Below are 576,716 nucleotides of genomic sequence, written 5' to 3'. Positions count from 1 at the left end.
GATAAGTCAGGCATTGAATCCAAATATTGCATGATGTCACTTATATGTGGAATCTTTAAAAAAAAAGTCAAACATAATTTTAAAATCAAGAGCAAGATGCAGATTTGACCCCTGTTTGGGGAAATAAGGTCCCTTATGCCACCTGGCACAGCCAAGAAGTAAAGAAAAAATAAAATCAAGTACAGGAAAAATTCCACTTCCAGAAATTTTCTTAAAACACTGATGGTTCTCTTGTTCTTTATTATTCAGCTCCATGGAAGGAAAAGAGAAATGGAGAGATGGCAGGTGCAGGATGTAGAAACACAAGAAACCCTTGGTGACACTCATGTCAGATGTGGGTTCTAGGAGGCCCAACGGTAAGCAAGTTACAGAGATTTTCTCATTTTGATTTAAAGCAAGAGAAAGAATTTTACAGATGATGAAACTGGAGCACATTAAATAATAAAGACACTAAATAATTTTCCTTCAGTCACCCAGTTAAACTGTGAAATGACAGGGACACAGACAGCCCTTCCTGGAGAGCATCCTCACACGGTCACCTTTCAGAACAGTACAGCTAAGGACATTGAGCATTTCTGAACAATCAGACTTACCAGTGTGTGTTGGTCACCGTCCCCCAGCCCGGGATTGTGACCTTGACCAGGGCATTCACTGTCCTGCTCCCGCTGCCAACAATGTCCAGCCCACGCTATTTGCTGTACATATTAGTCACTTGGTAAATATTTATTGAGCAAACAAAACACTCTGTTAACCTCTTCTTAATACTCTTTCAGTAGTTGAACCAACTCTGCCAATTCCTCCTTCAGTGTGCCTCAACTTGGTGGATCATTTTTTTTTTTTTTTTCTGTTTCCCAATGCCACCACTGTCCCAGAAAGCAGCAGTCCAAGTAGAAAGCACTTACCAGTCGTAAAAATGGTAAGCCCCAAGGGCTCTGTCTGTTAGCCAGTAATCCAAAGACGACAGTTTGGTGACAGTAAAATTCTTGACTTAATAGTCATTGTTTCTTTTTTAGGTTTTGTCGTGGCTGGGAAAGACCAATCAAATAAATCTGAATAAAACAAAACCCAGGACAGATACAGCCACTTAAAGTGATGTCAACTCTGCAGAACCTTCCCTGTAACTCCTGAATGATTCCTTTTCTCCAGCACCAGTTCACATATGTCAAGATAGACATTTACAGTCTGAAATATATACATCAGGAAAGAATAAAGGCTAAAAACAAATTAGAGATCCATTACAAAAGACTAGGAAAAAGAATAACTAAATTTACAGAAAATGGAAGACTGAAAGTAGTTTAGATAAAGGCAGAAGACAAAGAGGTTAAAAGTACAATACAAAAATGCTATGAAAACCTCATGTCAACACATATGAAAATTTAGATAAAAGTGAGAAATTCCTAGTGAAACCAAAACCTTTCAAGAGTCATAAACTATATTAAAAATATGAATGGTTATATATCTTCTAAAGAAATTGAGTCTATAACTAAAAATCGACTAGGAGAGAAACCTGAAGAAACCAGACAGCTTCAGCATTTAATATTTTCAAATATATGGAGATGAAATAGATTACAAATTCTTGCAGATAACTCATAATATGTGAAACTTCAAAAATCCTGTTATAATACCAGCATAAATTTGATAGTGATAAGAACAGGCTCAGAAAGGAAGATTACAGATCAGTATGTCTCCTCAACAAAAATACAGAATCCTAGATAAAACATTAGGAAAACAATGATACAGAAAAAGAATAATGCATTATGGCCAAGTTGAGATTATTTCAGAACTGCAAAATTTGTTTAACATTCAAAACTCCACCCTTGTATATCATAAAATTAGCATAATAGAGGAGAAAATTATGTGATCATCTCAGGAGAAGCAGGAAAAAATTGAATAAATTTAAACACTCTTTCATGATTAAAAAAAGTCACCAACACTTGGCAGAAGGGAACTTTCTTAATCTAATAGAGGGTATTTATCAGAGCCCAGAGCAAACATCATACTTAATGGTGAAACAGTAAAAACTTTCATCCAGAAATCCAAAACAAGACTAGCTTGCCTGGCAATATTGTGATGGAGCTCATCCAGCTCCATAAGGAAAGGAAACAAAAACAACACAGGTTAGAAAGAATCACAGACAATGTAATTTTTGTTCCTACACAATCTCAAGAAATCTACAGGTACACTATGTGAATCAAATTGATTTCAGCAAAATTGCTGGATACAGGGTTAACTTAACCCCAGGCCCGAGGCCAGGGGCAGCAGCCGGGAGGACCAACCCCACGTCCAAGGAGCCGTGGCTGCGTGGGCACAGGAAGGCCTAGAGGAGATATCCCACGTTGAAGGTCAGGAAGGGAGGCGGTGAGGAGATACCCCTCGTCCAAGATAAGGATCAGGGGCTGCGCTTTGCTGGAGTAGCCGTGAAGAGATACCCCACGCCCAAGGTAAGAGAAACCCAAGTAAGACGGTAGGTGTTGCAAGAGGGCATCAGAGGGTAGACACACTGAAACCATACTCACAGAAAACTAGTCAATCTAATCACACTAGGACCACACCCTTGTCTAACTCAATGAAACTAAGCCATGCCCCTGGGGCAACCCAAGATGCACGGGTCATGGTGGAGAGATCTGACAGAATGTGGTCCACTGGAGAAGGGAATGGCAAACCACTTCAGTATTCTTGCCTTGAGAACCCCATGAACAGTATGAAAAGGCAAAATGATAGGATACTGAAAGAGGAACTCCCCAGGTCGGTAGGTGCCCAATATGCTACTGGAGATCAGTGGAGAAATAACTCCAGAAAGAATGAAGGGATGGAGCCAAAGCAAAAACAATACCCAGTTGTGGATATGACTGGTGATAGAAGCAAGATCCAATGCTGTAAAGAGCAATATTGCATAGGAACCTGGAATGTCAGGTCCATGAATCAAGGCAAATTGGAAGTGGTCAAACAAGAGATGGCAAGAGTGAATGTTGACATTCTAGGAATCAGCGAACTAAAATGGACTGGAATGGGTGAATTTAACTCAGATGACCATTATATCTACTACTGCAGGAAGGAATCCCTCAGAAGAAATGGAGTAGCCATCATGGTCAACAAAAGAGTACGAAATGCAGTACTTGGATGCAATCTCAAAAATGACAGAATGATCTCTGTTCATTTCCAAGGAAAATCATTCAATATCACAGTAATCCAAGTCTATGCCCCAAGTAGAAATGCTGAAGAAGCTGAAGTTGAACAGTTCTATGAAGACCTATAAGACCTTTTAGAACTAACACCCAAAAAAGATGTCCTTTTCATGATAGGGGACTGGAATGCAAAAGTAGGAAGTCAAGAAACACCTGGAGTGACAGGCAAATTTGGCCTTGGAATATGGAATGAAGCAGGGCAAAGGCTAATAGAGTTTTGCCAAGAAAATGCACTGGTCATAACAAACACCCTCTTCCAACAACACAAGAGAAGACTCTATACATGGACATCGCCAGATGGTCAACACCAAAATCACATTGATTATATTCTTTGCAGCCAAAGATGGAGAAGCTCTATACAGTCAGCAAAAACAAGACCAGGAGCTGACTGTGGCTCAGATCATGAACTCCTTATTGCCAAATTCAGACTTAAATTGAAGAAAGTAGGGAAAACCACTAGACCATATAGGTATGACTTAAATCAAACCCCTTATGATTATACAGTGGAAGTGAGAAATAGATTTAAGGGCCTAGATCTGATAGATAGAGTGCCTGATGAACTATGGAATGAGGTTCATGACATTGTACAGGAGACAGGGATCAAGACCATCCTTGTGGAAAAGAAATGTAAAAAAGCAAAATGGCTGTCTGGGGAGGCCTTACAAATAGCTGTGAAAAGAAGAGAAGTGAAAAGCAAAGGAGAAAAGGAAAGATATAAGCATCTGAATGCACAGTTCCAAAGAATAGCAAGAGGAGATAAGAAAGCCTTCTTTAGCAATCAATGCAAAGAAATAGAGGAAAACAACAGAATGGGGAAGACTAGAGATCTCTTCAAGAAAATTAGAGATACCAAGGGAACATTTCATGCAAAGATGGGCTTGATAAAGGACAGAAATGGTATGGACCTAACAGAAGCAGAAGATATTAAGAAGAAATGGCAAGAATACACAGAAGAACTGTACAAAAAAGATCTTCATGACCCAGATAATCACGATGGTGTAATCACTGACCTAGAGCCAGACATCCTGGCATGCGAAGTCAAGTGGGCCTTAGAAAGCATCACTACGAACAAAGCTAGTGGAGGTGATGGAATTCCAGTTGCGCTCTTTCAAATCCTGGAAGATGATGCTGTGAAAGTGCTGCACTCTATATGCCAGCAAATTTGGAAAACTCAGCAGTGGCCACAGGACTGGAAAAAGTCAGTTTTCATTCCAATCCCAAAGAAAGGCAATGCCAAAGAATGCTCAAACTACCACACAATTGCACTCATCTCACACGCTAGTAAAGTAATGCTCAAAATTCTCCAAGCCAGGCTTCAGCAATATGTGAACCGTGAACTTCCAGATGTTCAAGCTGGTTTTAGAAAAGGCATAGGAACCAGAGATCAAATAGGCAACATCCGCTGAATCATGGAAAAAGCAAGAGAATTCCAGAAAAACATCTATTTCTGCTTTATTGACTATGCCAAAGCCTTTGACTGTGTGGATTACAATAAACTGTGGAAAATTCTGAAAGAGATGGGAATACCAGACCACCTGATCTGCCTTTTGAGAAATCTGTATGCAGGTCAGGAAGCAACAGTTAGAAGTGGACATGGAACAACAGACTGGTTCCAAATAGGAAAAGGAGTACGTCAAAGCTGTATATTGTCACCCTGCTTATTTAACTTATATACAGAGTACATCATGAGAAACGCTGGACTGGTAGAAACACAAGCTGGAATCAAGATTGCTTGGAGAAATATCAGTAACCTCATATATGCAGATGATACCACCCTTATGGCAGAAAGTGAAGAGGAACTAAAAAGCCTCTTGATGAAAGTGAAAGTGGAGAGTAAAAAAGTTGGCTTAAAGTTCAACTATCAGAAAACCAAGATCATGGCATCTGGTCCCATCACTACATGGGAAATAGATGGGGAAACAGTGGAAACAGTGTCAGACTTTATTTTGGGGGACTCCAAAATCACTGCAGATGGTGACTGCAGCCATGAAATTGAAAGACGCTTGCTCCTTGGAAGGAAAGTTATGACCAACCTAGACAGCATATTCAAAAGCAGAGATATTACTTTGCCAACAAAGATTTGTCTAGTCAAGGCTATGGTTTTTCCTGTGGTCATGTATGGATGTGAGAGTTGGACTGGGAAGAAGGCTGAGCACCGAAAAATTGATGCTTTTGAACTGTGGTGTTGGAGAAGACTCTTGAGAGTCCCTTGGACTGCAAGGAGATCCAACCAGTCCATTCTGAAGGAGATCAGCCCTGGGATTTCTTTGGAAGGAATGATGCTAAAGCTGAAACTCCAGTACTTTGGCTACCTCATGTGAGGAGTTGACTTATTGGAAAAGACTCTGATGCTGGGAGGGATTGGGGGCAGAAGGAGAAGGGAATGACAGAGGATGAGATGGCTGGATGGCATCACCGACTCGATGGACGTGAGTCTGTGTAAACTCTGGGAGTTGGTGATGGACAGGGAGGCCTGGCACGCTGCGATTCATGGGGTCGCACAGAGTCGGACACGACTGAGCGACTGAACTGAACTGAACTTATAAATATTAAAAGCATTCTATATTATAAAGAAAGAATTAGAAAATAATTTAAAATATTGAAAACAGCATTAAAGACAAAAAATGAAATAACTAGGAATTCAGTTCAGTTCAGTCACTCAGTCGAGTCCAACTCTTTGCGACCCCATGAACCACAGCACGCCAGACCTCCCCGTCCATCACCAACTCCCGGAGTTCACCCAGACTCATGTCCATCAAGTCGGTGATGCCATCCAGCCATCTCATCCTCTGTCATCCCCTTCTCCTCCTGTCCCCAATCCCTCCCAGCATCAGGGTCTTTTCCAATGAGTCAACTCTTCGCATGAGGTGGCCAAAGTATTGGATTTTCAACTTCAACATCAGTCCTTCCAATGAACACCCAGGACTGATCTCCTTTAGGATGGAATGGCTGGATCTCCTTGCAGTCCATGGGATTCTCAAGAGTCTTCTCCAACACCACAGTTCTAAATCATCAATTCTTCAGCACTCAACTTTCTTCAGAGTCCAACTCTCACATCCATACATGACCACAGGAAAAACCATAGCCTTGACTAGACGGACCTTTGTTGGCAAAGTAATATCTCTGCTATTTAATATGCTATCTAGGTTTATGTTTTACAAAAAGCTGGTCAAGATCTCTGCACAAAAAGGCTATAGAACATTGAGGCCTAAATAAACGTAAGGAATAAATGGATATACCATGTTCATGGATTAGAAGACTCAGGTATAAATAGATTTCAACTTCCCCAAAGTGATGAACAGATTTATTGTTGACTCCAAATCTGAACAAGTTTTTGTGGAAATTAACAAACATATTCTAAACTTCCTAAGAGAACATAAAAGGCCAAATATAGCCAAGAAAAGCTATGGCAAACCTAGACAGTGTATTAAAAAGCAGAGACATTACTTTGCCAACAAAAGTCCATGTAGTCAAGGTTATCATTTTCCAGTAGTCATATATGGATGTGAGAGTTGGACCATAAAGAAGGCTGAACAATGAAGAATTGATGCTTTTGAACTGTGGTGTTGGAGAAGACTCCTGAGAGTCCCCTGGACAGCAAGGAGATCAAACCAGTCATTCCTAAAGGAAATCAATCCTGAATATTCATTAGAAGGACTGATGCAGAAGTTCCAAAACTTTGGCCACCTGATGTGAAGAGTCAACTCATTAGAAAAGACCCTGATGCTAGGAAATATTGAAAGCAGGAGGAAAAGGGGATGACAGAGGATAAGATGGTTGGATGGCATCATTGATTCAGTGAACATGAGTCTGAGCAAGCTCCAGGAGATGGTGATGGACAAGGAAGCCTGGCGTGCTGCAGTCCATGGGGTCCAAAGAGTCAGACATGACTGAGCGACTGAATGATGACGATAGCCAAGGCAAGAGCAAAGAAGAACAAAGTTGGAGGATGAACGCTATCAGGTATGGGGCTCATTATAAAGCTACAATAATAAGACAGTGAAATACTGAGAAAGAATAGGAAAGCAGAAGTATGCAAAACAAAATGGAGGATTCCAAAAGAGATCCATGTATATAGACACTTGGTTTGTAACAGTGGTGCTGAGTCAAATGGACACCAACATAGAAAAGAAAATACCAGGTCTTTCTTCATATTTTACTCCAAACTCAAAGCTAGCAAGTAATCACCTGTGTATTTTCATCCCCACCACCTAGCTATGTTCTTCAGGAGTCAATAGTTTGTTCCCAAATACATTTTGTCAGTCTCACTTGTTAAGGTACTTACCTAATTCATTTAAATAAAAACACACACTCCGCGCACACACACACAAACAAGGCCACAAATGTAAACGACACTGTGTATAATAGCCAAAACCTAAAAACAGCTCAAATGTCCATCAAACATAAAATGGATGAATGAATTACAGCATATTTACACAACAAGGTATTATACTGCAGTGGAAGTGAACCACTATATGTAACTATGGGTAAATTTCACAATCCCTGAGCAAAAAAAAAACTAGACAGGAAAGAATTAAGTTTCATGTGTTAAACCGAATGTGAGCACGATGAATTATCCCATTAAATCACAGAGACTGTCATGCTGAGTTAAAAAACAAAACCCAGATATATGTTGTTTATAAGAAACATTTTTTAAAATGGAAAAGAAATGTTGAAAATCAAGGGATGAGCAAAGAGATGTCAAGCAAATGCAAACAAAATGAAAGCAGGGATGACAATATTAATATCAGATGGGGTAGAACTTAAGGTTAAAAGCCCAAAACGAGGAGGAACATTGTATAATAATAAAAGACAATTTATGAAGAAGAAACAATGATGGTAAACCTGCATGTTAGATAAAAACATAGCACCTAAGTATATACTACAGATGATTAGAGATTCTAAGAAACATTGATCAAAAGAAAAAACAACAATAACCCTCCTAGAACTTTTTAATGTCTCTTCCAAAATCAGATAGCTCTGGAGTACAGAAAGTAAGAGTTTTCTTTTTTTTTAACACAGTTGAATAGTACTTAAAGATTATATATTATCTATATTTAATATTAATATATAATATGTTAATATTAATATAATATATATATATCCCCCCCCCACATCCTTGGACCATTCACAGAAATCAATTACATACTTGGCCACAAAGAAAGCACAATAAATTCAAAGAAGCAGAGTTTTGAAGGTATAGTCTCTCATCATAATCCAATACAACTGGAAATTTAAAAATATGACTTAAAAACCCTCACTGCTTAGAAATGAAGAAACATTCTCCTAAATAACTCTTGGCCAAAGAAATAAGATATCAAAATTGAAGCTGCAAGTTAGAGAAAAGAGCAAACTACATCATACCAAAATATGTATAGCACTGGAAGCTATGCTCCAAGGAAAATGAATACCCCTAAATGCTTTTATTATTGCAGATAAAAATTAGCATTTATTTAAAAATACAAATAGAAAAAAAAAAAATACAAATAGAAGAAAAGCAATAAACAAATCAATAAGCTTAATCTTGGAGGAATATAAACAAAAAAATAGGCAAATTTCCAACAAGTTTAATCAGGAAAAATGAAGACTGAAGAAAGTGAAAGTGAAATTAGAATCAAGAAATGGGAGAACACAGCAACAAATACAGAATATAAGTAAATACCACAATCCAATCAATTCATTAGGCTTCTAAATCTGCTGAAATTTACAATCATATGGAAAAAGTAAAATTACTAAAGAACTTCCTCCCCACAAACCAAAAAGACCAAAAGGATTGAAAAAGCTTTCAAAGAATTAACCATCTAAAAAGGACTGGGGTTGAAAGTGAAGCAAGGCCTGCCAGGCTCCTCTGTCCATAGGATTCTCCAGGCTAAGTAAACTGGAGAGGGTTGCCATGCAGTTCTCCAGGGGATCTTCCCAACCCAGGGATTGAACACAGATCTCCCACATTACGGGCAGATTCTTTACTGTCTGAGCTATCAAACTTGCAAGAATATATAAACTGTTCAAGGTTCTGATCCATTGTTTGGGGAAAAAAACACTCCAGCAGAAAAGAAAAATTATAGGTCGATATAATACAGAAGGCAAAGTGAATAAAACATTCAAAAATTCTTCAGAATGTTAAGAGAACACACTTCCTCAATGAAGTCTGATTTAGCTAAAGGATACAAAACAATTAAGAAATCTAACAATCAAATGCATCACATACTTCTTTTCAGCAGTGGTAAGACCACTATTGAAATTAACGTCCATAACTAGTAAGAATTAGGGGTCAGGGGGAGAATCATTCTTAATGTGACAAACTGCAGAAAACATTCTGTAAGGACTCCTGCCCTCACATTATTTAGGGGAATTCTCTGCATGTGGGGTGGGTCCCTAACAAACGCTTGCTCAAGGAACTGAACACTATGGCCAGACACGAACGTCTGGCGGTGAGCATGATACAGTTTCCAAGCAGAGAGACTCACAGAGTCCACACTGCTCAGGGGTGGTGGGTGGTCAGATTTAAGACATTTAGAAAGGAAAGAGGAGAGAGCCATCAGGGACAGAGGGCTCAGAGTAGCAGGATGAAGGAACAGCTAGGAGACTGGTCTCTCTCCCATGGGCACCAGTGAGGGGTGTGGGATGTGTGTCTGAAAGGAGAGTGGACTCGAAACACATAGCGTGCAGCAAGAGGAGCAGCTAACAGTCTTGTGTGATAGCTCAGCTCCAGGTCTCTGGTCAGAAGGGGCAGGATGAGGAGGGGGAGGGGACAGAAGGAGAGAGAGGACGGTGGGAACCCAGAGCTGAATGGGTCCTGTCCTCTGAAGGCTGCAGCCCCCTACCCATCCTTGAGGTCGTGTCACACACGCTCCCTCCCCTGGTTCTCAGAGCCCATCCGTTACCAACCTTCCTGATGTTACCCCAAAATCTCACTTGGATCCCTGAGGTCTACATCTCTTTCCTGCCAAGACTTCACCCTCTCCTCCTAGATGTCCTCATCTGGCTGCCTGGATTAACCCTCCTAGGTGCTTTTCCACATCTACGGTCCCTTCAAATCTGCTCTTCGAACCAAGCTTGCACCATTTTTAACTGAAAATATACTATTTCCTCTGTCTCATTCTCTTGTCTCTCTCTCTCTCACACACACACCACAGCACGTATCTGTTGAGTTCCTAACATGCTCAGCACAATTCCAGACAATGAAAACAGCCTCCAGTCTTCCTCCCATCGCAGAAGTTCTACCCGGTAGAGCTGGCAGAGATGAAACAAGGAAGCTGTCAGCTCTTCTGTCCTTGTAACAGGGAAAATTAAAGGCTATACCACATCTGCCTTTGCCTTCTGAGATCCTGTGCTTTCTCAAGGGGTTTACCCGATTTTTGAAAGATTTTAAAGCCTGCAGCTCAATTTCAATCATTCCAAGAGCACTTGTGCTCCAAGCACTGAGAAGGTAATAAAATTCTTCTTGGGATCAAGTGATCAGGTTTGCCTCACTAATTTTAGAATGTTAAAAAATGTTGGACCACAAGAATAGGAACTCTATTGGAAGCTACATTCTCAAGTAGGCTCTTTTTTAGGTAAATAAAAGCCACTTGGCTCTTGGTGACTGTATTACACATACTTTCCTCAGATTCGTCTAGGACTGAACCCTCGGAAATATATATAACTGGCTTAGAAAAACAAAATGTGGCTCTCTTTCTGTCTATCCCTTTGTTGTTGTTGGTTTTTCCACTTCTAGAAGCTTTTATAAACAATTCTCAGGGCAACTCAAATGAGGTTCAAAAAGTCTCCAGTCTTTAGACTGACCTCAGCTTTCAGTTTAATTCTAGAAACCTTGTCACGATCTAAATGAGAAAATTAACTGGGACTCCTTGTCCTCTATTAAAACCAAACTTTGCCTACAGGTACGTAAAGGAAATGGGCTTCCCAGGTGGCTCAGTAGTAAAGAGTCTGCCTGCCAATGTAAGGAGACGCAGGAGACATGAGTTTGATCCCTGGCTTGGCAAGATTTCCTGGAGAAGGAGAGGGCAGTATTCTTGCCTGGAGAGACCCATGGAGAGAGCAGCCTGGAGAGCTACAGTCCACGGGGTCACAAAGTGTCCGACACGAATGAAGCAACTGAGCAAGGGGAAGGTAGCGTCTTTGCATCTCACTTTGTCTGTAGCTTGTCTGCTTCTTCCCTGAGTGCCTCTTCTCCACTGTCCACTATTTCTTTCCAGAAATTTCTCTTCCGAGTTGCCAGTGTTGTCCTGATTGATATTAATGTCTCTTAATATTGAATTATGGATGTGCTACCTATTATTCATCTTTTGAAGTTCTTAATTCCCCAGCTAGATGTGAAAATCGAATGAATTTGTTTTGTTGCTGCTGTTATTTTTGTTCTTGTTGTCACTGTTTCGTTTTAATTAAACTATATGGGCTTTCTTTTTCTTCTGGGCAACAGTAGATTTTGAGTGTGTGTGTTTCAGAAAAAACTCAATTCAGAATGATGCCATATTAAACATCTCAGAGTAATTTTTTTTTTTAATCCACAAGCAGGTTATGTCATTTGGGGAGTTCAATCAGGAAAACTGAGACAGGTCATTTTCTTGATTTAAAAGATGACAGAATTATTTCTGTGTCTCAAATACTTGTAAGGAACCATGAATATTTGAGCTCAGGCCACATGAAACTCACTTTGCATCATACTCAATTCCTTAAACAGGATTCCTCCCCTTAAATAGGATTATTCTTTTAAAAACCAGAGTTCAAGCTTAGAAAACAATTTGCACCAGAAGAAGAGTACTTGCTGGGTCAAAGGACTCAGTGTCAGAGACATCTATGGTAGTGAACTTGTGTCATAAATCCTTCCCATGCAAATGAAGTCACTGGACTTACTGGAAAATGTAGCTAAAAACCCCTATTTTATAAGATTATGGTAGTTTTGTTGGAAGGGGAATGAGAGGCTTTCCTCCCTTTTCTTCCCTCCCGCCTCCCTCCAGAACAAACTGGCCCCAGGAGAAACCCTCCCTCCCCAAAGGTCCATCATTTCATTAAGGCTTTTTTCTTTCTTTTTGCAGGCATGAGCTCATTGCTTTCAGTTAAATGGTAATAAGTGATTTGTAGGGAGCAACTGACATCAGTGCCTTATAAATAACCACCATCTGACTTCCTTGAAATGTTGACTCAGACGCTGGACGCACACACGGGTACCAGCTCTGCAATCTCCCAGTCCCTTGGTGCCAGACCAGTTAGAAGAAGCCCGTAGAGGGAGCCTGCCAAAGGGCTGGGTGGTGTGGAATGTCACAGATATATGGCCATTTCAGATGGTGTCACCATGCCCTGGGAGGAACGACAAAAGCCCAACGGCCCACCTTCCTGGGGTCAGGCAGTCCCCAGACTTTTCCTAGCAAGTCTGCTTGTGAGGAAGTGGCAAGAATCTCCTTTCTCACCACCAGAGCCCTTCGTATGGGGCAGCCGTCTCAGGCTGCTCTCAAGTGTCCTCAGGCGGAAGGGGCGGAGTCTGCTGCTGTCAGTCATGCCGCTGACAGCGCTTAGCATTGTGGGCCAAGCAGGGCCCTCTGCTGCTGGCACGCGAGGAAGAGTGCTTGTACTTATTTGCACGCAGGTCTAGAATTGGAGGGTTTGGACAGGGCAGAATAGGGCTTCTCAGCTTAATCCTTTCATCCACTTGTTAGGGTACTGCTGACCGAAACTGCCCGCCTTGGCCAGACATGGTAATAACTGCTTGCCTGAGTTGTCTCACACCACGAGTTTCCAATGAGGAGCACAGTGCTGCCACTGAAAACTAACTGGGAGAACTCGGGAGAGGCCAAAAGGACGGAGGAGCTTCCGGCCCATAATACGTCCTGCCAACCTCCCAGAATCCTCACACTGGAATCCATCTTGGCCAGGAGATGTGAACCTCCAGGAAGAACCTGAGTCAGACTATGGGCCAAGCAAGCTAACTGGCCAGAGACAACCCAGAAACTAACCTCATCACCATAAAAACCAAGGCTGTGAGCCACATGGCAGAGCAGATCTCCTGGGTTCCCTTACCCTGCTGCTCTCCACCCGGGTGCCCCTTTCCCAATAGAGTATTTGCTTTGTCACCTCACGTGTGTCCTTTGGACAAGTTGTTTCTGAGTGCTAGATAAGAGTCCACTCTTGGGGAGCCCCTTCTAGGAACATGATAACCCCCAAACTTTCATCAAAAAGATTTTTTTTTTTTTAGAAAGAGTGTAAAAACTGGAGGCTTAGAGTCAAAAGACCTGAGCTTGAGGACCATGTATTCTTTATGAATAGAGGCTTTGAGTGGGTTGAGCTCCAAGGTTAAGACGTGTAGGCTTCTGACACCATTTCCTCAACATTGACAGGGATGCCCTAAGACACCTCTCCTACCATCTCAGATGAGGGTGCAAACGTACCTTGAATCTATAAAGTGCTGTGCAAATCTGTTAGGTAGATTGACCGTAAACCCACCTAGAGCCTGAAGCCACTTCCAACATGTGGGCAGAGAGCCCCCACCCCTGGAACCCAGTCTTCCATCCCATGGGAGCTGCATTACTGAATTCCTAAAAATCAACTCCCTACGAGTCCTCCAATATACAGCAAGCACACAATACAATGAGTGAGTATGGAGATGCAGTTATTAAAATTGTGCTTTGAATGGATATGAAATAAGTTGGCCAGGTGTCCATGATCTACTCAGAGAGAAAGCAGATTACAGGACAGGACCATCCCACTTGGGGGGAACTTTCAGTGTGCACACAGAGGGAGAGACGCAGGACAGGTAAAAGTGGTTCCTGCTTGGAGCTACAAAAGCACATCTCGTTTATTTTGCTCTTTTCTCTTCATTTGATTTTTTCAACTTTTCCAAGAATTATGTATTTGTACTATTGAGAAAAAAAAATGTAAAGAAAACACAAGACACTTGAAAGAGTTACAGCTTCATCTTTGGCTCTGCTCTTCCTGCAAGGACCCCAGAAGCAGGGAAGTTTTTTTGATCACCTGCCTGCACTCCCTGCCAGACTAGGACCTTCTCCCAAGTTCAAGGCTCTGTTCTCCTCCGCCCACAGCCAGGTGGGACTCGGAGGTCAGTCTCCCTTGTGGTCCTTACAGCATGCCTGCGTGCTCAGTAGTGTCTGACTCTGTGACCCCATGGACTGTAACCCGCCAGGCTCCTCTGTCCGTGGGATTTTCCAGGCAAGAATACTGGAAGCGGTTGCCATTTCCTACTCCAGGGAATCTTCTCAACTCAGGGGTCAAAACTCTTCTCCTGAATTGGCAGGTGGGTTCTTTAGCACTTGAACCACCACGGAAGGCCCTTGTGGTCCTTGATGGGATTGAACACGTTCAGAAATGGAAAGAGGCCTTCTCTCATGGGAGGGGAAAGGAGAAGCCACTGTCAGGGAATCAAACTAGAACCCTGTCTTTTAAGGCAGATGTGCATGCGATGTGTATACAGCATTAACTCAGTGTCACCGAGAATTGCTAACCTTGGCTTTGTTTCTGGGTTACGGACCCCTAACAGAGTGGAGACAATCTGTAAAGGTTCAGCTTCACTGTGTAAAGAAACACAATCTCCAGGCATTTATGGGATCTGGTCACCATTCATTGGGAAAAGCTTCCCAACGCAGCAACAATTACCCATATTGTTCAATGCATGGCTGTTGCCAGATTAACTCTGTTGTAAATTTTAATTAATTGCAACACAAAACTGTTGGCAGGGACTCAGGCATCATCCGTGAAGCACTATCAACTGCTCTCCACTTTGAGAAACTTCAGAGAACCTCGGCCACGATGGCAAGAAGGGTCCAGAAGCTTAAGTCCAGTTTGTGGCTTCTTGTGTGATTATAGCTATGGCAGGAATCTAACCCATTTCCCCCGATTTTAAACAGCAGAATTGTGGCACTCTTTTGAAGCTAAAATGCATTTCTGATTGTTTTCAACATGTCTCTCCATTACTTATTGTTCGACCATTTTGCACCAACTACCAACCAGATGGCTTATATTCATCTTATTTACACTATTTTTTTCAGCCAAACAGTATTAATCCAATCATATAAACTGATCCATGTAAACTTCTTGCTGCCCCAGACCTACAGCAGCCTCTTCTCTTCCTTCTTGCCCTGGCTGGGTCACCTTGTGGTCCTCTGTCCATCTGTCCCAGCTCTGCATCCTCAGGACCGTTTCATCACTCTCCAGCGCCTCCTCTCCTTCCCCCTGGAGCCTCAGTGGGTGGTCCAGAGAGTCCAGGCTTGGCACCCTCTCTATTTCCGAGCATTTCCTTGCCTTGGTGTGGCTGTTGAAAAGACTGTTGGCTGAAGCAAAATCACCCATGAGGATGAAGTTCTGACCCAGCAGATGGAGGATAGCTGGAATTTAAAATGTCTCTTTGTCCTTCTTTACACATTTCCTGTCCCTGATATTGTAGAGCTTAATCAATTAATCAGCGCATATTTACCAAACAGCTAAGAGGAACCAAATGTTTAGCGTGGGTTCTAGGGCAATATTAAGAAGCACAGACTCCCAACTAAAGAACCGTGTATTCATCTATTTAGTTGGGAAAGGGGAACTTGTGGGGAGGGGTAGAGATAAACCTGCAAGAAACTAAGAGGAAAAAACCACACACACACATACACACCCTCAGTCAGACTGATCATGTAAGATACAGTGAAGTACGATGGGGTGATGAGAGAGAAGCAAGCTGGAGAAAGATGGATCTGACAGGACCTGCAAGATGGAGAAGATATAAACATGAACTTGAGAGAAGTCTGATCTTCAGTTCAGTTCAGTTGCTCAGTCATGTCCAACTCTGCGACCCCATGGACTGCAGCATGCCAGGCTTCCCTGTCCATCACCAACTCCCGAAGCTTGCTCAAACTCATGTCCATTGAGTTGGGGATGCCATCCAACCATCTCATCCTCTGTCGTCCCTTTCTCCTCCTGCCTTCAATCTTTCCCAGCATCAGAGTCTTTTTCAATGAGTCAGTTCTTCACATCAGGTAGCCAAAGTATTGGCATTTCAGCATCAGTGTCAGTCCTTTCAATGAATATTCGGGACTGATTTTCTTGGAATTGATAGGTTTAATATCCTTGCAGTCCAAGACAAATTTTTCAATATCATGTAATCCAAGTCTATGCCCCAACCAGTAATGCTGAAGAAGCTGAAGTTGAATGGTTCTATGAAGTCCCACAAGACCTTCTAATACTAACACCCAAAAAAGATGTCCTTTTCATTATAGGGGACTGGTGTGCAAAAGTAGGAAGTCAAGAGATAACCTGAAGTAACAGGCAAATTTGGTCTTAGAGTACAAAATGAAGCAGGGCAAAGGCTAACAGAGTTTTGCCAAGAGAATGCACTGGTCATAGCAAATGCCTTCTTTCAACAACACAAGAGAAGACAGGGACACCACCAGATGGTCAACACTGAAATCAGATTGTTTATATTCTTTGCAGCCAAAGATGGAGAAGCTCTACACAGTCAGCAAAAACAGGACTGGGAGCTGACTGTGGCTCAGATCATGAACTCTTTATTGCCAAATTCAGACTTAAATTGAAGAAAGAAGGGAAAACCTAGACCATTCAGGTATGACCTAAATCAAATTCCTTAAAATTATACAGTGGAAGTGACAAATAGATTCAAGGGATTAGATCTGACAGAGTGCCGGAAGAACAATGGATGCAGGTTTGTGACATTGTACAAGAGGCAGGGATCAAGACCATCCCCAAGAAAAAGAAATGCAAAAAGGCAAAATGGGTGTCTGAAGACGCCTTACAAATAGCTGAGAAAAGAAGAGAAGCTAAAGGCAACGGAGAAAAGGAAAGATATACCTATTTGAATGCAGAGTTCCAAAGAATAGCATGGACAGATAATAAAGCCTTCCTCAGTGATCAATGCAAAGAAATAGAGGAAAACAATATAATGGGAAAAACTAGAGATCTCTCCAAGAAAATTAGTGATATCAAGGGAACATTTCATGCAAAGATGGGCACAATAAAGGACAGAAATGATATGGACCTAACAGAAGCAGAAGATATTAAAAAGAGGTGGCAAGAATACACATAAGAACTATGCAAAAAAGACGTTTATGACCCAGATAACCACAATAGTGTGATCATTCACCTAGAGCCAGACATTTTGGAAGTGGGCCTTGGGAAGCATCACTATGAACAAAGCTAGTGGAGGTGATGGATTTCCAGCTGAGCTATTTCTAATCCTAAAAGATGATGCTATGAAAGTGCTGCGCTCAGGATGCCCACAAATTTGGAAAACTCAGCATTGGCCACAGGACTGGAAAAGGTCAGTTTTCAATCCCAAAGAAAGGCAATGCCAAAGTATGTTCAAACTACTGCACAATTGCACTCATCTTACACACTAGCAAAGTTAATGCTCAAAATTCTCCAAGCCAGGCTTCAGCAGTACGTGAATCGTGAACTTCAAGATGTTCAATCTGGATTTCAGAAAGGCAGAGGAACCAGAGATCAAGTTGCCAACATCTGCTGGACCATCAAAAAAGCAAGAGAGTTCCAGAAAAACATCTGCTTTATTGACTATGTCAAAGCCTTTGACTGTATGGATCACAACAAACTGTAGAAAATTCTTCAAGAGATGGGAATACCAGACCACCTGACCTGCCTCCTGAGAAATCTGTATGCAGGTCAAGAAGCAACAGTTAGAACTGGACATGGAACAACAGACTGGTTCCAAATTGGGAAAAGAGTACATCAAGGTTGTATATTGTCAGTGTGATCTTAGAAGAGCTGAAAGAGACCCCAGAGAATCTCCAGTCGAGGACTGTTGGCGTGCTGCAAGTTCTGTCTTGAGAAGACCCCTCCTGGTCTTTGTCCACATGTAACAGTGGAAGTTGAGGCATTGGCGAAGCCAGTTTAGACACACCCTTGCTAGGAACCCTCCTGCAGCCCCTCTGGACCCACCCATTCAAACCCTGTCCCTGAGCATCCACACCTGATAGAAAGGGGGCTTGGTTTTTAGGTCTGAGATTGAAGCAACTGGATTTGGGTTTTTACACAAAATCATCAGACCATAGGGCTTAGATCCTAAAAAAAGACAAAACAACCAAGTAACTTATTCTTCTCATTCTACAGGTGAAAGAGGGATGTGCAAAGAACTTAATAAATTCACCCAAAGTGTCTTGAGGCCCAGGACCCAGTAGTCTGCATCCTCAATAATCCTGAAGTTAGTACATGAATGAACTTCAGGTTCAGTAGGGGAATACATCTGCAAGAAAGATTCCTTACATGAATTCTCCTTATATGACTTGTTATATGAATTTTCTTAATTGAAAAAACAGCTTAAGAGTCCCTCAAGCAAAGGGATTTCAGGGCCATCACAGAACAGGTGTTTCCAGGGAACCAATGATGCTTTCAGTTGAGAAAACCACACAGAAATCTAAACTCAAGTGTTACCTTCTGACATGAAGAGTGGAGGATAGGAAAACACTTTCAAAGACACAGACCACCAAGGAACATCTCAGCAAAAAGTAAAAGAAAAACAGAGACAAAATATAGGAACACCTTGAAGGACCAGACGAAATGCTGATCAAGGTGGTGACACGTCTCTGAAAAAAGTGCCAGGAAGTAGGATCTTTCTCTTCTTAGGTGCTCATCCTGGAGTCAGAGTATATCCTCAAATGGTTAAGAATTCTAGACACCCAGACAACAAGTTTTTTCTGTTCACAAATTGTTGTCCAGTTGCTCAGTCATGTCTGACTCTTTGAGACCCCAGGGACAGCATCACAGCATGCTCCTCTGTCCTTCACTATCTCCCAGTTTGCTCAGATTCATATCCATTGAGAGTTGGTGATGCCATCTAACCATCTCATCTTCTGCTACCCCCTTCTTTTGCCCTCAATCTTTACCAGCACCAGGGTCTTTTCCAGTGAGACAACTCTTCACATCAGGCAGCCAAAATATTGGAGCTTCAGCATCAGTCCTTCCAGTGAACATTCAGGGTTGCTCTCCTTTAGGATTGACTGGTATGATCTCCTTGCTGTCCAGGGGACTCTCAGGAGTCCTCTAGCACAACAGTTTGAAGGCTTCAATTCTTCATCACTCAGCCTTCTTTATGGTCACAAGGGCTCTCCACCATCTGGCTCTGTTTTATCTCTCTGTCCACATGTCCCCTAAACCCCCAACTGCCTCTGCCTCTATCTCTGACTCAAACCAGGTTTCACCTGTGCTACCAAATCTACTAACATTTCCAGGGCTTTGTCCTCCTCTTCCCAAATGCTTACTCCTTCCACTCTATTTAAAACTCCTCAGAGTCCAACTAAAGTCCAACCTTCTCGGGAAGTTATTCCAGTCAACAGTGGCTAAAGCACCTCACCATCTTGCATTGCTCCCTGGGTTTTATGAGCCCATCTTTCCAGCTCAGCTTATCAGCTCTTTCAAGGCAGGGAGAGCGGCAAACTCATTTTCCAAATACCCCACTGTTAAGGAGCCTGGTGTCAGCCTTCTAATTCATTTCAGCCCCAGACTCGTGCATAAATCCCTCAAGGCATCATCGAGTAGGTATTTTGTAAACAGAAAGAAATGTAACTTGAACAGCCTTTAGTCTGCTGGGTTTCCAAATCTTACACACAATTTATGCAAAACAAGTCATTCTGCTGGACCCTGTTAAACCTGCTTCGAATCTATGTAACTACATTTAGCTCCCTGTTTTTGGACTCGGAGAAGTAGCCAAATTATAATGTCCTCCCCCTCAGCACCCGCTGCACAAGAAAATCAGCAAACAGAAAGAAGCTGGAGTTGGTATTTGTTGAACAAAGGCCAAGAGGATGGTGTTTCCTAAGTATGTATTTCTGATGGCCAGGGCAAGGAGGGAGAACTTGATGCTAAGTCAAAGACAATGGGGCCATGAGAGGTACGGGGCTGCTGCAGGGTGCTGAGACACAACCCAACTGACTGCTCAAAGGTCAGCTTGAAAACACTTGGGAAATGGATCAGACACGGAGGACAGTTTCCCCAGCTCGTTAGCCAGGGCCTGGGGAGAGAGAGGGAGAAGCTTGATAAAGAAGGGCCAGTCAAGGAGGGAGAGGCCTTATGTCAATATTTAGACTACCCCAGAGAGACAGATGAGACCTGGAAGAGAGGGGCCAATTTGTGGTCCAGAAAGAACGAACGAAGCCACCCAGGGCCCGGCACCAGAGGAAGCGAGCTCGTCGGTTGGTCTGAGGCTGACCGAAGGCTGGAACGGCCAAGACCCACACTCATGCCTGATACCGCTCTCAACAGGCTCAAGGAACAGCACAGCGGGTCTCGTTTAGACCTCCTGGGCTTCCTCTGACTCGAAGACACTTATTTATGGCCTCTTAGCCAGCAAACTTCAGTGTCTTTGCAGGAGACCTGTGGATGGTAGAACATAAGCTATTGCAACTGGGGGTTTCCCAGAAGCCCCTTTCTCCTGGAAGCGTTTGCACAGAGTGTCACTGGTATCAGCGGTCTCTCCCCATGGCTGCTGCTGCTAAGTCACTCCAGTCGTGTCCGACTCTGTGTGACCCCATAGACAGCAGCCCACCAGGCTCGTCTGTCCCTGGGATTCTCCAGGCAAGAATACTGGAGTGGGTTGCCATTTCCTTCTCTAGTGCATGCATGCATGCTAAGTCGCTTCAGTCTTGTCGGACTCTGTGCGGCCCTATGGACAGCAGCCCACCAGGCTTCTCTGTCCACGGGATTCTCTAGGCAAGAATACTGGAGTGAGTTGCCATTTCCTTCTCCCCTCCCCATGGCTAGTAATGCTCTAAGCGTTGCTCTGGCGTCTTCAGAGACGGCACGAGCACCGGAGAGGACTCCGGGCTGCTGTAAGGAGCACGTGTCCGAGCGTCCTCAGACGGGCTGGCTGCCGTCCGGAGAGGGGCCGGGCCCGCGGGGCCGGCCACACTGCAGGCTTTGGCAGCACGGGCTGGCCACCCGGGGCCGAGCCCCAAAGGAATGAGCCGGGGATGAAGCCACCATCAATCTCTGTTTCAAAATCCTTGTTAAGTTTTTGGTTTGGTTTTGTTTTGTTTAAATGTTGTTTAAACATCTCGGGTTCTGGGAGAGACGCGAGCTAAGTCCCTCACTTCTAAGGAACTCCCTGACTGCGGCCGAGTGTGTCTGATGAAGTATGACGATCTTGATAAAGAGGACATTAAACAGAAACTAAGTGTTTAATGTAAAAACCTGGCAGCTGTGTGTTCATTTCACTTAGTAATCTACCTGTCGGGGGATGGAGGTTTTCCCTTTGTTTTGATTGAAAATTCCTCTCTTTTGATTGGAAAAACACTGTCGCTGAGGTTCATTCCCCAGCCCCCTCTTCCCTCCGCCCCACAGAGAGATCATCTCTGTAAATGTTAGGTGTCCTGTTTGTATACCTCACAGAAAATACACAGGATTTCTTAGGGAACACGGGAGGGTAATTAAAGGCCAATTAATATCTGCTCTGACTTATTTTTACCAGTGTAATGGGAAAATGTACCCACAGTTAAGGGGGAGAGAGGAAAAAACAGAGGCAGCTCTAAGGATACAACCAAAACAATGTTAGATCTTTTGATGCCAACATGAGCTTGAAGGTCAAGGCTTACAAGTCCGCGCTGGAACAGTGTCTGGTATACAATCAGTGCTCAACGAATGCTTGCTGGGTGAGGGGGAGGTTGAGGCTTGAAAATAAAATAAGTGATGGCATATTAAGCCATGACTGGTGCTGGGAAAGGATACAGAATTGTTATCTAATTGTGAGATTAGCAACGTGTGAGGTTTTTAAAACACCGCTTTGAGCATGTCTTTACGTAGAGACATGCTTCCGCGTCAAGGCTCACACAGGTGGCACCACCACCCTGGGTTAAAATGAGATGTAATTCATGCAGACAAAGGCAGCTTGCCCCCACACTGCAGCCACACCGGGCCTCACCCATCACCGCAAGAGATAAGGAGATATATCCTGCTGAAATCGGAAGCCTCTTTGTGGAGCACCACTGTGGGCTTCGTTTCTCTGCTTTTCACATTGACAGGGGTTCTTTTTTAAGGATAAGAATCACAGTTATCCCAGTGCCAGAAGCCCCATCGCCATGTAATGAGGGCCTCTGCTCATTACCAACCATCTCAGAGGAAGTGAATTATCCTGAAACTAAATCTAAAAATGGAATGGCCTCAGAATTATTTAACCCCCGCCTCCCGCACCCCATTTGTTGTCCGTAACATTTTTACCAAGAAGAACCTGAGGCTGTTTCTGCCTCTGACTTTGTAAACCATTCTTTCTATCCCAAGTCTGAGTTCTAGGGGTAGGGGCTCAGGCCCTGATCGGCTCACACCCAGTAAGTATCAACTCTGATGAAGCTGTGGATCAAGTACCAATTTCCTCCTCTGCCTCCTGACACACAGCCAGTGCTCACTGCCCTGTAGCCCTCCTGCCAGTAACATGCCCGAGTTTGGCTCTCACCAACGCCAAGGGCTGATAACCATGTGACTGCATAAGGGACAAAGAAACTGAAATAGCTATGCCTCCTCTATTCTCTTTCCCTTAAAGGCAGGCCGGAGGGAGATTATGGGACGGAAGGAACCTGAGGCCCTGAATCACCACCTGGAGGAGAGCTGACCATTGCCTGGAAGCAGTTGCCTAAAACTGTCAAAGGAGGGAGAGAGAAACTTACACTGCCTTTGAGCTATGGAACAATTTGAATATTGGTTACAGCAGCTAGATTGACCCTAACATGACTCCATCAGTCTGCAAAGCCCCACTCTGAGTCATTAAGTAATTCATGGCTACCTGGGCCTCTGCGTCGCAGTTTTTCAGCCAATTCTACAATATTTCCTGGACTCAAGAGCTAACTGATCAGATCGACGCCAAAGGGTGACCCCCCGCAGAGTTGCCCCTCCATTATTTGGTCCAGAACTGAACTCCCAATTCTGGGGTCCGGGGCCACACAGCTTTATCCCAGGCTCATTCAAATGAGTAGAATCTCCCATCTGCTTTATTGGCTGACACCGTAAAATGTCCTGACCTCAAATGAATTTTATGTATTTCTACAAACATAACATTTCTTGCCATTGTTTAATTTGAGATGTCTTGGGGATTTATTAATAGTTTCATAAAGATATTTTCTGTTTTATCTGACTGAAGTATTTGCCTGGGATAAAAAAATAGTCTTTTTTTCCATGCATTTTTTTTTTTTAATTCTCTCTTTGCTCTCGACGTTTGGGGGGCCATTAACCCTATATTTGACCAAGCCTCAGGTAGGACACTCATTCCTGGGAAGGCGAAGCAATCAGGTCAGAACCCCAGAAGAAAGGAAGAGAACACAGAAAAAGCATTGTTTTCTCATAGGAACATGATGTAAATGACAATCACTTAAAAACAAGTTGAGAAGAGGTATCAGAATCGTCTAAAACCGTCTCTACTCAAAGTGGGCCAGCATGGCACGGGCATTGGTTGGACATGCAGACTCGGGCTTCCCCAGACCTCCTGAATCAGAATCTGCATTCTAACCACCTCTCCACATGATGCATGTGTACTTTCTATTGTGAGAAGTTCTGGTCCAACCATCACAAAGGTCTGGGGGTATAATTATTCCCTTTAAATCTTTTCCTCTCTGGTGTCATTAATCTGAATTAAAAATAATAATAATCAAGGTCTCCTGTTTACATGCATGCATGCTCACTCGCTCAGTTGTGTGTGATTCTTGGTGACTCCATTGACTGTGGCCCACCAGGCTCCTCTCTCCATGGGAAGTATTGCGGGTGGATTCTTTCACCACTGAGCCTCCTGGAAAGCCCCCCTCTCCACATAGCCTGACTAATTTGACTGAAGTTGAATTCTTCTCTGGATGCACAGAACCTAACCAACCTCCCTCTAAGTACCTTAGATCCTGAATCTGTGCCTTAAAATTATTTCCACCAAAATGACTAAAAAGCTGGAGGAATGATAAAAAGCTGGAGGAATCTCTCGGTCCCCATTTTTCTGTTGTCCATATGAACCTGAGGTGACTCTGGATCAGCGCTGGCGGAGGGGAGACAAACCAGTCTTGAGGGGAGGAGAGAAGGAAATATTGTAAGCATGGTGGTATAAGTCCTACTAGTGGGTTTTTTTTTTTTAATGTACTTTTAAATGTCAAAGATACACATATATGGTTTAAATGATCTTTTTACTTAATATAAAACTAAAACTTCCCCATATAAATAAATATAACATTTTTTAAAGGCAGTATGGTACCCCATTCTAAGGACCTGCTATGATTTCTGAATCTACATCCTAAAAGACTGGAGTTAGTTACGAATTTTTCTCTCTGGAAGCACCACTCTTTCGCAGAAACTTCACCAACCTGGAAGCTCTCAGAACCCCATCCTTTTAGGTTTTTATGGAGGCTTTCTTTCACAGGCACTGTTGACATGATCCTTGCAGGTTGGCAATGGATTCAACCTCCAGCTCCTCTCCCTGCTCCCCCTAGAGGTCGGGGGTGGGGCTGAATCTTCCAGCCTCCAGTCACTGCCCAGTTCTCCTGGCCACCAGCTCCCATCCCCACTGACATCCAAAAGTCACCTCATTAACAAATACATCTTTGGAGCGCCCATCAACTAAGAAATTCCAAGGGTTTTAGGTGCTCTGTGCCAGAAACAGGACAAAGACCAAATATATATTTCTTATTATAAATCACAATATCACACTGTTCATAGTTTTTAAACAGAATAAATGGCATGTTTAGTATTCTTTCTCTTAATTGTATACATGTATATGCATATTTATTTATATCATATATTAAGCTCCAATACTTTGGCTGCTGCTGCTAAGTCACTTCAGTCATGTCCGACTCTGTGCAACCCCATAGACGGCAGCCCACCAGGCTCCGCCATCCCTGGGATTCTCCAGGCAAGAACACTGGAGTGGGTTGCCATTTCCTTCTCCAATGCATGAAAGTGAAAAGTGAAAGTGAAGTCGCTCAGTCGTGTCCGACTCTTAGCGACCCCATGGACTGCAGCCCACCAGGCTCCTCCATCCATGGGATTTTCCAGGCAAGAGTACTGGAGTAGGGTACCATTGCCTTCTCCAATACTTTGGCTACCTGATGCAAACAGACAGCTCATTGGAAAAGACCCTGATGCTGGGTAAGATTGAAGGCAAAAGGAGAAGAGGACAGCAGAGGATGAGATGGTTGGACAGCATCATCAACTCAAGGGACAGGAATATGAGCAAACTCTGGGAGATGGTGAGGGACAGGGAGGCCTGGCGTGCTGCAGTCCATGGGATCCAAAACAGTTGAAGACGACTTGGTGACTGAACAATTAAACATATGTCCTCATATTTTTGTAAAACAATTCTACTATATTATACTTTTACAACCCCTGACTTTTTTCCAGAGGTATGACTCTTAATAGTAAAGAGTTTCTCACTTTGTAGAAGCTTCTGGCTATGACAGCAAGTGCACCATGGTAATAATCTTTATGGCATTTAAATAACTGCCTGTGCTCTAACCATTCAACTCAGAGCAACCTTCTCCCATCCCAAAGTGAACAGTTCCCAAGCTTCTTAGGAAAGAGGCTCTTCACTGCTGACTAGTTTAAGCAGAAAAAAAAAAAAAAAAAGCCCACTTGAAGTACATTAGCAGAGGGAATGGACAGTAGAGAATGGACTGCTGGGTGATGGAGGTGAGCCACGTGGTGATGAACCACAGCAGGAGGCCGGGACCAGCTGTGTCTAGACAGGCCAAGGACGTGGTGGTGGAGGGGGCACCTGAGGGCCTTGGAGGACCTGCCTGTCCAGAGAGCCAGAGCCTGGAGCCGGGAGGAAGGTGCAGCCCTGGAGGGCAGCCCCTCCATGAGGGGCAGCAAACAGGCCAAGGCCAATGACCGGGAAGGGATCCAAGGGCAGACAGACCTCATGCTGGCCCAGGGCCTTAGTGAGAGCAAGCAGACTGCTTTGTGTTTCTGGCTTTCAAAACTGAAGGAAGGGGTTCACTCGGCATTAAATCAATTTTTGGTCCATTGGCCTTAAAAGTCAATCTTGCAGTTAAGTCACTTTGCTTTTTAAATAATTTTATTTGTATTTATTTTTGGCTATGCTGGGTCTTCATTGCTTTGCTCCAGCTTTCTCTAGCTGTGGCAAGTGGAGGCTACTCTTGGCTGTGGTGTGTGGGCTTCTCATTGCAGTGGCTTCTCTTCGTGCAGAGCACAGGCTCTAGGGTGCTCAGACTTCAACAGTTGCAGCCTGAGGCCTCAGCAGTTGCAGCTCACAGGCCCCAGAGCATGGGCTCAGTACTTGTGGCACACAGGCTTAGTTACTCTGAGGCAGGTGGAATCTTCGCGGACTAGGGATTGAATCTGTGTCCCCTGCACTGGCAAGTAGATTCTTATCTACTGCACCACCAGGGAAATCCTTCTTTGCTCTTTCTAGCTGACACGGTACCAAGTAGACTCACCAGGAAACTCAAGTTTGGGGACCATCACCCACAGAGGTGCCTTCCACGTCCTAGCTGGGAATGTGGCCATGTGTACACACCACTGCTATTTTATTAAAAATACACTGTGACTACTGTTTTTCCACTCTGACCCCCTGCTATCATACTTATCCTGGTGCTGGGTCACCCTGGGTGGCATCTTTTAAATTATACTAAAAGATAGGTTTAGCTAGAGAGGCATTCCATTTTTATTTGGTGGGATTTATTTATGGGGTCCACGGTCACTTCCATAAATAGCTGAATTGTTGCTTGCTATGCTGGTGCAGGAATGGTTTTAGGAATATGCCTACCGTCCACTGTGCTGACTCGCCCAGCATTGTGAAATGAACATGAGGGACCAGGGTTGCATTACAATGTATGTGTCCTGCAACACTTGATACCAGAAATATGTGAGGAGTGAAGACAAGTGAGGTTTGAAATGTCACACAGGATATCTGCCAACCATCTTACATGCAAAGTCCTGAACATCTGATCCCAGCTGAAGTCCCCTCCTTTCTGAATTATATTTAATAATGCACCATATATATTTTTAACTTCTTTGATAGGACTAGTGTGAAGTGTCATTTTCCAGAATTCCTGTGTATGGAGGGGCCAGGCCTGCAGAAGAAGGCAGTGGTGACAGTCAAGGAAAAGGAGCTCGAGTAACTTCACGAGCTGGGGACACAGAGGTGGCAGGAAGCGATGGCAGGAGCAGCCGCCCTGGGTTGAGGAGCAATTGGGGGGACACAGGGTGTTGTGTTAGAGAATCCTGAAGGGAGAAACCCCATAATTACAAAGTCAAGGGCATGCAGGATCAAGGAGTGAGGTTATTTTCTTTTAATAGAAAAAGAGTAACTTAAGACCATATTTGGTGGTTAAGAGAAGGTAGAGATGGAGTGGCTGGGGACACAGGTGAAAACTGGGGGCCTCAGTAGCATCTGTTTCCTGTGTGAACTGGAGAAAGTCACACTGTCTCTGAGCTGATCTGGAAAGCTGAGGCCAGGCTAGCTGTCTCATCTTCCTCCCAGCATTGTGAGAATCAGATGGTATATTTTAAGAGCACACGCATTGTAAATGATAAAGTACCTTATAATGCTAACAAACACAGGTTGGGCAAGACCTCCTCAGATCAACTATAAAAACTAATGGTTCAAACCAGATAATTCATGGAGGCAGAGTTCTGCACAGTCTCCCAAAATCATAGCTCTCATGTCCTGATTGAGTTTCTGAGTTAGGTAGAAAATAAGGATGTTAGTGGCAGGTTTGGGCAGTCCCCACTCCAAACTCATCTGCTTGAAAGTGTGCCCTGACTTAGGGACTCAACTTTTCCAGGTTTGGGAAGAAGAATTTACCTATCACAAGGAAGCATCACAACACCTTATCCTGCTTCCATTAAATTCTCCAGTAACTGCCCACAGCCAAAGAAACCACTGGCTACAATTTGGCTTCTCCTGAAATTCTGCACATGAAGAAAGCACATGCTAACCGTGTTGACTTGAGATGCTCTTGTCCATGTTACAGCAGTCACCTTCTACAAACTTCTATCACCACTCTCTGTCCTATGCACTAGAAATACAGTATATGCTACACAACTCTGAGGGCATCGTTTATACCACAGTCTGTGTAAAAATGTACCTCCTGCAACAAAACTACAACAGCAGGGACTGCTGATGAAAATCCAAGTTTTTGATCTCCTTTGCTAACACATACTGGGAAACAAGCCTGCCTTGCACTAACTAACAAGAACACAGGTGACATGCTTTCATGTTTCACTCCTCAAACTTCCTAAATGTTCTTCAGTTTTTCTCTTTGGAGAAAAACTTTGGGAGGATAAGACAATTTTCAGGAGACCTTGAGAACTACATCTTCAGTTAGAGCCACAGATGTCCTGGGTCTCTGAATGACTCTGTGGAGCAAGGTCTGACCTGTCTACCTGCCCCTCATTTGTTACATGAGCCAAAAATTTTGACCTTCTAGTGTGCTTTGTGCCACTCTACATTGTTTTGGTTTATTTCTTACAGAATTATCCTAAGAAAGTAGCATCTTGAGCCATGAACCCGAGACCGAAATAACGGGAAGGAACCATCTGTGTGAAGACTGCTGGGCAGGAGGGGAAATGGGGCAGTGTGTCAGGCAGATATAACAGCAAGTAGCAAGGTGAGGTTGGCCTTGGGGTACTGTCTCTCGTTCATACCTACAGACGTCAGTCCAGTTTTATCTATCCATCTCAGGAAGTTTTGTTAATGCAAATTGGCCCCTAAGAAAGATTATTACGTATGTCAACAAAACTAGGATTCTGAGGCCAGATTCGATAACTCCATGTGTGATTCACTTAGATGGATCCAACTTCATAAAGCCATTTTCGAGACTGCGGACAATGCACCTGCGCTCTGTTTGATCTTCAGTTAGGGTCAGGAATGCGGACGTGCTCAGTGTTGCACTGGTGTCTACAAACGCCTCTGGGACTCGTGAGCACGCCCTAGATGGGACCTAGTGAGTCACATCTTTCCTGTTGTTCTCATCCGGTATTGGGGGCATCTCCACACTCTAATCTGGGCCACTGCAAGCCCACAGTCGGTCTTGTATTTTGCACGGTCCAGCGATCTCAGCGCCACAGTTCTCAATCCAAAAAGGCATGGCAGTGCAAGAGGAGGAGTGACACAAACAGATGCAATTTTTCCCACATGGCCATGATCAGCCTCTCCTACACTACCACAGAGACTGTGGCTCACACATGGGACCCATGGACAGAGCCAAGATTTTTCCATATAATCTCTTTGGAGATCTCATCGGACTCTCATTTGAAGGAACTCAAGGGGAATTTTCCCAGTTTTCTATCTCCCTCGCCCCTGCCTCACTGCAAAGATAAATCTGATGGAAAGCACACCCGGACCACAAGCTGAGCTCCCAGGAATGACAGCACAGAGCCAGCCGCACTCAGGGCCGCAGGCAAGCTGCTGGGGCCAGCGCTCCCTGGAGAGAAGGGGGCTCCTGGGGAGCGGGCAGGTCGCCAGGCCTGAAGGGTGGCCTCGGCCAGGGTCAAGAACTTCCCACCGCATCTCCTCTTTCACTATAAAATAAAAGCCAGTGTGGACAGACCACCAGCCTTATGGTCTCTTAGGGTTATGCCATCCTACAAAGCTATTTCAAATGTCATTTCCTCCATAAAGCTTTCTCAAATTCTACCTGTTAGACTGAATCTCTTCTTCTTCTGTGATTTTCTACCAATTATTTAGGTTTATGGCGTCTAACAGTTGTACATATGTCATCAGTGGTGGTGGTTTATCCAACACTGGATTGGGAGTTTCTTGAAGATAGGAATTGTGTTCTGGGGCTCTCAGGCCTGGTTGAATTCATTTCTTTTGTAGTAGGCATGTGAAAAAAATATTTATTTGATGAAATAAAAATAATGTTCAAAAGTCTGGTCCTAGGGAACTACCTAGGTCCATTAAAAGTCAGCAATTCTTAACCAACTTAAATACCATTGATAGCTTATGGTGAACAATGTCAGATTCATGACCTCCAAGGAAGATTTAGCTTTGGGACCAGGGACCAGGTTTAATCACTCAAGAGCTTTTGTGTATCAGTTTTATTAAAGTGAGAGAGGACAGAGAAAGCTTCTGACATAAACATCAGAAAGGAGACAGAGAGTGCCCCCACTCACTAGTGTTATCAAGGCCCTATATACTTTTACCAGACCCATGCCTACTACAAATATCTTAAATTAATAAGATTAGAAATAACAATAGAAAGATCTTACCAGACCCACTCCCAGTCTTAAGATAACAAGATTAGTCAGAAGGTTCTTGTTAAGGAGAAACATGTCCTCATGCAAGATACATTGTTATACTGACTAAGATACAGCAATGTAGAAAAAAACATTGTCCTTTTCTCCTCCTTGAGAACCCTAGACCCCTTTCTCCTCCTCAAGGGCCCTGGACTCCTTATCAACCTACCTAAGAATTAATTCTCTCACCATCACAAAGTTGCTACCTAATTACTAGGCAAAATCTTCTGTAATTTGGGTATTTTGTTCTAAAATGTTGGCTTTTGAATACAGTGCTTCAAAGAACAACTGTTTAGTTTTTTATTTTTGTGAACCACCTTAATCATTTCCACAAGTGAAATACCTGGATCAAAGGATATTCAAAATACTCAGACTTTACATTTATATTGCCAAATCGCTTTCAGGAAAGTTGTAGTCATATACAGCACCATTAAAAATAATTGGGATTGTAAGTTTTCTGGCAATGACACTGAAAAGTATTACTTTGGTCAAGACTGTCAGTTTCATATGCAAGAAAACAGCATCTTTTGGTTTAATTTGCACTTCTCGATGAACAACGAGGTTTTTCTTTCCCATGCACCAGTTTTATATACCACCTCTTTTATGAATTGCTTGATCACGTTCTTTGCCCATCTCTCTATCAATATGATGGGCAGAAAGGCTGTCTGACTTGAGATTACTAAGAGAATCAAAAGACTTTTCACTCAACAAGATATCTTGCTCTTCATATCCTAAAATCTCCACCTGTAAGGAAAGGGGATCTATCAGTTACAATTCTTTTGATGGCAAAAGTCAGAAATCTAGCTCAAACTACTCAAGACAGAAAGAACCACATCCCTCCGCCCACACAAAAAAGGAATTCTTCAGTTTTGTAACAGATATACAAAAACTCTTCCAGCTTTAGGTATGGGTTGATTAAGAGTCTCAAACAATGCCCTAAGACTCAAGGGTTCCCTCCTCGTGGTGCTGCTGTCTGCAGATTCCACTCTAAAGAGCATCCACTCTAAAGAGCTGTGACTCCCCTACAGTCCAGTCACAGTTCTCCTTGCATCACATTGTCTTTAGTTTGCTTGTACCCATCTCTGGATCAATGCCGCTGTGGCCAGGGGACTGTGATATTCTGTACAGTTATGTTTATGTGTGATGCCCACCCCTGCAGCTGAGATGGAGTCAACTCCACTCCACAGTATGCTGGCCTGACAGTTTCCCAGATGAAACTATAGCAGATGAGTCCTTGGCCATCCAAACCCAGCAAATATCCACTAGAGAGCCTGCTGTGAGTGAGCCAGAGAGGCTCAAGTCTGGGGATTAGTAAAGAAGAAATGAAAAATATTAAGGGAAGGAGGGTCAACAGACCAGCAGGAAGAGCACACTGGCTTACCATGGAAAGAAAGCATGTTAACCACAAAGGGTGTGTTCAATTAAGACCATCAGGTAATACTGGGGAACTAGTGAAAAACTATCTTAAGAAGAAAAAACAGATACAATGGACTTCAACGAGAGGAAGAGGCGCTAATGATCCGAAAAGATATGTACAGTGCCTACATCGGAGAAGGCGATGGCACCCCACTCCAGTACTCTTGCCTGGAAGATCCCACGGATGGAGGAGCCTGGAAGGCCGCAGTCCATGGGGTCGCTAAGAGTCGGACACGACTGAAGCGACTTAGCAGCAACAGTGCCTACATTGTTTAAACATCTAGAATGATGACTGACACAGTATCAGAAGTTCCTGGGAAAGACGGCACAAAAGAAGACTACGCCAGAACATGAATCACTGGGCAACGTTATTCTGACCTTGGAGGAGGCACCACCAAGGATCCTAACGGAGTCAGTTGAATGGGTGACAGGTTTCCAAGGAGGCCAGAACTTGGAGGAGCCATGGTAGAGCAGTGTTTTGAAAATGTCAGGAGTAAAAAAAAAAAAGAAAGAAAGAAAATGTCAGGAGTAAAGTTTAAGAAGATAGTTGTTCTTTTTTTTTTTTTTTTTTCATGCTGAAGGAAGGGAATAAATCAAATGGAATGGAATGAGTAACTAGAAATCACAAGAAGAATGAAGAGAATTAGAAATTGTAAATAAAGTTAATGTAACAAACTCTATAAATATATTCCTGATTTTTTTTCTCCCCATTTCTTTAAAAGATAAAATTTTATAAAGTACCAATTACAGTGATGCATCATTGAGTTTGTAACATAGACATGATCGATGATGACACTAAAAAGGAGGAGGGTAGACACACAGTCAAGTTTCTGCATCTGCCTGAAATTAAGTTAGTGTGAATCGGAAGGAGATTCTGGTGACTGAAGCTGCATACTGTGAACTCTAGAGCAACCATTGGGCTTCCCTGGTTGTTCAGACAGTAAAGAATCTTCCTGCAATATGGAAGTTTGATCCCTGGTTTGTGGAGATCTCCTGGAGGAGGGCATGGCAACCCACTCCAATATTCTTGCCTGGAGAATCCCCATGAACGGAGGAACCTGGCAGAGTACAGTCCATGAGGTCACAAAGAGTCAGACACGGCTGAGCGACAGCACAGCACAGAGAAAGCATTAAGAAAATAACTAAAACTATACAGTTAAAAAAGCATTAAAGAAATTAGAAGGCTATACCAGGAAAATAGCAACTATAGAGGAGCCAGAATGGCTATATTAATATCAGACAACATAGAGTTTAAATTTTTAAATGTTACTAGAGGCTGTCAGAGAAGGCAATGGCAACCCACTCCAGTACTCTTGCCTGGAAAATCCCATGGATGGAGGGGCCTGGTGGGCTGCAGTCCATGGGGTCGCTAGGAGTCGGACACGACTGAGCGACTTCACTTTCGCTTTTCACTTTCATGCATTGGAGAAGGAAATGGCAACCCACTCCAGTGTTCTTGCCTGGAGAATCCCAGGGACGGGGGAGCCTGGTGGGCTGCCGTCTATGGGGTCGCACAGAGTCGGACACGACTGAAGCGACTTAGCAGCAGCAGCAGCAGAGGCTGAAGTCCATGGGGTCGCTAAGAGTCGGACACGACTGAGCAACTTCTCTTTCACTTTTCACTTTCATGCATTGGAGAAGGAAATGGCAACCCACTCCAGTGTTCTTGTCTGGAGACTCCCAGGGAACGAGGAGCCTGGTGGGCTGCCGTCTATGGGGTTGCACAGAGTCGGACACGACTGAAGCGACTTAGCAGCAGCAGCAGAGATAAAGAGGGATATTTTGTAATGATAAAAGAGGCAATCTGTTAGGAAAATACAACAATTATAAGAATATATGCACCACACCACAGAACCCCAAAATACACGAAGCAAAAATTGACAGAATTGCAGGGAGAAATAACAACTCAACAATAATGGTTGGAAACTTCAGTATTCCCCTATGATAATGGACAGAACAACAAGACAAGAGATCAATAAAGATATAGACAAACTGACAAATGTACCTGACCCGACAGACACCTGTAGATCACCCCACACATCAGCAGAGGTACATATCATATTCTCCAGGGCACACAGAATAGACCATGAAACAAACCTCACTACATTTGAAAAGATTTAAATCCTACATTTTCTGACCACAGTTGAAATAAGTTAGAGATGGACTTAAATGGAACAGAGTTCAATTCAGGGCTCCTATCAGGAAGGATGAAATGGAGAGTGGTGTGTGCCTCAAAGAGAAAACAATTCAGTGAGAGGACAGAAGCAGCTTTGATGTAAGAGGCTGAGCACACAGGGCAGGGTCCCTCAAACTGTGATCCGCAGCCCTGTGACCCAGAAGAGGACTGCGCTTTAGGGAGAGAAGCTTCAGGAGTACTAATCTGCTAATACTGCCTATGGTAAGTGGAGGTCCCCTTCGGGGGCGAGGGGTGGGGCTGGGGTTCCACAATTTTATGAGATCTTTTTCAAAGGGACCCTATGATCCGAAAGAGGTTAAAGATCCCTAATGTGCTTCCACAAGCCACAAAAGAAGTAGAAATGGGCCCCTAGAAGGGAGGGAAGGGAGAGTGAGCTGGGTGCGGATTCTGCATCAGGGTGGGGAGCAGAGGGAGTCTCTGACCCCAGATTCGGGGCATGAATCACAGCACTGGAGGCCAGGGCAGACAGGATGATTTTGTTATGAAAAAACCTTCTGACCACCGAACACACATTCACACAGGTCCTTGTCGTGTGCTTTGCAAGACACTGCATCCCAAGCGTTCAGTGACCACCACAGGACATCATCAGGGGGTCCTCAGTCCCTGGTCCAGAGAGAGGCTCCACGCGCCGCCCCTGCCCCCGCCAATAACAAGCTATTATCTCAAATGTCCTTTTTTATCTTGACATATAGAAGGTGAAGAAAGGTTTAAAACTATTTACAAAATGTCACTGGTAATATCTGAAGTGCACAAATGAGGACATGGAAATTATTTCCAGCCTTTTCATCTTGCAGCCAAATTTATTTTTTAAACATTCCAACATATAAAACTTGGAAGTCGGTTAACGTCTTGGAGCCGTGAAATCTGTAGGACTGTGCAGGCCCTCCATGTAAACATGTGTCCAGCAGATCCCAGAGCCCAATTTTCCAAGCCTTCCGTCCAAGAAGAGGCTTAAGGCAGTTTGGGGCCTGCGGCTCCCTGCAGGGTGCTGGGCTTTGCGAAGAGAAGCCTGGCCAAGGCGGCTCCCCAAACAATGCCCAGTGCCCAGGCTCTTTCTTATCAGAAGGGCTTATCCACTGGGATCTAACCAGCAAACAAACCCTCTGGAAGGTTTACAACAGAGAGGCTTTCGGGCAGGAGACTGGTTTTCCAGGTAACAAATGAGCTGAGAGGATGGGGGTGCAACTCCAAGACCAGCAAGAGCAAGAAGCTCCTATGGGCCCAAGCTGGAAGGTCCCAAGCTGGGGAGGAGGCAAGAGACAGGAGCCTAGGGGCTGGGGTCACCTCCAGAAGTTTAGAATCACGGGGGGCCTGTCTGATGGCAACTGAGGCCATGGAGGATATGCAAGGGCTACTGGAGAAACCTTCAGAAATGGTGAAGCGGGGAGACACACCCCAGCCTGTTCCTCCTACCCCCACCCTTTGCCTCCTGGGGGCAAGGCACTCTCTCAGTGACCCCGGCCAGAAGTTAGCCAAGCTAGGACCCTGGCAACACTGGGGTTGAGATTGGCTCCTGTGACAAGGAATGGATCTGAGGTTAGATAGATGGTCTTGGCAACACACATACACACACATTTAGGACCCGTGTGTACTGACCCATCTGGCCAAGTGTTACCATGCCTTCTCGTTTGCATGGAGGATTCAGAACATAAACTCAGTCCAGCCATTCCAGTCTGGAAATCACATCCTCACCACCAGCCATGGAGACATTTGTTTGGCCTCAGGGAGCTCACAGGAAACCATGAAGCTGCTGGCCAGACACCTAAGTTCTTTCCCATCCTGCTCTTTTATTTCCAGGCCAGTGTGTTTCCTGAAGTACTGCACCTTGCCCTCTTTTCACCTGCCAAGTCCTTAAGGCCTGGGGACACACCTCACTGATCCTGCCTTCAGTGCCCCTGAAAGAGCTTGCCAAGTACCCTGAGATTCCTTAAGGGTGCAGCTCTCCCAAGAGGGCTGAGGGGGCCCCAGAGCAGGTCTGGCCGAGCATCTGGGAGGCCGCACTTTCATTGTCCCGCATAAGAAACCTGTCCTCCATCAGCCCATTGTGAATTTGCTTTGAGGTGTTGTAGCTCTTCCCCTCCCCTTGGTTCCTTCATAAAGATCTGCTTGTAAAAGGTCTGTCTTATCTATTTCAACAATAAGATTATGCAAATGAAAGAACAGCATAAACTGTTGGGATACCACACGAAGATAAGCTGTCATTTTTATAGTCACTGGTATTATTCTATGATCTGCAAGGGGAAGGGATCCTGGTTCCTTCCATGGCCCTGAGAGCAAGTTGGCGGGGGGTGGGGGAGGCAAAAAGGGGGTAACAAGAATGCCCAGCTTTACCAGCAGAGAAGCAGTGGGATGAAAGGGAGTTTTAGAAAAGCTAAAACCTCGGAAGGGAACACAGGAGCGAAGGAGAGCAGCTGAGGATGCCGACAGTCCCCCCAGGCTGCTCCCCCACCCCTTTTTTGTGAGAATATTTGATTCACATAAAAGGCATTCCCCATCGTCCCCCCACCCCACCCCCATGTGTGTCTTCTGGACCATCACTCCTTCGCCACCACAGGCTCCTCCAACCAGAGCTTGTCTGAGCCTTCAGAGGGCCTTTGGTCCCTCATGCCCCCCACACTTATTCAATTTAAACTCGACTTCCTATTTCCAGCCTTGAGGAACGAGCAGCCCAAGAGAAGAGCCACAGGACGTGTAATGAAGACCTGGTGGGAAAGCACGGGGCACAAGAGGGAACCGGGGCTGGGAAAGGACTCCCGATTCCCAGCTGCCCCAGCACCCCCGGGAACCCCCTGCCCCTTCCCTCACCCTCAACGCCCATCCACGCATTCGAGGATCTGATGGTGTCCGTTTCAAGTTTCCGAGACTGCGAGCTGATCTCCCTGGAACGACCGGAGACCACAAGGGAAGACCTCCTCAGCAGAAAGAATTAAGTCAATTCCAAGAAGGTGGAAAACACAGATCTCCTGACCTTCAGGAGATGGTAAGTGAAAGAGGCAACACAGGCAGTTTCCTCGACACCTGGAGAAGCCATCCATATGGAATATAAAACCTTCAGCCTGGGACTTGAGATGCGCAATCAGGAACTCAGAGTAAGGGGAAGATCACTGTGGGATCAAGTCCATCGCAGGGGAGGGAGGAGCCACGCTGAGCCTTGTCACGGACTGAATTCTGTCCCCTCACCCTCCAGGCCTCGGAGCGTGACCCTACGGAGTCTGGGTCTCTACAGAGATCAAGTTAAAATAAGGTCATGACCATGGGCCTGAATACAATCGGACAGCTGTCCTTCACAAGCGAAATTTGGTTTTAGAGACAGACGCACAGGGAGGCAAGATGGTGTGAAGACATAGGGAGACCCAGGTCAGCTCAGGATGGCCCAGACCTGACGCCCATGAAGCTGACCCCATATGAAGAACAGGAAGGTGATTCCCCCATCCCTGGGTCAGATTCTCTTGTATTTTGCAAATTCTTTGTGCTTTCATTTTGCATTAATTCTTTCATCAGTCTGGAGCTGGTTTTGTATGTGGTTTGAAGTGTAGACTAATCTGGTTTTGTCTGAAATGGCTTACTGAAGGTCCTGACACATCTCCCTACAGATGTCAAATGCCATATTCCAAACTCTGGTCTTACTCTTCATCTAGTCAGTCCATTCTTGTACCAGTTTCAAACCATTTTTTTTTTTTTTTTTTACTGTATCCCTATAAACCATTTTAAAGTTTGGCAGTGTGCGTGCCCCATCATTTTTTTCTGAATCTTCATGGTCAGCTTGCCTTTTATTGCCCCGTCAAACTTTAAAACCACTGTCAGGTTTAAAAAAAATAATAAATCCTTCCTGTTTTAAGTAGACTTGCATTAAGTTTAGCAATTAATCTAGGAGGAATAAACATCTTTACAATTGTCTTAGGTTCATTTACTTTCAAAGAATAGAGGCTCATTAAAATTGCCTTAAGCAATAGCCTAACAACCCCATTCCAGTATTCTTGCCGGGAGAATCCCATGGACAGAGAAGCCCGGTGGGCTACAAGTCCATGGGGTCACAGAGAGTCGGGCACAACTGATCATCTGAGCACATAGCAAGTGTAAGTATCCCAAGAGAAATGAAGAGAAAGAAAAATTTCTCTGGAATCCAGACAGCACTCATGTCAGACTTCGTGGGAAGTGAAATGTCAACTGGGCTTTGGGCTTTGGAAGGGGCTTCCAGACCAAGAAGATTTAGTTTCTGTAACACACCATATACACCCCATCACTGAGGGGACTTGGCTCCCATCAAACACTGCTTCTTTCACTCCCGAAGTCACATATCGACGGCTTCGCCGTGTTCTCGCAGCTCACTACGGTTCTCTCTTACTTGAGGTTTCTTGTTCCCCACTTTCTGCTCACTCTCGGCTCACTCTTGGCTCCTTATCAGCCCTTGCTGTTTGATGGCTCAGAATTTAATAACATAGTTTTATGGCAATGATACTTCTTTTTAAGGTGACCTTCTATTTATGGCAAGTGATAATACTAGCCTTCCATTTATGGCAATAAACTGAAAACTCCTTGGAAATCAACATTTTTAAGTTTAAAACATGATGGATTTAAACAAAAAATATTATATAAACCAAGGCATCAGTATACACAGACGAGCTTTTTTTCTTTTAATTGTGGAAGAAGGTAATAAATGATTATAGTTTGAAAATCGCTGTCTGGTCTAGTAGAAATCTATGGAATGAGATTAAGAAATTTTTAGATCCTTCCCTCACTTTACCACCACCAAGCTATGCAGCTCCACCCACATCATTCTGGCTCTTCAGCGACCTTTTCTCCCTCACCATCCATCCAAATTGATCTGACTATTCTGCCTACCCCACCTTCCTGAAGGAGAAGAGTCAATGAGATAGAAATGACCGACAGCACTTTGGAGAGCCCCAGACACGTGCAAGGACTGCTGGTGGGGGATGGAGGCTGTTGGCATGGCAACGGGATGGTTTCCTACTGCTCCATATGAAGGGGACTCAAACGATGCATTGTTCATCAGGCCTGTCCCATTCCTGCCCTCTATATGCAGAAAGACTAACCCCAGCAGAATACCTTTTTGTAAGAATAATACAGAGCCATTGTGATGTCCCTGACAAATTAGTAAAGTGAAACACCAGAAATTTACAGAATGATCTCTGAGAAAGGATTGTGGAGTCAAGTTAAGACACAAAGCACCACTTGCCACTGTACTGGACTAGGCATGGCCTGTCTAAAGTTCAGTCATATGACCTTGGCTCTCAAGAGGGTCTAACTCAGTAATGATAAAATATGTATTTTAAACTATATAGACAGTAAAGAATCTGCCTGCAGTGCAGGAGACTTGAGTTTGATCCCTGGGTCAGGAAGATCCCCTGGAGGTGGGGATGGCAACCCACTCCAGTATTCTTACCTGGAGAATCCCATGGACAGAGCAGCCTGGTAGGCTACAGTCCATGGAGTCGCAAAAGAGTCAGACACGACTGAGTGGCTAACACTTTCACTTTTCACTGAGAAAAATGTGATGTGACCTGATGAAAGAACAGATTAAATGCTGGAAAGAGAGAAGAGGAAGACGATGCTTCTGGGTGAAGAAGGTAACATCTCCGCTACATCGTGAAGGCTGAGTAGCATTTATGTGTAAGGAGAGGAAGGAAAAGCATTTCTGTGGTGGGCGGAAGCGGGCACGAGAACAATGATACAGAGGTAACTCATCCCTGAGCACAAGCAGGCAAGGGTTCACAGTCTCAGGTAGCACTGGGCGCTGAAATCAGGGAGGAATCGGGTCCCCCTTGATAAAGACCTTGAGCACAGGGCTGCAAAGACACTGAGCTCCAGTTAAAAGTTTCCTTAGAATGATGTCATGATCAAATTACTTGTTTCAACACTGACAATAATGGCATATCAGATGAATGATGGGTACAAGAAGTTAATGCGACTGGAAATAAGGCAGTTTAGGAAGTGGTGGTGATGACAAGCAGCAGATGGAAGAGGAAGGGAGGAAGTCAGTCTTAGGGTCTTTAGCTTTTCAAGATCTGTCTCACAACTTCTGCAGTAGGCCCTCTCCTACGTGTGTGCAGCAGGAAAGGACAAAACCAACTATCATAAAGAGGGTTGAAGTTCTGCCAAAAATCACACCACCACCCGGTGCTCAGATAGAAACTAGGTTTAGTGCTAGGATTAAAAACTGACGGTAACTTACCTCAGTGCCTAATTTGTCACCTCCCTTGCCAAAAATTGAGCCAAAACATTGTCAAAGGACCCACAGTTTTATGTTGTGTATCCCAGAGAAAGTGGACTTGCATTCCCAGCATTGCCTTAGATATGATCAAAATTATCAGGCTAGACTCCTCTCCAGTAGCTTCCATCCAGACTCCCGCTCCTTCACCAGCATGATGATGACCAGATTTGTACAGGGGCAGTAGGTTCTACATGAGCTCTCCAGCCACCAACATGCCACCTCCCAGAGGGAGCCTGGCTTCGATTATTTGGGGACAAAAATAAGCTCGGCTTGAAGAGAGATCCCCACGTTCTAAATAACAGACACCAAAATATCCAGCACTCTAAATAGAGGAACTCGAGCCCTTCTCCTTCGGGGAGAGGCAACGGATGGATGTCACCGGGAGCTTCGATGCCAAGAACGCGTGATGCTTCCCAGATGCCCAGATTGACACACTGCGCAAACTATTTATGAAATTTCTCTGGAAGAGTCAAGGAACATAACAGCCTGCCCGCTGCCCCCACCATCGCCACCCAAGTTCACTGGAGAAGCTCTGCTCAGAGTGACAGAGATGGCTGGCTCTGGGGAGGTTTGCTGTCTGTTGGCGTCTGATTTCTCTCCCCGATAACGCCAACTGTTCTTTTTTTCCCTTTAATTCCAATTCATCTTAAATAGTCGGCTACATCACCATTGCCAAATTGGATGCCCAATTCCCTCTGACCTTTGTCACTATCATCTCCGACAGCCACAAGGAGCTGTTATTCTGTGCCAGAATTAAGGGGACTAAATAGAGGGGCATAATTCCCCCATTTCCAGCCATACACACACACAGACACACACAGCACCAGTGATAAACATTTAGCAACTCATAGATGTTGTGATCTCATAAGGGAAGACTTCATCAAAGCGTGTTTTAAGACACTGATTGATTACATAATTAAATAACCACTATCTCCCTTGCCCCCAGGGCTGACTCATTGCAACTGCTTTTTCCTCTTATGGCTGCTCTCGAATAAGGGAACAGGCATGATCCCGTATGATTTGTCTTTTGAATTCATCCTTGGAGGAGAGGTTTGTCTGGACTCAGGATTGCTCAGGATCACTCCAAGCCCCACACGCCAGGTACCACCAGAAAGCCACGCTCCCAGGTGAATTCAAAGTCAAAGGATATCTATTCTCAGGCAAAGGGATTTCCCCCAGGGGTGTTACTGCCAATGCTGCCTTCCTTCCATCCCTTATGCTTAATTCCCAAGTGAAGATGGAGGAGTTGTGAGCATTTGGTTTGGCTGACTGCCTAGTTTCTATAGAAATGTTTCCCCTAAGGGCTTAAAGTCAGAACAGCAACAACAACAAACACCCCATACAAACAAGAAAAGCATTTCTTAGCATAATAACACTGAAAATGACTATGAGTGAAAAGAAAAGAAATGTATCTTCTCCTCTGGGGCTGTCTTGTCCAACACTTCCTCACCACATCATCCCCCCCAACCCCAACATTACCCCACGACCCTGCTTCTCCCAAGCACAGCATCAAACCTGTGGTTTTTGTCTTTTTTAAATGTGAAGTTCCTTTGAACTGGGAAGAAAGCTAAGGGTCGGCAGAGTTCAGATTCACTTGAAAAATGCTGCCTTCATTCCTGTCTTGGAGAGCAACAATGTGTAGTGTAAAGACACACTCTCGTCTAAGAAATAACCCAGTAAATAAACCTGGTTGTTTAACTTTGCTCTTTCACCCAGGAACTCTCCCTTATCACTGCACATCCCACAGCTTTGCTATTTAACATATTAAGTATGCTAACCATGTGACTTCCCTGGTGGGTCAGATGGTAAAGAGTCCGCCTACAATGCGGGAGACCTGGGTTCGATCCCTGGGTTGGGAAGATTCCCTGGAGAAGAAATGGCAACTCACTCCAGTATTCTTGCCTGGAGAATCCCGTGGATAGAGGAATCTGATGGGCTATAGTCCATGGGGTCATAAAGAGTTGGACACGACTGAGCGACTAAGCACAGCACAGCACATGTTAACCATATTGAAAGCACCTACAAAATACTTTGGGAAGCAATGCTGTAGTAATTTTGAAACAAAAAATCTAAAGTTAATCACTATTTAGGGAAATGCAATCCTAACACTCATTCTGCAGAAAAGGCAGCCGGTCTCTTTCAGACACCAGGAGGGGAAGGCGTGTGCAGACTTAGCTCTAAACTGCCACCAGAAATGATATCTTCAACTTCAAAAACTCCCAACTAATAACTATGATTCTATACAAGGAGAATCCATCTTCATGCACAGATGCATGTAAAGAACATGAGATCCAAAACAGCCCTCCAAACAAACCAAACTCAAACTTGAAAAAGGAATTCTTCACTGTTGCTAGGAATGTAAATTGCTATAGCCACTATGGAGAACAGCATGGAGGTTCCTCAAAAAACAAAAAAAGAGTTGCCATATGATCCTGCAGTCCCACTCTTGGGTATGAATCTGGACAAAACTCTCATTTGAAAAGATATATGCACCCCAATATCCACAGAAGCACTATTCACAATAACCAAACCATGGAAGCAACCTAAATGTCCATTGACAGGAATGGATAAAGAAGATGTAATATTATTAATGGACTATTACTCAGCCACAAAAAAGAATGGCATTCGCAGCAATATGGACGGACCTAGAGATTATCCTACTAAGTGAAGTCAGTCAGAGAAAGACAAATATCATATGACATCACTTAAATGTGGAATCTGAAAAATGATACCAATAGTTATTTACAAAACAGAAGCAGACTCACAGACATAGAACTATCTGGTGGTCACTGCTGTTTTAGTAGCTAAGTTGTGTCTAACTCTCTTGTGACCCCATGGACTGCAGCCTGCCAGTCTCCTCTGTCCATGGGGTTTCCCAGGCAAGAATACTGGAGTGAGTTGCTGTTTCCTTCTCCAGGGGATCTTCCTGACCCAGGAATCAAACCCAGTCTCCTGCATTGGCATGTAGATTCTTTACCACTGAGCCACCTGGGAAGCTTAACCAAAGGATAAAAGTGGAGGGATCAATTAGGCATTTGGGATTAATACACACACACTACTATATATAAAATAAACAACAAGAGCCTACTATACAGTACATGGAACTATACTCAATATCTTATAATTACTTATAATGGAAAATATATGAAAAAGAATATATGTATGTAATGCATAATTGAATCATTTTGCTTTATGCCTGAAACTAACACACTGCAAATCAACTACAATTTAAAAAAATAAATCAAAGCCAAACAGGACATGACAAAGTCCAAGACTGAGTTTCAGAAACACCTTCTCTGGTCTCACAGTTCCACATAAATCTAGGACAGCTCTTCTCCCATCAGCCTGTTATTTCTCACTTCAGGGAATATTGAGAAAGCCATTATTTGTCTCCATTAATATAAACCACAGATCCACATCTCTAATATAAAATGCTAAAAAAAAAAAAAACAACTAAAGAGAAATTTGGAAAATGTAAATACTTCTACTGTGATGGAAGACTGAAAAACACATCTTTTCAAGAACTCGATTTTGGTGAATTCTGCTTCACAATTATAGGAAGAGCCGACATCCAAGGATCAAAAAGCAACATAACTATGAACACTTGGCCGCCACAATCCAGATATGCCTGTGGTAACTTTTCTGACACCTCCTGCTTAAAACCCCAAAGGTCAACCTATGGCTGATTCATGTTGATCTTTGGTAGAAATCAACACAATACAATAAAGCAATTATCCCTCAATTAAAAATAAATAAAATTTTTAAAAAAGAACTCAATGTTGAGAGACTCATCCAATAGGAATATATTTTAAAGTATTTCCATGACTGTGCTGATACATTGCAGAAATCAAGAAAAGAAAAATTAAAAATCCACAATCAAATGGGAGATTTGAATACATTTCTTTTGGTAACTGATAAAACAGGCAGACAGAATGTGAGGTAAAATATAGATGATTTGCACAAACCTAACCTGATTTATTAAAAGATTTTGCAGAATAGATATTTCCAGTTCACATGGAACATTATAAAGTTAATCCATGTAATATAAACTACCTTATAAAGTTTCAGTAAGTTCCAAAAATCTGAAACCATGCAGAATATATTCTCTGAGTTCACAGAAATTACTCTAGAAATCAATTTACAAGACACAAAATATCCTCAAATCCTTAGAAATTAGGCAACACTAATAGCTAATGGGTCAAAGAAGGAATAAGAAGGGAAATATAAAGTATGTTTAGTAGATGATTGTGAAAACACAGCATATTAAAACTTTAGGCTACTACTGGGGTTTCCCTGGTAGCTCAGACGGTAAAGAATGCCCACAATGTGGGAGATTTGGTTTCAATCTCTGGGTCAGGAAGATCCCTTGAAAAGGGAATGGTTACCCATTCCAGTATTCTTGCTTAGAGAATTTTATGGATAGAGGACCCTGGCAAGCTACAGTCCATGGGGTCACAAAGAGTGGATATGACCAAGCAACTAACACTTTCAGTTTTACCATACTTGCAGGGAAGTTGTACCTTTAAATACATGTATTAGGAGAGAAAAAGGCTAAACCTTGGTGTAAGTATCTGTCTCAAGGGTATAGGGATAAAAAGCAGATCAAACCCAAGAGAATAAAAAGAAAAAAATTATGACCAGAAGAGAAAAATTGATGAAACAAAAGTAAACATAATAAAGTCGAAGTTAAAAACTGTCTCTTTGAAAAAACTAAAACAACTGACAAAGATGCAATTTAATAAATACAACTGATTAATAAAAGAAAAGGTATAAATTCCCAGTATTGGACCTCAAAAGGGAGGTATTACTACAGATCCTACAGATAATAAAGTAACAGCAAAAGTATATGTTTGAACTTTACATAAATACATGTGAAATTTCAGGCAAGACACATTCCTAGAAAAACACAATCTATAAACTGGCATAATCTAAATAAACTTATATTTTTTAAAGTTGAATTCATAATTTAAAACCTCTCCACCAAGAAAACTTCCATCTCAGAGAGCTTCAGTGTCAAGATCCACTGAATGTGTAAGGAAGAACTAACAATTTTAAACACAACTTCTAGAGGCTAGGAAAAAGAAAAGGGAATACTTCCCAACTTATTTTATGAGGCCAATATAATCTTATTACCAAAACTTGGCAAGGAAATTACAAGTAAGGAAATTGTAGGCCAAGAACTCTCATGAGCAAAATTGCCCAAGTTCTAAACAAAGGGTAGCACATCAAAGTCAGCAATATAAAAACAATCCATCACAGTCAAACTGGGCTTGCTCCAGGAACAGAGAATTGGTCTAACATTTCAAAATCCAATCAACAGAATTTTCAAAAATCATTTGATCATCTGAAGAGATACCAAAAAAGCATGTAACAAGCCTCAGTATCCAGTCACTGATAAAACACAGTAAACTGGGAGTAGATGTAATTTTTCTTAATTCTGCCAAAGGTATCTACAGAAGAATCTACATCAATCATAGTACTTAATATTTAAAGCTTTTCCCCTTTTATCAGGAACAATGATGCCCACATGCACCATTTCTATTCAACACTGTGCTAAAGATACTAGCCAGTATCGCAAAACAAAATAAAATTACAAAGATTTAAAGGGAAGGAATATTGTCATAATCCACAGCTGGCAGTATTGTATGTAGAGAAAATCCCCCCAAATCTCTAGCTACATCATTAAAATCAGTAAGTGAACTTAGAAAGGTCACTAGATACAAATTCAGTATGCAAAGTTACACTGCATTTCTATTCACTGGCAATGAGAAAAGTAAACATTAAATGTGGTTTTAATACAACAGTGACAAAAATACATCCAACGCCTGAGGATAAACCAAATAAAAGATGCAAAAAGCTACCCAGAAAACTAAAACATTGAGAGAAATTAAAGACAGTCTATATAATAAAATTCATGTTCATGAATTTAAAGGCCCAATATTAGAGATTAAATATATATAGTCTCTCCAGACTGAGCTAAAGATTCAATAGTTTGTTCAACATCCTAGCAGGGGAGTGTGGGTGGGTGGATGGGTGGGTGTGTGTGTGTAAATAAACAGAGTGATTCTAATGCCAAAGACCATGACAATCTTGAAGAAGAACAGAGCTGGAGGACTTACACTCTCAGAGGTCAATGTGTGTTATAAAGCTACAGTAATTAAAACAATATGGTATTGGCACAAAAGAACACCAAGATGGCTGGCAAAACCATGAGCTAATAAAAAGGTGTGGAACAGACCCTCTTCCAGAGCTTTTATGAGCACGGTCTTGTTGACATCTTGATTTCAGGCTTCTAACTTCCAGAATTGTGAGATGTGTGCATACTAAGTCACTTCAGCCATGTCTGACTCTGTACAACCCTGTGGACTATAGCCTGCCAGGCTCCTGTGTCCATGGAATTCTCCAGGCAAGAATACTGGAGTGGGTTTCCCTGCTCTCCTCCAAGGATCCCAACCCAGGGATTGAACCCGTGTCTCTAACATCTCCAGCACTGCCAGGCGGGTTCTTCACCACTAACGCCTAGGAAGCCCAACTGTGAGATGATCCATTCTTATTTGTCTTAGGCCACCCATTTCCAGGTGGTATGGTGGTAAAGAATCCACCTACCAGTGCAGGAGACGCAAGAGCATGGACAAGGTCAGAGGGTCATAAAGAGACAATAGAGGGTGATGTAAGACTTAAGTATCATGACACCAAGAACTCAAAGGCTATTTTCCCACTCCACATTCTTTCATCCTGGGCCTGACATTCCTCTGGGTTACCAAATTATAGGCCCTGGTACCATGCAGGAAAAAGCATGTCATCAGATGACCCCAGAGAGGAATTGGTCAGTTGTATTTTTCAGTGGGGTGGGACTCCTATTGGCAAGCCTGGGACTGGAGACCCTGGGAAGACAGAAGAAAGGAGAGAGCCTGTGAGTGGTGAGCAGCCTTGTGGGGTGGAAAGAATGATTTCTCCAAAGGAATTCAGAGACTCAAATCCTGGCAGCGATCTTGCAGCAGATTAAGTTGCAGAACTTACCCCCAGGTGAAAGAAAGGATCAGTGAGGCCCATTTTTCTGGAATTTGCCAAATACGTTAGGATGGGGTGAAGGAGCTTCAATTTAACTCGAAATATAATTGTTGACCTTCTTTTAAACCCAAGATTCTATACTGAGGTTTAGCTACCAGAGGATGAGCGGCTAAAGCCACGGTCCTAGAGATGACCTCCATGCAGAAGGGCAGCATGCATCAAGTTTCTAAGGCAGAATGGGAGGCCGAGGGTGAGGGACAGACAAGGGGTTCTCACACTGAGTGTTCCTCAGGTACCGGGCCTGAGTCTAAGCAGTTTCAGTTCTCTTTATGCCTGTTCATTCCTTTTACACTCACTTCAATCCTCTCATGTTATTATGGTCCTCATTTCACAACCGAGACCAGAGAAGTTAAGTTACCTGTCCAGAGAACACAGCCAGCAGGTGCCTGGCAGACACTTGAGCACCTGTAGTCCGTCTCCCTAGCCCAGGTGCTGAGCCCTGAGCTAACCCCTGCACAGTGCTGCTTCTGGCTGGCCTTGGGTGGGGGTGGCGGGGAGGGAGATGGGGCAGTTCTAATGGCACAGAATGTCCTTTGAGGGGTGCTCTGAGGCCACAGAAGGTAACACAGCCCCCAGCTCTGCCCACACCATGTGTGAGGAAGGCCCCTACCACCTCCCCCACACACACACAATTGGAATCCTAATCCATCACGTGACATTCAAACACACAGTTTGCCTTAAAGGAAACCAATGGATAAACGATCAATTGCCAAAGTCCCTTCTATTTCCAAGACCATACACATATGAAGCTGGAATGCCAAAGCCCTCGGGCTGTAAGGGACTCTGGTGTCCCTTTTCTGAGAGGCAGAAGGTTGAGAGGTGGATACAAACCCTGGATTCTGAGCTGGTGAGAGCTACCATAGGGGTGAATTTGAAGAACAAGTCGTCCAAGCTGCAAACCAATTTTGACTTCAAGTAACATAGTCAGAAGCAGAAAATGGCCACTTTCACGTCCCTCGGGCTGTTTTTCCAATACTCATCTTTCCCAGTAAGCGTTGCATTGAGACACTTTCTATCTGAGAGGATTCTACTGGGCGTGAGCCATGCATGCATGCAACAACAGCTGATTTTAAAAGTGAGGGTCTGATTTTGGGACCAAAGGCACCAGCAAGGGCAGCCTAAAGAAACAGAAAACCAGAGGATGGGACTCCCCCCCCCACCCCTCTGGAGCCGTTCAGTCTAAGATCAGCTCAGTCTGAGAAGGGGAAGGGAACTCAGAGCCCCTCGTTTTCCTACTGGGTTGAGGGCCCAGTACCACCATGGGGGTGACATTCACTCCAGTTCTTTATTTAGTAAAACGAAAACTTCATGAACGTTCTGGCACTAAGAGGCCCGAGTTGGCTCCTTCAAGTGAGATCTCTGCTATTTAGGGACTTCACAAAACAGAAAAATGTGTATTACCAAATAACTATTTAGAGAAAATATTGAAAAAAAAAAAAAGATCCAGAGAGAACTGTTTGTTTTAATAGGGTCTGTTTACAATGCATTATTACTGGACGGCAGAATGTGTGCTAAGGGAACAAAAATGTATGTGCATTTTTCCAGGGTCAAAATAGCCATGTTCAGACAGCCCACAGTGATCCCTCTTACAGTTATTTTTCTCCTCTCTCTCTTTCTGGCATTTGATAGAGTCTCCAAGTTCATCTAACTTGACCTTTGGCTAAACCGCCCTCATTGCTATGAAAATATATTCTCCCTCCAACCAGGCCTCTTTCTCAGAAGGAGTCCGTTTCTCTAAGCCAGTGGTTCCCAAACTTTAATAGGCACCAAAACTGGAGGGTTTGTGAAAGCACAGATGGGGTCCCATCCCTAGATTTTCTGCTTTGGGACGTCTGGGGAAGGGCCTCAGAATTTTCTTTTCCACTAGTTCCCAGGTGGGTGCTGATGGCCCCGGGGACACCTTTGATACCCGCTGTTCTCCGTGCCACGCAGGACACAGTGTGTAGCCATGGGTATGCGAGATGATTCCCAGGGAAGGGAGTGCGTGGGCTAGCTGAGCATCCTGGGGTCTGGGTGGACACTGGCCGATCTGAACCAGCCAATGAGTCACAACTCCTGACCCCTGGGATTGGTGTGAAGACACGACGTGACCCTGACTCAGTTCAATGATCCAGGCTCTAAGCTTTTGCTTCACTGTTTGGTGAGAAAGCTCTTTCTTTTCCTCCTAGACCATCAAGCTCAAAGAATGTGATAACATGATCGGAGAGGACACTTTTCCCCTAGGACAACGTAGGAGGAAAATGAACCCATAAGGGATGGAAAAAGGAAGCAAGTGAGATGAAGAGACACCAAGTCTACTGACAACCCTGGCACCTCCACTGCACCTGGACTGATCAACTCTGTGAGTCAACGCGTTCGCTTTTCACTAAAGCAGTTTGGGTTGGGTCAGGTGTCATCTTTACTTTTTCTCAGCACTTAACCCAACTCAGGAACTTTCAAACGCACGCTCACACTGCCCAACTGCAAACATCATTTTTCTAGCACTAGTAATAGACACGTTCCTTCACTTCTCTGCTTCACTCCCTGGGTTCCACATGCTCTGAACCTTAACGCTATGCAGACACAAAATCAGGAACATTGCACATCACCTTATTCCAATAAAGCTGAAGGATCCTGACTGCTGTACTTTCAGTTCTTGATTCCATCTATTTAGTCAAAAGCACCAGTAAGGTTCACTTTTGAGTATTTCTGATGTTTCTATAACTGCCAAGGTTTTATGATTAATCCAGAGACTCCTTTAGCCAGACTTGATAGCTAAGAGCATCCTGGCATTCTTTATAGCTGGCTATCCAGCTATCCCATAGCTATCCCAGCAAACACGCGGCATTTGTAGTCACCCATGAATGTGTAAGGTACCAAGCAAGGTCAGCTGCACCCTGTGAATAATATACATGGAATTACACTGATTTCCATTTAATCATTACATAGGCATGTCCTTCGTGCCTACAAGATACAGAGTTCTCCATCCACAGTAACATAAAAACCACTGTCCTTATCTTAAGGAAAAACATAACTTGAGAACAAAGATCAAAATACTAATAATCAAAAAGTGAATAAAGGCACAGCTATTAGTTCTTTCACAAAGTACCAGAGCATATATGACCAAATTGAGGCATTCTTCAAAGGTCCTAAAAAGGCTGCCACTGTTTACTGTGTGACTCTTTTTGCACCTTTCCTCACAGACCACCTACCACCATTCATGTGTGTGGCAGACACAGTTGGTGGCCTTCCCATGAGCATTTTGTCCCTGTCATCAGAACCCCTATTTTGTTTCAGAAACTTCTATCTGGGTTATGGGTGACGATGGTCTGAGCTGATCATGGCACACTTGCCCCCTGCTCTCCCAGGGCTCTTGCTGGTGGGATGGCAGTGCAAGCAAGTTCTGACCAGTGACATCGGAGCAATGATTGGTTTTCCCGATCAGTGAGTAAGACCCAAGCATGGGTCTTGCATTTTCCCTTGCTTTCAGCCTTGCACATAGACGTGGGGCCTAAAGACACATTGGCCACCTTGTAACCCTGGGCAGCAGTCAGGAGAGATCGACCGAAACAGTCAGAGCAATGCCGGTCCTGGTGTCAGGGAGCAACTGAAACCCAGGCCAGCAGCCAGGGACTTTTCAATGCATCATAAACAAAAGGTCATTAGTTTCAGCCACCATACCTACTTTTTGTATTCCTCAAGGCTAAATATACTATTATGAGTGATACAACACAATAGTCTTTTTTTGTTGTTGTTAAATTAATCCATCAGATCCAACAAATGTATTCCCCAAACTTTAATCCAAATTTCTTTGGACGATTGCCAAAAATTACATCCTCCCTCAAAGTGTACTGAGAATGGTAAAAAAAAAAAAAAAAAGGCGTATATTTTCAGCCCTGAAGACAATTTTACAAGACAACTTTGACAGATGTTTTAAGTGATGATAAGTTTATGACAATGAGTGACAGCATTAAATGAAATGAGCCTCACTTTGTTATAACACTTGGTCAAAAGAGAGTGACTTATTTTAGTCCATCTCAGAGCTAAGGCAAACCAAATGCTGATTAAACCCATAGTAGGATGATCTATGAGTATAATCATTAATTAGCTCCTTAGTTTCAGTTCAGTTGTCAAAAAAATATTTAATTAGCTTAAAACCATATGTGAGGGTTGCTGGGCTGAATTTGGACTCTAATTTATTTTCACTCTATTTCAGTAAATGTTGAGATCATTTCTAGATGAATTTCCAATGTACAACCCGTGTTTTAAATTTTCAGCAGAAAATTTCAAAATTTTACTAGATGAATCTAGTATAATGTTTTCTTTAATCTGTCCTACAGTATTGTCATAACCTGGTGATTCTTTATTTTTCTTAATGCAGAAATTGAATTGTTTAGTCATAGATGGTTTGGAAAATATAAAATGAAAAAAATCAAGCATATATCTCTTCACATTACCATCAGAGGTACCTCTAAGAAAGTGTTTCTCAAGTAATAAAACAAAATAGAAAATGTAGAGTTCTAAAATCAAAAAATATCCTAAATAAATTCCAGAAAAGGTAGAGTCATGTGTAAACCTTAAAGCAGCCAGAAAAAAAGAGCATTCATCTGGTCTCAAACTGGGGAAGACTGGGCAGAAAATTAAAAAAAGAAACTTTGAAATATAGTAATAATATGACAACATTATAAAAATATTTAAACTTCTGTATATCACAAGTTACAAAAAATAAACTAGGAAAATAATTTTAACAAATGTAATAGATGGAAAAATGTACTCTAATCAACAGAAAGAACTGGGCAAGGTCATGAATATGACTCTTAGCTGAGAAAAAAGTACAGGTTACCAATAAGCAATTATTTAGCAAATGCAAGACTTGAGGACAGAGCAGTGAATACAGAGCTCTACCACCTGTAGCTGATAAACAACAATTAAGGTATAAGAAATATATTTAAATTATACAGGTAACTTTTGGAAGAACTAAGAAAAATAATATAATCAGCTACAATGGAGTGTTAGAGGAAATAAAAGGAAAATAGGATGAAGGGAAAATATATCAATTATCACTACAAATACCATCATCATAAACAGGAGTCAAAAGCTTTTGACTAAAGAAATAATGAATTAAACATATAAAGTTAAGTTCTAAAAACAAAAATATGAATCTGAATTTTCAGAAGGAACACATACAAACATGTGCAAAAATTTTTAGAACGCAAGATAGTATTCTGAAAGAAGTACTCTATTCCTCTCCCATTTTACACCTCTTTGACTATCAGTCAACTAGGATACATCAGGTATAATATAACAGGCTCCTGTCTTTTCAATTTATAATCATAAAGTCCACTGTTAGGCACCAATTAGCAATCAATCTGAGCTTTCAGAACATGCCTGAGTCAACGTTTCAGTGAAAGCAAGATATGTGGCTGCCTAGCCTTTACATTAGGTCTATGGAAAAATCCTGTGAAAAGTCTTCTTTATGTCCCCAAACATTGTTCACTTGCAAAAATTTAATGTTGAGAGCTGTGGTCCTCTTTCTATAAAACTGAAAAGGAAAGTAACAAATTTAAATGAATCAGGTAAATACAAATCTTCTTCAAACTCTGCTCCAATCACATTGGCTACATGGGTATGTATGAAGGTGCATGTGTGTGTCTGCTTCTTCATAATGTAAGTACAACACAGCCTCACACAATATCTATTCTGCAGTTCAAATACAACAGAGATTTGGAAGCATGATCCAGATCTGTATCAAGAGTTTCTGAAGGAATATTTTTACTCCAATTATCCAACTACACAGGAAAGAGAAGAAATTAAAAAAAGAAATACTGAGGAAAGAGCAAGTTCAGTTATATTCTCTACTGTATACAAGAATCAGACTTAGAAGAAAATGATTAAGAATGGTTGAAAATAAAAGATGGGCAAATGCTATCAAGCAACATACACAAAATAATTTTCAAATGAACACCCAAAAAAGATGTCCTTTACATTATAGGGGACTGGAATGCAAAAGTAGGAAGTCAAGAAACACCTGGAGTAACAGGCAAATTTGGCCTTGGAATACGGAATGAAGAGGGCAAAGACTAATAGAGTTTTGCCAAGAAAATGCACTGGTCATAACAAACACCCTCTTCCAACAACACCAGAGAAGACTCTACACATGGACATCACTAGATGGTCAACACCAAAATCAGATTGATTATATTCTTTGCAGCCAAAGATGGAGAAGCTCTATGCAGTCAGCAAAAACAAGACCAGGAGCTGACTGTGGCTCAGATCATGAACTCCTTATTGCCAAATTCAGACTTAAATTGAAGAATGTGGGGAAAACCACTAGACCATTCAGGTATGACCTAAATCAAATCCCTTATGATTATACAGTGGAAGTGAGAAATAGATTTAAGGGACTAGATCTGATAGATAGAGTGCCTGATGAACTATGGAATGAGGTTCATGACATTGTACAGGAGACAGGGATCAAGACCATCCCCATGGAAAGAAATGCAAAAAAGCAAAATGGCTGTCTGGGGAGGCCTTACAAATAGCTGTGAAAAGAAGAGAAGCAAAAAGCAAAGGAGAAAAGGAAAGATATAAACATCTGAATGCAGAGTTCCAAAGAATAGCAAGAAGAGATAAGAAAGCCTTCTTCAGCGATCAGTGCAAAGAAATAGAGGAAAACAACAGAATGGGAAAGACAAGAGATCTCTTCAAGAAAATTAGAGATACCAAGGGAACATTTCATGCAAAGATGGGCTCGATAAAGGACAGAAATGTTATGGACCTAACAGAAGCAGAAGATATTAAGAAGAGATGGCAAGAATACACAGAAGAACTATACAAAAAAGATCATGACCCAGATAATCACGATGGTGTGATCACTGACCTAGAGCCAGACATTCTGGAATGTGAAGTCAAGTGGGCCTTAGAAAGCATCACTACGAACAAAGCTAGTGGAGGTGATGGAATTCCAGTTGAGCTCTTTCAAATCCTGAAAGATGATGCTGTGAAAGTGCTGCACTCTATATGCCAGCAAATTTGGAAAACTCAGCAGTGGCCACAGGACTGGAAAAAGTCAGTTTTCATTCCAATCCCAAAGAAAGGCAATGCCAAAGAATGCTCAAACTACCACACAATTGCACTCATCTCACACACTAGTAAAGTAATGCTCAAAATTCTCCAAGCCAGGCTTCAGCAATATGTGAACCGTGAACTTCCAGATGTTCAAGCTGGTTTTAGAAAAGGCAGAGGAACCAGAGATCAAATAGGCAACATCCGCTGGATCATCGAAAAAGTAAGAGAGTTCCAGGAAAACATCTATTTCTGCTTTATTGACTATGCCAAAGCCTTTGACTGTGTGGATCACAATAAACTGTGGAAAATTCTGAAAGAGATGGGAATACCAGACCACCTGACCTGCCCATCTGTATGCAGGTCAGGAAGCAACAGTTAGAACTGGACATGGAACAACAGGCTGGTTCCAAATAGGAAAAGGAGTACGTCAAGGCTGTATATTGTCACCCTGCTTATTTCACTTATACGCAGAGTACATCATGAGAAACACTGGGCTGGAAGAAACACAAGATGGATTCAAGATTGCCAGGTGAAATATCAATAACCTCAGATATGCAGATGATACCACGCTTATGGCAGAAAGTGAAGAGGAACTAAAAAGCCTCTTGATGAAAGTGAAAGTGGAGAGTGAAAAAGTTGGCTTAAAGCTCAACATTCAGAAAACGAAGATCATGGCATCTGGTCCCACCACTTCATGGGAAATAGATGGGGAAACAGTGGAAACAGTGTCAGACTTTGTTTTTTGGGGGCTCCAAAATCACTGCAGATGGTGACTGTAGCCATGAAATTAAAAGACCCTTACTCCTTGGAAGGAAAGTTATGACCAACCTAGACAGCATATTTAAAAGCAGAGACATTACTTTGCCAACAAAGGTTCGTCTAGTTAAGGCTGTTTTTTCCTGTGGTCATGTATGGATGTGAGAGTTGGACTGTGAAGAAAGCTTAGCACCGAAGAATTGATGCTTTTGAACTGTGGTGTTGGAGAAGACTCTTGAGAATCCCTTGGACTGCAAGAAGATCCAACCAGTCCATTCTGAAGAAGATCAGCCCTGGGATTTCTTTGGAAGGAATGATGCGAAAGCTGAAACTCCAGTACTTGGGCCACCTCATGCAAAGAGTTGACCCATTGGAAAAGACTCTGATGCTGGGAGGGATTGGGGGCAGGAGGAGAAGGGGACAACAGAGGATGAGATGGCTGGATGGCATCACTGACTCGATGGACGTGAGTCTGGGTGAACTCCGGGAGTTGGTGATGGACAGGGAGGCCTGGCGTGTTGCAATTCATGGGGTCACAAAGAGTCAGACACGACTGAGCAACTGAACTGAACTGAAGCTTGAATTTTGGACAAAAAGTATTAAACAAGATAAGTAAGGCCACATTTATAAAAAATATACCCAGTAAGCTCTTCCAGTAATTAATAACTATCAAATAAGAGAGCATCAAAATCATAAAGCAGAACTACCAGGAGTAAAAGGAAAACTACATTAGTAAAAGGAAGTTTTACTTTAGCTCTGTCAGTTCAGGAAATATTAGGTGAAACGAAAATTACTGAGGCTGTGGGTAACATAACAATAGGGATAAAAATCTAAGATAGACCTAATTTACATATATCCAATTTCATTATCTACAAACCACTAGACAATTTGTAAGTTCTCCTAAACACTGACCATAGAATAGCGCACATTGAAATGAAATCTGAGAAATCAAGCCCCTTATATAAAACGGCTGTGATCTTTTCATAGGTCCCATGTACATTTCTCTGTATATGTTAAGTCATCTCTAGATTACTTACAAACCCAATATTATGTAAATACAATGCAAATGATTGTAGCATGGGGCGAGTTCAAATGTTGCTTTGGGGAATTATTTTTTCTGGATATTTTAAAAATATCTTAAATCCCCGTATAGTATGGTGATGGGGCCCTTGTGAGGGTATCAGTGCCCTTACAAAGAGAGACACCAGAGCTTGTCTCTCCATCCCCCCGACAAGAGGTCATGTGGATTCACTGTGAGAGGACAGCTGCCTACAAGCCAAGAGGAGAGGGCTCCGAATGAAAACCACCTTCCTAGCATCTTGACCTTGGACTTCCCAGCCTCTAAGTGGGTGAGAAGTACACTTCTGTAGTTCAGGTCACCCAATGTACGGTCCTGTGTTATGGTAGTCTCTGAGCTGACAAATTCAAGCATTTTCACCAATTCAGCCACCTAACTGTCTCAGGGGCCAGGACACCTTAAAACATAGTTAATCTGGAGATGCATGGTGGTGATGGTTGCACAATAATGTGAACGAACTTAAAACCATGGACCTGTAACCTTAACAATGGTTAAAATGGTAAATGTTATATTTTTTTGTTTTTTAAACCACACACAAAAAAAGCTAACTCATTTTCTCATTTTAAGCTCAATTACTCCACTCCATTCCCTTTCCCACTTGCCATGTCTACAGCCTCCATGGAATAGGATACTATAGGAAAGACGTTCATCACATAGTTATTTAATGTTTAAAAATAGAACCATGAAAAAGAAATGTGTAGGCACAAGGGTTGCAGGGTAAGTGAACCGTCACACTGTAAGTTAATAACCCCCAGGAATCCTGAGAAGCTATTTTAAAACATGGTATAGGAGCCCTGGAAGAATCTGTGATGAAGATGAAAAAATACAAGACTCTTGGAAAACAAAGCCCCGCTTGCTAGCCATCAAAGGCAAAGAAATTAGAACAGCAGGCCTCAGAAATATAAGGAGCAGGGGAACAGGATGCTTCCAAATGGAGAAGTTTCAGTAGAAATGAGAAGAGTGGGCAGGTCATAAAATAAGAGCCTTAAGAACTGCCTCCTGGAGTTTCACAGCACCATCACGGTATTTACTCGTCAGGGTCCCCTTGAAATTAACTAATAGTCTTTCAGGAGATGCCTTGATCTTGCAGGTAAATTACTGTACCCGTTCATATTTTTAATATGTATGTTTTCCTGCACTTTATGGCATTTATATGGTTCCCCTGGGATAGGATGTCAGTGGATCCTAGCTCTTGGTGGAAATTTCCAACTAGCAGCGAATCCTTCTCCATTTCATTACTTTGGCAAGGTAGACTGGAGAAGTATGGAATTCAGAGAGAGAAGCTGGAGCTCTGTGCATGGCCTCTGGTCCCTGGAAGGCTGTGACTAGTGTGTCATTGGTACCGGGGGAAATCAGAGTGCAAGTGAGTATTGGCGGTGTTCTATCTGGCAGGGCACCCAGCTTCACTGAACCTCAGCCACCCCAGCTGTGAAAGGTGGATAATACGGGATATGCTGGGAAGGAGGAGGGAGAGGTCAACAGGAAGCAGCTTTGTGAAACTGCACTTTGCAAAATACAGAAAGAAAAGTTTTGCAGTGCAAATCTTTTAACTTAGCACCAATTAAAATGGATGCCAAAGGCCACCAAGTCCATAATACCAGAAGACTGAGAAAAGTTGAGCTGTTGGCAAGAGGCTTAGAGAACAATGCACCAAGCCATTTCATCCTGTTATGTAGATGACGGGATGGCTAGAAGATATTTGCAAGATGTTTACCTCGAACTTATGAAGAATTTAAACATTAAGCCAGTTTCTTTGAAGGTTCTTTTCTTGCCACATTTATAGCTATTCTGTGTCTTGTCATCGTAAAATTCAGTAGTTTGTTTACAAAAAGCCGTCCTGTGAAACTCTATGTTAACTGCAATGGTTACTTGTTACATTTCTATTATCCCATAATATTTATTTACCTGTTTGAGATAGAAAAGTACACTGAAGTTACGATTCATCCATCCAGTATAGTTTTTAAAAAGTGGTCAGATTCTACTGGCAGGGAGAAATCTATAAATCTTGTAAGAATTGAAATCGTATTTCAATTATGATGGAAGGATTTTTAAACAATGCAGAGTCTCATTATTTTCATCAGGAAAATACATGTAAATATTATTTATCTTAAAGTCAGGAAGTCATCTATAATACTTCCATAAGTCCGTGTAGTGAACCTTCCATCAGCATGAAACTTTACTGGTTATGGGGCAAAAAAAGAAAACTTCTATAAGCTAAGTTCTGACCTGATACTTAAGGGAGGTGAGGGGCAAAAGTACAAAGTTGAAAAGAAATTAACAAAGAATGGAGGAGATGAGTAAAGAGAAACACTTAAGCTGGTTTGGCATCCCACTGATGTCAGATCCTTGTGGTTGGAGATGGACAAGATAATCTTCCTGCTGTGTTGATTAGAAACTTGCTACCAGTTCTAACCACATCAGAGACCAAATTCAACAAGTTCCTTAATAAGCAGCATAAATGGCAAAATAAGCCATCTGGAGCTGGTGAGAGGCAGTCGGTGGTGCCCCCACCAGCCCCTGGCAGGACAGGCTTCCTTGCAAGAGGATGGAAGGGTGTCTGTGGGTCCTATGGACAGCTGAGCCAGGGGGAAAAGAGGAGGGGTGTGGCTGGTGGGCTCCAGCTCAGACTTCGGGGTTGGTTGGCTTCTTCTACCTTCTTCATGCAAGGTTGGTGGACTATTGCACTGTTTCTTGTTGACTGTATAGCTTCAATATCACTGATTTCATCAATCTTTAAAATTACCTCTAACTGTTCACATTAATTAGACAAACCAAGAATTGATTCTGGTTATATTACAGGCTAATTAACCAGAACTACTGGGTTAAATAACTTGCTCTTACCCATCACAAGAGTCACGCTAAAGTATTTCAGTAGGACAGTACTAGTAATAGGAGTTAGCCATTGTTTTAGATCCAGCGGAAGGGTGAGGGGCCACAATAATGGCTGGAAAGCTAACATTTATTAAACACTACCCATGTGCTAAGCACTACACTACAGATTGGCTTTCTTACTTAATTACAGAAACAACCCTGTAACATGTACAGGATTATCCCCATTTTACAAGTGAGAAAACTGAGGCTCAGAGAGATTAAGTCATTTAATTAACTAGTCTTAGAGCCACAGTTCAAATCCAGGCTTGCTTAACACCAGAAAACACACTGTTAAACTGAATCATTTGAATTTAGACCCCAGACCCAACTGTCCACAGAAGAAACACATTTTTCCACCTGAAGTAGACAAACGGGCAGAAATCTGCTCCAGTTATCTCAGGTTTGAAAGATTGAGACTCAGGCTTTCACAGTTTAAAGTTACCTCATTTTACAGCAAACCGAAGAAAGGGAAAGGAAATGATGCAGAAGAAATTGGTGAAGCTTCTTCACCAGCCAGGTAAGCAGGTTTATGGAGCCCACTGTATCTGGTAACAGGATGCTCGCTACACTGTAGCAGCGTGGGGACACTGCTCTTCTCCCCTGCCCACAGAGGATGGAGACGAAGCCTGGTTCTTTGTTACATGTCCCATAAGACAAATACCAGGAGCCAAGCAAACCAATAAATGCCGAATAAATGACTGCGTTTATTTAATTAAGCGCTAAGTAGCATTTAGTGCAGGGAGATGGGGAAGGAGTTTACTGTCTATGCAGCAGCGTATTAAGTGCCCTGACAGATGCCAGTGCCCGGCGCATGGAAGGACACAGGAAAAGCACTTGAGGGATTCTGAGGGTGGAGCCGGCAGATGGGGAGAGATGGCTCCAGGTGAGGGTGAGCCAGGTAGAGCAAAGTCCACCTGTGAAAGAAACAGATGCTAGGACTTGGGAGGAGATAGTGGGCAAAGCCTGGGTGCTGACATGCTTACTTAGGTGCACATTTAAGGGACCTGAACTCATCTTGTAAGCTATGGGGGCCGGGGGAGCAGGGGAGTGGTCCAGGACAGACTTCATGCTAACAACCTTATCCCTTCTGTAAGTCTGATTTTCTTGGAAGGAAGAAGTCCTGCTCTATAATTTGAGGGGATTCAGTGCTAACGATTAACACCCTACTGAGGACTTCTCTTGAGGGTCCTAGAAGAATTGAGGGCATCAGAAAAGGGGAGTTTTAGAACCGTCTGCTGTGTTGATGGCTCAGCAGTTAAAAAAATAAAATCCACCTGTCAATGCAGGAGACATGGGTTCGATCCCTGGGTTGGGAAGATCCACTGGAGAAGAAAATGGCAACCCACTCCAGTAATCTTGCTTGGGAAATCCCATGGACAGAGGAGGCTGGCGGGCTGCAGTTCACTAGGTCACAAAGAGTCGGCAGGACTTAGCAACTTAACGACAATAACAGAGCTGCGTTGAAGCCTAAAGCAAAGGCTGGCGAAAATCTGCAGGGGTATTTATTTAAGAGAATCTCTCCTACAGAAAGCAAGAGCCTTTCAAGGTCTGATGCTCATGTCAGGAAAGCCAGCCCGTGTTGCATTTGAGTGCAATGTGAGTGTCTCTGTGCCCAAATTATAAATCACAGAAGTTGGGAGCCGTTTTCCTCCAACTCACCCATTACTGCCACAGCACCCTAACCCCATGCAACAAGCCCCAAGCCCGCCATTTGGGACATCCAGCTGCCCAACAGGAGTTACAAGTCACCAGTCAGTATATCTAGCTGCATTCAAAGCTAAGGTTTCTTCTTTGTTTTTAATCCTCTGCTAACTGCCCGCAGGAACAGATGTTGTTATTCTCAGCCTGGCATGTTACTGGAGTGACTTAACCGCCTCTCCCGCTGCCAGCTCGTTGTGTTTAGGGTTGGAAGGCACTGCGTTGTTTCCTTTTCTCCTTTTGAGTAAAACAATGTGCCAGAAGCCGTATGGAAATCAGAGGCCGCAAGCCTTTCCAGGCAGTCTTTGTGGGCGCAGAGAAGTCTCTCCTGAGAGCAGGGCTTCCTCTCCTGGGTGTAGCCTGACCCGCCGTGTCTAAATGACAGTGACGCGGGCTCACAACAGCTGGAAGAGACAGTTTCCTGCTCCGCGCCAGCCTGAGGGCCAGATCCCAGCCCCTGGATGTCAGGTATCGCTTTCAACTGGCTTCCTTGCTCAGGTGAAGCACCACGAAGCTCTCTCCCTGGGTCTCTCTCCATATAACCTCTGCCATTTCCCTCGAATCACACAGCCCTCTTCATCCACCTTCTGTCCTCCCACTTTTCACAAACACATGGGCAGTGTGTTTTTCTAACCACAGGAGACAACAACCATGCTGGCTCAGTGACAACTGGCCACTGAAAACAGCCGACTTGAGGGAACGGGGAGCACTGTAGTGAACTGATGAGTTTTCCATCTCAGGTGGGCAACCACCACCCCGCGTGGGCGCACCGTGGCTTTGTGGAACTGGTGTGCAGACATGGTTTTACTGTTTTTAGAGAGACGCTAACAATCCACGTTTTCAGGAAAACCATCCTGGGTTCCCCCTGTTGTTAAATGTTTAAGGAAAGGTCCAGATGAGGTGGTTAGGGGGTAGATTTGGCCTTCTGGCTCCCCCATTGTTTCAGTCACAATCTAGGTACATGTTACCATTTTGCAGATGAGAAAACGGAGGTCTAGAGAAGTGAGTCGACCACCTGGGGCAGAGTCTTGGTTCCCCTTCAAGAGATATGCATAACAGTACCTCTGAGCTCTTCTGCAGAATGGAGCCCCAACCAATGGAAGATGTGAACTGCCAGATGAAGTGCTCTTCATTCCAGAGAGAGGTTTGATAACCTTGAGAACCGCAGTTCATCAGGAGATGGCGTGAGGCCAGATCAAAGGCTGCAGTCCCTGCATCCACCCTGATCCTCATCATAACTGCGCCCTTGAACCACTGCTAAAAATCAATCACAAATCCCCCCAGGTGAGGACATGCAGCTTTGAGGGGGATGAGCCCACTGTGTCCCCTTTGCCTGGCAAAGCAATACAGCTATTCTCCCCTACTCTACCTAAAACTCTGTCTCCAAGATTCACTTCAGCACCGGTGCACAGAGACCAAGTTTTTGGCATCAAATTCCCAGATGGAAAAATGTGACATACACATAAAATTAAGGAGCCTAGTGGGCTACAGTCCATGGGGTCGCAAAGAGTCAGACATGACTGAAGTGACTTTGCATTTATACAGCCTGGGTCTTTATCCACAATTCTGATCACCAATTCCACTGTCTACATTAAGTAGTTCTTCAACACCAGCTGGGTGTGTTAATTCAACTCGATGCTGACTCGATCGCCTTGGATGGAGATAACTCAGATTCTACAGATGCAGGATTCAGTCCCACAGAACTGCCCCCGTGCCCACTTCAGATGCCAAATGCAAGTCCAGGCTGTCGCCTGTGCTTCTGAGCACCTCTACTCCCTGGAGCATTGTTTGAACTGCACCTTTGGGCTGAAAATTCTCAAGAGTTTCAAAAGTGCCTAGTGAACAACCAGGAAATCTCCCTCTAGGCTGCTTGCATGACAACTGATGGATAAAATTGGAGAAAGTCAGAATGTGTGCTAAACATGAAGATTCAAGTTCCAAAACACCATATTCCTCAGCTGCTCGAAGACAGAGGCGAGCAGAGAGGCGAATGTCATTCTCTGTTATGCAACTTTGGCCGAAGCAACCATTTCATAAACTGTCAACCTTCAGAAGATAAGAGAGTTACGAGCAACAGAGGAGGCTGGGGAATTCCCCAGGAAATCATTTGCTAGCTCTCTCTCCCTGAAAAGTAAAGTTAGGCAGTGCTCAAGAGGCACAGGAGCAGTTCACACCCGACCAAGGCTCGTGGTATTTGCTGAGAACAGAACGTGGCTGGGAGCATCCTTGGCTGGCACAGGGTGCCCGGGGAGGTCTCTGGGTGGACGGGCACTGGGGCTTGGGGACACTGGCAGAACTGTTGTGCCTGATGGTGCCCACAACATCTTCACAAAAGCATTATCAGATTTCCCCCATACCGTTCAGCACAGGGTGGCAAACTTTATCTTTACAGGAGGCAGATAGTAAATGTTTTAGGCTTCATGGGCCAAAGGATCGCACACGCTTCCTATCTCAGCCACTGGGCTCTGCAGCTGGAGGTTAAGGTGGCCTAGGTTGAGTCTTCAATGAGTTGGCCCTCAGGGTGCGGTCTGCGGACCCCTGGGCTACCGGCAGGAATGATTTCAAGGTTCTTGGCTTGGCCAGTGAAGACTCCCCTGGCCAGTGGTAAGACTCCCCACCCTCAGCCCTAGTCTGCGTTCGCAGTCTTAAAGACTGTCACTCCTTTCAGAGGGCCACATGGCCCCTGTTATGCTTGGTGCCAAGCAGTGGGGATGCCCAGAGAACACATCAAAGTCACCAACCTTAGAGTTGCTGTTGCTTGCTGGATCAGAAATTAAGAGCTACCGAACAATTTAGTGATCCCATGCCTGGCATATATCCAGAAGAGACAAAAGCAAACTCAAAAGATACATGTACCCCAGTGTTCATAACAACATTATTTACAACAGTCAAAACATAAATGTTTGAGAAGTGGATAAAGAAGATGTGGTATATATATATACAAAATGGAATATTGCTCAGCCATTAGAAAGAATGAAATAACAGCATTTGAAGCAACATACATGAACCTAGAGATAATAAGTGAAGTCAGGCAGAAGGAGAAAGACAATTATCATATGATATCACTTATATGTGGAATCTAAAAAAGAGATACAGATAAACTTATTTGTTTGATAAATCACTTCAGTTATGTCCAACTCTTGGCCACCACATGGACTGTAGCCTGCCAGGCTCTTCTGTCCATGGGATTCTCCAGGCAAGAACACTGTAGTGGGTTGCCATGCCCTCCTCCAGGGGATCTTCCCGACCGAGGGAATGAACATGCGTCTTTTACATCTCCTGCATTAGCAAGTGGGTTCTTTATTGCCTGCTGCTGCTGCTGCTAAGTCGCTTCAGTCGTGTCTGACTCTGTACGACCCCATAGACGGCAGCCCACCAGGCTCCCCCATCCCTGGGATTCTCCAGGCAAGAACACTGGAAGTGGGTTGCCATTTCCTTCTCCATTTTTACTGCCTGGGAAGCCCTAAACTTAATTTACAAAAGACAAAAGGACTCACAGAAAATGAATTTACCATTTCCAAAAGGAAAAGTTCAGTTCAGTTCAGTCATGCAGTCATGTCCAACTCTTTGCAACCCCATGACTGCAGCTCGCCAGGCCTCCCTGACCATCACCAACTCCCAGAGTTTACTCAAACTCATGTCCACTGAGTGGGTGATGCTACCCAACCATCTCATCCTCTGTCATCCCCTTCTCCTCCTTCCTTCAATCTTTCCCAGCATCAGGGTCTTTTCCAATGAGTCAGTTCTTCATGTCAGGTGGCTGAAGTATTGGAGTTTCAGCTTCAGCATCAGTCCTTCCAATGAATATTCAGGACTGATTTCTTTTAGGATGGACTGGTTGGATCTCCTTGCAGTCCAAGGGACTCTCAAGAGTCTTCTCCAACACCACAGTTCAAAAGCATCAATTATTCAGGGCTCAGCTTTCTTTATAGTCCAACTCTAACATCCATACATGAGTACTGGAAAAACCATAGCTTTGACTAGACAGACCTATGTTGGCAAAATAATGTCTGCTTTTTAATATTCTGTCTAGGTTGGTCATAACTTTCCTTCCAAGGAGTAAGCGTCTTTTAATTTCATGGCTGCAGTCACTATCTGCAGTGATTTTGAAGCCCAAGAAAATAAAGGCTCTCACTGTTTCCACTGTTTTCCCATCTATTTCCCATGAAGTGATGAGACCAGATGCCATAATCTTACTTTTCTGAATGTTGAATTTTAAGCCAACTTTTTCACTCTCCTCTTTCACTTTCATCAAGAGGCTCTTTAGTTCTTCTTCGCTTTCTGCCATAAGGGTGGTGTCATCTGCATTTCTCAGGTTATTGATATTTCTCCCAGCAATCTTGATTCCAGCTTGTGCTTCATCCAGCCTGATATTTTGCATAATGTACTCTGCATATAAGTTAAATAAGCAGGGTGACAATATACAGCCTTGACATACTCCTTTTCCTATTTGGAATCAGCCTGTTGTTCCATGTCCAGTTCTAACTGTTGCTTCCTGATCTGCATATAGGTTTCTCAAGAGGCAGGTCAGGTGGTCTAGTACTCCCATCTCTAAGAATCTTCCACAGTTTGTTGTGATGCACACAGTCAAAGGCTTTGGCATAGTCAATAAAACAGAAGCAGGTGTTTTTCTGGAACACTCTCGCTTTTTCAATGATCCAGCGGATGTTAGCAATTTGATCTCTGATTCCTCTGCCTTTTTGAAATCCAGCTTGAACATCTGGAAGCTCACAGTTCATGTACTGTTGAAGCCTGGCTTGGAGAATTTTGAGTATTACTTTACTAGCATGTGAGATGAGTGCAATTGTGCAGTACTTTGAGCATTCTTTGGCATTGCCTTTCTTTGGGATTGGAATGAAAACTGACTTTTTCCAGTCCTGTGGCCACTGCTGAGTTTTCCAAATTTGCTGGCATATTGAGTGCAGCACTTTCACAGCATCATCGTTCAGGATTTGAAAGAGCTCAACTGGAATTCCATCACCTCCACTAGCTTTGTTCGTAGTGATGCTTTCTAAGGCCCACTTGACTTCACATTCCATGATGTCTGGCTCTAGGTAAGTGATCACAGCATTGTGGTTATCTGGGTCATGAAGATCTTTTTTGTATAGTTCTGTGTATTCTTGCCACCTGCTCTTAATATCTTCTGCTTCTGTGAGGTCCATACAATTTCTGTCCTTTATTGTGCCCATCTTTGCATAAAATATTCCCTTGGTATCTCTAATTTTCTTGAAGGAAAAGGGAGAGGGATAAATTAGGAGTTTGGGATTATTAGATACACACTAGTATATATAAAGGGCTTCCCTGATGGCTCAGATGGTCAAGAATCTGCCTGCAATGCAGACCTGGGTTTGATCCTTGGATTGGGAAGATCTCTTGGAGAAAGGAATGACTACCCACTCCAGTAGTCTTGCCTGGAGACTCACATAGACAGAGGTACCTGACGGGCTATAGTCCATGGGGTCACAAAGAGTCAGACACGACTAAGTGACTAACACACACACACTATATATATATATATAACAGGTAAACAGTGACCTATTGTATAGCACAGAGAACTACATTCAGTACTTTGTAATAACCTTAATGGAAAAGAATCTGAAAAAGAGCACACATATAATTGAATCACTTTGCTATACACCTGAAACTAACACCACATTGTAAATCAATTATATTTCAATTTAAAAAGATTAAGCAAGTCATGTATGATACCCTAATGGTGATATACGTGATTATGCATTTGTCCAAATGCATTATTTGTCTACTCCGCTCTGTTTCACTGTGAACTTAACACTTCTCTAAAAATAAAGTCTATTATAAATTAATTAAACCAACTGTTGGGCTTCTCAGGTGGCTCAGTGAGTAAAGAATCTGCCTGCCAATGCAGGAGACACAGGAGATGCCGATTTGATCCCTGGGTTGGGGATATCCCCTGGAGAAGGAAATGGCACCCCACTCCAGTATTCTTGCCTGGAAAATTCCATGGACAGAGGAGCCTGCTGGGCTACAGTCTATGGGGTCACAAAGAGTCAGACACAACTGAGCACACACACACACCGCAGTCATTAGTTCATCTCACCGATAGTGGATGCTTTGAAGATATACGCTAGGTTATCCCCTTACAAATGAGCCTACCTGCCAAGAAAGCACTGTCTCTTTTCCTACTTATTCCACTCCTACCCCCTTCTTCAAATCTCAGCAAAAGCCCCATTTCCTACCCAAGATCATCCTCATTTCTTTCCAAGTTCAGTTCAGGCACCTGTGGTTGATGCTGAGAGCAGCTCCCTGGCCTCATGAGGCTTCCTGTCTAGTCCTGAAGGACCCTCCTCCTGACTAACTCAAGTCAGTACTGACTGTACATACTATTCACTGCCCATGTGATACCAACATACATTTGATGCCAAGCTCCTCTCTTCCCAAATAAACTGCAAGGGACAGGTTATAACACATGGTGCCTGTTGCTCAGTGCCCAAAAGAGAAAAGAAAATCCCAGGGAATAGCAAGCAGCAGCTTCTAATATTCCAAAGAACCATCTCAGATCCATGTTTAAAAAATTAAGTAAAGAGATGACAAACCTGGGTGTCAGAAAAACAGATGGAGGGTGAGTGAAGTTTTTAAGTGGATAAAGGGAGACAGATACCCAGACCAGGGGCGTGCAGACTTTTCCTGTAAAGGGTCAGAGAGTAAATAGTTGAGACTGTGCAGACCATGCACGGGTCTCTGTCACACAGCCTTTTCTTTTTCTTCTTCTTTAAACAGCCCTTTAAAAATGTGAAAACCATTCTTAGGCCAGCAAGAGCTGGCCGTGGAGGCAAGACTTTCCCAGACCCTGATCTGCACAACCCAGCAGTAAATGGAAAGCTGTCAGTTCCTCCCCTCAGTTGAACCTGGGAAGGCTCCGGGGAGGAGGTGGCAGTACTCTGAGATCTCCAGTGAGGGCTGAGAGCTGGCCAGGCTGTGAGGCAGCAGGGAGCAGGGTGACCTTGTGGAAGGGAGCCGGGGAGAGTGGGACCTAAACTGCGGTGTTGGCTCCTCCGCCATCCGTGTGACAACAGCCAAGTCGCCCCTGCGCCTCCAGTAACTTCTGTGGGTTATCGCTGTGAAAAAATGAGCAGAAAAGCCACTTATTATGAGAAGATGAGATCATATGGGGGCACTCTGGAAACCGACGAGCATCCCAGAAGACCTTGATACAATTAGTCAAAGCCAAAAATGTAGGCTGAACTTGAAGAGTCCAAATCTGAAATGTCACATTATTTAGCCAGCAAGGGGGGAGGCGAAGTGAGAGTCAAATATGATTACTGGATGCCTAGGGCCAAAAGAGCTGCTTTACAAGCTGCAGGACTCCAGAAGACGATGGAGCTGTGAGCATGAGAGACAGCCAGGGACCTGCAGAAACCACACAGTGACACCTGAGTGTGCAGGAAAGCTCTGGAAGCCCACAGTGGTCTCCCACAAAAGTCTCTGCCTCCGTGCTGTGTGTAATGGATACTCTCCCTGGGCTGCTCCCTGCCTCTTCCAATTCCTGAGGCAGAGGTGCTCAGACGTGTGGTCTGCTGTGACCACCAGCTCCTCAGACCAGGCAGAAGGACAAGGCAGAAAAATAGAACCTGGACACAGGACGACGTCCCATGAACAACTTCTGGCTTCTAACCTAGCAGGGCCTGAAGTAGCCCCTCTCCTTGTTCCAGAAAAACACTGTTAAAGACAAAAAAAAAACAAAGATGCTGGAGCCCCAGATTCCCCCAAAATGTCATACTAGGAATATTGAACAGTCTGTGAACTGAATTTGAGAAAACTGCCTACTAAGATGGCCGATGAAGGGGATTAAGAAAGACCATCGGTGCCCGACCTGCTGGTGCTTGCTGTGTGACATGGATGACATCCGTCCCTGTGACATAGGGACACCCTCTGATTCTACTTCCACGGGCAGCCTTACTCACTGTTTTGGGTTGAACTGTGTTTCCCCAAAGGGCACGTTGGAGTCTATACCCACAGTGAGGACTGAGAATGTGGCCTGAGTGGACACAGGGCCTTTCTAGAGGTAACTGTATTACCATTACGTCATTAGGAGGGCCCCACTTACTGTCAGTTACCCCACATGGAAAGAGAGGTGTCTTGCAGCTCCAACAAGAAGGTGCTTCTACTTCCATTTTCTTGCCCAGCAAATAGAAAACACAGAAGCTCAGTCAATGAGACACCGTTGCCACTTTGAACTCTTACTTTCCTCCAATGAACTTTAATTTAGAAAAGCCTATCCTCCCCCCTTTCTCTATAAAAGCAGCCTCCCCTCCCTTATTTGCTGATGGTCCACCATCGCTTGCCTTTCCTGAATTGCAATTACTCTGGTTATTTCCAAACAAACCCGTTTTTCTAGTAAGGTAACTGGTTGTTTTATTTTTGAAGTTGAAAGTACTTAGGAAATTTTCATTCCAAGAAAACTCAATTCTAGAGGCAGAATTCAACAGAAGATCTAGTCTGAGCAGGTGAGGGAACCACCCCACCCCTCATCACGTGATGGACCCAGGTCTGAACCCAGTCCTCGTCTGAAGGAGTCCCTGCAGAGTTGACTTAAGAAGTACCAAACCTGATATGAAATCTGAGCCCTTTGAATAAGTTGAAGAAGTTATTCAAGTATTACCTCCTCAAGAGAAGCTCACCCAGACAGTTTTATATCAAGTCAGCTAAAACTGTCAAGGAACAGATAATCCCTATGCAATGTAAACTATTCCTGAATAGTAATAAATAAATAAATAAATTTTAAATTGTCTACTGCAAGTAAGAATCATCTTGATACCAAAACCTCAAAAAGATAGCACCCATAAAAAAGAACTAAGCTTCACAAAGATAGCACCCACAAAAGACGAACAATAAACCAAATCAATTATGAATACAAATTCCAAAATGCTTAATAAAATAGCAGCCAGTTGGGGACTTCCCTGGAAGTACAATGGTTAAGACTACTCTTCCACAGCAGAGGGTACGGGTTTGATCCCTGCTTGGGGAACTGAGATCCCACATGTCTCATGGCCAGAAAAAAGAGAAAAGGAAAGAAAATTTCTTGAACTGAATAAAAATGAAAATATAACATACCAACTCAAAAAAAATTTTTTTAAATAGCAGCCAGTTGAATGAAAGTGTATATTAAAAGATCACCCATCATGACCAACTGGGTTGTCAAGGAATGCTGAAGTATTTTAATATTAGGAAAACAATTAACAAAGATAGGCATGCAGTCATCTCAGTAGACACTACAAAGGCACTTACAAAAACGCAACATGCGATTAGAAAAAAAACTCAAAGAAAACGAGAAACAGAAAATGATCTTCTCAACAAGGCACTCAAACAGGTAAGTCATCTCCAAAGAGTCAAATGCTGGACACTTTCCTACTAGAATAAAAAACGAAAGCAAAAACATTTGCTGCTGCTGCTAAGTTGCTTCAGTCGTGTCCAACTCTGTGCGACCCCATAGACGGCAGCCTGCTAGGCTCCCCCATCCCTGGGATTCTCCAGGCAAGAACACTGGAGTGGGTTGCCATTTCCTTCTCCAATGCATGAAAGTGAAAAGTGAAAGTGAAGTCGATCAGTCGTGTCCGACTCTGTGCGACCCCATGGACTCTTAGCGATCTACCAGGCTCCTCTGTCCATGGAATTTTCCAGGCAAGAGTACTGGAGTGGGTTGCCATTGCCTTCTCCAAAAACGTTTGCTACCACCATTATTACTTAACATTTTTATGAAAACTTGGTCAATTAAATGAGCTATAAATAGAAATTAGTTGTAATCATTGCAAAAAAGCAAATTTATTAATAGGAATATGATTATATACCTAGAAACTGCAATGAAAAGCTATGTAACTGCTTGAATGTGAAAGCTTAATAAAATGCTTGGATAATCCAATGCTTTGGCCACCTGATGCGAAGAACTGACTCATTGGAGAAGACCCTAATGCTGGGAAAGATTGAAGGCAGGAGGAGAAGGGGATGACAGAGGATGAGATGGTTGGATGGCATCACTGACTTGATGGACATGAATTTGAGCAAGCTCTGAGAGTTGGTGATGGACAGGGAAGCCCGGCATGCCATAGTCCATGGGGTTGCAAAGAATTGGAAAGGACTGAGTGACTGAACTGAACTGACTACATATAGATACAAAATCTGTAGACTGCCCACACACCACATGTGCTCAGACAACACAATGGGAAAGGTTACATCCACAGGAAAAAGATGCAGAGTACTTTGGAGAACCCTAGCAAGAAATGCAGATTCTATCTGAAGAAAACAGTCAAATATTGCTGAGACCTATATAAATGTAGTTAGTGACACTCCTTACAGACATTTTCAACTTCCCAAGAAGCTGCAAAGGGGGTCACAAGAGAAGGAGCTTTATCCATTTCAGATCTTTGACCTCGAAGGATAAAACAGGTCCTGATGGACACAGTACCCAGCAGTCAGTCATCACTATGTCTGCTGTGTTAACAAACAAACCCAAAGTCTCAAGGGCTACAACACAAAGGTGGGTCTCCCACTCCCACTCCCCTTCATGTGAGTGGGATGGGATGCTCCCTGCTGACCCCATTCTAGGACTCTGAGTGAGCCCACACCCCCATCTGCACCTACAGAAAACAGAACAATGTCACATTAAGCAGTGGCTCTTAGTCAGAAAAACAAACAGCTCAATCAAAAAATAGGCAAAAGATCTAAACAGACCCTTCTCCAAAGAAGACATACAGATGGCCAATAAACACATGAAAAGATGTTCAACATCACTAATTAGTAGAGAAATGCAAATCAAAACTACAATGAGGTATTACCTCTCATCGGTCTGACCAGCATCAAAAAAAAAAAAATCTATAAACAAACAATAAATGGAAAGGATGTGGAGAAGAGGGAACCCTTTCACACTGTTCATGGGAATGTTAATTGATACAGCCACTGTGGAGAACAGTATGGAGATTCCTTAAAAAACTAGGAATAAAACTATCATATGACCCAACAATCCCACTACTGGGCATATACCTTGAGAAATCCATAACTGAAAAAGACACACGTACCCCAATGTTCATAGCAGCACTATTTACAATAGCTAGGACATGGAAGAAACCTGGATGTCCATTAACAGATGAATGGATAAAGATGTGGAACACACACACAATGAAATATTACTTGGCCATAAAAAAGAGTGAATGTGAGTCAGTTCTAGTGAGGTGGATGAATATAGAGTCTGTTTACAGAGTGAAGTCAGAAAGAGAAAAACAAATATAGTATATTCACACATATGTATGAAATCTATACAAATGGTATAGATGAGCCTATTTGTAGGGAAGGAATGGAGACACAGACCATGGACTTGTGGACACACCAGGGGAAGGAGAGGGTGGGAAGAATGGAGAAAGCAGCATCGACATATATACACTGCCATGTGTGAAATAGATAGCTGGTGAGAAGTTGCTATAGAACACAGGGAGCCCAATCTGGCAGTCTGTGATGACCAAGAGGGATAAGATGGGGGGAGCGGAGGGATGCTCAAGACGGAGGTGGTATGTGTATAATTATGGCTGATTTGCATTCTTGTACAGAAGAAACCAACACTGTAAAGCAGTCTTCCACCCATTACAAAATAATTTTTTTTTTTAAATCACACACACACACAAAAGCAGTGACCTTAAAGCATGATGCTTTGATGTGATGTACATCACTTCAGGTCACAGTCATTGGGCAAAGCAAGTCACAGGGCAGAACGTGATTTCTTTGGGGTGGGACAGAAGAACCCACCCACAGGGAGGGTTGCACATAATTTTAGATGAATGGAGATACACAGAAGATGTCTGAGTGGATGTATGCTGAAGGATTAAAGAAGCAAAAATGTAGGACAACATGAAAATTCACATAATGATGATGACCAGCTCCAGTGTTGGAATATGGTCTAAATTTCCCCTAATATAATACCAATCAAACCAGACTTAATAAAAATTAAGCTATGCTTTGTTTTGTAACATACCTGTTCTTTGCAGCACCCTATAGAACGCAGCTAAAGAAATGTTGGAAGACACCTGATTCTACTGATGAAATAGAGCAAAAATGGTTGGAAACCCAAGGAGACGCTGACAAAACCAAAGTTACAGGGAAAGTCATTAATATATGCGTTCAGACTGTCAGGCCTAGTAGACCAGATACAGGCACACATATGTGGGGGGGTGGGGAGGGTAAAAACATGCTACGTCATGTGTTTGATTTAATAGATATACACAAGCCTCAGAAATGTTCAGATCGCATGTATTCTTTCCAAATGGGCATGGAACATTAACAAAAATTGATCATATATTAGGCCACAAGGAAAATCCTGCTAGTTTTCAAAAAGTGGAAACAAGACAGACTGCATTCTCACATTCTCCAACCACACTGTAATAAACCCAGAAATTCATAACACAGGAATTTTTTTTAAAAAACACTAGAAATGTTAGACTCTCTTAAATAACTCAAGACAAAGAAAAAACCAAAGCTACAAGTACAGAGTATTTTTTTTAAGCGATGACAAAAAGAACAGAACATGTAAAATGTCAGGGCTATGGCCAAAGATATACTGGGGAAAACTAATGGCGTTATAATAAACAAGACTGACTGTGTGAACCGAGTATCTGATTCATTAACCTGAAAGAGATCAAGAAAATCAATCTTTAAAATGCAGGTAAGAGAAATAGATAAATATAAAATTATTTTTAAAAATTTATTTAGAAAACATTTAAATTGATAAAGAACTTTGTTTCTTTAAAAAAAAATGAAGCAGAACAAGTTCTGGACAAGGTTAAGGCACAAAAAGAAACTCATCCAAGTCCTCTTATTAAACAGGCATATTTTACTTCTAGATCAGAAAGGAGCAGAAATTGCAAAAAGAGCAAAGACACAAATACAAAAACCATCAAGAGTATGAAAAGCAATATAACCATAATTATAAAAGACTGTAATTTATAAGAAATATTTTGTTGTTAGATTTGAACAGTAATGATTTTCTCAAAAAATACCTGCAGTATAAAAATTTCCCAATAAGAAGCCAAAAACAGACTCATAGTGATGGAAGAGAGTTGAGTGTGTGTGTGTGTGTGTGTGCATATAACAACTATTCCCTAAATGACACCAGGTACAATTAGGCTTTACGGATGATGTTTTTCAAACTTTCAAGGAATAAGTACTTCACACAGGTTACACTTTGCCAAAATACTAAAAAATAAAACACAGCATGCCTTCAGTTTTTATTAATGGAGCTGGCATAACCATGGATACCACATCTGAAGAGTCAGAGAAATCACATATGGGGACACACCCACGGAGTACTGTGCAGCAGAAACAATGAGGGTGCGTCCTGAATACACAGGGCTTAGTCTAGATGAAGTGTGAGATCTGTAAAATAGTAACAATGCATACTCTATGACTATAAGACACATTGTTAAAGGACCCAGTCACATAAACAAATGCACATTTTAAACGTTAAAATAGTTGTGTACGTGGGTGGGGTGGGAGAGCTAGAAGGGAGCAGGGGATGACAGTGGGGCACGGGGACAGATGGGAAGAAAAAAGCAAACAAACAAATACACGATGGTGTCCGGCACCGAAGAATGACAAAAACGTGCTATAAAGGAAAGAGTCTGAGTAAACCCTCTACTCTGGAGTTTTTTTAAAAAAGGGAAAAAAGAAAATGAAAAGCCAAGAAAGCTATAGACTAAACCTCCCTTATGAATAAAGATAACAGATGTTACTTGTACCTGTGGCTGATTCATGTTGATACATGGCAGAAACCAGTACAATCCTGTAAAGCAATTATCCCCCAATTAAAAACAAATACATTTAAATTAAAAAAAAAAATACAGATGTTAAACATTCACTAATATGACACCCAAAAGCAAAGTCAAGTTTACAGAGAAATTAAACCTTGGCCAAAGGCTTAAAAATCTACTTACCAAGTTAAAAACAAAGAAACCACAGTAAGTCCTTGAGAGATGCAAAGGCATATTAACATTTAATCCTAATTAAAACTCTTGAAAAAACTGGTGTATCTCGTTAACAAGACAGAAAATCACCTACCTCAGACCAATAGCCATCACTGGGAATAATTAAACACTAAAGCATTTTTATTAAAGTCAGATACAATATTAAAAATACACTCAATATTCAATTAATACACAATTGGAAAACTAGAGCAAACCATGGGGGAAATGTATATTTATGCAAATAACAATAAAATGTAAATAATTATTATAATTATTCATTATAATATCAAAAATCAAGTATTGATATTATTAATATAAGCTATTTCACATTTATTACACATTTAATGCAAGGCTGAAGAATGGCGATAGGATGGGAGGAACTCATTTTGAAAATCACATAGAAAAACAGAAGGACAAGATTAGATTAAAAATAATAAAGTTCCAGATACCAAAAGAAACTTTAATTCATCACTATTAAAAAAACATGCTGCAAAATGGGTCAGTCCAAGAGGATAGAAAGCTCAGGAATGGCTAATGAGTAGGACAGTTTGGTACCACATTTCTTGATTGTGGTTCTTAAAAAAATTTTTGAAAATTCTGAATATTTCTGGTATCAGGATGTGACTTGAGAATTTTAAATGGCTATGGTTTCTAAGTCAAAGGTCAATCTTACAACCAATTGCATCTGAGAACCAAGAAAATTACATTCTGAAATTCGTAATGAGTTGAGAAAGAATGGATAGAGGGCAGATGATTCTGGGACAATATGTGAAAATTTTAGGGGAAAAATGTTAAGGGTCAATTCCGTCCTTATGCCATTCATCAAAATTAATTCCATAGGATCTATGGAAATAAACTGGAAAGAAAAAGATAAACCCAAGTGTCTTCATTATTTTCATGAAACTAAACCATTCATCTGAAGAGTCAATGGTAAGTATTTGGCAATTTGGGGCCACCTAGCAAAACATCACTTCCACTGAGAGGACGCTGAGGAGCAGAGTCCCTCCCTCCCCACACTGCAGACCCCAAGAAGTGCCCAGTGATGCTGAAATTGTGAAATAAACTGGAAGCTCAGCTGGTAAACAATCCGCCTGCAAAGTGGGAGACCTGGGTTCGATCCCTGGGTTGGGAAGATCCCCTGGAGAAGGGAAAGGCTACGCACTCCAGTTTTCTGGCCTGGAGAATTCCATGGACTGTATAGTCCACGGGGTCACAATGAGTCGGACACAACTGAGCCACTTTCACTTTCATGCCCAAAAAGTGAACCCTATACACAACAACAAATCAGGTTTTAGAAAATAGAGGTAAAATGTAAGAAAATGTTCATAATATAATGCTTGGCTAAAAAATGGCACATGGTCACATTTCTCCCCCCAGCCTGCCTCCTCCCCAAGCCTGCCTGCATTCACATCCACCCATCCCAGACCAGCAGCTTCTGCCCAAATTTTTAAAATAAATCCTTTCTCAAACCAATATTGTAAAGTGATCATCCTTCAATTTAAAATAAATATTAAAAAAGTAAAAATGGCGTACACATACCCATGCACGTGTCACATAAAAATGACTGAAAGGAAAAAGTTCATGAAAATATTAACAGTGTTTATTAGAGAATAACAGAGCAGCAGAATGCGGCATGATGTTCACTGTCTTCCCTATTATTTCCTAGATGTTACCTGAATCTCATCTAGCCACACCCGACCAGAGGGGAGAGGTAACCAACCCGGCTGCCCAGCAATTTATGGCAAAGCCCAGGTGCCCAGCTGTGCTCGACAGAGATAAGAGTCACTAATGGAATAAATCAGCTTCTCTCTGACGAGTTTGAGCTGGAAAATGTCACACAAGTGGTATGTGAGCAGTTGAGGCCAGGAGGTAGAAGCGGGCTGTGCGTGAGCCAAAACATAAGAAATGAGAAACCACGTGTGAGAAGAAGCCGGAAGGTTAAAAACTGAGAAGGGGAAAATTGAGATTGCTAGTTAGTTGTGGGAAGAAAAGTGAAAAGGCAGAAACGGGAAGAAGTGTGGAGAAGGAACAGCCGTGAACTTCAGCTGCTGTGGGTCCTGCAAATGCTGTGGACCTCATTCCAGATCTGGAGACCCACCAGAACCACAGCTTCTGGTCTTTAGGTGCTCATGGAACATCTTTTTCTCCTTTTGACAATGCACAACATCTGAAAATAGTATATTTTGGACACACAAGTCTATAAACCCACCCAAAAGACAGGAAACGCGCAAATGTTTAATGTTAACGTTGGTTATCTCTAAGTAGTGGAATTATAAGTAATTTATCTTTTCTTCTTTATACTTTTGGCATTTTTCAAGTTTTCCACCACAAACATATAGTACTTTTATAATCACTTATAAAACAAACGCTGTTTTAAATGGCATGTGTGTGACTATGTTCTGTTGACCTCACTCTGATAAAAACCTTCATAAATTTCACCACAAGTTTCCTTGCTGAACAAAGACCAAGACCTTCACTGATATGGATCTATTTCCCACATTTTTTACAACCAAACTAAACAGCCGAGTGGAGCTGATCTGGGCCAGAGTTTGGGTCCAAGGTCAATAGATTTCCCCTGCAGTGGCTGTGTGGACCCAACATACTTAGAATGGTCACCCATTGACTCATCTAATAAACGCAAGTGTTCTTGAGAAGGAACGTGTGTCCATCTGAACGCTGCAGTCATCTGGGTGCAGGGTAACCTCAGAGTATTCCACCCTCCCCATAGGACACCCTTCTGGTTTACGGCTTTAAAAGCCTGTTCCTCCTGAGTCCTCTTTCACGCTCCTCTTCCCAAGAGGAGAAACAACCCCAAGCAGACAATTTCAAAGGGACAACTCAAAGAAGGCACTCGCTGTGGAAGTAAGCGTGCAACCTCCTTCTTCACCCTCCAGACTGTCACCACCACCCTCCCAGTCCCAACTCTGAGTCTTTGAAGAGTGACCCTGCTGTGTGTTGTGCTCGGTTGAGTCCAACTCTTTGCGACCCCATGGACTGTAGCCCGCCAGGCTCCTCTGTCCGTGGGATTTCCCAGGCAAGAATACTGGAGTGGGTTGCCATTTCCTCCTCCAGGAGATCTTCCCTACCCAGGAATTGAATCCAAGTCCCCTGCATCTCCTGCACTGGCAGTGGATTCTTTACCACTGAGCCACCTGGGAAGCCCAAAGTGACCTTGACTCCCATCAAATATTCTTCTTGGAATAAAATAGATGAGGTGAAAGCTTGCAGAAGTTCTAAAACAAAAGCGTGCAAAATCTTGAATAAGACACTGAACCTTTTGGAACTTCCATTTTTAGCTACAAGATGACGGAGTGGAACTAGTCCTGGAGGTGATCTGGAATGTTCCAGCAGCTCAAAGATCTATGCTTTGAGAAGCTATAAAAAGAAGCAGGGCAACCCCAGTGGACAGAGATGCCATGATGCTTCCCGGGCCTCTCTGGGACCATTTGGAGCCCCCCAGATGCTGCCCCTAGACACACAGATGCCCCCTTCTCCACCACCCCTTCAAGCTTCGGCATCCTTGCTTACAGGTAAGCTGTTGCAGATACACTGCTGAGAGCTGGGCGCTTGCTATGTTCACATGACCCTCCAAACTCTGGGGTTTGCTCTTAAGACAATTTTTGATATGTGTTTAAGACACAGCTAGCAAAATAACTAGCTGGTTCTCAAAGTCCTGAACTTTAAAAGGCTTCTCAAGTACCAACTCAGGCTCCAAAGATAAATTTGAAAGGAGTGGAGTTGAAATGAATCATAAACATGTGGATTAAATTTCCCACAAGGACCCAACCTTTTGAAAACGGAGAGAAATATGCTTGGGGAGAAAAAAAAAAGTCTTAATTCTACAAAAATCAAAATCTTCTCTAAAAAGAATGAGATGTTTGCCAAATGCTTGAGTTAAGGGGGAAATACGTCAGTGTAATATCTCCTTTGATCTGATCCGCAGATAATCTGAATGGCTGCTCTCTGTGTTCAGCAGAGCCCCATGGCTACTTGCCAGCCTCGGGAGTGACCTCAGGGTCCCCAGGCGATGCGTGAGCTCCACCGGGGAACCCACCTTGGCCTTCCAATCTGCTCATCAACCCTGGCCTTCCAAATTGGTCATCAACCCTTAGAACTTGGGTCAAGTTCTAAGCTCTACATGGTTAGTGACGACATCAGATGAAACTGCACCTTCAGGTTTTTTGATTCTAGGAAACATCCCCCATCAATCACGTGGACGAAGAACATTCAGAATCCCAAGACCCATGCTCAGTGGGTCCAGCCAGCCCGACCCTTCACAACTGCTGCTTTCCTCATCCTCTCAGAGCATCCCCTGCAGACTGCTTCCCCACACACACTACCTCCAGAGTTTTTCTTTTCTTACTAGCAAACTACTCATCAGAATTTCCCGTGTGCTGTCTCTGCACGCATATCAATCACTCCTTGCCAAACCCCTGAAATTGGGCTCCTACCTCAATGTTTTCCATCACTCCTGTCCTCTTGGAAGCACTGGTCACCCTGAGCCATAGTCCACTTTTGAATCTTTTCTCCCTTGAATTCTGGGAGAGGATGAGCTTCTGGTCACCCTCTTGTTCTTGCTGTTCCCATCTCACCCACCCCTGCCCCAGGAAAAGCCCTGGTGGCCAGCACTGCCCCTAACCGAGCTGCACCGCCCACTCCAGCCCTCAGGGGGCTGTCACTGAGCCGCACTTGTCCCTCCAGCCTTTCTTCTTATGCTTTCCCTATTGTCCTTTCCTCTCTGACTCATCAACCTCCTAGTGTTTCCTTTTCATACCAGGATTTCCCATTCCAGTATGTTTACTCTTAGCTACCATGCCAACAGAGCTAAATTCCTCCCCATTCACCTAGACTGCCCTTAAGTACCAACTATTGAAACCATACTCACAGAAAACTAGTCAATCTAATCACACTAGGACCACAGCCTTGTCTAACTCAATGAAACTAAGCCATGCCCGTGGGGCAACCCAAGATGGGCGGGTCATGGTGGAGAGATCTGACAGAATGTGGTCCACTGGAGAAGAGAATGGCAAACCACTTCAGTATTCTTGCCTTGAGAACCCCATGAACAGTATGAAAAGGCAAAATGATAGGATACTGAAAGAGGAACTCCCCAGGTCAGTAGGGGCCCAATATGCTACTGGAGATCAGTGGAGAAATAACTCCAGAAAGAATAAAGGGATGGAGCCAAAGCAAAAACAATACTCAGCTGTGGATGTGACTGGTGATAGAATCAAAGTCCAATGCTGTAAAGAGCAACATTGCATAGGAACCTGGAATGTCAGGTCCATGAATCAAGGCAAATTGGAAGTGGTCAAACAAGAGATGGCAAGAGTGAATGTCGACATTCTAGGAACCAGCGAACTGAAATGGACTGGAATGGTGAATTTAAATCATATGACCATTATATCTACTACTGCGGGCAGAAATCCCTCAGAAGAAATGGAGTAGCCATCATGGTCAACAAAAGAGTCCGAAATGCAGTACATGGATGCAATCTCAAAAATGACAGAACGATCTCTGTTTGTTTCCAAGGCAAACCATTCAATATCACAGTAATCCAAGTCTATGCCCCAACCAGTAACACTGAAGAAGCTGAAGTTGAACGGTTCTATGAAGACCTACAAGACCTTTTAGAACTAACACCCAAAAAAGATGTCCTTTTCATTATAGGGGACTGGAATGCAAAAATAGGAAGTCAAGAAACACCTGGAGTAACAGGCAAATTTGGCCTTGGAATACGGAATGAAGCAGGGCAAAGACTAATAGAGTTTTGCCAAGAAAATGCACTGGTCATAACAAACACCCTCTTCCAACAACACAAGAGAAGACTCTACACATGGACATCGCCAGATGGTCAACACCGAAATCAGATTGATTATATTCTTTGCAGCCAAAGATGGAGAAGCTCTATGCAGTCAGCAAAAACAAGACCAGGAGCTGACTGTGGCTCAGACCATGAACTCCTTATTGCCAAATTCAGACTTAAATTGAAGAAAGTAGGGAAAACCACTAGACCATTCAGGTATGACCTAAATCAAATCCCTTATGATTATACAGTGGAAGTGAGAAATAGATTTAAGGGCCTAGATCTGATAGATAGAGTGCCTGATGAACTATGGATGGAGGTTCGTGACATTGTACAGGAGACAGGGATCAAGACCATCCCCATGGAAAAGAAATGCAAAAAAGCAAAATGGCTGTGTGGGGAGGCCTTACAAATAGCTGTGAAAAGAAGAGAAGCAAAAAGCAAAGGAGAAAAGGAAAGATATAAACATCTGAATGCAGAGTTCCAAAGAATAGCAAGAAGAGATAAGAAAGCCTTCTTCAGCGATCAATGCAAAGAAATAGAGGAAAACAACAGAATGGGAAAGACAAGAGATCTCTTCAAGAAAATTAGAGATACCAAGGGAAAATTTCATCCAAAGATGGGCTCGATAAAGGACAGAAATGGTATAGACCTCACAGAAGCAGAAGATATTAAGAAGAGATGGCAAGAGTACACAGAAGAACTGTACAAAAAAGATCTCCACGAACCAGATAATCACGATGGTGTGATCACTGACCTCCAGCCAGACATCCTGGAATGTGAAGTCAAGTGGGCCTTGGAAAGCAACACTATGAACAAAGCTAGTGGAGGTGATGGAATTCCAGTTGAGCTATTTCAAATCCTGAAAGATGATGCTGTGAAAGTGCTGCACTCAATATGCCAGCAAATTTGGAAAACTCAGCAGTGGCCACAGGACTGGAAAAGGTCAGTTTTCATTCCAATCCCAAAGAAAGACAATGCCAAAGAATGCTCAAGCTACCGCACAATTGCACTCATCTCACACGCTAGTAAAGTAATGCTCAAAATTCTCCAAGCCAGGCTTCAGCAAGATGTGAACCGTGAACTTCCTGATGTTCAAGCTGGTTTTAGAAAAGGCAGGGGAATCAGAGATCAAATAGGCAACATCCGCTGGATCATGGAAAAAGCAAGAGAGTTCCAGAAAAACACCTATTTCTGCTTTATTGACTATGCCAAAGCCTTTGACTATGTGGATCACAATAAACTGTGGAAAATTCTGAAAGAGATGGGAATACCAGACCACCTGACCTGCCTCTTGAGAAATCTGTATGCAGGTCAGGAAGCAACAGTTAGAACTGGACATGGAACAACAGACTGGTTCCAAATAGGAAAAGGAGTACGTCAAGGCTGTATATTGTCACTGTGCTTATTTAACTTATATGCAGAGTACATCATGAGAAACGCTGGGCTGGAAGAAACACAAGCTGGAATCAAGATTGCCGGGAGGAACATCAATAACCTCAGATATGCAGATGACACCAGCCTTATGGCAGAAAGTGAAGAGGAACTAAAAGGCCTCTTGATGAAAGTGAAAGTGGAGAGTGAAAAAGTTGGCTTAAAGCTCAACATTCAGAAAACGAAGATCATGGCATCCTGTCCTAACACTTCTTGGGAAATAAATGGGGAAACAGTGGAAACAGTGTCTGACTTTATTTTTCTGGGCTCCAAGATCACTGCAGATGGTGACTGCAGCCATGAAATTAAAAGACTCTTACTCCTTGGAAGGAACATTATGACCAACCTAGATAGCATATTCAAAAGCAGAGACATTACTTTGCCAACAAAGGTTTATCTAGTCAAGGCTATGGTTTTTCCTGTGGTCATGTATGGATGTGAGAGTTGGACTGTGAAGAAGGCTGAGCACCAAAAAATTGATGCTTTTAAACTGTGGTGTTGGAGAAGACTCTTGACAGTCCCTTGGACTGCAAGGAGATCCAACCAGTCCATTCTGAAGGAGATCAGCCCTGGGATTTCTTTGGAAGGAATGATGCTAAGGCTGAAACTCCAGTACTTTGGCCACCTCATGCGAAGAGTTGACTCATTGGAAAGGACTCTGATGCTGGGAGGGATTGGGGGCAAGAGGAGAAGGGGACGACCGAAGATGAGATGGCTGGATGGGCTCACTAACTCGATGGACGTGAGTCTGAGTGAACTCCCGGAATTGGTGATGGACAGGGAGGCCTGGCGTGCTGAGATTCATGGGGTCGCAAAGAGTCAGACATGACTGAGCGACTGATCTGATCTGATCATATCTGATTGATACTTCATAACAATCACCAGTTTGCTCTCCCATTCCCCGTCCCCCCCCAAAAAAGGGCTGATTTCCTTCTAAATACACAAACCCCCATAGGATGCATTTATTTATGGCTTTCATCCTTCTTGTTGCTGTTCAGTTGCTCAGTTATATCTGACTCTTTGTGACCCCACGGACTGCAACACGCCAGGCTTCCCTGTCTTTGACTCTCTCCCTGAGTTTCCTCAACTCAAGTCCACTGAACTGGTGATGCCATCCAACCCCAACCATCTCATCCTCTGTCACCCGCTTCTCCTCCTGCCCTCAGTCTTTCCCAGCATCAGGGTCTTTTCCAATAAGTCAGCTCTTTGCATCAGGTGTCCAGAGCATTGGAGCTTCAGCTTCAGCATCAATCCTTCCAGTGAATACTCAGGGTTGACTGCCTTTAGGATTGACTAGCTTCATACTTGTTATTTGTATACTTGTGTCATTTCCTTTATCAGAAACACTCCCTGAGGACGAGGACACTGGCCCCTGTGTTTCTGCATCCCACAGAGGGCCCAGCATCGTGCTCTGTATGTAGTGATGTTTGTGGAAAGGAGAGAGCCCTCTCTGGGCGTCAGCGTCCTCACCTATTGGAACTGGCAGGCTTGGCAGGACAAGCATTAGAGGCGCTATCAGCACAGGACTCCTGGTTCACTCCAGCTCTCCCGGCCTTCATGGAGGCTGGAACACCAAGTGGGAATCCTCGCAGACTGTAAATGGGGGGTGGGGCATGGTAGGAACATCAGCTCTGAGCTTTGAGACCCACTAATGAACTTTTCACAGAGGCTCCCCTGTCCTCTGGCAGTGACACCGTAAAGCAGGCTCCGAGCGCATTGGGAGCCCCAGATGAACAGTCCTGTTTTGCTGAATGAATGGGGCCAGATGAGGTGACAGAACGTCATTCCCCACATAAGCCACTTCTGTAAATAACCTCCTATCGATTTTCTAAGAATGAACCTATAAAAGTTGTTTTCTAAGCTTTGCAGATAGACTCTGTCTATTTTGTGAATACTTTCTCAGATTTATGTCTGGCCTATAAAAAACAGGCCTGGCCTTTGCTTGAGGGCAGGAGAATCCTCTTTGGCTCTGACGCCCTGGAGCGCCCCTCTCGTGCTAGTGGCTGAGTCGATGCCGGGGCCTTCCTCGAGGTGAATCTTCCTTATAAGGAGGTCTCTTTTTTTTTTTTCTTTTAATACTTCAGTAACCATCTCCACTTTGGAGAGCCTCCAAGGCAGACTGCCCATATACCTAGCTCTAAAGCCAAGACAGCTACAGCGCGGTCCCAGCTTATTTAGACGAAGCTTTGATAACCAGAGTCCACTCTTCTGTCTCGGCCCAAGGCTTACAGTGCAGCCAGAAGTCTGCCAGGAGGAGAGGCATGTGGAAGATGCTGAGTTTACTGTCACCTGTAAAATGGCACAGGCATGTTCTGCCTGAGTCATCTGAGTTACAGGAATGGACTTTTGATCAAAGGCAGTGGCGTGTGTGCAGACTCCTCCTGAGGCCACAGTGAACGCATTAGGTTTTCAGGAAAAAATAAGCCTGTTCTGCAGGTTTCTTTGGGGATGAAGCACAGAGTACTTGGGGGTGGGGGGGAACGGGGAGTGGGCAGGGGACAAACAGAACACAATGTCTTTGATCTCCCTTCATTAGAGGTTTCTTGTATCCTGGCCTGCCTTGTTCATTTTAGAAAGCTTTCATTGGTTACTGTGAACCCTGGAAAGACTTGCCTTTTAAAGGAGCAAGCAGAGAGAACTTGAACCCCATTGCCACTGGAAAATAAAGTCAAAATGGAGGCTCCGCCTAGATCTAGACGGCATACCAGGCTCAGGCTGCAACCTTTTCCTTGCACCCCTAAGCCTGGAATCAGCAGAAGAAGGTAGTTCATAGTAAAGCTGAAAAACCTGCTACCCTCAGTAGACAAGAAATTAGAAGAAGACACTGACAGAAGACGTGGATAATGTAACGGCAGAAGTAGTCAGGGGCTGCCTCCCCCTCCCCCAACCCCCTCCCCACAAGCCCCCTCACCGTCTTGTTAAGTTTAAAGACCACAACTCAAACTGACCACTCACCACTCTCTGCCAGACCACACAACAGGAACAGTCTGGTCACGCCCACCTGCCGGGGACCAGTCCCTTCCAGGTGGCCCAGTCAGAAGAATCCAGCATCACTAGACCTTGGCTCCCACTTTACCACCCAGCCCCCTGTTCCACAGCCCTCTCAACGTTACCTCTCAGCTCCGGGTTTTGACCAGGAAGCTCTCACGTGTCCCCAATCTCCTTTCAGAAAACCTTGGCCTCTTCCTTGCACAACAGAGTCCTTAACGATAGGTATCACCACCACTGTCTCAAGTTGGCATTTTCCTCCTAAATCCATTTGTATCAAAACCCCAAAATAGAAAGCTTACTTTCTCTCCATCACCACTTCCAAACATTTCCCTGCTCTGAAAACCCAAACTTTCTGTAAGTAAAACACAGCTCTGGCATGGGTTCCATCACTTCATAAAAAACTGGAAAGATCTGCACCAATATATTAACAGGGAGCACCTGTGCATAATGAAATGGGTGGGTGACTTAATTTCTTCTTTGTGTTGTGCTCTTTTACTGAATATGCATTGCTTTTTTCACTATCTTACTTTTTGTCATCTATTTCTTCTACATATAATTTCTTTTTCTGGTTTTCTCTTGCTAACCTTATGGCTTGAATAATTCATTCACTTACTTTTCAATCTTTTGTTTTTTCTATTATATAAATCTGATCCTCACCTTTTGGCACATATTGCAATGATTATGAAGAGGTTCTGATTATTTCACAATTTCCAATACAATTTCATCTTTAACTACTTCTTGTTAAGTATAATATTTCACTTCCAAAGAATAGGAGATTTTCATCTTTACTTTAAAAATGTACATTGTGATCAAGGAATATATTCTTGTATTTATTTTTCAATTGGGGAATAATTGCTTTACAATATTGTGTTGGTTTCTGCCACACATCAACATGAATCAGCCACAGGTATATACATGTTCCCTTCCTCTTGAACCTCCCTCCCAAGGAATATATTTTATATGATATCAATTATGTGGTGTTTATAGTCAGTAAATATGTACTTTTTAAAAAGTGGCAGGAGGTTTGTATCCAAGAATATGCACTTTGACATTAAGTCATCCTTGTTAATCATGACTGAAGCATTAAGTCACCTTTGTTAATCATGTTGCTCATATCTAATACAGCCTGACTAATATTTTGTCTTCTTTCATTAGTTTCTGGTACAGATATGTTAACATCTCTTACCATCATTGCAAATTTGTTACTTTTTCTTTGAAGTTCTGTCCATTGTTTCCTTATATATTTGAATCTAGGTTATTAGACTAGCTTTGTACCTTACCTGTGAATTTTTTCGCTTTTCACTCATATAGTCTTCATCTACACCAATGCTATTTGCTTTCAAATTAACTTTATCTGATAACACCACTAATCAAATTTCCTCTCTTTAGTACTTTCCTGGTTCAGGTTTTTCTCCTCAATTTTTGACCATTTTTCTCCTTGTCTGACTTCTATTAAATGGGTAATGTTTTCTTCATTCTCCTCTGCCCCTTTGCCAGCTTGAAAATTATACATTTTAATCTATGTTTATGCATACTTGACACCTTGAAAAAAAACAACAAAGTCAATCAAAATCTCTCACCACCAGGTCTTAGAACCATTCAATTCTGATCTCCCTTCTCCCATCTGCCACTTTATTGTTTCAGTATTTTAATTTCTCCCTGTTTGTAATCCTCTCTCTTGTTTGTAAGTCAATGTTTAGCACTATGAGAAAATTCGTTTCATAGCAATGTAACTCCAACCCTCTTCAAACCTCTGTGTTCAATTTTCTCCTTCCTGATGTACATACTTCAGTAGTTATTTCAGCAAAGCTTCTTTGCTGAAGAGCTGAAAATGCTCTTATTCCCCCCACCCCATTGTTGAATGATACTTTTAGCTGGGTATAGAATTCTAGGATAATGGTTGTTTCCATTAGCTGACTGACAGCATATTTACATTGTATCCTGACAAATAATATTACTTATGAAGAACCTGCTGTCAGCCTCACAGTTGTGAGCACTCTTTTATTCTGTCGCTATATTTGAAATTTTTCCCTTCCCAATATCTTATAGTTTTACCTCAGTGTGTCTAGATATAGATTACAGTCCTGCTTGGGACTCTATTATTTTAGTCTAAAGGTTTATGGTGCTGCTGCTGCTGCTAAGTCACTTCAGTCGTGTCCGACTCTGTGTGACCCCTTAGACGGCAGCCCACCAGGCTCCCCCGTCCCTGGGATTCTCCAGGCAAGAACACTGGAGTGGGTTACCATTTCCTTCCCCAATGCATGAAAGTGAAAAGTAAAAGTGAAGTTGCTCAGTGTCTGACTCTTAGCGACCCCATGGACTGCAGCCTATCAGGCTCCTCTGTCCATGGGATTTGCCAGGCAGGAGTACTGGAGTGGGGTGCCATTGCCTTCTCTGCTAAAGGTTTATGTTTTGTTTCAAATATGGAGAATTTTCTGCCATGGTCTTGTTAATTATCTCCTCTCCCACACTGTCACTGCTTTCTGCTGGTGAAACTTCTATTTGGCACCTACGCCAGACCTTCTCATTCCAGGTTTCAATTTCTTTCTTCATGATTTTAATCTCATCCTATCTCTGTGCCCCATTCTGAGTGGCTTCCTCAGATCTGTCTTCTAACTCTAATTCCTTATGGTCTTTTTACATTTTAGTTGCTGTTGTTATCATTTCTGGAAGTGATATTCAATTCTTTTTCAAGTCTGAGTGATTTAAACAGTACCTTTTTTCATGCTTCTCCTTTCACTTTTAATAATTTTTAAAGTACTTTAGGATCTTTTAGATTTTCCTCTTTTACAAACAGTATGATATTACTTTCTGTTTATAGTGTTTACTTTTTCAATAAATATTTGAGGGCCTATAGACATGTTTTGGAGACACTGTGTGTTTGGTTCTAGATCAGCACAATAAGGTGAATACTACAATCAGTCACATGAATTTTTTGGTTTCCCAGTGCATATAAAAGTGATGTTTACACTATACTGTAGTCAAAAAAGTATGCAATAAAGTAGCATTATGTCTAGAAAAACAATGAGTATACCTTTATTTTAAGATACTGCTAAAAAAGGCTAACCATCAACTGAACATTCAGCAAGTCATACTGCTAATATTAAAGATCACTGACCACAGATCACCATAACAGATATAATAATGAAAATGCTTGAAACATGGCAAGGATTACCAAAAGATGACACAGAGACCAAAGTGTGCAAATGGTGTTGGAAAAATAGCAGTGACAGACTTGCTCAACACAGGATTGCCACAAACCTTCAATATGTAAAATATGAGGTTATCTGCAAAGCACAATAAAGCTATAGCAGGAACCAGGCACTGCTCCTGGGACTTGAAATACATCCGTGCACAGAAGAGACAAAGCTCCCCAGGGCTTGCCTTCTAGTGGAGGGAGAGACACAAGATACACAATATCTGAAGTACAGGATCAGAGGGTGATAAAGCTAAGAAAAAAAAAAAAGCAGGAAAGGTGGAGGGCAGGGATGGAGGCTACAATTTTAAATAGAATTGTCCCCAGGGAGACTTGTATAATGTAGAACAAGAAAAAAGACCCCGCGGTTATCAAAAAGAAGATGATTCCTGGCAAAGGGGACCATAAGTATAAAGTATAAGACAGAATTGCTCCTTCCCTGTTGGGAGTAAAAATAATGGTACCAGTGTGGCTAGAGGAAAGAGAGCCAGAGGGAAGGTACAAGGTGAGATCAGAGGAAGGACAAGTAACAGATATCAGAGCCCCTGAAAGGACTGTGGCTTTTGTCTTAAGTGAGATTGGAAGCCTTCAGAGAGATTTAATCAGAGGAAAGACATAATCTGATCTATATTGTTAAGATAACTCTGGATGCTTTATTGTGAATGTACAAATTGGACAAGGTCAGAATTAGAGAAACCAACAGGAGCCATGCCATAATCCAGTCAAGAAAGGATAGTGGTTTAGAGTCTAAGCCGTTAAACCACAATAGGACCGGTAGAGGTGGTACGTAGTCAGATTATGCATATAGTTTAAAGATAGAGCCAACAGGGATTTGGTGTAAAACTGGATGTGGGATTTGAGAAACATAGGGAAGACTCCATCTCATCATTCAAAGATGATGCCAGTATTTCTGGTCTGAGCTTTTTTGAAAGGACAGGGTTATCATTAACAGCAACAGGAAAGAACGCAGGAAGAACTCTGGGGAAGATTGGGAGTTTGTTTTGGATTTTATCTATTTTCCATTGCTGTGTAACAAATGACCCCAAAACTTAGTAGATTAAATAGCCCGACTTCACTGTCTCAGTGTCTGATCCCCACTAATGGGTGGTTCTGATCGGGGTCATTCACAGGGCCAAGTGAGAGGGGCAGGAGCTTGAGGCCATCTTGGAGGCTAGCTGCCCCATGAGTCATATTTGAGATTCTCACTACACACCTCAGTAAAGCTATCTGGAAGGAAATCAGGAGTTGAGGGCCATCCAGAGTGAAGAGGGGCTTCTCAGGTGTCACAGTGGTAAAGAATCTGCCTGCCAAGGCAGGAGACAAAAGAGATATGGGTTCAATTCCTAGGTCAGGAAGATCCCCTGGAATAGGAAGTGACAACTCACTCCAAAATTCTTGCCTGGGAAATCCCGTGGACAGGGGAGCCTGGCAGGCTACAGTCCATGGGGTTGCAAAGGATGGGACACAACTGAGTTACCCACACGCACACATGTACGCACACACACTGAAGAGGAGTGATCCAGGCTGGAGACAGAAGTGCAGAAGTCAGAAGTATAAAGGGAGTATTTAGTAATACCCTGAGATGTCATCCAGGGAGTGAGCATAGACTTCTGAAGACATGGGCAGATGCTCCCTCGTGGTGCTCCATTGTTCACTTCCCCTGTGGAAATGTGCCCTGAGTCATGAGACCACCCCCACACAGAGCAGTACCGAGTATTTATGCTGTGACCCCAGAGGCTGCATTCCTTCTACAGTAGTTTTTTCTTAGCTGAGTTTCTTCACATCAAATGACCCTCTATTGTTTACATTTTTGATCTTGGGTCAGGAAGATCCCCTGGAGGAGGAAATGGCTACCCACTGCAGAATTCTTGCTTATAAAATCCCACAGACAGAGGAGGCTGGCAGGCTACAGTCTATAGGGTTGCAAAGAGTTAGGCACAACTGAGTGACTGAATGCACACACATACACACACACACACATACATATAGCTGATTCACTTTGCTGTACAGTAAAAACTAATACACTGTAAAGCAATGATATTCCAATAAAATTTTTTAAGTAAATCTAAACACTGTCTATAAAACGCTCAATAAAATACTTCCTATTTCCATCTCTCTATCAAGTTCTGCTCATTACTCCCTCCATTTAATTCCCAGCGTGTTAGTCGCTCAGTCACGTCTGACTTTTTGTGATGTAATGGTGACCCCATGGACTGTAGCCCTCCAGGCTCCTCTGTCCATGGCATTTTCCAGGCAAGAATACTAGAGTGGGTAGCCATTCGCTTCTCCAGGGGATCTTCCCAACCCAGGGGTCAAACCCAGGTCTCCCGCATTGCAGGCAGATTCTTTACCATCTGAGCCACCAGGGAAGCCCTTAGTTCCTAGATATCACCCTAAACGCTTCCCACCCTAAACCGCCTATTTAATAAATGATCTTCTCAGAATCTCTTTCCTGTGTTAGTATAAAATTAAGTAGTGGCTCTCTCCCCTGAAATCACTTCAGAAAAAGAAGAAAAACCCAAGAAGAGATATTTCAGCCCTTCTATGGAGCGGACTTTGGTTCTTACATTTTTTTTCTGTTCAGGTCACATATGTGTGTTGAAATTGCTTTCATAAACTATATTTACTGAACCCAAAACTCTACCTTTTTTAATCGCTATAAATGGTAAAAACCAAAGTTTCTTTTATCAAAGGTTTGAAGACAAAACATGATGAATAGCAGTTTAACCTTTTTTTTCAGTTGAGAAAACATTCTTTTGTTTATCATTAGGGAGAAGTGATCTTTTATCTTCCAATCGTGAAACCAAATGTGAATCTATTTGGACAATTAGAATCTATTTAGAGAACGAACAGAATCTGGAGGTCTGTTCACTAAGGACAATAACTAAACCTCAAACGTGATGTTTCAGGCTTGCGAGCCCACCTCCGGATCCAGCCAACTGTTACTTTCAACAAGTCTCATTTTAAAGCAACTTCCAAAAAGGAGGCTGCTCCGTGTCTTATCTACATGACTTGAGAACGTGATGGCAACGCCCTTTTGTGGCCCTAACACAGCCAGGAAGGAGGGTCCCAGAGTTCAAGCTATAACATTGTCCCTCCAGGCTGCAAAGTACCAGAAGCAGAGTGAAGATGGGGGCCCAGGGACTCCCCCCTCCCCCGGACTCCTGGCCAAGGCCAGCCCAACATGGCCCCATGTTGTTCCAAAGGCCTTACTCCCCCTATAGGCCTTGGAAGGCACCATGGACCATCTCCTGGCTGAAATTGGGCACCTCAGGAAGCCAGGGTTCTCCAGCCCCTACTCCTCACACTTCTGCTCTGGACATCACCTGGCACAGCCCCATCTCCCTACCCTCATCCAACACTGTATGCTGTAAGTAAAACCTGGCTTCCCCTGAGGACACAGCTCTCCCTCAAGACCTCCTGGGTGTTTAGCACCTTCTCCTTCACACACCTCAGGCCAAGGACCTGCAGATGGGGTCTGTACTTCCTGCTCCTCACAGCTGGTCCCTCTCTGCCCTCTGCCCCAGCACCCTCAATCTCACCACTGGGCAGCCCTCTATGTCTCAGCTGTCAGCAGACTTCTAGAAGACTTCCCTTAGTTCCTTGAAGACTTAGTTCTTAATTCTCTTCATTAACACTCCTGCATCGTTCTTGGTTATCATCCATATGTGGATGATCCTGGTGATCCGGTTCTTCCTTTAACAGTGCCCACCAGCCCCCAGCCCTAATTGCTTCTCCCTAATGAGTCAGTCATGACTGCCCCTTGCTGTCCCAAGCTCATGCCTTGCAGCTGTCTGGACACTAACAATCCTGCAAACCCCTCCAGGACCTCCATCCGTCCGTCCAGCAAGCTCCCTCCATCCTCATTCTTCTCATCCTCACTTCCCCTTCTCACTAAGTTTAGAACCCAGAGTCCATCATGACCACTTCCTCACCTGTTACCTCGACTCCTCTCCTCTCCCTCCTTTGGTGCCCTCGTCCCCTCCTGAGCCTTAACCTGTGCATCTGAACACCGCCAGAGGAAAACATCTGACCATGAGGACCAGTCACTTTAAATGAATGGCCACAAGAGAGAGGGGATACCTGTGCACTGACGGCTGATTCACACTCTTGAACAGCAGAAACCAACACACTGTTGTAAAGCAACTCTACTCCAATTAAAATTAAAAAACAAAACAAACGAATGGCCACCCATCCCAAGTGGGTGCACTCGGCCATCTGCCACGTTGCCCTAATCGCTTCATTCTGGGCAACATCATCACCTCTGCCTTCAAATCATTCACACCCCCTCCGCTAGTGCCCTTGCTTCTACTTTTTCTGACAACATAGAAAAAACCAAAACCAAAAAGACAAACCCTTTTGTGCATTCTTACCGCCCCACTTACCAAGCTCATGGGTATATCTGTGCCCATTCAAACCTTTCCTGGCACCTTCCTATTTTTATGGATTAATTATCTGTCCTCCTGGATAAAGCTCACTCTTCCATTTGACCCTGGATCCCACAAGTTCTTACCTGTTCAGAGCTATCACTTCAACAACCCTGCCATCACTCCCCATCATCCATTTTTCCATCCCTCTTATATCATCTCTATCAGGATATACAATGCTACATTATCTCCCACCTTGAAAAGAGGATCCCTTCTTTGACCCCAACTTCGTGCAGGAGACTCCGGCTTGATTCCTGGGTTGGGAAGATCCCCTGGAGAAGGGAAAGGCTACCCATTCCAGTATTCTGGCCTAGAGGATATAGCCTGTACAGCCCACAGGGTCGCAAAGAGTTGGACACGACTGAGCCACTTTCGCTTTCACTGTCACTTTCACGTTTAGTTACTGGAATTTTTCTGCTTTTCTTGAAAAGGTAAATTCCTGAAGGAGTCGGGGACACCAAGTTTGGACAGTTGCTCTCCCAGGCCCTCTTGAACCCATGGCCACCTGGTTCTGACCCCTGGTTCATACTCCTGCAATGAAGGTCATGCACCTGTGAAAGTCACATCCCATGATCAGTTCTCAGAGCCGGCTGTACTTGACACAGATCCCCCCACCCCATGCCCACTCTCTCTACTTTTCATGTCCTCCTACCCCACTGGCCATGCCCTTTGACCTCCTCCTCTGGTTGTGTTTCACCCTTCCAGCCTCTAAATGCTGGAGGACCCAAGGGCCCCATCCTGGAAACTCTCCTCTGGCTGGCTGATTAAATCCCAAATAAGTTCAGTTCAGTTCAGTTCAGTCACTCAGTCATGTCCGACTCTTTGCGACCCCATGAATCGCAGCACGCCAGGCCTCCCTCTCCATCACCAACTCCCGGAGTTCACTCAGACTCACGTCCATCGAGTCAGTGATGCCATCCAGCCATATCATCCTCTGTCGTCCTCTTCTCCTCCTGCCCCAATCCCTCCCAGCATCAGAGTCTTTTCCAATGAGTCAACTCTTCGCATGAGGTGGCCAAAGTATTGGAGCTTCAGCTTTAGCATCATTCCTTCCAAAGAAATCCCAGGGCTGATCTCCTTCAGAATGGACTGGTTGGATCTCCTTGCAGTCCAAGGGACTCTCAAGAGTCTTCTCCAGCACCACAGTTCAAAAGCATCAATTCTTCGGCGCTCAGCCTTCTTCACAGTCCAACTTTCACATCCATACATGACCACTGGAAAAACCATAGCCTTGACTAGACGGACCTTAGTTGGCAAAGTAATATCTCTGCTTTTCAATATGCTATCTAGGTTGGTCATAACTTTTCTTCCAAGGAGTAAGCGTCTTTTAATTTCATGGCTGCAGTCTCCATCTGCAGTGATTTTAGAGCTCTCCCAAAATAAAGTCTGACACTGTTTCCACTGTTTCCCCTTCTATTTCCCATGAAGTGATGGGACCAGATGCCATGATCTTTGTTTTCTGAATGTTGCTTCCTAAACCATCTGCAGCTGACACTCTATTCCTGAACTCTAGACTCCTGCCTCTCTACCTGGACACCAAATATCCTCTCCAGCTTAACATGTCTTAAATCAAACTCTCATTCCTATGTCAGCAAAACCTATTCTTCTCCACTTCAACAAGCAGCAGCTTCATCCTCTCAGCACCAGAAGCCTAAACAGCATCCTCCCAGCACCCTCCGCCCTCACAGCCTGTGTCCACTCTACCCATGATCCCACTGGCTCTTCAAAGGAAACTAATATTATCCCCTTCCCCAGATTTATGTCTTTTTCTCTAGACCACACAGCTATCTGATATTTTTGTTTGTTTATTGACTGCCTTCATCAAGAATTATTTCTTCAGAGAAGGGGCTATATTTTCTGACATATGCATGAATGCATGCCAAGTCACTTCAGTCCTGTCCAACTCTTTCCGACCCCATGGACTGTAGCCCACCAGGCCCCTCCGTCTGTGGGATTCTCCAGGCAAGAATACTGGAGTGGGCAGCCATTGCCTTCTCCAGGGGATCTTCCCAACCCATGGATTGAACCCACGTCTCTTATGTCTCCTGCATTAACAGGCAGTTTCCCTTCCACTAGCGCCACCTGGGAAGCCCAGGATATACATACATATATATTTACCACTACGTCCCCAGAGTCTGGAGAAGTGCCTACTGCCTAGGGTGTGCTCAATGCTATTTGAATAAATGAAAGAATAAGGAGATGAATACATTTCTTCAGCGAGATTTGACACTCTACTTCGCCTGAAGAGCTGACCTGAGACTGCTGCTCTGTTGTGATAAGAGAAATGTGTTTAGTGACAGAAGCTTTCTTGTACTTTACCATCCACCCCAGTCTCAACTTCTTATAACTGACCTGAGGATTCTTCCCCAAGCTGTCAGGCCTCAACTGTTTTTGGGCTTTCAGACTAGACCAACCATTTCCTTATTGTATGAAAGAATACAGCTCAAGAGTGCTCTTATTTTGATGTCCCAGGTCATCCTGCGAGCATCCTTTACATTCCTGTTGAATCTTTACCTGACCAAACTGTCCTCCACTGCTCACCCATTAACATCTTTTTCTCACTCCTATCCTGCTTTTCATAAAAGTTTAGTTCTGCTGGCAAACTCTCTGGTCACATCTTTGCTGGAGCACCAGTCCTTTAGTTTCTCAAATTCCCTTAAGATTACAGGATTAAGGGTCAAAGATGGGGATCTGGGGAAAAGAAAATGCTTTGATATAAACCTGACAGAGAAAAGGAGAAATGTGTAAGCCTTTTTTCCATACCTGTTTCTTTTCAACTGTACTGCAAGCTTGCAGCTCAGTTCCTACTCTGAAAACTCTGGAAAAATCAAATCTTAAAACTGAAAGGATTCAGTGACTTCCCTGGTGGTCCAGTGGCTAAGACTCCATGCTCCCCATGCAAGGGGCCCAGGTTCCATAACTGGTCAGGGAATGAGATCCCACATGCTGCAACTAAGACCTGGTGTAGCCAAATAAATAAAATAAATGTTTTTTAAAAAAACTAAAAGGCCTCAGAAAGTCTCAAACTTTCATGTCAAGACAACAAATATCAACGGCCAAATCCCAGTTGTACCAGCAGTTAATTTGTGGAATCAACCATCTTTTTTTTCTTTCCCTAGCTGAGAAATCCAAGTGTCCCTAATGAGGAAATATACCAGTACGGACTCAGAGAGGCATTCCAAGGAACCCAACCAAAATGTGCTCCCTCCTCCAAGCAGCTCTCCCAGATTGCATCTGGGACTAAAGACTTCTCCCCATAAGGTGTACTGAGGTCACTGATTTCGAGTATCTTGGACTCAATCCCGTCTGCTTTGGTCACCATTTTCCTCTGTGCCACCTTGGTCTTTCTAAACAATGGGATCTGTGAGGTATGAAATCTCTGCATGTTTAAATATCCACCTTCTGCAGTACAGAATAGATCCCTTACAAGGCTTTGATAAGTGAACACAAGAACAGAAAAGGTAAGAGGGAACAGATCACCTGACCATCTCAGAAAAAGCAAATTATATCCTGACTTTGGTATTCCCTTGGGGGAGGGGGGATGTTTTGACGACTGCTGTCTCCTGTACTTGTCTCAGAACCCATCCTTCTGCTTCTCATAGTTTATCACTGAGGTTCAGCTCCACCACAAATCCCAGAGCAGCCTCCAGATGCATCTCTTGTACTAGAATATTGTTCCAAAGTCCTGCGTCACTTCAAGTGCTTTAACAAGCAGCCTCCAGTCCCAAAGGGATGTGGCTGAGTCTCACTCCTCTGAAGTGGGAAAAACAGTAGCCCAGGCCTGAGGACAGTCGGGTCATCCACACTCATCATGAGGAGGGTGAAGGGTCCCAGGGAGGGAGGACCCAGTCCCTGGCCCCTGGAGAGAAGCCATCCCTCCCTCTCCATGTCTTAAGCTCCAATCCCATATCCTTGGCTGCCTGATGCTGCCTCCAGGAGAAGACATATCTATCCAACAAAGCAGAAACAAGTTGGTTCTACAGCAGCGTTAGTTATAACAGCCCAGAACTGGAAGCAACTCAAGTGTAGCTATCAACAGATGAACAGAGAAACAAGGTGTTGTGGATCCATACCATGGAATATTCAGCGCAGTTCAGTTCAGTCGCTCAGTCATGTCTGACCCTTTGTTACTGCATGGACTGCAGGTCTCCCTGTTCATCACCAACTCGCGGAGTTTACCTAAACTCATGTCCACTGAGCCGGTGTTGCAACCCAACCATTTCATCCTCTGTTTTCCCTTTCTTCTCCCACCTTCAATCTTTCCCAGCATCAGGGTCTTTTCCAGTGAGTCAGCTCTTCACATCAGGTAGCCAAATATTGGAGTTTCAGCTTCAACATCAGTTCTTCCAATGAACACGCAGGACTGATCTCCTTTAGGATGGACTGGTTGTTATCTCCTTGCAGTCCAAGGGACTCTCAAGAGTCTTCTCCAACACTATACTTCAAAAGCATCAATTTTTTGGTGCTCAGCTTTCTTTATAGTCCGACTCTCACATCCATACATTACTACTGGAAAAAGCATAGCCTTGACTAGATGGAACTTTGTTGGCAAAGTAATGTCTCTGCTTTTTAATATGCTCTCTAGGTTGGTCATAACTTACCTGCCAAGGAGTAAGAGTCTTTTAATTTCATGGCTGCAGTCACCATATGCAATGATTTTGAAGCCCCCCAAAATAAAGTCTGCCACTGTTTCCCCATCTATTTCCCATGAAGTGATGGGACCAGATGCAATGATCTTAGTTTCTGAATGTTGAGTTTTAAGCCAACTTTTTCACTCTCCTCTTTCACTTTCATCAAGAGGCTCATTAGTTCTCCCACACTTTCTGCCATAAGAGTGGTGTCATCTGCATATCTGAGGTTATTGATATTTCTCCCAGCAATCTTGATTCCAGCTTGTGCTTCATCCAGCCCAGCATTTCTCATGATGTACTCTGCATAAAAGTTAAATAAGCAGGGTGACAATATACAGTCTTGACGTACTCCTTTTCCTATTTGGAATCAGTCTGTTGTTTCATGTCCAGTTCTAACTGTCGCTTCCTGACCTGCATATAAATTTCTCAGGAGGCAGGTCAGGTGGTCTGGTATTCCCATCTCTTTCAGAATTTCCCATAGTTTATTGTGATCCACACAATCAAAGGCTTTGGCCCAGTCAATAAAGCAGAAATAGATGTTTTTCTGGTACTCTCTTGCTTTTTTGATGATCCAGCAGATGTTGGCAATTTGATCTCTGGTTCCTCTGCCTTTTCTAAAACCAGCTTGAACATCTGGAATTTCACAGTTCACATATTGTTGAAGCCTGGCTTGGAGAATTTTGAGCTTTACTTTACTAGCATGTGAGATGAGTGCAATTGTGCAGTACTTTGAGCATTCTTTGGCATTGCCTTTCTTTGGGATTGGAATGAAAACTGACCTTTTCCAGTCCTGTGGCCACTGCTGAGCTTTCCAAATTTGCTGGCATATTGAGTGCAGCACTTTCACACCATCATCTTGATGCTTCCTAAGGCCCACTTGACTTCACATTCCAGGATGTCTGGCTGTAGGTCAGTGACCACACCATCGTGATTATCTGGGTCGTGAAGATCTTTTTTGTACAGCTCTTCTGTGTATTCTTGGCACCTCTTCTTAATATCTTCTGCTTCTGTTAGGTTCATTCCATTTCTGTCCTTTACTGAGCCCATCTTTGCATGAAATGTTCCCTTGGTATCTCTAATTTTCTTGAAGAGATCTTTAGTCTTTCCCATTCTATTGTTTTCCTCTATTTCTTTTCATTGATCACTGAGGAAGGCTTTCTTATCTCTCCATGCTATTCTTTGGATCTCTGCATTCAAATGGGTATATCTTTCCTTTTCTCCTTTGCCTTTTACTTCTTTTCTTATCACAGCTATTTGTAAGGCCTCTGCAGACAGCCATTTTGCTTTTTTGCACTTGTTTTTCTTGGGGATGGTCTTCATCCCTGACTCCTATACAATGTCACAAACCTCTGTCCATAGTTCATCAGGCACTCTATCTATCAGACCTAGTCCCTTAAATCTATTTCTCACTTCTACTGTATAATCATAAGGGATTTGATTTAGTTCATGCCTGAATGGTCTAGTGGTTTTCCCTTCTTTCTTTAAGTCTGAATTTGGCAATAAGGAGTTCATGATCTGAGCCACAGTCAGCTCCCGGTCTTATTTTTGCTGACTTTATAGAGCTTCTCCATCTTTGGCTGCAAAGAATATAAGCAATCTGATTTTGGTGTTGACCATCTGGTGATGTCCATGTGTAGAGTCTTCTCTTGTGATGTTGGAGTAGGGTGTTTGCTATGACCAGTGCATTCTCTTGGCAAAACTCTATTAGCCTTTGCCCTGTTTCTTTCTGTACTCCAAGGCCAAATTTGCCTGCTACTCCAGGTGTTTCTTGACTTCCTACTTTTGCATTCCAGTTCCCTGTAATGAAAAGGACATCTTTTGGGGGGTGTTAGTTCTAAAAGGTCTTGTAGGTCTTCATAGAACCGTTCAACTTCAGCATTACTGGTTAGGGCATAGACTTGGATTACAGTGATAGTGAATGGTTTGCCTTGGAAATGAACCAAGATCATTCTGTCATTTTTGAGATTTCACCCAAGTACTGCATTTCAGACTTTCTTGTTGACTATGATGGCTACTCCATTTCTTCTAAGGGATTCTTGCCCACAGTATTAGATATAATGGTCATCTGAGTTAAATGGAATATTATTCACCATGAAAAAGGAAGGACACTCTGACATGTGCCACAACACTAATGAATCTGAGTGAAATAAGCCAGTCCCTGAAAAATAAGTACTGTATGATGCCACTTATGAGGTGTAATCGGTCAAATTCATGGAGACAGAAAGCATTATGCTGAGATACAGGGGTGGGGAGGGGGCAGAGGGAATTGAGAGCTATTTAGCATGGACAGAGTTTCAGTTTTGCAAAATGAAGAGAGTTCTGAAGTTGGGGGGTGGTCAGTGCCACTTACGTGCACATTTAAAAATAAGTTTAAATTTTATGTTCTGTGTGTTTTGCCATGATTTTTTCAATTGAAAAAATTGGGTTCAGGAAAAAAAATCATTTTGGATCAGTAAGAGCAGAAAAGGCCACAGGTGAGCATACATTTGGGTATCTTGACTTGATGTCCAGGGTCAGGGGAGGTCCAGCAGGTGAAAGGTGAGGGAGAAGCACATTCCGGGAAGGAAGAAAAGTACAAGAGAAGGCAGCATGCCTGGGAACCTGGGGAAGCCTGGGTAGCTGATGGGGATGGCCTGCATGGAGGGAAGATAGGAGGAAAGAACGGGGGAAAAGGTACCCAGGGGAGAGTGTGGAAGACTGTTCATATCAGGAGCCTGCCCCTTCCTCACTCAAGGAGAAGATCCCACCCAGGTCCCCAAGGCCTCCAGGGCTCCCTCCACCCCTTGAGGGAGTCAGGCCTCACTTTTTCCCAAGACTGAATCGGGACATCACATAGATCAGAAACTAGGATTTGAGTCCCAGTTCTACACGCAACTAGCTGTCTGAACTTAATTAACCAAGTCGTTTACCTTCTGAGACTTGAATTATTCATCTTTACAACAGAGACTGTCATCTTTGTTACATACAGGTGATGGAAGGTCTAAGTGAAAGGACTGTGTAATACGACCCTAAGAGTCTGGTCACACCACCAGAGGCTCCCTAAAGGTTGTAGTTTGTGTTGTCTGTTGTTCCATTTTTCAATGCCAGATGCATTAGCCAGGAGGATTCAAACTCTGAACAACATGAAACTCCAATCTGGTCTCATAGGCACTACAGCACGGTCTGAGGAAATGTTATCTTCACAAGATCCCACCTTTGCCCACATAAGGGTAGCCTCCTAATTAGAAATAAATTTTCAATAAAATATAGTATATACAATATATCTAAATTATACAAAATGGTAAGTAAGTCTGAATCATAAAGCCACCCAGAGTGTTTCTTTTTTTTTTTTTCAGAGTGTTTCTTGAGAGCACATCCAAGCAGTGTGCAGTCATGTGCCCTCCTTCTTCGTCCCTGGCAAAGAAGCCAGGCCCTAGGTGACCCTGCACAACTGAGATAACTGCCGCTTCCCGTGTCCCCACTAACTCTGGCTCGGAAGTGAGCTTTGCAATGAAAGGTGCAGAGCAGCAGCTCTGCCCGCCTCTGCTGCAGCACGTGTCCGCTGGGGACGCGATTCACGCACTCTGCCCAGGGGCCCAGTGTGTCCCCCAAGCCTGCTTCAGTCCCGGGGCCACTGGTCTTCCGGATTCTCAGTATCTCCAACACTCCCTTCAGATGCAAAACACAGCTTCGTCTTTGCCGGTTACAAACTTAGGTACGTGACTATGGCAGCACATACAAGGATGAAAAATCACCCCTTCTCCTCCCACATCCTACCAAACCGCCCCTCCAGAGGACACCCTCAGTTGATGTCCTGCGGGTTTAGATTTTCCCAGAGACAGAAGCACCCCTGGTTCCTTCCAGAATTGTTTTGGAATTACTTTCTGGGCAAACAGAAAACTTTACACGGACCTCCTCGCTGACTTATAAAATCTGTACGTAAGGAACGGGCCTATCAGTCTAGTCATACACAAACACTTTATCTTAAATATTTAAAACATTCTTAATGAAACTTAATTTTTACAATGAGAAAAAAATAACACCAGTCATTAATTTCCTGGCTTTTCTTCACAAGATCTTTACATCTGTATTCTCTACCTGTAAGTAAAGGAAAATTAAGACATATTCATCAGGGGAACAGTGACATTCCCAAAGAGGGTGACTTTAGAAAGCATTTAAGTATACAGTGCTGAACCAGAAGCTCTGTCACTAAAATAGAATCCAGATATGGGTTGTTACTGTCACTTCATAACTTCTGGTTTGTAGTTTTAGCACTTAGCAGAGCCCAGTATTCTCTTTGACAAGGTCTTGTCATTGGGGTACACTGCCACCAAGTGGTAAATGCCATCCTCATGTTAAAATTAACCCAATCTGTGCCTGAGATTCGTGGGCCCCCTCTTCAATAAACATACAAACTGAGGATTGTCTACTTCTGAATAGCAAAAAATTTAAGTCTTTATCAAAATAGTTTAAGATTATAGATATCGTTTTCAAGGTAATATCAAGCAATTTCAGAAAGAGAAAAGTGTGATAATCACTAGCATTTGATTCAAATAGCCAGACAACAGTCTGAGTTCAAACTTGCCTCCGGTAGAATTCCTCAGAATTGATTTCTGAAAGACACTAAGCCCTGAACAGAACAGCACATTTTAAGTGACTTCTTTACATAGATTGAGACCATAACCATGACTGAAAAATGGCAATAGATAGGTCATCACAAAGCTGACAGTTTAAGGAAGTAGAGAAGACCACTGCTCTTGCTGGCCCATCCATGACTGCCTTTCCTTCCCAGCAGATGCCAATTGCCGACAACCGGGCGTGCTCCCCAGAAGGAGGCAAGGATGGAGCCTCTGAGGCAAAGACAACAAGCAGACCAGATGGAGCCTGGAGGTCCCTCTGCCAACAATTCCCACAGCAGCAGCGCTGCCATCACAGGCTCTGGCAAAAGCCAGAAAAGTCCATCTTGCTTCCACCGTTGGAGTCCACCAACGGGAGAACGTACGCGAGGTTGTTTCAGGTAACAGGAAAGTCTCGGAACCAAAGGCCCTCCACCCACCTTCTCCCCGGTGACCTCCAGGGGCCACAGCAGCTGGAACCCAGTGGGCACGCCAATGGGAAGGAAGCACCCCGAATGAGCTCTGTCCTGCAGGAGCCCACTGAGCTCTTCCCTGAGGAAGGTGGTGGTCATAACCAGGCTCCCTGACCCTGGCTCCAGGCCTCCTGGCAGAGGAGGAAGTGCCAGGGGATGTGAGTCCCTCGAGGGGCTCCTGAAGGCGGGGCTTCTGGGAGGGGACCATCTGGGATCAGACCGTCCCGAGCTCAGGTCCGCTGTCCCCCATGAGCCGGGCCCATCCCTGAGGACTGCTGGCCCCCATCTCCTCATCTGTGAGGCCAGGGGAAGTGATGCCACAGCTCTGCAGAGCATCGAGGGCCAAGCTCTGTGAGACCCCAGCTAGCCCCCCCTGGGGACTCATGACATTTAAGTGCTGTCATCCTGGAGGTAGACGGGGGTCAGGAGCTCCACCTGCACAGCTTCGCTGCCTTCCGAGGGACAGGCTGTGAAGGGACCCCCTGGGGGTGGGGGTGCCTCTTTGACACACGTCATCGACTTTTCCATCAAGTAGACAACCAGGGGGCGGACACACGGGTCGAGTGTGTCACCTAGTTCCAGGGGATACAGTCAAGTGCAGTCAGCTATGCCTGCCAGGGCCACCTTCTCCCTCTCAGTGAGGGGACAGCACACACAGGGTCGGCACCTCCACCCCCAGGTCACACCCAGACAGGCTGCCTCACTAGGGCACTGGCGACGCCGGGCGAGCCGTGGCCACTGCTTTCCCCAGCGACCACGTGAGGCAGGAGATGCCCTGAATTCCCTGGAGGAGGAGGAGAAGGCGTGATGGAAATGCTCATAAGTCCTCCGGCCCACGTCCTCAACAGGTCTGGGTCACTTCCTCTCCCCATCCATGAATCCACCTGGCCCACAACTGCTCTGCCCAGGAAATGACATGAAGGTCATGCCACTGCAGCAGGGCCCCTGGTGCCCTGAGCCATCTGCTGGCGAGAACCCCCGGAGAAGCCAATACACGGCCAGCCCGGAGCACCCAGCCTCCCTGGCAGTGTGCCAGGTGTGCGGAGAAGCCACCCTGGACCAGGGAAGCGTTGGGTCAATGCCCATGGGGTGCTGGATAGACACAGTCTGCTTGGAGCACAGAGCAGCGCAGCCATGCCCTGCCTGCCTGACCTCCTGACCCAAAAAACCAGGAGAATTAATACAACAGGTGTGTCAGGACACAAACGTGAGGGACAGGCTGTCAGGTGCCAAAGGTCACCAAACCAACCTCTCCTCACCATCCTCCTTATTCCGTTTCACACTGACAGCAAAGCAATGTCATTTATGCTGTGCCTTGGTTGCAAACAGTTGGACACAACTGAGCAGGCAAGCTTACGTGCTTGTGATTTTAAGTCACTGGGGTTTATCACATCCCGACCATGACGATGCGGGGCTGGGAGATTAATACAAGGACCACGCTCTGCGCTCAGAACCACCCCCCACTCCCCACAGCTGGGCATCTATTCAGACAACAGAGCGAGTGTCTGAGCCTCTGCTCATCAGGATCAGTGTTCTCAGAGGCTCTCAGCCCCTCATATCAAGGCTCCCATTCCAGCAGAGCACACAGCTCAGGGTGAAGCTAGAAATCTGCTACACACACCACTCCATCTGTGAGCAGGGGAGAAAAGGGACGCCCAAGGCTTCCTCTGGACCCAGGAGGGTTCCGTTACCCCCACCTCCAGGTCTCCTGCAGGAGAAAAGAGGCATCTCAGGCCCTTGTCCTCCCAGAACAGGCCTGGGTTTCAGGACTTGAAAGGGCGCTGCTGGCACGGTGCAGGCTGAGGGTTTTCAATAGCTTCTGGCACATCAGCTGGACACGTTGGAAGACTGTCAGCAGAGACCCTGGAGCCGCTGAGGGCTGAGCACGGGGTGGCAGTGGGTCAGATAAGATCTGTCTGGCATGCATCCCACAGGCAGAGAGCCCTCTGGAGTCAGTTCCTGTCCATCTTGAGAGACATACAAGGTCCTTCACAGGAGAGTCAGGGGGACAGGTGTCCACGATCGTATCACAGACTCAACTCCACTGGGGGATGCAGGGCCTAAACACGTATTAGATTAGAGCATGCGGGCTCGTCTCCAGGACATGTGAAGGTTTTATGCTTCACTGCCACCCGGGCAAGCGTCTTCATAAGGAGGTCCTTGACACACAGAGGCTGAGACCCACCACGTACAGGGCCATGGAGACGTGGCACAGAAGGCGGGACCTAGCTTGTCCTCATGCCATACAATAATGTAGGGGCTTGTCATATTTGTAGCATTTTCGGTGACTTGTTGCCACCATCTGATGAAGGCTATTGTCGCCCTCTGCAGCTGAGAACACAGCAGTCTATAGAAACCATGACCAAAATAATCAGAGAGAGACTCAAAGATGGCCCTTCTGAAGTCACATCTGTGTTCTTCGCACTCCCCTGTCTCCCTGTGGTGAACGGGTTTTGTTTTTGCCCTGTTTGTTAAGGCAGAAGTCACAACCTCTTGTTTTAGAAGCAAGAGTACCAGGAACCACCCCCTTCTCCTCCATGGGGCAGGCTTGTGATGTCAAAGTCCCGCAGCCTCTGGCGGGGAGTCCCCTCATTAGAATCTGACTCCTGGATGCAGAGGACCCTGGTGTAGGCCTGTGCCCGTTCAGAAGCCCTTCCTTCTGCACAAGTCTCTCCGTGTCCTCCTTTCTGTCTCAATCAGGCACTCAGGGTTTGGTGCTAGGGACCAAGGAATGCAGACGCAGAGCCCCCATCACACGTGGAGTTCATTTCAGCCTATGCTGCTTTAATTTCCAATTCATTTCTAAGAGGGATGTTAGATAATCATAAGCGACAACGACTTGATGTAGCAGGATGTTAGGTTATTTCCTGCTGCCTCAGAATTGACAGCCAGGACCCAGAGCTGGGATCAATGAGGACTGAAGTACCATACATTCTAAGAAGCACTGAAAATAACCAGAAACCTCCTACAAAGCTTACTAGGAAATAGCCAGTATTTCTGCTGTGTGAACCAAGTCCTTCATTCTCTGTGTTCTGACACTTTGACAGCAGTGGGCTCTTGCTGACCCTGAAGGGACTTAGTTCCTAGAGATGGGGGAGTCACTGGTCCCTGAGAAAACCATTCAAATGCAAACCAGCCAACCCAGAGGCCACACTGGCAACTGCTTCTTCTACATCTCACACTCTGGATTACTGTCCACCCGCCCTAATCACCCAGGGCTGGGTACCAGACAACTGGGACAGCCCCTGCACCCCACAATCTACTGGAATCATACAAACCAGCAACACATAAGCTGGTTTGGCCCGCCCTGCCTGTTCCTTCCTGAAGAAACCCCAGGAAAGGCTCTTGCCCGCTGCACACCCACCCTTCCTCCTCTGCGTGACCTCCCCTGGCTGACCCTGGTGCCCCCCATGTGGCCCTGTCTTCTGAGCCTCCTGTTTCTAGGGAGCTGAGAGGCTAATAAACACTTGACTTCTGGATGGGCATGTCTGTGTCTGCATGTCTCAGCACGTGGGATTATAACAAATCTAGATACCTTTAAAACTCTGGCTGTGCTCCCCAGACACCCCATGCCACACTCTCTTCAGACAAGAAGAGAGCAGAGCTGTAGCTATGGGCTGCCACCAGCCTTGTGCTGAACAAGTCACTTTTCCTGTCTCCTCTCCAGAGTCCAGTGAGGGGAGAGGACCCTGATAAACTCTCACGGGAAGCAGACTGGTCCTCCTTCTCCAGTGGGAGATCTCTATCCTTAACAAACTTGTGTCTATGTGAATGGGAGAAGAGAGAACAGGGGCTCAAGCAAGAGGGGATTGGCTGCCGTGGGCCTGACCAGGACCCAAGAGTTTCCCATGGGCCCAGCGGACACTGGAATGCAGCTGGGCTCGAGCCATCTTTCCGGTACCCCACCAAGAGGGCTGCCTGCCAGCCGGGCGGGCCTTGCTAACGGGGCTGACGGAGAACGGACAGCGGGCCGGAGCCAGGATGCCCATGTCAGGGAATCGGGCAGTGGGGAGGCCCCACAGGGTGTTCCGAAGAATTCCAGGGGCACCCCGAGAACGTCAGCCTCTGGGCCTCTGCCAGCCACCCGGAGCTCGTAACTGCCACTCAGAGCTGACCTGAGAAGCGGCAGCAGCCGCCTGCAGAGAAAACTGGAAGTGTCTAGGTGAGGGGACGAGGGGTCAGCGGGGGGTGGGGTGGGGCGGGGGGGGCGTTAATGACTGGGGGCCACAACAACAACAGAAGAGCTTCAGCGAGCCATTTCTTGGTCTGGTTTACCCGAGTGCGCGAGTGAAAATTCAGTAAACCCACTATGATTTGCCCACACTTCTCTGGATATGCTATATTCCAACTAAAAAAAAAAAAATCAACCTTTGAAAGCACCCCCAGGACAACACACTTCCTCTCCAGGCCCTGGTTTTGCTGTTCCTCCCTTAACATCTCCACCCAGGATCTCCCCAACATAGGCACTGACCATGTCCTTAATCCTTAGAGGGGGTTCCTTCTCCAGCTTCGGGGAGGGACATTTCTTCACACGTGCGAAATGTTCAGCCCCGACTCGAGAGCCAAGCGGACCCACTGGAACCTTCTCTCTGTGCGGTTCTGTCCTCTCCTGTGATACGCACCCAGGGTGTCCCTCCCCTCCCCTCTCTGACTCCCCAGCCCCTGGCTCCCCACCCTGGGCTGCACCTACACCTGCAGGCACTCCTCAGGGCAGTCACGGGGCTCACCTCCTGTTTCTCCTTCATGGCCCCTCACCTCCAACTTATAGGGACTTCCCCTCGTGGTCCAGTGGCTAAGACTCCATGCTCCCAGTGCAGGGGGCCCAGGCTCTACCCCTGGTCAGGGAATTAGATCTCACAAGCCACAACTAGAAAAGATCCCACATGCTGTAACTAAGACCGGGTGCAGCCCAATAAATAAAAACAATGATCTAGTATTATTTAGAAAAATTAGCAAAACCTTAATTTACCAGTTATCATCAAGTAGAAACAGAAAGTAGCCCCCCGCCCTTTCCCTGCAACAGACTGGTTGTGGGAAGATAAATCAATACCCCTTGTAGGCAACACAGTTATGGGTATTAGGATTTTTACATACATTTTTGTCCATTGACCCTACTTCCAGGAATTTATCTTAAGGAAATAACTAGGATAACATGCAAACAGCACAGTGACTGTCATTATGGGTCCGCAGGATTCCCAGTGACAGCCCAGCATAGGAACAACCTAGGTCTCCAACAGGAGGGCACTCACTAAATAAGCTACGGTTTATCTGTAGGATGGAATGATATTTACCCATTACAATCTCACGGTAGGAAAAAAAGAAAAAGTTTACAATAAAGTATGTAAAAATATGACTTTAAAGAGACTATTTTAAGTGATCCCATTTTATAAATTTCATTGGTATATGTGTGTGTCTATATGTACACACACATACTCTAGTATTGTTAAAAAGTATTCAAATCTGGATGGGAAATTCATGGGTGGCTATCTTTTTAAATTTTATTCTTTCTAAAAATTCTAAATTATTAACTTTTTTTTAAAAAAAAAAGCTTTTCTGAGAGAATAGAGTTGAAACATAAGTAAAACAAAAAGCCAGTCGGAGTCTGTTGTTATGATGCAGGGAACTCAAAGCCGGTGCTCTGGGACAACCTGGAGGGGTGAGAGGGAGACTGAAGAATAAGGGGACATGTGTATGCCTATGGCTGATCCATGCTGATTATGGCAGAAACCACAACACACACACACACACCTTAAGCCAAAGTTAAGTCAAAATAAATGACAAAAAAAAGAAAAGGCTACCTTTAATACTCTTCTCTGAGGTCTCTCTCATAGCTGCATTTTTAAATTAGAATGACAGATGTGACAGAATTCTGAATAGAGAGTAAGGATCTAGTTCACCTCAGTTTGGAAGATTTTACACATGCTTGGGTCTTTTATCTGCAAACTCATAAAGAGATAAAGGACTTGAAGATAGCAGCATGAAAATGTGTCTCTGAAGATTTGAACTTACACTTAATGAGAAGCACAAAAATATATGCCTATAGATAAGAGCTTATCAGAGTCAGGGAAAAAAAGAACTTTTATGACCTTGACATTTTTTTCTTTCTGTTTACATATTGGTTGAATAAGTCAGCCATGGATAAGGTCCTCTGGTATGGAAACATCCTCAGAGCTCGGCTGACTCTAAGCCTAAGAAAAACACTCACTTCTCTGACATTTTCTGTGGTCTGTACCTGCCCTGCCCCACCGTCTTGCTCATGTCTTTTGGAAGCCACAGAAGTCACATGATCTGATCTGGTACGTGGAGCTGCTGGGCATAGGAGGAGGGTGGTATTTAGAGCCCATTTGATTGGTACAGCTTGTCTGACACACCAAAGATGTGTCGGGGGGAGCACTGGCTTAAGTCCCCTGTGCTTCCCTTACCCCATTGGAGTCTGCACACATGTCACTAGAGGACTGGGACTAGTTTTATGCAGTGTAGCCTCTGCCCACAGCTTGCTCACCCAGGGCCCCAGCAATGAATCCCATCAGTCAGCTCACGTCAGCCAGAGCTAGAAAAGGATGTGGGAACATCACTTAAGAAAGCTAAAGGATCACTGGGAATAGATTTTACAGAGCACACATTCACAAGAGTGTGTCTTTTTAACCTTTGTAGATTTCCTCCAGGTGTGCATCTGTATTGACCGAATGCTTCCCCAGAGGCAATCAGTTTACGTGCCTCATGAACAGACATTTAAGATGACCCCACATGGGCCATCAGGAATCAAAGCCACCGGTGCTGAAAGGAAAAGCCAGATCTGGTTTGGGCTTCATGCCAGGAGCCCAGAACTTGGTCTGAGATCTGTTACACTACCACGTGACTTCACAGACAGCTGGAATGTGGTAAGAACAAATCAACAAGCTCCAGGTCCTAGAGGTCGGGAAGGGAACAGACGATCTTCCCTGTGCTGAACTCTTGTCATCCCAGGCCAGCTGTTTGTGCATTTCCCACAGGAAGCCTTCTTGTGAACAGTGACTTCGGATGGGTACCACACAGACCACTGACCCATAGGCAGCTCTGGATGTGTTCTGCACAAATAGAGGGAAGGGAACTTTCCAAGCTGGGCATCAGCCTACTGGACTCCATCATCCTCTGAGATGGAGCCAAACACACCCTCCAACACTTGGCTTCTGCCCCGTCAGAGCCTGTTCCCCAGGAGTGCAGACAGATATAAGCAGAGAGGTCCTGGATCCGAGAACGGCCCTTTTCCACCAACGTCAAACACGACTCCCTGCTGACCTGCCAGGAATGTGGATCCCGCTTCAAGATACACAGCCTGAGCAGGCAGCCGAAAGAGGGAATCTCCACGCAGCCCGAGTTCTGGTGTCTCCCCTGTGGATGGACAGCGTGTATACAAACTGGCAAGGAGCCCGGCCTCAGCCTCAAGCTAGAAGTTCAGGATTACTTGAGAAGTAGATCGGAGAGATATAGCAGCACCTCGAAATATGCTTTTGTTTTCCAAGGGGGATTTGCAAAGTGCAGATCCAAAGGGGGAGTCTCAGGCCACCCTCCTGATGACAGTCTGACCAGGACAGGTCCCACGGTGACCACATACCCACCATGAAGAGTGCAGACACCCCTGGCTATGCACTCCCCTCCGACCCCCGCCTGCCCAGAATTAGCACAGCTAAACTGACTATCTGAATGGCCTCTAGGTCTGCCTGGTCCAAAGTCAGTCGGGGAGAGGGGAGGGGAAAGGAAAGAAATGTGAACTCAGAGCCCTGGTGTCATAGCTGATTGTCTCTATGCTTCTGAAATTTGTCTTGCCAGCTTCACCTCCATTTTTACAGCCTTGAAACGAGGAGACGGTGAACCAGCTTTGAGCTGAGGTCCCATGCAGACTGTACTGTTAGGGTTCACAAGGGGCTCACAGGGGTATAGTTAAAATAGGACCCATTGTGGTGACCTGACAAACAAGGGATGAAGTCACAGTGGCCACACTGCCCTGGTGGGCATCCTGTTTTTCCTTAAGACAATATCCTGTTTTTCCCTGCTGGTGCCAGTTTCTCAAGACTACGTGACCACCTGACCGTGAGACCCCGTCGACTACGTGACCACAAGACCCCAGCTATGAGGTAAAGATAAACTAAGGCCCCCACCCTTCGGGGCACAATTTCCCATCAATAGGCTATAAGAAGGGTTGGTTGTAAAGGGAGGGCACTGGTTTTTCTCCACAGCCAGTCACTTTCTTTCTTTCTTCCTATAATAAATCTTTCTCTGCCTGACTGCCCAGCTTGCTCTCTTTTCCTCTGCGCTCGCCTTACACGTACAGTCTGTGATTTCTCCTGCCCCAAATATCCCCAAATCCCCACTCCCAGCAAGGTGGTCGGGCAAAAGCGTGCTGGTTCTCAAGCTGGCAAGAGGCCTCTCGTAGATGGCATGACCAGGCCCCATGTGATGGTTAGGGGCAAACACAGGGAGGGGTAGGAAGCATCTTCTGCTCTCTCCCCAGAGCGCTGTGCTCCTTTCTCCTCCCCCAGCTAGAATCCCTGCCCAGAAGAGGGCTAAGAGAAGCGAGGACAAACAGTCTTGGGCACTCGCTTGTGGCTCACCGTCATCTCAGCCCTCCCCTGACGGCCCAGCAAGGCGCTCTCCCTGCGCTCCGCTGGAGTCTCTGGCTCGCTATTTCAAGAAACAAATTTTACGAATTCTCATTCCTGGGCTTTCCCGTGTTAGGAGTCACAAATCCAAAGTGCCCTACCAAGGATTTCCTTTGTAAATTAAGCAACATAAATAGCATGCCGACTCAGGGAAAGAAAATGCACGTCTGTATTAGTCAGAAGGAAAGGTATCAAGTGTACAAAAGGAGAGGATGCTAGACAAAACAGTATCCAGTGAAGTTTAAGATCACAATGCAATGGCTTGTTTTACTTTAATCGCAAAAAAAATCTGACATTAGAAAATGTAGGAGACCTCAATAGACTCAGAACCAAGGACATCTTGATTGAAAGTCTTTAAAATTTATCTCCAAAAAGACTAAGCCCAGAAAGTGTTATAAGTGGATATTTTAGAACTTTCACAGAAAAAAAAAGAATTGTCCAATCCACACCAGAGAATGGAGAAAGAAGTGAGAACTCACTTAGTGATTTAATTACAAAGAAGAGAAGTGAAAAGGGAAAAAACAGCAACTGTGCAGCTGAGTCACCGGCAAACACACCTCAAACAAGAGACGAAATTTCACACCACCAGCTATGCTGTGTGCCCTTCACATGATGTGCCCACGAGCAGGGCGCAGGAAAACCCATAAGCTCACTCAAATCATGAGAAGACCAGACAAACCCTGATTGGGAGAAACTGTATAGGATACTCAGCCTGCACTGTCCAGGAACCGACAAGATTGTTGAGCACTAGGAACGACAGACCAAAGTGATCACAGACCACAGGAACCTGCCAGCTGAATGCAACATGGTACCCTGCATGGGCTCCTAGATAGCAAGAACTTGAATAGAAAACAGTTGAAATCAAAAGGAAGTCTGGAGTTTAGTGAATAGTAATGCTTCTGAATTTGGACCGATTTGCCATAGTAATGCCAAACACTGCATGAGGGGCACACAGGAACTCTGTGTGCAGATCTGAAATTCCCAGATTAAAAGCTACAGGGGAAAATGTTTTATGACTATATGAGTAGGCAGGAGAGATTTAGAGCAAAGATGTTTTCTGCAGGCTGTGACTTAGCTGGTCATGAGATCAGAGGTGTGTCTCTGCTCCGAGAAACTCTGACCCATGACTTAAAAGGTGGAAATGGGGGAGTGATGCTCTAGACACCTCAAGAGGCCAAGAGGGCGACAGCAGTAGGGGTTCCCCTGTCAAAAGATGAAAACTCAGGGAAATCGGACCCAAATCAGACTCCGATTTAGGAACCAAACACCCAACCATCTCTGTAGAGGGTTTTCTTTTTTCTTCCTCCACAGATTTACATCAAGACACAGCCCAAACAGCTCGCTCTATGAAAGAACAGGATTTCTGGCACTCCCCTACCAAAACTGACATCTTACTTGGCCCCAGACCAAGGACTGCGACGCTCTAACCCCTCTGTTATTCCCCAAACGCTCCTCATACTATTCCCCAGGTATCATCAGCCTGGAGCTTCCTCACACACACATGATGGCAGAAGCCCTTTCATTTAACCCACTTCCTCCTCTCCGCCAGTCATCTGATCCCTTTAATTAAAACCAATACTTTTTTTTTTTTTTCCAGCACATCTTCAGGCATCAGGAATTACCCAGCTGCTCAATTCCTGCCTGAAACTCACATTTTGACTCAGCACAGATATTTAGCCATCAGGAAAAAATGTTAGAAGGCTTGGAAATGAGCAAAAAAGTTTCATGAATGTCTTTTCCATTAAATACTAAGTACACCCTTCCAGGAGTTTCCCAGATGGCTCAGTGGTAAAGAATCCACCTGCCAATGCAGGAGATATGGCTTTCATCTCTGGGTCAGGAAGATCTCCTGGAGAAGGAAATGGCAACCCACTCCAGTATTCTTGCCTGGAGAATCCCATGGACAGAGGAGCCTGGTGGGCTATAGTCCACGGGGTAACAAAGAGTCAGACACAACTGAATGTGCACACAGCCTTCCGGGTGACTGGATTCTACAAAGATCTCTGAGCTATGTTACCACTCTGTAAGCTGAGGAGAGTAATGTGGAGGATTCTTGAACTTAGAAATACACATTAATTTTGCCTGCTAAAGATACACTTGATTGGGATTTCCTTGGTGGTCCAGTGGTTAAGACTTTCCAGTTCAGGAGGTACTAGTTTGATCCCTGGTGGGGGAACTAAGATCCCACATTCCTCTTGGCCAGAAAACCAAGCATAAAGCTGAAGCAAAATTGTAATAAATTCAATAAAGACTTTAAAAATGATCCTCAAAAAAAAAATCTTACAAAAATTTTTAAAAAGTGATGCACTTGATTAATTGCCCTGTGGATAATGACCAGTTTTGTATCTATTAGAAAACGTTAGTATTTCTGATTGCTTACTTACACATAATGTTCTTTGACTTCTCCTCTGAACTGATTTTTTCCCTCTTACTAGATACTTCACTAATTCTCAAGTTACATAAAAATGGACAGCTATTTTTTTTATGTTTGGGTTAGTTGTGAATTTTTCCCTTTTAAGAAAAAAAAATTTTTTTTAAACACAGCTTATTATCCTCAGACCAATAATCAGAAGCAGTACATAACCTGAGTATTTGAAGCAATGCAACCTTACTATAAATAGGTTGTACAGGTGTACAGTTTGGGGAAATTATATACACTAAAGTGCCAGTTTCAGCAAAGATTTTCACGTCAAAAAGCAGGCAAAACCATCAAACATCGAGGGGCCACATTAATTTTTGTAACAAGCACCTTAAAACAGGAGTAGACCAAAATCCAGAGAGACCTTGCAGCGCTCTTGCCCTAAGCAAGGCCTTTGAAGGCATTAGAAGGCCCTGAGGTCCTGGTCAGGAGACCTCAGTGCTATCTGAGATAGACTTTCCAGCCACAGAGAAAGGAGGCCCTTGGGTAATTGTAATCTAAACAGAGAGAACCAGCATTCATCTGCTCCACTGTCCCTTGGGAAGAAAAAGGAGAAGATTCCACGCTACTGGTGAATTTACGGATTCTGAAGGGTTGGAATCTTTTCAGCCTGACTTTGGGTCAGAAGCCCTAACCCCACCTTGCTTTGTTCTCTGACCATATATACATATATAAAACACTCTGGATCATCTTTCCATCCAGTTTTTTTTAAGGGGTAACGAAAAACTAGTCACCCTGCCTGGAAGGTGTAGGTTTCAGACAAAGCCACTCGCTGTATTAACAGAACCCTTCAGGATCCTTTGCCAGGAAGGTCCCCTGCAGTGAACAGTACCCATCCCTCCCCTCCAAACCCACAAGCCATTTCCCTCTCTTCTCTCTCATAAAACAATCCCCCACTGACTCTAAACGTTTCAGAGATTATTTGAATGTCAAATTCGATATTCAACAGTACTTGGAGATGTAATTTACATTCACTTGCAAAAAGCTTAAGCACCAGTTAGACCTTTTTATTGTTTGAGAAAATGCTCGTAAATGTTATGCAACATCCCTTTGGGATCTGTGCCTTTCCCCCAGTTGTTTGTTTGTTTCACGAAGGTTACACGGTTTTTCTTAGAGGGTCCACACAGCCTGGCTCTCTGTTCACTCCACATGGCCCCCAGGTCACTTCACAAACTCACGGTTGAAGCCCAGTGCTGCCCCAGAAAGAGCAGGATGGTGGAGGCAGGGGGATATTTTTCTATGCAGTGTTCTCTTTAATCCCCGGGGAAGCATCCAGACTATGAAGTGGCTGTCACATGCCCTGGGGACTCTGTCCTAGTTCTTGGCAGTTTCCTGTAAAAACAGAGAAGCAGCACAGTGTAGTGAAGATCATAGGTTCTGTGGCATGGATTTAACAGCCCTGTGATACACCCTAACCTGTGATTCCAAACCTCTTTGAGCCTCAGCTTCCTCATCTGTTAAATGGGGCTGGTATCAACCTCATCCGGAGAAGGCAATGGCAACCCACTCCAGTACTCTTGCCTGGAAAATCCCATGGATTAAGGAGCCTGGTAGGCTACAGTCCATGGGGTCGCTAAGAGTCGGACACGACTGAGCGACTTCACTTTCACTTTTCACTTTCATGCATTGGAGAAGGAAATGGCAACCCACTCCAGTGTTCTTGCCTGGAGAACCCCAGGGACGGGGGAGCCTGGTGGGCTGCTGTCTATGGGGTCGCATAGAGTCAGACACGACTGAAGCGACTTAGCAGCAGCAGTAGCAGCAGCATCAACCTCATCAGACTTTCTTAGAATCGATTTAATTTGGCTCAGATGGTAAAGAATCTGCCTGCAACGCAGGAGACCTGGGTTCGATCCCTGGGTCTGGAAGATCCCCTCAAAAAGGGAATGGTTGCCCACTCCAGTAATTTTGCCTGGAGGATTCCACAGAGGAGCCTGGAGGGCTATGGTCCATGGGATCACAAACAGTCAGACAAGACTGAAGGACTAACACACATAAAGCTCTAAATCCATGCAGGACACCCACTTAACTCTTAAAGACTTAAAAACTTACACAAACTGCGGTATTGCCTAACTTTTCCATTTGAGTTGATTCGCTTTTACTAGAGACACGCCAATGTATCAAGGCAACATCAAGCTCTTACAATGTAGCGAGGCAACATCTAACATCAAAAGGAGCATGGAGCTTGTCTCTAAGACACAGAAACCACTTCCTGGTTGAGTGAGAAAAATCAGTTATGTAGCTAAGACGTTACTCCAGCGAGGCTTACGCTTTTCAGTTATCTGCAGCAGAAACTTGATAAGGACTTATTACAAGACAGCAAACTGGAGCCCCGACTGACTCAGATACTTTAAGTGGCCCATTACGCCTCTGAAGATTTTTGAAGATTCTTTTTTCCATGACTGCAAATCTTTTGACTGCTTGATACTTTAGTCAATGCTATGCCCACATCTGGCAAATAACTCTTCCCCCATCATCGTGTTCCTGTTTCAGGGACTCAAGGGTCTTCCTGGTACTGGGCAGGCCAGTTCTGAACCCCATGCCACACACAAAGCTGTCGCTCCATCAGCCGCTCCGCTCTCTCCCGACTCCTCCCTGTGTCTGGCCAGTTTCTTCACGCACACCTGTCTCCAGGAGGCCTTCCGTGAGGTCTTCAGTCTCCAGCCTGTCCCTTTCCTCTCTCGCCATCATTTTGTCCTCCACCTTTAACTCAAGCCAACACACACAGCTCTCCTAGCAAGGGCAACAACCAAAAAAACAACAATCCCAAAAACTTGTATTTCCTTTTCTCTTCTCACAACACTTCTGACAGCAAATGCATGGGGATTTTCCCAAACCAAATCCCCCCACCCAAGTCTCCAGACACCAGTTGTTGATCGTTAATTCAACTCTGACCCTAACTCCCCAGGGTCAGCACAGACCCCACAGGTGAAGGGCTCGGTCCCCTGAGACTGCTCCCATTTCAGAGGTTAGATGCAAGGCCCAGGATGGCAACTGTACTTAGGTGGGGACTTCTCCTTTTTCTAGAAAGGTGTCCTGAGAACCAGGTGATGGTGAGAGGTCCATGCAGTGGCATCAGGAGTCTACCTTACAAGGTCAGAACTCTTTATAATCAAATAAGACGCCCCCATCACCCATGAGCTCTTCCTTTCCTGTGTGCACAAAGCACTTTGCTAGTTTGTTTCATCATGCATGGTTTTTCCCTTTGTTTGGCTATGACTTCATTGAATAAAGAGACTGCATGTCTTAATTTGGCTGTATCAATGAAAAAAAATCCATTTAGCTACAAGTGGTAATTTGGTTACAGTGGCTTTGAAAAATACATGTTAATTTTTCTCATTTGGTAAGAAGTTTGGGGGTAGGTAATCTGGTGGAGTTACTTAAATATACCCTTAAAGAACTGGGTTCTTTAAAAAAAAAAAAAAAAATCACCTTTAGCACAACAGCTTTTGTCTTCATTCTGTGACCTCAGAGTCATAAAATGGCTGCTCTACCTCCAAGCATCATAAATGTGTTCCAGGCCAAAAGGTCTTCTGGTTTTTGTTGTTGTTTGGTTTTAAATCAGGAAAGCAAGATTTTCCAGGAGTATCAGCAAGAAGGTACCCATTTGTATCTCTTTGGCCAGAACTCTGCATTAGGGCCATTCCTAGACCACCGGCCAGCCAAAGAGAATGAGGTGGTCATGGTTATGAGGCCCAGGATGGGTCTCCTATATCATAACTCAGAACCAGCTTCTGCCAAGCAATAACTCTGAATCTTACCTCTACAGACGAGAGCCTGCCCTTTCCAAGATCCAAGTATCTGTACAGCGGCTATGTATCTGCTGTAACAGCTAACATTGTTAAGTACTTACTAAATGTCAGACATCGTCCTTAAGCAGGTCCATGAATTCTCGTTTAATCCTCACAACGACTGCATGCCATTAATCCTATTTCACAGGAGAAATGGCCACTAACCTTGCACAGGTATACTACTAATGCACGGTCACAGGGCTGAGAACAGGATCCAGGCGACCGGCCTCAGAACCCACGTCCCCAGCTTCTGCATCCCACCGCTGCCTGTACAGGGGGCAGGGAAGTTGGTTGAATGAACAGTTGAAACAATGAATGCCTTTTCCCCAGAAGAAGCGCTAACCTGCTCAGGGCTTCCCGTGCTGTTTGAAATCACTGTTCTCATCCATCTTCTTACTGGGGTCAGAGTGTTAGTACACAGACAGGATTTATGTCAGTTCATTGTGCTCTGAGGGAGAACAAAAAAAAAAAAACAAAAAACATGAGTTTCTTTCTGGGCTTCCTACATCACAGAGACTAAGTAGAAGTCTGGAGAAGCCTGAGCTTTATCAGCAGACTGAAGTAAAACAACTGTACGTTCATGGGAGCCCAGGGCCAAGAAACGAACAGAATGCAAAGCGCGTCCAGACGTCGGCTGCATCCTTGAAGAGTCTAGTAGTGTGTCCCGGGTCTGGTGGGAGAGGATGTGAGGGTCGGGGTGGGGGCAGGGGCCTCACAGATCAGAGAACTGAGGGGAAGACGCTGTCCCAGCACAGGGCGAGCTGGAAAGCTGAGGCTGTGAGATGCCAGACTTCCAGGGGATAGCCGGGCGGCCCTGCCAAGCATCTCAGTATTTTGTCTACCGGCTGTGAACATCAGGACTGTGGACAAGTGACTGAAATGCTCTGGTCTCACATGGAGGTTTGGCACTGCTCCAGATGTAGCCGTGGTCCTAAGAACTCCCAGAAAAGGCGCAGACTCTGCCTCTAAGTGCAGACCCAGGACAGGGCTGCACAGCCATAATTCAGTCTGATAAACATTTTCAATGTGAATTTCTTCTTTGGTGGGGTTGCCAGATTTAGCAAAATGTAAGCGTAGGACATGCCATTCCACTGGAATTTCGGATAAGCAGTAAATGCTTAGCATCAAAAAAGGTGAAAATTGTTAGTCTCTCGGTCTGACTCTTTGTGACCCCACGTACTGTAGACCACCAGGCTCCTCTGTCTATGGGATTCTCCAGGCAAGAATACTGGAGTGAGTGGCCATTCCCCTCTCCAGGAGATCTTTCTGACCCAGGGATCAAACCCAGGTCTCCTGCATTGCAGGTGGATTCTTTACTGTCTGAGCCACCAGGGAAGCCCAAAAGTCTATCTTAAACACATACTTGAAATACACTTACACCAAACATTCATTCAACAATGATGTGAAATGCAAGTTAAATTTTCTGTACTTTACCTGGAAGCCCTAATCTTTGGGACACAGAAACCCTGTCGTGTTTCTGTCACTGTGCTCTATCCTGGCTTTAAAAATGGGACAGACACTTGTCTCCTTGTGTTCTCGGTCAAATAGAAGCCAGAAAACACCCCGAATGGTCAGCAGGAAACAAGGACCTCTGTCCCAGTCCTGCCTGCTGCCAACTGTCTGAGCTGGGACCAGCGGCAGGTGGAGGCCCACATCCTGAGAGCACATGATTCTTCCATCATGCTCCTCTGAGCATGTTCTGGGCTACCAGGCACGGCCACCCTGAATCTTCAGAAGCAGCCCCGGCACAGTTTGCACCTTTGATGGGTGTAGAGCCTGGAAGGTCACTGAGGTCCAAGCATCCGCTCTCTTTTTCTGGACACAGAAATCCAGATGCATACAGCTAAGATGGAGTTGCTTCCACTACTGCGGAAATGATGTTCTACGTGAAGAGAGGAGGAAGGCGGTTAGGAGAGGAGGCTACATTCCCTCTGAGTGCCCTCAAGCCTCACAGGCGGCCTGCTCTGGGCAGGGGGGGAGGAACCAGGCCCAGGGCCAGACCACACAGCAGGCACTCTGCCTGCCAACGCTGGGAGGACAGGGCAGGGTCTCCACCACTGCCTCCCATCCTCTTCCACCAGCTCAAGCCTGTGCTTCTGCAGGTTTCCCTTCTCTTCCTGGCGGCTCAAAGCTGCTAGAACAAAGTGTTAGGAACATTCTCTCACTGCCTCCTCGGCTGCCAGGAACACCTAGTATTCTGAGTACAATGCAGATTTAGATTCTCACAACTGTTGCGATGCAGTTGCGAGGTTGGCCAGGTCCTCTCTCCACATCCAAGATGTGGAAAGAAGTTTAGAATGTAGCAAAGCCACAACACCCACCCCAGCTGTTCAGATTCTAGTGCTGGGCTCCACACCGCCACCCCTCCCCTTGCATCTCTGCTAACCCCCTGCTGGATGAGGTGTGTCTGGAGGACAGGACACACACAGAGACTGGCATCTACCAGGCAAGTGACCACACAGGGCAAGAAGCCAGCCAACCCAAGTAGTAGATAAGACGGAGGGTACCATGAGCGAGCGAGGGGGCAGGAGGCCCAGTGGGTGCCTGACCAGGGTTCCTGGGGAACCCCACGGGCTGGGGTTGGGTGGCTTTCACATTCTGACCAAGTGAGAAGTGGCCACGCTGGGTCCTGATACCAGTGATGCAAGAAGGACACAGAAGAGTCTGAGCAAGATCCTACCGCCCAGGAGCTGAAGTCCCCGCACCCACCAGGGGACCTTCCTGTTCATGGGCATATGTTTATAAAATGCCAGGAGATCTCACAAATGAAACAGGATTAGAGAAAGACCCCTCCCAGATCAAGCATCACTGAACTAGGAACGCAAGTCACAGGGGCAAGGCACCCCCTCCAGGTAACACCCATCATGAATCAGAGGATGGGTTATTACACGGAAAAGAGTGAATGGAATGCATGAACCAGGATGAAGATTCAAAAACGCCACAGTGTGTGAGAAGGGGCAGGGCGTCCACGTGGGCTTCTAGGATCCGAATTTGAAGTGTGACCAGGGCTGTTCCCGTAACGCTGGTGAGCACGTGAAGCCAATGGCATTCCCGTCGCTCGAGTTGTACAAGAACCCAGGAAGAACAGAGCCGGGGGACACAGGGTAAGCATGGGGGGGACGCAGGTGCCCGTGGAGGCAACACTGAGTGGCAATACCCAGACCCTGGCCTCAGCACACTGAGCGCCAGCACCCAGAAGCTGGAAGGGCATTAGAGTCCACCTACCTCCTGGTGCCATTCCTCTCCGTCTCCTGGTGCTCTATGACCAAGTCGGGGGAGACCTCCCTCCAAATGGCCTTTGGCCTCCATGCAGCACTCAGATTCTCAGGTCAGCTGTCCATCTGATGGTTTGACAGAAGAACAGTCACCAACAGTGAGATGCAGGTGGAAGGAGCAGCTGGTTAATAAGAATAAGCCTATGGAGTAGAAGGGCCTGCAGAGGCTGCTCAGGCCGAAAGCAGGGCCCCTGCAGCACGGCTGCTGCCACTGCCCTGGTCAGGATGGTGAGTCGGTGGCCCCCTTGAAACAGCACCAGCTTCAACTGGTTTTGTCTCCTTCAACAGCTTGTTGCTGTAATTAAGACTTGGGTTATTAGATGTTACAGAGACAGCACCACTCCTGTACAAGACAGAAACCTGCATCTCCAGGACACCACAGAGCCAAGAACCCTCCATCCCTAGAACTGAAGCAAGTAGAAGCATTGCCACCACTGCCTTTTTGTGAAGTGAAGAATCCTTCGAGATGGAAATTCAGCTTCCAGCAGCTCGAGTAGTGTCTGTGGACCGATTCCAGGCCGGCCCATTAGCTTCTGAACCAGGTTCACTCTCCTAACATGCAACAAACCTAATGCTGAGACACCCAGGTTTGCAGCAAAGAGGGTTTTATTCGCAAAGCAGCCCAGCACATGGTCAGAACAGACTTGAAATTGACTTTCTAGAACACCAGGGACAGTTCAGTTCAGTTACTCATTCATGTCTGACTCTTTGAGACCCCACGGACTGTAGCATCCCAGGCTCCCTGTTCATCACCAACTCCCAGAGTTTACTCAAACTCATTTCCAATGAGTCAGTGATACCATCCAACCATCTAATCCTCTGTCATCCCCTTTTCCTCCCGCCTTCAATGTTCCCCAGCATCAGGGTCTTTTCAAATGAGTCAGTTCTTCGTATGAGGTGGCCAAAGTATTGGAGTTTCAGCTTCAGCATCAGTCCTTCCAATGAATTGGGATGAAATGGAATTTCAATGAAATCAGGATTGACTTCCTTTAGGATAGACTGGTTGGATCTCCTTGCAGTCCAAGAGACTCTCAAGAGTCTTCTCTAACACCATAGTTCAAAAGCATCAATTCTTTGGAGCTCAGCTTTCTTTATAGTCCAGCTCTCACATCCATACATGACCACAGGAAAAACCATAGCCTTGACTAGATGGACCTTTGTTGCCAAAGTAATGTCTCTGCTTTTCAATATGCTGTCTAGGTTGGTCATAGCTTTTCTTCCACAGAGCAAGCATCTTTTAATTTCATGGCAGCAGTCACCATCTGCAGTGATTTTGGAGCCCCAAAAATAAAGTCTGTCACTGTTTCCATTGTTTCCCCATATATTTGCCATGAAGTGATAGGACCGGATGCCATGATCTTAGTTTTCTGAATGGTGAGTTTTAAGCCAGCTTTTTCACTCTCCTCTTTCACTTTCATCAAGAGGTTCTTTAGTTCTTCTTTGCTTTCTGCCATAAGGGTGGTGTCATCTGCATATCTGAGGTTATTGATATTTCTCCTGGCAATCTTGATTCCAGCTTGTGCTTCATCCAGCCCAGCGTCTCTCATGATGTACTCTGCATACAAGTTAAATAAGCAGGATGACAATACACAGCCTTGATGTACTCTTTTCCCAATTTGGAACCAGTCTGTTGTTTCATGTCCAGTTCTAACTGTTGCTTCTTGACCTGCATACATATTTCTCAGGAGGCAGATCAGGTGGTCTGGTATTTCCATCTCTTGAAGAATTTTCCACAGTTTGTTGTGATCCATACAGTCAAAGGCATTGGCATATTCAATAAAGCACAAGTAGACATTTTTTTCTGGAAATCTCTTGCTTTTCGATGATCCAACAGATGTTGGCAATTTGATGTCTAGTTCCTCTGCCTTTTCTAAATCCAGTTTGAACATCTGGAAGTTCATGGTTCACATACTGTTGAAGCCTGACTTGGAGAATTTTGAGCATTACTTTGCGAGTGTGTAAGATGAGTGAAATTGTGCAGTAGTTTGAACATTCTTTGGCATTGCCTTTCTTTGGGATTGGAATGAAAACTGACCTTTTCCAGTCCTGTGCTGAGTTTTCCAAACTTGCTGGCATATTGAGTGCAGCACTTTCACACCATCATCTTTCAGGATTTGAAATAGCTCAACTGGAAGTCCATCTGCTAGCTTTGTTCGTAGTGATGCTTTCTAAGGCCCACTTGACTTCACATTCCAGGATGTCTGGCTCTAGGTGAGTGATCACACCATTGTGATTATCTGGGTCGTGAAGATCTTTTCTGTACAGTTCTTCTGTGTATTCTTGGCACCGCTTCTTAATATTTTTTGCTTCTGTTAGGTCCATTCCATTTTGTCCTTTATTGAGCCCATCTTTGCATGAAATATTCCCTGGTATCTCTAATTTTCTTGAAGAGATCTCTAGTCTTTCCCATTCTATTATTTTCCTCTATTTCTTTGCACTGATCACTGAGGAAGGCTTTCTTATCTCTCTGTGCTATTCTTTGAAACTCTGCATTCGAATGGGTATATCTTTCCTTTTCTCCTTTGCCTTTCTCTTCTCTTCTTTTCCCAGCTTTTTGTAAGGCCTCCTCAGACAACCATTTTGCCTTTTTGCTTTTCTTTTTCTTGGGGATGGTCTTGATCACTGCCTCCTGTACAATGTCATGAACCTCCATCCATAGTTCTTCAGGCACTCTATCAGATCTAATCCCTTGAATCTATTCGTCACTTCCACTGCATAGTTGTAAGGGATTTGATTTAGGTCATACCTGAATGGTCTAGTGGTTTCCCCTACTTTCTTCAATTTAAGTCTGAATTTGGCAATAAGGAGTTCATGATATGAGCCACAGTCAGCTCCTGGTCTTATTTTTGCTGACTGTATGGAGCTTCTCCATCTTTGGCTGCAAAGAATACAATCAATCTGATTTCGTGTTGACCATCTGATGATGTCCATGTGTAGAGTCATCTCTTGTGTTGTTGAAAGAGGGTGTTTGCTATGATCAATGTGTTCTCTTGGCAAAACTCTATTAGCCTTTTCCCTGCTTCATTCTGTACTCCAAGGCCAAATTTGCCTGTTACGCCAGGTATTTCTTGACTTCCTACTTTTGCATTCCAGTCCTCTATAATGAAAAGGACATTTTTCGGGGGTTTAGTTTTAGAAGGTCTTGTAGGTCTTCATAGAACCATTCAACTTCAGCTTCTTCAGCATTACTGGTCAGGGCATAGCCTTAGATTACTGTGATATTGAATGGTTTCCCTTGGAAACAGAGATCATTCTGTCATTTTTGAGATTGCATCCAAGTGCTGCATTTCGGACTCTTTTGTTGACTATGATGACTACTCCATTTCTTCTAAGGGATTCTTGCCCGCAGTAGTAGATATGATGGTCATCTGAGTTAAATTCACCCATTCCAGTCCATTTTAACTCACTGATTCCTAAAATGTCGACGTTCACCCTTGCCATCTCCTGTTTGACCACTTTCAATTTGCCTTGATCATGGACCTAACATTCCAGGTTCCTATGTGATACTGCTCTTTACAGCATCAGACTTTACTTCCATCACCAGTCACATCCACAACTGGGTGTTGTTTTTGCTTTGGCTCCATCTCTTCATTCTTTCTGGAGTTAATTCTCCACTGATCTCCATTAGCATATTGGGCACATACCAACCTGGGGAGTTCATTGTTCAGTGTCCTATCTTTTTGCCTTTTCATACTGTTCTTGGGGTTCTCAAGGCAAGAATATTGAAGTGGTTTGCCATTCCCTTCTTCAGTAGACCACGTTTTATCAGAACTCTTCACCATGACCAGTCCCTACCCAGCATGGCTCAAAGTTTCATTGAGTTAGACAAGGCTGTGGTCCATGTGATGAGATTGGTTAGTTTTCTGTGATTGTGGTTTTCAGTCTGTCTGCCCTCTGATGGAGGATAAAAGGCTTACAGAAGCTTCCTGATGGGGAAACTGGGTCTTGTTCTAATTGGTGAGGCCATGCTCAGTAAATCTTTAGGCCAGGGACAGTGGTATTTAAGGGGGCATGCCCTGGAAGGCATGGGGAAAGCTGATTGTCTGTAGGGGTGAGACTCTTCCTGCACAGACACCAGACACTTGCGTGTGGCCAGTGGAAAGGCCAGTGGTCCTATCCAGTCCTAACTGGTTCAGCCCAAATTAGACCCAGCTGATCCGTCTTCCTGATTAGGCTGCTTAGGGACCCTTGGGCCCACTTCCCAGGTGGCTCTGCAATAAAGAATCTGTCTACAATGCAGGAGATGTGGGTTCCATCCCTGGAAGAGGGCATGCCAACCCACTCCAGTGTTCTTACCTGGAGGATCCCATGGGCAGAGGAGCCTGGAGGATTACCGTCCATGCAGTCACAAAAGAGTTGGCCATGACTGAGTGTACACACACACACACCCCTTGGAGAACATGCAAGTCTTAAAGCATCTTGATTAATGATGCCAGGTGAAACGATTCTAACGCCTGACTTCACTTCCAAGTTTGAAATTTCCCCCAGTCCCTTAGATTTCATCCCAAACCCTGGATCTGGAAATGGATTCAAGCCCTGCTTCCTGACTCCTTGCCTATAGTTGAGCTACAATAAAGCTCTTTCCTCAGGAGCTGGTGCCCTAGTCAGGACTCGGGCAGTGGGCTCTCTGCTGTTAACAGCCTCAGTACTGCATCTCGGCTCACCTCCCACTCCTCTGTTTGATCCTGTCTCACTTCCATCCTTCACTCTCAGCTTAACCGCTCACACTGACACCTGGCTCAGCTCTGCTCTCCAGGAACACAGGCTGAGATAGGGAGGCAGAAGATGGCCTGGCTGTCTTTGGGCTCAGCACCCTCCCGCTCCCTTCACCACACTGCCCTGTACCCGTGTCCTCCCCGCCTCAGGCACCCAGGACAGAGCAGCCTCCAATGCCCAGCCCTTCCCCCTCACAGGCCCGGCTCCTTGTCTCCAGTTCCTTCTATCTTGCCTCTCTTGCTCCTTTTCTTAAGCATTTTTTTTTCCATTTTGTTTTCTTACATCAAGCCATCATGGTTTCTCTCTTGTATGAGTTTCCTCTGGCTGCTGTAACAAATTATTACACACTCAGTGGCTTAAGACGGCCAAGAAGTATTATCTTACATACATTTGGAGGTCAGCAGTCCAGAATGGGTTTTCCTGGGCCAAGAGAAGCGTCAGGGGATCACACTGTCTCCAGCAGCTCTAAGGGAGAATCTATTTGTTTGTCCTTTCCAGGTCCAGGGACTCCTGAATCCTCAGCTTATGCCCCTTCCAGCAGTTACACCCCTCCAACCTGTTTCCATCCTCATGTCTCCTTTTCTGACCCTCTTGCCATTCTCTTTCATCTTTTAAGGATCCCTGGGATTATACCAGGTCCATCTGAGTGACCCAGGACAAACTTCTCATCTGAGACTCCTCTGCAGAATCTCTTTGTGTGCATATGTGTGAACTAACTTCAGTCATGTCTGACTGTTTGGGACCCCATGGACTGTAGCCTCTGTGCATAAGATTCTCCAGGCAAGAATACTGGAATGGGTTGCCATGCCCACCTCCAGGAGATCTTCCCAATCTAGGGATCAAACCCGTGACTCACGTCTCCTGCATTGGCAGGCAGGTTCTTTACCACCAGCGCCACCTGGGAAGTCCTACAGAATCTCTTTGAAATATTCACACACCCCTGGGATTAGGTCTTGGACATCTTGAGGGTCATTAACTCTTTCCCACAACCTTTAAACTCAGAGTATTGTTTTAGTAAAAGAAAGAAATTCTAATGCTCCCCAATCTTCATCTTTGCTCATCTCAGCATCATAAACCCCACTTGCCCAGCTTGGAGGACACCCCCTTTTAAGAGGGATTCACAGCCTCGATGCTTTTAAAATGCACAGCAAATGTGTTAAGAGATATCATCTCAGACCTTCCTGTTACTGTGCAAGAAATTTTTTTATGAACTTAGGACACTGTATTTACATTTTAGCCTATTAACCTCCATGCAATTCAAATTCACACTTTTAGGGAGTGGATTCTTGGGATTATTCCATCCCAGAAAAATAACAAGGTATCATTTTCTGATATATTTCTGGGAATTGGGATTTTAAAACTCCATTTGCTTCCACTATTGCAACAACTCTCAAGGTCAAGAAATTTGGCCTGCAGTCTCACTTTTTTTTTCTTTCTTCTGTTGCAATGGAGTCAGGAACGCAGCCACCACCTTGTGCATAAATATTTTCATACGTGTGGACATTAGTCCCAGGATCACAGAGCTTGGGGCTGAAAACCACTGTGTGGATGACAGTTTATCCGCTTCATTTTCCTGATAAGCAAACAGAAAAGAGGCAAGGTCTCCCAGTCTGGCTACTATGGGAGTTGTCTCCTTTTCTGCTCCTCTTCTCCAGGAGAAATAGTCTTGATTCTTTTCATATTTCTCTCACCATCCTTGCCTTCATCCATCATTTTTCTCCAGGGTTCCTTGACCTTCTTGTGAAGACCAGGCCTTCCCCATGGTGTAACGACAGCAGGTGGGGTGGGGCCATCATAGCATCACCACTGCCCCCCAGCCCTGCACACAGCCGTGGAAAGTCTGCCATCCAGACCACATTCCTTGGCAGGCCTGCGAGCAGAAGCTGTGAGATGGATGTGTCTTTCCCTCTTTTCCAGCTCACACCGTCTAAGTGTGAGGCAGGGGCCTTTCTGTCTTTTGTGCAAATGCTCCTCTGTGGTAAACTGCAAAAGCTGAAAAGTCTGTCCACAGAAGGGAACAAGACACTGCACAGGATTTTGGTACTGAGACCAGGAAGGCTGTGAGGGATCAGACAGGTCCTCAGGTCACAATCAAGAAATTGGCCTGTATGTATTTGATGCTGAAGTCTGCTGCAAAGGCACATGGGAAATTCCCCCAACAGCATGAAATGCCTCTTGTTTAGCTCAAGCCTTCATGGTAGGCCTGTGGCACAGGCTTCTCTGCCCATCCAGTCACAGGCGTGGCCCCATCGCATGAGCCTGGTTAATTTATTTGTGTGCATCTACGCTGATTTGGTTATGTGTACTGCCTGTTCCTCTCTACTCCCACTCCCCCTACAAGATCCCCTGCATTTATTTTTTCATTTTTGCCCAGATCAAGTTTATCCTCAGATGTACTTCCATCCTAATGGTAAAGTGGCTGCTGGCAGCAGGAACGGGGGCTCTGTACTTCCTCATTCACAGCCACAGATGAGAGTTGCATCCCATAAAGGGACTGATTTTCATACCCCCTGAGCCCTTGGTATCAGTCCCCATGGACCAAGGAGCACTGCGGGCCAACAAGCTGAAGCAAGGGAGATGGCGTGTCCTGGGCCGGCTTACTCCACACAGGGCTAGCCCTGGAGCACCAAACAAAATGTGGGGTAGACAGGCCAGGCCGGTGGGAGGCTTCCCAGAGGGACATCCGGCTGCCATTGGGGGGAAGAGGGAGACAGAGGGATGCTAAATGCCCAAGCGACAAACCCCTGCAGAACCAGTCAACCCCACCCCTTCCCAGCTACCAACCTGCCCCTGGATCCACACTGGCCATATGTTTCAAGCCAAAACATTAGTCTAGGCACACACATGTGCTGTGCAGTGCTGTGCTTAGTCGCGCAGTTGTGTCTGACGCTGTGACCCCGTGGACTGTAGCCCACCAGGCTCCTCTGTCCGTGGGAAGAATACTGGAGTGGGTTGCCATGCCCTTCTCCAAGGCACACATATATTGTCTCATATTGTATAATTTGTTTCAAGCAAAGAATCAGTTTTCTAGGAGATTTCTGTTACAGATTGAAAATACTGTTACAAAACTCTACTTTGAATGGCCTTCCTTATCTGGAAGTCCCTGGGCTTCCCAGAGGCTCAGCGATAAAGAACCCGCCTGCCAATGCAGGAGACATAAGAGGTTTGATCCCTGGGTCAGGGAAGATCCCCTGGAGGAGGGCATGGCAACCCACTCCAGTATTCTTGTCTGGAGAATCCCATGGACAGAGGAGCCTGGCGGGCTACAGTCCATGGGGTCACAGAGTCAGACACGACTGACGCGACTTAGCACACACACATGCATCCGGATGTCCCTACCATGGTGTAGAATTGTCCAAGAACTTTTCCAAAATTTTAAACCACAGCTTCCTTAGGGCAGATGAGCAGGACAGTCTCGTGTCTGAATGGCTTTTTTGTAGCACCTGAAAATGGTTCTTTCAACTGTGAATCATTTTTTTTTTTTAAGTTGGTTTTGATTTAGAGAATTGCTTTACAGGGAGGAAGGAGCTGTTGGCTACATTCCTTCAAGAGAGGGATGGGTCAAGATATATCTGGACAATGTGTTCAGATGAAAAAAGGAAAAATTCAGACTGGCTCACAGGTTTAGGAGAGAAAAATGAAAACGTGAATTTTGTTTGAACTCTGGTTCTCTGCTGAGGCTCGTTCACACACACATTTCCTAACATTGTTTCTCCAGCTCTGTTCTCCCCCTTTAAAAGCCCTGGTCCTCTGTGTTGATAAATGTGTATCATGCCACACCAGCCCTGAAGGAAAAATATCGACCATCTCAAGGTCTACGGTGAGAACTCCCTCACTCGGGATGCTAAGCTCTGAGATGCGGAAGCGGTTCTCCAGCAGATGGCCAGGGCTTGGCGTCCAGCAGATGGTTTGATCGGGGAGGTCAGGGAGGGAGGTGACTCTGGGGCAAGGCTGCTGGAGCTGGGAGGCTCACTGTGTGCTGGGAACACAGCCCAAGAGGAAAAGGTCTGTACGCTGCAGGAGGGGAAGGAGGGTCAGGGCTGTGACTGTGTCTGCATGTCCGGCTGAGCAAGGAAGGTGAGCAGGAACTGGGTAGGGAGACCAGGGGCATGATGGGGGGCAGGTGAGGGAGGAAAGCCAGTCTGCAGCAATGGGGCACAAGAATCAGGCAGGAGGTGGGAGGGTCAGGAGTTTCTGAAGGAGAAAGTTTACACTGAAACTTCATTGAGTCACTAGGGAACTGGACCAGCCAAGCAGAGGAGAAGCAGGGGTTATGGGAAGCAGAACCAAGATGATGGACTTTTCATCCTTCTTGTGGAATTCTCATCCTCCACCCCCTCTACTTTTCCTCTCTGCTATGGGTGGAATTGTGTCTTCGAAAGATATGCTGAAGCCTTAACTCCCAGCATCAGACGTGACTCTACTTGGAAACAGGGTTGCTGCAGACATACGTAGTTTGGACTTCCCTGGTGACTTAGAGGGTAAACTGTCCGCCTACAATGCAGGAGACCTGGGTTCAATCCCTGAGTCAGGAAGATCCCCTGGAGAAGGAAATGGCAACCCACTCCAGTACTCTTGCCTGGAAAATCCCATGGGGGAGCCTGGTGGGCTGCAGTCCATGGGGTTGAGAAGAGTCGGACACGACTGAGCAACTTCACTTAAGCAGGTTAGTCAACACTGTAGAGAGTGGGTGGGCCCCTAATCCAGCATGACTGGGATCCTTGTAGAAGAGGAAATCTAGACACAGACGCATGCACAGAGGAGAAACACATGAAGACCCAGACACCAAGGAACCTGAAGACAGGGAGGCAGAAATTGGAGTCCTGTTGCCATAAGTCAAGGAACATTTGGGGCTCCAAGAAGCTGGAAGAAACAAAGAAAATCTGCCTTTAGAGCCTTCAGGGGGCATGTGGCTCTGCTGACACCTTGAATTTGGACTTTCAGCCTCCAGAACTATGAAGCAACAAATTTCTGAGGTTTTAAGGTACCAGTTTGTTGTGCTTTTTTATGGAAGCCCCAGAAAACAAATACCGACTGTTTTGATGATGTTCAATCTCAGCCAGTTCAAGGAGAGAGAAACAAAGAGATCTTCAACCAACGTTTACACGGATTAGCCAAAGTCTACCCGGACATCCACTGTCCCCACGGGTGGCCTTTGTTCCGCTCGCCACTGATTTTGATGCAGGATCCTCTCTGGTGTGAACAGAAAATGGAGCCTTCAACACTGATTTTTCTAAAGAGCTCTTTGTCATAGAAACCTTTTCTCACCATCTCTCTGAATCCTTTTCTATTCTTGAAGTAGTTGAAAGAGGACTTCTCTGGTGGTCCAGTGGTTAAGAATCTGCCTGCCAATGCAGGAGACGTGGGTTTAATCCATGGGAAAGAGTCCATGTGCCACAGAGAAGATTCCACGTGCTGTAAGGCAACTAAGCCTGTGCGTCACAACTACTAAGCCCACGCTCTGGAGCCTGAGAGCCACGGCTACTGAGTCCACTTGCCCTAGAGCCTGCGCTCCACAACGAGAGAAGCCACCACGGTGAGAAGCCTGAGCATCACTACTCGAGTAGCCCCACCTGCTGCAACTACAGAAAGCCCCCGCACAGCCAAATATAAATAAATAATTTTTTTAAGTAGTTGAAAGAATCTAAGTGTTGCAGAACAAGTTCTTAGAAATTCCTGATGAGTATCTGCATCTGGTGATATTTCACCTCTGTCTGAAAGTTTGTATCTGCTGTATCTTGATGCTGAAGACTTTATTTCAGCAAATGTTGAAAGATTAAAAGACAACAGAGGCTTTCAAACATGATCAAGGAATGAGAACCTATTTTTAAAAAAAAACAACAACAACCAAAGAGATTTGAAAAAAGAACGAAATATAATTTCCAGAAGTCAAATGTAGACTCACTAGAATGAAAAACGTGGACATGCACTGGGTAAGGCTCAACAGCCACAGGAAGAGATCTGACAATAATTCAATCCATTGAAAGAAAGGAGGGTGCATTTTGCTCTGATGTCATAGACTGAGTTGAGCATTCCATGTTGGGAGGCAGCTTTGCTCCATGCAGTTATTCAGGGTCACAGGTCCCCTCCATCTTGCTTCTCATCCATCCCCTAAGACGTTAACATCATCTGGTCACGGGCACAGATAACAGAATCGTTTTTTCTTCCAATCCTTTTTAAACTATTACTTCTATAAAATATCTCCTCCCCCCAAAAACAAACGACTTGAAAAATGATTACATGCTTAGGTATTGTGACAAGGCTGAATTGCTATAAAGGGTCAAAATGCTTTTCCCTCCATTTTTTAACTAATCCCATTGTAAGTCATGAGTTTATGGACCGGGGAGCTTTACACACTTTTTGTCTTACAAAGAGGAGACAGGCTGTGGAAGAGACGTGCCCCTTGTCCACACCACATCCACTGGCATCAACTGAACGCAGCTTAGTGACCCAGCCACACAACTGCAAAGCTGTCTGGGAAATGCCGCAGAGTTGAGGAGGCAGGTGTCCAACCACAGTCCTATTAACACAAAAGAAGGAGAGAATGATTTATTGCATACAGCTAGTGGTCTCCATCACGAATGGGTTACAAAGCATATTGGATGGAGTACATCAGAATCTCAGTGAGCTGAAGGATGGAACCAAAGACATTATCCAGAAGACCTTGTAAAGACAAAGAAATGGAAACATAAAAGGCATGCTACGAGTCTTGGAAAAGGCCCAGTGGAATGGGGAAGAGACAATATTTAAAACAATATAGACCAGGAGTCTTCTAAAATTGTTGAGAGATTCATGAAGCACAGCGAATCCCACTGGGTGCTGTTGTAAAGACTTTATGTATTAACACAGTCAGTGCGCACAAGGGAAGTTATTGTTATCACTATTTTACAGAGAGGGATGTTCAAGGCTCAGAGAGGTTAAGTGATTTGCCCAACGTCACACAGCTATCTGGAGGTTTCCCAAAAAAGAACCCATATCCCAGTACATGTAAGAGACCCGGGCCGAATCCCTGGGTCAGGAAGATCCCCTGGAGAAAGAAATGCCAACCCACTCCAGTATTCTTGCCTGGAAAATCCCATGGAAAGAGGAGCCTGGCAGGCTACAGTCCATGGGGTTGCAAAGAGTCAGACATGACTGAAGTGACTTAACACACACAGCTATCAAGGAGCAGAGGTGAGTTTCCAGAGTCTCTAACCACAGAATTCTATTAACTCTTGAAAATTCTGTTTTGTTTTAATAAGAGTAACAAAGGCAATGATTTCAAAAATATACTGAACATTTTTATTTATGTCTAATTTTTTACTGTAAAACTTACCCTAAGTCAACAGAACCTAAATATAACTCCATCTCAAAGACTAAATTCATTCTAATAGTAAATATAGTAAAATTGGTGTCCATTTTCATAAATATTTCCCAGAAATCCACCCCCAAAATAACAATACATTTGTTTTTAAATAGAGAACTTCATTCACAGTGAAATTGGCAGCCAGCTCAGGTCTGACACCACAAACCCTGCAGCCTCAAGAGCAGGCACTGCCTGTGTTCACCCAGTAATTAGACAGATCCCAGAGGCAGGCCACTTTTGCACTGTTGTTCTCAGCAAGCGCACTAAGACATCACTGCCTGTAGCCAGAGAGGTGTTTCAAGAAGCCATCTTGCTCTGCATGCCAGAAGAGAGACAGGGACATTCGACCACCTTCCTCCTTCCCACCTTTTCTCTCTTCTCTGGGTTCCTCTCTCCATCCCAAGCCATGCAACAGGGAGAGGACAGGCCTCCTAGTCCAGACTCCCTTACTAAGAAGCTGTGCAACCCAGTAAAGTCACTCTACCTCTCTGGACTTCAGCATCCTCACCTGTAGATGAGAGGCCTGATTTGCATCAGTGGTTTTTAGACCTTTCCAGGATTCCAATCTTTTTCTCCTTACAAAACCTGCTCCTGAAATTGCACACGTGCAAAGGGAACCGGGATCAGGGCACAGGAGTTGAACCAGAGAGGCAGGGGCCTTGCCCACCAAGCCATGCCATCCCATCCCAGAGGCTGAGCATGAAAACCCTCAGACTCCTCAAAGTGGTTTGGAAATCACCCGACTCTGTGATCTCTGACATCCTGTCCAGCTGTAATAGCTGCTGGTTCTCTCCAGAGCCAGACAACAGCTCTCTTCTTTGGAGAAGAGCTGTTCAGAGGGGTGGGGAGGGGGAGGAAGGGGGAGGGAAGGGAGAAAGAAAAAGCTCAAGGAGCATTCAAACCAGAGCTCCAAGTCACAACTGCCTCTGCTTAGTGAATAATTAACATGAGGTAACTAAATAAGACATTTATTAACAAGAATTATGCAGCCATATCCCTTTCATGCCCCATGCCATTAAACTGTCTTGCCAAGAAAGGGCCATTTGCGGCCATGGGTCTCACCTGGGGGGCAGGCGGAGGGGAAGCCAAGAAGCCCATCCCTCCTGGGCCCTGGAGACAGCTCTGGCTTAAACCAAACAAATGTGTCAGCATCGCGCTTCTCCACCTGAAAATTTATATCAGCCCCCTGGGTAAGCCAATCTGAAGGATACCAGCAATCTGGAAACATGGAACAGGATCAAAAAGCCTCTTCTGTCCTGAGGGGCCACACAATAAAAAAAGGTTTCTTTGCTTGGGCCATAAGAAAAGGATTCCTTCAAGAGCTCAAGCTGACATTTTCATGAGAAAACAAATTGGGACAGTTGCATTTACTGCTTGCAGTTTCTGCTTGACCTGGAGAGAGAATGCAGCAACGTCTGGGCAGACGGCTCCTCCACCTCCCCAGCCACAGCTGTTAGCTCGCACTTGCCTTTTTCTCTTCCCTATATATCCCTCGGGGGCCTCAAACATTCTTCTGTTTATTTGGGGTAATTTGGAGAGCGGGAATTGGGTCTATCTGCCATGTGTTTTTTCTCAATGTCGGTAGCAAAGTAATTCTTACACTTAAGTGGCCCCGAGGGCTGTTACGATGACAGTGCAGTGACGTTGCAGAGAGGAGCCCAGCTGGGAGGAGCGGTCCCTTCCTGAGTGACTTCTGCTCCTGCGGGACCCTCAGCCCTCCCCCCAAGACCCCGGTGCCCCCACCACTTGTCCCCATCACCTGGTGCTGCTCCACTCTCAGACTTTCACACTCGCTGTACTCGTCGTACTCCATCAAATCCAAGATCTCACTGATTCTGGATTCTTTTCTATAACTCTGTTGTTGTTCAGTTGCTCAGTTGTGTTTGACTCTTCACAACCCCATGGACTGCAACACACCAGGCTCCTCTGTCCTTCACTGTCTCCTGGAGCTTGTCAAATTCATGTCCATTGATTCGGTGATGTTATCTAACCATCTCATTCTCTGTTGCCCCCTTTCTTCTTTTGCCTTCAGTCTTTCCCAGCATCAGAGTCTTTTCCAATGAGTCGGCTCTTCACATCAGTGACCAAAGTGTTGGAGCTTCAGCATCAGCCCTTCCAATGAATATTTAGGGTTGATTTCCTTTATGATTGACTGGTTTGATCTCCCTGCAGTCCAAGGGACTCTCAAAATGTGGCCTTCTCCAGCACCACAGTTCGAAAGCATCAGTTTTTCAGCGCTCAATCTTCTTTATGGTGCAACTCTCACATTCATACATGACTACTGGAAAAACCACAGCGTTGACTATATGGACCTTTGTCGGCAAAGTGATGTCTCTGCTTTTCAATACACTGTCTAGGTTTCTCATAGCTTTCCTTCCAAAGAGCAAGCATCTTTTAATTTCATGGCTGCAGTCACCATCTGCAGTGATTTTAGAGCCCAAGAAAATAAACTCTGTCACTGCTTCCACATTTTCCCCTTGTGTTTGCCCTGAAGTGATGAGACCGGATGCCATGATCTTAGTTTTTTGAATGTTGAGCTTTAAGCAAGCTTTTCCACTCTCCTCTTTCACCCTCATCAAGAGGCTCTTTAGTTTCTCTTCACTTTCTGCCATTAGAACGGCATCATCTGCATATCTGAAGCTGCTGATATTTCTCACGGCAGTCTTGATTCAAAGAAATACCAATTTCTGCTCATGGAATTTTGACGCTATGCCTTCTTATGCATTCTTTTTGAGAATGGTTGTCATACTTATTATGAGGCATTCTTTTAGGCTTAGTTACACATAAGACTGGGTTGTTTTCTTGTGCATAAAAATGAACATCCATGCTCCATTAATTGATGGTGGTGTTTCTACAATCTCCCACATGTTGGGAGGCCAGCTCTTCTGAGTTGCTTTTCAGCTTTGAGTCATGGGGAAAATAGATAACAACAAAGATATAATATGGTGTGATGTGATCTATAATAGGTAGTAATGAGTTAAATCAAAGGAGACAAAGCAGGGAGATGGTATTAAATTTAAAAGAGCAGTTGTGGAATTGCTTCAGGAAAGCTTCTCAGAGTAGGTGACATTTGAACTGACCTCTAAGTGAAAAGAGGAAGGCTGTAAAGGCACCAGATGGAACAGCTTCCCAGGGGGCAGAAGGCAAAGGTCCAGAGATGCAGGATTGGGGGTATCTAAATTGCCAGCATCCGCTGGGTCATGGAAAAAGTAAGAGAGTTCCAGGAAAACATCTATTTCTGCTTTATTGACTATGCCAAAGCCTTTGACTGTGTGGATCACAATAAACTGTGGAAAATTCTGAAAGAGATGGAAATACCAGACCACCTGACCTGCCTCTTGAGAAATCTGTATGCAGGTCAGGAAGCAACAGTTAGAACTGGACATGGAACAACAGACTGGTTCCAAATAGGAAAAGGAGTACGTCAAGGCTGTGTATTGTCACCCTGCTTATTTAACTTATATGCAGAGTACATCATGAGAAACGCTGGACTGGAAGAAACACAAGCTGGAATCAAGATTGCCAGAAGCAATATCAATAACCTCAGATATGCAGATGACACCACCCTTATGGCAGAAAGTGAAGAGGAACTAAAAAGCCTCTTGATGAAAGTGAAAGAGGAGAGTGAAAAAGTTGGCTTAAAGCTCAACATTCAGAAAAAGAAGATCATGGCATCCGGTCCCATCACTTCATGGGAAATAGATGGGGAAACAGTGGAAACAGTGTCAGACTTTACTTTTTTGGGCTCCAAAATCACTGCAGATGGTGACTGCAGCCATGAAATTAAAAGATGTTTACTCCTTGGAAGGAAAGTTATGACCAACCTAGATAGCATATTCAAAAGCAGAGACATTACTTTGCCAACAAAGGTCCGTCTAGTCAAGGCTATGTTTTTTCCTGTGGTCATGTATGGATGTGAGAGTTGGACTGTGAAGAAGGCTGAGCGCTGAAGAATTGATGCTTTTGAACTGTGGTGTTGGAGAAGACTCTTGAGAGTCTCTTGGACTGCAAGGAGATCCAACCAGTCCATTCTGAAGGAGATCAATCAGCCCTGGGATTTCTTTGGAAAGAATGATGCTAAAGCTGAAACTCCAGTACTTTGGCCACCTCGTTTGAAGAGTTGAGTCATTGGAAAAGACTCTGATGCTGGGAGGGATTGGGGGCAGGAGGAGAAGGGGACGACAGAGGATGAGATGGCTGGATGGCATCACCGACTCAATGGACGTAAGTCTGAGTGAACTCCCGGAGTTGGTGATGGACAGGGAGGCCTGGCATGCTGCGATTCATGGGGTGGCAAAGAGTCGGACACGACTGAGCAACTGAACTGAACTGAACTGAACTGAACTGAACTGAAGGACAAAGGGCTGGAGTGAGAGAAGCACATGGGCAAGGAGAGTGGTCCCGAGGAGGTGAGGGTGGCAGCCAGAGGACAGATGTGTGTGGGGCCTGAAGGCACTTGGGAAACTCTGGGCCAGTTAAACTGGCCGGCTGTCCTAGCATGTTCTCCAGAGCCCTTTAACTTGATGGTGCTGACTCCCTCAGGGATGGATCTAGAGGGGGTCCCCAAACAGGACCATGAGCGAGCCCCCCACTCTCCTCCCCTGACCTGGTCATCTTTCACCTGCATTGCCACGTACCCAAAGCTCCTCTGGGCAGGTGTGTTTGTGCTCTGAGGAACCTTCTCACCATAAACACTGAACAAGAGGGACATGCAGGACAGGATGCTTGCAAGGAAGCTCTTTTCCTTCTCCCCTTTTCCCAGTCAGTCCTGCCCAGTGGGACCCCGGTGCTGGGTGAAACTTCAAGGGGAAGTGATAGACCCTCGTCCTCCGTCTAGACGGGAAAGGGGCAGACACATGAGATCAGAGAGCCCGGGGTCTCCAAGGAGCGTGAAGTCACCTCTGAAGTCAGTCGGCCTCCGGGGCCTCAGCGCAGCCCCTGGGAGTAGATGACGGTATTGCGTCTATATCCAGCCCAGGCTGCTTCAAGAGTCTGCTACGACTTCAGACCCAGAGACTGCCTCATATTTCCACTGAGGGGCCGAGAATGGGGCTGGGGGTGCAGGACCAACCGACACTAAGGTGAGCTCTGCCTTTGGAAGATGCTACCAGCCTTGATCACGGCCTTATGTGTTCTTTCAGTTTTCAAATGATTCCAAACAAACCCAAATTTATATTTCTATATTTAGCAGCCCCCAGCTTGATTCTGATCCTGTCTGGAGGCTGCGTGGCCTTCTGCCAAGGATGAAATTAGTCTGTGGGCTATCTGTTGCTCTGAGCTCACCCGTGGTCGTGGGGTATTTTTAGCAACTGTAATATAACGTTGGTAGGATGGTGCATCTGGGGGACTTTGTGATTTCTATTAAGTGTAGAAGCTGCATCCTTTATTAACCCCATAAATCCCACAGACCTCTGTGTTAAGAGAAATAGATTGGGTTCCTGATTACGGAGACAAGTGAGACCAGAGTACGTACGTGCAGGAAAGCTCCAGCAGAGCACATTCTACACTTGATCTTAGCCAAAAGGCCGAGAAGCGATACAGAGCACATTCTCAGGGTGGGTCCAGCAAAGGGCATCTCCTTCCCCACGTCAGAAAAGAGACGAAGTCGGGGATGTGGGTTAGAGCCCTTTGGGAAAGAGCCACACCTGTGCGCCCGGAACAATCGCCTATTGCATGAAAAGCCTCCCCTGTCAGCCTACACCCAGCCCCGCTGGGCTCCCCCTGTCCCCTGAGCTCACCCCGCTCAGGCCCACTCCCTGGCTCTCCACATACCATGCCTTCTCCTGGGGTGCTCGGTCTTCACCCTGCCTGCCGAGGCCCTGCTCACAATCGCACTCCCTACAGTTTTCTCACCTCAGCTCATTAATTATAACAAATACACCCCATGGAGGTCAGAGGTTACTGGAAGGGGTCACTGGATGTGGGGTACATGGGAACCCTCTGCACTATTTCTGAAGCTTTTCTGTAAATCTGAAACTGCTGTAAAATAAAAGCTTTATTAGACATACTACAGTCCTTGGGGTCATACAGAGTCAGACACAACTGAAGCAACTTAGCATTAGACACACACGCACGCACACACAACTCTATCAGCCTGCTGCTTCATTGCTACTGAAGAACAGGACAGGCCCGCCACAGTTAAACCTGCTGAAAATGAGTTCCGTCGATGGTCAGTGCCAAACACAGCCACCTCAGGAGGGCGCAGAAAACCCCAGAGCCCAGTGGCCAGGCCGCCCCTGCAGGCAAACCCTCTCACCCACTCCAATCCCATGTGTACACATGCTCAGTCGCGTCCGACTCTGTGACCCCACGGACTGTACCCACCAGGCTCCTCTGCCCATGGGATTCTCCAGGCAAGAATACTGGAGTGGGCTGCCATGCCCTCCTCCAGGGGATCTTCCTGACCCAGGGATCAAAGCTGCGTCGGGCATGTTCTTCACCAGCAGCGCCACCTGGGTAGCCCTGTTCGTAGGGTAGGAGAATGTTCATAAGGAACTTGTGAACTGTTTTCCAGAGTGGTCAGACAAGTGTGCACTCCCACAGCCTCTAGGCCAAACTGGGAGGAAGATGAGAATGAGAAGGACCCCTGGGCACATGTGATGTGGGATGCAGCAAAAGAGTCATCTGTCCTCTTATGACTTCCTTTAGGAAGATGAGGCAGAGCTGAAGTACAGAGCAAACCAATACCCACTGTCTGAACACAAACCAAAGGCAGGGCTTCGTGGAGGGTGTGTGTGGGGGTGTATGTCTCAACACATCTTAAGTGCAAGAGAAGGCCATTTTCTTACTCTCCAAGCTCACATTCTGCATCCGTGTGCTCACTACTGTTAGGTGAGAAGAATCACAAATATTTAGCAAAAAAGAGGATGGGGACTGTTTTACAAACACTTCCTCATGAGGTAATTGAGTGAATCAATTGAGTATTTGATTCATTTTTGCCTGATTTGTTTAAAATTCATTATATTGGGGATTGAGGACCCCAAGAAAGCCAACAATTCTGTAAAATGCTGGAGGAAACACAAAAAGCAGTGGAGCGTCCTGCAGAAGTGTCCCCTGCAAGTCCCTCGCTGACTTCATCAGCTGTGGGGCTCCAGACACACAGGGCTGTGATCACACAAGGCAGAGGAAAGAGAGTGTCACGGGCCGGATGGGGCTGGGGTGGGGGGACGTGGGCAGGTCTGGAGGCCTGATTGTTGCTGCTTGTGGTTACAGGTGATCAGGCTAGAATCAGCAGGTGCTGCAGGATCAGAGTGTAGACAGACCACCAGGGGCTGGGGCAGGGCCTTTCAGTGTGTGCCCTGCAGAGCACCAAGGCTCCCACTGTGGACGCAAGGGTCTAGGGGGCTCCTGGCTCTTCTCTCTGCCTTCAACTAAAGCAACACTTGCTTTCTAAAAGCATTTTCTTTCTAAAAAAAAAAAAAGAATTTGAAAATGTGTAGTTTAGAACTAGGTTCCCATATCAAGCCTCTACAGGGGGAGTCAGGTAACAAACATGTGATGTCTTGGGACCATCTGGAGCTGGGAGGACTGTGTGTGTGGAGTGTGTGAGGAAACTTCCACCTTCCTACATGGTGCCTCTGTCTAAATATGAGAAGCTGTAACTCTCAACCCAAAGAGGAAGATGTGTCCACCCACGGCGGGACAGAGTGTGTGTCTAGGGGAGCACTTAGGCACTGCCTGGGGGGTCTGCCTGGGAAGGCATGAGGACTCCACTAGAGAGGGGGTGTTAGACTTGCATCCCTAAGGGCAGAGGATGAAGTGGTTGGATGGCATCACTGACTCAATGGACATGAGTTAGAACAAACTCTGGGAGATGGTGGAGGACAGGGAAGTCTAGCATGCTGCAGTCCAGGGGCTCACAAAGAGTCAGACAGGAGTTAGCAACTGAACAACAAGCCAACTCCCAGACAGGAGGAGCTGGGGACCAGGAAAAGTCAAAGAGGAAACTTCTTGGAGTTTGGGTAAGAGGGAACTAAATGGTCCTATAACCTAGCTGTGGACTAGAGAAGGAGGAGGCACTTGGAAAGTCAGGAGTTTTGTTTCAGATGGGTTGGGTTTGAGTTGCTGTCGGCAGGGCATTCTTGGGAAGACGTCTGAGAGGCAGCAAGAAGTTCTGGTCTTGAACCCTAGAGAGATCAGGGCTGGTGCAAGGGAGGCCCCATCTCCCAGCTCAATGGCCTTCTCCTGGGAACAACTCCAGCAGGAGGCATTCATCCACCCTTGGAAAATTCTCCCAGTTATCTGTTAGCCCAGCTTAGCGGTAGAGGAGAAAAATGGATCTTCTTTTAACATTTTCATTACGTTCATTCTAAAATTATACTCTCCTGATTTCCAAGGACTTCCAGGGCTCGGTGTTGATACATCACCACATAACTTCACCCTCTGTATATAATGCGGAATTACTTTCACCTCGTCCAGGGCTCACTCCTGACATGGGATGTCAAACAGAAATAGAACATGCGTCTCCTGCATCTGGGGCTGAAACCTTACAGAGAATGCTGTGGGCTGCCATAAATAACCTCTGATGGCCCTGGAGAGGAGCTGGGCGTGCAGGCAGGGGAGGGTCACTGCAGATTTATGGCAGCAGGTCTGATGGGCCCAGGGTGGCGGCCGGTGGCCTGCGGGAGGTCCAGGGAGCAGGCCTGCGGGGGGACAGCTGGGCCCAGGACTTTGACACCTGGGCATATCGAGAGCCCGTAACAGATGTTTCCATTTTCTGTTTTTTTTTTTTTTTTTTTCTAACAGTGACTTTCACCGTCAGAAGAACTGGGGGTCTACGGAAACCTGGGTGTGCTTTCTGACAGGCACGTTCAAGCCTGACACCGAGAACACAGAGATGCCTTGTACTCTCATGGCTAAGATGTCCCCCAGTTGGCCTTAGATGAGCGAGGCCCTCCTGCCCGTTGACAGTTCCCCACATCCCAGCTCTTGGTTCATGTTTTCTCATCTCCTGCCCTCTTGTATTCCCTTTCCTCTCCCTCCCCACCCTCCCCGTCATCTCTTAGTGTTCCTACGAGAACCCCCTTCTGGGGGGTATGTTGCCTCTCAAGCCCTTTATTTTCTCACCTGCAAGATGAAGGTATCAGACACAGTGCTTCTCAAACCTGAATGTGCAAACGGTTCCCTGAGGATGCTGTTAACATACAGGTTGTGATTTAGGATCAGGACACTGGGATGGGGTCCCAAGAGCCTGTGGGTCTAATAGACTCACAGGTGATTTCAATGCTGTTAATTCCCCAGCCTCATGTTAAGCAGGAAGAAGAACCAACGGATCCTACCTGCTGGCAAAGGGCTATCTGCCAACATCTCAGGCTCCAGTGGTCAATGCCACTGAGAGAACTGTGCTGGGGACTCTGAGGAAGAGAAGAGAGTAGAAAAACCACAGAGACTATCAATGAAACTGAAAGCTGGCCCTCTGAAAGTCTGACAAAATTGACAAATCTTTAACTAGACTGACCAAGCATGAAGGAGAAAAGACTTGAATAAAAATCAGAACTAAAAGAAGTGGTATCATTAATGATGTTACCAAAATTAAAAGGATTGTAAGTGAATAATCTGAGCAACCACAGACCCAAAACTTAAATAATTTAGATGAAATGGGTAAATTCCTGGAAAAATACAAGATATACAAAACTGATAGAAGAAATGGTTAATATAAATTGTTGTTGTTGTTTAGTCGCTAAGTCGCGTCTGACTCTTTTGCAGCCTCATGGACTGTAGCCTGCCAGATTCCTCTGTCCATGCCACTTCCCAGGCAAGAATACCGGAGTGGGTTGCCATTCCCTTCTCCAGGGGATTTTACCAACCCAGCGATCAAACCCAGGTCTCCCGCATTGCAGGCAGATTCTTTACTGTCTGAGCTACCAGGGGGAAATAAGAATAGTGGGAGAAGGTATTATAGATATCAGCTACAATCTCAGGACGTGAGGACTATAATTGTTATGAGAACTATCATTGTTATGGAGCGCATCTTCCTTCAGTTCAGTCATTCAGTTGCTCAGTCGTGTCCCACTCTTTGTGACCCCATGGACTGCAGCATGCCAGGCTTCCCTGTCTATCACCCGGAGCTCGCTCAAATTCACGTCAGTGATGCCATCCAACCAACTCATCATCTGTTATCCCCGTCTCCTCCTGGTTCAATCTTTCCCAGCATCAGGGTCTTTTCCAATGAGTCATTTCTTTGCAACGGGTGGCCAAAGTATTGGAGTTTCAGCTTCAGCATCAGTCCTTCCAGTGAATATTCAGGTTTGATTTCCTTTAGGACTGACTGGTTGGATCTCCTTGCAGTCCAAGGGACTCTGAAGATTTTTCTCCAACATCACAGTTCAAAAGCATCAATTCTTTGGCGCTCAGCTTTCTTTATAGTCCAACTCTCACATCCATCTTCCTTATTGTTATGAATATGTCTATGTCTATGTATCAACTATTTTTGTTCTCTTCTCTCCTTATCATCTAATATACATATATTAATAACAACTCACTTGACATCACATTATTTAAGATACATGACATCAAGAAGAGTGGACATCACCCACAGACTTTGCATCCTGGTCTGCAGAAAGGGTAAGCACATTTTTTATTGCACACAGGATTGCTGTATCACATAAGCTCGTGTGGGTGCAGAACGGGTCAAGACCTGGGTGGGGTAAAGAGTGATATTATATCAGGGTTATGGTTCAGAAACCACATGGACAGTGAAGAGGGGAAAGACGATGATTTCGGTGACTGGCCATGGATTTTAAGCAGGCTCTAAAGGAAGCAAGAACAGGAAAGGAGTGAGGAACAGTGAGAAGATGGTAAGATCAACGGATGGATGGGTCCGTGGGATCCAAGTGCCAGATTCCACACCCTCCTCAGCAAGCCTTGATCCCTCTTCTGCATCTTATCCCACCCTTGCCAGAGAACTGTGCTTCCTTCTTCCCCAGAAGCATCATGAGCAGTAAGCTCCTTCTGGTTTCCTTATCTCTACCTTCAAACATTTTCTCTTTCTCCAGCCTGCCAAGATTCCCTCTGGCCTCAGCAAGCTAGAGACCTCTCTCCTTGGAAAGAACCGCCTCTCCATCTTGCTCCTTACCTGGCATATTTGATCTTCTCCTCGCTGTCCTGGTTTCTTCCTTCTTGCCTTCAAATAATCACAGATCTCCCTATGTGGACAAGAATCTTCTCTCAAACTTCCGTCCTTTGCTCCTGAACACCCAGAAAGGGACCTCAACCCTGACCCTCCTCACCTAGTGAGTGCTGAGCATCCATGCTGTGGCCTGATGTTGGTGTCCACCCAAGACCCATGTGTTGAAACTCTCATCCCCAGTGGGAGAGAATTTGGAGGTGGCCTTTGGGAATGATGAGGGTTAATGAGGTTGTGAGGGTGGGGCCCCCTGGTGGGATTGGTGGAAGAGGAGACGACATAGATCTCTGCGTGAGGACACAGAGAGAAGGTGGCCATGGCAACGAGTCGGCTTGACCCTGGACTTTCCAGCCTCCAGAACTGTGAGAGAGAAAAGTTTGTGGTTGAAGTTCCCCTGGAGTCACTAAGACAGACACTGCAATGCTCATCTTCCTCCACAATTTAGCTTCCTCTCTGGCCTTCCTTTCCTCCTTTCTTTGTCTACATATCTTAGTGAATTTTCTCTTTTCCCTTTCCTTTAGTTGCAGCTGTTTAGTTCCAAGTCTTTTCCTGATGTTCCCTTGTTCTTCCAAGTCTATTCCTGCTGCTCCTCTGAGAGTCCACGCCATCACCATCTGAGATTAAAAATCTTTAATGACCTCCTGACTCAGAATCACCTCCCTCTAATCCATCCTGGATAGACGAATCTTTCTAGACCATTTGGGTCTTCTCTTGTTCCAAATCAGTCGTGCCTCACCCACAGAATTCAAGACTAAGGAGTTTGGATTTTGACCTGGAGACAAATCTCTGCAAACACGGCCTCGACCTATCTTTTTAGATGTCCTTCCCATCACACCCCTCAAGGACCCTTCTGCCGCTGTCTGACCTGCCTTTCACCGTCTCAACACTTCCTGCACAAAGGGTCACTGTTGGCTTCGTCACGTCTTACTGTCTCATAGCCAGTGACTTTCCAGCCAGGAAGCACTGCCTCCTGCCTCATAACAACCAGAGGCCCTGCAGGGTCTGAGTGCAGTTCATCAACATTTGCAGGGTCTTAACTCATTCCATTGACATTTTAGAACAATAACAACAAAAAGGACCCTCGCACCCTCATATGTAAGATCAAAGACAGAGCAACTGGCCTCAGCAAAAGGGATTCAGTAACCTCAGGGATAAGCAGGTAAAAATCACTTTATTCCTATCCTAGCGCCTTTGCCTCACACAGCCTAGCTTCTGAAGTCTGTGCCTTTCATTCCAACAATGCGCTAAGCATTGCTCTGTGCTGGAAATAAACAACAGGAAGCACTGCCCGCGTGGAGCTACCGTTCCCCAGGAGGGAGACAGACCCTGAGCAAAATAAGTGGAATAGGTAGAATATGGGGGATTACATGTCATGGGAGAAGGAAAGGAAGTGGGGTGGGGTGCTGCAGTTGTGGAAAGAGTGGCGAAGGGTGATGTGGGTACAGATAGGAAGGGAGGTGAGGGAGCTCTGTAGGCATCTGGGGTCAGAGCGTGGCAGGTCACGGACACAGAGGCTGAGTGGGAGCTTCCTGGAATAGTCAGTGGACAGTGAAGAGGTCCACGCAGCCAAGCTGAGAGGCTGAGTGGGGAACAAGCAGGAGACACAGTCAGAGGCATATGGAGACACCCCGGAAGGGTGGTGAGGTGGGACACAGGGGAGGTTCCTGAGCCGGGGACTGAGTGACACTACTGAGATCTGTAACAGCAGCCCTCTGCCACTCTGCAGAGAGTAAGCTACAGAAGAACAGAAGCGGGGGATCAGGGAGGAGCCCTGGCGATGGCCAGAGAGGAGATGATGGTGGCACGAGCCACGACGGGAGCTGCAGAAGCAGGAAGAGGTGGTCGGATTCTGGATTTATCCTGAAGGGCACGGCCAACACACTTGCTGGTGAGTTCAGTGTGGAGAATGAGAGAACAGGTTTAAAGGCAACAGGAAGGTTGGTTGAGCTAACGGAAGAATGCGGTTGCCCTGAACTAAGTCTGTTGGAGGAACAGGACAGGAGGAGATTAGGAGCTCAGTTTTAAACAAGAACACGAGATGCCTCACAGGCTCCCAAGTGGAAATGTTGTGTAAGAAGTTAGATAAATGAGCCTGAAGTCCAGGAGGATGATCTAGGTGGAAATATAAAGTTGAGATTTATCCACTTACAGGGCATACTTAAAGCTTGGAAACTGGGTGAGCTCGCCAAGAGTGTGTGTGTGTGTGTGTGTGTGCGCGTGCGTGTCCTTATTCTTGTGTGTCAGTATGTTTCTTTTTCACAGTGCCGATTGTCTGTATGCTGTAAGACCTGTGGATATCAGGGCATGAGATGTATTCAACAATATCTGGTAACCTACTCCTCTGTAAGCACAGATCTTAATGAAATGAAAAGTACAACATGAATTCATCAGCTGAGAAATGGAGGAGGGTGAGGTGACTTTCAACTCTACACAGACTTAGCCATGCTCGGAACTTAGTAGGCTTGTGACTAAAGTTGATTTTTTTCAACTGATTCGTTAATGAGCTGGTAAGTAAAAAGACTCTCAATCTTTAGATTACCAGTTACTTGCACAACAGTGAGCAAATCATTTCGTTTCTCTGAGCCTCTGTTTCCCAAAATGCGAAAATGGGAGCCTGAAACTAGAGGAGCCTCCACTCTAGCTCTCAGTCTGAGACAACCTCTTCTTAATTTGCTGGGAACTGTTTGTTTTTCAGCTATCTGGCTCCCCCAAGTGGTCGATGGAATGAATGCAACTTGCATTTTGTTGAGACACTCAGTCGTGTCTGACCCTTTGCAACCTCGTGGACTGCAGCTCGCCAGGCTTCCCTGTCCTTCACCATCTCCCAGAGCTTGCTCAAACTCATGTCCATTGAGTCAGTGATGCCATCCAATCATCTCGTCCTCTGTCGTCCCCTTCTCCTGCCTTCAACCTTTCCCAGCATCAGGGTCTTTTCTAAATGAGTCGGCTCTTTGCATCAGGTGGCCAAAGTATTGGAGCTTCAGCTTCAGCATCAGTCCTTCCAATGAATATTCAGGATTTATTTCCTTTAGGATTGATTGGCTTGATCTCCTTGAAGTCCTAAGGATTCTCAAGAGTCTTCTCCAACAACACAGTTCAAATGTATCAATTTGTCTGCGTTCAGCCTTCTTTATGGTCCAACTCTCACACCCATACATGACTACTGGAAAAACCATAGCTTTGACTATACAGACCATTTTTTGGCAAAGTAACACTTTAATATGCTGTCTGGGTTTGTCATAGCTTTCCTTCCAAGGAGCAAGCTTCTTTTAATTTCAAGGCTGCAGTCACCATCTGCAGTGATTTTGGAGCCCAAGAAAATAAAATCTGTCACTGTTTCCATTGTTTCTCCATCTATTTGTCATGAAGTGACAGGACCCGATGCCATGAGCTTCGTTTTATGAATGTACAGTTTTAAGCCAGTTTTTTCAGTCTCCTCTTTCACTTTCATCAAAAGGCTCTTTAGTTCCTCTTTGCTTTTTGCCATAAGGGTGGTATCATCTGCATATCTGAGGCTATTGATATTTCTCCTGGTAATCCTGATTCCAGCTTGTGCTTTATCCAGCCTAGCACTTCTCATGATGTACTCTGCATACAAGTTAAACAAGCAGGGTGACAATATACAGCCTTGACGCCCTCCTTTCCCGATTTGGAACAGCCCCAGTCAACCCCTGTGATTACCATTTTGGATGCATTTTCTCATTAACATTTTCACCAAAACACTAGGAGGCAGTTATTTCCTGTATTTTGAGCTCACATACTATGAAACCAAGACACAGGACTCAACGTGGCAACAGTAAGTGATGATCCAGGATCCAAACCCAGGCAGTCTGAGAAAAGAGAGGGAAAACTCCCCAATTCATTCTATCAGGCAATCATAACTCAATGAAGAAGAAAGATGAGGAGGAGGGGGGAGGGGAGGGGGAAGAGGAAATAGCAGCAGCAGAGGGAAAAATCTTGGAAGAAAGTTGAAGACTACAGGTTTGTACCACTGGATTATGGATGTGAAAATTTTACATACAACTGTGGTTATTCTTGTAACTAAATAATTGTTTAAAGGGTGGTTAAATAATGGTTTAAAGGGTTTGATCCCTGGTTTGGGAAGATCCCCTGGAGAAGGGAAAGACTACCTACTCCAGTATTCTGGCCTAGAGAATTCCATGGACTGTACTGTCCATGGGGTCGCAAAGAGTCAGACACGACTGAGCGACTTTCACTTAAAGGGTGGTTGAATATTAGAAAAATCCATAAGTAATTCACCACAGTAACAGATTAAATAAGAAAAATCATATACTCTGAAACAACCACAACATTGTTAATCGGCTATACCCCAATATAAAATAAAAAGTTTACAGCTTGGGAAAAAAAGAAAAATCAATACTGATCTCAGCAAATGCATACACATCATTTGATAAACTTTAACCTCATTTACTAACCAAAATAAACTCTTCATAATTCTAGATAAAAGGAAACTTTCTCACTTGTGAAAGAATATCTACCAAAACAACAAACAAAACAGGGCAAAGGTCATGCTAAGCGGGGAAATGTTAGCTCCATTTCCATTACAGTAAGGAATAAGACAAACATGCCTGGTATCCCCATTCTGTTTACTGTGGGATTTGAGGTTATAACCAGTATAATAAGATAATAAAAGTGAAATTAAGGTTTAAGGAAAAAAAGAAGGAAGTAAGACATTCATTATCTGGAGATGTTATAACCAGTTAAACAGAAAACTCAAAACAAACTATAGGCCAATGATCAGAGGGAAAAAGGGGGGAGTTCAGCAATGTGATGGGTGTAGGATTAATACATCAAAATTCAATTAATTTCTGTGCTCAGTCATGTCCATGAGACCCCATGGACTGTAGCCTGCCAGGCTTCTCTCTCCATGGAATTCTCCAGGCAAGAATACTGGAGTGGGTTGCCATTTCCTTCTCCAGGGGATTTTCCTGACCCAGGGATTGGACCCACATCTTCTGCATTGGCAGACAGGTTCTTTACCACTAAGCCACATATAAAGCCCATACATAATTAATTTCTATATACAAATAAAAATATATTTAAACAGTAGATCACATTATAATCATACCAGATAATCTCAACTACCTAGTAATAATCTAAAACATGCAGACCTCTAGAAAACATGATTTTATTGACATATTAAAGATTTAGACAAATGGAAAGACATATCATGTTTATGATGAAAGTAAAAGTGGAATTCGCTCAGTTGTGTCCAATTGTTTGTGACCCCGTGGACTATACAGTCCATGGAATTCTCCAGGCCAGAATACTGTAGTGGGAAGCATTTCCCTTCTCCAGGGGATCTTCCCAACACAGGGATTGAACCCAGGTTTCCCACATTGCAGGCGATTCTTTACCAGCTGAGCCACAAGAGAAGCCCGAGAATACTGGAGTGGGTAGTCTATCCCTCCTCCAGGGCATCTTCCCGACCCAGGAAAGCTATCAGCTGAGAAATGGAGAAGGGTGGGGTGATTTTCAACTCTGAACAGACTTAGCCATGCTCAGAACTTAGTAGGGTTGTGACTAAAGTTGGTTTTTTTCAAGTGATTTGTTAATGACCTGGTAAGTAAAAAGCATCTCATCTTTAGTTACCAGTTACTTGCATAACAGTGAGCAAATCATTTCTTCTGAGCCTCTGTTTCCCGAAATGTGAAAATAAGAGCCTGAAACTAGAGGAGCCTCAACTCTTGCTCTCAGAGAGAACCTCTGCTTAACTTGCTGGTAACTTGCTTGTTTTCAGCTATCTGGCTCCCCCAGGTGGTCGATGGAACGAATGCAACTTGCTTTTTGTTCAGTCATTGGAGAAGGAAATGGCAACCCACTCCAGTGTTCTTGCCTGGAGAATCCCAGGGACGGGGGAGCCTGGTGGGCTGCCATCTATGGGGTCACACAGAGTCAAACATGACTGAAGCGACTTAGCAGCAGCAGCATTGACCTGAGGACTAATGTATGCATTCACTGCAATTCAGTAAGAATGCAAACAGAAGTTTCAAAGAACTTGATGAGATTATTCTAAAATCAGAGAAGAGATCAACACCTGGCATAACATCAAGAGGGGCTCCAATGACCCCTCCCTAACAAAACTAGTGAAAATTATTTTCTTTTCTATCTTGCTGCTGCTGCTAAGTCGCTTCAGTCGTGTCTGACTCTGTGCGACCCCAGAGACGGCAGCCCACCAGGCTCCCCCGTCCCTGGGATTCTCCAGGCAAGAACACTGGAGTGGGTTGCCATTTCCTTCTCCAGTGCATAAAAGTGAAAAGTGAAAGTGAAGTTGCTCAGTCGTGTCCGACTCTTAGTGACCCCATGGACTGCAGCCTACCAGGCTCCTCCGTCCATGGGATTTTCCAGGCAAGAGTACTGGAGTGGGGTGCCATTGCCTTCTCCACTTTTCTATCTTAAGCCTCTGCAAATAGTCTTAAAGGCAAAGAACACAGAAACATCTAATCAGGAAAACCTACAAAAATTCAGCAAGAAAAGTGAGTCGTGGTATTTGAACCAAAACCAGTTCACCACCCCCTCCCTCAACACAGTTCAACAAAGGAGAGACTCCACGGCACAATGCTGCAGCCAGGGCCACAGGGTCCCTCTTCCCTGGTCCCCAGTTAGATGGCTTTCTTCAACAAAGAGTAGGACTTGAACGAATTTCCCATGCTGCCCACAGCCACCTGGGCCAAGTCCCAGGTGAGTGTGATCAAGACAGGTGGGCTCCCCTCCTGCAACATGAACCCTGATGGCTAGGATCCCCTCCCAGCTGAAAAGGCCATGATCGTCACAAGGAAAAGGTGAAATTATATTTCTATCCCACACCATTTACAAAAATCAATTCCAAATGAGTTCAGAACTTGAACATCTGAAGTAAAACTTTAAAACTCTTAGTATAAGATGCAGAGTTAAACCTTGTGATTAAAATCTTAGTCTTTCAAATAAGATGCAAAAACCATGAATTATAAAATACTGATGTCCGTCTGAATAACTGATGTTCGTAACATTTGTTCATCAAGATACCTTTTAAAAAGTGAAAAAAATAAGTTACCAAGAAAAGGTATTTTCAGTATACACACCCAGGAGCAATTTGGATCGATAATATAGAAATGACAATAACTAAAAATAAGTAACCCAATGAGAAAATGAGCAGAGACATGAATGAGGAAACACATCTGGCGAATAAATGTGTCTACAGGCATCTCATCATTAGCGACTGTCATATCAAGGTCACCTTTTAAACTTCTTCTATTGGAAAAAAAAACTTAGTCTGAAATATCAAATGCTGGAGAAGATGTAGAGAGTAAATTAGTGCAGTTACTTGGAAAATAGTTTGGTATTATCTCTCAAAATTGAACATTCAATGCATGCTTTACGATCTAGCAATTTGACTCCAGCATGGGTCCAAAGGAAATTCTAGCCCTTGTGAAGCAGGACACAAGGACAAGAATATTCACAGTGGTACTGTTCACCTGAGAAAAATCTGGAAATAAACAAAATGCCCACGAATGGGAAAACGTTTTTATGCAATGGGATATTACACAGCAATCAAACAGCAATACAGATATTAGGAGGAAAAATCCCCAAATAGTATAAACAGCATGAAGTTTTGATATAAGGCCTAAACTCAGAAATATGCTCTATCTATCTATGGAAGGAAGGGAAGAAGGGGAAGGAAAGGAGGAGAGGGAAGCAGGGAAGACAAAGAAAAGAAAGCAAGTGACCAACCAACATGGGACTTCAAGAGAAGTATTATGTTGTCAGGGAAGGCAGGGAAATGTGATAATAACTGTGAGGTGAGGTTCAGTTCAGTAGCTCAGTCGTGTCCGACTCTTTGCGACCCCATGAATCGCAGCACGCCAGGCCTCCCTGTCCATCACCAACTCCCGGAGTTCACTCAAACTTATGTCCATCGAGTCAGTGATGCCATCCAGCCATCTCATCCTCTGTCGTCCCCTTCTCCTCTTGCCCCCAATCCCTCCCAGCATCAGAGTCTTTTCCAATGAGTCAACTCTTCGCATGAGGTGGCCAAAGTATTGGAGCTTCAGCTTTAGCATCATTCCCTCCAAAGAAATCCCAGGGCTGATCTCCTTCAGAATGGACTGGTTGGATCTCCTTGCAGTCCAAGGGACTCTCAGGAGTCTTCTCCAATGCCAGAGTTCAAAAGCATCAATTCTTCGGCGCTCAGCCTTCTTCACAGTCCAACTCTCACATCCATACATGACCGCTGGAGAAACCATAGCCTTGACTAGAAGGACCTTAGTTGGCAAAGTAATGTCTCTGCTTTTGAATATGCTATCTAGGTTGGTCATAACTTTTCTTTCAAGGTGAGGTTAGATACAGGTTATTGCTAGTTATGAGTTTTATTTTCACACGAGTTTTCATTATATTCCTGTTAGTTAATAACCAATTATCTAGGGCCTTCCTTGGTGGTCCAGTGGTTAAGACTCCACCTTCCATTGCAGGTGGCATGAGTTCAATCCCTGGTTGGGGAACTAAGATCCCACATGCCACAAGGTGTGACCCCAAAAATAGTAATAGCCAATCATCTAAATATAGTAAGGAGGAAAATACTCACTAGCTAGGCCACCACATGCCCAGTAAAACTCATGTTTTTAGGGCTAAAAGGAAGGAAAGGAGAAGAGATTCTGGGTGTGGAGTTGGGGAGGATGAAGAGCAGTCCCACTGCACCGCTTGCTCTGCTAGCTCAGTCTCTGTATTGAGGATGAGATGGTTGGATGGCAGCATGCTCAACGGACATGAGTTTGAGCAAGCTCCGGGAGTTGGTGATGGACAGGGAAGCCTGGCATGCTGCAGTCCGCGGGGTCGCAAAGAGCGGGACGCAACTTAGCAGCTGACAGACGATGACTATATTGTTCAGTTCAACAAATTTTATTTCATCTTTTTTACTTCTTAATAGCACTGATAGTCTCTTATTTCCAGACTCATATGTTCAATCTTCCCACTTGATTTCTTTAACATGTTAAACATTTATTTTATATTCTTTGATAAACTCAAGTAGTTCGCACTGCTTATGGTCTCTGATGGTTCTCATTTAGCATGTTGCTTGTGTTTGTGATTTATTTCACTTGTTATATAGGTCTGTTGAGATGTTAAGCTTTTTTATATTGGAGTATAGCTGATTAACAATGCTGTGACAGCTTTAGGTGGAGAGCAAGGGGATCAGCCATACACATACAAGTATCCATTCTCCCCAAACTCCCCTCCCATCCAACAGCCGTACATTTTTGACTGTAAACTAGTCATTTTCCTTTGAGCCTTACCTGTGGTAATTCTTTGAACCTGAGTTGAAGACTTCCACCAGAGACAATTACTTCTGGCCTCTGCCAATCACCTGGGGATGATACTAAACCAGGTCTGTTTAATTTAAACCTTTTGCTTGGGGTTCTGGGACCACAGCGGGAATTCAGACCATGAACCCACATGGAAGTTGACTTGTGGTTATGGCTTCTTGGAGATCTTGAAAATTTTCCTGCATCCAGTGCCAGGATGAAGACAAGAATGTTTCCATTTCTTTTCCCACCACTTGGCAGATCTTTGTCAGCCTAATTTCGTACAAAGCCCTTCAAGGTCTCAGCCTTGCTGGAGCACTGGTGCCATGCCTTCCTTCCTGAGCCCTGAACCCCGCATACTTTTAAATACAAAAGCCCAAGCTTCAAAACTCAGCAAAGAAGACTTACCGTCCTCACATTGTTCCCGCACACTCTCAGGAACAAAAGTTGCTCGTGGCAAGTTCTTAACACTTTCTGTTCTCAAGTGAAACAACTCTCCATTCTTTGAAAATGGATTTACTTTCTAGAAACAGAAAAAAGGTTGGAATCAAGAGTTCCTGCTGCTTCTATTTATGGGGGCTGGGGGTGAGGGTGCTTCCGAGATTCCTTACTTTTGTGTCAACTTGGGGGAAAGCATTTGAAAGTAGTTTTGTGATTACCAGGGTAGTTACTCCAGTTAGGAGTACTGTTAACAGTATCCAAGCTAATGTCCGGTCAAAGACAGAAGTCACCAGTACTTTGTTAATGACAGCTGACTACTTCTCTTTACACAGGACCTAAAACTGGGTTACTCACTACTGAGTGTGCGGTTCCACGACCACAGTCCGCGTTCACCTCCTTACTTTTAGCAGAAATACCCAGTGGTTATGTAAATCCAATTTATTTGGCATGGTTCTGGGAAAACAATCAGTTACGCTCAACAGGATGAGATGCTGCCGTCAGGTGTGAAAACGTCAGGCCTACAAGTCCTTTTTAGCTGAAAAGGACTATCACTGTAGCTCCGCTAAACTGACTCGACCACTGGGCCACCAAGACGTCTGAGGCCGACTCAACTCACAGACAAGGAAGGAGAGGGACAATTCACGAAACACGATTAACTGTTGCATAGGGCTGTGTTTAAAAAGAAACGTGATTAGAGCTCAGAGGACAGAGTTGGGAACGGCTTCCCAGAGGGTGTGACATTTAACCCAGGTCTTAAAGAATGAGCAGGTGTTTTCAAGACAAGTGAAGAAAGGAATTCCACATGGAGGGGCCGGTTTAGGCACCAAGAAGGCATGACAGAGCAGAACAGGTTCAGCAAACCATGGAAGGCTGTGAATATGGCACAGATTCTGTACAGCAACCCGAATCTCTCAAGCCAGAAGACAACTTTCCTCCAGGCCGCCCACATGCTTCTACCCCTCATCAGGAGCCAGTCAGCTCATCCCACCCAAGCTCACTCTTAAATCCACTCCATTCCACTACTTCACCGCCCCCCAATTTTTGTGCAGAATAGTCCAAGTTCCTCGATTGTCCTTCAGCTCCACCACTTCCATTCCAGCCTACCCAGTCACTGAGATGATTTTTGGAAAGGACCAATCAGATCAGGCCACTTCCCTGCTTAAAATCACTTAAGAGATAAAAGTCCATCTTTGAATACAGAACTCGGTGCATTCTTATTTATATAAAAACGTCAGATGTGTTCTTGGTGTTATGAGAATTGCCACCAAGACTTCAAAATCGGGTCTTAAGAGACAAGCATCATGGAACCTGCTTGCTAACTGGGTAACAGATTTCTATTTTCAATTTTACATAGCCATGCCCCAACTTCAGGGCTTCACTGGTGGCTCAGTGGTAAAGAATCCACCTGCGTTGCAGGAGCCACAGAGATACAAGTTCCATCCCTGGGTCAGGAAGATGCCCTGGAGGAGGGAATGGAAACCCATTGCAGTATTCTTACCTGGAGAATCCCATGAACAGAGGAGCCTGGTGGGCTACAGCCACGGTGTTGCAAAGAGTTGGACACCACTGAAGCAACTTAGCACGCACGCATGCATGCACACTATATCCTTTATAAAGCAAGCTTAAAATAAATTTTTCATGTACCAAAAAAAAAGTCCATCTGTGGCATGATGTACAATTCCCTACATAATTATGACCTTACGCAAATTATCTAACTATTTCAGACTGGTGTCCAGTGAGTAGGACTGAGGCAACTTTCTACTTCAGAGAGTTGTCTTCACATTAAATCCGTGGGTAGTGCTGTGAAAAACTGGAGGTCCTCTTTCATGGTTCTTCAGCAAAATGTGTAGGTAGAGAGAAATTTCAAATGCAGATGGAAATCTGACTCACTGCGCACTGGAATGACTCAGTTTTAACTTTACACTTTATGCTATACATGGGGTGACAATTTTAGAGAGCAGGATCACATTTTACATTCAAGAAATACGAACACACTTTGGCATAGCACCAGGAAAGATTTGTTATTGAGGACATTGAACTATTGACCTATATAATGGTTTCAAGGTTTGAGATGACAATTCCTAGATATCCATTTACCTGGAAGACAGGGAAGACCAAACAATACGTCACTTTAGCCTTCAGCAAATCCCTAGGAGGTAATGGAAACTGATGCTTCAGACTAGAGGAACTCCTTACACCACATTAACACCAACTGTTCAGGACACCTCACAAGGACCCTCGGAAGGGCGTCACCACTGACTGCATTTGCCCTCAAGCCACTTAACGAGGTATTTAAGGGAGACAAGTTCAAGACCAACGGTGTTGGGTTCTCTACCCCTTACCTCTCAGATATCAAGCACCGATGGTATGCATGTAACTGGAACATAAGAGCTCTGGCCAAGAGCTGGGACACAAGCCCCGTCTGGGCCTCCAAGACCAGCAGCCAGTGTCTGGGTGCTTTCAAGCCTTCATGCACCCCTAAACTATCCTCCTGCATCTAAGATGGATAGAACTGAGAAAAGAAAGGGCATTTTAATACTAAAAGAGCCACTTCAAGTCCATGTCCTGCCACAGTGACGGGGCCACGTTACATCATCACAAGGCTTCTCACGTCATGCTTGAGAATCAGCTGAGTCCTCTGGTTAGTTCCAAGAAACTCCCTTCTCCACAACTGCCTTTACGGTGCCCACTAAGCCCCACTGAGGCCCCAGAACCTCGGACTTCAAGGCAGCACAGCAGGCAGTGGTAAGGCTTGTGAGCAGAGCACTCCCCAGGCATGGCTCACTCTCCCAGTGCTCAACATTTCCGTAATAGCAGTATTAATCCATGTAATTTCTCAGAGTAAGTGCTACAGCCTTGGAGATGAATCTCAACTCTCCACCCTCTGTTGTCAGAGCTCTGAGCCTGGTTTTCCTCTAACCTCTAAAAAGGGCCTCTGCCACCTGACTCTGGAAGGCTACAGTTACAATCAGATAAGATCAGCAAACACAGGTAGTGTCCACAAAGTGTGGTGTGCAAGGTCCATCTACGATGCTCTGTCTTGCACAGAGCTGGTGCTCAGCCAGGACCTGGCAATTCTATGGGGTCTCTGTCCCAGAAGCTAAGGCTTGGCTGGAGGGCCAGGATTCCTCTAGCCATGCCCTTCCTAGGTCAGCGCTTGATTACTCACCACAACTGCTCCTGTAATGGCATCTCCTGCATCTGAGACCAGGCTGGCAGTGGGCGCAGGAGAAGGGTAAGGTGCTGGCTTAGTCTATGCTCAGTGAGTCAGGATGTCAACAACGAGAGACAGGTGGAAGCATAACAGGTCAGTCTGGGGTGGGTGCCCCAGGTTCTTCTAGTTCCCAGGCCTCCATGGCTTTCCACTCACTCCCATGTCCTCCACCCACAAGCCCCCCAGGTCTGACTTCTGTGGGGCTTCCACCCCCCAATCTCCCTACCCCCGTCTTTCAGGAAACAGTGAGTGGCTACATCTGAGCTGACCTCTCACCTCCACCTGGCAGTCTCAGCGCCAGGAGCAGACCAAGTGCCTGGTGGTCAGACGTCAGGCCAAGGCAGGCCGGCTTCTTACAAGCTGTCTCTCCATCAAGACGTAGGGTCAAGCACCCTCAGCTGTCAGCAGCAGAGAGCTGGGGCAGGTCCTCCTGTGCTCAGTCACATCCGACTCTTTGAGACCGCACGGACTGTAGCCCGCCAGGCTCCTCTGTCCATGGGATTCTCCAGGCAAGAACTCTGGAATGGAGCTGACATTTCCTCCTTGAGGGGATCTTCCCAGCCCAGGGATTGAACCTGTATCTCCTGTGTCTCCAATACTGCAGGTGGGTTCTTTGCCACTGTGGGGAAGGTCAGGGAGACCAACAAAGAAATCAATCTGGAAAGACCCCATCACGCCTGCTCCAACAGAAAGCAGAGCTTTCTTGCAAGAAGAATAAGCAGAGAGAAGGCAACCACGAGAAGCGGGGAGAAAGAGAAAGAAGCCATAAACACTTGCAGAACAAGAGAATTTTTCCCAATGCGAAATGCACAGATAATTTAATGGAATTTACTTGATTTTCCCCTCTCAGGGTCTGACTTCAGAAAATCGAATTACAAAGTCATCATCACATCCTAGATTTATTACAACTGACCTGCAGGCAAGAGGAGAGAACTATTACATCGACACTTCGATTCCATGGATACATCTTAAATAGAGGGAGAATTCAAACAAGAATACAGGATAAACTATTCCCAAGCTCCAGGAAGCAGTCATGTGACTGAGCTGCACTTTTTACAGACAAATAAGGCAATAGCCCTTCACATCAGCTTTCCGACAGTTTTTATACAATATGCTTCTGTGGTACAGGAGAGAAATAACCAGAGCTCACAATGTACAGTTCTTACACTATTGTTACAGTGTGTGAACACTGCACACCCTTTTGCTTTCATAAAGATACACTGTAATAAACTCCTTGCCCTTGAGTTTATAGTTTATAATAATCTATGATTAATACACTAAAATTGCCTTTTTTATGTGGTCATCCACATGAGAGAACAGTCAGATCAGCTCCTGGACGGTCAGCACTGTGTTCCTCTCCATCTGCATATGGCAAAGTGACCCCACGCGGAGCCAGACAGAAGGGTGACCACGGAGATCCGGAGTCCTCCTGAGTCCCCGGGAGCCGTGGGGATGGGGGGCGATGGCTTGGCATGGTCAGGGGCAGGCGCTGCAGGGCTTCCCCTCCGAGGCTGGGAAATCTGGGGTTTCGATGCCACGGCAGAGAAAACAGGAAGATCAGGCGAGTGGACCAAAGCGAGAAACCACTGGTGAATTCAGAAATTGACAGGATGTAACTGTAAACAGCACCATCCTCCCTTTGTTGTTGAGAAGTGTCCGTGACTGTCACCTGGGAGGAGACACAGCGACACCCACCGCTGTTTGGTTCCGTCACGGCATCTGCCACGTCTCAGACCTCGGCCGCTTTACGCTCCAGTGGGCGTGAGCTGCTCACGGCGCTGCTGGACAGACTTGACCGTCACACCTACGCAGGGCGGCAGGGGGGCCGGAGGGAGACCATGGAGACCCGGCTCGTGGGGAAGGGAGGAAGGACAGCAGAAGATGCAAATTTCAACGGCCCCCTAGAACTATTCTGGGGCTCTTTGGGGGTTTTTTGGTTTTAGGGTTGTTTTTTGTAGAATTCCAATTGTAAGAAATGTGGTGACCTGCTAGAGTCTTGTAGGTGAGGAACTCATGTAAAAGAAATCCTCCTCTGGTCAAGTGTTATCTCTAGAAGAGATGTTCTTCCATCACCTGCCACATCAGCTGGGCCCCACCTTCTCAGCCTTTTAAACTTGAGATCATGGGATACACTGGGGGCTATACAAATTCTTGGTAAGGAACATCCCTGGTAATCATAAAGGTTTCTGTTATAGGGAAAAAGGTGAGATACTGGATCAAGCAAGAGTCACGTAGGGGCAACAGACCACACAGGTGGGGAAAGAGACGCAGAAGCTGCAGACCTGGACCAGGCATGTCACACAGCTGAGATCTGGTCTTTCGCTGCCTAAAAGACATCTTTATCTGATCAGTCAAGGCACATTGCTACCAGCTACTTCTCCCCGTCAGTGAGTTATGGTGGCCGGAGCATCAGGCTTGGGACCAGGGGAAATACATAGCTGCTACGAGTTGTTCCAGACAGGATTCTAGGATTAAAAACATCTGTAAACTTTGCCCTCCGTATTCTTCCCTTCTCAGCCCGGGTGGTTTGTGGCAGGTGGAACATCCAATTGGCAGCACACCGAATTCTGAGAATCAGCACCTTCTCTGACGCGTGGCAGACTCCTGAGTCTCCCCGATGGAGGGCAGAGGACTGGGGGTGGGCGGGGGAGAAAAGAACACGTTCTGTCCCGTCTCGGCATTTTCACGTTCTCCTCTCTGAACGCAGCATGGTTTTTGGTAAAGATAAACGTGCTCTAATTTAACGTGATATTTCAAACAGGGAATTTGGCTGAGCACATGGATCCCCAAGCGTGGACAGTGACTGTCAAACAACAGAAGGTCCAATCAGTCAACCTATTGCACTTGGTGAAGAAAGTCTACCCCTCCTCCGTCTCCCAGCTCCGGAAGGCAAGGTGTCTCGCCGGCCATGCCTGCCTCGCGCTCCAGCCCAGAGCCTGCATTCAGACACAGCGTGGCCACCACCGCATCCATCCAGCATTCGGAAGCCTGATGAAACACCCTTCCAGCAGCTGCGTCTCCAGGCTTCAAGTCTAGAAATGAGTTTACAATGTGGTCTTATCACAGTCAGCAAGCTGATCGTACTGACATCCACGTTCACGGGAGAGCAGGCGAGGTCTCTGACCGGCACTGACGCTGCGCGGGTGCTCGGGTCGCACGGGGATGCGCGTTCGGGGTGGCGGGAGTATACAGACGGGACGGAAACAAACACCAGTCGTGGTGTGCATGGTGTCTGGCGAGCAATAAAAACACTGTGGTAGGGGTGAAGGTTCTGTACGTCTTGCTTCCTCTCAGCCCTTTGTCTAGAGTCTGACGTAGCAGCGACATCAATCGACATACATGGGGGAGCTCGGGGTGGCTGGCATTTGATCCAGGATTTTACACACGTAGCATGCGACCTCGACGGCGCGCTCCTCGTACATCAAAATAAAGGGGTGTTTCTGCAAGAGGATGGAAGACAAGAAAAGACATGTGATCAAGATTCACATCAGAGCTCGGAGGAACTGTTCCTGCAGAGATCCAGCTCTGCAGGATCCAGCCAGGTGGAGCTGTGAAGGCCTGCAGGGAGGCAAGCCAGGCTGGGCTCCACACACACAGGTTAGTGAGATACCATACACGGTGTTGGTGTGGCTGTGTTGGTATGGTGCTGGTATACCCCACACCCCTGGCTGTGGGGTCTGGAAGCTTATCTGCATATCAGGGCCCCTGTGTTTTTCAGCACAGATCAGAGCTGGAGCCTCTACTGCCCTCCAAGAGCCCAGAAGCACTGCATGAGGCCCAGCTGCCATTCCTCCTGGATGCAGGACGTCCCCGTGAACAGCAGAGGGACCTTACGGCAAAGTCTCCGCTGTGATCCTCTGACCCTCCCCCCAACTCCGAAAGAGGCTCAGCAGCAGCTCCTCCTCCTGTGTGCTTGTGCCTGCACCTTCCAAATGCCATGGCTGCGTATCTGCCTCCCAAGCCCCCTTCTTCGTCCTCCAACCCCAGCGATGTTTTTCTCCATAGCTTTGCTAAGTACACGGACTCAGTAAGCTTAGTCAGTGCTGGGGTGGACCAGAGTTTCACCTAATATCCTTGGAAAGCTAGACGCTAAGAGTGACAAGTAGGTTTTTTCCTAAAATACTCCCACATTATTAGGTCACAGTACTTTCTTCATTCCCAGGGCCAAGGCCAGATCTGGTACTGCTTAAAAAGCCCCAGTTCTACAGAAGGGTGAGAACTTTCAAAGAAGCGGGAACGGGCCATGGGACGTAAATTTGCACGAGAGCTTTTAGTCAAGGCAATATGAACACAAAAATGGTTACAGATGCGTCTTTGTCGCACACACAGGCTGGGAAATAGCTCCTGAAAGCGAAGGTTAAAGTTCCTTGGGGGTAGTTTTTATAACGTGCTGAAGCCAAAATTTCCCATCAGAATCCAGCTAGTAAATTAGTAGGAAAATCAGACACAACTTTTGTCCTTCCAAATCTCCTTGTTTTTAAACATCTTTAAAAACGCTCAGTAAGGTCAAGCAGCAGGGCCAGCGGCTTGCTCAGTGAGCCTGCGTCCTGGAGAGGTCAAGTGTGAGGAAACACCTCCCAGCCCAAAGGCTCAGACTCACCAGGAGTTCTTTATACTTTGGCCTTTTGGATTCATCCTTCGTAAGGCTAAAATAACACAGAAATTAACAGCATTAAAATGGAGACACAGTTACTCGAGTATTTTTATTTTCACAAGCAAAAGCATCACAATAGGTCAGGTTTTTTTTTTTTTCCTTCAGATACAAAGTCACAAAGCAGCCAAGCTGCCAAACATAAAAGACAGAAAAACTTCAGCAATCTGGACCACGAAATGTTAAAGTCTTATAGGATCTAAAAAGAATAGAGAGAAGCAGCATTCCCAGAAAGAAAAAACTGAGAAAAAGAAAAGCATTTTCAAGAATGAAAAGAAGAATATACAAAACACTCTAGCTCTTTGCTCACAAATGTATCTTACTTCTAAATCAAGTCAGATAAACAGAATAATTATCAAAAACATTCAAATGATAACAAAACAGGTTTTATTTAAAATATAGATTGAAATAGTACAAGGCACAACGGTACTCTTGCCACATCAGTATGTATTTATCCTTACGTGCCATACACACACACACACCCACACATTAAAAGATGAACACACAAAAACATCAGGCATGGGGTTCATGCGTTCCTTGGCATAAGATCTCCCTGAGCCAATGTATGGTTCTACCAGTCAAGCTCTGGGCCTGACCCGACTATGTTATGTGTTTATGTCACCGCAGAGACCCACTCCTGAAAGTCTGACCTGGTAGGATCTTAACTCAGTCAAAGTGTCCACGTGATTCTGGTACAAGTTCACTGTGAGAACCACACCAGAGTAAGAGGGTGAGTCTCAGGGAGGCTGTATCTCTTGTACAAGGTACTAGAAATCTGGAGGCGGCAGCTGCTCCACCACCCACATCTGCTCTTCCTTGGCACCTGAGTAGCAGAGTAAGAGTGACGCCCCACCAGGCTCGCTGGGGCCTTCCATGTAGCCACAGTGACCAGAGTCCCAGCTCAGAGGACACAGGGATACAAATAAGCCCTCCTTCCCCAGTAAAAAGTACCAACATTGCTAAGAGGAAGTAATTACCTCACCGCCCTTTCACCAGATGGTTTGGAGTATTCATAAGTCAAATACTCACCACAAGTTGACAAAGTTGATGAAACTTGGGGAGAACTCCCTTTCCTCAGAGTTACTCAGCTGTGGCGGATCCCCTTTCACGACTTGTGTTAGTTGATCAAATACACTATTCCACTTTGGATAAGGAAAGCGGCCAGTGGCCAATTCGTACTAAAGAAAACACAGAAGAAAAACAAAATACGCTGGACATTATTTGTTACTTCACATTACAATTCTGAAACTCCTGACACTCCTGAAAAAGGCTTGAATCAAATCAAGGCGAGGTTGAGGTACGAGCTTTCAGAATGTCTATAGGCAAGTGGAAGTGATATTTAGAAATCAGGATGGCAAGTCCTCACCTGCCCCAGGTCATATACATTTGTGAACTGTGTTCTCATTTCCACTCTGTTTGGAGGGTAATGGAAACCCAGAAATTGTGTGCTTTTCCTCAGAACTAGGTTTAAATCTGCAGCGTGGCCTAAATGAACCCCATTTTATGTGCACTGGCAGGTGACTGATATGCGGAGATGGCCCCAAGCTCATCAGAGGCAGCACGTGAGAGGGTGCGCTCTCTGGGAGGACTGGCTCAGAGCTTCCTCGGCTGAGATTTGACTCTGTCGGTCCAGTTGAACGTCAAAAGTACTAGTTTCCACCATGAAAGCGAGGCGCTCAAGCAGACATAAAGCCACCCTCCAAAAGGGAGCCGCCGAGGAAAGCCTTCTTCCCCAAAAAATGCTCCGCTAGCTGGGCACTGTCCGCTCTACACAGGGCCTCGGGAACCAGGCCGGCGGGCACGCACACAGGCACACAGAAATCCACTCCTTCACCTGTGGTTTCTTGTTGATGAAAATACAAATGCTTGGGAAGAAGCAAACCTCACTAACCATTCATAGCAATGGGAATAACTGCATTCGATTCATTTCTGAGAACAGGTTTTAATAAGAGAAGGAAAGAGCAGGATGCATGTTATAAGGTGAAAGACTTCAGATCTCAGAAGTTAATTTCATCTCATCCTTTTTACATAATTATGAGAATAATGCCTATGAAAAGTAAATTATAAAGCAATTATAAGTACTGAATGCCTTGCTTTTAAACAAAGTTTAGCCAGATGTATTAAAGGAAACTGCCAAAAAAAAAAATTCCTATGTTAAAACTTTTCACAGACAAAAATTTTACCTTTACGGTAAAGTAAAAACTTGCTTTCTAAGCATAACTGGCTTGGACACTGATGAATTTTTCTGAATATTGAATTTCCTTATTCTATGCAATGGACAGCTGTTTGCATCCTTCTATGCAAATAGCTGTCTCAGTTGGAAACTACAAGTCTTGCTCCAGTCACCAGACCTAAGAGAGTCCCAAGTTCCGTGTTTTCTTCTGAGTAACTGGGAAGGAATCCTTTTCGTCAGCAGCTTCATGCTGAGAAAAGACTCCTGGAGGTGTCCCCCATGTTTGGTCACAAGGGAAACCGGATGGAGTCTTGCGCAGAGCTGAGCTGTCAGCCTGCATGTCTCTAGACAGACAGTTCAGTAGGTGTGGTGCCATGACTCACCAAGGACAGCTCACAGGGTGTGTGGGCCTCAGCAAGAGGATCTTAGTACATACAGTGCTGGTGAACAAATGGAGACTGCTTAACAAGCTCCAGGAAGACTCTCCTGCCCTGAACCTGTGGTCTTGGTGCTCTGGGGTCTTAAGAAGATGGCGGGGAGATGGCAGGGTAAGTTCTGGGCTGCCTACCAAAAAGGATATAGTAACCTCCCCACCCTGAGTGATAGAAAATTAACATCCAATGTGGAAGAAGCTGCTCCGTCTCAAGTCAGAAAAATGCCCCTCAGCCCTGGTAAAACAGCACGCACAAGAAAATAATTCTGAGACTTCAAAACAAATCTTGGTATAGGGAAATCAGCAAATAAATATATTTTTAAAATAGAACCGAAATTTCAATATAGCCCAGAAGTGAGACAGTTCTTTCTTGGTTGTTCTAAGGCCGGGTGAGCCGGCCTCCTGCTCCTGCTCTGAGCGTAGTTCTGACTCCGAGTATCTGTGGCCAAGAGATCCAGAGGGACTGCATTAAAGAGCCCCAGGAGCTTCACAGAGCCATGAGGGAAACAATCAACTCTAGCTTGATTTTTAAAGTAAAAATTTGTTCTCAACAATTAGAAAATATAGTCTCTGCAATTGCAGCCATGGGGTGAGGGGTGGGGGACAGGAAGAAACAGCAATATAAAAATCAAAGACTGGAAGACACAGGATGTGTTCTTAAGAGTGGTGGAAGACTGGTTAACTTTTCTTTCATTTCTAAATTTCTCGTCATACCCGCACAACAAGGCAGAGTCAACGTGAACTTACCAATGTGATCCCCAGACTCCAGACATCAGAGCGGACGTCGTAGCCTTGGCGTGACGCACTTGGGTCTATTCTTTCAGGCTGAAACACAAAGAGAAGCCACGTCATTCACGACGCACACACCCCAGGCGCAGGTAAGGGAAGCAGGGCTGAGTAGGCAGCCGGAAGGCCAGCACAGTCCTCGAGGAACCCATGCCCAGGGACAGACAGGGAGGAAGAGGACGTCAACACTACACTGAAAACAAACAACAAGGGAAGACCCAACTCAGTGGCTTCCTCCATAAAGGGAAGACAAGGCTAACTCTTCCCCCTAAGGATTCACAAGGGTTTACAAAACCGAAGTTGAGAACAGACGAAGGGAGAAAAGGGAAGAAAAGGAAAAAACAAAGAATTACAATGGGGCCAGATGAGTAGTCAATAATGGTAAAAAAGAAGTGGGGGGTGGGGGGTGGGAAAGAGTAAGTCTTTGGATCTTATCCCTCTTTGCTTCAGTGAATAAGGACACACTACAATATATTTGAGACACAAAAGCAAATACAAGCCAAATTTATTATAATTGCTCTACTTACTCTTCACCATAAAGTTAAATTTGTATTTCTATCAAATAAAGATATTTGTCCAACTAGTCTAACTGTTACCCAAATTAAGGCACTGCCAGTAGTACAGTATATGATCCTATCATAAAACCAGCAAAAGTCATTGTTAGTAATTTCTATGAAGGGAGCATCTTCACATTTTCTTGAAATAAGGGACCATTATCCACAAAGAGTGTCAGGGATGGAGAATAAAAGAGAGAGAGGGTGTCAGTAGCACAGAGCTGACAATAGAGCCTTAACTAAGACTGACAGTAACTGCTGTTGAAAGAAATGTCCAGGGAAGCACAATAGTCACTGTGTAATGTTCTCTGCCTGTCGGCAACAGTTAGTTTGGAAACCTATGCATTCTGTTTTGGACAGAGTACTATGTCGCATAAATATTCACTGGAAGCTTTTCACTTTTACTTTTAGTTGTAAATATATGTATTTACCTGATAACATACATATTACATAATAATCCCAGATAGTCAATCAAGAAAGAAAATACTCCATCCAACAACAGCAGAATACACATTCTTCTCCTACTCACATGGAACATTCACTAACATAAACTATGTTAGTTTATGTTAAAACATAAAACACACTTTATGTTAAAAAACAGAAATCATGCAAGGCATGTTCTCAGACCACAAAGTAATTATATTAGAAATCAATTAACAGAAAGAAAACCTGAAAAATCCCCAAATATTTGGAGATTAAACAACACACTTCTAAATAACAACACATAGATCACAGAAGTCTCAAGAAAAAGCTTTAAAATATTTTGAACTATATAAAATAAAATGACAATGATATATATATATATATATAAACTATATATGAACTATATAAAATAAAATGAAGTAATCAGTGAAAGTATACTTGTTTCATTAGGGCCAAGACCCTTAAGTTACAAAATAACCTGCAGATTTTGTTAGGTAGGGATGCACATGTTTCTGTTCAACAACCCCCAAAAGTTATTTCATTGACCTGGAGATAACTGGCAATTTTATATTTGCATTAGACATTTCATTCCAATATTCTTTCTTTAGTGACTGTAAATACTGAATTATGCAAACATTCTTTGAGCCAGTTTCACCAAATTGCCTGTCCAGTTTTCTCATGAATGAGTTAAATACATTCTTGATACATGTTCATTCTTTATTTGTATGTGTAATATTTTTAAAATTTTGAAAAGTATTCTTTGAGAGGAGAAGACACTTAAGATCCATGAAACGAATTAAAGATCCTGTATCCTAAAACTAAGTAGGAAGTATGGGTTTGAAAAACAAAAAGCTTTTTAAAACCAACACATCTGGGCAAACTCCAGGAGATGATGAGGGACAGAAAAGCCTGGTGTGCTGCAGCCCATGGGGTCGCAAAGAGGAGGACATGACTTGGTGACTGAACAACAACTCAATACGAAAATATCAACTTAGAGAATAGGGTCTGTAACACGAACCAAACAGCAAAAAAGTAATAGATAAAACAATTTTATACCTAAAACATATAATTTATAATAAATATACAACTCAAGTTACTCAGTATTGAAGTACATAAAATAAAAACCAAGGAATAAGGAGAAATTGACAATCACAATGTTATCAAATTTTGAACTCAATTTTTTTTAAAGAGGCAAAAAATGCTGAACAAATGTAATTAGTAATACAGAACAGACCTTTTCCAATATTTCTTTTTTTAACTGATCATTTATTATGCTAAAAAAAAGAATTTTAATATGTGCCAAAAGGCAGGAACGTACATGCTAAAAAAAGCAAGGAATAAGCAAGAAGATTAACATGAATCACTTTGTACTAGTTAGCTATTCATGTAACAAAGCACCTAAAAACTTAATAGTTGAAACCAACAGACATTTATTATTTCAGGTTTCTGTGAGTCAGGCATCAGCGTGTGTTTGTGATAGGGGTTCTGACTCAGGGTCTCTCATGAGGCTTCAGTCAAGCAGTCAGCCAGGGCTGTCGGCCTCCCCGGGGCTGGAAGACGCATCACTAAGCTTACACACAGTTACCGCAGGGAGTCCCTGCTCCTCAGCACATGAGTGTCTCTGTAATGCTGCTTGTTGAAAGTCTTTACAACATGGCAGCTGGGCTCCCCACAAGTAGCTATCCAAGAAAGAAAACAGAAAAGAAGCCACCTGCCTCTTTATGACCTGTCCTCAGAAGGATGTGTTCACTGCTGCCACACGCAGTTCATGAGAAGTAAGCCACTGAGTTCAGTCCACACTCAACGCTGCACTTAGTCACCACCTTTTGAAGGGAGGAGTATTTACAGAGACTGGACAGACTCTAAACTACCACATACTTGGTACTTAAAACACTTTAGTAAACAGCTCTGACACTTAAAACAATAAGAAAAGCAAAGTACACGTATGTATACACATGCACATGCACCCACACATGTGTGATGCTAAGGAAACAGTAAAACTTCAGTTTTCATATAATTAGCTATCTTTCCCAAAGACACCTGGCCAAGATGGAGTTCAGCCTCAAAGAACAGAAAACTACACTAGCACAATGGTTCTGAGTTCTGGGGAAAATTTTCTGAGCTCAAGGAGGTCAAAGTTATGTCTTTGATCACTAGATGATCAATACTTTAATGTATGAATAAAGAGAAAAGAATTTTCCCAATTTGATTTTTAAAACTAGCATAACCCATCTAATATCTTTACAATGTATACTATAAACCAATCTCAAACGTTTTTGTGTAGCAATCATAAATACTAACATGGCACATGTAGAAACATATTAAGCATATCAACTATGAACCATGTAGGGATCACCTCTGGAATGCCAGCATGGTTCAACCACTGGAAATATACGTGACTGTGATGTGTCATGTCAACAGCTACACAGAAACATTTCATCATATACTGAATGATGCCAAAAAGGCATTTAATAAAATCTAACAGCCCTTCCTGATTCTTTCTTATCTCTCTCTCATACACACACACATTCTCACTCACAGATACGCACATATACTTAGTAAACCAGAAAAAGACATTTGCCTTCAAGTCAAGCAACAGATGAATCCAACTATCACCACTGTCAATCAACAATGATCTAATTCTAGGCAAAGCGAGAAAAATAAACACAAGTAAAAAAAAAAATATATATATATACACACACACACATATATATGATTATAGGTAGGTAGAGGGATAGATATGAAAAAGATCAATAAATATGAAGAAAGCAAAGGCAAAAATTATTACAGAATGGTATCTTGAGTACCATCTGAAACCTATTAAGAAAAAAGCTATGAGTATTTTAGCTGGTTATAAAATAAACCTATCAGTGTAAGCAGCTTCCCTATGTATCAGCAGGTACTGTGATGCTCCAGGTTGGGAAACCCCTGAGGCCTTCACCCTTGTAAGTGTCAGTGAGCTTCCTCCACCCCTAAAGACTCTATGAGACATACTGAGTTCTGGGAGGAACCTGTATTCCCATTCTCCTCTAACTGGAAATAGCACCACTTACATTACCCATGTTTCTACTACAGTATCACCTCCTACAGTCGAGACAACATGCGGGGAGGGTTGGTCTAGAAACACAAAGAGGCCTTTGGAGAACTAACTAGAATATAATGAAAAAACAATAATCAGAAAAGACCATATATGCTAAGTGCCGCAAGAAGAACAGAGTAAGACCATGAAGCAGGAGTTCACTGGGAAAATTTTGACAAGTTTCACAGCAAAGTTAGAACTGAGTTTGGTCTTCATGGAAGAGGCAAATTCTCTAGTATAGTGAAACTGCGTGACTAAAGCGGATTCCTTGCAAGTACAGCACCAAAGGGCACAGGCTCTCTGTGCAATGACTGTCAGGCAAGAAGGCTTGGACTTGCACTTACTGCCATGTAGGGCCTGCAGCCAGCATCTCTTGTCTTAGCGATCGAGTCCACGAGCTGTCCACTGATGCCAAAGTCACAGAGTTTAATATTTCCACTTCTATCCAGAAGAATATTGGAAGGTTTGATATCTGCAAGACACAGATGTCATTCAACGTTCAAGTAATTAATCAAATGAGCTATATTTTGAAGAAGTCCAAGGAAAAATGTTGGAAAAATGTTAGGAAACATAAGTGATCAAGTCCGTAAAATTCAGATAGATAAGAAGATGATAAAATTTTCTGAATGCTAAAAACGCATTATTAAAAAAATGCCTTATATTAAATTTAGGCATTCTATAAAGTTTTCTTTGTTCTCATCAAGAGACATATTCATTTACTTGTTTCAGATTCATTACTGAACAGTCATAACATGCACAATACTAAGCTACTTTATGAGTGCGAGTGAGTGAAAGTTGCACAGTCGTGTCCGACTCTTTGTAAGCCCAAGGACTATACAGTCCATGTAATTCTCCAGGCCAGAATACTGGCGTGGGTTGCCGTTCCCTTCTCCAGGGAATCTTCTCAACCCAGGAATCAAACCCAGGTCTCCTGCACTGCAGGTGGATTCTTTACCATCTGAGCTACCAGGGAAGCCCAAGCTACCTTAAAATACATGTCAAAGATGATACAACTAAATGCAAAGTACACAAATTTTAAACCCACAATTTTGTTTAAGTAGAGCTTTATCTAACTAAGAAGAGTATCCAACCCAGTACATTCATCAGACCACAAGCTCTGGGGTCAGAAAAGCAAAGGTTTGAGCCCTAGGTCTGATATTCACAACTCTACCTAGAGTAAGCTTTTGAACTCTCACTTAGCACCCATGATCCCCTTGTCTACAAAATATAAGCAACAATTCCTAACAGGGTTGTGGAAAGGAAAATACCTATTACACAGTGAGTGCACTTTTCTGCACACATGGGAAAGCTAAGTCCTTTTCATTTGTTTCACCAGATTTTACACAATTTGGCCACAATGGCCCCTAGGTTACCACCTTCTCCTCACTGACCGTCAACTAATTCGGCCAGTTGGTGCAAACCAGCTAGTTGGCCAATTCTCCCCCTCACTCACTAATTCTCTGCACCTTTCTCAATCTTTTAATCCATTTCATTGTCACTGTCATGGCTCTATGAATAAAAAGTAAGGATAAAAATAAACATAGAATACAAAAGTATCTGTCTATAACTCAGAAGGTGATCTACCAAAAACTCCAGAGAAGAGTGCTTACTGTCACTGACACAGCTGACTGCTTATCAAGCATCCGCTCCTAACCAGGCCGTCCTTACTCTGGGGACTTCGGCTTTACTGGGATCTCCAGCCTCCAGTGTAGGTCCACCCATACCTCCAAGCACTGAGTCCTGACTGGCCTGAGCTTATCAGGGTAGACTAATGCTTCTCACGAGGGACTCATTTAGGTGAGGGCATGAGGAAACTCGGGTGAATGAGACAAGAGAAGATACTAGAGAGACATAAGGAAGATTTCTCTGCTCCTAAGACAGCCACATGAGGAGAGAAAGCTGCTTCTTCAAGGAGCCGACACGTCCGGATGTTACACAGGCCCTGCTTCAGCTGTTACTCCCCTGAGAATGGAGCCGACACATTAAGGAGAGCAGAGCCAAACGGAGAGAGCTTCAGCCTAACCACTGCGCTTGGAGCCACCCTGCCTTTGGACTCACTATGACAGATAATGAGTTTCTTTGAACTTTAAGCCAGTTAACGGGCTTTTCTATTACTTGTAATCAAAAGCACTCTAATCACAGCAAAAAAGCTAACTGACCCTAGTTGGTAAAAAGGCTGCTACAGTCATACCCACCTCTGTGAATGATTTTCAAGTTTTCTTTTAAGTGGTTTAGTGCTTTCACAGTCTAGGGAGAAAAAACAGAGAAAGACAGGACAAGCCATCAGTTTCCTTCTAACCAAACAGCATAGCAGTTGGTCATAAAGTTACAGCTCAGGTAGGTCTCAGCTTCTTTTAAGCTGAGTATTTCAATATCCTGCCCCTGTTCTATGTTAACTGAAGATGCTAAATTATGATTTTAGATGTGAAAACTTAGCTTTCTTTATATACTCTTCTCTGACAGCTAAAAAACAGGTAACTTACCAATTTTAAAATGAGTCATTAAAAAGCTGTAAAATCTTTCTCATACCATCGAACTTTTCAAGAATAGATATTAATATATTTAATACAAAAGGATCCCATAGTCATGGTTCCTGTTTAGCACGTTTTTCCAAACTCTCACACTCACTCACCCTCACTGGATATGGAACCTGCAAAGTTATGTTTGCAGAGCCAGAATTTATCCTACTGTTTGATCCCTGCTCATGATCAAGAAATCAAAGATTTCTCAAGGATTAGAGGAAACAGACTTGAATTAAAATTTCTACAGTCTCAGACTAAAAGAGAAGTGGCAAACTGGCCAACCATTAGGAAGGTCAAGTCTCCACTGCCATCAAGCCATCAAGGGTTAGAAGAGCGAAACACAAGCTCAAATGTTTCACACAGCCAGGCTTGTTCAAGGGGCTTTTAACTAGCAAGAGGGATTTAACACAAAGTAATCCTGAATGTTGTGCTTAATATAAAAGATGATCACCAGGTCTAGAAACACAGGCAAATATGTAATAAATGATTTATTAGTACATACTACATATATTGTAATATAAGATAAAATCATTTTATGTTTTCCAGTTTCTAGATCATCCTGTTATAGAGCACTTAACAGCTGCATTCTAGGGTCTGGCTGCCTGGACTTAAATCATTTACACTTACAAATGTATGAATTTCACAGCAAATTAAGTACTTAAACTCTTCACGCTTTAGATCTGTCATCTGCAAAAAGGGGGTTACACTATTTACCACTGAGAGTTGCTATGAACATAAAATGTCATGAGATCTTGGCCTGACACAAATAAACACTCAATAACCATAAGCTATTATTATTCTACTGTTATTCTATTATAGTAATTATGAATAGCACCAAGCTCCAAAATAAAGCTTGGTTTGGTATATTGGAGAGATGACTAAATTGAACAACATAAAACTTCATATACCTGTCTGAATAATGAACAAGTTTCTAGTATAAGGTGGTTTATACTAGACAGCTTCTTTTTATAAAATTATATGAAAGGGTATATATCTTAACATTTAGCTCATAAAACATTTAAATTAACCATTAATTCAGATAAATAAATTAAAATATTAACATGGGATCTATGAATCTTAATATTATAATGACTAGGTTTAATCTGACTTTTTAAAGCCCAATTATACACACACATTTCTTACAACTAAAAAACAGTTCAGAGGCTATCTATATACTGCAACATTAACCTTTAGTGATTAAACATATAAACTGACAATTAACAGCAGACCATACTGGATGTGGAGGAGGCAGGGAAGAAAGAGGAGATTACATGAAACCAGAAAACCTATCTTACAGTTTCCTATAAAGTTTAGTTTACACATCCACTAACCCAGGTCACCATTAATTCAGATTCTCAGGGGTTTCTAAGAAATCTTATTAATTATACCCTATTAAAAATGTTTTACTTTTTATGAAAAAATTGTGAATGACCTTTGTTAGCTACAAGAACAAGAAAGAAAATGGTCGTGAATTCACTTTCAAAACTATAAATACATAAGCAAAACAGTACTTCTTTTCTTTTTTTTGAACTATGGTAAAAGTTATTTTATCAAATTAGTAGTAATGTTGGTAACTGAAATTGCTGGTCAACAATTTTAGTTTAGACAGAACAGCCCAAATCTTAAAGCAAAAGAAAATAGACTTGGGCTAAGAGTTTCACTTAAAGAACTTCAGGGAAACTGCTGCAATTCTAATTAATTTAAGGAGAACTGTAATAATATAACCTATTTAAAAATAGTTAAAGTAACAAGGGAAAGAGGAACAGAAAATTGCTTTTTTCTAGCCTTATTTACAGCACAATCTATTATGGCTCACTACGATTTTAATGACAAGAACACTGCAGTATTTACTATTGAAATGTACGACTTCAATATGTACTTTTCAACAATGAAAAGTATCTGTAGATCGGTACTTTGAAAATTGTTCTCATGACTTATTTTGTTAATGACCCCACAGAAGAGACTTTGTCTCTTTTCCTTTTACAAATGATTTTCCAGGAAGGTCAATAACATTCTGTGAAGGACATTCATAACTCCAGCAGCATCTTTATGCAAGTATATATAGCCCGAACAATTTGAAAACCAGGTACTTACTGCTAAAGTGATTTTGCCTAAAATTTCTTCTGGAATAACATCATCTAATACACTATATACATATTTGTAAAACTTATCAAACGAGGTAGACATGAGTTCCATGCAGATCCAACAGTCACCCTACAAAATAACAGACACAAGTCACTCTTACACAGCTTAACATTAAGCACACCTTTCCTTCACTTAAAACAGAAATACAAAGTGAGAAGAATTTTTTTTTAACTTTAAATGAGTGGTAATTTTTGTTCCTTATTAAAGCCCTGGACTGAATATTCTCATGTTCAAACACAAATTTAGTTGCCCAATTTTCTCCACTCTTAATTTTAAGGACAGGCACAGTCTTACATAGAAAACCTTTGGATTTTCATGAAATTTTCAAACTTTGCCAAAATTAAATATAAAAATAGAAAATATGTGGGAAACTGTTCTCACTAAGAAAGTAAACAGATTACAGTAATCTTGAGATATTATGTCAGCTTCTCAAATTCATAAAAAAGAAAGAAAAAAATATACATAAAGCGAACCCAATGCCTAAAGTCCTTGCTCAAACACTACCTTCTCAGTGGCCAAGGCTGAAGATGCCTGATTCCCAGGCAAGTCATCCTCCTCACATCCCGTTACCTGCTCTACTCGTAGAGTGCTCCCCATCTTCTAATATAAAATACCATTCTTCTCTGCTTATGTTTCTCACTCATCTTTCCTATTGGAACACATACTCCACCAGGACAAGGGCTCAATAAACACGCCTTAAATGAACAAATGCTGGCTATAACCACACCAAACCATTCAAAACCTACTGGCAGCGCTATAGGGTGTTTTAAACCAGCCTGAATGCAATTTGACAATAAAACAAGAGAAATTAAAGTGCCTATACTCTTTGATAGGCTCACTCCCTGACTAGAGACCTAACTTAAATAGTTCATAAATTATAAAAGGAAAAAAGAAACAAAAACAAACTAGAAACCTCTGAACGATCTCACAAGAAAAAGTGGTACATTATTAAAAGGATTAAATACAATTATTTTGAAAGCCATACAGCTCACTAGGCGTACATGAGCAAACACGACTGTGAGCAAACACCATGTTTACAGCGCTGCCAGCTGTGTGCACATGTAAACAAGGACTACAACGCACCTGGAGAATGCAGAGATACTGGGATGATGGCAAAATCTACCTTTACAAAATTCTGCGTGTGGTTACTAATTTTTGGATCCAGATGTATCTTCAGAGATTTTCTCGTACAGACCTCCCACCCCAACACTTGGCCCGGATTATTTGAGAGATCAACGCCTGCTGAAGTAAAGCGGCTTGTTCGGAACGACACTGCTAAACAGTGACACAGCCGTAAACAGAATCCAGTTGACTTAACTCCGCTCTCCTAACAACACCTACAGTGCAGGACACCTCATTTACATGCAGAGAGCGCACACGCGGTCATGACTGCTGCGATGAACAATCTCACTCTTAAAACAGAACCGTCTGCTACCACAGTCACGCAGCTCCACACCTTGTAAAGCGTATCTGACACAGGGAACCTGCACTTACAGTTATTCCAAACCTTCCTCTTGAGATCTCTTTCTCCTTTCAGTGCTCTTCAGCCTTCACAAGAGACTAACACTATTAACCTAACACACACACATGAATTTATTTTTATCTAAAGACACCATTTCAACAGATTTACAAGAATTTCTTAATTAGAGAAAAAATACATTTAACCCACCTACTTAGAAAAACAGTGAGGAGGGAGCTTAACTGCAGTAACAGTAAAGTGGGAAAATCACTGTTAAGAGTGTGAAGGCCTGATGTACTCATTCAGGCTCTCCCACTTTCTACTTGCATCAGCTTGGGCCCCATCAACTCCACATCTATGAAATGGGATAGCCCCATCCTCAGTGGACTCTAATGAAGATCAAATGAGTTAACTTATGTAAAGCACAAAGTAAAGTGCCCAGCAGGGGCTAAAAACAAGAGTTAAGATAATGAGGGGAAAGGGGGAAAGGATGGAAAACATAAAAGCAACCAAAAGACAAAGAGCGATCATGGAATGAGGGAGAAATCCTCATAGTCTCTAGGGCACATAACTAATGGAAACGTTTTTTCTCCTGGCAGTTCCTTGGAGCCATAACTGGGGACAGCAGCAATGAGCTGCGTTTACAAAAAAAAAAAAGAGGAATAGTCAGAGCTGCCTCAAAAGGCACTGACAGCAACATTACTTCCATGTTCAAGCAAAACACAGGATGACCACACAATTGAAACACAAAAATAAAAATTACTGAATGTGGATTTACTGAACAGGAAGGTGGAGGTTAGCGATATTTAGCTACTAAGATCAAGATAAGGGTTTCAGAGACAATATCCAGACAAAACCAATAACATAATTTTTATATACCAACTGGAAGCACCTAGAAAATGAAATGGTTAAAAAGACACCACTCATTTGGAAAGGAAAAAACAGCTGGGAATACATCTAATAAATGAGGCAAAACGTCTAGCCAGGTTAATCAGGAAAAAATAAATTAGATACAAATCATATCAGGAGTGAGAGAGAGAGAGGGAGGTAACATCACTAAAGATTCCACAGGTATAACAATGATAGCATAGAGCTGTTATGAATAACTTTATACCAACTAACTTGACAGGTTAGATAAAAGGCACAGATTTCTGAAAATATAATCAACCAACCAAGTATCACTCAAGAAGAAACAGATAACCTGAATAGAACTCTTTGAAAGAAACTGAACTGCAAAATATTAACAATTATGCTGAGTGAAGGACAACAAACTAAAGAGTGGTACATGCTGTATGGTTCCATTTACACAAAAATGCAGAAAATGCAAATCAATTCACAAGGCAGAAAGCAGACCTGCGGTTGCCTGAGGACAGTGGAGTAGAGAGGAGTGTGCATTACTTATGGGCCACAAGGAAGCTGAGGAGAGACGGGTGCATTCACTATCCTGACTATGGTGATAATCCCACAGTGCAGCCAACTGTCAATTTTACTTCCATAGTTACACTGAAAACGTGTGTGTGTGTGTGTGTGTGTTGGGGGCAGTGGGGAGATGGGGGGAAGGAAAGGGAAAAGATATGACAGAGGTAGGGTCAGAAAGGGAGGAGGTGGCTAAATTCAGCCAATGTCACTGCCGCTTATATAACCTGTGCAACATGAACAAAGTTCCAGATTCATCATCTTGCAAACAGAATGCCAGTGTATAACACTTCAGTGCAGGGTGCAGCTCTGCGTCTGTATACTGGACTATGTGTGCCGATGTGACTGATGTAACACTATGTGAAATGGGGAAGAAAGTGAACAAATTCAACAGACCAGGTCATAAAAATGAACACTCAGGTCAAAAGTACAAGGGTAGGAGAAGCAGCTAAGGAAGTCTGGAAAGAACTATTTAGTGATTAACTTAGTGATTCAACAAAGGGATGGCAGTATCATGAAGGAGAATGCTACCAGTTACTATCATCATCTATCAAGAGTACAGAAAAATGCATAAAAACTTCAGGACTAGCGAAGAATTAACTGTCGAACCTCTAAGGTCTTCTCTAATTTTAAGAGTTCATATTTCCATTAGTACATACTTCTATTTAGTGTAACATTCAGTTCAGTCTTACAACATAGTACTTTTTAAGTCAATAACAATAACAAAACCAAGACTATACTCTGTGTGACCCAGACCCAAAAAGGAGAAGGGGTGGGACACATTTTTTTCTCACCAGTTCATAACAAACCCGCCGGTACCGGCTCGTCCTAACATTTTCAAAATGAGAATGAGTATTTAAAATGCTTAAGAGTTCAGCTCAAGTCCCATTCTTCTAAATGAACATCACAAGCGTGTGACAACTGTCCAGGACACCACATGTATTCACTGATAGCTCCAGCTCTACTTCCTGACTCACTTCCTGCTTTAGGTAGCAAGGTGACCGGAAGCCAGTAAGTATGCTGAGAGCTGGAGGCAGAAGTGATAACCTACATCAGGACACAGAATAGGCAGAGGCCAAAAGAGAAACATGATCCTGAAACCAAGAAATTGAAGCTCTAGTTTCTATATAAAAATCTAGAAAATGGAATAAAATGAAAGGATTTCTACCACAGCTGTTAATTTCCCTGTCTGACGGATTTTACTCAGGATTGTGGGTGGACACAAATAAATGCTTGTGCTAAAGGCAGATACATGTGATGATGGAAATGAATAAAGGTTTAAAAAGGGGATTGGCGGGTACTGAGGGAGCTCAAGGACAAAAGAGATAGATCTAAAGACAGTAACATATTTAGAAGCCAGTTGATGTGCCAGGTTCTTAAAAAACAGAAAATATTTATAAATGAAGAAGGAAATATGGCATTCACAAATGACAGTCAAAAAATAACTAACTAGCTGAAGTATGAAATTCACCCCCAACCCAAGGAACACGAGCAGCAGAAATTAAGAGTAAATTACCACAGTGATATACTAAAATGTTGAGAAATCAACATATTACTAATGTAAGGCATTTAACTGAAGATGAGAATCAAATGCTGCCATTCTCTTACTTATTCTAAGTAGCTGTCCACTGGTCAGCTAAGATCCACATGGCCTGTTCCTACCTCTCGGAAGAGCGCGCCATAGAACTGAACAATGTATGGGCAGTCACTGCTCCGCATCACTACATCCAAATCCATGAGGAGCTGCTTCTGCTCTTTTTCATCCACTGTCGACCGGATTCTCTGAAAAAGACGGACAAAAGACATCACAAAAACACAAAACGACAAACTAGAGAAAAGCCACTTCTGCAAGATTGAAAATTTCCAAGCAAACTTCACAAATACTAAATAACCACACACAAAAATTATAATCTTCCTTATAAGAACAATTTATCACTGAAAAACACAATAGCACTTAGAAAAAAAAACCTGCACAGTACGGCCCTTAGGGATGCTTTGAGGGACCCAGGCTTTTAACCACAAGTGCTCTCTGATCACGGTGGCAGGAATGCAACCAAGTTGTGGGGCAGTGAAAACCAGCCCCACATGTAAAAACAAAGGACGTCCTGAGGAGCCAGCCTTGAACCAGTTCACACGGAACAATCCTCAGGAGTTCTGAGGACTCTACATACTGTTAGTCACCATTTCAGAACGGTATGGAAGCGAGGCTTTCAGTGCCAGAACGGCCCCCTTCGCTCCCCGTGTCCTTACGCCCAGCCGCCTCCTCCTTTACACGTGGAAAACAGCCCAGAACAGGTAAAAGTGAGAACCAGCCCCCAGGCTACAACCAGAGTCTCCCAAACCCTATACTGGCATTCCCCCTTGACCACACTTTCTGTATGTTAGAAACAAAGTTCTACCTGACCCTCCAACCCATGACTCAGACTGCAGGGCACATAACGTGTGGAAGCAAACCTGGCAGTGAGGAAGCAGAGGGCTGTCTGTCTGCCCCTCAGGTGACGAGTCCCTCTCCATCCCCACGCCCCCTCGGTACCGTCTCTGCACAACACCAGCAGACAGCCACAGAAGACCAGGACCCCGCCTCCCGTTGCCCACCCAGGATCCGTGCTGAACACGGAGATGTTCAGAGGGCAGTTCCCACTACTGACAGCAAAGAAACAGGTTCAGAAAGTGTGAAACAGTAACAAAGTTAGAGGTTCACGTGGAGGCATGCAAACAGCTGCTGTTCTCATAAAAAAGTTTACAATGTCACACCACGCCACTGTGAACAATACACAGCACATACTTACAAGGCAAGTTAGTATACAAAAATACACAAGGTGGCAGTTAGTCTTCCAAAGACTTCAAGGCGTGTCCTCGCTCTCGAAAGGGATGAAGGCAGTCAATTACAATTCTTGAGTGCATTTTACAGAAGAGAAGCCAGAGGCACAGAGTATACAAGATGTATTTCACATGACAAGACAATAAGCAGGTATATAAGGAAAAGAAGTCGGTCTCTCATTTTCATTTTTCCACACTAAATGAAGAACTCTATATATTCCAAATACAAACAAATTTTATTTTATAACTTAAAATCTATAGCCTGCTTGCTAGCTACAGTACCTCATACCAAATAAAATTTACAAATTAAAATTCATCTTGTATATACTGATTTTAAACTCTTACACTGAATGTCCTGCCCAGATATATAAGAAAGAAAGAGAAAGAATGAAACATAAAAACAAATAACACTGATACTTTTAAAATTAAGAAACTCCGCACCCCCACCTCCATTTGTGTATTTTCATAATTTGGAGAATAATATTCTTGCTTTTATATCAACATTGGCATAATGTCTGCTCAAAAGAGATATTTTTGAAAAGTCAAATTAGTCCAGAAATGTAATTTATATTTGTTCAAAACACTGATAATTTTTATAAACATTTAAATTATATTAACTCCTGTTTTAAAAATATAACTTTTAAAAGTGTGACTTTCCTGGTAGCTCAGGTGGTCTCCTGCAATGCGGGAGACCAGGGTTCAATCCCTGGATTGGGAAGATCCCCTGGGGAAGGAAATAGCAACCACTCCAGTATTCTAGTCTGGAAAATGCCATAGACGGAGGAGCCTGGCAGGCTACAGTCCATGGGGTCGCAAAGAGTAGGGACACAACTGAGCAACTAACACTTTACACTTTACTTTAAAAGTGTAGCTGTGGAAATACTAATTTGGGAAAGTAATTCTTTTAAAAAACATTTAACAATCCTATGTTTCTAAATTTAAAGGACAAAGAACTAATGCTACTGCTAAGTCGCTTCAGTCGTGTCTGACTCTGTGCGACCCCATAGACGGCAGCCCACCAGGCTCCACCATCCCTGGGATTCTCCAGGCAAGACCACTGGAGTGGGTTGCCATTTCCTTCTCCAGTGCATAAAAGTGAAAAGTGAAAGTGAAATCGCTCAGTCATGTCCAACTCTTAGCTACCCCACAGACTGGGGCCCACCAGGGTCCTCCGTCCATGGGATCTTCCAGGCAAGAGTATTGGAGTGGGCTGCCATTGCCTTCTCCGATAGTTAGAAACAAATAGGAAAGAAAAAGCAAATGACCCTCTGGTTGGGAAAGATTTTGATCTACTGAAGAATTGTCACTATTAACAGATTTAAAGATTTTTTTTTCACTTTCACTATTTTTTTCTACTTTTCTATATTTACAAGTGTAAACATACTAATACACACACTTACAAAACACTGTTTTAAAAGATGCCCTCCTTGCTAGTTTGTTTTTTCTTTCCATACACTGGTTAGATGGCTTTCTAAATTTACAATAAACCTTAGTAGTTATCATCAATATTTGGCTCTTGAGGACCAATTTCTAAAAACGCTGCTGCTGTTGCAGAAAGGATACATGTTACTACTGAACTGCAGGCCTAACTGAAGCCCCAGTATCTGACTGATACACAAGATTATTACTAACCAAACTGGAGACAAAGCTCCTGGCACAGCTATAATTTGAGATTGTGAGCATGGGAGGAAAACCTATTCATCTGTAAAATATTCTTGAGCACTACTGCCAGCGTAGAAGAGAACCTGTGGCTGCTGGAGAGCCTGCTGCTCAAACATGAAACAGATTCTGCTCCTGGACACTTGTCCAGGAGCAGAACCTCTGCACGCTTTCTGAACATCTCGTCCAAGTGATGGGCAGAGCAAAGGGAGCGACTGCTATTATATCCCAATTCTTTGAGACTGACCAAGAGCAGCTAGCTCTCAGTTATACTGAAGCTTTACGGTCGCACGGCAACATTTGTTATATGTGAGCAATTAATAAAATAAACTAATTCAAAAGGACTCAAAGAGGGGATTAACTATAAGCATACATCTCCCACAACAGCAGTAGCTTCCAATTAATGATTTTAGTTCATAATTCAGTAAGTGATTCACGTTGGAGAACACTTAAATAATCAGTGAGTCATGTGACAGAATACTTAGTAATAAAAGTCCCTACTAGGAAAGTTTTTCTAAATGAACATCAAAGCAATGTGTATGGAAAAGATTTCTCCCATTTGAAATAAGTAAGTGGAGCATGTCAGGGAGAACAAACTTCCCTCCCCTTATAAAGCTGTCCCTTCACGAGGACGCTGGAAATGCAAGCAGAGGTGAAGCCAACCTAAATTCTCTTATAATTTGAATGTTTAGAAATCCAATGTGCTGATAAATCCCTCAAGTTACAAGAAATTTTCATTTACTGATATCAAAAACTTAAAGTTAGATAAGGCGCGACTTCCCCGGTGGTCCAGCGGATGCGACTCTGCGCCTCCACTGCAGGGTGTGCAGGTCCAGCGCCTGGTCGGGGAACTGAGGCCCCACACGGCACGAGGCACGGGATCTCGGGCAGACTCCTCCACAGAAACTAAAGAGGGACAGAGTGACGGTTTGACAGCATTTCATTGAAAATCTAACAATGAAGAGGACAAGGACTTCTTAATCAATGTAATTGTAATAAACGTATTTTCAAAGTGTCCACTTTCCACAAACACGAGCACTGCTATGCCAGACATGCAACCTTGTTCATGACGCTTTCCCTGCCAAACACTCCTCCTAAGGTTAGTATCTAAGAATAAAACACAAAGGAGACTCCCCTGCCACTCAGTGGCTGACTTCAGATCAACCTCAGTTAGTGAGGTGGGGGCTAGGGGAGCAAGGATCACATTCAGATCCCCAAGGCCCCCTGGATTCTTACAAACATTGGCTCCTTACAAAGAAATAGGCTGCTTTCCCAGCAGCAACGTCTAGAATTCACTTCAGATGCAAAGGCAGAAACCCCAGAAACCACTGCAGAGCATCCGTGGGCTGCCCTTTTCCTCTGAGCTGCAGGAAATCCTAGGCATTCTTAGTTTCCTCATTTCAAAACAAAGATTCTCTGCCCCACAGAGGCAGCAAGAATCTCAGCCTTCGCTGCTACAGTCTGTTAAACAGATCACACACAAAAATGTCCCTGATACCTCACAATACTGTCACTAATAAGGTCAAAGAAGATGGCAACATTGGCCAAAACAAACCATTTTTAAAAAAGGGAAAACAAAAAAAGTAAATGTAATGCTGATCACAAATGCAAAACTGCCTTTAATGCCAAAGAATAACAAATTGTGTGTGTTGAATCATTTGTTTTAAATTATGAAAACACACACTTTTACTAAGGCAGGAAGAAAGAATACCAATTCTTAATTGCAAAACCATCCAAGTCCTTCCCCACCTAGGAAATGAACAGGCGTCTTCCATCTCCCGCATAGCCACGTGGGTTCTTTACCACTAGCGCCACCTGGGAAGCCCATCCAAGTCCTTATAATCTATTTAATGAACTTTCAAATGTATCTTGATCAAATTAACAGCAGGACCTGCCCTTCTTCTCACTGAGGATACTGAATTCCTTCTACGTATTTCTGCTGTGCACCATCAGACAACTTGTGAGATCAGTTCCAAAAACACGTGCTACCTCACCATGGGACGAGCTGCTCTGAAGACAAGCTTGATATGTCTTGACAAGTGTGGTATCATCTTCCCCTTCACTAATGACAGCACCCACATGTAAAGAGCACACTGTTAACCTCAGCACTGAAGTACGTAAGGGCCTGAAGATCATAAATGACAGATCACCACTTTGGGAGCCATGACAATACAGTGAGACAAGAGAGAAATCTGATACACAGTTTCAGAGGCATGGTTGTGAGACAACAAAGAATGGCAGAAAATGTGCAGAGGTGTTATCAAACATCTCTCTCACTTAAGAGAGAGGTGCGGTAAGACAGGCGCTTCTCCAAATAACTATTACATACAAGCTGGGATACAGTCCTACATCACAATTCAGTCGGGTCAGTCAAGTGAAGACAAAGGCTTTCAGAAACTAGGTATCCAGAGTCCTCAGAAACACTGAAGGGCTGATTAGATTCACCTAGAGCGACCATTTCTAAACCATCCCACTTGGACACCAAAGGTTCCTCAGAGCTGTCACCCCAGGGGCTTCTGACACGGATAGGCATCACAACACACACCAACCAGAAGAGCACAAACACATCACAACTCCGCTCCATCACGACAACCAGAAGAGCACTAGTGTGGTCTACTGTATTTGCTGGGGTTTACATACAATTGTGTCAACAGAAAGAACCCACAGTCAGCAAAACACTGGGAGCAACAACAAAAGAAACCATGCACACGAGGAGTTCTAGCACCACAGCACCAGGGACTGGGGGGCGGGGCGCACAGCCCTGCCACTTCCTTGGGATCCACCCTCCCCGGAAGTGCTCCACGACATGTTTCACTCACAACACTCAAGCAACATTAGCAACATGAAATCACATGGGGCTATCCATTTGGTCTTCCTAATAAGCCCCCTGATCTAGCCAAATGAGACCTTAAGACACTGGAATTCAGTCTCAATTCAAAAAAAGATAGCCATGGCTTCTGCATCCCACAGGTGATCTGGATAATCAAATACTAGCACTGTGGGCCTTTGAGAATCAACAAAACTACCTGCAGTGGCAGGGAAATGAAACTCAGCCCTGCTCTGCAGACCCCCACCTCCTCCCACAGCAGCCCTGTCCACACAGGAGGCCTGCAAGTGAGGAGATCACGTGGGCAAGGGAGGGCAGGGTTGTGGGTGCTGACACCGCACGTGGAGGCTCTGGCCCTTCCCAGCAGCCATTGGGTTAACCTAGGTCTCAATTCTAGGTCAGGGACACTGGCGTCAAGATCTAAATACCAAGGAGAGGCAAGAATGCAGGAATCAAGATCAGGTTACCAGCTCAGGATCAGGAACAATTAAACCAATGCAACAGGAAAGTTGGAAGAGTAGAGAAAAACACTGAGGGCAGAAGGAACAAGTCAGGCAGATAACCAAGAAATGGAAAACACCTGAAACCCTTCAATGTATGTACGGTCACATCACTAACTTGGTGTGGCCTATGCAGCAAATTTCAAAGAGCCGGTCTGTTTTCCTGATCAACCCAGATAACTTCTCAATTAGAAGACTCAAAGCTCATCTTAACAATGACAATCCTTACACCTCCCTACCCCACCCAACGGTCAGATCAGGTCCATTCTCCATTGAGATGAGAACCTGACGCCCCTGTTAACCCCACTGCCTTCCATCTTCACTCTCTTTTATTCCCCCTCCCTTCCATTTTCATTCTTTCCTACTCTCTCTACAAACAAGAACTGGGCAAGCTCCTTCAAGAAGTCAATCTGGACCTACCAACAGGGCAGCAGTGGTCCAGGCCTGCATGAGGTCGCTCCTCCGGCCATTGGGTGGCAATCCTAGTTAGTCGTCCATCCTTACTCCAGCCACAGACAGCTCTTCTTGATTCTTCCCTCCAGTGTCCCTGGATTTGCCTGGATCAGATTCTGATCATCTGGGACTAACTCCGCTAGGGGTTTCTCCCAGATCTGAATTTCTCTAACCCTGACTGCTTCCTCAATTGTTTGGTCTGAACCCTGGGCTCCTTCCCCGGACAATCAGCCCTGCCAGAGAGCTAAGCACACACCTACTTCCCTCCCAGAGGATGGTGACTGCGTGTCTCATGTGTTCGTCCAGTGGTTATTCCACCATACATTGGGGCATGAAATGTTATTGCAGAGGATGCCGATCCAAGCCCAAAGGGCCAGTGTCAGAGGACGTCCTTCCTGACCTCTAAAAGACCCTGTGGCAATACATTCCCAAAGTGCGTCAGATGACAGTGTGGAGTTACTTCAAGTGGCCATCTCATTTCCCTAGTGTGAACCGCTGTCTCACAGTTCCTTTAAATCTCCATATCTCAGAGCTAAACCCAGCGCTTGATCAGGAATAGAGCTGTCCATGTGAACAGTCACACCTAAATCCTTAATCACACAATGCCTCTGTGTATCTGTACTGTCGATCTGGTCTGTGAGCCAAAATGAAGAGCACATAGACTCTCTCAGGCGTGAGGAAAAGCTAAGTATTTTCAAAGAGACCAACAACAATACATTTAAAATGTGCAGTTATGGCCATGTATCAGTCATCAAACGGGTGTCAATTTTTAACTACATGAATGCACAAACACTTACTCTTCCATCATTATTTGAATTCACAGATTCCAATCATTATACTCGATCAATACCCTGACTGGAATGGCACATTATCCAGTTCAACGAGAGTGTGGCCACGTCTCACTTTTTCCTTCTTTTTAAGTTGTCCTCCCAGCAGCCCCCATGCTAAATTATCATGCTTGCTCGAGAATTCAAGGTGATAGAGAGACAGTGTCAGCTGGTGAGTGCAGATGTGACAGGCGTCCATCTGCAGGTCCCGAGACCGCCTGAGAAGCGTTTCTCAGTCAGATGACGGACGGCAGACAGTTTCCAATTTTCACTCTTAAATTCTTCCAAAACGTGAGTAAGCATTATACAGTTGCAAATGTCAGCAAATTAAAATGAAAATCTTCAACATCAAAATGAAGGATCTTCTTTGTGCACCTTTAAAACGCATTAACCATGGCTACCGTCTATCCATATTACCAAAACAGATTATGCTGCTGATCAACAGAGTGAAGCACAGACTGAAAAAAGCAGGACATAATTATTAAAAGTACCTTCCCTGGCATCTGGGAGAAAAGTCTAGAACTTCAGTTTACAGGACAGTTTTTCCTTCAACCTCTGCCATGTAAAAGTGAGTGTCATGCACGGACAGTACATAAGAACAATGCAATGCTTGTGCAGAGCAATCTAAATAAAATGACTTTCTTTCCACTCACACTACAGTGCACAGCATAAAGAGAAGTTATTTTACATTCCAAGGAAAACAACATTTAATTCAACAGATAATCCAAAGCAGAGGTTCCAGCCTGTGCATGTTGACAGGTCTGTGGTTACATGCAAAATGTTTATATGTAACATCTTCCCAAGAAAAAGTCTATAGTTCTCACCACATTGTAAAAGAAATACGGCCAAAAACAGGTTAGGCTCCATAGGGAGAATCCTACAATTTCATCCCACCATCAATTTTTCATTAGTTTTACAAAACCAGCAAAGAAAACTGCTCAACAGTGATGGAGGCTAAAAGAGAAACACCTCACTCACAATAAACTTCAATACAGGAAGCGTTTTTAGATTAATGTGACACAAATCCACTCCCAAAAGTCAAGCAGGAAACAGGCAACTCCTCTCATCAAGTCATTTTGATAACCTCTCAAATCAGGGGGCTAACAGGAAGATGATTCGCTTAGTCTGTCTGCAAATCCATTCTCAGTTCTTACAGACTGGGAAAGTATTTGTTCCCATAAGAATTTTAAGTCCGATGAGAGTGTGGCCTTATCTCATGTTTCCCTTTTTCATTTTAAATTGCCCCCAGCCATCATCAATTTTCCTGAAATATCTTACAGAGAGGGAACATTCAGTTAAACATCTGAATGAACAGATGAACAAACTACATGGACATGGGGAGTCAGGTGGAAACTATCGGCTCCTCCCAGGTGCCAACGTCAGCCTGCCAGGTACGGTGTGCGGGCCGATCTGCACGTGTGGCCACTCAAGACAGTCACAGTACTGACAGACGCAACAGCACCATCACAGAGGACGCGTGTCAGCACGCCCTGGGCGCGGGGCCTACGGAGTGGAGACGACATACACACAGAGCAGCCGAGCCGGTCAGGACCGAGTAAGGTTGAGGTTAGTGGCAACAGCATGTGCGTGGTTTCCGGGAAACCGTCAGTGAGCCTGCTGTTAGCCCTAGCCCCGCACCCCGCCCAACCCAGAGCGCAGCCTCCTCGTCCGGCTCCCGCCTGGCGCCCCGCAGCACCGCCCAGGTCCCCGGGGTGTGGCCGCCCGACCGGAACTCACCTTGGCAGCGGAAGGGCCTGGAGTTCAAAACACGTTAATGCATCATGCCAGGGGTGCAAGGAACATGCACAGGTCACAATTCATGTTTCCAGAGGAGAGAAAACATGCTAGCAGTTAAGAACACCGCGCGCAGAAGAACTGGGAGGAAGAGTTGTGTGAGCCCCACGTGTAACCAGGACAGCAGGGACAGAACAGTGGCACTGCCACGCCCAGACACCACGCCTCACGGATTAGAGTACCCAGAATAATCGCGGGCATCACCTACTTTAACTGCCATTATTTGCCCACTGGGTTTGTGGACCATTTTGTTGACAGAACCGTAAGCTCCTCGTCCAATCTCTCCAAGGTCTTTCAAATCCTCTGCAGTGAAATCCCAGTGCTGCTCAGGGGAGATCTTCAGTTTTCCTGACGACTCAATGCTGTGTGTTCTCAGTCTCTCTCTGTTAAGATATTAGGAAGCAATTTTTCCACATTTTAAATAGGTTTTGACTTTATTTTTTCTTTTTTAGCTAGCACTGATTAATGCATGGGAAAATTTCTTTCGTCATTAGTTACTATAAAACAGTCTGAGTTTCTGGGATTTCTTTGTTCATCTGCTAGTGCCATTTTGGTTTCTCACACACTGAGTTAAGACAGGCCTAAACTCAGGGAGCTGACCAACAGCTTTAATGGGACTCATAAGCCAGACTTCCATCTGTGGGAGAAACTCCTACTGCACACAGTTTCATTTCCAAATACAAGGTCTTTTCCAGACTTTGAAAACTGCATTATCAAATGCAGAATCCCAGGTGCTACGAACCTCATTTTCAAAAATCTCTTATGCTGCTTGACCCAACATGGATTATTCCAGGTCCTCGGTCCTTAGTACAGCTAGATGTTCACAAACTCTGCCATCCATCAGAAGCACCTGGGGATATGTATTCACTCCCAATGCCCAGGCATCATCATATGGCTATCAAATCAGAATATGTGGGCACAGAGGTCAGAAAACAGGGTATTTTAAGATACCCAGGTGATGCCAGCAAAGTTTGGGAGCTAGCACCTCAGGGTACTGCCCTGCTCCTGTTAACGCCATGCTGTGGAGGGAGAACAGTTAAACAGCTAGCCAGCTGGCTCCAAGAGGAACACTGACACATGAGCCTCTCAGTCCTTGATGAGCAGATAGAGCAATGGATGGGGAAAAAAAGCTTCATGGACAGAAGAACTCACTTGTTACAGATTTTCATTAAATAAAAAAAGCACCTCCAAAATGTGAGCCAGAGATCAAATATTAACTTCTAACCATACTTCGTAAAACACCAAATCCAATGAAAAATGTTACATCAATCGTGTTTTTCGGTTTCTCTCTTGCATACACACCCATGTGTAGGAATGAACTGTATCAAAGAGTGCAGCAGACATAAAGAAAAAGACTCCACTGACTATTATCTACAGTTTTTCCATTTCATATTAAATGATCAGAAACTTTTAAAACTTGATCTCGTGATACAAGCAAGAACATGATCAGTTACCTATTTCTTCTTCCAAAATTTAGGAAGTTTTCTCAGATTAGCACGACTGTTTTTTATAGTTACTTTTAAGCTTCTCATGTACTTAGAATTTTAAAATCACTCTCCGAGAATAATCATTTATACCAGTATCAGTAACATCTGAGTCAAGGTTATAGTTAAAAAGTTAATACACTTTGTCTAAATAAAAACTTAGTAAACCAGCATTCCAAACGTCAGATTCTCAAACCATAACTTTAATAAGTCACAGTACCAGCTTTCATCCATACAAGTTCTTTTCAGTTTACAAAACACTTTCACCAGTACTATGTATACCTAGCATCCTGAGTCACAGGAAGCCCAGAAACCAGCGGCATAAGTGACCATTCAGGTGTGAAGCTTGAACTGCCTAAGGTGGAATCAGATCTAAGCAAGTGGGTCTCTACCTACTTTCCCATTGAAGTAGGTAGAGAGATTAAGCCAGGAAATATTCTAACATAAAGAAGTTTCATATATAATGACTACTGTTCTATGACCACTGACAAGAAAATCTCTATGGCTCAGTTTAATCACTGGTGAAATAGTCAGCACTGGCCTACTGCTGAGGGTCATGGCAGACAGGCTCTAAAGTGGTGCCTGTGACCTCCACTTTCCTAGTATCCACATCTCTATGTAAGCACCTCTCTTTGAACACAGAGGGGACCCGTGGCTTGTTTCCAGCCAACAGAATACAGCAAAGGCTATCACTCATGATTACACTGTATCACATAACATTTACCATTAGCATTCTTGAGAAATGAAATGAATATTTCATTGCTACATAAAGTCACACAAAAACAACAGTTATAACACTGCCACAAAGATCAAATTTTAGAATTATAAGTATCTCTGCAAACAGTTCAGCTTACTGTAGACCTGTTGTATGGCTTCTGGATAAGCTCCTTTTTTTCTTTTTGAAAGTGAACAGACTGACAGATAAGGGATGTGGGTTATCTTCTCAGGCTAATGAAAACATTCACAAATTTTGAGTAAGGTGATAGATGTACAACTCTGAATATACTCAAAGCGATAGAATCATACAGCTTAAATGGGGGAGTTGTATGGTGTATGGGTGATACCTCCTCAATAAAGCTGCTGAAAGAAAAAGATGAACAGGAGAACGTGATTTTTACCCAGAGATCCACTTCCTCGGTTAGACAGGAAAAGAGCTGTGAAAATCACAGGGACACATGCTACGTGATGCCATCCCCAAGGCGGGAGGAGTCAGCACCATACATCTGTTTTCTACGTGACTCTGTTTCTGTTTTGTAAATAGATTCATCTGTATTATGTCTTTAGATTCCACACATGTGTATATTTACCCTTCTCTGTCTGACTTACTTTACTAAGTATAATATTCTCTATGTTCATTCATGGCTCCGCAAATCACAGTTGTTTATTCTCTGTCATGGCTGAGTAAGCCAACCACCTGTTAATGGGCACCTGGGTTGGTTCCATGTCTTGGTTATTGTAAATAGTGCTGCTATGAACCCTAGGGTGCACATATCTTCTCAAAAGAGAGGGTCTTTTCCTCCAGATATATACCCAGGAGTGGGACTGATAGATCATATGGTAGCTTTTTTAGTTTTTTAAGGAATCACCATACTGTTTTCCACGGTGGCGACACCGATTTACATTCCCACCAACATTGTACGAGAATTCCCTTTTCTCCACACCCTCTCCAGCATTTACTACTTGTACACTTTTTGATGATGGCCATTCTGACAGGTTGGTGATACATCATTATAGTTTGGGTTTGTGTTTCTCCTGTAATTAGTGATACTGAGCATCTTTTCAAGTGCCTGTCAGCCATCTGAATGGCTGAGTACTTTCTCTGATAATTGTTCTTTGGGACAGAAATGAGCAACTTGTCCATTAATACTGAATCATCACTAGTGTATTTTAATTTCTGTCCCTTCTTTGACCCAGACTAATCTATGAGTTTCTGAAATCCTACTGATACCTAAAAAGTCAAACAACTGTGACATGATGTTCCAGAACATAATCAGACTGGGCACAGAGAAAAGTTTTATTTCTATCTAATGTGTCTAATAAAGCTGCCTGCGGCTTTGTACACAGGAGGGTGGGCTTGTTTTTTAAAGACACAGAACGGCACAGCCAAAGTGACCTCGGATGGCTCTAGCCCCACCCCCCACCACCGCCACGTCTATTACATACAGGGCTTTGCTGTGCAAATTCAGCAGCAGGACAAGCACCTGAATCCCTGCTTCCAACCGGATTACCCAATCTGAATCTCTCCTGCAGCTACACAGGCAGAAGAGAAATTTAAGAAAGGAAATCGATCATAAGGGGAGAAAAGCACTATGAACAATTCAGTGTACACCTTTCGCATTTTCCTATACTATTACACAGTGACCTGTCACACTTCCTGCTTTACAGATGTCACTGAATGCACTGTTGACATGAGTGCAACTACACGAGCCACGTGGCTGCATCTCACTGCCTAGGAGTCTGTCTGCACTGACCACGCAGGACCAGGGGCAGGAGCCCCCTGGGCCAGGCCCACGCACCTTTTCAGGCCAACCTGAACAGTGACTAGATCACTCGTAAGAGGCATTTTGATCTATTACTCTTAGAGTCGGATGTTCTCAGCTATTCGGTAAACAATTGCTTCTTCTTTGGTTAACCACCTGAGATAACATCCCCTTAAGCAGAGCTCTCCCACACCAGTGTTTGTTTTGTTGTTGCTGCTTCTGCTATGCTGTACTAAGTCACTTCGACAGTGTCCAGCTCTTTGCAACCCCATGGGCTGTAGCCCTCCAGGGTCCTCTGTCCATGGGATTCTGCAGGCAAGAATACTGGAGTGGACTGCCATGCCCTCCTCCAGGGGATTTTCCTGACCCACGATCAAACCCTCGTCTCTTACATCTCCTGCACCGGCAGGTAGGTTCTTTACCACAAGCACCACCTGGGAAGTCCACTGCTTCTGCTAAAAACTTCCTTTTCTGTTAACATCCTTATCAACTCTTTGTTCTGTACTACACATATTTCTCCAGGGTGCTGTTTACCTTCCTACTACATTTAAGAAATTATACATGCAAAAAATGCAGTAACTGGGGCATTTTAGAATTAATCATTCCCACCACATCCTTTTGCATCCTGCAGTACCATCTAAGTTCACTTCCACATGCATATGGATTTCACTCCACCACTGCATTTTCAGTTTCCTAGCACTGTCTTTTTTTTTCTCATCTATCACCCTTTTCAGTAATTCAGTTGCCTATTTATCCAAATTTGTTCTCTCCTCAATACTTTCCAATCCTTTTTAAGAAGTGCCATGATTTCTTCTACTTAATTACAAATGCTAATCATCCATGTGGGAAGTGATTTTGAATGCTGTGCAATATCATATTCAGAGATGCTCTTTCTCAAAGCATTGAATATATGATTCCCTAATTCCATACCTCTCCTCCCATCTCACAAAGAGTGTCTTATGAAACTTGTGTTCAGGGTACTATGGAGCGTCAGGAGACAGACTGACAACTAAAAAATCAGACAATATATGGAAATGTCTTGAAAACCCTGGACAGCAGGCAGCAAAGGGCAGTGAGCACTGAGAAGCAGGAAATACACGAGGTGAGCCCTACAGCACCCCAACTTACTGCCTAGAGAAGGCTGCACAGACTGCAACACAGGGAGGGCAGATGCAGGCAGACCCTCACGTGAAGGTGTTGGGTCTGGGCACCTGGGGAGACTGGGTTCTCAAGGCAGAGTGCTGGATAAGAGAGCTGCACAGAAGAACCCCAGAGACACGCAGGAGGGGTCCCTTGATCAGCACAAGCTTATGAGGAACCTACATAAGCCTGAGGAAAGAGCTACCCAAAAGCATTACAGGGAAGGATACCCAAGCTAATACAACAATCCCCGCCTGCAAAGTAGAAAACTCCATATTCATGGGGAATTCAAGAAAGCACACGGAAGGATCCGGTCTCGCCTACCAAAGCTAAAGAGGGAGACCCAAAAGGATCCAAGTATTTCTGAGTAACTTAACCAAAGAAGAAAGCTCAAAAATACGTAAGATATAAAAATAGCCAGCACTCCATATCTGCCACGCAATATAAAATCAAGGATGCAAAGAAGCAAGATACTAGGAACCATCTCAAGGAGAAAAAGCAATCAACTCAAAGTGACCCAGAGATGACAGAGAGGCAAGAATGAGCAGATAAGCACAATGAAACAGTGCTTATGACTGCATTCCATGTGTTCAAGAAACTAAAGAATGGAGAGAAGAACCAAATCAAATGTCTAGATGTAAAAACCATAAGGGGGCAGGAGGAAACTTTGGGGATGATGAACATGTCTGCCTTCTTGCTTGTGGTGATGCCTTCATGGGCGCACACAGCAAAACTTAGCAAACGTACACTTGACATACATGCAGATTATTCTGTGTCCATTACCCCTTGATAAAACTGTTGAGAGGGAGACAGACAGACTGGCTTCCCTGGACCCCACTCTGTGTGAAAGGGGTGTGCCTGTCACATGTCTATAGTTGAAAGCACACAGCTGAGGCATCCAGGGCTCAGCACGTCACCAATCAGAACACTGGCTGCTCCCAAGGCAAATGGACCACCCCCAGTCTCCTTGTTCTCCAGCACTGTGCTCTCGACTGACAGCAGCACGAACAAACTACATCTCCCAGTCCATCTGCTGCTCCAACCCTTCCCTGCATCCACCTGCAACACATCTCAGAATGACACACTACCCAGCAGAACAGGTCAGCATCCATGTCTCCTCCTCCTCCCACCCCTCCCCAGTTACTTTCTGTGGTTACCAAGAGGGGGCGGGACAGAAAAGGGACTGAAGATGCTCTCTGCATTTGAGACCAGAGGCTCAGGGGGGGTCCCCTACCACAGGCAGTCTCTGCAGCAATGTTGGAAGAGAAACCCTGGGTACCTTTTTTCTTTACCCTGTTACTGTTATTCGTGATCAGACATAGCATTTAGCATTAAGTTGTCCTAATTTTCTATGTTTCATATTTTCACCTTTTTTTTTTAATGTTTTAGCAGGTGGCTGCTACTCACATATCATTTTGTACTACAAATATGAAATTACTTTTACAAAATCAGAATTTTAGTTCCTCAAACAAATATGAACCAAGAGTCTGAACCACTTTCATTCCTAACCTATAGCTAATGTTTGACACTACTACTGTGTGAACTGTCTTTTAAACACATAACTATGAAACTATATTCTCAAGCTTTTAATATTTGGGGGGAGCGTTTATCCAAATAAGCCAGTGAGAAAAAAGATTTTATAGAAATAAATTTTATTAGCAGACACATTTAGCATGTATTTTATATATCTACTGAAACCTAGTATATTTTTGAACCTTGGAGTGTTAAATTGTTAGCTTGTGTAAACTATGATCAACCAGCTTAATCACAACTTATGTGCTTTAAACCTTATCTCATTCTATTTCCTTATGTATACTCTAGGTGCCAATAGAAACATTAAAAGTTAAAGTCATTGTAGTGGGTTTGAATTCTTCTCTAAAGCATACAATTCACCATGGTTGGCACTTAACACATAAAATATCTCATGAAAGGAAGAAGAAAAGAGAACTCCCATTCCTACTGCTTCCTAACTTCTCAGTTTGGTACTCAAGATCCAGAGTCACACACTAACAGAATCCCATTAGAAAGAAAATACGAGCTTCATCTAGTCTCGTCCTTCAGGAAACTGTGCCTGAGAGCCCTGGAACGGGCTGAGTGCTCCTCCTCTGTGCCCACATATGGTGAGACCAAGACACACCCACATAGTAGGCTGGCTTGTATTGCTTATTCTTGGTGAACCCTAATTTGGATCCACTTCTAACCATCGTTGCTTAGTTCTGCTTAATTCTGTGATTATGTCCATCAAGTCTATACCAGGGGCTCATTTTCAGGTACACAGGTGAGGATGCAGGCACTAGGCGGGGGTCCCCGAGATCACAGAGCAAAGGGAGTTTTCTCTGCAGCTCCACCACTCTCACTAGAATCCCCTGTCTACATTTGATTCTTCACTACAGGCAGGTGTCACGGCTGAAACATTTCCAAATAGACCCAAACACGCTGACTGAGGCTTCCAAGGGACAGAAATCCACCATCACGACCATGGCTCATAAATGCGTTCAGAAGGTAAAGGAGACATCACTGGCCTCACCTGCCCAGGCCAACAGTCTATACGCTCTCTTGACAACACAGAGGCTCTCCAACCAGAGTCAAGCCTCCAACTAATGGTTCTGTTCACTTGCTCGTGTATGAAATTTACTTATTTTAAATCATGTACACACTTCCCATTGTCACAATCTAGTCTAATCTCTCAAAACGCTGGTTCTTATTTTGGTTCCAACCACCTCTCAATACATTTCCAGATTCACTCTGCTGTTTCCTAGGGGGTGGCAGTTGAGGAGAGACGGATGGTGATGTTTAACAGCAGATGATGCTCGTGGTTTCCCAGGAATGTTTTAGCACTTCTCCTGTGAATATTCCAGGACCACCTCCGCCCAGCTGCTTCTGTCTGCATCACAGAGGCCGTGTGCTGTGACTGCAACTGCGCCTGTGTGTCCTGTCCTTGAAAAGTTAGTTTAATGTCCTCTCCAGCAGGTCAACAAGTCTACTTCAGAGTATCTGCCTCATAGGTTTCCCAAGGAAACTTGCCAGGAACCGGTTTTTCGTAACGCAGCACGTGGTCCAAGAAGCCAAAGCTCAGCTCTGCAACACCACGTGCAGTGGGCTCAATCACGGCTCCAAGAGAAGACATGTCCCCCCTGCAACCTCAGAAGATGACTGTATCTTTACACGTGTAAGTAGGAAAATGGTCTCAAGAGAAGACTGTCCTGGAGTAGGGAGGACTCTAAATGTAAGGATGAGTGTCCTTATAAGAGACGGAAAAGGAGAAAACAGAGACACACAGAGAGGCACAGGGAGGTCTGGAAGGCGGCAACTGGAATTGTGCAACCAAAACCCGAGGAATGCCAGGAGCTCCCAGAGCTGGAAACAGGACTGGGAGTGGGGGGGGAGGGTGGCGGGCTCTGGAGCCTCTGGATGAGGCACAGCCCCACCAGCACCAAGACTTCAGATTTTGGCCTCCCGAACCTGAGAGGACACCTTCCTGTTGCTTGAAGCCACCAAGTCTGTGGTAATTTGTTCCGGCAGCCCTAGGAATCCCACATGCTGTCTGAATCACAAGCCGCCAAACTTCTTCTGTCAAGGGACAGACAATAAATACGTCATGCTTTGCCATCTACACAAGTGTCTGCGGCAAACATATGACTACATGGGTATGGCTACATCCCAATTAAACTTGATTTTCAAAAACACAGTAGCAGGCCACACCTGGCCCACGGGCTGCAGTCTGCTGACTGCGTAATCTAAATGACATCCAGTCGGCTAAGTATCACTCATCATTGAAATGATCTGAGTCCTATCCATTCATTTCTCACATCGCTTCTCTTTCAAATTTACAATTATGCTCTGGAGGAGAAGAAATTTCAATTATCTACCCAGATCCTATAGTTTTATTTCCAGGAATTAATCTTGAGATACACTTCCTGCTTTTTCTGGAAAAGCCTGCCCAGATGCCCTGGGAGAGACCCCTCTGTGGCTCCCCCCTTTCTCCCTGTGCAGGGTGGTGAGGGCACGAGGCCGCACATGCCACCCGGCTCGGGTGCCCTCACAGTGGCAGGGTCTCCAGCGGCAGTCGTTACCTCAGCAGCGGCCTCCTGCTTGCATGGGAAAGTGTGACTCCCCGAGCCTGCCAAGGCCTGCTCGTTTTCCCCTGATAAATAAGTATCTTCTTGTGTCCACAGCTACCTCTCATAAGACCCCTTTATTATCTAATCAGCTGGAAATGTGTTTTCTCCTCTTATTTCATTATCATGTTCTTCTACTTCATTTACTGTTACCCTGACTTCCTCCGGATGCTGTCAAACATTTCTTTCTTCCCAAATTATCCCTTCCACCTCCTTCCCAGAGCTTCCTTGATTTTAGCAAGCACACACTAAAATGCCTCAAGCTGTTTCACTCTCTCCTCAGCATATAAATAGATAGAATGCGTAAGCGTCCTCAGACAGGAAAACAAACGGAACACATACCCTGCACCGCACTGCAACTGTTCTTCTGTGTCCATGTTCTTAGGATCTCTAGATGAACACTGCTTTATGCATCCTTCTGCAATGCAGCTCTGTTAATTCAGGAAATTTCCACAGTAAACGCAATCTGTCGGTTGCCATGGAAACTGCCTGCTTCCTGGCACTACTAACAAAATGAGTATCTTTGCTAAGATCCAAGATGAGGCAAAAGGAAAAGCTGAAAAAGGAAAGATTTTCTAGAAGAATCGCTCAAACAATCCAAAGATAAACATTCAAATTCTGATATTCATATTCAGTGAACAGAAAGTACTGACTGTACAAGTCTGCAGCATTTTGAAGTAGTGATTTATGAAGTAGAAGTACTTTGTTTTTAGTCACAAAGGAAGAGAGTAATAGAATGCAACAGACGTTCACATTTACATCTTGCTGCACATACCCTAAGAGCTGATCACTGTCGGCTGTACTTAAGGCTTATTACTGGAATGGCTTTTCTGGGCTCTGCTCTTTACAGGAAAGGGTAGGAAGGCTGCCCTAAACCAGCAGGTTACAAATTTTCATAAGATCCTTTCCCCATTTGGGCTCCAATCTCCACTGGCAGCTAATACCCCATCCCCCCAAGCAGGATAAGTTAAAAGTGCACCTCAGGAGTCTTCACCAGTAGAAACAGCCTTCCCAGTACCCTCAGAACACTAGGCTCGGCAGATCCCCCACCCCCACTCCCACCCCCACCCCCAGAAACGATGCTCCGTTCCGAGAACATCACACTTTACAGATGTAATTCCTGCCTCTCAAGGGTCTTTCCGATCTCAGCCTGTTGCTCCTCCTGTCCAACCTCTGAACGCCACGTTTCTTCAGGGTCCAGCCCTGGACCGACGGTCTCATCCACTGGCGGCAGCTCCCCGCTTTCCACCCCCGACCTGCACCCTTCCCTCTCAGTACCACACTTTCAGTCTCAACACCAGAGTGTGTGCCATGTTTACCTCCTTGGGATCTCCACTGGGAGCTTTCTCAGGCAGCTCACACTTAACATACCTCAAGCTGAACTCCTGCTTGTCTGTGCTCCCTCATCCCTAAAGCTCCAGACCCAATGGTCCTCATCCCAGGAACAGCCACTGAACCTGTCATTCAAGCCAGAATTCTGGAAGTCACCATGAAAGCCTTCCCCTCTTCACAACCCACGTTCGAATTATTACCAATTTCATTAATGAATGCTACCTCCCCCAATCTCTAGAATCTGTCCATTTTCCTGTACCTCCCCTGCCATCCACCTAACATCATGACCACCCATCACATCTCCGCTACACCAGTGCAGTCTTACTGGGTCTCTCTAAGTCTGTTCTAGCCTCTCTCCAACACACTCCACACAGCAGCCAGAATCATCACCGCAGAACATAAGTCAGATTCTGTCATTCACCTGCTTCTAACCTGCCACAGCCTCCCATGCTGTGGGAGCACCAAGAAAGTGTTAGTCACTCAGTTGTGTTCAACCCTTTGTGACCCCTTGGACTGAAGCCCGCCAAGCTCCTCTTGTCCATAGGACTTCCCAGGTAAGAATACTGGAGTGGATTGCCATTTCGTTCTCCCAGGGATCAAACTCGGGTCTCTTGCATTGCAGGCAGCTTCTTTACCATATGAACCACCAGGGATTTAGTTTAGTTAGTGGGAACACCAAACTAAACACCAAAATGAAATTCATTTTCAGGAGACAGGCAAATCAACAGCATTTATCATATTCGTTTCTTTAAAAAAATATTCCAGAATTAACATCCAATGCCTCAGCTATAAACCTCCGGCTTAAGATTACACGAGTGACTCTCTAGGGTGGAGAGGAACAGAGGACCAGCTCAGTCACGCCTGGCAGCACGACCCTCCAGGCACCACAACCGCCAGGGGAACCGCGGCTGAGGTGGAGTGGGGGACGGAGGACGAGATCAGACCCCTCTGAACTGTGAGATGTACCACAACAAACGCTGTGAAAGATTACCTCACACGGTAGCACTGCTCACCACAAAGTCAGCAACACCAAAATGGCATCGATGGATAATGGAAAACAAAATGTTATATATACATATAATAAATATCATTCAGCCCTCAGAGGAAAATTCTGACACGTATCAACACAGATGGAGTATAATGACATTATGTCAAGTGAAATAAGCCAGACAGAAAAGAACAAGTATTGTATAATTCCACTCATATGAGGTATCTACAGTGATCAGATTCAAAGAAACAGAGAATAAAATTAAAACGGTAACTATCAGAGAGCAGAAGAAAGAGGAATGGGGCGTCAGTGTTCAATGGACACAGCGTTACAGTCTGAGAAAATAAAAGAGCTCTGGAGATGAATGGTGGTGACGGATACACAGCAACACGAGTGCACTTAATGCTACTAAACTGTACACTAAGAAATGGTTAGGATGCTCAATTTTATGTGACCCATATTTTGCTACAGTAAGAAAAATGAAGTTTGCTGCAGTAAATCTAAGCCAGCCAAAAATAAGTAATTACCCCACAGATTTTGACACATTTAGCATTTTTTAACTGGGAGTATTCTTGCCTGGAAAATTCCACAGACAGAGGAGCCTGGCGGGCTACAGTCCGTAGAGGTATGGAGCACTGGACACGATGAAGCACCGAGGGGCATGGGCTTCCCAGGGGGCACCAGTGGTGAAGACCCCACCTGCACACTGTTTACGATAGCTAGGACACAGAAGCAACCTAGACGACCCTTAGCAGACGAGCGGATAAAAAAGTTGTGGCACATCACAGCAATGGAATATTACTCAGCTATTTAAAAACACGCATTTGAATCAGTTCTAGTGAGGTGGATGAAACTGGAGTCTATTATACAGAGTGGATTAAGTCAGAAAGAAAAACACCAATACAGTATATTAACACATATATATGGAATCTAGAAAGATGGTAATGGCGACCCTATATGCAAGACAGCAAAAGAGACACAGATGTAAAGAACAGACTTTTGGACTCTGTGGCAGAAGGCGAGGGGGAGATGATTTGAGAGAATAGCATTGAAACATGTATATTACCATATGTGAAACAGATTGCCAGTCCAAGTTCAATGCATGAAGCAGGGCACTCAAAGCCCAAGGTGCACTGGGACAACCTAGAGGGATGGGATGGGGCGGGAGGTTTGGGACAGAGGGGACACATGTACACCCATGGCTGATTCATGTCAATGTATGGCAAAAACCACCACATATTGTAATTAGCCTCCAATTAAAATAAATAAATACATTAAAAAAAAAAAAAGAATCCACCTGCAAGGCAGGAGATGCAGGTTCGATCCCTAGGTTGGGAAGATCCCCTGGAGAAGGAAATGGCAACTTACTCTGGTATTCCAGCCTGGGAAATCCCATGGACAGAGGAGGAGCCTGGTGGGCTACAGTCCATGGGGTCACAAAGAGTCAGACACAACTTAGCGACTGAACATGCACTGATTTGTACCTATAAATATTTCTGCCATCATGTAAAAGAGCCCCACCACAGAAACGTAGAGATTCCAAATGACTGTGATTCCAAATGAGTGTGACTAAACACTTCAAATGGAGAAAGCGCTTCTCTGCTCACGCTGATGTCCTGGGACTACGCTGGGGAACAAAGGCGGACACCGCCACACACGTCTCTCCCACCTCCACAAACAGCCTGTCAGGCTCGTGCGGGAGATCTTTACTTCAAGAAAAGAGCACGAAACTGGCTTGATTCCTATTCATTTTCTCTCCCCTGTTCCCTGCCATTCACCATATACAATAATGTAAGTCATTACCCTAATTCAGTGCCTGAACTGAGATCAGAGTTGAGTGACACACGGTCACAGAGACCACGACGATGCTGAGGCAGAAACCAGGACTCCCACATTAATGAAAAGGTTGACCCAAGATAATAAGTTGAGAACATAAAGAATAAGTTGAGAAGATAAAGCTCCCACAATTTAACCAGGAATAAGAGCCTACGTCATTTATAATTACATTCTAAGATGCAGCTCTATTAAGTAGGCACAGCATGGAATTAACACTAGTGATTAACTGGTGACTTCAAAACTTCTTTTAAAATTACTTCCTAGATGTTCCAGGGCACAAGTGAGCCTTTTTCTGTTCCAATGTAACAAAGATAAATCAGATCCTAGAGATCTTCTTGGTCTCAATAGAAAAAGAGCCCCCTAAATTTACAACATATGGTTTCAAAATGTTTAGCTTAAACCCCCAAATGTATCTTTACTCATCATTATTTATTTCCAACATTAGCTTTTGAGTTAGTGTTTCTTCTTTACAATCCTGCTATGCTGTGAAGATAAAAGGGCTGTTTTTTTAGAATCACAATGGTATGTGGTGCACTCCAAATGATTCAGCACGCTGAGAGCACTCACACGTCACTCAGATGTGACGCAATGAAAGCACAGGCCACGGCAGTGGAGCACCTACTTCTGTTCCTGTCAAATTTTATATATAGAATATGACTTCAGCATACATCTGCCACATTCGTAAAACCACCCTTGGGGTATCAGAAACATGTACGGTGCTGAGTATGATCCAATCCTGATAGAAATGTAAAGGAAGACAGATACACATTTTTTCCTTTCATTTTCCTATGTACTCTGTAATTTTACAGCTTAATCTTTCATTTAAAGAGCCAAAGGGCAAAATGTTAAAGATGTGTTATATCTAGGCTGTAGGTACAAGAATCTCTACTATACCACTCATTTTTTGTGTGTGTATGTCGGAAATACTATAATTTTAACCAATGATAAATAAAAGCCAAGGTTTCTTGTTCAGGTGGTCTTATTCTTTAAGGACACACAAGAAAAGAATGACTTAAAAAAACAAAAGGAAATAAAGAAACAGAGATTTAGGCAAATTTCTGAATACCTTGAAGCACACCGAAATATGTAGACAAAGCAAAACTAGCGAATTCCAAGAGAAGGGACTCTACAGTTTCAAAAACGTACCAGCCAAGAGCAGTACAAAACCTTGTTAAGCTCCTGCTTCAAACTCCTGGGAAAAAAAAAGTGATGAAGTAGTCACTTATTTGATATTAAAATGATAATATTATAATTGTGTTTTTTAAAAGGAGTCCTTATCTCTTAGAAACACATCCTAAAATATTTGTAGATGGAATAACATGTCTGAGGTTTGGTTAAAACTAGGGAGGGCAAAGGAATAATAGTGGCCATATTAACTGCTAAAGCTGATTGATAAATACATAAAGATTCATCTACCATATTCCAGTTTTGGATATATTTACAGCTTTCCATAATAAGAGTTTTTTAAAAAAATTGAAATATAGAAAATCGCCAGCCACAACACATGGTAAGAGAGGAGCACAGAGCAAAGACAAGAGGCAGGTAGTGCTTCCAACATGACCTTAGAAAGGAACCACAGCTGGGCAGGAAGAAGGCCCAGAAACTCAAGAGCTGATTAAAACTCTTTCTAAAAGAAAGGTTTACCCAGCATCTCCTGTCCCCCCACATTCAACCCCAAATGAAAAGAGAACATGTCTCTAAGGAAAATAAAAATACTATCTGGAAAAAAACAAAGCCTAAGACGGCAAATGTTGGCCTCTTCAGTATGGCATCTAGAATATTCCTGGCCTAACAACCAGTACTCAAACCACTCACAGAAAAGTCAAGGCAAGCCCACCAGCTGACCGTCTATGATCAGAGCCTCCAATAAGCTTTCTAAGTTCCTCATCCTTAACTATCAATGGACAAGCAAGAATTACTAGACATGTGGAAAAAAGCTAACACGAAAGAGAAAGACAAAAGAAACAGTGTCCCTTGAGGAAACAGATTACCTAGAGAACCGAAGAGAATTTTTAAATTTCAGATTTTACATCCATAAATTAAGAATAAAATACCAAGAAAAAAGCCAGAATCAACTCTTAGACATAAAAGTCAATTGCCAAAACAGAACATTCTATAGAAGGGCCAGAAAAATTTTTAAATCTCCTGGGATATAAAGCAAGAAAACAAAGATTAAAAAATAGAAAAGTCAAACACGCGGGGAATTCAGGGATATGAATTCAGAATACAAATTTAGAGAAACGAAATAACACACATTTCAGGAGGAGAGAACAGGAGAAACATGAAAGAATCTTCAAAAGAAAAGCAGCAGGAACTCGGAAACAGAGAACAAGAATCTTCAGACTAAAACCATTCATCCAGTACACAGAAGGTGACCCAAACCTAAGCATACTCTGATATAACTGTAGAACACCAACAATAAGGACATAGTGCGCAAAGCGAGAGAGGAATATGTCATCTGCAAGTAGCACCTCCGCTACAGTGAAACGGACCTAGCACGGCTCCCTCAAATGGATCGTGCACCGACACTCACCAGAATGCCCTTCTCCCCCTTTTCTCCACCTGAGCTCCTCCACGGGGCTTTCAAAACCCAGTTCAAACCTTGGTCCTCCGTGACATTCTCCAGGTTGTTTATCTGGAAGTGCTCTTGCCCCTCCTGCACCACTCATTTGACACTTGATCTGTACTACCCCATGCCTTACTTCTCGAATCGCTGTCTTCTTGAAATTTTATTTAAATCGCTATTTCTCAGAAAGTAAGGCCACTGTCTTGTTTTTTTCAATCTTCCACAGAATCCTGCACCCACACAACGCCAAAAAGGGCCTGAAACTCGTGCCTGGGACGAAGCTTAACTTCATTAGCTGCTCACGTTTCATCTAATCGTGCTCTAAGCTCATTTTTAAAGTTTATATTTATATCTACAACTAAAGTTAAAAACAAACAACACTGAATGCAAGGATATTTTAGGAGAAGGAAACATTTTGGCACAGAGGTGCTATCTTCCCTAGGTGGGGAAGATCCCCTGGAGGAGGAAATGGCAACCTACTCCAGTATTCTTGCCTGGAAAACCCCAGGAACAGAGGAGCCTGGTGGGCCACCGTCCATGGACTCACCAAGAGTCACACACGACTGAGCAGCTAAACATCTTTTTCAAAGCCCCTACATACTGCAAGTTGTATTTTCTAATTGCAAACTTATCCTGAACAGTGATGAGCCCTGAGATGACACAGAAGGAGCCCCATGGAGGTGGGTGGGAGGTAGGAGATATGCCAGTCCACTAAGCAGCGAAGAACTGTCTTTGACGAGTATCAATTTTGGTAGTTGCCTATTCCCAATCCAGGTACAGACCAGTGCCAATAACAAAACTCAACGGCAGGGTCTAAATCGTGTACATACCAGAATCAAGTTCCAAAGAGTCTACCACAAAGTAAAAATGTCTATTACTGTGTCCTCTCTAACTTTTAACACCTGCTGAGAAGAGACAAGAAAGAAACCTAGCTGGTTACAGGACTACTATGAAGTAGTAGGTTTAAAAAAGAGAAAGGGCCGAGGGGAAGGAGGGACCTGATTGACTTAAATTTTGGAAGAACGTTTACTTTCATACTGTTCACTGTTTAAAAAAAAAAATTGTCCATGAATTCCCCTAGACATGAAGAAGTCGTGAGAGAAGAGAGTACAGATATGGGAATGTTTTTCTAAGTTCTAAATGCAAATCAGGTTGTCTTTCTCTTTGTCCAAGGGGGCTTTAAAAAAAAAAAAAATGAAAGAAAGATTTGTCAAGTTCGGCGATTACTACATATCTTTTCTTTCTCAGATGTCAAACATGAGGTTCAATTAGCAACCAAGGTAACAGAAATGGACTTTGTTCAGGAATTAGCTTTGTACTAGCTTTCACTAGAAATTCTAGGAAAAGAGGAAGGAGGTTCTTTTGAGTGTTTCCTTGCTGCTGGAGCTTGGACTAATTAGGCAATACTAAGAATTTCCTTCCTCAATATGTTTCGGAGAAGGTAAAAAGGTTGAGCTCTGACAAGAAACCTCATTGGGAACAACAGTCTAATGAAGTAGTCTAATAAAGCTGACAGACACCACGCCCAGCCAAATAAACTGCTACTCAGTTTTCATTTAAAATACCTTTCATTTCCCTTAAGGTAACAGGTGTAAGCCTAAGAGCATACACATACATATATTCCTTCCTTCTAGACACTGATGCTTTAAAAATATTTCAGCATCCCTACTGCAAGACACTCTTCTACCAATGTGACTGTGCATGCCCAATTTCAAAAGAAAACAGCAATAAACGCGCCTCTTTGGAAAGAATAAACGTATCTGTAGTCTAATAAAGTCTGAATGCAAAGTGTTGAGGAATTATTACAAAGCTATAAACTAATGGATCTGACAGCTTTTTTAACTGTGTCCTCCACCACTTGCTTTATAGTTCTCAATACTAGAAATGGGTGAAATTTTTTTCTTTCTGGACATGAGTAGAAATGTAAATCTGCTGGCTCTGACCCTTCATGTTCCTGCCAGGTTTGAGGAGAAGCCACTATTATTTAACACATCACTTCACTTCGATTCAAAGGTTTCTGTAAAATATTATTGTAATAAGAATGTTTTACATTAACCAATATATTTTTAATACTTTTCAGTGAAGTGCTATTAAGATAATGTCATTTCTATTTTTCAGTTTTTAAAGAATCACTAACACCTGCACATTGACATGCACATACTCTTTCCACTTACTATGACACGGAAATCCGACGGGCACTAGGTATGTTCAGAATGGGAGTCAGCTTTGTCACCTGTGAGTGGGGGTGATTTGTGCACATCTCCACCCTTCTGAATACTACTCACAACTCAACTGGAAATCCAGAAGGAGGGGTATTAACAATACTCTCAGTGTTCAGTGAGAGAAATTAAAACAGTATAAAAGTATCTGAATCTTCAGCTCTTTTCTTCAAGTAAAACTTTAGAAAGGAAAATTGTGTTTGCCTACTTCAGACTATAGGATCAACAGCTTTTCTAAGTCCAAATAGCAATATTTCAAATGGCCCATAAAATAGGAGAAACAACAACCCCTTGACTTGCAAAAATTGATAAAATAACAATAACTTTAAAACCTTTGCTTGAGTTGAGCCTTTTATTTGATTACCAGGAATACTCACATGTGTGGGTTTTGAACTCCTGCAGGATTGGGATTCAGAGTAAACCTTGCTGTAGATTTGAAAGGTGGATTTGCAAAATTCAACTTCAGTGCTTTGCGTTTACCTAAGAAATAACAAATAAAAAGTAAAAGTTTCAAGTACTATAAAACAGGTAGGATTCTGAGGGCATAAGAAATTCACACCAAGACGAAGGAAATTCTGCTTTAACATATAGTTAATGTAATATTTTGAGAGGTGGCCAAGAATTTCTCAGAATTAAGAAAAAGTAAATAAAAATGATCCAACGTTGTTACTAACCACAAATCACTCACTGTCTCCAAAAGAACAGAAAACAGCACTCAGTGCTTTCAGTTTATATTGTTCAGAGGTGCTAAGGCTTTTGCATGTAAAAATACCACTATAAAAATCATTCTCCTCGGCAGATATATTGAAAAATACTAAAATATCAGTACCTTTCCAGTGTTATGGTTTAATTCTTTAGTTTAATAAAAATCATTTCCCCTCAAATGCAATATGAACAACTGAGTGAAGAATATAAAGCATTTCACAACCATGATGCTAAAAACATCATGGAACAGTCAATTTCAAGTTAATAACACGGGCAAGCCAAACCATCATTTCTCTGGGGCAATTTATTTGGCTTGGGAAGAGAGAAATTATCAATGTTTTATGTTATATTTCTTTTTAAAAAGTCCTTTACAGAAAAGCCAGAAAATTCAGAAAAGATAAACAAAAATATGTAATATTATATATACACCTATAAGTATATAGGGTTTTAAAAACTTGTATATACACTTAAAAGTCCAATTATCCCAAAATAACCGTTGTCTATTGCAGACTATTTTCTACACAGATATCTTTTTCCCTCTACAATCAAAGTCAGGCCACAGTACTGATTTGCAACATGCTTTAGTCATAGATGCATTTTTTTCCTATGTCAATAAATCTTACAAAATCATTAGTGTAGGGGTTTACTATATGGAAATTTTGTAACAGAGTTGGGTTTTTCCTCATTTTTAGTACATCTTGGTTGCATGTACACATTAAGGATACATTTTACAACATTCATTTTTCACAATGTATCATACACAGATCTACCTATTCCAACAACATCTCTCCCATCCAAACCCCTTCCTGCCTCAGTGGATTCAGAAGAGGGGTCAGAGGGCTCAACCCACTCGGCCCAGGGCTTTGAGGAGACTGGAAGGCTGAGAGCACCACGCTGGCAGGACAGGACCACAGGGCAGGAGCACGGGGCTCCTATGGGGCTCCAGGAGCGGCTCCCAGGGACATGCCTTGATACAGGATAACAGTGATTCCTAAGGAGCCCACTGTCAGAAATAAGCAGAGTACAATGTGAATTTTCCACAGAAGTTGTCCTATTGGGTGCCTTTTTAAAAAAAGGTAATAATAATTTTTAATTTGATCGCAAGTAGAGAAGGGATATTCAAACTATACATGCAAAAGGTATTAAATATGCAAAAACAAAACTTTAAAAAGTTAAATAAAGACTTGGAAAATTCTTGCCATATAAAATCAAAAACTATCTATATATAACTACATATAACATCCCACAAATCAAGAAAAAATACAAAAAATGGCAAGGGTATGAAAAGTTACACAAAACTGAGAAAAAATTATGAAAGGTACTTAGTGACACCAAAAACAGTTAAAACTTTTGTTCACGTGAAACTGAAAAGTTTAGAGGTTTTATTTTTGTACACATATATTTATCCTTTTAATGATAATATGGTGATCAGATGACTAGGTAAAAGAATCACTAGCAAAATATAGTACTGGTAGAAGAAAAACCTTTGGGAAGAGGTTCAGCAGCAAACAAGCAGCAGCTTTAAATGAGTAAGTTCTTTCATGTCCTGCAAACTGTCTTTAAGGAAGGTTTAAAGGTGGAGGACCATTCGCAGGCCCTGCTAGATTCTGAAATTATTTGTGACTGCCTGTTCACTCCTTTCTGCCTTCAGTTTTCTCCCTTTTTGAATGAAAATCTCCCTAATGGTTATCCACTGCCTAACCTACCACTGTACATTTTTTGGAAGCAGATAATTCATCGTCTAGTTACCAGGTTCACAGATGGAGAAGAAGCTGGTGTCATGATGGATCATACTCCAGAGCCTCACCCATACCTGACTGAGATGCTTCCAATGACGAGATTTGGGACTGGTGAGCTGATTTAGCTGATGTCTAAACAAGGTCTGGACTTGAGCTGATTTGGTAATGAGCCAAGACTTCTGGGAAATGTTGAGGAGGCCGAATGTATTTTGCATGTGGGACAGATGTAATTACATAGGGACCAGAGGCAGATGGTAGTGGGCAGAAAAGGTGGCCCCCAAAATACTGGCTCTATGAATGACACCTTATATGGCAAATTAAGAACCTGTGTGATCATAAATTTGAATTAGCTCAATGCTTACAAGCTCCCCAAATCAAAGGCTGAACACCACCTGTCATGTGTGTGTTTGAAACTGACTGGTACATCACCCATATTCTCTGCAGGGTGAAAAAGTGATAAAAGATTAAATGCTAAGGACAATAACAGAACACAGAATCACTGTGAAAACTGTCCAAAGACAGACACTCAAACTGGCCATCTCTGCAAAAGCCCAACTTGACAGGACAGTAGCTAACCTTTGTAGGCAAATAAAACATGTGACTATAATTAAAACTTACTCAAACTGCTCTTTTGAAAATAAGTATTTTTATATAATACACACACAACCATACACACACAAAGATTCCTTTTCACACTGCATTCACATTAAACAAAAATAAATTAGGGTCCTTAAAGGACATTTACTATATAAATGAACATGCACACAAGGAACAGAATGTGACTTAACTTACATAAATGAGATTTAAACACACTCGACTTCAGAAACATCTGCAGCTACCTTAAAAACAGTCCAAGTATATATTTTGATCTTTCACCAACAAAATACACTAAAGAGTTCTATAAAAGTTCAAAGTATCTATAACCAGCAATGACTCAGAGTCTGAGATTGAGTTACATGACCCATTCTCAGCAGTGCACCCCACATTTAAGAGGACAATGAACACCCCAGAAAGGCCATCAAAGGTGAGGTGGACGGTAAGGTAGAAAGAGGCAGCTTCTATAATACCTTAAGGGCTATTTCTGAATGTAGGCATGACCCTTTTTGTTTGCTTGTTTAAGCATCTCTTCCTCTATATTCATTCTCTAAGTAAGAACCTTTCTTAGTTCTGATCTTTTTTGTCTTTACCTCTCTTTCTCAAGGGCCCCAAAAAACTAAACCCTAAAGGCAACCTGTCACCATGTATTCAGATATTTTGACAAAACTACAAACAAACAGGATATTGGATCAATATGGATTTTTTTTTTTTTCTATTGCCTGCAACAGGCAGAAAAGAGTATAAGGATACTATAGATGGCTAGTGGAGATTTTTAGAAGCTAACAGGGATTAAAATAGCTTTACAAGTAATTTAAAGTCACTATCAAGAAAGACTACAAATTTGTGATTATAATCCTCCCTTTGGTAAGACTGTCACCAAATAATAAATTCCTAACCAATCAACAGAAATAAACAGACCCTCCCCCTTTATCTGCAGTACGATAGAAACAAGGCAGGTCAAACGCCTTATTTATATGGAAGGAGTTTCCCATAGAGAAGACTGTCTTTGTATACCTGAAACCCAAGTTCAGTGCCTGATATAGAAAATAGGTTCACATGTTTACTGATCTTGGAATAAATCTGACAGGGACAGACCCAGACAACAAAAAGCGTGGGTTAAATCAGCTGGAATCAGTTTCTACTGTTTGCACCCAGAAACCCTGACTGATAAGGAAAACAGTATGTGTCTTCATCCAGTCATATTCCCAGAGCGCTGCTGTGTCCTTTAGGGCAAGGCTGTCTGACTTTTTTCATGCCACAATTTATATGACAATGAGGACATCTGTTTAATGCAGGGAGAAAATGAGAACCACAGCTGGCCCCGAAGCTGGCCGAGGTGGTTCAGCAGCCTCAAGCCCTACTCAGCCACTCCAAGGACAGAGGGGTCAACCTTTCTGCATCACCCTTGAAATTCTGGTTTCAAAGTTCTGCCTTAAGAGGATGCCAGTGACATTTATACAACCTTTCCGGTATCATCACTCTACAATTTCTTCCTCACAGTTCTCATGGGAGGAGCATTCCCAAGCATGGGATCTTCAAGAATAATCAGAACAGCGATTCTGAAGCAAGAGGACCTGTCCAAGCATATCCATACTCACTACGGCCCAGGAGTATCTTTTGCTCTAATTCCGACCACAGAACAACTCTGAATATTGAGGCTGAAAGGAAGACATCTTTCAGCTTTCAGATCTGTGGTTTCTGCAGTAGACTGTTACAGAAATAGCCACCAATGAACCACAGCTCCGTGTCCATGCCTCTCTGCAACGTGACTCGGCTGCTCCTGCCATCGCAGGTGGAATCTGTGTCCCCCTCCTGACTCCAGGCAGGCCTGGGATGTGCCCTTGCCGGTTCCACTCTCACCCTCCTGCAGAGTTCCTGAGTCTAAATGGAAAGCAGGTCAGTCAAGCTTCCTGGACGATGAAGGAGCACATGGAGCGGGAGGCCTGAAGGCCCGGCCAGTCCAGCTAAGCTGAAGCAGCCCCAGCAGACCAACGAGCTGAACACAGACGTGTGAATAACAAACATAATCATGAAGAATTAAACAGTTGCTGTTTTAAGCCACTATTCACATGCCAGAGGAGCTGGCAGAAATGATGGAAAGGTGATCAGATCAGTCTCTCTGGAGGAAGCACCCTGCCACCACAGGGGACTCCCCAGAACCATGGCCAAGAGTAGGTGGGAACCTTAACTACAACAGAGCACTCCTATCATACCTCCAGGAATACTAGCGACTGATCTACAAGTGTTCAGAGCACCCCACCAAGGGTGGGGGAAAAGAACTGCCTTAAATTCTCATTTCTCCCTTGGCTCCGAGTAACGTCATTTGCAAAACAGAATATCCAGAGTAATTTTTCAAGTTATCTGTAATCACCGGAAAAGAGGAAGACAATTGCAACTATGCAACCTCAAACAACTTCAGAAATGAGGAAATAAAGTGGCAGAGTTTACTTTCATGCCCTTTTCTGCCTCCATTACTACCGTGACAAGTGCTCTCTCTTATATCATGAACTCAAAAGAGTAAGAGAGGAAGGACATTGACTTGGAATCAGGAGAAATGGGCAACTTTGTCCATTCTAGGCTCACAGTCCCAGGCATTCCAATCATTAAACGAGCCACTATCAGCTAACATTACATTGCTTCCTCCTCTTCCAGAATTTGGTACATAAGGGTAAGCAACATCCAAAAATTAATAAGATCTCACTTAGAACTCTGAGCTCTCATCAATAAAACAAAACACTGTCACTCACCCATTTACGTAAGTATTCTGGAAACTGGACTGTGCTGAGTTTAAGAAACCAACAGCCCCTTCATCACATTTTAACACTTGTGTGTGTAAGATGGATTTGAGGGAAGTCCAATGAAAGAAGTTATGTAGCCAGAGGTGCAGAAATGTCACACTTATATGCAAGCCAGTCTGCCAGGCGAGGGGACAAAAGGACAAAGCACTGACCCACCCACAAAGACTACTGCCTTTGGTATCCTGCCAAAATTAAAAGGGACTGTGGTGGGAGGGATAGGGAAGAAAAGTACTTTTGCTAGATATTAAGTGAGCATCAATGAAATACTGATGAAGATAAAAAGAGGGATATTTCTGTGGTCTAGTAATCCACACATCTGTAAAACCAAGATTACAAACTGTCCCTTACGTGTCGGAACTGCTGTGATAAGGACTAACACAGACGGGATGTCAATAACCAGCAAACAAATGCAACTCCTCCAACTAAACTGGCCAAATCCTGATTAGTCCAAACTCCTCAAAAATACCCAGGAAGCCAGCCAGTTCAGGAAGACCCTCCCAGGATCACCAGTACAGCATAAATGTCCAGGCTCTACTAAAATTTGCAGGACCTGAGAAGCCTGTCCACACCACCATGCAGACAGAATCTTGGCTTTGGACCTCCACATACCCAAGTTCTGCTGTGAGGACCCCAGAGTCACTGAGAGGCAAAGAGGGAAGCCCTCTGTCTGAACTGCAGCGCCTCAGTTGAAGCCACTACCTTCTGCAATGACACACCAGGAGAGGGTATAAGGGCCTTACCAATCAATGACAGCAAATATCCCCATTAGAAAATACACAAACGGCATGAATGGGTAATTAACAAAAGAAAGAATACAAATAGAATAGAAATAAGCCATTAACATGAAAAAAAATTTCAAATTCTTCTAGTCATCCAAAAATAAAATTCAATTTTTTTTATTTAAAAAATAAAATTCAATTTTTGCCTTAAATACCACACATAAATAGACAGCCCTAATATCAAAGTTCATGAAGGTATGATAGGCAGCGGTCCCCAAGGGACTTTACCACAGCTGCACCTTCACAGCTGTGTGTAGTCAGGTGGTGTCCATTACCCACCTCAGCTCCAGCAGTGCAGAAACTACTTCTCATGTGCCTCAGTGGCCCAAGAATTACACCAGACACATAAATCCTCAACACTTCTTCAGTCAGCAGACGAACACGGACAAACAAAAGAACAAACGATGCGCTGCTGTGAATGAATGTTAACTGGCCCAGTTTCTAGAGGGTGATACCTACAGAACACCTCAAAGTGTCCTGATGGCTAAGCCAATAACTCCATCCCTAAGTGTCCGTCCTTTAGGAAGTTAAAGACTAAACAAAGAAAGTTATCCAAAGCAGAGATATTTGTGTTAGATGAGTGATAAAAAATATGGCACACCCACATTGGGAATACCACACTACCACCAAGAAAACACACCACAAAAGACTACTAACATTAGAACTAACGTTAATAGTTTAAGGGCTTTTTTTTCCCCTTTTAATCAGGCAGTGTGTAATGTGTCTAATAAACTATCATTTTACTAAAGCACATGTGTATATAATTTATATACACACTCTCCAGAACATCACTGTTAATTAATTCATAGTGCTAAAATCATCAGTGATTTTTAAATTTTTTTCTGCTTTTCTGTTTCAGTTTTTCTACACTAAGGGTTTTTTTTTTTCTTTTCTTTTCTATTTTAATTATAACTTCCTTGCTCCTGACACCAGAACTTTCTAAAAGCGACTGATCTATTCTCTAAAACTAACCTTGCTGAGGCCGAGAGAACACGTTAAAAAAAAAAAAAAAAAAAAAAAGGCCTTAAAAATATAAGTATGCAGACTTCCCTGGTGGTCCAATGATTGGGAATCAGCTAAATTAACAATATTTTAATCTCCAAGAAAACAGGAATCGCTATCCAAGGCAATTCCCTCCCTCCACAATGCCCTGCTCCAATGGCAGTGCAAGCACAGCCACCATGGGACCCTAACAGTGGGAATTCCAGCTGCGAAGGTTCCAAATGGATGCAGAGTGGTGGCAGCCATGGCCGTCAGCATACCTCTGTCCCAGCGCGGAGGGAGAGGCAGACAGAGGCGCTGAGAATTCTGAGTCCCTCACATGTCTCCAGCTTACTGAGCATCTCCGTTATACCTTCGTCCTTCACGGTCCCCGTACAAAAGGCCTAGCCCACGACACACCTACCCTACTTCCCTCCACACAGAAGCTCGGTGGCCACACACGCTGAGAACCCTGGTCAGGGAGGGGAACATTCACGGCACACCAGTCAGTAACGGCTCCCAGCACCTTGTCCAGGCAGCAGAACACTTGAAATCCACGTAACCCCCCAAACTCAGCCAAATCCACAGGGCATTTTGCTCTCAAGCCTCAAACGTGTGAACATACCAACAGGGGCCCCATGGAGACAAGTGAGACATAAACGCCGTGTTGATCAACTCCAACAAAACTTTCTACGCTGATGGTTAGACAGCTCCCTTCTCCTGAGATGGGCAGGCCTCCCCATTAGACCCCTCAGGCTTCCCAAAGTCTGAAGTTACTGTCTCAGCATGCGCCAATCTGTTAGGATTTCTGGAAAACCATCCACAGTGGCCCTCCTTCTAGTGGGACAAGTCACATAATATGCAAACTTAGGAAAACTGTGCCAAAAAGAGTCACAGGGCTTGTTTCAGTTTCCAACACCTTGAGGCCACGCAGAAGCTTCCACCAGCCTTACCGTGGAGGCAGAGGTGCAGGTGTTCTCACAACGGTATGCTTGAGCTCTAACAGGTAACAAAGTGCCCTCTGGTCTTATATCACATTTATTTTTCTTGTGTGGCAAACCCACAACATCCTACCATCACCATTTTAACTTCCCACCACCTATAAATGAAACAAGCACATTCACCATATATTCTAATAATATAGTCAGTATTTTTCCAATCAGTGCTTCACACCTTTTTTTATATGCACCACAGTGCTAAGAAAAGAACATGTGCATGACACAATGAAGGCAAAGCAAGTGCCACTGACCTAGAGCTCCAGTGAGTGGTTCCAGGACACAGGGCTAAGGAGGTGACCATTTCAGCCAACAGCAGGAACTCGACTGGGCAGCTCCTAAAAAAACCAGATCTGACTTCTCCTTACAGAGTTTACTTAGAATAATACCATTATCAGTTCAGTTCAGTTGCTCAGTTGTGTCTGCCTCTTTGCGAGGCTTCCCTGTCCATCACCAACTCCCAGAGCTTGTTCAAACTCATGTCCATCAAGTTGGTGATACCATCCAATCATCTCATGCTGTCATCCCCTTCTCCTCCTGTCTTCAATCTTTTCCAGCATCATTTTGATGCAAAGAAATGAGTCATTTCTTTGCATCAGGTGGCCAAAGTATTGGAGCTTCAGTATCAGTCCTTCCGATGAATATTCGGGACTGATTTCCTTTAGGATTGACTGGTTTGATTTCCTTGCAGTTCAAGAGACTCTCATGCAACAAAGCCAGATTTTTGTCATTTTGTTAATTTCTTCATCTAATTTCTCTCCTTATCAGCCTAAAATACCAATAAGGATTCCCACACAGTCATAAATAATTAACTTTTCTCAACTAATCCTCTAAATTAGCAAGTAGATTAGGATAAAGGAAGCTGTTTCTTTTACAGACAATTTAGCATCACACTGGAGGTACCACTCAGTCCTCAGACAGGACATCTTGATCCTTTTCACAACAGAAAATCAACTATCCAATGGCCAAAGAGACAGTGGGTAGGTACCCACTCTTCCTTCCAGGTTAACTCCAGATTAGCCTGTCTAGAAACTGTACTGATTCAAAGCTATGTGTCTGCTGTATGCATGAGGTTTTGCTACAGACACTATCTGTGATGTATCAATAACTAAAAAAAAAAAAAAAAATGCACGTGATATTTGTCTGAGGCTCCTAGGACAGAGCTCCTACAACCCTTGGAATTTCCTAAGTAATAAACATCTTTTATTATTCATGACAAGCCTTCTTCCACTACATCAGGGTTTATGCTAATTAGGTGGAGGGTGGGGAGGGCATACAGAACTTCAGGATGGGGGGCGCTGGTGGCCAGAAAAACCAGTCAAGTGATCAGAGGGTGGTAACTTTCAGCCCCACCCACCAACCACCAAAGAAGGGAGAGGGTGTGGAGACTGAGTTCAATTCCCAAAGGTCAACGATTTAATCAGTCATACCTTTGCAATGAAAGTTTCATAAAAACTCCCTAAAATTAGCTCTGAGCTTCCTGGTTGGCAAACAGACAGAAGAGATAGAAGGATGATGCACCCAGAGAAGGCAGGGAAGCTATACCCTTCTCTCTCTCCATCCCTTGCCCTAGCCTCTGCTATTTGGCTCTTCCTGACTTACACACGTTTATAATAAATTGGTGAACATAAGTGAAGTGTTCTTCTGAGTTCTGTGAGCTGTTCTAGCAAACAAGTGAACCCTGGCGGGGGAGGGGGGGGCGGGGAGGTGCTAAGGGAACCCTGTGACATGCAGTCAGCCAGGGAGAAATGTGTGCAGCCTGGGCACCCCATTTGCAGCTGGATCTGAAGTCAGGGCCACTTTATGGGGCTGAACCCTTTCACCTGTGAGATGTGATGCTAAACCCAGGCAGACAGTGTCAGAACTGAGTTGCACAGTTGATGCTGGAAGACTGTGTAGGGTCAGAAAATACCTCAGTGTCAAAATGCGAAACAGTGAAAAGTGAGGAATATTAAGATTTACTAAAGGCAAAAGAAGTTAACGTCAAGAAGTAAATCTTTCCTTATTTTCACCAGTATTTATAAATTGATATTTTTATGCTACCCAAACCTGTGAGCAAGCCTTCAGCTTGTGCCACCTAAAGCAGAAGCGACGCTATATTTCAAGGATAGTTTCTCCAATTCTAAAATATCATCCATAGTTAGAGGAGGGGCCAAAAGGCCTACAACATATAATGTTAAACTAGTCCTCAAGAGCATACCTCATTTATTATATAACAACCCCTTGCTTCTTCGGGGACATGGTCAACATCTGAACAAAAGCATTTTCACGCTCAGAACCTACATACTCATATGGATGACTTCTGACCACTGGAAATTAGATTTAGCACTCCGGTGACTTTTTATAATAGCACCTGCATATCACAGGGACTCAAATATTTCTTGAATAAATGAATAATCCAAGCTCAAATTTTGATTTAACACCCTTAGGACAAATAGCTTCACTCAGACGTCTCGATTGGGGGCTCTGTCCGTACTTCCTGATAGATCTAATTTGTTGCTTCTTTGGTTCACATTAATCAAACGAAGCATAGCTAGAAGTTAGGTAGGTTCTCTAAAAAAAATTAGCCAGCAAACTTTAACTAAAGAAGTGCACCTAACTGACAGAACTTCATGACACAAGCATTAGTCACCATCCTCCGGCTTAAAAAAAAAACAACTGGCATTTTTAACTGCCTTCAGTTGCAAGATTTGTGATCATCTTTTATACACTCAACCAACTTTTTCTATTTCAGCGCTGCATTACCCTAGACATCTGATGGAGGTTTCTCGGGTTTGTTATTCACCACTGTGCAAGGTCAAAGCCGTATCAGACCACCACCACAGGGAGACATTCATCCTGTAGTTACAAGATGGGTGACTGAACAGGGACAGTGACAGGTAAAAGCCACTTAAGAAACTGTCATTTTAATGAAAGGTGAATAACGACACGTGTTGAACAAGCATAAACCAGTCACTGAGAAGGTGACTGCCAACTGGAACACAGGGTGTTGATGTCTTTTGCGGTTTTTTTTTTTTTAATATCTTGGATGAGAACTCCTATTTCCTTCTATTCTCACCAAACTGACTTTGGATGACTAATCCTGGTTCCCAAGTCCTGGGAAGGGAATGCCTGGAGGAGCTGAGCACTCTTAAGTGCTGAATATCAATTAATGAGCAAAGCTGGCATCGGTTTGGGACTGATCTTAATTTGGCAGAACTGGTCTCACATGCCCACTGGTTCCTCAACTTCACCAAAAAAAAAAAAGACAAGAATTATTATTTGACATGGCTTTTTATTACCTATAGAGATTGAGAGATCTTTAAAAATAAGTTGAAAAGAACCCCGGTTAGGAAACAGATTAACTCATGTTCCAGGGTAAGAAGAAGAGACAGATGTCCAGGTCTAATTCTCTTGGAGTATAGACAAGTGCAATTAGGGCTTGTGTACGTGCGTGTGCATATATACACATGCACCTCACAGCCAGCAGCACTGGTGCAGTTAAGTCATACATGATCACTGCAGTAACATGCATTCGACAATATGCCCCAAACACAAACTGTTTGTTGGTTGAAGACAGCAACTATTTGCAGAAAACCACAAATGTTTAGAAATGCAAGTTAACCAGTCCCAAATGAAAGAATTAGTCTAGATGAAAACCACTGACGGCGGCCAGAAGCATCAGCTGAAAGGCTGATGGGGAAGTTTATTCCACACGATCACACTGCCAGCACCGAAACCCGCCAATCAGTCCTAAGGAGAGCTGCAACCAGAAATCACGTGCCTCCTGGTGTGATGCAACAAAAAGCACACAGCACCACCTATCAAGTGTTCCTGTCCCAAACCTGAAGCTCTACAGGATCAAAGCTTCTGTAGCTAACTATCAAGTAACAGGAAATGCAGGCAAGGAGGAACATGTGAGACACTAATTACTAAAGGGATGTAATCAGTCAAATCCAAAGTGTACAAAATGCTACAAAACACACGACCCAAGTTTTTCAATGAATAAGTGGTGAGAAAAAAGAAGAGAAGATGGAGCTGCTTGAAGGAAATTTAAGAGACATATCAACCAAATGCAGTGTGGACCTTGTTGAGAGCTCAATTTGGAACAAATCAACTGTGAATAAGGCACCTGTAGGACATTTGAGGAAATCTGAACACTGAGCGACTGTCTGATAATACTGTTTTGTTTACTTAACAGTGTGATAAGCCATTGTCTAACCCTTATCACTTAGAAGATGTGTGACTGACACATCTGTGGATGAACTAACGATAATTAGAACTTGCTTGACAGTGTTTTAGCAGAAGGAAGTACAACAAATACGGTAAAGTTGGCCATAAGTTTGTAATCAGTGATGCTATGTAATAGGTGCATGGGGTTTATCATACTATTCTAAGTTGGAAAACATCTATCATCAAAAGTTTTTTAACAATTAATGTTCTTTCTCCCACCTCTCATTACAAGAATGTAGGAGGAGCATAAATCTTTTGCTAAAAGCATCAACTGGTTTTCGAGAGCCTGTGCACAAGTCTGTCTTCAAGCAGCACATGGCTGCACCACCACTGTGGTGGAAGAGGTCCAGTCTCCTGACCTACTCATCTCTGTCAGCTGTTCTGCAAACAAGTCGCCTCACAATCCCACCCAAAGCACTCCGTTCTCTGCATCTGTCTAGGTCAGAATTTAGAGTTTTCATTAACCATTTCTTCCCTAGTGGTAGATCCCTTCTGTCCCTTCATTCAGAGCTGCAAGAAGGAATCTCTCCACTTAATGTTTAGTCAGACTTTATAGATAACATTTTGAAACTCTCTGGGGACAAAAAGAAAAATCAAAAGTTATATAAGTCCAGATCTCACGACCATTTTCAACTGAAGACCCCTCAAAACCCATCTGGTTTAAAGCATCATTCCTATGAGTGCACACTGCTTCTTTCAAGAATCAATAAAATGCTACGGTTTACAGCACGTAACCTGTGACCAGGCCAGCGTCACACATCGGCCACTCTGTAGCTGCATGACTGGAAAATGCCCTTCACTTTTTTGGGCTTCAGTCTCATCTATGTGCCTACTTCAAAAGGTTATTGGAAGAAACAGCGTTAATAACGTAAATAATTTTAAAGTGATAGAGAAGATTAGGTAAGAAATAAAAAGCTTAGAACAGGGTTTGGCAAGCACTAAATGAGTTACCTATTGTTGTTATTTACTTCTACCACGTGGTCTGCCTCTACATGTGCAATTTCTTAAAGAACATAAGCTTCTTCAGAGTAGGCTCAAGATTTAATCCATCTTTAAAGACAGCGGTGGTTCTCACCACTACTGGCATATACATATTTATTAAATGTTACACCGTGCCTCTGTTTACTTAACCTTTTTAAGAGGTTCTCTAAAGAGGAGTAAATATGTATACACTTCATTTTCATTTCTGAATAATATTCACTGAATTCTACCTAATGAAAGATGACCACCAACATGGCCCCTGCAAATTTCCTCTGGAATATCTTTTCATCTAGACACTTGGGTCTGGATTTTCAAAGCACTCAAAGTTATGCAGTAAGAATTCAAGTATTTACTGCACCTGGTTTAAAAACCATCACCCTTAATTTATACACTAAATTGAAAGTCACTTTGATTAATTGGTGAATTAGTTGGGAATACTTTCTGGAAACTTCTCACCAAAGTCTTGTCGAATATCCTCTCATTGCTCAGAGTAAAGCTGGACTGGAAGATGAAGGGAGACTTCCTGCAGTGTGACTTCCTGCAGTGTGGGAGAACCACCCATTTTTTTCTCATTCAAAAACACACAGTAAGCTTCTCCAAATGATTTTTAAGGTGTAATAGGTATTTGAAACCTTTCTTCTTCTAGCAACAAAACCATTTTCAGGAAGAATTAATATTCCCATCACTCCCAAGACCAGAGATAATTAGGTAACATTCCCCTTGGAATGGTAATTGGTTTACAGGGAACATGAGAAGTTGACTCTGCCAAGACTACAATTCATGGGCTTCAATTAGTATAAAAATAGTTTCTAAGCAGAAGGGCTTTCTCTTGACAGTTTATCAGGGTCCACAAAGATAGTGATGAATAGAATAGATGTTTAGTCCTAAGGACTTGTGGCAAATCTACAAAAGTCTCATTTTTCAACTAACTTCAGCATATATGTAAATTTAAATAACCCATCTTAACCTCCAATCATAGCAAATGTGGTCATTCTGTTTCTTAGAATGGTTGAGTTTAATAAATTTCAAGCAATAAAATTTTAGTCGTGAGTATAGACTTCTGCTACATAAAGTGGGATATTAGAAGTTTAGTCACCAAGTGTTCTAAGCCCTTAGTTCTAAATGCGGGAGGGCTTGACCCTCCCTGTACTGCTTGCTCACCTGTTTTCTACACTCCACCTCCGGCAGAGTCAAACAGCCTCCTGAGGGAAACATCTTTCACAGAACTTACCAAGTCAGTAAACTTACAAACGACTTCCTCAAACTTCTAGGAAGACAAAACATCCTTTCTCCTCTTCATTGGCTCATTCTTATTATTACCAATTTTAAAACAATCCAGGGTACTTATTCAAAAGAATAGTTTCACAATGAAAGGAAAATCTGTCATTAGGATATCGCCATTTCCCCCCAAATACTTAGCTGTGCAGTGTTAATCAAAGCAATCAATAGTAATGTAGTTTCTACTACTGACTTCAAGGATAACAATCAGCTCTGGAACATGAAGTTTTCTAAATAAACACCTTGTTGCTATGCAAACATTTTCAGGGAAAACAATTTTTTAAAGCCACTGAATCTTTTCAGAGCTACGGAAAGTACAAAAGGCAAAGGTACAGACGCTCAGCGCTCCCGGGAGTTGTCTTCAGCCGCCAAGAATTCTCCAGACGTGGCTGAGAACACACTGCAGCGCGTGGTGGGGAAAGAGCTAGAGCGCTCCTGTGTGAGATTATCTGCCAGATTCCCAACTGCTCTCGCTTTGATTGGCACAGGATTCCATTAGGTGTTTTATGAGGAAAATCCCTATGCCCTGGGGTCTTAAAATTCTCATAGAAATAAAAAATCAAGATGCAGACTCATGGAGGTAAATTTAACACTCACAAAACCATATCTCAAAAGCTTTGTTTCGAGCAAATCTCCTGCTCCCTCCCATCCAAAGAAAAACTGGTTTTATAAAGCAAGGCAAATTATATTTTAAAGAAGTATGTTTACAAGTTAGCTCATTACAGTCACTGAGATATCAAACTTGCTCATAAATCACATAAACATATCTACAAGTACAAAATCATTATCTCCAAACGATAAATGATGAACTAATCAACCTTCTAAATGTAGGAGCTCTACATCGGAAAAAAGTATTTTCCCCTGATGTAGTCTTACATTCAGACTTTAGAAAAATTCAATAATCCAACAGTGTTAAAAAGAAATATTAACACTGTTGTCTCAAATAATAACTTTATTTATCTTAAGATAAATAAGATAATATATATTCTTATATATATTTAAAAAACCAAATGAAGGCAGAAACTATAATTGATCAAAGATCATGAGGTATAATGTGGATTTTTATTGAATTTCTATAAAAATCTGGTTCCAAAATTAAATATGCAATCTCACACGTGTGTATGTGTGTGTATTATAAACCTACACACACATCACCAATAAAACTTCACTAACTTTTAACAGGCAATTGTAATAAACTACTGGAATGGTGATATAGCAATATAAAAAAAACAAAAACTATGTGTAAGTCAAACAATGGGGAAAAATTAATCCTTCAGAGCTTCCATTAGTCATCAGAACCATCTTACAATAAGTCTTTCTGATCTGTGATGGAGAATTGAATATTGAAGCAGCATTCACACTTAGTGGACTTTTAACAAAATGTACTTGTGTTCTCTGTACTCCATTCCCTCCTCCAACTACTGTCTGCTATATAATTATTTTTAATGAATTAAATTATAGTTTTTCTGATCATTTGAAACACCTTCAGAATCAAACTGGAGATTCTGGCACTAGAGTATACCCTAATAAGTAAGAAAGTGCTGCTTTGGTGATTTCAAGCCCTTCATTTGCAAAGAAATGAGTGGCTACTTTTAACATACAGTTAATGGCTATGTTCCAGAGCAAACTGAAAGACTGATTCTCTGCAAACATTACCAAACTGCACTTATAAATTTTAAGTTACGCAGATCACAGGACCAGTCTTGGGTAAAAGCGTTAACAGATGTCAACAACTGAAAACTTACCCTAAAACACAGGTACCAACTGTACAAAAACAAGAGCCGTCAACTTAGAGCTGGCCTCCGCGCCACCATCCCAGCTCCCACCCTCCCTTTCCTCGAGACATCCTCTGAGGTCTAAGCCCGCACAGACGGCTCTGCCTGACGCCACGGCAGGACTGGCCACTGTAGGACCTCTGAGCCGTGGTCTCCAACAGCAGCCCTCATGCTGGTTCTCTCTCCTGACAGAACAGTGGGAGCAAAGGTGCCCGGGACACAGCAGCTTCACTGCACTAAGAAGAGCCTGCCAGGGGCAGGGACCTGTTCTATTCACTTCTGCCCCAATAATCTCCATCACTGGATGGAACCTCAGTGTCCAACATGTGCTCTGTGAATGAATACACAAAACTGTGCATGCATGCATGCTAATGTCATTTCAGTCATGTCTGACTCTTTGTGACCCCATGGACTATAGCCCACCAGGCTCCTCTGTCCATGGGATTTCTCAGGCAGAATACTGGAGTGGGTTGCCACTTCCTTCTCCAGTGGATTTTCCCGATCCAGGGATCGAACCGGGGCTCCTATGGTTCCTGCACTGCAAGGTGGATTCTTTACCACCAAGCCTCTGGGGAATTTCAAAAGCCAGAAAACTCAAAGGAGACCTCCCAAACAAAGATGGAGAAATAAAAAGGGAGAGCCCAGTCAGTGTGAAGAAGTGGTGAAAGCAACCAAAGGTGGGCATGTACACACTTCCCAGTTGGGTTCTGTTGCTACAGTAAAGCATGCAACACCTCAAACCTGGTATTTCCACAGCAAACGGAAAGAGACAGCACCGCACCATTTAGACAGTCTGAAGGCATCTTACCCAAAGAGATTTACAGTCGCTGTATACATGATTTAAACTTAAAACAATCAGTATTTCTCGTATTGTGGACTATTCTCTACAGTCCACCAAAGGACTAAGAGAAAAAAACAACCGTGTAAATGCAATTCTAAATGTTTTAAATGGCAACATTTTTCTTAAGTTAGATTTTATGTCCATACATAAACATTTTTAAATTACATTAAATATCAGAACAATGTTTTATGTTAAAATATAAAAACTGTCACAATAAATGTGTCATATACATTTAAAACTTAGCATAAATTAGAAGCTGTAACTTCATTACATGGAGGTATGTATCATATGTGTAGGTTCCCTATAAGCAGGAAATCATGTACCATTTTTAGTTTAAGGTAAGACAAGGATGACAATATGGACCAATTAAAAAATATTTATCCTAGGGTCTAGCATATTCTATTACTCATTATAGATTTATATCACGGGAAAACCACTCAAGAAATAAATTTTTGTTAACTACTTTTCCAAGGAAGTCATAATGTTCAACCAATGGAAATTAAGTATGTTGCTTCCATTGACTTCCCTGATAGCTCAGTTGGTAAAGAATCCCCCTGCAATGCAGGAGAACCCAGTTCAATTCCTGGGTTGGGAAGATCCACTGGGAAAGGTTAGGCTATCCACTCCAGCTAGTAAAGAATATGCCCACAATGTGGGAGACCTGGGTTCAATTCCTGGGTTGGGAAGATCCCCTGGAGAAGGGAAAGGCTACCCACTCCAGTATTCTGGCCTGGAGAATTCCATGGACTGTATGGTCCACAGGGTCACAAAGATTTGGACATGGCTGAGTGACTTTCACTCACTCACTTCCATCAGAAAGTTTTAAAACAGCAGAAATGTTTTCTCCAGGTTAAACTATTTCGTTTGAACTAGCTTAAAAATGATACATATCAGAGGATCTAAAATGTCCAGCATTGTGACTATAGCTAGCAACACAGTATTATATACTTGAAAGCTGCTAAGAGAGTAAATGTTAAAGGTCCTCACTCTTAGTTAAGTGAGGTGATGGAGGTGTGAACTAACCCTACTGTGGTAATCATTTCATAACATGTAAGAGTATCAGACCACCATGCATGTACCTTAAACTCACACAGTGACATGTATCAATTATGTCTCATAAAGCTGGAGGAAAGAGAAGAGTGTATATAAAAAAGTGGTCATGGAGTTCCCTGGTTGCCCAGTTGCCCATACTTTCACTGCCAGGTCCTGGGTTCAATCCAGGAACTTCAATTAGGGAACTGATATCCTGGCAAATGGCATAGCCAAAAAGTAAAAAAAAAGCACGATTGTTATTCTTCTCCACTCTATGAAACAATAAGCAGAAGATGAACATATTGTATTTTGGGATATATTTGTGGTAACTAAAGAACAGTCTTCTTGAATTGGGACTTTTTTATATTGCATTTTATACAAATGACATTTAAGTTTAAAGTTTATTTGTTTTAGCTTTAGAAATTTTGCTTTCCTATAGAAAACCTATTCTGTAGTCTATGAAGACTGGTGCTCTAATATACAACCCTGGTCTATTTTGAGGGGAGTGGAAAGGAGAAAGAAAAAAAGCTTTGTTTTTAAAGAAAAAAATTTAAAACTCATTAAATGCATGCTTTAAAATAAGTCAACTGTAAAGCATGAAGTCTCAGAGTACAGTTATACTATATACTTTTTTGCACTCCAATCGTAAAAGTGAACTTTCTTCAACTTGTGATTTAAATTGGCTAAGTCCAAATATCTATATACATCTTTCTATACAACTATATACTATGAATGTGTATCTTTCTAAATCTAGTATATCTGTCTATGTCTATATCTATATATCTCTTCCTATACTTACATACATTTGAACACCTACATATGTTTCTCCTAGGTCAATCCAAGTGAAAGCAAGAACAATTTACAATCAAGAATATAACACAGATTTTTTTTTTTTTAATTTGGGAAACTAATGAAAAATGGAAGCTCTTTCAAAGTAAAACTGCTATGGTTGGTTAGTTGAAACAATAGTGGACACATTCCCAATACCAAGATGGGTATGAAAAAAGTAAGTAGCATAATATCATAAAACTTGTAGCTTACTTTGTGCCTTTTCACAGAAGTTTATCTGAAAGCCTAAAGTAAAAGAGATAAGTTCCAGTTCATTTACTGTAAATCAAACAAACCAAAATTAGAACATGACATTGCATTTTTATATTACAATCAAGAACAGTTCAAAGCACATAACCTCCACCATCACAGAGATAACTGTAACACATGGGCTTTCTTTAAAAACTCAGCTCTTTCTGACGTAGATGTACTTTTATAATTATATGGAACTGAAATCAAGTTCAAATTATAAGAGTTACATTGTCTTTACCCTTACTTTTCGCATCTATTCAATAAAAAGAATAGCTATTAGCCCTTAGAAGTTAATAGTAACTTTTAAGACAGTTTTGTCGATTTTTTCAATCTACAAGTTCAGAACATATCACATTTTATTAACTCAAATTACAAACTTGAAACTATTTGATTACTACCCCTGATTCAAAAGCTTTGGTAGTCGATAAACTGTAAAAGCTAAACATGCATAGAACATTGTGCCAATGAGCTAACATCAAATGATAAGACAGTGAACTACTAAAGAGGTGCTGAAATTCTCTAACGTAGGCCTGAAAAAAGACCATGTCCCTAGAAATGATAAGTGGCACTATAGGAGCTATAGGAAGAAAACCTGTAAATTCTCCTTAGACACATGAACATATTTCCAAATTCAATTAGGTCTGGTTATACCTTCCACATACATTTGAAAGTGAAAGTGAAAGTGAGTTAGCTCAGTCGTGTCGGACTCTTTGCGACCCCATGGATTGTAGCCTACTAGGCTCTTCCCTCCATGGGATTCTCCAGGCAAGAATACTGGAGTGGGTTGCCATTTCCTTCTCCAGGGGATCTTCCCAGCTCAGGGATCGAACCCGCATCTCCCCCATTGCAGGCAGACGCTTTAACCTCTGAGCCACCAGGGACTACCCCCACATACATTTATATAGATAGATGTAATTCTGTAAAATGCACCCCGTCAAATGAGCTGTTCAAAACAAAAGCCTTCCAAAATACAAATGAATATGTATTCATTTGCCCTCAGTCTACTGGGTGAATTTCCAGTTTTCTTAGTGGTCTACCTATACCTCTGTTTTTTACTGCTTTGGGGAACAAAATGGAGAAATCAAATTTAGAATGAGTTTTGCTCAAATGTATTTATACAAATTCAATCAAAATTTGTAGGAAAAAGAGCCAGGACAAAAAAAAAAAAAAAGGATTATCTCTCCTATCCAGCTATCAAAATTCTTAGGATTTTAAGTTATAGGACTTCCCTGATAGCACAGTGGATAGGAGACGGCCTGCCAATGCAGGAGACATGGGTTTGATCCCTGGTCCAGGAAGACCCCACATGCTCTAGAGCAACTAAGCCCATGCACCATAATTACTGAGCCCCGTGTACTTTAGGGCCGCATGCCATAACTACTGAAGCCCACACATCTTGCTGCTGCCGCTGCTGCTAAGTCGCTTCAGTCATGTCCAACTCTGTGCAACCCCATATACGGAAGCCCAACAGGCTTCCCCGTCCCTGGGATTCTCTCGGCAACAACACTGGAGTGGGTTGCCATTCCCTTCTCCAATGCATGAAAGTGAAAAGTGAAAGGAAAGTCGCTCAGTCGTTTCCGACTCTTAGACTGCAGCCCACCAGGTTCCTCCATCCATGGGATTCTCCAGGCAAGAACACTGGAGTGGGGTGTCATTGCCTTCTCCGCCACACCTCTTAAAAGTCTAGAAACACTCTTGGCGGGGGGGAGGGATTCTGTGGGTGTTATGAACCTAAGCAACTAAAAGCCAGCCAGCATCCCACCAGGCACAAGTCAGGAGGAATGGGAGCTGGCAGCTGGCGTTCTGGAAGCAACTGTGGAAAAGGAACACGGAGGAGCTCAGAGGCCCGTCTCCCACCCTTACCACTGGAAGAGGGAGGGGGAAATTCACCTGCAGACTGGAGAGGAAGCTGGTAAAACACTGAAACAATTTGATAGTTACTATTCTCTTGTTAGCTCTAAATACAGTCAGTAGTTGCTACTAGGTAGCAAAAATAAAAGGGGAGAGAAGAGGTGAACTGAACAGCAATATGAATGGGGAAAGGAGCAGGAAAAATAAATCTGAAAGGTATGTGAAGAAGAATGAGAAGGATCTGTATGGTTGTATTAAAAATAAGTCACAGGGTAAAAGTATATGCTATATGCTAAGTCACTTCAGTCGTGTCTGACTCTGTGCAACCTCATAGACGGCAGCCCACCAGGCTCCCCCGTCCCTGGGATTCTCCAGGCAAGAACACTGGAGTGGGTTGCCATTTCCTTCTCCAATGCATGAAAGTGAAAAGAGAAAGTGAAGTCGCTCAGTCGTGTCCAACCCTCAGCAACCCCATGGACTGCAGCCCTCCAGGCTCCTCCATCCATGGGATTCTCCAGGCAAGAGTACTGGAGTGGGGTGCCATTGCCTTCAATAGGAAAAAATTTAAGGCATATGTAACTCGGAATGTTAGAAATGTCACCAATTACTCTCCGAACACATTAGAAGTTAAGCCTTTTAAATACTAAAAAGTTCTCAAAACTTGGAAGTTCTATAATCAGTACAGAACCCATGCATGTAACTAAAAACAGAGGTGGTAGAATTCTCGAAGCAAAACTACAGACTAACCTGCTGCTGCTGCTGCTAAGTCGCTTCAGTCGTGTCCGACTCTGTGCGACCCCAAAGACGGCAGCCCACCAGGCTCCCCCGTCCCTGGGATTCTCCAGGCAAGAACACCGGAGTGGGTTGCCATTTCCTTCTCCAATGCATGAAAGTGAAAAGTGCAAGTGAAGTCGCTCAGTCGTGTCCGACTCTTCGCAACCCCACGGACTGCAGCCCACAAGGCTCCCCCATCCATGGGATTTTCCAGGCAAGAGTACTGGAGTGGGGACAGACTAACCTAGTTATGGATTAAGTGACCAGGTGAACAGACTCTAAGGACTCATACCTACTTCCCTGTCTGCATTATTCTTCATTCAGAAAAGATCTGCTAACTGACCTGGGGTTCATGGGCAAGCATGGGCTAGAGAAACTGGAACAGAACGACTTGCCTTTTCCTTGAAATTCCATGCCATCTTACCGATGAAGTCAGATAAAAAGTTATTAGTACATCTTTCTAGACCTCTAAGACTACACATACACACATACGTGTATACATATACAACACTTACACACACACACACACACACATATGTAGAGAGAGAGAACCTATATAGAGAAAGATTATATAAATAAGGAGAAGAACCCACCAAGGTCAGAGAACTGGTGCTAGCAGTACAGTACAGATGAGGGAAAGTTTATAATGTTCAAAGGGCAGGGCGGGGCCAAGGGAGCCACCACCAACCTTGTAAAAGAAGAGAAAGATGGTGAGAAAGAAATGGGGAGGAAAACTTCCAATATCCTCAACTTAAGCAAATTTGTGATTGTTGTAATTATCCCATTAATATTCATTCACATATATTCAATTTTTGAGGTCTCACTTGCTCACAAATTACGTCTAAATTCTGTCTTTCCATGCACATACTCTGAGCCCTGCATCTCCGAGAGTAGTGCATAGCAGCTGAACCCACTGCTAGTAACAGGTTAAATTTTCAAAATCTTAGGTGCTGCACTCTTTAACTTAGTATCTGTACCCGGGGCCTTAGTTTTACTTGATCTCCTGCTTCAAATCTGAGTCTTTTTCATTTTATCTGGCCCCAACCAAGTTTCTTTTCACCAAATCTCAGACATCCAATGATAAAACACAGAGTTTCACAGGGCAGGATGCTAGCAAGCCCACAAAAGAAATAAAGGTGGAGGAGGGGGTTTCCTCTCCTTTTTCTCAGCAGGCTTCTCCCGCATGTTCCCCTCATTCTCAACCAATCCTGAGAAGCCCTTAACTGGCCATAACTGGAAACCTACAATTTACTGTACTTACCAGATAAAGTGAGCTTGTCTGCAACACTTTAAAAGGCTGCTTAGGATGTGTGTGAGTGTACATTAAAACCAAAGGCATAACGGTGTTTAAGAAAGTAGAAAACAAAATGAAGAATGTCACACCCAGGTTCTAGTTCCAACTGTGAAACTCAAACAAGTCATCTCACTTGAGCCCAGTTTCCTCATTTATATATACGATTAACAATAACATCAAGAGATCTCAGAATTTGAAGCAGCATGCCCACATGTAAAGCTGCTTGTCAAATGGCCCTCGTGGGGCACAGCAACCATCCCCCTTCTCTTCATCTGGGCGGGGGTACAATGGGGTGGGGGGTGGGCAGGGGTCTAAGTAGTTGCCCACCTCCTCAGGAGCACCTTATGGTTTCCGGACACCCTGGATTCTAGAAATGCTGAAAAGGGATGATGACTACAGTACGAAGCCAACCTGACATAAAGAAAATCACAGCTGCCTGCTTCCTGGGTCAGGCCACAGACCAAGCGCCCAAACCCTCCTTCTACCCAGTGGAAGACGCCAGCAGTGGGTCTCCTTACAACTCCAACCTCAGAATTCTGGCGCATGCCTTCAACTGTAAAGTCACTCACAGTACACCATGGCGGCTCTAACATCTAAGCACCTATCTAAGCCTATCCAGACCTTGTATTTTCAATGTACTTAGACAGAGTTCCACAGATTTCCTGCTGGGTTACTTCCTTGAGTTTTCCTGACTTCACCTCTCTCAAACTGCAAAGGAACCCACCTTAATAGAGTAACTCCAGGTTATCTGCATCATTCAGAACTAGTCACTCACAATTAACATTCAGGATCTTGTCAGTCCCCATATGCCCAGTTCCTTTCCTCCCTGTGGCTGGTGACTACCTCACTGACTCCGATTTTATAACTAAGCGCTGAAATACCATCTCACCTCATGCTAGGAAGCCTAGGAAAGAAGAACAAAGGCTGCCTGTCACCAGGTCGATTAAAACCCACTTTCACCAGGGCAAATCCCTCAGTTTAAATGTCTGTTCCCTTATCTAAGAAAGGGGACCATGCCCATCTACCCTTAAAGAGAGCTTATGAGCATCAACTTAAGTAAAGACGGTGGAAAAAGAGCTGTGATAACTATTAGTTTTCCTTCTTAACTTTAAATCTGAATTATACTTCCTCAGATTGTATCACGTGGGCTGTCCAGATCTCCATCTGAATTATGTGCAATGGAGTTGATCTGATTTCCAGACCCCTAAAAATAAGAAAAACTCTATGGGCCCAAGTCAATTCAAGCTTCTCAAATCAGGTAACAGAAACAGAACAGGAAAAGAGAAATTTACAAAAAAAGAAATATGACTTAAAATACAGGGTTCTCTAATACATCACTTTAAACAAGTGTCAATATACAGTCTGATAAGGGACATTAAGGAAAACGTGAGAAAATAAGTATCTTGAGAGCATTATGTTTTTCTACTTTCTTAAATTTAATACTAGGGTTACTCTCCTTTTTAAGGAACATAGAGAAACACATCACGTGCTTTGAGGGGGCACCAATTTCCTGAGCTGAGTTTTATTTTTCAGGTCATGTCAAATAAACGGTGAGAGAAAGTGTGTTCCAACACACTAGGAAAGGCAAGCCACTCCAAAGTCTGGAACCTTATCCCTGTGCACCATTCAGTGTTTTTAAATTAGGATTAAGGCACACTCCTCTGGTAAATGGTAAAGACAGAAAGACGGTCAAATAGAATCACAATTAGGGCATTTCATACTAATTTTGTATATGCAAATATTACTGGGAGAAAAAAGTATACTGATTCAAATTTTCACTTTTCCTCAACAGATATGTTTCATTACACTTGTAAGTTTTGTGTGTGTGTTTGTGTTTTCTTTCTGTAAAATTTTTAACGAGGTATAATTGACATAACGTTCTATTAATTTCCAGTATACAACTAGATTTGATGTTTGTACAAATTGAGAAATGATCACCACACAATAAGTCAAATTAACATTCATCATCATACATAAAAAAACTTTCCTGTGATGAGAACTTTTAAGATCTACTCTATAAGCAACTTTCAAATATGCAATACAATATTATTAACTATGGTTGCTATGCTGTGCGTTATTTTGTATATTTTTTAAAAGCAGAATCAAGTTATCTTTTTACTTAAATTGACATTTGTAAAATGTTCAGCTGAGGGTAAATGGGTAAGGAATGGGCTAGTCTATAAGTTTTCTGTTATACAAACATATATGTTATACATGTATTATACATGTTATACATGTTATAAGAGACTCAAAAAAAGAAAAATTGCCTAGATAAGCACATTAACAGAATCAGAGGCACCTATAACATATAATTTATAACCATTTCCTGTAACAAGTACTTTACAGATGTCTCTGTTTTTCACACACACTTACAGATTCTAACTATTCTAACCATTTTTAAAAACTGACATTTCTCAGCTACCCAAGTAAAGTTTAAGATGTTTTATTTTTCCCTGCTTTAAGTTTTCCATAATAAATTTCTCGTTTTTTAAAATGTATTAATTTTTAAGGGGCTACTAACTAAAGCATTTAACAAACCATGTTTAATAACAATCCTTATATACGTATGTGTGCGTGCATGCTAAGTCGCTTCAATCGTGTCCAGCTCTTTACGACCCTATGGGCCACCAGCCTCCTCTGTCCATGGGATTCTCCAGGCAAGAATACTGGAGTGGGTTGTCATGCCCTTTTCCAGGGGATCTTCCCGACCCAGGGATAGAACCTGGGTCTCTTAGCCTCCTGCACTGGCAGACGGGTTCTTTACCACTAGTGCCACCTGGGAAGGCCCTTTATGTACATGTAGAGATTTTATAATTTTCAAAGCACTTTCATAAGCATTAATCTAATAATGTGATTCTCACAACAGGCCTGTAAGTATTATCCCTACTATAACAAATGAGAAACAGATGAGTTCAGAAAAGGTCAGTAATTTTGCCAAGGTCACAGAGCTTGTACATGGCAGAGCAGTTACCTGAACTCAGGAAGAATACTCATCGAGAACATTCTAAACAGAAATGCTCAATAATGAAAAATGGAAATAAACAGTTCACAGAAAAGGGTAGAACCCAAGGATAATGAAGCTAAAGAAACTCCACGATGAGGGGTTAGGAACTCATCTGCTAATAATGAAAGAGACAATTAATTAGACCATAATAAGTAAGAGCATTGTTGCTATTAACAATGATAATGCCTAATATCATTGATATGCCTAATATGTATTGATCACATACTTAACTGTATGTCAGGCCACGCTGTATCTGCATTCTAGAAGTTCCTGTAAAGTAATCTGTATTCCTACTTTCCAATGGAGAGACTGACACTTGGAAAGGTTAAGTATCTTGCCCAAGATCACAGAATTCATAAATCCTGATGAAGAGATTCAAATCCAGGACTCCAGAGCTCTGGCTTAACTCAAGTATTATATTAAAAAACAGTAATTCTCAACTGAGACCACTCCTGGGTCACAAACCTCAGACCATAAAAAAGTGTGCAGAGTGATCCAGTGTCCAGCACAATGCTCATCACACAGATCGACCGCGACGTCTGTTAGATGATGTATATTCCACGTGGCCCCTCAACTGAACCCCATTACTGGAATGAGCACAGTCATTAACAACTCCAGAGAGACAGTACTTTGGGGTGGCAACTGACCATGTTTGGGGGTGGGAGGGGAAGGGAGTGGCATTTACCAAACAACCAAGGATCACAAGTTTGACCTAAAGCCAAAGATCTGGTAGGTGAAGGAGGGAAGGTGAGGCTCTAACATCACAAGATAAATGAAGATCCTACCCAGCTGCTTAAGCCCATGGTTTGTAACCCGGGTTGCACGAGAACATCCTGAGAGCTTCAAGTGCTTCTCTTCATTCTGAGTAATCGAGATTGGTTCAAGAAGATATAACCAACAGGTTCCTGAATCAATCAAGGCTACACACAGCAGTGACAAAAGAAAATTCATCAGGAGTTCAAAGAGAAGTCTTAAAGTCCTCCCTCTCCCTTTTAAACTGGGTTCTGCTTACTAGGGGCTTCCCCAGTGGCTCAGCAGTAAAGAATCTGCTTGCACTGCAGGAGACTCGGGTTCAATCCCTGGGTTGGGAAGATCCCCTGGAGAAGGAAAATGGCAATCCACTCCAGGATCTTGCATGGGAAATCCCATGGACAGAGAAGCCTGGCCGGCTACAGTTCATGGGGTTGCAAAGAGTCAGACACAACTGAATGACTAAACAACAACAAAACTGCATATTAGAAAGGTCAACTGAGTATAAAAACCCAGGGGTTGGGAGGAGGAGAATGGAGAGCATCAGAGTAACCCCTAACCATGACGCCTTTCTCTGAGTTCCTAGAATACTTCAGGCTCTTTTCCACTTTTTGGAATCTTCACATGTATGGTTCCCTTTGCCTAGAACCCTCTTCATCACAAGAATCATCTTACCAGACAGGTCCTCTAAGACCACCTTATCAAAGCAGACTGCCCCCTCCCCAATCAAATTCTACCCCAGCCTGTTACTTTCATTACCCTTTTCTCAATTAGCAATTTTTCTTATTTATCTGCACAGTCTTCCCTCCCCAATCCTACCTGAAGAATAAGCTCCATCAAGAATGAGGCTTTCTGATTCACTCTTTCCTATAAAGAGCACTATGAGCTGGAGCACTATGCCTGGCACTAAACAGATGCTCAATAAATATTTTTTGGAAAATAAATGTCTACAGCTTTTTCAAACTATCAGCCTCCCTACCCTCAGCACCCCCCAAACTTGCATATTTATAAGCTCATTAAGTCACTCGTTTTGGATATGCAATACAATCTTAAGTTGTCATTTTACTGTTTCATTTCACCACCACCAACGGAAAGATCAGGAAATGCATCCTGTATTCATCTGTATACTGTACAACACAGTGGCATCCAGGAACTAATTCAATTCCAATTAATCATCTGAGGACCTGCACAGAAAGTGTCCTCTCTGTTCCTTACCTATATCCCAGGTGGAGGGGGACAGGGAGGTAAAAATGACAAAAATCCCCGTCTCCGCTTCCTGAAGCACACTCGCATAAACCCGAAAGACTCAATAAATATCAAAGCTAACTAGACACACGGCCTAAGACAGATCTTAGAGCCCTTTAGGTAAATGTTCATCAAAGAGTAACCATGGCCACACTGACCATGAAGGGTAACCCCGCTGATTCTGTTAGCTATTGAAGAAGGCAAGTAGTTTGCGAAAGTTGTCAGGAGATTTCCGAGATTCCCTATTTTTGAAAATAATGTGACTGCTCAAAATTCCCCAGTAAACTCAAGGAAACGGTCCCTGATGGGCTGGGGCCTAGTATTTTTTAACAACACCGCCAGTCAAGGGCTACAGAGAGCTCACAGGCGTTCCACCGCCGGTGGGGCAAGTCACTGATGAGGAGGGCAGCTCCAGGTGCGCAGTCCCCACGCAGACCCACTCTTGACCCCAGCCTTTCGAGGTCCCGGATCTCCCCCTTTAAACCCAATTCCCAGTTTTATTTGGTCCGCATGCAACGCTAGCACAGAAACCCCCGGCCCGAAACAAATCGCCGCTCCCGGGCCAAGGGCTGTCTCGTTACCTCTCACAGGTGGCACAGGCCGGAGTCACCCCCCGCCCAGCCCGGCGCGCGGAAACCCTGCAAAAGTTTGCAAACCGAGGGTCCAGAGGGCCCGCGCGAAGCGCAAAGGTCAGCGCGCCTGCCGGGCTCGGCGGCGCCCGCGGGACCAAGATGGCCCTGCGCGGGCCCCACGGCGGCGGGGAGAGGGCCGGGGCGCCGCCGCCGCCCTCAGCGGCCGGGACCGCAGGCCAGGCCCGGGCGCCTCCAGCCGCCGCCCGGCCGCGCGTTCCCGGAAAGGCGGGCGGGGCGCGCCAGGTAAGCGGGGCCGCGGCGGGGCGGCCGCGGGGGCGGGTCGGACTCTAGGTGGGCCCGGCGGCCGGCGGAGGGGGGAGCCCCGGGCCGCGCGGGCGCGGGTGGAGGCCGCGGCCCGCCGCCGGGAGCCAGGCCGAGCCCGGGAAGGCCGGGGAGGAGGGAGGCTGGCCGGCGCGGGCGGCGCGACCGCTTCCTCAGCCGGGTCCGGGGGCGTCCGCAGCGCGGAGACAGGCCGCGACGACGCGGACGGCAGAGCCGGAGGGGCCGGGGTCTCGGCGCCGCCGCCTTCCTTACCCTGCATGCTGCTGACGGCCGGGTGGCCGGGCGCCGGGGACCCCGCGGGGCCCGGGGTGCCGCTGCCGCCCCCGGAGCCGCCGCCGCCGCCGCCGCCGCTGGGGCTCGGAGCCGCCATTGTTGGGAGTGAGGAGCCGAGCGGCGCCGCGGCGGCTGCAATGCAGCAAGCTCGGCCTCTCGCACGGCCGAGGGGCGTGGCCAGCGCCGCCTTGGCCCCGCCTCCGGGCACGCCCCCTGGCACGCCTCCGCCCGCGCCTGACGCCGAGCCGCACCAGATGCCGATCCGCAGAGCCGCTCAGGTCGCCAGTGCCCGGCCCAAGAGACCGGCAGAGGTCCTGATCCGGGGCTGCTGGCCCGCTGAGGGGCCTACAGCGGTCTGAGAGTGTGTGCATCTGGGGGATAAAAGGGTACATAGTTTTTATCATTCCCATAGAGGTTTGTGACCCCGAAAGTTCAAGAAGCCTGTTGTTGAAATCTCAGAATTTAAAATCAGTATCTTAAAACTGAAACCGGGTCACGGAGGTCGTGCTTCTTGTCCAGTCTCTGACATGGCACTTCCAGAGGGGAGTTGACTTGAGCTATGGAGCTCCTGTTAGGCCCTGCCTGTCACCCCAACCCTCTACACTGCCAAGGAAGATCCTAGAGAATGCTACTGAAAGTACTACCAATGGACCCACCCCAAGATCAAATCACAATCTATATTTTAATAATATCCCCAGGTGATCTGCATGCACATTAAATTTGAAAGCAGTACCTTCAGCACCCAAGTTTCCTGACCTCCCAAAATGTGTGTGTGCGCTCAATCCTGTCTGATTCTTTGTGATCCCAAGGACTGTAGTCTGCCAGGCTCCTCTGTCCATGGGATTTCCCAGGCAAGAATACTGGAGTGGGTTGCCATTTCCTTCTCCAGGAGATCTTCCCGACCCAGGGATGGAACCCATGTCTCTCAAGTCTGCTGCACTGGCAGGCAGGTTCTTTATCACTAGCACCACCTCATCATCTGTATCACCATCTGGCTTCCCAGGTGGCTCAGTGATAAAGAATCTGCCTGTCAATGCAGGAGACACAAGAGACAAGAGGTCAGTTCCTGGCTTGGGAAGATCACCTGGAGGAGGAAATGGCAACCTACTCCAGGATTCTTTGCTGGAAAATCCCATGGACAGAGGAGTCTGGCGGGCTCAAGTCCACAGGGTCGCAGAGTCAGGTACAACTGAGCAACTGAGCTCACACATCACCACGTTCCCCTAAATACACACTGGGTTCTCTCCCTCATGTCCTCTACACCTTATAAGACCAGCTATAGAAATATGTAATTTATATATGAATTATATAAGATGGTAACCTCATAGAACAAAATCAGGTTTCTTCCAATGCTTGGCACAGACTGATTTTAGGAAGGTAGCAGCTAAAAAGAAAGAAAGAAAAAGTCCCTTATGAGACTAGGGGCTTGTGGACCAACAGAAATGTAATTGGGATGGTAAGGTATGGATCTCTGGGCAGAGGTATGTCTTGCCTATACATAGAATGACCAGCTATACAACATACCAGGTAATCTGAACCATGGAGCCAGATGATTCCTGCCCTTTGGAAGTATTGAGCAATCTGTACCAGGACATCCTTCCAGCAGACCTTATCTGTGCTGGAACTTCCTCCTAGTATATTGGTAATCCGTCCCCCATCAACAGAAACCTGCCTTCTTGCTCTGAAAACCACCCTCAGCCATCATCTTGATTGCACACCGTGGGTACAGATAGGGCTTGTGGTTTAGTTATCCAGCTGTCTCCAACTCTTTTGCGACATCATGGACTGTAGCCTGCCAGGCTTCCCTATCAATAGGATTCCCCAGGCAAGAATATTGGAATGGATTGCTATTTCCTCCTCCAGGGGATCTTCCTGACTCAGGGATTGAACCTTCATCTCCTGCACTGGCAGGCAGATTCTTTACCACCGAGCCACCTGGGAAACCCCAGAGATAGATAGGGCATAGGGAAAGTTGCTGCTGCTGCGGCTAAGTCACCTCAGTCGTGTCCGACTCTGTGCGACCCCATAGACAGCAGCCCACCAGGCTCCCCCGTCCCTGGGATTCTCCAGGCAAGAACACTGGAGTGGGTTGCCATTTCCTTCTCCAATGCATGAAAGTGAAAAGTGAAAGTGAAGTCGCTCAGTGGTGTCCAACTCTTCGGGACTCCATGGACTACAGCCTACCAGGTTCCTCGGTCCATGGGATTTTCCAGGCAAGAGTACTGGAGTGGGGTGCCATTGCCTTCTCTGTAGGGAAAGTTAAGTGAAGGCAAATAGAAGGTGAGAGCAGGTGGGTGTGCCTAAGTGGAGAGCCTCACATTTCCAGCCCTCCAGAACTCTCCTCCAAGGGCCTGGCAGACGGAGCAGTATCTCCAATTCCAGGTCACTATAAACACTGCCAAATTCCCATCTGGGAATCAGTATACCAGCTTGCTCTCGTAAGTCCTGGGAAATCCTAATCAGAAGCTAGATGGAAAGTCCCCCATCCAGGCTGTTTAGCCCAGAGTGAAGGCTAAATACTCTATTGGCATCCTTGGCATGGTGCTGATGGGAAGAGAAGCAACAAAGGGCAGAGAAGAGGACACGCTGAAGCTCCCTAAACTCTCTTCTTTGGGGGTACAGATTCGAAGATGGCTTTCTTTTCTTTGAGGTTTATATTTTAGTACTCGAGAGGTTCATATCAAAAATCAAATGAAATTCATCTTTCAAAACATCAACAAAACTTGCCAACGATTAGCAAAAAATGCTAATGGGAAAAAAAAAAATAGGGATCCCGTCCCACCTCCACCCTTGTGCTAATTTTGCATTTCCATTGACTTGGCCTCTTTAACATACATGGGAAAGGCATCAACAGCCTCCTAGTTTCCTGGCACACAATCCAAATGTCATCATCAGACTCCAGATGAAGGGTTACTGACACCAAACAGTTCTATTTGAGTAATTTTCTAACACTGTATTCCAGTACCTGCCAGTAGGTTTCACAACCAGTCCCTGTGGTCTAAATGTCACTGCTGTGTATGTTATCTCATTTTTTCACTTGCAATTCCTTGGGTCTTGGAATGGTACCAAGAAATGGCTTGGAGGACTTCTCATCTCCCCACCCCGATAAGTACCACAAGCATCTCTCCCCTGTTCTTTGCTGTGCACCACTGATAATACTTACAGTCGTATGTAAAGCGTTACTAGCCCCCTTTTCCGATTATACATATTTCTCTAATAGAAACTTAAGAAAAACATTGACCTCATACAGTTTAATGAACTTGAATAAGAAAAATATATGTGACAAATAAACCTAGAGGAAAACATTCAAACTAGGAAATTCATTCAAGAAAGTTGAATTAAAAGAGTAAGTATATTGTGGAATATAAACTGATACAAATGAACTTATTTACAAGACAGAAATAGACTCACAGACATAAACATTTATGGTTACCAAAGTGGAAAGAGGGTGAGGGAGCAATCAATTAGCAGGTGCAAACTAGTATATACAGAATGGACAAACAAAAAGGCCCCATGTACCTATAGCGGGGAAGGCAATGGCACCCCACTCCAGTACTCTTGCCTGGAAAATCCCATGGATGGAGGAGCCTGGTAGGCTGCAGTCCATGGGGTCGCTAAGATTCGGGCACGACTGAGCGACTTCACTTTCACTTTTCACTTTCATGCATTGGAGAAGGAAATGGCAACCCACTCCAGTGTTCTTGCCTGGAGAATCCCAGGGACAGCGGAGCCTGGTGGGCTGCCGTCTATGGGGTCGCACAGAGTCAGACACGACTGAAGTGACTTAGCAGCAGCAGCAGCAGCATGTACATATAGACACAAGCTCCCATTAGTTTGAAGAAAGGTTGCCTTTACCTGAACTCATTTATTGAAGTTCATTTATTGAAAATCATTCTCTCCCTGATCTTGTCTTAGCTCTTAGATAAAGATGGCCGCTGATAGATCATAAAACATAGGTACATTCCAATATCAATTTTGAGTTGTAAGACTTTCACATAATACTGCATCAAAATGTGTTATAAAGAGCTAAAATTTCATAAAGAACTAGAATTTTACCACTTCTTATCTGTTTTATTCATCTTTCCTTTCTCCATGTAAGTTGCTGGGCAACAGGATTTGGAGAAAGTCTACTGATAATAAACCTTTGGTAGCTTATGAATTGTGAATATTATGAATGTAATATCTAAATGAAAAGTAATATGTAGCTAAATTGAGAATGATAGCTGTCCTTTTGTTATTGTAATAAGCATTCTTTTATAAGTAACAAAATATTACTGTATGTTTATATTCTTGTAAGCAGCTTCATTTAAAAATTAATCAGAAACAAATTAAGTCTGAAAAGTCTGTCTTATAGAGACATGTCTTTTTCCTTACATGTTCTATTTTACTTACACAGAATGTTTCTTTTTTTCACCCTGTTGAACAGAAAACAAAGGTACCAAGTTTCTGTTCTCTGCTCAGATGCTACTTGAATAGCAATGAATTTCAAGGTACACAGATGATGAATCCTGTAAGAATTTATCCAGTGAACATTTCTTACTAGATTAATAGAGTAAAAATTTTGATAGAACATCTCTACTTAACAGTCTTTATTGGTTCACTTCAAGTCTGAAAAAAAGGTTTTGTTAAGCCACCCTCCCATTTCTCTCTGGTGATTGTAACCTATTCTTGACAGGTACTACTCTAGAGCTCTCACACTGTTTTTGGTGTTTTATGCCTTATTAAATCCAAGCCACAAGTGCAGTCAAATAAAAGGGAATAGTCTTTCAATCATTTCAATCCTAAAGGGAATCAACCCTGAATGTTCGTTGGAAGGACTGACACTGAAGCTAGAGCTCCAATACTTTGGCCACCTGATGCGAAGAGCCGACTCACTGAAAAGACCCCGATGCTGAGAAAGACTGAAGGCCAAAGGAGAAGGGGACAACAGAGGATGAGATGGTTAGATGCTTAGTATCACCAACTCAATGGACATGAATTTGAGCAAACTCCAGGAAATAGCGGAGGACAGAAGAACCTGGCGTGCTGCAGTCCATAGGGTCTCAAAGAGTTGGGCACAACGAGTGAACAACAACAAACTACTCTCTCCTGATGTTACATATATAAACCATATTTTAGCAAGTCTTTTTTCCCTACCATCTCATGAGTCTGTGTGTTAGAATTCAAGAATCTATTTTTAGACAGTTTGGTATAGTTCGGTTGTTTTCAGGAAGCAAAATTAAAGGATTTCTTGTTTCTTTCCCTCTCAGGCATGCTGGATCAAGGAGACATGATCTTAAAAGCTCAGCAGTGTATGACGACACAGAGATGGATAGCATCTGGTGATGGACAGGATGCTCCAGGGACCTCGGGGGGACCCACATCATTGCTTCATCAGCTCCAAATGATGTCACTTAGAGTAAAAAAAGAATGTAAAAGGCATTTGTATTCAAAATGAGAATTTCAAAACTTGTGCTGGCCAAATGAAATACATGCTTCCAGCTCCTGGTTTGGAGGATCCATAGCAGCATAAGAGGCAAGAAGGGATCATGGGTAAAATCATGCAAGCTTTAATGAATACACTCTACGCCTGATTCTTGGTGACCACGCTTCTTCCAAGATGAGGTTATGCTCTATGCCTTTGGTTATGTGCTACTTCTTTTGCACCTCTCCATGGGCAGCCTGAATCTCTCTTTAATGGCCCTCCAAGTCTTCCTAAAATAGACTACTACTGCCAATTAATTTTCTGTGTGTTCTCCTAACACCACATCATGAATAGACTGCACTCTGGAAAGTAGCTTTTTGTGTGTTTTCTTTTAAACCCCAATGTCTGGTTCATCCCAACCCTTTTCTCTCCATGTGTTCCCTGATGTTCAGACCCCTCATTCTAATTAGCAGTGACAGATGACTCATCCATCTTGCTGGCTCCCTAGAGGAAGAATCGCTTGCTTCTTTTATTGATCTCAAGCCCTTCAAGAGTCACCACATGCTCCTGGAAGCTTCCGTTAGAGAGAGGAAAGTTCAATCTGAAAACCCCAGTGCAGACAGAAGCTTGGCTTGGGCAGTGGTCCAGCCTCCCTCGCATCCAACAGCAGGGACAGATGGGTCTCTCACTGCTCCATGATGATGTGTTTTCAGGAACCCTGGCCATCAAGAAGAGTGAAATGTCACAGATTCAACAAGGGCAGGGACTGGCTGTCCAAAGCTGGCAGGGTCATCAGCTCATCAAGGGATCAAGCAACCTGAACTGAAGGAGGCCCATCGGGGTCAGAAGTGACCATGTGGAAAGTGGAAGTCAGTAACGAGGGTTAAGGTGAGGCACCTAAAAGACCAAAGAAGGAGAGTTCTGGATGGTAGAATGTTTGAGGGGGTCTGAGGCCTCTTGGTCAATCTTTCCAAAATTGCTAACCAGCTAGAACCTTCCAAGCTTTAAAGGGCCCCTGGTCAGTTAATGGGATAAAGAATCATCTCTGCATCATACAAGCAAACTAAGTCAGAAAGAGAACAAATATCTCATGCTATCACTAACATGCGGAATCTAAAATCCAGCACAAATCAACACATCTATGAAACAGAAACAGACTCCCAGACATAGGGAACAAACCTGTGGTTGCCAAGGGGGAGGAAGGTTGGGGAGGGATGGATTGGGAGTCTGGGATTAGCAGATGCCCACTAGTATATATCGGATGGATTAACAAAGTCCTACTGTTACAGCACAAGGCACTATGTCCAACATCCTGTGATAAACCAGAATGGAAAAGAATATGAGAAAGAATGTATGTGTATGTATAGCAACCACTTTGCTGTACAGCAGAAATTAACACAATGTTGTAAATCAACTATATTTCAATAAAATTGAAAAGACCCACAAAAAAATAATCCATACAGTTCAGAAGCTTTCCAGATCTGTACCTAAAGGCAGGAGTTCTTTTCCTGGCATCAACAAAAGATAGATTGACGTTACAGAGACTCTTGATGACGTCGAGACCCTGGCATTCAGTGAAATTCAGGCTGTGTGGTTGAAATCCTATCCAGAGCACGAAGGTGATTTTCAGTGATGTGTAACGTCATACAGTATCTTACCAGGTACTTTACGGAGTTGCTTAGTAGCCACATTTCATCAAAAATTGCTTAGTTAGCAGATGGCATTGAAAAATGAACATGTTCTGCCAATGATGTACTTTTTCTATTTGGAAGGTTTGTAACGTTTCTTTATTTCATTTATGAAAACCATTAAAACTAAGTTCTGGGGGAAAAAAAAAACACAACTAACTAAAGTTAGAACCAGACCTGCAAAAAATCTCTGTGTAACTAGAGTATTAAACCAAGATTTGCTCACATAATGAGGCCTATCAAATCTCATTTTAAATGGGAACTTTATTCAATAAGTAAAATAAATATTTTGAAATATTACTTCTTCATTCTTATATCTGTCTTTCTTGACTGTTATATTCACATGTTTTATTATATAGAATATGTAGGCAAAATAATACATGTATGTTACTTACTAATAAACACATATACAACTAGTGACTGTCTAACCTCAAAATAGTTTTACTGGTGAAGAGTGTTTGATCTAAGAAGTGTAGTGACCACCGTTCTAAACCAGGGTTTCTGAGATGTGGCTACACATCAGACTCATAGAGAGGGCACATTAAGCCAGATTTATTGCCTTCTCTGATCAGATGCTCTTGAGAAGTGGGGCCTGGAAATACAGTTTTTTAACAAACTGCCAAGATGATGCTTTCGGCAGTGGTCTAAGGAGAAGCATTACAATACACAATTAATAATCAATAGTTTTAAGCATAATAATAAATAATTGTTTCTTAACTCATACTTCAACAAACTAACTGACCTAGTTAGCTGCCAAAACTTTGGGCAGGAATATGATCCTATATCACAAGGAGCAAGTTGCCAGTTTATAAAGAAATTATTAAACTGCCAAGTGTCACTTCCTTATCAAGAACCAATTACCAGAGTAAGAGTTTTCAACCTGAAATTCATGAGTTCCTAGAATGCACTTCAGGGTTCTGTGAACTCCCTGAATTTGTGTGCAAAATTTTCTGTGTAGAGATGTATGTATATTTTCCTTGGGAATGGATTTATACCTTCCATCAGATTCAAGAGGGCTCTGTGACCCAACTAAAGCTTCCAAATTACTGTTATATTCCTTGGATGTTGATCAGCTAAAAACTAACATGTTGATGATAGAAATCCATCATCCTCCCTTTCCAAACCAGCTCACCTCTTGACTTTCTTAAAAGCAAAGCACCTTGACGTTCGGAGTAACACCCTAGGCAAGTGTCACTCTACATGTCTCCGACAAATTGCTACCACGCTCTGCCCAGGAAGTAAAAAAACAGCATTGTTATACAAGTCAATTTCAGAAACTCCCACATGGGTTAAGCTGAAATAGTAGTTTTCACACAGTGGATTTCGCTCAGGCCCTGGGACCTAAAAAAACACACAGGATGACTGAGTGGTAGAGTGCAGGATGACCTGGAAATGGACAGTTGTTATCCTAGTTAGAAATGACTTGGAAGGAGGTAGGGGTAGAGGATGGAGAGGGGAAAGGTGTCGGAGAGATGAACAAGGCGGTAAAATCCTAGGACTTGGAGATTATTGTCAAGTGGAAAGGGAAGAAGGGGAGGGAGGAGGCAAGGAAGACATCATCTCGAAGGAGTGAGAATGCGGGTGGGGTGGGGAGGCGGGGGCAGACAGACAAGACGAGATGGGAAGAGAACTGCAACACTGAAAGGGGAACAGTGGAAGAAGAGAGCCGAGGAAACGCAGAGTCAGTGAGAGCTGGAGAAGCCTGACAGAGAAAGGTCAGGGCAAATCAAACGCCCCCGGGAGTTCTAAGTGAGGTGAGGACAACAAGGAGGAGAGACTGCGGTTAAGAGCCGGGTTAGGGGCCGAAGGGTTTGGGAAAGACACGAGAGCGACCTCTGCATCCGTCGCACTGCTTGGCCCAGTGCCCGATCCAGACCTGGGGTTCACTAAAGGTCCAGGTGAGGACTGAGCGACCGCACGGAGCTCAAATGAATGAGAGAACCGCCCGCTGCGTGACGCACAGCGGCCTCAGAGGCGCGAGTGGGGCGGGGCTATCCGGACAGCCAATCAGAGCCTGGGCATCAGCCCCGCCCCCGCCCCGCCCCGGTGCCCCCCAACGTTGGACCCAGAGTCGCCCACAGCCGTCCGTTTCCCGGAAGTGCGCCCGAAGCCGGCGCCGCGGGCCGAGGTGAGCGCACGCGGGCTGGAGTGGCCTGGACGCCGCAGCACGGGGCCGGGCATGGCGCCGCTCGCGTGCGCGCCGGACTCGGACGGGCCTCCGGGAGCGGCGTCCGGCCGTTGGACGCGCGCGGGACGCCGCGAGTGTGGGGGGAGGGGCAGCGGGGCTGTGAGTGGAGGCAAGGTACCCCGACCGGGCCAGCGCCCCCGAGCCTGTGGGCCCCGCCGGACTCTCCAGCCACGTCTCTGGCCTGGGACGAGAAGGGGCCTCTCTCCTGCCTCCCCTAGAAGGCTGGAAGTGAGCCTCGGGAAGAGGGAACCCGTATGGGCTGATGTCCGCAGCCTGGCTCCTGGGTGCGGTCGGCGTCTTGGGCAGAGGGTGGAGGGCGCAGTGGGCAGCGCTGCCCGGCGCCTGGCAGGGCCGGATCCCCTCCCTGGCCTCAGTGCCTGTAGCTCCTCCTCCCCTCCAGCTGTTTGTGACAGCTCCTAAGCCAGCCCGCTCCGCCCCTCCCCCACTCAAGTTACCAAAGGTTTGCCGCTCTCCTCCCAAAGGCACAGGCGGTTAGAGCTTCCTGGGTTTGAATTTGGCCGCCTCGGTGAGCCTCAGAGATTTCAGACCTGTACAGTGTAATACTCGCCTTGCTGGGTATTTGTGAGGGTTGTTGATTAATCGCTAAGTCGTGTCCGACTCTTCGTAACCCCATGGGCTGCAGCCTGCCAGTATCCCCTGTCCATGGAATTTTCCAGGCAAAAATACTTGGGGTGTATTGCCATTTCCTTCTCCAGGGGATCTCCTCCCACCCAGTGATGGAACCTGCGTTGTCCGTTATTGGCAGACATGTTCTTTACTGCTGAGCCTCCAGGGAAGCCCATTTCTGAGGATCTGCTGGAACCGTGCCTAACATGGAACTTGATAGAGAAAAAAGTTACTCAGACACTCCTTAAAAGCAATAAGGTGGACAGTATTCAGGGGGACTCCCATGGGGTTTTGAGGTATGGGAGGGACAGACTGAATACAAGGACAAGTCGAGATTTATAGTCAAGGGGTGGGGTGGGGTCAGTGGATGGAAAATTACTAAGAGGAAACGTCCGGCTTAAGGGGGTCATTCTGGCTAAACTAACTTGACCGGCTTTGCTGAAGGCAGGTCAGGGCCATAGGGAATTTGGTCAGATACCAAGGATGGTCAAAGGATGTTAAATTTGATCAAATTTCAAAAGTAGGGGATTTTCCCTAAACTGGAGTCAGAAAGATTCTTGCTAAACTAGACTAGAAGGGCCAAGGACAGAGTCCAAGGGCCAGCCCTACTCAAAAAGATGACTCAGAAGCTTGACTGAAGTTTAAGGAGACCATCTTTGTGCTCTGCGAATGGCTGCTCATATGTGAATGGATAAGTATCTGTGTACCTAGATGTTCATTTAAAAGTGCATTCTAATTTGTTATAGCTTTAATAAGTATAACAACTATACATTTGGGAGAACTTTACTTTTTTTTTTTTTTCAAAACTAATAGGAGTAGAGTCTCATAAAGTATTTGCAGTACCAACCTATGAGCCATTTATGTGTGTGCTGTGCTTAACTTGCTCAGTGGTATCTGACTCTTTGTGACCCCATGGACTGTAACTGGCCAGGCTCCTCTGTCCATGGGGATTCTCCAGGCAAGAATACTGAAGTGGGTTGCCATGCCCTCCTCCAGGGAATCTTCCCAACCTAGGGATCGAACCTATGTCTCCCACATTACAGGTGGATTCTTTACCATGTGAAACACCAGGGAAGCCCATAAAGTAATTATGAATACTTGAGGCATTTCCCCTACCATTATGTGAAAGTATAATAGCTGAAATCAGAGTTAAATATTTTATGAGACAGTTTTCCCTGAAAGTCGCTTTCCCTAGGTGTTATCTAAACGGCTATCTTAATTCAGGAACTAAGTAAATATGAATAAGTCCACAGATCAGTCTCTTGCTATCTAAAATCTTGCGACTTGCTATTTGAAATTCAGGAGCCATATCTAGCTAGTGAAGGATGCATATATATTTAAAAGTTTTAACATGTTTGTTTATTTTCAATAGAGTTTATTTTTCTCAGCGTCTGAATTAAGTTGTAAAATTCATTCAGCAGTTGTTTAATTATGAGACAAAGTACTTCCACTAATAATAATTTGTTTATAAAAGACATTCCTGGAAAAGTTAACTCTAATCCTTTTTGTAAAAGTATCTCCTCCTCTGGCTTTGCATTAAGCCCTGCAGATTAAGCCTTTTGCAATTCACTTAGTTCCCAACCTAACATATTTACTTAAAGCTGTTTAATTCTCTCTAAGCAGCCTTTAGCCATTTCCTACAAATTTTAATATGTTGTGTTTTCATTATCGGTCAATATGAAAAAAATGTTTTAATTTCCTATCTGGTTTTTTTCTTTGACAGTAGGTTATTTAATATTCCCATATATTAGGATATTCTAGGTATCTTATTGTTTTCTAGTTAATTACTCTGTGATCAGAGAATCTATACTTTAAGATTCTAGTGTTTTGAAACATAATTATACACATATTCTGTTTTCATGAGTGCTTCCTATGCATTTGAAATGAATGTGTACTCTGCAGTTGTTGTTTTAAATGATGGTTGTATCAACTTGGGTCACAGTGTTATTTAGATTTTCTATTTCCTTCAGTTCAGTTCAGTCGCTCAGTCGCATCCAACTCTTTGAAACCCCATGGACTGCAGCACGCCAGGCCTCCCTGTCCATCACCAACTCCCCTAGCTTACTCAAACTCATGTCCATTGAATCGGTGATGCCATCCATCCAACCATCTCATCCTCTGTCGTCCCCTTCTCCTCCTGCCTTCAGTCTTTCCCAGCATCAGGGTCTTTTCAAATGAGTCAGTTCTTCACATCAGGTGGCCAAAGTATTGGAGCTTCAACTTCAAAATCAGTCCTTCCAATGAATATTCAGGACTGATTTCCTTTAGGATGGACTGGTTGGATCTCCTTGCAGTCCAAGGGAATCTCAAGAGTCTTCTCCAACACCACAGTTCAAAAGCATCAAATTCTTTGGTGCTTAGCTTTCTTTCCAGTCTAACTCTCATATCCATACATGACTACTGGAAAAACCATAGCTTTCACTAGACGGACCTTTGTTGGCAAAGTTATGTCTCTACTGTTTAATATGCTGTCTAGGTTGGTCATAACTTTTCTTCCAAGGAGCAAGCGTCTTTTAATTTCATGCCTGCAGTCACTATCTACAGTAAATTTGGAGGCCCCCAAAATAAAGTCTGTCACTGTTTCCATTGTTTCCCCATCTATTTGCCATGAGTGATGGGACCAGATGCCATGATCTTCGTTTTCTGAATGTTGAACTTTAAGCCAACTTTTTCACTCTCCTCTTTCACTTTCATCAAGAGGCTCTTTAGTTCTTCACTTTCTGCCACAAGTGTGGTGTCATCTGCATTTCTAAGGTTATTGATATTTCTCCCAGCAATCTTGATTCCAACTTGTGCTTCATCCAGTCCGGCGTTTCTCATGATGTACTCTGCATATAAGTTAAATAAGCAGGGTGACAATATACAGCCTTGATGTACTCCTTTTCCTATTTGGAACCAGTCTGTTCCATGTTCAGGTTTAACTATTGCTTCTTGACCTGCATACATATTTCTCAAGAGGCAGGTCAGGTGGTCTGGTATTCCCATCTCTTTCAGGATTTTCCACAGATTGTTGTGATCCACACAGTCAAAGGCTTTGGCATAGTCAATAAAGCAGAAGTAGGTGTTTTCCTGAAACTCTCTTGCTTTTTCAATGATCCAGCGGATGTTGGCAATTTGATCTCTGGTTCCTCTGCCTTTTCTAAATCCAGCTTGAAAATCTGGAAGTTCATGGTTTATGTACTGTTGAAGCCTGGCTTGGAGAATTTTGAGCATTACTTTGCTAGCGTTTGAGATGAGTGCAATTGTGCAGTAGTTTGAACATTCTTCGGCATTGCCTTTCTTCTGGATTGGAATGAAAACTGACCTTTTCCAGTCCTGTGGCCATTACTGAGTTTTCCAAACTTGCTGGCATATTGAATGCAGCACTTTCACAGCATCATCTTTCAGGATTTGAAATAGCTCAACTGGAATTCCATCACCTCAACTAGCTTTGTTCGTCATGATGCTTCCTAAGGCCCACTTGACTTTGCATTCCAGGATATCTGGCTCTAGGTGAGTGATCACACCATCGTGATTATCTTAGTGGTGAAGAACTTTTTTGTATAGTTCTTCTGTGTATTCTTGCCACCTCTTCTTAATATCTTCTGCTTCTGTTAGGTCTGTACCATTTCTGTCCTTTATCGAGCCCATCTTTGCATGAAATGTTCCCTTAGTATCTCTAATTTTCTTGAAGAGATGTCTAGTCGTTCCCATTCTGTTGTTTTCCTCTATTTCTTTGCACTGATCACTGAGGAAGGCTTTCTTATCTCTCTGTGCTATTTTTTGGATCTGTACATTCAAATAGATATATCTTTCCTTTTCTCCTTTGCCTTTCGCTTCTCTTCTTTTCCCAGCTATTTGTAAGGCCTCCTCAGACAGCCATTTTGCCTTTTTGCATTTCCTTTTCTTGGGGATGGTCTTGATCACTGCCTCCTGTACAGTGTCATGAACCTCCATCCATAGTTCTTCAGGCACTCTATCAGATCTAATCCCTTGAATCTATTTGTCACTTCTACTGTATAGTCGTAAGGGATTTGATTTAGGTCATACCTGAATGGTCTAGTGGTTTTCCCTACTTTCTTCAATTTAAGTCTGTATGTGGCAATAGGGAGTTCATGATCTGAGCCACAATCAGCTCCCGGTCCTGATTTTGCTGACTTTGTAGAGCTTGTCCATCTTTGGCCGCAAAGAATATAATCAATCTGATTTTGGTATTGACCATCTGGTGATGTCCATGTGTAGAGTCTTCTCTTCTGTTGTTTGAAGAGGGTGTTTGCTATGACCTGTGTGTTCTCTTGGCAAAACTCTATTAGCCTTTTCCCTGCTTCATACAGTACTCCAAAGCCAAATGTGCCTGTTACTCCAGGTATCTCTTGCCTTCCTACTTTTGCATTCAAGTCCCCTATAATGAAAAGGACATCTTTTGGGGGTGTTAGTTCTAGAAGGGTTTGCAGGTCTTCATAGAACCGTTCATCTTTAGCTTCTTCAGCGTTACTGGTTGGGGCATAGACTTGGATTACTGTGATATTGAATGGTTTGCCTTGGAAACGAACAGAGATCATTCTGTTGTTTTTGAGATTGCATCCAAGTACTGCATTTCGGACTCTTGTTGACTATGATGGCTGCTCCATTTGTTCTAAGGGATTCTTGCCCACAGTAGTAGATATCTATTTCCTTACTCATATATATATATTTTGTTGTTGTTGTTGTTTGTTTGTTTTGTTTTGTCTATTTTTCTATCAGTTACTGAGAGAACAGTGTTAAAATCTCCAATGATGATTGAGGAGTTCTCCCTTTAGACTTGATATTAGGTGCCTACACTTTTAGGGTGCTTTGTGTTCTAGGTGGTTTAACCCAATTATCATAATAAAATGTCCCTCCTTTTCTCTTTGTCATGAAGTTTCTTGGTTAGATACTAATGTAACTATACCAGCTTTCATGTGCTTGCTGTTTGCATGGAATGTCTTTTCTCCTCCATTTTATTTCCAAACTATCTGTATCTTTAAATATAAAATGTCTCTTGTAGATTGCATATAGTTGGGTCTTGCTTTTTTTAAATCTGACAATCTGTACCTTATAATTCTAGTGTTTCGTCCATTTACATTTAATGTAATTATTGATTGGTTGGGTGTTAGGCTGTCATATTGTCTTTTTTTGCACTTGATCTTTCTGCTTTTTATTCTTCTCTTGATTCTTTCCTGTATATTACTGACTGCTTTTCATTGTTTGTCTCTTGTTTTTTTAGCTATACCTCTTTGTATAATACTTTTACAGCTAGCATTATGCATCCTTCAATTATCAAAGGTTAACTTATCAGAGTGTGCTTTAATATTGTTCCACTTTATAACTCACATTTCTCATTTCCTACCCCTCACTTAACACCTTTACATTTCCCATCTGTCACCTCACCTGACATTACTTCTTCCTTTCAATTTTCTGTTTCTGCATTAGCACCTCATAAATGTAATAACCTAATAACAGATTAATTCCATTTACCCCCTTCTTTGTGCTGTATTTATATATTTCACTTATCTTATGTTCTACTTATACTAGTGCTATTTTTGCCTTAACAGTCAGTTGCTTCTTTTAAGGAAGTTAGAAGAAATAGAAGCATAGTATCTTACATTTATTCACCATGTGCTTACCATTTTTGGAGATTTTCATTCCTCTCTGTAGCTCAGATGGTAAAGCATCTGTCTACAATGCAGTAGACCCGGGTTCGAGCCCTGGGTTGGGAAGACTCCCTGGAGAAGGAAATGGCAATCCACTCCAGTACTACTGCCTGGAAAATCCCATGGACAGAGGAGCCTGGTAGGCTACAGTCTATGGAGTCGCAAAGAGTTGGACACGACTGAGCAACTTCACTTCATTCCTCTCTGTAGATGTGAGTTTTCCTTTAACTGGAAGAATGTCCTTTAGCGTTTCTTGCAGTATGCATCATTGGGGGGAAATTTTCATGGCTTTTTTTATCTGATAGATGTCTTTTTTAATTCTTTCTTTGGAAGGTGTTTTTGTTGGATGTGGAATTCTGGGTTGACAGTTCATTTTCTAGAATTTGCATTTGTTTCTCTTTATGATTTCTAGTTCTCTGTGGAAAGTCACTATCTCTTCTATCATTAAAATTATATTGTTTTTAAGTCCTGAGGCCATCAGGGCCTGGATTCTCTTGACTTCTTTCCCCTTGATTTTGGATCGTATCATGGATATTATGGATGGCACATTGTAGACACTAAGGATTCTGTTATCTTCTTCTGAAGAGTGTTGATTTTTCTTCTAGCAGGCAGTTCAATTACTGACTGATCACCTTTGGGTTGTGTTAGTTTGATTTTTATCTCCTTGCAATCCAAGGGACTCTTAAGAGTCTTCTCCAGCACCACAATACAAAAGCATCAATTTTTCAGTGCTCTACTTTCTTTATGGTCCAACTCTCACATCCATACCTGACTACTAGAAAAACCATAGCTTTGACTATATAGACCTTTGTTGGCAAAGTGATGTCTTTGCTTTTGAATACTCTGTCTAGGTTTGCCATACCTTTCCAAGGAGATCAAACCAGTCAGTCTTAAAGAAAATCAACCCTAAATATTCATTGGAAGTGTTAATGCTGAAGCTCCAATACTTTGGCCACTGATGCGAAGAACTGTCTTATTGAAAAAGACTCTGATGCTGGGAAAGATTAAAGGCAAAAGGAGAAGGGGGCAGCAGAGGACGAGATGGCTAGATAACATCACCGACTCAATGGACATGAATTTGAGAAAATTCCAGGAGATAGTGAAGGACAGGGAAGCCTGGCATGCTATAGTCCGTGGGATCACAAAGAGTCAGACATGACTTAGTGACTGAACAATAACCAGCTTGGTTTTAGGGTAGATCTTTTGAAAACCCAAGGTGTCTCCCAAATTCTTTTCTTCTTTGGCTGTTCTGCATGGCTTGTGGGATCTTAGTTCTCTAATCAAGAATTGAACCTGGGCTGTTGGCAGTGAAAGCATGGAGTCCTAACCACTGGACTGCCAAGGAATTCCCTCTAATTCTTGTAACTGGATCAGAATAGACCCAACAGACTGGGCCTCCTTGGTGGATATTGTTGAAGCATATTTTTAGGTTTTTGGGGGCATGTTTAGAGTAGGTAGGTCTTACTCTCAAGCATGGTCCTTACTCCTAATATGACCTTTCAGATAACTCAGGATGCGTTGAATGTTTCTCTACTTTTGGGGTCAGAAATGTAAATGTCTCTCATCATTGGTTGGCCTTCTGTATCCCTCATTTGCTCTTTTAACATGGTAGCAACTGCTCCCTGTTGAACCTTGGATAGTTCCACCATGCTGAGTGCAGTCCAACCCTTGGCCAAGATTCATCACAAGGAAACCCCCCCTCCCTCCACAACTGTCTGCCTCCATTGCCACAGCTTCCTCCTCCCCACTGCCCTGCTCTTTATGATTCTAGCCGCTTCAGTAGCCCCTGGTCTCTGCTTGAGCTCCAGCGTCCTGCACTGGGCTTTGGAAATCATTCCTTTGCAGACAGCTATGATGACCATGGGACCGTCCTCATGAGCTTTTCTTCTCTCAGGGATTCCTTTCTTGCCTACCTGTTGTTCAGTGCCTGAAAACAGTGGCCTCTTAGGCTTTCTCCAGTACTGTTGTTGTTTACAGTGGGTAGGCTGCCATGAAAAGAAATAGAATTCCTGAATTATTGAGCACATGTTGCTGTAGCCCTCTGGGTGCTGGATGAATATATGAATGAAATATCAAGTAGGCCAAAAGTTTGTTCAGGTTTTTCTGTAAGATGTTATGGAAAAACCCAAATAAACTCTCTGACCAGCCCGATACATGGTCTCTTTGTAAGCACAAAGGACAGTTAGTGGGGTCCACACAAGAAACATAATCTTCTTACCTTTCTATTTTATCCCCTCAAAAAATTTTTGCTTTCTTTTTCTGGTTTAGTTCTTCTGAATCTTTGTTAAACCTTTTTATGTCATCTTACTCTGTGCCTCCATTCTTTTTTTTTTTTTTTTGAGATCCTGGATCATCCTCACTATCATTATTCTGAATTCTTTTTCTGGTAGGTTGCCTATCTCCACTTCATTTAGTTGTTTTTCTGGGGGTTTTATCTTGTTCCTTCATCTGTGACATAATCCTGTGCCTTTTCATTTTGATTAACTTTCTGTGATTGTGCTTTTTGTTCTTGAGGCTGCAGGAATGTAGTTGTTCTTGCTTCTGCTCTCTGCCCTCTGGTAGATGAGGCTAAGAGTGTGTAAGCTTCCAGATGGGAGGAACTGGGGAAAAACTAGGTCTTGCTCTGACAGGGCCTTGCTCAGTAAAACTGTAATCCAATTATCTGCTAATGGGTGGGACTATGCTCCCTCCCTGTTAGTTCTTTGGCCTGAGGCTACCCAGCCCTGGAATCTATAGGCTCTGTGGTAGACCAGCCTAGACAACATATTAAAAAGCAGAGACCTTTGCCAGCAAAGGTCCATCTAGTGAAAGCTATGGTTTTTCCAGTAGTCATGTATGGATGTGAGAGTTGGACGAGAAAGTAAGCTGAGCGCCGAAGAATTGATGTTTTTGAACTGTGGTGCTGGAGAAGACTCTTGAGAGTCCCTTGGACAGCAAGGAGATCCAACCAGTCCATCCTAAAGGAAATCAGTCTTGAATATTCATTGGAAGGACTGATGTTGAAATTGAAACTCCAGTACTTTGGCTGCCTGATATGAAGAACTGATTCATTTGAAAAGACCTTGATGCTGGGAAAGATTGAAGGCAGGAGGAGAAGGGGACAACAGAGGATGAGATGGTTGGATGGTATCACTGACTCAATGGTCATAAGTTTGACTAAACTCTGGGAGTTGGTGATGGACAGGGAAGCCTGGTGTGTGCTGCAGTCCATGGGGTCGCAGAGTCAGACATGACTGAGCAACTGAACTGAACTGATGGTAGGGCTATTGGCAAACACCAAGAGGGCTCATGCCAAGGTGCCCCTCCCAGGACTGCTGCTGCCAGTGTCCCCGTCCCTATGGTGAGTCCCTGCTGACCTGAATCTCTGCAGGGGACAGTCCAACACTAGCAGGCAGGTCTGGTTCGGTCTCCTGTGGGGTCAGTGTTCCTTTCCCCTGGGTCTTGGTACACATAAGATTTTGTGCCATCCAAGAGTGGAGTCTTCGTTTCCCCCAGTCCTGTGGAAGTCCTGCAATTGAATCCTGCTGGCCTTCAACATCAGATTCCCTGGGGATTCTTAGTCCCTTTGCCAAATTCCCAGATTGTGAAGCCTGACTTGGGGTTCAGAACCTTCCCAAGAGTGGGAGAACCTCTGTGGTATAATTGTTTTCCAGTTTGTGGGTTGCCCATCCAGCAAGTATGAGATTTGATTTTTTCTTGATTGCGTCCATCTGCCCTCTTGTTGTGGCTTCTCCTTTGTCTTTGGACATGGGGTACCTTTTTTTCCAGTGTCCTCCTGTCAATGATTGTTCAACAGTTAGCTATGCTTTTGGCACTCTCACAGGAGGAGGTGAGCACGTGGCCTTCTACTCCACCATCTTGAAGCAATCTCCTGCTTGTTTTATTTTTAAATGATGTTGTGATATAGAGTGAACTGTTTGGGTGAAGTCATGGGGATAAAGACATTGCTCTTACACGTCAAGGACAAAAGTGAAAAAATTGAAAGTGAAAGTTGGTCAGTCATGTCCAACTGTTTGTGATCCCATAGACTATACAGTCCATGGAATTCTCCAGGCCAGAATATTGTAGTGGGTAGCCTTTCCCTTCTCCAGGGGATCTTCCCAACCCAGGGATCAAACCTAGGTCTCCTGCATTGCAGGCAGATTCTTTACCAGCAGAACCACAAGGGAAGCCCAGGAATACTGGAGTAGGTAGCCTATCCCTTCTCCAGGGGATCTTCCTTCCCAGGAATCTAATGCATTTCAGGCAGATTCTTTACCAACTGAGCTATCAGGGAAGCCCCCTCAAGGACAAAGCAGCCATCAAAAGCTAGAGTGTTATACTGATCTCTGATTAACCCTGGCACCCAAGTGACTGGGTGTTGTTTTGGTTGTTATGGTTCATGTTATGGAGAAATGATGACCTCCAGCTCCTTTGTAATATTTTAAGATAGACCCAATAATCCAATATTAGGATTACATGCAAGAAAGCTATCTAGAAATATTGCACGCTCCTTTTGAAACATCTTAATATTAACTTCGTCATTTCCTAATTCTCTTTTCCTTGTCTTAGTTCCTGCCTTCTGAATTTTGATACCACTCACCATAAAACTTGCTTCATGTCTGTAGGAATGTTTTTGTGGTAGTCAGTATTTATTCTAAGACTTTTTTCAGTTTAGGGTTGAAAATTTTAGTATGACAGATTTTTCATAAATTCCCAGTTGTCAACATGGCACTCAAAAGAGGTCACTTAGAACTTTCATTGCACCTTTTGGGGAAAAAGTTCTCTTCAACTTCATATTTATTTTGGAAGCATCTAGTCATTTCAACCTTGGGCTTCCAGGTGGCGCAGTGGTAAAGAATCCACCTGCCAATGCAGGAGACATGGGTTTGATCCTTGGGTCAGGAAGATGCCCTGACGAAGGAAATGGCAACCCAAACCACTCCAGTAGTCTTGCCTGAAAATTCCATGGACAGAGAACCCTTGTTGAGTACAGTCCATGGGGTTGCAAAGAGTCAGACACAACTCAGCATGCATGCACACACACAGTCTTTTCAACCTTAGTCTTTAATCCTAGGCCATCAGTGTCTCTGTTCGGCTCTCTATTTTGGTCTGCAGACCTATGGGTGCAGATATCGGAGTGTTGTGGAGAAGAGCTGTTTACCTGGAAACCTAGTGGATATGCTTCACGTGGTGCATTTCATTCTTCTTCTTGGTCTGGCCATTTGAAGACCAAGAGAGAACACTAAAAATGGTCAGAGTTGTGGTGACAGTCTAGCTATGGTTCTAGTAGTTTGCTTTGCAGCTTCAAGTTTACCATATTTCAAAGTAAAATAGTGCATCCATTGATTTCAGAAGACCCACGACTCCCTCCCTCACCTCTCAGGCAGGACAGGTGGTTCTGTTCTTTTGTGAAAGTGCATCCCCCTAGCCCATGTAATGTTGCTCTCGCTGCCCCTCCAGGGTCCCTGTGAGAGGCTCTGAGAAGACCTGGCTCTCCTGGAGACAGCTCCGTCCCAGAAGCACGTCCCCTAAAAGGACTCGCCACGCCAGATGATGCCCATGGAGTTGGGGCAGGCTCCTGTCCTGCTGCCACCACCGGCCAAGGCCAAGGAGCTCCTGTTCCCTGGCCCAGATGCCACCCCCCGAGGGGAGCCCTCCAGCCCCGAGACCGCACGCCAGCTCTTCAGGCAGTTTCCTTACCAGGTGATGTCCGGGCCCCATGAAACCCTCCAACAGCTTCGGAAGCTCTGTTTCCAGTGGCTGCAGCCAGAGGTTCACACCAAGGAGCAGATCCTGGAGATGCTGATGCTGGAACAGTTCCTGAGCATTCTGCCTGGGGAGATCCAGACGTGGGTGCGGAAGCAGTGTCCAGGCAGCGGGGAGGAGGCCGTGACCCTCGTGGAGAGCTTGAAGGGAGACCCCCAGAGGCTGTGGCAGTGGGTGAGCAGAGAGTGCTGTGATGTGTGAGGGAAGCACCAGGTCCTCTGGGGTCTTAGCAGGGGTGTGTCTTTTTTTTTTTTTTATCATTTACTTACTTTTGGTTGTGCTGGGTCTTTGTTGCCATGTGCAGGCTTTCTCTAGTTGCGGGAGCTACTGTCTAGTTGCGGAGTTACTCTAGTTGTGGAGGCTACTCTCATGGCGGGGGCTACTCTCTAGTGGCGGGGGCTACTCTCGTGGCAGGGGCTACTCTCTAGTGGCGGGGGCTACTCTTGTGGTGGGAGCTACTCTCTAGTGGCAGGGGCTACTCTCTAGTGGCGGGGGCTACTCTCTAGTGGCGGGGGCTACTCTAGTGGCCGGGGGCTACTCTCGTGGTGGGGGCTACTCTCTAGTGGCGGGGGCTACTCTCTAGTGGTGGGGGCTACTCTCATGGCGGGGGCTACTCTCGTGGCGGGGGCTACTCTCATTGCGGTGCATGGGCTTCTCGTTGCAATGGTTGCTCTTGTTGCAGAGCATCGGCTCTAGGGTGTGCGGGCTCAGTAGTTGTGATGCACAGGCTTTGTTGCCCCACAGCACGTGGGATCTTTCTGGACCAGGGGTCGAACCTGTGTCCCCTGCCTTGGCACCACCAGGGAAGTGGTTAACCATGGAACCACCAGGGAAGTCCCAGGGGGTTATCTTTTTTTCTGGCACTGAATATGTGGGGTTTTTCACACCAACAACCAATTCTCCGAGTCTCTGATCTCAACTAGGTGTCCTCCTATTGAGTTCAGTTATGATAGCAGCGGTCTGCTTTTCTCAACCCAGAGGATAAGAGCTGGTCCTGTAAGACTTCCCCCATTTCAGCCACCGGTCACAAGCTGCAGGGTTCACTCAGACTTCCGGCCAGCTGGCTACAGATTGGGAGGTTCCCATGGCCCCTTCCTCAGGTTTGATAACTTGCTAGGATGACTCAGATCTCAGGGAAACACTTTGCTTCCATTTTCCAGATTGTTCTAAAGGCTATGATTGAGGAGCAGCCAAATAGAAGACATGGGGATACACAGAGCTTCCATGCCCTCCTCTGGGCACTCCATCCTCCTGACCCTTGTATGTGTTCACCAGGTTGGAAGCTCCCTGAACCCCACAGTTTAGGAGTTACTAGGGAGAAGGCGATGGCACCCCACTCCAGTACTCTTGCCTGGAAAATCCCATGGACGGAGGAGCCTGGTGGGCTGCAGTCCATGGGGTCGCTGGGAGTCGGACACGACTGAGCGACTTCACTTTGACTTTTCACTTTCATGCATTGGAGAAGGAAATGGCTACCCACTCCAGTGTTCTTGCCTGGAGAATCCCAGGGACGGGGGAGCCTGGTGGGCTGCCGTCTCTGGTGTCGCACAGAGTTGGACACGACTGAAGCGACTTAGCAGCAGCAGCAGCATAGTGTTCTCGTTACTCAGGCATGATAGATTGATCATTGGCCATTAGTGGTTGAAGAGCTCCAGCCCCTCTCTGTGCCCTAGAGGTTGAGGGGCAGGGCTGAATGTTCTGGCCCTCCAGTCACCAGGTTAGTTCCCCTGACAACGGGCCTCCATCATGAAGCTATCCAGGGCCACCAAGAGTTATCTTATCATGATCTAACTCAGGGACGGTTGGGAGGGGCTCGTCTGAACCACAAAAGTGGCTCCTGGCACTCCTGTCCTTCAGGACATCCCAGGGGTTTCAGAGCTCTGTGCCAGGAGCCTGGGATGAAGACTCATTATATCTCCTCAGCGTGTTTCTCATTATACCTCCTCTGTATATCCCCACGCCACACCTGATCCTAGGTCTCCCTGTGACACTACGCTTTTCGGCCATTAGGGATTGAAGATAAAGTCTCCCCTCCCATCCCATCTTTGGAGTGTTTGGGGAGTTGTCCCAAAGACACCTGCATCTTAATTGGTGGAGGCTGTCCAGTAGAAACACAGCCCCAGCGGCCTGTCTGAAGGGCTCCCAGGTCTCCCTCTGGCCTCATCCTCCAGCTGCCCTCAGGGTGCTTCCCTGCCCAGTTCCTGCTGGACCAGAAATAAGTGCTGGCCTTTTCTTTCCCTGCCCCGTGTCCCTAAGGCCTGCCTTAGGATGCATTCTGGAAGGGTAGCTCTGTGTTTTTCAGAAACCCTCAGTCTGGGTCTTTCAGTAATCAGCACTGTGTTGTCTCTAGATCAGCATCCAAGTTCTGGGACAGGAAGTCTTCTCAGAGAAGGTGGAGCCCGCGAGCTGCCCAGCGGGGGACGCAGGGTCTCCTGCTGAAGAACCTCAGAAGCTTGGGCTCCAGAACACAGCCCCCGGGCCCGGGGAGCCACTGAGCTGTGTGGTGAAAGAGGAGTCTGACATGGAGCAAGGTCTAGGTGAGGGGCAGTTCCTGGTGGTGGTGTGTGCTGCCTCCTGGAGAAACCGGGGGACTGTGATCAGCAGGCCAAGAGGGAACTGACCCCATAGGCCGCTCCAATTGGGGTGTGTCTGGATATGTGGGAAGCAGGGTGCACCTACAGGAATCAACTGCAACGGGGGATTCAAAGTCTGCAATGTAAGCCACTTTATGACAGGGCCAGGCCTTTCGGATCTGGGGTCTGAGGAAGGTGGGAGGAGATGTTGGGGGCAGCTGTCGGGAAGGTTGGAGGAGCCAGAGTTGGTTAGGGAGGTAAATGTGGGTCTGAGCTTGCGGATGGTGGGACAAGTGTGGGTTCTTGGCGGGGAGGTTTGTCCCTGTGCCCTCTGTGAGCGGTCGAGAAGGACATCAGGATGCTCAGTCTTCTGTCTCTGTCTTCAGCAGCGGCCGCCACCCAGCTGTCTGCCCAGCTGCCTGCCCAGCCCGAGCAAATGCCTGTCAGGGACCAGGACTTCAGAGCCTCCCTTCTCCACACAGCATCTCAGGTGAGTGGGGTCCCCTGCTTCTCGACCCCAGAACCTTGCCCTCAGGGTTTCAGCAGGAAGGTAAACCCAGCCCCTCTCACTCCATCCTGGCCACAAACAGAAGTCTCAGAAACAGATCTATTTTGATTATGTGGAGAGCGACTCTGAAAAGTTGCATTTGATAAAAATGAAGTTTTTCAAGTGTCTGTAGACTTTAGTCAAAGCATTGTTCCAAACTTCTAGAGAACTCCTCTTCTCAGGACTCTCCTTGTGGGGTCCTTTAGAGTGAACATGAGGAAGGCTATGTGTGTTGAACGTGGTGTGAAGCCAGGTCTGAGCTTCAGCTCTCCAGGCCCACAGATCTAGAAACCAGAGTCCCAGCTTCGCATTGTACTTGGGGTAGGGGGTGGGGAGTGGGCAGGGGGATATACCTTTTTCAGTGACTCAAGAGTACCCTTCTTCCTGCTTTCAGGGTACTCAGGAACCAGACTGTTAGGCAGGAGGCTGCTTGCAGGGAAAGAACTGGGTATTCTGCCAAGGATCTCAAGCAGACTTGGAGGCCTCTTGTTGCTTCTGCAGTAAATACAGGGTATCCCTGTGAAAGGTGTGCATATTAACACACTTCAGCTAGTGGGGTTAGCTGTTAGCTCTGTGGTACTTACATACGGACATTAGCCATGACCTGTTCTGGATAGCTCAAGGTCCAGAGATTCTTAATGCTCACCAGCAGCACCATATATGTGTGTGTGTGTGTGTATATGTATGTATGTATATAAATAAATATGTGGTGTGTTCTCAGTCATGTCTGACTCTGTGACCCCGTACAATGTAGCCCGCGAGGCTCCTCTGTCCATGGGACTCTCCAGGCAAGAATTCTGGAGTGGGTTGCCATGTCCTCCTCCAGGGGATCTTCCCAACCCAGGGATCAAACTTGTGTCTCCTGCATTGGCAGGTGGATTCTTTACCGCAGTGCACTGCCTGGGAAGCCCTGTATAAATATATAGTATAAATAAATTTCCTATATAGCTGATGCCTGATGAACAGCAGCTCAGCCCTGACAGACCGTCCCGACCCAGTCCCGGTGCCCCTCCCTAAACTAACAACACCTGTTTTTATCAGAAGGCCCTCGATGTTCAACAAAGTCTTTTATATCTGAAGGGAATGTTTAAATGTAAGGAATCACGTCCTCTAATCTCTTCCCTGATTTGGGAACCTCAAGAACAGTGGCAGGGTGTGAGGTCCACGTGTCAGACGTGTGACTGAGTCAGAGACAGAGCCTCCCGGACTCGGGGATGCGTGGCGCCCGTTCCCTGTGTTCAGACCTCCAGAGGGGAACGCAGTCCACACGTCTCTGTGCGAGTCAACTGTGGCAGTGCCCCACAAACCCACAAGGTGGTGCTGTTTCCACATGAAATCCAGATTATTTCCCTATCAAATCTCATACTTCCCAGAGTAGAAAGTTAGATTTTTTTCTGCTCTTGTGAAAACGAGAGGAAGGAGGAGGACTGTAGTTGGCGTCTTGTCTCTTAAGTCAAGGGTTTCATTCAAGCACCGCTGGCTTCTAGCAGTCCTCGAGTAAGTCTGTGGCTTTAAGGTTGGAGGTACGCTGTTCAGAGACTCTTTTCTGGGCTTTGAAAGGGTCGACTGTTGCCCCAGAGGGTTTTGGTGGATGTCTTCGGCATCTTGGTGGCTACTCTTTTGGTGCCCGTGTGTCTGGGGGGCCAGGCCGCCTCGCGGGTATTACTGCCAGTGCTGAAGAGGGGGTCTGTGTGTTCTGACCGGAAGGACCAAGGACTCCTGCATTCAGCAGGGTTTGCTCAAGCTGGTTATTTCCAGACGGTTGTTAAGGTAACTTCACTCACAGAAGATCAACAAAGTAAAAAATTCCTACTTTATAAAATTTTAAATTAAAGTCCATATTTAAAATGTTATGATCAATACTTAAACATATAGAGGTCACTTTTCACCTTTGCAGTTTCTTCCACCCGAAAACATTTAACTCCTCCTTTTCTTCTCTTTTTTTAAGCTTAATATCTGCTAATCAGAACTACATTTTAAAACTTTCCTTTCCCTCCTGAATTTCCAGACATCAATGACGTCTTGGGAATTTCAGGCTCCTTCTTCTGCCCAAAGATCTCTCCGATGAGCACTGAGAGTTAAACACAAGCCGAGTGGAGAAAGGGCTTCCCCAAACAGGCAACTTAAAAGAGAACACGGGACCTAAAACCTACATGTTTCCGCTCCATGGCAAGAAGTACAGAGGCCGGGCCTGTTGACTCCGTCTGGAACCACCTCCTGTGGTTTCTCAGACCTTCTGATGGCCAGGACCCTAAGGCCATTCCTTTCTCCTCAGCCCTGCACAGGCAGGGAGGGATGGTTCGGGACCCTCCCCTGGACTCAGGCCTTGTGTTCTTCTCTAGGAGCAGTGGAGGCACCTGGATTCTACCCAGAAGGAGCAGTACTGGGATCTCATGCTGGAGACCTACGGGAAGATGGTCTCAGGAGGTGCAGGTGGGTCAGCCTGGTGGACTGACTGGCCACTCTGCTCAGTGCTCTCCGGGTGACGGAAACCCTTGGAGACACAGCCGGGCGCTGGGGAGTTGGAGGGGCCGGGCTACAGTGTCAGCTCCCATGTATTGAACACGCTGCGTGCGCCTGGCCCCACGGTGGCTCCTCTCCTTTGTGAAGTGGGTGCCAGGGTGCCCTCAGTTAGATGGTGACAGTGAGCGGCAGATCTAGTCACCTTCTCACTGTTTCGTAGCTTGCAGGTGTTGAGTTACAACAGGGCTTGGCTGTGGCCGACTGTGCCCAGCCAACCACGGGTGGGGTCCCAGTCACAACCCGCGCACCAGCCTGCCAGGTGGTCTGACCCCTCCCGCCCAGAGCCTTCTTTTTGTGGCCTTTGCCGTCATCTGGCCATCCCGGAGGTGCTGGTGTCTTCGAGGTTCCCCGTGTCCCTCCAAGACGGGCTCCTCAGTGGTATCCAGAGCCTCTCAGTTCCCTGTCCACGCATGGCCCTCCTTTGAACAGCACAGCCTGGTCCCCAGTCCTCCCCGTTCATCCAGGCCCACAGATCTCCTCTCTGTTCCAGGCATTTCCAGTGCCAGGCCTGACCTGACTGATCCAGCTGGGTATGGGGTAGAGCTGGCAGGGCCACACTTGCAAGCCAATGAGAAGATCCCAAGACCCACCTGCATAGGTGAGTGACCTGTCCATTTCTGGACGGGGGCCATTTCTGACCCCCAGTCATTAAATTGGAGGTGGTGGGGGAGAGGTTAGGACTTGGTTTCTATTACATCAGTCATAACTAGCCATGACCTGGTCAGTCCAGGTTGAATACTGAGGTTGGGTCTCCTGTCTGGCTGTCAGGTTGTTGACAGATGTTTAATTATGGACGAAGGACCCTGAATCTGATATGCTGCCTCACTCCAGCCTGTTGTGATGGCTTCCTTTCTCAGAAAGAATTAAGATTGTACAGGCTGAGAGCAAATCAGATATGGATTGAGTTCTATTATTAAAAAAAAAAAGATCATCTAACAGATTACTGTTATCCTTCCTAAGGAGAAGGTCCAGAGTAACTAGACTTTTTTTTTGACTCTGGTTATGGTAAATGGTAACTCACCAACTCCAAACAAAATAAACAAGACACCAAGCAGAAAAACGTGTTTCAGCTACTTTCTATGCACCCCAAGTTTCATTACACAGCAGCAACAACAAATACTTCATATCAATCACGTATTTTAAGGTTGGTACAAAGAAATATGAACTTGATCTGTTGTAAAACAGAAGTCACCCTTTGCCTTCTGAATTCTTTTAAAAACACTACAGTTACATAAAATCGACTGTCAAACCTACCTACCTACCTACCTACCTACACACACACGCACACCCTTTCATCTCATTTTCTAACAACAGTCTTGTTAGATGTTACCTTGAACCAGACTGTGGAGAGGGTATAAAGCCAGCCTGCCTTGATAAGGCAAAGAAACACCATCATAGGTTCTTGAGAGAGGATCTGTGGGGAGAGAGACTTAGGAAGCAGCCACCTGCAGGACAGGCTGGGAGGGTACCCCCCAAGGAGGAGAGTCCTGGGGGCCACTGACATAGAAGTCCAGGTGTGCAGGGACGAGGCAGTAATAACAAGACAGGAAAGGAGTGGTCTGGCCCCAAAGGTTACCAGAATTAACCACCTGCCAGACCTAGATTCGGTGGTTGTTTCGTCTCTAAGTTGTGTCTGACTCTGCAACCCCATGGGGTGCAGCTCGCCAGGCTCCTCTGTCCATGGGATTCTCCAGCTAAGAATACTGGAGTGGGGTGCCATTTCCTTCTCCAGGGGATCTTCCCAACACAGGGATGGAACCTGCATCTCCTGCAGTGGCAAGCAGATTCTTTTCCACTGAGCCACTAGGGAAGCCTAACCTGGGCTGAGAGCAGGGGATACAAGCCCCAGAGAGTGGATATGTTCTTCTGTTTGACCACGTGGAAGAAGAGCTCACAGGAAAAGTAGGTCAGCAGGGAAGTGAGCTTGAAAAAGTCTTACACTCATACCTCTAATCACAATTTCAAAGGATGAAAATTATACACATACAGTTGGCCCTTGAATAGTAAGGGTTTGGACTGTGCGGGAGTGCTTATTCTCAAGAGTTTTTTCAATAAATTTGTACACAGTCCACGTTTGGTTGAAGTCATAGGTGGAGAACTTGGATACAGAGGGCTGACTGTAAAGTTACACTTGGATTTTCACTGCACTGGGGTGGTCACCCCAACCCCCACATCGTTCGAGAGTCAACTGTATTTGGAAAAATGATTCTTAAGCACTTATCGGGAAGAATACTGCAAGAATAGTACAAAGGTTTGAAAGAGGGTTTCATCAGTGTTGGGTTGTAAATATTCAGAGTGCGTCATTTCTGGAAGGTAAACTCATTCACATAGTGTCATGCTGATAGAATACAAGCCGGTGGAACTGAAGAGGGGGCTGGGGACCAGACGCTGGTCTGTAAGGGACTGAGGAAGGAAGAAGCAACGCAAGTCCACAGGATGAGTCACTCTTCTCTGAGCAGAATCAGGAGAAAACACTCCGGGAAGAGTAATCTGCTTCAACTTTGTGTGTGTCGTCTACCAAAACAAGTTGGAAGCAGATGGAAAAGACATCAAATATGAAAATAAAATAATAGTAATAGGGAAGAAAATGGGTAAATATTTGACTCATGTCAAGCTGGGGATGATTTTTATAAGTATAAAAGTGACAGGAAAAAAATCACTAGGTAAATGGTTAACAGACTGGACTATATTTAAAAAGAAAGAAACCACAACTTCTGCACATAAAAATAACTCCAAACAAGGGGCTTCTCCCCACTCCCGATGGCTCAGCAGTAAAGAATCCGCCTTCAGTGCAGAAGACACAGGAGACTCAGGTTCGATCTCTGGGTCAGAGAGATCCCCTGGAGGAGGAAATGGCAACCTGCTGCAGTATCCTTGCCTGGAAAATCCCATGGACAGAGGAGCCTGGCAGGCTGTAGTCCATGGGGTTGCAGAGAGTCAGACACGACTGAGCCACAGAGCATACAACCCCAAACAAAATAATAATGACTAAACTGGTGAAAAACTTTTCATGGACATGACAGGCAAGTGACTATTTTTCTTAAAACAGAAAGAGTGAGTGCAAGTTGATAAGAGAAAAGTGACTTTCCCAGTTTAAAAATAATGGACAGCAGTGTTGGAGTATGAAAAGTAACTCATAAATGTGAAAAAAATTGATCCTTTAATAACTAAAGAATTAACATTTATACCAACAAGAAGCCATTTCCCACCAGTCTGAGCAGCAGATTCTTGAGACAGTCAATAGGCACTGAAACCTTGCCTCCTCTCTGCCCAGCCTCTTAGACCTGAGGATGGCACCGTCATTCTGGAAGTTGATCTGCCAGTCGGTGTCAGCAGCCTTAATAACACCATTCATGCCTGTTGACACAGTAGTTGTATTTTGAGGAAACTTTAAGGTACTGATCAGAAATGTGGGCAGAATTTGTGAAGAAAAAAGCTTCTCACGTCATTATTTACAGTAGCCAAATAAACAACTTAGATTCCCACAGTAGGAGAAGTCTTAAATAAATTATCTTCTTTTAGTCTACTGTGTTTATTATCATATCTCCATGGTGAGCCGTTATTCAGCTCTTTAAAATGATACCTATAAAGGCTTCTTCAAAGACAAGAGAGAGTACCTTGGCCTTCCAAGAGGAACAAGTTCTAAGGCTCTGAATTAACAAGCTCTGGTCTGGCGCTCCAGCAGATTCCTGGGTCTCTAGCCGATAATGTGAAAGACACCGACATAGGAGAGAGAAGGGCAGACAGCTCCAAAGACACTGACATAGCAGAGAGAAGGGCAGACAGCTCCTTCAGGTCTATAGGAATAAAGTCATTTATAAAAGTTGAAGATAAATTCTACCACCCACATAAAGATCTTTACCACATGGGTCCCTGAGTAGTAATAACCAAACCCCAAGTTATAGAAAAACAAAGTGTAACTGTTTTGTGAGTTAATGAAGTTAGTGAAGCACCAATGAAGCTGGATGCTTGCACAGACCAAGGGTGCAGACTTCCACATGGCAGCTTCTCTGAGCATCACAGCTCCAGGGACATGACATGAACTTCGGGGTGATTTGTGGAAGGGAGGACCCGTGTAAAATTGATAAACACCACCCTTTACCATTGAAAGGCTACAGAGCCAGGTAGAGAACTATTTATACGGTATGGTCCTGGTCGTGTCAGCGAAAAACAGACACGTGTACGTGCGTGTGTGCATGCTGAGTCCCTTCAGTTGTGTCTGACTGTGCAACCCCATGGACTGTAGCCCTCCAGTCTCCTCTGTCCATGAGGATTCTCCAGGCAAGAATACTGGAGCGGGTTGCCATGCCCCTCAACAGGGTATCTTCCCGACATACATGTTTAAATGAAAGACTGGAAGGAAATGTACACTCACAGTAGTTGCCTCTGGGTGCTATGATTAAGGGTGATTTTGTTTTCTTTCATATGCTTTTCAAATTATTTTTTCATGATCACATTTATCCTTTTTATATAATCCGATAAAAACCAATACTCGTTAGCGTAGCGTTTTCCTATATTAGACTTGTTTCTCCTGGGCTTCGGAAGCTGGCTGCTGCTTTTCCAAGGAGGCCGCTGCGGCCTCTAGGAGCCATCCTCCACTGTCACGCGTTCTCCTCCTTTCCAGAGCTGAGTCACAGCCGGACGCATGTGAAGCGAGTGCTGGGTGCTCAGGTCCAACAGCATTTTCCTTCTTCTTGGTAAAGAGAAATCGTTATGTCTTGTGCTGACCCTTTCTCTGACACACAGGTTGGCAAGCAGGGCGGACCACTGACTGAGCTATTCTGCATCTTCTTTCTCATTCTAGGGGACAGAGGGGAGAATGACAAAGAGAACCTGAACTTGGAGAACTACAGGGCCCAGGACCCTCCAGCATTGGGAGAGCCTCCCCCTCAGGCTCCCCTGAGCGGCCTCTTCAGTGAGGACGAGCCAAGACCCTTTGGAGAAGGAGAGGACCTCTCAGAGGCCCAGGGGAACCTGCGGGGCGAAGGGACAGGGGGTCAGCTCTGCCCCCAGGAGAGGAATTCCAGGAAGCAGCCAGGCCCGCACCTGCTGCCCCCGCTTCCCGGGGATTCGCCCGCACCATGGCCTGAGGAGAAGAGAGAGGCCGCGCTGCGGGGGCAGCCAAGGGCCCCCATGGCCCAGAGACTCCCCACCTGCAGGGAGTGTGGCAAGACCTTCTACCGGAACTCGCAGCTGGTTTTCCACCAAAGAACTCACAGCCGGGAGACGTACTTCCAGTGCCCCACCTGCCAAAAGGCCTTCCTGCGGAGCTCCAGCTTCATGAAGCACCAGCGGATCCACACGGGGGAGAAGCCCTGCAAGTGCGACTACTGCGGGAAGGGCTTCAGCGACTTCTCGGGGCTGCGCTACCACAAGAAAATCCACACGGGTGAGAAGCCCTACAAGTGCCCCGTGTGTGAGAAGAGCTTCATCCAGAGGTCCAACTTCAACCGGCACCAGAGGGTGCACACAGGTGAGAAGCCCTACAAGTGCACCCGCTGCGGCAAGAGCTTCAGCTGGAGCTCGAGCCTCGACAAGCATCAGAGATCCCACCTGGGAAAGAAGCCCCGCCCGTAGCCGGGCTCTCTGAGCCCCGTTCTGTTCCCTGGTCCATTCAAGAAGACTTTCCATCCCAAGGAACTGCGTCCCTTAGGAAGCATCCCTGCCCTCTCAGTCTTCCATGGACTGCAGAGCAGAGACCAGAACACGGCTTTAGACGAGGAGGAGAGCTCGGCCTCTGAGTTGGATCTCACGCGGGCTGACTTTCTTGCTTCTGCGTCAGGAGAAAGAGAAGTCTTCCTCTTTCCACTCGTCTGTCCTTCCGGACCCCTTGGGAAAGATGTGTCACTTGGAGGCCCCGTTTTAGGAATGTTCTCTGGAAAGAGTTTCACTGGATCTGCCCTCAGAACTGTGGTCCTAGAGCAGGTTTTCTGTTCCAGAAGGGGGAGCAAAGAGGCCAGTGGGCTCACATGTGGTCTCTGTTGTACAGGTGCAAAGCTAACTTTCAATAAACTTGGTGGTCATTCCCCGTCTTGTCTGTGTGTGCAGCGTCCACCGTATGCTGACTGGAACTCACAAACCCTCAGTGGTGCTCGAGCTCCCAGATTAGCTCGAACAACCGCCCCAAGTTTACCATTGGAGGGACAGTGACAAGAACATGGCAGCCTGGTGCCCGGGTCAGAGCCTGGCCACTGCCAGGCATCCCGGTGTCCTCCTCCCAGGCCTGCCTCCCACCTGCTCTGCGGCTTCCACTTTCTCCTCTTTCTCCCAGTGTCTCCCTTAGGCTGTCCATCATTTTTGCCAAAGTGTCCTGGGCTGTAAAATTATCTTCCTTATCTCATTTAGTCTGTATGTGTTAGGAAGAAATCAATAGCATCAATTCAATTTATAGAGTGTCTAGATCCCTGGCGGCTCAGCAATAAAGAACCCGCCTGCCAATGCCGGAGACTGGGTTCGATCCCTGGGTGGGGAGAATCCTCTGGAGGAGGAAATGGCAACCTACTCCAGTATTCTTGCCTGGAAAATCCCTTGGACGGAGGAGCCTGGTAGGCTGCAGTCTATGGGGTCGCAAAGAGTCAGACGTGACTTAGCGACTCAACAGCTCAGGTTTGTTAACACACACATCTAACCTGTACACTTGTCCTTGTCCCGAAAGTGGCGTGACCCAGGGTGTCCTGCTCTGGTTCAGCGAGACCACTCCCCTTCCATCTTGGTTCTCCTCTGCCTGCTCTTACCGTACTGTTCCCAGTGAGGGGCAGGCAGGATGACGCTGATGAGGACAGAGCTGACTCCCTGGAAACAAGAACTCTAGGCAAGAAACTGTAAAGTGTAAGCAAAGAGCAGAAAGTGCTTTTCTGGTTGACGCACAAGAGATGACTCTTAAATTGGAATCCCTGGATTCTGGAGGAATGTATCACCTCCCTTTTGGCACAAAGATGAGGAGGGAGGGCCCTCTTTTGAGGGTGTGGAGACCACAAGGCAGAAAGCAGGGAGATCACGGTGGAGTCGGCGTTAGATTCTGTCCTCTCATAGCAGAGGTTTGCAGGAGGGTGGGATTTTACATTTGGAGTAAGCAGCTCTCAAAGTGCGGTCCCAGGACCTGCAGCATCAGCAGTTTCTTAGACTTACCAAGTCAAACGCTGAAGGATGCCCACAAAACTTTGTTTTAACGAGTCCTCCAGGGGATTCTGATACCTGCTCAAGATTAAGAAACACTTTGCTAAGTGGCAATTAATTAAAAAATGTTTCTCCAAGGATACGTGGGAATAAAGATCCTAGAAGGAACAGAGAGCCTGCCCAGACAACAAACAAGCCCCACAAAGGGAGCTTTACAACTCATGGAAACCATAGATTTTGTTGGGCATCCAGCGAGAACGTGTTCCATAGGAAAATCAAGGAAAATTGTACGTGAACTGTAGATGAAAGGTTTCTCCTTGGGCCCCTCTTAAATGATCTGAAAGATGACAGACAAGGAAGCAACCTACCTTGTTTGTGGCTTTGTCCCCAGCAAGAAGTAGATGTTAGATAAACACTTGATAAAGGCATGTGGGGCCTAACTGAAGATAGGTATTGCGTATTTGTTGTTGTTCAGTCACTAAGTCATATCCGACTCTTCACTACCCCATGGACTGTAGCCTGCCAGGCTCCTTTGTCCCTGTAATTCTCCAGGCAAGAATACTGGAGTGGGTTTCCATTTCCTTCTCCAGGGGATCTTCCCGACCTAGGGATTGAACCTGCGTCTCCTGCATTGACCGGGGGATTCTTTACCTCTGAGCCACCAGGGAAGCCCAAATATTGCACGCATACCTCCCTTATCCTCCAGAGCAACGGTCAGCAAAACATGGCTGACTGCCTGTTTGTGTAAATAAAGTTCTAAAGAAATGTGGCCACATCCACTTATGTATGTATGTCTGTGGCTCCTTTGGGGTTACAGTGGCAGAGCTAAGCAGTTGTGCAAAAACAATATGCCCTGCAAAGCCTAAACTATTTGCTCTCTGATCCTTAACAGAAAAAGTCTGGTGACCCCCTGATCCAGAGTAACATGCATATAGATCACCTGCGGTACTTGTTAAAATACAGACTCTGCCTCACGGGTGAGCCTGGGGCCGCTGGCCTACGGACTAGCCGGAAACCAGGGCACTGGATGTGGGGTCATGTAACAATGTCAGGGCTCAGGGATCTGCGGCTTCTTTCTCTCGGGCTTGTCACAATAACTTCTGACCCTGCAACACTCAGAGCCTGGGCCAAACACAGTTGAAGAGCAAATCACTTTATTAGGAAAGGGCCAGTGTTAGGAAACTCTTCTACCCTAATTCCTAGGTCCAGACTCCTCCAGCTCAACCTCACTTTAGGCACTTCTCTCGAGTTCCCCAAAGGAGCTCTTCAGAACTGTGACTGTCCATTTCTTATCTTTCTCTATGGCTGTGATCTTAGCCCTCACCCACTGGTCCCTCTGGGCAGCCTCCAGCCCAACTTTGCTTCCTCGGGGGTTCTGCAGAAAGCTAAACCTGCAGAAGCAAGGCGACTCCGGCCAGAACCCACTTGGATGGCTTCTCCTTAGTCTTCAGCTGGAAAGTCCACACGTAGGTGGGGCCCCGCTGACGGGTCTTGTACACAGGACAGGGGTAGACGCTGCGGCAGTCCTGCTTCTCCGCAGGGACGGCCCTGATGAACATCACAGGCAGGGCGGGTGTCAGCTCCTTCAGCTTCCCCTCGGCGATGATCCCAGCCTGAGGACAAGGATTCGAGAGAGCACCTCTCAGGTCAGGCCCTGAGCCTGGACAGGCAGCCTCGCTCCTGTCGGGAGATCCAGGAGAGAGAGACTGGGATGGCCAGGCTGCCCCAGGGCCCATCCCCTTGCAGCGTTTTCTCAACAACCCAAGGTGGCGTGCACTGGTGTATGCTAAGTCACTTCAGTTGTGTCCAACTCTGTGCAACGCTATGGACTGTAACCCACCAGGCTCCTCTGTCCCTGCGATTCTCCAGGCAAGAATACTGGAGTGCATTGCCACGTCCTCCTCCGGGGGATCTTCCCGACCCAGGGATCCAACCCTTGTCTCCTACGTCTCCTGCATTAGCAGGCGGGTTCTTTACACTGAGCCACCGGGGAAGCCCATGCAATGGAGCAGGTGCACAACATATTTCTACTTGTTTTCAGCCTGAATATCTTCTCGAAGCAGAGTTCCCAAAGTGGTCATATGTCATATGTAAGCGAATCTCTTTAGGGCTTGAATCTCTGTTTTATTTTATCATTCATTTAGTAAGCATGCTGAATGCAGCTATTTGCCAGATGTCATGCTAGGTGCTAGGGACTTCAGGTTAGCAAGACACAGAGCCTACCGGTATTACCATACACTGTACTTGAAGCTTTACCATGCACACTGAAGACAAGAAGACCTGGCAGTAAAGAAAAAAGTTTCACTTATTTATCCCAGTGTTTCCCAAACTTACTTTGACCACAGGACCCTTTTCTTGCAACCTATCCATCTCCCACATCGCTAGTGTCTTCCGAACACACTTTGGGGAGATGATCATCCAGAGAGATTCACAGATCCCTCGCCTCTGTCTAGGTGACCCTGAACCCCTTATGCTGATGACAGAACTTGGTATATCTAATACATACATTTTTTTTTTCTTTTTGCCAATGCCCTTGTTTTATGGAGGAGAGGAACTTTGGACATCCTACCCTTCCCTTTTTGCTCAACACTTTCTGGGATATAGACTTTGAGGTGTTATTTTTGGTTTTATTATTATTCAGAAACAAGGTAGTGAAAAAATGGGAGGTAGTCTGTTGGACTGGAAAAGGTCAGTTTTCATTCCAATCCCAAAGAAGGGCAAAGCCAAAGAATGTTCAACTACCACACAGTTATGCTCATTTCACACGCTAGCAAGGTAATGCTTAAAATCCTTCAAGCGAGGCTTCAATAGTATGTGAACTGAGAACTTCCAGGTGTACAAGCTGGATTTAGAAAAGGCATAGGAGCCAGAGATCAAATTGCTAACACCCATTGGATCATAGCGGAGAAGGCAATGGCACCCCACTCCAGTGCTCTTGCCTGGAAAATCCCATGGACGGAAGAGCCTGGTAGGCTGCAGTTGATGGGGTCTCGAAGAGTCAGACACGACTGAAGCGACTTCACTTTCACTTTTCACTTTCATGCATTGGTGAAGGAAATGGCAACCCACTCCAGTATTCTTGCCTGGAGAATCCCAGGGACGGGGGAGCCTGTTGGGCTGCCGTCTCAGGGGTTGCACAGAGTCGGACACGACTGAAGCAACTTAGCAGCAGCAGCAGCAGCAGAATTGGATCATAGAAAAAGCAAAGGAATTCCAGAAAAACATCCACTTCTGCTTCATTGACTACACTAAAGCCTTTGACTGTGTGGAGTCGCTCAGTCATGTCTGACTCTTTGCGATCCCATGGACTGTAGCCTACCAGGCTCCTCCATCCATGGGGTTTTCCAGGCAATAGTACTGGAGTGGGCTGCCATTTCCTTCTCCAGGGGATCTTTCCCGACCCAGGGATTGAACCTGGTTCTCCCACATTGTAGACAGACGCTTTACTGTCTGAGCCACCAGGGAAGTCCTTCAGATCACAACAAACTGTGGAAAATTCTTAAACAGATAGCAATATCAGAAGATCACCGTACTTGCTTCCTGCAAAACCTGTATGCAGGTCAAGAAGCAACAATTAGAACTGAACATAGAACAACAGTCTAATTCAGAGTTGGGAAAGGAGTATGTCAAAGCTCTATATTGTCACCCTCTTATTTAACTTATACGCTGATTACATCATGCAAAATGCGACTGAATGAAGCACAAGCTGGAGTCAAGATTGCTGAGAGAAATATCAATAATAACATCAGATATGAAGATGACACCTAATGGCAGAAAGCAATGAGGAACTAAAGAGTCTCTTGATGAAGGTGAAAGAAGAGAGTGAAAAAGCTGACTTAAAACTCAGCATTCAAAAAACTAAGATCATGGCATCTGGTCCCATCACTTCATGACAAATAGATGGGGGAATAATGGAAACGGTGATACACTTTATTTTCTTGGACTCCAAAATCACTGCGGATGGTGACTGCAGCCATGAAATTAAAAGATGCTTGTTCTTTGGAAGAAAAGCTATGACAAACCTTGACAGTGCATTAAAAAACAGACATTACTTTGCCAACAAAGGTCCATACAGTCAAAGCTATGGTTCCTCCAGTAGTCACATATGGATGTGAGAGTTGGACCATAAAGAAGGCTGAGTGCCGAAGAACTGATGCTTTCAGACTGTGGCTGCAGGGAAATGAGCTGACAGCCTCAAGGAGAGGTTATCCAGGACAGAAGACTCTAGAGCGCCCCTTTTAGCAACTGGACTTTACGGGAGGGGTGATGTGTGTGTAATCAGCCTACAGCTGATGCCCTTTGCCCCTCCACCCCCAACCCGGGTCTACCTGGGTGTCCCAGCGAGCGCCTTCCATGAATAGGCCATGCACATAAGCCCCTTCCCGGGGGGGACTCCTGAACTCCTCCCTGTTCTTCTTCGTCACGTCACACTGCAGGGCCATCTGGTCCAGGGGCCACTCGTTCCGGCGGGCCGTGGACTGCATGATGGCCGTCAGGAAGGACTGGGGGTTGAAGAAGCCCGTCAGCCACACAGTCGAGGGCATGGCAAAGTCTCCTGTCCAGGCCTCCAGCTCCTTGATCCGGTTAAGCAGGTCCATAAACCAGGCTGCCAGGCCTGCCGTGGTAGGGTAGGCTCGTCTGGCCCAGGACTCTGGCACCGTGTCCAGGTACAGGGCATTCTGCAAGCTCTCCATGTCGCTGGTCATGGTCAGCTCTCCCTGAAGACAAACAGCCAGAGGGGAAAAGGTGAGGGGTGGCAGGTCCCTGGAAACAGCTGGCCTTGGGGATGCTGGGGAAGACAGGAGATGACTGCAGAGGTGGGGGACCCAACCATGGTCCCTCTCTAGCACTTGATTTGTAGGTTTGTCTCATAGAGGCTAGTCCTTTAAAACTTTCCCTGCTCCAGTGACATCAGAGTCTACTCCTATCCATTGACGGTAGTTTAGGTTCACTCTGGACCTAAAACTACCTGTGGGTTCCACACTGATTCAGTTGCTCACTTGAGTTCGACTCTTTGTGACCCCATGGACTGCAGGCTTCCAGGATCCTCTGTCCATGGAATTTTCCAGTCAAGAATACTGGAGTGGGTTGCCGTTTCCTTCTCCAGAGGATCTTCCAGACCCAGATCAAACCTGTGTCTCCTGCATTGGCAGGCAGATTCTTTAGCACTGAACCACCAGGGAAGCCCATACTGATTCCACCCGAGCCTAAAGTCTGGGCTCCTCTGTTCTCCTCCAGCCTCTGCAGCAGCCTCTGCTGGCCCAGGACTCTGGCACCGTGTCCAGGTACAGGGCATTCTGCAAGCTCTCCATGTCGCTGGTCATGGTCAGGTCTCCCTGAAGACAAACAGCCAGAGGGCAGGGGGCAGTGTGTGTGTGATCAGCCTGCAGATGATGCACTTTGCCCCACCCCCCCACCCAGGGTCTACCTGGGTGTCCCAGTGAGCTCCTCCCATGAAATGAAAGAAGCCAAAGCCAGGAGGATCTATATTCCCCCAAATCAAGAATTTCCTTCAGAAACCAAGCTATTAGAGACATAGCCAACTTTTAGGGATCCTCTTGCAATTGTTGGATGAAATTTGTGATGGAGGATTAACATTGAAAACCCTCTTTAAACTTGGTAACCTTAGTTATGCCAAGGATCTACAGTTTCTTGAAGATGTCATCTCTACTTCAGTGGTTTCTGCACAGGAAATAGAGTACCCAACAAGGCCTTCCATGTCTGATATGATGACCATCAGTATTATGAAGCTATTTAAGCAAAAGTGACTTAAAATTGAGGCTTCCCAGGTGACTCAGTGTAAAGAATCCTCCTGCCCATGTAGGAGATGTGGGTTTGATTCCTGGGTCAGAAAGATCCCCTGGAGGAGGAAATGGCAACCCATCCAGTATTCCTGCCTAGAAAGTCCCATGGACAGGGGAGCCTGGTGGCTACAGTCCATGGGGTCACAAAGACTTGGAAAAGACTTAGTGACTGAGTATGTGTGCATGACTTAGAACTATAAAATTAAATATCAGTTCCTTCGTGGCAGTTCATGTCCTCAGCAGTCACATGTGCCCTGATTAGCACAGACATGGAATCTTCCCATCATCACAGAGAGTTCTATTGGACAGCACTGTTCTAAACAGAAAGGCCTAGTTTTCTGTTGCTAATTAAACTGTACTGTGTATGTTTTTGTCAGGGTTGTGTTAAAAATCCTGTGTGTTGCAGTTTTAATAAAACCTGTTTATGGACATATAAGAGTACATGCTTGTTAAACTGTGCATAAAAAAATACATAGACAAACAAGGATTCATTAAAAAAAATAAAGTCCAATAGACTTAAAAAAAGATATAGGATGTATTAAATTTTCCTTTTAAAATAAAAATTTTAAGTTTTCAACGGCCAATACACTGACATAGAGTGCTTTTATAAATAATACAGCAAATACATTTGCTTCTCCACCACAGTGCTGTGGGTTCTCTTGAGTCTGGCTGCATCTGTGGAAGTATGTTGTACTTGTGAATGCTGTCGTGAGTCGATGGGAAGGTAAGGTCTCCCACCCTGGGTTCATCCTATAGCATGACCTAACAAAACTGGGTCAGCACCACTGGGAAAACTAGGATGAAAATGTCCCAGTCCTTTGGCACGTCTGAGGGCTGTGGCAGACAGACTGGAAGAGATGAACTCAGACGGAGCCCTAGACTCTGCCGGCCACTGTCATCTGCGGGTACGGAGAAGTCCTCTGTTGCCTGGTTATCTCCTCTAGTCAATTCAACCCCTTAGCTCTGTGTGACCATGTCTTACACAGAGATGTGCCACTTCTGAAAACTGAGGTCCTGTAAACCTTCATTTCTCTGATATGTGTTGTAAGAAGAAGTCATGTGCTTAAGAATAAAATAAATGCAATATTAGGGCAGTGAGACTCTTCTGTAAGACACTGTAATGGTGGCTCATGTCATTATGTTGTTGTTTAGTTGCTAAGTCATGTCCAACTCTTTGCGACCCCGAGGACTGTAGCCCACCAGGCTCCTTTGTCCATGGGATTTCCCAGGCAAGAATACGGGAGTGGGTTGCCCTTTCCTCCTCCAGGGCATCTTCCAGACACAGGGATCGAACCTGCATCTCCTGTGTCTCCTGCATTGGCGGGTGGATTTACCACTGAGCCACCAGTTACCATGGGAAGCCCCCATGTCATTATCCAGCTGTCCAAATCCATAGAATGTACAACACCAAGAGTGAATCCTAAGTAAAACCACAGGTGACTCTGAGGCTTGTGATGGAAGTGTGGATTTAGCTGTAGCTAACAGACCACTCTGGTGGGGATGCTGATGGTGGGGAGGCTGTGCATGGTGGGGGGTGGGCGTGGGGGGAGGAGTAAATGGGAACGCTCTGTACCTTCTGTTCCATTTTGCTGTGAACCTAAAACTGCTCTAAAAAATAAAGTCATAATACAAAATATGTACGCAATACTTAATTTTTAACACTCTTCAGAAATCTAAGGTCGTTTTGACAGCAGGGAAACACAAAATGTGTATCTTGGCTTCCTTAAAAATTTCTCACATCTGCTTGTAAGTTATTCTGACAGCGAGTTCGCATTTACTAATTGAATGTGCAAGTGATGGAGCCTTAAGGAAGGTGTCATCTCTTAGGTTCTGCTCGTTTGAGAGTGAAACAGGAACAATTTAGGAAAAGAAGAAGCCATTCATCTGGTGGTTAGGGTTCTGAACTCAGATCTGCCCACGACCTCGAGTGGAAGTAGAAACAACTCATTTTCAGAGGAGGGGTCGAGAAGAACCCAGACAGCCCTACACTAAATTAGCGCAGTGTAACTCAAATCCCTTTCTTAGAAGAAGAGGAATAAACCTACAGACCCTGGGACAGCACTTCCTGAAAGGTGTACAAAGAAGATTCGTCTCCTCAGGCACGGCCAGATTGGTAGAGGCGGGGGTTGTGGGCAGGGATGGGTGCACACAGGAAGTCTCTGGGGCCAAATGGTGGGTAAGGAAGCCTTTCGTGAAGATTCCAGCTACCCACATAGAGAAATCTGCTTCCATCTGCTCACCCCGACATCCTCAAACTCCTCCTGCCTGGGTCGTGTGGAACACAGATTAAATGCTTATTTGCTCACATGTCAAGAAAGAAAATGTACAAAGAAAACACTACATTAAATTAAATTAAATGCTTATTTGCTCACATGTCAAGTAAGAAAATGTACAAAGAAAACACTAAATCCTTAAAAAGACGTCACACTTTGGGTCCTGTGCTTGGCCTGTTCCTTGTCTACACTGCAGGAAACCGGGGAGAACTGAAGACTGGGGGGTACTTTATCACAGGGACAAGGGCTACCTGTATGGGGCCTTAAGCACTTTTTTTTTGTCCCTATAAATAAATGTTTTCAGTCTTTCTTTGATATCAGGAGAAGAAGGGGACAACAGAGGATGAGATGGTTGCATGGCATCACCAACTCAATGGACATGAATTTGAGCAAACCCTGGGAGATAGAGAAGGACAGGGAAGCCTAGCATGCTGCAGTCCATGGGGTCACAAAGAGTTGGACATGACTGAATAACAACAAAAATAAAAACATGATTTTCCCTCTAAGCCTTCATCGCTTTAAATGAGGAAGCTTGTGGAGAGTGCAGATTCACAGGTTCCAGTCCAAACTGAAGGACTCTGGATGGCCAGAAAAGGTCCCTTCTTGGGGGTGGGAAGTGGCTGGTGCTCTGGGCTCACAGGCTTACAGCAATGCCCCAAAATGCCCTTCTCCAGGGGCTACAGGCTGCCCCCTGACCTGAAGGTCAGCCTTGGTCCTCCCTTCCTTCCCTACGAAGATGGTCTTTGCAACCAGCTGTCATTCGTACGAGATGCAGGGGGTGATGAGATGGGGAGGGAAGACGGGGAATTATGTGGGTTCCACCCCGGCCAGTCTGGTGCCCAAACTGTGGATGACAACAGCTGGTCCATCCATGCACTCTAGCAGGCATGTGGGCCAGGGAAGCTGCCTGCGTGGTGGTGATCATCAGTCACTAAATGGCCAGAGCAAGAGCTGAACTATTAAGTCAACATACAATGGACGAAAGTAAAGTGCCAGAGCAGTCCCTCAAGTCGTCGAGCTGGGCTTTAAGTCTGAATATCTTTCACACGTTTAAACATCTGAATAATAAAAAAACAGCTCCCAGTCCCAGACACTGGACTGGCCAGGGCTCCATCTAAGAGAGCATGACTGAAATGAAATGTAACACAAGTTGTGAATGTGTAATTTTACATTTAAAATTCACAAAATTGGGACTTCCCTCATGGTCCAGTGGTTTAGAATCTGCCTGGCAAAGCAGGGGATACAGTTTCGATCCCTGCTTGGGGAACTAAGATCCCACGTGCCTCGGAGCCACTAAGCCTGCATGAGGCAACAGAGGTCCTGTGTGCTGCAACAAGACTGGATGCAGCCAAATCAGTAAAAAAATCAATATTTTAAAAATTCAAAATATTGCATGTGTGTAATTTTACATTTTCTGGTAGCCATTTTAGAAAATTTAAAAGAGGTGAATTTAATTTTCATAACATGTTACTTAATGTGATATGTATAAAATGTCAAATAGTCTAATATACAATCAACATAAAAATTATGAATAGGGTATTCCCCCTTTTTGGCCCTGTCTCTCTGAAATCTGGCATTTGACTGACACTTACAGCACATCTCGGTGGGGACATTTCAAGCGCTCACCTGCCATTCGTGGCTACCATCCTGAATGTGTGTACTTGGTTGCTCAATCATGTCAGATTCTTTGCGACCCCATGGACTGTAGCCTGCCAGACTCCTCTGTCCATGGGGATTCTCCAGGCAAGAAGAGTGGGTTGCCATTCCCATCTCCAGGGGATCTTCCCAGCCCAGGAACCGAATCTGGGTCTCATGCATTGGCAAGTGGATTCTTTACCATCTGAGCCACCAGAGAAGCCCACCGTCCTGGACAGTGCATAAGCATTTAGCTTGTCCTGTAGTTTTCTTACATAGGCAGAGATTTTCTGGGCAAGTTGCCATCAGTAGATCCTTTGAAAGTTATAACCTAGTTGACTGTAAAGGAATAAAGTGACAGCTGACAGTTTCGTACATCAGGCTTTCGTGCGTTTGGTTAATATGAGTCAGTACCATTGGCCAATCAGCTCTAGTATACTCACAGGACCTGGCTTTTCGTTGTGAAAGGCTAAGAGCCGGATGTCTGACTCTTTCCTGAATTCCTCTCTGTGGAATTCGTGGCTGTGGATGGCAGACCTCGCACAGAGGGTTACTTCTGCGTGCTGTGTGCTGTGGGGTTCCCACAGTTCTCAGAGGTTTGAGTGCTGTGCCTCTCAGTTCAGCTAGTACCTTTTGGGTAGCAAATGAGTTGCTCTTTTCTTCCTTTTGAAGTTTACCATATCACTCATACTCATCTGAGTGGACTCTCTGCTCCAGCCAAAGCAAGTTAACTTTTAGAACAGGCTTAGGGCTACTCAGCAGATTCTTCTTATCATCAGCTGTCATAATTCTACCCTTCCTCCAAAGCCCCCTGGATGCCACTTCTCCTCCCCCACACTTGTCTCTTCCCTTTTCCTCCCACCTCATTGCAATCAGTCGTGCCTGGTACTGTGATCATTTTCTATGTTTCTTTTCCCGCCAGACTGTCTGTCTGAAGAGGAAGGCTCCCATCAGTCTCCACTGCCTCCTCCAGGCAGAAGTGAGAGCAGAGGCTGCCCATCTACCAGCCTTCTCAAGCTAGACTGGAAGAAAAGAGCAGGTCCCTCCCCACCCCCTTCATCCTCACCTAGGCATGCACTGAAATTCCTGACACCAAACCCCAGCAAAAGCTCTTGGAAGAAAAATGAGAGAATGAATTGGAAGCTGGATGGGTAAACAGACTGCGCCAAACTGCATGGATTCAATAAACTAAGACTGCAACAAACCAACTCAAGATAATTACTAATATCAACCTGCGTATCTGAGGAACCGAGCCACATAAAATGACAGCCAAGGTCCTTATTTACATTTGATGTTGTTCTATGAAATTCTGTATTTCCTTTGATACAGGATGCAAGCCAGTGTATAATTTTAAAACATTATGGAGTGACATCAATCTTCAGCATCTCTTCCCATCCCTCTTTTCTCCTTATTTCCATCTGTCCATATTGGGGCAGAAGGCAAATTAACAGATTAAAAAAACCCAACTCAGGTTTCTCAGCCTACTTCACAGTTTCTATGTGACTACACGTGAAGTCGCTCAGGGCTGTGTCCTCTGCATGCCTGACGGTGGTCATGTAACTCCAAGAGCCAGATGTGAGGGCAGCAGCGTATCACAGCCCTGGATGTTCAGGGCTGGACTGAGCTTCTGCCTCCAGCTATGAAACTGGGTCCATCCTTTCCCTCTGCCTGGAGATACAACTCTTTTAATAAGTGTGCCACTGTAAACTGACAGCAGCTGCCTCCCTCAGCTCCTAAATGGCAGCAGGCCCTCCCACTTGCCTGTTGTCCAGCTGAATGGTTTTAGCAGGGCTTTTCCATTAGGCTTTGTGCTGGGCACTTGATGGAATTTTCTGATGGTGAATGAAGTAGATGTGCTTAATAACTGGTGGTATAAATAAGGGATTCTCTCATTGCTCAGAGCTCGGGTAGCATCCTGGACGCTTCACATAACCATGAGGTTGCAAAAGATTAAAATTCTTTCCTTTCCTCTGATCACTGTTGTTGTTCAGTTGCTAAGTCACGTCTGACCCCTTGCGGCCCTGTGGACTGCAGCAAGCCAAGTTTCCCTGTCCTTCACTATCTCCCAGAGTTTGCTCAAACTCATGTCCATTGAGTTGGCAATGCCATTCAACCATCTACTCCTGTTGCCCCCTTCTCCTCCTGCCCTCAATTTTTCCCAGTATCAGGGTCTTTTCCTATGAGTCGGTTCTTCACATCAGGTGGCCAAAGTATTGGGGCTTCAGCTTCAGCATCAGTCCTTCCAATGAAGGACCTCCCCTGATGGGGCAGTAATAATACAGTAAGTCCCCTACATATGAACCTTCAAATTGTGAACTTTCAAAGATGCCAGTGTCAGGCATCTATCACGTCAGGCATGAGTGACATTACAGCTTGCCCTCCATCGCCTATTGCTGACAACCCTTCAGGTCTACCATCTCCTTCCTCCTCTCCCTCCTCCATCAGTAACTTTTCCTGCCTGTTCACTTGATACCAGCCCTGTGTGCCAGCTGTTGTGCTGGACAACTGTACTTTTCAAGGTATTGTGATGTAAGATTGTTTTATTTTTTGTGTTTGTTTTTATGCATTATTGGTGTGAAAAGTATTATAAACCTATTACAGTACAGTGCTATATAGCCGTTTGTGTTAGTTGGGTACCTAGGCTAACTTTGTTGGGTTTCTGAGCCAAGTGGACTTATAAATGCGCTCTTGGAATGGAACTCATTTGTGTGTACTTACACTTCTGGGTGCTTGCCACATGAAGGCATTATTCTACAACATTCTACGTTGTTATCATTTAGTCACTCCGTCACGTTTGACTCTTTGCAACCAACTCCATGGACTATAGCCCGCCAGGCTCCTCTGTCCATGGGGATTCTCCAGGCGAGAATACTGGACTGGGTTGCCATGCCCTCCTCCAGGGGATCTGCCTACCCAGGGATGGAATCCGCATCTCCTGCATTGGCAGGTAGATTCCTTACCACTGACCCACTGGGAAACCCATGCAAATAGATTTATTGAGTCCTTCCCAAAGCCCCCCGAGGCAGGACCACTCGCCCTGTTTTACAGGTAAAGGAACTGGGACGGGGTGAGGCTTAAGTCACTCTGAAGTCACATGCTGAGGATGCAGTAGAGCGGGGAGGTGGTCCGGGGTGTCTGGACCCTGTGTTTCGATGCAGCAGCACACACACTTCTACCTCCTGGGAAAGCAATGCCAGCCACGTCAGCAGAAGACACTGGGTGTCGATTTCTCTTCTGCCTGGAGCTCAGAGCGTGTGGGCTCTGGGCAGCTTGCCAGTCACAGCTCAGTCCACCTGCCCAGTTTCCGGCTCCAGAGCCTGTCTCACCCACCCCTGTGGAAGGGCCACACTCTGTTTCTAGGAGGGGCACCTTCCTGGGTGGTGAGGCTGCTGTGACTGCTGTGCTCCAGCTCCCCAGAACCCCATCCCCAGCCTGGCTTCACCCACCTTTAGTCCAAGGTCCAGCTCCCGCAAGGAGCGCTGCATCTGTCTGGTGAGCACGTTCATCCGCTCGCACTCCTGGAGCATCACGGCCACATAGGGGGTGCGCTCCTCCACCCTGGCCATCAGCTCTGGGAGGTTAAACTCATCTGTCACCCGCTCCAGTATTTCCTCCAGGACCGCCTTGACCTGCCCCAGAAGGGGAAATACATGGTTAGGACGAGGCTCCAGCTTCTCCCTTGAAGGAGGATGTGGCAACCCGCTCCAGGGTTCTCGCCTGGAGAATCCCATGGACAGAGGAGCCTGATGGGCTACAAGTCCATGGGGTCACCAAAGAGTCAGACATGACGGAGCGACTCACACACACACTGGGAGGCTGACTCTGCCATTTAGGAGCTCTGTCAGCAGACAAAGAAAAATGAGAAAGTGCAGGTTTAATAGAACGTGTGGGTGGCAGGGGCAGAGAGGGGGGCACTGGGGGGTAAAGAGAAGGGGCCAGGGAGCCAGTGCCAGCCCAGAGTCAGGCGAGCGGGTGGACGTGTGTGGTGGACTCCGTTCTGGCTCCTTCATCTCATCCCCCTCTTCTTGTAACAGGGCCGCGTCTCCTTTGGTGAAATTACCTTTTCCCCGCTGTTTGGGTGCATGGTCCATGCCCAGCCCTCCCATGACTCAAGTGGACCAATCAGATGATGTTTTCCAGGAGTGTGAGAATTGAACCTCAAGCCAGGATTCAGGTGCAGAAAGTGGAGGGAAGCTCTCTGAAAGGATGGTCCACCATTCTTCCCTGAGGGACCCGGAGTCACTGTGGTTTCTGTTCTTTCTTGGGTGGATTCCTTCGATACGAGCTATTTCTTGCCTGTTTCAGCCAAATTGGTCTCTGTTCTTCACAAGCAAAGAACCCTGACTGAGTTAACGAGTGCTGTTGTGTATTACCCGTGTGAATTTAAGCAAGTCATTTAGGCCTCCATTTTCCCATCTACAAAAATTACCACAGTGTCTTTCTCCCCCACCAACTCCCGGGGTAATATTCACTGTGCCTTGTGTTGTTAACATACAACGCGTTCTCTAGGAAAAGAGCTGATGTTAGAAAAAAGAAAGTTAAAAACTCATTGCCGTGTCACAGATGGGTCTCTGGTGCTGTCACAGCGAAAACTGGGATGGAATTTTAATGGTACCTGGAAGCTGCCGCTGGACCAGAAGACAAATGGCTAAAACTACATCACACCTCTGTCTGCGGAGCTGAATTGGGAGAAACAGCCCTGTATCAGCGAGCTGCCGTTTGGACATTACTCACAAAGAAAGGAAAGGACAATCTGGAGTTAACTGTTTCAAAACACAGTGAAGGTGGGGACACAGAGTTCTCTCTGTCACTGATCAGGTGGTGGAGGATTTGGAGAGCCAGCCTGAGGAGGGAGCGGATCCACAGACATAAAGCGCACCCTTCAGATGGGAGCAGGGGGTGCCCAGGGGTGTGGTCTACCTCATTTCTGCAAGCAAACGCCTCTGATAACAAATGCTTATCGTGAAAATCTAAATGCTACATATTTAATCTAAATGTTTAATCTGATACTAAAAGCAAAATTCTCCACCAAATTTGCCTCTTCCCTGAAAGGGGGAAAGAAAACCCACCGTGAATTATCTGTTTATAATTTCTGCAGGTGTTCTTCAATGCATATAACTCTACCCATCACCCCCATCCGTCTGTCCGTCTGTCCGTCCACCCATCCATCATCCACCATCCACCCACCCATCTCCTTTTTTGCATGTCCGTCACACCTTCCTTCCTGCCTCACTTCTTTCCTCTATCCCTTCCTCTCCCCCCTCTCCACTTCTTTCTCTACCAATCACTAGTGGAATCATAACACACATAGCTTTTTCAGCCTGTTGTTTTTGTTTTCTTTTGACTGCTCTTCATGGCCTACAGGCTGTTAGTTTCCCTACTAGGGATCAATCCCAGCCCCCCTGCAGTGGAAGATCAGAATTTTAACCCCTGGACATCAGGAAAGTCCCTCAGCTTGCTTTTTTCACCTAGGAATAGATCTTGAATACGTTCCCTTGTTAGTACATATGGATTTTCCTTGTTTTTTTTTTTTTTTAATAGTATATATTGTTTCACTGTTTTGGCATGTGCCAAAATAATTTATTGAGTCATTTCTCTGCTGATGGATATTTGGTTTACTTGTTTATCATTTCTACTACTATAAACAACTCTGCGATAAAGATACCTATCATAAAATCTGTGCCCTTTTGAGTGTTTCCACTTGTTGAAATCCAAGGAATAGAGCTATGAGAAACACACATGAACATTTAGAACTTCAGTGGCTGTTGTCAAATTGTTTTGTAATGTAAACCTGTATAACAGACACAAGCGTGCCTGTCCTCTTACTGTCACCACTGGATCTCCTAATACAGAAAAAAACTTTTTTACCATCGTGTGAAACGTATTTCACTGAACTTCATTTAGTTACAAGTGATGTTGAGAATATTTTATTATTTTTATTGGCCATTTGTATTATCACGTGAATTTCTTTTGTGTCCTTTTCCCCCTTTCTCTCTTCTCTCTCCTTCTTTTCCTTCCATAGATTAAAACTCTGTGTATTAGTAAAAATCTGCACACTTCCTGATAGCTGTGTTGCAAAAGGGTTCTTCTAGTTTGGCAAGTGATCATAGTTCATTCATCTCTGTCACATACACACACACACACACACACTGTTTCTTGAAGTGGTTAGAAGGAGGAGATAAGGAAATGACAAGAACTAGAAACTTATTTGAACGCTGCCCGAAGAACCCTAAGCCTATTACTTATATCAGATCAGATCAGATCAGTCGCTCAGTCGTGTCCGACTCTTTGCTACCCCATGAATCGCAGCACGCCAGGCCTCTCTGTCCATCACCAACTCCCGGAGTTCACCAAGACTCACGTCCATCGAGTCAGTGATGCCATCCAGCCATCTCACCCTCTGTCGTCCCCATCTCCTCTTGCCCCCAATCCCTCCCAGCATCAGAGTCTTTTCCAATGAGTCAACTCTTCGCATGAGGTGGCCAAAGTACTGGAGTTTCAGCTTTAGCATCATTCCTTCCAAAGAAATCCCAGGGCTGATCTCCTTCAGAATGGACTGGTTGGATCTCCTTGCAGTCCAAGGGACTCTCAAGAGTCTTCTCCAACACCACAGTTCAAAAGCATCAATTCTTCGGCGCTCAGCCTTCTTCACAGTCCAACTCTATATAGTTTCAGTCTTTTTATTTTTAAAAAAGCTAGGAACTTTTAAAAATTAATTAATTGATGTTATTTATTTATATTTTGGCTGTGCTGGGTCTTTTTGTGTTCCTGCATTCAGGCTTTCCCCAGTTGCAGTGAGTGGAGGCTACTCTTTCTTGTGGTGAAGCTAAGAACATTTTTGATACTAGGTGGGTGGTTTGAGTTTTGAGCCACATAAGCTTTCCTATCTTCCTTTGCTTCTCGAGTTATACCCTATGCATCAAAAGGTCAAACAGGCTGAGTTGCGGGATTTAGAGCAGCTTTCTCCAAGTAGGTTCACCAGCATCACCATTGCAAGGCTGCACATTCCTGGGCGTCACCCTAGACCTGAGAACCTATCCGAAGCTCCCCAGCTCATTCCGAGGCGTATTAACATTTGAGTCATTTTAATGACATCACTCTATACCTTTAAACAAACATCCAGCTCCTTTACTATCAGTCAGTTTGTTTTCCTGAAATCAGTCTTTGGAGCCAAAATGTTTGATAGCTCCGGGTTTCTTAATCCATAATCTTCTAAGTACCAGAGAATCTCTAACTAAGGGAAACCAGGCAGGACTGCAGAGGGGAGGCGGGGTGAAGGAGATGCGAACTTTGGAAACTGAGCTGCCTCGTCCTGAGAAGCATCACAGGCAAGTTTCACTTTAGCTTCTTCCTTTCCTGCCCTCTGCTCAGCCCTCATCAGGGACAGAGCTCCCAGGTTGCCTCTGGTCACCTTAAACCCACTCCACACTCTCCTCTGCTCTTCTGCCCAAGAATTCTCCTCCATCTTCCTTTAGTTTCAGAAAGTGCTGTGCTTAGCAGCACTTACTTGTATGTTAGGAGGCTCTGGGACTGTCATTCATACAGAGAGACCACATTTTCATCTGAAACACGAGTGAGTTCACCAGCATCTAGTTGGCCGAGTGAGGGTGGGGTGTTTAAGAACAGCTCCCCACCCATCATTGCTTAGTTTGCCAAGGAACCACGAGGTCCTTTTCAAGGTCCCCAAACCACAGCTGTTCGGCCCTGCCTTTTCTTCACTTGGGTTGACAAATGGGAATAAAATCTGCCTTGGGGTTAGTGCTTCAGTTGGTACAGAATCTGCCTGCAATGCAGGAGACCGAGGTTTGATCCCTGGGTTGGGAAGATCCCCTGGAGAAGCAAATGGCAACCCACTCCAGTATTCTTGCCTGGAGAATCCCCTGGACAGAGGAGCCTGGAGGGCTACAGTCCATGGGGTCACAAAGAGTTGGACACGACTTTCACTTTTTTGGGGTGGATGGGCAAAGCACCGACACACCGAAAGTGGGTACCTCCTGTTAGGTAACTTGAGGGCCCACCAGGTCACCTGACGGGGCGGGGCCCTAGGAGAGGAATGCTGGACCGTTCATGGAAGCGGAAGATGTGCACCCTGCGGTCTGCACCGTGCATCCCATCGAGGCCCACGGGAGAAGCGCCGCCCTGGGCAGTACTAGGCCCCCAGAATATCTAGGGCAAGCCTTCCACATACCTTTTCTTCTCTCACAGCCCCTGCTCCTTCTCCAGCCTGGCTGTCCCGGGGCTGCAGCTCCAGCACTGTGCGAAAGAGCTTCTCCGATGTTTGGGTCAGGAAGCCAATCTCAGCGTTCGGGTGGAGGCCGTAGAGGTAGGGCGACTCTGGGGGCAGCTGGGCATCGATGTACTGAAAGTCAAGGGCAAGCTCACTTGAAAACCAGCCAGACGTATCTCCCCGCTCTCACCTGACCCGTCCTCTGCAGGGCAGTCAGTGGGTCAGAGCAGGGCCCATCTAGAGCAAAGTGGTACTTCCTAGGTGGCTCAGTGGTTGGTAAAGAATCTGCCTGCAATCCAGGAGACTCGGGTGTGATCCCTGGGTCGGGATCAAAGGACATGGCAATCCACTCCAATATTCTTGCCTGGGAAATCCCATGGACAGAGGAGCCTGGTGGGCTGTGGTCCATGGGGTCGCAAGAGTCAGACGTAACTGAGCATGCAACAGCAACAGAGCAGAGTCTAAGTGACAGATGGCTCATTACTTAAAGGCAAATCCGCGTGTTTATTTTCGCATTTCTTCCAGCACCCGGTACATGCTCCTGGACTCTTGGTAGGTGCTCTATAACCGTCTATTAGCTGACAGATTATAGAGAGGGAAGCCTGCAAACCACCGTATCCTCCAACACCTTCTCCAGCCTCTGGTCAAGTTGTTCCATCGACCGACAGTAGGGGATGCTCTTGCACAACTTTCTTGGCTAAAGCTTTCAACGTGTTTATTTTTAAAATTCCCTTGATTTACTTTCAAGAGTTTTTTTTTTTTTTTTTTTAGTCTTATTGTTTTTAATTTCTTCTTATAGACTTAGTTTTCTGGATTGAGTGACTTTTATGACATATTCTTAAACTTTAGAAATTAAAAATATGCGTAAAGCTTGTAGTTAACGTTCCTATGACCACTGTTTCCCTTAAGTTTGTTATTCAAGAGTTCTTTTAGGAATCTTAAAAGTCAAGCAACAAACGAGTTTTTTTTTTGTTTGTTCTAATTGCCTTTTAATACATTTTCATGGTGGGCTAAATAGGCAAAGATGCACACCTTAAAAATAACTGAAGTAAAAGTAAAATGACCTGACGCTGGGGAAGATTGAAGGCAGGAGGAGAAGGGGATGACAGGGTATGAGATGGTTGGATGGCATCACCGACTCGATCTCCAAGAGTTGGTGTTGGACAGAGAAGCCTGGCGTGCTGCAGTCCATGGGAATCGCAAAGAGTCGGACACAACTGAGCAGCTGAACTGAACTGCAGTAAAATGAAAACCTCCAGTGACAGTATGCAAAAGCTCCATTCTCACCAAGAATGTTCTCTCGGTGTGTGTGTACGTGCCTCTGAGAACAGGAGGGTGAGTGGTCTGCTCCACAAGACCATGTCCCTCTGAAGGTATTCTGAACCACGAATAGAAACTTAAAGTTGCCTAAGTTCTTACCTGAATTTTTGCTCCTAATGGTTTTGTCAATATCCTGAATGAAAACAATCAAGTAAATGCCCGAGATGTTGTTTGTAGAAAAGAGCAACAAATAGAATTATTGAACCGAACGTCAAGAATAAAAAGATCTCTGAAAGTTCAATTTTGTCATTAATTGGAGGCTAGAAGTCCTCTAGGAGCCCTCAAATTGAGCAGGCTGAGAGCCACGCTGCGTGTGAGCTCGTCTTTTTCAGCCGTCCTCCCCTGGCCCTGCCCAGGCGTCTCCAGTCCTCCTGGGCTGCACAGAAGGGAGACCCAGGTCCCTACCTGGTGGTAGGCATTGTAGTCCATGTTGCCGGGCAGTGGGAACCCTGGGGCCAGGGCCAGCTCTCCCTGTAGCATCTCTGGTTTGATGAACTCCTCCAGGTAGGTTCTGCAGAGTCTCCGGTCCCAGTCATCGGTGATGTGGCCCCCGTACATGATCTCACCGAAGAGGTACCGCAGGTCATCGTAGGGGACCTGAGACAGGAAGGGAGGAAGCCCTGCACGCTGGCCTCAGGCTGACCAGATGTGAGCCACAGGATGTGGTGGGTCTGGAGATTAGGAGCAACGTCTTTTTAAAAAAAATCTTTTTGACTGAACTGCACTGCACGTGGGATCTTAGTTCCCTGACCAAGGATTGAACCCGTACCCCCCTGCATTGGAAGCATGGAGTCTTAACCACCGGACCACCAGGGAAGTCCCAGGAGCAGTGTCTTATTCATCCGTGTTTCCCTGGTACCCAGCAAGGTCGAGCACCTCTGGGAGCGAGCACCTCTGGGAGCTCATTAAACGAGGGAAGAGTTAGATCAAAGGGTGAGAAGAGGTAAGACACAGGCACTCTTGCACACACGCCTGCCCTCGTTCACAGTCATTAACTGTGGCAGTGAAGTCAGGCTCTACCTACGGGTCCTTTAAACCTGCCAAGCTCAAGTAGAGGAGAGCAAAGACGTGGGTACTTTTCTCATTCGCTGCCATTAGTTAGCTTATTGATTAATCGTCTCCTTGGACAGTTCAGAGTGAGTGAAATACAGCACACGAGTTCATGAATGTTAGCGTTAGGCAGGAAAGCCACTTGGAAGCCTGGGTCCTCGAGGCAGGTGAAGGGATGGTGTGTTCTGTGGTGGACTTCCCAGGACCCTGGAGCCAGAGCCAGGGCATTGCTTCTGGGCCTGATTCACTGTCCCCAGAGAAAGAGGGAGAGGCCTTGCAGAGGCTGTTTGGTCTTCCCTAAACTGAAGAGCGTGGATCATCGGTGTCAGTGTCTCATAAAATGGAGCCATCAGGCGGGACAAAGGAGGCGAGGTGAAGGAAGAAGGAAGCATTTGGCTTCTTCAACTTCAGCAAGACCATGCTTAAGACGGTGCTTATGCGAGGAACTGTGTGCACCACCACAAGAAGGTCTCTGTCTTTGGTGAATTAAATTGGGAGCTTGTAGCATATGAGAGTGGGTCTCTTTCTGCCAATCACCACCCCCAGCAATGCTGGGAGTACACAAGGGGGCTGGGACAGACACCCATGGGACTGACTGACACCAAGTGTGAGTCACTGTTAATAGTTTGGTTTCCTGAGCTTTCTCACTACTCTCACCACACCCCTCTCCCTTCATGGTACTTCCTCCTCGGCCTCACGCTGCTCTTGGGGTTGACCCTGCAGTAAACCTGCACTTCCTCATGCCCCCTGGGGGGCTGTAGACCTGCGCCAGTGAGCACACCCCATCTCCCCATGCTGATGCCCCATCATCTTTCTCAGAGGCGCCCTCCCGACCTGCCGTACCTTGGGGTTGGCCTCCAGGAAGTTGTAGAGTACGTTCACAGAGATGGTGAGGTCCCCGGTGTTGAAGGGGTAGGAGCGATTCCACCCCTGGGGCCCAAACTTCCGTCTTTCTGCCACCACAGCGTGAAAGTAACAAAGCGCAAAGAGGATGCTCTTAAACTCCGTCTCCCGGGAACACATCTCCAGGGTGTCCTGGAAGGAGATGATGCCCAGCGTCAGAGCAGAGCAGCTGTGACGCGAGGCAGGCAGCGCGGGGGTGCGGAGACTTGGGTGGCAGCAGGACAGTGGGTTGCGCTGCAGACAGGCATGGAGTCAGGTTTGAGAGGACCTTGCCAAGGGGCTGGGCTTTAGTTTAGATTCAGCCTATAACAGAGCTTGTTTACAGTTGCAGTTTGCACACACGGACATGCTAACGACGTTCCCAAGTGTAGCCAACAGAGAAAAGGGTAGGGGGCCACAGAAGTGTTACATTTGTCCTGTTGACAGCACTCAGCACTGGGATGTGGGTGGGGACACCCACAGCATCATCTCTGACTCCCCTCCTTCCTGTCATGTTTCCTTGACCATCATGGAGTCTCAGTAGGTGTAATTACTGCCTGTGTGACTGACGACCCCACGGCTCATCTGCTGCGGGAACTGCTGAAGCAGAGGGCGGTGGGAATTGGAGCCACAAGACACAGAGGGGTGCCCTGCCCTTTACATCCTAACAGACACGTGGCTGCAGATGCAAGACCCCCGAGGGGCCTGGCTGCAGCGCAGAAGGCAGGGGAAATGGTCTGACTCATGAAGAGAGGATGAAAGATGGGAAGATGGAAGAAAAGCAAGAGAGAATCCAGAGGAAGTCGGTGGAACTGTTCTTAGATGTTAATGGGCATGGGGATGAGTGGGGAGGGAGAAACTTGCATTGTGAACGGCTGTTAGGACGCGAACCCTGGATTCTTTGGAAGGAAATGTGTCCTCTGAGTGAGCTCCTCTGTTAGGAAGGAGCAAGATGCTGCTGCTAGAGCCCGAGAGGCACTTACAAAGCTCACACAACTAGATTGGGTTCAGTCAGTCCTGGCATTTCTTCTAGGAGGTGGACCTTAGACTTTGCTTACAGCAATGAAGGGAAGCAGAGGAGACCGCAGAGATTAAGCTGCTGGTAGGTCTGATTTTTTCCCCAGTGAACCCGTGACACAGTTTCTCTCTCTGGTCCCTTGATTGGGCACACGCTTGCCATGAAGATATGGATGTGAAAGGTCAGAGATGGTACAGGAAACAAAGTCACTGCCTCGTGCAAACAGGAACTTATTATAATAATGATTTTTTGGACAGAGCTATTCTCTGCGGACGTGTAAGGAGCTTCCTTTGTTACCTCTGACACACGTGGAAAATCGAGTCCTGCTGAAAAAATGCCTTTAAGCACAAAGATGAGAAGCCACACTTGTGAAGCTAGTTGACAGTGGGTTCGCTCAAATGAAAGTCAGAATGAAATGATCATCTCCAAACAGCACAGCGGTCAGGGAAGAGGGAATGAAAAGACCCCAGTTCTGTGATTTGTCCCATAAACAGTGAAAATAAGGCTCTGGAGGAACAAAGCAAATCCTAGAGGGTATTAAGCGGGCCACTGTTTCCAAGCATTTGCAAATGCAGAATGGAGCAACTGACACTCTTGTGAGCAATGAAGAGACTCCTGAATCTGTCCCTGTTCCTCCAAATGACCTACTGCAGAGGCTGGTAAAGTCCCAAATGTCAACTGTTGTGTATCCTTCCACAGCAGAACCAGGACAAGCCAGCATCTCTTGAGATATACTTCCCAACTGCTCGATAACTAAGACTGGATGTTGAGCTTGCACGGTGTAAGCCCAAAGACAAGGGCCCCTGGGGAGGCTGACAAGATGATACTAAACCTACCGAGGCATAGTTCTATTATCTTAATAATTAGGAGCTATACCACTGAAGCAGCTGCCGCCCCTTCCCTGTCTCTGCTCAGGACCCTCAGGGCAGGCGAGCAGGGCATGCCCTGCCACTGACTCCTGCAAGAGAGTGTGTTTTCCTCCTGCCCGGGGTGGGGGTGGGGGGTCTGCTCTTTGCGAGGCGAGGTGTCCTGCTCCCCTCCCTCCAGGGCCCTACCTGAGTGAAGTTGTCCAGGGCCTTGTGCAGGTTGGCGTGCATGCCCGTGGGTGGCTCGCTGGTGATCTTGATGGCATTTTCCAGGAGGCCCTGGGGGATGATGTGGCTCCCAGGGGAGGGTGCGGGCTCCGCGCTCATGAAGACCCTGAACTCTGCGTGGCTGTTCTCACTATGCTCCTCCAGCTTCTTCTCCAGGGCGCCGAGCCACTTGGCCACCAGGTGGATATTCTGGTGGGAAGGAAGGAGCCCCCCGCCCCATGCAAACCTCTGCTTAAATGGTGATCAGGAAGGAGGATCAGGGTGGAGGGCGGTACCTGGCCTTTGCTTCAAACAAATCACATCCTAGCAAGACTCTTGGGGTTCTCAGTAATGAGGACCCCTTTTTCCTGCCATTCAAACTATCCTTCCATGTCCTAAGGATCTCAAGCTTGACCTTGAGGCTTCGGAATCCCCTTGTTTGGATGACTTGTTGAAACAAAGGTCCTTGGGCCCCACCTCAGAGTGGCTGATCCATGGAGGGGCCTGAGTGCTTACACTTCTAACAAGTCCTTAGGTGATGCTGCTGCTCCCGGTCTGGGGGGTCACACTTGAAGTGCCTCATGCATGATTACCCTCCAACTTCAGATCCCCACAGCCTGACACCCGGATTTTTTTGAACCTCTGACACTCAAATGTGGGGCCCGTGGACCAGTGATGTTACCATTACGTGGAAGCCAGTTAGAAATGCTGACTCAGACTTACTGAATTTGTGCATTTTAATAAGATCTTCCAGTGATTTGTCTGCATGTTCAGGCTTGAAAAGCATTCATTTAAACTTCTAGCTAGCTCTCCTTCCTCCTCCTCCCTCTCCAAATCATTCTGCTAATTGTTGTCAAACTTATCTTCCTAAAACACACTGGGACATTGCAGATCTCATAGAGGGAAGGTTCCTCGTCTATGCCCAAGCCCCTCCAGTCTTTGAGCCTGTCTCCTCCTCCCTGAGATTCCTATCTGTCAGTCTGTCTATGTGAAACGACATTAATTTCTTAGCACCACCTTGCAGCATGCACTTTTCACTCTAGCAAGGATAGTCACTTTGCTTCATTGCAATATGTTTCATTATGATGGACAGATAAAAGCTCCCTGATAAATATTTGAGGAAGGCTGCTTGCAGAACCTTAAATACACAGGTCAGCACAGGACACAGTGCTGAGGCCACAGCCATCTGGTCTACTTTCTCTTCTATGAAAAGAGAAATAACGGTAATACATGCCATACTTATTTCCCAGAGTTGCTGCAAATAACCAAAGGTAATGGATTTGAGAGGGCTTTGTATACTGTGAAATGCTATGCAGGAGTTAGGAGTGGATGCTAAGATGAAAATTTATTAGAGGAAAGAATTCCATTGTCATCACTCTATCGGAGCAGAGAGGTTGGTGGCTGACTAGAGAGCCGGGGCTCTGTGAGCCGGGCAGCACCGCCACTCCCCAGTGAGAAACTCTGCCGTTGCATCAGGAATCCCAGCTTCTGAGTTTGATCTTGGAGATCTCTCAGAAACCACATCGGGACAAGATGTGACAGTCCAGGGTAGCAGATAGGTACGGCTTGTTGTCTCTGGAGGGGGCTGGGTTCCTGAAGGTGTTAGTGCCCAGGGTGAAGTGAAGTGAAAAAGTTAGTCGCTCAGTTGTGTCCGACTCTTTGTGACCCCATGGACTGTAGCCTGCCAGGCTTCTCTGTCCATGGGGATTCTCCAGGCAAGAATACTGGAGTGGGTTGCCATGCCCTCCTCCAGTGAGTCTTCCTGACCCAGGGATCAAACCTGGGTCTCCTGCATTGCAGGTAAAGATGGATTCTTTACCAAAACCCAGTGGCCAGAACGGGGTCGCTTTGACAGATGAGCCTGAGACAGCTGGGGAGGTCACACCCTCCCATCACTGAGCTGATCCAGTGGGAGGAGGCAGAGACCCTGCTGTCATTCTCTTTCCTCCTTAAGGTCCCCCTGTTTCTGGAAAAGGAGTCCTAGGGAACAACAGGTCCTTCTGCTGCTAGGCTCAAACAAACAGTGGGATAATAAGGACCCAACAGCATGAAGTGTTCACTGAGTCATCAGGAGAGAGGAAGTTCTGGGTAATCAAAGTCAGATGGGAGGGGAGGGACTGGCTTTTCCATTTGATTCTTTCCTCCGTTGCTTTCTTCACTGATTCTTTTACCCAACAGGCTCTGGTTGAGTGTCTACTGTGTTCACGGTAGTGTGAAAGGAGGGAAAGTATTAGTCTCTCAGTCGTGTCTGACTCTTTGCGACCCCATGGACTGTAGCCCGCCAGGCTCCTATGTCCCTGGAAGTCTCCAGGCAAGAATACTGGAGTGGGTTACCATGCCCTCCTCCAGGGGATCTTCCCGACCCAGGGACTGAACTTGGGTCTCCTGCATTGCAAGCAGATTCTTTACCATCTGAGCCAGCATCTGAGGGAAGTAGTGTGCTGGGTGCCAAAGGTAGATGGGGATGTCTCTTTCCCTAAAAAAATGCAGTGGAGGACACAGGCATATATATGGTGGACTGTTCCTACAGAGCCGTGGATGCGCTCACAGAGGTGGCTACAGGGTGCTACGGGAGGAGAGAAGGTCTGCCGCTCGCTCTGCCACAGCCTCAGCATCCATGCAAGTTGCAAGAACAGGAATGAGGACAGGCCATGACAGAAGAAGGGCAGCCTTTACTTCCTATGTTTAGTGAACCTCAACAGTAGGTGTTCCAGACTCTAGATGCCAACATGAGCTCTCAATGAAGAGGCTGAGTTCTGGTTGCACATGTGGCATTCTAGTCATGAATGTGATGGAGAACATGGACCATGTGACCCAGAGGAAAGGCGGAACAGAAAAGGAAGGCATGGGAAAAGATCAGCAGCTGGAAAAGTCCAGCTGAAAGCCAGCATCCTGAGAAGATTAGGAAGTCAGGGGAGGAGGGTGTGGAAGGAAGGGTGGCCCCGGAGGTCCACACAGGGATGGGTCAAGAATGGGCCCCATCAGCGCAGAGTGGGTGTACCTGCAAAATAACCCAGTGGCCTTTCTTGGCAGCCAGGTCCAGCACAGCCTCAGCCACAACCTCCTGTCCTTGCCCCAAAGACACGTTGTGGAAGTTCCGGTTGTTGAAGGTATATCCGAGTTTTTTGCCTGAAAGGAGCATGGAGTGGTCATTAGCACCTCTCATGTCACTGAGTGTTCACCCCTACACAGCACCCCCATCGCCAGTGGCCAGGAGCCATACACCCCAACCTCATGCACAGACCCTTTTCCTTCCCAGGGTGGGGTTGCTACGTCTTCCAACTTTTTGTTCCCAAATAAAAAGCAGCACGCTTGTCGAGACAAAGCAACCTCTCCCCGCGCTCTTCACTGAATCCCTGCCAACTAAATACTGGCAGTTGCCATCTGCTTCTACAAGGCCACTGTAGCTCCTGACCTTCCAAACTCCCTGAAAGGAGTTCAGGGTGGAGATCAGGAATGGTATGCTCTGTGCTCTGGGAAAAACTGGCAGAACAGACGTTCACATAGTTAGATATTTTCAGGAGATTTTATGAGCCCGAATTCTTGAATCTCCTCATATCTGGAAAAGCACTGAAATCATTAATGGAGACATCACTCCTCGTGACCAGCATCCAGCCTTGGCCAACCGTGTGCTCGGCTGCATGTACAGCCTTCACTAAAACCATATAAGACACCGACCTCCTTCCCTCACCTCTTTGGAGCAGCTCCTCAGAGCTCTCTGCGAGGCTGTGTCCCAGGCTCTAGGCCTCACTGTGCCCCAAATGAAACTCAACTCACAACTCTCACATTGTACTATTTTTTTTTCAGTTAACACCCCCAAGAGTGGACAGACATGCCCCTCCATTTTGTGCAGCCTCCACTCCAAGACCAGGCATTGGGCCACTGTCGTAGAGTGAAAAGGCTCAGAGAGTTGCAAGTGTGTGGGTATGGCTGGGTCTAGCTTGCTTGATCCCCTGATATATATTAATAATAATGTGTATTTTCCCTGGACACCTACTGGGAGGTGTGGCCCCAAGAGGCAGGACTCAGGTGGTTTTAGCTTCCTGTACTTTACTCCATAGGAAGCTCCTCCTTGTTATTCCCACCACATAGAACATTTACTGTTGTCATCTTGCGTGGATTAGAGTGAAGAGAGGCATGCCAAGGAAGAACCTGGCTGTGTGGGTGTGAATGTTGTGCATCTCAGTGTTAGGATTGGTGTAAGGGAACAGCCACGTGAACACACATGTCACAACCATGTCACTGGCGCAAGGCGAATGCTCAAGAGTTGCTCTGCACCAAGCTGAGCTCCCTTGCTATACAGCAACTCCCCACTAGCTATCTATTTTGTACATGGTAGTATATATATGTCAGTGCTATGATGACCTGGAGGGGTGGGATGGGGGAGGTGAGGGAGGCTCAGGAGGGAGGAGATACATGTATTCTTATGGCTGATTCTCACTGTTGTACGGCAGAAACCAACACAGCATTGTAAAGCAATCATCCTCTGATTTTAAAAAAAGCAATGGAAAAATAAATAATAATTATGTAATGTGACAGAGGTGTTAGCTAATGCTGCGGTGATAATCATGTTGCAAAACATGGTGTACATCTGAAGCTTACACAATATTCTATGTCAATTATATCACAATTAAAAACATGAAGATCAATGAAAAAGAGTTGCTCTGCAAACCTGAGAAAGACTTCACACAAAGAAATAACCTTACTAAAGGACACCAATTCTGCCTGAATACTAGCTATTCACCAATCCAATAAAGTTTAGAGAAAGTATACAGTTTTCTTTAGACAAAGGATCACAAAAGTGTGCAATACCATGAAGGAGTTGTTGGGCAATTTTTCTCAGAAGGTAAGGAACATGAGAGAGAGGAGGAGAAATTAAAAAAAAAAAAAGAATAAAAGTCTGTATTTAAATTTAGTCTCAGGGGAACTAAAACTGAAGATGCAATTTGATATTTCTGCAAGAAATTTTAAAGAACACTGTCAATATTGGAAGCGTCTTTAAAGCACTAAAAAAAATATGGAATTTTATTAAACTGTATAGGACAAAGCCATATGATGACTTTTTGTACTGAGGAATGGTTATTACAGATTCAGCAGAGATGAACCCAAGAAACACCCTTATTAAACTCTACAAATCTTAGCTGGCAATGGATTTGATGTCAGCTTTAGAGCTGGGAATATAAACAGTGAATTCCACAGAAAATACTAGGATAAGGGTGCTGGACTGTTAGATAGCCTCGGTGACATTTCTGCTCACAAAAGAGCCTATTTCGTTTCTTTATTCACAAAGGATAAGGGGTAAAAAGGGCTTAGGTTTAGATTACTTTGAATACTGTGTGCTATGACTTCCAGCCCTCCCCTCCCCACTCCTCACCTTTGCCTCATCTTTCCCTTTCTGATCTTCCTTCCAGTGCACCTTATGGTGGGGTCACCACGAGCCAAGTCCCACTGAAAACCTCCTTGACCATCCTGGCAGCTGTGTTTCCTCCAACGCCAGTCTCTTTGAGGACATGACAACTTCTGTGTCCCTGTCCCTCGCTCCGTACAGCCCCAGGGCTGGGAGGAAGGTGAACATTTTTCTAGCCTTCTCTTAGAACTTGCAGACTATTTTTTCTCCACTCTTGTAGAAAAACCCTTTCTCTTCTAAAGCACATGCATCGGTTATATTACCTACTAACTTGTATGTTTTATGCCTTCTATCAACTTCCCAGAGAGAGTCACTTTTATTAAGGCTTTGGAACTTGGTTTAAAATCTTCCCTCTTTTCTTGCTTCATCATTAACTTGGTGAACTTTGCTGTCACTGTGGATGACTCGGTCGACACCCAGCCCCATGTTTCCTCGTCTTCAAAGAACTTCATTCCATTTCTGGTACCCACTTTCAGAGGCTGCACCAAGGACTTTATCATTAGGAATGATCCTGTGTCTCATATATTATTCTTTCATACTTATTCACAATGATAATGTCCTGCTCGTCAGATTGTTTAATCTTTTAAAAAAATTATTTTAAAATATTTATTTATTTGTTTGCTTTTAGCCGTGCTGGGTCTTTGTGGTGGTGTTCTGGCTTCTCACTGGGGTGGCTTTTCTTGTTGCAGAGCACAGGATCTAGGCATGCGGGCTCAGTAGTTGTGGCACGAGGGTAGTTGCTTAGTGGTTGCTCAGTAGTTGCTCCTCAGCATGTGGAAACCCAGACTAGGGATCAAGCCTGTGTCCCCTGCACTGGCAGGCGGATCCTTAACCAGTGGACCACCAGGGAGGCCCCAGACTGTTCAATTTATTACTCTCTGCTCCCTGCTCATATGATTCCACATTAATAAAACACCCAGTGTGTTGGCTCCTCTGTTTAACCTAACCTTCTTCTTTACCTCCCTGTTATTTTTAATATGGATCCAATAACCCTTCATTTGAACCATGATCTTATAAGACTCTTAAGTCTTGTCCATTCTACATCTGCATCACCCAACTTTTGTGAAACCGTAACCCTGGCCGGCTACAGTTCATGAGGTTTTAGAGAGTTGGACACGACTGAGCAATTGACGCTTTTGAACTATGGTGTTGGAGAAGACTCCTGAGAGTCCCTTGGACTGCAAGGAGATCAGACCAGGCAATATTAAAGGAAATCAGTCCTGTATACTCACTGGAAGGACTGATGCTGAAGCTGAAGCTCCAATATTTTGGCAACCTGATGTGAAGAACTGATTTCTTAGAAAAGATCCTGATTCTGGGAAAGATTGAAGGCAGGAGGAGAAGGGGATGACTGAGGATGAGATGGTTGGATGGTGTCACTGATTCGATGGACATTAGTTTGAGCAAGCTCCGGGAGTTGGTGATGGGCATGGAAGACTGGCATGCTACAGTCCATGGGGTCACAAAGAGCTGGACATGACTAGTGGACTGAACTGAACTGAGAGACTAAACACATACACACGCAATCCTGCACAAACCTGAGCATTAATACAAGAGAAAAGTAACACACCGGGTGAACTGGGGCCACGGCAGTTGACACTTCTCAATCTCAGGAGACCATTCGGTAATCTTTCCACATGTCCAGAAGTTGCTACACTGCCCACTCCCCTCTGCCTTTAAGCTTCCTAAGGGTGGTGAAGGGGGATTTCCCTGGCAGTCCAGTGGTTAAGACTCCACGCTTCCACTGTAGCAGCTGAGGGTTCAATCCCTGGTTGGGGAATTAAGATCCTGCATGTTGCATTGTGTGGCAAAGTAAATAAATAAATACATGTAAAAAAAAAGAAAGTTTTTTTTTTTAAAGAATTTAAAAATAAATAAATAAACTTCTAATGGAGCCCCCCACTTCTTATGCTCAGCACTTGGCTCCACTCTCTACTGCAAGATCTGCCATCTGGTAGAACACCTTCTATTACTGCCGTTGTATTTGACACTGCCCACATCCCTGTTCCATTCCCGTCCATAGCCCCCCCAATGGAAGAGATGCCCCCCACTCCCCTAGTATAAGAACAGAGAGAGGACTGCCTTTCCACACAGAAACAACACTCTGCTGATCTTGAAGCTGCTCTGTAGAGACTGGACATGCTCCAACCTGGCCAACTTCAACTGGTGCTTAAGAAAAAGAGAACGGCGTCGGGAGCAGCGAAAAAGAGACTGTAATCAAAGTGTTGATAATCTAGCTGCAAAGGCACTGAATTGAAAACCATTTCTTTGAACGCCCCTAGTAGCAGGCTGACAAAAATCTAAATGAGCCCGTTGTTCTGACCAGCACATTGGAAAGAGAAAGAGGAGGCAGTGGAAGACCAAGGTGGTAGATAAATGGAGATGTCAGGATTCATCGTGTCAGTGCCAGATAACTGGACAAAGGAGGACGGAGACCAGGCAACATCATGTACGAGTCAAGTGAAAGAAGGACCAGAGACGATGCCTTGTGAGGGTGGAAAGGGGAGGGCCCGGGCGGACGCTGTGCTGTGAAAGAACGCGAGGAAAGGGTGTAAAGGAAAAGCAAACTGAGCTGCCTCAAAGAACAGGAGCATCATCATTGTCATCAGAGTGCCGTATGATGCTAATGTAGTCTTAGTGTTTCAAAGCCTTTTCACACCTGAGATTTCATGTTTATCCTCACAGCAACCCTAGGGGAACGTAATAGGGGTGATGGGAAACAATGCATGATTGCTTTTAGATGAACCAAAAGCAAAAACAATGGTGCCAATAAGCAAGTGTGGCTCGTTCAGGAAGAAGGTGATGAGAAGAGAGAGGAGGGACTTCCCTGGCAGTCCAGTGGTTAAGACTCCGTGCTCCCACTGCAGGGGGCTTGGGTTCCACCCCCAGTCAGGGAACCAAGATCTTGCACTGTGCACGGTGTGGCCAAAATAGATAGAATGAAGAGACATGATGAGAAAACAGAGACAGGAGGGTAAAAGTAAACGAGTGTTAAAGGACTGATCTGTGAAGGCAAGAAGGAATGCGGTGTGAGTGAGTGGTGGCAGGTTCATGTTAAAACAGAGGCCAAGGAAAGTGGATGGAATTTCCTCTTCCTCCTCCTCCTCTATTAAGGATGGAAAATCCTGGAGGAGACACAAATGTCAGAAAAGCACAGATTCTTTGTTTTTAATTTATTTAATTAAACATTTTTATTTTCTATTGGAGCATAGTTGGTTTACAATGTTGTGTCAGTTTCAGGTGTACAGCAAAGCGATTCAGTTATACATATATCTTTTATTTTTCAGATTCTCAGAAAAGCACACATTCTTAATCGAGTGTCAACAGATGAGCTTTGGAAGCTTAGAGAACTCCCAAGATCATACAGAGAATTTTGTTTGCCTGTGGGTTCATGCATTTTGGGAGAAGGGCTGGAGTGAGAATGGGGGAAATAAAATCTCTCATCTGACTTTCAGGGTGTTAAAACCTAGCCCAATGTTAAGAACTGCCATGGGGCTTCCCTGGTGGCTCAGTGGTAAAGAAAGAATCTACCTGCCAATACAGGAGACACGGGTTCAATCCCTGATCTGGAAAGATCTCACATGCTGCAGGGACAGCTAAGCCCATGTGTCACAACTACGAGCGCTGTGCTCGAGAGCCTTCGAGCCGCAACTACTGAAGCCCACACCCCCTAGAGCCGACATTCTGCAACAAGAGAAGCCCCGCAATGAGAAGCCCCGCTAGAGAGTAGCCCCTGCTTGTCACAACTAAAGAAAAGCCATGAAGACCCACCACAGCCAAATAAATAAATAATAACTGCCACGATGAAACAAAGGGTTAGAGACATGGAGGAGTTAAGAGCATGGATCACACACTCAAAGGCAGGGAAGGATCCCAGGCTTTCTAAGAGGCTACGTAGAGTAAAGCAGTGGATGGTATGATGCACAGATTCTGCCCAACTGCAGATGGTGAGCTTCCTTTATAAGCAGGGGCCTGGCAGACACAGGGGAAAGTGTTTGAGTCAGTCATGTGGATTCTAAACCTGAGAATAGGAGTCCATCAGACAAAATGATTAGACCCAAGATGGGGAGTGCATGACGAACCCAGAGTGTATGTTCTAAATGGGTGCATGAGAAAACAAGTCAAGCCATCCAGAAAGTGGCACAGGTGCGTAGGTAATTGCTAGCTGATGAGCGGCAATATTGCCTCTGCTAAGGAAATGTGCGTTAAGATTAAACCAAGGGCAGGGTTGAGATGATATATTCAGAGACAAATAACCAATATGGTTCAGGGACGGGTCAGCTTGCCTGGAATGACAGAAAGCTTCAATCTACATGATGAAATAGTTGGAGGTCACTTGGCAAAGAACAGAAGGAAATTGCTCATAAACAGGGTATATGAAAGCTTCCAGAAAGGAAAACATTGACTAAAAATGAGGAGGCTCGATTTGTTAATATGAAAGGAATAAAACCCCCACAGGACAGAAGAATACAGAACTCTATCAAAAAAAAACTGAAAGTCAGGAACAACTTAGCAATAACAACAGTTCTTTTATGTGCATTCATTTGTTTGCTAATTCATTCGACTGATATTTACTGAGCCCCGCTCTGTGCTACTTAGACTTTAAGACACAGATAAAATCCTAAGCAAGATGTTGTGTTCCTTGATCTCCAGGGTCTTAGTGAAAAGTAGGTAGGCAAATGTAAGTTAAAATGATAGAAGAAAGGTTTAATTAGAATTGTATCGGGATTTCCTTGGTGGTCCAGTGGTTAAGAATCCACCTGCCAATGCAGGTGACTTGGGTTCGATCCCTGGTCCAGGAACTAACAGCCTCCATGCAGGGCAACTAAGCCTGTGCACCCTAGAGCCTGTGCTCTGCAAGAAGAGAAGCCACTGCCGCGAGAAGCCCACAGTCCACTACTAGGGAGTAGCCCCTGCTCGCTGCCACTTGAGAACGCCCGCACACAGCAATGCAGGGCCCACACGCCGCAGCAAAGGCCCAGCACAGCCAAACAAATACATAACACACATTCAAAAGGGCTGCATTAAACACTCTGAAGCAAATACATGTGTAAGGGAGACCCAGACAGTCTTGCAGGGAGAAGTTCAGGAGAAGATGATCCACGAAGGACGGGCAGGCACTGGACCAAAGAACCGGGGAGAAGTATTTCAGATAAAAGGGATGGATCGTGAAAATGCCCTGGGCCGGGAGAGCTCATGAGGTGATGGCCCTAAGAGAGCCATGTGGCTGGAGTATTAGTGTGCGTTTGGGGAAAGTTAAGATCTGAGGCTGAGGGCTTCCCTGGTGGCTCAGTGGTAAAGAATCCACCTGCCAATGCAGGAGATGTGGGCTCAATTCATGGGTTGGGAAGATGCCCTGGAGAAGGAAATGGCAATCCACTTCAGTATTCTTGCCTGGGAAATCCCATGGACAGAGATGCCTGGTGGGCTACAGTCTATGGGTCAAAAGAAGAGTTGGACATGACTGAGCAATTAAACGGAGAAGGCAATGGCACCCCACTCCAGTACTTTTGCCTAGAAAATCCCATGGACAGAGGAGCCTGGTAGGCTGCAGTCCATGGGGTCGCTAGAGTCGGACACAACTGAGCGACTTCACTTTCACTTTTCACTTTCATGCATTGGAGAAGGAAATGGCAACCCACTCCAGTGTTCTTGCCTGGAGAATCCCAGGGACGGGAAGCCTGGTAGGCTGCCATCTATGGGTCACACAGAGTTGGACATGACTGAAGCGACTTAGCAGCAGCAGCAGCAGAGCAATTAAACAACGACAAAAGATCCAAGGCTGGACAGAAAGACTGGGGCTTGCAGGTCACAGAGACCATGTGAGTGGTATTGGATCTTACCTTTAGAACAGTGGGGAGCCACTAGAGAGGTTTTAGTAGAAGTGCATTATAATCCGATCTGAGAATTAGGAAGATGAGTTTGGCTGTGAGTGGCAAAAGAATGCAGGTGGAGGAGGAGAAGAGGGATGTTAATAGGCTCTTGGGATAGTCCAGGAGATAGTTTGGTGACTCAGAGGAGGGAGGCACAATGAAACAATTAAACCCATCTGAAACACATTCAGGAGGTAGAATCAGTAGGACCAAGCGTGATGGGTGGGAGGAGGTGTCCAGGGTGACCGATTCTCAGGTTTCTAACACGAGCAACTTGGTGAATCGTGGTGACAGTTACAAAAAAATGACAGAGCAAGATTTCCAGAGGAAAGAGAAGTATGGCTCTCCCACATGAAAAAACAGCAGGCTGAGTGCTGAGCAGGTGAGTGAAAAAGGCCTGCACCTCACTCAGCTCATAAATGTCACAACATAAGGTAGAGAGAGGACTTGAGAGTTTCCAGGGAATAAAAACAGGTCACCAACAAAGAAACAAGGGCAGGGGACTTCCCTGTGGTCCAGTGGCTAAGACACCAAGCTTCCAATGCAGGAGACGTGCGTTCAATCCCTGGTCAGGGAACTAAGATCCCATATGCCATGTGGCCAAAAATTAAATACTTAGAAAAAAAGAAACAAGGGAAGAATAACACCTTACTAGCATATGGTCTCATAGGAATAAAACTGAGTTCTAGAGGACAATCGAGCATTGTGGACACATTCTGAGTCAAAAATCATTTTGGACCTAGCAGAACTCATCAAATGAGTATGTGGGCCAAAATGAAGTCTTTTTAGTTACCCAAAGATTCAGAAATTTTACTTCCCATGATTTTTTCCTGATGACCTATGCTAGCAAAATTAGGATGAAGCCAATTGATTGTCAGTAACGGGAGCTAAGTTCTTATTTTTCATATCACAGGATAAGTAGATAGTGAAACTTGATAAATTCAGAAGGAGTGATGTAAATCACTAACAGGAAATAGAGAAGAAATTATCAGAAGGAATAAGTTCAGAAACAGGCAAAAGCCCAAGGTCTGGGAAAGGACACTGGGTGTGGGGAGGGCTGGACTGAGAACTGTTGCTTTTCCAAGTTCTTTGTTATCAGTATTTAAAAAATACGTTACTTGAACTTCTGGGAGATTACAAAAACATACATTAAGTTAGTGAACAAGATGATTCTCTCCCTTAAACAGGTATCTACTCTTCGGAGCCAAACACCAGGTATATGGTACATGTTCCTGTCATTGTTGCTGTTGTTTAGTCTCCTAAGTCATGTCACACTCTTCTTGCGACTCCATGGACTGCAGCCCTCCAGGTTCTTCTGTCCATGGGATTGCCCAGGCAAGAATACTGGAGTGGGCTGCCATTTCCTTCTCCAGGTAATCTTCCTGACCCAGGGATTGAATCCATGTCTCCTACATTGGTAGGTGGATTCTTTACCACTGAGCCACCAGGAAAGCCTATTCCTTTCATTACATATGGAATAACAGGTTGCTTGTGGAGGTGTAGTACTCGGTCTGTATTCTTACCTATAAAGACTGGACTCTATAAAAACCCATCAAGTCTTGATTTAACTCGGCAACATGCTGCAATTTTGTTAGTTTAATTGTTTTGATTAGTCATTTATTTGTCACGCTTTCATTTACTTACTGAGTACCTATCATATGAGAAGAACTAGGAACTTGAATACTATGCTGAAAAGGACATTTATCCCCAGGGAGCTCTCATTCTCACATAAAGACACCATAGTCATTGGACGATTACAGTGTGACATACAGATAGAAGGGTGTTCTAAGAGTACATGGGGGGTGGGATACCAAGCACCCTGGAAGTCCAGTAGGGCTTCCTGGAGGTGGTGACAATGAAATGGGTATTTAAAGGATGAGTAAAAGGTAGCCTGGTGAAGGGAGGCCAGAGGAGAAACAGACTATTCAGGAGAATGGAATGGCTTCTGTGTTGAGTGAGAAAGAGGGCAGTAGGGAAATACAGGCAGAATAAGGAGCTCCCAAAGATGTCCATGTCCTAAGTCCCGGAACTGGTGAATAGATGTGACTTTACGGCGAAAGAGACTCTACAGATGTGATTAAGGACCTCCAGATGGGGAGATGACCCTGGGTTGTCTGAGTGGGCCTGATTGTAGGTGTCCTTATGAGGGAATGAGGTAGACAGTAAGCCCCATTTATGATTCCTGACCTCCAGAACTGTAAAATAATAGTGTTACCTTAAGCCTCTAAGTTTGTGATCATTTGCTACAGAAGAAACAGGAAACGATTAATGGAAACTAGGCTGGAGAGACAGGGAGAGACTGGAGCGTGAAGCTCCCTATAAGTCAAGTTAAGGAGTTTGGACTTTATCGTGAACGCAATAGGAGCTGTGAAAGGATTGTACCTGTATTTCAGAATCACTGCTCCAACTACAAGCAGGGGAATGGCTGGCAGGGAGGGTGGTGAGACAAAGTCTCCTCATGAATCTGCTACCTTATACCCCAGAACAGTCCTCCAGTTGGTGGTGACCCCCTGGGGTCGGTTCAGTAATGACCCAGATCTCTGTATGCTTAGCAAATATCAAGCATTGCAAAATGAGCCTTGAATCAGGAAAACGGAAGCTGACAGAGGCAGAGCAACAGTGCATGGGGCCGGTGCAACCTTGGCTCCACGGTGCGGTTTGCATACCTTGACTTTCCACATCCTTCAGTGGGTCCACCCCTGGAGACAGGATGAAGAACATGGGAGTGGCTGGTCCTGATTCTTCAAAAGAGGCTGCAAAGTCCAGTGCTCTTCCCACCACATACTTGCTTCCTAACTTCTCCTCAATAAAATCTCTGCCAGGGGACAAAAAAAAAGGTCTATGGGTGTACATCGGTCACAGAATGATAACATATGAGCAACAGAGGTCTGTGGAAGTGGAAAGATGCACTCAGGGTCACGGCTTGGAGCTGGAGCAACACCAACACTGCTCACTAAGTCGACACTCACAACCCACGTTGCTAGCTGTGCACCCGCTCACCTAGATCAGGGCTCCTTCTGGATCCCCATCCATCCAGGCCACCGCTGACTCCTCTATGGAACCTAGAGGTCCTGTTACATCACCACCGCCCATCAGAAGACTGCCAGGAGCAGCGTCCTCAGAAAGCAGCTAAACCCTGCACACGTTAGATCCCTGAGCTCTTCCACGCCTGTGTGTGTATGTTTAGTTGCTCAGTTGTGTCCGACTCTTTGCAGCCCTGTAGCACGCCAGGCTTCTCTCTCCATGGGATTTTTTTTCAGGCAAGAATACTGGAGTGTGTTACCATTCCTTTCCACCAGCGCATCTTCTCAACCCAGGGATCGAAGTCGCATCTCCTGCACTAGCAGGAAGATTCTTTACCACTGAGATGTCAATGAGCACCTCTTCCCAAACGGGTCATTTAGATTTTACGGCAATACTGCAATATATTGTCAATACATGTTGCTGACAATACATGTGTTGACAATACATGTGTTTAAGAACACAGAGCAATGGGCCTTGTGGGATTCTGGACGTTGGCACAAAGGCTTCTGTCATGATAAACTTGTGGCTTTGGGCTCAGCCCTGCTGGCCTGGCCACACTCGCCCTGCCTTCCCTGCTGCCCCTGGCCTACTCACCACCCCTGGCCTCCTCACCACCCCTGGCCTCCCTGTGGCCACCCATCCCTACCGCAGGGCATAGGTCATCCGGTCCGGCCGCAGGACTCTTATCATGCAGAGGCGCTGCAGGGCTGTCTTGTGCTTCCACTCCTGGGGGAATTTTTCCTTCTCAGGACATTCTGATTCCACGAACTTCTTCCAGCTTTTGGTGGATCCCTCAATGTCCCGATCCAGATTACAGAATTCTTCCATTGATGAAAGTGCCTGGAAAAGGTCAGGGAACCTGGCTCTGGATGCAGTTTCTCCTGAAAGCTGTCATTTGCACCGTCGCTGGGGGTAGGGGAGCAGGATGGTCTTATAGACACAATTCTGTCTCATCTCTCCTCCTTTTCTGGAGTCTCGAATCTTCCCCCCAGCACAAGGGAGAGGAAGGATTTTGATCAACTCACCTCCATCAAAAGCCCCAGGGATATGTAAGGTTTAGCAAACAAAGCATTTGGGAAGTAATCAGCAGTGGGACTGAGAGCACCTCCCAGGGGGTACCGCATGGGAAGAGGGACAAGAGGCTGCTGTGAGTTTTCTGATCACAGCTCTGGTACTGAAGTCTCTGACACCTCCCTTTCAATCCCATTCTCATGCTGCCAGCAACACCTGTCAATTCCATCCCTCAAGATGTCTCTAGGATCTAGGATCATTAACTTTGTGTTAATGCCAACTCTACTCTAAAATTTCCACGTGTCTCTTGCTTTCATAAGGGTTAAGTCCAAATACATGAATCAAATCTCTTCCTTTAGGGCTTCCCTCCAATCCATCCAGTTAACCACCCAGCCCACGTCCTTCCCCCTCTGTCCACCCACATTTGACTTAACCCTGGAAATGTGCCAGGCGCTCTCCCAGATTGATGTCTGGTTCACACTTCTTGCATCACGGGAGCAGTCCTCTCCTCCACAAATTCTACTCCTTTCCTTTCTTGTGTTGGGCATAATTATTTATCAAGGTTCTACAAGTTGTTAAAAAGTGTTAGTCACTCAGTCATGTCTGACTCTTTGAGACCCCATGGACAGAGGAGCCTGGTGGGTTACAGGCAAGAATACTGGAGTGGGTTGCCATTCCCTTCTCTAGGGGATCTTCCTGACCCAGGGATTGAACCTGGGTCTCCTGCTTTGCAGGCAGATTCTGTACTGTCTGAGCCACTAGGGAAGCCTTTACCAATTGCTAACAAATTGCTCAAGTCCAGTCCCAAGTCAGCCACTCACACCCATCTTCTCTAACCTGGAACACACAGCCCTCCACTCCCCTTTGTGGACCACTCAGGACTACTCACAGAGTCGATACATTTTATAAAGACTGACTCATTTTACGGATGTGTGACTGCTGGTCACTTTTAAGCCTTATCTCTCCCTCTTCCTCTCTGTTCCACCAGGCAACCTGGTAGGTAGTCTGGGTGCTCCTTCCTTTGTGTAAAGGGAAGTTGTATCATGCAAGCCTTTGCCCCACTCCCAACAACCACAAAAAGCCCAAGACACCACCTTTCTTGGTTCTCCCAAGCCATTTTCACGCTACTTAGGAACTCCCCTACTCTGCCCAGAAAGTCTCATTATATGAGCAACAAAGTCTTTTCATGCCTTCTGGGTATGCACGAGGCATCGTCAGTCTGGACATGGGAGCTGCATTTTGGGTGGGGCTCCATCCTGTTTCTTCAGAGTGCCCAGGTGAACCTCACTGACTCAGTCGCCTACCTGCAACCTTTGCACATCACTCAACTCTGCCTGTGGGTTCCATCTCTCCAATGAGATGAAAAGCTACACTGGGTCCAGGGCACCTACCACAGTGCTGTGAACTTTAAGGAACCCACTCATTCTCATTATGTGAAGTCTTTCATCCATTCTTTGGTATTTATGAGATGTCTGCTACATGCCAAGTACTTGGGAATACAAAGGCGATTATACACGTACCTTCAAGGTGCTTACAATCCTAAGCTAAACAGAGATGAGGGAGGGCTTAGTAGGGATGTAGAATTCTGTTGGGCAAAGAGAGAGGTGGAGAGAAGGGAAGAGCATTTCATGGGGAAGGATCCACGGAGCCCATGTCTGAAGCAGGGAGGGTATGGCAGAGGCCACGTGACTGCAGTGGAGGGGTGACAGGCGACAAGGGGAAGGTCAGGCTGGAGAAGGACACATACACTCGAGCTGGGCTTGCCCAGGCTCTTCTCCTGAGTGGACGAACATGTGTCCTGTCTAAAGTGCCCTATCACCTGGGCTCTGTGGCTTCCCAACTTCACTCTGATCACTCAGAGCAGGGGGCGCACCTGTGGTGCTGAGACATGACCTGGACTGGAGTGGGGTGGCAGGGGAGAGGGGGCGTGGGGAGTGGAGGGGGAGGAGGAGCATGGTGCGTGGTAGAGGAGGGGCGGTTTGGGGGGTAGTGGGGGAGGGGGTAGTGTGGGGGATGGACGGGGGAGCAGGGAGTGGAGTGTATGATGATGGTCGAGGCACCAGAAGACGAGAGCTCTGGTCCCAGTGCCACTTCTTACGAGCCTCTTTTGACTCAGAGCCTGTTCTTAAACCTTTGTGGGCTTTGATTTTCTCATTTGGAAAATGAGGCCATGTAATCATCGTCTGCCTAGCTCATGCTCTAATGTACCTATGGGTGCTCAGAAGACTGTAAAGACCCTCTTTGTGCTTTTTGGGGGCTCCTATGTTATCAGATTGCAGTTGCTGGTCTGCTTGTCTGTGACTCCCACAAGACTGAGAGTTCCCTGTTGGGCAAGAACATTCTGAGCCATCTCTGTAGCCTCAGGCTTTGCAGGCTGCCTGGCACTTAGGAAGCGCTGCATTAAAAAAGTTGGACATCTGGGCGGCTGTTGGGAGGGCCCTTGGCAGGCTGAGCAAAGCTGCAGATGTGGTGCTTAGCTCTGTCTGTGCCGAGGACCAAACTTCCGTCCTCCTTCAGGCGGCCACTTTCCCCCCTCTTCCCAGCTTGTGTCCCCATTAACCCTCCTGCAGGCCCATTACCCTCCTCTGGAGTCACCACAAAACTGAGGACATTACAGGGTGATCAGGGCTCCCAGCTGGCGTGGCTGGGTCTGAAACACGCTTTCCTGAAGCTCTGGGTTGAACACAATTGCAATGTTTAATCTTCCAAATGAGGGAAAGGGATTTCTAGCCTTCTAATAAGCTAAATGGAAATGACTAATTAACCTAATTACGTTGGACTGGGTACCAAAGTACAACTGTGCTAAATTGGCATCTGGAAAGGAGGGGCCTTTTCAGAGGCTTACAAAGCTGGGTGGCGTGAATGAGGTCTTCTGATGGAGATGATAACATTATCATCTGTTACCTGGAAGTTCAGCTTTGGATGAGACCTTGAAACTCCTTACAGAAGTTACTGATAAAAGCAGTATTTGATTACAGATTTCATTCATCACCTGTTTATTAGGCCTTCTGGGGAATCAAGGAAATGCATCTTCCTCATCAGATAGGATGCTTAAAAATTATTTGTTTAATCATGTCCTATTCAATTCTACTTCTTTTGTTTCTTTGGGCTAAAATCCAACTGAACACTTAAAAAGAGCATCCGTCAGAGGCTGCACAGGGCATTGTGCGTCACCAGCCCGCATCCTGCACTGGGCTGGATCTGGAAGGGGCTGGACGCGGTGCCTCCCGTAACAAAACTTGGAGAGAGAGAGAGAAAGAGAGAAAGCTTCACTCGTTTGCAGAAGCCTTTGAACAGCCAGATGAGCTTAGCTCGCAAAACAAAACTGAAAAGCAAAGTGAAGAAAAGCAAAGCAGACCAGACAAAAGAGGAATGGGAGTAAATTGCAGAGGCTTTTGAGGGGAGGGATGTACGATGAACACAGTGTGGAGTGCTCTCGAATCAGTTATTCTTTGTGGCTTGTGCTGCAGAAGGCTTTGTGGGATTACAAAGGAAAAGGCAACTGGACTGGACTCAGCTGGGCAACTCACAGGTCCTCAAAGGTTTTCCTTCGATGGACAATTCTATTGGGCACAACCCATGTCAACCACAGCATATACACACCTTGCTGTTGTTTAGTCACTAAGCCATGTCTGACTCTTGTGGTCCCGGGGATTGTAGCCTGCCAGGCTCCTCTGTCCATGGCATTTCCCAGGCAAGAATACTGGAGTGAGTTGACATTTCCTTCTCTAGGGGATCTTTCCAACCCACGTATCCTGCATTGGCGGTAGGTTCTTTACCACTGAGCCACCAGGGAAGCCCATATATACCTGAGAGCTGGGTAATTAATAATCATAATTGCATTAAGGTGAATTGTGTCCCCTAAAAAGATAGGTTGAAAACCTAACCTCTCAGATTTGTGAATGTGACCTCATCCAGTAAAGATGAGGTCAGGAGGGTGGCCAATATGACTGACATTCTTATGAGAAGAGAAGAGATGCAAAGACACAGAGGGAAGATGGCCATGTACGGACCGTAGAGATGGAGGCAGAGACTGGAACTGTCCTGCCACAAACCAAGGAATGCCTGGGGCTCCCAGAAGCTGGAAGAGGCAAAGAAGGATGCTCTCCTTGAGCCTTTGGAGGGAGCAGGACCTGTCAACGCCTTAATTTCAGATGCCTAACCTCCAGAACTCTGGGGGAATAAACGTCTGTGTTTTTAAGCCACCCAGCTTATGGCACTTTGTTATGGATGTTCTAAGAAACACATACAATAACGATAATCAGCTTCCAGTCACTGAACATCTATGTGTGTCACATAACAGATAAGAAAACAAAGATAACCTGTCAGAGGTCACAAGCTCAAACCTGAAACTGAACCCAGGAACGCCTGACTTCAGAGCCTGCATCAGCTGGTCTACCTCCATTATTGGCCCAGCTCAGCAAATGAGCGTATTCAGAACTGCTCTCCAGAATTCATTTCCCATAAGGGCGTCAGACTCCGAGCCGTTATTTTCGAGCTCCGTGACCTGTACTTCCAACAAGGACACCACTCGCCACGTTTGAATACTGAGCAAACAAAATGTGGCCAGTATGACTGAAGAAGAGGGTTTTTATTTGCTTTTAATTGTATATATTTATTTTAAAAATTTTAATGCATTTATTCTTTTCTGGTATAGTGGATTTTTTCTGCATAGGATCTAGTTTTTTTTTTTTTTTTTTTTTTTACAAATTTAACACATTCTTTTTGTTCATTTTAATTATTTTAAAATTTAAATTTAGAAGCTGGAACTTTTGGAGAACTTTTGAGTACATTTGAAATAACTTGGGTATATGAATCAACTGCTGTAACTCTAAATTTTATAAAATCTAAATTCAAGCCAAGTATTTCTGATGAAGATTTAGTATCTGAATTGAGATGTATTATAAGTGCAAAAAAATATACACTGGGATTCAGACTTACTTCAAAAATGTAAAATATCTCATTCATAATTTTTGTAACAATTACATATTAAAAGGATAATATTTTGGTTGTATGGGTTAAGGAAATATATTATTAAATTTATTTTTGTTGATTTCATTTTACATTATTTTTTGCATTTTTAATGTGGCTACTAGAAAAATTTAGATGACATACGTGGCATGCTTTCTATTTCTTTTTCACAGCACTACTCTAGGTTTTGTCTATTCATATCTTATGTGGCCTAGAAAAGCTGATTTCCCACACATATGCTCGACACATTATAATTATTCTTAGGCATTTTGTGACTTTGTGGTTTGGTTGCTGTTGTGAATGGAGTTCCCCTGTTTTCCTTCCCAACATAGTCTTCCCCTTCTTACTTGCCAGATTGGATTCAGAATTTCAAGTGAAGTTAATATATAAAAATCAAATCACACCTTTATTATTTAGATCAGGGATAAGAAAACTGAGGCCTGCAGGGACAGTCTGGCCCACCAGCTGTGTTTGTAAATAAAGTTTTATTGGAACGCAGCCACTTCCATTTGCTTACCTATGGTGTATGACTTTGGCAGAGTTGAATAGTTGCGACACAGTGTGACCCTCAAAGCCTAGATATTTGCTGTATGGCCCTCTGCAGGAAATGTTTGATGGCTTTTGATTTAGACATAGCTCTAAAGATGACTAAAAGAAGAGCTGCAGATTCTGAGAAAAGTTAGAAAAACATTTCGGGCCACGGCAGCATTTTGAAAGATGACTCCTTTGAAGAGGACAGCATGCATATAAATGATTATGTGCTGGGCTTTTGTTCTAAAGTAAATCAACTTGGATGGATCTCAAGGGAGTTGAGCTGAGTGATCAAGCTAGTCCCCAAAGGTTGCATACTGTATAATTCCATTTATATAACATCCTTGAGATGACAGAATTATACAAATGGAGAACAGATTAGTGGTTGCCAGGAATTAGGTTGGGGGAGGGAGGAAGTTGTTGTTTCTATAACAAGCGACCTACGCACCAGTCGGAGTTTTCTAGATCTTGACTGTAGTGCTGATTACATGAATCTTCACGTGCGATAAAACTAGACACACACGTGCATGAAAACCAGGAGCAGTCAGAATAGAGTGGACTGTATCCGTGTCAGCTTCCTGGGTGTGACATCGTGCTGCAGAAAAGCCAGATGTGACTGCTGAGGGGATGCGGTGCAAAGAATCTATTTCACATAATTGCACGTGAATCATTGTCTCAAAACACTTTTAGTAAAAAAAATATAAAGAGAGAGAGAGCCAATCACATCGCTTCAGACTCAGGCTTCTTTGTGCTATGAAACACGTGGGAGAGGGGGCAAACGGAAGGTCAGAAGGGCTTCCCTGGGTGTCCGAGGCCTAAGACTTCACCTTCCAATGCTGGGAGTGCGGATGCAATCCCTGCTGGGGGAGCTAAGATCCCATATGTCTAGTGGCCAAAAAACATAAAACAGAAGCAAGATTGTAACAAATTCAATAAAGACTTTAAAAAAATGGCCCACATCAAAAAAAAAAATCTTTAAAAGCAAAAAACAAAACAAAAACAAAAAACACAGGAAGGTCATAAATAGGATTCACTTTGTGCTGGTAGGTGCCGGTCCTCGCACAGCTCCAGCACCCACTGTGGGGCTCCTCCAGGTGGGGACCCAACTGCCACCCACATGGAGACAGAGTCTGGACTCTGGGGCTGATGTTCACCCAGTACACGCTTACCACGCGGCACTGCGCCAGCCCGTGTGAATGCAGGCGTGGGCCCTACTGGACGGAGCTCATCGCTTGTGATCTTTTCAATGTTCACTGAATCCCAATGAAACTAAGCTGAATAACATGGAAGGGGAAAATGGGCTTTGCCATCAGACCAGAATTCGCTTCTCAATTCTTGGGTTTGCTACTTATAAAATGAGTGACCTCAGTTTCTTTACATGTTAAATGAGCACAAACAGTACCTCTTGCCCAGGAAAACATGAGAATAACATAAGGGAAAGCATTTCTGCTGGGAAAGATTGAAGGCAAAAGGAGAAGAGGGCAGCAGAGGATGAGACGGTTAGACGGCATCACCGACTCAATGGACATGAGTCTGAGCAAACGTCAGGAGAGTGTGAAGGACAGGGAGGCCTGGCGTGCCGCAGTCCATGGGGTCGCAAAGAGCCGGACATGACTTAGTGACTGAAAGGCAACAACAGTGTGCTTCTAAGGTGCTTAGTAAACGTGAGCTGTTATTAACCACTAGAATCCCAGGCTGGAATGTGGCTGTTAGGACTCACGTGGAGATGGACAGCTGGCAGCACCCTGGTATCTGCCCCCTCCATGGACACAGCATCTCCATACCAGCCTGGGTCTCACAGAGGAGCTGGCCCTGAGCACCGGCAGGAGGAAAGCTGCTCAGCTGAGTCAAAGACACTTGCGGGTTCCTTCTGTTCCCCGACATCCCAGAGGCAGAGCCCACGCATGAGCACGTGCCTGCTCCTTCTCAGCAGAGCCCTTGCAGCAGGCCCGGGAAGGGGGAGCTCTGCCGGAGGGGTGCCAGCAGAGGGACCCACCGACGTCTAACACAGCTCACGTTGCTGTTGTTTAGTCTCTGAGTCATGTCTGACTGTCTTGGGATACCATGGGCCGTAGACTGCCAGGCTCCTCTGTCCATGGAATTGTCTAAGCAAGAACACTGGAGTAGGTTGCCATTTCCTTCTCTAGGGGATCTTTCCCACCCAGAGATCGAACCCATGTCTCCTACATTGACAGGCAGATTCTTTACCACTGAGCCACCAGGGAAGCCCCCAGTACAGCTCAGGGTGAAACCCTCAAAGACAGCCCTACTGGTTTCCTAGGGATAACCATCAGAACAGCAGTCCAGGAGAGGACAAGGTGGATTTTTTTTTCCCGAGGGGCTGGAACCAACCTTGATGCCACCCCAGGCCTGATGGGAGAGGAACTCCACTGGACTGGTGACTCCTGTCTGTGCTGGAGATCGAAGCAGGAAGTCCAGCTCGGCCGCACGCACTTCCTGGTTCATGAGGAGGATCTGCTATGTGGAAGGACAGTGTTCTTATTCATTTATTGGCTGCACTGGGTCTTGGTTGTGGCACATGGGATCTTTAGCTGCAGCACGTGGGACCTACCTAGTTCCCTGGGCTCAGACGCTCAGTCACGTCTGACTCTTTGCCACCCCTCATGGACTGTAGCCCACCAGGCTCCTCTGTGGATGGGATTTTCCAGGCAAGAGTACCGGAGTGGGTTGCCACTTCCTACTCTAGGGTCTAGTCCCCTGAGCAGGGATCAAACCTGCGTCCCCTGCATTGGGAGCCCAGAGTCCCAGTCAGTGGACCACCAGGGAAGTCCCGGCGCTGTGTTTTGTTACCTGGTGGCAGTCGTGGGTCCTGGAGGCCCTCGGAGTTGCCGCCAGTGTAACTAGTGCTACTTCTAACCTGAGATTCACTCCTCTGTTTTGGTTGTTGAAATCCGGTGGAGGGGAAGAAAGTCTTTATCTGTGCTGATCACCTCTGGGTGCATCTGACTTCACCCCAAACACCAGTGTGACTAAAGCACACACAGTGAATGACGTATGTCTTGGCAAACAAGAAATTGATGGATCAGTCCTAAATGCCATGAAGTGCATTCCTGCAATCTCACAGAGAAGATGACACGGACGAATGACATGATTTGAGGAGAGGGTCAAAGTAACGGATGAACGTATGCAAAACAGAAGTGCATGTGTGAATGAGTGATGCTAACAGGGGACTTCCCTGGTGGTCCAGTGGTTAAGAACCCATCTTCCAATGCAGGGGCGCAGGTTCCATCCCATCCCTGGTCAGGGGACTAGGATCCCACATGCTTCCAGACAACTAGACAGAAGCCCACATGCCACAGCTGGAGAGCCCATGCAGAGTAACGAAGGATCCTGCATGCCACAGCTAGGACGTGACGCAGCCAAAAAATAAATTAAAAAAAAAATACTGCTAAGAGGGACCCAGAACAGGGGAGTGGCTAGGAAGCAGGGTAGGGAGATGCATTTGACTGAACTTCCTGTAAGTGGTTTTGAATTGGGTTTTGGAGAAGCTGAGCATGAGATTTAGACAGGCTTCCCAGGGAGGGGGCAGTGGAAACTGCAGAAGCTTGGTAGGGAATTAGTGCTGTGTGTGCAGGGAGGGCAAAGCATTTGACTGGGTTAGAACTAACAGCTCATGCTGAGAGGCGCTCAGGAGATTGTTCTTCCCCCTTCAAATGGTGTTCTCCGCTGAGAAGTTACAGATGGGAATACTCACAGAGAAAAAAATAATTTGATTAGTTCGAGGAAAAGTCTTGAAGGAAAAAACGGGCTAGAAATCACAGATGAGGTGAAGCAGCCCTTGTAAAACGAGGTTGAAATATTTATGAGGGGAGTAGAGTGAAAGCCAGAAGCAGAAGCTCCTTGGGCTTTCGGGGAAATGAGCGGCAGGAGGAAAATTCGTTGGGGTGGGGCTCATGTTCTCTCTGACATGGCCAAGCTGTTATCCGGCCGGGGAGGGGAACACACAGGGGGAGAGGGACAAGCCATGCTAATGCTCCTCTGTGGATTCAGACTTCAGAATGTGCAAACGGAGTCTGAGCAGAAGTGATTTTAGAATAGCTGACTTTCAGAACTGGTGGAGTCCTACAGGATAGTCTGGTCTGTGCTTCTAATTTATAATCAGGAAAAATCCCAGTTCTAAAATGGTTAGAGAGTTAGGTGCATGCATGCATGCTCGCTCAGTCATGTCGGACTCTTTGCAAACCCATGCACAGTAGTCTGTCAGGCTCTTCTGTCCATGGGATTTTCCAGGCAAGCATACTGGAGTGGATTGCCATTTCCGCCTCCAGAGGATCTTCCCAACCAGGAGTCGAACCTGTGTCTCTTGAAGTTCTTGCATTGGCAGGTAGATTCTTTTTACCACTGAGCCACCCAGGAAGTCCCTAGAGAGTTAGGTTCAAGGAAATCAATTTCCATGGTTTTTTGATGTTGAGAATAAGAAGAATGCAACGGTTCCTTATTAACCCTGGAAGCCCTGATGCTTCCGAGCCCTTGAGAACCAGTTCTTAAGGACTTCTCTAAGACCAAGGTTGCAGCTATAGGACATTTGCAGTTTCTTATTCTGGGGGAAGGTTTGGACATTAAACTTGCAACCTTGTGCTGTGTGCTAGGTTGCTTCACTTGTGCCCGACTCTTTGCGGCCCCCTGGACGTAACCTGTCAGGCTTCTCTGTCCATGGGATTCTCCAGTCAAGAATACTGGAGTGTTCTCCAATTTCCTCCTCCAGGGGATCTTCCCCACCTAGGGATTGAACCAGCGTCTCCTATGGTTCCTGCATTGGCAGGCGGATTCTTTTCTGCTAGTGCTACCTGCAACCTTGCAGGTACATAAATAACGAGGGATACTTTAAGTTCTTACTGCCTCTCAGGAAGTATCCAGTCTTTGGTATGGCCATCCAGTTTCATCCTCAGGGCTAGTTTGGACTGATTGGTAGTGGCTGCTGGAGGGCCCTGTGGAGGAGGATCTTCCTCATCCAGCATCACCACGAAAAAGTATAACGGTTGATTAAGCTATGTCTGCCATGAGTGGGACAATGGAGTGGACAGCCTGCGTGCACCATGCTGGATTTTCTTGTCTGATGCCTCTGCTTAGAGCTCAATAATCTTCACAAACTATGGGAACTGACGTTAAAAAAAGCAAGTTTCTTTGGTATTCAGTGGGAAGACTCTGAGCTCCCAATGCAGGGGGCTCTGGTTCAATCCCTAGTCAGGGAACTAGATCCCACATGCTACAACTAAGACCTGGAGCAGCTAAATAAATAGATAAATATTAAATTTTTTTTAAAGAAGAAAGTTTCTTTATATCTGCTGGTTGGGCATATAAATTGACCTGTTTTCTGGAAATGTCTTCAATCCTGTTTTACCTGAAAGGTGAGCTGGGCAAGGTAGGTCAGCTTATCACACTCGAAGAGCCCCCGGGTGGTGTACTGGCACACAGAGAAGGTGATGCTGTCTATTAGGTTGGCCACCCGTTCCTTGAGGTTCTCACCAGGAGCCGCCTTCTCCACAGCCTTCTGGAAGACGATGCTGAAGGCCTGGGGGCAGGAGATAGGACACTGGTAGCTTACACAGCTCTCTGTATGTAACCAGTGGCCCTACCTCTGGTGAGTATTATAATTCACGAATCATAGAACTATCTTCCCAGCATAACCTGCCAAGGAGGGCCAGTGGCAACAGGAAAACTCCTGTCTTAGTTGCTCGTATAAATTACTATGTTGTCACAAAGAGGGCCAAGCTATGAAGCATACAGTGAAGAGCCTACTGTTTAGGTCCAGTGACCAAAATAATTAAATTAAATCTAATAAGTTTTGTTGGAAACTGAACACAATGAACAGTAACCAGTTTGGGTGATTCTATCCTTTGGATTATAAAATTCCCGATGGTAGAATGAACATCTGGTACAACTTTGCTCTCTAAAAGAGACCTGTGTACATAACAGGTACTCAGAATATTTTTAATTAATTACTTTTCCTTTTGGTAATAATGATCAGAATATCAGCTGTTCTTGGTTTTTCTTTCTAGTAACTCCACATCATTCGATGAGCCCTCTTACATGTGCTTTTTTCTTATGTACACTTTCTGCAACTGTGAGAGCATAGCCTGCTTCGGTTACAGCTTCCAAATTGTACATTACGGGTATAATATAAATCCATTTTCATACTGATCATATGAATCAATTTTCTATCATTTTAAACTTAGATATAGACTACTTATAAAAATTGATAATAGGAATGAATGTATCATTAAAGAATGAATAATAAAGAGAATAATCATTAAAGAAAACAAAGTCAAAGATGAATCTTTAAAGAAAATGACAATTAAGATATTATTGGGTCTTTTCAATTTTTGGCTAGGCAGATTTCCAGTCTTCTTGTTTGGTTTTTTTTTGGAACACATATTTTCATGGGCTTCATCTAATTTCCCTTTTTCAGGAAAAGTCACTGCAATAGATTTCAACTATTCTCAAAACCAGGGAGGTGATTAGTATCACTGATACTAGGCTTATCACATTAACTTCTATACTGTTTTTTAAATCCTTTATATTTCTTTCAAGTGGGGCTTTGACCTGAATATAATGTCAAGTATTGGATTTCTTTTAAAAACATACAATATTACAGAGACTCTGAGCTTAGGGGAGGGAATAGGGGCAGGATGAAACGCCATTTCCAGCCTAGTGAGGTCCAGGCGTGGAAGCCTTCTTCCTTCTCAGTGGCTCAGCTTCATCCCCACACCTTGGCTTTCAGGGGGCAGCTGGATGAGGTGTGCACCCTGAATATGAGTGTCCTCTCTGTTGGATTAAACCAGAAAAGTTGTTCAGAGCCCCATACAGACTCTGCAGCTGTGGTCTTTTGGAGAACTCCTTATGGGAGAAAGATATACTTTCAGAGATGTACTTAAAATTTATAGGTCTTTATTATTTCATGAGTAAGATAAGCTTAGTTAGCACTTACAATCTGCTAACATCTTTGATTTTAGAAATATGTCAGCAACCACAAAGCAGTAGCTTTGAGGATATTAGGGTAATTGTGTGTGTGCGCTCAGTTGTCTGACTCTTTGTGAACACCCTGGACTGTAGCCCACCAGGCTTCTCTGTCCATGGGATTCTCCAGGCAAGGATACTAGAGTGGGTTGCCATGCCCTCCTCTGTATCTTCTTGGCCCAGGGATCGAACCCACATCTCTTGTGTCTCTGGCAACAGCGGGTGGATTCTTTACCACTGCACCACCCCCCATTAGGGTAATAGGGACACTAATTTAAAGTTGGACTATTAGTATGGCCTGCTTTGGTTTTAACAGATACAAGGGAGGCGCACATTTGATCAGCCCTATTAGCTGTGAAGCTCTCTGGGGCAGGGCTCCCTGCCGATGTTTCCTCTTCCACACGGTCAGGAAGCAGAGTGCTGGCTGGATCTTAAGTACTCGCTGAGCGAACGAGGCTGGGACCTGCCACGGCCTCTCCCTCTGTTTTAGCCAAATAACCAATGAGTCATGAAAGACCCAATTAGAGAGATGAGGCCTCTAAGGCCAAGTCGCTGCTCTCCTGGATCTGGTCTGAAAGACTTGCCATGGCTAATGAAGCCCACGGACAAGCCCTTGTGCAGAGCCACACGGGGCATGTCACGCTGCTGTGCTATGACTGTGCAGAGGGCTCCAGGGCTAAGTCACCTTGAGAGAAAACTGGTACATGGGGTGGATCCTGCCGAGGTCGTTCATGATGAAGTAGAGCAGAGAGGCCCGGGCGGCGGCCGGCCGGTAGTGCTCCCGAGCCTCGTTGATTCTCACCTCGGTCACCTTGGCCTCCTGCACCTGTTAGAAAAATCAAGAGCGGTCCGTTGTTTGAACCAGCCAGGGCTCCCTGAGAATCAATGTAGCCGCTCTGGGTCAGCACCTTGTGCCTGTGGGTGGGGTGGGTGGATGCGGATGAGGGGAACAACAGAGGGCAGAAAGCTGCTGTGATTTTCCCTAACCGAGCTCGAGTGAGGAAGAGAGGACACACTCCTAGTGCCTCAAAGGTGAGTGTGTCAGCCCCTCCAGCTGGGGACAAGTGGGAGGTGCACACACATCCACACACATGCACACACATCAGTATATTTAACTTGAAAAGTAAGCCAGGCAGTAGGACTCCAGTAAAAGCAGCATAATCGAATTTTCTGTTTTCTTTGTTACACAGACAGCTGTTCGTAATTGATTAGTTAGTTAATTAATCCTTGGCTGCGCTGGGTCTTAGCTGCTTTCTCTAGCTGTGGCGAGTGGAGGCTTCTGTCTAGCTGTGGTTCGGGGACTTCGCACTGCGGGGCTTCTCTTGCTGCAGAGCACAGGCGCCAGGACCACGATGGAACCTGTTTCCCCTGCATTGCTAGGCAGATTCTTAGCCACTGGACCATCACAGACGTCCACAGTTTTCTGTGCTCCTTACTTTTATGAACATGTAAATTCACAGAGATGATCTCTTTCAATGGAAAGGTCTATTTTCAGAAAATTTCTTATCAGAGGTAAAAATAAAAAGAGACCTAAACATCAGAGAGGAATTCTGTAAGAATATCCTATTAAATATAACCTCAGTACAACCTGCCTTATACTCCAGGATAGAGTGAAACTGCTGAGAATTCATGCAAAGCCCACAGGAAAAAACAAACCCTACTGAAGATGAGCTCACAATAAACAACTACAAAGCTCAAGAGGAAGTGTTACCTATCGGGATAATTAGAAGAACGCCCTCTCAAATTCGCAGAAGGATTAGCATCCCAAGAGCTGAAGATGATTGATCTACGATTAACTAGGGCTTCACTAGTGGCTCAGATGGTAAAGAATCTGCCTGCAATGTGGAAGATGTGAGTTCGATACCTGGGTCTGGAAGATCCCCAGAGAAGGACATGGTAACCTCCGCCAGTACTCTTACCTGGAGAATCTCATGGACAGAGGAGCCTGGTGGGCTACAGTCCATGGGGTCACAAAGAGTTGGACACGACTGAGTGACTACCTACCTACCTCATTAACTAATTCTGTTTAAAAGCAGTAGAGATAAAAGAACGTATAAAATCAGAACATTATAAAAAAGAACAGACATTATCTGAAAAAGAACTAAATAGAACTTCCAAAGACAAGAATACAGCTATTTAAATAGGAAACTCAGTACACTGGTTAAATAATGAACTTGAGTTGAAAGAGAATAAGCAAACTAACAAATAAATCTGAGGAAACTGTTTAAAAAGCAGCTCAGAGAGAAAGAAAGTTGGAAAATATGTAAAAGAAGTTCTTAGACCTGGCAGATAAAATAAAAAGATTCAAAATGTATGTAACAGAAATAAGTAGAGAACAGACAGAACAGGGGAGAAGCAATGTTTGAGCTATAATGGTTAGGAATTTTCCAAAGTTGATTAAAGACCAGAGGTTTTACTTTGAAGAAGCAGTCAATGTCAAAGAAAACTTACTATCCACAGGCCCTTGAACAAGTAATTATTTTCTTTGATTAGAAGAAAATTGAACCCAAAAGAAGTGAGTGAGATGCAAGAATTTCTTAAATGTACAGTCAATTTAAATAACAAAGACTATAAAAAAACATGACCAGTTTGGAAGTAGCAGATGAAAGCAAGGTAGAAGCGAAATGCTATAAAACAATAACGGAAGATGGAAAAGAATAATCAAAGTTTCTAGTATCCTTATCATGTTTTGAAAGAGGCTAGATATAGTGCTTAATTTCAGACTGTGTTAAGTCAATATATATATTGTTAAGTCACATATGAAATGAAATACATTTTTCATATATTGATGAATGATGAAAAATTAAGATTAATCAATAAAATAAACAGTAAATAACTTTAAAACTAGCAATGGACAAAAGAGGAGGATAAAGAAAAATCAAGAAAGAAAAAACAAACAAAAGGATTGTTAATAGAAAGTATAAATCAAGATAGCAGAAAGAAATCCAATTGTATCAGTAATGTTTAAAAATGTAAAACTTGGTTAAACTAGTAGTTAAAAGACAAAGATTCTCAGAAGAGAGTGGAACTGAATAGAAATCACATAGTTGCTCAGATTGGTGTTTTCACTGACTGATATTTTTCATGTCCCTGGGTCCTTTATGCTATCCACTAACCTGTGTCCCTTTCATTCCTGCCTCCCCCAACAGCTATCGAAAACCTTCACTCCTCTCCCCAGGCCCCCTATCTCAACACCACACCCTCACTCTCAGCAGAGGAGCTTGACTCATGGTTGCACAGACTGTATAGAGACTGTTGGGCTTCCCTGGTGACTCAGATGGTAAAGAATATTTGCCTGCAATGCAGGAGACCTGGGTTCGATCCCTGGGTTGGGAAGATGCCCTGCAAAAGGGAATGGCTACCCACTCCAGTTCTTGCCTGGGAAATCTCATGGACCGAGAAGCCTGGCGGACTGCAATCCTTGCATCACAAAGAGTTGGACACGACTGAGGGATTAACACATACACACACACACACAGAGACCATCAGGAAGGGTTTCCTTAATTTCCACTTTCCTTTCCACGCCCTTAAAGGAAGGAAACATATGCTAAGTAATTTTGCAGGATGATAATTAAAAAAAAAAATTTTTTTTTGAGAGCTCAGTTTACTGGGACATCACTGAAAGTTTCTCATTGAAATCAGACTTGTGAGGTTTTTGCAGGTTGTGGGTTTTCTGGGGGTGCAGCCATGTACTTGTATACCAGCGTGATTCCTTAGCTTCAGGGCAACTCCATGGACTCACTAAGGTACTCAGTTTGAGCCACTATTTCCTGCACAGATCTAAGTGCCGGTCAAACTTCTGCAGAGTAGAGTTGTCAACAGCATTTTATAGGGAGTGAGGGCTCTGTCATGCAGGCAGTGAGGTGCTCATTTCAGGAATCCTGCCGAGCTCTACTTTCCAGGAGAATCTTAGGAAGATGGATCAGCCATCTCTTACTCTGACATTTGTCCCTGTACAGTGAACTCAGGGACAAGGAGGAGGGCCTCTGCCCGCCCCCACCCACCCCAGCCCAGGCTGCCAGGTCTTACCTTTTTCTCAACTTCCGCGGCAGTCTGCTTGGTGATCTCAAGGTTCTCCACCAGGGCCGTTTCTCCCAGGAAGTTCCCGGAGGCCGAGGAGAGGCGAGACAGCAGGTTGTCTTCCAATGTTTTGAGGGTGATTTTGAACCCATTCTGCTGCTTTGTGAGTTCTGACTGCAGTATCACATAAGGGAGAGTCAGGTACAGGAGCCCAGAGCATCCTGTTCTCCGGTAGGTCTGAATAGACAGAGGGTTATGGGGCCCCTGCCCTTAGCAAACTGGAGGTGGGACAGAGGAGTGCTCAGGACCACGAGCACGTCAAATCAGCTGAGGACTTGAACCCCAACTGCAGCAGTTACTAATCATGTGATCTTGGGCTGAATTCCCCTTTCACAGTAACCTTAGCTGGGTTAAACCTGGCCCTACACATAGCAGTGCTGTGCAAGGCTTAGCAGAATGCTGGGACATGGTCTAGTCATTAAATGGAAGTTATTTTAGGGAATAGCTAGAGGATGGGGTCAAGTTTTACTTCTCTGTCATAACTCTACTGTCCTCAAAAGGAATAGCTCTCCTTTGTGAAAAGTAAAAGTGTTGGTTGCTCAGTCATGTCTGACTCTTGGTGACCCAGTGGACTGTAGCCTGCCAGGCTCCTCTGTTCATGGGATTCTCCAGGCAAGAATATTGGAGTGGGTTACTATTCCTTTCTCTAAGGGATCTTTCTGACCCAGGGTTTGAACCTGGGTTCCCTGCATTGCAGGCACATTCTTTATCATCTGAGCCACCAAGGAAGCCCTCATCAGTTATACTTCAATGCAAAGTAAAAAGCTTAAAGAAAACCCACATGCCTCAATCTGGCCTTATAACCAGGATTCACTCTTGACTCTTCTGGGAGTGCTCCATGCCAAAGGCTTATGCACCTGCTTATAGAATCTTTTTCTGAACTTCCCAATTTAAATCAGCCCCCTGGCTCTCTAATATTCCCCTGCTATTACAATCCAGTCATATCTAAGGAGATGGGAAAAAGGACAGTACTCGCTCTACACAAAACTGTGTTCCCTCCCAATTCATATGTTGAAGCCCTAAGCCCCTGCCCCTCTACCACCACACGACTGTATTGGAGATGGGTGTAACTAGAGAAGGAGGTAAGTAAGGTTAAATGAAGTCAGGAGGATGGGGTCCCTGTGGTGGGATCATTGCCCTTATAAGCAGAGACACCAGAGAGCTTGCTCTCTCTGTGTGGACACAAGGAAGAGGTCTGTGAATGCACAGTGAGACGGCAGCCACCTACAAGCCAGGAAGAGAGGTATCGCCAGAAACTGGACCCTGAACACTGTCTTCCAGCTTCCAGACTGTGACAAAATAAATATCTGTTGTCCCAGCCACTCAGCCTCTGGTATTTTGTGATGGCAGCTCAGGCTGAGATGTTCCCCTAACATGGCTGAATCTATTTCTATTGCCCCTGCAGGAATGAATCCCATTTAGTTCTGGACATAGACACATGAACACTTGTGATGAGAGGTTCAAAAGTGTCTTGAACGGGACTGCGGTTTTCTCCCAGCTGCCTTCCGCTTCCTGGTCTTCAGCCTGCTCTACCTTCTGCTTCCCAAGGGATGTTCCAGGGAACTGGTGTTGTTTCAGGAACATGATGTTGTTCTAGGAACATGGTGTTGGTGCTCCTCTGAGCTCCAGAAGAACCACACGGCTCAACTTCTGAAGGAACAACCCCTACCCCCACACCCAGAGGAGGGTTCACGGCAGAGTCGGGTGGCAGAGCGTCTCCCTCCTCCCTCCCTTGCTGGGTGGGCGCTCCTCCGAGCTCCAGAAGAACCACATGGCTCAATTTCTGAAGGAACACCCCCCCACCCCCACACCCAGAGGAGGGCGCATGGCAGAGTGGGGTGGCAGAGCATCTTCCTCCTCCCTCCTTTGCTGGGTGGGCGCCTCACGTACCTTCAGCTGCTCCAGATCGGGTCTCTCCATGCTGACCACTGCGGCCAGCAGCTGGTCCTCCAGGCCTTCCCTGGTCACGGTGAAATTGATCAGGGTGGCCTGAGCTTGCAGCTCCGGTTGGTAGTGAGGGTTGGCCAGCTTGGTGTGAAGGATGAGCCGGAACCTGGGGTTATACTCACACTCTTTGTCTCCGATTTTAATGAACCTGGAACAAAGAGGCTCGTGTAAAGGTGGGTGCCTTCCTGGGAGCTTTGGTTAGGGACAGAATCCGCGTGGGATTTTTTGCAAGGTCGTAGCAAATGATCGGAGAAAGCAATGGCACCCCACTCCAGTACTCTTGCCTGGAAAATCCCATGGATGGAGGAGCCTGGTAGGCTGCAGTCCATGGGGTCTCGAAGAGTCGGACACGACTGAGCGACTTCACTTTCACTTTTCACTTTCATGCATTGGAGAAGGAAATGGCAACCCACTCCAGTGTTCTTGCCTGGAGAATCCCAGGGACGGGGGAGCCTGGTGGGCTGCCGTCTATGGGGTCGTACAGAGTCGGACATGACTGAAGCGACTTAGCAGCAGCAGCAGCAAATGATATTGCCATACTCAGATGGACGGGCATGTCTAGACTGAGCTTTCACGCAGGGAACAGGGTGGAGGCTGACAGACCTTCTCCCCATGGCCATTATGTTTATTTTTTCAGGTAAGGCTGGAGGGAGAGCTATCCACTTAGTGGTGCACGTACATGGGAGCGCATTATAAAATGCTTCCAGCAGATGGCAGTAAAGCACTTGCAGGAAGGGGCACCTTAAGAGTTTGCACAAAGGTGACTTGCGGGCTAGCAGTAGAGCTTACATTGTCTCGTGATTGGTGGAACATTACTTCTATGGGAGAAAATGCTTAGTTAAGTAATTAAGTGCCTCCTAAGGACATGCAAGGGTTCTTCCCTGGTGGCTCTGTGGTAAAGAATCTGCCTGCTAAGGCAGGAGACGTGGGTTTGATCCCCGGGTCTGGAAGATCCCCTGGAGAAGGAAATGGCAACCCATTCCAGTATTCTTGCCTGGGAAATTCCGTGGACAGAGGAGCCTGGCAGGTTACGGCCCATGGGGTCGCAAAGAGTAGGACGTGACTTAGTGACTAAACAAGGACATGCAAAGGTGGCTTAAGGTCTGAACAGTGGGTCCAACCAGTCCTTCCCGATAACTCTCACCCCCTCTCCTAAGTGCCTGTAGCCCTTCCCTGTCTCTCTCTTCCTCCCCCTTCTCCTAGACCCTTACTAAGCCCTGATCAACTACTGGCACCCAAAGCAACAGGTACTCATCGAATTGACAAAGACTTGAGTTCTCAGAACTCAGACAGCTGGCTTAGATGAAATCCTTGTGGTTAAAATTCAGCCTGGGGCTTCCCTGGTGGCTCAGTGGTAAAGGATCAGCCTGCCAATGCAGGAGACATGGGTTTAATCCCTGATCCAGGAAGATCCCACATGCCGTGGAGCAACTGAGCCTGTGAGCCACAACTCTAGAGCCTGTGCTCTTGAGCCCAGGAGCTGCAGCCCCTGAAGCCTGAAAGCCCTAGAGCCCATGTTCTACAGCAAGAGAAGCCCCCGCAGTGAGAAGCCTGCACGAGCAGAGAGTAGCCCCCGTTCACTTCAACTGGAGAAAGCTCAAGCAGCAAGCAAGACCCAGCACAGCCAAAATATAAAAATAAATACATTTATATATAAAAAAAGAGTCAGCCTGCTTTTCCATCATGTTCCCTCAAGTTCCTCCAGAGGAGTGTGCTGTGGTTGTTGGGAAGCAGGCCAGTGAGTTGGCTGATGGAAGTTCCTCAGGAAACTTTCTCTAGGACAGGAGGGTAGTTAGGTGTCCCTCTTTCAGAAGAATGAGGAGGTGCTTTGGGAGAGCTAGCTAGCTGGGAGAGGAGGCTCTATGGAGAGCAGGTCTGTGCATGGTTCTACAGCGGCCACCGACCAGCCCCTTGGAAGGCCCGCAGGACAGCTGGGTCTCACCGTCCTTTCTTAATGACTTCTCTCCCCAGCAGGGGTCCTAGCACAGGATCGATGGACTCTTCCAGATTTTCAATCAGCACCATGTCCCCGGCTTCCACAGCACGCTCTACTGTCTGAAGGTAGCTGAGGAGAGAGTTGGGCAGGTGAGAGTGTGGCAAGCTGTGGATTTGAGGCAATTTAACAAGGCGGCTGTGGCCTCTGGAACACAGGCGTCATCTTGGAGGCACAGCTCTCTGGGATGACTTCAGGGGCACATGTTTCTTTATTTAAAATGACATTTATGTGATCTTGCCCATCGAGAGATGAATAGATAAAGAAGTTGTGGTACATCTATACAGTGGATATTACTCAGCCATAAAAAGGAACACATTTGTGTCAGTTCTAAGGAGGTAGATGAACCAAGAGCCTGTTACACTGAGTGAAGCAAGTCAGAGAGAGAAAAAACTAATATCATATATTAATGCATATATATAGACTCGAGAAAAACGGTACTGATGAACTAATTTGCAGGGCAGGAATAGAGATGGAGAGGTATAGGACAGACTTGTGGATGCAGTGGGGGAAGGGGAGGGTGGGAGGAATTGACAGAGCAGCACTGAAACATTTATATTACCATACGTAAAATAGATAGCCAGTGGGAAGGTGCTGTATAACACAGGGAATTCAACCAGATGCTCTGTGATAACCTAGGAGGGTGGGATGGGATGAGAGCTGGGAGGAAGCTTCAAGAGTGGGACATATGTATATTTATGGCTGATTCATGTGGTTGTATGGCAGAAACCAACACAACACTGTGAAGCAATTATCTTCCAATTTAAGAAATGGAATTATTTCCTTTTTCTGGGAAATTTGGATTATTGCCAAATAGCCCTGCACTAAAGATCATGAAAATTTATCTGTGTTCATTTGTTTGATCTTTCCTTATGATAAATTCATATAGAAGAATTTGTTGGGTCAAGGGGTAAACATTTTGAAGACTTCTGACACATATCACTACATTGTCCTCCAGAAATATTGTTTTCTGGGTTCTTATTCAGTTGAGAGATATGATTCTTGTATGCCTAACTTATCATTTTGTTTTGTGAATAAAGCTATTTTATGATAAGCTAAAAAAATGGTATTTATGTGATCTGATATGTTTTTGGGAAAAGTAACAAAATGCAAAAAAAGAACATGAAATTAACTGTAATCCTTGTGTCATTTACATTCTGATGTTGAATGTTCACGTCTGGATATATGATATTTTCAAGTTTATTATTACTATTTCTATTTATTTTATATTATTCATATTTTTATTTATGTCTGCATTTGTATTTATGTTTATTTATTGTTTTATCCCTGCGGCTCATTTAATTTACAACCTGGGTTTGGTACATCAAATGTATTGTAAATATTTTCCCATGTCATTAAATATTCTTCTACAACAATATTTATGTGACTGGGTATTAGAATGTATTGATACACCTTAATTTACTTAACAATTACCAAAAGCTAGGCTATTTTTCCTGGGTGTTCTTTGGAAGGAATGATGTTAAAGCTGAAACTCCAGTACTTTGGCCACCTCATGCAAAGAGCTGACTCATTGGAAAAGACTCTGAGGCTGGGAGGGATTGGAGGCAGGAGGAAAAGGGGACGACAGAGGATGAGATGGCTGGATGGCATCACCGACTCGATGGATGTGAGTTTGAGTGAACTCCGGGAGTTGATGGTGGACAGGGAGGCCTGGCGTGCTGAAATTCATGGGGTCGCAAAGAGTCAGACACGACTGAGTGACTGAACTGAACTGAACTGAACTGAGGCTATTTTTAATTTTCCAATGTTATGCAGAGTTTAATAAGCACATAAAAAATTATTTCACCTAAATAGATTTACAAGTTTGATGTGATTCAATTCACACAATAAATAACAATATAATTTTTTAAACCTTGACCAAAAATCTTAAAGTTAATCTAAAAGAAAATAATAAGAATGGTTTAAGAAATAAATGATGATGAAGAATAACAGGAGGGAGTTACATTAGTTGATAATAAAATATTTTCTATAATTTGAATACGGATATGTAGAAAGAAGTCTTAAAGGATATCACAGACCAAAAGTTGAGAGTGCTGGAAAAAAATGATGAATTATAGGGCTCATTTATTTATTTGGGTAACTTCAAATAAGTAAACTGATTCAGGCTTCCCTGGTGACTCAGTGGTAAAGAATCTACCTACCAATGCAGGGACTCGAGTTCAATCCCTGGGTCAGGAAGATCCCCTAGAGAAGGAAATGGCAAACCGCTCCAGTATTATCGCCTGGGAAATCCCATGGTCAGAGGAGCCTGGAGGGCTATAGACCATGGGGTCGCAAAGAGTCAGACACGACTTATCAAGTAAACAACAACGACATAACTGTTTCCTTTTGCTATACACCTAAAACTAACTCAACATTGTAAACTAGCTGTACTCCAATAAAAACAAAAATAAAAAGAAAGAAAAGCAGAGACTCGGCACCCAAGCATCTCCTGCTGAGATGTTTCTTAAATTGAGAGGACAATCAGGAGAAAACTCCTGGGGGGACCAGCGGGGTAGAAACAATCTTCGGTGATTTAAAACCCGCTCATGACACTTTTCCCTTCTGCGTAATTGGCAAAGTGGGAACTTCTGTGTGCAGACACCTACCCCTTCTGGCCGATCTGGGTGACCCGGAGGTCCTCACCATACTTGTTCTTGATCCATTTGATGCCTTGTAGCTGAGGGTCCACCATGAGCGGCCAGCGCTCGCAGCTGAGGAGGATGGCGGCATTCTCTGTGGACATGCGGTCTGCAGGGAGGCCCTCATTCTGCCAGGTGGCCACGTCGGCATCATCCATCAGCATCCGTAGGGGGTCCAGGGTGGGGGTCACCGGGATTGGAACCTGGTGGGAAAGAAAGGGCACAGGCGCTCAGAACGGAAGCAGGGGGTGGGGCACAGCTCACTCAAAAGACAGAACTCCTCTAAAAAGCAAGACCAAAATCCCCCTGAGGAGAGTTTTCCTGGCTGTGTGATTGCAGAGCATGTTTCCTCAGCGTCCTGATAGTCTCTTCTCTTGAGGGATGAACAGCAGCAGAAATCCCACCCTTGTCATCCTAGGTTCTTCGGTATATTTTCTAAGTCAAATGACTACCATAGATCAATCAGATCAAATCCAAGTGTGTTTGCTCAATCATGTCTGACTCTTTGCAACCCTTCGGACTAGCCCACCAGGTTCCTTTGTCCAAGGGATTTTTCAGGCAAGAATACTGGAGTGAGTTGCCATTTCCTCTTCCAGGGGAATCTTCCCAACCTAGGGATCAAACCTGAGTTTGATCCACTGCAGGTGGATTCAGTTCAGTGGTACAGAATCTGCCTGCCAGTGCAGGAGCCATAGGAGATGCAAGTTTGATCCCTGGGTCAGAAAGATTCCCCTGGAGGAGGAAATGGCAACCCACTCCAGTATTCTTACCAGGATAATCTCATGGACAGAGGAGCCTGGCAGGCTGTAGTCCATGGGGTTGCAAAGAGTCAGATAGGACTGAGCAACCAAGTATCATTTGCATGTTAACAGCAGTCTCCATCCTCCTTACCCGTGTTAGCAGAGTCATTTCCTGTTGCATTTCTGTGCTTCACGGTCCCAGTCCCCACACCGGCGCACACCGATCACCCTCTCCTCTCACTGGCATCACCACTTGCTGCCAATGCCCAGCTCGCAAAGGACTGCGGACCCTCTCCTTTCTCCTGCTGCAGACCAACCCCCTCAACACAAGGCTGCTTGCAGGACCTCGTCCCGCAAACCTGTCCACTGTCCCTGTTGGGAACCCTACCTTTTCTTCTGCTTACCTCTTTCAGCTCATTTAATTCTTCTCAGAATAATCATTTTCATTAGAAACTTTTTTTTTTTAATTGGGGTAAATGTCACATTCCTTAGCCATTTCAGAGTGCACAAATCAATGGCATTTAGTCTTTCACAATGCTGTGCAAGTCTCAGCTCTGTCTCTTTCCAAAACATTTTCTTCACCCCAAAAGGAAACTGCACCTCTACGAGCAGTCACTCCCCATTCCCGGCTACCCCCAGGTCTTACAACCTCTAATCTGCTCTCTGTCTGTGTGGATTTGCCTATTCTGGAGGTTTCACATAAATGGAATTATGCAATACATGTGACCTTTTGTGTTGGCTTCAGAACACTCTTGAGGTTCACATATGTGCCCTGTTATTAATATTAACCTCTCCATCCTTCTCTTCTCTGCAGTTTGTCCTCCCAGTTATCTCAGGAAAGCCTCTCCTTTCCCTTTAATTATATCTGCTAAGAGTACGAACGGCCAATTCTATACCTTCGAGCAGATCTCAAAGGGAAAGCCAGACACTGGAGGTTCTTATCCTGGCATCAGAAATGTATTTCAATAGAATCGTTTTCCTTTGTAATCGTATTCATTCCATTTTACATACTACAAAACATTACTGTGAGAAGGAATGCATCGGTTTTATCAGACTGCCAAAAGGGTCCATGGCACAAAAATACTTGAGTCCCCAAAGCAGAGCCAGAAAACACCTCATTAACCTGCTATTGCGCTCCTTGCCTTCATTTGTTCAGCTAATGGCTGTCCTTTCAACGATTTCCTTTCCACAAGTGTTCAAAGTGAATAAATAACAGCTTAATTTTTTGTTTATTTCCCAGTACTGTAACGGTTTTTTTTTTTAATTAAAAAAAAATTTAAACAATTTTTTGGCTGTGCCATGTGGCATGTGGGATTTTAGTTCCCCAACAAGGGATCAAACCTGTGCCCCCTGCCTTGGAAGCGCAGAGTCTTAACGACTGGACCACCAGGGAAATGCACTATAAGAGTTTTTAAACTACTGTTCAGCAAATTATCAGGTGGGTGGGATTTTATGAGCTGATCTGAGAAGCCAACCATCACTAGACGGTCTGGGCTTTGTGTTCCAAGGAGACACCTATAAATGCATTCTGGAACACAACCCTAACTGTACGTGGTGATTCTTCTGTGCTAACTCTCAGGCAGCTGCTTCTTATGACTCTCGTCTTGACTGCGGGACTAAGACTGTCCCGCCGACACCCTGGTACGGACTGTCTTCTGTGCCTCCCGCCAGTGGCATGTAGGACAGGATGAAGACTCGGCAAGTGCTTGTGGGTTGAGGACCATGAGCGCTGTGAGAGTGTCGAGGGGCAACACACCCTGAGTCCTCTTCGGTTGGAAACTGGCATTTCCCCATCAGGTCATGTCAGCGTGAGCCACCTACTCACACTGAGAGCTGAGGACGTTTGACCAAAGCCGATGAACTGCCTTCATAGGGGTGTCTGTAGGTCACAGACACAGATGTGGTGCTCGGGGCACAGTAACCAGGGGGGCAGCATTTGGGGAAGGAGGTGTGCCCTCCACTGCTGCTATTAAGTTTGGCACAAGAGCAGGAAGGTTGGAGGGAAATACAGGATGTGTTTGGTGCCTCGTGGGTTTAACAGTTTTGAGAACAGTCAGGAGACAGCATGGAGGTGGTGGGCCAGAGTTCCCACGCAGACCCCAGAAGGAGGACAGGCGCTGTCCCCAGGTGACCTGGAGGGCAGTGCATGGTGGTACATGGAAGTGTGGAAGGACATGGGTGCCCAGGTCTCCGTCCTGGATCCCGGAGGTCACTAGGGGATGCTCTGGAGGTGACGGGAGGAAGAACGCAGGAAGGGACTAGAAGATTTGCATTGCTACTGTCACGTGAGCTCACGAGTGACGTGGGCCAGACACACCTGCAGCTGGCTCAGGTAGGGCCTCCACGCCGCGTCTAGGAGGCTCTGGCGGTACCGCTTTGTAAAGAAGCCCAGGTACGAGATGGAAGCTGCAGTGAGTAAAATGTCTCCACATAATTTCCTTTCCTGTTGCTTGAGGTTCTGCACAGCTTCTGCCCATCTCACGTTTTCAGAGGCCAGGCCTCCCACCTGCCATTTGGAAGAGCAGAGAGGGGGAGAAGGCACGTCATACCACAGGCCACGATTCAGCCACGGAGAATGCACAGCACACGTTTCCCAGCAGGGGACTCGGGACATCATCTGTGTGGCCCTTGTGATCAATGCGGGTTTGCACCGGCCGCAGCAAACACTGCAGCAAATGAGCCCCTGAGTTCTCTGCCCTGAACCTGCTGGGCTGTGGAGAGACAGGGTCTGAATGCAGCCTTCGGGGCTCTGCCCTTGACAGGCATAGAGATGAACATGCCTGCCTTGAAGGGCCATGAAGAGAACTTAGTGTGACTGTGTGAGATCATCACTTGGGGTCATGTATGGTACTCAAAACATAGCATAAAATCATGCACCTCTCCCTTCTCTTCAAATGCTGAAGATACGAAAATCAAAGAAAATCAATTGCACTATAAATCACTCACAGAGGCCAGGATGGGCATGGTCATTAAGCCACAGATACACAGAAGCAAAGTCCCAAGACTGCAGAGCAGGGCTTGACTCTGCCGGCCCACGTCAGAGGCACCCTCTCTGGAAGAGAGACGGTCTCCCTATGGGAGGACTGTGAGGCGAGCTGTTCGGTGAAGCTTGGCTTCTGTGCTATGCACACGCATGCATGTTCAGTCGGGTCTGACTCTTTGCAACCCCATGGACTGTAGCCCAGCAGGCTCCTCTGTCCATGGGATTCTCCAGCAAGAATACTGGAGTGGGTTGCCATTTCCTTCTCCAGGGGATCTTCCTGACCCAGGGATCGAATCCAGATCCCCTGCATTGCAGGCAGATTCTTTACCGCTTGAGTCACCCGGGAAGCCCTCTGTGCTCTGGTGTGATGACTGGTCGCCTTTTCTTCCTCGAAAGATGACATCCAAGGACATCAGAGCTGACGGACTTGAGGGACTTACCCCACCTGCCCATCCTCACCCCGTCTTAGATCACACAGATAAAGATCAGAAAGTCCCAGCATCTCGTCAGAACCCCAAGGTCAGTGGAAGTCGGGGGGCTTCAGAGACCATCTGTCCTGAGTCTTAGAGCAGAGCCCCACCTCACCTCCTATGAGGACCAATGCAGAAAAGTCTCCAACCGGGCAGAGAGAGGCCAAGGGAAATTCTGGGAACCAGGCAGGGGAGTGAACAGATGACAGGCCGGCAGGGAGGTCCTGACTGCCTCCCGCTCGTCTGTGGAGGAGCTGCCTCTACACCCCACCATTCAGTGAGGTTGGGGGTCTCAGAGCTGTGCAGCAGCAGATTCAACACACAAGGGTTCAGACACACCTGAGGTTTCACCTCCCATCACTGGAGTGCGGCTGGTTCAGTGACGGTTATGACTCAACTGTCCCTGAACTGGGAAACCTGGCTTTGTTATATACATAAATGGTGGCTGGAATAAACGTGTATGAAAAGGGATTGATTCCACTTCCCTTCACTGGTGAGGGAGGTGCTGTAAGGGCCCTCCATAAAGAGATATCATGTCCAGTGGGCACTGCTTTGCAGGCTCTGAGCTGATGATTCATGATGAGAAATGTAAGCCACAGGGGATGAAAATGGCTACAAATCCTGTGATTCTCTTCTTGTCAGGGGCTGGGGCCTGTGGTCCCTCTCCCCGGATCTGACACTGCTTTGACTAGTAGAATGCAAGGAAGGATGCTGTGCTGGCTTTTGGTCCCAGGCCTTAAGAGAATGGGACCTTCTACTTTCTGTCCTTGGGACACTTGCTCTTGGAGCCCTGAGTGGCCATGTAGGTGACTACCCTGCTGGACAGACCAAGGTCATGGGTGGCCATGCTCCGAGTCAGCTGTCTGGCTCCTTTCTGCTTCTGTCTCAGCGCCTCATCCTGTCCACACCCTTGTTATCAAACGCCCCACAGGGAAGAATGCCTGGGTTTGCCTATCAAAGGCTAGTTTTGTCTTCAATGATTCCCATAGCCGTTGCAGGTACAGGTAAGCATGTCATGCCTCTTGAAAGCTGCCTGATGGATCCCACACCCCTTCCTCCCAACCATCCCTGTAGGAAATCTCCTTTGACTAGATCAGGGTATGCATTCATACTTTCCCCAGGAGTCAGCCTCTACAGCCTGGAGCATTTTAATATTTCTTGCCACTCTTGTCAAAGTGGGGCCCAGCTGTGTTCATCTACTATGTACCTCTGAGGCACCAACAAGCTCAGCTTGTGTAATTAAATCCCCCTTCTTCCCCCACCCCGTCCCTGGAGGTTCACACTTACCAGGCGGTTTGCAAGGGAGATGGTGCCTGCGGTCGCTTCAGCTTCTTGCTGACATTTGAGTTTGTCGGTTGTTGCTTTCTCAAACTTAGCTGTGAGTTTGGCCAGGTTCTCATTAAGGTGCTGTTGAGGAAGGAATGCAAGGTCTGTCAGTAATTCCAGTGCTTCAGAGACAAGGGTCCACGTGCAGGGCATTTTTAAAGAAGCCCTGTGCTCCCTGGAAGAAGCTGTGAGGGACTGGGGAAATGGGCAGGGAAGGGAAGGAAGGCAAGCTGGGGGGCTCTCAGGCAGATCCCCGTGGGAGTCCAAAGGGTCCTGATCCAAGAGAGAGAACCCAGCTTTCACGTCCCTCACCCAGTCAATGGTCCAGGAACAGGAGGGGGTGATGGACCAGGAGAAATGAAATGAAATGTTAGTTGCTAAGTTGTGTCTGACTCTTTGTGACCCCAGGGACTGCAGCCCACCAGACTCCTCTGTCTATGGACTTTCCCAGGCAAGAATACTGGAGTGGGTTCTCCAAGGGATTTTCTTGATCCAGGGAATGGACCAGGAGAGAGAGACTTAAGTTCTGTCTCTCTCTGTACTGGGGAAAATGGGTTCCAGTACTCTGAGAAAAAAGTGAAAGCGCTGCTTTGCTTTTAGAAGCAAAAGCTCACTGGAGCCTGGGGAGGCCTGGAAATGGACAGAAGGATCCCAGGATTGGGGGTGGGGGTGCAGGGAGGAGCCAGACTGTCTGCTGCAGTTGGTTTGCAGGTTGGAGTTGGTCTGCAACCTGGGTCCTCTCCTTGTTTCAAGGTCTCAGGAGTATAAGACAACTTCACCTAACCTCCTCCATTCTCTCCAATTATCCCAAAATAGAGGAACATTTTTTTAAAAGACATGGTTCTCAGTTTTTCTAAATGCATTAAGAATTTAGAATGTAAGTGCACGGTCTTTGTTGCCCCTACCACGCCTGTTTGCATCCGCAAAGCCACCTAGTTGCATAGAAGACACCTCCAGATAAGTCTCACATCTGTGTCACAGTAGGGCTTCAGGCTGCTCTGTCCATCATCACCAAGTCACAAGAGGAAGAAATGAAGAGCCAGACTTATACAGCCAAGCAGCTTAACCAGGAGGTGGTGAGGCATCCAGTTAACGGTGGCAGGCTGGCCACATTCTTCTGCCTCCTCTTCTTCCCAAGACTTCTCTAACATGATCATGAGTGAAAGTCGTTCAGTCATGTCTGACTCTTTGTGACCCCATGAACTGTAGCCTGCCAAGCTCCTCGGTCCATGGAATTCTCCAGGCAGGAATACTGGAATGGGTTGCCCTTTCCTTCTCCAGGGGATCTTCCCAACCCAGGGACTGAACCTGGGTCTCCCACATTGCAGCCAGACTCTTTACCGATTGAGCCACAAGGGAATAAATTCAAGGGAAGGATTAAAACATGAACTGGAGGAAATCTAGACAGTGTAAGAAAACATAAAGTGAAAAAAAATAAAAGAAAGTAGAGGACCCGTCAGAAGTTTCGATGGGCTTCCCTGGTGGCTCAGACTGTTAAGAATCTGCCTGTAATGCAGATTTGATCTGAGTTTTATCCTTGGGTTGGGAAGATTCCCTGCAGAAGGGAATGGCTACTCCTTCCAGTATTCTTGCCTGAAGAATCCATGGACAGAGGAGTCTGGTGGGCTACAGTCCACGGGGTCGCAGAGCTGGACACAACTGAAGCGACTTTCACTTTCTTTTACTTTGAGAAGTTCTGATATCTAATCAATATGCATTCCAGGAAATAAGGTTAAAAAAGAAACAGAAGAGAAACTACAAAGCATCTTGTGGAACTGAAGAAAATAAGTCTCTACAGGCCAAGCACAAAGAATAAAAAAAGAATGACAGCTAAGTACATCAATGTAACATTTCAGACACCAAGAATAAAGAAAAAAAAATCGAAAGACTTCCAGAAAGGCAGAAACACAGTGCACCCACAAAGGAATGGGACCCTGACTGTTCATCAGACTTCTCACCAGACCAAAAGATAAAGCACTCAGTGTTCTAAGAGGAAAATATTAGCATCAGAATTTAAAACTCAGTGAAACTGTCAATTCAGTTTAGAAACAAAAAGATATGTCCAGACCAGAATATTAGATAATTTATCTCTTATGTAACATTTCTGAAAAAGTTATTTAAGAATGAGCCAAAGCAAAACAAGAGAAGAAATCAAGAAAGAAGCCATGGGGACCAGAAGTCTTTGGAGTGAGCCCGAGAGAGCAATGAATGTGATTACTCTTCATCACTAGAGCTTTGAGTTGGAAACAAGAGAGAAAGGTCTTGGGAACAAAGGCAGGCTCAGTAGAACACTGGAGTGGATGGAGATTTAATTTTTTTTTTTTAAGATTTTTAAAATGTGAACCATTTTTTAAAATTCTTTATTCAATTTGTTACCATATTTCTTTTAAAAAAAATGTTGTTGTTTTTTTTTTTTTTGGCCACAAGGCATGTGAGATCTTAGCTCTCTGACCAGGAATTGAACCTGTACACTCTGCGTTGGAAAGTGAAGTCTTAACCACTGACCACCAGGGAAGTACCTAGAGAGGTTTTTTTTTTTCCCCCCAAAGGAACTAATTGAAAGAGAGAGAGAAAAGGAGAAAGTAGAAATTCCAGGGGGAAAGGTATTTTAAAAAGGAAATGTAATTGTACTTTGATCTGCTATGAACAATATAGAGAGATTCATAGAATATAAACATAATTTACTGTCCTTTCAGTTTTTTGAATCAGTCAATGGGGAGCGCCTGGGACAACTGATTTGGTTACAATGTAGGGATTTTCAGTGTTGGTGATTCAAAAACCAAATAACGGTAAGTAATGATAAGGGAAGTGGGAGGTAGGAGGGAGGCGGGTGAGCTAAAGGCAAGGACACTAACTCCATCTTGAACACGAGAGCTCCAAGGAAGCGGCCTCTGTGTGATTGAACAAGGAATTGAGGTCACGTCGGCGAAACAGAGTCACTGTGATGAGATAGGAGATGATTGCTGTCCAGCCTCCTGGAGCAGAAAGTCAACTGTCTAAAGAAGATACATGACAAATGGATGCGGCACAGCACTTAGACAGGGCTCAGAAATTCAGATGCGCAGAACAGGAAGACGGCGCAAACTAGCCAGATGAGTCTAATGTTAAAAGAAATAGGGGCCGGTGGGGACTGTGACAAAATGCAGCAAAACTGCCTGCTCGAGTGGGAAGCCACTGCTTAAGGCCAGAGTCAGTCAGTGATATTCAGGAATCTTGTGATTGTTATAAGACTGGCCAGAAATCAGGTGTTTTAGTTTTAAATACTGGCCACCAGTTAAATCATTTCCAAGCAGTACGTGCAGGACAGATAAAAGACATTTAAGCCATTGGGTTGTAAGCTCTGAGTGGCATCAACAATCAGTTCAGCTCAGTTCAGTTCAGTTCAGTTGCTCAGTCATGTCCAACTCTTGGTAACCCCATGGACTGCAGCACTCCAGGCTTCCCTGTCCTCCACTGTCTCCTCAAGCTTACTCAGACTCATGTCCATTGAGTCGGTGATGCCATCCAACCATCTCATTCTCTCATCCCCTTCTCCTCCTGCCTTCAATCTTTCCCAGCATCAGGTCTTTTCCAACGAGTCAGTTCTTCCAATGAGCATTAGCTGGCCAAAATATTGGAGCTTCAGCTTCAGCATCAGTCCTTCCAATGAATATTTAGGACTGATTTCCTTTAGGATGGACTGGTCTGATCTCCTTGCAATCCAAGGAACTCTCGAGAGTCTTCTCCAACACCACAGTTCAAAAGCATCAATTCTTTGGCACTCAGCTTTCTTTATGGCTCAACAATCAGTAGAAACAGACAAAAGAATGAAAAGGTCAGGAGACTGTCATTACTCACTCGAAGCTCTTCTCTGCTCTCTGTTATTTTACTTAATGAGTGAGTAAATGCCTGGTGAAGATGCCTTCCTTGTTTTTACTGCTATTATTTTTTTAATCTGCCAAGTTCATATGTGTTTGTGACAGAAAAAAAGAAAATACAGATAAAAAAAAAAAACATCCAAAATGTACTACTTGGAGATAACCACCACTATTCATATTGGTGTGTATTTTAATTATCTGTGTAGTTGCTAATTTGTGTCTGACTCTTCGCAACCGCATGAACTGTAGCCTGCCAGGCTCCCCTGTCCATGGGATTCTCCAGGCAAGAATACTGGAGTGGGTTGCAATTTCCTCCTCCAGGGATTTTAATTATATATATAATCAAATTGAAATTACCTTGTAGAATGTGTTCTGAAAGATGCCTTTTTTTTTTTTTTTGCTTTATGCATCATGAGTATAAAATTCTTGGTACAGCAGAAACAAATACAACATTATAAAGAAACTATACTCTGATTAAAAAATTCTTTACTTGGAATTATGCTAAAATCCTAAAAACAGGCATCCTCTTCTTGGTGAAGGGGGATGCAACTGGAGAGGGCTAACTGTGGCCTCAGTGACACAGAGGGAGGCACTTTCCTGCCTGGGTGGGCGTCCATATGTGCAATGGGTATCAGTCCACCCTCCTGTTATTAGTAGGTGAGTGTCATGCCTATGTTGATAGGCATGTGGATGAGCAAGGATGGAGAGGAGGTTGTTCAAAGCGAGAAGGCATCTTTTGAATTTCAAAAAATATTTTGGCAGAAGAGAAGTGCCTTCCTAAGGTAGCCAAGTATTTTAAAAATATTCTGATTGCTTTCACAGGTTGAATGAGCCCATCATGTGCGTGTTGGCTAACTGAATAGGTATAAACATTTTGAAAACATTCCCTTCGCACCAAATGTTCCTTTCGTTAAAATAACTTGAGTAAGAGAGGGAGAGCTTTGAAAATGTAGTTCCTGTAACACTTTTCTGAGAGCAACTGAAAAATATGAAAATGATCAGAAGGTCTTTTCCCCCCTAGAAGCAGTCAACAGGGTGGTAGAGTGTTTTGCTCTTGGTGTTCTTTCAAGAGGGCCGTTGGGAGGTTGATTATCAGTAATCTGGCCCGTGAATATCCGGGTTTTATAAAGCAAACATACTGGGAGATTCTTTGCTTTGCCAAAGCATCTCTTTTTTATAGACAGTCTGGTTGCAAGGATCTTTGAACTGGGGTCTTTAGCTGAGGAATTTAATCTATGGATCAATAATGCTGTGAAACTTGAAGCATGAAGCAAGTCTGCAATCTTGCTTTTCATAATTTGTAAAACCCTTTTTATCATCATGAGAAATGTGCAGTAAGAATTTTATCTGCCTAGAACGCACATGTAGAAATGAAAGATCCAGGGAAAGTTTCAGCTTGAGCTTGACCTTGGTGGTGACCAGGGCGTGAACACAGACATGATGACACATGCAGCTGATGGAGAAGCAGGTGGAGGTAATGCAGGGGTCAGGAGTCACAGGAACCCTGGTGGTGGCAGCAGCTCCCTGTGTTCCTGTGGGCTGCGCTCTGGGCTTCTGTTCTACCTGCTTCTCTCCTTTGATCCTCACGGCAAACTCACAAAGTGGGGGCTATTCAGTTCAGTTCAGTTCAGTCACTCAGTCGTGTCCAACTCTTTGCCACCCCATGAATTGCAGCATGCCAGGCCTCCCTGTCCATCACCAACTCCTGGAGTTCACTCAGACTCACGTCCATCGAGTTGCTGATGTCATCCAGCCATCTCATCCTCTGTCGTCCCCTTCTCCTCCTGCCCCCAATCCCTCCCAGCATCAGAGTCTTTTCCAATGAGTCAACTCTTCGCATGAGGTGGCCAAAGTACTGGAGTTTCAGCTTTAGCATCATTCTTCCAAAGAACACCCAGGCCTGATCTCCTTCAGAATGGACTGGTTGGATCTCCTTGCAGTCCAAGGGACTCTCAAGAGTCTTCTCCAACACCACAGTTCAAAAGCATCAATTCTTTGGCACTCAGCTTTCTTCACAGTCCAACTCTCACATCCATACATGACCACTGGAAAAACCATAGCCTTGACTAGATGGACCTTTGTTGGCAAAGTAATGTCTCTGCTTTTCAATATGCTATCTAGGTTGGTCATAACTTTTCTTCCAAGGAGTAAGTGTCTTTTAATTTCATGGCTGCAGTCACCATCTGCAGTGATTTTGGAGCTATTACTGTGTCCATTTTATGTCAGGAAGCTGAAGTTTGGGCACTTGAAAGCCCTTTCTATATGTCACCCACTGGTGAACAGCGCAGCATGGATTGGAAGGGGTTTTAGCTGCCGTGTCATTCCGCAGGATTCTGATTTCCACCTCTCATGTTGGCAATACCCATTTGTAATGGCTTCCCAGGTGGCGCAGTGTTAAAGAATCTGCCTGCTGATGCAGGAGATGCAGGTTTAATTCCTAGCTTGGGAAGATCCCCTGGAGGAGGAAATGGCAACCTACTCCAGTATTCTTGCCTGGAGTGTCCCATGGACAGAGAAGCCTAGCGGGCTACAGTCCATGGGGTCCTGAAGCATCAGACAAGACTGAACGTGAACACATGTCATTTTGATGGCAAAGGTGAAGTTCAAGGGGAATCTGTCTCAAATAGGGGTGAATCCAAGGTCACCTCCATCCCCCAATCCTGGGTGAGGGACATACAACAAAAATATCAATAAGAGGCTAATAATGATATATTTATGGCCAAGGGACCACCCCCACCCCAAACCACAACACGCTAGTCTGCTCTTACAGACTTCTATAAGGCAGTGCAGGCGGCATAACACGTCCCACAGACCCACATGTCCACAGCAATCAGAGCGAGGGGGCGGACAGTGGGCAGAATGGAAGATCCTGATGCACGAGGTGGGGAAAGGTGGGGAAAAACTATGTCTCAGAGAGGAAAAGGGGTCTCCCATTTTTTAACTTATCTACAAAACAGGCTCACAAACAGGAGAGCAGACTTGTGGTTGCCAAGGGGGAAGAGGTGGGGGAGGGATGGACTGGGAGTTTTGGGATTAGCAGATGCAAACTATCATCTATAGGATGGATAAGCAATAAGGTCCTACTGCACAGCACAGGGAACTATAGTCAATAACCTGTGACAAACCATAATGGAAAGAATATATATGTGTGTGTGTGTAATTGAATCTCTTTACACAGCAGAAAATAACAACATTGTAAATCAACTATACTTCAATAACATAAGTTAAAGAATCTCCCTTTTCTGACCTTATGTTCTTAACTATCAGATGTGCAAAAATATTAGATTCACCTGTGGCTAATAAGATAGCAGCTGGTTCCATGGATAATACCATTCATTTATTATACGTATCCGTCTGTCATCTTTTCTTTCTTTGGAGGAAATGGAAAAAAAACCTTTTAGGACCAAAGCTTAAACCCATGGCCCGGTGGGTCTATCTTGTTTGGACTACACGGTATTTGAGAAAGAAAACTTAAAAGTTTCCTCTATTGAAAAATTAAGATTTTACATAACAATTTGGTTTTCTTTAAAAGTCAGGTCCGAGGTGCTGGGGCCTGGGGGAGAGGGCTGTTTGCTTCAGGTGGGGGTCACTTACAGCAATCTTGGCTTTAACGGCCGCCAGCTTCTCCTGGGCAGCAGCGAGGTCCGAGGTGGCCCTGCTCAGTGCTTGGCGCTTGGGTTCCACATCACAGAACACCTCGTGAAACTTCACGATGTTTATGACCCAAGAACAGAGGCCTGCGGCTGCGTAAGACTTGGTGGCCACGAACTCCGGATTGAACTCGGGGTCCTGCAGATATGGCCTGATGGCCTTGAGGCAGTTCTCGTGAATGTTCTCCTTATCAAAGTGGACGAGGGAGTCCAGGAAACCGTCCACCTTGGCCATGGTGACCTTGGCGGCCTTCCAGCTGCGGTCCTTGGGCACCTTGCCCCTGGGGGCTATGAGCACCATCACCGCTGCGCTGACATTGCTCACCGCCGGCGGCGGGGAACCGAAGGACTTCAGCTCGGTCAGATTGGTCTGCAAGAGAGAGGCACATTGTCAGAGGAAAACGCGTGGGCTCTCTTTGTCACCGACCACTCATGGAGGCTGGCTCAGAGCGAACTGAGAGGGCCATTTCGAAGCCTTTAGGTGCCCTCGGAATTTTAAATATCATGATTCATGAGAAGGGAACCAAAAACTCCCCAGTGGTTCCAGACTGCTCCGAATGGTTAGTCGAGACTCAGCGAGGTTCTCTCAGCACTTTGACCTGCAGCCCATCAAAAACACACAATTATTTCACATTTAACTGAAATGTATAAGGATGCCAACACGCTCTGAAACAGGCAGAGTGCCATGAATAAAAGATAAGGTTATTATAAATTAATTTCCATCTTGGATTGAAGAGAATGGCAGTGTAACCCAACTATATATTTTTTTCTTTAATTAAACTGCTTTGTTCCATGAGCTTGTTCTAACTACAGCTGACCGTCCTGACAGCAAAGTGGTATTTTCTGCCAAGAAATAACACAGACAGAAAGCCAGGCACGGCATGTGCTGTTACTGCCTCTGCCTAGACAGGGGTTGGAGTTTTGCTACAAGTTTCACTTGCTCTAGAAAGATATGGCTGAAAGGCTTGACCTTGAAAAGCCACTCGAACTTCTCAGGCCTTAGTGTTTTCATCTGTAGGTTGGGAGCAGTAAACCTGCAAGTGAAATTTGGTCAGAAATGCATATAAAGTTGATTTAAGGTTTGTTGTGACCGACAGTGAGGAACATGTAATCTCAAAAGCACTTGATTTCAAGGCTGATTTTGTGAACAGGGAAAATCTTTATTTCAAAGATTAGATCCTTGTGCCAAATTAATTTGGGGGTATTCTCAGGCCTGGAAATCAAAACAGGAGGGGGATTATTTCTAGGACCTCATGGAAGCACCTAGGAAGGTGCTCCATTTATTCTTGCCCCGGTTTGCACGTTGAGTCATGAGAGTGTTGTCTATAATGGACAGGAATGAACGGCAGCGCAGGTGTGGCAGCTGTGCTTGGACACCTGTCCTAGTGGCCTCCCCTGAGCCAGAGAGGACACAGAGGGAACATACAATCAGAAACAAAACCCACGCGATTTTAATATCATTCAAGTTGAGCATGTATGTTCAATGTACTGAATTAAGAAAAGATAAAAATGGATACAGATGAAATTTAATTCTATAACCTAGATATATCATTGTTACTGTTTCAATGTAATTCCTTCTAACTTTTAAAAAATTATATATATATATATATTTTTTTTATTGGGAAATTCTGGGCCTTTGTTGCTACATGGGTTTTTCTCTAGTTGTGGTTGTGCAGGCCTCTCGTTGTGGTAGCTTCTCTTGTGGCAGAGCACAGGAGCAAGTGTCTTTTGATTTCATGGCTGCAGTCGCCATCCACAGTGATTTTGGAGCCCAAGAAAATAAAGTCTGTCACTGTTTCCATTTTTTCCCCATCTATTTGCCATGAAGTGATGGGAGGCTGGATGCCATGATCTTAGTGTTTTGAATATCTAAATGTAAATATATACATATATGTATACACACACACACATTGTATACAGTGCTTTTTCATGATGCTCATTGTCTCTCGCCCCTGCCCAGAGCTAAACAGAATCTTCATAGAGGCAGAATCTTTGTTCATGGAGGCATCACGGGCACCTTGAACAGTGTCTGGCATGGAGGGCAGTCAGGGAGTCTCCGCTGAGTGAATAAACGTGTCTGCACAGTCGTTCATTTGGCAAAGGGGGGATGTAGTGGTAAATAAAAAAGTCAGTCCTTTTGCTCACGCAGATGGGAGGGACGGACACAAAAGGGTCAATCTTTGGTATGTTAGAGAGTGAGAAGTGCTCTGAAAAAAAGCAAAAAGCAGGGCTAGTAGGTTAGTGGATTCTGGAAGACTGATGGTATCACTTTGGCCAGGGAGGGGGTTCTGGGAGGACCACGTAGAGAACCTGATGTTTCAGGAGGGGGAAGGGCAGAGAGTAAATGAGTGGGGAGAGGGCAGGCACAAACGCCAGTTCCAGCACGATTTATAAGACCTCTTCACACACACACACGAGAATACTCTTTTTTTAATTAAAAAAATTTAAGATATTCGGTGACAGGTAGAAATTCAGCTTTCCTACAGCCAAACTGAATAATCCTTTTCCAGATGACATCATGCTATCATCCTTCGTTTTTATGGTAAGAAGGGTCTTTCATACGTATTAAGATGATGTGACCTTATAGTAACTTTTCTAGTTCTTTTACAGTTTCTTTCTTATTGTTCACTGGTTTATAAGATTACATAATTTAGTCCTTCTAGTAAAAGAATACATATTTGTTGTGAAATATTTAGCAAAGATGAAGATGAAAACCAGACTCACTCATCATTTTACTACCCAGAGATAAACACTGTCCTGGTACGTTTCATTATATATGCTTAACAAACTATCAAAGAGGCACAGAAAAGAAAGATAATGAGTGAATGTAGTGTGAATATATATGAATGTGATGCATGTCTGGCTGATTCGTTTATATACACATATACATATATGTAGGCTTCCCAGGTGGCGCTAGTGGTAAAGAAGGAGGGCACGGCGACCCACTCCAGTATCCTTGCCTGGAAAATCCCATGGCCAGGGCGGCCTGGCGGGCTACAGTCCATAGGTTCACAAAGAGTCAGACACAACTGAATTAACTTAACACACACACACGCATACATATATGTACATACATATACATATACAATCACTGTTTACACCATTTTTTTGAATCTAGCATTCACTGAAAATTGTATCTTAAACTCTTTTATGCTATGAATTATTTTTGCAAAATATGATTTTAGATAAAGTATGTGCAATTTTCTCTCATTTAGATGAGCCATAATTTAGCCAACTCCATACTGTTAAGTATTTAGGTTATTAAATTTTTAATAGCTGCTTAAGTGATATGAACTTTTAATGAAATTAGAAATAAGTAAGCCCCAAATAAGAGTCAAATTAGACTTGGATTTAATGTATAAAGTATTTGAGGAATAGTGACATCCTTAAAATACTAAATCTTGCCTTACACAAACTTGGTACATCTATTTCCCTGTTCATATCTTATTTTACACTACTCAACAAAGATGTGCAGTTTTCTTCACATAGTTTCAATAAATTTATTTATGTTTACTTATACTGAGAGTTTTGATTGCTATCTTGAAAATATTATATTTTCTAACTGGCTACTGCTGATATTAGGAAAGCTATTAAATTTTGTAATGGGCCCTTAACCCTCCCCTTTTATTTGTTTTATTACATTTTTATGACATCTATGAATAATAACACATTTGTCTGCTACTTTACAACATTTGCACAATTACCATTTTTCATTTATCATTGCATTGGCTAGAAACTTTAGGGCAATTGTTTTATAATAGAAGCAGAGGGGGTCATTATTGTGCTTTTTCTTTGCTAATGGGAATTCTGCTAATGCTCGACCGTTAGACGGGATGTTTCATTCTTGGACAGGAATTGATTGCTATGTGCTAGCAAATTATCCAAATATCCTTTTGTTCCTACTATACTGAGAGTTTTAATAGGAAAGGATGTTGAATTGTGTTAGGTATCATTTTTGACATTTCTCTAACTACAGAATTTTTTGCCTTTTTTTTTTTAAAGATTTTTTTTTTTAATGTGGACCATTTTAAAAGTTTTTACTGAATTTGTTACAACATTGCTTCTGTTTTATGTTTTGGTTTTTTGGTCTCAAGGCATTTGGGATCTTAGCTCCCAGACCAGGGATCGAACTCACACTTCCTGAATTGGAAAGTGAAGTCTTAACCATTGGACCACAAGGAAGTCCCCCAAAGCTATTATCCTTTGATCGATGGTTGGGTATATTTACAGGAGTAGCCTTGCATAGGCAAAACTTTGGTCGGCAGCATACTGTTGTTTGAATAAATTGCTAGGCTTGATTTACCAGCATTTTATATGGATATCTTAAATCACTACTCATAAATTTGTATAATTTGAGGTTTTATTTTCTTGTGCTATCTCTATCACTTTCAGTATCAAGCTTGTCATATAATAAAGGTCTTAAAAAGTCCTGTAGGAAAGAAGTCTGTTAAACTCTGTAACCCTAGAATTCTCAAAATCATTTAATTATAAAATATACCTTTTATAAATAACTTGTAAATATTAAGTTACAAGTCAAATGACAGGAAGAAAATATTTACAACATATAAAGCAAGATATATAGTAAAAATTTATCTTAAAAACCCTATAAATCAATACAGAAAAGGGAAATTATCTCATCAGAAAATGGACAAAGAATTTGAGCAAATAATGAAGGAAGTAATCTAAGTATTGGAATCTAACCATTCACAAATTTTTTAAATGAAAAAATTCTTGTGTTCTTAATGAGAAAAATTAGAATGATTGAAAATACTTAAGACTGGCAAGGATGTGGGGGAAAGCAGTGCTTACAACTATAAAGAAGAATAGCTATTTTGGATAGAAATTAAGCATTACTTATATAAAAAAGAGAATTCTTGTTAGAGCTTCCTATTGCTTCTGTGGGGCTTCCCAAGTGGCGCTAGTGGCAAAGAACCCACCTGCTAATCCAAGAGACATAAGAGACAGGGGCTCAATCGCTGGGTTAGGAAGATCCCGTGGAAGAGGGCATGGTAACCCACTCCAGTGTTCTTGTCTAGAGACTCCCATTGACAGAGGAGACTGGTGGGCTACAGTCCCTGGGGTTGCAAAGAGTCAGATAGGACTAAAGCAACTGAGCACACACATTGCTTCTGTAAGAAATTACCATAAACACAGTGACTCAACGTGAACGTACAGTCTTCCTATTTTGGAGGTCAGGATTCCTAAGCCGAAGATGTTGGAGAGGCTGGTTCTTTCTGGAGGCTGGAGCAGCGAGTCTGACCCTTTCTGTTCCCAGTTTCCAGAGCCAGCCTCACTCCTTGGCTCAAGGTTCCACATCATATCAGCTGTGTCTGCCCGCTCTGCTCCCACCATCATGCTGCCTTCTTCTTCCGATCTTCCTGTCTCCCTCTTCTTTGGATCCTTGTGATGACATTTAGGACCCAGCTGGGGCTTCCCTGGTGGCTCAGATGGTTAAGAATCTGCCTGCAATGCAGGAGACCCGGGTTTGACCCCTGAATGGGGAAGATCCCCTGGAGAAAGGAACTGCAACCCACTCCAGTATTCTTGCCTCTAGAATTGCACGGACAGAAGAGCCTGGTGGGCTATAGTCCATGGAGTCAAAAAGAGGTGGACATGACACTCTCACTTTCACTGGATAGTCCAGCATCATCTCCCCACTGTGAGATCCTTGATTTAACCACGCCCACCGAGTCACCATATGAAGTAAAATCCACAGGTTCCAGAGGTTAGGACGTGGGTATTTTGAGGGGTGGAGGAGGTATGATTCAACCTGCCATGTTATTCTCTCAAACAAGTGGATTTCTTATTTGGCCCAGAGAAATATGTGAACATGTGGAGTAAAGATGTATGTACAAGAATATTTGTATTAGAGAAAAAAGAAACTAATTAGACACTCAAGAGTAAATAGCTAAAAGAAATAGAGTACGTTATAGCCTGGAATACTACTACAAAGCATTAAATGAATATGGTTTCAATGTATGTATTGGCGTGACACAGTCTTATTTCATGAGGAAGAGTAAGTTGTCATTATCTATTTGTATTTAAAATATGATATATTTTATATGTATATAAACATATAATGCAGTGCATATAAAATATATCATGCTTTAAACACAAATCTCCTGCACTGCAGTCTGAGCCTCCAGGGAAGCCCTAGGTGTTAGTCCCTCAGTCATGCCCGACTCTTTGTGACCCACTGGACTGCAGCCCACCAGGTTCCTCTGTCTCGTGGAATTCTCTAGGCAAGAATACTGGAGAGGGTTGCCATTCCCTTCTCCAGGAGATCTTCCCGACCCAGGGACTGAACTTGGGTCTCCTGTATTGCAGGTGAATTCTTTACTGTCTGAGCCACCAGGGAAGACCTACTGTATTTCATATGTGTATTTGCACAGATATAAATACATAGAAAAATTGCTGGATGAGATACAGCTCAAGCTTTTCCAGGAGTGCTGTTTTAGGAGAGGACTGGGGGTGGAGTGGAAAGAAGGGTGACTTTATGTTTCATCCTGTACATTCTGTACTCTCTGAATTATTGTAATGATAAAAATGCCATTATATGTTATTTGTATAATAAAAAGTAAGTTTACTGGATAAAACGCATAGGAAATAAATAGAAAATTTCAAGTAACTCTGCAAGGAGAAAAAAAAGAAGCCATGAAATTGTAAGCAAAACCATTCTTCAACTAGGGCAGGAAAAGCTATACTGGATTTGCTTCAGTTTAGCTATAAAAGTGAGATAAAACTGCCAAAGCAGAGACTTAAAATGTACAGGGACTTACTACTATGCTCTGATTTACAGGTGTTCTTTATGTATTAACTAAAGCTTCATTGTTAACTTTGAAAATGATGAGAAAATAGGAATGCGGTCCTTAAATACCAGAGTCCTGTGGATGCGAAAAAATTTGAGGATACTCAAGGGGTCCCTGTGTTCGTGAAGAAACATCTCCCCTGTTCTGTGTGGTACAATCTGATCCATTCTACTTCTCTGAGCAGGGGGTGGGGGCTGGGAGAAATGGGTGAAGGTGGTTCAAAAGGTACAAACTTCCAGGTTTAAAATAAATAAGTCCTGGGGATGTAGTGTATAGCTAACTGTGTTGTATATTTGAAAGTTGCTAAGAGAGTAAATCTTAAAAGAAGAGCAAACAAAACACGAGAAAAAATTGCAACTATGCACGGTGATACATGCTAACCAGACCTAGTGTGGTGATCACTTCACCATATATTTGTATATACCGAATCGTTATGTTGTACACTTGAAGCTAAGATAACATCACATGCCATTGTGAGAGATGAAGAAGTTCAGTGGCTGGCACGTGAGGCTCCACAGCTCGTCTGAAGACAGTACCCGTCCTGTTCTCTGGCACACAGTGTTTGTGGGTTAGTTCGCTGAGTTGTGTCCAGCTCTAAGCTGCAGTCCATGTGACCCCATGGACTGCAGCTGGCCAGGCTCTTCTGTCCATGGGATTGTCCAGGCAAGAATACTGGAGCAAGTTGCCATTTTCTCCTCCAGGGGATCTTCCTGACCCAGGGACAGAATCCCCATCTCCTACATTGGCAGGTGGATTCTTTACCGTTGAGCTACCATACATAGTAGGCATTCATTAAAAATGATTTTCATGGGCTTTGCTGGTGGCTCAGTGGTAAGAAACCCGCCTGTCAATGAAGGAGATGGGTTCAGTCCCTAATCCAGGAAGATCCCACATGTCAGGGAGCAGCTAAGCCCATGAGCCCCAGCAACTGAGCCTGTGCTCTAGAGCCCAGGAACCACAGCTACTGAGTCTGCCTGCCCTAGAGCCTGTGCTCCGCAACAAGAGAAGCCACCGCAGTGAGAAACCTGCCTACCACTACTAGAGAAGCCTGAGAAGAAATGAAGACCCGGCATGGACTAAAATAAACAAACAAATAAAATTATTAAGAAAACTTCATTCCTTTAGAAACATGAGTTTCACTTTCTTTGTGGCAGAGGTATCTAGTACTCAAACCCAGTGCTTTTTTCTGAATCCGATCCCGTCACTTCCATGAGTTACACCTCTATGGGTTCATTTCTACCAGCAAAGGTCACCTAACTAATCAGCCATAAAATTAACCAAGAGTATTCAGGGGTTTTCACTGTTTTCAGCCTGTGGAAACAGAAGAGATAACACTGTTATAAAGACATCATCGACTACAGCAAACTGAGTGGCTGCCATCTGTTAGCTATTAATACTTTTCATGCGTTATCTAACTGAATCCTTACAACAACCTGTTGTTGTCCAGTTGCTCAGTCACGTCCGACTCTTTGCGACCCCATGGACTGCAGCACACCAGGCTTCCCTGTCCTTCACAGCCTGATGGGGACTATATTACTACCACCTCTTCTTTACAGGTGAGGAAACAGAGACTCAAAGACCATAAAGTCATTCCTAGGGTCACACACAGTAAATAGTCCAGCCAGAATTTGGACTCAGCTCATCTTAGAACATATAATCTCTGTGTCAAAAAATCTTATGAAAGACGTTCATCTTCTTGGCAAGAAGTGATTCGCATTGTTGTCTGGCAGAAACCAATACAACACTGTAGAGCAATTTTCCTCCAGTGAAAATAGAAAGAGCTTCAAGAAGAAAGAAAAGCTTTCAGGCTGAGAAGTGGTGGCATAATTGGGTTACACCTCCACTCCCCAGTCTATCCATAATTTCTAAAATTTTCCTGGAGAAATCTTGTGTTTTCTATGAATGTGAGGTAGAGGCCCACTTAAGGATTTTATAGGTGCTTCCTTTTAGGGACCTCCCACCACACATCATAAAAACACCAAAATGCACTCATATCTCACATTTAATACAATTTATACATAACTATACATCACAGGATTTTCCAATGTCCTCAGCTAGTCTCAGATGTGCTGAGGACCTAAGCCAAGAGATGCTACCTTCCAAAGCAAGGTGTGCATTGGTTACACAGAATCCATAAAGGAAAGCTTCAGAGGGACCTTCCTGGTGGTCCAGTGGCTAAGACTCCACACTCCCAAAGCAGGGGAACCTGGGTTCGGTTCCTGATCAGGGGCCTAGATCCCAAATGCTGCAATTAAGAGTTCAATGTTGCAGCTAGGGCTTCCCTCGTGACTCAGTGGTCATGCAACTTGAATGACACTGGACTGGGGTTCTAACTTATAGAAATCTACAGGGTGCAAATGGCAGGCTAGTCCCCTGGCAGTGGAACTTGAGGGGTGTTTCCTACATGGGTGGCCAACACTCTCAGATTCCATCTGGAAGAAAGAGGCACAGGTGTTGCCTGTGGAGCAGAGGTGAGCTGCTGGCATGGCCCACCTGGCATGGGCTCTCTGAGACCTTGACCAAATGGCCCCTGTGAAGGGGCAAGTGAGTATCTAGACTCTCAGCAGAAAGAGGAACCGGTGGAGGGTCTGCAAAGAGATGATGTGAGCTTCCAAGTAAACATCAGCTTTCCTCTGTGATACCAATTCCTGATGACCTGAGTCTGTCTGCCCTGCTTTCCATCTTCCTCCCTCAGCCTCTCAGCCCCGGGCATCCAAATGGGAAAGAAAGTTAGTGTGAAAACTATAAAAGGAAGAAGTACTACCCACAGGCACCTCTCAACACACAGAGTATCTTTAAAGGGAGCCAAAATAAAGCTCCCAATGAACACATCTCAAGAGCCATGCTTGTTCCAGTAAAAGGTCATGTGTATGAGCTGAATTTAGTTGACACACAGTTACATGTTGTCAACAACTGAGGACTTGCCAAGTTTGATTTTGTAGATTTTTTTCTCTTACTTTGGAGACATCTTACTTTAGTCTCATATCTTAAACATTTTCATAGGGCCTTACAAGGCCTGCATGCATGTGCGTGCTAAGTCGCTTTAGTTATGTCCAACTCTGTTCTACCCCATGGACTGTAGCCTGCCAGGCTCCTCTGTCCATGGGATTCTCCAGGTAAGAATACTGGAGTGGGTTGCCATGCCCCAGGAGATCTTCCCAATCCAGGGATCAAACTGAAGTCTCTTACATGTCCTGCATTGGGGTGGGTTCTTTACCACTAGCGCCAACTGGGAAGCTTTGACTCAAGGTTTGAACCCAGCTCTCCTGCATTAGAGGCAGATTCTTTACCACCTGAGCCACCAGGGAAGCCCGTAAGAGGCCTATGTGTCCTATAGCACAGAAGAAGTAAAATGACCATGGACTGCATAGCCATAAGGTCTCTGGGCTTGCATTTTGAAGATGTGAGTTCAACATTGAGGTCTGTGACTCTGGGCTCTGGCTTTCTCATCAGTGAAGTGAGGAGGCTGGACAGTTGGCCCCTCCTGTCCCGATAAGTTCAGGACTCACACCTCTGGGATTTTGCTGGCAGCCTGTGCATCCTGACATATATTCAGCGTAGGTAAATGTCTGCCTGCTCAATGAATAAGCCAGTGGCAGCTGGTCCCAGCCCAGCCCTCTGGACTGTGCCCTTGTGTCCCTCGGAACGCCAGCGTGGTGGGCTGCCTTTGGGTCGGAGGAGAGGCTGCTCCTCCCCAGAGGGATAAGCCAGCACACACACGTTCCTCCTACCTTGTTGAGGGTGTTGAGGGCCGCCTGGGCTGCTGTGAGCGCTGGCTCTGCCTTGGCCAGGTCTTCTTCACAGTCCTTTTGCTTCTGCTGCACCTCCAGCATGATGAGGGCCACCTTCCGCTCCTCCTCATCGGCAATGGCTTTCTCTCTGCTCACCTTGTCCGACTCCACGCCCACCACCTGAATCAGCTTGTCGGCATCTTCATTCTTCTGCCTCAGCTCCACTTCCTGGGTGGCCAGCTTGGCTTTCAGCTCATCCACCTGCAGCAGAAAAGTGGCAGGTTTTTTCCGATGGAACCATGGTGGGGTCTGACCCTGCAGGGCAGGGAAGAACACCAGCTCCTGATGCAAAGGTGCAAAGCTGAGCTCTCAGCTGGGACCAAACTCCCTGACCTGGGAAAGGAAAGGTGCCCTGGCCACCCTCTTCCTCTCTCCTCTGCAGCAAATGTGGTGGGAGATTCTAAGCAACGGAGGCTGTGAACTTTCTTTCTCCTTGATGCCTAAATGACACAGCTGGCTTCTCACTGACGTTGGTGTCTGTGTCTTGTAAAAACCTCACAGGCCTAATATAACACTTTGCACATAGTAGGGCTTTAATAAGCAACAATTATCCTTTAATTGAATTTGGCCAGTCTGGAATGCACTGAGGATTTAGCAAACTATAAAAAGTGAGTGTCCACTGGGTATCATGTAAGATGGAATATATGAACAGACAGTGGCCAGACCATAAAAGCAGAACTCTGACCTAGAACCTACAACAACCTGCCCAGGAGACCAGCCCATTATCTACAGCAACCAGCTGAGAAAGCCAGCCTGCCACAAGTCAGACTGAAATGGAACAGGACCCTGTGTCCTTGCCCCTGCAATGTCCTCAGCCTGCCTCTTGTTGGTGGAAAAACTAGCCAAAAATAAATTCAATCAGAGAAGTGAGAACATGCACGAACAAAGGAAAACAGCTGAGGGAAACCAAATAATAATAACGTAGTCATTAAACATATTCAAGAACATTTGGTTCCTCCTCAAGGGCTACAGATAATATTCTGAGCCATATCCTGTGTAGATACAGAAACCCCTACCAGGTGAAGAAGCCAACTATATAACGACCAGACTGTAGCCATGACGTAAGCTGCCATAATTCTGAGAACTGGCCTCAAGGAAATGGGAATGAACTGACCTTGGAATTGAATACCTAATAATGATGACCAATTTCAAGTTGACTGTCAGAGCTGTGCTGTTTCTGCATGTAGCCCTCTTCCTCAGTCTACAAAACCTCTTGCCCACTGACTTACCGGGTGGGGGAGTCAGCCTTTGGACATATATCCGCTCTCCCCACCAGCTTCTAGCATCCAAATTTAGCAGATTTTCCTTTCCATCAACCTGACCTCTTTATTGGCTTTTGAGCAGCCAGCGACTGGACCTTGGTTTGGCAACAAGTCTACTGTCTAAGTAACAGTCCATGAAGACAGGCAATAACCTCTATAAGAATCAGTTCAAAATGGCCAGGACTTGATTAATAACTGACAACTTTCTTAATTTTATCCCAATGAAGGACCAGGAATGAGAGAAATTCAAACACCCACCCCTAAACAAGATGCCCAGCTTCTGATCTGCCCTCCTCTGCCTCCCAATAGCCGACAGCCTCCATCTGGGAATGCTTTTCTTCCAACTATTTAGCTTTCCCATTCCTCTGCCTGCTTTTGTGTCTCTTGTTATTGTTGCTCAGTCGCTAAATCGTGTCTGACTCTTTGTGACCCCATGGACTGTAGCTTGCCAGGCTCCTCGGTCCATGAGATTTCCCAGGCAAGAATACTGGAGTGGGTTGCCATTTCCTTCTCCAGGGGATCTTCCCAACCCAGGGACTGAACTTGTGTCTCCTGCATTGTCAGGCAGAGTCTTCACTGCTGAGCCACCAGGGAGACCTGTTACTGTCTCTACCGAAGCGCAAATGATGGTGGCTGACTGCCTTGCTAGAGTGAGCTCTGAATAAAGAGCCTTTGCTCGTCCTCCTTTAGTTGGACTTCATCTATTCCCACAGTCCTTTCAAGAAGTAGATGACCAGGTTGAAGTGGAACAGCATGGATTCCGATGGTCCAGACCAGCTGTGTTCTCCGCCCACCTCTATGTCCATGTGCATCTGGGGACGATGTTGGAGTGGTGGGAACACTGGCTCCTAGGAATCCTATGTTCCCAGTCAGCTGGGAAGAGGTGAATGGCTTTCTATGTGCTCAGAAGCGGGTGATGGCTCTCAGAATGTGGTCCTCAGATCCCAGGAGGTGGTACCCAGCATCAGCACCACCTGGGAAATGCAAAGTTTGGGGCTTCCCCAGTGGTCCAGTGGTAAAGAACCCACCTGTCACAGCACGGGACATGGGTCCCATCCCTGATCCAGGAGAAGCCCACATGCTCGGAGCCACTAAACCTGTGTGCCGCAACCACAGAGTCCATGTGCTGCAACTACTGAGGCCCACGTGCCCTGGAGCCTGTGCTCTGCAACAAGAGGAGCTACCACGATGAGAAGCCCGCTCACTGCAGCTAGAGAAAGCCCACATGCAGCAGTGAAGACCCAGCACAGCCAATAAATAAATAAATAAAATCTTGAAAAAAAAGGGATCAAGTTCTCTGGTCCACTCTGGACCTACTGAATTAGAAATTCTGGTGGTGGGGCCCTGCAATCTGTGTTTTAATAGGTCCTCTGGGTGAATCTGATGCCCACCTAGGTTTGAGAATCACTGGCCTAACTCAAGGGCTGTTCATATGCAAAGAGAAGACTCAGATCTGTTTATTTCTGGAAAGTAAAAAAAAAAAAAAAAAGTCAATTGTATTTGCAATATGGCGGATAAACTTTACATTCCAGGATGACCCCTTGTCTCTCATTTTTCTGAAGTCTATTTTATGCAACCACCAAAGATTACTTCAGAGCTCCTAGAACATGTCAAACAGATTCAAGTGCTGCAAAAATAAAACGGGGGCTTAGACGTTGCTGATAATTCCCTTTTCATGGCAGATCAAAAGAAAAGAAAATGAAGGCAGAAGAAAAAAAGAACGTGCTTTAATTTTGTGTATTCATAGAAATCGGAGACTTTGCTTAACCTCAGATGGAGGCCTGCTCCCTAGAACGGGTCTTGTATTCTTGTGTTGGAAGGTTAATCCCTTTCCCTCTCCCATTGTTCAGCTGCAGAGTAATTTCTACAAGGACAAAGATGCAATTGTAAATCAAAATGATTGAACCACATAATCACTCCAGTCAGCAAACACACCAGTAACTTTGTGTTCCTTTCCAAATCTTGGGAGATTTGAGAAAATTGAAGTGGGTCTTTTTTGTTGTTGTTATTGTTGTTTGTTTTATGGCGTGCAGATTTGCCTTATGACCTCAGGCCCCGGGTAAGTAATCACCAGTGCTGTGGATGGAAGCTTTATAACTCTTAAGCTGTGACACGGAGTGACACGAGGGGCCAGCCAGCCAGAAAGAAGTCGGCTGTAGCTGCTCAGTCACTCAGTCGCGTCCAGCTCTTTGCGACCCCATTGACTGAAGCCCACCAGGCTCCTCTGTCCGTGGGGTTTCCCAGGCAAGAATACTGGAGTGGGTGGCCATTTCCTATTCCAGGGGATCTTCCTGATCCAGGGATTGAACCCATGTCTCCTGTGTCTCCTGCACTGGCAGGCAGGTTCTTTACCACCGAGCCACCTGGGAAGCTCATCAGATGTAGGCTACCAACAAGGCAGAACTCAGGGTCATCTGGTGGCTCTTCTTCAGTAGAACAGGACATTGAAGTAAGTGACTTAAATATTTTCTCTTCCCTTTCCCCCTTATTCATAGCATTCAGGCTGCACTCTGGGTTTCCTGTCACCTAGACACTCCCACACTTGGATAGGAAGATCAAGAGGGGAGGTGTTACCAACACTGATGAGACCCTCTCCCCACGAGTATCGACCATCGATGCTGACTCTTGGAGGTGGGGGGACGCTGACTGAGTCCAGCAAGGGTAAGATGGTGGTGGGAGACCCTCCCTTCTTCAAGGTCCAGGCACATGATTCAGAGAGGTTCACAGAGAGGTCCCCAGAGCTCCAGAAGGTGGAGAAGGAATCCAGAATAATCAGTCACAAATAACACTCCATCGAAAGTTGGAGGCCTAGAGATAGCTTCCTTCTTGACTCAGAATCCATGGAGTCACCAAACACTTTCTCTTTTTTATCAAAATTAAGATTTAATGATTTACATAACTTAATTCTGGGGCTATACTGGCTTCAGATACAGCTTCATCCTAGAACACAGACGACACCATGTCTCTCAACATCATTGTACTTTAAAGTGAATACACTTTTAGTCAGTGACTCCCGTCAGGATGGCAAGGTGATGGCCAAGAACTTGGGATTATATCCTCATACCTCCAACCACAGAAAGTAAAGGAAGAAAAGAATCTTAGAATTAGTATCAGTATGCCTGAGTCAGTCACTTGAGGTCATGGGTCCATACCTGAAAGATACTCAAGACCAAATGTCTCTGAGACCTATGCCTACGTTACAAATCCAATCCTAGAGCCAGGGATGAAGTCAAAACTTCCAACAGTTTCTGATGTGAAATTGGACTTCAAGCAGGCTTTCCTCTTAGATACAGATGTTTTCTGTCTAGAGTAGACATCTGTTAGGTTTGCCTGCCTAACAATAATAATTATATAACAACTAATAATAATATAAAAACTATGTTCTGGTAACACAACTTGGTTTTCTTTTAGAGACCTTGCCTTTTAAGTCCTTGTATTTTGGGTGGGGCTGACTTCGATGGTTGTCATGGATCCTGGCTTGGCCAATGAAAGGGTCCACATTATAGATTGGCTCAATATGGGCGAACCAAAGCCTTAAAAAGCTCTCTCAGAGCCAGCCCAGGAACTGGGCTGAAAATACTGGAAAAGAAGGAAAGCAAGGACTTCCCTGACAGTCCAGTGGTTAAGAATCCACCTTCTAATGCAGGGGACAAGGGTTCGATCCCTGGTCAGGGAACTAAGACCCCACATGCCTCTGAGAAACTAAGCCAGCCCACCACAACTAGAGAAGCCTGAGAGCAGCAACAAACACCCAGAGCAGCCAAAAAATACAATAAATAAGGAGCAAAACAGACAGAATACTTGTCTGAGGTTTCAGAGCCATGGGGATTGCCTGCCTGAACAAGGACATCTGGTGAACATCTAACTCCAGTCCTATCCATGTTAAACCCTATCCCTCGCTTTTCAGGGATATGAATTCATCCACTCCTTTTTATTTTGTTTTGTCTAATCAACTTCAGTTGGATTTTGGTTAGTTGCCATCAAAAGGGTTCTGATAAACATCTAATGTAATCTCAAAATTTTCTTTCCTATTCTCCCTCCCTCCCCTCCTTCACTTTCCACTTTTTTTCTTTTCATTGGGTGAATTTGAGTTAGTTTTCTTTTTCACTTGCAAACAAAAACATCTTGACAAATACATCATCATAAATGTTAACTGTCAACTCCAGGTGACAGTTATTGAGGTTATTTTAAACCCCAGGATAAATTGAATTTAAAAGTTTCCAAGTTATACATATACATGTATTCATTCTCCCCCAAACTCCCCTCTCATCCAGGCTGCCACATAACACCGAGCAGAGTTCCCTGTGCTACACAGTAGGTCCTTGTAGGTTACCCATTTTAAATATAGCTGGGTGTACAAGACCATCCGAAACTCCCTAACTATCCTTTCCCCTATCCTTCATGCTGGCAACTGGCTGAGTCTCTTTACTGTTCACCTAAAACTATCACACATTGTTAATCAGGTATACTGTAATATAAAATAAAAAGTTAAATAAAATATTTTTAAAAAATAAAGGTTTCCAGGTAGATAGATTTGTGGATTAAATCCAACAGTCCCTTTTTCTCGTGATCGCACCTGAGTTAAACACAGAATTGAGGTTGTTAGTGAGAGGAGTGAGACCCCAGGCAGGGCGGGGGGCTCTGATTGTGTCAAGACAGGGAACTGACTGCCCTCCAAAGACCGAGTTTTTAACATGATATGACCAACTCAACCTGAAATGCAAGGTTAAGAGGTTTCTACTCTTAAAGGAAAAAAGATGGATCCAGGGCCAAGTTAAATTCAGCTACTGAAAAAGAAAGTTATATTCTGACTAGCTGAGTCAAAGCATGAAATTACAAGTCTAAAGTCTGTTTAACTTTAGGTTACCACCCAATTGTTAATTATTGTCATTACTACTACTTCTAATACTACTCGTTGCTGTTGAGTCATTAAGCTGTGTCTGATTCTTTGCAACCGCATGGACTGTAGTCCACCAGGTTCCTCTGTCCAAGGGGCTTTTCAGGCAAGAATACTGGAATTGGTTGCAATTTCCTTCTCCAGGGGATCTTCCTGACCCAGGGGTTGAACTGTCTCCTACACTGGCAGGTGGGTTCTTTCCACTGAGTCACCTGGGAAGTAACTGCTAAACAAATCTGGAAATCTGCCTGAGTCCAAGCTGTGAGATCCATTTAGCTTACTCCTACCAGATTATATGCACCAAAAGCTGTAATAATCAAGCAGAAGATACTATAGAATATATTAATAATTAAAGTCATCATTCTTTTACCAAGATTATGGTGAGATATACTTCAGTCCTTTTCTATCAAAGGAATAGTTCCAGATGAAGGGTTTATATCAGAGGTAGGCACCTCAGATCATTCCATTCAAAAGACCCATTCGCCATCCCCTCTCTGTTTGTAGGTGATTTTTGAACCTGTTCATTCATTTGCCTATCTATCAATCTACTTATCTATCATCTACCTAGCTATTCATTTATAGATCACCTACTCTGTGCCAATAAATCTTGATTTCTACCCTTGATGGACTAATAGCAGTATTTCACGTGTATGCAAGAGAAGAAACATAAGAATGAATTCAACCATACTTCAATTTTTTAAAAAAGGATGAAGAATTCAAGGGACATAGAGAAGGGAAGGTACACTGCTCAGAGCTTAGAGAGGGCTTGTGGGCAGGCGGGTAGGAAACTTTTTTAGGTCCTGACACTGATAAGTTGACAAGGTAGGGACATATGTGAAGACACAGAGATGTGAACAAGCCATGGAGAGAGAGAGAGAGAACTATTTGGGGAGAACTTCAAATAGTGCTGTTGGACTTCAGGGTGCAGTGTGATCAAAAAGAGGAAGAAGAGAATGGAGTTATAAGCAATTTTAAAAGTTCCGGAAAAGTTTAGAGAATCTGAATGGCCATGTCTAAGATCATTAAGGCTTACTCAAGTGAATACTCAGACTTGAGGTTTGAACAAAGATGATCACTTCTCTTGCACACATTGTGAAATACTGCTGTTAGTCCTTCTAAGAGCAGGACACAGGTTGGTCTGAAGCTGTGCTGCCTAGTTTGGCAGCCACCAGCCACACGTGGTTAATAACCACTTAAAACGTACTTTAAAATATAACATTCTACTTGGTCTCTCTGCTTAGTCTCTCTGACTGTATTCTTGCAGCATTCCAGGCAGAAAGCATTTAAAACATGGCTTGTCTCAACTGAGATGCCCTGTAAGTGTAATTGTATACATGAACTTTTAAAGCCTTATAGAAAAAAAAGGGAAAATATTTTATGAGCAATTTTTTTAAACAACATTTTTCTTACATTGATTACATGTTAAAATGATAATATTTTGAATATACTGGGTTAAATAAAATGCTATTAAATTATGTGATATTATATACTATTAAATATATGATTAAAATAAAATAAAATCCACTTCTTTTATACTTTTTTTGATGCAGCTACTAGAAAATTCAAATTTGGACTTCTTTGGGGGGCTGTATTGCACAGCTTGTGGGATCTTAGTTCCCCAACCAGGAGTTGGACCCTGGGCCCACAACAGTGAAAGCACTGAGTCTTAACCACTGGACCATCAGGGAATTCCCTAGAAAATTTAGATTTGTGACTATGACTTGCAGGCTATTTCTATTGGGTAGTGCTGGTATAGAGTGCTGCCAGAATGCAGTTAGGGAGACTAGGTAGAATGTTATTAATTCATTAAACAAATATTTACTGAGTACCTGCTCCATCCAGGCACTGTTTTAGGTGCTTGGAATACATCAGCAAACAAAACAGACAAGGATCCCTTTTCTTATAGAGCTTGAATCCAACAGGTGGAGACAGACAGCAAAATATAAACATAAGTAAACCATATAATATGTTGTTGCTGTTGTTTAGTCACTAAGTTGTATCCGACTCTTTGTGACCCCATAGACTGCAGCCTGCCAGGCTCCTCTTTCCATAATTTCCCAGGTAAGAATCCTGCCATTTCCTTTTCCAGGGGATCTTCCTGACCCAGGGATTAAATCTGTGTCTCTTGCATTGGCGGGGAGATTCTTTACCACTGAGCCACCAGGGAAGCCCATGGAACATGTTTGTTGTTGTTTAGTCGCTAAGTTGTGTCTGTTTATTTGCGACCCCATGGACTCTAACCTACCAGGCTTCTGCGTCCATGGGATTTCCCAGGCAAGATACTGGAGTGGGTTGCTGTTTGGGTAAATCCTATGGGGGAAAGGTACAGTAGAGCAGAATAAGGGGCTCAGGAATGGTGTGGGGGCTGCAATTTTAAATGAGATCATAGGGTAGGACTCCTTGAGAAGGTGACATTGAAATAAAGAACTGAAGCAGATGAGAGACGAAGCCTTGGGGATGTTAGAGGGAAGAGCATTCCAGGGAGGGGAACAGCTGGTGCCACGGCCTGGAGTGTCTGAGGAAAGGACAGAGACGCAGAGAGGTTTAAGGGGGCATGCCTCGGGGACGGGGCAGTAGGAGATGAGATCTGAAGAGTTAACAGGACAGGGCTGGGAAGGAGACTCAGTGTAAAGAGGGAAGTAGGGGCTATTTCAGGCTGTGGAGCAAAAAAGTGACATATCTATGCTTTAAATTGATCGCGCTGGGACTTCCTTGGTGGTCCAGTGGCTGAGAATCTGTCTGCTAATGCAGGTGACACGGGTTCGATCCCTGGTCTAGGAAGATTCCACATGCCGCAGGGCAGCTAAGCCAAGGTGCCACAACTAATGAGCATGCATTCTAGAGCCTAGGAGCTGCAGCTACCGAGCCTGCATGCCCAAGAGCCCGTGTCCCACGATGAGAGAAGACACCGCAGTGAGGGGCCAAGCACCCCAACTAGAGAGTCGCCCCTACTCACTTCAACTAGAGCAAGCTCGCCCGAGAGCCCGTGTTCCACGATAAGAGAAGACACCGCAGTGAGGGGCCAAGCACCCCAACTAGAGAGTCGCCCCTACTCACTGAAACTAGAGAAAGCTCGCATGCAGCAATGAAGACCCAATGCAGCCAAAAATAAACAAATAAATCAATCGATCACTCTGGCTGCTCAGCTGATGACAGACTATTAGAGGGAAGCAGACAAACTAGTGAAAGGGTATCGTGGCTGCCCAGAAGAAAAGGTGTCAGTGGCTCAGAGCAAGGTGGTAGCAAGAGGTGCAAGGCAACGGCATTCTGGGCGTCTCTGCAGCTAGAGCCAACTGTGATTTTCTGACGCGCCAGATGTGGATAGTGAGAGAAAGAGAGACGTGAGCAGGGTCGGGGGTGACTTTGAAGACTTTGGCTGAAACGAGAGGATGTGGGTGAAGTGGGTTTGGGGTGGGTAAGAGACCTGAAGGTTCAGTTTATTGAAATAATCCAGGTAAGACGTGTCTAAATAGGGGACACAGTGAAAGGCATGCCCCTGAGAGGTACTTGGAAAATCTGCAGAAGCTGTTAAGGCTTAAATGTGGGCAGTGAGGGAAGAGGAGGTGTATAAAATAACACTGCAGTTTCTGGGCTAGGTAACTGGGTAGATAGACATATTATTCATTGAAGCAGAGAAAATAGAAGGAGAAGAACAGACAGGGGAGGACATGGGAGGATGCCAGGACATGGGAGGACTCCCCACTGATGGTGGGCAGAGAGAGCTGGATTCACCTAATGGTATAATCAGGCCTCTTCATATTAAAGAGACTGCTTAAAGCAGGAGAACAGACTGTCTTTATCATCTGCTCAGACACCCAGGGTTGGTACAAGACAGAACACTGGGTGCTGCTCTGTGAACGTCCCATTGATGGTTCCCCAGCAACGGTCTTTTGTGTAGAATGATCAGCAATTCCCAGAGGAGAGATGGGTGTTTTGCAGAACAGGGGTGAGTGGGGATACAGGATGTTCTGAGGGCACTGTAGGTGGGGCGGGGGGAGACAGGAAGAGGAAGAGGTGAGACATGGCGAAACAAATCTGGTAGTACTGCATTCTGGGAGTCTATCTTACTCTGTTTTCTAGAGGCTCAGAGATGGAGAGAATAACAAAGTAACTGGGGTGAGAAGACACTACCTTACTGCAACAAAGGTATGACCAAGTAAGCTGCTGGGGACACTGTGTACCTCAAGCTGCTTTGAACTGTAGCTCTAAGAAGGAGTTTTGGTTACAAGAACATAGTAGAAAGAGAGTAGCATCGCAGATAATTGTCACATACCATTTGTTGACAAACACTGAGTTTGAATAGATCTCATCATGCCTGGAGGTAAACAAAGGGGTAAGAAGGTCTTCACGTAAATACAGAACAAGGGAAGGAATAGCATCTAGAAGACTAAGAGGAACAATGCAACTGAAAAACGACCCATGACTGGATTTAGAGAAGACATCAAGAAAGCTGTTTGGCATCATCAGTAGAATGGTTCCTGTGATAGACGGTTGCAGAAAAATAGGCTGAAATACAAAAGCAATGTTAGGAAGGGGAAAGGATGAGATGAGGAAGGTCTGTGGGGATACTGAAAATGTAATAGCATAATTAAAGTCTTCACTGGAGGCGTAAGAAGCAGAAGCAATATTGCCCACAATTAGATTAGTATCATTGAGGATAAACTTCCTAGAATGTAGAGGAAAAGGCCAAAGGGAAGGAAAGCAATGAGGGAGAAGCCAATAGACATGAAGTGCAAAGAACCCATCCACTTCATCACTGCTCCTGCAGGAAAGGCCCGACCAGATGAGCGAAACCTCATCACAGGAGGAAAATTTCCTGAGCGGAAAAATCCTGTGTGTATAGATTGCAAGGGCTGACTGCATCCCACTGAATAAACTGCAATCCTTTAGATGTATTGTGTATATGAATCAAGAAAGTGAAGTGGAGGGCTTCCCTGGTGGCTCAGTGGTTAAGAATCCACCTGAAAATGCAGGGGACACAGGTTTGATCCCTGGTCTGAGAAGATCTCATGTGCCTTAGAGCAACTAAGCCCGTGCGACACAACTACTGAGCCTGAGCTCTGGAGCCCTCGCTCTGCAACAAGAGAAGCCATGGCAGTGAGAAGCCCGTGCATCACAATTAGAGAAAGCCTGTGCACAGCAATGAAGACCCAGTGCAACCAAAAATAAATAGATAAATAAGTACAAATTTAAAAATAAAAACTAAAAAAGTTTAAAAAAAATTAAGAAAAGAAAAAAAAAGTGGAGAAAAAGGACAAGTCAGGAGGAAGTTCAACAGAGCTATTCTGAAGGCAGAGTTCTAAAAAAAAATGACAGTAAATGAAAGACTCAGAAATCTGCAGAAACATGCCATGCTCAAGAATTAAATTGATTACAATGCTAGTTTAATTGTGAAAATGCATGAAATTCCACCACCTTAATGAGAGGCTGGGTCTGCTGCTGGTAAACAGAGAACAAAGAAGGGCCATCAAGGGCCCAGCAGTATCTGATGGGTATGAGCAGGGCAGAGGAGGTGCCCGAGTCGTCCACAGTTCTCCAACAGTAAAGTAACTGAAATGGACTTGTTCCATTTGGAAGAGTAAGTAGAAAAATAAAACAAGGACAGGATGACAGGGGCCTTCTTCCGAGGTGTAACCACTTAGGATCGTAGAGGAACACGCATGACATGAGACAGGGTTTGTTTAAGGAATTCGGTTCCAAAGGCTCTTTGATAGAGAACATCGTAAGATGCAAGAAATCAAAGAAAACTGGCCCAACCCTGCAACCACTGCTCCCAGCCATTCAACTGTTTGGATTTTTGAAGATGAAGAGACTGTGGGTAGGAGACTAAAAGAAAGTAGAGGAAAACGAACATGTGATAAAGAAAAAAAGGGAGTATTTCCAGGGATTTTGGTATCTGTGAGAGGGAACCTCCCAAACTGAAGCTGAGGGTGTGTACTTCCACCAAGAGCGAGCTCAGCCCGGGCTCATGGTAAGGCAGGAAAGACAGGACCAGGCATTTAGGCAGAGTCAGTGTCACCTGGAGAAGACTCTTGAGAGTCCCTCGGGCTGCAAGGAGATCAAACCAGTCAATCCTAAAGGAAATCAACCCTGAATACTCACTGGAAGGACTGATGCTGAAGCTGAAACTCCAACACTTTGGTGACCTGATGTGAAGAACCAGCTCATTGGAAAAGACCCTGATGCTGGGAAAGATTGAGGGCAGGAGGAGAAGGGGATGGCAGAGGATGAGATGGTTGGATGGCATCACTGACTCAATGGACATGAGTTTGAGCAAACTCCGGGAGATAGTGAAGGACAGGGAAGCCTGGTGTGCTGCGCTCCATGGGGTCACAAAGAGTTGGGCACAGCCTAGCGACTGAACAACAACAACGTCACCTCTTTGTTTTGCTTTTAATGAGGCCATGATGCTTGGAGAAGTGGCATCTAAAACAGAAACCTTGGAGCATTTGAGCAAGGAAATCGACCATGAAAACTGTGGCTGCTGCTAAGTCACTTCAGTCGTGTCCGACTCTGTGTGACCCCATAGACGGCAGCCCATCAGGCTTCCCCGGTCCCTGGGATTCTCCAGGCAAGAACACTGGAGTGGGTTGCCATTTCCTTCTCCAATGCATGAAAGTGAAAAGTGAAAGTGAAGTCGCTCAGTCATGTCCGACCCTCAGCGACCCCATGGACTTCAGCCTACCGGGCTTCTCCGTCCATGGGATTTTCCAGGCAAGAGTACTGGAGTGGGGTGCCATTGCCTTCTCCTGAAAACTGTGGAACACATGCAAATAAAAATGTAGGACAAGAATAAAGAAGCAGACATGGAGAATGGATTTGTGGACTCAGTAGGGGATGAATTTGTGGACACAGTGGGGGACACAGGAGAGTCTGGGACGAATTGAGAGAGTAGCATTGACGTGTAACCACTACCACGTGTGAAACAGATAGCTAGTGGGAAGCTGCTGTCTAGCACAGGGGGCTCAGTTCGGTGCCCTGTGATGATCTGAGGGCTGGAGTGGGAGGGAAGTTCAAGAAGGAGGAGGTATATGTATACATACAGCTGATTCACATCATTGTACAGCAAGAACTAACATGACATTGTAAAGCAATTATATTCCAATAAAAACACACACAGGTTGCTGATGACCCTGTACGACCTTCTATGTGTGGTGCTTGACTAGTACGTAGAACTGAAGGGAAAGCATCTCTTTGAATGCAGGCATAGTGACTTCAGGAGATGAATGGACAGGACCATGGTAGCTGATGCCACCTGGTGCAATCCAGGCCACTCCTCGACCTTCCCCCAACGACTGTTCCACCCCTAATCAGAGAGACCCCACTTAGTCAAAGGGTTAAAAATAAAAGGGGGATCAACAAACCCTGCGGTGTACCCCTCACTCTGAGCATGCCTGAACTCTTATTTGAGTGTGTAGCTTCTGCTTCTGCCCTGAACAAACTGCTTCTTCGTTCTCTTTGCTCCTCAGTGTGTGTACGTGTTCTGCCTTTGTGTTCCTAGACCAGATTCTTTTGGATGAGTTGAACCAGAGTTTGGGGCTTCCCAGGTGGTGCTAGTGGTACAGAACCTGCTTGCCAATGCAGGAGACATAAGGGACGCAGGTTTGCTCCCTGGGTCAGGAAGATCCCCTGGAGGAGGGTACAGCAAGCTACTCACTCCAGGATTCTTGCCTGGAGAATCCCATGGACAGAGGAGCCTGGCAGGCTACAGTCCATAGGGTCGCAAAGAGTCAGACACAACTGAAGAGACTTAGCACACAGAACAAGAGCTTGGACTTTTGATAAAGCTTTTCGGGCACCACAGGCACTGTTCTGATGACGCTGGAGCCTCTGGAGAACCGTGCGTGGTCTTCAGAGCGTGACTGTGGTCTCTGTCCTCTGGGAAGGGGCTGCCCTTCCTTCCCTCCGAGCCCGCTGTGGACAGGAGGACCAGAAGGACGCTGCTTACCTGGGCAGAGGTGCTGTGGAGCTTCAGCAACCCGTTCTCCAGCCGCTCCATCTTGGACCTGAGCTCCCTCCCGTTCCTGCGCAGCAGGCTCTGGTAGAGTCTGATGAACTCCAGGAATGATTTGGGCGTTGTGTAGTTGTAGCGCTGCTCATTGCTCAGATAGGACTGGGAGGTGTGGTTGACACTTGTGTGGACGAAAGCCATGAACTCACTAACTGATGGCTTGACTGTGGTCTAGAATCAAATGGCAGGGAATAAAGAGGTCACCTGGCCATGCTGATGGCAGGTGACTGCCCACTTGGCTCAATGGGCCGGATGGGGGACCCCTCACTCCCTGAGGTGGAGAGGAGCATGAGGGGTGTCTCCTCTGCCCTCTCACCTCAATGCCTTCCGTGTTCTGCAGGAAGCGGAGGCTGACAGACTCCAGGGCCTGTTTTGGCCACTCGTGGAACCAGACAATGGCCGTGCAGTTCACGATGGCGGGGAACTTCCTGCTGCGGACCCTCAGGTTGGGCCCCACCGGGGAGAAGCAAAGAGTCACCTGAGAAGGCAGAAAGATGGGGAGAACCCAGAAGGTACTTAGAGAGAGATCCACACAGCCTTGGATTGTTTATTTCCCAGGACATTAGGAGCCATATCAACAGAGACAATATCTGTAAACTCTCAGCCAGCCTTTCTAGCCAAGGGATTAGGAATATTGGGACTCAGCAATCCCCATTCCTGGGTACATAACCTGAGCAAACTGTAATTGAAAAAGACACATGCACTCCAATATTCACTGAAGCCATATTTATAATAACCAGGAATGGAAGCAACCTAGACATCCATCAACAGATGAATGGATAAAGAAGATGCGGTACACATATACAATGGGACGTTGCTCAGCCATAAAAAAGGAAATTGAGTCATTTATAGTGATGTGGGTGGACCTACTAGAGTCTGTCATTCAGAGTGAAGTAAGTCAGAAAGAGAAAAACAAATATTGTGTATTAAAGCATATATGTGGAATCTAAAAAAATGGTACTGAGGAGCCTGTGTGCTGGGCAGGAAGAGAGATGCAGACATAGAGAATGGACACATGGAGCCAGCAGGGGAAGGAGAGGAGGCGACAGAATGAGAGAGTAGCACTGATACATATCCACACCATGCATAAAACGGAGAGCTGGGGGAAGCTGCTGTCTAGCACAGCGAGCTCAGCTCTGTGCTCTGTGATGATCGAGGGCTGCGATGAGGGGTGGAGTGGGAGGGACACTCAAGAAGGGAGAGGTATATGTATACATACAGTTGGTTCACTTCATTGTACAGCAGGAACTAACATTGGAAAGCAAATACACTCCAATCTAAAATTATTTAGCAAAAAGGAATGCTGGGAAGCAGCAGGTGAGAAGGGCATCCTCACACAGGTGCTTGGGATCAGAGGGAACTGCATCCCCGTCCCCCCAACTTCCAAGGTGGCCAATAAGGACTGCTGTGTCCAACATGTCCACAGAGGCTCCTGGGAGTCATCTCTTGTCCTCTGCACCCTGAGCAGCAGACCCTCGTACCTTCAGCTGCCGTCGGACTCGCTCTATGAAAAACTTCCAGCAATTTTCTCTATTGTCAACCAGACCTTGGCTCTTGACCTCATTTCTCACGTTGCTTATGATGTTTTCAACCTCATCATCAGAGTAGAGATCTGGGATCTCTCCTAGGAAGAGTCGGAGCACAGATGCCTAATTATTATTATTATTGTTATTTTTTTTTACCGGGTTGGCTAAGTTCTGAAAAGTAGATAAACTAGTGTTATTAGTGAGGCAGTATATAATGGACAAATATTTTTAAAGAATCTGAACTTAATATATAAAGATAAATGTATGATGATCAATTAGAAATGCAATTAGAATTGTTTCAATTAGAATTTCAATCAATTAGAAATGTTTATCTTTGAAATGCCAGGATGGTTAAGAAAAATCTGTGAGAAAAATTTACTGCATTAATGGATTAAAGAAGTAAAATAATACAATCATCAAAAAAGTTGCACAGAATTTCTGAAAACTTAGTTTGTTAGCAAACTATAAATAAATGAGATTTATTTTAACTGGATCATAGGTATCTATAGCAGAACCAAAGCAAACATCACATCTGTCTACTAGTGAAATACTAAAATATATTTTTTTGAATCAAGAACAAGACAAGGGGGACTTCCTGGTAGTCCAGTGATTAAGACTCTGTGATTGCAAAGATCAAGCCCAGGCTTGATCCCTGGTCAGAGAACTAAGATTCCACACGCCATTCAGTGCAGTAAATAAATAAATAAATAAATTCTCACTATAGTCCTATAAAGTAGATAGTTTAAAAAAGAGAAAAGAAAAGAAGAAAAAAAAGAAAAAAAAAGCATGACTTGTCTTGTTTTCTAAGCTATTCATGTTTTCTAATCAACATTATACAAAGGTCCTAGGTTTTGTCTTCTTGGGCTCCAAAATCACTGCAAATGGGGACTGTAGTCATGAAATGAAAAGACGCTTGCCCTTGGAAGAAAAGCTATGACAAACTTAGACAGCATAATAAAAAACAGAGACCTTACTTTGCCCACAAAGGTCCATATAGCCAAAGCTATGGTTTTTCCAGTAGTCATCTCTAGATGTGAGAGTTGGACCATAAAGAAGGCTGAATGCTGAAGAATTGATGCTTTTGAACTGTGGTGTTGGAGAAGACTCTTGAGAGCCCCTTGGACTGCAAGGAGATCCAGCCAGTCCATCCTAGAGGAAATCAATCCTGAATATTCATTGGAAGGACTGATGCTGAAACTGAAACTCCAATACTTTGGCTACCTGATTCGAAGAGCTGACTCATTAGAAAAGACCCTGATGCTGGGAAAGATTGAGGGCAAGAGGAGAAGGAGGTGATAGAGGATGAGATGGTTGGATGGCATCATGGATTCAATGGACATGAGTTTGACATGGTGAAGGACAGGGAAGCCTGGCATGCTGCAGTCCCTGGGATCACAAAGAGTAGGACACGACTGAGCAACTGAACATCAAAGGCTAAAAGTCAAGGAAAACAAATAAACTGTATACAGATAGTTAAGGAAACAATAAAGCTATTATCATCAAAATATAAGTTTCCATATAGAAAATCAAAGAGAATATACACATAACAGAACTCATTAGTGTGTTGAACAAAAGCTTGCTGGATACAAAATCAACATTGAAAATAAAACGGCACTTCTGTGCTTTAGCATATAAAAAAGTTATTTTAAAAGTTACTTTAGAATACCAACAACAATCATAAGACAGGCAATAATAAATAAAGTATGCAAAATCTTGATGTGAAAACTGTAACATACTACTCAAGGGCATAAATAAAACCCAAAACAAATGTAGTGTTAAAGAGTGGATGACTCAGTATTACCAATATCATAAAGATGCAATTCCAAAATAAATAAATGGGTTTCTTATCATCCTGACAATCATATTCTAAAATTTATATGGAAGACCAAAGGGTAAAGAGCAGTAAAGATAGTTGTGAAGAACAGGATGGAGGGATTTATTTGTTCTATCAGAAATTGTTTCCTTATAAAGCTATGTTAGGCCTTCCCTGGTGACTCAGCAGTAAAGACTGCCTGCAACGAAGGAGACCCAGGTTTGATCCCTGGGTTGGGAAGATCCCCTGGAGGAGGCCATGGCAACCCACTCTAGTCCTACTGCCTAGAGAATCCCATGGACAGAGAAGCCTGGCAGGCTACAGTTCATGGGGTCATACAGAGTCAGACACGACTGAAGCAGCAGCAAAGTAATGTTAGTTAAAAACGTGAAATTGGTTCTTGGGTAAATAAATAGAACTGTGAGTGAATCACTTAGAAATGGACCCAGATGTAAACAGGAAATTTATATTCAAAATCAGTATGCTGAAAATGGATGAGCAGATCCATAAGCATGTTAGGATAACTCAATACTAATAACAAAAAATAAAATTAGAATACTGTGCAAAAATACATGCTGGGTGGATTAAAGACATGAATATGAAGTAGTAGTATTTTAAAGATGAAACACAAAAGATTATTTTTATGGTGTTGGCTAGGATGCGATTTCTGAAGCAGTACGAAAAGCATGAAACATAAAAAGACTGTTTTGCAACATTTAAAACTAAATCAGCATGACAAAGGTCAGGAGCAGACTTCGAAAAGATATTTACCAACTGTATAATGAACAAAGGTATCCAGAAAATACAGAGGCCTCCCACAAATCCATGAGAAAAAGAAAGCCCCAAAGAGCACACTACATAAAAAGGCAAGGAACAAGATGAATGGCCAATAGACACTTGAAAAGATGCTCCAGTGTCACACGTGGGAAGTGAAAGGACAAGACTGAGATTCCACTTCATACTCCTGGGCAAAAACTGGTGTGTCAGATGAACCAACTTTCCGTGAGGTTGGGAAGAAACAGCTATCTGTGTGGAAAGTAAATTTGTACAACTACACTGGAGGGCAGCTGGCAATTTTTTTTTTTTTTTTTTAATTTTCTCAGCCTCACCTCCGGGCATGTAGGACTCTAGTTCCCCGCTGTTGTTGAATTGCTAAGTCCTGTCAGACTCTACAACCCCAGGGACTGTAGCCCACCAGGCGCCTCAGTCCATAGGATTTCCCAGGCAAGAATACTGGAGTGGGATTTCCATTTCCTTCTCCAGGGGATCTTCCCAGACCAGGGATCAAACCCGTGTCTCTTATTGTCTCCTGAATTGGCAGGGGGACAGGGGGATTCTTTACCAAAGAGTCACCAGGGAAGCCTCTCTAAGTGATGGAAATTATGAATATTTGCCACCGATGCAGCTGCACTTCCTTGAACTGATGTATCTGGAGGGAACTCATGCCAACTTTTTAACAAATTTCTGGTCTTCAGAGTCTGACAACACGAATCCAGCCAGGAGTTGGGTAGTAGTTTATACTAATTAAGCTTAATTATTTAAATGGGAAAAATGAAAAAAAAAATTATCATGAAAATGATCATTTACTTTCTTCCCTTAATTGGACAAATTTGATTTAATTTCCATTCATTAAAGATATTTCATAGCATGCATATAAAATAACCAGTGCTATAACTTGTCAAAATCGAGGTCTTATTACTGGAATAATCCATTTCAGCCTGATTTGATAAAAATATGGGGTGAGAGAAAACTGCTAGAGAAATGAAATGATACTTAGCATGTGTTGGGAGTTAAGGGGACTTCCCAAGATGTGCGATACAGGAGACATTAAGAGACTGAGGTTCGATCCCTGGGTCAGGAAGATCCCCTGGAGGAGGACATGGCAACTCATTCCACCATTCTTGCCTGGAGAATCCCACGGACAGAGGAGCCTGGTAGGCTACAGTCCATGGGGTCTCAAAGGATTGGATACAACTGAAGGGACCGAGCACACACGTGCGAGAGCTGAGGAGCCCAGGAAAGTTTTAAAAAGAGAAATACTTCAATGGAAACGATGTGAGTGTACTCCTACTTGCGGGGCTGACTGCCCGCAGTGGTCTGGATTTCTTTCTCCTTTGTTCCTCTGAGAGTCTGCATTTTCTTATCTGTAAATGTGTTATATAGTCCTCCAGTGAGAACTTGGATTCCCTTTGGTGTGCATTCTTCACCTTTCTATTATTTAACATAGGTAAAATTTATGTCCTTTGGTGTTTTGTGGATAACATGCTGCGTATTTTAAAAAGTTATTTATTTTTGGCTACGCTGGGTCTTCACTGCAGCGCACGGGCTTTCTCTAGGTACAGGGAGCAGGGGCTCCTCTCCAGTTTCAGTGCCGGGCTTCTCACTGCAGTGGCTTCTCTTGCTGTGGAGCTCTAGGTGCATGGGCTGCAGCAGCTGTGGTGCATGGGCTTAGCTACCATTCAGCATGTGGGATCTTCCCTGAGCAGGGATCAAACCTGTGTCCCCTGCATTGCAAGGTGGATTCTTAGCCACTGAGCCATTAGGAAAGCCCTTCACGTTGGGTATTGAGGTGGTAAACTATGATTTATAGGCCAAATCTGACCCTCTGTCTCTGCCCTCAAGCTGGGCATGGTTTTTACAATTTTTAATGGTTGATAAAATTAAAATAATAATGTTTAATGACATGAAAATTACATGATGTTCAAATTTTACTGTCCATAAATAAAGTTTTATTGGTCACAGCCATACTCCTTCATTTATATATCGTCTATGGCTATTTTCCCACTACAATGACAGAGCCGAGTATTTGTGACAGAGGCCATATGGTCTGCAAAGCTGAAAATGTTAACCTTCTGACCCTTTATAGAAAATGTGTTTCTCTAAGGCTCACCCAGGTTTATGTGATACGTTTTTTTAAAAATTTATTTTATTGACGTGTAGTTGATTCACAATGCTGTGTTAGTTCCTGTTGTATAGCAAAGTGTTCAGCTATACATATACATACTTTCTTTCATATTCTCTTCAATTATGGCTTATTTCAGGATATTGAATATGGTTCTCTGCGCTGTACAGTAGGATCTTGTTATCGATTCTGTGTATAATAGTTTCCATCTGCTAATTCCAAATTCCTAGTCCATCCCTCCCCTTGCCTCCCCCCTGACAGCCAGTCTGTTCTCTATGTCTGTGGGTCTGGTTTTGTTTCGGAGATTAAGTTCATTTGTATTCTGTGATACCTTTAAGTGCCAAAATATTGAAAACACTCAGGCCATTGTCACGTGATTCCCAAAATCCCTTAAGAAGAGCACCAGATGGAATCGAGCACCTCTGAATTGGGAGCAAAGTTTGCGTTTTCAGGCTTGTTCCTCCAATTTCTCCTGACAACATTCCTGTCATTTACTGTGCGATGTAGGTAGTCATGCTGAAAGCAGGAGACTGAACTGCCAGAGGGGATTTTGTGATGTCAACAGAGGCAGAGGCTATTTAAATATTTGAAAAGTTTCCTCCTGAGACCTAAAGTTGGGAAGCCTTATTTCTGCCGCCAAGTGCAGAAAGGCTCCATGCGGTCATTAACATGTCCTGATATTTTGCAAGTCAGACTCATCATCATTTTTGTGTGGTCTAGAGATCCCACAGCTGCTCTGGGGGGAGGAGATCCTGATAGTTTAAGATGGATCTTGTCTGGAGCTTGGTGATAAAAAAAGGGCAAAGCTGAGGGTTATTCTCTGTGAACCAGTCAACTTTGCACTGGCTTAAGGTCTTTGACCCCACCCAGGAATAATATTTTTCAAAACATTTCCCTGGTTTCAAGAGAGAAAAAATAGGGGGTGTGGTGACTGTCTCAGGACCCTTGGCCCTCTGTTCTACGTGGCTGGAAACTTTCTCAAAGCACATGTCCAGAAATAATACCTAGGGATTTCCCTGGTGGTCCAGTGGTTAAGAATCTGTGCTTCCAATGCAGAAGACATGTTGGATGGGGAACTAAGATTCTACATGCTACAGGACAACTAAAATTTAGCAGAGCCAAAAAATAAAAAGTAATACATAACATGGCACATCATCCTTCTGATATTATACACTGTCGTTCAACAAATACCCCTTGAATGCTAATTATGGGCCAGGAGTTCTGTTCAGAACTGACAATATAAATGATGACAATAACAATCTTTACAGAGGGTTATAATTACACCAGCCATCTTTTACTTCCTAAGTTGAGTGGTAAGTATTTAATCCTTATATTTTGTATCTCTGGATTATTTCATAACAAAAAGTGCACCAATAGCAGACATCACAGTCTCTGCCTTTCATAAGTTTGCAATGTCGGTGCAATACAGCGGTGGTGTGTGCAAGCACCGAGGGCCAGGGAAACACACAAGGGTGTTTCTCGTCCTCGAGGTGACAGTGGATTAGTGAAGATTTCCCAGAGAGATATTAGAACACCCAAGGTAAGTCTTGTACTATGGGTAGAAGTTAATCTAGACAAAGAAGGAGAAGGGCACGAGGTTCAAAAGGAACAGTGTGAGTCAGTAAGGATGTCAGGGCACAGTAGAGTATGTTATTTCAAGGAGGTAGGAACTGCTGCATTATAAGGGGCAGGTAAGCCAGCAAGGAAGGAAGGAAGCAGGTCAAAGGCGGATTTGTTTTGTTTTGCCTTTCTGTACAAGACAGCTTATCCTGCATTCACTTAGGAATTAATGAAGGAATTATGGTTTAAACAGACCTTTTTGGAAGCAGCAAGGAGAATGGATTGTAGTGGAGCTCCCTGGGATGAAGGGAGGTGAGTTAAGAAGTGTCTTCAATGTAAGCTTTTATATATAGGATGGATAAATAAGGTCCTATTGTATAGCACAGGCGATTCCCAGGTGGCTCAGTGGTAAAGAAACTGCCTGCCACTGCAGGAGGTGCAGGAGACACTGGTTCAATCCCCGGGTCAGGAAGAGAAAATGGCAACCCACTCCAATATTCTAGCAGGAAAAATGCAGGGATAGAGGAGCCTAGTGGGCTACAGTTCATGGGGTTGCAAAGAGTCAGACATGACTGAGCATGCACACACACACTCACTGTGTAGCACAGAGAACTGTATTCAGTATCCTGTGATTAATGATAATGGAAGAATATAATATATATATTTATGAAAAAATGTATATATATCTAGATCGCTAATTACCGCTGTACAGTGGTTACTAACACAACATCGTAAATCAACTATTCTGTTGTTTGTTGTTGAGTTGCTAACTCGTGTCTGACTTTTTTGAGACCCCGTGGACTGTAGCCTGCCAGGCTCCTCTGTCCGTGGGGTTTCCCAGGCAAGAATACTGGAGTGGGTAGCCCTTTCTCCCTCCAGGGCATCTTCCCAACCCAGGAAGGATCCCCTGCATTGGCAGGCAAATTCTTTACCATAGAGCCACCAGGGAAGCCCAGCTATACTTCAATAAAATAAATTAAAAAGAAAAAGATGTGTCGGCATTTGTTGAAGAAAGAGATGAAAAAAACCAGTGGTAGCCGTGACAGAGAAGGATGGATTCAGAAACAGGGGTTGAAATTGGTGGCAACTGCTTACCTGTTGGGTACAGGTGGTGAGGGAGAATATAGTAATGTAGGAGAATGCACAGAGACCTGGTCTCAATGTGTATGAGGATTTAGTACTACATGAATTAAAGACAGGTTGGTTACTCAAGCATCTTTTTGCATTATCCTTTGGGCATTTTTGTTTGGCAGCTGGAGCCAACCAGGTGCTGGTTTAGATTTCCATGGCTTATGGGGTGGATGCACCTTATAAATAGATCCACTGAGAGCAGAAAGGATGTTTAGAAGACCTGGTGCGTGTTTGACAGCTTCTCTTTTGCCCTATACTTTGTCTTTGTTCCTTCCAGGGAAATTGGGTCAAATACGATTTGTATAAAACACAGATGGTCCATCAGGAAATCCAGTTCCAACTGCTCGTGGGAGAAGAACTCAATGCCAATATCGTTACAAAAACCTCCAGACTCCACATTCTCATGGGATGTGTGCAGATCACTAATGCATCAACCCGGCATCTAATCCTAGACCACCCGGAAGACCAGGGGAATTTCTTCATGTTTTAATAGGTTGGCCAAAAAGTTCATTTGGGTTTTGCATATGATATTACAGAAATACCCAAACAAACTTTTTGACCTACTCAATATATTCCAAGAGGAGATTTGGCCCACATGTACAAAGGACAGGGATGAAGAGGCACGTGGCTTTGCAAGAGAGGGGACTCAATTGTTCATAAACTATTTCAATAGACCACATAGGGGCTACTGACTAGAACATGGACGCTTAAAAAATGATTTTTGAATATGTGAGTAGATGCAAAGTGATTTAATTTGAGCCACAGAAGAGGAGCATTAATTTTTGAGTGAACAATTAAACCTTTTGAAAAGCAAAAGGAAAATTCCAAAACAAGATCCTGAAGTAAAATGAAGTACGAAATCTGGGAAAGTGAGGAGAGGAAAAGACACCACACCTGGTGCAGACCAGGTCTCTCAGCTGGGGCTGCAGTAGAATGGGCTTTCTGGACTGCTGGAACCTGGAGGCAGAGGTACGCTCCCAAAAAGCCAGGAAAAGATTCTATTTTCTCCATTTAGATTAAGATGGAGCCTTGCTGTGGAGGAGGCGATGGCACTCTACTGAGCCTGGTGGGCTGCAGTCCATGGGGTCAAGAAGAGTCGGACACGACTGAGTGACTTCCCTTTCACTTTTCACTTTCATGCATTGGAGAAGGAAATGGCAACCCACTCCAGTGTTCTTGCCTGGAGAATCCCATGGATGGAGGAGCCTGGTGGGCTGCCATCTATGGGGTCACACAGAGTCCGACACACCTGAAGTGACTTAGCAGCAGCAGCAGGGGCTTTGCTGATGCTGAGTTTGGTTCAAGGGCCAAGAGAGGACAAATTTTGTAGACTTTTAAAATATCTGGATTTGATGGTCCATGTACATTATTCAGGAATTATTATATAGGACAACAAGGACATAGTAGGAATTGAACTTTTCAGATTCGGCAAGGGCCAATATTTCATGCATCGTTTCACCAGCAGCTTCAAGAGCCCCGTTAAGGACTCTGGCAGCCAAAGAAAGAAACTGAAAGGCTTCATTCAGTCTGATTTGTGTCGCCACCCTGCTTCTTATACAATTATATGGCTTTTGCTAATTGAATCAGAAATTTGATTTAAACTTTAACTTTGAGCGTAGGATTTCTTACTGTCAGTCTGCAACCAATCTGAGATGCAAGTGGCGTAATGATGGGTTCTGAAATGTTTGGCTAGTGTCAGAAGTGGGGTTTACCAATCAAGTGCTGAATTAAAAATACAGTTTGATCTTGGAAATGGTGTCAGGAATTCAAGGGATGAAAGAGTGAGCTAAAGAAGTGTGGGAGGAAAGCAGATAGCCCACTGAGCCCACTTTAAGTCACTGAGGAAGATGAATCACTGGAGTGTTAAATCAGTGGAATTCACTCACTGTACCTTATCCTCAGTCTAACAGGATTTACAGATAACTAGAGAGAGATGAGCTGATGACAAGATAGCCCAATGCATAGTTTTCTAGTAGTTTCCTTGCCTCTACTTGTTATCTTTTGGAAGAAAAGCTATGACAAACCTACACAGCATATTAAAAAGCAGAGGTATTAGTTTGCCCACAATGGTCTGTATTGTCAAAGCTATGGCTTTTCCAGTAGTCATGTATGGATGTGAGAGTTAGACCATAAAGAAGGCTGAGTGGTGAAAAATTGATGCTTTTGAACTGTGGTGTTGGAGAAGACTCTTGAGAGTCCCTCTTTAGAGTTTCAAGTCCCTTGAGAGTCCCTTGCTTGAGATACAGCAAGGAGACCAAACCAGTCAATCCTATAGGAAATCAATTCTGAGTATTCATTTGAAGGACTGATGTTGAAGCTGAAGTGCCAATATGTTGGCCACCTGATGTGAAGAGCTGACTCATTAGAAAAGACCTTGATGCTGGGAAAGATCGAAGGCAGGAAGAGAAGGGGGACGGCAGAGGATGAGACGGTTGGATGGCATTATGACTCAATGGACGTGAGTTTGAGCAAGCTCCAGGAGATAGTGAAGGACAGGGACGCCTGGCGTGCTGCGGTCCACGGGGTTGCAAACAGCTGGACACGACTGAGCGACTGAGAAACAACACTATGCTATCTGGGCTTCCCAGGTGGCTCAGTGATGAAGAACCCACCTGCCAGGGCAGAGATGCAGAAGACTTGGGTTTGATCCCTGGGTCGGAAAGATACCCTGGATTAGGAAATGGCAACCCACTTCAGTATCCTTACTGGACAAATCCCATGGACAGAGGAGCCCGGTGGGCTACAGTCCATAGGGTCACAAAGAGTCAGACACTACTTGATGACTGAGCATGCACACACAGGCACTGTGTTATCCAAGAATGGAGTGGCTGCACAATCCCATAAAACTAAAAACTAAGGGGATGACAAGGCCCTGAGGAACCTCTGTAACTCTGCCTGGATTGGCAGTAAGTTAATTTCTAGTCAGAAATTATCTGACAGGGAAAATTACAACTCAGATATGCTCAATTCTCCCTGTCAAAACAGTAAGAAAAAAGGGAGGAAGATTAGAAAAGTATTACTTTTCACTGTATCTCCATATAGACATCTTTAATGCAAATCCTGTTTTTGTCTAAAAGCCATACAAAAGAAATATGAGCTTGAAATTCCATGACTTTGGAGCAGATTGACTGCAGTAAGTTTTCACTGGGCAGGGTTTCAGAAATTCATTTGACTTGAACCAAGTTGTCTTCCAAATGCAAAATTAAAAATATTTCATTGAGGAATAAAATTTCAATTAGTAAAAGTGTAACGTCTCCTGTCTCAGACGTTATTATAGGAGAAGGTGACCCGGCTGGACTGGAGCCAAATGAGATACAGAGTGAGTCTGCAACTTGGCTGGCATCTTCAAAGCTGTAAGTCTTGAGAAGCACAATTCAACCTTTTTGATCGTTTTAGAAATTAGACTTTAGGGCACAGCTTCAGGGTGGAAGGGCAGTTAGACCCGTATCTCATTATTTGGTAAAATAATAAAGGGTGAAGCAGTGTTGGAGCTGAAGTACTATTGTAGAAGGTGGTGGGATGTTAAGAAGACAGTATTTAAGAAAAGGACAGGGCTTCAAGGGCTTCCCTCATAGCTCAGTTGGTAAAGAATGCGCCTGCTATGCAGGAGACCCCAGTTTGATTCCAGGGCCAGGAAGATCCACTGGAGAAGGGATAGGCTACCGATTCCAGTATTCTTGGGTTTCCCCTGTGGCTCAGCTGGTAAAGAATCTGCCTGCAATGTGGGAGACCTAACTGGAAGATCCCCTGGAGAAGGGAAAGGCTACCCACTCTAGTATTCTGGTTTGGAGAATTCCATGGACTAACAAAGCTAGTGGAGGTGATGGAATTCCAGTTGAGCTATTTCAAATCCTAAAAGATGATGCTGCAAGAGTGCTGTACTCAATATGTCAGCAAATTTGGAAAACTCAGCAGTGGCCACAGGACTGGAAAAGGGCAGTTTTCATTCCAATCCCAAAGAAAGGCAATGCCAAAGTATGTTCAAACTACCACACAATTGCACTCATCTCACACACTAGTAATGTAATGCTCAAAATTCTCCAAGCCAGGCTTCAGCAATACATGAACTGTGAATTTCCAGATGTTCAAGCTGGTTTTAGAAAAGGCAGAGGAATCAGAGATCAAATTGCCAACATCTGCTGAATCATCAAAAAAGCAAGAGAGTTCCAGAAAAACATCTATTTCTGCTTTATTGACTCTGCCAAAGCCTTTGACTGTGTGGCTCACAATAAACTGTGGAAAATTCTGAAAGAGATGGGAATACCAGATCACCTGACCTGCCTCTTGAGAAACCTGTATGCAGGTCAGGAAGCAACAGTTAGAACTGGATATGGAACAACGGACTGGTTCCAAATAGGAAAAGGAGTATGTCAAGGCTGTATATTGTTATCCTGCTTATTTAACTTATATGCAGAGTACATCATAAGAAACACTGGGCTGGAGGAAGCACAAGCTGGAATCAACATTGCCGGGAGAAACATTAGTAACCTCAGATATGCAGATAACACCACCCTTATGGCAGAAAGTGAAGAAGAACTAAAGAGCCTCTTGATGAAAGTGAAAGAGGAGAGTGAAAAAGTTGGCTTAAAGCTCAACATTCAGAAAACAAAGATCATGGCATCCGGTCCCATCACTTCATGGGAAATAGATGGGGAAACAGTGGAAACAGTGTCAGACTTTATTTTTCTGGGCTCCAAAATCACTACAGACGGTGACTGCAGCCATGAAATTAAAAGACACTTACTCCTTGGAAGGAAAGTTATGACCAACCTAGATCGCATATTAAAGAGCAGAGACATCACTTTGTCAACAAAGGTCCATCTAGTCAAGGCTATGGTTTTTCCAGTGGTCATGTATGGATGTGAGAGTTGGACTATAAACACAGCTGAGCACTGAAGAATTGATGCTTTTGAACTGTGGTGCTGGAGAAGACTCTTGAGAGTCCCTTGGACTTCAAGGAGATCCAACCAGTCCATCCTAAAGGAGATTAATCCTGGGTGTTCATTGGAAGGACTGATGTTGAAGCTGAAACTCCAGTACTTTGGCCACCTGATGCAAAGAGCTGACTCATTTGAAAAGACCCTGATGCTGGGTAAGATTGAGGGCAGGAGGAGAAGGGGACGACAGAGGATGAGATGGTTGGATGGCATCACCGACTCAAAGGACATGAGTTTGGGTAAACTCTGGTAGTTGGTGATGGACAGAGAGGCCTGGCAGAATGCAGTTCGTGGGGTTGCAAAGAGTCAGACACGACTGAGCAACTGAACTGAACTGATACGGTCCATGAGGTTGCACAGAATCAGACACGGCTGAGCGACTTTCCCTTTCACTTTCTCTGGTAGTTCAGTGGTAAAGAATCTGCCTGCCAATGCAGGAGACACAGGTTCGATCCCTGGTCTGGGAAGATCCCACATGCCTGGGAGCAACTAAGCCCATGCACCATAACTATTGAACCTATGCTCTAGAGCCTGGGAGCCACAGCTATTGAGCCCATATGCTGCAACTATTGAAGCCCAGAGCCCTAGAGTCCGTGCTTCACAGCAAGAGACGCATCACAAGGAGAAACCTGTGCACTGCAACTAGAGAAAAACCTGAGCAGCAACAAAGACCCAGCACAGCTAAAAATAAATAAAATAAATTATAAAAAAGAGAAAAGAACCACTTATTGGATTGGGGGAGGAAAAGTGTAAGAGTTAATAAGCAAATTCCTGGACTGAAAGGTAATTTGAATTAGGCAGGTTGGGAAAGAAATGAGAATGTGGAGTCGGTGTAGTGGTTGGAACCAGCACAGCAAGGAACCTGGGACTCTGGTCCTCATCAGGGAGAAGCCAAAGTCTTCTCACAGAGCCTGCTAGTGCATGGTCCAAACCAGGGACAGGGGCTCATCGTGGAAGTGACAGTAAAACGGCCCTGGGTACAAGGGAACAAAATGCGAAGCAGTCAACGATTGTGAAGCTGTGAAGTTCCTAGAGACCGCATGGGAGGAGCCATCCTGAAAGGTATTTTATATGACATGGAACAGACTTTGGAGAATCACACTGTGATCTTGGTCCTTGGACATTACAGACTAAGGAAGATTTAGTCAGAGGTGGGGAGAAACAGGTTTTCTGAAACGCTGGAAATCTGGAGGCAGAAATTGTGTTCAGAACACCTGTGCACAGACTATTTTATCAGCCCAGATGAAGAGGTGGCTTTGTAGATGTGAAATTTGGACTGAGTCAAGAAATAATATTCTCTTTTTAATTAATATAAATATATACATCTCTCCCCAAATTTCTGAAAATGCATAATTTTTGTACTATATTGTCTTATCTTCTTGGGTATGCATATATAAATACATATACCTTAAATTTTTTTCCCTAACACTTAATATTTGTTTATTTGGCTGCATCTGGACTTAGTTGCCATCAATTGCTCCAAGGCATGTGCGATCTTAGCTCCCCAACCAGGGATTGAACCTATATCCCTTGCTTTGTAAGGCAGATTCTTACTAGACTACAGAAGTCCTTAAATATATAGATACACACATATATATATCTTGTGTATGCATATATACATATTTTTATATATTAGTATATGTTTATAGATACATATATATGTATACATAAACTTTTTTTTTCTTGAATGGCTGACATAAGTCCTGAATCCCTAAAGAAATAAGGACAGCAAAGTATCAAGAACTGAACTTCCAAAAAAAAAAAAAGAATTGAACTTCCCAGTGAAGTCCTATTTTGCATTCACATTGTCACAGGGACATTGAGACAGCCTTTGTCAAGTTCTTTGTAATCTAAGAAAACCATCCTCTGTCCGTTTTGCTTCTACTTTGTTTGCATCAAGTTCTGAGTCCTTGGTTAATTAAACTGGCAACCTCACCTTGCCCTATTGTCTAAGTTTTGTGGGTGCACATTTTCTGTGTATCTTGCAGCTAACACCTAACCTCCCTGAAATACTGCACACGTTCCATCTCCTCTGTCTTGGGTGTAGGAGGGAACACCACCTTCTCTCTGGACTCAGCAGGTCAGCCGGCCCTTCAGCTGCTCTTCTTCCTATTGTCATATCCGGTCCCACCTAAGGAAGCCCCAAGAATACTGTCTGTTTGGAGTGTAAGGACAGTGAAAGCCAGCAGGCCCAGCACCAGTCCTCGAGGGACCTTCATGAATTAAGTCTCCCCTGTATTGGTTTTCTCCCTCATTTCTGTGGCCTTGCTCTTCTGACCTTGAACCAAGCCTCCACCTGGGAATGTCTCTGACTCCAGCAGGAATTCATTAGAGATATTCAAGTACAAAGAGTCTCTTACCAGATGCCAAGAGGTCGTTGATGAACACGAGGAACTTCTCGTCAGCCACTTGGGCATCGGTCATGAGAAACACGGTGCTGAGGTTCTTGACCCCGGCTTTCAGGCACAAGCCTGCCAGGTCCGCCTGCAGAAACCACGGCAGAGATCTCTGAGAAGAGGGCCTCCTTGAAAAGAGACCCCCACCCACTTTTTAGGAACGGGACCATTTTCTTGTCTGTTCTCACAGGAAATAAGGAAAGACGGCAATGGGAGGGAAGGAGGAGTGTGACTTTGAACTCACAGGCAGAAAAATATGCCTCATTCCCAGGCCTTGATCCCATAGATGGAAAAGTAGAATAAACAGTGGTGATCTTTAATTCACACAACCACCGTGGCTCCTGAACGAGTTTCTAGGACTCCTGCCTTGTGCAAAGAGACATGAGCTTTCCAAAGACAAGGATGGTCCCCTGTTCACCTGTGTTAACTTATATCATCACACAAGTGAATGACTTGCCCCAGGAGGAAAGCAAACGCTCTTAGTTCTGACAGAAGAGTCACCACGTACTTGGGCCTCCAGGCCTGGGTAGATGACTATATCTTATGATAGCAGAGTTTTGTGTTTTTTATGACTAGCTCCAGGAAAAGACTTGTATTGTAAAAAATATATGTACATGGGGGAACACACAAACACACTCACACATATGCACACACAATCATTTGGTAGAAAATTTGTTGTTGTTGACTTTGATGTATTAATAGATGTGCTTCCTATTTGGGTGAGAGCTGAGGCTCTACAGATGTCACTAAAGCAGTGGAGGTCTCCCAGATACAGAGCTTGGGAAGGCCAGGTTCTCAGGCAGGGTCTAATGAGCCCCTCCAGCCACCAGCCCAGAGTCCAAGAAGAAAGTGGACAGACTCTGAAGAGGAGATTCTGGGCGAGGGAGCCGAAGAGCTAACGCAGGGTGACAGGGAGCTGGGCAGCTCGGGAGAGGCTAGGTCTCCTCCTGCAACCACCGACCCTCCTACCTTGAAGTCCGGGATCTGGTAGCCTCTCCGCAACGTGATCTGGAATATGTCCATGGAGCTGACGAAAGCCGCCAGCCGGGTCAGGCTCTGCTTGCCACTCCCCCCAACGCCGACTAGCAGAGCATTTCCCCGGGGGGACTCCAGGATGCGATTAATGTGGCAGCTGAGAGAGAAGCAGAGACACAGGGCTTCGATCAGATTCCCCTCTGTCAGGAGCAGGTGGAATGGTCTGGGGGGACCTGGAACCCTTGCAGGCACATCCTGGGCTGAGCTTGGGAAGACTCAGTTAAGAGGTCGACTAAGAAAAGATGCACAAGGTGAGAGTTGCAAGTTAAGTTTTATTGGGGGCAAAATGAGGACTGCAGCTCGGGAGACAGGGGTGCAGAGACCTCTGAGAGGCTGCTCCAAAGAGGTCGTGGGGAAAGATCGCTAGATAAGATTTTGGTAAAGAGGGAGTTCAGAGCAATCCAAGGTTTTCTGCTAGTCTTGAGGAGCTGATGTCACCGTGAAGGGATTCAGTGCTTTTCTAGATATGAGGTGATGCAAGGATTGGGATCATGAAATCAGTTTCTGAAAATATTTATCTAAAGACCTGTTCCACCAGTTTCCTGGAGCACAGAGTGCCTCACTCTCCAACCTGGACTCTCTTCAGGGGGTGTTGAAGGTCCACAGTTGTAGCAGAACAGGGTTCAATCTCTGCAAAGGCAGAGAGCAAATGCCCTTGGCAAGCGCCAATTTGTAGTTGACAATGGTCCCCAAGCTTGGCCTCGCCTCTGGCCCGAGTGGACTAAAGTCTCCCTACTCTGCTTTAAGCCAAAGCCTCTGGTGAAGCACAGGTGGTGGAGGAAGAGCCCAAGGCAGCCAGGAGGGGTTTGTGATGGCAACAGGAAGGGCCTGGGGTTATATCTCTAATTATGTCCACAGGATGAATTCCTAGTGAGACAGTTTTCACGGCTTTTGATAAATGCTGAAAAACTGCACTCCCCCACCCCATTATGCTGCTGCTGCTGCTAAGTTGCTTCAGTCGTGTCCAACTCTGTGCGACCCCATAGACGGCAGCCCACCAGGCTCCCCCGTCCCTGGGATTCTCCAGGCAAGAACACTGGAGTGGGTTGCCATTTCCTTCTCCAATGCATGAAAGTGAAAACTGAAAGTGAAGTCGCTCAGTCGTGTCCGACTCTTATCGACCCCATGGACTGCAGCCCACCAGGCTCCTCCGTCCGTGCGATTTTCCAGGCAAGAGTACTGGAGTGGGGTGCCATTGCCTTCTCCACCACCCCATTATGGTGGCACTAATTTCTTCTTAGGTAGAAGTAGTCAAAAGTTGAGTCTACTATATTGGAGCATAAGAATATGTCAGATTGTATGAGTTGAATTTGGAAGTTAAGCCCATATATTTGGGGATGGATAGCACAGTGATGCAGCCACTGTGAACAGGTCGTATGTCACTAAATTTATCTAGTGACATTTTATTCCCCTAAATATTCTTTCCAGGTGCCCCAGTGGTAAAGAATCTGTGTGCCAGTGCAGAAGAGGAAAGAGACTGGAGTTCAATCCCTGGATCGGGAAGATCCCCTAGAGAAGGAAATGGCAATCCATTCCACTATTCTTGCCTGGAAAATTGCAGGCAAGTAAACGAAAGCTGAAGATGTACCACAGTACAGCTGGAGGAGTCTGGCTTACTGAAGACTGGACACACACACACACGGACAGAAGAGCCTCGCATGCTACAGTCCATGGGGTTGCAAAGAGCTGGGCATGACTGAGCACACAATACAACAAATATTCAGGAGATTTTCACTGACCTACTTTAGCTCATTTTATGATTTTACTTTTGCATTTATAATTACTCAGTTTTGATATTCTGTCTTGTATCAGACAGATGTATACTTCTCCAGATCTGTTATTAAACCAGAGTTTCTAGACATCTGAAGAGTGTGTATTCTCAGCTTACTTTCTCTATGGTGCTAGCGCATTGAAGGGATTCAAGAAGTTTTTGTTAAATTGAAGCAGAACACCCAAGACCTTATCCTAAGCATCACATTTGGGGGTGAAGAAGTTGCAAGGAATCATCTGCTTTGTGTCTATATGAGAAAGGGTTGCCTACGGTGACAAAAGGAGAGATGGTGGTGCAAAAATGTCCAGGCCCTTTCTTCAGATTCAAAAAAAGAGGGGCGGAGTGCGGGGATGAACTGATGAAGGTGAAAGAGGAGAGTGAAAAAGTTGGCTTAAAACTCAACATTCAAAAAACAAAGATCATGGCATCTGATCCCATCACTTCATGGTAAATAGATGGTGAAAAATGGAAACAGTGACAGACTTCATTTTCTTGGGTTCCAAAATCACTGCAGATGGTGATTGCAGCTATGAAATTAAAAGACGCTTGCTCCTTGGAAGAAAAGATATGACAAACCTAGACAGCATATTCAAAAGCAGAGACATCACTTTGCCAATGAAGGTCTGCATAGTCAAAGCTATGGTTTTTCCAGAAGTTATGTATGGATGTGAGAGTTGGACCTTAAAGAAGACTGAGCTTCGAAGAATCGATGCTTTCAAACTGTGATGCTGGAAAAGACAAGGAGATTAAACCAGTCAATCTTAAAGGAAATCTATGCTGAATATTCATTAGAAGGACTGATGCTGAGGCTCTAATACTTTGGCTGCCTGATGCAAAGGGCCAGCTCATTGGAAAAGACCTTGATGCTGGGAAAGACTGAGGGCAGGAGGAGAAGGGGATGACAACCATGGACGATGCCATGGTTGGATGGCATCACTGACTCTATGGACGTGAATTTGAACAAACTCAGGATGACGGTGATGGACAGGGAGGCCTGGAGTGCTGCAGTCCATGGGGTCACAAACAGTCGGACACAACTGAGCAACTGAACAGCAACAAGGGATGAACTGATGAGGAGAGAGGCAGGCAAGGGGAAGGAAAAACTCAAGTAGGTTCTGTGGGCCGCCCAACACCCAGCTGTATTCTGGAAGGCCTGAAGTCAGTTCAGCATGGTCCATGCTATTCTATAGCTAAATGGAAATGCATCATTAGAGCTGAAGCTTTCAAAGAAGAATGGTGAAGTCTGCAACTGTCAGCATCGGACGCCAGCTGGGGGATTCATTAACAACCTCTGATGAGGGCAAAGGACTCTGCATTTAAATCACAAAATCTGAAAGGAAGATCAATATTCTAAAGGGTGCCTGGGCTAGAAAACCAAGGCAGTCTGAGTTAAGCCCATTACTGAGCTTCTGGGAGATTAAAAACAAAAGCTGAAGATGTACCGCAGCACAGCTGGAGGAAACTGGCTTATTGAAGACTGGACACACACACACACACACACACACACACACACACGAGAGAGAGAGAGAGAGAGAGAGAGAGAGAGAGAGAGAGAGAGAGAACCAATAAGATGTACAAAAGAAGGGGCATGAGAGAATTTCCTTTTTTTTGTTAATAAACATGAAGTGATTCTAAGAGGAAGAGGAGGAGGCAGAAAAACATACATTGGAGCAAACGAACAAAGAAAAAGACAAAGATTATGCCAAAAGCAGGAGGAACAATCTAGTGCAAAGCTTTCCAAAGAAGCAGAATGAGAATGTGCTGGAATGGTGAAGGAAGTTGGTAGGAGAGAAAAGGTGCTTTGAGGGAAAGAAAACAACATCAAAAAGACAAAGACTCTAATCTCAGGGACTGTAATGCAGCGTAAAGCCCTCGACAGGCAGGACCCTCAAAAATCCTTACTTTCTGGAGGAGCAAACCGAGGCTTGGGGCAGTTGTGTCCTTTGCACAGTACTACTACCCGTCAGTGGCAGGATGAGGACCTGAACTGGGGCCTGGCTCTCAGCCGGGCCTGTGGGTTCCTGGGAAAGTGTGTACAGACTCCATCCTGGGCGCTGTGTGCAGTGGTGCCCGTAAGCTTAGTTATCTGTGCTTCTCACTATATTGTTTGGTGCAGAGAAATGTCACCGGCATGGAGTGAGGGGAGAAGGAGGGTCCCTACGTCTTTCTAGGCCCTGGGGCATATAGAAGGGGGAAGAAAAAACACACTTTCCTTAACCCAGGGATCAGTTAGGTTTCAGTAAGAATTCGGAAGTGGAAGACCAAGTGGATTTTGCTGTTGGAGACCCTGGGCAGCAGGGGGCAGGGTGGAGTGATTGTAGAAGGCAGGAAGGGTGGTAAATGCAGCTCAGGTGTCAGTACATACTGTCTGGGAGGTTTGGAGACCATTCTCCATGGTTCACTTGATAGCCTGTGTGCTTAGGGCATGCTCAGTCATTAAGTCATGTCTGATTCTTTGTGACCCCACGGACTGTAGCCCACCAGGCTCCTCTGTTCATGGAATTTCCCAGGCAAGGATACTGGAGTGGGTTGCATTTCCTTCTCCAGGGGATCTTCTCGACCCAGGGATGGAGCCTGTGTCTCCTGCATTGGCAGGTGATTCTTTACCACTGAGCCACTGGGAAGCCCATTCACTTGACAGGAGCAAGACTTAAAAGGACAGTTAATTTTTGAAACGTGTGCACTTAAAACTTTCGATCTCACTGGACTAGGGTGGGTTGGGAATACAGGTCCTCAGCCCTTCTGCTGCCTTATTTGATGACCTCCCATTCTCCCCTGGTGTCACTGTGGTCAGGACCAGGATTGTGAATGGCAACCATGTGCACAAATCCTGTTCCTCCAGAGTCTAACACGACACTGCCCCCCAAGGTCAGTGGCAGAAGCTGCTCTACCAGCTGCCATCTCGACCTTCACGGCAGAAGCAGTCACTGCTTTCCCGATTTTATCTAGGTGTCCTCAAATGCCCCAGTGAGACCTGACACTGGGAAGGGGAGACAGCTGAAGAAAGGCAAGGAGAGAAGCACGCTTACACATGGCGCACGGCGTCCTCGAAGAGCACCAGGTCCATCACCGTGTTGACTTCGTTGTGGCTCTCCAGGGCCTCCACCAGCGTCTGGGTCAGAAGTTCCCACGACTGGACAGGCATGTACTTGGGCTCCCCGATACCGTGTGCAAAATGGCAATACACGTTCAGGCTTTGGGTCTGCTCCACAGTCTCTCCAAGGTCCTGGTGATGAGACACAGGGGCAAGGACCCTCCTGACCGACTCTTGGGTCTGCTCCCACACAGAGTGGAGACAAATCTTATTATGTATAAGAAAATAAAATACCCAGTACCATTCACCTGACTTAAAAGACAGGGGGTCTTTGTCTCGTCACTACCAAGCCATCCTTGAAGTTTCAAAGGGACAGCTATTCTTTTTATAATCCAGAAAGGAATTGTTTACTTATCAAAACCCAAATACTTGGGATTTTGAGAGGTGGAGATTGTTATGAAAGTGAGTCCAAGAAAGAACAGGCTTTCTAATGCATCAGGAGGAGTTTATGTCAGCTTGAGCAATTGTTCCCACCTGCCACTCTTTCCTTCTAAGGTTCAGACTGGAGGACTCACTTGGGAAGAGGGTGATCAGCATGCTGTTCAACAGCAGGGGCATAACCCAGGAAATACATTTTAAATCACTATTTAAATAAATCTTCAGTCTCTAGAGTTGTTCCAAATGTTCCAAGTTTCAGACTTGTTCCAAATTTCCAGCCAATAGCAGTTCCAAAGTGGCTGGCTCTGCAGAGACGAGACTCTGAATTTCCAAGGATGCTGGTGTGTCAGATGGGATGACCAATTTGGGGAAAGGACAAGGATATGGTCAGATGGTCTTCACAGGCCTCACAAGACTGAGATTCTATAGTTAATTTGTATCTCTTCTTGCCCCAGAATTTTCCACTTTGTCACACTAAGGACAGACTTTCTTTCTTTATCTAAATATGATTTTCTTCAATTTAAGGGCTGGATTTTTATCATTTTGGTGATCCTTGCATAATCACTATTCTTTTTCAGATGTAAGCAGAAATTCACAGGGCAATACTCACATCAAAAATTTTCTTGACCACGTCTACCTGGATCTTATCAAAAAGATCAAGGTCTTTCTCTTCCACCATCTTATCCCGATAAACCCGATTCGATTCGTGCAGATAGAGATTTACTAGGTCCTGTGTGGACTTGACACATTCCACGGAGGAGAAGAGAATACCCTGTAAGGAGAATAAACAGCAAAAAAAAAAAAATAATAACATGAATAGCAACTTAAAACTTCAACAGTTACTATTGATGGAAGCCAGTTATGCAACAGGCACTGAACTAGATGTTCTGCCAGACAAAGCTCACTTAACCACAGTGATGAACCTACAAAGTAATTTTTACAATAGTTATTCAGCATAAGGTGAAGGGTGAGATTCAGAAAGAAAGCAAGCGTGCTCTACAGTATAGGGTAATAAGTGGCCTTAGTTCAAAACCACACAGCTTTGAAGCCAGGTCTGCCTGACCTGAGATCCTGGAATTTCAACCACTACTTTCCAAATCACCACAGAAATGGGTGAGGTGGCTTCTTGGCTGTATTTCAACTCTACAAGTGCCATTTTGAAAGCTAATCTGGGTGATGACTGTTAATTCAAATCAGAAGGACAACAGAGGGCTGGAAGGAACATAGCTAACTTTTACAGGTCAGCAATCTAGTTATTCACCTCTAGTAAGTTCTCCTTCCTATACACCTCAGGGATCATTCTAAATATTTACTATTCTTTTCAAATGTCCATCACTTCCCTGTTACTATTAGCCAGTGCTCCAACCTCCTTTATGGAAAAATGGACACCACTGAGGTCAGAGCCTCTTGACAATTTCAAATCCTATAACTTAAAGCTCATCAATGCCTTCTTTGCCCTCACTGACTTCTGTCTTATCTTACAAGAAAAGGAGTCCTTTAATTGTACGTCATTACAGACAGAATGGGCTTCCCCGGTGGCTCAGATAATAAAGAATCTGCCTGCAACGAGGGAAACTTGGGTTCGATCCCTGGGTTGGGAAGACTCCCCTGGAGAAGGGAATGGCTACCCACTCCAGTATTCTTGCCTGAAGAAATGCATGGACAGAGGAGCCTGGTGGACTACAGTCCATGGGGTCACAGAGTCAAGACACAACTGAGCAACTAACACTTTCGCTACAGACAGAATGATGCTCAGATTCACCTGCATGGCATGAAGATCGGGTCATAACAAGAGGTGAAAGGCTGACAATTAATGATCTAAGTAGCCATGTCAAGAAGATAGAAGAACAAGAACAAACTCATCTCGATCCTAGAGTAAGTAGGAAGAAAGAGATTATAAAGAAAAGAGCAAATTTTAATAAATTTGTATACAAAAATGTATCAAATAGAGATAACCAATAAATTCAAACACATAATATTGACATACGTCTCTTTTTCAGTTTCTTTGGAAAAGACTAGCACAATTAGCCCTAGTCTCTAGCAGGGCTGATTGAAGATAAAAAGAGAAAAACAGAGAAGGTACACATAATCAATAGCCAGAACAAAAAAAGAGAGCACATGTCAGACAAAACAGATACTTAAAAGATAACAACAGGATACTGTAAACAATTTTATGCTAATAAATTAGAAGCTGATGACACTGACATCTGACCACAACTGATGCAAAAAGAAGGAGAAAATGTGAATTGCCTAATACGTATTTAAAAAATGGAATTTATAATGGAAAATCTTTCACAAAAAAACTCCAGATGGTTTCATCACTAAATTCTTCTGACATTTAATGAAGGTACAATACAGTGTCTTAAAAAATCTTCCTGAGAGTAGAAATAGAGGAAACGGTTCCCAATGCATTTTATGAGGACTTCATAACCTTAGAACACTGGAAGAAAGAAAAATGATAAGAAAATCATATTAATATAGGTGCAAACATTATAGAGAAAAAAATAATGAATGGAATCCAGAAAATAAAGTAAGTTCAGCATGTTAACAACTCAGTTGGGTTGATTAATAAAAAATAATCAATGTAATTTATCCCATTTCCACAAAAAAAAGAGAAAAAGATAGATACAGTGATTTCAACAGATATAGAAAAATCATTTAAGTTTCAACATATATTCATGATAAAAAAAAAACTCTTAGTAAACTATAAACGGAAAGAAATTTTCTTAAACTGGTAAAGAGCATCCACGAAAATCTATAGTAAGCATCACACTTAACAGCCAACTATTGTAAACACTTGCCCTTAAAATTAGGAATGCTGTGCAAGGCCACTCTCACTATGTCTCTTCCTTGAGGCAGCAGGTAAGAAAAAGCAATGGGAAGACTTAAGGGTCAGAAAGAAAGGAATTGTTACTATGATTCATTTTTACCAATGGCATGATTGTGTATATAGGTGCAAACATAATATTGAACAAAAGTACACAAGCGTATTTTCCATACAATTTGCATATAAAGTCCCCAAATAGGCTGAAATAACGTATGGGGCTAGAAGTCCAGACAGTACTTTAGCTCTGAGAGGAGAAGAAGGAGTGAGTGGAGGACTTCCCTGGTGGCCCAGTGGTTAAGAATCCATCTGCCAAAGCAGGAGTCACAGGTTCTGTCTCTGGTCTGGGAAGATCCCACATGCCACGGGTCAACTAAGCTGGTTTGCCGCAACTACAGACCCCATGCTCTAGAGTTCAGGAGCCACAACTACTGAAGCCCGTGCAACTTGGAGCTCACGAACCACAACAAGAGAAGCCACCACAATGGGAAGTCGCGGCACTTCAACTAGAGAAAGCCTGCATGCAGCAACAAAGACCCAATGTAGCCAAAAAAATAGGGAAGTACAATGAAAAGAAAAGCTTCATTTTTTTTTTTAGAGTGAACAGAAGAAAGAAAAACAAGGGGTTTCAGGGATGCTGGCAATGTACTTCTTTTTTAAAAAATGTATTTATTGGGAAAGTAGTTCTTGACTTGAGTTATGGTTATGTAGCTGTGATGATTTTGTGACAATTAACTGAGATGTGTGTTCATGACTTCGGCGCTTTTTGGCTTGGATGTGAGACTTTTAAAAAAGTTTATTTTAGAGAAAGACAGAAATCTCAGTGGGTCCGTTTGGCCCCTGCCTGCTTCCTGGATTTCCTGGGTACCAGCCCTGTGTGAGGTGTGGACAGCAGAGAAGGAGCCCCACCACCAGTGCTGACCCTGGGAGCAAGGAGAGCCATCAGCTGAAGTTTACAAGCCCCATTACAGCCAGATGCTCAGGCTGACTGACAATTAAGGGCTGAGTCGATGAGAGTGTGTCAAGGGCAAAGTTTGCACCAACTCAGACAGTTTTGTGTAGCACTGAGATGGGAATGCTTAATGATTTCTGCTCAGAGCACGATCAAGTTCTGTCCTGATGTCCGGATCCTGGACAGAGTGAGTGAAGCGCAGAGAAGGGCTGAATGATGGAAGCTTGGATCAAGCTGGATGGAGGAAAACGGCGTGTTCTCCAGACAGCACCTGTCTCCTTGCGGGCATTCAACCCTCCTTACAGCTCTCCTGTCAGGCCTTTAGGCAAGCAGGCTGGGAAAGGGGAGGGAGGGGGAGGCTGTAGCCAAGCTGTGGGCTCAAAACTCTGTTCTGGAGGAGGAGGGTGAGGGGCTGTGTCGATGGACGGAGGCAGGTTCTCCAGTGGGGGTGCACTTCCCACATTTGGGGCTGGGAGCTGACAGCTGGCAGGCTGCAGAGGTCGGGCTGGGACACAGAGCCCGGGGGTTGCTACTCAGGCTGGCTGAGTCTGGAAAAGAACCAGACTTAGCCCCACACCATACCTCTCCTCCTAGTTCCTCCCTGACTAGGGAGGAGCTAACACAGGCTGGACTGGGACCCTCCTTCCTCAGGACACCTTGGCAGCCTGAATCCCCACACAAGAGAGCTGACCTCCCCACTCATCTGGGGTACGAGGCTTCTGCTTGGCAGTTATGCGAACATACTCGAGCTACTGACTTGTCTGTGACACAGTTTTGTCATTTCCAAATTGGAAGTGATCAGTGTTGTACCTGAAATGGTTGTCTTGAGGATTAAATCATTAGCTAACAGATGCAGAGGGCATAGGACTGGCTCAATAAATGCCAGCTTTATTACAGACTGAAGCTGGACCTTTTACAAAGATCCTCTCTGATCTCAAAGTTCCCTCCCCGATCTTGTGGCTTGGTGACACCTACAAGGCCTGCTCCCACCTACTTGTTATTCCACCGACACCGTGCGTACTCTTCTACCTCCCCGAGCATTCACGCTGTCATCTATGAGCTGGCAACGTCTCCCAGCCTCTGTTAAATTGGGATAATAATGTGTATCCCAAAGGGCTGTTGTGAGTATGAATTTCAGGTTGCACAGGTGACAAGCTGCTGTCCAGGCAGGAGCCGGCTCAGGGCATCGTGTGAGGGAGACCTGATGCCTCTTTTCCCTTTCATTCTGCCACTATGAGCAGTGGGAATTTGATCTAACGACTTAACTCCTTTTTGTTCATTTGGAAAATGCAGACGGTGACACCTGTGTCTCATCCCACTCCAGTGAGATTTAAGAAATGGCTGGTGTGATTAAAAAATAAAAAAGTGCCTTCCCTGGTAGTCCAGTGGTTAAGAATCCACCTGCCAAAGCAGAAGACACAAGTTCAATCCTTGGTCCAGGAAGACCCCCTGTGCTATGGGGCAACTAAGCCTGTGCACCACAACAACTGAGCCTGTGCTCAGAGCCTGTGCTCAGCAACAAGAGAAGCCACCGCAACAAGAAGCCCGTGAACCGCAACCAGAGAGTAGCCCCCGCTTGCCACCACTAGAGGAAGCCCGAGTGCAGCCATGAAGACCCAGAGCAGCCAAAAATAAATACATACATAAATAAAAATTTTAAAAGTCTTTCTCAATGAATACTTGATAAATGGGAGGTGAGGGTGGAGATGCACAGACATTGCCACTGTCCAGGTCTGAGGGCCACGGGGCTGGGTCCTACTTGTTGCCTTAACTGTCTTAGGCTGTTTCATCAAAAGGATGGATGAGGACAGAATGGCATATTGGAAGGGGGACCTGAAGACCTAGGTTCTAGTCCAGTTCCTTCCCTGGCTGGCTGTGTGCTCTTAGGCAAATCAGTGTAAGCTCTGTGGGTCTGTTTCCTCATTTATAAGTTAATAAGTGAATGTTTGGAGGCACCTGACCCAGGAGCGCCATCCTGGGTCAGGTCACACGTGCTCTCAGAGACTTGGCCTGGCTGTGGGGCTCAGTGGTCCACCCTCTGGGTGAGCCTTTTGGGAACGCTGCTCTCAGATCACTGAACTAATGTTCAGTGGCTTTCTGCTCCTTACGACCACGGAACCCGCAAGCCCTATGGCCTCAGTGCCTGGACTTTTGCTAGTCTGAGGTTTCCCAGAGTCCTACCTGCACAGGTAGTGCCCTGAGTGTTGCTGTTGCTCAGTCACTAAGTCACGTCCATCTCTTTGCAACCTCGTAGACTATAGCCCACCAGGCTCTCCTGTCCTCCACTGTCTCCTGGAGTTTGCTCAAATTCATGTCCATTGAGTTGGTGATGCTATCTGACCATCTTATCCTCTGCCACTCACTGCTCCTTTTGCCTTCAGTCCTTTCCAGCATCAGGGTCTTTTCCAATGAGTCGGCTCTTCACCCTGGGTAATTATCAATGTGCTCCCCGTGGAGGGTCAAGCCTTGCTCCCTGGTCAAGTTGACATTTCCCTACAGGTGTGGCCTCTGCTTGGTATAAAAGGCACTTTCCCTCAAAAATGGCTCAGAGCTGTCCTGGAGAGGGGTCCCTCTGAGTAGTTTCTGCAGATTCTCCTCCAGGATGGGAGGGTTATGGACCCATGATGTGAGGACGGGTTACCTGAGCAAGGGGAAGAAGGGGCCGGGTTTGCTGCACTGCCCACTGGAGGTTTTGATAGTGAGGAGCCGAGCGATTGGAAGCACCAGGCAGACACAGGCCATCCCTAGTTGGAAGAGCATCACTATTTTGAAATGGTTTTGACCTGGGAAATAAGCCAGAGTTTCTAGGACTGAGGCATCCCAGAGGCTGGAGGATGGTGTCTTAGGAGTAGCACCACATGGCTTCTATAGGAGGCAGAGCCCTCCTGCATGGTGTGGGGGACGTTCTCTTGCAAGTCAAGAAAGATGAGTGGACCAACAGGGCGTGCAAAATATTTTTATCTTTTTTCCGTGCCACTCTCTTTTCCTAGGCTGAAATCATTACATAACATTATCTTTGAAATGCTGAGCCACATTCAGCTTGAAGGAACCAACTCAAAAAATGCATCCGGCTTACTGAGAAGTAACTCAATCAACTAATAGAATTCTATATTTTAAAATTTTTTTGGCTGTGCTGGGTGTTGGTCACTACAAGGGCTTTTTCTTTAGTTGCAGACAGTAGAGGTTACTCTCTAGTAGAGGTGCTTGGGCTTTGGAGCACAGGCTGTAGGGCACTCAGCCTTCAGTAGCTGTGGCACCTGGGCTCAACAGTTGTGGTGCATGGGCTTAGCTGCTCTGAGGCATGTGGGATCTTCCCAGACCAGGGATCGATGTGTCTCCTGCATTGGTAGGTGGCTTCTTTACCACTGAGTCACCAGGGAAGCCCCGGAACTCTGTTCTCTTGAATAGACCCACACAGATCCCACGGTACTCTGTTTACTTATATGTTCATCACCCCATAAGAACCCTGCCTTCATCAAAGAGTTTGGCCAAGGATGGAGGGAACAGGGTCATTGTCAAGCCTCCAAAGGTGTCTCGGAGAGGTCGGACTCACCTGGAAAATGTTGGCGAAGTCCCTGAGGTTGAAGATGTAGTGGAATTTGATCGCTGTGGGAAGGAACGTGGTGGCGATTTTCTGGTGGAAGGTGAGGGCCAGATGGAGCAGCTGGGGGACACTCTTGTGCAGCGCTGCCGGGAAGCTCCCCAGCTTGAGGTGCTGAGTCAGGATGGCGCTGTAGATGGAGGACAGGGCGTCTGCTCCCGGGAAGGAGAGGGTGAGCACACTGAAGTGACGCTGCTCGGGAAAACAGAGCCACAGGGAGGAGGCCACGAGTTACACTCTGTGGTCACAGAACAGAAATCACCTCTTCTGGATTTGGATACGGTGGTCAAGAATTCTTAGAAGGGCTTTGAATTCTACATTCTGGCCACACTTCTCACATTAAACCCAAACTTAGTTGAGCCTAGAATGAATGAAGGGCTTTGGACCTATGGTCAAAGATGTCAGTGTGGCATAGCAGAAAGAGAAGGGAACCTGGACTCCGGGTCCAAATCTGATCGTGATACTGAGAATGCATGTGACCTTGGCAGGGTCATTCACCCCTCTGACGTTCTCTCATTCTGAAGGCCAAGTTGAATTAGACTAACCCTATGATTCCATCTGGCTCGAAAAGCTTCTTTAAAAAGTGGTACAAACGAACTTATTTACAAAACAGAAATAAGAGTCACAGATGCAGAAAACAAACTCATGGTTACCGAGGGGGAAATGGGAGGGAGGTATAAATTGGAAGATTGGGACTGACATACACACACTCCAATATATAAAGCAGATAATAAGAACCTACTGTATAGCACAGGGAACTCTACTCAATACTCTGTAATGACCTATATGGGAAAAGAATTTTAAAAAGGATGGGTGTGTGTGTGTGTGTGTGTATTTGTGTGTGTGTGTGTATGTATACACACATATAATTGATTCACTTTGCTGTACAGCAGAAACACAACACTGCAAATCAACTATGTTCCAATGAAGGTTAATTATAAAAAAAAGAAAACAAAGCTTCAGGGGGTCTGGGTTGAGGTGTTTTTTTGTCTTCCTGGAAACGCAAGTCCACATCCTGTATGATTTACCATGTAAAGAGGCTGGATGGGTGGAGAGCCAATTTTCCCACAGAGACCAGTAACATCTGGTCTGGAAGGTGATGTTTAGGACTCCAAGGTCACAGTTCCCCCCATACCTGAAGCCGGGGGTTGATGGTGAAGCTGCCCGCGGTGGGGTTCATGCAGGAAACATACTGGACGTTCATGACCTCCTTCAGGGACAGTTTGTTTCGATCATACCTGGGACAGTCAGAAGCCGCAGGTGAGAGAGGGCTCAGGCAGGGGAGCGTGTTGTGAAGCAGAGCTGGGATGTGCCCAATCACTCATGTGTTTGAGAGGTTAAAAAAAGACTAGACCCACTGGTAGAAACGGAGAAGATAAAAGAGCTGAAGACAAATCCCTAAGGGATACCATGTCTGTGGAAGTAGAACAGGAAGGAGAGACCACAGAGATGGTCAAAGAGGTAGGAGGAAATCAAGGCTGTATGGTACCCAGAAAGCCAGGACTTCCAGGACAGAGCAGGCAACCACATCAAGTGTGTACGGAGAAGAAGAAAGATGGTGACCCAATGGGGTCTGCAGGACGTCACAGTAAAGATACAGCTGTTTGAGTAAGAACAGTAAAGTGGGGGAGACAGAAACCTAATCACTGTGGCTGGAGGAGTGAGTGGGAGATGGGGAACTGGAAACTGGGGAGAGAATCTGGTAACACAGAGGGAGACAGAGCAGCAGTCAGAAAATGGTATTTTTGAACACAGATAGCTTAGTTGGTAAAGACTCTGCCTGCAATGCAAGAGACTCCGGTTCTATTCCTGGGCCGGGTAGATCCTCTGGAGAAGGGATAGGCTACCCTCTCCAGTATTCTTGGGCTTCCCTGGTGGCTCAGCTGGTAAAGAATCCACCTGCAACGAGGGAGACCTGGGTTCGATCCCTGGGTTGGGAAGATCCCCTGGAGAAAGGAAAGGCTACCCACTCCAGTATTCTGGCCTGGAGAATTTCATGAACTGTATAGTCCATGGGGCCGCAAAGAGTCGGACATGACTCAGCGACTTTCACTATCACTAGGTAAATTCATGCAAGTTTAAATATGATGTGAAGGAAGTGATCAGGAGGGACTAACAGGTGAAGTGAGATTTCAGAGGCGGAAAGAATAGATGCAAAGATGCTGGTGGGTGGTTAAGCCTCAGGGAAGATGTGGTGGGGGGAGGCACAGGGAGGCAGGTAAGTTGTATAGACGTGGAAGTTAGAGATGCAGGTAGTGAGTGTGGTCATCCACGGAGGCTGGGTGGCAAGCTTGGAGAGAGAGGAGAAGCATGAAGCGGGTATTTCTGGGAGCGGAAAGGTGACCATATGAAGGTCATGCAGTAGAATTTCCAGGAAGGTCTTACTGGATTCAGTGTGAGGTAGGATGGTAAGCCAGAGTTGCCTCAAATCACCGACTTTTTTTTTTTTCTTTCTGGTAAGTTTAGACCTTTTGCCATTAAAAATGATACACTTGGAGGAGATAACAATGGAGCTTGTGAGATGCTCTGAGAGACAAAGGCTGATATAGAGAATAGACTTATGGACACAGTGCGTGAAAGAGAGGGTGGGGCAAAGTGAGAGAGCAGCAGGGAAACATACACACTGCTGTGTATAAAACAGACAGCCAGTGGGAATTTGCTGCATGATGCAGAGAGCTCAAATCAGATGCTCTGTGACAACCTAGAGGGGTATGATGGGGTGGGAGGTGGGAGGGAGGTTCAAGACGAAGGAGACATATGTATATCTATGGCTGATTCATGTTGATGTATGGCAGAAACCAACACAATATGGTAAAGCAATTATCCTCCAATTAAAAAAATTTTTTTAAATTAATTAACTGATTTAAGGCATATGTTAGGTGTTCTCATCAAAGGCCCTGCTCAGTGCGACAGAACCACAGCGGGAGGTGGGGTGTGGGTGGGAGGGTAGGGGGGTCTTGGTTAATCATGCTTTGGAAGCTTGAAGAAGGTAACTTTAGAGATAAGTGGTAAAGAAAGAATAGGCATTTTCCCTTAAATAAGAGCTCAGTAGCTTCTCTGACCAGAGCCTTCTCTGGTGCCAGAGCTGAGCTCAGATCTGCAGCTCCAGCAGGACGAACCGGCCTTGGACCTGTCCCCCGCCCGGCCGAGTCCCTCCGTGTGCTCGCTTACCAGTGGCCATAGTCCAGGTGCTGCCTGAGGACCGTGTGAGGCTGCACAGTCCCATAGGCATCCACCTCGGGCATGTTCATGTCGTCAATGAAATAGACGAGCTTCTTGTTGCCTGGGGGACCGTAGTTTCTGCCGGCTTTCTTTTCCAGAGGCTTCTCCAGGACAGCTGAGGAGAGAGCCAGTTAGTGAGGGATGGAGGGTCAAAGCTCAGAGGCCAGTTCTAAGACAGTCCAGTGTCAAGGATGAGCCACAGTGCAGTGTGCACGCGAGAGCTGCGTCCAGGGGCAGGCAGCTCCACGGGACCAGAGGGGAGGCGGGTGATGACCAGCCAGGGGTGGCGACAGCAGCCATCTGACTGTGCACGTGTTAGGTTTGCACAGACATTTATGGTCTCACTGAAGCCTTAAAACAGTGCTGTAAGATTAGAACCATCACCCCTTTCACAGATGACAGAACTGAGACTCAGAAGAATGAATTAACTTGTCTAAGGTAGTGCCAGGGTACAGATCCAAATCAGTTAAACTTCAAAACCCATGTTCCTTCTACCATACTTGAGGTCCACGACTTTCTTTGCAGGCTAAAAACAGAAGTCCCAAGGCCTAGTACTCTACCCTCAAGGAAATCTGCAAACAACCAGATCCTAAGTGGACTTCCCAAGTGGCACCTGTGTGGCCTCCCGTGGAAGAGGGCATGCAGTTCACTCCAGTATTCTTGCCTGGGAAACCCCATGGACAGAGAAGCCTGGGGGGCTATAGTCCATGGGGTCACAAAGAGTTGGACATGACTGAAGTGACTTAGCACACATGCATGCACACACACACATACACACACCTTCTCTACCTAGGACAGAGGAGGAGAGGAAGGATGTGGTTCCCCTTCCACCCCTGGACTGTAAAAGAGGAAATCCTGGATATTTTGTCAACAGTGTTCTCAGAGTGTTCCCCTCCTGGGGTTTTCCCTGAGGGAGAGAAGAAACAACAGCCCCAGGGAATTTCCCAGAAGCCCCCAGTGTCATGGATGCCCTGCCCCCTGCCTTGGGGTAGCAGAGCATCTCAGTGCTTTTCTAGAAACTAAGTACAGACTCTGTCCTGGAGCTGCATCTTCAATTATCCAGCCAGAGGGAAGGAATCAAAGAGTACATTTTCCCAGCCTGATAGAACTTGTTCAGAGCAAATCTAAGAACAGGGTATATATATATTTTTTTTTTTTTTCAATAAACCAATTAGATATTTATGTACTGCAAGAACCAATACTATCACAGCTAGAGGCTCTAAGAACCATCTCATCCCTTTTCTCGAAAAACAAGTTTGTAAACAAGGAGGAAGTGTCAACAGACATATGAAGGTGACAGATAGAAAGACATGTTCCTTTAAAAAAGCTTGAATATTCTAATTTTCTGGTCCTGAGTTAAATTAAGTGTTCCAAATAGGAATTAAATTTAAATTTAATTAGCATGCAATTAACATATACTATCGACCAATTAATCACCCAACACCTTCCTACCCCCCTTAAGACATAACAACTATATACGAGATCTGTCAAAATGAAATATAATTAATGGGCTGCCAAGGACATGCTTTTGTGAACAGTCCTTCTAATAGGAAATTTTCTCCTTAGGAAGACTTGTTTCTCCTCCTCCTGAAGCAATGATATTCAAATCAACTCCTGGAATTAAGCAGACCCTGTAATTTGGGTTGATTATGCTTTTTATGCTACTTGAGGACGGTTGAGGAGAAAAGCATGTCAGTTAGGAAGAAGTGGGCTTGGAATACACCAGATTATCTCAAAACGATGATTAAGAAAAGAGAGGCCTCCCCGGAAAAGGCACACACACTGGATCCCTTCTTGGCTGACCTCTGCTCCAAGTCTTATCTAGAATGAAACAGTAGTGAGTTCTGCTTCCAGGCAGAACTGGAAGAACAGAAGTGGGTTTACATAAGACATCTGCTCCTTGGAAGGAAAGCTATGACAAACCTAGACAGAGCATTCAAAAGCAGAAACATCACTTTGCTTACAAAGGTCAGTATAGGCGAAGCTATGGTTTTTCCAGTATTGTATGGATGAGAGAGTTGGACCATAAAGAAGGCTGAGTGCCAAAGAATTGATGCTTTTGAACTGTGATGCTGGACAAGACTCTTGAGAGTCCTTAGGACTGCAAGGAGATCAAACAAGTCAATCCTACAGGAAATCAATCCTGAATATTCATTGGAAGGACTGATGCTGAAGCTGAAGTTCAATCCTTTGGCCACCTGATGGAAAGAGCTGACTCATGGAAAAGACCATGATGCTGGGAAAGATTGAGAGCAGGAGGAGAAGGGGGTGACAGAGGATGAGATGGTTGGATGGCATCAGTGACTCAATGGACATGAGTTGGAGCAAGCTCCAGGAGATGGTGAAGGACAGCGAAGCCTGGCCTGCTGCAGTCCATGGGGTCGCAAAGAGTCAGACACAACTGAGTGGCTGAACAACAACACCGCTACCATCCTTGTCCACTCATTCTCACACCTGGTGTCCATGACATCCTCCCAAATGATCTTCCTGCTTTTGCCCTTAGATTCCTACGCTGTTCTCGAGACAGCAGGCAGAGGTATCCTTGTAAGATGTAAATCACACTGTGCCAGTCCCATGCTTAAACCCCCCAGTGGCGTCCCATCTCACTTGGAGCAAAGCCTGTCTGGTTACGTGGGCAAACCTCGCATGTTGGTTTTTCTCTCCCACTGCTCCTGCCTTCACTCCCTCTGCTCCAACCATCCTGTTTCTGGCTCACTAGTCACCCATGGCCATGGTGTCTTTGCTCTGGCTGCTTCCTTTGTCTGCAATCTTTTCTCCTAAATGCCAGAAGTTTGTTCCCTCACTTACATCAGGCATTTACTTACTCAAATGCCATCTATTTAGGAAGCCCTTCCCTAGCACTTGAGCACAAATTAAAGCACCCTCCCCCCGCAACCTCCTATTTCTGGCCCTGACTTCGTTTTCCTCCATTAACACTTATTACCACTTAATATCCTGTATATCTTACTTATTCATCTTGTTTATTATCTCAGTGCCTCCACATTATAAACTCTAAAAGGCCAGGAATCTTTCTCTTTTTTCCTCATTGTCATGACCCCAGCACCTAGGATATTATTTATCACGAAGGAAGGTATTCAAAAACTGATTAAAGAATGAATGAATACATGGCTTAATATGATGGCAAACTCTATGAATAAGCAAAGAAAGGTTTATCATACCCTATTTGTAACTAAAGAATCAGAGGCTGACACAGGCTAAATGTGATGCTGGAATTAGAACCCAGGGCTCTTGATACTGATCCCGATGCTTCTTTCACATGGCTGGGGAAGAGAGACCTTGTGAGCCCTTCTCACTCATCCCAGGATTCCTCCAGGCTCTGAGCACCAGAGCCCTGCAGTCATTCATTTGCTGGGCATCACTAGGGACCTGGGTCTGTACGGAGGAAGTGACATGCACCATATCACTGAGCCTTCAGAGCAGCCCTAGCATGTATTATTATCACCTTTAAAAACATCTCACATAAAAAAAAAAAATCTCTCAACAAAAGAGAAAACTGAGCTTTAGGGAAATAAAGGGACTTTATTCAAGGTCATCCAGCTACTGAGGACAAAGTCAGGATTCTAACCCAGCTCTGCTTGACTATGGAAACTTATGTACCCACCATAGCACACTGCTTCTGAAACGTTACTACGACCTGGCTCCTGTCCTTCAAAAACCCCTGGTTTAGTTAACACGCTGCCTGACCAAGTTTTTTGACAGAGATGGTTAATAATTAATCATGTCTTCACTTTGCATTGGCCTGATTTGTGTTTCTGTGTTTGAACTCTTTTTCCTTAGTATTATCCAAATTTTCACATGTTAAGACATTTTAGTTATATTGTAAGGGCTCTTCATTTTTTCTTTCAAAAAATAACATGTTTTGCATGATTATAAAATAATACATACTCATTATATAAAGATTGGAAAGCATAGAGAATCATAATGATGAAAATGAAAATTGCCGATAATTCTATCACCTAGCAGTAAGCATAACTTTCAATATTTTGTTCTATTTCACTCTAGTGTATTTCCTCTATTAGGTTTTTTTCCTTTACAAAATAAGAATTATACTGTATATTCTGCCTGTGTATGTTGTTTTTCATTTCATATATTATAAACCTTTTTATATGATAATACCTAGCCTACTAGAACATGATTTTTAATTGCTGCATTGCATTCCATAATTTGGAGGTGCTAAAATTTATGGGATGATTTCCCTATAGTCTTAAACGTGTTGTTTTCAATTTCTTTATGTTTTGAATCCCCGTTTGAAGTAGAGCATCTTGCCTACTAGAAGGTAAGTCTTTGATGATTTAATTCTGTGTCATCTCCTTTTGGACTTCCCTGGTGGCTCAGCTGGTAAAGAATTCACTTGCAATGTGGGAGACCCTGGTTTGATTCCTGGGTCAGGAAGATCCCCTGGAGAAAGGCTAGGCTACCCATTTAAGTAGCCCATCCATTCTTGCACTTCCCTGGTGGCTCAGATGTTAAAGAATCTGCCTGCAATGCAAGAGAACTGGGTTCGACCCCTGGGTTGGGAAGATCCCCTGGAGAAGGGCACGGCAACCCACTCCAGTATTCTTGCTTGGAGAATCCCCATGGACAGAGGAGCCTGGCAGGCTACAGTCCATGGGATTGCAAAGAGTTGGACATGACTGAGACACTAAGGACAGCACAGCATCTCCTTTTTGGAAGATATTCAGGCAAGTGCTGAAAGCTATCTATCTGATAATGTAGCGCTCCTTTGAGGTCGAGAGCTTGATCAGATCTTTCAAGGTCTTGTCCAGATTTAACTTTTAATGAACAGGTGATGGATTTGTTTTACACAAAGACTCAGACACCCGAGCTCCCATCTAATTAGTGTAATTACACACTCAAATATTTGTTGAGCTAATACTTCAAGTCACAGTTGGATGTCAGGAGAATTTTGGACTGTGATGAGCATTGCTTTGGCTCACTCTCACTGCACTGCAAATATAAGCCCATCAATGCCATGACCCAGTTCTTTACTCCTCTTTTTCCCTTTCTCAACTGTCCTGGTGATGGGTCATTGCAAATTCCTTTAGTTCTTAAAAATCACTTGTATTTCCAAAATGAATGAGAAAAGACTTACGCTATTTCAATAGACATAAAACAGGCCAATTGAAAAAGATTAAAAGAGATTCCAAACTATATAGTAGAAGAAACTTATTTGAGCCACTAATCATGGGTGATACAGTTACTGTAATGAAATAAGAATGGCCACATTGTCCTTTATGAACTGGCTTTTTGAAAGCTTAGAACTCAATCTGTGTTTAATTACAGTAGCCATGCCATCCCAGATCACTGATACAAACCCATCTCTACTTTTGTAGGAAAACAAATTTTAGGCACTCAATTCTAAAAGGCATGTATCCTGGAAACTTATAAAAGGTGTATTGGGCTGCAAAATGGGCATGGTCTTCAGCCTAGGTTTTTACAGCAGGTATTTTTTAAACATTTAAATTATCTTTGATCATCCTAACCTTCAACAACATCCAAGAGTGGATCATTAGATGATAACTCAGTGAAGGGAAAGGAAGTAGTGGGCCTGGGTCTGTGGTGTTCAGAGCAGCTGGAGGGACACAGATCCACCTCCTTAGCCAAGATGCCAGGGTTATTAACCTGCGATTGGTGCAGCTGCTGGCAAGTGGTCAGGTTAAGTCTGAGAGTTTCACTGAACAAGTGAAGCGCCTCTTTTACTTACTGTCAAAGGCAGAGACACCCATGTGCTCCAGATATTAGACAAGTGGAAGCAAAGTTGGCATTCTCTTATGGAAATGTAGACGCACGACTTAATCAAAGTGGATGGACACAGTAGCTCAATGAAATAAGACAGCTTGGCTATTAAATCACTATGCAACTTTGAGGGAAGTCACTTATGACCTCTAAGCCTCATTTTCTCATTCTGTAAAAAGAGAGACTGTCATCAGATCCGTGATGGACATCATTTCCGTCTTCCTTCTCCTTAGTTATGTTCCAGCTAGCCTGGCCATGTGACACAATTTTGAACAGACACATAAATCAGTGGGATTCCTGGAGAGCTATCGTTTCCTGACAAGGGCACTAACTCTTACCTTTATCTTTTTTTTTTTTTTTTCCCATTTGGAATGTGGATGTGATAGCTGGAGCAGCAGAGACTCTGCTACCCTGAGGGAGCATGTAAGAGAATAATAGATATTATAGCCTCAATAGCATTGAACCGGAGAAGGCAATGGCACCCCACTCCAGTACTCTTGCCTGGAAAATCCCATGGATGGAGGAGCCTGGTGGGCTACATTCCATGGGGTCGCACAGAGTCGGACAGGACTGAGCGACTTCACTTTCACTTTTCACTTTCATGCACTAGAGAAGGAAATGGCAACCCACTCCAGTGTTCTTGCCTGGAAAATCCCAAGGACGGGGAAGCCTGGTGGGCTGCCGTCTATGGGGTTGCACAGAGTCGGACAGAACTGAGCGACTTAGCAGCAGCAGCATTGAGACTTTCAAGGGTCTTCCCCAGCACAAGATGAAAGCATCAATTCTTGGGCACTCAGCCTTCTTTATGGTCCAACTCTCATATCCACATGACTACTGGAAAAAGCATAGTTTTGACTATATGGACCATTGAGGCAGACTGATGTCTCTGCTTTTTAATACGCTGTCTGCTGCTTGAAGTCAAAAGCATTACTAATACAGGGGCTTGGCATAGTAAAAACTTCAAATGAAGCATGTGCTATCCACACTGATAAGCAATATGAATGCCTTGAAACACAAGCCCTGTTTGCATCTGAAGGAGTTTTGAATCTGTTTAGAAAAGTACTCAATGGAGACCCCAGAGCTGGAAGTGATAAGAGAGGAAAGATGCAGGGAATATCAAGCAGCTGCCTTCTCTATAAAAGAACATCTGATTTGAGAAAAATGGCATCTGATGGACTAGCAGGATGAGTGAGCTGTAAAACACTCCTCTGGAGACCTCAGTGAATTGACCTGTTGGGTGAAGTTATTGCCCATTTGTAAGCTGGAACATTTTTTCCAAAAACATTATTTTTGCTTTAGCACAGCTTATGCTAAACGTCTTTTTTTCAAGCAAAAGGGGTTTGCTCATGCTCCTTTTGTTTTGGCAGTTGCAGCTCTGGGATTTTTGTATAGTATTTATAACTTAAATTTGAGAAGGATTTTAATATTGTTAGAATAACAGCTTCCATTTACTGAGCACTTATTGTATGCTAGGAGTCATTCTGAGTGTTTTACATATTTTGTCTTGCTATTCAGGAATGAAAAGAATGAACTGTCGTGCCCTCAACAACATGGGTAAATCTCAAAATCAAGCTGGGTGAAAGGAGCCAGACAGAAAAAAAGGAGGGCTATTGTATGACAATTCCATTATATAAAATTCTAGAAATTGCAAACTAACCTGTAGTGACAGAAACAGATCAGTGGTTGCCTTAGACATAGAGCAGGGTTGGCGGGGGGGGGGGCTCGGCTGGGAGGGTGGGAGGGATTACCAGGGAGGTGAGGGACTCTCGAGGTGATGAATGTGTACATTATTTCAATCATAGTGATGGTTTCATGGTGGGTAAATATTTAAAAACTTATTGGATCATGTGCTTTAATCCATACCATGTATTATATGTCAATTATAACTAAAAAAATATTTTATAAATGGAAAATGTTGAAAAATTATGTTGCATTTTAGTAGGAGAATGGGTAAATGAGCTGTGATTTAGTCACACAAGGGAATTCTATGCAGCAGTGAAAACCAGTGAAGAAGCACTCCACACACATTAAAACAGACAAGGATGAGAAAAGCAAGTTACCAAAGGAAGTTATAATATGATACATACTTAAAATTTAAATACACACAAAAACATCGTGTATTTCATGGCTACATACATATATCAAAAGCGTACCTTGGGAATGACGGCACATCAGCTGTAGTGGTCCTAGTCTGGTCTCCAAGGGCATGATGGGGGAAGGGCTGGGGGAGGGGTGGTGCGTTAGCTGTACTTAAAATGCTAAGATCCATGGCAAGATGACAGAAATGTTAACATCTGTGAAGTCTGGGTGGGGGGTATATACTGTTATACTCTTGTCTGTACTTTTCCGAATGCTCGAAATATTTCATAATTTTAAAAAAGTTTGAGTCATTCTCCATCCCCACTCTTAGCATCCAGTTCCCCTTGCCAAGGGCAAATGCTGTTGCTCGCGTGTCCCTCCGGAGATATTCTTAGGATGTATAAGCATAGATGTGCGAGTGTATATGTATGCAACGTTTTATATGTCTCTTTTTAAACAAGACATAATTTGGAGCATACTATACACACTGTTCTGTATTGTGCTTTTCTCACTTGACAAAGATTTTGGAAATGGAGCCAGCTTAATTCATACAGAATGTCCTCATTCTTTGTAATAACGCTTAGCATTCTATCATATGGATAACTGGGCTATTTCCTGTCTTTTGCCATCATTACATTCATTACCTTATAAACACTCATTCTGCACATCTGTCTGGGTTTACTGCCTGCCTTTTAAAGCAGACTTTACCACATCACATTAAACATAATTCCATAGGGTCTTAACCACAAACCGCAGTAAAAATGCTGGGCTTCAGAAAGAGTGATGGAGGGCAACCCTGGAGGTCCAGTGGTTAAGATTCCGTGCTTACCCTGCAGTGGGCATGGGTTCGATGTCTGGTCAGAGAATTAAGATCCTGCATGCCCCATGGCCAAAACCAGAACAGAGACATGGACTCTTGCTGTTGGGGGGGGGGGCAATTTGCTTCTTGTCTGATGTCAGAGAAGCCACCCTGTGGGTTCCTGCATCTCCTTTTTACCATTTTCTATTTCCCCTTGGATACCAGCTTTCTTGTTCCAACTTTTATAATTGCTAAGCACCCTTCCTCTTGCCATTTTGTTACTTCTGAAATGTTTTCAGCTAAGAAGCCAAATGAACAAACTTGTTTGGACTGTGACTAAAGTGATGGATGGGAATTTTCAAGTAAGGGAATCTGGCATTTTTCAGAATCAAGGATATGAAACTCATCTCTTTTTTCTTGGCAATGAATGTTTACTCTCTAGTCAAAGTACTTTTTACGTTATAGAATCATTACAATAGGATTCTAGAAAATAATCTTTCTAGACTCAAATAGTGTCGCTAGTGTTAAGAGTAATATTATCAAATATTTATTTCAATTTCCAAAGCATTTTATTTTCAGGGGAGGAGGTATAGCCTAGTGGCTAAGGGCACAGGCAGTGAAGTCAGACTCTCTGGATTCAAACCCTGGTTCCACCCACTCACTGTGTAGCCTCAAGGAGCTTATTTAACTTCCCTGTGCCTTGGTTTTTCTCATCTATGACATGGGGATGATAAAAGGACTTACTTCACAGGTTTGTACAAGATTAAATGATTTGGGGACTTCCCTGGTGATCCAGTGGCTAAGACTCCAGAGGGTGAGGCGAGGCTGTTCCAGTGTGAGGAGTGAGAGGGGGGTTTCTCCCCAGCCCGGCTACTACCCTCCTCTTGTGGGGAGACTGGCTTCAGCACTTCTTCAAAAGGAGGCTGCTTCTAGGGTCAATGTGAGGAGTGTTTCTAAACACAAGGAGACTTAACAATCAGTGAAGGTCAAGGAGAAAGTGGCTGGGGTTGGGGAGGCACATGAAGTGACCCTTGGGATCCCTGAGGCCCCCGTCTGCTCGGGAGCCCAGCCCGTAAATGCCTGTGACACGCACACTCTGCGTGCTCAGCAGGCTGGAGGGCCACACCAGCCTTGTTGCATCATGGTGACCTTAGGCAGCCACATACTTGAACCGGAGCCTCAGCTCCCCCACGTATAAGGTGTGAGGGGTGCATGAAATGACCTCTAGAGACCCTTCTGGTGCCAGGAGTCTGTAAGCTCGTGGAAATCTTTCAGTGGGTTTTCTGTTTTCTTTGTCATCGAGGCACTGACCTGCTCTGTGTGGAACTCCTGCCCTGGAGGAGTTCAGCAGCCAGGGAGGCACTTCGGGAGAAAGGATGGGAAAGGGGAGCCTTGCTAAGGTGCTGGAGAGAGGGACAGATAGGGGAGGGGACAGGCAAGAGAGGAGTGGGAGGGGAGTCAGCCGGGGAGGTGCCTGACCTCTGTTAAAGCTCAGAGTGCAGGACATCAGGTCCCCCCCTCCATGCCCCCTGGGCCCTTTATGTGAGCAGCTCCTTGCAGGAAATCGCCCTCAGCAGGAAGCCCCTTTTCTTGTCTCTTTAGCGAAGCTATAGTGTAACTAGCCTGGAGCACTACAATCCATGGGGTCACAAAGAGTTGGACATGATGAGCAACTCACACACAAACACATACTGTAACTCACTTTTTAAACCAGGCACCCCCATGCTCTACTTGCCTTTGACCTGAGCACACCTTTCAAATCCCTTCATCACGCAATACCTGGCCTAACTTGTCAGTTCTTCCCATAGATCAAAGAAGTAGAAATGGCAAATAAGCAATTAATAGATTGATTACTCCTTGGAAGAAAAGCTATGACCAACTTAGCATATTAAAAAGCAGAGACATTACTTTGCCGATAAAGGTCCATATTGTCAAAGCTATGGTTTTTCCTGTAGTCAGGTACGGATGTGAGAATTGGACCATAAAGAAAGCTGAGTGCCGAAAATTGATGCTTTTGAACTGTGGTGTTAGAGAAGACTCTTGAGAGCCCCTTGGACTGCAATATCAAACCAGTCAATCTTAAAGGAAATCTACCCTGAATATTCATTGGAAGGACTGATGCTGAGGCTGAAGCTCCAATACTTTGGCCAAAGGATGCAAAGAACTGGCTCATTGCAAAAGACCCTGATGCTGGGAAAGATTGAAGGCAGGAGGAGAAGGGGACAACAGAAGAAGAGATGGTGGGATGGCATCACTGACTCGATGAACATGAGTTTGAGCAAAGTCCGGGAGTTGGTGAAGGACAGGGAAGCCTGGCATGCTGCCGTCCATGGGGTCGCAAAGAGTCAGACATGACTGAGAGACTGAACTGAACCGAATTAACAGATGACCAGACCTCTCCCAAGATTCCTCTTCAGTCATCTTGCAAACAAATCAAACTGAGTGAACAAGATGACATTTAGAGCAGCGGTCCTCATCTTTTTGGCACCAGGAACCGGTCTGGAAAACGATTTTTCCACAGACTGAGGGATGAGGGATGGTTTCGGGATGATTCAAGCGTGTTACATGTACTGTGCACTTTATTTCTATTATTATTACATCAGTTCCACCTCAGATCATCAGGCATTAGACCCTGGTCTAGAAGAAGATCTCTGGAGCTGACAAGCCTGCATGCAGTGGGGAGATGGCCATGACTCTGACCTCCCCCATCCTCATCTCAGTGATTAACTGAGATGACTTGTTTCTGTTTAAACGTTTTCACCATGGAGCAGTCTTGGGAAGTAGTTTTTGGGAGACACTGAATCCACCGTCTCCCCAGATTGCTGGCACTTTGATTAAAGGCCCATGTCTCTTCCCTCGTTGGTGAGTGAGTACCTGTCTTTATAAGCAGTGAGAAGCAGGCCGATTCACTTGGTTATTGAGGTGTTGACACTCACCCTGCAGCATGGCTGATGTGGTGTAGTAGTTGAAGGGCACGTTTTTCACCAGGTACGCCTCGGGGTCCAGGCTGGCCAGCTTCGCCCCCACCAGCACCGACTTGCCAGTGCCCGCAGTTCCCACCAGCATGACAGGCCGCCGCCGCGCCAGGAGCCGCTCCAGGAAGTAGCAGAGGCATATGGTCTCGCTGGTGTGCACCAGGCAGGCCTGGGGTCGGGGGAGACGGGGCGGGTGTGGCGGGAGACAGGAGGAGCGAACTGTGGGCTAGTGGGAGACTCACATGCTGTCAGAGCACCCTGGGGCATTTCAGGAGAGGGAATCGCACTGGGGTTGGGGGGCTCACTACTGCAGGCAGGAGGGCCCCCGTTACCCACAGAGACCCTCCCGGTAACTCATGCTGTGGTTAGAGGGCACGCCCATCCCCCTCTATTAGCGATGTTTGCCTCCCTGCGGCCTCTGGATTGCATTTTAAAGCCTTCTGCCTGGTCAACCCCGACTTGCCTTGTCTCAGCATGCCTGCAGGGGGGCCTGCTAATTAAGATAGCTAGGCTTGGGGAGATCTTATGACTATGCTGAGGGCTTCCCAGGTGGTTCAGCAGTAAAGAACCTGCCTGCAATGAAGGAGACATAAGAGATACAGGTTCGATCCCTGGGTCAGGAAGATCCCCTGGAGAAGGGCATGGCAACCCACTCCAGTATGCCTGCCTGGACAATCCCATAGTCAGAGGAGTCTAGCAGGCTATAGTCCATAGGGTCGAAAAGAGTCGGACTGAAGTAACTCAGCATGCACACATGCATCACTATACTGAACCTCTAATTTCCTCTGAAAAGAAAAGGAGCTAATTCTTAATGAGGTCAAACCTTTTGGGAATCCGTTAGGGGCTGCCACGAGAGCCACCGCAGATTCTGGGGACATTACATATCCCTGGTTGCCACTCAGCCACACTCACCTGCAGAGGTGTCTCAGGGTCAAATTCAAACTGCGGGATGAGCCTGGACCAAGGCTCGAATTTCTTGGTCTCTGGGTCTATGTAATAGTCAAAGATGGTTCCTTGGGAGGGAAACTTGATGGTCTTGAACTCACTGAGCCACCATTTGCTGAACTCTGCCCGGTGGTCCACGAGCTGCCCAAACAAAGCAAGTCAGGAGTCAAGGCTCAGCAGAGCACGAGAAGCCTGGAGAGGCTGCCCTGCATCAGGCAGAAGGTCAGGGCTGGGAGCACAGCTGGCTCCTCCTTGTCCCCCGAGACCAGCCCGGACAAGGCCCAGCTAAGCGGGGGCTGCTCTGGAGTGCGTATGTGTGCACCTGCTTGACCACGGGGCTGGGTCACCCCGGCCTGGTGCATCTCAGAGCCCTGGCAGGTGGAGGGGAGGGAGGGAAGGAGGTGTACGAACACAGAGGAGAGAGGGATCCTGAAACCCCAAGAAGGGCAAGTGCAGCCAGGAACTTTCAGAGACCTATCTATCACATCCCCCTAGACTCCCGAGACTCTGAGCCATGTCCAGGACGTCAGTCGGGGACAGAAGGAATAAAATGGTGCCTGTTGGACTTCCCTGGTGGTCCAGTGGTTCAGACGTCACCTTTCAATACAGGGGGTGTGGGTTTGATCCTTGGTCCTGCAGCTAAGACCCCACACACCTCTTAGCCAAAAAACTCCAAGTATAAAACAGAAACAATATGGTAACACCTTCAATAAAGACTTTATAAATGATCAATGTTAAAAAAAAATCTTTAAAAAATAAAATGTGACTGTAGACACCTGGGGAGCACAGGAAGAAACAGCGATAAGAATCTCAGCGGGGAGTGGAGTACATAACCAGCAGCAAGTCACGTCTTTTCATGCCGCAGTTTCCTCATCTATAAAATGAGGGTTCTAGAAAAGAGTATTTCTGAATTTCCTTCCAGAGCAAAAATCGTCAAATCTAGGGGCATTGGAGACAAGCTATACAGGCCTTTCTGACAGAAGGAATAGACAGAGACAGGGTATTTACATGCACCCATATTAGAGCATGAGCCCCTAAGACAGGGCTGAGCACCTGAGGACTCAAGGCTATTTCTTTCAGACCGAAACGTAACACCCACGCCGCCCACAGCATACCCCACACAGGTACACACAGACGCCCACTGCTACTGGCTCCCCTCCTGGGGAGCCAACCCACGCTTTGAACACACAGACCTAGGAAAAGTCCTCAGGAGGTTCAGAATGGGCAATTTAGGAAATGTTTTCTGCAGAGCAGGACAGACCAGGGAGCTGGGTGCACGACAATGAATCTGAACTTGGAAGAAATGGCACTGACTTTGCTGTGGCTGCGTGGGCACAGGGGGGCCTAGAGGCACTATCCCACGTTCAAGGTCAGGAAGGGTGGCGGTGAGGAGATACCCCTCATCCAAGGTAAGGAGCAGGGGCTGCGCTTTGCTGGAGCAGCCATGAAGAGATACCCCACGCCCAAAGTAAGAGAAACCCAAGTAAGATGGTACGTGTTGCAAGAGGACATCAGAGGGCAGACACACTGAAACCATACTCACAGAAAACTAGTCAATCTAATCACACTAGGACCACACCCTTGTCTAACTCAATGAAACTAAGCCATGCCTGTGGGGCAACCCAAGACGGGCGGGTCATGGTGGAGAGATCTGACAGAATGTGGTGCACTGGAGAAGGGAATGGCAAACCACTTCAGTATTCTTGCCTTGAGAACCCCATGAACCCTATGAAAAGGCAAAATGATAGGATACTGAAAGAGGAACTCCCCAGGTCAGTAGGGGCCCAATATGCTACTGGAGATCAGTGGAGAAATAACTCCACAAAGAATGAAGGGATGGAGCCAAAGCAAAAAGAATACCCAGTTGGATGTGACTGGTGATAGAAGCAAGGTCCCATGCTGTAAAGAGCAATATTGCATAGGAACCTGGAATGTCAGGTCCACGAATCAAGGCAAATTGGAAGTGGTCAAACAAGAGATGGCAAGAGTGAATGTTGACATTCTAGGAATCAGCGAACTGAAATGGACTGGAATGGGTGAATTTAACTTAGATGGCCATTATATCCACTACTGTGGGCAGGAATCCCTCAGAAGAAATGGAGTAGCCATCATGGTCAACAAAAGAGTACAAAATGCAGTACTTGGATGCAATCTCAAAAACGACAGAATGATCTCTGTTCATTTCCAAGGCAAACCATTCAATATCACAGTAATCCAAGTCTATGCCCCAACCAGTAACACTGAAGAAGCTGAAGTTGAACAGTTCTATGAAGACCTACAAGACCTTTTAGAACTAACACCCAAAAAAGATGTCCTTTTCATTATAGGGGACTGGAATGCAAAAGTAGGAACTCAAGAAACACCTGGAGTAACAGGCAAATTTGGCCTTGGAATATGGAACGAAGCAGGGCAAAGACTAACAGAGTTTTGCCAAGAAAATGCACTGGTCATAGCAAACACCCTCTTCCAACAATACAAGAGAAGACTCTACACATGGACATCACCAGATGGTCAACACTGAAATCAGATTGATTATATTCTTTGCAGCCAAAGAGGGAGAAGCTCTATACAGTCAACCAAAACAAGACCAGGAGCTGACTGTGGCTTAGATCATGAACTCCTTATTGCCAAATTCAGACTTAAATTGAAGAAAGTAGGCAAAACCACTAGACGATTCTGGTATGACCTAAATCAAATCCCTTATGATTATACAGTGGAAGTGAGAAATAGATTTAAGGGCCTAGATCTGATAGATAGAGTGCCTGATGAACTATGGAATGAGGTTCGTGACATTGTATAGGAGACAGGGATCAAGACCATCCCCATGGAAAAGAAATGCAAAAAAGCAAAATGGCTGTCTGGGGAGGCCTTACAAATAGCTGTGAAAAGAAGACAAGCAAAAAGCAAAGGAGAAAAGGAAAGATACAAGGCTCTGAATGCAGAGTTCCAAAGAATAGCAAGAAGAGATAAGAAAGCCTTCCTCAGTGATCAATGCAAAGAAATAGAGGAAAACAACAGAATGGGAAAGACAAGAGATCTCTTCAAGAAAATTAGAGATTCCAAGGGGACATTTCATGCAAAGATAGGCTCGATAAAGGACAGAAATGGTATGGACCTAACAGAAGCAGAAGATATTAAGAAGAGGTGGCAAGAATACACAGAAGAACTGTATAAAAAAGATCTTCACGACCCAGATAATCACGATGGTGTGATCACTGACCTAGAGCCAGACATCCTGGAATGTGAAGTCAAGTGGGCCTTAGACAGCATCACTACGAACAAAGCTAGTGGAGGTGATGGAATTCCAGTTGAGCTATTTCAAATCCTGAAAGATGATGTTGTGAAAGTGCTGCACTCAATATGCCAGCAAATTTGGAAAACTCAGCAGTGGCCACAGGACTGGAAAAGGGCAGTTTTCATTCCAATCCCAAAGAAAGGCAATGCCAAAGAATGCTCAAACTACCACACAATTGCACTCATCTCACATGCTAGCAAAGTAATGCTCAAAATTCTCCAAGCCAGGCTTCAGCAATACGTGAACCGTGAACTTCAGATGTTCAAGCTGGTTTTAGAAAAGGCAGAGGAACCAGAGATCAAATTGCCAACATCCACTGGATCATGGAAAAAGCAAGAGAGTTCCAGAAAAACATCTATTTCTGCTTTATTGACTCTGCCAAAGCCTTTGACTGTGTGGCTCACAATAAACTGTGGAAAATTCTGAAAGAGATGGGAATACCAGACCACTTGACCTGCCTCTTGAGAAACCTATATGCAGGTCAGGAAGCAACAGTTAGAACTGGACATGGAACAACAGACTGGTTCCAAATCGGAAAAGTAGTATGTCAAGGCTGTATATTATCACCCTGCTTATTTAACTTATATGCAGAGTACATCATAAGAAACGCTGGACTGGAAGAAACACAAGCTGGAATCAAGATTGCCAGGAGAAATATCAATAACCTAAGATATGCAGATGACACCACCCTTATGAAGAGGTGGTGTCATCTTCCACCTTTTGAAGAGGAACTCAAAAGCCTCTTGATGAAAGTGAAAGTGGAGAGTGAAAAAGTTGGCTTAAAGTTCAACATTCAGAAAATGAAGATCATGGCATCCGGTTCCATCACTTCATGGCAAATAGATGGGGAAACAGTGGAAACAGTGTCAGACTTTATTTTTTGGGGCTCCAAAATCACTGCAGATGGTGACTGCAGCCATGAAATTAAAAGATGTTTACTCCTTGGAAGGAAAGTTATGACCAACCTAGATAGCATATTCAAAAGCAGAGACATTACTTTGCCAACAAAGGTCCGTCTAGTCAAGGCTATGGTTTTTCCTGTGGTCATGTATGGATGAGAGTTGGACTGTGAAGAAGGCTGAGGGCTGAAGAATTGATGCTTTTGAACTGTGGTTTTGGAGAAGACTCTTGAGAGTCCCTTGGACTGCAAGGAGATCCAACCAGTCCATTCTGAAGGAGATCAGCCCTGGGATTTCTTTGAAGGGAATGATGCTGAAGCTGAAACTGCAGTACTTTGGCCACCTCATGCAAAGAGTTGACTCACTGGAAAAGACTGATGCTAGGAAGGAATGGGGGCAGGAGGAGAAGGGGACGACAGAGGATGAGATGGCTGGGTGGCATCACTGACTCGATGGACATGAGTCTGAGTGAACTCCGGGAGTTGGTCATGGACAGGGAGGCCTGGCGTGCTGCGATTCATGGGGTCGCAAAGAGTCGGACACGACTGAGGGTCTGAACTGAAGTGAACTGAACTTGCTGCCTACTTGGTAAATAGGATTGAATTCTTGCACCTTAAAAAGAGAATGGAAATAGGCTCTAAGGACAGGTTTGTTTGCTCTTCTTATTCTGATGTGAATTCAGATTAAAGGGACAAAATATCTTCCTAATATCTGTCCTCTGCAATAAGAAATGTTAGGGGCAACAAATCCCAATGTTTGACCCTTGGATGAAATTCTTTTTTTCCTCTGTAATTCTTTATTAAAAATACTGCTGAACAGATACTGAAAACGAGATTAAAGATGAATAACCCAGATCGGGATCATGACATCAGAACTTAACATACTGGTGCTTTTTAGGGAAGTTGTTGACATCCAAATTGTAGATCCAAGGTCAAAAGCAAAATGCAAAGGTACCCTCAAGAATATTTACAATGAAGTAAATACACTAGCTCAGTCAGTAAAGAATCTGCCCGCAGTACAGGAGACCTGGGTTCAATCCCTGGGTTGGGAAGATACCCTGGAGAAGGAAATGGCAACCCACTCCAGTATTCTTGCCTGGAAAATCTCACAGACACAGGAGCCTGGTGGGCTGCAGTCCATGGGGTTGCAAAGAGTCGGGCACGACTGAGCGACTAACACTTACTTACTTACTTAAATACACTAACAGAATTTAAAATAGGTGCAAAAAATAGAAATAACCAATGTTATATGATTTCAAGGGTCATGCTTTCTGTGCTTTTTCATCATAATAGGAAGATATGGGAAGTTTATGAGCTTCCGTTGTGGCTCAGATGGTAAAAAAAATCTGCCTGCAATGAGGGAGACCCAGGTTTGGTCCCTGGGTTGGGAAGATCCCCTGGAGAAGAGAATGGCTATCCACTCCAGTATTCTTGCCTGCAGAATCCCATGGACAGAAGATCCTGGCAAGCTACAGTCCATGAAGTCACAGAATCAGACACGACTGAGAAGTAACACACGCACACACAGGAATTTTACATCCTTAGTTTGAGTACTCTCAGATATTAAAATCTTTCTATGAATTAAAACGATTTTCAGACAACCTCTTAAATGGAATCACACTATGGAAAAGAGGGCTTCCCCCTAAAACACCTAAGCAGAACTAAGAGTGCTACTGAAAAACCATTCCCAATGAAAACTAAATGAAAAGAAAATACAAAACAAAGCTTAAAAAATGTCTTACCTGACAGCAACTGTTTTCTGGCTGACAGTATTTATTCATGGAAAGGTAACAGTTGTCTACCTTTGGATAAAAAAATTCTTAAAGACCTTTGGCTTCCTAATGAAAACCAGATTTTATGTTTATATGGAGAACCCAAGACACAGACCAACTCTAGACAGAAGGAGCTTGGTGGGGGATCCTCTTTCCTCACTCTCAATTCCACTTTGAGCTACCCGGTCAGTTTCTCAGCCAAGCCATTCCCTGGACTGCTCTGTCTGGCTTCCTGAAGCCTAGCACTGCACCTAACCTTCTACTCTGACTAGACGCTAGAAAGACAAGGTCACCTCTGCTGGGCCATCCAGCGGCCTTTTCTCAGTTTGACTCTTTGAGTGTCTCTGCTCTTTGAGCGACCTCAGTGAAGGGGCTCCTTTTGAACTCCAGCTCCTTTAGATTCCGACAAGTCTCTGGTCCTCTTCCTGCCCTTTGAACTTGACAACAGGAGGGCTGACATACAGTGTGGTGCAATGGAGCTGAGTTTGGAAACACGGAATCACCTCGTTTGATCTTCATGATGCTCTAAGTCAGCCTGGCTACTGAAAATTACTCCTATTTTATGCATGAAAAAGCAAAAGCCCAATGGTTACATCCTAGCAGCAGATGGCAGAATTGGAAGTCAGGGAAAGAATGGTGGCGGGGGAAGGGACAGTTAGGGAGTTTGGAATGGACATGTCCACACTGCTATATTTAAGATGGATAACCCACAAGGGCCTACTGTATAGCACAGAGAACTGTGCTCAGTGTTATGGGGCCGACTGGATGGGAGGGGAGTTTGGGGGAGAATGGGTACATGTGTATGTATGGCTGAGTCCCTTTGCTCAGCCTGAAACTATCACAACATTGTTAATTAGCTGTACTCCAATATAAAATAAAAAGTTCATTTATTTATTTATTTTTAAAGAGAAGAATCGGGAGTTGAACCCAGGTGCCCAAGAGCGTGCTGAGAAGCATTTGCTTCTGAGAGAGAATTTCCTGTGATTGCTGCAAAGTATTTAGCCAGGATCCACCTGCCCACTCCCTCTTTTTATTGGAATGTCTACCCAGGTATGGGCTGTGCTTTGTATTATATTCTGCTTTTTGTTAATAACAGCTTTTTCAATATAAGCACCATGGGTGTTCCTGATGTGAATACTCTGGCTACCTTCATACTTTTCTATTTACAGCGCTATTTCGTGTTTGGCTTGAATGCAGGCTGTGAGGGGGTCTCGGACAGTCCCTGCTGCTGAAAGCTTTCTCCCGTGTGCTCTGCCCCCCTCCACCCCCCAGGGCCAGCACGGCCGCCGACAGCTCCAAGTGCTTCAGAGCCCGGGACGCCTGGAGGGAGGCTTTCTCTTTCGCTTTTAAAAAGAGCTGAGTGGATTTAGATTTTTCTACATGGAGATAGAAAAAATTGACCACGTGTTTTTATCCTGATACCTCACAGCCTGCTCGGCACCAGTGTAAGAGAGGAAACCAGCAGTGGTTGCTGACATTTCAGTAGCTGAAACGTCAGGGGCTGCATCTTTTAAAAGTTATTTATTTCTTTAATTGTGGCTGTGCTGGGTCTTCGTTGCTGCACGTGGGCTTTTCTCTAGTTGTGGTGAGTGGGAGTTACTCTTTAGTTCTGGTGTGCGGGCTTCTCATTGTGGTGCCTTCTCTTGTTGCAGAGCGTGGGCTCCAGGAACGTGGGCTCAGTGGTTGCCACGCGCGGGCGCTGAATACAGACTCAGTAGTCATGGTGTAGGGGGTTGGTTGTGGGATCTTTCTGCATCAGGAATCGAACCCAAGTCCCCTGCCTTGGCAGGTGGATTTTTACCCACTGTGTCACCAGGGAAGCCCCTACCTTTTTCTTTGGAAGAGCCCATAATCAACCCAGACCAGAAAGAGTAAATCATAACTTTCCAGAAACTGCAGCTTGGCTTAATCCCCTGTTGTGAGAAAAGCATCAGATACTTACTATAAAATTGAATATTTACGGTGCACGCGTGCTAAGTCGCTTCAGTCACGTCTGACTCTCTACAACCCTACGGATTGTAGCCTGCCAGGCTTCTCTATCCATGGGATTCTCCAGGCAACAGTACTAGAGTGGTTGCTGTGCTCTCTTCCAGGGGATCTTCCTGACCCAGGGATCAAACCCGTGTCTCATGAGCCTCCTGCACTGACAGGCGGTTACCACTAGCACCACCCGGGAAGCCCTAAGTAGGAGAACATTAATAGTAAGCAGTACTGTAGGAGTTTTACACGTGGACGGTTAGAACAGCACCCCTCCGTTTAACCCTTACTTCTGTCCTAGGAAATGGGCACCACTACTGTCGCTTTCACTGCCTTGTACCCAAAGCTTTGGGGATCAGGATAAAGACACTTGGGCAACTTTTCTAGCTCTTTGTACCAGTAATGAGATTAAGGTAGAGAGATGTTAAATTACTTGTCCAGGGTCCCCAGGTAACAAGTAGCAGAGTTAGAATTCAAATCCAGAGTCCACATTCTCAGCCTCTACATGATGTTGCCTGGTAGCTGCTGCATGCTCAGTCACTAAGTCATGTCTGACTCTTTGCGACCCCGCCACTGTAGCCCACCAGGCTCCTCTGTCCATGGAATTCTCCAGCCAAGAATACCGGAGTGGATAGCCATTTCCTTCTCCAGCGGATCCTCCCAGCCCAGAGGCCAATCTCATGTCTCCAGAATTGGCAGGTGTATTCTTTACTGCCGGAGAAGGCAATGGCATCCCACTGCAGTACTCTTGCCTGGAAAATCCCATGGACGGAGGAGCCTGGTAGGCTTCAGACCATGGGATCGCTAAGAGTCGGACACGACTAGGCTACTTCACTTTCACTTTTCACTTTCATGCATTGGAGAAGGAAATGGCAACCCACTCCAGTGTTCTTGCCTGGAGAATCCCAGGGACGGGGGAGCCTGGTAGGCTACCATCTATGGGGTCACACAGAGTCGGACACGACTGAAGTGACTTAGCATAGCATAGCATAGCATAGCATTCTTTACTGCTAAGCTACCCTGGTAGCTAGAGTCAGTTGTAAAAGACTGGTCTGCCTAACCTCAATTATGTTGTTTCCAAGTAAAGTACCTTTTATTTGGAGAAAACTGGAGAAGGCAATGGTACCCCACTCCAGTACTCTTGCCTGGAAAATCCCATGGACGGAGGAGCCTGGTAGCCTGCAGACCATGGGGTCGCCAAGAGTCCAACACGACTGAGCGACTTCATTTTCATTTTTCCTTTTCATGCATTGGAGAAGGAAATGGCAACCCACTCCAGCGTTCTTGCCTGGAGGATCCCAGGGACGGGGGAGCCTGGTGGGCCGCTGTCTATGGGGTCACACAGAGTCGGACACGACTGAAGTGACTTAGCAGTAAAGTAAAAGGCTGAGAATACACAAAGCTTAGAGAACAGGATGCCAAACAGCCTTAAACCACAGCAGTAAACACCATGAGATAAATACTACTTCATTTTTCTACTCGATGTCGATTAACCTTTGGTCTAACTTTCTGTGGTTCTTCTTCCACAAAGAAGGCTGAGTAATGAAGAGTTGATGCCTTCAAACTGTGGTTCTGGATAAGACTCTTGAGAGTCTCTTGGACTGCAGGGAGACCAAACTAGTCAATCCTAAAGGAAATCAACCCTGAATATTCACTGGAAGGACTGATGTTGAAGCTGAAGCTCCAATATTTTGGCCACCTGATGGGAAGAGTCCACTCACTGGAGAAGACCATGATGCTGGGAAAGATTGAGGGCAGGAAGCCAAGTAAGTGACAGATGATGAGATGGTTGGATGGCATCATTGACTCAATGGACATGAATTTGAGCAAACTCCTGGAGATAGTGGAGGACAGGGGGGCATAGTGTCCTCCTGCAGTCCATGGAGTCATCAAGAGTCAAAAATGACATAGCAACTGAACAACAGCAGAAGCCTTCTATGGACAGCTCTGTGTTTCAGGGCTGATGAAGATGTGATGGTTGGTATAGAGTGGTGCATGCTTGTTCTAGAAGGTTTTTAGGAAGGGAATCCTCCTACTCAAGCCTCTACAGCACAGCACCATCCCACCTAAAACACACATCTTTCTAAGTAAGGTATTCACACCTGTAGTTTTTCAAATTCAATCAACAACTGTCCAAGAAATTAGGGACACATTCACTGAATCAAAAAGCAACAAAATGCAGCTCAGTCTCATCTGTCTCACTACAGGAAGCTCTCCTAAGGGGGCTGACGTCTTCAGCAGGATCAGGGAGACATAACTAAATGGTTTGATGCCCCCATGTTAATTGTGACATTTAGCTGTTCCGTCTCCCAAATCTCGGCTGGCTAGCGTGGGTGTTAGTCTCAGCACACACCCTCTCACCTGGTCCTGGACCAGTGCTCCACCAAAAGCCCAGATGGCAGCAAACACAAAGTAAAGCTCGTAGGTGTCTTTGGGGCAGTCTGCGGGGATGTCCTCCTCGGTCAGCAGACACTCAAGAAGGTGGCACAGCATCTGAACTGTGCTCTGCTCTGGGACTGGAATTATCTTCTTAAATCTGAAGAAAGAGAGATCCAGATATGTTCCAAAACACTGGACTATTCCATCCTAGTGGTGCTGTTGGACGACTATGGAAATTTGCTGGTGTCTGTGGATCCGACAACTCCATGCAGCTTTGTAGCAGCAAAAGCTTTGGTATTATAGAGGCGCAGGGTGGCTGAGAAGCAAGCCATCTAGGTTCCCAGATGGATCAGGGTTAAAGAACCTGTCTGCCAATGCAGGAGAGATGGGTTCGATTCCTGGGTTGGGAAGATCCCCTGGAGGAGGGCATGGCTACCCACTCTATTCTTGTTTGGGAAATCCCATGGACAGAGAAGCCTGGTGGGCTACAGTCCACGGGGTTGCAAAGAATCGGACATGACTTAGCAACTGAACAACAACTACAACTTGCATTTCCTCCAGAAACACCTGCAGAGCACTCACAGAAGGCTCTGTAAATCTCCCTCTCTTCACTCCCCTCTCTTCCTGCCTGGACTGACAACAGGCATCTCAACTCCATCCTAATGTATGTTCCCTGTGCCGTCTGCCACACCTGGAGGGGACTGCCTGGGGATGTCTGACTTTGGGGACAGGATAGAACATCAGCAGGACACCAGGTATGAGCCAACAGGCTCTTTGTTGCTGCTTTAATTCTTCGCCTTCCTCACTGCTTGGCCTACCTTGTTCTGAGCGCATCTAAGCAGGTCGGAAGGTACTTGTCAAATAGGATGGTTAGGTTGGCTCTCTCTGTCTGGATCTCTCTCCTGTCGATCCAGCTGCTCACAGGAGGATTCCAGCCCAGGTCTGCCGGGTTAATGTACAGGATCCCTGAGAGCACAGAGAATATAGCTTAGTAACATGTTCATAGAGCTCAGGATATTCTTCACCCCAGAGTTATTTTCTCTGTTAAAAAAAATGTACAGAAGACTGGCCTTATAAAGAACAGAAGGGCTTCCCTGGCAGTCCAGTGATTGAGACTTTGTCTTCCAGTGCAGGGGTGCAGGTTCGATCCCTGGTCGGGGAACTAAGATCCTATATGTCTTGTGGCCAAAAAGCCGAAACATAAAACAGAAGCAATATTGTAACAAATTCAATAAAGACTTTAAAAATGGTCCACAGCAAAAAAAAAAAAAAAAAAAATCTTGAAAAAGAAAATAACAGATATCTGGCTGAGATCTGAGAGGGTTTGCTTTTGGGGTCAGCTCTGATGCCCTGATAATTGCTGATGGACAGCAGTGTTGAGAAGGATCCTGAGGCCAAATCCAGGCTCAGGAGGAAAGAAGACTGTGATTGATCAGCAATACTTGTCATGGTGAGGAAGTGTGCACATTCATGGTGGCCCCCAAAAGGATATTGTTTAGTTGCTCAGTCGTGTCTGGCTCTTTTGTGACCCCATGGACTGTATCCTGCCAAGCTCCTCTGTCCATGGAATTCTCCAGACAAGAATACTGGAGTGGGTTGCCATTTCCTCCTCCAATGGATCTTCCTGATCCAAGGATCAAACCCATGTCTCCTGCATTGGCAAGCAGAATCTTTATCACTGAGCCACCAGAGAAGCCCGTCAAAAGGACAAGTCCATGTCCTAACCAGGAAAGTTTAGGTATAAAGTCATTTTGCATCAAGATATAGTGAGAACTTGTAATGCTCAATCATCTTCACTAGCCTCCATGGAAGCTAGAACTGGCCTGAAAGTAGCCTAATTCGAGGCATTTCTGTGCAGAAGACAGCAGTTGTCCAGCTCAGGGGCTATTCCTCTTTTTGTCACTGTAAACATTTCTGAATTGAGAAACTCACATGATCCTGGCTGTAGAGCACTGGCTCACTTTCATGGGCACGGATTAGGGCTGAGGATTAGGCCAGAGTTTTGGATGGTCAATGTCTGACTCCTGCTTGGAGCTTTGGTCAGAGCCAGCGAAACAGGTATCACTAGAGGCACCTGTTTTCAGCTGAGTAGGCATGCGGCTGTTCCCTCTTGTGGTCCATACCTGCTCTGGAGACAGTGGCTGGCGTGGCCGTGTGCAGGTGGCTGATCTCAAAGAGAAGCCTCATGGTTGGATTCAGAGGGATCCTCTCGTTGCTTGCCAGGGTCAGCACCTGGACACGGGGGAGGGGTGCAGCAGGCAGGGAGGAGTTAGGGTGTGAGACCAGCTCAGGGGAGTTTGGCTTTTATTCCTGATAGGCATTACAATTATAAGTATCTTTGAAAGTTTCCACAAAGTCCTCTGTCTCTCCTTCGGTAGCTTCTTGATCACCATCCCTGTGTACTGAGTCAGGAAATAAGCTGTCTGAAAAGTTTAAGTGATGTCAGTGATTTGAAGGAACTGGACCATATTGATGCTTTTGAACTGAGGTGCTGGAGAAGACTCTTGAGAGTCCCTTGGACAGCAAGGAGATCAAACCAGTCAATTCTAAAGGAAATCAGTTCTGAATATTCACTGGAAGGACTGATGCTGAAGCTGAAACTCCAGTACTTTGGCCACCTGATGTGAAGAGCCTGCTGCTGCTGCTGCTAAGTCGCTTCAGTTGTGTCTGACTCTGTGCGACCCCAGAGACGGCAGCCCACCAGGCTCCCCTGTCCCTGGGATTCTCCAGGCAAGAACACTGGAGTGGGTTGCCATTTCCTTCTCCAATGCATGAAAGTGAAAAGTGAAAGTGAAGTCGCTCAGTCGTGTCCGACTCCTAGCAACCCCATGGACTGCAGCCTACCAGGCTCCTCCATCCATGGGATTTTCCAGGCAAGAGTACTGGAGTGGGGTGCCATTGCCTTCTCCGGTGAAGAGCCTACTCATTGGAGAATACCCTGATCCTGGGAAAGATTGAGGGCAGGAGGAGAAGGAGGTGACAGAGGATGAGATGGTCAGATGGCATCACTGACTCAATGGACATGAGTTTGAGCAAGCTCTAGGAGATAGTGAAGGACAGGGAAGCCTGGCATACTCCAGTTCATGGGGTCTCAAAGAGTCACACATGACTTAGTGAATGAACAATAACAACAACAGACCCTATTAAAAAAAATTGATAATTAAAGGAAAAGAGCTCAGGTTTCATGTAACTACTGTTTCTTTTAAAGGGCTCCCTCTGGAAGAGTATGTTCCGTACATGTTCAAGCCACCGTAAAACCTCTAATCTGGGTGTGCTTTCCAAACAAGTTAAGTGCTCCCAACTTTACAGCCTCTTTATGGGCAGTCAGTTTTCAATGTTTATAAAAAAATAAAATAAAGATTGACCACCACTGAGGATACTTGACAGGCTCAGAATGTTTCTGATCATCAGTTTCCTTTATTTATAAACAAACAAAAATCCCTTTTAGAAAAAAGATTTGAATAAATGATTTAAGATTCTTTGCAGCTCTATATACTGAATTGATCTACATGTGGAAGATTCTAAAGGAAATTACAACAATGCTAAAAACACGGGAGTGATGGCATGGCTCTAAGATAACTGTAAGTTATTGTATGGGATGAATCAGTTCTGAGACACCTGTTAAAGATGAAGTGAGAGTGAAAGTCACTCAGTCGTGTCCAACTCCTGCGACCTCATGGACTGTGGCCTGCCAGGCTCCTCTGTCCATGGGATTTTCCAGGCAAGAATACTGGAGTGGGTTGCCATTTACGGGTAGCTGAAATCAGGATCTTGAAGAGTTATCTGCATCCTGTCCTCACCGGAGTGCTATTTACAACAGCCAAGAGGTGGAAGCAACCTACGTGTCTGTCAGTGGATGAATGGATAAAGAAGATGCCACACACACACACAGAATGAAACGCTATTCAGCCATAAGAAGAAGGAAATCCTGTTATCTGTGACAGCATGGATGGCCTGGAGAGCATTATGGCACATGAAATGTCAGACAGAGAAAGGCAAACAATAGATAATCTCACTTATTTATGGAATCTTAAAAAAAACAACAACTCAGAGAGTAAACTGGTGGTTGCCAGGGATGGAGTATTGGGTGGGCAATTATAAACATCCCAGTTATAAGATGAATAAGTAATGTAAGACATGGTGACTGTAGTTAACAATATTGTACTGTGTACTTGAAAGCTGCTGAAAGAATAGATCTTAGTACCATCTTTCTAGATTTCATATGCATGAGTTAATATACGATATTTGTCTTTCTCTTTCTGACTTACTTTACTCTGTGTAATAGGCTCTAGGTCCATCTACCTCATTAGGACTGACTCAAATGCATTCTTTTCTATAGCCAAGTAATATTCCATTGCATATATGTATCACAGTTTCTGTTTCCATTCATCTTGTCAGTGGACATCTAGATTGCTTCCAGGTCCCAGCTATTGTAAAAAGTGCTGCAGTGAACACTGGTGTATATGCATCTCTTTCAATTATGGTTTTCTCAGGGTATATGCCCAGTAGTGGGATTGTTGGGTCATAGGGTAGTTCTACTTCTAGTTTTTTTTTTTTTTTTTAAGGAATTTCCATACTGTACTTCAATTTAAGAAAATTTAAAAAGAATAGATATTAGAAGTTCTCACCAGGCACACACAAAGGTAATTATGGGAGGTGATGGAATTGTCAACTAACCTTATTGTGGTAATCATTTTGCAATATACAAGTATTTCACATCATCAGGTTGTATACCTTAAATGTACACAATGTTTTATATCAATTATAACAATGTTATATGTTGACTCTATCTCAATAAAGCCCCCCCCCCAAATTTTAAAAGACACCAGTAATAATTCCTTACTCAGAGCCAGCCCTACTGTGCAATCCAGGCTTTCAAATGTGCCTGGGGAGCTGGTTTCACTCATGATTGGGGATGACATGGGGCTCCTCTTCCCCCTTGGTACCTTGTTATCATCCATGACAGTGTTCAGAGACTCGATCCACATCGGGTCAATGTCACCATCCAGTAAAATCCATTTGGGCCCATCATGGGTGATGTTGGCAAGCTCCCGCATGATAGAAGAGAACAGTCCTAAGAGGAACCACAGATGTCTCCATTTCCAGGTCACCATCAATCTTCTTTCTCTTAACACAAACTTTCCCTATCAGCTACAACCTTCAGAAGGAGGTGTACACGGGAAATTCAGGTCAGAACTGGGCTTTTCTCCTACTCTACCAAAAATCTGATCATGCCCAAGGTTCTGCTCTTTCTGTGCTCCAATCTGAATTTTTATGAGAATGACAACAACAGATGTCATCAGCAAAAGCAACAATGACATCAACAAAACTAGAAGAAAACCTGATGGTCCCAGTTTGTTTTCTTTTTCATTTTTAATTGGAGAAAAATTGCTTTACAATGTTGTGTTGGTTTCTGTCATACTACAATGCAAATCAACTATAATTACATATATTTATCCCCTTCTACCTGGTGGCTCAATGGTAAAGAATCCACCTGTCAATGCAGGAGCCACAGGTTCAATCCCTGGGTCAGGAAGATCCCCTGGAGAAGGAAATGGTCCAAGGTTTTAAAGTGACAAGGGACTGAGCAAATCATTTCAACAGGCAACTGCGACATGATGGAATTACATGAAACCTTCTTAGGTAAGTTTCATTCTTTGAAACTGCGGCCCGGAAAATCTTGCCAAACCCAGGCTTTGAGAGGAGGCCTGATGTGATTTTAGTTGGCATTACATGAAATTTATATCTTAATTTGGATTGAATTGATTTTTTATAATACTAAGCCTTCCCAGTCAATAATATGGTATGTCTTTTCATTTGTTCAAATATTGTTTTATGTTCCTTAATAAATTTTTACAGCATTTTCAATGTATCTCTTTGGCTAAAGGTATTCCTAAGCATTTGTTTTTATTGTTATTGTGAATGGAATTTTTTCCCCTGTATTTTCAGTTTTAGTTGGCTACTGTTAGTACAGAGATAAGCTTCTAAATTTGGTGTACTTCACTTTATACTGAGTTATCTTTAATGCTTTTTCTTACTGATTCTAGTGATTTTTCAATAATGTCTTGAATTTTCTAGATATAAAGCTGTACAATCACCAAACTAATAATTGTCTTTTTCCTCCAGTTTATACCACGGATTCCATTTTATTGTTTTAACTGCATTTTCTAGACTTCCACAGGCAAAACAGAATAATAATGTTGGTAATAGATCTCTTTGGTTTATTCTTAATTTTAATGGAAGTTGGGCTATTCTTTTTGGTTCTGCACAAAAGTTGGTATCAAAATTGTTTTGGCTTCACAAAATGAAATAAGAGGTGTGCTTTTTATGATTTTGGAATTATCTTTTCTTAATTCAGCTACTATTTAAAAACTTTTCATTTCGTTAGTTTACTTTTTCTACTTCTCACTGAGTAAATTTTGTTAAAATTATATTTGGTTAGGGAATCATCTATTTCAGTTTTTCAAATATGTATGATCTAATTGTGTCTCTTTTAATCTTGTCTGTATCTACTGTTATATCTTCTTTCTAACTCCTTATCTTGTGTACTTTTACTCTCTCTTACCCCCATTAATCATGCTCACAATGGACTTATCGGTCTTTACAAAGAACCGATATTTATATTTATCCTTCCTATACTTTTTTGTTCCTTCCCACTAATTTCAGCTTTTATTTGCATTAGTTTCTTCCCATCTTTCTTCAGGTTTAGTTTATTACTTTTTGAATAATTTATTAAAATGGATACTGATTTCCTTTTTTTCTGGCCTATCTTCTGTAATAATGAGAGTTTAGAAATTTTCATTATTGGCTTTAGATGTGTCCCAGAGGTCTCTGTATAAACATTCTTTATTTTGCTTCCAAGAAGGATTACAATTAAATTTTCCCATTAATATAGGAGCTCGGTATTTCTTGACTGCAAGTAATAAAATTATTTTTGGTCATTTTCTTGCTATTTGTTTCTAATTCTATTATATTAGTATCCAACAAAGTGGCCTGAAAAATGGATACTTTTGAATTTATTACAATTTCTTCTGTGCCCAGCTAAACTTTAAATTTTTGGAAATGTTCCACGAACCTATCAAGAAAGGAATATTTTCTATTTACAAGATGCAAAGTTCTATATCTTTGTGTTACATTGTGTTTGATGATGCATTTCCTAATTCTTTTTTGCCTATACTTATTTTTCTGTCTATTGAATCTTTCTAATATTGAAAAATGTGTATTAATATGCTGCTGCTGCTGCTGCTAAGTTGCTTCAATCATGTCTGACTCTGTGCGACCCTATAGACAGCAGCCCACCAGGCTCTGCTGTCCCTGGGATTCTCCAGGCAAGAACACTGGATTGGGTTGCCATTTCCTTCTCCAATGCATGAAAGTGAAAAGTGAAAGTGAAGTCGCTCAGTCGTGTCCGACTCTTGGTGACCCCATTGACTGCAACCTACCAGGCTCCCCCATCCATGGGATTTTCCAGGCAAGAGTACTGGAGTGGGTTGCCTTCTCCAAGTATTAATATAAACCACTGTATTTCTATTTTTATCAAATTCTTAAAATTTTTGAAAAGTTATATTCCATTTACTTGGAAGATCTCTTGTTTAGGGAACATAGATTTATGATTATTATAAACTTTTGTATATTTCTCCATATTTAATGAGTATATTTAATAAAACTTTAAAATTCTCACATTTTAAAATTTGAATTATATTATGTGAGCTTAAATTTAAGGTGGAAGAAGTATCTAAGACTAGCAAAGAAATTACAGAAAAGTATTAAAGAGGGATTTACCTCATCAGACAGGAAAATGATAGAAAATGATAATAATTAAGATAGAATGACATTAGTACAGGATTAGATATAGGTGATGGAACAGAATAGAAAACCCAGAATCAGATGTCAATACAATTTTCCCTTTCAATATGCGAATTTCAAGTCTGTGCATTCAACCAGCCATAGATTGAAAATATTCGGGGAAAAAAAAAACAATTCTAGAAATTTCCCCAAACCAAAACTTGAATTTGCCATACTCTAGCAACTATTTCTAGCATAGTCTAGCAACATGCATATTCTAGCAACAATAGTAATGGCAACCCACTCCAGTGTTCTTACCTGGAGAATCCCAGGGACGGAGAAGCCTGGTAGGCTGCAGTCCATGGGGTCGCACAGAGTCGGACATGACTGAAGCGACTTAGCAGCAGCAGCAACTATTTACACAGCATTTACATTGTTTTTGCAACTATTTACACAGCATTTACATTGTGTCAGGTGTTATAAATAGTCTAGAGATAATTTAAAGTTTACAGGAGGAATATGTATAGGATAAAGCAAATACTACTCCATTTTATATGAGATCTTGAGCATCTGTGGATTTTAGTGTCTGCAGGAGTTCCTGGAACCAATATCCCAGGGATACCAAAGGAAAACTGCACATGTGAAAAGCTGGAATTTAGATTCAGAGATAAAGGATACTTTACTTAATAAATGGAGATTTCACAGTCAATTATCCATCTGGGAGGAAATAAGGCTGATTCTCTGCCTCACCTCATACTTTGTGATCATTCGGGTCTGACTATGTGCAGCCCCATGGACTGTAGCCCACCAGGCTCCTCTGTCTGTGGGATTTTCCAGGCAAGAATACTAGAGTAGGTTGCCATTTCCTATTCCAGGGGATCTTCCTGACCCAGGGGTCAAACCTGCATCTCCTGCATTGGCAAGTGGGTTCTTTACCACTGTGCCACCTGGGAAGCCCAGATAAGCCCCAAAATAAACTTCAGATGAGTAAAAAATGTTAATGTGAAAAGAATCTTTAAGTCCAAATTTATGATATTATGCTCTAAAATTAGAAAGAGTCATAAACTAAATAGGAATCCCAGATGCTAAAAAGACTAGACAGACATAATTTCCTTTTATAAAGTACATGGTAAACATGTCATGAAGTATCTGTAGACAAATGGAAGACAGATCAAAACCATTAGTGGTGCATATAACAGATAAAAGTTTAATGTCTTTGATGTATTAAAAAAAAAACTTACACACTGATAAGAATATAATAAGGAGGAATAAAATTACAAAAGAGCCAATTACTAAGACCGCTAAGAAGGAAAAGATGCTAAGCCTCATTAATAGTGAAATAAAAATTAGAGAGGCTACTCATTAAGTCCCATTTTTCAAGGCCTCTGATGGAAGACCCTAAATTAGAGGAATCCAGGCATATCACTTTGCTGACACAGGTCTGTATAGTCAAAGTTATGGTCTTTCCAGTAGTTAAATATGGATGTGAGAGTTGGACTATAAAGAAAGCTGAGTGCCAAAGATTCGATGCTTTCGAATTGTGGTGCTGGAGAAGACTCTTAAGAGTCCTTTGGCCATCAAGGAGATAAAACCAGTCGATCCTAAAATAAATCAACCCTGAATACTCATTGGAAGGACTGATGCTGAAGCTGAAGCTATAATACTTTGGTCACCTGATGCAAAGAGCTGACTCATTGGAAAAGACCCTGATTCTGGGAAAGATTGAGAGCAGGAGGAGAAGGGGGCGACAGAGGATGAGACAGTTGGATGGCATCATTGACTCAATGGACAAGAGTTTGAGCAAACTCTGGGAGATAGTGAAGGACAGGAAGCCTGGTGTGCTATATAGTCCATGGGGTTACAAAGAGTCGGACACAACTGAGCCAGTGAACAACAACAGGCAGTATACCCTGATGTAGTCACTGGGATGTTAGGCGGGACCTGAGATGACCACATTCAGGAAGCCACACTGCTTTTGGAAAGAGATCTGATCAGTTTGTGGAGAGTTTTCTCCATTTTCTTTTTTGCTCTCTCCCAGTGACAGGATACCCTTTCAACACCTGTCACAATTTTCAGTTCTCAGAAGGCGACACTGGGGTCAGCCCCAAGTGAGCATGGGTTTGGGACAATCTGAATCACTGTAGAAGGGACCAGCTCCTTGGCTCCAGGAACTCTTGCAGACACTAAAAATCCATGGATGTTCAAGATCTCATATAAAAGGGAGCAGTGTTTGTATTATCCTATACACTTGCACACATGCATATGTGCTCAGTCGCTAAGTCCTGTCCCACTCTTTGCAACCCCATAGACTGCAGCCGGCCAGGCTCCTCTGTCCATGGGACACTCCAGGCGAGAATACTGGAGTGGGCTGCCATTTCCTTTTTCAGATGATTTTCCCGACACAAGAATTGAACCCATGCCTCCTGCAGTGCAGGCGGATTCTTTATCACGGAGCCACCTGGGACGCCCCATCCTATACACATCTTCCTGTGGTCCCAGGATGCTCCTGAGATGAGTCTTCTGTAGCAGCCTCCCCATCACTCCTGGGGTGATACTGACAGGGAGGTACCCTCTGTGGGACGCTAGACTGCCTGCTCCTTTGGGAATGAGAGGTGGGCTTCCCTGCCTGACCCATGTCACACCCTCTGCCAGGCAATGTGGGAACCCCATGACTTGCAGTCCACAATCACGGAACTGCAGCTGAGAAGGCCTGCCTGGTTTATTCTCTCTATGAGCTGAAAAATCCCCAAGGAGAGAAAATACCCCAATGGATGATGATCCTCTCCAAGCCAAAATCAGTTTCTTTGATTCTTTTCACCTCCTCCCACCCCAAACTGATCAGCTCGGCTTTCCCTCCTCCGCACCCTCCCCACTGCCTTCTCATCAGCCCAAGTAGCTAAGACAGAAGCATCCTGCCCTTACCGTCCTTCCATTCTCGTGTGGCTGGATTGATGATGCCAAAGAGCTCATCGTTGGTGACCGCTTTGGGGTTGAGGTCGGTCCAGACAGGGCGGCGTTTCATGATCTGGTAGGTCTTGTGCAAGGACCTCAGCACCTGCGACTTGCCAGTTCCTGCACTGCCCACCACGAACACGGAGTGCCGCACTGCCAAGAGCTCCTCCAGCTGGACCACCTGGGAGACACAGAATCCGGCCAGAGGGACCGCTTGTCACTCACCCACATCCCCACCACTCCCCTGTGAGCCCGACTGATGCCTGAAGTGAGACCTGAGGTCAACACAGGAAGGGTTACTCCCCCCAGGATAAAATGGGGTCCTAAATGTGGGGCAACATGATTCGTTTATTCACTTATTCATCATGTGAGTAATTATTAGTAACCACTAAGTGCTAGAGAGTGTGTCTGGTGAGAGAGATTCAGAGATGACTCTCCAGCCCTTCCTGATCTCATAGTCTGATAGAGAAGCAAGTCATATTGACAAACTGCTATAATGTAAGGAGATAATTGAGATGTGGGTTCAATCCCTGTGTCAGGAAGATCCCTTGGAGGAGAAAATGGCAACCCACTCCAACATTCTTGCCTGGAGAATCCCATGGACAGAAGAGCCTGGTGGGCTGCAGTCTAGGGGTTGCAAAGAGTCCGACATAACTGAGTACATGCACACATGCAAGAAGGGCATAACTGCTATGGCTGATGTATTTACTAAATGCTGTGAAAAGAGACTGTTGTTGCTGTTCAGTAGCCAAGTCACGTCTGACTTTTTGCAACCCCAAGAACTGCAGCACACCAGGCTTCCCTGTCCCTCACCATCTCCTGGAGCTTGCCCAAATTCACATCCTTTGCATTGGTGATGCCATCCAACCAGCTGGTCTTCTGCCTCCCTCTTCTCCTCCTGCCTTCAATCTTTCCCAGCATCAGGATCTTTTCCAATGAGTTGGCTTTTCACATTAGGTGGCCTAAGTATTGGAGCTTCAGCATCAGTCTTTCCAATGAATATTCAGGGTTGATTTCTTTTAGGATTGACTGGTTGATCTCCTTGCTGTCCAAGGGACTGTCAAGAGTCTTCTCTAGCACTACAATTTGAAAGCATCAGCCCACCCCTGGAAGAGGGAATGGCAACGCACTGCAGTATTCTTGCCATGAGAACCCCGTGAACATGGACATTATGGCAACAGATAGAAAGAAACAGTAGATTTTATATAGATAAAGGGAGTATGAAAGGCTTCACAGGGGATGGGGCATTTGAACTGGGGCTTCAAGGGTGGGTAGGAGTTTGCCAAGAAGATGAATGGGAAGGATATTCCAGGCAGAGGAAACAGCACAAAGGCTTGTGGTGTGACAGCATGATGTGGTTGACCAGATGGCTTGATGAGGCTGGCGTCAAGGAGCTCTTTGGGGGACAGTGGTCACATGGGAGGCATCATCACTCTTGATGTAGTTTGCCTTCAGGCTCACCTTTTTACACTCTTGTATGCTTACTGGAATGAAAATGTGATCCTGTCACTGTCATCAGGTTGTCCTTTCAGTGGTTCTCCTAAGTTTCGGTGATGAAATCCCAAATCCTTACACTGGTTTACAAGGCCCTGTTGCAATCTGGCCCAAATCAGCTTCTAATTTTGTCTCTCATCCCTCAACACACACACATACCAGGTAGATGACTGCCTGAAGCTCTTCAGTGATTCTCTTTCCCATTTATATGCCTTGTCTACTTTTGAGGTCCTTTTCCTTAGAGACCATGGAAATGCTGCCTTGATTTGGGTTAACTGCTTTCTAGGTCTGCTGACAGCGATAATTCAAAGACTTCCCTTATTTGATTCTTGAATTTTTGAATCCCATGACATTTGTTTTTCATCCATGTTTTGTTGTAGTATGTTCTCAAATAGCTTAATCGAATAGGATGCCTGTGTAATATTAATAAAATCTGTAACTCCTTGAAAATATCTGATAACCTGGCACATAATGGAGTTTTGAGATCGTTTCACCTCAGAATCTGAAGGAATGGTTTCCTTGTCCAGTACTATCTGATATTGTTGGTGAGAGGTTCTGACATCATCCTGAATTTCATTCCTTCGTGGGTCACCTGTACACCTCAATCCATCACCCAGCCACAAAACCTTCATTTTTTCCTCTTGACCCTTGACTTCTGAAATCCCATTATGATGTGTCTTAACGTTCCCCCTTCCTGGCTGTTTTCACTTCTCTTCCTCATTCCCTGCCCTCCTTCACTACCTGCTCTGAGCCCAGAGCTGCTCCGAGGTTCTGCTTGGCAGACTGGAGGCCTCCTGGCTCCTCGTCCCCTGAGCCCTTTCTACACCTGCAACCCCCTCTGCTCTGCTTGATTTGTCAGTCTTCTTCCATCCTCTCTCCATCTTTCCAGAAATTTACTGTTATATCTCCTTCCCAGTTTTCACACTTCCATGGGACTATTCCTTTTCTTCCCAAGTTAATATTATCACTTTTAAAAGACTGCAGGATGCCTTCTCAAACCAGAGCTTTTTGATGAAATAACACATTGCTGAGTTTTTAGGGCTTTGGGTACAATATTCTGTACATTTTGAGTGAAAGTGGTAGTCACTCAGTCGTGTCCAACTCTTTATGACCCTGGAGCCCATGGACGTAGCCCTGCAGGCCCTTCTGTCCATGGGATTCTCCAGGCAAGAATACTGGACTGGGAAGCCACTCCCTTCTCCAGGGGTTCTTCCCGATCCAGGGATCAAACCTGGGCCTCCTGCACTACAGGCAAATTCTTTACCATCTGAGCCACCAGGGAAGCCTTCTTTGCCCTAAGTGTTATTTTTGCTGAATACTTTTGCAGAAAGTAACGTCTCTGAGACGCATCAATGTTATTATGGTGCATGAAGTAATTCACAGGAAAGGAACACGATATAACAGAGCCTGTGTCTCATTCCTCTGTGAGAATGTGAACCCCCGATGGTAGGGGCTCTGTCCCTCTCTTGCATTCCTATGACACATTCCACACTGTGGGTGTCCCTCTAAAGAGCTGTTGCTGTTGTTTAGTTGCTCAGTCACGCCTGACTCTTTGAGATCCCATGGACTGTAGTCCGCCAGGCTCCTCTGTCCAGGGGATTTCCCAGGCAAGAATGTTGGAGACAGTTTCTATTTCCTCTTCCAGGGGATCTTCCTGACCCAGGGATCCATCCCGCATCTCTTGCATTGTAGGCAGATTCTTTACCCCTGAGCCACCAGGGAAGCCCCTGTAAAGAGCTAGTGAAGTCAACTGAGTTTTTGCAGTCGATGAATATCTGTACATTGAGAGCAGCCCTTTGGGTTAAGGACGAAGTATAACCCATTGTTAAAGAAAAGAATTAAGAGACAAATCTCGAGAGGGAGGAAAAACCCCATGTACCTTGAGCACAAAGTTGTCCTCAGCCTGGAGTTTCAGTTCCACCACCGCCTTCCTAACCAGGGCTTCGAAGTGGAGATCTCTCCTCCGAGGGACATCCAGGGCAGGGAACAGGTCCCCGATCAGGCCCAGGAACACTGGCATGTCATCAGTCACGATCTTGGGGACGTTGAAATCTCGCAGCGAGCGCATCAGGACTTGATCCTCAGGCCGGTCAGGGTCTCCTCGCTTCAGGGATCCGGCCACCACCAGCACAGACTTGATGGCCCTCAGGCCCCAGTCATAGTGATCCTGGGGGAAGGGGGCTGCTGAGACCAGACATGCTGGAACTCGGGACCCACGGGCTCAGGCTCGTGTCAGCAGAATGAGATATCATGTCACTACTAGGTCACTTGGGAGGTCAAGGTGGGGGCAAAAGAAAAGATCTACGACATAGCAGATGAAGATTCCGGGTTCCTAGTTCCTGGTCTGGCCTGGAAAGAAGCCACATTTAAGGGCCAGAAACAAAGAGCACTGGGGTGCCATTTGATGTCTGACTCTCTCTCCCCAGTTTTCTTCATGTTCCTTCAGGCAGAGACCGCTCCCTCCAAGGGCTTTCACTGGCCATGCAATGTTTCTTATGGGACACTGGTAGTCTACGAGGTGTTACTAAGCATTGTATTAAAAAATGGAGCGCTACGGCCAAACAGGTTTATTTTTTAAATGCTGGGCTAAGCTAAGCTAAATTTTTAGTTAATAAAAAACATGTATCTTTATTATCTTAGCTAAGATAATAAACATGTATCTTTATTACAGAAGTTTCCTTGTTATAGTTTATTTATAGAAGTATCTTTATTATAGAAGTCTGCAGAGCTTTGAATATGCTTAGATAGGCACAGTGACTATCTACTATGAAACTGAAAAACTGAAAGTCCCTCAGTCGCGTCTGACTCTTTGCAACCCCATGGACTGTATAGTCCATGGAATTCTCCAGGCCAGAATCCTGGAGTGGGCAGCCTTTCCCTTATCCAGGGGATCCTTCCCAAACCAGGGATCAAACCCAGGTCTCCCGTATTGCAGGCGGATTCTTTACCAGCTGAGCCACAAGGAAAGCCCAAGAATACTGGAGTGGGTAGCCTATCCCTTCGCCAGCAGATCTTCCCGACCCAGGAATTGAACTGGGGTCTCCTGCATTGCAGGCGGATTCTTTACCAACTGAGCTATGAGGGAAGCCCATAGAGGGAAGTCTGATAAGTGGCTCAGACAGTAAAGAATCTATTATGAGAAGGTGCTATGTCTCCCTAATACCCCAGCTCCAGAATCTATCCAGAGCTGGGAATATCACACTTGAGTGGTCACCTGGTGTAACCAGGGAGGGTTACCTGTTTAGAGAGAAGCTCTTTGCACAGCTGGTAAAGGGTGATGAACTTCCTGGCTAATAACCGTGCCTCGATGAATCCTTCGGCCACCAGCATGATTTCACAGATCAACTCAAAGTCCGGGACAACCATTGCACAAGGCCTGTGAGAGGGAGACATAGGGCTGACTGGGTCCCCAGCCACGCCTGGACAGGAGCTTGTGAGACAAGAGACACTGGCTGAGATCATAGATGAAGGCATGTGTGAGGGTGGAAACTGAGACCTTGCCAATGATTTCATCGAAGATTTTCAATGTTAAAATGAATTAATAAGGGTAAACAGGGAGTGGACTTGCCCGCTCAAGGTGATGGATGATGTGATCAGATGGGAACAGAGTTGGAGCTATGACTCAAGTCTTAAAGCTAAGTTTAGTGTGCCTTACACAAGGCACAGATTAGTGAAGCCTGAGTAATTAGCAGATTACAGGTTAGTAATTAGCCCCAAGTTATCACAGATTTGGGGCTACTGTTGAGGAACCGAGTCTCTCTAATCTGTCTAGTTTTCATCCTGAAACTTGTCTTCTCCAAGTCCAGACCCTCAGAGATTATTCTACACTTATTTGCATACAAATGCCAACGCCCAATGCCAAGAGCTGAAGTCAGTACCTGTTAACCCCACCTTGCCACAAAATGAGAAATAGAATACCGAAGGGAATTTTTATCTGTATATAAGAACTTACTGTGACTTTTCCTTCTACTTCTAGTAACATTTTATTTTATGGTTATTTCATTTTTAAAGAATTTCTTTCCCTTGTATTTCTTTTCTTTTTTTTAAAGTCTGTATTGAATTTGTTACAACATCGCTTCTGTTTTATGCTTTGGTTTTTTGGCCATGAGGCACATGGAATCTCAGCTCCCTGACCAGGGATTGAATCCCACCTACTGCATTAGAAGGCGAAGTCTCAACCACTGGACTGCTGGACAAGTCCCTACGCTGTGCTGTGCTTGGTCGCTTCAGTTGCGTCCGACTCTGCAACACTATGGACTGTGGCCTGTCAGGCTCCTCTGTCCATGAGATTCTCCAGGCAAGAACACTGGAGTGGGTTGTCGTACCCCCTTCCAGGGGATCTTCTTGACTCAGGGATCAAACCCATGTTTCTTACATCTCCTGCATTGGTGGGGGTTCTTTACCATTAATGCCACCTGGGAAGTCCAGAGAAGTCCCTACAATTACTTAATTTTAAAATTATGAGGTATGTAATAGGAGCTTAGAGTAGTTATGTGTCTTTATTGCATTTCTCTATAAGGAAAGCTACAACAAACCTAGATGGTGTATGAAAAAGGAGAGACTTAACTTTGCTGACAAGGATCTGTATGGTCAAAGCTCTGGTTTTTTGTAGTCACGTATGTATGTGAGAGTTGGACCATAAAGAAGAGTGATTGGTGAAGAACTGATGCTTTTGAACTGTGGTGCAGGAAAACACTCTTGAGAGTCCCTTGGACTGCAAGGATATCCAACCAGTCAATCCTAAAGGAAATCAGTCCTGAATATTCATTGGGAGGACTGATGCTGAAGTTGAAATTCCAGTACTTTGGTCACCTGATGGGAAGAACTAACTCATTAGAAAAGACCCTGATGCTGGGAAAGACTGAAGGCAAAATGAGGAGAGGGCAGCAGAATGTGAGATGGTTGGATGGCATCACTGATTCAATGGACATGGATTTGAGCAAACTCCAGGAGATAGCGGAGGACAGAGAAGCTTGGCACGCTGCAGTCCGTGGGGTTGCAAAGAGTTGGACATGACTGAGCGACTGAACAACAACCATGCATCATTTCCAGGAGTGTCACTTGGCACTACTGTTTGTGGAAAGCAACTTGGCAATGTGTGTCGAGAGCCTTAAAAATGTTTCTCCCTGTTAACTCAGTGATTCCATTTCTGGGAACCTAGCCAAAGAAAATAATCATGCATACAAAAAAACTACTTATGTATATTTTACCATGATGAATAAATTTATTTTAAATGTCAGAAACAGTCTTAACGTTTAACTACAGGGGACTTGCTAACTATATTGCGGACCATGCACTTGATAGAATAAAACACAGTCATGAAATGAGATTTCTTAAGAATATTTAACAGAAGAAGAAACTATTTTTGATAGGATTGTGACAAACTATGAAATTAAAGAACAATGCCAAACTGTGTGTAGACCACAAACATACACTACAAATGCGTAAATTCTATGCCTGTAAAGAAGAACAGAACACAATTCGGCAAAAAAATCATTGTACTGCTGATGGCATTAAATGTGTTTTATATAATCTACTTTTTAATATATGTTCTACATTTCTTCTAGCATATATGTCTTATGTTTTCAGTGGAAAGAATAAAGAAGCTTGTCTCTGGGGTCCTTGTATGCCCAGGGCAGAGTGAATGCTCACCTGAACAGAGCCTTGAGGTTTTCGGGCAGCTCTGTACGACCAGCGTAGCCTGGGTTCATGGTGATGAAGATGCCCACAGATGGGTTCAAGCTAATCTCCTCTCCAAGGAAGTTGAACCGCTGCTTCTTGTCTCGAATTGCATCTTGAATGCTTTTTACCTGGTGAACAAGTCATGGGAAAACGCCCCCTCTGTGTTCCAGGGGTCGGATGGTGGCTAAGGCTGGGATCCCAGGGTCACACTGAAGGACAGGCCTAAGGCCTGAGCCCTGGACCCTTTACTAATGGGCACTGAGTGCGTGTCTAAAGGATCTGGCTGCCCCTAGCCCCATGCCCATGCCTATCACGTGGTGCCTAAAAGGTTGGAGATGGACAGCTCTGAACACTGGTTCCCTCCCCCCATACTGACTGCTGTCCTGAGCACAGTTTTGGATTAAGTCGTGGGATCCCCACCAGCATCCTTTGAGGGGAGCTCTTTATTATCATCATCCTCTTTCTCTGTAAAGAATTGGATGCACCGAAAGGGGAGTAGTTTGCTGAGCCCTCCACAGCTGCTCAGTGCTGGTATCTGCATCAGAATCCAGATCTGTGGATTCTGGAGCCTGGGCTCTCAGCTACTACAAGATGGAAAGAAGGAACACCAGGACCTACTGCCCAGGCTTGCTCTAAGGAATAAGTGAAATAAAGTCCACAAGGAGTTTAGCACACACACAAAAATGCTCAACAACAGCAACTAACATGGAAACTGTTAACCTGTCCTCCATCGCTGCAGTGTGGTCCTTATCTGGTCTTAACTCTCTCAGCTCCTCCCCCATCTACATTTCTACAACAGACCTGGAAAGCACAGGTGAGTCCAGCAGGGATGGAGTGTCTGGTGAGGAGAGGAAAGAGCCACAGTGGAAAGGGAGGCTGGGCCAGATGCCCAGGGGCCAGTCATGTCTTTCTAAAGAGATTAGAGTTTTTCTTAAATGTGGTCTGGAGCCAGAGGGGATTTACGCTGAAGCTTGACCTGGTCAGATGTAGATTCTAGATCATTCTTAGAGCAGTGAAGCAGAGACAGAAATGAAATTCACCTATTTATTTCCACACCTGCTGCTTTGGGAAAATGTGTGCGAAAATGATCAGCAGCAGAAGGAGGGAAGGCAAAAGGGCCTCTCTTGTCCAGCCAGGCCCTAGGACATCTGCAGAACTGGGAAGTCGGGGCCAGTGAAAGGTTTTGAGTGAACCTCATGTGTATCAGCTGTGCTCAGGTGTTTAGAACAGTCAAGGGTTCTGTGGAGGTTGGGCTGCAGGGATGTGTGTCTGAATATGTGTGCGAGAGAGACAGAGAGCAAAACAGCTGGAGTGTATATAAGAGAGAAAGAGAGGGGAAGAGTTGGACTATAAATAACAGAGAGACAGAGAGCTGGGCCATATACCAGAGGGAGAAGCAGAGGGAGAGAAACAGAGCTGATCAGAAACAAAGGAGAGAGAGAGAGAGAAAGAGGCTCAGAGTGAAATAACTGGAGTGTGTATAAGACAGGAGAGAGGAACAGCTGGATCATAAACAAGACAGAGACAGAGACAGAGGAGAGGCGGAGAGAGAATCAGAACTGGAACACTTATGAAAGAGAGAGAGAGACAGACAGCTGGACCAGAGAGACAGACACACAGACAGACAGAGACAGGAAGAGGGGCTGGAGGAAGCGGACCATCCCCCACAGGTGAGGATGTTAGTGTCCAGAAGGGCGGTTTCTGCCAGAACACCCAGCGGTTCCACAACTGGGATTCAGCTTCTTTCCCAAGTGAAGATCTAATGACAGAATTGCTGAGCTTACAGCAATTAGCTTGAGACTGAAACTTCTTCTCCATGCACAGAATGTCCATGCATCCTGGCCGAGGTGGCCTCCAGAGCCCGGCACGCTGGCCCAACAGCCCAGATTCTGCTGGTTCCCATGGCGCTCACAGCACCACTCTGCCCTGGGGCCCCTCTCCTCCCTCATCGCCCAGTGAGGGATGTGGGGTGAAACTATCACAACAATGTGAACCAGCTATACCCCAATACAAAATTAAAAAATCAAAATCAAAAACCCTGCCTGGCTCACTCCATGCTTCTCTCTGTAGGGGCAGATTGAAGTCTGCTTTCTTTGGGAAGTGCAACCCATTCATCCCATTTTACATTTTAAAAAATGTTTCTGTGTTTTTACTTTAGACCTTAGGCCCACTCCAGTGTTCTTGCCTGGAGAATCCCAGGGACGGGGGAGCCTGGTGGGCTGCTGTCTATGGGGTCGCACAGAGTCGGACACGACTGAAGCGACTTAGCAGCAGTAGCAGGCTCCTCTATAAACAGTGTTTCATGGGAGCTCCCCTAGCTCTGAGACACTAGCATCTATTTGTTCAGAGCGTTAATTTTTGAAACACTGCTGTGCTGGGTTCTAGAGCCCCTGCTAGCTGCTCTGCTGTGTCTAACCGCTTCCAGCCACAGCCCAGCACACAGTCAGGGCTTGAATCTGATCAGGGAGCATGGAGGGGACCCAGGCTGGAGGCGCAGGGTAATGGCTGGCCCATATAACCCAAAGCCTTGGGAGCTGATTGCAACAGTAGTGGCAAAATTCCAGAAAAAAGGAAAGTAGTATCTTATACGTTTAAAAAATAATTGTTCTTGGAATTGCTTTACCTTTCCCAGTTGGATACGTAATTCTGCTTAACCAATCTGACAGAGAAATGAAAATTTCCACCCATGAGGACACTGAGGCATGCTCACTTTTGTAGAAGTTACTGGGAAGAGGGACATGGACATGTGAGGAGCGGAGAGGAGGAGAGGGGAGGGTGGGGGAACTGTCACAGCTGCTGTGGCTTCTGCACCAACATGCCAACCTGGATTGCGGCGTGAACACAGTGCAATTTTCCCCTCTGGGGTCTATGATTTTAAACAGTAGCAACTCAGCTTTTGCCCAGGTGGTTGTCAGACCACTTTCTTGAGAATGTGTCCTTAGATATATTCCTGGATGAGAATGTGAAAGCATCAGGGAATTCCAGGCTGAATTGATTTCATTTAACTCCAGAAGCAAAAGGCAACTGATCTTGGAGACCTCATTACTGCCCTTGTGTTGGGCAGTTTCAAAATTAGGCAAATTCAGTATCTGTCTGTTCTACACTGGGGACAGTGGCTGCTGGGCACTGCCTCATTAGTTAGGATGCTAAGTTTGCTAAGACAGCCAGACCTGGGCCCGCTGAGAAGGAGTGAAGGGTGTAGAGGAGACCAGAGAGACTAGGGAGTAGACCCTTCTTCCCTGTCCTGTGTGTTCCAACCTTCTACTTTCTTCAACCCATTTCCTTCAGGGTTCAAGTAATAATGAGAGTAATCATCATCACCACCACTCCACCATCACCACCACCACCACCACGGTAGTCACCACCCTTATTGTCACCACCATCACCTCGACCGCCACCACCATCATCATCACCATTATCATCAGCAGCAGCATCACCACCACCACCACCATCATCACCATCATCACCCTTATCATCGCCACCACCATCACCATCATCACCACCATCACCACCACCATCACCATGACCACAACCACCATTATCACCATCACCATTATCATCATTATCACCATCACCACAACTACCACCACCATCATCCATCATCACCCTTATCATCGCCACCACCATCACCATCATCACCACCATCACCATCATCATCACCATGACCACAACCACCACTATCACCATCACTATCACCACCATCACCATCACCGTCACCACCACCACCACCATCACCATTATCATCATCAGCATCACCATCATCCATCATCACCCTTATCATCGCTACCACCATCACCATCATCACCACTATCACCATCATCATCACCATGACCACAACCACCATTATCACCATGACTATCACCACCATCACCATCATGTCAGAGACTGACATTTATTGTGTGCCCACTATGTGTAGGGCTTTAAGTTAACTCATTCCATAATTATTACAACCAGATCGAGTAGGTACTATTATTAACTCCCTTTACAGATGTGGAGTTTGAGATATTGACTTGCCCAAGGGCACATGGCTAGTAAGTGGCAGGACAAGAAGTGAACACTGGCAGTGTGGTTTCAGAGCTGACACACATAACCACTTCTCCCCACCTTGTCTGGCTAACTCTACAAGAACCTGCTTCTTTCACAATCCCAGCTATATGTGGAACTTGGTCATATAATCTCTGGAGCCCAAGGCAAACCCTCTGCTGACTTTGGTCTATCTGTCTCTCACTGCTCCCCTTTTGTCCCCTGACTCCTTGCAGGGACACATGGAGACAGCCTGTTGGTAACCTCTAGTACTAGGTGCTGCGTTGGGCCACCATGGGTCTGAGTATTCATGACAGACAGTTCCGTGCCTTTTCTAAGGAGCTGGGCTCTGCCATCTTGCTGAGCCTTTCCTCATCCCCAAGAAACAGGTGCATGGATGTTCTTTCTTCCCATTTTACAGAAAAGGAAATGGAGAATCAAGGCCAGTAAATGTATTGGTAGGGCCCTGTGGATACCGTGTGCTGCACCCATGCCTGATTTAAGCAGATAGAAGAAATGCAACAGGGGGAAGGGTGAGGAGAGGGTGAAATCAAGAGGATGCAGAAGTCCTCAGTGCTTGGCATGAAGACCACATGTTCCCATCAACTTTTGCCCCCTGTACCTGCACCGCCACCACTGACAAGACCTCCACAGAGATTCGATTAAACTCATCAAAACAGCCCCAGGCACCAGTCTGAGCAAGGCCCTTGTAGATGTTGCCGCAAGACTGCAAAGAGATGTACAGAGATTAAATTACCATCCGTGCTAGGCTTACCATTACATGTCTAAGTATTGATAATTTTCTATCCCCTTTATTATAGAACTCCAGGTTCCTTAAAGACCACTGGTTAGAAACTGGTCAATCCTAAAAAAAAAATCAATCTTTAGTATTCATTGGAAGGACTGATGTTGAAGCTGAAGCTCCAATACTTTGGCCATCTTATGGGAAGAGCCAACTCATTGGAAAAGACTCTGATGCTGGGAAAGATTGAAGGCAGGAGGAGAAGGGGACAACAGAGGATGAGATGGTTGGATGGCATTATTGACTCAATGGACATGAGTTTGAGCAAACTCCAAGAGATGGTGAAGGACAGGGAAGCCTGGCGTGCTGCAGTCCATGGGGTCGCAAAGAGTCAGACATGACCAGCAACTGAACAACAACAACAACTATTGCATACATCTAATCTATATATCTCTCTGCATGCATGCTAAGTCACTTCAGTTATGTCCAACTCTTTTCGACCCCATGGACTGTAGCCTGCCAGGCTTCTCTGTCCACGGGATTCTCCAGGCAAGCATACTGGAGTGTGTTGCCATGACCTCCTCCAGGGATCTTCCCCACCCAGGGATGGAACCCACGTCTCTTACATCTCTGCATTGGCAGGCGGGTTCTTTACCAGTAGTGCCAGCTGGGAAGCACCAATCTCTCTATCATTTATTTATTGATCAATCAATCATCTATCGCTCCATTTCCATTTATCTATCTGCCCATCACTCCATTCTCTATCTGAATAGCTGAACAAGAAAGGGAAGAGGGGGTTTGACACTGCTTAGTGAGGCTGCTTGGTTACAAAGGATGTCTGGTGTCCAGGAAGTGGTCACCTTACTTTTGCTGTGTCCCACTACAGCTATACTTACTGTTCTTGCTCTGATCTGTGTCTGGACTAGACACACATGGCTGAACTTTCTCATGGTTCAAACAAATTGAGGGCAGACTCGTCCTTTCATCCCGAACTCTTAGAGGAATTGGTGGGGTCAGAGTTCAGTAATCAAGTTTTGAAAGGACTGAGTAAAATGACCTTAGTGACCTCTGACCATGGAGCCAACTCATCTCTTCCTGTTTCCCATGTTAGGTGTGACTTTAAGAAATATGCCTTTCCTTCTTCAGTCAATATCCAAGGTCTTCCATGTCTAAGTGTGTCCTCCAGAATGTTCCTCTTGGGAGAGTATGTTTATCTCAGAAATGCTGCCATTGTTTAACTCTAGAAGAATCTAGAAAGTTTATTCCTAAAGCTTAGCTTGTTTCTTTAAAGGGAGAAAAATATTTCTTCTTCCAGCCTGGCTTAAAGAGAAACGTTATCTTTATGAGTTCATCAATAAAAGCAACCATATTAAAATTTAGTGCGTAGACTATGGGAGCATAGCTATTTTGGGCCTGAATCCTCATTTTGTCTGCTTTCTGTGAGAAAACATGGTGCTACAGGATTCTGCAACTCTGTGCAGCAAAATTTTATATACAAGAGAAATGATTAAAGTTGCAGCAGATCAATCTCATTTAAAGAGTTCTGTATGGGGTAACTGCAAGTGCTATCTTGCAGTCTCTAAAACTATTTTAAAATTGAATTTATTTTGCAATCAACGTATCACATCATTTATACCTATAAATATTTGATCTATTTAATGTAATTATTTTCTTTTTCTGCCCTAAATTTATTTAAATGCCATCCTATTTTCAAAAGGGACTTCTGGCAGTCTACAAAAATACACACAATGAAAAAAAAATGAGACAGTGAGATAACCTATTATTATGCTTTTATAACAAAGAATCTATGTAAGGTCTAGCTGTAAGCAGAATGTTGCTAAGAGGTGACCTAATGGTTGTCTTGTTTCCCTTGCCTTTCTTTATGACACAGCGCCTGGAATACATTTGATATTAAAATAATGTAAAAATGAAGCGTGCCTGAATGAAGAATATTAGCCTTGCTCTTGTCTTTTATGTATCTCTTGCTAAGAACAGAGGTTACTGTGACTTCCCTGGTGGTCCAGGGGTTAAGATTCTGCTTTCCAGTGCAGGGGACGCGAGCTCCATCTCTAGTCAGGGAACTAAGATCCCACACGCTGCATGCAACCACAGCAAGAAAAGCCCGCGTGCTGCAACTAAGACCCAGTGCAGCCAAAAATTAAAAAAAAAAAGAATAGAGGTTACTCTAGTCTGTCTTCAGAAGCCAAATCTGCCCTTGTAGAGTATTGTGCCCTTGAGAAATTCTGGAAAAATGCCCACTTTTACAGAAGAGCACATCTATGGCTTTTAAGTGAAGACTTTCATATCAACCACTTATGAGCCTTTCTGTGCTTCTGGGTCAAGTAGTGAATTTAGGCCTTTGGACATATGTTCAGCTTCCTCATTCTACAAATGATGGAAGGAAGGTCCCAGAGGGTAAGTCACCCATCTGTGGCTGCAGAGCTCATTAGAGGAAGTGGATTCCATGGTGGTGAGGTTTAACAGGAGGTCACTCAGCTCCCAGGGCCAAGGGTCCCCATGTCTCCTGTGGAGAAGCAGAGACCTCCTGGTCTGGGTCTCTGAGCTTGGCCAGAGCGGCATGGATAAAGCTGATCAATGGTTTGGGCCACCACCTAGCCCCAGCCCCTCCAAGGCTGGGCCTGTACCTTGTAATCCATCTGCTCGGAGCAGTTAAACACGTAGACCATGACGCCCAGAGCCCGGCCCAGGTCCTTGGTGGTCTCTGTCTTGCCTGTGCCTGCAGGTCCTGCTGGAGCCCCGCTCATGGTCAGGTGCAGGGCCTGGGTGAGGGTGATGTAACACCTGCCAAACACAGAAAGGTGGAGGAGGTTGGTCCTAGTGAGACAGGACTGAGGTTCAAGGCCACAAGAGGCTTGACACAGCTTCTGTAAAGGAAAGCCCAGACCCCACCAGTCTGCTCCCCTCTGTGCTGTGGGAGGAGGTTTCTAAATGGCACCTTCCTGACTGTCTTGACCTTCCCCTCGCTTATTTCTCTAGCTCACTTCTCACCGTCCTTCCCACTGCCCCACCCCAAGTACTCTTAAGTTCATTTGTGAAGAGGTATTCTCACTTGCTTAGCACTGTGGTCTGAATGTTAGTGTCTCTGCTAAATCCATATGTTGAGACCATATCTTAACTCCCCAAAGATTGTGGTATTAGGAGGCAGGGTTTTCAGGAGATGATTAGGTCATGAAGGTGAAGTCCTCATGAATGGACTTCGTGCCTTAATAAAGAGATCCCGAACAATCCTTTGTCCCTTCTACCGTGTGCATACAAGTCCCTGTGTCCCTGTCCTTTAAGATAAATGGCTTTTGCTTTAGTCTCCCAGGTCTCCCCTGAGCCTCAAAGAGCTGACTCAAGAGTTAATGACAAGGGAATTCCCTGGTGGTCCAGTGGCTAAGACTCCATGCTCCCAAAGCAGGGCGCCCAAGTTCCATCCCTGGTCAGGGAGCTAGATCCCACATGCTGCACCTAAGAGTTCAAATGCCCAAACTAAAAGATCCTGCAAAGACTTACGCAGGAATGTTCAAAGCAGCAATATTTGTAACAATAAGAAACTGGAAATAACTCAGGTGTCCATCAACCATGAATGGATAAACAAAATGCAATATATCTGCACAATGGAATGCTATTTAACAAAGTAGTGGAATCAAGTACTGACACATACAACATGCATGAACCTTAAAAACATTAAAATGAAGGAAGTCAGATGCAAAAGATCCCATACTATTCCATTTACGAAATGTCTACAAGACACAGAGATAGCACATCAGGGGCTGCCTAGGGAGGGTGATGGGAGAGAGCTCTGATTGCAAACAGGGTGGCAGCAATATTCTAAAGCTAAATTGTGATCTCGGCTGCACAAGTCTAAGAATTCACTAGAAGTCATTGATTTGTACACTTGTAATGGGTGTCTTACTTTAAGACATGTAAATTGTATCTCAACAGAGCTTTTAAAACTGTGGCATTGGCTTTTTTAATACCTAGAAAATCAATACAGAAGCTCTCAACCTGCAGTGTAGATGGGGGGTGGGGCTGTCTGAGGAAAGGGGTGTCTCTGAAATGAACTCTTTGGTTCTGAATCTGATGCTAGAGTTGACCAGAATCTCTGACTTAACACTTTTCTCACCAGATGGTGACTGCACCTCCACTGCCACCAAAATTGCTTTGAAAAGCTTTGAAGTTCCTGAATTCTCCTTTAATTCAGTGTGAAATTCCCATAGCTACTTCAGCCTTTGACAAAGAAACCCAGGAAGGCAGTCTGCCCAGGTGGAGAGAATATGCAGAATTGCTATTCTACCTGGAGTTCTCCTGTGTAATGGGGTGAGGAGGGGATGGGCGGGCTGCCTTTAACCCCTGGGGACCTGGGCTCATGCAACTGAATCACGTTGTTATTCTGTTGTTGTTTAGTCACCAAGTCACATCCAACTCTTTGCGAATTCATAGACCGTAGCCCTCCAGGTTCCTCTGTCCACGGGATTCCCCAGGCAAGAATACAGGAGTGGGTTGTCATTTCTTTCTCCAGAGGATCTTCCCGACCCAGGAGTCGAGCTCATGTCCTCAGCACTGCAGATTTTTTTTACCACTGAGCCTTGGGGGAAGCCCTACAGCTCCTGATCTGTGAGATGGGCCAGAAGGTGAGGTGAGTCAGAAAGTGAAAGTGTTCATTTCTGAGTCATATCTGACCCTTTGTGACCCCATGGACTGTGGCCTGCCAGGCTCCTCTGCCCATGGGATTCTCCAGGTAAGAGTACTGGAGTGGGTTGCCATGCTCTCCCCTCCAGGGAATCTTCCCGACCCAGGGGTCCAACCCAAGCCTCCTGCACTGCAGGCAGATTCTTTACTGAGCCACAAGGGAAGGCAAGTCAGGGTTAAGGTGAAAAGCTAGGTCCCACCTCACCTTCCTCAGTCACTGTGATCACTTGGCAACGCTTCTCTCCAACACTGATAGCTACATCCTCAGAGTTCTATGTGCAGCCTTAACCAAACCTGTGCTCTTAGGCTGAGCTCTGCCTCCACACTGACCCCAAGGCCTTCCATCTCGCCAGTCTCAGGCTTCTTCCTGAGGCTTCACCCAGACCTTTGAGGGCCTGCTGTAGCCCTGAGTATCCCCACGATGAAAGGCAACTGCCTGGACAGGGGAATCCTGGCCCCCAGCCAACTCTCCCAACCTTTTACTGTCCCACAGCTGCCTCTTCTTCTCAGCTAGGGGGCAACTCAGACCTCATCTCGCTGCAGCAGCAAAGCTCTCAAGGAATCTGAGAGCCCAGAAGAACAAGGTTCCACAAAAACAGAATTCTCAAGGAAACTCAAGAATCTCCCAAAAGAAATACTCAGATCTGGGTGTCAATCTCCTTTTGAGCATCTACTGAGCTTCTGAGTATCTCTAGAAGAAGCACTTGGGGGGAAATGCCAAAATACATACATACATGTGTGTGTGTATGTGTGTATATATATATCAGAGAAGGCAATGGGACACAACTGAGTGACTTCACTTTCACTTTTCACTTTCATGCATTGGAGAAGGAAATGGCAACCCACTCCAGTGTTCTTGCCTGGAGAATCCCAGGGACGGGGGAGCCTGGTGGGCTGCCATCTATGGGGTCGCACAGAGTTGGACATGACTGACGCAACTTAGCAGCAGCATGTATATATATATATATATATATGCAATTGCTCATATATATTATGGGCAATTATATATATAATTGCCCATAATAACAGGAACTCTGGAGCTGGAAGGAATTTCTGAGATCAACTAATCCAAACCCCTTAAATCACAGATGGATAGATTGAGATTTGTGGGTTTCCCAGATGGCTCAGTGGTAAAGAATCCACCTACCAATGCAGGAAACATAGGAGACATGGGTTTGATCCCTGGGTAGGGAAGATTCCCCTAGAGGAGGAAATGGCAACCCACTCCAGTATTCTTGCCTGGAGAATCCCATGGACAGAGGAACCTGGTGGGCTGCAGTCTGTGGGGTCACAAAGAGTCGGACATGACTGAGCAGGCACGCACAACGCAAAGAGACTGAGGTTAAGGGAGGGAAGGTGGGCTGTCTAAGGAGTTCTAGTAACCAAGGCAGGGGCAGTGGGCCTTTGGCTTGGGCCATGAGGAAAACACAAAGAAAGGAAAGAGTATTCCTCCCCTCTGTATGTGTTGGGAGGGGTGGAGGGCACTGGCATTACAGTTGGGCCACTGAGCCAGCAGGATGTCCTATTCTTTGGGACACACACTCCTCCTCCAAGATTCGGTCTGCAGTCTCATTAGACTGTCCATCTCTTTAAATGTCTAAGTCGCTGCTTCAATCTGCTCCTGTTTCCTACTGAGAGGGCAGATCACGCTGTTGTGGTTCGAGGCAAGGACTCAGGAGTCAGACATACTAACTTCAAAGCTTGCCTCTACTACAAAGCCTTTGTGAAATCCACCCAGGTTAATAAACTTTGGTGCCTTTGAAAAAATGTGTCATTGGGGGTCTATCATACAGGATTTTCTTTGCACAAAGGAATTTAGATAGATCTGCTGCCTCAAAAACAACTGCAGAGACTTCCCTGGTGGTCCAGTAGATTAAGACTTTGCCTTTCAAAGCAAGAAGGTGTGAGTTTGTTCCCTGGTCAGGGAGTTGAGACCAAAACACCGAAACATAAAAAGACCAGAAGTGATATTGTAAGAAATTCAATAAAGACTTTAAAAATGGTCCACAGTTGAAAAACAAACTTTAAAAATAAACAAAAATAAAACAACTGCAATTATGAAAATGGCAAGGAATCACTGACTAACCCCAACATGAATATGCATTAATTTAGTTTGATTGCTTATCTGGAAGACAGATTTTTAATGTTAGAAGAGATCTCAGAGGCTTGGCTCTTTAACCATGCCACTCTGCGTCCCATTAAACCCTTCAAATACTGTCATGCAGCTTTGTCTTCCAGTAAGACATGGTTTATTATTTTAGAAGCTGGCCCCTTCCACCGTGGGTTGGTTCTAATTGTTGGAAAGGCCTTCCTAGTACTGAGCTAAAGTCGGTTTTACTTTCTTCGGGCAAGTGATGTCTACCGGCTTTGTTTTTATCTGACCCACCAGGCTCTTGTGAGGACAAGATGAGATAAGAGATAAGATAGTGCCTTGGAAAGTAGAAAGCTGATCCACTTTCAAGATATTATCTGTTAAGATAATAAATACAGGAAATGTAGCTTTCCCTTTTCTTTTTCTTTTTTTTTTTTTTGATACAGTCATTCAAATGGCAGATTAAAGAAAATATCAAAGGTGCTATATCTTGATTTCAGCTATGAATAGATTTGAGGCTATTCTAGCCATGTGGTTTGGCTAATCTTAGAGTTGGTGAAATCACAGCTGATTTTATTCATTTCCTATTGCTATACACACACACAAAGAGGCTTTTAAAAAAACACCCATTTATAATCTCATTTCTATACATAGGAATCCAGGTGGCTCCTCTACTGATGGTCTCACAGGGTCAAAATCAAGGAACCAGTTGACTGGACTCTTATCTGGACCCTCTTGGGGAAGAACCTGCTTCCAGTCTCCTTTGAATTCTTGGCCGAATTAAGCTTTACTAGTTGTAGGACTGAGGTCCTCGGTGGAAAATTTTAAAGAATTTTTACTGCAAGGCAGTAGATGGGTAGAATAGGAGATAAATTTACAAAGACCAACTTTTTCCTATACACAACTGAATTTTGATGAGATTCTGTTTTTCAGGTTTTTCTTTTATGGACTATACTTTTGCTGTTATAACTAAGACATCTTTGCTTAATTTCATTCATCAAAATTAACAACATTTGCACTTCAAAAGATGCTATGAAGAAAATGAAAAGATAAGCAACAGGCTGGGATAAAATGCTTGCAAACACATATGCAATATATCCAGAATATACAAGAAAGTCTGAGAACTTAGTAAGAGTACAAACAGCTCAATCAAACAATAGACAAAAGATATGAACAGAAATTATGCCAAAGAATATATACAAATGGCCAATGAGCACATGAAAATATGCTCAATATCATTATTACAGAAATACAAATTAAAACTCAAATGAGATCCTACTTCACATCCACTAGAATGGCTACAATAATAAGACATAATAATAAATGTTGTCAAGGATGTGGAGAAATGGGAAGCCTCACACATTGCTGGTGGGGATATAAGACAACCAAGTTAGTTCAGAAAATAATTTATCAAAAAGTTAAACATAAAACTGCCATACCACCCAACAACTCCTCTCCTAGGTATTAACCCAAGAGAAATTAAAACATATGTCCATGCAAAAACTTGCAAGCAAATGTTCACAGAAACACTGTTTGTAATGGCCCCAAACTAAAAATTACCTAAGATAACTGGATAGGCAAAATATGTCATTATCTGTAAAATGGATTATTGTTCAGAGATAATAAGTAACAAATTACTGACACATATTTTATAAGGAAAAACCCCCAAACATCACATAAAATGAAACAAGCCAGACACAAGAGACAACACACTGTAAGATTCCATTTATAAGAAATGTACAAAATAGGCGAATTTATAGAGATAGAAATAGATTAGTGACTGCACAGGACTGTGGGTGGGAATGAGGATTAACTATAAATGGCCATGAGGGATCTTATTGAGGAGCATAAAAATGTTGCAATTGATTTATGGTGGTGTTTACAGTACTTGATAAAGTTACTAACAATCATTGAATTATACACTTGGGTGGGCAAAATTTTTGACATAAAATAAAGCTCAATAAGTTGTTTTAAATATATATATTTCATTTTATATATATATATAATAAAAAAAACCTTATATAGGAATAAAAAATTTAAAACTCCCTAGAGGTAATGATACACAGCAGCAGCAGCAGCAGCAGCAGCAGCAGAGGTAACCATAAGAAACACTCAAATCTATATGAAGATATTTATAAACTTTTCTAAGAAACACAGCTGAAGGTGTTGCAGGAAGGGGGACCCCTTCCAGGCCCGAAACTGGGCTCTTGTCTAATACTCGGAAATGAATTGTCTGAGGAGACACATGTGCTGACAAAGCAAGAGATTTTATTGGGAAAGGGCACCCAGGTGGAGAGCAGTAGGGTGAGGGAACCCAGGAGAAGTGCTCTGCCACAACTCACAACCTTGGGTTTTATGGTGATGGGATTAGTTTCCGGGTTGTCCTTAGCCAGTCATTCTGACTCAGAGTTCCTTCCTGGTGGTGCTCACCTTGTTCAGCCAAGACGGAGGCCAGTGAGGAGGATTCTGGGAGGTGGTCAGACATGTGGTGTCTCTTTTTGACCTTTCCCGGACACTTTTGGTTGGTGGTAGCTTATTAGTTCTGTGTTCCTTGCCAGGACTTCCTGTCATAAAACAACTCATGCAAATGGTTACTATGGTACCTAGCCAGGGTGGGCAGTTTCTGTCAGTGTGCTTCCCCTAACAAAGGTATGAACAAAGAGAAAGAGAGCACATGTTGTAAATATGTGAGGCCATTTTTTCAAAATTAATTTGAAGGTTTTAAGGCTCACCAATTAAAACCCTAATCATTTATATTTTGGGACTTGACAAAATAATTAAAGCTCATTTGAAAGAAGAAAGGAAGAGCTTAAAAAAAAAGGAAAATGCAAATAGATAATACCTTGCTATAAAAATATTACAACTGACAATACAGCTGCAGTCCTTAAAGAGTACAGCATATAGATGGGTTAACATAATGAGGAAACAGAGGAAGAACAGATAGGCTGAGGCAATTTGATAGACTCAAAGCTTTGAACAGGGTGATGGTTAGAAGTATCTTTTCCCACTCAGTACACTGTCTTTTCATTTTGCTGATGGTTTCCTTCATGGTGCAAAGGTTTTCAAAAGAATGAAATTTTGCCATTTGCAACAGCATGGATGGCACTGGAGGGTATAATGCTAAGTGCAGTTAAGTCAAACAGAGAAAGACAAATACTGTACATTTTCACTTCTATGTAGAATCCAAAAAAATAAAGTGAATGAATATAACAAAACAGACAGATACACACAACAAACTAGCAGATATCAGTGGGAAGAGGGTTGAAGAGAGGAATAATATAGTGGAAGGGGATTAAGACTTGTCTCTCTGGTATGTACAAAATAAATAAGATACAAGGATGTGATGTACAGCAAAGGGAATAGAACCAATATTGTATAACAACTTTTTAAAAATGTATTTATTTATTTGGGCTTCCCTGGTGGCTCAGATGGTAAAGAGTCCACCTGCAATGCGGGACTAACCACAGTACATTTCTTTATTTACTTTATGGGAGTCTAATTGCTTTACAACGTTGTGTTAGTTTCTGCTGTACAACAAAATGAATCGGCTATATGTGTATATATATCCCCTCTCTCTTAAGCCTCCCTCCCACCCCACCCCCAATATTTTACAATAACTTTAAATGGAGTATCATCTATAAAAACATTGAATCACTATGCTGTATACCCAAAACTAATATTACACTGTAAATCAACTATGTTTCAATAAAAACTTGAAAACAGAGGGTATCATTTTGCTATGGGTGTGTGTGCTCAGTCGTGTCTGACTCTTTGCAACCCTACGGACTGTAGCCTGCCAGGTTCTTCTGTCCATGGAATTTTCCAGGCAAGAATACTGGAGTGGGTTGCCATTTCCTTCTCCAGGGGATCTTCCTGACCCAGGGATGGAAACTGTGTCTCTTGCTTCTCCTGCATTGGCAGATGGATTCTTTACCACTAGTGCAATCTGGGAAGACCATGACTTTGGTAATTGTGGCCTATTCAGAAAATCACCCTCAGACTCTTGCATCAATTATATCTCACCCACTTGCCTTAGTGCCTAAGAAATTAAGAGGTTCTGCAAATGGATAAGCAGTTGACTAAGACAATCCTTCCAGTAGGGGGCTGTGTGTGAAGGTGAGGGAAGGGGAGTGAAGCGGGGGGAGATCCTCCAAAGATGAAGAGGCAACCTAGGAGAACAGCTTTTGTTCAGCATGAAAAAGGATCTCCATTTAGCCCTTCAACTTAGCATTGTGTTCAAGTCCTGGGACAGTGGCTGAGCCATTGTACCTACTTATACATTCTGGTCCCATCCAGGCAGTGGGACGTTCCGAAGAAACAGGCATAATCATTCGGACATACAGTAATGTGGTTGTGCCTTTAATGAATGTGCAGAGGCTGTGCAGATCAATTGTCCATTTGATTAATTCCTCTGGCAGGAGAGAATTAAATGTACTTAAGCAGTACACCAGCAAAAACTCAATGCTCTTTAAAATGTGATTTTCTGGGTGGAAGCCAATTTTTTTTTTTTTTTCTGGCCAAGACATTTCTTGAGATAATAATGGAAGTCAATGAGAAAATAGAATTTGCCGTATAAGTATGCACTCCACAGTAGAAGAGCATCTCATGTGCAGAACAAGGTCAAGCTCTGTACAGTATTCACTGATCTTTGCAGCAAATCAAGTTCCTATTTGCATTCTTCCATAGGAGAGGTAATAATGCCTATTTTGGTAATAATTCATTGTCCAAACTTTACCCCGTCCCTCTAGGAGGTATTCAGCATTAGAGTACTGCTACTGCTGCTGTGCTAAGTCGCTTCAGTCGTGTCCGACGCTGTGCGACCCCATAGACAGCAACCCACCAGGCTCCCCTGTCCCTGGGATTCTCCAGGCAAGAACACTGGAGTGGGTTGCCATTTCCTTCAGCATTAGAGTACTAGAGATCTCTAACTCCAAAAGAGGCAATCATCGCCTTCAACCCATGGGCAGGTGTGAAGACCCAGGAAAAAGGAAAGTCGTGTACTTTTTATTACTTGGAATAATGTCTGATGTGCCAGGGGAGAGGAAGGAAATACTCTGGTATGGGAAGCTGAATGCGTCAACCCAGGTCTCAGAAATCATTTCACTGCTTTTACACAAGGAATATTTCTCAAATGCCTGTTATTTGCTGGACATGATGTTGAGTCCTGGGGCACTATGGAGCAGTGAGCCAATCAAAGTCAATGCTTTTGTGGAACATAGAGTCCAAAGCTAGAGACAGACATTAATCAAGTTGCTCAAACATATAATAGCTTCATTTCTCTGCTCTGAGTGATATAAATTCCCAAACTATTAGCTCATAGTCCAAGGCAGGCAAAAAAACCCTCACTGTCAGAGAGAACACCCTTCCGGATGCCCTTCCTGTTTAGAACAGGTGTCTTGCTGAGAATCACCACAAAGGCAAAGACATGTGAGAGGGTCCCCTGTGAATGAAACTCCAGGTGGGAAAGCTTTTCCCTGTACCCACAGCGAATGAGCCCCTCCAACTGATTGTGATCCAGTGAAGCCCTAGCAAAACCCCTGAGACACCCGAACCCTCAGAGTTGCTGCTGCCTTTACTGTTCTAGCTACAGAGAAATCTGCCTCTCCCCCTGAACTGACGCTGTCTGCCTTCTGTCTTCAGCTGGGGCAGGGAGCAGAGTGGGTGCCCAGCTGAGAGCAGGAGAGAGCATAGGACCTGCTTCTTCTTTGGGAGCCAAGGCATAGACGGAGTCCCATGTGGACCCCTCCTTTGAGTCAATCCCCTCTTCCCAATTCTGTCATTCTTACAGCCTGGGTTTTCAACAATGAACTATCATTCATTCACTGCTGCTGCTGCTGCTAAGTTGCTTCAGTTGTGTTCGACTCTGTGTGACCCCATAGACGGCAGTCCACCAGGCTCCCCCATCCCTGGGATTCTCCAGGCAAGAACACTGGAGTTGGTTGCCATTTCCTTCTCCAATGCATGAAAGTAAAAAGTGAAAGTGAAGTCGCTCAGTCGTGTCCGACTCTTAGCGACCCCACAGACTGCAGCCTACCAGGCTCCTCCATCCATGGGATTTTCCAGGCAAGAGTACTGGAGTGGGGTGCCATTGCCTTCTCCGCATTCATTCACTGAGAGATAGTAATTCAACATCTACTGCTGCTGCTGCTGCTGCTAAGTTGCTTCAATCGTGTCCGACTCTGTGCGACCCCAGAGACGGCAGCCCACCAGGCTCCCCCGTCCCTGGGATTCTCCAGGCAAGAACACTGGAGTGGGCTGCCATTTCCTTCTCCAATGCATGAAAGTGAAAAGTGAAAGTGAAGTCGCTCAGTCGTGTCCGACTCTTAGCGACCCCACGGACTGCAGCCTACCAGGCTCCTCCATCCATGGGATTTTCCAGGCAAGAGTACTGGAGTGGGGTGCCATCGCCTTCTCTTCAACATCTACTAGATATTGGTAAAAATAGCAACAGATGAGACAGACAAAGATCTCTGAGAGGAAAAAGTTTACATTCCAAAGGGTACTGTTGCCAAGAAGCCAGAAGGTAAGTTCATTTCAGAATGTGGGAGATGCTGAAAAGTGAAAGTGAAAGTCGCTCAGTAGTGTCTGACTCTTTGTGACCCCATGCACTATGCAGTCCATGGAATTCTCCAGGCCAGAACACTGGAGTGGGTAGCCGTTCCCTTCTCCAGGGGATCTTCCCAACCTAGGGATCAAACCCAGGTCTGCTGCACTGCAGGCGGATTCTTCACCAGCTGAGCCACAAGGGAAGCCCAAGAATACTGGAATGGGTAGTCTATCCCTTCTCCAGTGGACCTTCCCGACCCAGGAATCAAACCGGGTCTCCTGCATGGCAGGTGGATTCTTTATCAGCTGAGCTACTAGGGAAGCTCTTAGGGAGAGGATAAATGGGGGGATCCTTAATGTTATTTGTGTGTGTACAGGTATGTGTGTGTGTGTGTGTGTGTGTGTGTGTTTGAGAGGTGGGAGAGGTTGTCTTTTAGAAAGAGTGGTCATGGAAGGTCTCCTCAGAGTGAAGAGCAGAACAAGAAAGGATGAGAGGATGACAGCGGAGCAGAAAGCATGGGGAAGAGCAGTCCAGACAGAAGGGACCACACATATTCAAGGTTGTACCTTGAAATGAACTTAAAGGGATCGAGGAACACAGAGGAGGCCAGTGTGGCTGGACTGCAGGCTGTGAGGCCTCAGGGGGGTTGGCAGGAATTACGATGTTCCACAAGGAATTCATATTTTAGTCTAAATGTAGTGGGGAGCAGCTGGAGACAGTGATGTGACCTCTACAAGCTCCCATGAAACAGAGAGATGCAAGAGTAAACAAATGAGTGGTTTGAGCGGGACTCTGGGTGGAAGATGAATTACAAAAATGAAAAGCATGGGGGGAGAGGGACCAGGAGGTCTTCCTCTATGGATGATGCTGGGACCTCCAGTGACTTTGAAGTTCCCACACCCCTATTCGTTCTGCGAGCAGAGTGATTACAATTTCACTAATTGTTATTTGGAAATATATCTGAGGATTTAGCCAGAATACAGGTGATAATACTTAAAATAGGCAGAGAGAAAATTAAGTAGAAGATGGCTCGGATTCTATTTGGCCACTTTAACCATCACAATTTACGACCGTGTCTTCATTACCTACAGGTTGCTTATTCTGGGTGAGCCAGTCACTCACATACACAGGTCTTTTTGCAGAAGAAGAGATTTAATGTTCAGTGGAATTATAAGGGGAAAGGGCACCAGCATTTAACAGAATTTATAGAAGTCTCTGCAGAATTAATATACCATTTCTGACACGGATCATGACCTTATCTCCCTGTCCTCTCTGTCCTTTGCCCACATTCTTTTGTCAGATGAATCTTTACAAGTTTTCATCCTTTTTTACTCCTCTGATGAAAAAGTTTCAATAGTTGATCACTCCTTACTGGATAAAGAATATGATTTTCACATTTCACAGTTAGACTCTTTCCTATCTTACCAGGCTCATTCCTGACTACTTCCCCCAAAGTCCCTCTTCCAAGAACATGCTTTAAATTTTCCCATATCCACATCTTTGCCCACAAAATTCCAACCGGAACGCTAATCCGTAGTTCTTCAACTTTGGGGCATCCCAGACCACTTTAACAATTAATGGATGCTATAGATCCAACTCATGGCAAAAGGAGAAGGGGGTGACAGAAGATGAGCTGGTTAGATAGCATCACCAACTCAATGGACATGAATTTGAGCAAACTCCGGGGAACGGGGGAGGACAGGGGAGCCTGTCATGCTGCAGTCCTTGGGGTCACAATGAGTCAGACACAACTGAGAGACTGAAAAACAACAGTGTGCCTTTTCAATAGAAAAGGTGACACATGCACAGCTTTCTGTACAATTTCATGGATAGCCTGTCTGTCATCCTAAAACCAACTGAAATCCTATTAGAGTCCTACGCACCCTTCAGGGTCCAAATCAGATACTGTGTTCCTTGGAGAGTTCCTGGTCCTCTTCTTCCTGCAGTGGCTGAGATCCTCTGTGCTCAGAGGTCACTTACTTGGAAGTCTGTAGTGAGTGGCTCCGTGCCCTATTCTGTACTATGACCTTGCACATTTCCCTGTGCTATTTATTTTAATAAGTTCAGTTGCTCTGTCATGTCCAACTCTTTGTGACCCCATGGACTGCAGCATGCTGGGCTTCCCTGTCCTTCACTGTTTTCCTGAGTTTGTTCAAATTCATGTCCATCGAGTCAGTGATGCCATCCAACCTTCTCATCCTCTGTCATCCCCTTCTCCTCCCGCCTTCAATCTTTCCCAGCGTCGGGGTCTTTTCCAGTGAGTCAGTTCTTATCATCAGGTGGCAGAGTATTAAAGCTTCAGCTGAGGCATCAGTCCCTAAAATGAATATTCAGGACTGATTTCCTTCAGGATTGACTGATTTGATCACCTTGCTGTCCAAGGGATCCTCAAGAGTCTTCTCCAACACCACAGTTCAAAAGCATCATTTCTTCAGCATGATTTTTTTAAACTTTTGTTTTTCTTGGTCGTGCAGTGCAACATGCAACATCATAGTTCCCCAATCAGGGGTCAAACCTGAGCCCCCTTCATTGACAGCACAGAGTCCCAACCACTTGACCACCGGGGAAATCCTTCCCCTTATACTTCTGAAAGTTTTATCTACACGTGTCTTATTTCCCTCAACAAAACTGGAGTTTAAGTTTTAGTGATCTCTGCATTTCCAGTGACTATTAGTCTGCCTGGCGTAACCACTGAACCCATGCACTCCAGAGCCTGTGTGCCAAAACTAGAGAATGTGTGCACCACAATGAGAGATCCTGCATGCCACAACTAAGACCCAAGACAGCCAAATAAATAAATTAAAAACAAACAAACGTGGCTCACTGATTTGCTCTGGGGTTTGCTCTGATCAGGCTTCTGTCCTATGCCATTTCAGTTTATGTTACAACTGTTGGGTTAAGTCTGGCCCTCGCCCTGCAGCTTTGCGGACAAATGGCAAGTGACCGTGGATGGTGAGAGCCAGACAGCAGAAGGCTCCTGTGTCAGTGGCTGATGCTAGTGCTCACCTGTCTGTCAAGGGCGTGATCACCAGGCGAGGGGTATTTCCCAGGTACTCATAGGAGTATAGAAACTGGGCATCACAGATGTTGGCGAAGCAGTGTTTGGCCTCGTCATCCCATCGGTGCCTTAGCTGGGACAGCCAGAGGAAGGCCTGGGCGTTATCTACCTAGAGAGGGAGTGGCAGAGTAGGTTGGTAAATCACAAGATTCAACAGGTAGGAGGTGGCCCCATGGCTGCAGAATTCACAGGGCTCAGGTGTTGTGCACAATTCAGGAGAGCAGCACACTGCCCGGTATGGCACAGAAAGCACGAGCCACTTGGATGATGCTGTTTTGCTGGGGTTTTTAAGGTAGGAGCAGCCACCTTGATCTTCTCCCAGATCCCCGACTGGTGCAGAGTTTGGAGGCCCTGTGTTTTGGCCACATGTGAGCTTCTCCCAAATCCCAATACTTGTGGTATAGCTACCCACAAAGAGCGGTACTCTTGAGAGTCCGGGACTCACCTTCTGAGCAATCATCTTGGCCACCACGTCCCGGGCATGGACATCGATGGTGCATATGGTCATGATCTTCTGCCGGTCCCCCTTGGAGAGCTGGCCAATGAGCATGGTGATGAGGGTTTTGAGCTGGGCCACTTGCTTCTTGTAATAGTCCTTCATGGCATTCTCATAGCCTTCCTCCAGCCTTGCAAATGCCATGCCCACCTCTGTGGTCCACCAGATCTGGGTGCAGGTCAGGGCCACCTATGGCACCAAGAGTTGCTTAGGAAAGCCATTACCAGGACTGTCTCTCAAACCAGCCCACTGTCACACAGCAGGGGCTGAGAATATAATTGTGTGGGTGATGGACATCCCTTCCCTCCCTCTTCCACCAGCACTGTTCCCTTGAACATGTGCTTCTAAGTCCTCGGAGATAAAAAGTGGGTACAACACAAGTGGGGAGAGTCCTTTCTGCTCTTGAAAAATGCACCATGTGGTTGAGAACAGCTAAAGGCTCATTCAGGTCAATGTTAGTAGCTTTTAGAAATTGCTACACTGACCTTTCTGTTTTTGCTTCTCAGGCCACAGCACCTTTCCTGTGCCTGGGAGGATAACAAAGTCTTGATTGGACATCTCAATGATAGTCTTTGCTCTGTTCTTCTGGAAACCCTTACAGTTGAGTGAGTATTCTAGCTGAGTGAGCCACTGCTGATTATGTGTGGCAGATTTTTTTCTTGACCATAGTACTTACACTATATCTTTAAAAATCTCTTCAAATTTTTAACTTTGAAAAGCCTGCTCTTTCTTTAAATTGGAGTCTGATTACTTTACAACACGTGTTGGTCTCTGCTGTACAACGAAGTGATTCATCAGTTTATATGTATACATATGTCTCCTCCATCTTGGACCCCACGTCCCACCCATCTTGGTCATCACAGGGCACAGGGCTGAGCTCCCTGTGCTATTCAGCAGCTTCCCACTAGCTACCTATTTCACACATGGTAGTGTATCCATGGCAATCCCATCTCCCCATTCATCCCACTCTCCCCTTCCTGCCCTGTGTCCACATGTCCATTCTTACATCTGTGTCTCTAACTTTAAAAGGTCCACTCTTCACAGCTCAGGAAGGATGACACTGAAATTCAGTGTGGTCACTTTGATTTGTTGGAGAAGGAAATGGCAATCCACTCCAGTGTTCTTGCCTAAAAAATCCCATGGACAAAGGACCCTGGTGGGCTTATGGTCCATGGGGTCGCAGAGAGTTGGACATGACTGAGCAACCAAACAACAACAACACTTTGATTTGTATTCTTCAGAGATTCAAAATAAATAAATGGAAAAAGTGATTTAAATGAACCTTTCTTCTGCTTGCTGAGAAACAGAAGATTTAATACGGAAAATGCATAATTTCGATTCTGCATGGTGAAGAATTTAGAGACATGGATCCTCTGTGGTCCCACTTGGCTCAGGAGACACTGCTCTAGATGAATCTGTCAGAATGCAGGAAGAAACACATTTTCTTGCCTCAAAATTCTGATTCAGGCAAACAAGGAATCCTGGTGGGAATTATTCACTTCGTGGAGCACAGAATTCTGTTGTAGTAAAAAGTACTATTCTTGAATTTACCTGTTCCTTTTTGCCTTTGGATTTAGACATGTTTGGATTTTTTTAGAGGTTCCTCCTGCAGTGTAATCTTGTCAGAATGGTCTGAACGTGATGTGCAATTGTACTTGCGACTCCTGTAGCCCACCAGGTTCCTCTGTCCGTGGGATTTCCCAGGCAAGAATACTGGAGTGGGCTGTCATCTCCTTCTCCAGGGGATCCTCCCGACCAGGGAGTGAACTCATGTCTCCTGCATGGGCAGGTGGGTTCTTTACCACTAGCGCCACCTGGGAGGCTCCTTTCCTTCTGCAGCACTGGCTTATTTCTCTGCTCTGTCTACACTCACTGTCAACATTTCCTGCCTTCTCCTACCTTCTCAACTACCGGCAGTGTGATCTCTTCACTACCACTTCACTGAGATGGCCTCACCAAGGTCATGGATGTTCCTTAGCCTCTTTACTTGGCTTGACCTCTTAGACGTGTGTGGCATAACTGACCTCTTACCTGCTATCAACGCCTTCTGTTTTAGTTTCCGTGATTGCCATTCCCAGGTATTCCTTCCATCAGAAAAGGGACTGTTCCTCATTCTGCTGCCCTGGTTTCTCTGCCTATGCAGCCTTTGGATGATGCTCGTGGGTTTGATCTGCAGCCTCAGCTTGGTCTACACACTCTTACCTAACTCCTATGGCTTCAATCACCACCAGATATCTGTAACCCCCAAATGTACCAGCAGTAGTATTGGGTTGGCCAAAGAGTTTGTTTGGGTTTTTCTGTAGGATGTTACAGAAAAACCCAAAGGAACTTCTCGGCCAGCCCAATACTAGACATTAACAGGGAAGGGAGGGGTGGTGTATTGCAGCCAAGGTCATTAAAAAGTAACCTCATTAGCTCCCCCTCTTTCTTTTATTACCCTCCTGAGATCCTGGGACAGGACTTAGATATATCTTGGAATCACATCACTCCCATGCATGGTCTATAAGAACTGTGTCCCAGTTTCCTCCCCTGAATCCATCTGCTGTCCCTTGCTCCCTCCACCTGTTACTCATGCCTCGAACACATTGACTCTTGCTTGCATCTGAGCCTTTGTCCACATTCTTTCCCACACTTGGGTGCTCTTCCCTCTATCTTTCACCTGCCAACTCCTATTTCAAACCTCAGCCTAGAATCATGTCTTCAGGAGGGTCATCCCCAGACTCCATTAACCAGCTCCCAGAGGACCCCGACTTTCCTTTACCATCACACCAGGTCCCATCTTTAGGTGGCTGACTTCCACGCCAGTCTGTAAACTCCATCAGAGTGGGATTACATTGTCTTGTTTCCTGCTGGTGTCTCCTGTGCTCAGCAGGGAGCTTGGCATATACAAAGAGAGCTGGCTCAGTGAGTTAAATTGTCTATGTTTTCTCCCTGCTGTATGCAGCTAATGGAGTAAAATGGACAACCCTTAATGCCCTGAGGTAACCGCTGAATTGCATTGTGGCTAACAATTCCCTGGTCCCTCCTGCTGACCCCTTCCTGACCAGCCTCTCCTGACCCTGAAGCATGGGTGAGCCTGGCAGCCCCAGGAGGCCGACAGAGGCCATGGAGGAGGAGAGCGCCTGAGGATGGATCAGAGGATACCTGAGCTGGGTAGTCAAAGAGCCACTGTTCCCTGGGCTTTTCTTCGTAGGCGGTTATACCTTCTGTCATCTCGTGCCTCACCGTGGCCTTCATGTGAGCCAGCACGTGGTTCAGCCATATTTCTACCTGGAAGAAGAGCTTGGGGTTAGACTCGGGGCTCCTAAGAAGATGTGCTCAGTGACACACGTTTTCTTCCACTCAGACAGAGGCACTGAAGAAGATGAGCCCAGGCAAGATGTGCAACTCCACATGGTTGCCCAAAGGCACAGAGAAACTGTTCGTTTGTGCAATGCAGGGCAATGGTAGTTGAGACCGAAGCTCAATTAACAACGGGGGAGGGGGCGGTGTGCCCACTGGGACCCACAGAGCAGAGGAGCAGGTTTAGGGAAGACAAGACGACTGACCAGAGATTAGGGGGAAATCTTCATCTGGATTGTGCTTGCATGCTCAGAACTGTCTGACTATAACCCCAAAGACTGCAGCCCACCAGGCTCCTCTGTCCATGGGATTTCCCAAGCAAGAAAACTGGAGTGGGTTGCCATTTCCTACTACAAGGGATCTTCCTGACCCAGGGGTGTAAATAAGTCAGTGGATTCTCATGACCTTGTCCACGGTGCATATGGATTATATTTTCCAACTAAATGCTTTCTGAGTCTACAGAAAGAACACCCAAGGTTTGACTCAAACCCCAATGTCCCTTTCATAAAAATGAGATTTTTATTTGGATTTGGATGAAGGTGGAACTCTGAAGAAGATCTTTTCTCCAGGCTTTACTCTGGACTGGATTAGCACCCCAGGGACCATGTTTCTTTGGATATTTAGGATAACGGGGGCTTCCCAGGTGGCACTAATGGTAAAGAGTACACCTGCCAATGCTGCTGCTGCTGCTAAGTCGCTTCAGTTGTGTCCGACTCTGTGTGACCCCATAGATGGCAGTCCACCAGGCTCCCCTGTCCCTGGGATTCTCCAGGCAAGAACAATGGAGTGGGTTGCCATTTCCTTCTCCAATGCATGAAAGTGAAAAGTGAAAGTGAAGTCACTTAGTCGTGTCTGACTCTTAGCGACCCCATGGACTGCAGCCCACCAGGCTCCTCCGTCCATGGGATTTTCCAGGCAAGAGTACTGGAGTAGGGTGCCATTGCTTTCTCCGACCTGCCAATGCAGGAGACTCAAAAGGCTTGAGCTGGATCCCTGGGTCAGGAAGATCCCCTGGAGTAGGAAATGGCAACCCACTCCAGTATTCTTACCTGGGAAATCCCATGGACAGAGAAGCCTGGTGGGCTGCAGTCCTTGGGGTTGCGAAGAGTGGGACATGACTGAGAACAGCACAGAGAAAATGGAAGGGAAAGAAAGAGAAGAGAAAAAAGAAGCAGAGGAGGAAAATGCAGTAGGATAATGAACAAAGACTTGTCTACTTTAGTGAAGATGGTGAAAGACGGGTCGGGGGGTTCAGAAGAGAAGGGTGTCGTGTTGTGTGTTTCCTGAACTGTGCCGGGGAGATGTGGAGCTTCTGGAGCAGGGTGGCAGTGGGCTCTCCACGGGGTAGGGCTGCAGGAGGTGTATGTGTACAGAGAAGTGAACGCTCAGGTTTATGGTTGATTTCAAAGGACATTTTCTCCCGGGGAAGGTGTCAGTGACCCAGATTCCCCAGTGGGGTGCCCCAGGGCTTGTCATGTTAAAGTCTCCTGGTGCCGCTAATCATTTCCAAACCCTTTTCTTGTTGACTCAGGGAGTTGTTTATGTGCATTTTATTGCTCTCTGCACAGGACTTTGAGTGAGGAAGATATACAGGTATTGACATGTGTCCTTCCCAGGGAGAGGAAAGTGGGCGCTGGAAGCTGCTCTGATGTCGGTTCAAGTCAGAGGACTGGGCAGGCCCCAGGCACAGACAGCAGTTCTGGTCCAAGGTCACAATCGCCATTCTGAAGGCTGATGCTTGACTGCAGACACTTGAGAGAGCAAGGCATGCGTTACCTGCCCACTGCAGTCACAGGGCTCGCTGAAGGCCACATATTCTCCTTCCTTGCTGTACATGCCAAGGCTGGTCTTGGTTGGCTTCTCACTGGCGTCCAGTTGGAACTGCATCTTGGCCATATTGTCAAAGAGTTTGGAAAGGTGGCGTTGAACCTATAAGTGGAGAGCATGTCCAGGAAGTCACTTATGATTATTGCTTAGAAGCTACTTATTATTATTGTATTGCTTAAAGGGCTACCCTGTGACAACCATTAAAGTGTTGGGTACCAAACGTTTAGAAGGAAGCTAGGGAATGATGAAGATGTGAAGATGGAATTTAGCTGGACTGGATAAAAGGGAATATAGATCTAGTGGGCAACACGCGTTAACTACAAACCAACGAAGCCACAAAGGTTTGAGTAATTTCTGCCTAATCTACTACGGATGGGAACAGACTGGAGCAATAACTAATTCATAAGCCCTCTTCCTAAGAAAACACTACTGTGCTGCAGGAGGGTAGGCACAGGAGAGTCTACAGATGAATGTTGCTGCTGCTGCTAACATGCCCAAATCTGGAGGATCAAGGGCAGTGGTGACCATGGCCTGTGGAAGAAGTCACTCAGATGTAGGAACCACTTTGAGGCAGGAGACCAGCCTCTGGAGGGTCCACATCAAGGGCCAGCAAACTCACACCAGGCAGAAAGCCTGGTTGTGCCAGAGCTTCTCCCAAGCATGGCATCTCATGATACGGAGGCAGTGATGCCTTGGGCAGTAATCCTAGGAGGGTGCCAGACAGAACCATACTGTGGTCCTGCAGTGAGAAGAACAGCAGGTGGAGAAGAAATGACAAACAGGAAGCTGCCTCAGGTAGAGCTTTTTTGAAATACAGGGGCCTCCTGAAAACTGTGAGTTTTAACCCTTATGTTTACGGCAATGAGCTCTCTCACTTATGAGATGGCGGGAGAAATTCTAAGAGTATTGAAGTAAACTGAAGGTGCTGGAGGAGATCCCACCCAGGGACTTGGAACAAATGATAGAGAAAGACTTTTCTTTATACAAGAACAAACAATTAACACAAGACCTGTGAAATTATCCCACAACTTAAAAGAAGGCGAAAGCCAGACTCAAGAACTAGAATAAAAGCATCTGTATATATTAGAAGCTTAATACAGGAAACAGAAGTAGTGTTGAAAAAATATCACCTTGTTTTGCTTTCAATTAAATGAAAGAAACATGAACTCTATAAAATTTGAGGTAGAAGATAAGAAGAATTGGTAGAGGTAGAAAAATAAAGAAAACAAATGGTACAGTGTAGTTTTTAACAGTGTTAGCAACACAAAAGGACCAAATAAAAACACACAACTTAAATATGGTGGATAAATCTGAGGGACGTGGATAAATCTGAGGGACATGGAAGAATGCCAAGGAAGAGGACTGAGAGAGAAAGAAGTGTATAAGTATGTACAAAAATGTATGAACAGATGAAGATAATAATCTCAACCTACGGAAATATGATGAATCAGAGGGAAAAAATTATCCACATAACCGGGATAGAAATACCATGTAGAGACTCCTCAGGCGGTCCAGTGGTTAAGACTTTACCTTCCAATGCAGGTGGTATGGGTTCAACCCCTGGTCAGGGAGCTAAGATCCCACATGCCTCATGGCCAAGAAACCAAAACGTAAAACAGAAGCGATATCATAACAAATTCAATAAAGACTTTTAAAATGGTCCACATAAAAAAAAAAACTAAGAAAAAAAAGAAATACTATGCAAAAGTATACTGAAAGAAAACATTTCCAAGATAGTGAAAGCCCCAGTTTTTAGAAAGGGAACAAAAACCTCATCATGTGTTAGAGAAAGATAAAGCAAGCATCCAAGCATACAGAAATTTTCAAAAATTTAATTTAAATTTTGATCTCTACAGATCAAAATTTGATCTCTACAGATCAAAATCAAATCTCTACAGAGATCCAACTGGAAAGAAACTGGGCTACCTAGAAAGGTTTAAGGGGAAAAAAAAAAGCAGGTAGCCAGAGATGAGCTTAGGGACCGTGCTGATGGCAACATAGGTCAAATGGATACATTGCTTAATGGGGCATAATGGGGAACTTGAAACTCTCCTGCTGGAGCATCTCAAGCCTTTTGACTTTCTACAAGCACTTCCCTGCTTACCTGTTGAGGGGCTGTGCCATTGGAAAGAATGTCTAGAAGATCAGAAGAGGAGAGGAAGTAAAACCTGGGGAAGGCAAGCCTTTTGGTGTCCAGGTACTCCACCAGGGCCTTCTCACACAGGCACAGCCTGAGGGCACAAAGAATTTCCTTGTTAGGTTTGCCAGGATCCAGAGGCATGTGGCTGTTCCCTAAATGCAAACGAGTGTGACTTGTGGATTATCCTCAGGAGTGATGTATACATGGAACATCTGTGGGCATGTGCATATAGCCCTACTAGTACATTTCAATCAGAATAAACACCTCTAACAATATCCCATGTTACCCAAGCACACAGGCAAATCAAGGTACCCGACCAGACACACATGCTCACTCTCTCACTCGGGCAGTTAACTAAGGTAAGGACTTGAGAGACGAAGAGAGACAAAGCCTCTCCATTACAAAGGCAACTGCACACCGGCCATCACCTGCTCTGAATATCTTCCAGCTTTTCGTAAAGACCTGGCTTGTTGGTGGCTTCCACTACATTTGGCGTTTTCCGAGCATCATAAGCTAACTCTTTAAAGTCTATGTCGATGCCTTCAAATCTTTTAGAATCCTGCAAATTAAAGTGTGGAAAAAATTAACCCCCACTCCTTTCAACTCCAAGAAGCTACCCTCATGTACCAAGCCTGCTTTTGAAAACCGCTCCTAGGTTGTATAACACAGAGATTAGGCCCAAAGGAGGAAATACCTTTAGATTGAATCAGTGGTTCTCACACATTTTGGTCTTAAAATCCCTTTATGTTTGTAAAACTTACTGGGGAGTGCAAAGAGCTTTCATTTATTCGGTAATATTATATCTATCAATGCATATTCTACATTAGAAGCTAAAGTTGAGAAACGTTAATATTTGTCAATTCATTTAAAATTACAGTAATAAGCACATTATGTTAATATAACACATATTTTAATTCAAAATAAGTATATTTTCCAAAACAATATAACTTAGAGGAAAAAGTGGCATCATTGCACTTTTTTTTTTTTTCCAAATCTCTTTAATGCCTGACTTAGAAGATAGACAGATTCTCTTCCCAGCTTCTGCATCCAGTGTGTTGTGATATCACACCATGTAGCCTCTGGAAAATTCCACTGTGTGCTAATAGAAGAACAAGTGAAAACAGCAAATGCCATTTTAGTATTATTATTAATATAGCTTTGACCTTGAGGATCCCCTGGAAAGGTCTCAGGGACCCCTTGCCAGAAGTCATCAGACCACACTTTGAGAATTGTTGGCATAAACTACATAATTCCTAAGTCAGGCAGATGGTGGATCCTATGTGCTTTCTGGGCCCAAGCAAAATTTCTATAACCAAAGTAAGCATTTTGGCAGCAAAGGTGCTATTATGATGTCAAAGTGAAAGTGAAAGTATCAGTTGCTCAGTCATGTCCAAATCTCTGTGACCCCAAGGACTGTGGCCTGCCAGGTTTCTATGTCCAAGGCACCCTCCAGGCAAGAATACTGGCATGGGTAGCCATTCCCTTCTCCAAGGGATCTTCTTGACTCAGGGATCAAACTCACGTCTCCTGCATTGGCAGGTGGACACTTTACCATCTGAGTCACTGGGAAAGCCCGTGATGTCAAAAGTAATTAAATATTATCATTTTCCCCAAATACACACACTCTCACAGTGTTGTTGAAATGACTGAGACAATACTAAATGCAAAGCACCTCACCCCAACACCTGATACCTGGTGAGAGCTTGTGTGGTTATGATTACATAACAACAATCATAATGGTATGTGCTGAACATTCAGCTTTAATGAACTTCTGGATGTAGGGACCGGGCTTAGTCTCAATTTACAGATGAGAAAACCAGGGCACTGAGAGTTCAAGTAACTTCCCTCAGGTCCTTGAGAGAGTGGACTCAAGCCTAGGCTGCTGGCCCCAGTCTGCTGGGACCTCTGTGACCCATGCCTCTCTCCTATCAAGACTTAAATTACGATTCCTTAAGTGAGGTATCTTTCACCAGTCAAAAATGAAAAATTATTAAGATTATAGACTCATCAGAAGATTTCCCTGGTGGTACAGTGGGATAGGAGTCTGCCTGCCAATGCAGGGGACACGGGTTTCAACCCTGGTCCAGGAAGATTCCACGTGCCTCGGGGCAACCAAGCCTGTGAGCCCAAATGCCTAGAGCCCATAGTGTGCAACCAGAGAAGCCACCACAATGAGAGACCTGTGCACCACAACTGGAGGAAGCACAAGCAAAGCAGTGAAGGCGCAGCACAGCCAAACATAAGATAAATAGAAAGGAAGGGTCGGAAATAAGGGACTTCCCAGGTGACTCCTGGTGAAGAATCTATCTGCCAATGCAACTGACATAAGAGACACGGATTCAACCCCTGGTTCAAGAACATTCCCTGGAGTAGGAAATGGCAATCCACTCCGGTATTCTTGCCTGGAGAACCCCATGGACAAAGCAACCTGGCGGGCTACAGTCGATAGGGTCACAAACAGTCAGAACATTACTGAGGGACTGAGCATGCACACACATCAGAAATATCTGACATAAATGTTTGAAATGCAAAGAACTGACTGGAAAATTGTAATTACCCTGAGAGCAATTGTGTAAAAACATGTATATATGTGAACAAAAGGTGGAAAATATTCATAGTGAATGAAAATATTTACTAGTTAGGGTGTAACATGATGATTTGTTGTATTTCAGAGTTGTCTATGTTACCATATTGTCACTACAAAGAAGACAAATGTATTTACACATTTTACACATAAACCTGAGGAGTTAATGATATGAATTATTTATTATTTTTTATTGTAAATTCTCAAATGCCTCTTTTAAAATGCCTGCAAAAGTCTCCACCTACATTCTCCCCTGCTTCTCATCAAACCTGCCCTTCTTCAATCATTAGCATTGGAGACGAATAAAATCTGGCTTATTTGATTTTGTTTCATGACAGTAGCTTTAGTGGAATTATTTTGTTATTTTTCATTGCAGATGTACAAACTTTAATCTGTATCATTATACTAAATGTGTTTTTGTGGGATGAGCTGGAAAAATGATTTGATAGAATGTGCTTTAACTCTGAAACAAGGTCTGGATAACATGTGACATTTTGGAATCAAACTAATTTGCAAGCAAAGAACTCACTGTGCTGAGGGATATAGAAGCGTTATTCGCTCAGTCATGTCTGACTCTTTGCGACCCCATGGACTGTAGCCCATCAGGCTCCTCTGTCCATGGGATTTTCCAGGCCAGAATACTGGAGTGGGATACGGAATAAGTCTGCAAACATCTTTTTTAAAATGAATTAGAGTCCACTGAGAGAGGGGATACGTTAATTAGGACAATTAGAAGGGGCAAACAAATTAGAACGGTAGTAATGAGAAGAATGCATATCTTAGAGAAATTCCTCATTTAGCACTTAGCTGAAGACTAGTGTTTGAGCCTGCTGGCACAGGCCGGAGGTTTACAGAATACTTGCTGCAGAGCAGGAACTCAGCTTGCCTGGAAATGATGCTGGCTTCCCAGTTGGTACCCGCACCGTCATTACGTGTAGAGCAACACAAGAGCAGCTCCTGTTTCTGACCTCCTTTCTCTGGTACACTTCTTTTGTTTTTTAAACCAGGTTCTCCTTTCTTTTTCCTACCCATCTAAGAACAAACTGTTTGTTGTTGTTTAGTTGCTAAGTCGAGTCCCACTCTGAGACCCCATGGACTGTAGCCCACCAGTCTTCTCTGTCCATGGGATTTCCCAGGTGAGAATACTGGAGTGGGTTGCCATTTCCTCCTCCAGGGGATCTTCCCAACCCAGGGATTGAAGCCAGGTCTCCTGGGACTCCTGCTTTGGCTGGCGGGTTCTTTACCACTGAGCCACCAGGGAAGCCCAAGAACAAGCTGACTGGCAGGCGTTTTACCTTCTCTCTTTTCCTATGCCTGGCTTTTGATGTTTTGAAAGGTTTATGATTGTTGGAGATGCCCCTGGGTGAAGCCAAGGCAGGGAGGCAGATAAGGAATGGTGTAGAGGATGCAGGGGCTGGGGGACTGTCCCTTGACTGGGAGTTGGGAACAGAGGGAGCAGGGTTTCTGTAGCAGGTACCTGGGGCAGCTGAGCCCGGATATCTTCAGATCCGATGAATATGCTTTCTAGGTGAGACCATGTGCGCTGCACGTCATACCAGATGGAGATGACGGCATCGGCGGTGGACAGCTTCTTCTGCCAGCCCGACACGTCCTCCAGGAAGAAGGCAATGTGCTTGGACACCATCAGGTTCTGAAGCTGGACCTGGTTATCCTCCAGAACCTCGATGAGGTCCTCGTCGGACTGCAGCAGGGGCACACAGGTCCGTGGGTGGGGCTCGTACTGGAATTCCATGCCAGCCCAGGTGGTCTGCAGCTCCTTCAGCACCTTCTCCATGCTCAGCTCTTTCACAGCTCTGTCCACAATGCCCCGGACCTCGTCCTCAAAGTGGTGCAGCTGCAGCTGCAGGAGGTGGGCCAGGGTGGTGCCCTCATCCATGGTGAAGGTCACGCCCGTGGCCTGCATCAGCTGCCTCCAGTGCCGCTCCCGGATGGCCGGGTTCTGCAGCTCGGCCACGGCCCTCAGGGAGGTCAGGGTGTCCAGCACGGTGCTCTCCAGGCCTGTGAAGGCCTCCCAGGCCCTGACCTCCTTGTCGAGGTTCCGGATGTTCCTGGCAAACCTTTTGCACTCCAAGTCCATGGCCTCCACGTCGATATCCTTCCACCTGGTGGCCTCCCAGGCATGAATGCTGGAGGTCACCAACCCAATCGTGTCCCAGAGCTCCTTCAGCCGGCACGCCTCCTTCCTGCACTGCCGCAGCTGCTTATAGTCAGGGACGGTGACTTCAAACAAGCTGGCGGACGCGGAAATGGAGGCCATGGTGGACTCCATCTGCTGGGTCTCCAAGTGCCAGGCATCCAGCGTCTGGTGAGGGTCAATGCTATCAAACCTGCAAGACAAGACAGAATGTTTCCCCTTTATCAGTGGAGAACTCAGGGACCATCTCCTAGAATCACCAGAGCCACAGCAGCTCAAATCTTTAAATCCTCAGTATTTTAGCAAAGAGCAGGGACTTTCAGCAAAGCTTGCGCAGGAAAGATAGGCAGGTAGGTCGGAGCGGGATGAGCGTAACCAGCAGGAGGAAGGAGGACTCAAGAGGAACGTCCTGTCTGGATGTATTCTACACCCATGTGTGCTCAGTCGTGTCCGAGGCTTTGCAACGCTTTGGACTGCAGCCCACCAGGCTCCTCTGTCGATGGGATTTTTCAGGCAAGAATACTAGAGTGGGTTGCCCTTTCCTACTCCAGGGAATCAGGGACTGAACCTGCATCTCCCGTGTCTCCTGCATTGCAGGCAAATCCTTTACCCACTGAACCATCAGAGAAGCCCTCTACATCCGAGAGGGTAATAAAAATACTCCTCACCTCCCTAGGTCCAGTGGGGGAATAACCCTTGGTTTGAGCCCCCTTTAGACTCTGTTTCACTTGTTGGTGTCCAGCCCACTTGACACAAAAGAGCATCGTCCTGTTACTGCAGAGGCTGTGAAGGCAAAGGTCACACCAGGAGGCATCTGTTTTACACACAGTTAATGTATGTATTTCAATGCTACTCCCTCAGTTCATCCCACCCTCTCCTTCCCTGGCTGTGTCCATCAATCTATTCTCTCTGTCTGAGTCTCTATTCCTGCCTTGCAAATAGGTTCATCAGCACCATTTTCCTAGATTCCATATATATGCGTTGATATACAATATCTGTTTTTCTCTTTCTGACTTATTCCACTTTGTATAACAAGGTCTATGTTCACTGACCTCACCAGAACTGATTCAAATGCATTCCTTTTTATGGCTGAGTATTATTCCATTGGGGCTTCCCTGGGGACTCAGGTGGTGAAGAATCATGCCTGCAAAGAGGCATGGGTTTGATCCCTGGGTCAGGAAGATCCCCTGGAGAAGGGAACGGCTACCCACTCCAGTATTCTTGCCTGGAGAATTCCATGGATAGAAGAGCCTGGCAGGCTACAGTCCGTGGGTTCACAAAGAGTCAGACATGACTGAGTGACTAACACTTATATGTACCATAGCTTCTTTATCCATTCATCTGGTGATGGATGTCTAGGTTGCTTCCATGTCCTGGCTATTGTAAATAGCAGGTACCAGCATTTTTCAGATTCCCTGGGCTGGCTTCCTTCTCTGTGGTGAGGTTCACGCTAACGGCCTGCATCACCTTCAGGAAGCAGTGCCTCTGGGTGGGACAACCACTGAGAGGGACCCTGAAGCAGGAGCACAAAGTCCTGACCACAGGCCTGCGCTGCATGGCTTTCCCGAACTGTGTGCTTCCTGTCAGGCCCCACGTCTCTCAAGTTCCTCCTTCAAGTGGCCTCGTCTCCTCTTGTGTCCTGCAGTGACCTCTGGCTCTGCACTTGACTCCTGTAAACACTACATCAAACTTTACGTTCAAGTTCATCTTTCCTCTTCTTTTCCCCATGTTCAGGACTCCCACTGCTGCTCCTGGTCCTCACCCCATGAACCCCCTTTATGTTCTGGCCCCTTCAACCCACATTTCTGGCAGAACCTCTTCTCTGATGTAGGAACTGCTCATTCACAGGTTCCCATGTGGGTCAGGAGCACCCAGAACAACCTTCAAGGAGCCTCTTGTTTTTTTTCCCTAGCCTCCCTCCTTTCTTCCCATCACCAGTCTCAGGTCTTCCTGTTTCTGTGTGCTTGAGGGGTAGCTAGATATTGGGGATGCATATGTGCATGCTAAGACACTTCAGTTGTGCCTGACTCCACACAACCCCATGGACTGTAGCCAGCCAGGCTCCTCGGTCCATGGGATTCTCCAGGCAAGAATACTGGAGTGGGTTGCCATGCCCTCCTCCAGGGGATCTTCCCAACCAAGGGATCGAAACTGCATCTCTTTTATCACCTGCATTGGCAGGCAGGTTCTTTACCACTAGTGCCACCTGAGAAGCCCCAGATATTGGGGATACCATGACTTAAGTGTGAACACCATCTTTCTCTAAAAGTAGAATAAGGAATTGTGGAGTCCAATATAAAGAAGTTGAGAGGGAAAAGCAATGACTAGAGAATTGGCCATTTCTTGCAATTGTGTGTGTGTGAGTGTGTGTGTGAGTGTGTGTGTGTGTTGTTTGGTGGGAAGATGATGACATGCAAGAACCTTTCCTTGAACTGCCTCTTCTCTCAACTGTCTCTGGAAATATTTGACTTGACGGATGGAAAGTAATCCTAATTAAAGTCATTTACCTGAACTGCTCACCACTTAAGCCTAATTGCCATGCAACACAATAACAGTTATGCATACCATTAAATTAGTGTCAGATTAACTTTGATGCTTGCTATGTTTGATTCCTGCTTGTTCAATCTAAATAGTTTTGGCTGGCATGCTCTGGTGGTGGATTTTCATCTTAAGACTGAATACCATCGTGTGTCTTCACTGTTGTCCAGCCAGCGAGGGCTTCAGAAGGGCCTGGAGTTCTCAGAGTTGAAGAGGACCCTCTGTCTGTATAGCCAAGGAGCTTTCTCCTCTATGAGAGCAGTGGAGAAAGAATTAGAAGGAAAGGAAGGTAACATCCTCACGGCAAGTGAGCCATCAGAAAAGGTTACCCAGCATGAAGGTTCCTTCCGCACATTCTTTCGAAGACTAATTGTTGGAACGTGTTGGTTCTACCTTTTATCTTGACTAGAGTGAATGTGGAAAGTGAACTTGGCTTCTTGGTGTTAGTATATATCAGACAGATTCTAAGAGCCCACATTCTGTTTAATTTATTAACAGAGTATGGTTCAGAAATAGTAGGTAAGACAGGAGTTATCAGAGTGTTGGGGGGTAGGCACAGAAGATAATAAATGATCTTCCTAATGTTTCTTTCCACAGTGCCTACGAACATCCTTGAATCAATATTGGATCCTCAAATATTTGTAAGAGGTGATCATTTGTCAAACCTATTCCAAACTTCATTTGCCCTGTGGCATAATTTTTGTTTATGGTTTGAATCTGCTGACATTCATTCCCTATAGCTGAGCGCATATAAAAGTTAATTTGACCTAAGTAGTGAAAGGAACCTCCAGACAGGGGAGCAAATAGCCCGCTTCCCATTTCAAAGCTCTGGTGCAAACTGTCAGGATATTCACAGACCTGATTAATGCACCTAATAAACTTGAAGCACTTCTCCAAAGCCTGGGGGAACAATACAATGTGAGAACAAGAAAGTAATAGGAGGGAAAAGGGTGGAGTTAGTCTTTGAAATTGAAATAATAATGCACAAGTATTTTAATCTAAAAGAGAAATGCCTAGAAAGTCTGGATGAGCAAAGCTATAATTAAGAGAAATGGAAATAGGGTGCTCATGAGTGTGATCTTGGAAAAGAGGATTTGGGCCTGCCCTAGATGTGGGCACAGACAGAAAGGAATAAGTGACTTAAATGATTTCTTGGGATGTGAGCAGCTGGCAAACCATCAACCTCGGGCCCCTAACTGCACATATAAGGAGCAGTGACACACCTGTGCTTGAAACCCTAAGCGTATTGTAACTCAGCCTGTTCCTTCTGACCTGGTGACCTTTCCCATCCCATGGTCCCATCTTAGGGGCAGCAAAACATACGCCCTTTCACTTACTGGTTCAGACAGAAGACAGAGAATTACGCTTGGATCTGTCCCTGGTGGATCAGACAGTAAAAGAATCTGCAATGCAAGAGACCCAGGTTTGATCCCTGCATTGGGAAGAACCCCTGGAGAAGGGAATGGCTACCCACTCCAGTATTCTTGCCTGGAGAATCCCATAGACATAAGAGCCTGACAGGTCACAGTCCATGGGGTTGCAAAGAGTCGGACACCACTGAGTGACGATTCTTCCAGCTCCCATTATTCACTAAATCCTCCTGATTCTCCCTCCTGAGGGTCCCTCACATCCATCCTCCTCTCTCCATGCTCACTGCAATGGCTTCAGTTCAGGCCTCCTGCTTCTCACCTGGGTTGTTGCAATCACTCTGCCCCCCATCGCCATGGAGCCCCTGCCTTGAGTCTACCTTGATCCGCTTGGTTCTCTGCAGTCACAAGAGTAGTGTCTACATGACGCTGTTCTCAGGCCTGGACTCCGCAGTGCTCATTCATGGTCTAAGCCTGGTCATCTGGACCTCTCCCTCCTCACCTCCCGCATCCTGCGTTCCACTCACACACATGTGCAGTCCTCCAGCTGTGTGTTATGTTTTCATCCCCCTGTCTCTCTCCATGTTCTGCTTCCCTTGCCTGGAATACCATCACTTCCACTTCTCTTTTTCCAAATGGCTAATTCTCCTTTGCCCATTGGCTGAAGCACCAGCTTCTGTGGAGTTTGTGAACTGCCTTCCCAGTGGGCATCAAAGTTGGGCCCAATGGACATGTCTTATTATTAATTTCTTTTTGCCTGCACCTTCCAGCATGTGGGATCCTAGTTCCTCATCCAGGGACGGAACCTGCATCCCCTGCCTTGGAAGCACAGAGTCTTATGCACTGAACTACCAGGGAAGTCCTCAGTTACTCATTTTTGAAACTGACCCTGAGTCTGTCAGTCCTTGAGATAAGGGAATCCATATTATCCGAATATCCTAGCACATGTTATTTTTTGCTGACTTCATGCTGAGAACACACCTCTTCTGCTCTGTGGAAGCCTGAACCATGTGAGTGAGTCAGATCAACTGCAAGAACAGAGTCAAATTGAATTAATGATGTGTCTGAGGATACTGATACATCCCTGAGAGATTCAGTGATTAATACTGCCCTTTCCTTCAGCTTTTGAAGGGACAGGAGACCCTTCAAGAGCAAGATGAAGGCACATTTGCTACACTGTCTGGAAAGCCTTGATTTGCTGCTTGTCATGCAGCACCCAATGGGAGAGTGTCTTCAAGACAGTCCTTCCCACCATTCATAGAATCTGGGGACTGGCCAGCTAGAAACACTGATGGTCTCCAATGAGCTGGAGCTCAGTGGGAGCAAATTCTTTTATCAAGACCTGGATTATCCTGGTCTTGATATGGGTATGCCAACTGGATGACATGGTACCATTTCTTAAAGCCAGGGAGCCTGAACAAGAGAGTTGCTAGAAGCCTGGAGCATCCCTGTCACTCAACCGTGGAGAATGAGTCTCCAATTTCAAGAGTCGTGAGAAGTGCTTGAATCTGGCTACAGTGATCTAGGTGATTACTGAGAGAGCTCAGCTAGGAATATGCTGACATAGCTTCAAGTTAAGAATAGAAGGAGGAAGAAAAACTCAACTTAAACACGGAGAAAGAACTTCACCCCTAGGGACCTGACTTCATCCTGTACCCATAAAGACCCACACTCTCCTTTTCTTCCCAAAGACAAGATCAACGTGAGTTTCTCCTGTAATCTAATCAGGAAGTGAGACCTGCCTTCAGCAAGATGCATTTTAGAATTTTGTGAGTGATCTGAAGGCAAAGGAACCAGAACTCATTTGCCACACACATCTAAAACACTTTAAACACACACATTCGTGCACACGAAACTTAAGAAGTAAACCCATGTGTTGACACCCACAAAGATTGCCCTCAGTAATAAATCCATGATTCTGCTCTAGTCTTGATAGTCTTCTTGACAAGAAGAGGAATACATCAAGATTGCAGTCATGTTTGACTTTCTGCACTGCTCTGAGCAGTTCTTTTCAAAGAAGTCTCTTGCAAAGATTCATCTGCATGTTAAATTAACAGATGTGAATTTGGTATACAAGCAGCTTATGCAGCTCAATACCAGAAAAACAAACGACCATAATTAAAAAAGACACATGTATCCCAATATTCATAGCAGCACCATTTACAATAGCCAGGACATGGAAGCAACCTAGATGTCCATCAGCAGATGAATGGATAAAGATATTGTGGCATATATATATACACACAGATATATAATGGAATATTACTGAGCCATAAAAATGAATGTATTTGAATCAATTCTAGTGAGGTGGATAAACCTAGAGTCTGTTATACAGAGTGATGGAAGTCAGAAAGAGAAAAACAAATTTTGTATATTAACACATATAAACGGAATCTAGAAAAAATGGTACTCACTAACCTATTGGCAGGGCAGGAGTAGGGATGCAGACATACAGAACAGACTTTGGACACAGCAGGGGAAGGAGAGGGTGGGATGACCTGAGAGAGTAGCACTGACGTACATACATCACCATGTATAATATAGATAGCCAGTGGGGAGCTGCTGTACAGCACCCGGAGCTCAACTCAGTGCTCTGTGACAATCTAGAGGGTAGGATGGGGTTGGGGGTGGGGGAAGGTTCAGGAGGAAGGGGCCATATGTGTACTTGGGGCTGATTCATGCTGTTGTATGGCAGAAGCCAACACAATATTGTAACACAACTGTCCTCCAATTTAAAAAAAAATGTGAATTTGAAAGACTCGGTTAAGGGTAGTAATATCCTCATAGCCAGCAGACAGATACAAATGCAAAGAAAGAAAAACCAAAGCAGCTATCACATTAAAAAAAAACAAGAGCTGATCAATACACAAGTGTGATATAACTAGGAAGGGGAGATCAAGGTTTCCGACAGACACACAGAAACACAGCAGCAAAAAGAGTGCTGCTCTGTTCAGGCAGTCTTGGGAGCCTGTTTGGAAAGATATCTCACCACACATATTTGGAATTCCTTTCTTGAAATTTTTTAAAAAAGAGACAGATGATGTAAAGATATCAGTGTCATTACCTTCACGGCTGCTGCCCTAGTGTGGATACTGTCAGCACTGCCCAGAAATACCCAGCTTCACATCCCGCCTGCCTTACCAGCTTTGATCCTGTGCTCAATTGCACATCCAAAGGAGAGTCAAAGGGATGTGCTTCAGAATTGGAAGGAATAGTCCCCAAAGGAGTTCCACAAATGTTTTTGCACAATAGATGCTTCTTCGGAACAAGGGCAAAGCTCCCAAGGTGCTTATTCTAAAAGCAGGGGTCCCCAACATCCGGACTGGGGACTAGTACCTCTTATCAGGTCACTGATGGCATTAGATTGGAAATAAAGTAATACAGGTAATGTGCTTGAACCATCCCGAAACCATTCTCCCCAGCTCCGGTCTGCGGAAAAACTGTCTTCCAAGAAATCAGTCCCCGGTGCCAAAAAGGTTGTGGACTGCTGTGAATCTAAAGGGATGCAGAGTCATCTGGAGTTATGCGCCCTGGTGTGATTGCTTAAAAGGGGCCCAGTTTCTTCCCTTAGGGTGGCTGTCTCTAACTTGGCTGCACATCAGAGTCACCTAGGGAACATTAAAAACTACTGATGCCCGGTCTAATCCCCAGTGTCTGATTTAGTTGGTCTGCAGGAGAGGCTGGACAGTGGAAGTTTTAAAATCTCCCAGGTGGTTTTAATGCTTTAGAGTGGTATGTTGTACATTTAGCCTAAATACAGTTTATGCATTTTTCCTTTCTCTTGTCTTCTTTTTTAAAAATAAATCTGTATGAGGCTTTTCAAGTTCTGTATTTCATTTTTTTTTTTAATTTAAAAATTTTTTTTGGCTGCAAAGCATGTGGGATCTTAGTCCCCTGACCAGGGATCAAACCCATGCTCCCTGCACTGGAAGCATGGAGTCTTAACCACTGGACCGCCAGAGAAGTCCCTTTCCCTGTCTCTTGACACACTCATCTCATTCTGTCTAGCCCCAAGTATGCTTTGGAGACCAGCTGCTTCATATATGTTTGATGATGAATAATAAAAAGAGTTAGGCCCTTACTGTGTGCCAGGTAGGATGACCAAGGGTCTCAGTCTGCCTGACACAGAGGGGCTTCCCTAGATGTATGACTTTTGGTGCCAAAACCAAAAACAGGGCCAGGTAAACCAAGATGGCTGGTTACCAGGGTGCTGGGTCTTGTGCTAAAAGCTTGTGAAGATGTGTTACTTAATCCTATCAACAGCCTTCCGAGGTGGATACTATTAATACCCCCACTTTACAGATGACGACACACAGCACGGAGTGACAGCCCTGGAGTAAGTGACTTCCCTGATGCAGCAAGTGAGTAGTGGGCTTGCTAAGAGGGCTTGCTAAATCCAGGGTCCGTGTGCTTAACCATTATGTCGCCTTAACTCCTGATAAAGTTGTGGGATTTTCTTTCCTTGCTTCATTGGTCACTTTAGCATGTATCACCTAAGGTCATATTTCTGTAAGTAATCTGAAAATAAAAAGCTTCCTGGTTCCTTACACATGGCGTGTTTCAGTCTGGAGACTTCCAGGCATGTCTACACAAAACTACAGAGAGGAGATGCAGCAGGAAGCCCAGCTGGGGAAACAGAAAGCAAACTCTGGAGTTGGACTGAGGGGAGAGGGTCCGCTTCAGCTAGCCTGTCAGTAGACACAGGGCCACCAGAACTGGCCCCTGGCTGGAGCGTCTGACGCTGAGCAGCAGACCAGGAGCAGACCCCGTAGGCTTCCCTACAAGGGGAGGGAGCCCCTGAAAGAAGGACTGTGTGTGTGCACGCGGGCCCACGTGAATGGTGAATGGTGTTGCGGTGTCTACCCCACCCCTTCTTTGTTTATGTAAAGATCCCTGACCACAGCAGGGGGCAGTCTGAGCACTAACTGCTAAGCAGAGAAAGGACACCTTAAAGTAAATCTGTCACCTTGCATCCTGCCGTTAGGCTACTGAAATGCCTTCCAAAATTATTTTTAAATTCTTTTTTTTTTTTTTTGGCCACACTGTGCAGCATGTGGGATCTTAATTCCCTGATCACAGATTGAACCCACCCCTCTTGCATTGAAAATGTGGAGTCTTAACCACTGGACCACTACGTAAGTCCCCCCAAATTATTTTCAAATTCCCTCAGTGAATAGGAGTCTGGGAGAAATCAGAATACTAACAGTTTAGTAAAAGATGAGTAATTTTACCACACACAATCCCTTTATAGACCTGGAGACATAGAAGCTTCTAGATATATTTTTTTAAGTATTTGTACAGCCTTTGTTCATCCCACACGGGCCACAACAGGACTCTGTAAACAGGAGCACCGGGTCTAACCAGCGGACCTAAACGGGAGGGAGGAAGAGTAACCAGTCTTCTGTTAAGAAAATACACAGGCTCCATGGGGAGGTCACCCGTGACTTAAGATGCTGCTGCGTTTCCAGGACAGGGGGCCGTGGTGGCGACCTGGGTCCATACCTGAAGGGCGCTTCTCTACGGAATCGCTCCCAGAAGGCCTGCTGCTCCGCCTCGAAGGCCGTGCACCGCTGGCGCAGGAGGGTCACTTCATTTGCCTGCAGGGGGGCCACCTGCTGCCTCACGGTAACCGCCGTCTTTTTAATGTTGTTCCACTTCTCGGGCAGCTCCTGCCAAGGAGACCTGGCGTGGTCAGACCCGAGGCTGGACACGTTCAGACATCTTAGTCTCTGGCCCACAAACGTGGTAGTACTGTTTGCCATTGTCTACAACGGCCCCCTTCCTTGACGGGGCTCCCCGGCTGCCCGCTCTCCCGACGGTCACCTGCTTCTGACCCAGCACAATCCTCCTCGCTCTCGACTTCTCCTCAGTAAACTTAGTTGTCGTTGTTTAGTTGCCGAGTCATGTCTGCCTCTTTAAGAGCCCATGGACTACAGCCCACTAGGCTCCTATTTCCACGGGCTTTTCCAGGCAAGAATACTGGAGGGGGAGGGAGTTGCCATTTCCTCCTCCAGGGGATCTTCCTGACCCAGGGAGTGAACCTGCATCTCCTGCACTGCAGGCAGATCCTTTACTCCTGAGTCACCCAGGAAGCCTCAGGAAGCCTTACCCTCTTCTGTATTTTCCAGCAGTGCCTGGTTATTTTCTTGGATGCCCCACATTTCCTCTTAGATCATCATAACATTCCTCAAACCTCCTTTTTTTCCCCCTCTCTGAATCAAAATTTGGCTCATCCCTAACTCTGGAAAAAGACCACACACACTTCATCCACATCAGTTTTCGCATATTTCTCCAGTGTTAAAGTGTTTCATATTTAGTGAGTGTTAAGAAAGTGGTACACATTTACTTCCAAAACATGGATCTTGAGTTCTCATAAGCCCTGTTTTTCATTGACTTCACCGTGTTCATCTCACTTTGAAACCCCCATACTTTCCCTCTATTTCCTTTATTAGAAAACATAGACTTTGCACTGACCTCCAGCTGCTCAAACACTGTTTCCGGCAATTCTTGTCCATAGGTCTTCAGCAATTCAATCGTTTGCTTTAAAGGCTCAAACATATCATCGGTGCTGCTCTGTCGTTCTTTAAGAGCCATCAGGTGCCCCATGATCTCAACCAGTCCTTGGAAATCTCCTTTTTCGACTTTCTTGAGCAAGCCATTCTCGCGGTTTTTAATAAATGCTTCAAGGTCGGCCAAGCTACGGAGAACAAACAGAATGTGAGCGGCCATTCCCCTTCCACTCCTCAAAAGAATTTATATTTCCCCAACATAATAGCTATTATTATGGAAAGCTCTCCATAGCCTGATGATGAGATACAACCCTCTTCAGTTGTGTCAAGGTCACAGAGGACAAAGACTGAGCCTTCCATGATGGAGGAGACGCAGGAGACAAGGAGAATTATTGCGACAACTGGTGAAATGCGAATAACTGCAAACTAGTTACACCTTCTACATCAATACTAACTTCCTAGTGTTAATGACTATACTATGGTTACCTTGAATGTTACCGAGGTAACATCTTTGGAAAGTAGAGTGAAGGTAAAAAAGAAGTCTTTGTACTGCTTTTACAGCTTTTTTGCTAAGTCTGAAATTATTTCAGAGTGAAATCATTTCAAAGTGAAATAATCTCACAGCGAATGTATTACAAATTATTTTGTGAATCTGAAATTATTTTTTAAAAAGTGGAAAATAAATAGTATGGCCTATAGGATCATACATACTTGGGTTTGATTTTGACACTTACTAGATGTGTGGCCAAGTCATTTAATATCTCTGAGCCTCAGATTCTTTATCTGTAAGATTAGAAAGATCACTTCTTTCTCACTGGTTATTGTGAAAGTTAGATGGGACTCATGATTTAATTAAAAAACGAACATCCTTTCTGGAGGAATGAAGCAAGAATCCAGTCCTCAAAGGACAAAGCTCCAAGGAACATGATTTTATAACTGAAAGCTACATTATGCCCAAGGAAAGAGGTCACCATGAGTGGGAACCAGCAGAAACGGCTGTATTAAACCTCTGAAGATTTTAGATATTGCAATTCGGGTGCATAATATAAATAGTGACATTTGATATGTCAAAGGACAAAAGAGTTCTTATTTAGGTGATTGCTTTATTGTTTCTCACCCACGTACCAGGAACAAGTGCTTTTCCTGCTATTTCTCAGTATCTATTCTAGATTGACCAAGAAAAACAATTTCTTCCTTTTAAGCATAATGTATCAGTCAGTACAGAAATGATTTCTTTAGGAATTGCCCTTCAGAAGCCTAGATAAACTCTTACATTCTCCACAGGTCACCATACCCTTACCCCAGCCCCAACCTGCCTTTTAAGTTCAAGCATAAATTCAGCATTGTCTCAGGGTCAGGAATGGAAACAATTTCAGTGGCTTTTCAAATATGCCCAGAATCTGAGATAACATGTGGACCTTCGTATTGATTGATGGATTCAAGAAGTGACAAAACTTACTGAAGCAGATAACATGAAAATTATGGCCTATGATGGCATTATTTCATGAAGAGAAGCTTTTAATATGTGTTCTAGCAATGCAAAAATGATCACATCATGTTATGTTAGTGGACAATTACAGGAGAAAGAAGCACATAATTTTACATAGGCTTTTATGTTAACTCTGATCTTTGGCAAGAAGAAACAAACCATTATTCATTGACAAATCAAAAGTTATCTTAAGATCTTGTTGTTGTTTAATCAATAAGTCATAGACTGACTCCTTGCGACCCTATTGACTGGAGCCCACTAGTCTCCTCTGGCCATGGGGTTTCTCCAGGCAAGAATACTGAAGTGGGTTGCCATTTCCTACTCCAGGGTATCTTTTCAACCCAGGGATCAAACCCATGTCTCTTGCATCTCCTGCATTGGCAGGTAGACTCCTTACCACGAATCTAGTAAATGTATTCTGAAACTTGAAAAATGAATAATTTTTAAAAATGAATTTGAGCAAAGAATGAGAGGGTATTAAAATGAGTAAGCAAAACTGCAAAATAACCAATATAAGATCTAAACCGGTAAGTATAATGAAAATTTAAAGCTCAATGAATGGATTAAACAGGAGATTCAGACAAAACTAAAAGAGAGAATCGGACTGCTGTTTGAAAAAAGTGGAGAAGTTATTCAACTGCAGTGAAGAAAGACAAAAAAAAAATGAAAACTTTGAAAATTGTTCAAAGACATGGGGGATATTTAAAAGTGCAATAAGAAGGCCAAACGGATATTAATAGAGAGAATGGGCAAGAAGCAATCTTTGAGGAGATCCTGACTGAGAATTTCCTAGAATTAATGAAAGACACCGAATATAATACCAAGGAAGCCCAACCAACTCAAGGTGAAATTAATATTTTTTAAAAACCCTGCATAAGTACTTCAGTATGAAACTGCAGATTACCAAAAATGAAAAAGAAAATATTTAAATTAGCTGAAGAGCAAAGACAGAATTTTACTTAAAAAAAAAAAGTCTAGGCTGGTGGCTGACCATGCAAGACCAAAAATGAACCCAGGACACAATGGAATAATATTTTCAATAAATTTACAGAAAATATGTTATCCTAGAATTCTCTCTCCCACAAATTGATTTTTTTTTAAAGAATGAAGGCAAAATACATGCATTTTCAGACAAAGAAAGAATGAGAGTTTCACCAAAAGAACCTTTTAATGAGCCTTCTGATGGCTGTACTTCAGAGAGCAAGTCAGTAATGTAGGAAGATGGAATAAGCAAAGATGTTGGTAAATTTTTAAATAAACAGTGAGTGTATAAAAATAAAGTATAATTTGTGGAATTTAGATAAGTAATGGAGTACAACTGAAATTACCTAGAATTATAGGATATAATTTGATGGATAAACAGGAGAGATCAAGCTATTCTGAAGTCCTTGTATTGGTTGTGAAAAGAGTAACGGTACTGATTAGTTTATTTCTTTTAAGAATGTTTTTACGAATAGCTATGGTTAACTATTGGAACAGAAGACTTAGATAGCACAACATCCAAATTAGCAGAAGGGGGAAAATGGAATAGGAAAAAAGGAAAAAGAAAAGAAAACATGAAAAAAATTTCAATCCAAAAGCAGGCAAGAAAGAAAAATAAAAAGAACAAAAGCTCACAATAAAATGGTACAAATGAATTTAAATACAGCATAATAGACACTAATGAGGAAAACCCTCCAGTTAAAAGAAAGATATTAAGGTAGATAAAACATTCAGTTCCATGCCAATTATGAAGATCTCCTCTAATACAAAGGCACAGAAAGATCGAAAGCCAGAGGGTAAGGTAAGAGACACCAGGCAAATGTCATTCAAAGGAAACTGGTTTCGTTTTATTAATACCCAAGACAAAACACACTTTAACACAAGAAATATAGCTAGTGATAAAAGATTTTTAATGTGTGACTAAAAATATTCAATTTTCCAGGAAGATAAAAAAGTCAAGCTCTGTATGATCATATAACATAAAATAAATGAGACACAAAGAGGCAGAAGTACAAGCAGTTGACACTCTACCATCAAAGTGGAGATTTTTAACAGTTATCTCAGTAATTGATAAATTAACCAGACCAAAAAAATGGCAGTGAGTTTGTAGTGGATTTGAAGAGAACAAGTTTGATCCAATAAGTATGCAAGGAACATTACACCCAACAGTTCTAGAATACATATTCTTTTAAAATGTACACAGAATATTGATAAAAACTGACCAAATTCAACAAATTTCAGAAGCTTTCTATTAAGTATATCACTTTATCTGACTGCAATGAAATTGTTAGAAATTAATAACAGAAATGTAACTAAAAGAATCCATGTTTTAAGATTAAAAAAGTATAAGCACATCTTAATGGATATTAAAAATGTTTAGAGCTTTATTATAAAGAAAATCTACATACTAAGACCTGTGAGATGTAGATAAAATTGTACTTAGAAGGGAATTTATAACTTTAAGTGTTACATGAAAAAAGATGAAGACTCAAGATGAATAAGCAAAGCACACATCTTAAGTTAGTCAAAGGACAGAAAATAAACCCAAAGAAAGTAGAAGGAAATAATAAACACATAAGAAAAACTTATCAAAATAAAAATCAAATTGTAGTAAGTAAGAGCAATGGGTTCATTAGGTAACTCTTTGTAAATCACTTGGAAGATTAATTAAGAAGCCAGAAAGCACAATAGAAATGAATAGAAATCTAAAGAGGAGCATCCCTAATACATAAACAGGTAAGAGAATAATACAAATTTCATGACAATAATATGAAGATTTACATGAAATGGATACAACCCTAGAAAAATATGACTTAGGAATAGAACTTAATATTTCTATAAACATTAGAAAAATCACAGGTAACAATCCTGCCACAAAGAAAACACCAAGCCAGATGGTTCACTAGGAGATTTAAATCAAACTTTCAAGGATTAGCGAATTTCAATCTTACACCAACTCTTACAGAGAATAAACAAGAAGGATTACTTCCTAACACATTTTAGGAAGCTAGCAAAACCATGGAGCAAGATCAAAGACAATATAGAAAGGAAAAACTGAAAGCCAGTTTCAGCAAACACAGACATGTCAGTGCTATATAAAATATCTGCAAACAAAACCAACCAATGGATATATTGAAAAAGACAATATGTTGTGTTTGGCTTATCTTAGTAACGATAGATTGGTTCAGTATTAGAAACCAAAAAATATATTCACAACTTTAACATACTGAGGGGAAAAAAACCAGAATTATGTTAATGGAGTTAGAAAAGGCACTCGAGAAAATGTTACAACCATTTATGCTAAATCCTCTTAACAAATTAGGACTAGAAGTTTACATCTTTAATCAGATAAAGAGAATCCATAAAAAAAACCTCACAGAATATTATACCATGTAATGAAATGTTGAAAGCATCCCCTTTAAGAACAGGAACAAGACAAGGACTTATTATCACTTGATCCGATATTATACTGACAATCCTAATCAGGGTGATCAGATAAATAGTGATAAATACATTAAAAACAAAAGGGAAGGAAAAAATAAAATTTCCATAAATTTGTAGATGATGATTATGTACATGGCAAATCCCAAAGAGTACACAGATAAATTATTAGAATTAACAAGCTACTTAGTAGAGCTGCTTGATACAAAATCAATATACAAAAATCAATTCATTTCTGTGGAAAATATGATTTATACTAGGAAACAAAAAATAAAATATTAAGGAATAAATCTTAAGATGTGAAAATACTTTTAAAGGTAATGATTATAAAATTTCATTGAGAGACATTAAAGAAGATAAATGGTGAGATAATATGTTCTTAGGAATACTCAGTACTATAAAGAAGAAAATTCTACTCAAAATGATCTACAGTCACAGCAAATATAATCGAAATCTCAATGGAATCTTTTCTTCTACAAACTGATTTTTAATGTATGTAAAATAGTAAGGGCCAAGTTGAGACATCCCTAATGAAACTGAAAAAGGTGGGGACTCCACTGCCAGATGTCTAGATTTATTGTTGTAGTTCAGTCGCTAAGTGGTATCTGACTCTTTTCCACCCCATGGACTATAGCCTTCCAGGCTCCTCCATCCATGGGATTTCCCAGTCAAGAATACTGGAGTGGGTTACCATTTCCTTCTCCAGGGGATCTTCCTGACCCAGGGATCAAACCCGAATCTCCTGCATTGGCAGGCAGATTCTTTGCCACTGAGCCACCTGAGAAGCTAAGATTTATTACAGAGCTATGATAATTAGGACAGTTTCATATTAAGGCAGGGACAGACAAAGAGCTACTTAACACAAAAAGTAAAACTTTTAGGTAAGGATATAGGAGAGTATCGGAGAAGGCGATGCACCCCCACTCCAGTACTCTTGCCTGGAAAATCCCATGGACAGAGGAGCCTGGTAGGCTGTAGTCCATAGGGTTGCGAAGAGTCTGAGTGACTTCACTTTCACTTTCATGCATTGGAGAAGGAAATGGCAACCCACTCCAGTGTTCTTGCCTGGAGAATCCCAGGGGCTGGGGAGCCTGGTGAGCTGCCGTCTATGGGGTTGCACAGAGTCAGACACGACTGAAGCGACTTAGCAGCAGCAGCAGCACAGGAGAGTATCACTAGGATCTCAGGACAAGAAAGGGTTGATTTAACAAGAGAAAAGACGACAACATGGGAAGAGATGAACACATCTGGTTACATAAAAATGAACCCTTCATCAAAATATACCATAAATGCAGAGGGAAGACAGGCTGCAAAATGGGAGACTAAATCTGCAATATATACAACTACCAAAGAATTAAAATATGTGTTACTTCCAATATAAAAAAGGAAAAGATATAGTCCAATAAAAAATGGTCAAGGGCTATGAATAACCAAAGAGGAAACATAATGACTCATCCCAAAACACAGAAAGATGAGCTACTTTATTCATAGAGTAATGTAAGATATTTATCACTATGAGATACCACTAAGCTCCCACCAGAAGGGCCAGCACTAAATAGTTTGTATCAAAAGGTGCCAAGGGTGTGGGGCTGCAGGCACCTTCACACATGGCTGAGGCACCTGGTAGACAGCGGGCATCACACGCACTGATCCGGCAATTCCACTCTCAGGCACACACCCTAGAGGGATGTTGGCTTGAGTACACTGCGATATCTGTAGACGAGAACTCATCGAAATCCTGTTGGGATGAAACCATCTGAACCAGCCATGTCAACCACTGCATGGATAGATAAACTGTGGCATATTCAGATGATGTGATACTCTGTAGCAGTGAAAATGAAGGAACCACTGCTACGCTCTCAACATGGATGAATCTCAAGCATCAAGGCTGAGTGAGAGAGACAGGACACAGAGAGATATACAGTCATACAATGTTGTTTCATTTTTATAGCCTTAAAATGCAAATCTCAATATATGTGTGTCTGTGTGTACAAATATATATACATATATATGCATATATGTGTCATGAAAAAAGAATTAGGTTACATTTAGGGCAGGGCTAACAACTGGCAGGGAGGAAGAGGGATTTAATCAGGGAAGAGTCCATAAGGGAATTTATTTTTCACACTGTTTAAAACTTATATTTTATTTTTTTTAATACTTTTAATTTTGTATTGGAGCATAGGAAATGGCAACCCACTCCAGTATTCTTGCCTGTAGAATCCCATGGACAGAGGAGCCTGACAGGCTACAGTCCATGGGGTCACAAATAGTCGGATGCGACCGAGCGACTAACACACACTATAGTCAACTGATAATGCTGTGATCGCTTCAGTGAACAACAAAGGGGCTCAGCTGCACGTATACATGTATCCATTCTTCCTCAAACTCCCCTCCCATCCAGGCTGCCACATAACATTGAGCAGAGTTCCTACACAGTAGGTCCTTACTGGTTATCCATTTTAAATACAGCAATGCGTACAAGTCCTTCCATAAGGGAATATTAAAATATAGCTAATGTCCTGTTTCTTCACTGGATAAGGAAAATCTGAGTATTTAATATTTTTCTCTAAATCTTATGTATATTACATTTTATAATAAAACTTCTTGAAGAGAGAGGATGGAAGACAAAAAGAGTTCAGGGATCAAGTATAGAGACACCTTTTGAGGAACTGTGCTGTGAAGTAGGGTGCACAGAAAGGGTGCCATAGCGGAGCACTCCTGGGACTGTGTTCCTTTCTTTCTTCTTTTTTTTTTTTTTAAGAGGCCAGATAAGACAATATATTTGCATGATGGGGAGAATGAATGAAGGCAGTGTTTAAGGAGGTCAGTCTTCAAGTAGATAAGGAGGAGGCTACAGTTCGAAAAGCAGCTCATTCACTGTAAAAGAAGAGGTAGTTGAACGTACGGCTTCAAATGCAGGTAGGTTGGTAGATTTATTGGTGAAAAGCTGAGTTAGATCTCTGGTGATTGGTTCTCATTTTCCAGGGAAATGAGAGGCGAGGCTAAAAGGGCAGAGAAGATACTTGAGGCTTAAGGCAAGAGAGGAAAAAAAAGCATCTGGAGGAGTCAGGAAGCATACGTGAAAATGTTCAGGGCTTGCTTAAAGTTTATGTTCATAAATTTAACCTGAGATTGGTCAGAATACTGGCGTGTTTTTCCTTCATCAGGATGAATTGCTCGGGTACAGACGTGGAGTGCTGAGTTCAGACAGTCGGGGTTTTACAAGGTGGGGACAGGGCTGGGGAGCACGGGTGATAAACACTGAGCTGTCCTGATCAAGTGTCGGGAACAGTGGATTGGGAACTGATGGGTCTGAAGAACTCTGCACAGCAGCGCTGCCAAGTAGGAGAGCTGGAAAGACACCAGGTGGTGGTCAGGGGACAGAACGCTTCATCCTGAGAGTTTGAAGGGGAAACATGAATTTGCTCACCTTTCCCTCCACTCCACCGAGAGCACAGCACAGAACAGAAGGGTGGGGAGGGAAAGGCATTGGAGAGAGAGGTCGAGAAAACAAGAGGCAGGTGTGATGAAGACACCCTGTGGATGCTGAGTCACTGAGCATGATTATCAGCAGAAGGATGGGAGAGGGAGACTGAGCCGGACAACGAAGGGGAGGCATGACTAAGAGCTTGGCCAGTGACTGCAGCCAAGACAGGTGGCAGTCAGTACCGTCTGGAAGAACTCAGTGGAGATGGTGATTTTGAGAGAGAACGGGGTGGAAGAGTCTGGAGGCCACACTGAAGGGCAAGTGTTATCTCATCTACCTTTAGGCCCAGCGGTAGGCTTTGAGAGTCTAGTGCTGGGCTGGTGGAGTTGGGAGAGGGTCCAAGTCCACGGGGGAACAGGCAGAGTTTCAGATCCAGTCAGATGCACAGCCAGAGTTCCGAGAAGGACAATGTTTGGGAGGGAGCAGAAGGTAGTATTCATCACAGGACAAGTCCACCCAGGAGAAACACCCTCTTCATTTGTCTGTCAGGGGATCACTGACTTCCTCATAAGCCAGCACTCTATTGCTCATGTTCTGTGGGAGCACCTGGTCTTCAAGGTCACACCCATGCTCAACCCTGATGGTGTCTACCTGGGCAATTACAGGGGCTCTCTGATGGGGTTCGACCTAAACCATCACTGGCTGGATCCCTCTCCGTGTGCCCACCCCACCCTGCATGGGGTGAAGCAGCTCATCACCCAGATGTACCAAGCCCCAGAGCCAAAGCTACTAACGCCTGCACACCCTAGAGCCCATGGTCTGCAACAAGAGAAGCCACTGCAGTGAGAAGCCCTCATATGCAGCCAGAGAGCAGCCCCCACTCTCTGCAACTAGAGAAAAACCCCGTACAGAAATGAAGACCCAGCACTGCCATAAATAAATAAAATTATAAGGAAAAAAAATGCATCAGGGGCATGTAGGTTTAGGGACTTCCATGCTGCACAGCTGGATAATCTAAGACAAGGAGTAAATGGGAGAAATAAAATCTAAGAGGCCCATTAGACACCCTCTGCTTCTCAGGCTTAAAGAGATTTCGCAGCCAGAGTTGCGCAGGGAGGGTTGACCGGCTATTATCGTCTCGAACAGTATTTACTGCGTACTGAGCGCCTTTTGGACACTGGGCGCCGGAGAGAAAACAAAACAGGAAGAGGCCAGGTCTGATGGACAAACGAGAGGACAGGACTAAAGTTACTGCTGGTGTCCAAAAGCTTGGAACCTCCATCTAGCTGTTCTAACTTTTCATTTAACCAGTGAACCTATGGGGGGAAATGTCAAATCGATTGAAAACATGGTGTTCCCGACAGCCCAGGAAGCTGGAAGGAAAGCTAGAAGGACCCTGTTACCTGTGAGTGACATGGTCCACGAGATGCTGTTTGAACATGAGGCTCCACTTTTTTATTATATTTAGCAGAGATGCTTTAAAGGGCCGCACATCGATCTTCATCCAGCTGTCAAAGACCCGGACAGGCTCCAGCTTGCACACATCGTCATGGAGCTTCTCGTAGGAGTCGATCTGCGCCCTGAACTGATGCAGGAGGGGAGGATTCTCTGGGATGCCGTCCTCGGCGTGGGCTTCCACCTCCTCGGCTGTGAGCACGCGGCCGTACAACAGAAACTGGCCCAGAGCCTCCTTCCGGTCCTCCGTGTAGAGGCAGGAGTACTGGCTGAGGGTGCTGCGGTAGTCGCCACAGAGGGCCATCATGGCCTGCACCCGCCCCATCAGTTCGGCCCGCAGGCCCGCCAGGTCAGCCCTGGCCTCCAAGTCCCCCTGGGGGAGCAAGATGGCAGTGGATGGGTAACATTAGCATTTCACAGGGGCCTCCAGGCTGGTGGGAGGGCGGGGGAGATGCTCGCAGAGCCAGTACCTGATAGTGGGGAGAGCCACTCTCAGGAGAAAGCCGGGGCACCAAGGACGCCATGCTGAAGATGCTGGTGACGAGACCCTCCACCAGGTCGTAGAAGCCGCCCTTCACGCCAGGCTCCAGTGACGGACGGAAAACCAGTTCTGGGATGGCTAAGCTCAGCTGGGCTTCAAATATCGGGGTGAGTCCTGCCTTACCTTCTGAAATACAAAGAAAACAAACAGGAGACAGTGGGTAAGTGGCAAAAATGCAACACTGATTTGAAAGCACTCCGAGCGTTTCTTTCCTTTAGAGCTGCTGTTCCGGTCTGAGCAAATAGAAATATAAACTTTGCTAAAACCCCAGAAAAGGTGAAGGTGGCAGTCCTGCAGCGTTGATCAACACGGGGACTGACCGCTGGCATTCTGAAGGCCAGTTCCCTGTGCGTGGCTGTCCTGGAACTGCTGCTGTTGTTCAGTTGCTCAGTCATGTCCCACTCTGTGACCCCATGGACTGCAGCACCCCAGGCTCCCCTGTCCTCTACTGTCTCCTGAAGTTTGCTCAAATTCATGTTCACTGAGTCGACGATGCCATCCAACCATCTCATCCTCTGTCGTCCCCTTCTCCTCCTGCTCTCGATCTTTCCCACATCAAGGTCTTTTCCAATGAGTTGGCTCTTCACATCAGGTGGCTAAAATACTGGAGCTCCGGCATCAGAGCATGGCAGGGCATTTACTCTCCTTGTCCTTAGAGAGCACGTCCTGTGACTGATCAACCCAAGTCAGAACGCTTCCACATTCTCAAAGCTTCCCGTGGGGCAATACGGCCTCTGGTTGAGAAGGTGTTGGTTTTGCAAAGCCAGTTTCTTGGAAGCGGCGGACATCATCCTGAGCACAAACCAGGCAACTCCATCGGCAGCCACTAGGGGAACAAGGGTGTGCTTGTCCAAGGTCGTGTAGGCTTGGAAAAAAAGGGCAGTCACAATCCCTCCCCATCTGCTCCTTTTCTGTAAAAATAGGACTTGTTTTAATTCTGTAGTCCTGTAGTGATAAAATTTTTAAAAACAGTATAAATAATTAACAAATTCCTGATTACTTGCTAGACTAAACTGCCTTGCTAAATTTAAATCAAAATATAATATGGAATAAGATGTTCCAATTACAAGATAAATGCTTAGACTCTTATTAATAACCACTTATTTTCTTATACATATATATTTTAGGTAAGAAGTGGATTTATTTCTTTAATTTTTTAATTGGAGGATAATCATTTTACAATGCTGTGTTGGCTTCTGCCGTACAACAACACAAATCAGTCATAATTATATATATATATATAAATTATATATAATTATATCTCCCCTCCCTCATGAGCCTCCCTCTTCTCAAGAAGTAGATCTATTTAGAGAGAAATACAGTCCACAGAGTTTGGACCTTTGCAGAAGGCGAGGCCTGTGTGTGCTGAGTCGCTTCAGCTGTATCTCTTTGTCACCCTATGAACTGTAGCCCACCAGGCTGCTCTGTCTACGGGATTCTCCAGGCAAGAATACCGGAGTGGGTTGCCACGCCCTCCTCCAGGGGATCTTCCTGATCCAGGGATTGAACTCGCATCTGTTACGTCTCCTGCTTGGCAAGCGGGTTCTTGACCACTAGCACCACCTGGGAAACTCCACAGGAAACCATAATCCCTATGTCAGATGCAATACCAACACAATTACCGTGCAAACTGGATGGCCTGGTGGTTCCACATCCTTGGCACAAGTGAATCTCTTTAAGAGTTGAGAAGAGGAAGAATGTTTCCAGACGGAGTGGGTAGCAGTTAACTCAGGCAAGGTCTGGATTCTGAGAGGTGGCTGGGAAGCCAGACCAAGCCATGGAAATGGTACTGGTTTGGCCAAGTGTGAGAGGTGGAGACAGTAAGGTGGACCAGGTGACTGAAGTTGTCCAGCTGGGCTATGGTGAAGGGTCACGGTGGCTTTCCTCTTAGAGGCCGTTCTCTTCAGGCTCCTTCACCTCCCCTTGATAACCAGCGCCTTTTCATTTCAACCATACCTCAGGTGGCTCCTAAGGCCAGCTCCTGCCCCTTAACTGCCGATACATTGTGGAGGGCGTGGGTTCCCTTCCTCCTACTTCCACGGAGGGAAGATGACTTTGGCTACCATCCCCTGTCCTCACCCTCTTGCTCCCTGGCTCTCCTTCCCATGAGAGGAGGACACGTGACACATCAGACAGCCCAGATCCGGAAGGCTGGACAGACACTGAGCCGGGGCAAGTCCCCCGTGCAGTGCCTGCACTCAAGTGTGGCTGCAGCATCTTCCTAGAACTTCTAGAGGAGAGCTGAGTGGCGAGTCTCCGAGCTCCACTATCAGACGAGGTTGGGTCAGTTCACTAAGATGAGCACCATTGGCACTGGTCCCTAGGAACCAGCTCCCCAGTCTTGGCACCTGTGTTCACTGCCCGAGGTTCTAGAAGGTGATCTCCCACCTTGTTGACTAGGCCTGAGCCCATTTCCTGCTTCTGTGTCTCCTTATACTGTGAAAGCAGAGACCTTGCCTCTGACCTCAGTCACTTCGCCTACCAGGACCATAGGGTGGAGTTACCCCAGCGCTGGCCTTGCTCCTCTCTGCATCATCAGCTTCTTACAGGGGCTGGATACCCAGATCTGGTCTCAGCCCACCTATTCTAACTCTGCATTTAACTTGGGTTCTACTCAGTGCCTTAAGCTCTCATCTAGCCTCATCCTCACCTCTTCCTTCAGTCTTGCTGAGCATGTCAGAATCTACCAGAATGTGAAAGGTTTAATTCAACTTTATTTTTGAACTCTTCTCCCCTTTCCATCCCATCATTTACTAACCAAGGTTAGCCTTTACTATAAAATCTTTGGCCCTGTGTATCAACCATAAATTTGAAGCCCTTAGCTATCTTTTAACAGCTTCAAAGAATGCCCGCTGCCTCCTTAATATACCTTTCCCTTCTGAAAGCTATCTCATCCCCAGCTTCTTGTCTCTCTTTTTTTTTACACAGAAAAACATCTGTTTCTTCTACATAAGCCAGCTGCTACAAACTCCCTGTGTTCTCAAAAGGCCACGGAGATAGAGTACATTTGGCTTAAACCATGAAATTTATTTATTTATTTTGGCCATGCCATAAGGTGTGTGGGTCTCAGTTCCCCAACCAGGGATCAAGCCCATGCCCCCCAACGCTGGAAGTGCAAAGTGTTAGCTACTGACTGCCAGGGAGTTCCCTAGAGTAAATCGGCTTTTGTGTTTTCACCCTGGCTACGGGTTTCACTGTGTTAGAGCCTGGTTTGTCATCTGGGTTTTGGAGAGGGAGAAGTGTTTTACCTTTGAACAATTACAGAGACACAATGCCTTTTCTATTTTACTGTGTACACTTCACAAAGTGTTCACACCTTTTGGGAAAAGTCACCGAGCACTCAATGGCACTTCACTGTAACTCAACAGATGCTATGGCTGTTATCTTCCCAGTAATAACCCACATCCATAAGCCACTAAATACCAGTATTTTCCAGGAGGTACTTGAGGGAACACTCAATGGCAAGAAAGAATCCATCCAGCAACATATCATCAATGTAGTTAACATACGTTTTCCAGATATCAGAAGTTGAATCTGCTGAAAAAAGACCCAGGTTTTCCTACAAAACAAAGAAGAGCAGATATAAACCATGTTTAATAATATGCAAGGACTGCTCTTATCATCATGAATGGGAATGAGGACAACACACAGAGAAAAACTGCCCTGTTGTGAAGAGTCTTCTATTATAGGCAGACCTTGGCTATACTGCAGGTTTGGCTCCAGTCCACTGTAATAAAGCCAATATTGCAATAAAGTCAGTCACACAAAGTTTTTGGTTTCCCAGTTATGTTTACACTATACTTTACTCTATTAAGTGTGCAATATTATGTCTACAAAAAGAATATTCATATCTTAATTAAAAATACTTTATTGCTAAAAAATGCTACCTATCACCTGAGCCTTCAGGAAATCATTATCTTTTCACAATAGTATCTAAGATCACAGATACAAAGTATGATGATAATGAAAAAGTTTGAAATATTGTAAGAATTGCCAAAAATTTGACAAGAGAAAAATTGCGTGGCTAGACTTTTCTCATTGCAAGGTTGCAATAAACCATCAATTGAAAAAAAAATGCAGTATCTGTGAAGCACAATAAAGCTAAGCACAATGAAATGAGAGATGCCTGTATATGTGTATCAGATCCATTCCTATCTAATGCGTGTAACCCTTGCTTGAAAGGAACACAAAGTTAATCCATGATGGAAATACGATGTTGCAACCTCTCCCTGAGAAAGGAGGATGGGGTCAGGCCAGCTTCTCAGGAGGGATGCTGACGGATGCAGCGCGTGCCTCATAGATGCTGACTGACATTGCAGAGGAAACTGCATCAGAGCAGAAGGCAGGGTGGGCAGAAGAATGAATACTAAAGGTAAAGAGCATTACAGTTCAAGACATAAGAAATCTAGGTTCAAGCAAGTAAAGCATTTCCTAGAAAAGGAGAAATATTTCTTTCTAAGGAGAAATAAACTGGAGTGAATCCCACCCCTGGATATATATCCAGACAAAGCTCTAATTCGAAATGATCCAGGCACCTCGATGTTCATAGCACCACTATTCACAATAGCCAAGACAGGAAGCAACCTACATGTCCATTGATAGATGAATAGATAAAGAAGATGTGGTGCATATTTATAATGGAATACTACTCAGTCATAAAAAAGAATGAAATCATGCCATTTGCAGCAACATGGATGAGCCTAGAGATTATCATACTAAGTGAAATAAGTCAGAAAGAGAAAGACAAATACCATATGACATCACTTATATGTGGAACCTAAAACATGACACAAACGAACTTATCTACCAAACAGAAACAGACTCACAGACACAGAGAAGAGATATGTGTGTGTGCCAAGGGGCAGTGGGTGGGGGAAGGATGAATCGGAGTTCAGGGTTAGCAGGTGCAAACTATCACATACAGGATGGATGAGCAACAGGTCCCACTGTACAGCACAGGGAACTTACTCAGTATCCTGTAATAAACCATAATGGAAAAGAGTATGAAACAGAATGTGTACATATAACTGAATCACCCTGCTGTAAGCAGAAACTACCACATTGTAAATCAATCATACTTCAATAAAATAAATAGAAAGAGAAATGAGTTGGAGAGTATTGTTGGCATTTAAGTAAAAACTTTTATCATACTGACTTGGAAAACGCACACACAGAAACAAACACACAGGCTCTCTCTCCTTCTTTTTACATGGTACAGTCTCCGACCTGGCAGTATGGCAAGTCTAGGTGTCCCATTTACTCACCATCATTTTCATTATTCAGCCTTTTTTACAGCAACTTTCCATTTATCTTATATCTTCAAAGAAAGTGGCTACCACTTTGCAAAAGTAAATTTTCTAGGTGACTCACACTTACCCCTTTAGGAAACACTGCCAGATTGTAAATCTCATTTTTCTGCTTTTAAATGTCAAAACTCTAAAATTTTCTAAAATGCATTACCTACCCCTTTGCTTCCTAAGAAGTTTAAAGATTTAGTGGGAGTCCATCATCTGCAAATGACAGCACAGTGACAATGCAGGCTTGTTCTTAGGTCTTACTAACATGCTCACGTCTGTTTGCTTCTACAGTTAAAAACTCATAGTTGTTATAACTGCCTTGTAGAGCTGTTCTATATCTTGATATGTCACCATATCAAGATGGCTAACTGTACCTTCCTACATCAAGTCTACTATGGTACAAGGAGCAAACATGTTGGAATTTTCTACAAACCAGGAAGAAATAGCTCAAGTTTCTGATACTAGCTAAGACAGAAGAATGAGATCAGACTTTACCTTCTGCTACAAACAACTATAGAACTGGATACAAGAAATAATTATTTGGGTAACTGGATAATAGTATTGGGATATGATCTCTAAGAGAAAGGAAAATTCAAGGTGAGCCTCACAACCACTTGACTTTCTACCTGGAGGCACTTTCCAAAGCATGGCATAGAGAAGTGGATGTCAATTAGAGCACCCTTCCTGCTGGACAGAAAAAGACAGAAATTGGGATTTGCTGAGGCTGCTGAGTCCTCTTGGGTCTCTGACTGAGCATTAAGCTGTATGTATTTAGGGCAAGATTCTGCAAGGCTAGGCAGAGAACAGTTACTGGAGACTCTAAGTTGAATGGGTTTGTGAAGGTCATATAGTGCCGGAAAATGTTAGTGTTTTATCAGAAATAATGAAAAGATAACAGATAACCCAGGACTTCAGTTGAGACCCCAGAAATGCAATGCTTTAGGATTAGAGCTCTATTCTAGAGTAAGGCTTCTTTAGATTCTCCCCAAGGAAGCTTAAAATAAGGCTTCAACAGGATCAAGCTGACCACTAGTGAGCTAACTGCCTACTGAAACAAAACCACCAATTCTTTAAGGGAAATATAACACCCAGATTACAAAGTGGCATCCAACATGTCTAGAACATAATAAAAAATTACTAGACATGCTGAGAAGCAGGAAAATGTGACATTTAACCAAGAGAGAAAATAATCAGTAAAAACAGACTTAGAAAATAACTGTCATACCAATCCTGGGATGTTTATTTCTTAGACTTATTTTATGAGAAAAAAATAAACTTCTTTCACATTAAAAAAGACTCAGAAAATAAAATAGATGTTGGAATTAGTAGATGAGAATGTTATAATTTGATTAAAAACTTGTCAAACTTGGTGAAAAACAGATAAAAATATCACAAACTTCAAGCAGCCTGAATACAAAGAAAACTTATTTCTGCACATCATGGTTAAATGAAAAAAACACAAAGAATTTATTTTAAAAAAATCCATTTAGAATCTATTGAAAGTAACCTGAGAAAAGCAATACATTACATATAAAGGGACAAAGATACACATTTTGCTGGCTTCTCCTCATAAAGTTTGAAGGATAGAAGATTATGAAATGACTTCCGAAAGGAAAATAGAACTGTCTACACAGAATATTATATTCAGTGAAACTCTTCTTGAAAAACAAAGGTGAAAGAAGGACACTTTCAGATAAACAAAAACTGAGAGATCGTGTCATCAGCATATCTGAACTGCAAGAAATACTAAAGGAAGTTCTTTGAGCCCAAGAGAAATGACCATAGGTGTTAACTCAATTCTGCAGAAGTGGAAAACAAGCCTGGAAATGGTGACTATGTGGGTAAATACAAAACACTATAAAGATTTTCCCCAAAAGTTTTTAAAACACAAAATCATAATATTCTATTGTAGGGTATATCTTATACACACACATGCACATACACAGCAACACTACAAAAGATGGCTGGGCAGTTTAAATTGATGCCAGGTTCCCACGTGTGCTGTGTGCTGTGATAGGTCACTTCAGTCATGTCCGACTCTTTGCCCATTCATTATTCATTCTAGCTTCAGTAATTGGTAGAACAAACAGAGAAAAAACCTGAGGAGTCACACAGATGATCTGAACAATACTATCGACCACTTTGAACTAGCTGATAGCTTATAGAACACTACACCCAACATTTAAAGAATAAACATATTGTCCATTGCATAAGGAACATCCAGTAAGACAGACCATGAAGAAAAGTGAAAGTGTTACTTTTTCAGTTGTCTGACTCTCTGTGACCCCATGGACTGAAGCCTGCCAGAGTCCTCTGTCCAAAGAATTCTCCAGGTAAGAATACTGGAGTGGGTAGCAATTCCCTTCTCCAAGGGATCTTCCCAACCCAGGGATCAAACCTCAGTCTCCCGCATTGTAGGTAGACTTTTCACTGTCTGAGCCATCAGGGAAGCCCAAGATAGACTATAGTCTAAATCATAAAACAAGAATTGATGAATTCCTAATAACTGAAATTTAACAGTTTAAAACAAAATCATAATATTCTATTGTGGGGTATATCTTATACACACACATGCATATATACAGCAACACTACAAAAGATGGCTGGGCAGTTTGAATTGTTGTGAGGTTCCCATGTGTGCTGTTTATTTCCTCTGCCCACAATGGAATTACACAGTATCAATTTCATTAAGCTACCCAGGTGGTAGCTTACTTTGAGCAAAGTAATGCTCAAAATTCTCTAAGCCAGGCTACAACAGTATGTGAACTGTGAACTTCCAGATGTTCAAACTGGATTTAGAAAAGGCAGAGGAACCAGAGATCAAATTGCCAACATCCACTGGATCATTAAAAAAGAGAAAGAGTTCTAGAAAAACATCAACTTCTGCTTTATTGATTATGCCAAAGCCTTTAACTGTGTGGATCACAACAAACTGTGGAAAATTCTAAAGAGATGGGAATAACAGACCACTTGACCTGCCTCCTGAGAAATCTGTATGCAGGTCAAGAAGCTACAGTTAAAACTGGCCATGGAACAACAGAGTGGTTCCAAATTGGGAAAGGAGTACGTCAAGGCTGTATATTGTCACCGTGCTTATTTAACTTATATGCAGAGTACATCATGAGAAAATGCTGCACTGGATGAAGCACAAGCTGGAATCAAGATTGCTGGGAGAAATATCAATAACCTTAGATATGCAGATGACCCACACTTGTGGCAGAAAGCGAAGAACTAAAGAGCCTCTTGATGAAAGTGAAAGAGGAGAGTGAAAAAGTTAGCTTAAAACTCAACATTCAGAAACCTAAGATCATGGCATCTGGTCCCATCACTTCATGGCAAATAGATGGGGAAACAAAGGAAACAGTGAGAGACTTTATTTTTGGGGGCTCCAAAATCACTTCCAACCTAGACAGCATATTAAAAAGCAGAGACGTTACTTTGTCGACAAAGGTCCATCTACTCAAAGCTATGGTTTTTTCAGTGGTCAATGGATGTGAGAGTTGGACTATAAAGAAAGCTGAGCACAGAAGAATTGATGCTTTTGAACTGTGGTGTTGGAGAAGACTCTTCAGAGTCCCTTGGATTGCAAGGAGATCCAACCAGTCCATCCTAAAAGAGATCAGTTCTGAATATTCATTGGAAGGACTAATGCTGAAGCTGAAACTCCAATAATTTGGTCACCTGATGCAAAGAACTGACTCATTTGAAAGACCCTGATGCTGAGAAAGATTGAAGGCAGGAGAAGAAGGGGACGCAGAGAATGAGATGGTTGGATGGCACTACCGACTCAATGGATATGAGTTTGAGTAAGCTCCGGGAGTTGGTGATAGACAGGGAAGCCCAGCATGCTGCAGTCCATGGGGTCGCAAAGAGTGAGACAAGACTGAGCAATCGCTCAGTGATGTGAACTGAACCCAGGTGGTGGAGGTGATTTAATCGCCGAATTGTCTCTGACTCTTCGAGACCCCATGGACTGTAGCCCACCAGCTTCCTCTGTCCATGGGATTTCCCAGGCAAGAATACTGGAGCGGGTTGCCATTTCATTCTCCAGGGGATCTTTCTGACCCAGGGATCAAACCTGCATCTCCTGCATTGCAGGCCAATTCTTTACCACTGAACCACCTGGGAAGCCTAACCTATCCAGGGAAGTTCCAAATACATGGAAATTAAACAATATACTCCTAAGTGACCACTGAGTTAAAGAACAAATCACAAGAGAAACAGTTTAAAATTGAAATGAGAATGAGGCAGAACAAATTTGGGGAATGCAACTGAAGAAGTAGTATGAGGGAAATTTACATCGTCAAATGTTTGTATTAGAAAGGAAGACAGGCTTGGAATCAATATGCTTAAGTTTCTACCCTCATAGGCTAGAAAAGAAGGATTGAGCAAGTAGTCCCAAATCGACTAGACAGCAAGAAATGATAAAGAATAGATTAGTAAACTAGAAAACAGATAAAGAAAATTTAAAAGATCAAAAGTACAACATTTGATTGGTCTTCAAAAACCACAGAAAACCCAAAGATAACAACTGTGATTCACTACTGACTGTGCATGAGAACTGCCCCATGGCCTCAGCAGGACTGACTGGAGCTGGTGGCCATTTATGACTTACAGCTCTTTTCCTTTGTCCATTTTGGGTGATAAGACACAAGGATTCCCTGCTCATAATGCAGGGCAGAGCCTTACTGCATGAAGTCTTACTGCATGCTCAGTTGCCAAGTCATGTCCGACTCTTTTGTGATCCCATGGACTGTAGCCCACCAGGCTCCTCGGTCCAAGGAATTTCCCAGGCACGAACACTGGAGTGGGTTGCTATTTCCTCCTCCAGGGGCTCTTCCTGACCCAGGGATGGAACCTCTGTCTCCTGCATCGGCAGCTGGGTTCTTCACCTCTGAGCCACCGGGGAAGAGCAGTGCTCTGCATTTGTCCTTCTCTTTATCGAGTGCATCTTGTGTGTCTCCAGGCTCAGTAGGGCTAGGTCATGAAGACAATGCTGGAGGGCCACACTACGTTGTGGGGATGAGTTCGGGGTGGTTAGTGCAGTAGATAATTTAGGATTCTGCACTTGGCATCTCCTTCTACCTGTTGGGGTTCTGTGTGTGACGTTAAGGTATGTGGCAACTAAGCGGTGTCACTATTAAGATAGTTTTAACACTGACACACTGATACCAGAATGTGACTTGGCACTCTCTCCCTCCATTAGTTTTAGCTCTTTTGCTATCAGTTTTAACTTCTATCAATGACTGCAGAAGACACAGCATCTACTGGTTGTTCTAATTCCCAAATCACTTCTAGCACCCAAACACTCTCCTTGGCACTTTTCCTGGACTGGTGGGATGTGTGCCTGAGAGGTGGGTTATTACCTGCACAAGGGCATGGATCTTCAGGCCAGATTCTTTGATGTGACAGTAATATTTTTCCACTCGATCATGCTGATCATCCATAGAGAGAAGGCATTCCTTTTTCCCATCTTTTCTCTTAAACATTGGTGACATCCATGTTTTCATGATGCTCTGAATCTCTTCCACATTGTCTTTAGTTTTCTGAATTCTTTGTTCGAGATCATGAATACTATTGGTGATCTGAATGACATAATCCCAAATACCTGCTCCCCAAAAGAAACAGCATTAATTGAAATAGCTTATAGTGGCAGAGCAAAAGGTGTGATTGCTCTGAAAGATAGGGATTTCATACTTGTGGGTTTTATAAGACTTTTCTGAACAGGCTAGTTTGTTATCATCAGAGCTTTTCCCATCCTAGTTAATATCATTAAGCCACCCCTGACGCTAACCCTGGTTACATGTTCTTTGAGGGTGGGGTGGTGTTCCCCTATAACTCACAGATCATAGTCTCCCCCACAGTCCTGCACATGGAACTCTGCATGTATTAATCAGTCAATGAAAGTTTATGGAATTGAACTGGAGGATATAAGAAAAGTAAGTGCATAGTTCCCTTATTTAAGATACTTATGGTCCAGTTAAGAAAAAGTCTTCCCTTGGGCTTTCCTTGTGGCTCAGTTGGTAAAGAATCTACCTGCAATGTGGGAGACCTGGGTTCGATCCCTGGGTTGGGAAGATCCCCTTGAGAAGGGAAAGGCTACCCACTCCAGTATTCTGGCCTGGAGAATTCCATGGGGTTGCGAAGAGTTGGACACGATTGAGTGACTTTCACTTTCACTTTCTAAGAAAAAGTAATGAAAGTAGAAAGAAGAAAAAAATAAATCACCCAGAATTCTACTACTTGGAAAAAAAAAGAGAGAGAGAGAGAGAGAAAGAGGGTTACAATGATGTGTACTTTGTTGCACTCAGTCACTCAATCAAGTCAGACTCTTTTGTGACTCCATGGACTGTAGCCCGGCAGGTTCCTCTGTCCCTGGGATTTCCCAGGATTTTCCCAAGAATACTGGAGTAGGTTGCCATTTTCTTCTCCAGGGGAGTCTTCCTGACCCAGAGATCAAACCCACATGTCTTGCATCTCCTGCATTGGCAGGCTGATTCTTTATCACTGTGCCACCTAATACAGTGTAATTCCTCCCCCATGGAGTGCCTGGTATATGCTGGAGACTACGGGTGAGTTCACGCAAACTCCCCAGACTGTGGTAGCAAAGATGTCCAAACCTCCTAGCCACAGAGAGGAGGCAGAAGAGGGACACCATTCCTCCATGTCCTCTCTGCTTTGGATGCATATCCGAGAGCACGGAGCCATGCTTCAAACCCGAATCAGGTTAACCAGGGAGCAAACTGAGGTTCTACCAACTTTATTAGAATCTTGACTCTCAGCCTTTCCCCCAGACTCCTGGTGGAGGCCTATTACCTTCTGTCTTCCAGTTCAGAGTCTCCTCTGCAGCTCTCAGGCAAAGATCGATATCTTGCAGCTCTTCCTGAACTAATGGAAATTCCACCTCGAGCAGAGTTTTCATAACCTTGTTGTACCAAGTTGCCGTCAACTCCAAATTAGCCACGAGCTGCCGGTAGAACTCTCTGGAGGAGAACATGGCTGCTGCTGTCTCGGGGATGTGCGTCATTTGCTGGGGTTGAAGATAACTCATTTCTTTCAGCACGGAGACCAGCTGGAGGAAAGAGTCGACATGAGTTCCTGCGGTTCAGTGGTATCGAATAGCAGCAACATAGGTCAGGACCGGGAAACCCCAGAGGGCCTTCTGGGTCTCTTTTTTACTTCTACTAGTTCCTTAAATCTTCTCTGCAAGGGAAAATTGAGTATTAGGCAAAAGGAAGATGATCAGGAAGCACTAAGACTTACCGAATCTGTAAATTACAAAGAGTAAGAAGAGGAAAACCTGAGAAAGAAGACGCCAGCCATAGCCAAGGAGGGCTCTAGCTTGATGCTTTTGGGCATGTGGATGATGAAAACAGGGGCTTCCACGGTGGCTCCAACAGTAAAGAATCTGCCTGCAATGCATGAGAACTGGGTTTGATGCTTGAGCCAGGAAGATCTCCTGGAGAAGGGCATGGCAACCCACTTCAGTATTCTTGCCTGGAGAATCCCATGGACAGAGGAGCCTGGTGGGCTATAGTCCCATGGGTTGCAAACAGTCAGACTCAACTGAGCAATTATCACTTTCCATGATGAGAACAGTCGGTCCCTGGTTGCGGAGCCATGCTCTGTGGCGGGGGTTGGGGGCTGGGGGGTGGTCAGGGGAAGGACTAGGATCACCCACATGCATGAAGACCATCTGCCCCCTCCCCACAAGGTCACAGACACTGGCAGAGTTGAGAGGAGGTGCACGTTTTACAACTTTAGTTGTGAAATATAATTATTGGAAATATCCCTTAGTTTCTGTAACTCTTTCCTGGCATGCTTTGTGCTTTAATATACTAAAGTGAAAGCGAGGGCTGCTCAGTCACGTCTGACTGTTTTGCGACCCCACGGATTGTAGCCCACCAGGCTCTTCTGTCCATGGAATTCTCCAGGGAAGAATACTGGAGTGGGTTTGCCATTTCCTACTCCAGGGGATCTTCCTGACCCAGAGATCAAACTTGGGTCTCCCACATTGCAGGTGAATTCTTGACCATCTGAGCCACCAGGGAAGCCTTATTCTAAAGGCTTAATATACTAGGGGGTCAGGAAATAGATGTCACACAGGCCTCTCTGAACTTCTTGAGGGGAGGCATTGAGTTTAGTGGGAAGTGCAGAAGGGAAAAGCCAAGCTGATGTGGTCCCGTGCAAAAGACAGAGGCCTCCAGCAGGGTTTCCAGACATCCCATTCTTCATCCCTTGCTAATTTATTGTGTTATCTCGGAGTTGATTGAGGATTGATACATATAAGGACAGATGACAAAACACAGAGCTAGCCAGATTCCCCCCAGCCCCAGCCCCACCTCCATATCAAGACTCCTGGGCTCCCAGTTCTCCTTCCAGTGGTTCTGGGTCAGCTCTCATTGCTGTCCTGACAACACTGAGACAAAGGCTCATCCTTTAGCCGGGAAATGACCTCAGCCTCCTAGTTTATACTGAAATAAGCTCAAGATAGATATTAAAATTTTAAATGTAAAAAATGAAAAAAAAAAGAATAAAAGCGTGGACTGTTTATATAATATGGCAGTAGAGAGGGCCGTTTCAAATGTACAACCACAAAATAAAAGATAAGGTGGGCCCAGTTGACTCTGATACCAAAAGATCAGTGGTATTTTGCAGTACTTTCTGTTGTGTGACATCAGAGCAAATTCACTGGGGGACCCTGGAGGAAAACATGAAGAGTAGACATCTTAAGAAAACACTACACCCTAGGATTCACTCCTCCCAAAAATGAAATGCAGGGTGCAAGTTCTTTGGACCACCTTTTGCATATTCTTATAAAAAGCCAGCCTGTTGGCCTTTGAAATCAGCAGAGTCAAAAATGCAACTCTTAGAGAACAAAAGGAAGTTCCTTCCATCGACTTACCTGTGGACTAAAGTTGACAGTGATCTGCTTTGTCTCCGGGTCACGTCTCAGAAGTGGCCGTGAAAGGTTGTACTGGGACTTCTCTGCTACTGTTTGACACCAGTCCCCATAAAGTCTTGTTTCATACCTGTGAGATCAGAGACAATGGGCACCTCACACGCACCCTCCCAGCTTCCCAACATCTGGCAATGATTAACTGAAGATATATCTACATAGATAGATGTATACATAAAATAGCATCTCTATCATTGCTGTTTAGTCACTAAGCCATGTCCTACTCTTTCGTGACCCCATGGACTACAGCCCACCTCCAGGCAAGAATACTGGAGTGGGTTGCCATGCCCTTCTCCAGGAGATCTTCCTGGCCCAGGGATCAAACCTGCATCTCCAGCATTTCCTGCATTGGCAGGAGGATTCTTTACCACTGAACCACCAGGGACGCCAACCTCTCTATATCTATCTTTTAAGATGTACGTCTCATGAATTGAAGATGCTAATTTGTAAAACATTTGAGTACGTTATGAAGTCAGAGTCATTGACTCGGCCAGGCACGGCAGCTTCTACATGTAACCCCTTGTTTCTAAAGGTGGCATAACTTAAATCATGGGAGAGTGGAAAGAGAGGCTCCATGTGACCTTGGGGGGATAAGGGAAGTGGCCATTAGACTTAGGAAACGTTGGAAGAAGTTATTGAGTAAGGTTTCCTCTGATACTAATCTTCACATAGCTCATGGACATGCACTATTCAGTCATTTCACACTGATGTATTGGGCTTGGGAGAGGAAATGATGAATAAATACCCCACAACAAATGTAGCTAGTGCTACAACCCCAGGTCAATGGAGGACACAGGGAGTATACAGGGCAGCAGGCTTCAAGTGGCAGAAGAAGGTGAGTGGGTAGGGGTGATAAAGAGGATGCTGGGGAGGGCCTAACACAGGAGGGGCCAAAGTGACGGTCTGCTGAGTCTCAGAGGATGAATGGTGGCTGGGCAGCGATGGGGGAGTGAGTGTTCACAGCAGGAGCAGCAGGCTGTGTGCTGTGTGCTGGGGACAGTGAGCAGACGGTAGGTCAGAGGGAGGAGGGGGCGAGGGCCAGGACGGGAGAGGGAGGCTACATCAGCGAGCACTTCTGCCTTCTTGTTAAACATTTACTGGGCTGCACCAAGTCTTAGTTGAGGCATGCAGGATCTTTAGTTGAGGCATATGAACTCTTGGTTTTGGCATGGGGGATCTAGTTTCTGGACTAGAGATGGGACTGGGGCTCCCTGCATTGGGAGTGTGGAGTCCCAGCCACTGGACCACCAGGGACGTCCCCAGGGAGCACTTCTCATTTCACATTAAGGAGATGATGGAGGTACTGAGAGGCTTCCCAGATGGGTGCGTGGGGGGACACGGGGTGTGGGGACAGGGGATCCGATGACGACGTGGGCACTGAGGGACAGGTTCAGAGCAGGGAGGCTCGGAGGAGCTGCTGCAGCAGCTCGGGCCCAAGACGCTCTGGTCTTTGCTGAAGATGTAGGGGGTGGGGACACAGAGGAGGGGGCAGATTGGAAGCTAGAATTCAGGAAGTCGAAGGGACAGAACGTGGGTGACCTGGTAGGTGGGGATGGCCCAGCTAACGCTAAGTCTCCACAATGCTAAGTGTGACCACAACTATAATCATAACTGTCATGTCTGCAGCCCTCCTCTCCTGAATCAGGAGACGAGCCAGCATCAGAGAGAAGCAGCAAGACGTGGGTTGTATCTGGACCCTGTCCCCTCAAAAGACCAGACAATTGTGAGCCCATGTAAAAGCTTCATTCTTGTACTTTCTCCATAAAAGGACTCGGGCAGTATTTTTTTCTAACCTACTGTCTCTTCGTGCAGTGCCAACTGTCACCTGCTTAGTGAGCAGCGACTGACTTCCTGGGACCCTGATCTCGGGGAGACACGGGGAGCACTGCACCTCTAGTTCTGCCGAGTTAGGAAACTCACTCCCCTCGAAACTACACTGGAAAAGCAGCTGTTTCTAGACTAGAGCCACGTCCCCCCAGAGACCTGGTGTTTGCGACCCAGAAGAACTGTATTCACAGGTATCGTGATTATAACATAAAACATGGAGTGACGCTTCACTGCTGCTGGGGAACATGGACACACTCGGGACTGCACGGGGCGATGGTAGAGCAGGGGTGGGGGGCGGGGGGAAGAGGGGTACGGGTGTTGGGAGGGGGCTTCAGTTTACAAAAAGATGCAACCGCAGAAGCGGCTTACTTTTCCAGCAATGAAAGCGTGTCTTCATATTTTTGTATCATACGCGTTGCTTCGGCAGATTCCATGCAACTACCCGTACAAAAGAGGGAGAAAAAAATGACATCGAGTTAGAAGTTGAAATAATGATCTGAGTGACCAACTGCAGCCAGCCTGTAAAGTAGAGATTGACTAGCCTTCCGGTCCAGTTTCCAAAGGCAAAGGCCCCTGAATGAGCCTGCCGCTTTTCCTCCTGAACATCCTCCATTGGCCACTAGAGGGCAGGTGTGCTTCCCCCCAATACAGGCAGCGGTCAGGGGACAGGACAGCCCCTCTCCTCCAGGGCTCCACCAGCCCCCTCGCCCTGGCCGGCCAGTCAGTCGTGCCCCGGGAAAATGAAGTCCTTCAAAAACTTAACAGGACACTGAGACACGAAAGAAAAATTCTAGGTGCTGCAGTTTCCTGAATTTAAGAACAAAAATGTATATAACATTATACATTATAACAAAAACTATATAACATTATATACCTGTATGTGTATATGCATATAACAATGCATATATAAAAAACTATTTATATACACATCCCCACATATTTAAGCATTGTTATACACATAACTGAATATAAACTTATTTTCTGTTCTCTGAAATCCATCTAGGACATGTAATGGGAAATTCTGCTCATTACTCATTGCCATGGTTTTTTTTGGGGGGCGGGTGGTGAGTGCAGGTGATTTGTGAGTTCTTTATTTTATTAACTTATTTATTTATTTTCGGTTGCACTGGATCTTCGTTGCTCTGCATGGGCTTTCTCTAGTTGCAGCGCACAGGCTTCTCCTTGCAGTGGCTTCTCCTGTTGCGGAGCACAGACTCTAGGGCACGTGGGCTTCGGCAGCTGTGGCTCGCAGGCTCTAGAGCACAGGCTCAGTAGCTGTGGTGCAGGGGCTTTAGCTGCTCGGAGGCACGTGGGATCTTCCTGGACAAGGTATCGAACCTGTGTCTCCTGCATTGGCAGGCAGATTCTTTACCACTGGCCACCAGGGAAGCCCTGCCATGTTCTATGAGGGCCCCTTCCACCTCCTGCATCCCCAAACTTGAGCACACACCATACACATACAAGCACACAGACACACACGTGCATATACTCGTATGCTCACATGGGCAGACACACGCTCAGAAGCTTCTCCAGGTCCACTGAGGACCACAGAGGTGCTATTATTACCCACACCTGCTCCCTGGTTCTGACGCTTCTTTACAACACAAAAAGAGAGTCCAGCTCCGAGGAAAGCTGAAGTGTCCATAATTTTCAGAAACCTTCACACGAACTGTGTTGGAGGATCTTGTTTGTTCTGCTGGCAAAACGAGGCAGCTTATTGCAAAGATTCTTTAAAACCCATTTGCTCTTTAAGCCAACATAGGATTTCTTCACAAGCTCCCCTGAGCTTCGATAAATGCCCTCATGCCTGCAGAGAAAGCACTGGATTTCCTGGCTTTTTTCCCAGTCACTCGATTCCCTTTCCTGGTGAAGGAGCAGAGGCGTCTGCAGGGCAGCGAGGAACAGGAGGTGGGTTCGGACCAGCCCTCCCCTCACGAGCCCTGGGGTTTCCACAAGTCTCCTGACCCCAGATCTCAGTTTCTACCTGAAAAAGAATGAAGCTACATATGACCCAGCAATCCCACTACTGGGCATATACCCAGAGAAAACAATAATTCAAAAAAAGATATATTCACCCCATTGTTTATTGCAACACTATTTACAATAGCCAGGACGTGGAAGAAACTTAAATGTCCGTCAACAGAACAGATGAAGAAGATGTAGTACAAAGACACAATGGAATATTACTCAGCCATAAAAAGGAACGAAATGGAGTCATTTGCAGAGATGTGGAGGGACCTACAGACTGTCACCCAGAGTGAATGAAGTCAGGAAGAGAAAAATATTGAATATTAATGCACATATGCACAATCTAGAAAAATAGTAAAGATAACCTTATTTGCAAAGCAGAAATAGAGACACAGATATAGAGAACAAACGTATGGATACCAAGGGGGCAGGGTGGTGGCGTGATGAGTTGGGAAGTCGGGATTGACATACATACACTATTGATACTGTGTATAAAATAGAGAACTTGTGAGAACCTACCGTGTAGCACAGGGAACCTTACTCAGTGCTCTGTATGGGAAACGGGAAGGAAATTTTCTAAAAAAGGGGGATATATGGATATCCATAGCTGATTTACTGTGCTGTACAGCAGAACCTGACACAGCAGTGTAAAGCCACCAATTTAAAAAAATAAAAGGAACGAGTTTAAAGGCGAGAGTGGCTTCTCACACCTCAGCCCCTGTGACTTCCCTAGCAGGCTGGAGAAGCCACAGAAATAAGCGCATCAAACTCCCTGTAGATTCTGCTTTACTTCATGGTGAAGAGTTGACAAACGAGTTCATAAACATATGACAGAGTATATACACAAATGTGAGTTCATGATTAAAATAAGTGGATATTTTCATGGGAGGCATGGAGGATATGGTGGGGTGCCACTCAGATGCCCTCATGGGGACCACCCGCCACCCCCAATCTCCCTTCACCAAGAATTCGGGATGCTGATGACACCTCCCTCTTTGGGAACAGTCTCAGCCGACCAGACAGAACTGCCTCCTCTCCCAGGGCCACACCCCCTCACACCCCACAGCCACTTCCAATGACCAGCTGATGTAGGGGGACAAAGGCCAGGCAACTGTACAGACTTCCCCACTGGGCAGGCTGAAGCCTGCCTGCAGCTGTGCTACAGCTCAGCTCCTCCTCTGCCTGGCTCCCGCCTCTCCTCGTATCCCCCTGACACCCTGCCCCAGACACTGGTCCCTAAAGCATCCCTGTTAACTCCTGCACACACGCCTCGGAGTCTGCCCCAGCGAACCAGACCAGGACAGCTCCCGCAGGACACATGCCCAGACAAAGCCCTGCCACCCTCCCTGGCCATTCTCATATCTTCTCCCTCCCACCTCAGAGCGGGGAGCATATTGGAGAAGATGGGGGCTCAGCTGGACTCTGGAGCTCCCTGTGGCTGAGGGAGCCCCCGGGGAGAGCTCTGGGCAAGGACCCCTGAGTCCCAGATGCCTGTTCCATTTCTGTCTTTGTTCTTTCTGGACTCCAGGCAGGTCACCTCATTTCTATCTGCCTCAGTGTCTCCGTCTGCAAAATGAAGCGCTCCCTCAGACAGTGTAGATGAAGTAGATGGATCTCCCAGTGGGCAGATGTGACCCACAGGCACGATGGCTTGACTAGTATTGAGTTTGAAAAAAAAGAGGAATACTTGCTGGTTCTAAAGCTGGGTGTCTCACACTTGTGAGACAAAATTCCCATTTGTTTTGATCATGAACTCACATTTGTGTGTATACTCTGTAATATATTTATGAACTGGCTACTGAAAGTGGTTTGGACTCCTCACCATGAAGTGAAGTAGAATCTACAGGGACCTCCAGGCTTTCGGCTTCTTTCCAACAGTTGGGAGATTTCTCACATTGCATTGTTTCTCCTTGGCATTAGATGGTGTTGTGGAGGCTCCCTTCAGACCCCAGCCTGGTTTGTTTATTGTCATTTAGTTGCTAAGTCCTGTCTGACTCTTTGTGACCCCATGGACTGTAGCCTGCCAGGCTCCTCTGTCCATGGGATTTCCCAGTCAAGAATACTGGAGTGGGCTGCCATTTCCTTCTCCAGGTAATCCTCCTGACCCAGGACTGAACCCACATCTCCCGTGGTGCAGGTGGATTCTTTATCACTGACCCACCAGGGAAGCCCTTGGCCAGTAGCTACCTGGCTGCTATGAACTGAATGTTTGTGTCCTCCCCACATTCAAATGTTGAAGCCTAAGGGAGGCCTTTGGGAGGAGATTAGGTTACAGGGCAAATCCCTCACAAATGGGATGAGTGCCTGTATGAGGAGAATTCAGACAGCTCTTGAGTCCCTCCTGCCAAGTCTGAGGACACAGTGGGAAGACGGCCATCTGTGAGTCAGGAAGCAGGTCCTCCTGAACAGACACCAAATCTGCTGGGACCTGGACCATGGACTCCCCAGCCTTCAGAACTGAGAAAGTGAGATTGCTGATGTTTATAAGCTCCACCCCTCCCCCCCATCTATGGTATTTCTGAATGGACTAAGACACTGGCTGATTGTTGGGAAGAAAAGAAGATGATCTTTGTGCCTCAAGGAAGTGAGTCGAGCTGCTATGATGCTCGAAATTCAGAGAGATAGCGGAAGTGTGAAATGAACCTGCGTTTCAGGAACAGGGTACTCACGGGTGTGTCATGCATCTAAAGTTGTCGAAGGGACCCTGGATGCGCTGCCTCAGCTCCTGTGCCCAGCGGAGGCCCCCGGCCACAGTGGGCATGTTCTTGTGCACGGAGGAGAACCCTGGGGACAGGGCACAGCAGACTGAAGCGTGGCTCTCTCCCTGAGCCCTGCTCCGCCCACGAACAACCCCTGTATCATGAAGGTGGTCCCATACACCATAGGGATGGTCCCAAACGTTCTGGGGATAGCCCCATGTAAAGCTGAGGCCAACAGAATTTCTGGATGACTTCCTCAGGGAACTCCATCCTTAATGACCTTACTGTGAAACCTGTTTATAGAAAGAGTGGTCCTGTTACTCCAGCATTTAAAACTTCTGAAAATTTCCAATTGCCTGAATAACGGAATTCTGGATTCCCTAATAGGGTGTTCAGAGAACTTCATGACCTGGTCCCAAACTCAATGGCTGACCTGATCTCCCTGTATACACCTCGATTGGCTACAGGCAGGTCCGACTAGTCACCTTCCACATCCTGTCATGCCTTTGCTTCCAAGGCATGGCCTCTTCTCTCTGGCTGTCCATCTCCCCATCTTTCAGGGTCCAGCACAAGGCCACCATCTCCATTAACTCTCCTCCCACCTCCCAGCCCAATTCATCCTGTTTTGCTACCTTATCTTTTTTTCTTGTTGTTTTTCTTTTTCTTTTTTTTGGCTGTGCCCCTTGGCACGTGGGATCTTAGTTCCCACACCTGAGATTGAACTCATGTCCCCTGCAGTGGAAGGACACAGTTTTAACCACTGCATTGCCAGGCAAGTCCCTTGCTACAGTTCTTTATAACTCCATATATGCCAATTGTGTTCCCTGAAGAACCACCTTTTAGGATTAATTGTTCTCTCCCTTATCCTGGTCGGCCTCTGCATGCAGTGCCCACAAATGGACCTTGCATACAGCATGGCCTTAAGAAATGTTTGCAAAGCTGAACTGAACTGGTTGACTTTCAAACAGACAAGGCAGGGCATCTAAGAATTGCAATAACAGCAGAGATGCCACACCTAGGTGTGTAATTGCCCGCTGTCAGACTCCTGATGGCTCCTCCCTCCGAAAGCATGGTTGGTACGGCACTGAAAGGGATGAGAACCGTTTCTCAAACATGTGCAAATATACCGTGGAATTGAGGTATGCTGAAGATTAATCAGTGTGGCGGCATGGATCGAGGTTCAGCTTATATATTACGCTGAGGTTTCCACTGACCAGAGGCAGCAGTCAGGACTTCACCGGTCTGGGTGAAGTCTGCCAAACCTGCCCCAGACACGGGGAAATGCACAGTTCAGTGAGCTCAACTATCGCGCGAGATGGTCTGGATCTTCATGCAAGAAGATTGTGCTTTTGGAGAATGTCCTAGAGCCACAGCAGACGTGTAACCAGAGGACCTGTGCCCTTTCTGCTAATAGACGCCCCCATCCAAGTCTCCTGGCAGCAAGCTTACCATGCTCTGCCTCCTCCTGGACACGCTGACTGTGGATCAGCCTCACAGCATCCAGATCCTCGCTAAACATGCGGATGAGCACCAGGTATCTTTCAGAGGCATCCTGTGCTACCACTGGTCTCTCCAGGAGGCTTCCTGCTATGTCCAGCAGCTGCAAAAGAGGCAGAGGAAGATGGGGAAATGTCACAGACCCCACCTTTCCATCGTTACATTAATCCTCTAGCCCAGTTTTTTCCTTCATACGTCTGTCCTCCAAGGTAAGAGGGTCATGGATGGACAATTAAGAATCAGCAGAAGAAAAAAAAAAAGAATTGGCAGATACTCATAGCCTGTCCATCTCACCTTTGTTTCTGAAGGAGGGATCCCTGTGTGCTGAATGACCTACTGGACCCTCCTCTTGTGTTGTGAGAAGCTGGGTAGAGGGTAACATGAAGAGAAAATTAAAGGTGTCAGAAAGAGTAAGCTGACATACATCATAAAGACCCGATGCAGAGATGGAGGGTGATGATGGAGAAGAAACAAGAAGCTAAGTGTGCTGGCTGTTGGGGAGAATTAGGAGGGCTAAAATTTGAGAGTAGGGGCAAGAAAAGAGTTTCAGAGAGCAGTTGCCCCCAGAAGGCAGTGGTTTCGAGGACACTCTGAAGATGTTTTCTGTGCATTATGACTGCCCTGCCCCCTTGGTGGGAACAGCGGGATCAAAATGCTGAAGTGTTTTTCGTCTTCTCCTGGTTGCTAGACTGTTTCTCTGATTGTGATGCTGCCCTGAGACAAGGTCAGGGCAAAGTGGATGAGTTCAGTTGTGTTTAGGATACAACAATACATGACTTCTAGGACCACCCTGTTTTCCAACCCCAAATCACCCAAATCCCAGGAGACAGCAGAAAAGAGCTCTCCCTCCATGGAGGCATAAGCAAGCAGTTTTCACCGAGTTCTGGCTCAAACATCCTGTTGGGAGGGGTGGGCTGAGGGACCACTGCAGCCAGCCTATACCGTCCAGCTCGGGTTCTCTGACCCTGACATACTGCTTCAGGTCACATCCACTGAGGCACACCTAGTGGTCAGATGGTCTTACAGCAGTAACGGGGTATCTGGACTCAGGGGATCTCTCAGTCCCTACACAACCCGAAAACACACTTCTTTGCATGAAGCTATGAACACAGGAGCTCTTGTCTGGACTAAAGGAGGAAGGAAGGGCTTTGGTTTCTTGTTGGTGAGATGACTCCAAAGAGAAAAACCAAGCAGGCAGAAGGGACTGAATGGCTACAGTTCTCCTACAAGGTCCATAGGCTGGGCGGGGAGTTTGTTGAGAAGAGGAGTCAGAGCCCAAAGAAAAAGGGTCTGCTTCTGTGAGAGTCCTTTGAGACTCAGGGTGTGAACAATGCTGCTTCAGGACCTGGTAGTAAAGGGTATGCAAAGTCGGAAAGGCTTTTCTCTGTTTCTGCCCAGAATCTTGCTCCATCACGATGGGCAATGACTGGAGTTTTGGGAACCCAGAGAAACATGCCCTTGGCATAAACAGAAATGCTGTCATGGTGGGGATCATCAGGACAGCAATAATAAGATCCCGAAAGCACCTTCCTGGGCAGAGGACATTTTTAAGGCAGACTGTAGACAAAGATGATGTCAAAGACAGAGCAACTTGAGAGTATATGTGAGACCCTTGAAGACATCTTGAAATTCGTGGTGCACAGGGATTTACCAAAGAGATGGAGCTGGACATCCTCAAGGTAGAAATGGGGTTCCAGAATCACCAGTTACCTAAGTGGTAACAACCCATTTAACCCAATTAGCGCTAAGTCACTTCAGTCGTGTGTAACTCTCTGCGACCCTATGGACCATAGCCCACCAGGCTCCTCCGTCCATGGGATTCTCCAGGCAAGAATGTTGGAATGGGTTGCCATGCCCTCCTCCAAGGTATCTTCCTGACCCAGGGATTGAACCTGTGTCTCTTACATTTCCTGCATTGGCAGGCGGGTTCTTTACCACTAACACTAAATGGGAAGTCCATGGGAGTAATGATTATGACATAATGGCAAATATTATTATTATTATTTCATATAAGCCCTTCTCTTGAAATTATCTAAAAGGCTTCCTATGTGAGTTATGGAGTAGCAGGTATGTAATACATATGTATATTCTTGAGTGAATTAAATATACATGTATCCAGTGTTCTAGAACATCATGGACTCACTATCTTGGGTTTAAGCCTCTTCTATGATGAAGAGTTGACTCATTGGAAAAGACTCTGATGCTGGGAGGGATTGGGGGCAGGAGGAGAAGGGGACGACAGAGGATGAGATGGCTGGATGGCATCACTGACTCGATGGACGTGAGTCTGAGTGAACTCCGGGAGTTGGTGATGGACAGGGAGGCCTGGTGTGCTGCAATTCATGGGGTCGCAAAGAGTCGGACACAACTGAGCGACTGATCTGATCTGATCTGATGACTGTCCCATCAGTTATCCAGTCTATGTTTGGACATGTTCAGCACCTGAAAACTTAACTACCTCTCAAGGAAGTTTATTCCATCTTTAAATAGCATTAGCAGAGATCTGTTTCTTCTTTTGAGCCAAACTCTGCCTCCTTGTAACCTGATTAGTCCTTGTTCTAATCCTTCAGGCTTTACAGAGTAAGTTTCTTCATAGTTTATGGAAACCCTGCTCTGTCTCCCTAAGCTTTCAGGTCTCAGGACCTAGACTGCTCATTTCTGTAGTCATTTATCTACTCATCATCCTGAACTTCTTCCTGCACATTCCTACACCATCTGATCTGGGCAACACAGGGCAAGGGTCCACATTATCTTATTCTAGTTACTCATGCTTCAGTGGTTTGCTCCAGCCTGAATTGACCTGATAGCAGCCGTCAAAACAGCCCTGGTGACCACAGCAGGCTTCTTCACTTTTAATAGGCACCCAGGTTATAGGTAAGGCCCAAAGACAGCAATCAAGAAGAAATTAAATTACAAGGTATTTTTATATCATCAAGTTTGCAGAAAAGCCTGAGCTGTCAACTTGAGAAGACCAGTTTTGCAGGCTCCAGGCTCCCTCACCCTGGGACACACACAGTACTGCTTCTACTAGACCAACAGCAACAATTCCTCTCTGCAGGAACAAAACAGCTGGAAGTGTATGCTTATCCCTGTCTGAGAGGGCAGGGAGAGTGCAGCACTGGTGGGGAAGGAGGGGGTATTTCCCTCTCCCGTACAAACCTTGAAGGCATGCTCCAAGCCAGGGGCGTCATCGAAGGCCTGAATAAAGACAGTCCCCAGCCTCCTGTCAAGGTCTTCTACTCTCTGATTAAAGTCAGAGATGTCATTTTCAAATTCCTGAAGAGACAGCAAATGGACATAAGAAAACATGATTTTCTGAAGGACAATCCCGGAATGCTTTTTCCTATTAATCTGTCACACCAAGGATATATTTTGATTTTCTATAGTTCACTATGGTGTGCCTCAGTGTTTATCCCTATTAAATAGGGATATTTAATAGCTGCCCTATTATTTAAGCATTTTTCTCCTAGATTCTCTAGTATTAGCATGTGCTAGTCACTCAGTTGTGTCCGACCCTTTGTGACCCCCATGGACTGTAGTCTTCCAGGCTCCTCTGTTCATGGAATTCTCCAGGAAAGAATACCAGAGCGGGTTAGCCATTCCCTTCTCCAGGGGATCTTCCTGACCCAGGGATCAATCGAACCCACATCTCCTGCATTGCAGGTGGATTCTTTACTGTCTGAGTCACTCGAGGCAAAATGGTAAAGAGTCGGAGGTGAGGCTGGCCCCCTGTCCCTCTCTTCTGTGTCCCCACTTCCAGCTCCTGCAGCCCCTTCTCTCTCACCTGCGGCACCAGCTCAGGCCACCCTGAAAGCCACCTTGGCAGCAACAGCCCCAACAATGGGGCTACTTCATCACTACCCCCGACTTCCCTTCCTCCCTCAAGTGAAAATCCTGTTCTTTTCAGTGTAAACAAATTGATATGGCTATTAGGAGAAAAGTAAGCTAATTTAACAACTATACACTATTTCTTCTAACTACACTTAATTGCTTAAGACAGCAGCTAGCCATTGTCCCCACGGTTGCCAAATTTAGCAAATAAAATTACAGGATGCCCGTTAAATTTAAATTTCAGATCAACAAAGAATTTTTTTTTTTTTAGTATAAGCCTGTCCCAATTAACTGTATTTTATTCAGCAACACAGAGCATGCTCTTTCTTCAAATGTAGCAATTTTCAGAGAACATTGATTTTCAGAGAAACATCTCTAATTTGTGAAATTATTATCTATTATTGCTTTACAATAGCTATGCATACTTTTATGAAAAGATAAAGAAAAGTAGGAAAACACAGTAGTATTTCTCTACTTCCCAAACCCAACCATACTAACATTGGAGCACACTTCTCTATGTACAGGATTTTGTTTTGTATTGTTTTATCACATGGTAGAAAACATACAGTATAGATCCTGCTTTGTAAGCCAACTTTTTTTCTACTTTAAACTAATGGAACTTTTAGAAAGTTCCATTTCCTGGGTTTGGCCAGCTAAGATCCCCCTAGACAATGGAAGGGGGCTCCCAGGTGGTTCAGTGGTAAAGAATCCACCTGCCAATGCAGGAGATGCGGGTTCCGTCCTTGGTCAGGAAGGTCCACTGGAGGAGAAAACGGCAACCCACTCCACTATTCTTGCCTGGAGAATTCCAAGGACAGAGGAACCTCGTGGGCTACAGTGCACGGGACCACAGTCAGACACAAGTGATGACTGAGCACGAACGCAGACAGTGGAGGGTGCTCAGAGCAGATGTTTAATTGCTTTTTCCTTTTCCCTCAAATGCTCTAAAATTCCTTTTCCAGTAATCCAGCCATTCCCTTCCCGGGAACTCCATTCCCTGTTTCTGTACCGACCCTTTTGCTTTTTTTGGTTCCTGCAGTCTTGCACTCACTGGTCTCAGCTCTCCTGCACTACAGGTGGGATGTGGACTCCCGTGTCCTGATCCTGGAAAATGCAATGTTGGCCCTTGCCTCATCCTGAGGTCTCTCTAGGGAACTAGAGTCTGATCAGAAAACTGGGCTACTGCGTCACTTACCCCTCTGCGGGCCACTAATGAAATTCTGCCTGGGTGTGCCTGGCCTTCACACAGCAGGTGCTGCTCAAAGCTTAAAGCTTTGGGAGCTGCAGAGTGGCTGCAGCCTCCACCATCACCCCATCTCCATCTCAGCATCTCTGAAACCCTGGGTATCTTCACTCCGAAGAAGTCAGCAGTTGGAAAACTCCCTCCCCTGACTTCTCTCCTGACACAAAAGATAATTAATTGTGGTCTCTGCCAATAAAACCATGGGGACCACAGAGCCAAAGAAAACGCACAGGGGAAATGCAAGTAAATACCCAGGCTAGAGGCTGCAGGCATCTGAGAAAGAGACAAAGCTTGCAAGGTAGCCGTTCCAAGCCCTACCACGCTCTGGAGATCCAAGCAGTCGTAGGAAGAGTCTGAGAAGACCCTGTACATCTCTTGAAATTCGGTGTACATCTGCTGGGCCTGCTGGCTCAAGGCACTTCCTCTGATACCACTGAACTCAAGCTTTTCCAGTTTGTGGAAATCCGAAGTTGTCTTCAGAAGATCCTGTGAAGACAATTTGCAATGGAATTAAGATAATGAGGATGACAACAACAGTGGATGATGCGCAAACTGGTCCAGGAAGGGCTGGAAATTATATGGGGGTGGCGGTTGCTTAGGAAAATGTGAAGCTTGGTTAGTTTTGTAACCTTTTTATTAGATTGGGCTGATATAAATAACTCTTGGTGACATGCGATAACAAAGAGAAAATTCCAATAAATAAAATTTACTCGCACACAAAAACCAAATTCATGCTTCAACCTCTTTCTGTGTTCTCTCATAAATAATAAAATACAATAATAACACTATTTACATGGCCGGTGGCTTTATTCCCATTTAAGAAACCAATTTTAAATGGACCATGTTGTGTGGTTCCAGAATGACAGCTGTCTTGGAAGGAACTGACAGGAAAGTGGATCCTCTGAGTAGTCCTGAGGACAAGCTCAGAGGTGGCGCCAACATTCTCAGCAACGACTTCTGCCAAGAAAAGACATCTGCGGGGTCCCCTTGCTGAGCGTACCTGGGACTGTAGACCCTGTGGCCAGCTGGGTGTTGGTGGGTGATGACCTGACATCTTTGTATTGGGATAACAACAGTGAGAGTGAATCAAGTCAGTGTAGGCTCAGGATGGCACCCAGTAAATAGGCAGTGAGTATGTGTTACCGTCACCATTGACTTGGCAGTTCCCAGCAGGGCTCTGGATCAAGTGACAGGTGACAATACAACCTAGAGCCCTGGTGGAGGGGCGGGGGCGGTGATGCTGCTTGAGTCCATCGAGGACGCTTCACTTCTGATAGGATAGGAGCCTTCAGAACACATCTAACTCTGCATCTAACTGATCTATCACAACTACCCACTGAAAATCACAAAGTCTCTAAATCAAGGCATGCTTCCTGCTGTACCTTCCAGTCTGTGTGCTTAGCTCTTCAGTAGCAAAGAGGGAGACTGGGGTACCTTCGTGTCATTTTGGCAAACATGTGACAGGGATCCCTGGGAGGCAGTCCTCCACCCTGAGGAGATTTAAACGGCAAGAAGAGGGAAAGGTGTCCCAAGACTGGAAACCCAGCAGGTCCTGATGTCATTCCAGGGAATGCCCATATCACTGGCCATTGCTCTGGGCTAACCCATCAGGATAGAAGAGGGCAGCCCATCTCTTGCTTCTCACCAAGACACCAAGCCCAGCAGCAGAGACAGAGGCACTGGGAAATTTTAAGAAGTGGTTGACTTTTCCTGCATTTTCAAGTGGGTACCCATCCTTACAGCCATAGACAGCTGTCTAAGTCCCCTTTTTGCTCAGCTAGGCTGAGTACATCATGAGAAACGCTGGGGTGGATGAAGCACAAGCTGGAATCAAGATTGCCAGAGAAAAGGCAATAAACTCAGATATGCAGATGATACCAAACTTAATGGCAGAAAGCGAAGAACTAAAGGGCCTCTTGATGAAAGTGAAAGAGGAGAGTGAAAAATTTGGCTTAAAACTCAACATTCAGAAACCTAAGATCATGGCATCTGGTCCCATCACTTCATGGCAAATAAATAGGGAAACAATGGAAACAGTGACAGACTTTATTTTGGGAGGCTCCAAAATCACTGCAGATGGTGACTGCAGCCATGAAATTAAAAGAGGCTTGCTCCTTGGAAGAAAAGCTATGACCAACCTAGACAGCATATTAAAAAGTAGAGACATTACTTTGACAACAAAGGTCCATCTAGTCAAAGCTATGGTTTTTCCAGTAGTCATGTATGGATGTGAGAGTAGGACTAAAAAGAAAGCTGAGCACTGAAGAATTGATGCTTTTGAACTGTAGTGTTGGAGAAGACTCCTGAGAGTCCCTTGGACTTCAAGGAGATCCAACCAGTCCATCTTAAAGGAAATCAGTCCTGAATGTTCATTGGAAGGACTGATGCTGAAGCTCCAATACTTTGGTCACCTGATAAAGAACTGATTCATATGAAAAGACTCTGATGCTGGGAAAGACTGAAGGCAGGAGGAGAAGGGGATGACAGAGGATAAGATGGTTGGATGGCATCACCGATTCAATGGATATGAGTTTTGGTAGACTCCAGTGATGGACAGGGAGGCCTGGCATGCTACAGTCCATGGGGTCGCAAAGAGTTGGGCACAACTGAGTGACTGAACTGAACTGATGAGCCGGGACTGAACTGGGAGAAAGGAGGAGGAAGAAACAGCCAACTGAAGGAAGATGTATACCCAAACCAGGAGATCCTGCCAAAGATGGGGAAAGGGGGTAGGCTTTATTTAAACACATATTTGACTTTGTATGCAGGGAGGAAATAGCAATCACCTTGATTCAAATGAAATGGACTTTAGTAGTAATTTGAGTCATTCTGATAGAAGAAATGTACTGTGTTTGTGCTGTGGAATGTCATGTGGGTACCCATTTTTCATAAGTTTGTGGATGCTAATTTCAATTTTTAGGAGGTACCTTCTAACCATTTTAAAAGACAGACGCATTTCAATGTGTTTGATTATGTCAGAAAACTAAATGATAATTTTGTTATATTTTATTTCTCAAGAATTCTTGAAGCACAGTCCTGGGTGGTCACTGAAAGCTGCTTCATTTTCAATCTAACAGGTAAATCATAGATACTGTTGTTTAGTCACTAAGTCATGTCTGACTCTTCTGTGACACCATGGACTGTAGCCCGCCAATCTCCTCTGTCCATGAGATTTCCCAGGCAAGAATACTGGAGTGGGTTGCCAATTCCTTTTTGAGGGGATCTTCCAGACCCAGGGTTCAAACCTGCATCTCCTGCAGGCAAGCAGGTTCTTTACCACTGAGAGACCAGGCAAGCCCCCAAAGAATACTTACATAATCATTCTATTTTTGGAGAAACTCTGGTCACTAGAAACAATGGATATTTATGTTGCTTAACAAACACATGATGGGCAATACATTTATTTAGGGTTCAGTTCAAGGTCTTAATCCTTTCCTTACCCCTTCCCCAAATAAAAGAGACTCTTACCCTACTTTTCTCCTACACTCTGTATGCCCTTCTCCTGCATAAGCTTTTCTTCGGAACTCTTAATCACTCTCTGCCATTATAATATACTATCTTGGATTACATCATATTGTTTATTTCCTATCCACCTTTCTCAGTAGGTTGTAAACACCCTAGAGATCCCACTGTATTTTCCATCCCTGGAAGAGTCCTGGATGCTGAAGAAATATTTGTTGAATGAAGGAAGACATCATCTTTGACCTTGGACTTAGCAACAGGACCTCCAGGAGAGGTGACAGGGTGGTAGAGACTCTAGAAACATTGGACTCAGAGCAATTGGATAAAATAAAGAGAATTAAGACAAGAACAGAGAATTAGGAAGCAAGGCAAAACTGTGCCTTTGAACGTTTGATGAGCTGTGGTCAAGTGCGAGGCAGAACCTTGCATGGCCCTGAGGTGAGGGCAGAATTAAGGAAAGTGAGTGAAAAGGACAAAGCAGAAGATTTGGGGTCAACCTGTAGGTTGAACTTACAAAATTTCTGATTTTTGACCATATTGACCTACAAGAAATGGCAGTTTCGTGTGGTTCTACTCCATGAAACACAATCATTTCATGCCTGGAAAGGTCCAGCCATACACTGGGCTGCTAAGAGAGGTGCTAAGCCCCCCATATCTGGGGGGATTTCACAGCTCTTTTCTCTTCTGCTGCACCATGAAGCATGGGGGCTTCCCAGGTGGTACCAGTGGTAAAGAACCTGCCTGACAACCCAGGTAGATGTAAGAGACGTGGGTTCGATCCCTGGGTTGGGAAGATCCCCTGGAGGAGGAAATGGCAACCCACTCCAGTATTCTTACCTGGAGAATCCCATGGACAGAGGAGCCTGGAGGGCTGCAGTCCATAGGGCTGCACAGAGCTGGACACGGCTGAAGTGACTTAGCATGCAGCATGTGGGATCTTAGTTCCCCAAGCAGGGACTGAACCCATGCCCCCTGCACTGGGAGATCACAGTCTTAATCACTGGACTGCCAGGGAAGTCCCTCTGGGTGGATTTTGAAAGTCTGATGTCATGTCACGGAGGTATCATAAAGAAGATTCCTGCATCAGGCAGGAAGCTGAATCACAATCGTAGAAACAGACTTACAGAAATCGTGGTGACTATATCTTTGATTCTTAAAATATTTAAATGTGAGCTCTTTCCATTGTTTATTTAGAAGTCCTCACAAAACAGATAAAAGGCCATTTAAACCCATGAGAGGTTTAGATTAAATTTTTAAAATATTCATTTTTATCCATCACTGCTGTAAACACACAAAATCCATGATTCTGTATTCAGGCTGAAAATGTCAAGGTCAGGGGTAGGACACAGGGCATCATGGGAGGAGTGCTGGGGCACAGATCCCTGGGTTCACACAGCCCTGTTCTACCGTTCACCAGCTACGTGACTTAAAGCAAGACACTTAATTTTTCTAATCCTCCTTTTCCTGATCTGCAGATGAGTTACAGAGTTACATGGGAAGTGCCTTTGTACAACTTCAATAAATGGTGTGTGTGCACGCTAAGTCACTTCAGTCATGTCCAACTCTTTGCGACCCTATGGACTGTAGCCCACTAGGCTCCTCTGTCCATGGAATCCTCCAGGCAAGAATACTGAAGTGGGTTGCCATTTCCTCCTCCAGGGGATCTTTCCTACCCAGGGACTGAACTCGCATCCCCTGTGACTTCTGTATTGCAGGCAGATTCTTTACCTACTGAGCCACTTGGGAAGCCCTCAATAAATGGTGGGAAAAAAAAAAAAGTGAAGTGTAGTCAGTCATGTCTGACTCTTTGTGATGCCATGGACTGTAGTCTGCCAGGCTCCTCTGTCCATGCAATTCTCTAGGCAAGAATACTGGAGTGGATTGCCATTTCCTTCTCCAAGGGATTTTCCCAACCCAGGGATCCAACCTGGGTCTCTTGCATTGTGGGCAGACCATCTGAGCCACCAGGGAAGCCCTCAATGAACGGTAGGCACTGTAATTAATTAGCATCACCTCAATGTCATTAGATCAGATTGGTGGCTACGAGATGTGCACAGTAGCTGATACTCAGGTGCTCCTTTCCAGGTGGAAGCCACAAAGAGCGAGGGGTCCCAGGCAGCTGGCTGGATTGATTGGGCCCTATTCTTCTGAAAACTGTGCAACCTTTAATGGGGTGATGTGGCCCCACAAACAGCAAGCCTGTTCTCAGGAGAGGCCGCGCATCTTAAAAGAAATGTCTTCAGAATTCATTATGGGCAAACACAAAGCAGACATTCACAGACGAGAATCTCAAAAGGTCATTGGGAAAAAGACTGTTTTCTTTACCTTCTGAAGGCAGTCGACCTTATGCAGCTAATGGTCTCCTACGCGACCGAGCGCTCAGGCCTGGCTGAAAGGGAAGCGGCCCAATTAGACCGAATGAAAGGAGCTGGCGGAGGGGCTGGAGACGTGGAAAGAGCAAGGGAAATATGGTAGATTGGGTCAGCTTATTACCTAACTGCCTGCTAATCACTGCGCATGGAGCCTCAGCAGGAAAGCATCCCATCTTTAAGAGAATCACAGCTTTACAGCAATTTCATAGTGAAAGAGATGGGGGTTCTCCCCAAGCTGCTTACTGCACTGTTGGAGGGGAGAGGCTGGGGGTGGAAACACAAACAGGGCAGCTGCAGAATCTGCAATGTTATGGCACAACAACAAACTGTATGTGTGTGTGCGTGCACGTATTGCCCGCAGCGTTGTGTACACAGTGTATGTATGCACGCATGTGTGCGTGGTGTGTATGCGCAATGTGTGTGTGGTGCATGTAATGTGTGGGTAGTACTGTGTGCACAAGTGCAATATGTGTCTGCATGTGTGAGTGTGCTGTGTATGTGTGTAGTGTGCTGTGCTTATGTGCAGTGTGTGTCTGCATGTGTAGTATTGTGTGTCTATGAGCAGTGTGTCTGTATGTGTGAGTGTGGTGTGTGTGTGTGTGTATGCATGCGTAGTATGGTGTATGTGTGTGTGCAGTGTGTGTCTGTATGAATGGTGTGTGTTGTGTGTGGGTGCACAGGTGCACAATGAAGCACACTGCAGGAAGGCAGGGTGGGGAAACAAATCCAGAGGCAGCGGAAGACTTTTCCATTTGATTTCTGACTGTTCCTTTAAATTGCAAAGACTGTATATACTTTCGGGATTTCCTTAGTAAGGCCCTTTCATGGAGTGGGAATTATAATTTTACCCAAATGACTTATTCAGGAAAAAAAAGACCGAGAAATCATGTCGTAAAAATAGTGTGTGCAAATACAGAATAGAGTGTGTCAGGGCAGAAGAAAACAACAAAACCAATGTGGGACTCTCAAAAGGGAGGGAGAGAGGGAGGCAGGGAGGGAGGCAGGGGAACAGATCTTTATAATTGCTGGGAGATGTCTGCGTTTGGTGGAAAGACAGTGCTTGGAACCCTGTACCCTGGGGTATGAATCCCAGCTAAGCCTTGCTGAGCCTATGACTCTGGGCAAGTTCATTTTTGTGTCACACGTAACGGTGCTCATTTGTTAGAGGTACTGATACCCAGCTCTTTCCAAGGTTGTAAGGCTGCAGCTCTGACACGAGATTGGCTCTTGAAAGATGTTAATTCTTTCTTGGTCTATTCTTCCTTTCCCTCCCAGGGGTTGGCTCTCTAAGAGATTAGCTGCATCATGGGGATGGTGAGAAGGAGGAAGGGGAGGAGGAGGACAAGGTTTGCAGAGAATGCAATTACTCCACATGCCTCTGCAGACAGACCTGCAGGATGGCTCAGCAAGTCAGGACCTCTGGCCAAGCAGTCCTGCCCTCACCTTCATTCAGCAGGTGCCCAGAGCACTGATGCTGAAGCTGAAGCTCCAATACTTTGGCCACCGTATGCAAAGAGTTGACTCATTGGAAAAGACCCTGATGCTGGGAGAGATTGAAGGCAGGGGAAGGGGACGACAGAGGATGAGATGGTTGGATGGCATCACCGACTCAATGGACATGAGTTTGAGTAAGCTCCAGGCATGGTGAAGGACAGGGAAGCCTGGCGTGCCGCATGCAGTCCATGTCGCAGAGTCGGACATGACTGAGTGACTGAATAGCAAAAGAGGAGAAACATCCATATGCACAATAAAACTTTCCTGTTTCAAAGAGCGAAGAGAAAAAAAAAGGCCAGGCAAATCAGAAGGGAAAACAGAACAATGGAGATTAAAAACCAGCCCTAAACAACCTCACTCTTGTGAGCAGGCAGAGAGGGAAACGCACTGAAATCATTTTATTAACTTGGCTTCATGTATTTATTAATTGCAGCTGCCCATGTTTTAGGGGCCACAAAGTATACAGAACGGCAAGATAAATAAGGCTGGGTTCATGCTAATTCTTGCTGGAGAGAAACAGATTAACCCCATCTCAAACAGGCATCAATCACAGGGATACACAGAATGTTAACTAAAGGGCGATGTGAAATATGCCCAGAGCCGATCGATAGCCTGTGTCTTGCTGCACTGAGCTGAGTGGGGAAGAGACAGGGAAGACAGGGGCCAGGGGGCATATCTGAGCAAATGTTTAGGAGATGAAAGATGAAAGAAGGAGAAATGCCCGGACGAAGGAAAGGAACAGCCACAGGAAAAGGCAGAGTCAGGGAAACACAGGGTGAACAGAGCTAAGAGAAACTAAACAAGAGAAAGAAGAAAACAGAGAAGGGGAGCGAGACCAGCAGAAAAGGAAGAGGGAAGAGGGAGGAAGAGGGAAAATGAGTGGACAAAAGAAGTGGAGGCATTTGGCCTAAGAGCAGACAAGTGAACCAGAGCCAGGGACAGAAAACTTACGAGAGGAACAGGAGCAGGACCGGGTGACATTCAACTCACCTTCTAATTAAACTGGGGCAACTGCTTTTTGCTTTTTATGCATCTGTGCATTGATTTAGAAGGAAAAAGCAACCAGAGAGTGGACTTGCAAGGGTAATGACTCTGGGGAGGCTAGTGGCCAGGGCCGCTTGTGGTTACTGAATAATCCCAGCAGATTAGGCGCCCAACTTCAGGATAGCTGTCTATATGCAAAGTCACATCATTAACGTGTGTGCAGGGCCCCAGGCCACAGCCCAACAGCCTTGCAGAGCTGAGCGTTGCTCCCTGGCTTCCACTCTGAGGACCATCCTCGGGGCTAGGGAGACTGTGAAGGCGGTTGTCTGCCCTGGTCCCCACAGTGGCCAGGGGCAGGCAGGAGCGAGAGAGTCTCTGTCACCTCCAGTTAAAAGAGAGTGAACAGGTTGGTGTTGGAGAGGAGAGGGATGGAATGGAGAAGAAGGGGAAGAGAGGCTGCTCCTCAAGGGCTGTAGTGGAAATGGTGCCAAAAACAAAGCATTTAGGAAAAAGCTAGGCATCAATTATTTATATTCTCCATGATCCCAGAGAAGGATTTAAGGTGCATCTTTCATAAGATCTAGGGTCTGGCCTTCTGGCTCATACATTTTCTCTGTCTCCGTTCCCACCTTCACCAGTCTTCGTTTCCCCAGAGAATTCCTACTCCAGTTTCTAAATTTATTTCCTATTGTACTCCCCACTTTCTCAGAGGCCCTCTGGGTTAGGAACCCCTCTTTCTTGCTCCCAATATCACACCAATTTTGCTTTTATTGGGCTTCCCTGTGGCTCAGATGGTAAAGAATCTGCTTGCCATGCAGAAGACCTGGGTTCGATTCCTGGGTCAGGAAGATCCCCTGGAGAAGGGCATGGCAACCCACGCCAGTATTCTTGCCTGGAGAATCCCATGGACAGAGGAGCCTGGTGGGCTGCAGTCCATGGGGTCAAAAAGAGCTAGACATGACTAAGTGACTAACACACACACACACTTTGCTTTTATCATGGCACTTAATACACCTCAGTGAAGCTTCAAGATTTTATTGTCTTCCCATCCCTGGATCTCTTCCATCAGTCTCTGCCTTCTTCATGTCTTCTGGTCCGTGGGCTTCTTACAGGCAAAACTGTACCCTAGGCACCGTCCTGCCCCTGGGGCCCCAGCTCAGAGCCTGGTGCATGGTGCCTAGAGCATGGCAGTGCTGGAACTATGCTTTGGGGCCTGAAGTGAAGAGATTCCGTCTCATCTTCTCTAATCCTCATAATTGCATGGTCTCTGCCATGCAATTATCACTACCTCCTCTCAACACAGCCCTTCTCTTCACCCAAAATCTCTGCTGATCGTGGATAGAAACATGCTTCTGATTCCTTCTCAGTCTCCTGGCTTCTGATTCCTTCTCAGTCTCCTTGGCTATTGTCCTAATCTTGAATTTGACCCTGCATCTCCCAAATTAATTTTAGGATAAGTATGTATTTTATTTTGTCATACCCACTACTCTCCCTGCAAAGTTTCATCAGTGAATACAGAGCTGCAAAGCATGCAAACACGTGGTAATCACACTAAATCCTGAAATGGAAAACAGTCAAAAGAGAAAGGCCCTTGTTTTCTTACCTTGGTCCTTACACTAATGTTTGCATTGACTTTTAAACAACCGGGGGAGAAGAGGAAAAGTCGCATTTCATTTGTACAGGGATTCGTTCTCGTCTTGGGCTTCCCCGGTGGTGCGAGCGGTAAACAACCCACATACCAACGCAGGAGACTCGGGTTTGATCCCTGGGTTGGGAAGATCCCCTAGAGGAGGAAATGGCAACCCACTCCAGTATTCTTGTCTGGAGAATCCCACGGACAGAGGAGCCTGGCGGGCTACCATCCATGCACAGGGTTACAGAGTCAGACACAACTAAAGCAACTTAGCACTCATGCTAGTCATGTAGTTTTTGGAGCCACCTTGATGGTGGGAAAGTGGAGAAGTTCAAGGTAGTGGCTTTGTGGGCATGGCCACCTGCATCCAGGTCAGCTCACTGGCCATTTCCTATGAGACCTCTAGCAAGAAGATTATGTGTAATTTGAAAACCAACTGAATTTGTCAATTGATTCCTTGAGACTCCTTCCTGAGACTATGATCAGAATTTCCTAAACTTCTAGTAGAACTACCATCACATGATGACTATTCTAAGAAAGTTACTGAATCACGGGTTCTTCCAGCCAACGCGAGGCTGATCACCCTGTTGTCTCGGACCTCTTCTTACTCTGCGCTTTGCTGTTTTTCACTTGTTCACTTTTTATTTGGTCATCCTACCTTTAGGCAGACAGACGTGAAATAAAGAAAAGGCCAAATGCTGACCTAATGACATAGCCTGGGAATTGCAGATACACAATAATTCTCTTACTGCATTCTCCATACATAAAATGTAATGAAAATTACATATAAGAGAAAACTTAATTTCCATTAGAGAATAAAATAGGATTTCCACATACCTTGAAAGGCAGCTATTCTTAAAAATTAATTAATTTGATAAATATTTGTTTCTTCCTCATTTTTTTCTTTTTTTGAAATCTTAAATACTACACTTTATTTTAAAAATTATTTTACAATGTTGTGTTAGTTTCAGGTGTACAGCTAAGTGATTCAGATATATATGCATATATATATACACACATATATATACACACACGCACACATATATACACGTATCTACATACACATATATATACATACACACATATATGGTGGTGGTAGTTTAGCTGCTCAGTCATATCTGATTCTTTGCAACCCATGGATTGTAGCCCACCAGCTTCCTCTGTCCATGGGATTCTCCAGGCAAGAATACTGGAGTGGTAGCCATTCTCTTCTCCAGGGGAATTTTCTGACCCAGGGATCTAACCTAGGTCTCCTGCATTGCAGGCAGATTCTTTACCAACTGAGCCACCAGGTAAGTCCTGGTGGCTTCTATACACACACATGTACTTTTCAGATTCTTGTCCCATATAGGTTATTATAGAATATTGAGTATAGTTCCTTGTGCTATACAGTAGGACCTTGCTGATTATCTATTTTACATATAATGGTGTGTACTGTTACTCCCCAAACTCCTAACTTATCCCTCCCCACCTCTCTTTCCCCTTTGGCAATCATGTTTGTTTTCTGTGTCTGTGAGTCTGTTTTTGTGTAGTAAATAAGTTCATTGGTATTATTTATTTAGATTCCATATATAAGTGATATCATATGGTACTTCTCCTTCTCTGCCTGACTTACTTCACTCGATATGACACTCTCTAGATCCCTTCATGATGCTGCACATGATGATATTTCATTCTTTGCTACTGCTGCTACTTTTTGGATCCCTCGGTTGCTCCCTCCTACAAGGAAGCGGGGCCTGATGGGAGGAGAACACTCACCTGCACCACGCCCAGTCGCCCTAGGAAGCCATCCAGTCGCACAAAGACCAAAGAGGATTGGAAATCCCACTCGCGGACCTCCTGGTTCTCTCTGAAGTAAGAATGGAGATTCTCCCTTCTGTCCTGAAACAGCTGCTTGAAGAAGCTCAGGGTGTCCACGACCACATGCAGTTTCCTCTGACTTTCCTCCACCTCACCTCTCAGGAGGTCTTCTGGGCAGAGATAAACAGAGGCCTGGAGGGCAGACAGGTGAGTGGTACTAAGCCTGGCTGCAGGTGCAGGATGGTCCTCAACTCTGCCCAGCCTACAGCTCTTCACTGAGCGACTGCCCATGCAAAACTTACCAGAAGCCTAATACAGGAAACGTCAGACCCCATTCTGTAGTCCCACAGAGGGACTGGGACCTGGGTTCTAGCCACGGTCAGTGACTGGCTCAGGGATGGCGAGTGACCAGTCAGAGACAAGGAAACACAGTGAGACTTCTCTTGGGACAGCTGGGGCTGGACAGGTATCCTTTCCAGGCTTTTGTTGTGACTCACTGGCTTTCTGGGCTCCCCTAGTGGCTCAGATGGTAAGAATCTACCTGCCAATGCAGGAAACACAGGTTCCATCCCTGATCCGGGAAGATGCCACATGGTGAGAAGCAACTAAGTCAGTGCATCCCAACTATTGAGCCTGTGCTCTAGAGCCCAGGAGCCGCAACTATTGAAGCGGCGTGCCCTAGAGCCTGTGCTCCACAGCAAGAGAAGTCACCACAGTGAGAAGCCCGTGCACTGCAACTAGAGAGTAGCCCCTCCTTGCTGCAAGTAGAGAAAAAAGCCTGAATGCAGCAGCCAAGACCCAGTGCTGCCAGATAAATATATAAACAAAATCATATATACATACATAAAGATCCTTAAGGAGGTTGAAATTCACCATCTCTACCCTGTGCCCAAACCCAGGTCCTCCAAAGTACCCCAGCAGGACTGAGAACAGTTTTGGGAGTTACTGGCTATAGACGATAAAGCAATTCAAGTCTGAGAATCCTCTGCTAAGTCTCTTCAGTCGTGTCTGACGCTTTGCGACACCATGGACTGTAGCCTGCCAGGCTCCTCTGTCCATGGAATTCTCCAGGCAAGAATACTGGAGTGGGTAGCTATGCCCTTCTCCAGGGGATCTTCCAGATCCAAGGACTGAACCTGGGTCTCCTGCATTGCAGGTAGATTCTTTACCATCTGAGCCACCAGAGGAGAACCCTTTGGGCCCTCATTATTGCTCTGAAAAAAAAAAAGATGCACACTCTACTCTTCTTGTGACTTGGACCATCCAGCCCCCGGGGTGAGGCTGGGAACTGCTGGGTGCCCACCTGCTGGACCAGAAGGTTGCAGATCTCTTGCAGCAGCACTGTGAGCCGCCCTGGGCAGCGGTAAGACTCACACGTGGCCCAGATCAGGCAGACCACGTGCAGCAGGGGCCGCAGCCGGGGCTTCACGTCAGGAAACTCCAGGCTCTCGAGGTCCTCCAGGTGACGACGCAGTGGCGCCAGGTGGGTGTAGATGTCCCGCGCCTCCGTCAGAGCTGGAAGGAACGGGAGACAACCCATCACAGTACCAGCTTGAGGCTCACACCCGCCCAGCAGAGCCCTGGGGCCTGGGCATGAAGGATAAGAAAACAAGGGTTGTGATCTCTTTCTGGGCTGAGGGAGCAGAGAGGGCTGGCCAGCTCTTGCAAGGAAACACTGAAATCAGAAGAGCCCTGGGCAGCTGGGAGAGGGGTCTGAGGAGCCTCTCTTACAGAATTCTTGTATCTGGACGGCCTCCTGGCCCTCCCAAGCCCAGGCCCTCTGGTGCTGTGCGTGTAGAAAATGCTTGGTGACTGTTTGCTGGTATTACCTCTGAGGTAATATGGGATGGATGACAGAGGACGGGTTTTAAGAGTCAGAAAGATCTGCCTTCAAATGCTGATACATCAAATGTGTGACCTCAGGCATGACTATCCTGTCTGAATCTCAACAACAGGCTGAACAGTCACTCATGTAAAGGGTTCTTGTGAAGGCAGCAAAGACGGCTAGCTCAGTGCTTGTACCAAAGGAGGTGTTGCGTGCACGATCACATCTCTAATAAATATTTGCCAATAAAGAATCTCATTGAGCTCTTACGGAGGACAAGTCACAGGGAATAGAGAAATAGCTCAGGCTGATTATGGCAAGGCTCTGCCGGTCTTCAAAGCCAGGAAAACCTCCTGCCATTTCCACTGAATGAAGCCGAGGAAAAACAGCACTTTCCATCTGCCATCCTGTGGTGGCCGAGGGGAAAGGAGGAAAACCGTAGCTCTGGGTGCTAATTCTGCAGAGCCACTTAGAGGGGATGCAAAGACCCAGAAACTGGTGTTTAGGAAGGCTGGTTCTTTCCTGGGCAGGTAACCCGGCACTGTCGTGTGACAGCACATGGTCTTGGGTTATTTTATGTGGATGAAGCTCTGTATTCATCCTAAAAGAAACTCAAAATATATACACTGTTTAGTAAACAGTTTCAATATACCAAACACCATCCCACTCACAGAAAAACTCATAGAAAATCATATGAGGTAGCTTCATTATTTCCACTTTGTAAGCAAAGGAATTAGGACCTAGGAACTTCTCCGGTTGTCCTGTGATTAAGACTCCACACTTTTGATGAAAGGGGCATGGGTTCAATCCCTGGTCAGGGAACTATGATCCTGCATGCTGCGTGGTACAGCCAAAAAATAACAAATAAATTTCTTTTTCTAATTTTTTGTAATTTGTTGCATGCTCAGTTGTGTCCGACTCTGTAGGACCCCACAAGAACTGTAGCCCTTCAGGTTCCTCTGTCCATGAGATTCTCCAAGCAAGAATACTGGAGTGGGTTGCCATTTCCTCCTCCAGGGGATCTATCTTCCTGACCCAGGGATAGAACCTGCATCTCCTGCATTGGCAGGTGGATTCCTTACCACTTGAGCTAGCAGAGAAGCCCAATAAATAGATAAGTAAATAAAACCACTGTACCATCCGATAAAAATTGCTGAAAACTAAAAAAAAAAAAACAATAACACTAAGACCTAAATAACCTGCCTTGAGTCTACCAGTTAATTGGTCAGCCCTGCCCGGCTGAGCAAAAGCAGGATTATACCCGAGTTTATTACATTGAACCCCTGGCTTGATGGTTGTGGGGCTCACTACACATGGGAGTTTGGGGTGTGTACATCAAGGTTTGGGATGTATATCAAGCTTTATACCCCAAATGGAGTTGTGGGAAGGACTATGTGAACCCAATTTTTAAAAGACAGATGTCATGGTAAATCAACTAGAACAGCAATTCTTAAATGGGAGGGTTTGATGGAAGTATCAGAACCACTGTAGGGTTGGGGGTGTCAGAATCCAACAGTCATTCCAATGAGCACATGCTCAGGCTTTCATCTGTGCCTTGAGGGAAGAGAAACAGAGCATCACACCACGGGAGCCTCCTTTTCATGTTGTACTTTTTAATAAGAAAAATCTCCTTTAATCATACAAATACGCACTCCCGATTTTCAAGAGCTCAACACTTGAGGGCTGGCTCATCTACTCCAGGGTGCAGTCATCTTGGCTCACAAGGCAGATGAAGAAAGATACAGAGTTAGGCTAACAGCTTTTTAAAAATGCAAATATAGGGAATATCCTGGTTGCCTAGTGGTTAGGACTCTGTGTTTCCACTGCGCAGTGCCTGGGTTTGATCCCTGGTTGGGGAACTAAAATCCCACAGGCCAGGCAATGTGGCCAAAAAAACCAAACCAAACAGGTTCAAATATAAACCCCAGTTGCACAGAAATATATGTGGTTTGCTGGTAAATCTTTAACCACAGCTCTTCTGGGACAAAAGCCTTGATCCCAAAGCCTTTAGCATTTGCCAATTTCTGGGATGTAAATACTCCTAATCTTCCCACCGTGTCTGATCTCAAGCTACTAACTTGATGTCACTGAGTGCTGGGGAGTCCGTGTTGACAAGGGTTGCACGTGATGGGCTCTCATGGGAACCTGAGAGCCAGTTCCATGGCAGCTCCAGAAAACCTCTGGACTTTACTTCTCTCCCCACATACACATGCTAAGTAGCTTCAGTCGTGTCCAACTCTTTGCAAGCCCATGGTCCATAGCACACCAGGCTCTTCTGCCCATGGGATTCTCCAGGCAATACTGGAATAGGTTGCCATGACCTCCTCTAAGGGATCTTCCTGACCCAGGGATAGAACCCATGTCTCTTATGTCTCCTGCATTGGTAAACAGGTTCTTTACCACTAGCACCACCTGGGAAGCCCTTTTCTCCACACGCTTCTACCCACAAATATGCTGGACTGGCAACTGGGCCGCACTGTGCCAACCTTGCCTCCTAGCGGCCAGAGGCAGGAACTCCCTACTTGGTCTTTACTCCCCTGGTCTTTTCTTTCCAAGGTACCCTTACTGTTCCCAAGGTTCTTTGCTGCCCAATCAATTGCACTTCAGAAAATCTCGTTCACACACATTTTTCTACGTTCTTTTAACCTCCTTCTTTACTCCCCATGTGCCCACCAATCCAGGACTGTATCTTTTCCTCCCCTTCTCTTCTGTCCATCTGTGAGCCAAAGAACTACCCTGATCATGACATACAGTATGTGCAAAGCACATACTATCTGCAGAATAAGGACAACAACTCTGAAATTAAATTAGAAATGAGGAAAATCAGGTGCCAGCTAAAATATTTTTATTCTCTGAAGATCCCAATAAAATTTCTGACCAAGTCTGTACCTGGCAACTATGATCAAAATTCCTCTTCTTCCATTATTTGGATTGAGTTATATATTTCAAGGATTTCTATTTTTACAGTGGTATTTCTCTGAAACAGTTATGATGATATTGTCTTTTTTTTCTAATTTCTTTTCATTGCCATAATATATTCTTTTGCAAAAAACTTTTAGAAGGCGGTCTGGGGAACCAAATCTTTTATTACTATTAATCAATGTGAATGATTGTACTCTATTAATCTTTTAATGTGAAAAATATACTTGGGGCTCTAAATAATAAATTCATAAATACGCTTTTATTATATGTTTTATTCCAGAGCCTCAAATTTCCATCCTTGGCATACCCCCTTTATGATAGTTGTCATGACTGCCTACAACCTGTAGTATTACCTCATACCTTTCCCTAATTTGACTCTAATTTTAACCTAAATAAAATCATATAAAATGAAACCATTAAATCTCTATAAAACCATAAATGGAAAACTCTCATCACATGCCAAAAAAAGGAGTTACCCTTTTGCATATTTTAAAATATGGATGAACCTAGAGCTTGTCATACAGAATGAAAGTCAGAAAAAGAAAAACAGATATCGTATATTAATGTATATATAATGGAATCTAGAAAAACGGCATTGATGAACCTGTTTGTAGGGCAGGAAATACAGATGCAGATACAGAGAATGGATTTGTGGACACAGTGGGGGAGGGAGAAGGTGGGATGAATTGAGAGTAGCATTGGCATATATCCACTGCCATGTGTAAAACAGACAGCTAGTGGGAAGCTGCTGTCCGGCACAGGGAGCTCAGCTGGGTGCTCTGTGATGACCTAGAGGGGTGTGATGGGGAGGAGGTTAGGAGGGAGGCTCAAGAGGGAGGAGATATATGTATACATACAGCTGATGCATGTTGAACAGCAGAAACTAACACAACGCTGTAAAGAAATTATCTTCCAATTTAAAAAATAAATTAACTAAATTAAATTTAAAACATAAAAAATAAAATACACCTGCCCAGACATCTACCCCAGCTCTCTCTCATACTAACAGTGGTACACAGATCACTTCTGGGGACACTACCTCATTTGAATTGGAGTATAAATTGGGAACAACATTTGATTGCTCTGAGACACAAAACCTCTCAGAGAAGCAACAGACTGGGGCCCCAGTAGGAACCCCATTCTAAGCCAGCTCTAGGTGCTGGCAGAGGGCCTCTGGGATGAGAAATTAGGGTCCGGAAGGACCCCAGAGACCAGCTCCTTAAGCCAGCTATTCTCTGTTATAAAGCACAAGTCAGAAACTCCACCACCGGTGCTTTTATTCCTTCATCTGCATGGTTTCCAAACCCCACACCATAAGGAAGAGAAGGTGCGACAGGGTTCCACCAGTGGGCTCTGGACACAGGACACTCCCTCTTTAGCACAGCAAATACACCTTGGCAAGTTTTACATTCTGGATTGACACAAGAGGTTGCATTTAAAGAAAGAGTTCTGATAGAGAAAAAGCACTTGAGAATCACTGCTGAGATTAACCTTGCTGCTGCTGCTGCTGCTAAGTTGCTTCAGTCGTGTCCGACTCTGTGCAACCCCAGAGACGGCAGCCCACCAGACTCCCCCGTCCCTGGGATTCTCCAGGCAGGAACACTGGAGTGGGTTGCCATTTCCTTCTCCAAAGCATGAAAGTGAAAAGTGAAAGTGAAGTCGCTCAGTCATGTCCGACTCTTAACGACCCCATGAACTGCAGCCTACCAGGCTCCCCCATCCACGGGATTTTCCAGGCAAGAGTACTAGAGTGGGGTGCCAGAGCCTTCTCCGGAGATTAATCTTAAATAGCATGAAATTGCAAACACCTTTAGAAGCATATTTCAACCTACAATACCCAAGAGCCCGGAGGAGGTTTGAGAGGAGAAAGAAGTGAAGTGCACTGATGAGGGGAGAGGGAGCCCTGAAAGGATTTACCTACTTCTAAGTATAGACTCTGCTGGATTTGCAGTTTTGACAAGGGCCAATCTTTTCTGGTGCTCAGATGACCAGGAAACTGCAGTCCCATCTGACACAAGTAGGAAAAGAAAAAGCAGAATGGAGGTAGAAATGGAACAGAGACTTTCCGAGGAGCTGGGGGTGGAAGGACATGAACTCCAGAGGTGAGGGATTATGATTTACAGTCAGCAAAGAACTCACACTTACATCCTCTCCCAGCAGCCCAGGGAAGCAGGCGGCAAGCGTATGCATTACACGCAAAAGCTCAGAGAAGTTAGGTGACTCTGCCAGGGTCTCAGAGCTCTAGAAATGCAAATATAGAACAGGGTGGCTACTTTCCTGTTTCTAGGTTTGGTATTCTTGCCAATGTGCTAAACCATCTCAGGTCGGAGGGCTGTGAGGACTAGAAGCTGCTGAAATCAGAGAGGAAGATAATCCGGCACTAAATAAGAAAGTTGAGTCCGTGTATGAAAATACTTGTGGATCCTCACCTGCTCCAATGTCTCGGAACATGGCTTGGAAAGCTGGAAAGTAGCTGCTCTGAAGCTTATCCAGAAGTCCCACCATGCCCCTCCTCTTTATCATTCTCAGCTGATTATAAATGTATTCCAGATCTTCACACCTGCAACACAAGGAGAAGCATCAGTCCAGAACAACGTCAGGGAACACAGTCATGCTGCCATGACTGGCTTTCAGATAGACGGAGAGAGGAGGTCTGCCTTGGGGTGCTTCCGCAGAGGCCATGCTCTAGTCCAAAGAGCCAGGGCCTCTGTTCCCAGAATAGCAAGGGCAAGAGCCTCAGTCTGGACACAGGTTCAAAGGAGCAGTTGTAGGAGGTAACAGCAGGGAACACTGCTGACCATCTGGTAGCTCAGAAGCTCAGCAGCTGGAGGTCATTAGCTCTCACAGTGAGGTGTTGGGTGGGGTGAGAGAGGTGTTGTCAGAGAAAGGCTGCTGGAGAAGGGCCCCACAGTAGGTCAGCAGAGTGGTCAGGAAACCAGGCAAGAGGATGGGGTATCTTGGCATGGGACACAAACGGGGCTGGAGCCATTTGTGGAAATGGGCTGGGGGAGGTGGCTACTGAGTCCGGTCCCACCCCCAGGCTTCTCTCATCAGCCCTAGAGCCAACAGTTTAGTGTCATTTGAGTCAAGGCAGCTCTTCTGTGTACTGGGAGGTGACACTCTCGCCAAGGTTCAACGGTCACGCCTCGTTTCTTGAGGCGTTTCTGTGCCCACCTGGTCCTCCAGAACTCCAGCTCCACCTGTGGGGTAGGGTTCTCCCCCTGGAGGAGCGGCTGCGAAGACTCTCTCTTGAGCACCAGCTGGATTTGGTGGCTCCACTGGATCACTGCAGACTCAATGGCATAGATGATGGACTTGTCCGTAGAATCCAAGCTGCGAAAGAGACAAGTCTCCTGGGATGCAGGGAAGAGCTTAACTCTATGGGCTATGTCACTTCAGTTGTGTTCAACTCTTTGTGACCCCATGGGCTGTAGCTCGCCAGGCTCCTCTGTCCGTGGAATTATCCAGGCAAGAATACTAGATTGAGTAGCCATTCCCTTCTCTATAGGATCTTCGGGACCCAGGGACTAATGCGGGTCTCTCATACTGCAGGTGGATTCTTTACCATCTGAGCCACCAGGGAAGCCCCAACCCTTGAGTCCCACCAATGCCAGCCAGCTCCCTGCTTGATGAGGCAGTGCATTCTTTGGGAAGATCAGCTGTCCTTGGGAAAGAGTTTGTCTCTACCCAGGACCAGGTTCATCTCCCTGCTAGTCCCTCATCTGGTCTCAGTTCTGACCGCCTCAGCAAGAAGAAACAGGTTACTTCCTCCTCCATCAGGCAAGTTGTCAGATGTCTGAACATTACTATTGTCCTCACTTTTCCAGTGAAGATGGAATTCCCATGTGTTGTCCCTCATACGTCTTTAAAATAAACTAACTAGGGATGTTTGGAAAGGATTAAAAATCAAAAATACATTCTGGTTTGCCTTTTCATACAGTCTGAACTGACAGCTGTTCATGGCACTAGTGGTAAAGAACCCACCGCCAATGCAGGAGATGTAAGAGACAGGGGTTCAATCCCCGGGTGGGGAAGATCCCCTGGAGGAGGGCACAGCAACCCTACTCCAGTATTCTTGCCTGGAGCCTCCCATGGACAGAGGAGCCTGGAGGGCTACAGTCCATGGCGTCGCAAAAGTTGGACACGACTGAAGTGGCTTAGCACACACACAGGCATGCCGAGAACACAGGACACAGGTGACAGAGAATCTGTCATTTGCATTTTTCATGCCAGAAATCCACCTTCGCTTCATTTAATTAAGTTCATATTTGCTGAGCAATGATATGGCACAAGTGATTATGGATGATATTAAAGGTAGAAGATACTCACCTCCCAGTAATACGATCCAGCCTCTTGGGAAATTATCAAATTTGAACAAAGGGAGACAAACACCACAATGATTATACATTCACACTGAATGTTGTTATATTCAAAGAGAGAAGGAACAGAAGAATGGTCGTTTGAAGGTATTTATTTCGAAAATTGTATATTTTTATGAAGCCCCTATAAGTTTTCCAGTTAACTGGGATTGCTTCAAATTATATACATAGCATATTACTTCCAATATGAAAAAACTCACTGTAAAGTATATTTCTATCCCATGCATTACTCATTCTGCAGATCAAATCATGGGCCCTGAACAGACAATACGTTTGCAAAGTCCCAGCAATGTGGCAGACTGAACGCGTGAAGGAAAGTGGACTGTTGCCACAAACATACAGAATGCTTACTAGAAGACAATTAAAAAATATACATATTATTTTAGGTACATAGCCTGACTCTAAAGAAAAAGAAGAAAATCCCCACAGAACAGAAGCAAAGATAGCTCAGGGCTGGAATGGTAAGTGGAAGCTGACAGTGGGTATCACTCCTATAAGGAGAAGGGCCATGGGGTTTAATGCCTCTGCAGTCACAGAAGGCAAGGACCTCAAACTTCGACAAAGCTGATTTGTTTCTACTTGGGGAAAAAAAAAATGTCCCCAGGACCTGAAAACACTCTCCAGCTGCTGCTGGTAGAGGGTCTGGACAGCGACATGATGTGCTGAGTAAATGCTGGGAAGAGGCGTGCTGTCTCCCAGACTGGACCTGGGTCTCTGCCAACGATGAGACACGGTCCTGATAAGGGAAACTCTGGAATCAGTGTGGCTGCTCTCAGTTCTCAGATAGTTCTGAGCAGAAAGAAGGCCACGTTGCCGTGATAGCCTTGAGAGACTTGGGTGGGGGTACTGGTGAGGGTGGTAATCAGCATGGAACACACAGTCTGAGGATGCTGGCCAACAGTGGGCTTGTGTGCAGAAGAAGGAGACGTGCAGAGTCAGGGACAGAAAAGTCGTAGAGAAAACATTCAGATAAACCGGCATCTCCCCTATCTCCGAGACCCATATGGCCAGCCTGGCGGTACTTACGTGGCCTCGATTTCAGAACCCTCAGAGCCCATGTTTTCTGAGCCGACTGGAAGGGGCAGCAGGGTTTTTCCCTTCGCTTGCTCAAGGAGAACCAGAAGGTCACCCTGGAGGCTGGAGGCATGCCGCTGGACATCTTGACAAACCACGTGGGGCCAGTCTAGGTGGTTCTTCTCATTGGCCAGGACAGGGATGACAACCTGGAACAGATGTGCACGGGAAACAAAGGTGGGCAACTTCTGAAACCCTAAAGAAGGACTATCTGGGGCGGGGGAAGTTAGGCAGTTTGGGATCAATGTGTACCCACTCCTATATTTAGAAGGGATAATCAACAAGGGGGCTTCCCAGGTGGCTCAGTGGTAAAGAATCTGCCTGCCAAGTAGGAGACACAGGTTTGATCCCTGCATCAGGAAGATCCCCTGGAGAAGGAAATGGCAACTCACTACAGTATTCTTGCCTGGGAAATCCTATGTATAGAGGAGACTGGCAGGCTGCAGTCCATGGGGTCAAAAGAGCTGGACACAACTTAGCAACTAAACAATAACCACCGACAAGGACCTACTGTGTAGCACAGGGAACTCTGCTCAATGTTACGTGGCAGCCTGGATGGGAGGGGAGCTTGAGGGAGCATGGATACATGTATATGTATGGCTGAGTCCCTTTGCCGTCCACCTGAAACTATGACAGCGTTGTTAACCAGTCCTTCACTAGCTCTCAGAGTTTGGTCAGATTCACACCCATTGAGTCAGTGATGCCATCCAACCATCTCATCCTCTACCACCCCCTTCTCCTTTTTCCTTCAATATTTCCCAGGATCAGGGTCTTTTCCAATGAGTTGGTTCTTCACATCAGGTGGTCAGAGTATTGAAGCTTCAGCAGTTAATCAGTTATGAAGTGAAAGTTGCTCAGTCATGCCTGACTTTTTTCAACCCCATGGACTATACAGTCCATGGAACTCTTTAAGCCAGAATACTGGAGTGGGTAGCCTTTCCCTTCTCTAGGAGTTCTTCCCAATCCAGGTCTCCTCCATTGCAGGAGGTTTCTTTACCAGCTGAGCCACAAGGGAAGTCCAAGAATACTGGAGTGGGTAGCCTTTCCCTTCTCCAGTGGATTTTCCTGATCCAGGAATGGAACTGGGGTCTCCTGCATTGCAGGTGGTTTCTTTACCAACTGAGCTATCAGGGAAGCCCTAATTAGCTATAATACCCCAATATAAAAATTTTTTTTTTAAAGGAAGACTATTCTGAGAAAGGTCGAGAGAGCTATGCACGACCTTTTGCAGGTCTCCCTGTCTGCTAAGACCTAACAGCTAATACCTAACATTATGAAATAAACATCATGTACTGCCTTGACATCTGGTAAAATTGGGGGTGGGGGGCAGCTGCAATAACCAGTCGTCACAAGTTTCCCTACCCATTCTGCTCCCGCAGAGAAGGTCCCTCATCCAACATCCCTGTTTATCAAGGGCACCAGGCACATCTGCTTCTCATCCCTGGGGAGTGGGCTTCTGTTCCTTGCCAGCCAAAAGAATATTCCCCCAAGCCAATCCCATCCTCCTCCAGGAACCTGTGGGCCCCATACCCTCTGGAGAGTACAAAGCTTGTCTCCCACACTTCCTGGTCGTTCACTCTGTTCCCACATGCAATCCCTATGTGGCCCTGCCTGGCACAGGGTCCTCCTCCTCTGGACTGTATCTCTGATAATAACCTGTGAGCAGTGTCATATGTCCAGTGTTGTGTGTTCAGCCATGTCCAGAACCCTAGGGCAAGAATCCCTTCCTCATCACAGGGTGAATATAAGCAACTGAAATTGTCACAAAGGCCAAGAGGCAAAAAAAAAAAAAAAAAAAAAAAGCAGGACAAATGCAGGTAAGCATGATCTCAGAGGCCATTTTATTTATGTATTTATTTTATCTACTTATTTTATTGCCAGTTTAGACTTTATTACTATATTTTGTTATATCAGTATTTGGGTAATATGTGTGTGTACGTGTGTGTGTGTGTGCACACACACTTGAGCTCAGTTGCTAAGTCATGTCCAACTCTTCTTTTGACCCATAGACTGTAGCCCACCAGGCTCCTCTGTCCATGGGACTTTCCAGGCAAGAATACTGGAGTGGGTTGCGATTTCCTTCTCCAGGTGTTCTTCCTGGACCAGGGATCAAACCCTCATCTCCTGCATTGGCAGGCAGATTCCTTACCACTGAGCCACCAGGGAAGCCCGCTATCCATTGATATAGCCACATGTTAATACAGGAGCAAAGCTGAGGAAAGTCACAGTGTGTGGGAGCCCAATCATGGGGAAATGAAGGCAGTGCCATTAGTTTATGACACAGCAATGGGGGGAGAGGGTAGCTTTGTCTAATGGCATCAGCTTCAAGCTGGATATTTTTTGACTTGAATCTAGAAGCAGCAAGTAGGAGCAAGGTTACCTGTCCCACCTCCAGGCTCAGAGGTAGAAGGGATGAATCCTTGGGAAGAGATGAGTTTGGGTTAGAGCAGGTGACAAGGAGGGGTCAGAGAAGTAAGGAAGCTTTTAAGTGGGATGTAGAGTGACAATAATTCTTGTCATTTGTAAGGAAAACCTACAACTAATGTAACAACTTGTTTTCAGTCACATCTAACTCTTTGAGACACCAGTCTTTCCCACGGAGGAAAATCCCTTGGACAGAGGATTTCCCAGGCAAGAATCCTGGAGTGGGTTGCCATTTCCTTCCTCAGGGGATCTTCCTGACCCAAGGACTGAATGCACATCTCTTGCCTCTCTCGCACTGGCAGGCGGATTCTTTACCACTAGCACCACCTGGGAAGCCCAACGTAACAGAGAAGAAACCTGACTCTACGTGGGTTCAGTTCCTTTTACTCTATCTTTGTACTCTCTTGCCTGTCTTAGTCATGTTGGCTCTGCCTCTTTGTATTAATAAAAGGAAGTTGCCCACAGCCAGAAATACACATGACAGTCCGTTCACAAGGCTCTGCCTCCCAAGCCTGACCTTTCAAGGTATAATAAAAAATTGCAGAACAGAGAATAATAATTGTCCAGTTGGAGGCTTACAATGTGACCAGACCCACTTGGACATCTGCAAGAATAAAGGATTCAGGCACCAAGAATTTGCAATGAACAGCCATACTCCCTCCCCTTTTAGTAGAAAGAAGCCTAAATTCTCCCTTGGAAAAGGGTTCTGCCAGTCCATCATCTCAAACTGCCAGCTTTCTAATAGAGTCACTATTCCTTGCCCCAGTGTCTTCTCTCTTGATTTATCAGCCTGCCGTGTGGCAAGGAGTATGAGTTTGGATTTGGGGATGCTAACATACTCTGTTTCAAGTATCTTGATAAATTATTTTGAATTTCATGAAAAGCCTGCAAGGTGTGTTGATTCTGACTGAGGGGAGTTCACATCACACTACAGAAATCTGACAGAACAAGGGATTGGAACCTGGATCCGCCAGACTCCTAATCCACGCTCCTGTCTGGGGAAAAGGACCTGAGGCAGAAGTCAGATGCCCCCCACCCCCTGCCCTGGGGGAGTGGGGGTAAATCTATTGGAGATTCATTTCCTGTGGACTGAAACTCCAAGATGAGAACAGCAGGGCAATTAAGGGAGGAGGCTGGACCCTGCACAGATTGTATGTTTCTTCTTCCGGAAGTCAGGCAACTTCCCAGACCTCGTGTGCGCAGAAAAGGCTCCGTCAAGCCCAAAGAGGAGTTATGCCTAGGGATGTTCTACCCACATGCCTTTTTGGTAGAATCCATCTTGGCTAACGGATGCTTGGACACACGTGAGAGGATCCTGAGATAAACCAAATATGGGCAGTGAACCAGTCAAATCAAAATGACTGGCCAAGGGAAACCTGGAAGAAATATCCCATGCAAGTTATTCCAAACTGCCACGAGGGTGTGATTCAGTGACTCTCTCCCTGAGTCCATCAGTGTGTCTATCCACATGTACTGTACTCTTTTCCTCTTAGTAAATACTTTACTTGCTTCACTACTTACGGTCTTTGGGGAATTCTTTTCTGCAAAGTCAGAGGGCCAGGGCCCTTTGTCACTGACCACTGGGGCTTTCACTGCCACCACCCAGCCCAGGCTCTGGCGGGGAACGCAAGCCCTGCTCCAAATCATAGCAGGCTGAGACCAAGGGAGACCCACACTTCTACAGAAAACCAACCTACAGCCTCCCCTTTCTGGCTCCCAACCCATTCATCTACAGCTGTACTTGCTTAACACATTACTGACTAGAGACGTATTAACATGTCTTTTGTTACCCCAACGTTATTGACCGAAAACCTATCAGTATGTTTTTAGAGAGTGATACAATTAACATCACCACGTGGACTTGTTAAGAGCTTAAAATTGATCAAGGGTTTATGATACAACTTATGAATGTCGTTATCATTCACATTTTGCTCCGTTAGTGCTTTGTTCCAATCTTGTGTATATTCTAAATGTGAAATTTTCAAAGGTGGCGCATGGCGAAATTTTGAGTGAAGAGTAATTTTTTCGGTGAATTTTATGCATATACGCTCCCTGACTATCTGAACGACATATATAATAGTGTCTCTGAAAATACCAGTTCTTCAGAATATAGTTCTGATTCACACGATGTGAATATTAGACCAACAAAAAAACCTTAAGTGATTGATTCTGATACTGAAAGTAACAATTAAACTCACGGTGCTGGAGGACGCTCCTTTGCTTCTACAGAACAGTGGACTGAAGACAACATGAAAAATTAGAAGACTTTACACGTGTGCCTATACTGAATATAGTAACCCACAGAGAGTTAGGAAAATGACAGAATTAATTTTTGGCCTGCTGAAATAAAATTGCCGGCCACGGGCATTAGTTTCTTCAAAAATCCCCCAGTCAACAATGAGTTAACAGGAACTAAGGCAGAATCTTCAGAAATAGCCAGGGAGAAAAGTACAGAAACTACTAGAACCAAGAAAAGTCCAAAATGGCCGAGGGCCGCCACCCACGATGCGTCCACCACGCACGAGACTCTGCGCATGCCTGCTCCTCCCACTCAGCCCCGCCCTCGCTGTCCACCGTGCGCCGTGCGGGACACCCCACTCCCCACCTGGATAGAACGTGGGCTGTGTCAGAGCCGTACCTCTCCCACTTCTGCTGAACCTGTTTTCCTTTACTTGGCACTAGCCGGCACTGGACAAGGGAAGGACCCAGATGGAGGTCCCCCCGACTGGACACCTGATTGGAAAGGATGTGTAACACTCCCTCTCCCAAACCGCAAACTTCCAACACAGTATCCGAGCTCCATAGCCCTAGGAAAGGAAACCTGGCTGGCTGCAGTGAATAAAGGGACAGAGAGGAACAAGAAAGGGAGCAGGAGGGCTGGTTACCATATTCCCTAACTTCTTTCTCCAAACGCTTCCTGGATGTTATTTGTTTTTTACCTTGTATTGGTGTAATGGGGCAAAAACAAAGTTATAGTTTATGGCTTGGGGACATTTTGGCTTTAGTGCAGTTTTATGGGAAGGTATTAGGAGAGGGGAGCTCATAGCCAAAGGTGGAGATGAGACTGGGCAGGACAGCTGGGAGGGGAGAAGGGGCTCGGGAGACTGAGATGAGCAAGATCCTGAATTAGCCCTGGATCCTCTTTGGGGAGTGTGAAAGAAGTGGACTGGAGGGGGTGGGTTGTGTGGCCCAGGGACTGCTGTTGAGAGGTTTTGAGAAATTCAAGTAAAGGCCTGAGATATTTTTAAAAATATTTTATTTCGATTTTTTAAAACAGATAACACATTTACATGGTGCAAATTTTTTTAAGTACAAAAGCTTTACAGTAGAAATCAAGTCTTCAGTCTATCCCTGTACCTCCCTGAGTTGCCCATTTCCTCCCGCCTAGGGATTACTCTCTAAATAAAGTTTTTTTCTTCCCTCCCTCCCTTTTCTTTTTAGCAGAAATGGTAGCATACCTTTCTGCACCTTTAAAAACTTATCTTAAATCTTAGCATTATCCACAATAGCCAGGAGGTGAAAGGAACCTAACTGTCCATCCCTGGATTAGTGGGATAAAGAAAAAATATATATACATACAATGGGATACTACTCAGCTTTAAAAAGGAAAGCAAGTCCATCACAGTGCTACCTTGAGAATGAACCTCCTTGACGACAGTCTGCTGAGTGAAATGAGCCAGTCAGATAAGGACAAATACTACTTGATTCCACTTCTGTCAGGCACCTGGAGAGGTTGAGTTAACAGACACAGAAAATAGAATGTGGCTGCCAGGGGTTGAGGGTGGGGGAGGTGGGAGTTACTCATGATTGGAGATTTTTAGCCATGCACAATCGGTGGGTGATGGAGATTTGTTGCACGGTGATGGGTAAGAGGTTGGAAATTGTTGTGAGAGTGAATTTAATGTTTTCACAATAAAGAGAAAATTAAGGGCTGTCTCATATCAGTCGTTCCCTTTAATTATAGATGGACCTTAATTTGTTCACCCAGTACCTCACGGATGAACATTGTTTCCAGCCTCTTTCAATTCACCAACAAAAATTCTCAAACATTTAAGAGTCTGAAGTTTTTTTTTTTTTTTTTTTTACTTTTTGGCCACGCTACATGGCATGGGAGATCTTTGTTCACCAAGCAGGGATGGAGCCCATGCTGCCTGCACTGGAAGCATGGTGTCTTAACCACTGGACCACCAGGCAAGTCCCTAAGAGTCTGAAGTATCTTAAAATTACTTTTTCCGGTTGGACTGCATTTCCTTGGCCATGACCCGCTGTCCTCTACATACATTAGGTGTAGCTCCATCTCTGAACCTTTGTTCAAGTTACCCTGCTCTCTGTTTATCCTAATCCATTTCCTTGTTCAGGAGCCAGTTCAGCAATGGAGGTGAACACGAAGGGCTCTCAGACCACATGCATCTGTCTGTCATACGAACCCAACAGCACTTCTTTTTCCATATCAGTAAACCTTTTTTATTCTGTAAATTTAAAATCTATTCATCTATTTTGCATTTTGTTTATCTTCTTTTTTTTCTTTTTGTTGAAGAATAGTTGACTTGCAATATTGTTTTAGTTTCCGTTCTGGTACACAGCAAAATGAGATATATATATATATATATATATATATATATGCATGTGTGTATGCTAAGTTGCTTCAGTCATGTCAGACTCTGTGACACTCTGAGTCTGCCAGGCTCCCCTGTCCATGGGAATTCTCCAGGCAAGAATACTAGAGTGGGTTGCCATGCTCTCCTCCAGGGGATCTTTCTGACCCAGGGATTGAACCCGGGTCTCTGACGTCTCCTGCATTGGCTAGCAGGTTCTTTACCACTAGCACCACCTGGGAAGCCTATATATATATATATATATATTCTTTTTTAGATTCTTCTCCATTATAGGTTATTATAAGATACTGAGTATAGTTCGATGTGCCATACATTAGGTCCCTGGTGGTTATCTATTTTATATATAGTTAATCTCTTAATCCCAAACTCCTAATTTATCCCTCCTCCCTTTCCCATTTGGTAACGGTGAATTCATTTTCATGCACTTCTTCCCATCATCACTGTTTAAGAAGGGTTGTGAACCAAGCTTGGATTCCTACAGGGATGGATAATGTTCAGAAAACAAACAGCAATAAAGCCATTGGGTTAAGAAAATATTGAAATACTCCCATATCTACTGAACAATCTAGTTTCCCCAAGTCCCCTTGAGTTCCTCGGTCATCCGTGACCCTTTTCTGGAACTCCTGCTCCCCACAGCTTCCTAATGGAGCAACCAAAGGCCCAACACCTGATGTAGCAGAGAGCCTCTAGTACCCAGTTCAAGCACTGAGGCCAACCTTGTGTGTGTGTGTGTATACGCGTGCATGCATGCGCTTAGTTGCTCAGTTGTGTCCGACTCTTTTCCATCCCATGGACTGCAGTCCGGCAGGCTCCTCTGTCCATGGGATTTTCTAGGCAAGAATACTGGAGTGGATTGCCATTTCCTTCTCCAGGGGATCATCCTGATCAAGACTGAACCCACAACTCCTACAATGGCAGTTGGCTTCTTTACCACTGTGTCACCTGGGAAGTCTACTAGCTTTAAATACTTGATATATATGATGACGTCCACAGGTGGGATCTTGTCATATTTCTTTGGTGCTCCCCAGAGTACCTATCACAGGGAACATGATACAACAGGGGATCAAGCCTCCAGAGGCACATCCACTTCACTTTCAGGAAAGTTTTTATTCACATTCCAGAAAGTTCTAAATGTCCCAAAGTCTTTCCCAGGCACCCCTGCCCTCTCGAGTCTTCTGCTGTGGTGCCACCAAAGCCCCCGTAACCCAATCCCTAGAGCTCTTCCTTCCCTGTGCTCCAGGCGGACCCGTCCAAATGCCTGCTGGGCATTTCATATACTGGATGTCCCAGCTGCTTACCTGGGCACAGGGCTGACCTCCGGTTCATGAATGAAATGAAAATCAAAACCAAACCACCTCTTCTTTTTAACTCTTTTCCTTCATCCATAGGAGATGCCCCTGAGTCTAATATTCCCTATCATTTGCGATGCCAGTTTATATAGGGGGGATTCAGAGATAGCGCCTCCAAAAGAGGTCAGGATCCAGGCCCTCTTCCGACTCTAGCCTCCCCTTGACTTTGGCCTGAATACAGACCAGGAATGAAGCAAGCTCCCTGACGTCCAGACTCCGACAGGACCCCGGCTCAGATTTCCCCTAGCTTCCATTTCAAGCTCAGCCCAGGGTCCTAGTTTCCCGCCAGCTCCGCCCCTCCAACATCGCTCCGCCCATCTCATTTTACTCGCGGCTCCTCAAACTCAGCTCCCATCGGCTGTCGAGGCCCCGCCCCGGTTCTCCGGCCCCGCCCCCTGCTCCCGTCCCCCTCCCCAGCGGCGCCAGCGCGGGGCGGTGGGCCTACTCTCACCTCTGAGAAGAGCGCGGCCAGATGCTCCAGCGGCGCGGCGGGCAGGTCCCCGCACAGCACTGCCCCGCGGAGGCTGCGGGGGCCTGGCGGCTCAGGGCTGGTGCGCAGGAAAAAAAGCCCCTTAGCCCTAGGCGGGCCGGCCTCGGGTCCCGCGTCCAGTCCCAGGCGCACCGCCAGGCCCCCAGGCCCGGGCCGCACCACCAGCAGCGGTCGCGGCCCCTCCGCGGCCCCCTGTCCCAGGAAGGCGTGCAGCAGCTGCCCCGCATCGGCCGAGCCCGCGCAGCGCTCCCAGGCGCCCGCGGGCGGCCGCAGGCTCCGGGCCACATAGGCCCCCAGGAGTCGCAGCCTTGGGTCGGCGCCGGGCTCCCCGTCCGCGTTGTCCTCAGCCTGCGAGGCCCGCTCCTCCGCGCTCGGCATCGCGCGCAAACCAGGATGCCGCGGTTTCCCGGGCGACGGGGACGCGGCCAGGACTCCCTCCTCCGTTTCCCTCCTATTGGACACTTGACTCCCGGTCCCGCCCCCTCAAGGCCAATAAGGTAGGAGAGGCTCGGCAAGGGAAGGGGCGGGGTCGCGTCTCTGTTGCTAGGAGACCACCTGAGGCGGGGCTGGTTTCCAGTCTAATCTAGCGGATTCGAGGTGCTCGCCTGTGACTGTCCAGGGCAATGGCTTTTTGATGAGGTACGTGGAGCCGCGATCAAAGGTATAAATGCTGGTAAAGGAGGCTGCTGGCTAAAGTCACATTAAATTCTTTAGAGGTCTTCAGTCACTGAAAGTATTATGGTTCTCCCACCTGCTCCCAAAATGTGTAATGCAAAGGTAAAACAATGTCAAATGTAAGGGAATTCACCCAAGTTTTTATAGCTTTTCCATGATAACTGAAATGTTTTATAACAGTGCTTGTGTGGCTACTGAGCATTTAGAATGTGCTGTGTTACTGGGGTGGAGAAGGAAATGGCAACCCACTCCAGTGTTCTTGCCTGGAGAATCCCAGGGACGGGGGAGCCTGATGGGCTGCCGTCTATGGGGTAGCACAGAGTCAGACACGACTGAAGCGACTTAGCAGCAGCAGCAGTGTTACTGGGGAACTGGATGTTTCATTTTAGTTAACTTTAATTAATTTAAAATGAAATAATCACATGTGGCTAGGAGCTGTCATATTAGGCAGCTTAGCTTTAGAATTCTAATACCAATTATGAAAAAGTAAAATAGTTTTACTGTCCTGCTTTGTTCTTTTCTTAAGTGTGTGCTTAATCTGACAAATGGGGCCTCGAACTCTGACATCACATTAATTTCCGTGAGTATGGCAGCAGTTAGTTCTTTAAAAAAAATTTTTTTTTTACTGCACTGTGCAGCATGTGGGATCTTAGTTCCCTGGCCAGGGATTGAACCCAGTCCCCCTGCATTGGGGGACGTGCAGTCTTAACCACCAGACCTCTAGGCAAGTCCCAGCAATCAGTAAATGCAGCAAAGCACTATTAAATATGTAGTGTCTTCAAGGCCTCCCCATCCTATGGGGATCTTGTCTATGTCTGGATCTTGTCTTCAGAAAGATATAATGTGAAGCACCTCCCCTGACCTCAGAAATTAGCATTTGTCACCTGCCAAGTCCTCCATGATCGGGATATAAAGAGCTTGGCCTGTTGTGTGCCTGTTAGGTGAGAATGGGACAAGGAAGGGAACAACCTGTGCAGCTGGAGGCCTGCAGGTCTGAAATGAGTCCCTCTCTGTCCCACCAGCCTAACTTTAGTCATCAATCTGAGAATGCAGACTTTCTGGGTAAAAAGAACATTTATAATGGGCTTCCAAGGAATATTAGCAGAAGAAGCACTTATTCAAGGAGGCTTGGCTAATAAGAGCCCCTCAGGAAAAGCCAGTGGCCAGAAAGTAAAATGATTGATTGGAAGGTGCTGTGATTAAGAGTGTCCACTTTACACCATGAATCTTTAAGTTTGTAGAGTGTGTTTTCTCAGTGCTGGATTAAACAGTAGGCAGACCAACCAGGAGTGAATGGACAAAGCAGAAGCACTGAAACAATTTTTAAAATGGATTTGATAGTTGACATTTCTGAAAAAAGCATTAGGGAAAAATAGAAATGTTGGGGGCTTCTTACACATATCATAGTTTAGTTGGGTTTTAATTTTTCAGATAGATAGGCATCCTTATTGTTTTCATGCTCGGCAACTCCAGATGTGAGTCCTGCTCATGCTTTGTGTGTAGAGAGAATTTAGGGCCATTAAGTTCTTATAAACTCTTCAGACAAAATTCCTGCCTCCCCCTCCCCCTTCATGACCCATTTTATCCTTCATTTTCTATGTCCCTTTGCCCCAGTATATAAAATAATAGACACAGAAGCCTGTGGTGATGACTCAAAAGTGTCTGAGAGTGAAGGCTCCAGGACACTGGCGATGTCAGGTTTTGCTTTTTTTTTTTTTTTTCTGTTGAACATTACATTGTCTCCATTTTAGAAAGAGATTGAGGGGGATGTCTGTATGGGACTTATTGAAAACAATCAACATTGTCTTTCTATTGTGGAATTATGGTATGAAAAGTAAAAGTTACAAGTGTGTTAGTTATCTGTTGCTATGTAACAGATTACCCCCAAAGGTAGCATCTTAAAATAGCCATAGACTATTGTATTATCTCACACAGTTTATAGTGGGTCAAGAATATGGGATCAGTTTGGCTGGATAGTTCTGGCTCAGGATGTCTCATAGTGTTTCAGACAAGATGACATCAGGGGCTACATCATCTGAAAGCTTGACTGGGGCTGGAGGAACCACTTCCAAGATGGCTCATGCCCATGACTGGCAAGTCAGTGCTAACTCTCTGCAGGAGGCTGCAGTTTCTCAGCATGTGGCGCTCTCCCCTGGATGCTTGAATGTCTTCATAACACCTTGGCTGCCTTCCCCTAGCCCTGGTGATCTGAGAGCAAGACAAGTCCCAGTGTCTCTTAATGATTCGCTTTGAAGGTCCCACACTGTCATTTCTACAATAATCCCATTAGTTACAGACTTTCACCCTATTCCCCGTGAAAGAGAACCACACCAGGATGTGAATACCAGGGCATAAGAACCACTGGGTGCTCTCTGAGAGGCTGGACACTATGAAGGTATTAAGGAAGATGTTGAATCTGTGTAATTGTTCACATGAAATAATTGTCATTTCTTTAAGAGGCTTGAACTTGCTTCAGTAGGCATTGCATTTTGTATATCAGATATTTTGCTTGAAATGGCTGGGCGCAATTCCTGTGTAACGCTTTTAAATAATGATCTCTGTACATTCTGGATAGTCATCATTGACAAGGTTTCTTCATGCAAGCAAGTAATGCAAAATTTAAAGCCTTTTAGAGTTATTCGAAAGTGAACAGGTGACATTATATTTACATAATCTAACAGCTCTTCCTTTTCTTTGTTGACAAATGTTATATTGAGATTTCTTGTGTGCTGCTAGTGGATACTGAATCTAAATCAACCTTTCTGTATCAAATATTTGAAAGTAATGATTCCGTTTTCATTCAAAGAACATGCGTGACTTGTTAGAATGGTCTCCTCCCAGCCACCTTGAATGCCCTAAGTGAAGATGTCAGACAGTCATAGGCCAGATATATTAGATACATACAGAAGGAGAGTCCAGACTACTTGGGGCTCCACGCTGGAGATACATATAAGACTATTGATTGTTATATTGTGCATAATAGCAAAATTAGGGGAAACAAACCAAGTGTTCATCCATGATAGAATGTATAAATAAATTATGGTGTACTGTTCATAGGGGCTTCCCCTATGGCTCAGTACAGAAGACGCAGGAGATATGGGTTTGATCCTCACTCAGGAAGATCCTCAGGAAGGGGGGCATGGCAACCTACTGCAGTATTTTTGCCTGGAGAATCTCCATGGACAGAGGAGCCTAGTGTGCTATAGTCCATGGGATCACAAAGAGTCAGACACAACTGAAGCGACTGAGCACACACACCCTATTCATAGAATAAAGTACTACACAGCAGTAAAAATGAATGGACTATAGCTGCACGCATGAACAGGATGAATCTCAAAAGCATGATGTTGAACAAAAAAAAGCAAGTTACAGATGAGTATATTAGAGTATATTTATTAGAAGTTTCAACCTAAATGAAACAAAGAATATATTTTCAGATATATATATGTAGTCATCTAGAGAAAAGGGAAGGAGTGATTATTACAAAATTTAGATTTTGATCCCTTCTTGTTAGGGTCAAAGAGACATGGGATAGTAGAGCTTTTATGTTCCTGGTAATGTTTTATTTCTTAACCTGGCTTACGTGTTTTCATTTTATCATTCTACGTAAACTGTACATCCTAATTCTGTACTTCTTTGTAAGTATGATATACTTCACAATTATAAACAATAGAAATGTGTCACGCGAGTGTATGTTCCTCGGTTCTTTGTCTCGTCACAACAAAGATTTGGAGCAACGGACATTAAAGCCCTCGGCGCGTCACAGCTCTCAGCTCTCAGGTCTTGGACAAACCGTGCTACAGCTCTTAAGCAAATCAGTGTTACAGCTCTATTTTATTTATAAGATAGGAGGAGAATCCAAGACTCGAAGAGAAGAGAGTGGAGAAGTGCGTGGGGAGGGAGAAAGAGAGAGAGAGAAAGAGAGAGAGCGCGCATGCACGAGGGAGAGAGAGTCAGAGAGAAAGCGCTTTGGCTCCTCCTTTTATATGTTTTTTCCTCCACCTGGGCCTGCCCTATGCAAATTGGGCTTAGCCAGGAGTGCTGTTTGTTCTTTTTGTTCTACCCGAAGTCTTCACTCTGGTCCTCGGACCTTCCTTGTCTTTTAGCCACCGCCATTTTGGACTCCTTTTCCCTATTCTACCTACCTAACAAAAGGATGTGTCATTTCTTGTACTCTGAGTATTGTGGGGCAGTTCATTTCAGTTGTTGTTTAGTCGCTGAGTTGTCTCCAACTCTTTTGCGATCCCATGGACTGTAGCCCTCCAGGTTCCTCTATCCATGGGACTTTGGGAATAAATGCTTATAATTCATTAGATTTCTAAGATTAAATATCAAATATTTTTAAAATGTTAATTGATCAATTTTACAAATTTTTACTTAGGTCTATTACTGGTGACTTCTTTCTCATCAGATCTATCTTACTTGACTTCTTGGCTCCGTTCAACCTAGGAGAGTCCAGATTCACTGATCTCTTTGCTTCCATGACAGCAATCTCTTGTCAGCCACTTCTTCTCGTACTCTTTTTTTGCCCATCCCTTCCATGTAGGTGTTGCTGTGGCATCTTTCAGAGCTCCTAGTCCTATCACTTTAAAATCTCTCCTTGTATGAACTTGTATGCAATTCTTCCCTTTATGCTGCTGCTGCTGCTGCTAAGTCGCGGCAGTCGTGTCCGACTCTGTGTGACCCCATAGACGGCAGCCCACCAGGCTCCCCCATCGCTGGGATTCTCCAGGCAAGAACACTGGAGTGGGTTGCCATTTCCTTCTCCAATGCATGAAAGTGAAAAGTGAAAATGAAGTCGCTCAGTCGTGCCCGACTTTTCGCGACCCCATGGACTGCAGCCTACCAGGCTCCTTCATCCATGGGATTTTCCAGGCAAGAGGACTGGAGCGGGGTGCCATTGCCTTGCTAATGGCCCCCAAACCCACATCTCCAGCCCAGAATTAGAGAGGTATACCATTGCAGGATAATACCCATGTTCTGTTCAAAGCTATATAGAAATTATCCCACAGTTTCCTAAAACTCATTGTTGGAGAGAATTCTGAAGCCAGCTTGATTTTTGATCCTTTGTAGGTAACATTTTGAAACGACAGGATTGTTTAAGGAAGTTTTTGTCCTCCCTTTTTTTGTGATTTTTAAAAATGTTTTAGGATATAGATGATGTCCCATTGAATGGATTTTTGCCTGAAATTATGACCGCCTGTTTGGTTCTCATAATGACGGGTTTCTTCACAGCACGATTTATTGTTGCAGGGAATCTTTGACTCCGTTGGCACTCTCTGGTCTGGTTTTCTGATCATGTAAACCGATAGCGTGTGCTAACAATTGCAAGTAGGGGGTGCATTTTGAAATACTAATTGAGGTTTTCTATTCCTGTGTGTTTGGATGTTGCCCTGCGGCTCTTTTACTTGGTGAGTTAGTGACATTTAATGCCTCGGGGAGTGTGACCGCAGCCTGAAACAGTCCATTGAATTTCTCAATCGTTTTTAAACACAGAGCAGAGACAGTAGCGATGAAAGCCATGCTACTTCTTTTCTTTTATCGTGAAAGCCAAGCACTTAAGGGGGAGAAAAGGTTTATGTTGTGTTGCTCCTTTGGTTTAATTCCAAGAGCTTGGCTTTGAATACACAGGGCAGTCTGGAGGAATGAGAGGTTAGAATGTGAATGCTAAGCTGTAGATGGATAAAAGCCAGTGGTGACTTGATAAGCAGATTTCCTTAAAAGGAGAAATGAGAATTCTTGCTAGGATTGGAGTAGGGGGACTTCCCCATAGCTCAATGGGTAAAGAATCTATGTGATTTGGCTTAAGCTAACAGGATTATTCCATTCCCTCGGGGCAGTCACCAGTTTTGCAATGGACGTGTGACTCCACTGGGGCTTCCCAGGTGGCTCAGTGGTAAAGAATTCATCTGCCCATGTAGGAGACACAAGAGATGTGGGTTCAATCCCCTAATCGGGAAGATCCCCCAAAGAAGGAAATGGCAACCCACTCCAGTATTCTTGCCTGGGAAATCCCATGGAGAGAGGAGCCTGGTGGGCTGTAATCCATGGGGCAGCAAAAGAGTTAGACACGACTTAAGCAACTAAACAACATGTGACTCCATCAAAAGAGCAGAGTCAGACCCAAGGCTTTGGTTTGACTGTTGGGATAAATAATGTCTTTCTAATTCCTCCTGGACTTGAACCTAGAAGGATAAGGGCAGGGCTTCACACCAGTCAATCCTAAAGGAAATGAATCCTGAATATTCATTGGAAGGACTGAGGCTGAAGCTGAAGTTCCAATACTTTGGCCACCTGATGCAAAGAGCTGACTCTTTAGAGAAGATCCTGAGGGAAGAACTAAATGATTAGAGAAGATCCTGATGCTGGAAAGGATTGAAGGCAGGAGGAGAAGGGGACAGAGGATGAGATGGTTAGATGGCATCACTGACTCAATGGACATGAGTTTAAGCGAACTCCGGGAGATGGTGAAGGACAGGGAAGCCTGGCATGCTGCAGTCCATGGGGTTGCAAAGAGTCAGATACGACTTAGCAACTGAACTGACTTGAATGGGACCCCCTTGGTACCATGAGGGGAAGAGTCATCTGAAAATGGAGCAAAAAGGAATTCCCTGGGGGTCCAGTGGTTAAGACTCCACACTTCCACAGCAGGGGCCATGGGTTCAGTCCCTGGGGAACTAAGATCCCACATGCTGCACTGCATAGCCAAAAAGTTAAAAAATTTTAAAAAAGAAAAAGGAAAATTGAGCAAGAAATGAAGATGGACGGCAAAGGGATTCAGCCATGAATCCCTATTACAACATTGTTAATTGGCTATACTCCAGTATAAAATAAAGAGTTTTAAAACGTCTACTTATCTATTTTGCCTGTTTGTTAATCCAGCATTAAAACAGTTTTTAAAAGCCTGTCAAAGGGTGCCCATCGAAGCAATAAACTTTAAAAAGAAAGAAAGAAATGGAGAAGAGAAAGCAGTTGCTGACAACACTGTTTGAGTCCACACTGGACTCTTCATTGACGTGAGCAAAGACATCCCCTCCCCAGGAAGCCAGTTGCTGTCCCTCTTACTTATGAGTCACACCGAAGCAACTGTCAGGGAAAGAAACATTTCTCCAGGAAAGAGGAGAGATGAAGATATATTTTGGAATCCATCAGGGAGACACTTGAGGAGAGAAACACAAAAGGGCCTCTTCCTGGAACAGTTCCTACAGGACACGTGAAGGGTGAAACTTCAATTGCTTCGTTTGTCATATAAGGACTCCAGATCACGGACTCCGTTCTTGATTTTCACCCTGCTTTTAAATCGAGGCAGTGAACCAGAAATTAATATGGGCACATTTCCCTGTGTTTATTCACCATTCAATGTTTAATTCCCAGAAGGGTGAAAGAAATACTTACTTAATTAAACGTGCTGAACAATAACCATCCTCACTTGCTTTTCACGTAGACTTGTCTCACAGAAATACGCCGTGAAGAGTCGATGAAGCTATTTTTAAAGAAACGAATTTCGCACACCACTTAATTATAATAATCTATAGAGTGTAACTGTACATTTTCCACCCCAGGAAACAGGTGGGCAGAACAAGGAAAGCTGCAGAAAGCACACATTCTCAGCTCTTTTTTTGTGTGTGTGATTGCGAGAATTCTTAGGGCTTGGCATTCACTTTAGTCCTCGGCTATGAGCCTCTTGATTTCGAAAGAAATAGTATATTTCAGATGCCTGGGGTGCTAACCCTTCCGGTGGGGTGATTACATATTTCTAAATATATATCTTCAGTCGTGACTGCATCATGAAATGAAGTAGGACATGTATTATCAAACATCTGAAAATTTCTGTTCACCCCTGAGCTGCTCATGTGGGTGGGTGTAGAATGAGGAGGGGGCTGGAAAAGAGTTGTGATTAGAAAATGAAGTCAATTCTTCATGGTGCCTGGAACTAAGGAGAAGAGAAAAGATCCTTGATTCTTTATCTCATTGTTATCTGCTGTCATATGCAAAGATAACTTTCCTGATTTTTCTCCAGTAAAGAGGAAGTTCTCAGTTCTTTTCCACTCTCTTCCTCTTCTTCAGGGGACAACACCCTTCCTAACAGGAGACACAAAACTAGATGGACCAAGTTACTTCTAGGATATAACAGATATCCCCAAGAAGAATTTTCCAAGGGGTTACACAGGTCTGTCTAGTCAAAGCTGTGGTTTTTTTACAGTAGTCACATACGGATGTGAGAGTTGGACTATCAAGAAAGCTGAGTGCCGAAAAATTGATGCTTTTGAACTGTGGTGTTGGAGAAGACTCTTGAGAGTCTCTTGGACTGCAAGGAGATCCAACCAGTCCATCCTAAAGGAAATAAGTTCTAAATATTCATTGGAAGGACTAATGCTGAAGCTGAAGCTCCAATACTTTGGCTGCGTGATGCAAAGAACTGACTCATTTGAAAAGACCTGGTTGCTGGGAAAGATTAAAGGCAGGAGGAGAAGGGGACAACAGAGGATGAGATGGTTGGACGGCATCACCGACTCAATGGACATGAGTTTGAATAAGCTCCAGGAGTTGGTGATGGACAGGGAAGCCTGGTGTGCTGCAGTCCATGGGGTCACAAAGAGTCGGACACAACTGAGCGACTGAACTGAGCTGAACAGATGAGTTGGAGCTTCCCTGGTGACTCAGTGGTAAAGAGTTCAGTTCAGTTGCTCAGTGGTAAAGAATCTGCCTGCCAACGCAGAAGACAAGCATTTGGTTTGATCCCTGGGTCAGGAAGACCCCCAGGTGAGGAAATGGTAACCCACTCCAATATTCTTGCCTGGAGAATCCCTATGGATGGAGGCATCTGGTGGGCTACCATCCATGGAGTCGTAAGAGTCAGACATGACTTAATGACTAAGCCATTACGCTAAGCCATAGATGTATGAGGGTAAGGAAGCCCAGCTCTGACTGACTGACTTGGAACTTCTGTATTTTTAGTTGAGCAACCAAACCATGGTTCACAGACATGTTGTGTTTAGCCAGAACACACTGGCCCAGAGAATGTTTTCATTTTAAATGAATGGCTACGTTTAAAAATCAGTGTACTTTTCATCCTTTAACGTATTAAAGACAGGCCATTCTGGGCCGGCATTTTTATGTCATAGCGACTCACTGGAGGTGTGCTGTGCTGTCTGGTTTCATAATCATCTCTCCCTCCTAAGGGGGCTCACTTGTCTATATTAGGCCAACATTACAGATAGTCTAGAAATTGTGTCTCCTTGAAGGCAGGAGTTATTGTCGTATAAGGGATAAAGCAGGGAGTGAGGGGGGCTAGGAGAACCAGAGAGGGTGTGCTTTTACCAAGGGGAAGAGCAGCCACTCACTCTGCCCACCCAACCCCTGTGGCAACTGTCGATTCACCAATTCCTCAGTTGCGAGCCGGACTGATGGACTCTGCCTATCGGAGAGCTGTCAAAGCTGGGTCCAGGAACGGAAGAAAAAGGGGGACAAAGGTCAGAGCAGGTGATGCTCGACTCTTCCCCTTAAGGTGTGTGCCCAGTACACCTTCTCCCTTTGGTGCTTGAATCTACCACGTTTAAGCCAAACCCTGGATGAGCAATGGGGCTCCCTTGTAAAGGAGGTTCTGCTGGAGGATGGTTATGTTTGCTACTTTGTTTTCTGGAAACATGTGGCATCTTTATTCCAACTGAGCCCTCCAGCCCCACTTATTTTAAAAATTAAAAGGATAAATTTTACTTTTTCCATAATAAAAGGAATGCATGTTCACTATGGAAAATTGGGAAGATACATGCAAGTAAAAGGAAATTTAAAAATTACCTAGACTCACCACCAATAGTTAAGAGTAACTCACTCTTAAAAGTTAAGAGTAAGTCACTCTTAATAGTTAAGAGTAACTTTCTTCCAGTCATTTTGCTACACACACACACACACACACACACACGGAGATACATTTATGTACAAAATGATCTTATGATGTTTATAACATTGCCTATGCTGATTATGTTCTGATTATAAAAGTAATGTATGCTCATTCAGTTCAGTTCAGTTCAGTCGCTCAGTCGTGTCTGACTCTTTGCGGCCCCATGAATCGCAGCACACCAGGCTTTCCTGTCCATCACCAGCTCCCGGAGTTCACTCAGACTCACATCCATCGAGTCAGTGATGCCATCCAGCCATCTCATCCTCTGTCATCCCCTTCTCCTCCTGCCCCCAATCCCTCCCAGCATCAGAGTCTTTTCCAATTATAGAAAACTAGAAATTATCAAGAATTTAAAGAAATAACTATAAATCAAATAGAGTCCCCACCACTTAGTGATAATTGATTTGTTGCTATTATTTACTTACTCTTTTATCTATGCATTTTATACATACATATGATTCAGAGTTTTTTAAAGTATTGTATAAACATCACAGTGCTAGATGAACGATGACTAGAAAAGGGGGACTTGTGACAAATACTAGCTACTGCCAAGTAGTTTATTAGCTTATGTGTATGTATACATGTTTGTACAGGTACACTTGTATGCACACATATATATTTTGGCTCACTATGTGGCATGTAGGATCCTGAGTCCAAGGATCAAACCTGTGCCCCCTGCACTGGAAGGCAGAGTTTTAACCACTGGACCACCACATAAGCCCTAATCTATAGATTTTTGTAAAAACCATTAATGATGTGGATAACTCAGTATGGTTTTTAATCATCAGAAAATGACTCAGTCCTCAAGAGACCCCTGTGTTGCCCTGTGCAGTTGAAATTTTGAGGACAGGGTGAAAGTTCTGGTTCAGCACAGGATCCACATGAGTCTCCCTGGTCTCCCTCCCTTCAGCATGAAGTCCTCCAATCCCTCCCTGCAGTAGAGTCCTAGGGATCCCTCTGAAATAGAGCCTTGATCTTGTCACCATGCTTCCTAGGGGCCTCAGTGCCGTCTCTTTCTTGGGATAAGGCCAGACCCCTTAACAGTGGGGGATGCAGGAATTCCTGCTCACGAGGAGACAACAGGAGGGTTGAATGAGTTAATACATGCAAAGTGCTTGGGAATCATGCCTTGACTTAATGCCAACTATCACTGTTCTTCTTTTCTGCATTTTTTCTCCATACTGTGGGGGACAAGGGTACTCATAGCCCTAAATTCATATCATTAAGACCCATTCCTTGAGAAGGAGGGAATTTTCTCTCTTTAAGTTTTGGTTTAGAAACGAAAGAATCGGACTGGTGAGGGCTTCCCTTGTGGCTCAGCGGGGTAAAGAATCTGCCTGCAATGTGGGAGACCTGGGTTCGATCCCTGGGTTGGGAAGATCCCTTGGAGATGGGAACAGCTACCCACTCCAGTATTCTGGCCTGGAGAATTCCATGGACTGTATAGTCCATGGGATTGCAGAGTTGGACGCGACTGAATTGACTTTCACTTTCACTTTCAATTGGTCTGGTCTGCATTACGCACCTGCGCTGGGAGTTGGCATGTGGTGGTGTCTAATACCCAGAGGCGTGTGGGGCACCACATGGTGGCCAGGATGATGGAGGACGACGAATCACATGTCTGTGTGCCACCTTCTCCCTTCCCATGCTAGCTCTCTGTAGGATTTTTCTGCTCCTGACATTAAAGCCTTGTCTTCTTGTAGCCCATTGACGATGTCATGGTTTCTCATTCCTACAGCTTTATGATCCTCTTTTGAGGCTTTTCCATGAATGTTTCCTCTACTTTGATCCAAGACATTGTGCAAAGGTCCCATGCCAGATGTGTTTATCTATATAATCATTACATTGTTTATATAATATCAAGCAAGTAAGTCCTACAACTTAATTCCTTCCTTCTGTCCCCAACTTTCCAGGTTATTCTTAGAAAATAAGTCATTTGGTCACTTCACAGCTTAATAATTAATATGCCTAGTTCATTAGAACAGTAACAATTCCAAATTAATGCAACACTAAAGCATCTTCCTGGCCTAAGCTCAGGTATACTGGGGTTTGTCAGTGTCCCTTTGATAAGGGAGGGGCTGACCAGTGACAGTGGAGAAGGGGCAGCTTTTCCAGCCAGTTCCTCTGTGGGTGAGGTCATCCCTCTAGGTCACCCAGAGCACAGAGCTGAGATTCCTGTGCTTTAAAGCAGGTTTCCACTAGCTGTCTTACACATGGGAGTACATATGTGTCAATCCTCCACCTCCCCTACCTCTGAGGGGTGGTGTATAAAGTATCTGATAACTACAGAAGCACGTATCAAAATCTAGATATCTTCTCATAAGTCAGATGCAAGGAAACTTGCAAAAGAGTGAAGTAATTCTACCCTTGTTACTGTATTTTGGGAAAGTAACAGTTATTTCTCACAGCAGTGTGTTATTATGTTGACACATCATGGATTTATTGTTTTTATTTTAAAATGACTTAATATATAACTTTTTAAATGGTCTCCATTTTTGATTTATAGTATAATAAATGTATATAGATATATCCCACCCAAAAAAAGTTCTTTGGGATCCTCAATACTTTTTAAAAATTGGGATATTAGTGCTTTAAAATGTGTTAGTTTCTGCTGTACAATGAAGTGAATTGGCTATTATATATATATATGTATATATATACATTTTTTTTTTCCCTTCCTCTTGTACCTCCCTCCTAGCTCCCCATCCCATCCCGCTAGGTCACACAGAGCACAGAGCTGAGATTCTTGTGCTTTATAGCAGGTTCCCACTAGCTGTTTTACACGTGGTACTGTATATATGTCAATCCTTCTTAAGAAGATGAAGAGGTAAAATATGAACCACTCTTGAAAGTGGGTCTCAGGATATGGGTGTCCCAGGTTTAAAATTCATGACTGTAACTCAGAAATACAGATATTTCTTCCTTTCTCTGTAACAGTAGTTCCATGCTGTCGTGGGATCTGAAATTCCTAATCTTCAGACATATCCTTCAGATTCCTAGCCAGGGCACTCATTGTCACCTGAGTGCCTCTGAGAGGTGGGAGCCTGGTGTTCAAGGTGGGGGAAGGGCTTGCTCGGGCAGAGTTTGCTCTATATAGATCTGTCTTGCTACCATTGCCAAGCTGCCATACCTGCCATATTTATCAGGAATTTTCCTCCCCGAAGCTGAGCAGAAGTCTATTCTGACCTCAGATCCTCCAATCTGTCTGGAGGATTCTGTTGTTCCCCACCCTTGTCCCCCCATCCATAGGAACCCACCCAGTGGTGATGATCAGGACCCTCAGAAATACAAGTGTCTTGCTTTCTTGCTGTCTTCTCTGATTCTCCCTGAATCTCTTCTCTTGATGCAGAAAGGTATTTCTCTCTGTCCTGTACAGCCGGGAAGGACTCTCCCTCCACATTCTATATGCAATCTACTGTGGTTTCTTATCAAGCAGGGCTCATTGATACTTAAAGGTCAGCTTTCAATATCATAGGAAACAATTTCTCTTTCCACTCTGTGGCTCTTGCAATTACATGACAAGCTTTGCTCCTGTGAGCTTGACAAAAGTCAATTTTGAGAGTCAAGGTTGAACAAGCCTTCTTTCTCTGGTCTCTAGCTTTTCTCTAGGAGCAGAGAGGTGGTGGGTAACCGTTGTTCGGACTGGTGGGAGATAGAGTAGGGGTAAAAGGAAACGGGGGCGGGGGGAACCATCAGTTTAAAATCATCACTCTGTTGTCAGGAAATATTTTAATGCAGTTTCACAGAATTCACTGTTATCACATCCTGTTCATTGTCTTCTCTGGAGTCTTAAGGTTGGAATTAAAGAGTAGATGCTATGTTTGTGGGCTGCTTTCTTAATATCTCAAGGATGTCCAATTGTAAAGACACTGCTCAGGGTATGGGCTCATCCTCCGCTTCTTTTTCAGAAAGCTGTCTACAACTCCAGGGGTGGTGGAGTATGTGATCCAAGGTTCCCTGACCACAGTGATGGGACCAGGGATAGATTCTTGACCCAAAAGGTGACAGATTGCATTTTCCAAGGATGGTCATAGCCGTCCCTTCCATCAACATGCTTTTCTTACAATGAAACCTTGCTACAGTCTCTTTAGGTAGTAGAATCTGTGTCCCCTCTCCCTTGAACCTGGACAGAACTCCATGACTTAGAGAGTATACTATGTAACTTCTGAGGCTACAGCACATGACATGCTACAGCTTTTTACCTGACTTACTCTCTCCATATCTTCCCTATGCCCACTCCCTCTCTTTCATCCTATCTCTAGATACTTGCTCTGGGAACCCAGCTGCCATGTGGTAAGGAAGTCCAGGCCACATGGAGAGGATGCATGTAAGGGTTCCAATAGGTAATCCTGTTGAGGTCGTGACCAGTACCTAACAGCCAGACAGGTGAGTGAGGAAACCACAGAGATGCCTCCAATCCCAGCCACCACCCAACAGCAACCACATAAGGGACCCTTAGTGAGTCTTGTGTGGTTGATCTCATACAACCCTCAGAACCATGAGGGATTGCAACAGTAAAGAACTGTTGTTTACACTATTAAATTTGGGGAGCTTTGTCATGCAGCAGTGGATAACCAATACACAAGGGGAATTGTTTATAGAGATTTTTGGGATTTTTTCCCAGACTTTTTGGAACTGAGGTACAAAGAGACTGTGTCAGCTTGCTACATGGGTTAGATCTAGGAGATTATGCAGATAGGACTGCAGGTGTCACCTTAGTCAGGTTCAGCCATGTGTGAAGGGAAACACACGCGAGAGGAATGGAAATTTGCAGAGAGAAGGAAATGAGATAGGAAGAGAGTGTTGCTAGGGTTTTGGATGACTTTCTGTCTCTTTTTCAAAGAATTTCACGAAAGCTAGTATATTATTATTATTATTACATTTTGGCTGCACAGCTGGGCCTGTGGGATCTTAATTCTCTGACCAGGGATCGAACTCACACCCCCGAGATGGAAGTGCAGAGTCTTAACCACAAGGCTGCTGGGGAAGTCCCTGGATGGCTTTCAACTTCTTAGCTTTGAATAGGCCCACTTATATATTCTGAAAAGAAATCAGTCCTGAATATTCATTAGAAGGACTGATATTGAAGCTGAAACTCCAATACTTTGGCCTCCTGATGCAAAGAACTGACTCATTTGAAAAGACCTTAATGCTGGGAAAGATTGAAGGCAGGAAGCAAAGGGGACAACAGAGGATGAGATGGTTGGATGGCATCACTGACTCAGTGGACATGAGTTTGCACAAACTCCGGGAGTTGGTGATGGACAGGAAGGCCTGGCATGCTGCAGTCTATGGGGTCACAAAGAGTTGGACACGACTGAGCGACTGAACTGAACTGACTGATACATTCAAGAATTAGATCCTGTGAGATGCTTTTATATCTAACAATGATAATTAGTATTAAATTTATTTTCATTTAGTGTAATAAATAATCATTATTAAATTAAATATTATTACTACTATTAAAATAATATTATCTTTTGCCTTGACTAATTTCAGTGACTTTTTGTTTCTTGTAACCAAATGACTCCTGATTAAAACATCTGCTAACCAATTTGAAATAGCTATGGACATACTGGGCTTCCCTTGTGGCTCAGTAAAGCCACCTGCAAATGTGGGGGATTCGAGTTCAATCCCTGGGTTGGGAAGCTTTCCTGGAGAATGAACTGGCAACTGACTCCAGTATTCTTGCCTGGGAAATTCCATTTACAGAGGAGCCTGGCCGTCTACAGTCCCTGGGGTCGCAAAGAGTTGGACACTACTTAGGGACTAAACAACAACGGACATGCCACTGGCTTTATATAGAATAAATCTGCTGCAGGAAAGTTTTACCTGCTTTAACCCTGAGGACATTTTGAGGGTTTTGCCACAGAGGAGGACCATTTGCCTCTGTAAATTCCCAGTCTTTGGCTGTCAGCACAGCATGGCATCTGTGATGGTCACTGATGCTACTCACTGGATACTTCCTGCTCCTCCTCTAGCTGGAAGGTCATAAAACCACACGTCCTGGCTCCTCTGGGGTGGGTGAGACTGTGTAAGCAGACCATAGTGGACTGATATGTGTCACTTCTGGCTGCCTTTTAAGGATCCTGGCCAGACCTTCCACAGCTCTCTTTTTTCTCGCTGGGAGGTGGTGGGGGGTTTGGGGAGACGGGGAACATGACAGATAGTAAGGGCTCCAGCTGCTGCTGAGCCCTCGAGTAAGGACAGGGCAGGACCACAGAACGAAGCCCCCGCTGATCTGCAGCAGAGTGCAAGTAGAAAATAACTTTTTGATAAAAGAGATTTGAGAGTTGTTTATCACTATAGCAGAATCCAGCCTATCCTGCCTGATTCAGTGATTCTGCATCATCCATCGCCAAAAAGACTAGGACCCTCCAGAGAAACCTCCCCGCACAGCCCCTACCACTTCCTTCACCTTGGCCTCTGTCTTGCTTCCTTAAGAAGTTCCAGAGGAGCTGCTCTTCCTCCTCTGATCCTCCTACACCCCAGGGAATGGATCTGGTCCTGGGTCCCCATCCTCACCTGATTCTCCTTTCTCTTCAAATTTGAACACTCTCAGGTTTGTGCATTGGAGAAGGAAATCGCACCCCACTCCAGTGTTCTTGCCTGGAGAATCCCAGGGACAGCGGAGCCTGGCGGGCTGCCGTCTATGGGGTCGCACAGTCAGACACAACTGAAGTGACTTAGCAGCAGCAGCAGCAGGTTTGTGTGGTCTTGAAAACTTCTCATCAACCTATCTGTTCTTCTATTAAACTTTCCTACAAATAGTTTTGGGCTTCCCAGGTGGTGCTAGTGGTAAAGATCCCACTTCCCAGTGCAGAAGACATAAGAGATGGAGGTTTGATCCCTTGGTCAGGAAGATCCCCTGGAGGAGGGCATGGCAACCCATGGTCAGAGGAGCCTGGTGGGCTATGGTACATAGGGTTGCAAAGAGTCAGACACAGCTGAAGTGACTTAGCACGCATGCATGCACAGATGGTTTATACACCCTGCTTCAGTTTCTTATTTCCCAAATAGTTAATCCTCTGTAAATTCATTTTTTAAAAAAAGATAGAAGTATAGTTATTTTGCCTTATTGTATTAGTTTCAGGTGTACAGCCAAGTGATTCAGTTATATGTATGTATTTTTTCAGATTTTTTTTCCATTATAGGTTATTACAAGATATTAAATAGTTCCCTGTGCTATACAGTAAATGCTTGTGTAAACTCATCTTTGTTCTGACCTCTTCGCTGAAGCTGGTTGCCTGAAATTGTTTGGCTCCATAAATCAAGGCTGCTCTGATCCCCTGAATTCCAACTCGTTATTATCATAGGATTATAGAATTTCAAACTGAAAAAAAAAAAAAAAAATGCCGAGAATGGGCTTCTCAAACTTTACTGTGCATAGAGTCACCTAGGAATCTTGTGGAAAAGCAAACTCTGGGGGCTCACCTAGAGATTTGGAATCAGTAGTTCTTGAGGAGGACTGGCAGTGTGCATTGCCATGAGCTCCCAATGGCACTGATGTTGCTGTGGACACACTGGGTTAAGTGACAGTGTTTTGTTTTTTTCTCCAAGTCTGAAATGAAGACCGATGTATGGACTAATATCATTTGGGTAGCGGGGGAGGTCTTTTCCATGGTTGCCATGGTGAACCAGCAGGAGTAGCTCTTATCCATGGCCCAAGAAAGAATCATTAGTGTACACACACTGGGGAACAGCGGTCCCAGTATTCTACACTGGATGCGTATCTCCAGAACTTGGCCTTGGGGTTGAGATTGAAGCTGGAGGCGAAACAACTTCTCGTCTCGGAGAGAGCTCTTGTCCTGAAACATACATCTGAGCTGTGTATCCATGGGCAAACACAAAAAAATAGTGAACTGTTGAGGACTTTCTGTGGAAATGCATTCTTTGGGATTTTCTTCTTTTAATAGACAGGTTGCTGGTTTTGGGAAATCACAGTAAGTTAAGTTAAACAGAAGAGGCAGCTTTCTAAGAACCTCATTCTTCCAGAAGCTTAACATGTTCTTTTCCTCCGTAGCCGTCTTATTGACACAGGGTAGCCATGCTTGTCACTGGGGAAATGCTATTTCATAAGTGATGGTTCCTGCCAGGGGTTCTCTTCTGTCATCCCATCACTCTGCCCTCCCACTGTACCCTTCTGCTGAGACTTATGCTACTTGAGCTTACCAGCTCCCTGCAGAGTCTTGACAAAGTCACAGAAACAGGCTAAAAAAGATGAGAAGGATTTTTAGGACTTTAGAGCGGTCTGGACCACTCGTTTTGTTTTAAATGAGAACACTGAGATTTGGAGAGGAGAAAGATGTCTTTCAAGGTAACAGGAAAATGCCGGCAGAGCTAATACAGTGAACCAGAACTTCTGATACCCAGTCTGGTACTCTTTGACTGCACTCTAGTCTCATGGGATGGGAAAACTGAGATGGCAAGGCCAAGCAGGATGGGATACTTCCAGTTCACTGGGCTACCAAGAAGCCCAGATGAAATTTGAGTATTGTGCTGTGCTAATTCAGTGATAGAATATATCAGGCATAGTTTTGTTTCATTTTGTTTTGTTCATCTAATATCCTAAATTTTACAGATGAGGACACCAAGGACCAGTGAAGACACTGGGCCACATACCCCTGGTGTAAAAGTTACTGATTCACTCATTCTAGAACTTTCTAAGCATTCATTCCAACCTCTGCTCTTTCTGACTTTTCCACTCCTGACACATTTGTAGCCCTAACCATTAGTGCCATTGGATTTCTTCTTAGAATCTTGAAGGAAAATCTTTCTTATTCCTCCCTAGAGGTTTTGTGCTTCCTTCACGCTCAGCCAGAGGAGAAAGGTCAGTGTTCAAAGCGATGTGGAAGGTGAAAGCCTGGCTGAGACCCCTGGCATCTCAATGCTTCCAACATGAGTTTTCTCTGGCCTTGGCTTATTAATGATGGTGTATTAAGACCTCATTTTTATCTCATTTTTATAGATCTCACCAGTTTGGGATTAGTGACAATGGTGATAGAGGCCAAACTGAGGTTTATCTATGAGAATCAAAGAGGAGAATTTGAACAAATTGTTCATGTTAATGATATTTAAAAGTGGTTATTTGTAGAGAACAGGCTATGGTTGCCAAGCGGGAGGAGAAGTAGGGAAGGGAAGGAAAGGAAGTTTGAGATTAACAAATGCAAACTATTTTATATAAGGTGAATAAATAATAAGATCCTACTTTATCATACAGGGAACTATTGGGTTGGCTAAAAAGTCTGGATTTTTTCCTTAATCTCTTACATATATATTCTATATACTGTGATAAAATCATAATGGAAAGAATATGAAAAAGAATGTGTGTATAAATATGTATAACTGAATCAGTTTGCTGTACAGCAGAAATTAACACAACATTGTAAATCAACTGTAATAAAATAAAATTTTTTGAAAAGTGGATGTTTAACCAGTTTAAGAGAAGAATCCTTCAAACACCATTATGTTAAGAACTCTCTGACTCAAATGTTTTGACTGTTTTTATATGAATTGCACATTATTCTTACCTATTCAGTAGGGAAGGTCTCCAGTGATTTTCTCTGAGGGAACATGTTGATAGTCTAACTTAACCCTTCTGTGTATGTGAGGTAGTAGTACAGTGTTAGTTGCTCAGCCATATCTGACTCTTTGCAACCCCATGGACTGTTGCCTGCCAGGCTCCTCTGCCCATGGGATTCTTCAGGCAAGAATCCTGGAGTGGGTATCCATTCCTTTCTCCAGGGGATCTTCCCAACCCAGGGATCGAACCCAGGTCTCCTGCATTGCAGGCAGATTCTTTACCATCTGAGCCACCAGGAAACCCCATGTATGTGTAAACATTGTAATTAAATTTCACGTCTCTAAAAAAATTTTTTTCACCATCTCATAATTTTTTTTTCCCTTGGGTTTCCTTCCAGTAATGAACATAGAGTAATGAAGCTTTGCTAAACTTATAATGTGCGTGTGCTTGCTGTGAGTCATCATGATTTAGAGACACCAGGACTTCAGACATAATCCCCTGTAATAATGATTGCATAGTGAGCAAAACAGGCTTTAGAATATGTGTGGTTATGTGTTACTATGTATTAGAATAGTAAACAGATTTGTAACTTTGTCCTAGGTAAAGAATGCCATTGGTGGGAGATAATAAAGGGGCTTTTGTGCTTTTTTAAAGAGGACCATTTTTAAAAACTTTGTTGAATTTGTTGCAGTATTGCTTCCATTTTCTGTTTTGTTTTTTGACTGCAAGGCACATGGGGTTTAACCTCCCTGACCAGGAATCGAATCTGTACCCCCTGCGTTGGAAGGCGAAGTCTTAACCACTGGGCTTCCAGGGAAGTCCCAATAAAGAGATTTAAGGAGAAGGGTTTTGATTACAAAGGAATCAGGCAGTTGGTAAGTGAGTATGACTGACTGTGAATTCTAGGAAATACGGAGGTGCTGAAGTTGGCAATAAGTCATGTCCTGTTTGGCAATATTTTGTTTGCTGAAGCAGAGCCCACCAGTAACTAGGTTATGGAGAAAATTCAGAAACACAGAAGAACAGATGACCTTAGCAGCAAAAGCGAATATGGGCCAAAGAAAATAAAAATAGAAAATGAGTCCAGAGAAAGAGGTCTTGAGCAAGACTCCAAATCTAGATCAGTTTCACTGTACAACCTGATTCTCTGGTTAAAATGGCATGGATGTTTAGCCACCTTTACTCTGGTCACTCATGGCAACTACAAGCACTAACTCTAAAACTATGGATTCCACCCTAATAATGATTGTCATAGTGAGCAAAAGAGGCTTTAGAATATGTGTGGTTATGTGTTGTTATGTATGAGAATAGTAAACAGATTTGTATTCAACTAAAAAGCAAACTAAGAATAATAAGGCTAGGGTAGATGAATATGGATACAAAGCTGT

At 44.8% G+C, this 576,716-nt stretch overlaps 3 protein-coding genes, 2 long non-coding RNA genes and 1 other non-coding gene across 13 annotated transcripts; 1 reads left to right on the top strand and 5 right to left on the bottom strand.

Moving 5' to 3' along the window:
* Window positions 1-114,301: 114,301 nt before the first annotated feature.
* On the bottom strand, window positions 114,302-117,738 carry LOC113878192. The gene is made up of 2 exons (XR_003506931.1): window positions 117,169-117,738; window positions 114,302-114,647 (listed from the first exon to the last, which is right to left on the bottom strand). It is a non-coding gene; the product is annotated as an uncharacterized LOC113878192 (long non-coding RNA).
* A 13,220-nt stretch (window positions 117,739-130,958) lies between these two features.
* On the bottom strand, window positions 130,959-133,248 carry LOC113877986. 2 transcript variants are annotated; one of them, XR_003506876.1, is made up of 3 exons: window positions 132,951-133,248; window positions 131,455-131,617; window positions 130,959-131,226 (listed from the first exon to the last, which is right to left on the bottom strand). It is a non-coding gene; the product is annotated as an uncharacterized LOC113877986 (long non-coding RNA). The 2 variants fall into 2 exon arrangements; XR_003506877.1 differs by having other exon boundaries at window positions 130,965-131,208; window positions 132,951-133,247.
* Window positions 133,249-137,786: 4,538 nt separating this feature from the next.
* Window positions 137,787-137,979, bottom strand: LOC113878706. Its single transcript, XR_003507122.1, has one exon. It is a non-coding gene; the product is annotated as a U2 spliceosomal RNA (small nuclear RNA).
* A 19,328-nt stretch (window positions 137,980-157,307) lies between these two features.
* Window positions 157,308-235,253, bottom strand: MAP2K4 (mitogen-activated protein kinase kinase 4). 3 transcript variants are annotated; one of them, XM_027519685.1, is made up of 12 exons: window positions 235,080-235,253; window positions 224,957-224,989; window positions 205,580-205,682; window positions 187,248-187,422; window positions 177,822-177,941; window positions 173,234-173,353; window positions 170,813-170,864; window positions 168,962-169,089; window positions 164,523-164,600; window positions 162,199-162,347; window positions 161,119-161,164; window positions 157,308-159,958 (listed from the first exon to the last, which is right to left on the bottom strand). In XM_027519685.1, exons 1-12 carry the CDS (start codon window positions 235,195-235,197, stop codon window positions 159,845-159,847), a joined length of 1,236 nt encoding a protein of 411 aa, XP_027375486.1. In that variant the 5' UTR covers window positions 235,198-235,253; the 3' UTR covers window positions 157,308-159,844. The 3 variants fall into 3 exon arrangements, with proteins under 3 accessions (XP_027375486.1, XP_027375487.1, XP_027375488.1); XM_027519686.1 differs by lacking the exon at window positions 224,957-224,989 and having other exon boundaries at window positions 157,318-159,958; window positions 235,080-235,212; XM_027519687.1 differs by lacking the exons at window positions 205,580-205,682; window positions 224,957-224,989; window positions 235,080-235,253 and adding an exon at window positions 196,604-196,699 and having other exon boundaries at window positions 157,318-159,958.
* Window positions 235,254-244,233: 8,980 nt separating this feature from the next.
* ZNF18 (zinc finger protein 18) lies at window positions 244,234-268,081 on the top strand. 4 transcript variants are annotated; one of them, XM_027516816.1, is made up of 8 exons: window positions 244,267-244,320; window positions 245,097-245,265; window positions 256,101-256,580; window positions 258,757-258,943; window positions 259,366-259,469; window positions 261,869-261,959; window positions 262,540-262,647; window positions 266,854-268,075. In XM_027516816.1, exons 3-8 carry the CDS (start codon window positions 256,191-256,193, stop codon window positions 267,624-267,626), a joined length of 1,653 nt encoding a protein of 550 aa, XP_027372617.1. In that variant the 5' UTR covers window positions 244,267-244,320; window positions 245,097-245,265; window positions 256,101-256,190; the 3' UTR covers window positions 267,627-268,075. The 4 variants fall into 4 exon arrangements, with proteins under 4 accessions (XP_027372614.1, XP_027372619.1, XP_027372617.1 ...); XM_027516813.1 differs by lacking the exon at window positions 245,097-245,265 and having other exon boundaries at window positions 244,234-244,320; window positions 266,854-268,081; XM_027516818.1 differs by lacking the exon at window positions 245,097-245,265 and having other exon boundaries at window positions 244,234-244,320; window positions 259,369-259,469.
* Window positions 268,082-270,299: 2,218 nt separating this feature from the next.
* Window positions 270,300-555,608, bottom strand: DNAH9 (dynein axonemal heavy chain 9). 2 transcript variants are annotated; one of them, XM_027516811.1, is made up of 69 exons: window positions 555,191-555,607; window positions 546,303-546,499; window positions 544,072-544,230; window positions 543,327-543,457; window positions 537,454-537,665; window positions 536,109-536,342; window positions 524,724-524,891; window positions 522,491-522,607; window positions 519,284-519,434; window positions 517,805-517,919; window positions 513,537-513,605; window positions 511,287-511,413; window positions 509,198-509,453; window positions 507,748-507,989; window positions 500,508-500,643; window positions 497,014-497,210; window positions 496,492-496,916; window positions 486,712-486,934; window positions 485,740-485,906; window positions 475,655-476,525; window positions 472,022-472,152; window positions 471,558-471,684; window positions 469,403-469,555; window positions 467,429-467,554; window positions 464,234-464,473; window positions 463,737-463,897; window positions 450,042-450,198; window positions 447,277-447,381; window positions 442,602-442,759; window positions 440,187-440,325; window positions 438,829-439,116; window positions 435,426-435,636; window positions 429,665-429,792; window positions 426,842-426,950; window positions 425,537-425,684; window positions 424,701-424,875; window positions 414,365-414,538; window positions 413,414-413,621; window positions 401,792-401,957; window positions 399,756-399,858; window positions 398,573-398,812; window positions 391,854-392,015; window positions 390,801-390,997; window positions 385,935-386,097; window positions 384,930-385,053; window positions 370,182-370,324; window positions 369,017-369,178; window positions 368,638-368,871; window positions 354,471-354,731; window positions 343,875-344,300; window positions 336,385-336,504; window positions 333,962-334,150; window positions 330,872-331,107; window positions 328,212-328,334; window positions 326,213-326,417; window positions 324,272-324,436; window positions 320,928-321,068; window positions 318,627-318,797; window positions 315,617-315,739; window positions 307,398-307,591; window positions 306,394-306,542; window positions 295,449-295,576; window positions 292,430-292,657; window positions 290,318-290,509; window positions 288,830-289,021; window positions 287,066-287,236; window positions 282,324-282,506; window positions 273,494-273,883; window positions 270,300-270,778 (listed from the first exon to the last, which is right to left on the bottom strand). In XM_027516811.1, exons 1-69 carry the CDS (start codon window positions 555,605-555,607, stop codon window positions 270,551-270,553), a joined length of 13,461 nt encoding a protein of 4,486 aa, XP_027372612.1. In that variant the 3' UTR covers window positions 270,300-270,550. The 2 variants fall into 2 exon arrangements, with proteins under 2 accessions (XP_027372612.1, XP_027372613.1); XM_027516812.1 differs by lacking the exons at window positions 270,300-270,778; window positions 273,494-273,883 and adding an exon at window positions 274,327-274,501 and having other exon boundaries at window positions 555,191-555,608.
* Window positions 555,609-576,716: the final 21,108 nt, after the last annotated feature.

Source organism: Bos indicus x Bos taurus, chromosome 19, assembly GCF_003369695.1.
Source record: "Bos indicus x Bos taurus breed Angus x Brahman F1 hybrid chromosome 19, Bos_hybrid_MaternalHap_v2.0, whole genome shotgun sequence".
Taxonomy (NCBI): Eukaryota; Metazoa; Chordata; class Mammalia; order Artiodactyla; family Bovidae; genus Bos; species Bos indicus x Bos taurus.
This window is presented reverse-complemented; position numbering and strand designations above follow the sequence as displayed.

Bases quoted from the DNA above. Each gene is read 5' to 3' on its own strand.
- DNAH9 (XM_027516811.1), bottom strand. From the start codon at position 555,607: ATGCCGAGCGCGGAGGAGCGGGCCTCGCAGGCTGAGGACAACGCGGAC. The intron at 472,153-475,654 runs GTACCTGCTACA...TTTAATTTGCAG, and splicing joins TCCGGGCTCAGCTGCCCCAG to GATTCTAAAAGATTTGAAGG. The intron at 467,555-469,402 runs GTAACGCATGCC...CTCTTCTTCCAG, and splicing joins CCTGTGACTGCAGTGGGCAG to GTAGAAATATGGCTGAACCA.
- ZNF18 (XM_027516813.1), top strand. From the start codon at position 256,191: ATGATGCCCATGGAGTTGGGGCAGGCTCCTGTCCTGCTGCCACCACCG. The intron at 258,944-259,365 runs GTGAGGGGCAGT...CTCTGTCTTCAG, and splicing joins TGACATGGAGCAAGGTCTAG to CAGCGGCCGCCACCCAGCTG. The intron at 262,648-266,853 runs GTGAGTGACCTG...TTCTCATTCTAG, and splicing joins CCCAAGACCCACCTGCATAG to GGGACAGAGGGGAGAATGAC.
- MAP2K4 (XM_027519685.1), bottom strand. From the start codon at position 235,197: ATGGCGGCTCCGAGCCCCAGCGGCGGCGGCGGCGGCGGCGGCTCCGGG. The intron at 169,090-170,812 runs GTGGGTATGACT...TGTGTCTTGCAG, and splicing joins CTTGAAAATCATTCACAGAG to ATATCAAACCTTCCAATATT. The intron at 164,601-168,961 runs GTAAGTGCAAGT...TTTGTGTTTCAG, and splicing joins GCTGCAGGCCCTACATGGCA to CCTGAAAGAATAGACCCAAG.